General features: G+C 37.5%; 1 protein-coding gene and 1 pseudogene across 2 annotated transcripts; both read left to right on the forward strand.

Moving 5' to 3' along the window:
• The first annotated feature begins 12,196 nt into the window (after window positions 1–12,196).
• LOC150085302 (ATP-dependent DNA/RNA helicase DHX36-like) lies at window positions 12,197–471,150 on the forward strand. Of its 2 annotated transcripts, XM_090373980.1 has the most exons (25): window positions 12,197–12,475; window positions 19,730–19,776; window positions 33,887–34,020; window positions 49,620–49,961; window positions 64,732–64,806; window positions 71,295–71,390; window positions 88,618–88,697; window positions 117,925–117,999; window positions 131,719–131,885; window positions 171,471–171,552; window positions 195,669–195,785; window positions 213,001–213,103; window positions 235,157–235,244; window positions 290,006–290,126; window positions 303,855–303,998; window positions 328,347–328,464; window positions 346,099–346,197; window positions 356,930–357,103; window positions 366,141–366,227; window positions 386,314–386,391; window positions 411,390–411,489; window positions 439,722–439,821; window positions 456,868–456,982; window positions 468,350–468,502; window positions 470,848–471,150. In XM_090373980.1, exons 2-25 carry the CDS (start codon window positions 19,746–19,748, stop codon window positions 471,043–471,045), a joined length of 2,877 nt encoding a protein of 958 aa, XP_090230106.1. In that variant the 5' UTR covers window positions 12,197–12,475; window positions 19,730–19,745; the 3' UTR covers window positions 471,046–471,150. The 2 variants fall into 2 exon arrangements, 1 of the variants encoding a protein (XP_090230106.1); XR_016546967.1 differs by lacking the exons at window positions 439,722–439,821; window positions 470,848–471,150 and having other exon boundaries at window positions 468,350–468,473.
• LOC150085303 (uncharacterized) lies at window positions 154,397–168,537 on the forward strand (annotated as a pseudogene).
• Window positions 471,151–490,827: the final 19,677 nt, after the last annotated feature.

Here is a 490,827-nt window from a genome sequence, read left to right on the forward strand (position 1 = left end):
CCCGAAAAGTTTAAAAGTAAAATTTCTTTAAATTCTAAATTGGGGCCGGGGGTAAGGTCATATCACATTCAAAAACTGTTTGCTATTTTTATAAGTGCATTACATACAGTGTCCACGGTCACTGCGTGTTTTGGTGAAACAGTGATTTTCAAATAAATTTCTTTAGGGCAAGTATATTTATTCTCTGTTACATAAAACATAAGTATTTCTAATGTGTTAGAGATGTTATTATAATTTTTATTAATTTTTAATGTTTTCTTTTCAGACCATAATTCATGATGAAACATCCCGCATCAAAGGAATGAAGTTTTGTGAAATTAGGGAAAGATTTTCAAGGAGATTTCATAGTCCCGGTCCTACAGACAATGCGATTCGTGCACTGGTAAATAAGTTTAAAAGAACTAGGTTTGTGCGTGACGAGGAGAGACGCCCAAGGACAACACGTGAAACCATTGAACCAATTTGAGAGTGTTCGAAGAGGACCCAAAATTATCAGTTAGGGAGCGATCTCAAAAATTGAACATACCCAACGCAGCTGAGCGATTTGAAATTTGAAGGGATACCGATGGGGCACTAAAGCAATAATTAAATTCTTGCCCTTTATATGTAATAATTTTTTTTCTGTTTCAAACTTGGATTTTGTATAAAAAATAAACTTGTAACCATGCTATTAATTAAGTCGTTCGTCTCAAATTCACCGGATTTCACCAAAATTCGCAGTGACTTTTGGAACATCTTGTACCCAGATGTTCTTTTTATTGACGTTAACAATTTCAATTACGAAATAATTAATCTGGTCAATATACAGACAAAAGCATAAATATATTAAAAAAAAAAGTGTGCCTAAACAAGTCTGGTGAATAAATTTCTAGCAATTAAAATGTTTATACAGTAATTCATACTGCAGAGAAGACTGTAAAAATATAGTTTGAAGAGAGCAGTTTTGGTAGATTTTTTTTACTACTTTGTTTTATTTTATTTTTTTATGGAAATTTAGGTATAGTTCTGATATTAATTTTCATATTTCAAATATCTTTTGTCGTTCGCTATGTTCATCTCCTCGATATGGCTATCAATCAAGTCCGGCAAACGACCAACTGATGTTCTACCAGTTGGTCCGGACGTACTCTCAATTGACGTGCGACCAATGACATGACTGCTGTCTGATTAACCACGCCTATTAACAACGCCTATTTTACGGGATTTTCGACAACATTACTCAAAAAAAAAAAAAAAAATTGCTGTGAACAAATGAGCTGCAGGACATTGGGGTTTTGACAATTGTCAAAGTACATCATATTTTTCGAAATGAATATAAATTATTTATAGTGGAGAAAATCGTTTATAGCTATTATATTACAAGCTAGTAATAGCGTATGCTACTAGCTAGTAACAGTGTAATATAAGATCTGGATTTTAGTATGTTAAATTCCCAACAAAGGATAATATTAAAATAAATAAATAGAAATAAATAAACGTCACCATACGTGCTCTTTATGATGTGACATCGTTATAAATAAAGTATATATATAATTTTTTTTTAAAATAATTACAGTACTACCATTATTTAATTCAGAGGTTCGTAAACTTTCTCGGTTCACGGCACCCTTAGTGTCCCAGTAATTTTTTTTTTACGGCACCTCTTAGGCCAAAAGAAATCCTAACACAGTGGTTTTCGACCTTTTAATAATCCGATTCTCTGTGTATATATATAATATTAAAAAAATATGTTATATGATAGTTATTATGATAATATAATTATAACAGAATTACAATTCATGATACAAATTATATAATACAAAAGTAATTTTATTCTTTATGTAGAGGTACTATACTAAATAAACATCAATTATAGATCATCACAAAATTAAAAAGATACGGTGCAATGGATACCGTACACCTTTTTATAATGAAATAAATATATAAATTTCAAAAAAAAAAAAAAAAAAGTTTAAATAACTTAAACCCAAATTACATGGTACCCCTGGAATGTTGCTGCGGCGTCCTAGTATGCCGTGGTACCCTAGTTGAAACCCACTGATGTTAGTAGTAGCTGCACTGCAGTTGTAGGGTTTTTAAATAGCATCGGCGACTAAAGCCATATTACTCCGTGTATACTGTCTGTAAATTGTGTGTTCTGCGGTCGATTTTCTATTTGCTGGACGAAAAACCCAAGTTTCCGGGAGAAAAAGCCACGGTACCCTCGCCTGAGACCGATTAACTTAGCCACGATGTGAAAAAGGTTCATAAAAATTCCTCATGTCATCGACGAGACCCGATCTCATGTCTTTTCCACCCTGTATGGGGAGGATGGCGATTCTACTAACTGTGCTTGCTACCCACGAGGGCAACTCTACCATAAAACACGCGCAATTTAGAGACATAATAAATAAGTTTTCTGTTTATACTCCGGGACGGTCAGAGTTCACAAGATAGAATACAAGAAACAGCACCGTATTTAGCAGTCACGGGTTTGAACCCCGGTCACTCAAGGCACTTGTAATTATGCACCGGACAACTCGGCTACGGCGGTTTAATAAAATGTACGGCAATATGGTTTGAGTTGCTGATGCGCCTTCAAAAAGCCCTTCAATAACCAACCTTTCTATGGTATCCTTTAGAATGTCTTTAGAACGGCAAAAAATAGACAAATCATCTGCATAGAGGTAGGTTTCCACTGGGTTTGGAATTTTATTTTGAAACAACTTTATGTGATAGTCTTTGTTTGTCAAAGAGATCGCTGAGTATCAATTATTCTTTTTTGTATACCCATTCAAAAATTAACGGAAAATATAACAATTAACCGCGACGGAATTTAAAAGAAAAAAAAAAAAACATCTCGGATGATTTCACTAATTCTTCGGCATAGTGTAAATTGTGTTTGAGATTGAGGCGCCACCGGTGGTTTCCCACAACTGCAATACTTTTAAAAGTTTTAACGCAATTATTAAGCGTAATTACACAAATTGAGATGTTCATTGTCCGGGTGCGCAGATGTGAGAAATCACAGGTGGCGCCTGACCCTAACACTAACACTATGTCCGGGAGCAGTTTTTTTTTTTTTTTTTAATTTTTTCATTTATTTATTTTTTTTATTTATTTATTTTTATTTTTATTTATTTTTTTATTTTATTTTTTATATATTTTTATAGATATATTTTTTTATTTCTTTGTATTTTATTTATTTATTTATTTTTTTATTTATTAATTTTTTTATCATTATTATTATTTTTTTTTATTTTTTTTTATTTATTATTTTTTTTATTTATTTTATATTATTTATTAATTATTTATTTATTATTTTTTATTTATTTATTTTATATTATTTATTAATTATTTATTTATTATTATTATTTTTTTATTTATTTATTTTTTTTATTTATTTATTTTATTTTTATTTATTATTTTTTTTTTTCGGCCCTCCCTGGGAAGCTCAGGCTAACCCCAGGGTCGGCCAGCCAGAGTTCTCTTTCCACATACCTGGTCCGGCTCCCAGTGCCAGTGACGGTAACTAGCAGTCTGTGGTGTTCCACAGACCCTAGGCTAAGCGGCCAGATGAACAACATAACCCGCACTAAGCAAACATGAACACACACTAACATATGATATCTGGCCTTGACAGTACTGTACTGTCTTACTTCACAAGAGATTCAAACGCGGAGTTGTGCGAAAGCACCGGTGCCGCTTGTCAAAAAAAAAAAAAAAAAAAAAAAAAAACACTATGTCCGGGAGCAGTGGAGGCGGACTCCAGGGAGGTGTTGGCAAACCGGGCACTACAGCAGCTACAACAATGGTTAAGAATTTCACCAGAAAAAAACCTCATCAATCCTCCTTAGAGGAAAACTACAATTGCGGCGGCCCCGGCAAATAAAAATTGAAAAAGTCACCATAAAATTCGCGAGCGAGCTAAAGTACTTAGGCGTAATCCTGGTGCTGCTGGAAAGACAAATAATAATTTGTCTTTCCAGCAGCACCTGAAATACATCCGGAGAAAAATCAGGGGCTACTCTGGGATGGTAGCCAGGATCACAAAGAAAGACTGAGGTTTCAAAAGAGAACCCTGTCAATATACTACAAAACAACTTTCCTACCAGCAATCACCTATGCAGCAGCGGTGTGGTTTCCGAAAGCGGCACTGGTTGTGAACAGAAGAACACTTGAAACGATCCACAACGTGAGCTTGTAGCACAGTAAGCACCCCAACACTGCAGGTGCTTGCTGGAGTGCTCCCCATGGATCTGGAGGTTATCCAGGCAGGGTTTCTGTTCCTGCTGTCCAGGGGAGTGGCTGCCCCCCACCAGGGCTACACGACTGATCCAGCGAACAGCCTAAAGAATGAAAAAGTCAGGTTACAGACCTTTGGCAGAGAAGGTGGACTGAGACCACCAAGGGAGAATTTACAAAAAAATTCCTACCGGACATCCGCAAGATATATCCAAAACAACCGGTGTGGTACTTCCCAGGGGACCACATGACAACGCTGTTAACAAGACATGGCCCCTTCAATGAAAAGCTTTTCGGGTTGGGTCTTACCGACGATCCCAGCTGTACATGCGGGGAGAGCGAAAGCTAGAGCCACATAGCTTATGAATGTCCACAATATGAGGACCTCAGAGGGATTCTCATAATAAGAATCAGATACCTTCCAAAGGGATTGGAGTCCCACTTCCTGGACCCAGAGGAAGAATACAGGGGGCTCTCCCTCTTCGCGCAGGATTTATTCCCAAGGAGGAAAATGCTAATTGCAATCTACAGCAATCAACACAGAGACTGACAAGAAACGCTACCAGATGAAACAGAAAATCGAAATTCGCGGGACACCAGACTCGACCAAATGGAATGCTGACAACTGGAAGAGACATTAGGACGGGGATTACTCCATGAGTGACATTGAAAACAGAGAAGAGACAAAAAGCAGCATAACTGCCAACAGACTGATGGCGACCTGAAGAGGGCACTCTAGCCCCCTTCACCTTTTATTCCCACATCCTTGGGGAGGGGGGCGCGGACGACCTTTGTTCCCTCCCCTTCTCGCCACCCTGCATCTTCTACTCTGGTGGGGCAAGGGCAATTGGCAATAATAACAAAGAGTACACTCGTAGACAAAACCAGGTCGCCAGGATAATACACCAGAAGCTAGCAAGGAAATACCAATTGATCAAAGAAAGTGTACCATATTACAAGTACAAACATCAGGCAGTAGTAGAGACCCCATCTCACACGCTGTACTGGGACTGCACCTTAATAACGGATAAGATAATACTGCACAAGAGACTGGACATAAACCTTGTGGACAAGAAAAAAAAGGCTACCTATCTGATTGACATAGCGAACACTGGCAACCTCCAAAAAACCCATTAGGAAAAAATCAGGAAGTAGACGAACCTAAGACAGGAGATTATTATTATTAACCATATGGCACAAGGAAGCCTGAGGCTTATGCTGCACCAGTCAAAAAAAAAAAAAAAAAAAAAAAAATTTCTGAATTACTCCGAGAGAGAGAGAGAGAGAGAGAGAGAGAGAGAGAGAGAGAGAGAGAGAGAGAGAGAGAGAGAGAGAGAGAGAGAGAGAGAGAGAGAGAGAAGTAGAACGGAATCAACAAGAAAAAGAAGTATGATGAAATCCAGCTCAGGACCCTGGGTGTGCCAAGTCCATACTCACCAGATGTGAGCCCCTGGGTTGAGCAAAGAGATGTGGCATATGCAAGAAGTAACGATCATCCCGATCATCGTGTTAACCACCATACCGGTGGTTAACACGGTGGTTATCATCGTGTTGTCCACCACCGGTATGGTGCCAAAGAACTTACAAAACAGCCTAGCAGCAATAGGTCTCCCAACGAACACCTACAAGGAACTCCTGAAAATTGCAATCCTGGACACAAGTAGGACAGTCAGAGAGTTCCTTGACCAGCAGTAAAACCAGATATAACAACAATCACCCTGTGTACTTGGTAGCGATATCCGTCTCGAGGAGGATACCCCAATCAGGGAGAAATAATATAAGAGCAACAACAATAATAATAACTATTTAGTGACTGGCCCCATTTCTGGATTTCCTGTTAAATTGAGCCATCAGGAAAGATTTGAAACTGGTACTATCTGTACAGCGTACAGGATTCGGTCAATTTAAAATCTTGATAAGACAATATAGCACGTAGTTTAATTGATGTTATTCATATTTTGGATTCGTTATGAATCCAAATATTCGTATAGGGGCTCATGGCTGGTGAGTATGAACTTGGTACACCCAGGGACCTGAGCTGGAAATTATTATTCTTCTCTTTCTTGGTGATTCCCTTCTACATCTGACTGACTCTCTCTCTCTCTCTCTCGCTCTCTCTCTCTCTCTCTGTCTTTCTCTCTCTCTCAGGGTAACTCGGAAATTTTTTTTAGCTGGTGCCGCATAAGCCTCAGGCTTCCTTGCACTATATGGCTAGTGATAATAAATAATAACAATATTCGTTAATGTGTTTTGAAACACATTTACTTTAGGAACTTTTCATTTCCTTCTAATACGAAAGCATGGCAATAATTTTGAGCACGATACGTTCCTGACAGCACCATAGCTGTAGTCATTTCTGGAAAATACTGTATAAACAAAACTTGGAGGCAGAGACGTAACTAGTGCGGGAAAAGCTGGGAACTTTTTTCTGGCGAATAAAAATCAGGAGCGCAAAACTGCTGGATTGAAACATAAATAAAATAATAATATCATACTGTTTAAGGCTCAGACCTAAATGGATGTCACACAAACTGATGAGACTTGTGGCAGAAAAGAAAAATGCGTGGAATGCATATAAATTATCAGGTGATACAGAAGCCTATGGTACCTGTAACATAGTCTGAAATCAAGTCAAATAGACTTTGCTTAAATTAACAGTAGAAGGAACGGGTTGAATCATATCGGGCCACTTGATGTCAGTGGGTTAACTGTTGATGACCCAGATCAGGTTGCTGTAAAATTGCAGGGGGGGGTATTCAGGGGAAAATTATCAAATTATTATATTAGGGTTACCCGTATTTGACTACATGAAGCCGTATTTGTGTCGTTAAATTGCGTGTGTTCCTGGTCGATTTGCCTGTTTTGCTGGGCGAAAAAACCCCCAGTTTTTGTGGGTAACAACCTTGCTTTCTAACATCGTACCTAAACATCGTTGCTGACCAAATGCATCCGTTCATGTTGACAGTTTATCTTCAGTCAGATGGTTACTTCCAGCAGGATAATGCGCCATTGCACAAAGCCCGAATTACTATGGAATGGTTCCAGGAACATAACAATGACTTTTCTTTACTGTAGTGGCCCGCTCAGTCTTCGGATCTAAATCCTATTGAACATCTTTGCAGGCCTACACCGAGTGGAGTATTTGGGCCGGAACGACGTTTCGGTACTTTTTTTCTAAATGTCTTCTTCTTCTTCTTCTTCTTCTTCTTCTTTAATGCTGCCGAATGGCGTTTGCGACTTCGTTTTGATATTGTTCTCTGTCTAGCGCTGCGTGTAGAATTTGTGCTGTTGTCATGTGAAGCCAGGTGTTGATGTTATCTAGCCATGCCATTTTCGGTCTGCCTGGGCGTTTCTTGCCTTCGATCTTTCCCTCCAGGATGAGTGGTAGTAGGTGATATTTTTGTTGGTTCCTAGCGATGTGACCTAGGTATTTGCATTTCCTGCTGATGATGGTTTTGAGCAAGTCCCGTTCCGTGTGCATGTCCTGCAGGACCTGTGCGTTGGTCATCTTGGCTGTCCACGGAATTTTCAGCATTCTTCGGTAGAGCCACATTTCGAAGGCCTGGAGCTTTTTTGTAGTGGCTGATGTTAGAGTCCAGGTTTCTACACCGTAGAGCAGTATTGGCCAGATGTAGCATTTCAATGTGCGTAATTTGAGCATGATGTTCAAGCTTCTGTCGGTGAGGCGGGTTCTCCATTTGGTGAATGCCTGCCTGGCTTGTTCAATTCTGCTTTTGATTTCGGCCTCATGGTTCAGCTGGTCATCAATGAGTACTCCGAGATACTTGAAGCGGTGTATTTGCTCTAATTTTTCGTTGTTTAGTTTGATCGTGATTTTGCTTGCAGTCCTGGTGACCTTCATCACCTTTGTTTTCTTTTTGTTGATTCGTAGCCCCCATGCTTGGCTTTCTATGTCCACTTCGTTCAAGATGGTCTGTAAATCTTGTTCTGAATCCGCTATTAGTGCTGTGTCATCGGCATATCTTAAGTTATTGATGTAGTGTCCGTTAACTTTTATGCCGATGTTCTTGTCAGCCAGTGTTTGGTCGAAGATCATTTCCGAATAGACGTTAAAAAGAATGGGAGATAATGGACAGCCCTGCCGGACACCTTTTTTTTATTGGAATTGGGTCTGTCAGGTCATTGTCATAGCGAAGCCGGGCTGTTTGATTCCAGTAGAGAGTTGTAATAAAGTTGATATCATTGTTTTCAAGCCCAAGTTTTCTCAGTCGGTCAATTAGGCGGTTAGAAGTCCGTCGATTGCGTGCGAAATTTTTATAGGCATTTTTTTCACAACGTGGCTGAGTTAGTCGGTCGCAGCGAGGTAGGCATGGTTTTTCTTTCCGGAAACTCAGAATTTTCGTCTGGCAAACAAAATCGACCGCAGAACACACGCAGTTTACAGATAGCATATACGGAGCAATATGGCCTTTAGTTGTTAATGCTCCTAAAAAAACCCAAATATAACAACTACACATATTTTTTCTTACATGGTCTAATTATACCAACAGCTGGAAATGTTTCGCAATCAGTTTCTTCAGAACTTTTTTTTTAGCTTCATCTAACATACCATTAAAACTCTCTGCTGTCCTACGTTGTTTTAAATAATTATTAATTTGCTTTAATATTTCTATTATTGTGGCTCAGACTATATCAGATTTTACAATAATTTACTTAAAACATTAATTTTTGTTAAAATATAAAAAATCATTATGGAACATATAAATTGGTATGATTTTATTTTTAGTAATAAAGATTTAGCTAAATTTCTTCTATCACTATCTCTAGATGTATTCTTTAACTAGAATATATAATGATCATAGATAACATGGCTCACATCTGGTGAGTATGGGCTTGGCACACCTAGGGTCCTCAGCTGGATATCATCATTCTTCTCTTTCTTGGCGATTCCTCTCTCTCTCTCTCTCTCTTTCTGGGTAACTCAGGGAATTGTTTTTTGGCTGGTGCAGAATAAGCCTTGGGCTTCATTACACCGTATGGCTAATAATAATAATAAAAAAAAACATCCAAATTACATCTCAGTACTTTCAGAGCATCGATCCTACTTTCCCACCTCGTATCAGAGAGCAGTTTTACAGTCAATATTTGGCACTCTTTCTTTAAAATTTGCCAACGGTATGCTGATGCCGAAAAGAAAACATATATTTCTCGAACAATGCTGAAAAAGTCAGAAATTTCTAGACACTTTTGCGGCATCATTCAAGACCAAATTTAAGCTATGAGCAGCACAGGGTACGTAAAATGCTGTATATCATCAGTTCTAATATTTTCAGGAATTACAAAAAAAATTGTTAATCCTTCTCCTTCGTTGTATCCGAAATTGAACAAAACCCGAAAAATGTTCTCTAATTTCAAATTTATTTTGTATTGTTATTTCAATGTACAAATCGTACACCTATAGTTATTTGTTCTTCGCGACTTGAATCGGGAGCACAGTCTAATATAATTGCGTATTATTTGCTTGATTTATCTACAGTTGCATTCTTTATTTTTTCACCAGTTGCAGAAATAATTTCTTTTATTGTCTAAATAATGTTGCATATTCTGAAGCCATGATAACCTTGGCGCGTCCCTACCGAAATGTAACCACGGTATCGTCATTTTTGTTGTCGCAGATTAATACTAATCTGATCTGTGATCTCAAAATATTTCTTGGATAAATGCTAAGAGTACAAGGAGTTTGTTTATGCACAATATGAGAGATGCTTGATGGTGTGCGTGGTTTAATATAAAAATATTTCTTGGCTAAATGCTAAGAATATGAAGGATGAAACGGTGCCATCTAGGTGGTGGAATCCGCCGAGAATAAGTAGCATTAGTCTTCTCCACTGCTGAAGCGTTACTTATTCAAAGCAGTGCAATACCCGGTCACTCGTGGTGAAGTGGCCGGATATTGCACTGTTTTGAATAAGTAACGTTTAATATGAATTAAACGATGCATTCATACTACCTCGGTAGTAGAAATGATGTATGTGCAGTACCAATGCATAAATATAATCTTGATAATACCCTTCATAATCTGTGATCTGTTGTGAGAACAGATCACAGATTATCCCATTCAATCAATGGAATTATAGCTGCCCCCCCCCCCGTTTTAATTACCCTGCATTAAAATTGTATACGTAATGAAACCATGTGGTCCAATTGGTTTGTCTGAAACAGTTCTAAGAACTGTACTATTCACTGTAGAAAATATGACATGCAACAATTGCGAATGACTTATAAACTGCATAAGGTTCACTTTTAGTGAGGAAGTGAATATTATTCGTCCGCCAGACGTGGTTACCCAGTTTCTTGAAACCAGTGTTGCCAATTTAGCGGTTTTCCCGCCAGTTTTAGCGGAATTGCTTCAGGTGTGGCGGATTAAAATATGTAATAGCGGATAGCGATTTTTTTTAGCGGAATGAGTTTAAATGTAAAAATTTAAAATATGTTTAGCATTTTATATATTTTGGCAATGTAACATTTAAATTAAGAAATATTTTTTAACAATATAAATATTTCATAATTGAAATGTTTTATTGATATACATCGTAAACATAGTAGGATATCTTATTTAATAGTTTAGGGATATCTTATTTAATAGTTTTTTTTTTTATAAAGCGAAGAATCGGTTTTATATTATTCAGGGATCCCCTGAGGGGAACCACAACAATTTCAATACGTAGTTACACTCGCGGTCAAACGATATGACCGTTGGTTCATAGCTTTAAATTATTGAATCAAATCTAAAAATGTGGAAAAAATTCTAATGAATTAGCCCCACCTTTTTTGAAACCGCAAAGGAATGCCATTGGATTATTTTTCTTCGTCGTAATTGAATCATCTGGAGAAACAAAATTATAGCGATGAATAACCTCATCATGGGTATAATTAATGTCTCGGTAAAGATCTTTAGATCTTTATATGCAGGCTATCCATCACTGATGGTTCTTGTACCTGACAATATTCTCTTTCTTACAATTGATAATAGAGTTGTTTTATCTCTATTTTCTACGGGAACTAAAAAAAAAAACATCGTTTGGTAATTCTTTCGAATGCACCAAAAACCGATTGTGTTCCTATTAGTCGTCCTCTATTATTTTATTATTAGCTATACGGTGCAAGGAAGCTTGAGGCTTATGCTGCAGAAACAACAAAAAAAAAAAAAAAAAAAAACACTGTTTTCTGAAATCGCCCTAGTTAACTATCTTAATCAATTATTGATATCATGCAGATCTTTGCATTTTCAAATAACAGTGTTTTTTTTTTGTTGTTGTTTTTATTTATTTATTGATATTTAAATGAAGAGCAAATGCTATCTCGAGACAAATCTTAGGACCAGAAGTATAGAAATAATACATTTTGAGATAACGCTAATGTACTTCTTCTTCTTCTTCTTTAATGCTGCCGAATGGCGTTTGCGACTTCGTTTTGCTAATGTACTATCATCAAAAAATGATTTATGTCTAATGCTCTTTGTTTTACTGCAAGGTTTCTTACAACCCCATCTAAACATATCAGTTTTACATTTACTTTTTGTTAGCCGCATTTCAAGTTTGCAAACTTCACCAAAAGTTGTACTTTGCAAATGTGATTTTTCGCCAACCAAGAAATCAAGTGATTAATATTGCCACTGCATAAATACATCAATTCCGTTAAACGGTAGTTGTTATTTTTGACTTCTTCCTCAGAATAAACTGCATTTGATATGCAATTTGGAGGTTTTTGTCTGGACATAATGTTGGGTCTTAAATTTTTTTATGGTGCTCATTAATAGGATTTAACCCAAATGAAAATTTAAAAAGTTGGCGGGTTAAGTGTTAAAAATAGCGGATTTTGAGCATGCGGCTAGCGGGAAGTATTATTAAGAGTTGGCAACACTGAATTCGCGGCCGCTTGAGCTTCTGGAATATGCCAATTGATGGCAGCAGTATTCAGAATTAAATCATTTTCGTATTAGCTTATTTCTATGGAGGTAATTTTAGTTTATTTTAGGTACCATCGGGATTTATTATTTCTTGTATATTTATAAATTATATTAGTAGACTGAAATTTTTTAAAAATCGTGCAATTTCAGTAGCCGTCTCAGGTGCCTTCAGTTACTCAGTATTGGTAATTAGCTCTTCCACGAAGTTGACAGTTCATTTTCTTTACCGTGAGATCGTTAAAAGTGGACCTTAATTTCGGTGTCAGTTATTAATACATAAACAAACAAAGTGGCCTTTGGACGTTTACTCACTATATATAGGTAAAAATGTTATGACTTACAAAGTATTTTTATAATTCTAATAGTTTTAATCGATATTTAAAAACATGTATCATCTCGAATGTAAACATTCCAAACATTTAAAAGATTCGTTCAGTTGAGTTGGGGGAAGGAGCCCCCTTCTCTAAATCTCAGCCTTCTAAAGTAACTTAATAAATTCAAGGAAGAACTGGACAAACTTTTGGAGCGAATGGACGGGTGAAATGGGAATAATTTTTTATTTTATTTTTTGGCTGATGCTGCATCAGCTTTCTTTCTTGCATCATATGCCTCAGATGCTAAATACGTTAGCATCATTATACGAGAGTTTTGCGTCCGGCAGGATAGCAGATTAGTTCGCAACGTGGACAGTTTATCTGCTAGCTAACCATAAGTGGAATATTTCACAATGCTAGTTAAGGTATTCACGGAAATTTTTGCTCGTTAATGTTTTTAGAGTGACATATATGTTGTGATATATTTCAGTGCCGAATTTAGCAATATGCTGTACTGTATTTTCTTCGTAAATGCTCGAAATAATGGTAGCTGTCAGATAGGATTGTGAATAATAAAGTAGAATCTTAAAAAAAAAAAAAAAAAGACTACCCACATCATTTGTGCTTCTATAATAATTTGTCTAATCGTTAGTTAAATTTAATGAAACTATTCACTGCCACAACACCAGATGGAAGTATGTATTCCAATCACTCTACCAGAAAGCAAAATTTTAACTGAAAAAAAAAAAAAAAAAAAATATATATGTATTATTATTAACCATAAGGGACAAGGAAGCCTGAGGCTTTTACTGCGCCAGCCAAAAAAAAAAAAAAAAAAAAAATTCTTAATTACCCTGAGAGAGAGAGAGAGAACATGTTTGTTTGTTATTTGGTTTTTAGAAGCATTAGCAACTAAGGCCATATTGCTCCGGGATATGCGGTGGTCATTCCCTGACCTTTCCGTATTTGGTGGTGATGGGCTCAAACCCTGGTCTAATCAAGAAGCATGTGCTAGCACTGCTGCTCCTTCCCACCTGGCTACGGAGGCACCAGAGAGAGAACAAGAGAAGAAGAGTTCTGCAAATTGCAGCGGCTGGAGACTAGGCCCCTGCGAGGTGATCTGATTGAGGTGTATTAGGCCTTGATGGGTTGAGCATGCTGAATTCTGATGGGATTCTTCCACTTGTTCAGATTGTGAACCTAAGGGAGCATAAACCCTTCCCTATCTTCCCTATTGATGACTTTTGAGGTTATGATGAACATTGTGGCGAGATCCAATATTCCTTACATTTCGAGGGTACAGGTCTAAAACGGTGTTCGCAGGCCGACCACTAGTTAGTTCACCGGATTAAACCTATTGGTAACTCTCCAGGAGGCTTCTGGATCAGCTAGTGTATAATATTGCTACCTCTACTCTGCCAGATAGTGACTGGAGGGAGTTCGAGTAGTGTGTATGCAGGGAGCATTGTTGAGGCCACGTTATGTCAAGGATCTTGGTATATTTTTACCATGTGTATGCCACAATCAAAAATTTCATTACTTCATACAGCATATCCCCTCCCTCCCTACTTTTTCTTACTATTGAATACAACATGAATTGTCAAACCAATACAGTAAGCTTATCTGCGAAAAGATCTAAACTCCCAAACACATCCTAATTCATTTCACAAATGTACATGGTCTCAATTCTAATCTTAGCGATGTCCATTTTCACTTGCAGTCTGCCCAACCCCATATACTTTTTCTGACAGAATCTCGGTTATCGGTTGATTCAACTACTGCTCATCTCAGATGCAACTACTGCTCATCTCATCTCCGTTCTGATATTCCCTGTCAAAGACTTGGCAATTTGGAATCTCCTCTCTTTGATCTTCTCTGGCTTAAAATTTCTCTACCTCATTGTGTCAAATTCATCTGTTGTCTCTACCGTTCTCCCAACTCCACTAATCACTTGGAGCTCTTTGACTTCCTCTCTTTGCAACTTGACTTTCTCCAGTCTAACTTTCCTAACAGTGAGGTTATTTTCCTTGGTGATTTTAAAGTTCACAACTCCAGCTGACTTCCGTTTTCTAGTCACACCGACCCAGCTGGTCGAGATGCTGAGGCTTTTGTAATTACTAATGACCTTGCACAGATTGTTCATTTACCTACAGGAATACCAGACAATCCTAATCATACAGCCAGCACGCTTGATCTTTTTCTCACAAATAACCCTTCTAAGTATACGGTCGAAGTGAGAGTTCCTTTAGACACTTCAGATCACAAATTGTGTGATTGTCTCTTCTCCAATGGAGCCTTTATCTCATGGCTATTCCCAACCTCTTGTTGTTTGGCATTACAAGAATGCAAAATGGGATGACCTGCGAGATTTCTTTTCTTCTTTTCCTTGGGCAGATTACTGTTTCAAAACTTCTGATGTCAATGTTTCCTCAGATCGTGTCAGTGAAATTATTCTTGCAGGAATGGAATCCTTTTTTCCCACACTACTTTGAAATCTCGTCCTTTATCTAAACCTTGGTTTTCCAATAAAGGTGCTAAGGCTGTTCAAGAGAAGAATGTTGCATATCGTAATTGGCTTGTTTCTAATTCTTCAGTTTCATTTTCTGCCTACACCAAAGCTTGCAACAATTGTAAAGCAGTTATTAATCAGTCCAAACTAGAATTTGAACAGGCTAAGATTAGAAAACTTGCTTCTTGCCCTAATGGTAGCCGAGCATTCTGGTCTCTTGCCAAAGCTATTGGCCGCAACTTTTGCCCATCTCAGCTCCCACCTCTGTCCAGACCAGATGGTTCTGTTGTCACTTCAGCCAAGAATAAAGCTGACCTGCTAGCGTCCCATTTTTATTCCAACTCGTGTATTAATGATTTTGGTAAAACACCTCCCACCATTCCCAACACGCTCCATTCAATGCCTCCTGTGGCCTTCCATCAAAAGGATGTCAGAAGGATTTAGACGAAGCTTTGATGCTAAGAAAGCTTCAGGTCCCGATGGTATTTCTCCACTTGTTCTCAAAACCTGTGCTCCTGAACTTACTCCTATTCTTTGCTGCCTTTTTTCACTTTCTTATTCCAAAGGTGTTTTTCCTTCTGCTTGGAAATTTGCTCATATCCAGCCAGTTCCCAAAAAGGGTGACGAATCCCTCCCATCCAATTATCGTCCCATTGCAATTACTTCTATTCTTTCTAAAGTAATGGAGAAATCAATTAACCGCCAGCTCTTAAACTACCTAGAAACCTTCCGTCTGATCAACGTTCGCCAGTATGGATTCTGTCAGTGTTGATCTACTTGTGATATTCTGGCTTATGTTACCCATTTATGGACTAATTCAATGGAAAGGTTCGGTGAAATACAAGTAGTTGCTCTTGACATCTCATTTCTTTCGATCTTGTCTGGCATAAAGGTCTTCTAAACAAGGTTCCATCTTATGGTTTGCCAACTGTTTTTTGTAATTGGTTATCCAGTTTTCTCTCTGATTGCTCACTGAGGGTAATGGTAGATGGCTCTCTGTCTTCTAGCTTCTCCATTAATGGCGGTGTCCCCCAAGGTTCAGTTCTTTCCCCCACTCTTTTCCTCTGTATATTAATGACCTTCTTCCATTGACTGGAAATCCTATCCATAGTTTTGCCGATGATACCACATTGCATTCCACTTTCCATTTTAAGGAACCTTGCCCTGCTCAATCAGCTTCAACTTCTCGAATATCTGCTACCAATTCCTTAAATGCCGATCTCCAGGTAATTCTTCAGTGGGGCAAAGACAGCCTAGTTGATTTCAACCCTTCTAAAACTCAGTCTTGTCTTATATCTCGCAAAAAAGGATTCTTCTGCTCCTATGTTTATCTTTAGTGACACTCCGATTTCTAGGCAAAATGATATATCTCTTTTGGGGATTACCCTGACTTCTAATCTCTCTTGGCAGAAGCCCATTACAAATATTGCTTCCTCTGCATCTAAAAACTTGGTTTTCTCTTTCGCTGTCGGCGTTACTTTTCTTCCGAACAGCTGCTCACTCTGTATAAATCACAAATCTGCCCTGCCATGGAATATTTTTCCCACATTGGGTGGTGCCCCCAATCCTCTCTCAGGCTTCTTGATTCCATTCAGAAGAGGGCAGTTAGGTTAATTAATGATTCATCTCTAACAGAGTCTCTCCACTCGTTGTCTCATAGACATACTGTTTCTGCTGCACGCCTCTTCTACAGATACTTCCACGGGCACTGTTCTTCTGAAGTCCAAATATGCGCCGCTACCAGCCAACATCCATTTACTGTCCAATTTCAAACTCACAGAACCAACTTTTCATCTTCCTCATTTATTCATCTAACTGCCGTTTTCTGGAACAATCTGCATATGTATTTCCTGAAAATTACAGTCTACAGAAGTTCAAGCCCAATGTTAACAAATATCTTCTTTCGTCTCTCAACCTCCAACCAAGCACGGTTCTAAGTACTATAGGTTCTAATACCTCTCGTGCTTGGGGATTACATAGTAACAACCAACAGACTGGTTTAAGCTAAACTTTATTAAAATAAATAAATAAATATATATATAAATAATAAAACAGATATAAAATAAAAGTGTTAAAATACATAAAGGTGTTAAAAAATATAAAAAGCAATAAAATAGAAGCTTTTAGGGTGGGGTGTTCCTTCATTAGCTAGTCAGTGTACTGAGTGTATATATATATATATATATATATATATATATATATAGATATATACACACTGGGTAAAATAACAGATGACTGGGCATGATCATAAAATCACAACTCCTGTTAGTTTGATTAACAATCACAGCTCTTGTTAGTTTGACTTATGCCTAATGCTTAAATCAATAGGTACGCTATCCTGTTATTGTTAACAATTGCTGCAACTCTTTTCTACATCTATCCACAGTGTCAGCACTAGTTTCCAGACTAGTGCACTGCAGTATACAGTGGCTGACAACCTGTTCATACCTGTTACGAACAGTTGCATGCGATTGTATTGCAACTTTTGTTAGTGTAATATAACCAACATCTATTCTAGGATATAGCTGATTGACATTCCGAAGGTATTATTATTATTTTTTTTCCTAATTTCTCTGAATTTGATATATCATTACGTTTTTTATTTATGGTCTGGCCTTTTTTGAAATATTTCATATCCATGTAAATAATTTCACATTACTATATGACTGAATGCTGTTGCATCATCAATTATGTCAGTCCGAAATTTGATGCAGTCTGTTATCAGATGGCATTTATAACCACTGCTATTTTGTTCACATTTTAAGCTTTTGATTTTTTTTGCTCCCAAAATATGGTAAACCTCTTGGATTTTGAGCTGAATTCACATTTGAAGTCAAATATTGCCCAGCACCTATAGATTTAGAGAGGAATGCATAAGTATTACAATGAGCAGTCTAATTACAATAATTACAATAAGCAGTCTAAAAATATTACATGTATAAATTTTTTTCATTTGATTTTTCTTTTGTAATGGTCAGGCCACCATCTTGAGTACTTTCATACAGATCTGGATGCCTCATTTTAAGAAGGATGTAGACCTGTTGGAATGCATGCATTCAGAGGCAAAAGGATACTCTTATTAAGAAAGACTTGAATTTTGCAAACTGCAGTATCTGGAAACTAGGCACCACCAAGGAGACTTGATTGAAGTGTTTAAGACATTAAATTAATTAACTAAATGTTGATTACATCCTCATTTTTTCTTGGATAACAGATATAAGGGGACAGAAATTTAAATTGAAAAGTATGATTGCACTATAGATGTATGAAAATTTCTTTTCAGCCAGAGAGTAGTTAATTGTTGGAACAGCCTTCCATCTGGGTTGTGGAAGTCGAGTAGTTTGCTGAAGTAGAAGTAACTCCTCTCCTGAGCATTTGTAATTGAATATGACTGTAAGAAACTTGTGATTTGTTGAATCAGCTCATCTTGAGATCTCAATGAAACTGGCATTTAATTGATAATTATCACTTTTCATGGTAATCAAATTACTATGCCTTGCTCATTTGTATTCCTTAGAAGAATTTTTGTGCCATATAAAGCTTACTCTTATAGAAAATTACATTTAGTTTGTTTTGGTAATTTTAATTGAAAGGAATCTAAAAGTCGTTGCACAATTTATGCACAATATCCCTATGGCTATTATCAAAATTTGTTAAGCTACTATGCAGGAACTTGTGACCAGTGAACCCAGGGGATATCCTGCATATAGGCCTGTTATTTTTAATATATAAAAAAAATTTAAATCCCATGTGGATACAGATTTGCATTTTTTTTTAAATGCAAACAAATCTAAATCCTGCATACAGATTTTCTTCTCTCTCTCAACTCAGTTTTGGTGATAGTGACTTTTACTTTGATTGCTGTACCAAGTAATGTTTGCCAATTGAATTGTGTCAGGCAGCTTGAAATTAGGAAACATGTCACTTCAAAAAGTTATGTTAAACTTTCCTATGGTATGCGACTGATAATTGCCAATTCCTGTAATAACGTTAAAAGAAACGTGATTAAAATTCTTAATGTGGAAATGAACATAGAAATTAATGTAAATTATGCTTAACTAATTAGTTTAATGAAATTTAAAGATTACACAAATGAAATTCTTCAAATGAATGCCAAAAAAAGGCATTCTCTGAATGAAATTAATTCAAGCACACAACAATCAACATTTTGTTACCTCTTTGAGTTCTGGTTTCATCATATAACAATGATAGAGCGAGTAAAGATGTTGATGTTGTGTTCTAGAATAAAATAGTTTGAAGAAATTTGTATCGATGTATTCTTTAAATTTCATTGAACTAATTAGTTAAACATAATTTTACTTGAGTGTGCTTATTTGCATATTAAGTATTTTAATTTGCTCTCATATATTTCTCTCACACATCATATCAAACATGGGACTCTTAGGGACACTTTATTCTGATTTACTAGGGGTACGAACTGATGAAAAATCTCATCAGTTTGCATCTTAGTAAATTAAAAGGAGTGGTATGAAGGGATGAAAAATTCATCAGTTTTTACTCCTCCCTTCTGTTTTTTTTTGTTGTAGATTGCATTCTTTTCAGCATTCCACTTACGTTTCAGTCAATCTATAATTTATTTCATATCGTTTTTTTTTCATGAGAATTAAATAAACTTTTTTCCCATAATTTTTTTTATTTTTATTATACAGTAAAATTTATTATAACACTCATGTTTGAATAGTTTGCTGTATAATACATTTGCACAAACTAACTATAGTTTTTCTTGTTTAGGCATATATTTTCAAAAATGTCAAGAAGATATTTCTGTCAGGATAAAGGTAAATCTGTTTTTTAATAGAAAGATGATGTGAAGAATTATAGCTGGTGATTATAGCTTAGATTTATGTCACTGCCAGAGCCAGATTTAAACTTGTTGTGACCCTAAACTATAACATGTATGAAGCCCTTCACCGGTTCATTGTGACAATATTAAAAAAGAATTTAAGGTGGAACGAGGCCCCTAAGTTATAGCTTGTTTACCTTATGTGTAAATCTGGCCTTAGTCACTACATTGCCAGTTGTCAACATTCCACTTACGTTTCGACAGAAGACTATTTTTTAATAGTCTTCTTTCTTTTAATTTAATCTTTTACTACATGAAAATTTAAATAGTGGAATAAAGAGGTGAGTTGTTCTTAAAGATGTTTTTAAATTATTATTATAAATTGAATTTATGAAAATGATAGATTTTTTTTAAAATATAAAAGCACTTTACTTGAAGCAGCTCATCTCGAGATCTCACTGAAACTGCTGGCATTTAATTGACAATCATCACTGCTCATGGTAATCAAATTACTGTGCCTTGCTCATTTGTATTCCTTAGAAGAATTTCTGTGCCATATAAAGTTTACTCTTACAGCAGATTACATTTAGTTTGTTTTGGTAATTTTAATTGAAAGGAATCTAATAGTCATTGCACAGTTTATGCACAATATCCCTATGGCTATTATCAAAATTTGCTAAGCTACTATGCAGGAACTTGTGACCAGTGAACCCAGGGGATATCCTGCATATAGGCCTGTTATTTTTAATATAAAAAAAAAAATTTAATCCCATGTGGATACAGATTCACATTTTTTTTTTTAAATGTAAAGAAATCTAAATCTTGCACACAGATTTTCTGCTTTCTCTCCCTTAATTTGCTTAATCATTTCATAATTATTAGCTTTTTGTGTTAAGATGAAAATCCTGTCCCTGTTTTTTTTTTTTTTTGTTTAATGTGATTGAAGGCATCATGGGAAGTGAATAATTCTGAAAAAAAAGCATATTCCAGCAAACAGAAGTATTAGTAGTGGCAAATGATGCTAGGAGGGCAGGCTATACTGCATTAGAGGGAAAAAAAAAAAATAGCCACATGATTTGTCTATCCCGTCTAATAATTTATCTAATTCTTTGTTAAATTTATTCAAACTGGTCACCTCCACAATACCAAATGGAAGTTTGTTCCAAACATCAATCACTTTCTAGCTGAAAACAAATTTTTGCACATTTATCCTACCAGCCATCCTTTTACAAGGAGTTTCTGAAAAGTAAGGTAACACATTTTTTTTTCTCTCGATGATGTTTAATAATACAAAGTTGAAATGACACACCAAGAAATAAGTGAACATGCACTACTTCTCCACAAAGTCTCCAGTTTCATTGATGCACTTGTCCTAACGATGGATCAGTTTATCAATACCAGTACTGAAGAAGTCCGTGCCCACATGCAGTAACCAACATTGCACTGCCTGATGAACTTCCTCATCCGTGGTTGAAATGCTTTCCTGAAAGATGTTTTTTCGGAGGGCCGAACAAATGGAAGTCTGAAGGTGCTAAGTCTGGACTGTAGGGGATATGTGACAGAGTTTCCCAACGAATACGGTGCAACCACTCACGAGTGGTGTGGGCAGTGTGTGGAGTTGTGCAGTCGTGCAACAAAATCATGCTGTTTGTCAGTCGTCCTGCCCGCTTGCGTTGAATGTTGGCTTTCAGTTTTTCCAACGTAGCACAGTAAAGCTGTGCATTGATTGTGCCTTCCTTCAGCAAGAAATCCACCAACAGAATGCATTGACAATCCCAGAACGCTGTGGCCACGACTTTTTGGACACTGGGAATAGTCTTGAATTTTTTGCACACAGGAGATTGTGGATGTTTCCAGATCATGGAGTCTTGTTTGGTCTCCTGGGTAAAGTGATGAACTCACATTTTATCTGCAGTGACTATGCAAGCGAGAAAATCGTTTCCTTCATCGCTTTATCGCAACAGGTTCTCCAGACACACCCCCATGTGTTTTTCTTTGTCCTCCTCTGACACCCAGCGGCAGCACACCTTTCGAGAGCCAAGGACATTGTGAACAGTTGACTTACTCACATTCACTATTTGTGCAATTTCACGCAGTTTCACTCGCCTGTTTTCAAGAATGATGCCCTTAATGCGCCAAATGTTGTCTTCTGTCTTGCTCGATGAAGGCCTGCCTGCCCGATGTTGATCTTCAATGTTAACACGGCCCGCTTTAAATTCATTGCACCAAAAACACACCTTCTTTGTCACCACCTTTTCGCCATACACAGCAACCAGTTCATGGTGAATGTCACTTGGTGAAGACCCTTTTGCTTGCAAAAAAGTGAATAACTTCATGAACATCTGTTTTGAACCACGCTTGCACGGTAGCTGCCATTTTGCAACTGGAATCTGCTGTGAGGCAACAGTACCGCAACACTGCACTGGCAGTCTTTTTTAACGTTATTAATGGGTCTATCTGTCCACCACGTTTCATCTCATTCCCTTTCACCATTATTAAGAAAAAAAATGTGTTACCTTACTTTTCGGAAACCTCTCGTACAATTTAAATTTGTCTCTGTGTGTTGTCTAAGCAAGAGCCGGAATGCCATCTACATTTCACTTACTCAGTCTATTTACTTCCTTGTTCATTTTACAAATATACATAATCATACTTCCAGTCTCAGTGATGTTTATTTCCAATTAGAGTCTGCCAAACTCCACTTCTTTTTCTGACCAAATACCAATTATCAGTTGACTTGACCACTGCACATCTGTTTTTCTAATTATTTGCTGTATATTTCCTTTTACTTCAAAGATGCAGCTTGTGCATATGTCTGCTCTGATATGCTCTTGCAAACCCTTAGTCATAATTATGAGAGCTTCCTTGGACTCAGGAATGGAGGTGTGCAAATGTATGGAGGTGTGCAAATGTATCACCAATTCACAAAGAGAGTTCAAAAGGTGACACAAGTAACTACAGACCTGTTAGTTTAACTTGTGTTGTAGGAAAATAATGGAATCGCTGGTTAAAGAAGCATTGCAAGATCATCTAGACAAGGCTGAGTAACAGTTAAGAAACAGCATGGGTTTGTTAAAGAGAGGTCTTGTCTGACCAATTTGATTGGATACTGTGATTTGGTCACAAAAGAACTGAATGCCGAAAATAACTTTGATATCATATACTTGATGAGACCCGTCAGGGTCTCATTTATTCGAAATCTTCTCTTTTTAATCTTTTCTGATTTAAAATCTCTCTATCCCATTCTGTCAGATTCTTCTGTTACTTTTATCGATTTTCCAATTCTACTAATCATTTAGAATTCTTTGATTTCCTTCCTTAGAAACTCATATTTATTACCAAGGAAAGTTAACAGTAAGTTAACTTTCCTTGGCAATTTTTATGTTCACAATTCCAGCTGGCTTCAGTTTTATAGTTACATGGAGCTAGCTGGTCAAGTTGCTGAGGTTTTTGCAATTACTAATTCTCTTGCACATATTTTTTGTTTACCAATCAGAATACCAGAACAGTCTTTACCATACAGCCAATGCTTGATCTTTTTGTCACGAACAGCCCTTCAAAAGTAGACAGTTGAGGTGAGTGGTCCTCTAGGCCCCTCAGATCATAGCTTGTTGATGTTCTCTTCTTTTTCATGGCTATTATTAGCCTCATATTCTTTGACATTACAGGAATTGCAAAGTAGGATGGTCTGCAAGGTTTATGTTTTTCCTTCCTTGTTTGGATTACTGTTCTAAATCTTCTGATGTCAGTTTTAGCTTGGATCATGTCAGTGAAATTATTTGTGTAGGGATGAATTCCATTATTCCACTCTTTATCTTAAAACCTCGTTCTTTATCTAAACTTTGGTTTTCCAATAAATGTGCTGTTAAGATAAGTATGTTGCATATCACAATTGTCTAGCATTCAAATCTCTAGTTTCATATTCTATCTACACCACAGCTTGCAGCAATTACAAAGCAGTTATTAATCAGTCTAAATTAGTATTTTAACAGGCTAAGAGTGGAAAACTTGTTCCCTAACCAAATGTTACTTGAGCATTCTAGTTTCTTGCCAAAGCTATTGGCTGCAACTTTTGCCCATCTGTACTCCCACCTCTTTTAAAACCTAACAGTTCTATTGCCACCTCAGCTAAAGATAAAGCTGATCTGCTGCCATCTTACTTTTCTTTTATTAATGACTATTCCCTATCATTCCCAGTACACTATAGATGCTTGATGCCATCTGTGGCCTTCGGTCAAGAGGATGTCAGCAGAATTGTGAATGATCTTGATGCCAAGAAAGCTTCATGTCCTGATGGTATTTCTCCACTTGTTCTCAAAACCTGTGCTCATGAACTTACTCCTATTCTGTCACCTTTTTTTTTTTTTTAACTTTCTTATTCCAATGATGTTTTTCCTTCTGCTTGGAAATTTGCTCATATCCAGCCAGTTCCTAAAAAGGATGACAAATCCTTCCCACCCAGTTATTTCCCATTGCACTTCTACTCTTTCTAAAATAATGGAGAAATCCATTAACTGCCATTTCTTAAACTATCTAGAAACCTTCCATGTGATCATTGATTGCCAATATGGATTCTGTTATTGTTCATCAACTAGTGATATAGTGGTGGTTTATGTTACCCATCTATGGACAATTGAATGGAAAAGTTTAGTGAAACTCAAGCAGTTTCTTGGCATTTCAATAGGCTTTTGATTGTGTTTGGTATAAAGGTCTTCTAACTAAGCTTCCATCTTATGGATTGTTGACCGTTGTTTGTAATTGGTGTCTAGTTTTCTCTCTGACTTTTCACTCTTGATGGACAGTAAAAGGATGCTGACTGGTTGTGCCAACATGTGCTGCAACCCATCAGCATCCTTTTACTGTCCAACTTCAAATTGCAGAACCAACTTTTTTTTCTTTTTGGCACAACATGCTGGTAAACCATTCCTTGAATGTCAAAAATTGAGATGTCATAGCCTTTTCTGCAGAAGCCACAACTTTTGTTTTTTTGGTGTTGGCGATGACATTACTCTTTGTGTCAGAATGATGAAGCCATGTCTCATCTGTCATTATCAACTTGTGCAGAACCTCACCATCTTCAGTAACCATCCATTGCAGCTCCTGACAAACTTGCTTTTGCTCAGGTTTGAGTAGTCTTGGAACCCAGCATCCACGTGTCATATGCAAATGGTCATGGAGAACACCATGCGTGCTTTCTACTGATATTCTGAACATCTGTGCCAATTGCCTTAATGTTATAAGATGATCCAGCTCAGTACTGGTGAAGTTTTTATGGCTTCAGCTAACAGAGAAGTTTTCCTTAAATTTTTACCAATTTATTGACTAAATTGGCATATTAATTTATTTTCTAGAAGTAGCTTTATATTCCTAATTATGATACCTAGTTTGTTTTCAACTTAGAAAGAGATTTTGTGGGTTATTACTTAGTATCGGTAAAACTTGCACCGTTTGAAACTTGCTGCCATTGTGTAGTATCGATACGGAATAGCATTATGTATATCTCGAACTTGATAATGTAAGGCATAACATAAAACTAGATAGTGTAATACATTGCACTGTAGTAGGAATCTGTTAGCTTAGTACAGTATTGGCAATTAATCAATTACATTTATAAATCCTTTTAATTTTTATTGTTAATTAAATTGTATGTAAACAGAAATCATTCCCCAGACTAGAGCAGCAAAGCAACTTGCGAAAGTGCTGTGATTTGTAGCAGAACCAAAGGGGACAATTCTTCGATGCGTCACAGTCTAAAAAAATGTGCAAAATGCAACATATTTGTGGATCCCTCTCGAACAGGACATGATCTAGCCATGGAGGATGTCTTTGTTTCTGTGCTATGTGTAGAGAATGTGAAGAAATTAAGTGCCAACTCAACTTTCTGATGGGTGTCTATGAGAGCTTGAAGAGTTGGCAACCTTCAGGGCAGAATGCGCTGGTCTCACAGGAGTTAGTTATTGTGTTGGTGACCCAATTCTCAGGGAAACGGGAAATATATTATGCAAAAAAAGATAGGTGGAATAAGTTGAGTTGATGACGTTGTAGAGCAGATATCATCTTTTAATGGCACAAAAGGTGATATTGTTGTACATGTTGGCACCAATGACATTGAGTGTAGGAGATCTGCGGATTTACTAAGCAAATACACGTCAATGTTGAAAAAAAAAGTCGTGAGTTAGGGTTAAATTTGAAAGTGTCTGCAAGCCTGCCCAGACACGATAGGAGGAAGTATATGATGAGAGCTTTGTCAATCAATTCGGCCCTGGAGAGATTGCTCATGGTGTAGAATTTTTCTCAGTGTGGTCTTTGATTGTTAACAGGAGAGATTGCTTCTACAGGGATGGGATACACTTAAATAGAAAGGATGCAAGAATATTTGCTGATGCTATCGAGGCAGCGTTAGGTGGATCCAAAAATTGCTAGCTTGGGAGATTCAGACTAATAGATTAATAGCACACAGAGGTGGAAATGATTCTTGCACTGCTTCTATTGGAATGAACAGCAGCCTGGAAAGCTAGTTGCTGGGGATTTTAGGAACTGCTGGGAGTTATGAAACAAGTAAATACAAATGGCTGTGTTAGAGTAACCAAGAGTAAGAATGGGTGCATGTATACTTGCATGTACACCAATGCAAGGAGTATAGTAAATAAATTTGATGAATTTGAAGTGCTGGTCAAGACATCAAAAGCGGATATATTGTTGGGATATCAGAGACGTGCCACTCAGATATAAGGGATGCAGAATTGAAATTTGGGGAGTACACTGTGTAGACAGGATAGGAAGGATGGGTTATGCTGTTAGTTAAGAAACACATAAAATCTAAGGAAGTGCATCCAGTCGACATAGATGGACAGTGCAATGTTGAGTCAGTGTGGTGTGACATAAGTGCTGGGAAGGCAAAAATGAGGGTAGGAGTTTGTTATAGGCCTAATGACTCTGATGAGTACAATGAACAATTATACAGAGAAATAGTGGGCCAGTAAATCAGTGTGTCTTATAATGGGGGATTTTAACTTCCCAGATATAGTTGGTCACTTGTACTTGGATATAGTTGGTCACTTGGTCACAAGATATACTTGTTAGTTGGTCACTTGTACACTAGGAAGGCTTTTGTGGATTTATTGGATGATTGTTTTCTACAGCAGCATGTTAGAGAGGCAACAAAAGGGAGTAGTACTCTTGATCTGATTATCAGCAGTGATTATTCATGCATTAAGAATTTACAGACAAAGGAACCACTAGGTAGCAGTGATCACGGTGTACTGATGTGGGATTTACTTAAAGATGTTTTTTTTTTTTTTTTGTTGTTGGCGCATCGGCTTCTGTGGCCATAATGCATCTCTCAAGGTTTTTGGACTACTCTGATCCAATCCCGAGGCTGGATTCGAACCCGCGACCTTTGGGTTGCCAGGCAGGCACTTTACCCACCCGGCTAGCCCGATCGGCACTTACTTAAAGATGTAACTACCATCGGGGATAAAGGGAAGGGTTTTTGCTTTTGTAAAGGCGACTACAGTGGTCTCAGAGTTTTTTAGGTTCTATACAGTGGGACCAACTGATGATGTTACCAACGGCAAATTCTAAATGGGAAGCATTCAAGAAAGAAATCTTGGAAGCTACTAGGCTTTTTGTTCCAACTAAGAAATACTGCTCTAGGTTCAGGCCCAAATGGATGTCAGACGAACTAATGAGGCTCGTGGCAGAGAAGAAAAATGCATGGGATGCACATGAATTGTCAGGTGACACAGAAACCTATTGTAGATACAAGCTAATCTGTAATCAAGTCACAAAGGAGGTTAGGCAAGTGAAGACAGATTACGAGAAATCTTTGGCAAAGGATGCAAAGAAAAACAGCAAAGACTTCTTTATGTATATAAACTCTAAAAGGAAGGGGATGAATCAGATTGGTCCATTTGATATCAATGGTTTGACTGTAGATGATCATTCTCAGATAGCTGCCAAACTAAATGAGTATTTTGTATCTACATTCACACATGATGAGTTATTCAAGGAGGAGAGGGCCAGGCATTTTTTTTACTTGGACTCCGATTTATTTTGACTTAAATCTACTTGGCTTTTAGCCATTTGTATCTATTGATGTATCATTTTTAAGTTACATGTGTCCTATTATTTTTAAATTTTGGACTTGGCATATCATTGCATTAGTTGCCCTTGGCCCATAGAAACCAAAATCAAATCAAAATCAAAACTTAGTACTGTGCATGGGTTGAAGGTTGAGAAGATGAAATGATGGATTCAATTTATCTGATCTGCAGTTGTACCATGTGCCTGATATAAGGTTAAAAATGTTATAAGATTGTTCTTAATGATGCTGTTTATTTAATACATTCCATTCCGGTTATTTGGGACACATCGGGACTAGTGCATTTTGGCCCGATTAAGCGGCTGCCCCAATTATCCAAAGTTTCACATAAATAGTTAAAAATACAATGTATCCCCCCCACCTTTACAACTGGTTCACTGTACAATCAAATCACGTTACGACAGACTCAATATAGTAAAGTACCATTTACTATACGATGTGCAGTAAGTGCCGGTCATTGTGATCACCTTTGTGAATTGAATTTTAATTTTATTAAACAGCAATTCTAATTAGCAAAAATAGGAGGAATATTATCCACAGGCTATAAAAGCAAACATATATTAAGCACAAATTTACCCTTTATTACCTTACCAATTAAAAAAAATTAAATGATACATGAAAATCGGAAGAATATACATGATAATCGGAATAATTAATACGTACTGTAATATGTACATACGAACTAGTTGACATTTCTGTTCACTGACATTTGTGGGTGGGGGTTAAAATTTAAAACAGTAAAAAGATAAGCACTCAATAACAAAGAACACGGCACACACAAATTGCAAGTAACACGAACGGAGTAACGAGTTACAAAGCTTTAAAAATAGGAATGAAGAGATCTGAAAATTAATTTTTTTATATGATTGAAGATTTCATGGAAGTGTAAACACATTTCACCATAATAACCCACAGAATTCCAGCTGTCGATATTATCGCAAATTAAATAAGATCGAGTTTACTGTTCGTTTATGATAGATTGCACTAACAGAAAAGCCCAATAAACAGGTGACTGCTAATTGTTTTTATTGTTTTATGGTTGTGACCTCCAAAATTTCGACCGAACCACTTGGTACCGTCGGAGACAATCGTAGGGTAATCTCCAGTGCTGCGGTCTCCTGCCCCGATTAAACTTCATGCTGTCCCAATTAAGCGAAATAAACCCTGACTATTTTCTCGATTGGTTTCTGTTTTTTAAGATTTGCCTCAAATAAACGGCTGCCCTGATTAACCGGTGGCCCAAATAACCGGAATCCACTGTATTATGATAAAAGAATTTCTTGTGTAATGTTGATTGGAAATGCATCCACACCGACAAAGCAGTGACCATCTCTGTCTGTTTGATTATGCTGTCTGTAGCATTGGGATATCAGTGTTATATTTCTACTGGCTCCGTGATTCATTTAAGTGTCTTATTACTGTACAGGCATAAAAGAAATACAATAGATGTGGTTACTACTATGTTTAATGTAACAGCAGTAAATTATTTAATTTTTTAATGTGATTTTAATTACTTTAAGGCATTTGATAGTATATAACAGAACTATGACACTCAATATGTTCTACATCGATATCAATATTTGTAGAAAAATAACAGAAATTTACCTCAGTATGATACGTAGAACACTTTTGTATGATAAAAAAAATTAAAACGAATAAAATATTAATGCAAAATAATTACAGTAAAAATTCAATTTGAAAACAATTCAAAAATTAATTAAAAATTCTAAAAACAATTCAAAAATTAAATAAAATTAATTAAAAAAATTAATGTAAATTTTGAAAAACGTTCTGCAATGACTCCCAGCAGTCTCTGAAATGCCCTTCACCTTGTTTTGTAGGCTGCTGTGCATTCCAGTAGAAGTGGTGCAAGAATCACTTTCACCTCTGCCTGCAGCTGCTGTTAATCTATTAGTCCATGTATCGCCCCCCCTCAAGTTAGCAGTTTTCCAACCCACCTAACACTGCCTCAATAGCATAAGCAAATATTCTTGCATCTTTTCTATTTAGTGTATCCCATCCCTGTAGAAGCAGTCTCTCCTGTTAATAACCACAGACCAGGATGAGAAAAATTCTACTCCTGGAGCTCTGCACAATCTCTCCAGGGCTGAATTGATTGACAAGGTTCTCATCATATACTCCCTCCTATCTTGACTGGGCAGAATTGCAGACACTTTAAAATTCAGCCCTAACTGATGGCTTTTTTTCAACATTGACCTGTAACTGTTAAGTAATTCTGCCTGTGTCCTACTCTTAATATCGCTATTGCCAATGTGTACAACAATATCACCTTTTGTCCTTAAAAGATGACATCTGCTCTACATCATCATCAACCTCTGCCCCTGGCAGACATACCCTGGTCCTGTTCCACTTATCCTTTTTGCACAATATGTTCTCCATTTCCCTGACAATAGAGTCACTGACAACTACTAGTTCCTGTGGGACCAGCGCATTCTTCCTTGGAGGTTGCTGCTGTGTCGTGTGATGTTCAAGTGCAAGCTCTGGCATTGATATGGGCAGCTGAGAGCTTGATGGACCCCTCAGTTTAAATCCTTTGAGGGCATCCACCCTGTCCTTCAAGCTCTCATATAGGCTCATAACAACTCTGAGTTGGTACCCGATTTCCTCACACTCTTACATAGCACGTACACACACACACACACACACACACACACACACACACACACACACACACACACACACACACACACACACACACACACACACACACACACAAAGACATTCCCCTTGGCAATATCATGCACCGATCCTGATTGATCCACAAACATCAAACAAGCAATACATTTCAAAAGGCTGATTTAGAGGACAACCATTCCCCCCCTCAGTTTCCCCTGAGCCACAGCACTCCTATTATCTTGAGCCTTTTGCTTTGCTGCTCTGGTCTGAGTCATGATTTTGATTCAATTTCAAATAAAATTTCAATACAAAAATATAACCCTAAACTTATATCCTAATGCAGTTATAACACTATATATATATTTCAATATCGAGTATTATCTGCGAATTACGTTATGACTTTCGTATCTCCTATCACGTTATATGTATTAATTTATAATGTTACGCTTGTAAAATCTAAGTCGTTATATGTATTTATTTAAAAAAAGTACAATTTAATTGACTATGAAATTTAATAAGATTAATAAATTTTACTGATTAATTGTTAATACTATACTAAGCTAACAGATTTCTAATACAGTGCTGCATGTTTTTCTATCTAGTTTTACGCTATCTAGTTTGGGATGTACGTTGTGTCTTATAACAATGGTGGCAAGTTACGAATGGTAAATCTGTGGACACTAAGTATTAATTAACTTTCAAAATCGCTATCTAAATTCAAAATAAACCAAGGAGCTTGAAGCTATTTATAGAGAATAATTTAATTTAACAATTAAGTCAATAAAACAGCTAAATATAATTAAAAACTTAACATTTGCTGGAGCTGCAAAATCTTGTCCAACATGAGGATTGGATACCCTTACCGATACTAAGTAATAACCTAAGTGTCTCCGTAGCCAGGTGGAAAGGAGCAACAGTGCGTAGCACACGTTTCTTGATTAGACCGGGGTTCGAGCCCGTCACCACCAAATACGGAGGATGTGGAAAGGTCAACGAATGACCACCTCATATCCCGGAGCAATATGGCCTTAGTTGCTAATGCTCCTAAAAAAAAAAAAAAAAAAAAAAAACAAAAACAACAAATAATAACCTAAAAAATTTCTGTCTAAGTTCAAATTGCATATATTGTTATGTAAGGCTTGTGAGCATGGTAGTGCCTGTGAAGAAATACATTTATACAGAGAGAGAGAGAGAGAGGTATATGGTTAGAGAGTAGTAAATATTATACAGTTCAAATTAAAACTGAAAGACTGTTTAGAGAATGTAAAACTATTAAAATTTTATTGTGTGTTCTGTAAAGTTATAATCTTAGTTATTAAATAATAAAGAGATAACTATATTTACTTTTAACTTCTGTTAATCCCAGAAAAAGAAAAAATCTTTTAATTTAAGAAAAAATTCAAAATTGAATGTGCTTAAAATGTAATATACTGCATACAATAACTAACTTGTAATTATTATAATGATCAAATATTAAAACACAATTTTTATATTTTTTGAATAATTTGTTTCCCTGAACCATCTGAGATTTTATTTCATCAGTCATCCATGGCTTATCTTAGCCCAGACCTGAGTGAAGCATGAATCCAGGAGTGAAAGAGGTGTATAAGGTTTTGATTTCCTAATTTTTTTTGTTATAAGTGTTGGACAGGGTCTGAAATTGGCAGGCCAGATTGTGTGTACTTTGTTAATTATAATCCTTGGTTAGTTCAAATTTGTCCAAAAGTTTCCTCTTTATCAAAAGTTACTATAAGCTTGTCAAGCAGTTAGGTATCTTTATCCAAAACATTTTTTGTTTTATTTTCCATACAGAGAAGTGCTTTTAAAATTTACAGTTAATTATAACTGAAACCTGCATATTTAATATGCCCTTCAACACCATAGGAACACACACATACAGAACAAACATTGGCAGGATGATTAATGACAGGAATCAGGGCATATTATTGTGTGACAAGACTTAGAAAAATTAGACACATGGGCTGAGAAGTGGCAACCAAGGTTTAAAGTTGATAAATGTAAAGTACTATATATGGGTAGTGACAATTTCAGAATAATATACCTATACCATTTGGGTGGTACCATATTCAAGGTGGCGGAGAATGAAAAATACCTAGGGGATAATGTATAGTCCTACATAGAGTTCTCTGAGCAGCTCAGACAGGTTGCTAGGATAGCTTATGTGGTTTTGCAAGTAATATACAGCAATTCTGCCAGGGACAAGGAGATGATTATCCTATTGTATATGGTAGGTTGCATCATGAGTACAGCATACAGGTGTAAAACCCTCATTTTTAGGAAGCATGTGGAACTGTTGGAATGGATGCAGAGAAGAGCAACAAGATTAGTCAGGAACACAAAACAGGCTTATGATGAATGACGTTCTGAAAATTGTAGTGTTTGGAAACTAGGTATCTATTATAGAGGCCTCATTGAAGTGTTTAAGATTTGAAATTAATTGAGTAAAGTAGATACTGATGACATCCTTACGTGTGATCTTTTTTGGACAACACATAAGGGAACATAAATTTATATTGGTAAATGTTAGTTGCAGGACAGATTTGCTTCCAGCCAAAGAGTAATTGATTGTTGGAACAAACTTCCATGTGGTTTTGCAGAAGCAGGTAGTTTGAGTAAATATAATGAAAGATTAGATAAATTGTTAGTGGGGATGTAAAGAAGTTTTCCTTTTTTTTTTTTTTTTTTTTGGCTGTTGCTGTATAAGCTTGCTTTCTTGAGTCATTTGCCACTGTTAATACTACATTAGAAAAACAAAGCATGAGGTTTAATTTTTTTTTTTTTTTTTTTGTAATAACTGAATTTTTAGCATTTTTGTTTTGTCATTTATGAAATTTTCTAGGTATATAGCTCAATTTTTTTTGATTAGATGGTATCAAAATCTCATTTGTGAGATAATCTAGAGTTTATTAACTAGAATGACTCCACACAGGGTGTATCAAAAGTATAAACAAAAAGTTCTGTAAGTCATTTAAACATATATCAGATCCTGAACTGTTTCAGAGGTCGTGTGAATTTTAAAAAATATCTATGAAGTTTTGAATAAGATAAGAATAAAAAAATAAAGAGACACCTGCCTAGTAAAATGTTTATTCATACTAGGTACATGTTACTTATTATTTATTTTTATTAGTTTTATTATTTTTTACTATTAAAAATTCCATTGCCACTTTTAGGTGCTTAGCATAAAAGCGTAAAGCACCAGTTCTCTTCACCATATCTATCTGCCTGCCTGCCTATCCACATGTATTAACTTGATTCCCAATGGATAGATTTTCATAAAATTTTACATAGATAGGTCAAGCCATCCCAAAATTCAATAAAATATTTCTTTATAATTTTATAGGCTATCATCGACGAGAGGAACATTCAAGGATGAAGCCACGTCATCCTGCACATTTAAAAGGAAAAGAAATTGGACTGTTTTATGCACGCCTAAATAGGAAAAGAAATGCAAAAAGAGAGGAAGATGCTCCGAAAGTAAGATTGATTGCATTTCTAATCCATTATTCATGTTATTTACTAAATTATTAGTATTAGCAATGACCACATGGTACAAGGAAGCCCATGGCTTATGCTGCACCAGCCAAAAAAAAAAATATATAATAATAAAATAAAATAAATAATAATAATAATAAAATAACAAAAAATGATAAGAATAAAATAATAATAATAAGAAGAAAATTAAAAAAAAATATAATAATAATAAATAAGAGAAAAGGAAATGGACAACCTAAACATTTCCCTCCTCCCATAGGTAATTAACCAGCTGACCTTTGAAATTCCCCAAACTGTCAGCCTCTACCACCCATGTAAGTAACTTATTCAAGTAATTTATAACTCGCTGGTTAAAATATGAATGGGATTATGAGAAAGATTTATTTTATTGTCCAGACTGAACTGTATAAGTTCATTTTTGCTTTATACGAAAGCATCTGAGTTACTTTTGTTTTATGTGGAAATATGTGAATTCAGTTTTGGTTTATATGGAAGTGTAAATCAAAAATTCATTTTTGCTTTGCATTTTTTTATTTATTTTATTTTTTTGTTTTTAAAATTAAGTTATCTGTTTTGACTTAGAAGCTTTGTCTTCTCCAAGTAATTATTTTAAATATATCCAAATAATTATTATTTGTAATCTCCCACTGCATTAGCCCAAGCAAGAGTGTGGCCCTATCTTTTAACGCCTTGAAACCTGGTATTGTATTTTCCTCTTTGGCAATGTATGTTTGATCTGGAATTTTTTTACAATACAGAGCAGTCTCGTCAACGTTAAAAATATGCTGCATTGAATAGCCACCTTGTTCAATAATTTTTCCCAACACATCACAAAATTTTTCTGCAGCTGCAGAATCGGCACTGGCGGCTTCACTGCATACTTTAACATTCTGAAAACCAGCATGATGCTTGAACCTATTAAACCACCTGTTGCTTGCCATGAACTTGGGTTGGGGTTCGCCATACATACCCTTAATATCTTTTGATTGAATCTGATTTTCCATCCATATTATTAATAGCTTTTCCATCTTCGATATAGCACCTAAAGGCTGTTTTGTGATCACTGTTGATCTTAAATGTGTCGATCCTTTGACATGTTCTTTTATACACGCACTGTCCCTTAAAATAATATTAGTGTGCAGTAGATGACAATTCTGTGCAATAGATGACAAACTTTGTCCTGTTTCGTACTTTATCATTTTCATTTCTAAATCAATTTTGTATCGTTTCCTGGCACTACTACCACTACTACCACCACCACTTGCACTTTCCATGGTCGCTTTCCTTTCATCATTATAATACAGGTGACCTCCGCTTAACGCTGATAATTGGTTCCAGAAAAACAGAGTGCTAAGTGAATTTGCGCTAAGCAAGCGCCGCATTCCCATAAGGTAACATATGTATTTGTGAGTCGGTGCCATAGGATATTTCCTAATTAATAATAAATGGTAGTGAAAAGATGCACAAATGTCGGTCAAAATATTTAATATTCAAATATTTGTACATATAAAATATTCTGCATTACATACGTATTTAATTATGTGGTAACTACTTATGTATCAAAATTAAACTTGAAATTCCAATTAAAATCATGATTTTAATTGATTTAATTTAATTGATGAATTTAATCATGAAAAATGTGTCGATTTTGGGTTGTATTTTGGCCCTCTTTCTGGTAAACTAAAAGGGGTTTTAATTTAAAATCCACCGTAGCATTACCACCCAACAATAAAGTCAACCGATCCTTCGGCGCTTTGAAATCCAGCATGTTTTTTCTTTTTTCAAAACTTGTTTTAGGCATTCAAAATTCGTTTTCAAAAAAGTCCTGCTTCATCTATGTTAAAAACTTGTTGAGAAATGTAACACATAATACTTCTCAACAAGTGTTACATAGTTCCGAGATCAAAATTTTAAAAAATGATCAAGTATATTGCTTGTAATATTTGCGTTATATGCATTTATAACTCTTCCATAATTTTAAACAAGTTCATTTTTGAAAGTTCCGGCTCTTTGATCTGCACTTGTGGCTTCTCCCTGGATTTTAAATCTATTCAACCAGCCCTTCATCATCATCAGTCATTTTCAATCCACTGCAGGATGAAGGCCTCTCCAGCAACTTTCCAGTTCCTTCTGTTTTGAGCACTGGCCATCCATTTACTACTGACAAACTCATGAATTTCATCTATCCATCTCCGCCTTTGTCTTCCAGGTTTTCTTCTAACTCCTCTTGGATACCATTCTGTTATTTTCTTAGTCCATCTGTCATCATGTCTTCGAGCTATGTGTCCTGCCCAAGACAATTTTAGTTCTTTAGTTTTGATAAGAATGTCCTTTACTTGAGTTTGCGGCCTAATCCATGTGTTTCTCTTCTTATCTAACAGTCTGATTCCCAATATGATTCGTTCCATTCTTCGCTGTGTAGTTCTCAGCTTCTCCTCCATTCTTTTGGTGAGTGCCCAAGTTTCATTTCCATAAGTCATGGTGGGGAGTATACATTGTTTCATTATTTTACGTTTCAGACAAACTGGGATATTGCTCTTCAGTATGTGACTATATTTCCTGAATGTTATCCATCCAAAATTTATTCTTCTCTTGACTTCCAGCCATTTATCATTATTACAGCTAATAACGTGTCCCACATAAGTATATGACTCCACCTTTTCAATTACTGCTCCTTCAATCATTATTTCCCTTTCTGTGGCATACTTGTTCATCATTACTTTTGTTTTAGCCATATTCATCTTTAGTCCAAAATCCTTACTAACTGTGCATAACTGATTAAGATTTTCCTCTAATTCTTTGGGATCGTGGCTTACAACCACAATGTCATCTGCAAATCGTAAATGGTTTAGGTACTCTCCGTTCACATTGACTCCTTTCTGCGACCAGTCTAATCGTCTGAAAGCTTCCTCAAGGGCAGCAGTAAACAGCTTCGGAGATATTGTGTCTCCTTGTTGAACTCCTTTCTCAATTTTAAATTTCCTACTGTCTTTGTCTAGTCTAATAAAGGAGGTAGCACTCTCATATATTTTCTTCAAAATCATAATTCATGTATATGGGGTATCAATGCCTTGTCTTTCCAGTGCCCGAAACATTGCCTTATGCTGTATGGAGTCAAATGCCTTTTCATAATCCATAAATGCCAGGCATAATGGTGTTTTATATTCATTTGCTTTCTTCATTAGCTGTGATATTATGTGAAGGTGATCCATAGTTAAGAATCCTGTCCTAAACCCAGCTTGCTCTTTCGGTTGATTCTCATCAAGTATTCTTTCTAATCTGTTAGTAATGACCCTTGTGAACAACTTGTAGATGTGGGATAACAAGCTAATTGGTCTATAATTTCCAATTTCTAATTTATCTCCTTTCTTATGCAGCAAAACTATGATTGCATTATTCCACTGCTTAGGCGTCACACCTTTTCTAATGCACTTTGTGAAGAGCCTTGCCAGTTTTTGTGTTATGTCTCTTCCTCCCAATTTTAACAACTCTACAGTGACTTCATCTTCCCCCGGGACTTTCTGATTCTTCATTTTCTTCAATGCATGTTCTACCTCATCAGGAAGAATATCGGGTATGTCGTATGTGTTGCTACTTTGCGATTCATCTTCCCCACTGCTGGCATCATTCCCTTGCTCCTTGTATAATTCTCTGTTGTAGTCTTCTGCTATTTATAAGTACACCATCGCTATTCTTCAGTTTCAGTATCATTTGTCTTTCTGTATTACTGCTCATGGCTGCTGATTTAAATCCTTTGTTTTCCCTTAATGCTTGTTCTACTTTTCTTGTGTTAAATCTTCTTATGTCCTCTCCGAGTCTCTTTCTAATGGCTTTGCATAACTCAGTATACTCAATTTTTTCCCTGTCAGTGTTTTTCTTGCTTTTCATTTGTCGTCTTTGGTTCATCATGACAAGTGTTTCTTGACTACCCTTACTAGTTTTAAATGGTTCCACATTTAAAACGTTTCTTGACAAGTGTTTCTTGACTACCCTTACTAGTTTTAAATGGTTCCACATTTTTTTTTTTTTTTTTTCGTTTTTAGGTGAGCTTTCTTCAGATCATCATATAGGCTAATCTCTCTATTATTATTATTTTTGTATAATATTTAACTTAACTGAATTCTGCGTTGGATATTAACTTCAATAAAATTAGTTAAAATCTCTCCATTTCAATCCTAATAGCTGACCTAGACCTAGTTGCTTGCAGTGGAACAACTGTCTTTCCCGCTGCTAAAATTAATTCTTTATTTTTATAATTGTTCTTACACTTAAACCTGCCAGTCCTATGGCACACATTCACTTGTTGTTGTTGACCGGAATTGATTCGCTTCAAAACATCTAATTTAATTTTCAAATTCAGTCTTTTTCTTACATTTGTGGTCTTCGTACTGCATCCAGACATGCTGCTTTTTCATTCTTATCCACCATTATTAACTCTTCGAATATGTAACTGTGTTGGTTGCATTAATTATGATACAGTGTTCGAGTAAACTGTCTGTTATGCACTCCTTAGGCATCGCACCTTTTCTAATGCATTTTGTGAAGAGTCTTGCCCATTTTTGTGCCATGTCTCTTCCTCCCAATTTCACAAAATGCCAAATCTATAGTAACTTCATCTTCCCCCTGGGCTTTCTGATTCTTCATTTTCTTCAACGCATGTTCTACCTCATCAGGAAGATATTGGGTATGTTCTATGTGTTACTAGTTTGCGATCCATCTTCCCCACTGCTGGTATCATTCCCTCGCTCCTTGTATAATTCTCTATAGTAGTCTTCTGCTATTTGAATTATGCCTTCTCTGCTGTTTATAAGTATACCATCGCTATTCTTCAGTTTCAGTATCATTTGTCTTTCTGTATTACTGCTCATGGCTGCTGATTTAAATCCTTTGTTTTCCCTTAATGCTTGTTCTACTTTTCTTGTGTTAAATCTTCTTATGTCCTCTCCGAGTCTCTTTCTAATGGCTTTGCATAACTCAGTATACTCAATTTTCTCCTTGTCAGTGTTTATCTTGCTCTTAATTTGTCGTCTTTGGTTCATCATGACAAATGTTTCTTGACTAATTTTTTCTTCTTTGGATTTCTTTTTCCCTATAGGTTTCTTGGGCTTATCACTTTCAGAACGTTGTAATATTCCTCGTTGATATCTTGTTCCTGAGCCGTCTGCAGAAACTCAAATTTGTTCTTAAGTTCCAGCGCATACTGTTTTTTCTCCTCTTCTGTTATCTCAAAGACCTTTATTATTTACTCATGTCAGTTTTTTCCTTTCTTTTCTTACAACTATATCAAGTGTGCATCTTACCATTCTGTGATCACTTCCAACATTTACCTTGTTCAGGACGGTAACATCATTCACGATCAATCTTCTGTTAGTGAGGGTGAAGTCAATTTCATTAGTTATAAGTTAATCCATTTGGGCTCTTGCATGACCACTTTCTGTTCACCCTTTTCTTGAAAAAAAGTGTTCATTACTGACAATCCTCGAGATTCTGCAAATTCCACAAGTCTTTCACCTCTTTCATTTCTTTCACCACGAAAGAATTCCAAATTTTTCCTATAGTTCCCCTTTCTGCACTGTTTTGTCTCTTTCCAACCTTAGCATTGAAGTCCTCCATGATGATAGTGTAGTGGGTTTTCTGCTCTAGTAGACTCTCGATTTCAGTGTACATTTCTTCAACCTTTTCATCATCATGGCTCGATGTTGGTGCATAAATCATTATAACCTTTAGCTTGTACCTCTTAGAAATCCTGAGTAGCCTTGACACTCTTGGAGATGTACCTTTTGAAATCCAAAATGTTGTTTTTTATATCTTTATGTACCAGAAAGCCAACTCCACCTTCACTCCTTTCACTGTTTCCATTGGTGTACATCAGATTTCCAGTTGATAAACTTTGAAGTGATTCATTTCTTTTTCTTGTTTCAGCCAAACCGATGATATTCCAATTCACATTTTCTAATTACTTTTCCAGCTTTAATATCCTGTCTTCACCAATGAGCGATCTTACGTTGTAACAGGATAAGTTCAGTTTCCGTGCATGTCGTACCCAGAGATTCTTAGTACCCTCTGCTTCCACTCTGATCCTCTCGCTGCTGTAAGAGGGGGAGTGAAAGCCGCTGGGGACTGAGAGCCATTTGTTTCGTTGTGCTGGAAGGTTTGGTCTTTTCCTCTTCACGCTAACCAGGCATCTTGAAGAGAACCACTCTACACGTTCGTTGCTACCTAAGTGACATAACAGAGCTTACCATCGAGAAGGGTGTGCATTAGTGGATTTTTATTAGGCAGGCCAACCGGACTTCTCCTAAATAGGAGAAGTCCGGCCTTCCCCTTCTGAGATAGAAAGATATTGGATCCATCAGTGTTTTAGACTGAGTGTCTGATAACACACAAAAAGCCTGTTCCCCTCTAAACCCCCAAACAATGTGTTATTGGGTTTACATTATGATATTTTTGCAATATCTCCATTTATTCCTATGGGATGCAAAATACGCTTCCTGATTTTTTTAAGTTTGTACTGGCTGGCAAAAACTTACATAAAGTTGAATTTCCGTAAGTCGAGGAGTTCCTGTATACAAGTTCAAACATAAACGATCAAAGTGGATTCCCTACTCACCGTGGTTGATTTGTCAATTGTCAATGAAATTTTTTACTGTTCGACATAATGATTTTAGTAACCAAATTTTATCTCATTTCATCACTAATGTGGTTCAAGATGTTAATGCAAGTGTTAGTTGAATGAAGGATACAACACATGTCAATCCCATTTAATTCTTGTAGGTCAATCTCTGATTCAAAATTATGAAAAGACTGATTTTCTTTGGTCATCTTATATGCGGCGAGAAAAATTTTTGCTGTTGTTAATTTTTCATTCGATAAACTCTTTAGACACAGATTTTCAAGGGGCTCTTTCTCAGCTTCCGCAAGCAGTTTTATAGCAGCTTTATGTTCTGTTGTTTCCTTGTGATCGAAAATTTTGTTTCTTAAAGACAGTAGCTGTTGCTGTTTGCTTTCGCCAAAATAGGTAACTTCATTATTTGTCCATTCCTTAGAAATCTTCTAGCCCATCTTTTCCACTCCAAGAGTTCCAATTTGTTTACATAATGCACAGCCAAGTCTCTTATTTTGATAATTTAGCCCATTATACTTCACACATAAGTCATTTTTTTATCAACAGTCCAGCAACTTGGCCAGTCATTTATGTCAGTCATCCCTTGCTGTTGGACACGGCGGATACTGTCAGGAACAAAAGCAGTGTTTGACACAGTTTCTGTAGTTAAGTCTTCACTCACATTTTCACTTGTTTTTAATTTCTTAACCGTGGAAGGTGAGAAGAAACTATTAATTCTTTTCTGTACTTTACGGTTCAAGATTTTTTTTTTTTTTTTAATACTAATTCACTCACAATCTCATTACCACACGGGCAAATAAATAAAACTGTTGCATCTGAATTGAAAATGCACAAATACAAAGTTGTGTTGAACAGACTTTTATATTGTAACAAAAGTTGCAGAAAAATTAGTGGTGAACCAATACTGGAAATGGCATTTCCAAAGGGGGAGGAGTCAAGAAAAAGGTATATGAGTTTCTTGAAATGGGTGGTACTTCTTAGATGAACAGAACACCTGCAAAAGTGAGATAATCCCCAATAAAATCTACAGTCAGACCTCTGGATAACTAAGTTCCTTGCAAAAATTTGTTAAACAAAAATTTCATTATAAAGAAATTTGACCTTTTCCCCAAAGAAAAATAATTCAACATTCAGAAATACAGTAAAAGATGGTAAATTAAATTTTCTAGCATTTCAAAACAATTTATTATTACATTACACAACAACAAATTAAGATACGATTTTTTTTTTCATACGACATGATGCACACAATATTAGTACACTTAAGAATTATTTTGCAAAATATTTGGTTATCTTTTGTCGTACACTATATTTACTTAAAATAATTAAATGCACATGGCATAATACTTTAAGAGTTTAGTATCTATATAATATCAGTGTTTAGATACACCATAGACACTCTTAAAAAAACTACAAAGTAGTTGTACAACAACTACTTTATCCTCATTTTACATTTTACAACAACTACTTTATCCTCATTCAACAACTACTTCATTATCCTCATTTTACTTTTCCTGTCATTGATATTATCATTAGTTCTTTGAACTAGTTCTTAAATTTGAATTTTTTTTTTTTTTTTGAAACTGTCCAAAATGTGGGAGTCATTGAGGTACTGTGATCATGGAAATAGAGATATGGAAAATTTACAGAAAAAACACACTTTTGCAAAACAACAGTTGATTATTTGTAAAGAAAACCACTCTCTCCTAATTCCCGAAGAGGGCGCTTACAGTAGAAGGTTGACCAGAGCCCATTGTCTGCATCAGGAATACCCCTTGACCAGCACGAGTTCTTGGTATGTGGGACAGGTGGTTGGATAGGATTTTCAAGTATCACTAAGTGTAGAATGGTAATCCCTTTAGCTCTCTTAATTTGTGCAGCAGCACTAATTGCCTGAAGGCCTGAAGTGCGGACAGTGCATACCGAGTCTCTCCTAATCCGTTCTTTATATGAAAATTTTCTTCGCTCAACCGAAACTATTTTAAGTTCGTTAAACAGAGGTCCGACTGAGTAATTTAAAATTCCAAAAATGGTTATAAAGTTTTATATAGAAAATATCTTAACAATAGACAATGAAAATCCAAATTTAGTTAAATAACTTTAAGCGTATGTATTTGAATAATGGGTAAACATGTGAAAAAAAAATTTACTGAATATTTCAAATTTTGAAATGTACCGTGTGCAAATGTCACACATCACTGTTAATAAAGGTGCTGGTATGCCATACAGTTGCTTACCGTCCCAAAAAAAACACCGCTGTTACTCATAAGTAGTACTTTACATTTATCAATATTAAACTTCAGTTGCCACCTCTCAGTCCATCTTCTCAACTTTTCCAGATCCTGTTGCAATAGCATACTATTGTTACTGTCATTAACAACCCTGCCAACCTTCATATCATCTGCAAACTTAGACATTAACCCTGATATACCTTCTTAAATATTATTGATAAATACAGAAAGCAATTATGGGCCCAACACCGAACCCTGGGAGACTCCACTAATAACATTAGTCCACGAAGAGCAGTGTCCGTTGATTACCACTCTCTCTCTCTGTCTTCTCCCACTCAACCATCCTTTTATCCATTGTAGCAACTTGCCCTTAATGCCATACTGCTCCAACTTGTACAGCAGTCTTGGATTTGTACGAAAAGCTTTTCTAAAATCCAAGTATATGATATAAATATTATTTTTTTTGCATCCAGTTCCTTTGTGACCACATCACAGTATCCAGTCAGATTTGTTAGACAACACTTTCCCTTAACAAACCAATGCTGCGTCTGAACTATAACTGCAGTCTTCTGTAGATGATCCTGCATTGCTTCTTTAACCAGTGACTCCATTATTTTTTCTGGAATAAAAGTTAAACTAACAGGTCTTTAATACTCGTGTCACCCTTTGATTCCCCTTTGTGAATTGGGGACACGTTTGCAGATCTCCAGTCCATGGGGACCTCCTCTGAGTCCAAGGAAGCTTTCATAATTTTGGCTAAGGGTTCGCTTATTTCCTTTGCTGCTTCCTTTAATATAACTGGATAGATCCCATCCACCCCAGGTGGCTTTCTTGTATTCAATTTCAACAATTTCTCCTTCACTTTGCTCTCTCAGTTATTACAAAATCATTTAACTCCCTGCCAGAGTTTATTATTATTATTACTAGCCATATAGTGCAAGAAAGCCTAAGGCTTATGCTGCACAAGAAAAATTTCTGAGTTACCCTGAGAAAGAGAGAGAGTCAGAAGTAGAAGGGAATCACCAAGAAAGAGAAGAATGATGATATCCAGCTCAGGACCCTGGGGTGCCAAGCAAGGGCTTTTGGCTTCACTTTCCTACAGACGTTCCTCATGTGGGAATGTAGATGCAAAATACTCATTCAGTTTTTTAGCTACCTCAACAGCTTCATCAACAATTGAACCGTTGATGGCAAGTGGACCAATCTTATTCATCCCCTTCCTTTTAGAGTTTACATAAGTAAAGAAGTCCTTACTGCTTTTTCTTTCCATCCTTTGCCAAATATTTCTCGTAATCTGCCTTTGCTTGCCTAATGTCCTTTGTGATTCGATTACAGACTATCTTAGCATTAGCATTAGTAGAGGCATTTGATGCAAGAAAGCAAGCTTATGCAGCATCAGCCAAAAAAATAAAAAATAAAAAAAATAAATAAAAAATAACCACTTCCACTTCACCCCTCTGTTCTTTTGAAATACCTGTCCAGCTGAGCCTTAAACTTATTTAGGCTATCAACTTGCACGACAAGGGATGGAAGTCTGTTCCACCAACCAACCACCCGCTGGCTAAAGGCAGCGGGTGGTTGGTTGGTGGAACACCCGCTGGCTAAAGGCAAATTTCCTCACGTCTATCCTACATCTGTCTTTCCTCAATTTGAATTTATGCCCTCTCAGGTGATTATTCTGAGCAAGAGGAAGAATCCCATCAGCATTGAGCATGCTCAAACCATTCAAGGCTTTATACACCTCAGTCAGATCACCTCGCTGGTGCCTAGTCTCCAGACACTGTAATTTGCAAAACTTAAGCCTTTCTTTGTAAGAGCACCCCCTTGTTCCATTCACTAATCTTGTTGCCCTTCTCTGTACTCGTTCCAGCATCTCTACATCCTTCTTGAAATGAGGCCTCCAGACCTGTATACAGTACTCTAGGTATGGCCTAACCATTGCCTTATACAAGGGAATAATCACCTCCTTATCCCTGCTAGAAAAATTCCTATATATAATTGACAATACACCATGAGCTACTCTTGCAGCGCGTCTGCACTGCTCAGAGAACTTCACAACCACCTGCCTGCACAACCACCCCCAGGTCCCTTTCATTCTCTACCACTGTCAGTGTAGTACCACAGAGTTGATACATTGCTCTGGGGTTGCTGTTTCCCATATGTAGTACTTTACATTTGTCAATATTAAACTTCATTTGCCACCTCTCAGCCCATCTGTTCAACCTTTTCAGATCCTGTTGCAGTAGCATAGTGTCAGTAGTGTCCTTGACAACCCTGCCAACCTTCGTATCATCTGCAAACTTGGACATTAAGCTTGATATACCATCATCAATATCATTTATAAATACAGAAAACAATAATGGACCCAATACTGAACCCAGAGGGAGTCCACTAATAACATTAGTCCACAATGAGCAGTGTCCATTGATTACCACTCTCTGTCTTCTCCCCCTCAACCACCCCATTATCCATAGTAGCAATTTGCCTCCAGTGCCACACTGCTCCAATTTGTGCAGCAGTCTTCCATGTGCAACAGTATCAAAAGCCTTTCTAAGATCCAAGTATATAATATCAAAGTTATTCCCTACATCCAGTTCTTTTGTGACTGCATCATAGTGTCCAATAAAATTGGTCAGTCAAGGCTTCCCCTTAACAAAACCATGCTGTGTCCGAGCTATAACTCAAATCTTGTGTAGATGATCCTGCAGTGCTTCTTTAACCAGTGCCTCCATTAATTTTCCGGGAACAGAAGTTAAACTAACAGGTCTATAATTACTTGTGTCACCCTTTGATCCTCCTTTGTGAATTGGGGTCACATTTGCACATCTCCAGTCCATGGGTACTTCCCCTGAGTCCAAGGAAACTCTCATAATTATGGCTAAGGGTTTGCTTACTTCCTTTGCTGCCTCCTTTAATATAACTGGATAGATCCCATCCACCCCAGGTGCCTTTCTTGTGTTTATCTTCAACAATCTCTCCTCCACTTTACCCTCAGTTATTACAAGATTCTGTAGCTTACTGCCAGAGTTGAATACACCTCTGGCATTCCCCTCGCTGAATAACTCCTCATGTGTGAATGTCGATGCAAAATATTCATTTAGTTTGTTAGCTTCCTGAGCAGGATCATCAACAGTATATCTACCATAGGCATCTATATGTTCTGATATGCATCCCATGCATTTTTCTTCTCTGCTACGAGTCTCATTAGTTCATCTGACATCTATTTAGGCCTAATAAACCTTGAACAGTATTTCTTAGTTGGTATGAAAAGCCTAGTAGCTTCCAAGATTAATTACTTGAATGCTTCCCATTTAGAATTTGCTGTTGGTGACATCATCAGTTGATCCCACTGTGTAGAATTTAAAAAATCTCTGAGATCAATGTAGTCACCTTTACGAAAGCAAAAATCTTTCCCTTTGTCCCTGATGCTAGTTACATCTTTGAGTAAATTCCACATCAGTATATTGTGATCACTGCCACGTAGCGATTGTTTTACTGCAGGTTCTTAATGCATTCATCACTGCTGATAATCAGATCAAGAGTATTACTCCCTCTGGTTGCCTCTCGAACATGCTGCTGTACAAAATATCCAATAAATGCACAAAAGTCTTGCTATGTGTAATTGACCAACCAACAAGTTCCAGTCTATATCTGGGAAGTTAAACTTCCCATTATAAGGTAGTATGATTTACTGGCCCACTCTATTTCTTTGTACTGTTGTTTGTTGTGCTCATCAGAGTCATTAGACCTATAACACACTCCTACTTTCAACTTAGTTTTTGCAGTGCTTATGTCACTACAAACTGAATCAGCACTGCACTGTCCACCTATGTCAACTGGATGCACTTCCTTAGATTTTATCTGTTTCTAACTAACAGCATGGCCCCTCCTCCTAGTCTATCCTTTCTGTACATATTGTATTCCCCAAATTCCAATTCTGCATTCCTTATCTCTGTGTGACACCATGGCTCTGATATCCAAACGTCAGCCTTTGATGTCTTCAAAGACTATTTCATGTGATATTTAGATATTTGATGCCATGCTTGCTTTTTTTGGGCATTCTTAATATTTTTGCTATGGAGAAATAGCAGTCATCAATGCAGTTGTGTAGTTGTCAGTTAGCTCAATTTCTCGGGTTTGTGGTGTAGATAATACAGTACATGTGTGAAGCCTAAGTTTTGGGCTTCCTACACTTTGTGTTACTATCTATTACTCTTTGTAGCTTTTCATAGAAAATCTCCTCTTCAGTTTCTGCATCGTTTATTGGTGCATATACATTTGCAGTTGTCATGTTTCCGTATCTAGTTTTAAATCTGGCATAGATTTTTATTTCAGATACTGTATTCCGTTCTTCCATAGCATTTTATTTTATTAGTACATAGCATGAATAAGCACTTTAACCTGTATAGAGTGTAATCTGTGTAATTTCTTAAACGATTGAAAATTATTCTCAGACATTTCATAATACTCCTGTGAATTAAACGATGCCCTTATTATGCAATCAGTCTCATATACCAAGACTTGCTTTGTGAAGCTGATGGTGTAATAAGGGCTGGGATCTCTATGTGAAGCTGATAGTATAACAAGGACAGCATTTCAGACCTTCACTGAAGCAGTGATGTAGAAGGTACCAAGAAACATCTGAAAATAATCTGTAATCTTTAAAGAAAGTAAAGACAGCTTACACTCTTTGCAGGTTAGAGTTCTTATTTTTGTATCAATTTCCATTTCTTGACTTACTTGTGCACCATGTCTCTACATCAACGTCTGAAATCCTTACTATGTTCATTGCTTTCATATATGTTTCCAAAATAAAGTAATTTGCCATATATCAATCTGATTTTGTCATTTCCATTTCAATTGATTTCACTAATTCCCAGGACATGTATTTTATATTTTTTCTTATCTCTTGCAATAAGTGCTGCTTTACCCATCTCATATATAGTTTGAACATTCTAGCATCCTATTCTAGTCTTTGATTTTGGAGAGAAGATATTCCTTGTCTAGTTCATCCTCATCCCAGCTTTCCCTAAAGGGCTTTTGCAAAGATGAATCATATCTATGATATAAACCTGCAATTTTGGTTTCTCTAGCAGTAATGATTTTATCGTGATATGGTTGTTAACCACATACACAACCCTTCTCCTTTGGCATCCAGGCTCAGCACTGGCATGGGTGAATTTTAAGTCTCTTTTAGTTTACATAACCTGTTTTTTCTATAGTCCAACTGTTTAGACCTGGTGGACATAGTGTGTAATAAGGCAAAAGAAGACTATTTTCAGAGAAAGCAAAATTAAACATAATTCAAATCAGCATGTTATACAATATTAACATAAATCAACAAATGAAAGTACAAAAATTATTTATCTTAAAGTAATATTATTTAAAGCTTATTATCTATAATAACTAGAAGAGGCAGCCACTAGTATCTTTTTTCAAAGTAAACTTCAATTTTTTATTAACTATGCATTAAATAAACTCAGTTTAGAACAAATGATTGCTGAAGTAATAACTCAAAAGTTATCTTGAAAATTGTAACAGGTCTGTAATTACTTGTGTCACTCTTTGATCCCCCTTTGTGAATTGAAGATACATTTGCACATCTCTAGCCTGTGAGGAACACCCCCTGAGTCCAAAGTGTTCTCATAATTATGGCTAAGTTTGATTACTTTCTTTGCTGCCTCCTTTAATATAACTGGATAGATCCCCTCCACCCCAAGTGCCATTCTTATTTTTAATTTCAACAATTTCTCCTCCACTTTGCTCTCAGTTATTAGAAAATCATTAAGCACCCTGTTACAGTAGATAAACTTCTGGCATTCTCCTTCCTTAATAACTCCTCATGTGTGAATGTAGATGCAAAATACTCATTCATATTGTCAGCTATATGGGCAGGATCATCAGCACTCCAACCATCGATATCAAGTGGACCAATCTGATTCATCCCCCATCCTTCTAGAGTTTATATAACTAAAGAAGTTCTTGCTGTTTTTCTTAGCATCCTTTGCCAAAGATTTCTCATAATCTGCCTTCGCTTGCCCAACCTCCTTTGTGACTTGATTACAGACTAACTTATCTGCTGTAGACTTCTGTTTCACCTTATAATTTATATGCATTCCATGCATTTTTTTCCTCTGGCCTTTAAGTTACAGGTGATTACAATTAAAACTGTGTTGAAAGGTGGTGGTAACTGTTGAGATATTTAGAAGAGCACATATGGATAGCATGATTGTATGAACTCACGAGCCTTCTACACTATTAGAAGCAGGGTTCCTGAAGAATGTAAAAGCCAAAATTTTGGAGACTAAAAATTTTACATTTGTCAATGTTAAAACTTCAGTTGCCACCTCTCAGCCCATCTGCTCAACTTTTCTAGATCCTGTTGCAGCAGTATACTGTCATTAATGTCATTAACAATCCTGCCAACCTTTATTGGCAAGATTGTTAATGACAGTACGCTGTTATATTTAGTTATTTTTATTATAGTTATTTACTATTATAAAACTTTCCTAGAGAAGTTGGTACTTCTCTGAGAAAGTTTTATGGAGAAGTGGTTTCATAATTAGTAGATTGAGAGTACATTCTTCATACTTATCCTTACACTCATTTATTATTTTTATAATTAGAAAGCAAAGATAAAAGTACAGAAATATTTGTGTTTGATTTTAAAATTACTAAGTTAAATTTGTTTTAAGAATAATTTCCTTTTGATGTGTTTATTTTAGCTAGTTATGGATGATAATAAGGAGCAAGACATCTACAGGCTTCTTTGCAGAATAAGAAATGGTTCACTAGATTCTTTTGCAAATTCAAATAATTCAGAAATGAAATATGAACAACCAGCAATAGCCAGTACCAGTTTTTCAGAAGAATACCAGAATCATTTATATGAAAGTCTTCTGTTGGAGAATGGTTATGTAGGCTGTGATGCTGAAGAGCTTGATCTTAAGCAAGTACCTGAACTAGATGAGCAGCTACAAATGGAACAGAAAACAAAAATGAAGGATAAAAAATATAAAAAAATGCTTGAATTCAGAAAACAGTTACCTGTATTTGCTATGCAAAAGGTTAGTGATAATTTTGTAGAGCTAAATGTGGCTATTTATATAATGTAAACATTTTAGGTTTAATTACTGATTAACTTGAACAAAACTTTCTTACTTGGCTTTTATCTGTTTTATTCCCTCGGTGATTTTGTTATGTATATGCTCATAATATTTGGATAAATTAATGTCTCATGGTAATCTGTAACCATCCCTTTTTATTCTTTTGCTTCGTGTTTTTTTTTTTTTTTTTCTCTCTCCCATTTAAACTCTTAATCTCTCTGATCATCCATTTGGGCATCTTTCTTTTGTGAAACTTCTCCAGCTGGAACAATTGCATTTGTAGCCATCATCATAAATCCCGTGAATACTTCCCATGGTGAACTCTTATCCAATAGCGTATAGGTCTGTCTCCAGTTAATCTAGTCCAAGAAATACCTCAATCCACTGTAGTCCCTCTCTCTTGATATTGAAATCCTCTCCTTTTCTTTTGACCACAGAAATCTCTTTCAACGCTACCTATTTTATGATATTATGCTTACTACCTGCTATTGTTTCCTGTGCTGTTCAAATTTTGGAAGCAGTTTGGATCCTTGGCGAGAACCAAGTTGAGAATATTAGAGCCTCGTGTATTTTCTCTGACATGTTGAAATAAATAACAATCATATTTAACAGTCTGTTTCGCCATGGTGTGTTATTGCCCATGCAGCGTAGCACACGCTTCTTGATTAGACCGGAGTTCGAGCCCGTCACCACCAAATACGGAGGATGCGGAAAGGTCAGGGAATGACTACCGCATATCCCGGAGCAATATGGTCTTAGTTGCTAATGCTCCTAAAAACCAAATAACAACAATAACATTGCCCATGCATGATTTTCAGGTTGGAGTTGCTCATAATGAAGCAGTCACATTTGATTGGCCATTCAGGTTGTCTGTAGAGATTTTTGTCATACTTCTCAGAATTGCATTACCATTAGTAGAGGCATATGATGCAAGAAAGCAAACTTATGCAGTATCAGCCAAAAAAAAAAACGTTTGGTCTAATTCTCAGAATTACTGTTCTGAACACCCTATACTCACCATAATGAAATCCTTCATTCCATATCTCTGGATGGCACCACATATCTGTTAGCCCTATTAAATCAACTTTGGTTAACCTAATCAAAAGTTAAAATTCATTTAATTTATTTACAATACTCCTGGATATATACAAATGAAATTTTATATCTTTTGAATTTTTACAACCTTGATGTATCCATTATAATTGCCTAAGCATGTTTTCCCTGGTGTTATGTGAGTGCTGATAGTTTTTGCACTCTTTCAGTTTTATTTTTGTGTGTGTTTAAGGTACTTACGTGCCTGACATAGGGAGAGTGAAAATGTGATTTTGATTTGTGTCACTAACTTGTGTCATTCCCATCCTCCCTCCCCCAAATAAAAGTTTTCCTGAATCCATATGACATTCTTAATAACACTAACAAAAACCCTTGCACTTTTCATTTTAAATCAATTTAATCTCCACAAAACAAATTTCTTCTATTGACTAGGTGAGGCCATTTGAAAAATTTCCCCACCATAAGCTTTGCACAGGCCCTCAAATATAGAGTTAATCTACAGGATTTCATCATATATTCCCTCACATCATGTCTGGGCAGATTTGCAGAAACAAAAATATTTTGTCCGTTCTTTAAAAATTTTTCATCATGACTTTATATTTCTTGACAAAGTAATTTTATTACACTGTGTAGAAAGGGTAGATATTAGCATTTAGCATTAGCATTAGTAGAGGCATATGATGCAAGAAAGCAAGCTTATGCAGCATCAGCCAAAAAAAAAAAAAAAAAAAAACTTCCACTTCACCCCTCCGTTTAGACTATCAACTTCCACAACAAGGGATGGAAGTCTGTTCCACCAACCAAGTACCCGCTGGCTAAAGGCAAATTTCCACACATCTATCCTACATCTGTCTTTCCTCAATTTGAATTTATGTCCTCTCAGGTGATTATTCTGAGCAAGAGGAAGAATCTCATCGGCATTGAGCATGCTCAAACCATTCAAGGCTTTATACACCTCTATCAGATCACCTCGCTGGTGCCTAGTCTCCAGACACTGCAATTTGCAAAACTTAAGCCTTTTTTCGTAAGAGCACCCCTTTGTTCCATTCACTAATCTTGTTGCCCTTCTCCGTACTCGTTCCAGCAGCTCTACATCCTTCTTGAAATGAGACCTCCAGACCTGCATACAGTACTCAAGGTGTGGTCTGACCATTGCCTTATACATAATCACCTCCTTATCCCTGCTAGAAAAATTCCTGTATATCATTGACAAGACACCATGAGCTACTTTTGTAGCTCATCTGCACTGCTCAGAGAACTTCATATCTGCCTGCACAATTACTCCCAGGTCCTTTTCATTCTCTACCACTGTCAGTGTAGTACCACAGAGTTGATACGTTGCTCTGGGGTTGCTGTTTCCCATATGTAGTACTTAACATTTGTCAATGTTAAACTTCATTTGCAACCTCTCAGCCCATCTACTCAACCTTTCCAGATCCTGTTGCAGCAGCATAGCATCAGTAGTGTCCTTAACATGCCAACCTTTGTATCGTCGGCAAACTTGGACATTAAGCTTGATATACCATCATCAATATCATTTATAAATACAGAAAACAATAATGGACCCAACACTGAACCCTGAGGGACTCCACTAATAACATTAGTCCACGATGAGCAGTGCCCATTGATTACCACTCTCTGTCTTCTCCCCCTCAACCACCCCTTTATCCATAGCAGCAATTTGCCTCCAATGTCACACTGCTCCAATTTGTGCAGCAGTCTTCCATGTGTAACAGTATCAAAAGCCTTTCTAAAGTGATTACCACTCTCTGTCTTCTCCCCCTCAACCACCCCTTTATTCATAGCAACAATTTGCCTCCAATGCCACACTGCTCCAATTTGTGCAGCAGTCTTCCATGTGCAACAGTATCAAAAGCCTTTCTAAGATCCAAATATATAATATCAAAGTTATTCCATGCATCCAGTTATTTTGTGACTGCATCATAGTATCCAATCAAATTGGTCAGGCAAGACTTTCCCTTAACAAAACCATGCTGTGTCCGAGCTATAACTGAAGTCTTGTCTAAATGATCCTGCAGTGCTTCTTTAACCAGTGCCTCCATTAATTTTCCTGGAACAGAAGTTAAACTCACAGGTCTACAATTACTTGTGTCAGCCTTTGATCATCCTTTGTGAATTGGGGTCATATTTGCACATATCCAGTCTATGGGTACCTCCCCTTAGTCCAAGGAAGCTCTCATAATTATGGCTAAGGGTTTTCTTACTTCCTTTTGCTGCCTTCTTTAATATAACTGGATTGATCCCATCCACCCCAGGTGCCTTTCTTGTGTTTATCTTCAACAATTTCTCCTCCACTTTACTCTCAGTTATTACAAGATTCTCTAGCTTACTGCCAGAGTTGAATACACCTCTGGCATTCCCCTCGCTGAATACACCTCTGGCATTCCCCTCGCTGAATACACCTCTGGCATTCCCCCTCGCTGAATAACTCCTCATGTGTGAATGTCGATGCAAAATATTCATTTAGTTTGTTAACTACCTGAGCAGGATCATCAACAGTTGAACCATTGATATCAAGTGGACCAATCTGATTCATCCCCTTCCTTCTAGAGTTTACATAAGTAAAGAACTCTTTGCTGTTTTTCTTTGCATCCTTTGCCAAAGATTTCTCATAATCTGCCTTCACCTGCCTAACCTCCTTTGTAATTTGGTTACAGATCAACTTGTATCTATCATAGGCTTCTGTGTCATGTGTTAATTTATATGTATCCCATGCATTTTTCTTCTCTGCCATATGTCTCATTAGTTCATCTGACATCCATTTAGGCCTAAACTTTGAACTATATGACAGGGATCATGGACATTATGCTTATGGTTAAGAAGCATAGATTCTAAAACAGCAGAACCAGTTGACACACGCTGCCAGTGTAATAGTGAGTCATTATGGTGTGACATAAGCATTAGGAAAAAAAAATTGAGTAGTAATATAATGAACAGCTATAGAGACAAATCAAGTGGGTCAGCAAATCAGAATGTCTTATCATGAGGAAGATTTTAACTTTCAAGATATCGCTTGGAACTCGTGAATTGGTAGCTCATTTAGTAGCAGAATTTCTGGATTTCTAGATGACAACTTTCTATCCCAACCTATTAGAGAGGCAACAAGAAAAAGCATATCCTTGATCTGGTTAGCAGAGATTCATCATGTGAAATCTTCAAGTTAAGATATTGCTGAGTAGAGCAGTGATTGTAGTGTATTGGTATGACATTTATTGAAAGAGATGACTAATGTCAAGGGTAAATGGGAAAGAATTTTGTTTTTACAAAGGTAAGTGAATGGGTATCCTTTAAACTCTTTTCAGTTAGATGAAAAATACTACTGCCAAATGGAGTGTTTACGGAGGTTTGATAAACTAAGAAGTATTGCTCAAGGTTTAAACCAAAATGGATGTCAGTTGAACTGATGAATTTAGTAGCAGGATTCTTTTAAATTTTTTAAATACACGGGATTCTTTTAAATTTTTAGGGAGACATAGAATCTTACAGTAAGTAGGTTATGTTTGTTATTTTGGTTTTTAGGAGCATTAGCAACTAAGGCCATATTGCTCCGGGATATGCGGCGGTCATTCCCTGACCTTTCCGCATCCTCCGTATTTGGTGGTGACGGGCTTGAACCTGGGTCTAATCAAGAAGCGTGTGCTACGCACTGCTGCTCCTTCCCACCTGGCTACGGAGGCGCCTCTTACAGTAAGTAGGCTGTAATATACTGTAATCTAGTTATACAGGGGAGTTAGGCATGCTAATGCAGATTATGAGAAGTATTTGGCTAAGAACACAAGAGTAGCAGGAATTCATGGAAAAAAGAAAAGAAAAAATTGAAAGAGAAAAAAAAGTACTTTATATTAACACTAGAAGGAATGGGATGAATCACATTGGTCTACTGGATATGAGTGGCATAATTATTGATGATCCTTTATAGGTTGCTGATAAACCGAACACACATTTTGCAATACATTCACGTGTGAAGAAATGTTTAGAGATGGTGATAGCATGTTTGTTTAATACTGATTAGGTATTAAATGAATTATGATAATAGAAAGGAAACTTAATTTGAAAAGATATTATTGGAGATAGAAGTGAACCAGGCAGCTGAGAGTCTAAAACACGATGGAACTGATATTCAGGTGACATTCAAGTCAAGTAGATCCAATTTCGGTAAAGTCCGGATGGTCTGTGACAGCCAAATCCTCTGTTTGCACCTTCACGATGGTGGAACTGTTAGTAATCCTGGGTATAACCTCCATGCACAAGCACACTGGGTGACCACCCAGGTATGAACCAACGTTAAGCACAGGTCAAGGTGTGGTGCCCATGCCACATGGAAGAATGCTGCCCCTCTGTGTTACCAGAAAAGAATGTGGTTGCAATACTACTGGTTGATGACTCTCATCAACAGGTGCAATACCACCACTTTGCTTATTGGAGACTCGAACTCGTGGAACACACGTTTAGTCTCCAGAGCAAAATTGCAGTCTTTTGAGCTTATGATGGACATCATAGTGAGATCCACTCTTTCTTACATTTCAATACCACTGCGAACAGTAAAACGGTGTTCGCAGGCCGGCCACTAGTTAGTACACTGGACTGAACCTATTGGTAACTCTTTAGGAGGCTTCCAGATCAGCTAGTGTATAATCTTGCTACCTCTACTCAGCCAGATAGTGACTGGAGGGAGTCTGAGTAGTGTGTATGCAGGGGGACATTGTTGAGGCTACGTTATGTCAAGGATCTGGGTATATTCTTACCATGTGTATGCCATATCCAAAAATTTCATTGCTTCATACAGAATGTCCCCCCCCCACTTTTTCTTACTATTCGATACACCATGAATTGTTAAACTAATAGAGTAAGCTTATCTGTGAAAAGATCTAAACCTCCCAAACACTTCCTACTTTTTCACAGATATACGTGGTCTCAATTCTAATCTCAACGATGTCCATTTCCACTTGCAGTATACCACACGACATATACTTTTTCTGGCAGAATCTCAGTTATCAGTTGATTCAACTACTGCTTAACTCAGTTGCCTAAATTATTTGCTGTATGATTCCTTTCGCCTCAAAGGTGGTACTTGTGCATATGTCTGTTCCAATATTCCCTGTCAGAGACTTGGTAATTTGAATCTCCTCTTTTTGATCTTTTCTGGCTTAAAATCTCTCTACCTAATTGTGACAAATTCATCTTTTGTCTCTACCATTCTGCCAACTCCACTAATCACTTGGAGCTCTTTGACTTTTTCTCTTTTCAACTTGACTTTTTCTCTTTTCAACTTTCCTAGCAGTGAGGTAATTTTCCATGGTGATTTTAATGTTCACAACTCCAGCTGGCTTCCGTTTTCTAGTCACACCAACCCAGCTGGTCGAGATGCTGAGGCTTTTGCAATTTCTAATGACCTTGCACAGATTGTTCATTTACCTATAAGAATACCAGACAATCCCAACCATACAGCCATACAGCCTTGATCTTTTTCTCACAAACAACCCTTCTAAGTACACGGTCGAAGTGAGTGGTCCTTTAGATACCTCAGGTCACAACTTGGTGATTGTCTCTTTTCCAATGGAGCCTTTATCTCATGGCTATTTCCAACCTAGTGTTATTTGGCATTACAAGAATGCAAAATGGGATGACTTGTGAGATTTCTTCTTTTCCTTGGTCAGATTACTGTTTCAAAACTTCTGATGTCAACGTTTGCTCCTATCGTGTCAGCGAAACTATACTTGTAGGAATGGAATCCTTTATCTCACATTCCACTTTAAAATCTCATCCTTTATCTAAACCTTGGTTTTCCAATAAATGTGCAAAGGCTGTTCAAGAGAAGAATGTTGCATATCGTAATTGGCTTGTTTCTAATTCTTCAGTTTCATTTTCTGCCTACACAAAAGCTCGCAACAATTGTAAAGCAGTTATTAATCAGTCCAAACTAGAGTTTGAACAGGCTAAGAGTAGAAACTTGCTTCTTGCCCTAATGGTAGCAGAGCATTCTGGTCTCTTGCCAAAGCTATTGGCCGCAACTTTTGCCCATCTCTGCTCCCAACTCTATCCAAACCACATGGTTCTGTTTCACTTCAGCCAAGGATAAAGCTGACCTGCTAGCATCCCATTTTTCTTCAAACTCATGTATTAATGATCTTGGAAAAACACCTCCCACCATTCCCAATACGCTCCGTTCAATGCCTCCTGTGGTCTTCCGTCAAATGATGTCAGAAGGATTTTGACAAATCTTGATGCTAAGAAAGCTCCAGGTCCTGATGGTATTTCTCCACTTGTTCTGAAAACCTGTGCTCCTGAACTTACTCCTGTTCTTTGCCGCCTTTTTTCACTTTCTTATTCCAAAGATTTTTTTTCCTTCTGCTTGGAAATTTGCTCATATCCTATCTAGCCAGTTCCTAAAAAGGGTGACAAGTCCTTCCCATTCCAATTATCGTTCCATTTACTTTTTCTAAAGTAATGGAGAAATCAATTAACTGCCAACTATTAGACTACCTAGAAACCTTCTGTCTGATCCACGATCGCCAGTATGGATTCCGTCAGTGTTGATCCACTGGTGGTATTCTGGCTTATGTTACCCATTTATGGACTAATTCAATGGAAAGGTTCGGTGAAATACAAGTAGTTGCTCTTGACATCTCATTTCTTTCGATCTTGTCTGGCATAAAGGTCTTCTAAACAAGGTTCCATCTTATGGTTTGTGAACTGTTTTTTGTAATTGGTTATCCAGTTTTCTCTCTGATCGCTCACTGAGGGTGATGGTAGATGGCTCTCTGTCTTCTAACTTCTCCACTAATGCTGGTGTTCCCCCAAGGTTCAGTTCTTTCCCCCACTCTTTTCCTCTTGTATATTAAGGACCTTCTTCCATTGACTGGAAATCCTATCCATAGTTTTGCCGATGATAGCACATTGGCACCCCCGTAGCCATGTGGGCAGGAGCAGCAGTGCGTAGCACACGCTTCTTGATTAGACTGGGGTTCGAGCTCGTCACCACCAAATACGGAGGATGCGGAAAGGTCATCAGGAAAGGGAATGACTACCGCATATTCCCGGAGCAATATGGCCTTAGTTGCTAATGCTCCTAAAAACCAAATAACAATGATAGCACATTTTTTTGCACTTTCCTATTTTGAAAAACCTTGCCTGCTCAATCAGCTTCAACTTCTCGAATATCCGCTACCAATTCTTTAAATGCTGATCTCCAGGTGATTCTGCTGTGGGGCAAACAACAACTTAGTTGATTTCAATCCTTCTAAAACTCAGTCTTTTCTTATATACTTGTTAACAGGAGAGACTGCTTCTACAGGGATGGGATACACTTAAATAGAAAGGGTGCAAAAATATTTGCTGAAGCTATCGAGGCAGTGTTAGGTTGGTCGGAAAACTGCTAGCTTGGGGGGATACAAAGACTAATAGATTAACAGTAGCCACTGGCAGAGGTGAAAGTGATTCTTGCACTGCTTCTATTGGAATGAGCAGCAGACTTGAAAACAAGATGCAGGATAATTCAGAGACTGCTGGGAGTCATTGCGGTACAAGTAAACACATGGGTTGTGTTAGGGTAGCTAAGAATAGGAACAGGTGCATGCATACTTGCGGTACACCAATGCTAGGAGTTGGGTAAATAAATTTGATGAATTTGAGGTATTCCTCAAAACATCAAAGGTAGATATTGTTGGGATATCAGAGATATGGTGTCACACAGATACAATGAATGCAGAACTGGAATTTGGGGAGTACAATTTGTACAGAAAGGATATAAAGGGAGGAGGGGGTTATGCTATTAGTTAAGAAACACAAAAAATCCAATGAAGTGAGGCCAGTCGACATCTCTGGACAGTTCAGTGTCGAGTCAGTTTGATGTGACATAAGCATTGGGAGATCAAAATTGAGAGTAGGAGTGTGCTATAGGCCTAATGACTCCGATGAGTATAATAAGAAACTGTACAGGAAAATAGAGTGGGCCAGTAAATCAGAGTCTTGTAATGGGAGATTTTAATTTCCCAGATATTGAATGGAATTTGTGGGTTGGTCACTCACACACTAGCAAGGCTTTTGTGGATTTATTGGATGATTGTTTTCTACATCAGCATATTCAGGAGGCAACTAGAGGGAGTAATACTCTTGATCTGATTATCAGTAATGATTCTTCACGCTTTAAGAATCTGCAGATAAAGGAACCACTAGGTGGCAGTGATCACAGTGTGCTGAAGTGGGAGTTACTCAAAGAGGTAACTACCATCAGGAGTAAAGGGAAGGGTTATTGCTTTCGTAAAGGCGACTACGATGGTCGAGAGACTGTATTTAAATTCTATACAGAGGGACCAACTGATGATGTTACCAACAGCAAATTCAAAATGGGAAGCATTCATGGAACTTATCTTAGAAGCTACTAGGCTTTACATACCAACAAAGAAATATTGTTCAAGGTTTAGGCCTAAGTGGATGTCAGATGAACTAATGAGACATATGGCAGAGAAGAAAAATGCAAGGGATACATATAAATTAACATGTGACACAGAAGCCTATGATAGATATAAGCTGGTCTGTAACCAAGTTACAAAGGAGGTTAGGGAGGCAAAGGCAGATTATGAGAAATCTTTGGCAAAGGATCCAAAGAAAAACAGCAGAGTCCTTTACTTATGTAAACTCTAGAAGGAAGGAGATGAATCAGATTGGTCCACTTGATATCGATGGTTCAACTGTTGATGATCCTGCTCAGGTAGCTAACAAACTAAATGAATATTTTGCATCGACATTCACACATGAGGAGTTATTCAGCGAGGGGAACGCCAGAGGTATATCCAACTCTGGCAGTAAGCGAGATAATCTTGTAATAACTGAGAGTAAAGTGGAGGAGAAATTGTTGAAGATAAACAAAAGGAAGGCACCAGGGGTTGATGGGATCTATCCAGTTATGTTGAAGGAGGCAGCAAAGAAAGTAAGCAAACCCTTAGCCATAATTATGAGAGTTTCCTTGAACTCAGGGTAGGTACCCATAGACTGGAGATGTGCAAATGTGACCCCAATTCACAAAGGAGGATCAAAGGCTGACACAAGTAAATATAGACCTGTGAGTTTAACTTCTGTTCCACGAAAATTAATGGAGTCATTAGATAAAGATGCACTGCAGGATCTAGACAAGACTTCAGTTATAGCTCGGACACAGCATGGTTTTGTTAAGGGAAAGTCTTGCCTGACCAATTTGATTGGATACTATGATGCAGTCACAAAAGAACTGGATGCAAGGAATAACTTTGATATTATATATTTGAATCTTAGAAAGGTTTTTGATACTGTTGCACATGGAAGACTGCTGCACAAATTGGAGCAGTGTGGCATTGGAGGCAAATTGCTGCTATAGATAAAGGGATGGTTGAGGGGGAGAAGACAGAGAGTAGTAATCAATGCTCATTCTGGACTAATGTTATTAGTGGAGTCCTTCAGGGTTCGGTGTTGGAGCCATTATTGTTTTCTGTATTTATAAATAATATTGAAGATGGTATATCAAGCTTAATATCCAAGTTTGCAGACGATACAAAGGTTGGCAGGGTTGTTAAGGACACTACTGATACTATGCTGCTGCAACAAGATCTGGAAAGGTTGAGCAGATGGGTTGAGAGGTGGCAAATGAAGTTTAATATTGATAAACGTAAAGTACTACATATGGGAAACAGCAACCCCAGAGCAACGTATCAACTCTGTGGTACTACACTGACTGTGGTAGAGAATGAAAAGGACCTGGGGGTAATTGTGCAGGCAGATATGAAGTTCTCTGAGCAGTGCAGACGGGCTGCAAGAGTAGCTCATGGTGTCTTGTCAATGATATACAGGAATTTTTCTATCAGGGATAAGGAGGTGATTATGTATAAGGCAATGGTCAGACCACACCTTGAGTACTGTATACAGGTCTGGAGGCCTCATTTCAAGAAGGATGTAGAGCTGCTGGAACGAGTACAGAGAAGGGCAGTAAGATTAATGAATGGAACAAGGGGTTGCTCTTATGAAGAAAGGCTTAAGTTTTGCAAATTACAGTGTCTGGAGACTAGGCACCGGCGAGGTGATAAATCTGGAGACTAGGCACCGGCGAGGTGATAAAGTCTTGAATGGTTTGAGAATGCTCAATGCCGATGGGATTCTTCCTCTTGCTCAGAATAATCACCTGAAAGGGCATAAATTCAGATCGAAGAAAGACAGATCTAGGATAGATGTGTGGAAATTTGCCTTTAGCCAGCGGGTATTTGGTTGGTGGAACAGACTTCCATCCTTTGTGAAGTTGATAGCCTAAATAAATTTAAGGCTCAGCTGGACAGGTATTTCGAACGAACGGAGGGGTGAAATGGAAGTGGTTCCCTCCCCCATCTGATTCTGCATAAGCTTGCTTTCTTGCATCATATGCCTATGCTAATGCTAATCTCACAAAAAGGATTCTTCTGCTCCTATGCTTATCTTTGGTGACATTCCAATTTCTAGGCAAAATGATATATCTCTTTTGGCGATTACCCTGACTTCTAATCTCTCTTGGCACAAGCACATTACAAATATTGCTTCCTCTGCATCTAAAAAACTTGGTTTTCTCTTTCGCTCTCGGCGTTACTTTTCTTCCGAACAGCTGCTCACTCTGTATAAATCACAAATCCGCCCTACCATGGAATATTGTTCCCACATCTGGGTTGGTGTCCCTAAAACCTCTCTCAGGCTTCTAGATTCCATTCAGAAGAGGGCAGTTAGGTTAATTAATGACTCCTCTCTAACAGAGTCTCTCCACTCTCTGTTTCATAGAAGTACTGTTTCTGCTGCATGCCTTTTCTACAGATACTTCCGTGGGCAGTGTTCTTTTGAATTGGCTTCTATAATTTCCACTCTCTCTCTCTCTTTCAAAACAGTCCGAACACGTGCTGCCTCCAGCCAACATCCATTTACCGTCAAACTTCAAACTCACAGAACGAACTTTTCATCTTCCTCATTTATTCAAATGCCATTTTCTGGAACAACCTTCCTTCACATGTATTTCTTTACAATTACAAAGTCTACAGAAGTTCAAGTCTAATGTCAACAAATATCTTCTTTCATCTTCACAACCACAACTGAAGGAAGGTACTAAGTACTGTAGGTTCTTATACATCTCGTGTTTGGGGTTTTCATAAAAAATATATATATATATATATATATTCCCCCCCTCATCACTTAGCAGACTGTGAACCTTGGAATCACAGATGATCTGGTTTTAAAATGAATAATTAAAAGCCCTTTGTCTAACTAGCTTTTGTTAGCTGAAGTGAATGGGGCTGCCTTTTTTTATTGATCTGAGGGCTTTGAATTCATTGAGATTGTTTTCTGTACATCTGCATGAATTTGGTCTTCCTGATATGCTGTAAGATGTTGAAGGTAAGAGCTTCTTATTTGCAGTTAGGTGCCCAAGTTAGACAATGAATTGAATTTGTGTGTGAATGAGTTGAGTTTTTTATGTGTGAATTGTATCTCTTTTGTCAGCATGTACACCTTGACAATAAAGAGCTGCCTGCCACTTGGCAGTAAGTGGCAAGCAAGTACTTGGTTGTGGATCAGTTTCCTATAGCTCCCCTGGTTGGAGCAATTGGCGTAGCCGGGATATTTTTGTTAGGAGGTACATTCACAAAAAAAAGGCGCCAATTGCCTAATGCCAAAAAGTGCCACGATACCAGATTTCGGTGTCAGGGTGTTACAGTGTACCTGCTGACCCTACCCTGGTTACCTTGCTGGTTGGAGCCAATATTAGCTGATTAACTGACAAACTGCAGTTATCTTGGTGATGACTTGGAGAGAGTTTTGCATAATTTATCATTCATAATTATGCTAGTCTGAAAAAAAGAAAAGTTAGTCAGGCTTGTTCTTGAGTCTGTTATTATAGTTTATTTCAAGACTGTATATCTGTGTGGCAACTTGTTCAGGTTCTTTAAGGCTTTGAAAAGTTTGTACAGTGGCAAAACTAATATACCACTGGTCCATTCCTGCTGGAGAGTGGATGGATATTTGATTATGTACTGTGTAATTTGTTCGTTTCTAAAAATTCTTTAAAAAGTGCCTATTTGTAGGGTCAGTTGCAGATTTGCATTAACTTGACATGCATGATATGTTGAAAAATGTTCCTAAGAATAAAATTGCTTATGTACAAAAGTGTATATATTGTAACTGGAGGGAGCCTGTATACAGAAAATGTTTTGCATTTACAGGCAGTTCTCGCTTTATGAGTTCCCGGGTTTACGAATTTTTTTCCCTCAAGTATCAACAAAATCGAAAATATGAACATTAATTGCAAAAAATGAATGTTAAACATTCATAAATACTGCATTCCAAACCACATGGATAGCTATACAATACAGTGTACCCCGCTTTACGATATTAATCAGTTCCAGAGACATCATCGTATCATAATATCGTAATGTGAACCTAATAACACATTGTTTTTTGGTAATTCGTTTCAAGATCTTGGAAGTTGAAATTTTTGCTGATTAACTAAGCTATTTATCTCTCTAAAATGTCATTTTTAAGGTCACGAGCTTGACCTTAAGACCATATAAAAGGTCGTGAGTGTGGTTTGTAAATTGTATTAGTTACCAATTCAAATCATTAAAATGCACTACACTTTCATCGTTATAATATGTTCCGTTATAAGAATCAATTATGCCTCTGTGATATTTTTTAAATCACATTTCCGGAGGTAACAACCATAAAACAATAAAAACGTTTTTCACTTTCTGATTTATTGGGATTTTCTGTTACTGCAAGCAATTATAAATGGGTAGTAAACTCGATCTTCTTGCATTTGCGAAAATACCGATAGCTGGAATTGTGTGGGTTTTTACGTTATTATGGTGAAATGTGTGTTCCCTTTACTGAAATCTCCAATCGTATAAAAAACATTAATAAATTTTCAGGATCTTCTCTTCATTCCTTTTTTTTTAAAGCTTCGTAAACTTGTTATTCCACACAAATCTTGTTAGTTGCAATTTGTGTGTGTGTGCCATTAAAAAATGCTTATGAATACAATCGTGAAATTTATAATTAAAAGAGAAAATTATCTTGAAAACAAATGCCTCTTAAAACATTTCTGAAGACGACTCCACTCGTTGGCTCGCCACTCGCCAACGAGTGGCGAGCCAATAACGAGCGATTAGTGAGTGTGCATTTAGTCGATGATGAAGAATAAACATTCTTTAACATTCGTAAGTCATGAATGATTTCTCTATTGTTATAATTTGCTTGATTTTACAGGTTACGTTTTCGTTTCTTTTGATAAAACAATCATTGTTTAAACATAAACTAATTAGATAACTAATTTCATAGTTGAGAACGTAACCCCTATTTTTAACTTTATGTCTATGGGAAATAAATTCCTGCTTTAAGAGTTTTCGTTTTACGAGCACGTGCTAGGAACGAACTAACTCATAAAGTTGAGAACTACCTATATTCACAAGTGAATTTAAAGAAAGAATGGAAGAATGCAGAGGTGGAATTTTCTACTCTTTCTGTACTCACACATTTTAAAATTAATAGTGAATAGTTATATGGTGGTATTTATTTTGTATTTTTTTATTTTTAAATTAAATATTCGAGTGTATATCATTGTTTATATTATTTGGTTGCAACTTTTTTTTAATATCCAGTTTTATTCAATCTTTTTTAATAGCAAATACTCAGAGAGATAAGTGAAAGACAAGTGATGGTTATCTCTGGAGAGACAGGCTGTGGAAAAACAACTCAAGTGAGTAGTTCAGGATTTATTTTTCTTCTTCCCCCTCACAGAAGATAGAATTGTAACTCTCTCATTGCTCCCCATTGTATTATTTACCAAAAGGTTCTTGCTTTCAAAAGTGGAGACTAGGTGAAGTTATGAATGCTATGATTTGCCATTTGTGGGCTGAAGCACTGTTTGTTCAGATAAGATTGAACTGGCAGCGAAGCCAAATTCTACTGAGGTACCATGCTATTTGGATGTTTGTTAGTTAAATTGTGAACATTGTAATATACAGGTTTTTCCAGTTTCAGATTGAAATTATAATGTTTTTGGAGGAAACAGGAAATCTTTTGATTTATTAGAAGTGGCATGGATGGTTGATTTGGCGTTTCTAGTTGACAACTTGAACAAACTTCTTCACAGTTGCTATTGCTTTATGATGGACTTACATTCAACTATAAATGCTTTAGAAATAAAGCTCTTGTTGTTTTGAGAACAACAGTAGCTGAAGAAAATGTGACTTCATATACTTTTTGCATTTGAATACTTAGAGGTAAACTTCAGGCTTGAGAAATTTCATTGAATTAACCATGATTTTCATGCTGAATTCTGGAAATGATTTTGGGATTTTTAACAAATTTAATGAAAATTGGCTATTCAGCTCTTCATTCAGTGTAAGCAGAGCACTTCTAAAAATGCAAAAGAAAGGTCTTTAGCTGCAACATGATAATCAACTGAAGAATAAATTACTGACCTGCCTCTGCTTGTTCTCTTAAGTGAAGTTAAATTAAGAGTGAAGTTAACTAAGTAATAACTTAATTAACTAAGTGAAATTAAGTACCTGGATAAGAGCCATTTTTCACACCTTCTCCACACAGAGATGACTAGTAGTTTGTTTACATCAACATACATTTGTGAACAGGCCTTCTCTCTAATGAAACTGAACAAAGATTGGCTGAGCGGCACAGACTAATGCTCATCTGTGAGGAGATTTGCTAAGAGTGGCATCTTTGAGCCTGGAACCAGACATTCAAAGTGAATGTCTGGTTCCAATAAATCAAGCCTTTTGAGAAAGCTTTGATCTGTCCTAATCTGCCATTAGTAGAAATAGCCTGTATTAACATTTGAAAACCAAGAAACTTTTTTTCAGACCATAAATCACTTGGAACAGGAAATTGACTTTATCAGAGTAGTGGGGTATAGGAGACACTTCAAGAATTTCCTTATTTACTTGTGTTAAGTCCTGAAAAATATTGAAAGTCTGTCCTTAAGCAGCTAAAATGATTTTAGACCTGTAAGTACTGAATACAGTCTTGTGATTCATGATGAGTTGATACAGTCATGTGATTCCTGAATTGTGATTCATGAAACAGTCATGTGATTCCTGAATCTTTATCATAACATAAAATTTTAGGTTTCGAAAGCATATCCACTGTTTCCGAAGTGATTTTTTAGATAACTAAATTAATATTGAGCTTCTGTCATTATCTACTAGTTCTTAATGCTTATTTTCTCTTTGTATTATCCTAGTTATTAAAACTTTTTTATTTGAAATAATTTATTCTACTCTGAATTTAATTTTAAATTTGTTCAGTATTTAAAGTTTTGAATGTTGCTAATATTTATTGCCTTCCAGAACGAAAATGTTCTTAACTTCCTTTAAAAAAATTAATAAATATATACGTGCGTGTGCGCGTGTGTGTGTGTGTGTGTGTGTGTGTGTGTGTGTGTGTGTGTGTGTGTACTATATACAGTAGAACCTTGTTAATACAGTTCTTGTGTATACACAGCACATATTGATCACTTGCCAAAGGTTAGCCTTTTCTACCTAACATATTCTTTTATTACAGATTTGAGTTAATATATATTACAAAGTCTATTTTTGTTCTATGAGAAATAATGTTATTTTGTAAGGTTCTTGCAAAACTTGGTACAATCATAATTAATTAACAGTTAATTTATCTCCAAAAGAAAAAAAAAAAAATCATTTGCTGTTCAAAGAGTCTTGCAGTGGTGGAGAATTAATTCTCCACCATTGCAATTCATTACCATCCTATTATACTGCAGAGTGGTTGGCAGTAGAAAACTGAATCCACTTGTGATTTGAAAATTTTTCAAGCCAAGTTTTTTAAAGTAGTAACCAACTTGCGATTATGAGACCAATAGAAGTTTCTTGCTTTCAGTCAAACTTTTTCGGTTCTGTTTATTGAGAGTCGATAGAAGAGAATGGCTTTAGAAAAAAAGGAACATTTTGATGATTATAGATCACTATACAATGTTGAGACTCTAAAAATGAAGGTGTTCTTCAGCTTTAGTGTACTTCCATTGTTTCAAATGCAGATGCTTGATAACAGCACGAAGTTAAAATTTTTCCGTATTTTCACCAGATATAGTTTACAAAAATTCTTGCAAAAAAAAAAAAAAAAAAGTTTTCATTGTGCTTACACGTAATTTCAGGAGATTGTCCAAATAATACATTTAGTTTATTCTACAAACCATTTTGAACGACCATCATACTTTGGGATAGGTTCTTGAAAAATTATGATCATTCTTTATTGAACAGCTGTTATATACACCGAAAGGACAGAATTCATGGGATACCGGATTCCTGGCAATGCGATGCTGTCACCCTTCTCACTAGTGGACAAACCCATCGCTTGGCAGGTATATAGGTACACTGCATTCATGTAGATGGTAATTCGAGGTCAGTATGGATAAATGTTGCGAATTAATTGACTTTGAAAGAGGGATGATAGTGGGTTCCTGATGCATGGGTCACTATCGTGAAGGTAGTACAGAAATTGCATTATCCCTGTTTGACAGTACAGTCAGTCCTCATATAGCACGATAGTTGTGTTCCTAGAAACCCTCGTGCAATGCAAAATCGTGCAATATAAACAACAGGCCATATGGGAAAAATAGGGTTAGGTGCTGACTACCCAAGATTGAACACACATTTGTAACCAAAACATTACCAAACACAATAAATAATCATAATAAAATACGTATTTTATTACGATTATTTATTATTATACGTAATAAAATACGTAATACGTAAGCATTTTAATTACTTAAGTATTTTAAGTAATACGTAAGTATTTTATTACGACTATTACGTAATAAAATATTGCTAATGCTTTTGCTTCTATCGTAAGCAAACCTTTTTGTTTGATTTTCTATCCAAACAGATGACAGCCGTTCCATCTCTTCCAATTCTTTGACTTAATCTAATGGATTTTAATTACACTTTGAGTTGTTCCTGCTATGAAAGTTGTTTTTATTTTCTCTGCATTCTTTCTAATTCTCGGCGTTGCCTCATTTAGGTCTGTAGCACGTGCAATATCACATGGTCTTTCATTTCGCTCAAAGCATTTCACAATTTCATATTTTTTCTCTATCGACAGAGGGGGACTGGCCATAAGCCTTACATGGGAAACCCCGGTGGGCCGGAGGCCGGTGTGATTTTGGCCATAAACCATAGTATGAGGCCACTATAAATTTTCCCGGGTAAGAATTTTTGACCCAGTCTGCCTCTGTTTATCGATATTGCTTATGTTTTTCTCTGTGAATCTGCAGTGTCTTCACCAGGACGCTTCCTTTTCACACCATTTAAGTATTTTACTCATTTTTAGGGAATAAAGCACAATTACAGAACGAGGAGGCAAGCTTGATACACATAAACAAAGCTGCGCGCGCACGTGTAGCAACTGAATAAACAACACTGTAAAGGCAGAGATACACTATTAACACCTCACATTTTACTACAGCACATTTCTAGGGATTACTACCATAAAACTATAAAAACAATTTCCAGTTGCGTTTCTGCGAGTGAAATCTGTTATAAACTGGTAGTAAACTTGATCTAATTACATTTGCGATTATACCGATAGCTGGAATTGTGTTGGTTTTTACGTTATTATGGTGAAATGTGTTTCCCCTTCACTGATATAAAAAAACAAATACATTTTCAGAATCTTCTCTTCATTCCTATCGTGTTGCGTTCAGTTGGGGTGATTCCGCATTCGACTGCCATTTCTTGTAAACACAAAGGCGAATCGTGCATAAGCGAATTTGGTTCGTGTTAGATAAGATATCGTTCCCCTATTTATAAATCGTGTATGATCGAATTCGTGTAGTGTAAACACGTGTTATATGAGGACTGACTGTATCCAGAATGTATCGGGAATACGGCATTTCCAGAATAATATCTCATGACCATCAACGTCTATCTTGCATTGTTTCAGCCAACCAGACAGTGGCACAAATCACTGCCAACCTCAATGAGGGAGGTGCCAAAAACATTTCCACCAAGACCATCAGGCAATCATTAGCCGCGATAGGTTATGGGAGCTGCCGACCCACCAGAGTCCCATTGCTAACACCATGACACAGGACTTTATGCCTCAACTGGGCGAAAGAATATCAGCACTGGACCTTGGATGGTTGGAGACGGTTGGGGTTGGGGTGATTCCGCATTCGACTGTCATTTCTTGTAAACACAAAGGCAAATCGTGCATAAGCGAATTCGGTTTGTGTTATATAAGATATCGTTCCCCTATTTATAAATCTTGTATGATTGAATTCGTGTAGTGTAAACATGTGTTATACGAGGACTGACTGTATCAAGAATGTATCGGGAATACGGCATTTCCAGAATAACATCTCATGACCATCAACATCTATCTTGCATTGTTTCAGCGAACCAGACAGTGGCACAAATCACTGCCGACCTCAATGAGGGAGGCGCCAAAAACATTTCCACCAAGACCATCAGGCAATCATTAGCTGCGATAGGTTATGGGAGCTGCCGACCCACCAGAGTCCCATTGCTAACACCATGACACAGGACTTTACGCCTCAACTGGGCGAAAGAATATCAGCACTGGACCTTGGATGATTGGAGACGGGTCTCCTCGTCTGATGAGTCCAATTACCAGTTATTTTGAGTGGACAGGAGGTTGCATATCAGGCGGAAACCACACAAAGTTATGGACCCAACACGTCAACAAGGAACTGTTCGGGCAGGTGGATGGTCAGTAATGGTCTGGGGCATGTTCAACTGGCACACATTGGGACCTCTGGTACATCTCTGAATGGTTCAGGTTAAGGTGTAAGGTGTATTTAGTGTCAGACGGCACCAGGGGTTTCCCCCGTCTCCGTGTTGCTTTCATTGTGGGTGTACCAGTTCACTGGGAAATGCCAGAGATTTAAAAGTGTGTGGGCTTTGTATCTGTATGATGTCGTGTACCGTTGTTCATCTGGTCGTTTAGCCGCTGGACCCCTGCTGAGGCCCAACATTGCCCCACCATCGCCCCGTGGAGGCAGACCAGGAACCCAGTAGTTTTAGTTTCACTCTGGCAGGTCCTGCCACCTAATTTCCTGAGATTTCAGAGGCTAGGACCTAAAAAAAAAAAAAACACGTGCGCACTCTTTTATATGCACGTACAGACAGATACATATATCCATCATCGTCGGTTTGATGATCGTTAGGTGAGGGGGATAATGCTTGCATAATAAAGGCGGAAAGAATGGGCGAATGGGAATTTTGACATAATTAAGTTTTTGTGTGTGGGACATTCGCTAGCATAAAGATAGTGGGTGGGAGACTGAAGGCTGGGGGGATTAAGGCAGAAATATGGGGATGATAGAGTAGGCAACCCCAGAAGTCAGTGAGGCATGCCCATGCCTCACCAGGAGAAAGTAGGGGGTGCCGGGGGGGGACCGTCCCACCACCAGCGCAGGGGAGGGGGTGGAAAGGCACCAGGCAAGGGAGCCCGGTCAGGTTAACTGTGTCCATCCTTGCAGACTATCTGCATCCCTTCATGGTCATCGTGCACCCACAGGGCAATGGACTCTTACAGTAGGTCAATGCGCCTACCCACAGAGCTGTGGTGACTAAAACATGGTTCAAAGAGCATTCTGCAGATTTTACCAGCATGGAATGGCCTCCCTGTTCACCAGACATGAACCCTGTGGAGCATTTTTGGGATGCCGTGGTAAGGTCCGTTTGGGCTTTGGATCCTCCACCCAGGAATGCAATGGAATTATGGACATCCATGCAGCAAGCATGGATGGAAATACCCATGGAACGCTTTTGTGAATTAGTGGACTCAATTCCTTGCCATGTGACTTCACTTATCTGGGCAAAAGGTGAGCCTACTCGTTACTAGGTAGGTATCCCATGATTTCTGTTCACTCAGTGTAATCCAGAATGAGTAATAAATATTCTTTTTATACTCTGGGAAGACCACCTAATATCAGAGAAGTTAAAGATATAGAAGAGATACAAGGACATTTATGTTCTCCCCAGGACCTATCGAATGGACACACTGCCCGGTGAATTTAGCTGATTGCCCGGCTAAAATTTAAGCGAGTCTCGTGGTACCCTATGGTACTGCTCACTGATCTTGATCAATATTAATTCGAACATACTAGTTTAATGAATTTTATGTACTTGTGTTTTAAAATACATTTTTCTTCTCAGCACTATATATTTTTCCTTCCTTTGTTCATAGATACCTCAGTTTATCTTGGATGAGTATATTATATCTGGAAATGGCTCTCTTTGCCGAATAATCTGTACACAGCCAAGAAGAATTAGTGCAATTGCTGTGAGTATCCCCAAGTTATTTTTTGAAAATTGTCTTTTATTATACTAAAAGACAAGTTTTTTAACGTTATTATTATTATTTTTTTTGTTGTTATCATTGATTACTGGCCCCTCTTTACACAAAAGAAAAATTCTCCAAATGTATGATGAAGGCCAGAATTGAACTGGCAATTCAAATTCAAGTGCATATCTGTTTAGTAGGTTGTGGCACTGCTCTTGGTTTATTGCATTTGACTTACTACTGCAATTTTCAAAGTTAATTAAGGATGTTATACATTTTTTTTGTTTATTATTTGTAAAGAATTGCCAGTATTTTTAGTTAAGGATTTCATACTTTTATAGCAATGAAAATGTTGGCACCTGCTGATTTTAAAAAGTTAAATTTAAAGCAGATTTAACAAATTTAGCAAGTATTTATGAAATTATATAATAATAATAATAATAATATTATTATTATTATTGAGCATCCTCAAGAGAGAGAGCATCCACAGCAAACATGAGACAAAAATTCAGAGAATAGGAGAATACTTGGACACATTGAAGCAGAACCTCCTTGCACTCAGCAAGAGACTACGCCCATACAAAGAGAGCTCCCAGAGGAAAATAACAACCAAATCTTTGACGAGGATCAAAGAGGCTTCTGCAGGAATCTCGGAGATGATGGGAAAGAAGGGAACACACCACCCGAGAAGAAGGCGATTGAGGAGTTCTGGGGAAACATATGGAGCAGGGAAGTAAGACATAACAGCTGAGCCATCTGGATAGAACTAGAATGCAAGAAAACCAAGGACGTACAAGAAATGAGAGGGTGGGAGATTCAGGAAGAAGTAGTAAAATAGACGATCAAGAACTCTCACAACTGGCAAACTCCAGGAATAGATAACGTCCACAACTACTGGTACAAGAAGCTCACTTGCACACACAAGCACCTGGCAGAGCAGTTCACCCGAATGATATTTTTTATTTATTTACATAAATACAAAAATACATAACTCTCTATTTGCAATCATTTAAACCTGTGTAAGAAACTCCAGCAGAAAGTGGAGCTTCTCCTACAAAATTATAAAACAACAAAACTCAAGACTCAAGTAAAAGAAATGCATGTATGCAGACTCAGTGACATTTATTTATTCGTGTATGTATGTGGCCTGTTTGTAGCAGCTCCAGGACCTGGGTCCATCTCTGCAAATTGTCTATCTTAACTACAGAATCTGTGTAATCAGGGCTTGAAAGTGAGCAGCCAACACCTGAGCAACTGCTGCCTGATGCCCGTCCCAAGGCATGTGGAGCCGGACATAATCAATTATCTGTGCTTCGGTAGTGTGCTAAAATTCTGCATCCACCGGAGGTAGTGCAATACCAGTGGATGCCAGCAATCCTGTACTCAGGATAGTCCTGAGTACCAACAGGGGGGGGGAATAATAAATATATTAAAAATTAATAATAATAAAAATAAAATATATCAATTAATAATAATAAAAATAAAATATATCAATTAATAATAATAAATAAATATAAAAAAAAAAACAAAAAAACACCAGTGGTTGAAATCTCTGAACAACCTCAGAGATTAAAAGAATTCAAATCCAGGATGACTGGTAGGTGACACAGGAACAGCTCAGCAAGAATTTTTCTTGCTGAGCTGTTCCTGTTTTCTCTGCATTCTTCTTCTGAAGACGTCGTTGGTGAAGATTTGAAGGGCTTGAAAGTTAGTCTCATTTTTAATTAAGGCTTTAAGATTGACTTCTAAGATGTTCTGAACCTTATTTTTAAGTGTTGTCTGTTGTTCTTTGTAGTTGGGACACGACAATAGGATGTGGTTCCAGGATTCCTCTTCCCCACAGAGCAATGAGGATTTGTTGCCAGTCCGAATTGGAACAGTTTTGCTTTAAGAGCGCCATGTCCTGTTAGGATGTGGGATGTGCTCGTGGATGGGTAGAACCAATTACAATGTGGCTTATTCATGGCAAAGGTGACATCCGGGTTAAAAAGTCTGGTGACCGCTCCAGTGGGACTTTCATCCCATCTAACCTGCCAAAGGGAGAGGAGTTTATTCCATAGGTTTATTTTTTCCTGTTTGATATTTGTAGCAGGATTGCAGTCTATTCCAAGGTTGGTAGGCCTTTTTTTGTGTTTGTAAATGAAACCTCTGTAAGCTATATACAGGTCCAGGGGAAGGGCCCCAGATGGAACCTGCAGTACATTAGTCGATGTTGTTCTTGTTACTCGGTGTGTCGCAAGCAGCATAGTTCTTTTCTTGGAAAGGAGTTTGGCCCGGATTTTACTGTTAGTGACCCTATGGAACCAGACCCCAGCAGCATAGGAGGCAATTAGCAAGAACACAGCTTTATAGTAGAGAGAGAGAGATAGGGTTCTTTTGGTGAGTCCCCAGTTCGAACGGGAGATCCCGATGATGACTGCAGTGAAGGCTTTGGTTTTGTTTGCTAAACTGTTCATGTGTGGTTGGAAACTGAGCCTGTCATCCAATATTATGCCAAGGGGTTTAGTTTATGCAACATATGGAATTTGCTTCCCATGAATAAGCACTTTAGGGGGTCTGCTGTAATCCGACCTGTTTTTGAAGATCATTAGCTTTGTTTTTGTGTTAGATATTTTTAATTTATTTGTGAGGGTCCAGTTTACCAGGTCATCCAGGACAATCTTTGCACAGTCCTCAAGGGTTCTCCTGGATCTTCCTGCAATGCAAATAACCAAGTTGTCTGCATAGGTGAAATTGACGCAGTTGTCAAAGCTTCTGGTGAGCCACTGGTCAAGTATGGAGTTCCAAAGGAGTGATCCTAGCACTGACCCCTGTGGGCAACCTCTGTTTATAAATTTTGAATATGACAGGTGTTGGGCAGTGACCTGAATTGATCTGTTACTGAAGTAGGATTTTATGACTTTGTAAAGATATTGATTGCAGTTTGCCAGTCTAAGGGACCTGAGGGAATCTCCCACCAAAGGGTATCAAAGGCACCCTCAAAATCCATAAAGATGGCCATCTCATAGACTGCTGTGGAATGTGTACAGTGTTTTACACAAGGGCTGCTATGGCATCTTCCACGGGGGATCCTTTCTTGAAGCCATACTGCAAGTTGGATGAAAGGTTTTGTTAGTTTAGGATAGTTTGGATTCTGGGACCAATCATTCTTTCAAACAGCTTTCCCAGGTTGGCTGACAGAGAGATTGGGCAGTACGTATGCTCTTGGGTTGGTATTAGGTTTTCCTGGTTTTTGAATAATTTTAAGCAGCGCCTGCTTCCATAAATTGGGAAATATGCCTTCCAAGAGGCACTTGTAGAGATTTAACAAAATATTAGGGTAGGTAGAGCTCATGAAATCTGGCAATGACTGCATTTTCTACCAGATCAAGGCCTGGACACTTTTTGGGATTCAACTTGGCCACCGCAGCACCAAGTTCAACAGCAGTGAAAAGATCAATGTCCAGGGTACTTTCGTAAGTAGCATTGTCTGCTCGAATCTGAATTCGGTGCATATTGTCAAAATTGGTATCATCTTCGGGAAAGATGTGTTCAATGATTTTCTCAACTATTGAATTCCAGTCATATGTTTCACTGTTTTGATGTTGCACTGTGTTGTATATATTTGGGCAGATAATTTTGTTCCTACAGATCTTGTATATGAGTCCCCAGGAGTCAGTGTTCCCTGCTTGGGAAACCAATTGTCTCCAAGACCTTAATTTGTTCTCTGCGATGGCTTTATGGTAGATTTTTCGCTTCTCCTTGTACTCTTGCTTGAGAGCATTAATTTCAGGATCAGGCCAATGCCTGTGTCGTTGAAAGGCTCTCCATGCCACATGCATTTGTTTTCTGAGATTGGTAAGTTCCTGTGTCCACCAAGGAGTATGAGGAGTGTGCACTTTCTTTCACTTAGCAGCATATTCAGTGGCTGTGAAGAGGAATGACTCTACATAAAAAGCATATTCAGCTGCAGAGAGGTTAAGGTTTGAAGTTGTTGCTTTAAAGTCAAGGTTCAGAGATGCTCTAAATTTAGCCCAATTAATGTTTTGTATTGAGAATCTTCTAAGGTCCTCCACATTGTTGCTGTTATACTTTGGTGCTGCAGCTGTGATTGATAGTGAAGGAGATGGCATGGTGGTCACTGTTAGATATGTCTGTTAGAACGTCCCCCTCTGCAATGTGATTTGAAACTGGGAGCGAGCTTAAAGTGAGGTCCATGTTGGACTCCCCATGCATGTTGGAGAAAGTGTAGGGTTTACCACCTTCATTGTGTATTGTCCAGTTGTGAGCCAGAATGAAGTCCTCAAGGAGGGTGCCACGAGAATCAGTTTGGTTACTGTGCCAAAGATGGGATTTGGCATTAGAATCTGTTGTTAAGACAAGGTTGGCATGTTCCATTCCGCTGTGGAAGTCCTCAAATAGATTTAGGGCTTCTTGAATATCACCTGTTGGTTGGTATTAGAGGGAAACAAGGTAGAAGAATAGTTCTTGGGTAGCAACATGAATACAGGAGGAGTTCTGGGTACACAGGCTGGATATCAATGTGGTAACAATCTGATTGTTCAGGACGATAATAGCGGCCTTTGGATAAACTGCCATAGTGTAGAACATCCTGGATGCAATAGGATATCCCATGATTTTGAAAGAGTTTTCACCAGCTTCGGAGGTGCAATATGGCTCCTGCAGACAGATAATATCGTATTTACTCTCCGGGGCAGCAGCCCTGATCTCATCTGCCACCATTCTTGAACGATGTCCATTCACCTGAAAGATTTTGATTCTGGACCCTTGGTTATGGTTTCTCTGGTTTGTGCTGCAATTTGTTGTGTTATTCATGGAGGATTTTCATACTGGCTAATTCAACTGCATGGAGATACTTGGGGCATTTGGAGTCTCGGACAGAGTGGTTGTGATCCTTATTTCTGCGTTTGCAATTTACACATTTGGGGGAGTCTGCTTTGTTTGGACAGTCTGCAAAAATGTGCCGTCCTTCTGCACAATGTCTGCAAGACACAACCTTGTGTGTGCAGTATTGAAATGAGTGACTATAGGATAAGCACTTTAAGCATTTAGACACCACTGATAAGGCACCCAGAGACAATCCTGAAGTTTCTCACTCAAGGAATCACATATCTAAAGATGAAGATACAAGAAACCCGGTGAAATATAGGCCAATCACCTGTCCCCCAACAATGTACAAGATCCTGACCATAACCAGAAAGATATCAGACCACTTGGAGAGCCAGAACATAATGGCCGAACAGCAGAAAGGATGCAAGCGGCTGAGCAAAGGATGCAAGGAGCAATTAACTATGATGCCGCAGTTATGGAGCAAGCCTACAAGAAGTGGCGCAACATGTATACAGCCTACATCGATTACCGCAAGGTCTTCGACTCCGTGTTTCATAGCTGGCTAATAGAGGCACTGAACATCTACAAAGTCAATCCAGTAGTGACAAGCTTCCTAGGAGAAACGATGGCGAAATGGAGTACCACCATTAAGGTCGAAAACGTCACAACCAGGACAATCCCCATCAGGAGAGGAATCTTTCAGGGAGATGCCCTGAGCCCATTGTGGTTCTGTTTAGCACTTAACCCTCTATCTACTATGCTTAACAGTAGCAAGTACAGATATAACCTCAAAGAAGGAAGGAAAAATCTGTACACCCCCAGCCAAGCCACCTGATGTACATGAATGACGTCTAGCTCTACACGGGAACCAAGAAGCACCTTCAGCAATTACTCCAGATCACCAAAGAATTCAGCAATGATATTAGGATGGAATTTGGTCTAGACCAATGCAAGACCCACAGATTGCGTCAGGGAAAATTAGTCAACTGAAACTACCAGCTGCAGAGTGGTAAAGAGATTGAAGCCATGGCAGAGGGAGAGGCCTACAAATACTTGGCGATGATGCAGGCTCAGCAGTTACAGCACAAGGAAATTAAGGCCTGCTTCACTGAAAAATACCATCAGAGACTCAGAAGTCTGCTGAAAGCAAAGATGAATGGAGGGAATATAGTTAAAGCCATAAACACCTATGCAAACATACTCCTTCGGGGTCATAGTTGGACTAACACTAAGCTGTAGGATATCATAAGAAAGACAAGAACAATAATGACCAAGAGCAGCCAACACTACCCAAAGTCAGCCGTGGAGAGAATGACAATTGCTCAGACATAAGGAGGAAGGGGCTTGATAGACCTCAGCGAGAAATAGAAAACAGCAATTTCTAACCTGAAGGATTACTTCCAGAAACACAGCAACACTCTATCAGGCCATAAGGAAGATAGACAAGCGCTATACACCACTCAAGCTAAGCGAAGAGTCTGCTCCTATCCAGATGGCACAATTGAAGTTAGAAAGATGGGCAAATAAGACACTCCATGGCAGACACTATGACTTCCATCAAGATCACATAGATAAAATTGCTTCTAATGCGTGGCTCACGAGCGGGACACTCTTCCCTGAGACTGAAGGATTCATGCTTGCCATCCAAGACCAGGTAATCAACACCATGAACTATAGAAAATACATCACGAAGGAACCCGGAGTGTCCGATGCCACCTGGCCTCAGAAACGATCCACACATCACTGCAGGATGCAAGGTGATCACCCAGACTGAGTACAATCATAGACATGACCAGATAGCCAGGATAATACATCAGAAGCTAGCAAGGAAATACCAGTTGGTCAAAGAAACAGTACTACAAGTACCGTAGTATGATTTCTTGTAGTACGGTACTACAAGAAACCATACCGTACTACAAGTACGAACCCCAGGCAATACTAGAGACCCCAACCCACAAGCTGTACTGGGACCGCACCATAATAACGGATCCTGCAGAACAGACCGGACATAACCCTTGTGGACAAGAAGGAAAAGGCTACCTATCTGATTGACATAGTGGTACCCAACACTGGCAACCTGCAGAAAACCCATGGGGAAAAAAAAAAAAAAGGAAGTACGCGAAACTAAGACAGGAGATCAAAGAGATGTGGCACATTAGCATTAGGAGAGGCATACGATGCAAGAGGCATATGATGCAAGAAAGCAAGCTTCTGCAGTATCAGACAAAAAAAAAAAAAAAAAAACCTTCCATTTCATCCCTCCATCTGCAAACTTGAACATTAAACCTGATATACCTTCATCAATATCATTGATAAATATATAAAACAACACTGGGCCCAACACCGAACCCTGGGGAACTCCACTAATAACATTTGTCCATGAAGAGCAGCATCCATTGATTACCACTTTCTGTTGTCTCCCACTCAAACATCCCTTTATCCATTGTAGAAGCTTACCCTTGATGCCATACCTCTCCAATTTGTACAGCAGTCTTCCATGTGCAACAGTATCAAAAGCTTTACTGAAACCCAAGTATATGATATCAAAATTATTTTTGGCATTCAGTTACTTTGGGACCACATCATAGTAAGCAATCAAATTGGTCAGACAAGACCTCCCTTTTAAAAAAATCCATGCTGTGTCTTAACTATTACTGCAGTCTTGTCTAGATGATCCTGCAATGCTTCTTTAACCAGTGATTCCATTATTTTCCCCAGAACACAAGTTAAACTAACAGGTCTGTAGTTACTTGTGTCACCTTTTGAACCTCATTTGTGAATTGGTGATACCTTTGCACACCGCCAGTCCATGGGGACCTCCCCTGAGTCTAAGGAAGCTCTCATAATTATGGCTAAGGGTTTACTTACTTCCTTTGCTGCTTTCTTTAATATAACTGGATAGATCCCGTCAACCCCAAGTGCCTCCGTTTTGGTTAACTTCAACAATTTCTCCTCCCCTTTGTTCTCAGTTATTACAAAATCATTTAGCTCTCTGTTACAGTTTGATAAACTTCTGGCATTCCCCTCATTGACTAACTCCTCGTGTGTGAATGTTGATGCAGAATACTCATTCAGTTTGTCAGCTTCCTGAGCATGATCATCAATAGTCAACCCATCTATGTTAATTGGTCCAATCTGATTCATCCCTTTCCTTCTAGAGTTTACATAAGTAAAGAACTCCTTGCTGTTTTTCTTTGCATCCTTTGCCAAAGATTTCTCATAATCTGCCTTCGCCTGCCTAACCTCCTTTGTGACTTGATTACAGAATAGTTTATACCTGCCATAGGCTTCTGTATCGCCTGATACTTTATATGCATCCCATACATTCTTCTTCTCTGCCACTAACCTCATTAATTCATCTGACATCCATTTAGGCCTAAACCTTGAACAGTATTTCTTAGTTGGAATGAAAAGCCTAGTAGCCTCCAAAATTCAGTCCCCCCTGAAGGCTTCCCATTTAGAATTCACTGTTGGTAACATCATCAGTTGATCCCACTGTACAGAATTTAAAAACTGTCTGAGACCTCTGTAGTTTTACGAAAGCAAAAGCCCTTCCCTTTAGCCTTGATGGTAGTTACATCTGTAAATAATTCCCACATCAACACATTGTGATCCCTGTTGCCCGGTGGTTCCTTTATCTGCAGATTCTTAATGCATGAAGAATCACTACTGATAATTAGGTCACGAGTATTACTGTCTCTGGTTGCCTCTCGAACATTTTTCTGTAGAAAACAGTCATCCAATAAATCCACAAAAGTCTTGCTAGTGTGCGAGTGACCAACCCACAAGTTCCACTGAATATCCGGAAAGTTAAACTCCCATTATAAGACATTCTGATTTACTGGCCCACTCTATTTCACAATTGCTCATTATACTCATCAGATTCATTAAGCCTATAACACACACCTACTCTCATTTTTCCTTTCCCAGTGCTTATTTCACACCAAACAGACTCAACACTGCATTGTCCATCAATATCAATTGGATGCAGTTCCTTAGATTTTGTGTTTCTTAACTATCAGCATAACCCCTCCTCCCTTCCTATCCTGTCTATCCTTTCTATACACATTGTATTCCCCAAATTCCAACTGTGCACTGCCTATATCTGTGTGACACCACATCTCTGATATCCCAACAGTATCTGCCTTTGATGTCTTCACTAGCACTTCAAGCTCATCAAATTTATTAATTATACTCCTAGCATTGGTGTACATGCACCTGTTCCTGCTCCTAGCCACCCTGACACAGCCCATGTATTTACTTGTTCCACTATGACTCCCAGCAATCCTGGAAATCTCCATTACCTTACTATATGTAACAAGTATCGACCCTCCCGATCATCGTGTCTACCACAGGTATGGTGCCAAAGACAGCCTAGCAGCAATAGGTCATCCAGCGAAACAGTAACACCAGACATAACAACCACCCTGTGTACTTGGTAGCAATACCCATCATGAGATGGATCCTCCAATCAGGGAGAAATAATATAAGAGCAACAATAATAATAATAGTAAAGGGGTGCAGTTCTTTCTGTGGTCACGACACTGACCGGCAGTATCATGGACACGAGTTCGAATGCCAACGTGTTGGGGGAATAAAAGTTGCTTCATTTGACATACCTCCCCCAAGGTCTAAGTGATGGTTGAGACAGAGTGGTGGGACCATCTGGTGTCACTCAATGAATACTACCCACCACTGGATGCAAAAACCAAACAGGTCCATCTCTATAACTTGATGAAGGTGATCTGTACAAATATTGAACATACTGTATTGAGTGTGGTGCTGGATAAAGTTTTTTGTTTTAGGCTGTAGGAAGAAGTTTTGGTTTGAAAAGTTGAAGACAGCCTTCCGAGGAAGACAGTGGAGCATGTGGCACTGTCACCTGTATGGCTACCACAAGGGTAGGACAAGGCCATCCAACTCACAAACTGGAAGTGCTTTCTGCACAGGAAGAGAGAAACCACCCAGCATGAAGTGGAGCATTGAAATGAATACATTCATTTCGACGGTCCACTTCATGCATTGAAATGAATACATTCATTTTGAATACTTTGTACAGACATACTATAGAGTAACAAAGCCAGAGACCGACGTGAGAATGTACAGGACGTAACTTTGTACTAAGTGGTTAGTATTAATAAGGGCAAATGATGCAAGAAAGTAAGCTTATACAGCATCAGCCAAAAAAAAAATCTGTTTCACCTATCCATTCCTTCTAATAGCTTGTCTAGTTCTTCCTTGAATTTATTCAAATTATATACTTCTACAACAGATGGAAGCTGTTCCAGCAGTCACCCACCTGTCGGCTGAGGGCAAACTTCCAGACATATATTCTGCAACCATTCTTCCTCAATTTGAATTTATTCCTCCTCAATTCTATAGTCTGAGCAAAAGAAACAATTCCATCAGCAATGAGTTTGCTTAACCCATTCAAAATCTTAAACACCCCAGTCAGGTCACCTTGCAGGTTCCTAGTCACCAGATGCTGCAGTTTATTGAACTGAAGCCTTTCTTGATAAGAGAACCCTTTGTTCTCCTCACTCATCTCATTGTCTTTCTCTGACCCATTCCAGCAGCTCTACATCCTTCCTAAAATGAAGCCTCTAGATCTGTATGCAGTACTAAAGATGTGACCTGATCATTGCCTTATACACTGAGTGGGCAGAAATTATGGGATACATACCTAGTAACGGGTAGGTCCACCTTTTGCCCGGATGGCCAACCTTTTGCCTAGGACATTGAGAGGCGCCTCCGTAGCCAGGTGGGAAGGAGCAGCAGTGCGTAGCACACGCCTCTTGATTAGACTGGGGTTCGAGCCCGTCACCACCAAATACGGAGGATGCGGAAAGGTCAAGGAATGACCACCGCATATCCCGGAGCAATATGGCCTTAGTTGCTAATGCTCCTAAAAACCAAATAACAACAACAGGACATTGAGTCCTAGTGAACTCAATGTCTTAGGCATTGAGTCCACTAGTTCATGAAAGCTTTCTACAGGTATTTCCATCTATGCTTGCTGCACCACTGTCCATAATTCTGTCGCATTCCTGATTCGAATCCAAAGCTCAGACGGACCTTTCCATAGCATCCCAAAGATGCTCCACACAGTTCGTGTCCAGTGAACGGGGAGACCATTTCATGGTAAATTCTGCGGAATGCTCTTTAAACCATGTTCTAGTCACCACAGCTCTGTGGTGAGGCACATTGTCCTGCTGAAAGAGTTCATTGTCTTTTAAGTGCATGATGACCATGAAGGATGCAGATGGCCTGCAAGGATGGACATGTAACCTGGACCATTCAGAGATGCATCTAGATGTACCAGACCCCAGTGTGTGCCAGTTGAACACGTCCCAGACAATTACCGACAGTCCACCTGCCCGAACGGTTCCTTGTTGACATGCTGGATCCATAACTTTGTGCAGTTTCCTGATACACAATCTCCTGTCTGCTCGAAATAACTGGAAGCAGGACTCATCTCCAATCATCCAAGGTCCAGTGCCGATTTTCTTCTGCCCAGTTGATGCATAAAGTCCTGTGTCGTGTTGTTAGCAATGGGACTCTGGTTGATCGGCAGCTCCCATAACCCATTGCGGCTAATGATCGCCTGATGGTCTTGGTGGAGATATTTCTGTCACCTCCCTCGTTGAAATCGGCAGTGATTTGTGACACTGTCTCTCTCCGGTTGGTTGAAACAATGCGAGACAGACGTTGAAGGCCACGTTCATCCGCCAACTTTCACAGCCCACAACGGTGTCCACGATGAGATGTTATTCTGGAAATGGCATATTCCCGGTACACTCTTGATACTGTTGGACAGGGATAGTGCAATTTCTGTACCGCCTCTGCGATAGAGGGACCCATACTTCGGGCACCCACTGTCATCCTTCGTTCAAAGTCGGTTAACTCATGATATTTATCTATACTTACATGAAATTACCGTCTACATGAATGCAGTGATGCAGTGTACCTATATATCTGCCAAGCGGTGGGAAAAGGGTGATAGCATTGCATTGCCCAGGAAACAGGTATCCCATGATTTGTCCTTCAGTGTACAATGGGATAAACACCTCCTTCTTATCCCTGCTAGCAAAATAGCTGTATCGTTGACCAGATCCCATGGAGCTGTCCTGGCAGCCTGTCTGCACTGCTCAATTACCACAGGTGCTTTGCGTTTTTCGATACACTGGTCCCTGAATGTCGTCCTTGAGGCTGTCACAGACATTGTTTCAAGCTGGGCTTGCTATCTGTGAGTCTAAAATGCTGATGGAACTGATATTCAGGTGACACACAAGTCGAGTGGACCAAATTTCAGCAAATTTGGTTGGTCTCTGTCAGCCAGATCCTCTGCTTGCATCTTCTCGATGGTAGGACTTATTAACTCTGGGTATAACCTCCCTTGTGCAGATCCTGAAATACGGCAACTGTCATACTGGAGGTGACCACCGAGGTGTGAACCAGTGTAAGCAGGAGTCAAGGTGTGACACCCACACCACACGGAGGGATGCCACTCCCTCTGTGTTACCACAAAATACTAGGTGGTAAATGACTCTTATCAACTGGTGCAATACTACCACTTTGCTTATTGAAGTTTTCAAGTAATGGAACCCATTATTCAGGGAAAATCTCCAGCAACCCCACATCTCTTTTTATCATGCAGTATGATTGATGCTTTCTCAGTTTATGTTGGCTACCATGGTGTTTGCAAGCTCGCTGCTAGATAGTCCAGTGGACTTAACTTCTTGGTAACTCTCTAGGATGCTTCTGGATCAGCTAGTGTATAATCTCACTACCTCTACTCTGCCAGATAGTGACTGGAGAGAGTCCAAATAGTGCGTGTGTGTGTGGGGGGGGGCATTGTCAAGGTCATGTTATGTGAAGCAGTTGGGTATGTTCTTGCCATCTGTATGCCATACCCAAAAATTTCATTACTTCATACACAATGTCCTATCCAACTTTTCTTACTACTGAATACATCATGAATTGTCAAACTGATAGGACAACCGTATCTGTGAAAAGACCTAAACCTCCCAAACAATTTGTTGTTCATTTCACAAATATTTGTGGTGTGATTTCCAGTCTCAATATTGTCTGTTTCCACTTAGTCTGCCAATCTCCATGTACTTTTTCTGACAAATCTCAGTTATCGATTGATTCAACTGCTGCTCATCTCAGTTGTCTGAATTATTCACGCTATGATTTTTTTCGTTCAAAGGTGGTACTTTTGCACATGTCTGTTCTGATATTCCCTGTCAGTGACATAGTAATTTGCAATCTTCTCTTTTCGATCTTCTCTGGCTTAAACTCTCTCTGCCACATTTTATCAGATTCATCTGTTGCCTCTATTGTTCTTCCAACTACATTAATAACTTGGAACTCTTTGACTTCCTCTCTTTGGAACTTCACTTTCTCCAGTCCAATTTTCCTAATAGTGAGGTAATTTTTTTGGTGATTTTATTGTTTGCAACTCTGCTGGTTTCCATTTTATAGTCACATGATCAAGCTGGTTGATGCTGAGGCTTTTGCAATTACTAATGACCTTGCACAGATTGTTCATTTACCTACCAGAATACCTAGCATCATCGCTCTGTTATTTAACACCAGAATACCTAGCATCATCGCTCTGTTATTTAACACCAGACAATCCTAACCACACAACCAACACACCTGATCGTTTTTCACAAACAACCCTGCACATTATAGCCTAGGTTGCTGTTGCACTAGTAAATCCAAAATCAAATTAAATTCAAACAAACAACTCTTCTAAGTATACAGTCAAGGTTAGTCCTCTAGACACCTCAGATTGTACCTTGGTGATTGTATCTCCAATACAGCCTTTTTCTTGTGACAGTTCTCAACCTCTTGTTTGGCATTACAAGATTGCGAAATGGGATGAATGCAAGATTTATTTTCTTCTGTTTCTTGGTCGGATTACTGCTTAAAATCTGTTGATGTCAATGTTTTCTCAGATCACATCAGTGAAATTATTCTTATAGAGATGTAATCCTTTATTCCACACCCCACCTTAAAATCTCATCCAATATTTAAATCTTGGTTTTCCAATGAATGTGCTAATTCTGTTTAAGATAAGAATGTTGCATATTGCAATTGACTTGTATCCATATATCCAGGTTCATTTTCTGCCTAAAGCTTGTAACAATTGTATAGCAGTTATTAATCAGTCCAAACTAGCTTTTGAATAGTCTAAGCACAGAAAACTTGCTTCTTGTCCAAATGGTAGTCAAGCATTCTGGTCTCTTGCCAAAGCTTATTGCTCATAGCTTTTGCCCATCTTTTTTGCACCTCTGGCAAAACCACATGGCTCAAATGCCTCTTCATTCTAAGATAAAGCTGACTTGCTACCACCTTAGTTTTCTTCTAACTTGTGTGTTGATGATCTTGATAAACCATCTCCTACCATTCCCAGTACATTCTACTCAATGCCTTTTCTGGTCTTCCATCAAAAGGATATCAGAAGAATTTTGAACAAATTTGATGCTAAGAAAGCCACAGGTCCTGATGTTATTTCTCTACTTGTTCTCAAAACATGTGCTCCTAAACTTACTCCTGTTCTGTGTCACATTTTTTTGCTTTCTTATTTCAAAGGTGTTTTCTTTCTGCTTGGAAATTTGGTCATATCCAATCAGTTCCTATAAAGATTGACAAATCACTCCCATTCATTTATCATCCCATTGCAATTACTTCTACTGTTTCAAGTAATGGAGAAATCAATTAACTGCAAACTCTTAAACTATCTAGAAACCTTCCACCAGGCCAACAATCGGCAGTATGGATTTTGTCAGTGTTTATCCATTGGTGATATTCTGGCTTATGTTACTCATATGTAGACAAATTCAATTGAAATGTTTGAAACACAAGCAATTGCCCTTGACATTTCAAAGGCTTTTGATTGTGTTTTGTATAAAGGTCTTTTAAATAAGCTTCCATCTTATAGTTTTCCAGCTATTTTTTTAATTGAATATCCAGTTTTTTCTCTGACCTGACAGCTCACAGCTTGTGATGGTAGCTGGCTCTCTGTTTTATAACTTCTACACTAATCTGGTGGGAAAAAGAACTGAACCTTAGGGTTCAGTTCTTTTTTCCTCTTGTTTATTAATGACCTTTCCAGTTTCTTTCCTTTTCATTTATGATTTTACAGTTGAGAAAACTTGCCCTGCATAAACAGCTTCAAATTCTCGAATATCGACTGCCAATTCCTTACTGATCTCCAGTAATTCTCCAGTGTGGCAAAAATAACTTAGTTGATTTCAGTCCTCCTAAAACTTATTCCTGTCTTTTAAGTGACAGGACTAAGATATGTGAAAAGGTCACATATCTGTTGTTGTTGTTATTTGGTTTTTAGGAGCATTAGCAACTAAGGCCATATTACTCCGGGAATATGCAGTGGTCATTCCCTGACCTTTCCGCATCCTCCGTATTTGGTGGTGACGGGCTCGAACCCCGGTCTAATCAAGAAGCATGTGCTACGCACTGCTGCTCCTTCCCACCTGGCTACGGAGGTGCCGTCACATATCTCTATTAGGGATTACCTTGACTTCTCATCTCTCTTGGCATAAGCATATTACAAGTGTTGCTTCCTCTTCATCTAAAAAATTTAGTTTTCTCTTTTGATTTCAGTGTTATTTTTTTTTTTCAAACAGCTGTTCGCTCTGTGCAAATCACTTATCCCCCCACCACAGAACTGATATTCCCACACTGGGGTGGTGCTCCCAAAACCTCTTTAAAGCTTCTAGATTCCATTCAGAAGAGGGCAATTAGTTTAATAAATGATTAATCTCTAACAAAGTCTCACCACTCTCTGTCTCATATATGTTCTATTTCTACTACATGCCTTTTCTCTAGATACTTCCATGGGCACTGTTTTTGTTTGTGGGGGTGGATGAAAACCCCAGTATACAAAGAAAAGGTGAATACAAGAGACGAATTGCTCTCTTGCATTTTGGATACTGCTGCCCTCATAAAGGAATGCCAAGACAACCTCAGAACAACACGTCATATTTCCACAAGAGTTGCAAAGTGCATTGAGGTTGGCGGTGGGATTTTCGAATATTTATTATGAACTGTAAAAAATTTGTCAATTATTTGTGTTTTGTATTACTCAAAAAGTCAATAAATATAAACAAGTCATTTTTCTTTCTTTAATACCTCCCATAATGGCTTTGTGCACACCAGTTTCAAACAGCTGTATTTCCGTATCCATTGAGAATTGGACATACATTTATATGAACTTTTTTACTCAGAATAATTGATACTATAACCTTGCAAAATATTTACTATCCCTCCTGAATCATTATGTATACTATATGGTGTGGTTTTTTCGAAAACTTAATGGTATCACTTCAGCTTCAAGGGAAATTAATTACAGTGATAGACTGCAAACACGTATTAAAACCCTTTATCAAAAAACTGGAAATATTTGAAAACATTTAATGAGAAAACAATTTCATGGTATGGTTAGCTGAAATAAATGAATCTCTCACTGAGAATGATCTTAAGAATTGTTCAGATCATTTGTGTTCTTTAAAAGGTGAAATAAAAAATAGAGATTCAGATTTATTTATTTTTATTTTTTTGAAGTGAAGCCATGGATGTTATATCCAACTGGATGCGATGCCAGGTCTTGCTAGTGAAAAAATTCAAGAACAGCTCATTGAATTAAAATGTAATAAAGAATGTAAATATATAAATTCGAAAAAGGTGGAATGGCTGAGTTGTGTGGATCAAAAACAACTAAACTTCTTTATCCAACAATATGGTCTGAAATGGCCAAAGTACTTTGTTTTCCAATGTCTTATATGGTTGAAAGTGGTTTTAGTTCAGTAAATAAAATATTAACAAATGAAAGAAACAGAATTGATATATGTTCAAGTGGAGACATTAGAATTAAACTTACTAACATTATACCGAACATTGAACTTTTAGCTAAGAAGCATCAGGCTCAGGGATCCCATTGAATAAAAAGAGTAAGTATTAAGTATTTTCTTGTTTAACATTTCATGGGGGGTGATTAGGAAAACAAAATGTCTAAAAAATGCCCTTTAGTGGGCAATAATTAAAAAAAAGGTTGAGAATCACTTAAGTATATGATATCAGAATTATTTTTTGCATCTAGTTCCTTTGTCACTGCATCATAGTACCCAATCAGAGTGGTCAGACAAGATCTATCCTTAATAAACCTATGCTCCAACTGAGTTATAATTGCACTCCTGTCTAGATGGTCCTGGATTACATTTCTAGCTAGTGACTTCTTTATTTTCCCTGGAACAGAAGTTAAACTAACAGTCCATGAATGACATGAAATGCAATATATTCTCATGTTAATTATGTACTTTAGTTTGTGTCTTCTAGTAACTATATTGTACCATTGTATTCCAACTAGGTTGCTGAGCGGGTAGCACAAGAAAGATGCGAGAATTGTGGCAATGGCTCTAGTATTGGATATGAAATCAGGCTAGAAAGGTAATAATTATATTTATGAAACTGATTTTTGTCTTAATGTTAGGTGATTATATTATATTCATTTGTATTATGAAAATTACATCCATATTGTGCTGTTACCAATTGTATGTCATCTTATAATGTTGTAATTGTAATAGTAGTAGTAGTAGTGGCATGTGATGCAAGAAAGCAAGTATATGAGCTTAAGCAGCATCAGCCAAAAAAAAAAAAAAAAAAAATTCACACAACCATTCCCTCTAAATGTTTGTCCAGTTCCTCTTTAAATTTATTTAACCTATCAACTTCCACAATGACAGATGGAAGTTTGTTCAGCAATTAACCACCTGATGGCTAAAGACAAATTTCCGCACATCTATTCTACATCTGTCTTTCCTTAATTTGAATTTATGCCCCCTTAGGCTCGTAATCTGAACAAGTGGAAGAATCCCTTCAGAATTCAGCATGCTCAACCCATTCAAGGCCTTATACATCTCAATTAGATCACCGCTAGTCTCCAGCCATTGCAATTTGCAGAACTTAAGCCTCACTTGTTAAGCCGATTCCTTCATTCCCCTCACCAACCTTGTTGCTCATCTCTGTACATGTTCAAGCAAATCACATCCTTCCTAAAATGAGGCCTCTAGACCTGTACACAGTACTCAAGGCATGGCCTGACCATTGCCTTATCCTTTTCCCTGTTAGCAAAATTACTATATATCATTGACAAAACCTCATGACCTGCCCTGGCAGCCTGTCTGCATTGCTCAGAAAACTTCATAAGTAATAATTTGCATTGTTGCTTATTGTATTGCACACATGCTTTATAATAGAGTAATTTTCTTATTGTGGTTACTCCTTTGTCAGTACAGCCAGGCCTTACATAACGTGAGTTCGATTAACGCGTGTTTCAGTTACCGCTATTTGAAAAAAATTATAACACTTTTCACTTTACACAATGCAAATTTCCAGTTAGCACGATCTTTTTTTTTTATGCGATAGTTGAAAAAGATTTGAATCGCGCGTTAAGCTTGCCGCGTGTTGGATGGGCAATAAACAAATGTTTGCCTGCTGCCTGTCTCGGTGTGTTCCATCAACCATCGGAAGAAGACGTGGTACTTGTTTGTCTTCTGCTAATAAAGTCAATGCAGACTTGCATTTAAAAATTCAAATTTTTAAATGAGCCAGATGAAAATGTTACCGCGAAGGAGATAACGGTAAAAGAACTAGATGAAATCTTTCGTATCGCAGAGAACCTCAAAAATAAGGTTTGAGGTTCTCTGTGATATTTATTTCGCCAGGGCCCATAGAAGATTGTTGTCGGCTATCGGAAATTGATTGATGAAAAGAGAAAGCCAACCGTTCAAATATTTCTGCAACAGTCATTTCTTCATTGTGTATTTTATGTCCGAGGTTCCCAAACTTTCTCGGTTCACAGCACTCTTAGTGTCTCAGTAATTTTTTCACGGCGCACCTAGACCAAAAGAAATACCTAACAGTTCCGTTTTGTAGTTAGGTCCGAACAACTTAATAAGAAATGTTGAAACTGTGAACTACCTCAAGCTAGTAGTTTGTGCGGTGTCTGAGAGATGTCGAGTATCGCTGTGTTGTTTCCCTTGAAAATGTAGGCGCCTCCGTAGCCAGGTGGGCAGGAGCAGCAGTGCGTAGCACACGCTTCTTGATCAGACCGGGGTTCAAGCCCGTGACCACCAAATACGGAGGATGCGGGAAGGTCAGGGAATGACCACCGCATATCCCCGGAGCAATATGGCTTTAGTTGCTAATGCTCCTAAAAACCAAATAACAACAACTTGAAAATTTAAAATATTCTGCGGCGCTCAGTTTGGGAACCGCTGTTTTATGGAATAAACATTTAATTCCATAATTATTTTCATTATATTTTACATTGTATACAGTTAAAAAGTTATTTAAAAGGTATTTTTAAAATTCTTTATAGACATTCCAGAAGGTCAAGGACCAATTATAATTTTTCGTATTGATTATTATATTCAATTAACGCATTTCCGTTTTGCGTGATGCGCTCGCAAGACGAATTAATCGCGTTAATCGAGGCTAGTCTGTATTAGACATTAAGTACTTATAAAACTTGGGAGTGCATTTACTTGAACATTGAACATTGTTTTTTATTTCATTTGACTTTGTGCATAATTTTGATTCATGTTGAATTGGTGAGCTTGTGTGTTATATAATAAACAGCTTACTTCATGGTTTTGCTTTCATTTAATTAATTGAACTAATTCATTCATATATCACATTGTTTGCAGATTGCCTTTTTAACCCTTTGACTTTAGCCTGGCAACTGACAGATGGCACTTAATTTTGTGTTTTTAAATTTTTCTTTTAAATTTTTCTTTTGTGTTTTTAAATTTGGGAATCAAATCAAATCCTCTTACGTGTCTTTCCCCACTGGTATTCTTTAAATGATTATACAGTATTTGCTGTTTTCATTTTGATTTCCTATGAAAATAATAAATCCCACTGTCAAAGCATTGCTTATTCAAGATAGTTCAATATCAGGGCAACTTGTGAAGGCATTCTCAATATGAGATGTAACAGAAACAATGCCATTTCATCTACTTTGGTAATTTAGTGGGAACTAAAATGATGCTTGTTACTAATTTGTTTGATTAAGGAACTTTCTGTTGTCTGAGGCCTTCATTATATCAAAAATTTTTATATAATGAAAGTGACGTATTGCAATTGTTTCCATTGATATCTATAATTGGATAGCATCGACCATGTGAAGCATTTGCTGTTAAGTTCTGATGGTTGGATGATTCTGAACAGTTCTGAATTACTTAGTGGATTGTTGCTGTGTCTTATTGTAATCATGAGGTTGAAACTCCAAAGGAGCTCATCCTTCCAACTTGATAGCAAGTATTTTGTAATGAGATTAATGAACAGAATGTTAAACAATTAGAAATCCTCAGTTTACAAATGTATTCCATAGACAGAGTAAAATATTTATAAATTCAGAAATAGTACTTACAAATACATAGACAGAGTAAAATATTTATAAATTCAGAAATAGTACTTACAAATGATCTTTAACTTTTGTATGTGTAAATTTTTTGATTTTTATTTGTGTAGTTAATATTCATACCCTTAGGTCGTTTTCCCTTCTAAGAAGTTTTCCCTTGTAAGAAGTTCTAAACCTCCAATCCCTTGGAAAACTTCTTATCTGGGTTCTACTGTATTGTCTCTTCTGATCAAGAAGGCATCTGATCTAATGCAGTTTAAAATACATTAGAAGTGACACATGATGCAAGAAACCAAACTTATACAGCATCAGCCACAAAAAAAAAAAAAAAACCTTCCCATTTCACTTATCCATTTCCTCCAAAACCTTGTCCAGTTTTTTCTTGAATCTATTTAAGCTATCAACTTCTACAACAACAGATAAAAGTTTGTTCCAGCAATTACCCTTGGAAAACTTCTTACTTGGTTCTACTGTATTGTCTCTTCTGATCATCATCATTACTAACTTACACTACTTATACAATGCACTGCCTGAGCAACAGCTCATCCATGCTGAAATCTTTAATCTATAATTTCATCCTTAATTAATCCTTTGCTGTGCCCCCCCCCCCATTTTCTAATTTTATAATTCTTTCATAATTTTTTTTTCTTTTTTCCTTTGTTCTTTTTTTCTTTCCCCCTTTCCTTTCCCTTCTTTTTTCTTCTCCCCCCTCCCTTTTTCTCTCTCTCTTTCCCTCTCTTTTTTTTTTTTTTCCCTTACAAACTGAAAACTCACAAAACTTTAAAATTTTAACTCAACAGTTTAAATAATTCATCAGTGCAAAAATAACTGTGATATAAATAGCTCAAAATATAAATAAAATAACTCAAATATAAATAAATATAAAATAGCTAAAAAAAATGCTAAATAAAAATAGCATCAGTGAAAATTAAACTCTTAAAACTCTATTTACATATTTACCCTATATACAGTCCATTAATGTATTATTATTATTATTATTATTACTACTAGCCATATAGTGCAAGGAAGCCTGAGGCTTATGCTGCACCAGCTAAAAAAAAATTTCCGAGTTACCCTGAGAGAGACAGAGAGAGAGTGAGAGTGTCGGAAGTAGAAGGGAATCATCAAGAAAGAGAAGAATGATGATATCCAGCTCAGGACCCTGGGTGTGCGAAGCCCATACTCACCAAATGTGAGCTCCTGGGGTTGATTTTCTCAATTTATATTCCTTATTTCATTAATTCCCTTAGCATAATCCAAAAAAGCTTCATACCAAATCCTATTCTTAAATAAGTCACTGCAGGTGTATGAGTCAGAGCCTATCTTAGAGAAAAATATTTCTCTCTGTTCTGTGTACCTTGTACAAGTTTCCAACACATGATCCATGTCTTCAGTGTGTCCACATAGACACCTTGGATCATTTTCTATTCCCAGCTCCACCAACCTTTTCCTCATTCTATGCCCAGTTACTATCATTGTAGCCATCAGACCCAAGCCTGGCCATCTATCCATTTCTTTTACTACCTTCACTCCAGGCAGGAAGGCATATGGGACATGGCCCTTGTCAGAATGGTTCCACCTTTCTTGCCAAATACTATCTATTTCTTGTTGCAATTGTTTTCTCTCTCTCTCTCTCTCTCTCTCTCTCTCTCTCTCTCTCTCTCTCTCTCTCTCTCTTTCTTTCTTTCTTTAAATCCTGCTTTCCATATACCTTATTTTCCTCAATACAAGATTTAATCCCCAATATTTCTATCCTTTTTATTTTTCTTGATTGCATACTCCATTACTCGTTTAATCATAACCAAATCACTTGGTTCTTTTCCTGATACTACTTGTAATGCATCATTTGAAACCATTCTACACGACAGCGTCACAGCCAAAAGGGAAATTCTCTGAGCAGAAATTACTCCTTTTAACGTGACTATTAGTCACCCTGTGCCCCCATGCCCCACATACATAAGTCACAACGGGCACAAAGATACACTTATAGAGGAGATCTAGGGATTTCCCTTTCACCCCCCATTCTACTCTACTAATCTTCCTTATTTTAGAGTATGTAATCTGCACTTTTTCTTTCAACTTTTGCAAGTGAAGCAAAAAGGACATTTTCTCATCCACATGTACTCCACAAATGTTCCTAATATCTTCAAAGTGGATCTTCTTCTTTCACTCAACCTAACTCTGTGCAGCATCATTTTAGTCTTATCAGTAGTTATCTCCATCTTATGCATTATTACCCATCTTTCTAATTGTCCCACAGCTTTCTTCGACCTATTCTCTATTTCTCTTCTTGAATTACATCTCGCCATTATTAATAGGTCGTCTGCATAAGTCACCAGCTCACATCCGTCCCACTCCTGAGCCAGTAGCTCATTGATCACCACATTCCAGCTATACGGGCCAATAATTTACCGTTGCGGGACTCCTCCATCCACTTCTTGTGAGATTTTACCATATCTTGTAACTATTGTTACACTCCTCTGATTAAAATAAGAATTTAACACACCATAGTACTGCCCAGAAAATTTCATCTCTCTCAGCTAAAAAACTCTGCCACCACATTCTGTCAATGCCCCCTTAAAGTCAATAAATATACCAAGTATATACTTCTCTGGAATCTTCAGTAGATTTACCCCTTCTAAAGCCATACTGCCTAGCTACTCATTCCACTTTTTCCATAGTATTCCTCCAGTCAATTTATTAGCAATTTCTCCAATAACTTTGCCATTACTGGCCAATAAAGCCACTGGATGGTACGAGCCTGGGTCCATTACTACCTTATCTCAATTTTTCAACAGCATCTTTTTATGGGCCTCCTTCCATCTCTTTGGAAATGTCTTTTCCTTTAAACATTTATTAAATAATACCAGAAGTTCATTTCCCCATTTCTCTCCAAACTTCTTAATCACCTCAAGTAATAAACCATTTCCAGGAGCTTTCTTTAGTTTCACCTTCTCCAAAGCTTTTTGCAATTCTTCCTGCTTAAACTCTCTTTCCTCTTCCTGTTCTCCTTCATAACCAATATTCAGAATCCTAATTCTTCTTTGTTCCCTATTCTCAATACTTGGGCAATCCCTTGGAAACAACAAGGAGAGCAGACACCTCACAGATGATTACCAATCATTAGTATTCTGATCTCCTGCTTGCATAGTATGGAATACCTGTTCCACCTTCAGTTTTTCATTTTGTATGGCAACCCCAATACATCCTTGTTCATTTCCTCCTTAACATATCTCTTCCATGTTTCTCTTTTTTCATATTGTATTTTAACAGTATACTCCCTTCTATACTGCAAGTATTGTCTTTTCAAAGCCTCTTCCTCCTCTAATATTCCTCTGTCTCTTTTGATCAAGAAGGCATCTGATGCAATGCGGCTTCAGATGCATTAGCATTAGCATTAGAAGTGGCACATGATGCAAGAAACCAAGCTTATACAGCATCAGCCAAAAAAAAAAAAAAAAAAACTCTTCCCATTTCACTTATCCATTCCCTCCAAAACCTTTTCTAGTTCTTTCTTGAATCGATTTAATTATCAATTTCCACAACAACAACAACAAATGGAAGTTTGTTCCAGCAATTACCCACCCGCTGGCTAAAGGCAAATTTCTGCACATCTATTCTATGGTATTCTTCCACTTGCTCAGATTATGCATTTGAGGTGGCATAAATTCAGATCCTTATACCTGGTAGCAAAATTCCTGTATATCGTTGACAAGACCCCATAAGCTGCTCTGGCAGCCTGTCTGCACTGCTCTGAAAACCTCATATCTGACTGCACAACTACCCAGGTCTTTTTCATTCTCCACTACACTGACTGTAGTACCAAACAGTTGGTATGTTACTCTGGGGTTACTGTTACCCAGATGCAGTACTTTGCATTTGTCAATGTTAGACTTCAGTTGCCACCTCTCAACTCATCTCCCAACTTTTTTAGATCCTTTTGCAGTATCATACTGTCAACAACTCTATCAACCTGTGTATCGACTGTAAACTTGGACATTAATCCTGATATACCTTCATCAATATCAATGATAAATATAAAAAATTACAATGGGCCCGACCCTGAACCCTGGGAGATTCCGCTAATAACATTAGTCCACAAAGAGCAGTGTACATTGATTACCACTCTCTGTGTTCTCCAACTCAACCATCCCTTTTTCCAAAGCAGTAACTTGCCCTTAATGCCATGCTGCTCAAATTTGTACAGCAGTTTTCCCTCTGCAAAATCCAAGTATATGATATCAAAATTATTTTTTGCATCCAGTTCCTTTGTGACCACATTGTAGTATCCAGTCAAATTTGTCAGGCAAGACTTTCCCTTAACAAATGCATGCTGTGTCTGAATTATTACTACAGTCTTGTCTAGATGATCCTGCAATGCTTCTTTAACCAGTGACTGCATTATTTTCCCCGGAACAGAAGTTAAATTAACAGGTCTGTAGTTACTCGTGTCACTTTTTGATCCCCCCTTTGTGAATTGGGGATACATCTCCAGTCAATGGGTACATCTCCTGAGTCCAAGGATGCTCTCATAATTATGGCTATGGGTTCACTTACTTCCTTTGCCACCTTTAATATAACTGGGTAGATTCCATCCACTCCAAGTGCCTTTTCTCTGTTTAATTTCAACAATTTTTCCTCCATTTTGCTCTCAGTTATTACTAAATCATTTAGCTCCCTGTTAGAGTTTCATAAACTTCCCTCCACTTGACCACAGAAGATCATCAACAGTCGAACCATCGATATGAAGTGGACCAATCTGACTCATTCCCTTCCTTCTAGTGTTATGTAAGTATAGAAGTCTGATGTTTTTCTTCCCATCCTTTTCCAAAGATTTCTCATAATCTGCCCTTTGCTTATCAACTTGATTACAGACTAGTTTATATATCTACCATAGACTTCTGTGTCACCTGTTAATTTACATACTGCCTATGCATTTTTCTTTTCTTCCACCAGTCTCACTGGTTCAAGGATTTTCTTGAAAACAGACTGTTTTCAAGAAAACCCTTATAAACAGTCATTCAATAAATCTACAAATGTCTTGCTAGTGTGCGAGTGACCAGCTCACAATTCCCAGTCAATATCTGGGAGGTTAATATCCCTTATTATAAGACATTCTGACTAGAAGATGCCGACCGGGCTAGCCAGGTGGGTAAAGTGCCTACCTGGAAACCCAAAGATCGCGGGTTCGAATCCCACCTCGGCTTGGATCAGAGTAAAATGCAAAAACTTTGGGAGGTGCATTATGGCCACAGAAGCCAATGCGCGAACAACTAACAAAAGAAAAAAAAAAAAGATTAGAAGTCTAAATGCACAAGGCATAATTTCTTATGCATTTAGGTAATTAACTACAGTAAACCCCCGCTATTCGCGGTATCTGTATTCGCGGTTTCGCGTATTCGCGATCGCTGATTTAATATAAAATAAAACTTTAAAAAAATGTGAATTTTAAAGCGCCGTGAATAATTTCCGCCACATGGGTGTGGCTAAAATTATCTTTCCCGGTCAAAACAGCGTTCATTGGGTGGGGGAGAGGGGTGACAAAATCGTGAGTGTGGATGTTTCTCGCTAATCCTTGTTCAGTATGTGTTATGCGCTTGTCATGGAAGGTTTGGTCGTTTGATTTTAATTTATATGCTTATAAATTGAATAAATTTATATGCTTACAAAAATGATAAATCTACCGTTTTGCAGTGTAAAACAGACTTTTTCGAGTGTGTTAACGGAAGAAAGTGCCTTTATTGTGGACAAGTTCTTTTTTACCCGTACAAAAATATGCTACGAATAACAAGGGAAATGTGAAAATATCAGAGAAGGTGATGATTAGCGAATAAAATTGAGTTATTAGACAAAATTTCTAATGGTGAAAGTGTCTCTTCAGTGGCAAAACATTATAAAATCAATGAGTCAACGGTACGATCAATCAAAAAATCGGAAGAAAAAATCCGCCGTAGCGTCCGTGAAAACGCGCTAATTGCTTCAAAAATTTGCTCTGTAATTCGTGATGTTAAATTAGAAAAAATGGAAAAAGCTTTAAATCTGTGGATAGAAGACCGAACTCAAAATAAAATTCCGTTAAATTCACTCATCATTCGTGAAAAGGCAAAACTCCTTTATCAACACTAGCGAAACTGGTGATAGCACTGGCGGGATAAGTTTTTTTGCTAGCAAAGGCTCTGGTTTGAAATTTCTAATAAATATTACATTTAATATTAAATTGTTTCTTATTTTCATTTCGATGCCATATGCTTGCATTTCACTATGTACATATAATACATACATAGACAAAAATTTAGACTAGTTTTTCTTATATATTTCATACTTTGGAACGGAACCCCTTTATTACTATGGGAGCCATAACTCAGTATTCGCGTTTTCGGTATTCGCGACATTTCTCAGGAACGTAACCCCCGCGAATAGCGGGGGTTTACTGTATATAATATCGGTGTAGATGCACCATAGTTTACCCATAAATTTGAACTATCTGTGTAGTGGAAAGGCATCGTTTTAAATGCATCTCATATTGTGGTTGCTTTCGCAACAAGATAGCTGGTATTGCACTACTTTCAGTAAATAACACTTCTCTAGCAGAGAAGACTACTGTTATTTGTTTTCAGTCAATACCACCATGCAGACAATTGTTTTGAAGCTGGTTGACTTCATCATCGGTGGGTGGCCGATGCGAAGTTATTTCCACAATATGAGAAATGCCAAATGGTGAATAAATAATAATGTATTAGAAGACGAAATGCGCAAGGCATAATTTCTTATGGGTTTAGTTAAGTAATTAACTATATAATATCGATGTAGATACATCATAGTTTATTCATAAATTTGAACTACGTATGTAGTGTAAAGGCATAATTTTAATTGTATCTCATATTGTGGGTGCCTTCACAACGAGATAGCTAGTATTGCACTACTTCGAATAAATAATGCTTCTCTAGTAGAGAAGACTACTGTTATTTCTTCCACTAAAATAAAATTTGGTGGTATCCGCTGAAAATAAATAACAGTAGTCTTCTTTACTAGAGAAGCATTATTTATTCGAAGTAGTGCAATACCAGGCACCCACAATATGAGATACAATTAAAACGATGTCTTTACACTACATACGTAGTTCAAATTTATGGGTAAACTATGGTGTATCTACACCGATATTATATAGTTAAAGGCATTCTTATCTATTGGTCCACTCTTTCTCTGTACAGTTTGTTGTACTCATCAGAATCATTAGGGCCTATAACACACTCCTACTCTCATTTTTGTTTTCCCAGTGCTTATGTCACACCAAACTGACTCAACATTGCACTGTTTTAGATTTTTTGTGTTTCTTAACTAACAGCATAACCCCTCATCCCTTTCTATTCTGTCTGTCTGTCCTTTCAGTATACATTGTACTCCCCAAATTTAAATTCTGCCTTCCTTATTATATATGTGTGATACCACATCCCTGATATCCCAACAATATCTGCCTTTGATGTCTTGACCAGCAATTCAAATTAATTGTATTTATTTACTATACTCCTAGCATTGGTGTACATGTACCTGTTCTTACTTTTAGTAAATAAATACAATAAATCCAGGCTGCTGCTCATTCCAGTAGAAGCAGTGCAAGAATCACTTTTACCTCTGGTAACTTTCACTGCTTTCATCTTCTCATAATGAATAATGTCTCAGTGTATGATTATTGGATTTCAATTTTTATTAGACAGTTGAGATAACAGAAGAGGAGAAAAAGCAGTATGTACTAGAACTGAAGAACAAGTTTGAGCTTCTGCAGACTGCTCAGGACCACGATATCGACAAAGAATATTACAACTTTCTGAAAGTGATAAAGCCCAAGAAACCTATAGGGAAAAAGAAATCCAAAGAAGAAAAAATTAGTCAAGAAACACTTGTCATGATGAACTGAAGACAAATGAAGAGCAAGATAAACACTGACAAGGAGAAAATTGAGTATACTGAGTTATTAAAAGCCATTAGAAAGAGAATCAGAGAGGATATAAGAAGATTTAACACAAGAAAAGTAGAATAAGCATTAAGGGAAAACAAAGGACTTAAATCAGCAGCCATGAGCAGTAATACAGAAAGACGAATGATACTGAAACTGAAGAATAGTGATGGTGTACTTATAAATAGCAGAGAAGACATAATTCAAATAGCAGAGAAGACATAATTCAAATAGCAGAAGACTACTATAGAGAATTATACAAGGAAATGATGTCAGCAGTGGGAAGATGAATCACAAATTATTAACACATACAACGTATCCGATATCCTTTCTGATGTAGTAGTAGTAGTGGCATGGGATGCAAGAAAGCATGTGTATGAGCTTATGCAGCATCAGCCAAAAAAAAAAAAAAAAAAAAAAAATCACACCATTCCCTCCAAATGCCTGTCCAGTTCCTCCTTAAATTTATTCAACCTATCAACTTCCACAACGACAGATGGAAGCTTGTTCCAGGAATTAACCACCTGCTGGCTAAAGGCAAATTTCCGCACATCTATTCTACCTCTGTCTTTTCTTAATTTGAATTTATGCCCCCTTAGGTTTGTAATCTGAACAAGTGGAAGGATCCCATCAGAATTCAGCGTGCTCAACCCATTCAAGGCATTATATACCTCAACCAGATCACCGTGCAGGTGCCTAGTCTCCGGCCACTGCAATTTGCAGAACTTAAGCCTCTCTTGGTAAGAGGATCCCTTCATTCCCCTCACCAATCTTGTTGCCCTTCTCTGTACACGCTCAAGTAAATCTACATCCTTCCTAAAATGAGGCCTCCAGACCTGTACGCAGTACTCAAGGCATGGCCTGATCATTGCCTTATACAGAGGGATAATCACCTCCTTTTCCCTGCTAGCAAAATTCCTATATATCATTGACAAAACCCCATGACCTGCCCTGGCAGCCTGTCTGCATTGCTCAGAAAACTTCATATCTGACTGCACAATTACTCCCAGGTCTTTTTCATTTTCTACCACCTTAAGTGTAGTACCACACAGTTGAGTACGTTTCTTTGCATTTGTCAAGGTTAAACTTCAGTTGCCACTTCTTAGCCCATCTGCCCAAATTATCTAGATCCTGTTGCAGTAGCACACTGCCATTACTGTCATTAACAACCCTGCCAACCTTTGTATCATCTGCAAACTTCGACATTAAGCCTGATATACCTTCATCAATATCATTGATAAATATACAAAACAACAGTGGACCTAAGTAGAACATGCGTTGAAGAAAATGAAGAATCAGAAAGTCCCAGGGGAAGATGAAGTTACTGTAGAGTTGTTAAAATTGGGAGGAAGCGACATGACACAAAATGCATTAGAAAAGGTGTGATGCTTAATAATGCAATCATAGTTTTGCTGCATAAGAAATTGAATAAATCAAAAATTGGAAATTATAGACCAATCAGCTTGTTATCCCACATTTACAAGTTGTTCACAAGGGTCATTACTAACAGATTAGAAAGAATACTTGATGAGAATCAGCCGAAAGAGCAAGCTGGATTTAGGACAGGATTCTCAACTATGGATCACCTTCACGTAATATCACAGCTAATGAAGAAAGCAAATGAATATAAAACACTATTATGCCTGGCATTTGTGGATTATGAAAAGGCATTTGACTCCATACAGCATAAGGCAATGTTTCGGGCACTGGAAAGACAAGGCATAGATACCCCATATATTATGATTTTGAAGAAAATATATGAGAGTGCTACCTCCTTTATTAGACTAGACAAAGACAGTAGGAAATTTAAAATCGAGAAAGGAGTTCGACAAGGAGACACAATATCTCCGAAGCTGTTTACTGCTGCCCTTGAGGAAGCTTTCAGAAGATTAGACTGGTCGCAGAAAGGAGTCATTGTGAACAGAGAGTACCTAAACCATTTACGATTTGCAGATGACATTGTGGTCATAAGCCACGATCCCAAAGAATTAGAGGAAAATCTTAATCAGTTATGCACAGTTAGTAAGGATTTTGGACTAAAGATGAATATGGCTAAAACAAAAGTAATGATGAACAAGTATGCCACAGAAAGGGAAATAATGATTGAAGGAGCAGTAATTGAAAAGGTGGAGTCATATACTTATCTGGGACAAGTTATTAGCTGTAATAATGATAAATGGCTGGAAGTCAAGAGAAGAATAAATTTTGAATGGATAGCATTCAGGAAATATAGTCACATACTGAAGAGCAATATTCCAATTTGTCTGAAACATAAAATAATGAACCAATGTATACTCCCCACCATGACTTATGGAAATGAAACTTGGGCACTCACCAAAAGAATAGAAGAGAAGCTGAGAATGACACAGCGAAGAATGGAACAAATTATATTGGGAATCGGACTGTTAAATTAGAAGAGAAACACATGGATAAGCAGCAAACTCAAGTAAAGGACAGTCTTATCAAAACTAAAGAACTAAAATGGTCGTGGGCAGGACACATAGCTCGAAGACATGATGACAGATGAACTAAGAAAATAACAGAATGGTACCCAAGAGGAGCTAGAAGAAAACCTTGAAGACAACAGCGGAGATGGACAGATGAAATTCATGAGTTTGTTGGTAGTAAATGGGTGGCCATTGCACAAAACAGAAGGAACTGGAAAGTTGCTGGTGAGGCCTTCATCCTGCAATGGATTGAAAATGGCTGATAGCGATGATGATAGTGAGCAAGAATAAATGGACTTGAATAATCATTAAAGAAAAATGTACACTCCAACGCACAGCTTCAAAAAAGAAAAACAAGCCATCTGAAGGCCTTTATTTCAGCATTAAGTTTGGTGCTGAGTGATGAATTGTTCATCCAGCAGGCAGTAGCAACAAATAGCTATACTTATTTCAAAGTCTTCTTTTTTTTTCTTTTATGTGAAATTACTTCTGCTGTAAACTGAAGCAGAAAAGAAATTGAATAAAATGTATGTATCTTTATTCTGTTGCCTCTAGCTTCAATAGATAATGAAAATATTTTTCACTGAGCATGCAAAACTTTATATTTATTAGCTTTCAGGTATATCTTCCAGTAGCAATATTTTCAAAAAGAATGAATGACTGAATCGTTATTTCACGTTGAAAACAGCATTATCCCAAAATTAAAATCCTTAATAATTGGCATACGAAAAAAAATTTATCACTCAGATTAAATTTATCAAATTTCTCTTGTTGCTCAACCTTTAATTATATAAATCTGCCTTTAAGTGACTGTTTACTAGGAACTTAAAACGATGTAACATTAGCAGACACATCATGGACTTTTTCCATTCCTGTTATGCTTGGAATAAATGAATGAAATAATTCAGAACCATTAACATTTATGATGGCATCTTAATTTTTAACCTCTAATGAGCACGACTATGAAAACTCCATTTTTTATATTGAACACCTATTTTAAATTAATATTTTAAAATACTTCCCAACTCACTGCACACAATGCTTTTTCATAACATGTTTTAATGCCTGAATTTGGGTGTTATGTTCATTGTTGGTGAGCGAAATTTGAAAGAAACAAATATCAAAGAAACTGCACTTGCATTAATTGGTGCCTTACTGCAGATTTTCTATTTGCTTGCTTTAGATCAGAGGTAATAATAACATCTGCCTTTTGTTGGATCTACAGACTCTGCTAATTTTAAATTCTTGCTTTGGAGCACTATATTATATTCAGGAATTGGCTTCATGAAGCCTAACAAAAACTTTCCTTTTATTATTTTTATGGTGAAAATTCTTCTATGCCAAATGAATTAATGATCCAGATCGAAAGTTAAACCAATAATGAAGGAATACTAAATTCATATTGATGTCACTTTAATAGATACTTTTATTTTCAAATTAAAGTTGCTTTGGTGGATATTTACCTCCAGTGTGCCTGGTAAATGGGATGGATGGGAACTATCCAATTATATTAAGGGAGGCAGCAAAGGAACTAAGCAAACCCACATAATTGCCGGAGCTTGCACTTGACCATTAAGCAACACAGTAACCCAAGGCAGAATGTGCTGGTCCCACAAGAGCTAGTTGTCTGTGAATCTATTGTTAGGGAAATGGGAAATATATTGTGCAAAAAGGATAGATGGATTGAACCAGAGTAAGTCTCTCAGGGGCAAAAGATGATGATGTCCTTAAGGTACAACGGGTGATATTGTTGTACACTTTGACACTGTTGATATTAAGAGTTCTGATGACTTACTGAACAAGTACAGGTCAGTCAATGTTGAAAGAAAGTCGCGAGTTAGGGTTAAATACAAAAGTGCGTGCAATTCTGCTGAGATATCAGGAGGGAGTACATGATGAGAGTCTTGTCAATCAGTTCAGTCCTGGAGAGATTGTGCAAGGCAAATGGGGGAGAAATTTTCTTATATTTCTCGTATTTCTCTTCAGGTAATACTGCTTCTACAGGGATGAGAAACACTTGAACAGAAAGGGTGCAAGAATATTTGCTGATGCTGTTGAGACAGGTTGGAAAACTGCTAGCTTGGTGGGGGATACACAGACTAATAGATTAACATTGGCTGCAGGCAGAAACTAGAAAGCTTACATACTAGTAGCATCAATATCAAACTTCACAGAAAAACTGCTTGAGTTTTTTTTTCTTATTCTTATGAACATCAGATTTTTTTTTTTTCCCTCACCCAGTACTTTCACATACACTAGCCACTGAAACACTGATTTACATGCTTTCTTTTACTACCACCTTTCTTAGATACCTTTATGCATAAGGAAATATGTGACATTTTAACCACAGTACGGTACGGTACGGCACGGCATGGCCGACCGGGCTAGCCGAGTGGGTAAAGTACCTGCCCGGCAACCCAAAGGTCGCGGGTTCGATTCCCGCCTCGGGCTTGGATCAAAGTACTGCAAAAACCTTGGGAGGTGCAATATGGCCACAGAAGCCGATGCGCCAACAACTACCAAATCAAAAAAAAAAAAAAAAAAACAGTACAGTATAGTACAGTACTTCCGTGTGCCACACTTCTTGTGTGTGATCTTACCATCGATATCAATCGATTGGATTAAAATGTTAATGATTTCTCATTGATGCATGATTTGACATATACCGGATACTTTCTCACATTATAAATATTTTAAAGAAATTGTAACTTATGACTCAGATACAGTAGTTAAGTGCAGTAGCTCATGCATATCTAATTTTCTGATAAAGCAAAGAAGAGGTTAGTCTTCTTATTATATCTGGGTTACATTTGCTTTTTTGTAAAAATATTTTCGGTATTTACCATCAGGTAAATCTGAAAATTATTTCGGTAAATGCCATCAGGCTGAAGCAGTCACTTTTTATTACCTTGTCTTGTACAGACAAAAAGCCGGCACTGTCAGATTAAAAGTGTATGCTTTCCATTATTTCCAAAGTTCAGGTTTGCTGTATAAGCATCTCTGCGATATTCTTACCATACAGCAAAGAGGTTAAATCTTTTGTGAAATGAGGTGATCTGTTCTGTGGCAATACAGAAAACAGACTTGTCATATTGAATGTTTTGGTTGGGAGATTCTATTGCATAACCAAATCTTCTTCTTCATCTTTGCCTTCTTCCCACATTTATATGGGGTTGGCATTTCTGTCCTTAATTCTTTTCCTCCATTCCTCCCTATCCTGGGCTTCCTCTCTCTTTTAAATCTTCTGCCACCTTGTCCTTCCATCTCAGCTTAGGTCTCCCCCTCTTCCTCTTCCCTATCACCTCGAACTTTTCACACCTCTTCCCCCACATACTCCTCACTTCTTCGTTCCACATGTTCAAACCACCTCAACCTAGATTGCTGCATTTTTTTACTCAGAGGCCCCACCTTAATCGTACCTCGGATGTAGTCATTTCTTATCCTGTCCTTCTTCGTCACACCACACATCCATCTTAGCATTCTCATCTCTGCCACTTCCATCTTCTTCTTCTGGGCCCTTGTAATCGCCCATGTCTCAGCACCGTACATCAATGCGGGTCTAACCACAGTTTTATACACTCTTCCCTTCATTCTACAATTTACTTTCTTATCACATAGCACCCCACTCATCTTTCTCCAGTTCAACCATCCACATTGTGCTCTATGCTGTATTTCTGCATTCAGTCCTCCATCCCTCTCAACGTTCGATCCCAGATACTTAAATTTCGAAACTGATGGTAGCTTTTCCTCCTGCAGTTTTATAGAACTTTCACCTTCTCCATTCAGTACCATATATTCTGTCTTTGTTCTACTTATCCTCATGCCTCTCTCTTCCAACACTTTTCTCCATTCCTCCAATTTCTTCTCTACCTTTCCTTCGGATGGTTCACACAGTACGATATCATCTGCGAACAGCATATTCCATGGTGCTCTACTCTTCACTTCTCTCATCAACACATCCATTACCAGATCAAACAGATATGGGCTGAGAGCTGATCCCTGGTGCAGTCCAACTTCTACAGAGAACCCCCTCAGTCATACCTATACTACTCTTAACCTGAGTCATCGCTCCCTCATACTTTTCCTTCACAAGCCTTATGTACTTTTCTGATGCACCCTTCTTCCTCATGCATCTCCATACCTCTTGTCTGGGCATTCTATCATATGCTTTTTCCAGGTCTTTAAATGCCATGTGCAACTCTACTTGCATCTCCCTGTATCTTTCCATCACCTGCTTTAAAGCAAAGATCGCATCTGTTTTTCCTCTTCCCGGCATGAAACCAAACTGTTCCTCTCCTATTTCCATCTCCTGCCTTATCCTTCCTTCCACAATTCTTTCCCAGATCTTCATCGAATGAGACATTAACTTTATTCCCCTGTAGTTCCCACATTCCTGCATATCACCCTTTCCTTTATAGATTGGCACAAGTATACATTCCCTCCACTCATCAGGTATCCTCTCCTGCTGCCACAGTTTTTCCATAAAGTCCCATAGGATATCGATCCTTTCTTCACCCAGACTTCTCTATACCTCTACTGGTATCTGATCAACATCTACTGCTTTCCCCCCCCCCTCTTCATTTTTCTGAGTGGGCTTTCCACTTCTTTCCTGCTTATGTGTTCCTCTATGCTTTCATTCGTCTCTCCATCCTCACATAATGCTCTTGGGTTTTCCTCATTTAATAACTTCTTGAAATAGTCTTTCTACCTTTCCTTAACCTTCTCCTGGTCCTGTATAACCACTCCTCTTTTATCTGTTTTATTGATGAGAAGTCCTTTGATGCCTTGTCTCTCGCTTTGGCTATTCTCATCAATTGCCTATCTCCATCTTTCCTTTCCAGTTCCCCATAGGCCTCGTCCACTGCCTTCGCCTTTGCTATTGCCACAGCCCTTTTTTGCCTCCTTATTTGCTAATTTATATGCTTCTTTATCTTCCTGGCTACCTGTTAAATCCCATCTTTTCTTCATCTCCTTCTTTTGTTTTATTACCGATTGCACTGCCTCATTCCACCATCAAGCCTCCTTTCCCTCCGGCACCCCCTTTCCTGATGTTTTCTCCAACAACTCTTCTCCAACTTTCCTTATGATACAACTATTTAAATTCCACCACTCTTGCACACGTCTTCCGGTAACTTTATTCCTTTTAGCACCTTTTCCCTAAACTCCTTCCTCAAACCCTCCTCTTTTCAATCCCCACCATTTTATCTTTTTCTCCCTCTGTCTTGAATATTTCCTACTTTTGCCCGCTGCAACCTCCCAATCGATCACAAGCAATCTATGTTGTGCAGACACACTTTCTCCGTTTATCACTTAGCTGTTCCTCATTTCCTTTAGACACCTCATACGGCACATGGTATAGTCAATCTGGCTTGTCCTTTCCCTACTCTTGTATGTTATCAGCTGGCTTTCTTTCTTTTCGAAGTAGGCGTTAACTATCGCCAGGTCAAATGCCACTGCGTGTTCTACTCTCCTCTCCCCTTCTCTATTTCTTTTCCCAGTACTCCATCTTCCATACACTCTTCCTTCCTCTCTCTTGCTTCTTCCTAAATGTCCATTTAAATTGCCCCAACAATCAACTTCTCTTTGTCGGGTATTGCCATGACTACTTGATCCATTTACATCCAAAAACTGTCCTTTTCTTCTTCCCCCGCATCCTACTTGCGGGGCATACGCACATACTATTGTAGTCAAGTGTCCACCCACTTCCAGTTTGATGCTCATAATCCTATCGCTCCTGTTAACCTCACACCCTCCATCTTTTAACTCCTTATCAACTACAATACCTACTTCATTTCTTCCTCTCTCATCTGCTCCCCTAAAGAACAACTTGTACCCTTCACTGAGTTCTTTTGCTTTATTTCCCTTCCACCTTGTCTCTTGTAGGCATAGGATCTTCACTCTTCTTCTTTGCATCAAATCCACAATCTCTCTACTCTTTCCATTCACCGTCCCAATGTTAAATGTTCCTATTCTAACACTTTTCATCCACTTCTTCTTCTTCTCTAGCTGGACTAACTTCTTTAACCGAACCCATCCTTTGTTCGGTAGCCCTGACCCTTTTCTCACAGTTTCTGAACGACGTGACTGCGTGTCGCTTATGGAGTGCTCTAGCCATTCCACATCTATTTTCCATCATTCTATCATTTTCTTTTGTTTTGGCATAGTTTTTTATGGCCGGATGCCCTTCCTGATGCCAATCCTCACCATTATTTATCCGGGCTTGGGACTGGCACCTACTGAGGCTGGCTTGCCCCGCTCGGTGGCTGGCTTTGCATAACCAAATGAGAGTATCAAAAGCAGTAGGAGATGATATTAAACTGATGGAAATATGCTTGCAAAGGAAAAATTGCATATGACAAGATGCATATGTTGTCTAAAGGACTAATCATAAGTATGTAATATGTATTGTTTCACTTCGTTATGAGTTACTGAATGACTTGTATAATAGAAGTATAATTAAATCACTAAAAATAAAGGTATTGGTTAGTTTTTACAATAATTGTATATCAGTAATTAAATTATTGGTAATTTTTCAGAAACCTTGTGTGACGAAAACATTTGAGGTTGCATTACTATTAGTATTAACCCTATTAGCATTATCATTAGTAGAGGCATTTGATGCAAGAAAGCAAGCTTATATAGCATCAGCTGAAAAAAAAAAAAAAAACCCTACCATTTCACCTATCCATTCACTCCAAATGTTTGTCTAGTTCTGCCTTTAACTTATTTAAGTTGCTGATCTCCACTACAACAGATGAAAGGTTGTTCGAACTATCAACCACCTGCTGGCTAAAGGCAAATTTCCTTATACACCTCAATTAGATCACCTCGCAGGTGCCTAGTCTCCAGAAGCTGCAATTTGTAGAACTTAAGTCTTTCTTGGTAGCACCAACCCTTTTCCTCTCACAAGTCCCATTGTGCTTCTCTGTACTTGTTCCAGCAGTTCTACATCTTATCCCCTTATTCCTGCTAGCAAAATTCATGCATATATCATCGACAAGACACCGTGAGCTACTCTTGCAGCCTTTTTGCACTGCTCAGAAACCTTCATATCTGACTGCACAATTGCCCCCAGGTGCATTTCATTCTCCATTACTCTGAGTGTAATATCACCCATATCAACTGCTACCCATATGCAGTACTTTACATTTGTCAATGTTAAACTTCAATTGCCACCTCTCAGCCCCATCTGCTGAACTTTTCCAGATCCTCTTCCAGTAGCATACTATCATTACTGTCATTAACAACCCTGCCAACCTTCGTATCGTCTGCAAACTTAGACATTAACTCTGATATACCATCAATCAATATCATCTTTATCAATGATAAATACCAAAAACAACAATGGGCCCAACACCGAACCCTAGGCAACTCCACTAATAACATTAGTCCATGAAGAGCAGTGTCCATTGATGACCACTGTGTCTTATCCCACTCAACCATCCTATTATCCATTGTAGCAACTTGCTCTTAATGCCATACTGCTCCAATTTGTACAGTAGTCCTCTATGTGCCACAATATCAAAAGCTTTCCTTAAATCCAAGTACTGTAGAACCTGGATAAGAAATTCCCACATAAGAAGTTTTCCCCTGTACTAGGTTTGGTTTCTTAAGTCCCAATTTCAACTCGTGTTTTAGTGTATTATTTTCCCACATAAGAAGTTTTCCAGGTAAAATGTTTGTGAAAAAGAATACACAGTGTATCATTATAATGGCATTTTCCCACTTACTACGTTTTTTAAATACAGCAGGCCCCCGTTATAACGCGGTTCGCTTTACGCTGATTCGCTATAACGCTGTTCTTATATTATAACCCGTATCTGACTATAACGCTGTCACAGATCACTATAACGCTCTTTTACAGATTACATTTTTGACATATTTAACGAAATCGTTTCATTTGATGGAGTCGATAGCTTGAAAATGAATAGCAAAACAGCATTAAAACGTTTCCCACGCCGACTTGAGCAATTTTCCCACGCTCAGTGAAATTTTCTCTCACGCTAATTTAAGTACAGTCACTTGTTACGTAGTTCCCAGATCAACATTTTAAAAAATGATCAAATATATTGCTTGTAATATTTGCGTTATATGCATTTATCCGAAGTCTAGTTAGTCATCACTCAGTACATTATTAGACATCGTGCGTAACGGACAGTTTACTTGAACATTGTATCATAATTAATTCAACCAACGCAGTTATATTTTCGAAGAGCTAATAATGACCGACAGGAATGAAAATGCAACAACGTTTGGGCGCAGTACGAAGACTATAAATGTAAGAAAAAGACTGAATTTGAAAATTAAATTAGACATTTTGAAGCGAATCGATTCCGGTCAACGACAAGCGGATGTGTGCCATAATTTAGGACTCGCAAATTTAACTGTAAGAACAATTATGAAAAAATAAAGAATTAATTTTAGCAGCGGGAAAGATAGCTGTTCCACTGCAAGCAACTAGGACTAGACCGGCTATTAGGATTGAAATGGAAAGACTAATTTTTTTGAAGATAATATTCCAATGCAGAATTCAGTTAAGTTAAATATTAAAAAAAGAGAGAGAGAGAAAGAGAATAGCCAATACGATGATCTGAAGAAAACTCGCCTAAAAAAAAAAAAATGTGGAACCATTTAAAACTGATAGAATAGATTTAAAATCCCGGGAGAAGCCGCTAGTGCAGATTAAGGAGCCGAAACTTTCAAAAAAGAACTTGTTAAAATTATTGAAGAGGGGTATTATGTGTTATACTTCTCAACAAGTTTTTAACATAGATGAAGCAGGACTTTTGTGGAAACGAATGCCTAAAAGAAGTTTCATATTGAAAGAACAAAAAACATGCCAAGTTTCAAAGCGGCGAAGGATCGGTTGACTTTATTGTTGGGTGGTAACGCTGCGGGCCATTTAAAATTAATACCCCTTTTAGTTTATTTGGAAGAGGGCCAAAGTTCAACTCAAAATCCACACATTTTTCATGATTAAATTCATCCATTAAATTAAATAAATTAAATTCATTATTTTAATTGGAATTTTGTTTACTTTTGAGACGCAAGTAGTTACCACATAATTATACGTATGTAATGCAGAATATTTTATATGTGCAAATATTTGAATATTAAATATTTTGACCCACATTTGTGCATCTTTTCATTACCGTTTATTATTCATTAGGAAATATCCTATGGCACCGACCGCAGCTCACAAATACATATGTTACCTTATGGGAAAGCGGCGCTCGCTTAGCGCGGATTCACTTAGCGCTCTGTTTTTCTGGAACGAATGATCAGCGTTAAGCGGGGGTCACCTGTATAGAAATTATTTATTTTTAATATTAAACAATATAAACATTTGTAATCAAACAAGTTAGTGCCAAGCATAATTTTATTTCATAGTAAACCACTGAAGTAGGTGAAATGGAATCGTTTTTGATATACATGTATCTCATGTTGTGAATGCCTTCACAATGAGTTTCCCTGATATTGCACTCCAATAAGCAACACTTTGCCAAAGGAGAAGACTAATGTTGCTTATTCTCGGCAGATACTACCCAGAGGTGGTGGTATCTGCTGAGAATCCATTGGTGAAGTGTTGCCCATTCGAGAATCCATTGGTGAAACGTAGCTTATTTGAGAGGCGCCTCCGTAGCCAGGTGGGAAGGAGCAGCAGTGCATAGCACATGCTTCTTGATTAGACCGGGGTTCAAGCCCGTCACCACCAAATACAGAGGATGCGGAAAGGTTAGGGAATGACCACCACATATCCCGGAGCAATATGGCCTTAGTTGCTAATGCTCCTAAAAACCAAATAACAAACAAACAAACAAACAGCTTATTCGAGGTAGTTCATTATCAGGGTAATTCATTGTGAAGGCATTCACAATATGCGATATAACAGAAACAATGCTATTTCATCTACTGCGGTGGTTTACTTCTAACTAAAATGATGATACTAGGCACTAACTCGTTTGATTAGTGAATTTTGCGTAGTCTGAGCCTTTCAACGCTGAAACTTTTTTTCAGTATAAACATTTTGATATAATCGAAGTGAAATATTGCAATTGTTTTCATTGATATCCATAACAGAATAGTGTTGACCATGTTCAGTGTTAAGTTCTGATGGTTGTGAGCAGTTCTGAATTAACTTAATGGATTGTTACTCTGTCTTATTGTAATTGTGATCTTTTAAGGTATGTTGAAACTCCTAAGGAGCTCATTCTTCCATCTTGGTAATGAGTTTACCAAGAGCAGCAGGTTAAGCAATTAGAAATCCTCAGTTTAAAAATGTTTCCCATAGGCAGAGTAAAATATTATAAATTCTGAAATAGTACTTAAAAATTATCTTTAACTTATGTATGTGTATCTTTTCATTTTTATTTGTGTAGTTAAAATTTCATACCTTTAGGTCATTTTCCCTTCTAAGAAGTTTTCCTGCGTAAGAATTTCTAAACCTCCAGTTCCTTGGAAAACTTCTTATCATTGTTCTACTGTATATGATATCAAAATTATTCCTTACACCCAGTTCCTTTGTGACCACATCGTAGTGGCGCCTCTGTAGCCAGGTGGGCAGGAGCAGCAGTGCATAGCACACGATTCCTGATTAGACCAGGGTTCAAGCCCGTCACCACCAAATACGGAGGATGCGGAAAGGTCAGGGAATGACCACCACATATCCCGGAGCAATATGGCCTTAGTTGCCAATGCTCCTAAAAACCAAACAACAAACCATATCATAGTATCCAATCAAATTTGTCGGACAAGACTTCCCCTTAACAAACTCATGCTGTGTCTGAACTATAACTGCAGTCTTGTCTATATTATCCTGCATTGCTTCTTTAGCCAGTGACTCCATTATTTTCCCTGGAACAGAAGTTAGACTAACAGGTTCGGAATTACTCGTGTCACCCTTTGATCCCTCTTTGCGATTTGGGGACACATTTGCAAATTTCCAGTCCATTGGGTCCTCCCCTGAGTCCAAGGAAGCTTTCATAATTATGGCTAAGAGTTTGCTTACTTCCTTTGTAGCCTCCTGTAATATAACTGGATAGATCCCATCCACCCCAGGTGCCCTCCGTATGTTTAACTTCAATTTCTCCTTCACTTTGCTCTCAGTTATTAGAAAATCACTTAGCTCCTGTTTAACTTTGATAAAATCTTTTGGCTTTTCCTTCCTTGTATAACTCCTCATGTGTGAATGTAGATGCAAAATACTCATTTAGTTTATCAGCTACCTGAGCATGATCATCAATAGTCAAACCATCTATGTTAAGCAGACCAATCTGATTCATCCCTTTCCTTCTAGAGTTTACATCGGTAAAGAACTCTTTGCTGTTTTTCTTTGCATCCTTTGCCAAAGATTTCTTGTAATCTGCCTTTGCCTGCCTAACCTCTTTTGTGACTTGTAGACTAGCTTATATCTGCCATAGGCTTCTGTGTTGCCTGATAATTTATATGCATTTTTCTTCTGTGCCATGAGCCTCATTAATTTATCTGACATCCGTTTAGGCCAAAACCTTGAACAGTATTTCTTAGTTGGTATGAAAAGACTAGTACCCTCCAAGTCCCTGAAGGCTTCCCACTATAGAATTTAAAAACTCTCAGAGAGCACTGTAGTCACTTTAGTCAAATAATCCACCAATAAATCCACAAAATCTTGCTAGCGTGTGAGTGGCCAATCACAAGTTCCAGTCAATATCTGGAAAGTTAAAATCACCCATTGCAAGACATTCTGATTTACTGGCCCATTCTATTTCTTTGCACAACTGTTCATTGTGCTCATCAGCGTCATTAGGCCTATAACATATTCCTACTCTCATTTTCCCTTTCCCAGTGTTTATGTCACACCAAACGGACTCAACATTGCACTGTCCACCCATTTCAACTGGATGCACTTCCTTAGATTTTGTGTGTTTCTTAACTAACAGCATAACCCCTCCTTCCTTCCTACTCTGTCTGTCCTTTCTGTACACATTGTACTCCCCAAATTCCAATTCTGCACTTCTTATATCTGGTTGGCACCATGTCTCTGATATCCTGACAATATTTGCCTTTGATGTCCTGAGCAGCACTTGAAATTCATAAAATTGAATTACTATAATCCCAGCATTGGTGTACATGCAAGGATACATACACCTATTCCTACTCTTAGTTACCCTAACACAACCCATGTATTTTCTTGTTCCATAATGACTCCCAGCAGCCCTTAAAATCCCCAGTACCTTGCTTTCCAGGCTGCTGCTCATTTCAATAGAAGCAGTGCAAGAATCACTTTCACCTCTGCAGCTACTGTTAATCTATTAGTCTGTGAATCTCCCCAAGCTATCAGTTTTCCAACCCACCTAACACTGCCTCAATAGCATCAGCAAATATTCTTGCACCCATTCTTTTTAGGTGTATGCATCCCTGTAGAAGCAGTCCCTCCTGCTAACAAACTGAGAAAAATTATACCCCACGAGCATTGCACAGTCTCTCTGGGGCCGAATTGATTGACAAGGGTCTCATCGTATACTCCCTCTTATTGTGTCTTGGCAGAGTTGCAGACACTTTCAAATTTAATCATAGCTTATGACTTTTTTTCAACATTGACCTGTACTTGTTAAGTAAGTCTGCAGATCTCCTACTCTTAATGTCATTGGTGCCAACGTGTACAACAATATCACCCTTTGTGCCCTTAAAAGATATGTGCTCTACAATGTCATCAACCTTTGCCCCTAGCAGACATACCATGGTCCTATTCCACCTATCCTTTTTGCACAGTATATTTCCCATCTACCTGACAATAGATTTACCAATAATACCTAGCTCCTGTGGAACTAGCGCATTCTGCCTTGAAGGTTGCCGCTGTTTTGCCTGATGATCACGAGCAAGCTCTGGCATTAATGTGGTTAGCTGAGAACTTGATAGGTCCCCCAATTTAAGTCCTCTGAGTGCATCTACCCTGTCATTCAAGCTCATAAATCCCCATAATGCTGAGTTGGTGCCTAACTTCTTCATACTGCTTACATCGAGACATACAAAGACATCCCCCTTGGCAATATGTCCCGTCCCAGAAAGTCTGCAAATATTTCACAAGTTGCACATTTCTTTACGCCGTGATACATTGGAGAATTGTCCCATTCAGTTCTCCCCTGAGCCACAGCACTCCTGCTACTTTGTGCATGTTGCTTTGCTACTCTTGTATGGGGCATGATTTCCATTTAAATACATTTTAATTAATTAACAATGAAAATTAATAAGGTCAATAAATTTACTTTATTAATTTACTATACTTTATTGACTATACAATACTATACTAAGCTAATGCAGTATACGTATTCTGCTATATAGTTTTACGTTATACTTTAGCTATCAAATTCTAGAAATACAAAGGGTACTAGGAAAGTTTTGCAATATGACGCAACAATGAATCACAGGAAGCTGCTTGTTGCTGCATGTTGAGACATGTTCATACGTGCATAGTAGCCGCCGCGCCAAGTCGATGTGCTCAGTTATTCATTAGAAGTGAGAGTGTAAAGTGCTTGCAATGGCATCGTGGTCACGAAATGAGATAAGGACAGTTTTGCGGTATAATTTCATGCGTGGTTTAACCATAGACCAGTGCTTAGAAGAAATGACTCTTGCACTAGATGATGTTTGTCCACATCGTACAACGATATTCAGGTGGTATAGAGAATTCCAAAGGGGAAATTTCACTCTGGAGGATTCTGAGAGGCCAGGAAGGCCACGAACGTCAGTTACGGAGGAAAACGTTACTGCTGTGAGGAAAATGCTTGACGAAAACAGGCGAGTGACCTACCAACAGATAGAGGATACTTTGGGCCTAAATGCACCAGCAATTCGTTCGATTCTGCAAGATCATTTGCACGTGAAGAAACTTTGTTCTCTCTGGGTGCCGCATCAACTGACTGAAGAGCAGATGACACGACGTGTGACTTGGTGCCGGGAGATGTTAAAAAAGTTTGATAAGGGACAATCTCGGTATGTGAACAACATCGTGACAGGTGACGAGACTTGGCTGTACTATTACGATTTGCCGACCAAGGCTCAAAACAAAGTTTGGGTCTTTGATGATGACGACACACCCGTAATTGTCAGAAAATCCCGATCTGTAAAGAAGAAAATGATAGCTGTATTTTTCAAATCGAGTGGAATTGTGGAACGTGTTGTTTTGGACACGCAGAAGACAGTCACAGCTAAGTGGTATACTGAACAATGCCTGCCTAAAGTCATTGGATCTATGAAGAACCTGCAGCCAAAGTCAAGAATGGACACCTGGTACCTCCATCACGATAATGCTAGAGCTCACCGTGCCAAAGCCTGCACCGAATATTTGACCACGACAGGACTGAAACTTCTCGAGCACCCTCCCTACAGTCCAGACCTTGCTCCCTGCGACTTTGCACTGTTCCCGCATGTGAAAATGAAGCTAAAAGGGAGGCGGTTTTCCAGTGATGAGGACCTTCTACGGGCTTGGGACAACGAGTGTGCTTTACTCCCTAGTGAAACTTGGCAGAACTGGTTTAAAGATTGGTTTCGGAGGATGGAGAGGTGTATTGAATGTAGAGGAAATTACTTTGAAAAAATTAAATAAACAAAGCTGTATTGCAAAACTTTCCTAGTACCCTTTGTATGTTATCGAGATATGCTATGCTGTAATGATTACAATGCTAAATTAGTTATATTCTTAGCTAAATACAAAAGACATATATGCTCAAAAAAAGTGATTAAAACCTTCAAAATACTTATTTATTACAATTTAAACCTAAATATTCTTCTACTGGCTTACTGGTTATGCTACTATATTCCCTTCAGAAACACCGCTACGATAACGGTATGAGTAGCAAGTTATAACTTACAAAATCACTAGCTAAATTTAAAAAATAAGCTAACAAACACCACTAAGCTTATTTAATCTATTTGTAAAACACAAATTAATATGCTAACTAATCAAAAATACAATAAAATTTCAATGAAAACTTATTGGCTTGTAGCAGCTACAGAAGTCTGTCTTCACCAAGCGATACCTGGCAGCCAAGCCCAAATATGGTGCAAGGAAGGCCTTAGGCTTTTGATACACTGCCCAAAGAAAAATTTTTTTTTTTTTTTAATATTTAAAAATAATATTGGATAAATAATAAAATTAAATAAACACCTATTTGACTCCTTGCTCACATAAGTCTCTCCAGTCTTTCCATTTAAATACATTTTAATTAATTAACAATGAAAATTAATAAGGTCAATAAATTTACTTTATTAATTTACTATACTTTATATTGAGTGACTGATAACCTCAGTCACTCATGGAGGTGACTTATTCCAGTAATTAACAGTTTGCTGGCTAAATGAAAGGATTCCAGTCCAAACCTCTTGCCCCACAATGTAAATTTATGGGTCCTAGTTCTAGAATAATTTAAAGAGAAAATGGAGAACAATGAAAATTCCATTCTCATTCATATTACTTTCACTTCTCAAAGCCTTATGTACCTCAGTCAGGTCTTTTCCAAGATTTTAGTCTACGTTCGATGTTTTTCCTTATATGGACACAGTTTTGCTAATCTTGCTAGTGCAACTAGCAAGATTAGCAAAACTGTAAAAATTGCACTGCCTGTTTTTAGGACCCTTTCAAGAAACTTGATAGCTTTTTTTTTAGGTGCAGTCTTCATACTCTAACACAGTATTCTAAATGTGGTCTTACAATTATCTTATACAGTGTGATTATAACCTTGTGTCTGCAAGTAGATATACAATAGCTAATTGTTGGGGCATATGATATTTTAAAATTTTTGTCTTTCATAAAATTATTAAATTTGTATGTGTGAAATAAATTTGTTTCATAAATCAATTTAATATTTGTAGTAGGCTGCCAAGATCGCAAGGTTCAATATTATATTGTACAACAGGAATTATTCTTCAGTGGCTACAATCAGATCCGTAAGAAGATTTTATAATTTTAGTATTTGATTGGTTCAGTTGAGCTCCTTTATAATGAAGTGTTTACATTTTCATAAAAATTTTGTTACATAGAAATAATGCTTATAGAGAAACTTGAATTTTCTGAACATCATGGAACAAAAAGTACTGTGTTAAGGAAATCAGTGGTATGCATTCATTATGTTTTGTATATTTTTATTAAATCATATATATATCAGGACATGGATGTGTTTAAAAAATGTGTAATTTTAACTTAGTAATATTTAAAAAATGTATAATTTTAACTTAGTAATGTTTAAAAAATGTGTAATTTTTTGATGGGTAGCACAACAGAAAACTGTCCTATTTTTGGAAAATGCTTCACAATATTAAATGCCCAGTCTCATTTCAACACTAAAATTTTTGATAGCAGTCAAAATAATTTTCCACACTTAAGATTACAATTGAAACAATTCCATAAAGCCTTGTGTATGATATATACTTAGGCTGTTGAGAAAAATTAGCAAGAGTGATTTCCGAATTTCATACTGTGAACTGAATTCTATTGCCAGTGATAGCATGTTTGCTAGTATAGTTATCTGGTTAAGTTTTTTTTTTTTTTTTAAATGAAAACCTCAAACATGAGAGGTATTAGAACCTGTAGTACTTAGTACAGTGCTTGGGTTGGAGGTTAAGACGAAAGAAGATATTTGTTGACGTTAGATTTGAACTTCTGTAGACTGTAATTTTCAGGAAATGCATATGAAGGAAGGTTGTTCCAGAAAACGGCAGTTAAATGAATAAACAAGGAAGATGAAAAGTTGGTTCTGTGAGTTTGAAGTTGGACGGTAATTGGATGTTGGCTGGTTGCAGCACATGTTTGGGCTGTTTTGAAAGAGAGAGTGGGATTTATAGAAGCCAATTCAGAAGAACAGTGCCTATGGAAGTATCTGTAGGAAAGGCATGCAGCAGAAACAGTATGTCTATGAGACAGCAAGTGGAGAGACTCTGTTAGAGATGAGTCATTAATTAACCTAACTGCCCCTTTCTGAATGGAATCTAGAAGCCTGAGAGAGGATTTGGGGGCACTGCCCCAGATGTGGGAACAATATTCCATTGAAGGGCAGATTTACGATTTGTACAGAGTGAACAGCTGTTTAGAAGAAAAGTAACGCCGAGAGCGAAAGAGAAAACCAAGTTTTTTAGATGCAGAGGAAGCAATATTTGTAATGTGCTTGTGCCAAGAGAGATTAGAAGTCAGGGTAATCCCCAAAAGAGATATATCATCTTGCCTAGAAATCGGTGTGTCACCAAAGATAAGCATAGGAGCAGAATAATGCTTATTGCGAGATATAAGACAAGACTGAGTTTTAGAAGGATTGAAATCAACTAAGTTGTCTTTCCCCACTGGAGAATTACTTGGAGATCGGCATTCAAGGAATTGGTAGCTAATATTCAAGAAGTTAAAGCTGATTGAGCAGGGCAAGTTTTTTCAAAATGGAAAGTGGAATGCAATGTGCTATCATCAGCAAAACTATGGATAGGATTTCCAGTCAATGGAAGAAGGTCATTAATATACAAGAGGAAAAGAGTGGGGAAAAGAACTGAACCATGGGTGACACCAGCATTAGTGGAGAAGTTAGAAGACAGAGAGCCATCTAAAATCACCCTCAGTGAGTGATCAGAGAGAAAACTGGATAATGAATTACTAAAAACAGTTGGCAAACCATAAGATGAAAGCTTGTTTAGAAGACTTTTATGCCAAACATGATCAAAAGCCTTTGAGATGTCAAGAGCAACTACTTGTGTTTCACCAAACCTTTCCATTGAATTAGTCCATAAATGGGTAACATAAGCCAGAATATCACCAGTGGATCGACACTGATGGAATCCATACTGGCGATCGTTGATCAGTCGGAAGGTTTCTAGGTCGTATAAGAGTTGGCTCTTAATTGATTTCTCCATTACTTTAGAAAGAGTAGAAGTAATTGCAATGGGACGATAATTGGATGGGAGTGATTTGTCACCCTTTTTAGGAACTGGCTGGATATGAGCAAATTTCCAAGCAGAAGGAAAAACACCTTTGGAATAAGAAAGTGAAAAAAGGCGGCAGAGAATAGGAGTAAGTTCAGGAGCACAGGTTTTGAGAACAAGTGGAGAAATACCATCGGGACCTGGAGCTTTCTTAGCATCAAGATTCATCAAAATCCTTCTGATATCCTTTTGACGGAAGACGACAGGTGGCATTGAATGGAGCGTGTTGGAATGGTGGGAGGTGTTTTACCAAGATCATTAATACATGAGGTGGAAGAAAAATAGGATGCTAGCAGGTCAGCTTTATCCTCAGCTGATGTGACAACAGAACCATCTGGTTTGGACAGAGTTGGGAGCAGAGATGGGCAAAAGTTGTGGCCAATAGCTTTGGCAAGAGACCAGAATGCTCGCTTACCATCAGGGCAAGAAGCAAATTTTCTACTCTTAGCCTGTTCAAACTCAAGTTTGGACTGATTAATAACTGCTTTACAATTGTTGCGAGCTTTGGTGTAGGCAGAAAATGAAACTGAAGAATTAGAAAGAAGCCAATTACGATATGCAACATTCTTCTCTTGAACAGCCTTAGCACATTTATTGGAAAACCAAGGTTTAGATAAAGGACGAGATTTTAAAGTGGAGTGTGGAATAAAGGATTCCATTACTGCAAGAATAATTTCACTGACACGATCTGAGCAAACGCTGACATCAGAAGTTTTGAAACAGTAATCCGACCAAGGAAAAGAAAAGTTTGATATTACAAGAATGCAAAATGGGATGATTTGAAAGATTTCTTTTCTTCTTTTCCTTGGTTGGATTACTGTTTCAAATATTCTGATAGGAATATTTGCTCAGAGAAGAGTCAGTGGAATTATTCTTGTAGGGATGGAATTCTTTAAAATCTTTTCCTTTATCTAAACTTCGGTTTTCCAATAAATGTGGTAAGACTTCAAGATAAGAATGTTACATATCACAATTGGCTTGTATCCAAATTTCCAGGTTCAATTTTTGCCTACACCAAAGCTTGCAACAATTTAAAGCAGTTATTAATTAGTCCAAACTAGAATTTGATCTAGAGTACTGTATACAGGTCTGAAGGCCTCATTTTAGGAAGGATGTAGATCTGCTGGTTGAAATTGTTGAAGTTAACACCAGGGTCTGGAGACTAGGCACCTGTGGGGTGATCTATATGAGGTGGTTAAAAGGGTGCTCTTTTAACCACCTACTACCAAAATTTCAGCATAGCATTGAAAAAAACCCATGAGCTGTACTGGCAGCATATCTGCAATACTCAGAGAATTTCATATTTGACTTCACAATTATCCCCAGGTCTTTTTCATTTGCTACTACCCTGAGTGTAGTTCTACACAGTTGATTACTCTGAGATTACTGCTACCCATATGCAGTATCTTGCATTTGCTAGTGTTAAACTTCAACTGCCATTTCTCAGGCAATTGAAGCTTAATATTGAATGCCAGTCGACCTAATTTTTCTAAATCTTATTGCAGTAGCATACAGTCATTAACTACCCTGTCACCCTTTGTATTATCTGCAAACTTTGACATTAAGCCTGTTGTTTTCAATATTTATTCATGATACATCAGTATCATGAATAAATATTGAAAACAACAATGGACCCAGTACTGAACCCTGGGGTACTCCACTGATAACATTAGTCCATAAAGAGCAGTGCCCATTGATAACCAGTCTGTCTTCTTCCACTTAACCATCTCTTTATCCAAAGCAGTAACTTGCCCTTAATGCAACACTTCTCCAGTTTGTACAGCAGTCTTTTATGTGCAACTGTATCAGTCTTTTATGGCCACTGCATCATATAACCACACCAGATTGGTTAAACTGCCCCTTAACAAATCCATGCTGTCTGAATTATTACTGCAGTTTTCTCTAGATGATCCTGCAATGCTTCTTTAACCAGTGACTGCATTATTTCCCTCCAGAATAGAAGTTAAACTAACAGGTCTGTAAATATTCGTGTCACCCTTTGATTTACCCTTTGTGAATTGGGGATACATTTGCACATCTCCAGTCCGTGGGAACCTCCCCCGAGTCCAAGGATGCTCTCATAATTATGGCTAAGGGTTTGCTTAGTTGCTTTGCCGGCTCCTTTAATATAACTGGATAGATTCCATCCACCCCAGGTGCATTTCTTATGTTTAACTTCAACAATTTCTCCTCCACTTTGTTCTCTGTTATTACAAAATCATTTAGCTGCTTGTTAGAGTTTAGTAAACTTCTGTCCTTCCCTTTCTCACAGAATTCCTCATGTGTGAATGTAGATGCAAAATACTCATTCATTTTGTCAGCTATCTGAGCAGGATCATCAACAGTCGAACATCGATAACAAGTGGACCAATTTGATTTATCCCCTTCCTTCTAGAGTAAAGATATCTTCGTTGTTTTTTGCATCCGTTGCCAATGATTTCTCGTAATCAAAAATCACCAGCAAAGGGATTTTATTAGTATTAATCAGGCCAGATGATTAGAGGAGCAAACTTATTCCATAGTTGCAAAAAAAAGAGACCAAAAAGACCCATCACTAAAAAGCAACTTGATTTTACTGGTGTATCAGATTTTAGTATTGGCTTCCAGAAGAAAGTGCTGAAAGAATGTCACTTTCATTTGGGCAAATGAGATGAAGGAAACTGTCATACATTCGTTTCAACTTATAATTAAGTTGATAAAATGGAAAATCAAACACTTTATAACATTTTTGAGAAAAGCTCTCATAATTTTAAGAGCTCTGCTGTGTTTTTCTCCCCTTTCAATTTAATGAACTGAATAATTATCATTGAATGTTCACTCACTCACTCACTCTTGTATAATGAGTAATATGGAAAGAAAGTTAATAAATTGTAACAAACTGTAACTAATACTTATGGGCCAATGCATTTGCAACAGCAGTGATGCATTACGATCATAATGTATATAAAATATGTTGTATATAGCACTTAATATTGAAGACAGTACCAAGATAGATTTATAGAAAACACAAGGGATAAAGTAAGGTTAGTAGGAAAAAAAAAATTAATATATATATACAGGCATACCTCGAATAACGAATAGGATGCGTTACATGAAATTACTTCGTTAAGCGAAACTTCGTTTTCAGAGGTAAAAATACTATGGCCAGAATAGGGATACGTTCCTACGTAAAGAAAATGAAAAGCTCTTTTTCGAACAAAGAAAAGTTTTATTAAATAAACAGTCAACTTACATACAAAGTGAAATCACATTTTAAAATATGAGTCTAAAGTTGATTGTTTATGCTTTTTTTCTCTTTCATTTAACTGCCTATACAGAGTTATTGCATTTAACACTGATCGCTTAACAATAACACTTCTTCCTAAATCAGGATCATTTTCACTAAAAAAATTTAAAATGTTTTCAATGTCATTTAAGCACCTTTTTAAATCTTTGGTTGTTAACACTTTTTTGGCAGGAACTTCTTTAACTTTGTCTTCATTATCTTTGTCTTCGTTGCTAACAAGGTTTTCTAAATCTTCCACTGAAAAACCATCATCTTCTGCATTCAATAAATTTCTAACATCCTCTTCATCGACATTTTTGAAACCTATTGATTGAGCCATCTGGATAACTTCATTTCTAATTTCTTGGATATTATTTTCTTCTTCCAGTACAACTTCTGGCCATATTTTGCACCAAACTCCATTTAAGCATTTCTTAGTGACTTCTTTCCAAGAACTATCAATGTTTTCAATTGCATTTTTAATGGTGTAGTTTTTCCAAAAAGTTTTAACTGTCATTTCCTCTTTATCCTCTTGTTCAGTTATTAAATTGCTTAATGTTCGACGCAGATAATAAGCTTTAAATGATGCTGTTACTCCGTGAATCCAATGGTTGAATCAGGGAAGTTGTGTTTGCTGGAAGAAACACAACTTTGACAGGAATGCATGTGTCCAACGTGTTAAGATCAGTAGAATGTCCCGGAGCATTGTCTAACAACAAAAGAGCTTTTTCTTCAAAGTTGTTTTTTTGACAATACCGTTTTACTTCAGGACAAAAGTGGTTAACAAACCAATCAGTAAATAACTCCTTGGTAACCCAAGCTTTTCTATTTGCTTTCCATATTACAGGTAAATTCATTTTTATGTTACCTTTTAACGCCCTCGGATTTTCTGAATGGTAAACAAATAACAATTTTAATTTATAATCGCCAGAGGCATTTGATCCAAAGAGTAACGTTAAACGGTCTTTGGCTGCTTTGAACCCAGTAGCTGATTTTTCTTCAATAGAAATGAAGCTTTTTGTTGGTAGCCATTTCCAGAACAAACCACTTTCGTCAACATTGAACACCAAATTTGGTGCAAAATTTTCATGTTCAATTATTTCCTTTAGTTTTTCTGGAAACTTATTTGCAGCTTCAACACTTGCACTTGCAGCTTCTCCTGTTAATTTTACACTATGAATCCTGGCCCGTTTTTTAAATTTCTCGAACCAACCACGAGAAGCCCCAAAGGTTTCCGTAATTTCTTCAGTGTTTTTAGATTTCAGGTGATTAAACAAAAATAATGCTTTTTCTTGAATCACCATTTGACTTAAAGGCATATGACGTGACATATCATCTATCCACAAACTTAACATTTTCTCCATTTTTTTCTAAAATTGGATTCCTTAAGCGAGTTAATTTTGCCGCTGTAACATCTGTACAATTCTGAGCAGACTGTTTTATTTTTTCTGATTGACTTAGTATGGTTGTTAAAGTTGATTGTGCTAATCCTAAAGAATGTGCCACATCGGATTTTCTTTCGCCACTTTCAACACGTCGTACGATATTTAGTTTAGTTTCCAAAGAAATTGCTTTTCTTTTCTTTGATTCTGACATTTTAATTAACTAAAACAAAAATATTTCTATTAAAATTTACAAAATCTACGTTATGTAATGCTATCAAAGAACCTATTTCGATTATTGCAATGCACCACACTGAAACAACGTCAGTCATATAAAGGAAATGGAGGACAGTTAAAAATCACGATCTGGCATACCAAGAAAACTGACAGGTATGGATCATTGCAATGCACCACACTGAAACACACTCTATGAAGTGTAAACAACAACTAAATTAGGCGAATGAAGTGCAAAACTGTTATAACAGACACACCCGCAGCTTGGGAGTACGTAACGAGTCGCCGTCAGTCACCAATCGGATGATTGTCGGGCGTTGGCCTTAAATTGGAATATTTTTTTTATGTTAAATGGGGCTTGAAATTGCGGACTTCGTTATATCGAAGCTTCGTTATCAAAGGTAACGTTAACCGAGGTATGCCTGTATATATATGAATACAAAAAAAAAAGGGAAAGAAGAGAATATAAATTAAAATATATAGACAAAACTTATCGCTATTTACTCACAATCTAGATAACTTCATCTGGGGCCAACCACCCAGACTGAAAGCAAAAAATGACAAGGAGTTCTCTGTTTCTGTAATGATTAATATCTGCTAAGTTATATGAAATAATAATAGTAATAAATTTAGAGATTAAGTTATTTGAATCTAAACCAATAAAAGGTAGTTAAAAATTTAGAATCAAAAGAAAGATAATACAAAGTATTTATGCAAGCACATATTGAACATCGTTGACCTGACAGAGAACGTAATTTAATAATTAAAATAAGAATAAATGTAAAGCATAAGGCATATCTACCGTATTCAAGACACGATATAGTAACAACAATAGTCATCATGAAAGAAATGCAAATCCCTCTAGTGAGTTATTTGTTATTTGTTTTTTTTAGGAGCATTAGCAACTAAGGCCATACTACTCTGTGAATATGCGGTGGTCATTCCCTGACTTTTCCGCATCCTCCATATTTGGTGGTGACGGGCTCGAACCCCGATCTAATCAAGAAGCGTGTGGTACGCACTGCTGCTCCTTCCCACCTGGCTACGGAGGCGCCAACTCTAGTGAGTTAATATGCATGTGGTGACCCCTATGTGATGGACATGGTAAATAGCCAATTAGTTAAAATTTAGTTAATGCAAAAAGAAACGTGCAGATAATAAGATTAATAAAAACTAATAGAGTAGGAATAATAGTACCTCAACTTCGTGAGGGTGAAAATATAGTGGTAGAAATAAGTAGTAGTTTCTCCTGCATCCTCGGATTACCCCAATAATTTCGGAGAAATAAAAGCAAAGAGTGTAGGACAGCTTAAAGATGCTGCAAGATATAAGTTGTAGCTGGGGTAATCGCAAATCCATTCCTATAGTAGGACCCTGAGCTGAATTTGCATGTCACCTTAGCGTTAACTTAAGTATATCCAGTGTTATTATAAAATAAAATAACAAAATAAAATAAATGATACACTATAATTTTGTAGGCCAGTGGGTACAAGTTTTCTAAGCCATAAGTCACCAAGAAAGAAAAGCGTATCCTATGTACATAATATACATGGCTCTAAGTCCGTAAATTATGGTAATTATATTGGAGCAGTGGGTTCAGGAAATAATTTTTTGAAATTAATTATGTTTATCGCCTTCCTGAAGTGGTATTTTAGGTAAATGATAGGGAAATTATTATTTATCAACTTATTGTATAATGCTATTATGTTTGCTGCAAAGTTTGTATTTTTATTGCCAATAGAAGCAATCTTCAGGCATTCGGATAAAATGATATTTGCATGCACTGATTTCGATATATTAGATCTCCAGTTTGTTAGGCAGACTACATTGAAATTAAATGCTCTGTCGGGTCAATGATGTTCAATATGTGCTTGCATAAATACTTTGTATTATCTTTCTTTTGATTCTAAATTTTTAACTACCTTTTATTGATTCAGATTCAAATTACTTAATCTCTAAATTTATTACTATTATTATTTCATATCACTTAGTAGATATTGATCATTACAGAAACAGAGAACTGCTTGTCGTTTTTTGCCTTCAGTTTGGGTGGTTGGCCCCAGACGAAGTCACCTAGATTGTGAGTCAATAGCGATAGGTTTTGTGTATATATTTTAAATTATATTCTTTTTTTTTCTCCCTTTTTTTGTGTAAATATATATATTTATATATATATGTATATATATTTATATATATACAGGGTGTCTCAAAAATATTGGGGAGTTAGGTAACAAACGTTTAGGTAACATCTAAAGGAATGTGAATCGCATAGGAACCCATGACCGGAAACTTCACGGGAAAGTAGTAGCAGAGGCACAAGAAGCAGAAATGGCACAAGACAGTAATTAGTGGCAAACATTTATTTGACATAATATTAACAATGGAGTACGAGATGGATGCATTTCATGATGTTACAACAGATGCTCGAAGGTTCCACCATGAGACGCGATGCATGCATGACACTGACGCAGCATGGATTGGCAGACACGGTCGAACACACCTGGAGTTTCTTTGACAGTAGCAGTAACGCACAGATGAGTCTCGCCACGAGATCCATTCAGGCGATTCATCCACTTGATATCGATGGGTCAACTGTTGATGATCCTGCTCAGGTAGCTAACAAACTGAATGAATATTTTGCATCGACATTCACACATGAGGAGTTATTCAGCGAGGGGAATGCCAGAGGTGTATTCAACTCTGGCAGTAAGCTAGAGAATCTTGTAATAACTGAGAGCAAAGTGGAGGAGAAATTGTCGAAGGCAAATACAAGAAAGGCACCTGGGGTGGATGGGATCTATCCAGTTATATTAAAGGAGGCAGCAAAGGAAGTAAGCAAACCCTTAGCCATAATTATAAGTGCTTCCTTGGACACAGGGGAAGTACCCGTGGACTGGAGATGTGCAAATGTGACCACAATTCACAAAGGAGGATCAAAGGGCGACACATATAATTATAGACCTGTTAGTTTAACTTCTGTTCCTGGAAAATTAATGGAGGCACTGGTTAAAGAAGCACTGCAGGATCATCTAGACAAGACTTCAGTCATAGCTCAGACACAGCATGGTTTTGTTAAGGGGGAAGTCTTGCCTGACCAATTTGATTGGATACTATGATGCAGTCACAAAAGAACTGGATGCAGGGAATAACTTTGATATTATATACTTGGATCTTAGAAAGGCTTTCGATACTGTTGCACATGGAAGACTGCTGCACAAATTGGAGCAGTGTGGCATTGGAGGCAAATTGCTACTATGGATAAAGGGGTGGTTGAGGGGGAGAAGACAGAGAGTGGTAATCAATGGACACTGCTCATCGTGGACTAATGTTTTTAGTGGAGTCCCTCAGGGTTCAGTATTGGGTCCATTATTGTTTTCTGTATTTATAAATGATATTGATGATGGTATATCAAGCTTAATGTCCAAGTTTGCAGACGATACGAAGGTTGGCAGGGTTGTCAAGGACACTACAGACACTATGCCACTGCAACAGGATCTGGAAAGGTTGAGCAGATGGGCTTCGAGGTGGCAAATGAAGTTGAACATTGACAAATGTAAAGTACTACATATGGGAAACAGCAACCCCAGAGCAACGTATCAACTCTGTGGTACTACACTGACAGTGGTAGAGAATGAAAGGGACCTGGGGGTGGTTGTGCAGGCAGATATGAAGTTTTCTGAGCAGTGCAGACAGGCTGCAAGAGTAGCTCATGGTGTATTGTCGATGATATATAGGAATTTTTCTAGCAGGGATAAGGAGGTGATTATTCCCTTGTATAAGGCAATGGTCAGGCCACACCTAGAGTACTGTATACAGGTCTGGAGGCCTCATTTCAAGAAGGATGTAGAGCTGCTGGAACGAGTACAGAGAAGGGCAACAAGATTAGTGAATGGAACAAAGGGGTGCTCTTACGAAGAAAGGCTTAAGTTTTGCAAATTACAGTGTCTGGAGACTAGGCACCGGCGAGGTGATCTGATAGAGATGTATAAAGCCTTGAATGGTTTGAGCATGCTCAATGCTGATGGGATTCTTCCTCTTGCTCAGAATAATCACCTGAGAGGGCATAAATTCAAATTGAGAAAAGACAGATGTAGGATAGACGTGAGGAAATTTGCATTTAGCTAGCGGGTGGTTGGTTGGTGGAATAGACTTCCATCCCTTGTCGTGGAAGTTGATAGCCTAAATAAGTTTAAGGCTCAGCTGGACAGGTATTTCGAACGAACAGAGGGGTGAAGTGAAAGTGGTTATTTTTTATTTATTTATTTATTTTTTTGGCTGATGCTGCATAAGCTTGCTTTCTTGCATCAAATGCCTCTACTAATGCTAATGCGATAGATTTGAGGGCTCCCACAGAAAGAAATCAAGGCTCGATAAATCAGGTGAGTGTGGGGGCCAGGCAACAGGTCCACCACGGCCAATCCATCGACGCCCAAAACTCCTGTTCAAATGGTCAAAAACACACCTGCCATAATGGGCAGGCGCCCCGTCATGTTGAAACCAAATTTTGCGTCTCACATTTTCTGGAACATCGTCAAGTAACCCTGGTAGAACTTGTTCAAGAAAGATCCGATATTTAGCAGAGTTCATGCGGGATGGTATTTCTATTTTTATACCACTGCCTGTTACATAAATTTACATAAAATCACCTTTCTCAAAAACATTTTTCAAAACTATTCATTTTAACCCACATGCATTTACACTTTAATTTGACTTAATTTAATTTAATTGTTTTATTTTAACTTCGCACACTGCATTGGGCTATCTTACTCCTGTTTTTCGAGGTTTTATTTTTATTTCTCCCTCCCCCCTTTTTATATATATTTCAGTTATATTTAGTTATATTGTAATAGTTCCTCCATCAACATGGATTTGTATAGAATGTACATCATGTACCAAAAAGTGTTTTGGTACTTGATGAGGTGTAGTCCCCTGATGAAATACCTGATCCATTTACCAATTTTATCTAGTTTGCATCAAAAAAAAAATTTTTTTTTTTTTTTTTTTTTTTGCCCTCATTTTGATGCTCACTACATTTATTATTTTACATTTATTAATTTCTACTTCCCTTTCAGCTTTTGTACATATGATTTGTTACCTGGTACACACACTTATACTCGTTGCACTTACTTACCTAGGCCTTGTGTGTACTAGGGTGTGGCCGCATCAGCGCTAGTTAGTCTAGGCATAACTTATACTTTTTATTCTAAGTATAGTTAAGTCGTTTTCGACATTCTTCTTTTGGTTAACATGTTCATCTCGCCTATATAGCTCTATTTATCGTTAATGGTTTTTATAGGACAAAAGCTTCGTATACCCTCAGGGATGAAGAGAGATGGAGCTATTTACCCCTTCTCTACCCTTCCCCGCGGTTTGGGCTTTGCGTTGTGCTTATTTTTATCGGGTAATCATGCAACCGATTACTCGACACCGCGATTAACCTGTAATCATTCTTTAACATTTAGCTTTTGTGGTTACATGTGAGGTTTTGGCAGAGAACGAGAAACTCCTATAGTGCAAAATATAATAAAGTTTAATACAAGAGAAAGTAAATCTTACATAGTTATAAATTCAACAAATCATTATGATAATAATAGGATCATGGTCTTTGGGATTATCATTCTTAAATACAGCAGTTATTAGTTAGTTACAAGATTATAAGAGGCTAGAAAGAATCCATCTTTTCATCATCAACTTACCAGTCTAAGATACGGCTGGGCGGCGGCTCTTCCTTCCGTTCTCCGTGACTGGAACGTCTCTATTCTCTTCTATCCTCTGCAGTATCTTCTTTGCTCTCTCTTCTTCTCGTCACCTCCTCTTCTCTCGACCTCTCTCTCGACTTCTCGTTCTCGACTCGACTTCCCTCTCGACTCCCTCTGTTTTTCTCTGGGTCTCGAGGACCCGCTTTTATACCCCTAGTTCTCCCTTTTGTTTATACATTTTCCTTTCTCTTATTGGAGAACTCCCATGTTATAGGACACTTAATCAAAGGAGTCACCACCATCCTTGATTACGCCACGCTATGTCTCAAACATTCTGGCCACACGTGTAGACACTTCACCAGCTCCTTATTAGGAAAATGAAGAGTCTCTAGCTTACATATTCACTGAGTTTATGATGCTCGGAGGAATCTGCCATATCCGTTCACACGGGCGTGTCTGTATATCTTTCTCTCTGATTCCCCCCCCCCTTCTGTCGTCATTATTTGCATGTCAAGCTAAGCGCATCTTTCCTGTGTTTATGAAAATCTAACCCGTAGGTGGCTCCCGAGATAGCTGTCGCCGGCAAACAACTGCAGGCTTCTGTAGAGTTTCTTAGATAGGCTTTCTTTTTACATAGTTGCTGTGGCTAATTTTGCCATATTTTAAGTCGCCATTATAACAGGTTCCAATTTAAAGATTTAAGGACATCTAACTTGCTTTAACTCTCAGTTTTAATAACTCTAAAATTATTAATAAACGAAGTATTAATTAAGTAGGGGAATTATGAGAAATTAAAATTGATATACTTATTATAGATTAAAGGGAAAGGCGGAATTAGCACTGTAACAGATTAGACTGTTAATTCTACATAATTCTACATTTTTTTTTTTTTTTTAGGTTCTTAATATTTTTTTTTCTCTTTTTTCTTCTATTAGGCCTGGCACCTTAATAACTTCTCCATCTTTTAGTATTTTCAATTAATTATTTTTAATTCTTATCTTTATATTTTTGTATCCTGTTTTTGCTGCCTTTCACATTCAGGTACACTTACTGTTTTTCTTTTCTTTTTCTTACATTTTATACATTTGAATATATATATATATTCATTTTTTTTTTTTTTTGTTAGATATTTGTCGAGAACATCACATATTATTTTGGATGAAGTACATGAGCAAGATCTGCATACAGATTTTCTGATGATCATTTTGAAAGATTTACTAAAGCGAAGATCTAATCTGAAGCTTATACTGATGAGTGCTACTCTTAATGTTGAGCAGTTTGCTAATTATTTTGGTAAGAATTTTTAGCTTCTGGACCTTTATTTATTCTGTAATTTTTTTTCGAAAAATGAAAATTGGCAAAAAGTGGAACATAGCCTTTTTTCACTTGCAAATGCATATAAAAGCTTAATAACATGTTTACACTATCATATAACCCCCAGGGGCTGACACGTGGTGAGTATGGGCTTGGCACACCGAGGGTCCTGAGCTGGATATCATTATTCTTCTCTTTCTTGGTGTTTCCCTTCTACTTCTCTCTCAGCGTAACTCAGAAATTTTTTTGGCTGGTGCAGCATAAGCCTCAGGCTTCCTTGCACCATGTGGCTAATAATATGCTGTAAACAGACTGACCCACCAACAGTAAAATGGTGCCCTTCTCCAATTCAGCTGCTGAGCATATCATGCCAAAAAAGCAGAACAAGCACTGAACGTAATGAATATAATTGAAAACTGCCATATTAGCAGAACGCAGAGAAGGGCTCTACTGTACAAATAGCAGAAGTTTGTCTAGGGTATATGATTCCCCCTCTTTGCCTCTTGAATATGAATGAAAGTAAATAAATTATATATAGGATAGTCAATCACCACATTAGAAATGGTCATAAAAAGAAAAGTACACCACATAAAGAGAAACAATTTATTTTATCAAAAAGAATGCTCATCTTTTCGTATTCTGAAGGATGCTGAAATGCTATTTAGCATCACATCAACTGTAGTCCGGGGTTCGAGCCCGTCACCACCAAATACGGAGGATGCGGAAAGGTCAGGGAATGACCACCGCATATTCCCGGAGCAATATGGCCTTAGTTGCTAATGCTCCTAAAAACCAAATAAGAAAACAAACCAACTGTAGTCCAACAGAAGCCTTAACTTCTGTTGAACTTGGTCTTTTCCTCTCTCTCTCTCTCTCTCTCTCTCTAGCCATCTCCTTTAGCCCACAATACCATTAGCCTCTATCAAATCATCCAGCATTTCAGATTTTCATTTTCTCTCCATATTCTTGTCCATTACTTTCCCTTCAGTTGCATCTGTCAGCAAATTCTCTTCCCTTAGTATATGTTCAGTGCAGTTTTCTTTTTCCCTTTATAGTCTGTCTTCATCAAACTTCAATTTTCTCTTATCACCTTAAATACTTCCTAATTTCTAACCTTATCTGACCATTTCACCCTTTCAAGTTTCCTCCACAACCACATTTCACAAGCTTTAATTCTTCAGATATCCTCCTTTATTGCCTGTGTCTCAGCTCTACAAAGCATGACACTCCATACAAAACATTTAATTAACGTCTTCCTAATGCATTAAGGGCTTAAGCCTCAAGTTGTGAAAGTGATTAGACTGTGTATTTTAGTGCAATTGCATCATTTATACATAGCTAATAATAGATTAGCCAATTTGCAATAGCGGCATTGTTTAAGTTACATCTCATATTGTGAATACCTTCACGACGAGTTGCCATGAGTGCACGACAAGGTGCCGTCTGGGTGGTGGTGGTGGTATCCACTGAGAATAAGTAACAACAGTCTTCTCCTTCGGTGAAGCGTTAATTATTCGAAGTAGTGCAATGTTATGGCAACTCATCATGAAGTTATTCACAATATGAGATGTAACTTAAACGATGCCGCTATTGCAAATTTGCTAATCTATTATTAGCTGTGTATAAATGATGCAATTGCACTAAAATACACATAGTTTAACCTCTTCCTTAACTCAGTATCATGTTTTCCTTGTAAATATTTGCTTCCTCTTCTCAGATGCTATCTTACCCAGTGAAATGCCAGTTCAAATTTCTTGAGTACTTTTCCCATCACTTTTTTTGGCAGCCTACCAAGGCTGCCAAATATTTATCTAAGGCTGCTATCTATATTTAGTATTAGTATTGGCCATGTGGTGCAAGGAAGCCTAAGGCTTATGCTGCACCAGCCAGAGGCGCATTATGGCCTTTGCTGCCCTTGTGCTATAAAGCCTACAAACAACAACTACAACACCAGCCAAAAAAAAGTAAAATAATAAAATGAATAATTAATAAATAATAAAAGAAAAGGAATTCCCTCATTCATTTCCTCTATGCATTTTCCTCATTCCATAGATAACTATCCATCTGACCTTTGAATTTCCCCAAACTGTCAGCCTCAACCACCCGTGTAGGTAAATTATTCCAGTTATTTATAACTCTCTGGCTAAAATAGAACTCATGCAATCCAATCTAAACATCTTCCGCCATAATTGGAATTTATAACCCTTGGTTCTAGAATCATTTATATCCATGAAAATTTCATCCTCATTCATTTTACTTTTGCCTCTCAGAGCCTTAAACACCTTAATCAAGTCTCCTCTAAGGTGCCTAGTTTCCAAGCTGTGCAACCTACATATTTGAAGTATTTTCTCATATGGACGCCCTTTTGCCGATTTCACCAGGTGAGTTAGACATTTTCAAGAAGCTCAATGTCTTTCTTTTTGGTGTGGTCTCCACACTTCAACACAGTATTCCAACTGTGGTTTAACAATAGCCTTATATAATAGGATTATTGTGCCCTTATCTCTATTAGCAATTGTTCGATAAACCATCAATAGGACACCATGGGCCTTCCTTGCAACCTGTCTACAATACTCGGAGAACTTCTTGTCTGACTGTATCGTACACCGAAATCCCTTTCCTCCACTATTGGCTCTAGTTCAACTCCACCAAGTGTATAAGCTATTTTGAGGATGCTGTATAAGTTATATGCTGTATAGGTGTAAGACCTTGAATTTTAACATTAGCATTAGTAGAGGCATATGATGCAAGAAAGCAAGCTTATGAAGCATCAGCCAAAAAAAAAAACGCTCCCATTTCACTCCTCCTTTTGTTCCAAATACCTGTCCAGCTCAGCCTTAAATTTATTTAGGCTATCAACTTCCACAACAAAAGATGGAAGTCTGTTCCACCAATCAACTACCCGCTGGCTAAAGGCAGACTTCCACACATCTATCCTACAACTGTCTTTCCTCAATTTGAATTTATGCATTCTCAGGTAATTATTCTGAGCAAGAGGAAGAATCCCATCAGCATTGAGCATGCTCAGACCATTCAAGGCTTTATACACCACAATCAGATCACCTCACAGGTGCCTAGTCTCCAGACTGTAATCTGCAAAACTTAAGCCTTTCTTCGTAAGAGCAACCCTTCGTTCCATTCACTAATCTTGTTACCCTTCCTGTACTCATTCCAACAGCTCTACATCCTTCTTAAAATGAGGCCTCCAGACCTGTTTACAGTATTCAAGGTATGGCCCAACCATTGCCTTATACAAGGGGATAGTCACCTCCTCCCTGCTAGAAAAATTCCTGTACATCATTGACAAGACACCATGAACTACTCTTGCAGTCTGCACTGCTCAGAAAACTTCATATCTCCCTGCACAATTATCCCAAGGTCCTTTTCATTCTCTACCACTGTCAGTGTAGTACCACAGAGTTGATACGTTACTGTAGGGTTACTGCTTCCCTTATGTAGTACTTTACATTTGTCAATGTTAAACTTCATTTGCCACCTCTCAGCCCATCTGCTCAACTTTTCTAGATCCTGTTGCAGCAACATACTGTCATTAGTGTCCTAAAAAACCCTGCAAACCTTTGTACTGTCTGCAAACTTGGACATTAAGCCTGATATACCATCATCAGTATCATTTATAAACACAGAAAACAACAATGGACCCAACACTGAACTTTTAGGGACTCCACTAATAACATTAGTCCATGAAGAGCAGTGTCCGTTGATTACCACTCTCTGTTTTCTCCCACTCAACCATCCCTTTATTCATAGCAGCAATTTGCCTCCAGTGCCCCGCTGCTCCAATTTATGCAGCATTCTTCCATGTGCAACAGTATCAAAAGCCTTTCTAAGATCCAAATATATGATATCAAAGTTATTCACTGCATCCAGTTCCTTTGTGACGACATCATAGTATCCAATCAAATTGGTCAGACAGGGCTTCCTCTAAACAAAAACCATGCTGTGTCCAAGCTATAACTGAAGTCTTGTCTAGATGATCCTGCAGTGCTTCTTTAACCAGTGCTTCCATTAATTTCCCTGGAACAGAAGTTAAACTAACAGGCTTATAATTACTTGTGTTGCCCTTTGATCCTCCTTTGTGAATTAGGGTCACATTTGCACATCTCCAGTCCATGGGTACCTTCCCTGAGTCCAAGGAAGCTCTCATCATTATGGCTAGGGGTTTGCTTACTTCCTTTGCTGCCTCCTTTAATATAACTGGATAGATCCATCCACTGCACAATTTCTCCTCCACTTTGCTCTCAGTTATTACAAAATCATCTAGCTCATTTCCAGAGTTTAATTCACCTCTGGTATTCCCCCTCCTTGAATAACTCCTCATGTGTGAATGTAGATGCAAAATACTCATTTAGTTTGTTAGCCACCTGAGCAGGATCATCAACAGTTGAACCATCAGTATCCAGTGGACCAATCTGATTCATCCCTTTCCTTCTAGGATTTACATAGGTAAAGAACTCTTTGCTGTTTTTCTTTGCATCCTTTGCCAAAGATTTCTCATAATCTGCCTTTGCCTGCCTAATCTCCTTTGTGACTTGGTTACAGACTAGCTTATATCTATCATAGGCTTCCATGTCACCCATTAATTTATATGAATCCCATGCATTTTTCTTCTCTGCCACATGTCTCATTAGTTCATCTGACATCCATTTAGGCCTAAATCTTGAACAATATTTCTTAGTTGGTATGTAAAGCCCTAGTAGCTTCCAAGATTAATTCTTTGAATGTCTCCCATTTTGAATTTGCTGTTGGTAACATCATTAGTTGATCCCACCGTATAGAATTTAAATACTGTCTCAGACCACCGTAGTTGCCTTTACGAAAGCAGAAACCCTTCCCTTTATCCCTGATGGTAGTTACCTCTTTGAGTAAATCCCACTTCAGCACACTGTGATCACTGCCACCTAGTGATTCCTTTATCTTCTGATTCTTAATGCATGAAGAATCACTACTGATAATCAGATCAAGAGTATTACTCCCTCTAGTTGCTTCCCGAACATGCTGATGTAGAAAACAATCATCCGATAAATCCAGAAAAGCCTTGCTAGTGTGTGAGTGACCAACCCACAAATTCCAGTCAATATCCGGGAAATTAAAATCCCCCATTATGAGACTTTCTGATTTACTGGCCCACTCTATTTCCCTGTACAGTTTCTTATTATACTCATCAGAGTCATTAGGCCTATAGCACACTCCTACTCTCAGTGTTGATCTCCCAGTGTTTATGTCACACCAAATTGACTCGACACTGCACTGTCCAGCTATGTCGACTGGCTGCACTTCCTAGGATTTTGTGTTTCTTAATTAATAGCATAACCCACTCTTCCCTTCCTATGCTGTCTATTCTTCCTGTACACATTGTACTCCCCAAATTCGAGTTCTGCATTTCTTATATCTGTGTGACACCACATCTCTGATATCCCAATAATATCTGCCTTTGATGTTTTGACCAACACCTCAAATTCATCAAATTTATTTACCAAACTCCTAGCATTGGTGTAAATGCAAGTATACATGCACCTGTTCCTATTCTTAACTACCCTAACACAACCCATGTGTTTACTTGTACCACAATGACTCCCAGCAGTCTCTGAAATACCCTGCATCTTGTTTTTCACTCTGCTGCTCATTCCAATAGAAGCAGTGTAAGAATCATTTTCACCTCTGCCAGTGGCTACTGTTAATCTATTAGTCCTTGTATCCCCCAAGCTTACTGTTTTCCGACCCAACAGTGGCTCGGTGCAAGAATATTCAGCAAATATTCTTGCACCGAAATATTTTGTTGAAGTAAAGCATACCTTGCCACTTTTTCTAACTATCCCTGAAGTTTATCTAGGTCACTCTGAAGAAGCTCTGCATGGCGGTGATCATTAAGTACTCTACCAAACTTTACATCTGCAAATTTAGACATCATGCCTTCTATCCCTTCATTGATGACATTTAAGAAAATCAGAAACAACAGTGGTCCCAGTACTGATCCTTGGGAAACTACTGATAAACTACCTCCATTCCACTTCTTATATTAGCCTTATCTGAAGAATAACCATTTATCACAATCCTCTTCCTCCTGCCCCGAAGCCATCCTGCCATCCATTTAAGGATTTTCCTTGTGATTCCAGCATGTTCACTCTCCAGCTTATAAAGATTGCTCATGTGGGACTGAGTTAAATGCCCTGAAGCCATCCTGCCATCTATTTAAGGATTTTCCTTGTGATTCCAACCTGTTTCAGCTTATAAAGTAACTGCTTATGTGGGACTGAGTTAAATGCTTTGCTGAAATCTAAATAAACAATGTTGAAATTAATGCCTATATCCAGCTCATGAGGGACCTTGTCAAAATAGCTAACCAGATTTGTTAAACGTGATTTTTCCTTTACAAACCATGCTGTGTATCCTTCTGAATTCCATTTCTCTCTAAATGATCCTGAATTCCACCCTTGATCATTGTCTTCATGATCAAGGGTGGAATTCATGATTTTTCCTACTACTGAAATTAGACTGACTGGGTGGTAATTTCCCACTGTACACTCTTAGAACCACCTTTATGTATTGGTGTTACTTTGTCACGTTTTCAATCCACTGGAATCTCTCCTTGAATCCAGTGATGCCTTAATGGCCCAATACACTCACTTACTGCCTCCCTTAAAATTGTAGGGTATATGCCATCAACCCCAGGAGCCTTATTCGCCTGTAGGCTCAAAGTATTTTTACATTAAATAATCACGTGAAATTTCAGTATCATTAATTACATATTTTTCAACTTCACTCTCATAATTTCTCATTGACATAAAGAGTTTCTTTTGTATATATTGATGCAAAGTAATATAGATGAAAATATTACAAGTGAATAAATTAACTTGTAATATTTTCTTATCCATTTTAGTAGTTATTTCCTTTTGATCCCTTCCTACCTTAATGCATCGTAACTGTAGTCTTATGCAAAATTTATTCTTATCTCATATTCTTTAACGTTTGTTAATTGTGTTTAGTGTGTTTCTAACGAAAATCTGTAAATCCTCTTTTCTATCAGATATCGGTACCATATCATCTGCAAATTTTACTATCTGCAGCTTTACCTCCTATCTTTACACCCTCCTTCTTTCTCTGTCCCTTCCATTGCCATTACCTTTTTTGCTGTTACCTCTTCATATATATATTGAACCATGCTGGGAAGGGACAAAGCCCCAAATATACACTGAGTTGGCTTTGCATTAACAACACCTAGTACCTCATAGGGCCCAACTTTTGCCCATAATATAGCCCATACACGTCTTGGCATGGACTCCACAAGGTGTTTTAGGGCACCTTGTGATAGTGCCACCTATGCATTTCAAAATGTGTTCAGTAATGCCTGCACATTGTCAGGTGGGTGGTTGTAACATCAAATGCTACATGGTGGATGGTTGTAGCATCATGTTGCAATAAAAGATGGTATTAGGATATAATTTCTAGATAATTTTAATAGTACTAAATGCATAAATCATTGCATATCCCATCTTTTAAAGAAGCCACAGCATGATAATGTTTTATGGAAACACAAAGTATTTCAGTACCTTGTGCTTACAGTTTTTCTTCAATCACAGAGAAAAACTATATTAAACTTTTTTTTTTCTGCCAATGATACCCAAGTTGGATATCATCATTCTTCTCTTTCTTGGTGATTCCCTTCTACTTTTGTCTCTCTCTCTCTCTCTCTCTCTCTCTCTGTCTCTGTCTCTCTCTCTCTCTCTCTCTCTCTCTCTCTCTCTCTCTCTCTCTCTCTCTCTCTCTCTCTCTCTCTCTCTCTCTCTCTCTCTCTGGGAGGTAACTTGGGAGGTTTTTTTTGGCTGGTGCAGCATAAACCTCAGGCTTCCTTGCACCATGTAGCTAATAATAAATGTGGTTGAGTATTAGTGACCAAGTTTTAGTGCTGTGATCTGGAACTTGAGCATTTGACTCAACTCTTAGAAAGATTTATATTCTTGAATCAGATCATTTAATTCAACTTGGGTAATCAGATGAGGCTGATTAACTTGATACTTCCATTCGTCATCTTCACGGTGATGTCTTCATCTAATCCCACCTTGGGGGAGGCTTAGGAATTGACATGCAGTCAGAATGAGCTACTGATTGCATTGTGTAAGACAGATTGGAGTACCAAATCTTTTTCTTCTTTTTACTTTTAGATGGAATCTAACAGTCTTGGTTAAACAAAAGTAGCAGTACAGTAAACCCGCTATTCGCGGTCGCTGATTTAATATAAAATGAAACCTAAAAAAATGTGAATTTTAAAGCGCTGGGAACATTTTTCGTCATAAAAAAAACATGGGCGTGGCTAAAATTATCTTTCCCGGTAAAAACAGTGCTCAGTGGGTGGGGGAGAGGGGTGACAAAATCGCGAGCGTGGATGTTTCTCGCTAATCCTTGTTCAGTATGTGTTATGCGCTTGTCATGCAAGGTTTTGTTTGCTTTTAATTTATATGCTTATAAATTGAATAAATTTATCAATTTATAAATTGATATGCTTACAAAAGTGATAAATCTACTGTTTTATCACTTTTGTTTTCTCTCCTTTTGCAGTGTAAAACAGACTTTTTTTGAGTGTGTTAACGGAAGAAAGTGACTTTATTGTGGACAAGTTCTTTCTAACCCGTACAAAAATATGGCTTCGAATAACAAGGGAAATGTGAAAAGATCAAAGAAGGTGATGACATTAGCGAATAAAATTGAGTTATTAGACAAAATTTCTAATGGTGAAAGTGTCTCCTCAGTGGCAAAACATTATAAAATCAATGAGTCAATGGTACGATCAATCAAAAAATCGGAAGAAAAAATCCGCCGTAGTGTCTGTTAAAACGCACTAATTGCTTCAAAAATTTGCTCTGTAACTCATGATGTTAAATTAGAAAAAATGGAAAAAGCTTTAAATCTGTGGATAGAAGACCGGACTCAAAATAAAATTCCATTAAGTTCACTCATCATTCATGAAGAGGCAAAACTCCTTTATCAACACTTTAGCAAAACTGGTGATAGCAGTGGCGGGATACGTTTTTTAGCTATAGCAAAGGCGCTGGTTTGAAAGATTTGTTTGAAATTTCTAATAAATATTACATTTAATATTAAATTGTTTCTTATTTTCATTTCGATGCCATATGCTTGCATTTAACTTAGTACTGTCTATGTACATAGTCATATTATGAAGGTGCATATAATACATACATAGACAAAATTTTAGACTAGTTTTTCTTATATACAGTATTTCATACTTTGGAACGGAACTCCTTTATTACTATGGGAGCCATAACTCAGTATTCGCGGCATTTCTCAGGAACGTAACTCCCGCAAATAGCAGGGGTTTACTGTACTTCAAATGGATTTTTTATTCCCACCACACATTAGCAGCGCAATTGTCATATATTTAATTTTTCCATTCAATTGCCCTAAATATGTCTCTGCATAATGTGCACAACAAATATGTAGTCCCAAATTTGGTTTATTTTGATCTCATATTTTACAGCCAAAATACAAATTTTAAAAATTAGAAGAAATTCTTTTGTGTTGATTAAATACAGATGTACATATTTTTTGACATTTTCTGTTTGTTGGTACAAACATAACAGAACATATCAGATTTATGTTCATTAATACAAAAATGTCAGTGTAATGTGTAAAAGAATAACAAAAGATTCAATCAAAAAATCATTTCCAATCCCCTGCCAATTTATTACTTATTTCTAAAAAATCTTTCATTTTAACAAATATTATAATGAAAATATCAGTTTAGTACAATAAAAATGTATCCTGCTATGGGAAAATAAAATCATTATAACAAAATTTCTAAAAAGAAATAATTAACATGTTTGCTACCTTTATGCATATAAATGTGAAACTTTACTAGAAGTGATGTGTTATTAGCATTAGTAGAGGTATACAATGCAAGAAAGCAAGCTCATGCATCATCAGTCAAAAAACACCCCTTCCCATTTCACCCCTCCATTCATTCCAAATGCCTGTCCAGGTGAGCTTTAAATTTATTTAGGCTATCAACTTCCACAACAAGAGATGGAAGTTTGTTCCAGCAATCAACCACACGTTGGCTAAAGGCAAATTTCCACATATCTATCCTACAACTGTCTTTCCTCAATTTGAATTTATGCTCTCTCAGGTGATTATTCTGAGCAAGAGGAAGAATCCCATTAGCATTCAGATTGCTCAACCCATTCAAGGCCTTATACACCTCACTCAGATCACCTTGCATGTGTCTACTCTCCAGTTGCTGCATTTTGCAGAACTTAAGCGTTTCTTGGTAAGAGCACCCCTTTGTTCCCCTCACCAATCTTGTTGCCCTACTTTGTACTCGTTCTAGCAACTCTATGTCCTTCATAAAATGAGGCCTCCAGACCTGTAGACAGTACTCAAGAAAGTACACCTGACCATTGCCTTGTACAACGGGATAATCATCTCCTTATCCCGACTAGAAAAATACCTATATATCATTGACAAGACTCCATGATCTCCCTGGCAGCCCATCTGCACTGCTCAGCGAATGTCATATCTGACTGCATAATTACCCCAGGTCTTTTTTACTTTCCTCTTCCCTGAGTGTAGTACTCACAGTTGGTACATTTCTCTTGGGTTATTACTATCCATATGCAGTACTTTGCATTTGTGAATGGTAAACTTCAGTTGCCACTTCTCAGCCCATTTGCCCAACTTATCTAGATTCAGTTGGAGTAGCATACTGTCTTTGCTGTTGTTAATAACCCTGCCAACCTTTGTATGATCTGCAAACTTGGACATTAAGCCTGATATATTTTCATCAATATCATTGATGAATACAGGGGCTCACATCTGGTGAGTATGGGCTTGGCACACCGAGGGTCCTGAGCTGGATATCATAGGTGACACGAGTAATTACAGAGCTCTTAGTTTAACTTCTGTTCTGGGGAAAATTATGGAGTCACTGGTTCTAGAAGCACTGCAGAATCATCTAGACAAGACTGCAGTTATAGTTCAGACAGAGCATTAAGGGGAAGTCTTGTCTGACTAATTTGATTGGATACCATTATGTGGTCACAAAGGAACTTGATGCAAAAAATAATTTTGATATCATATACAGGCACTCCCCAACTTATGTAATACTCGAATTCCGAAAATTCAACTTCATGTAAGTTTTTGTTGGCCAGTGTAAACTTATTGTGGAAATGCATTTTGCATCCTAAAGAATAAATGGAAAAAACATCGCAATGTGAACCCAATAACACATTGTTTTTTTTTGGTAATTCGTTCCAAGATCTCAGAAGTTGAAATTTTAGCTATATATCTCTCTAAAAGGTCATTTTTATAATGGAGCACTACTCTTTCATTGTTATCATATGTTCCGTTATAAGAATCAGTTTTGAATGGCTTTGTTGATATTTTTCGAAAGAACATTTCTGGAGGTCATGAAAATAAAACAATATAACATTTTTCACTTTCCAGTTTATTGGGCTTTTTTTGTTATTGCATCCAATTCTAAACAGGTAGTAAACTCCATCTTATTGCATTTTCAAAAATCCTGATAACTGGAATTGTGTGGGTTTTTACGTGATTATAGTGAAATGTGTTTCCCCGTCACTTAAATCTTCAATCGTATAAGAAACAGAAAAAAATATTCAGAATCTTCTCTTCATTCCTGTTTACTTATTACAATGGTGAAGGGAAAGGGACCAACAGAAAGTGAAAGTACTGGCAATGCTAATAAATGAAACAAAATTTATTTAGAAATGAAGATGATTAATTAAGAAGCACGAAGCAGGACAAAGTTTGTCCTCTATTGAACAGAATTAGGTCTCGCTGCTTCAACAGTGAATACTATTTTAAGGGACAGTATATATACAGTAATACCCCGACTTACGCTACCCCGACTTACGCGAACTCGGAGTTAAGCGGTTCTTGATTTTTTCGTTTGGCAACGCTGCCGCCCACTATCTTCAAGGTCGTTTTTCATATGTTATCGATATACGGTGCGACGGCGGAGAATGAGAGCGAAAGATGAACAAAATTCAACTTTGCTGCTTTTATGTTTTTTATATCAGTGAAGGGGAAACACATTTCACCATAATAACGTAAAAACCAACACAATTCCAGCTATCGGTATAATCGCAAATGCAATTAGATCGAGTTTACTACCAGTTTATAACAGATTTCACTAGCAGAAACGCAACTGGATTTTTATTGTTTTATGGTAGTAACCCCTAGAAATGTGAGGTGTTAATAGCGTATCTCTGCCTTTATGGTGTTGTTTATTCAGTTGCTACATGCGGGCAGCTTTGTTTATGCGTATCAAGCGTGCCTCCTCGTTTTGTAATTGTGCTTTATTCCCTAAAAATGAGTAAAATACTTAATTAAAAGGTGTGAAAAGGAAGCGTCCTGGTGAAGACACTGCAGATTCAGAGAGAAAAAGAAAAGCAATTATCGATAAACAGAGGCGGACTGGGTCAAAAATTCTTACCCGGGAAAATTTATAGTGGCCTCTACTATGGTTTATGGCCAAAATCACACCAGCCTCCGGCCCACCGGGGTTTCCCCGGTAAGGCTAATGGCCAGTCCGCCTCTGTCGATAGAGAAAAAATATGAAATTGTGAAACGCTTTGAGCGAAATGAAAGACCATGTGATATTGCACGTGCTACAGGCCTAAATGAAGCAACGGCGAAAAGTACATGACAATTGCAAACTTGACAGGTTGAAAATTGAAAAGGGCTCAATTGTAAAGGGCTTAAAAATTTTAGAAAACATAGACTCCAACGAAGAACACGTTATAGCTACAAAGCAAGGAATAAAAAAATTATTAGCTTGCTACGAAGAAATTCTGCGTGAAAAAAAGAAGGCGCTGTGTCGTCAGACGAATTTGTTAGATTTTATGAAGCCATCGACATCGAAATAACTTTTTAACGTAAGTCATTTGTTTTTTTAATACATATTTTGTATTAATATGTATAAAGAACTACAATTTTATTAATATTTTTCTTCTAAACTAGTGTTTTTGTTAGTCCTTGGTCCCAATTAAGCAAAATTTATATGTATTTATATGCAAAGTTGTACCCCGACTTACGCGAATTCGACTTACGCGATTTTCGTCGGACCCACCTATCGCGTAACTTCGGGGTATTACTGTATAAAAGAACATGTTAAAGGATCAATCTATATCGAAGTTGGAAAAGCTATTAATCATATGGATGGAAAATCAGATTCAGAAGCGAGTGCCCCTGACCCCTGATTCCAATGGCCATTCAAGCCCTAGCAAGAAGTATTTATGAAAATATTAAGGATAAGCACGGCGAACTCCAAGACAAGTTCTTGGCAAGCAATGGGTGGTTTAATAGGTTCAACCCTTGCACTGATTTCCAAAATATTAAAGTATGCGGTGAAGTTACCAGTGCCGATTCTGCAGCTGTAGATTAATTTTGTGATGTGTTGGAAAAAACCCCTTCTAAATCTCCACACCTCTGCAGCGACGTACTTATCAGCTGGAGACTTTGATTCTGCCAACAATGTTCAAAAGGTAAAACTTGCTGACATTATTCCTGTCTCCTCCCTTTTTTTGTAATTGCACACTTTTGTAATTTTTCCTATGCATTAGATAAAAAACAAACAAACAAAAAAATAATTCTATTCACATGTTTGTCGAACATTTCTTTTTTGCTTCAATCAAATTCAGCAAGCATAGTTGCGAGTGCTGCATAAGCCTTTAGGGAAATTACGACTTACATAGAGTTCTGCTGAACGCAACCCTTACGTAAGTCGAGGAGTGGCTGTACTTGGATTTTAGGAAAGCTTTTGATACTGTTGTACTTGAGGACTGCTGTGCAATTTGGAGCAGAATAGCATTAAGGCCAAGTTGCTGTGATGGATATTGGGATGGTTGACTGAGAGTGGTAATCAATGGACACTGCTGTTCTCGGACTGATGTTATTAGTAGAGTACCCCAGTGTTCCATGTTGGGCTTGTTGTTTTTGGTATTTATCAGTGATATTGATGAAGTATATCAGGGTTAATGTCTAAGTTTTCAGACAATATGAAGGGTGGTAGGGTTGTTAGTGATAGTAATGATAGTACCTTACTGCAACAGGATCTGGAAAAGTTTTGCAGATGAGCTGAGAGGTGGAAACTGAAGTTTAACATTGACAAATGTAAAGTACTTGTCAAATGGGTAGCAGTAACCCCAGAGTAATGTATCAACTGGGTGGTACTACAGTCAGGGTGGTAGAGAATGAAAAGGACCTGGGGGTAATTGTGCAGTCAGATATGAAGTTTTCTGAGCAGTGCAAAAAGGCTGCAAGAGTAGCTCATGGGGTCTTGTCAGTGATAGACAGGAATTTTGCTAGCAGGGATGAAGCGATTATCCCGTTGTATAAGGCAATGGTCAGGCCGCATGTTGAATACTGAAGACTGGTGTGGAGGTCTCATTTCAGGAATGATGTAGTGCTGCTGGAAGGAGTACAGAGAAGGGCAATGAGATTGATGATGGGAAAAAAGGGTTGCTCTTACCAAGAAATGCATAAGTTCTGCAAATTGCAGCCTCTGGAAACTAGGCACCTGCAAGGAGATCTGATTGAGGTGTATAAGGCCTTGAATGCTTTGAGTAAGCTCAATGCTGATGGGATTCTTCCTCTTGCTGAGATTATGTACCTGAGGGAGCATAAATTCAAATTGAAGAAAGACAGTTGTATAATAGATGTATGGAAATTTGCCTTTAGCCAGTGGGCTGATTGCTGGAACAAACGTCATTGTGGAAGTTGATAGCTTAAATAAATTCAAGGAAGAACTGAACAAACGTTTGGAGTGAATGGATTTATAAAATGGGATTTTTTTTTTTTTTTTGTGGTTGATGCTCTATAAGCTTGCTTTCTTGCATCATATGCCTCTACTAATGATAAAGTATTCTGTGTTTTTACAAGTTTAAGTTATATGTATTATGTAATACCATTATGTTTGTAAGTTCAAAGTAATTATAATAGATAATAAATTTATCTAACTAATGCCAGCCCATGTGATTTGAATTTTAAAGATACCCATTTGCCACAGTTAAAACACCAGAATTCCACTACTGTGCACATGATACTATAATAGTGGTGGCAAAATTCAGATGTTGTTTCTTATTCAATTATGAGTAACAAACAAGTGAGTGACACTATGGAGAAGAATAGATAATCTGATACTATTAATATGGTCTGAGGAAAAACTCCCTAATGAATCATACAGCGAATAATTTGGGGAACTGAGATGAGCAGTAGTTGAATCAACCAATAACTGAGATTCTCTCAGAAAAGTACATGGGGATTGGCTGACAGCAAGTGGAAATGGACATTGTTGAGATTAGAATTGAGACCATGTATATTTGTGAAATGAACTAGGAAGTATTTGGGAGGTTTAGATCTTTTTTTTTTTGCAGATAAGTTTACTCTGTTAGTTTGACAATTCATGGTGTATTGAATAGTAAGAAAAAGTTGGTGGTGGGGGGGGAGATGTACTGTATGAAGCAATGAAAATTTTGGATATGGCATACACATGGTAAGAATATGCCCAGATCCTTGACATAATGTGGCCTCAACAATGTCCCCCCTCCCCGCAAACACACTATTCGGACTCCTTCCAGTCACTATCTGGCAGAGTAGAGGTAGCAAGGTTATACACTAGCTGATCCGGAAGCCTCCTAAAGAGTTACCAATAGGTTCAGTCCAGTGTACTAACTAGCGGCCGGCCTGCAAACACCGTTTTAGAACTGTACCTTCGAAATGTAAGAAAGATTAGATCTCGTCATGATGTCCATCGTAACCTCAAAAGTCATCAGTCATACTGCATGATGGAAGAGATGGGGAAGGGTTGACCGCAACTTTGCTCTGGAGACTAAACATGTGTTCCATGACTTCGAGCCTCCAATAAGCAAAGTGGTGGTATTGCACCAGTTGATGAGAGTCAGCTACCACCTAGTATTGCCTGGTAACACAGAGGGGTGGCATTTCTCCATGTGGTGAGAGGTCACATCTCGACCCCTGCTTATGTTGGTTCACACCTGGGTGGTCACCCACAGTGTGAATACTGAAGACTGGTGTGGAGGTCTCATTTCAGGAATGATGTAGTGCTGCTGGAAGGAGTACAGAGAAGGGCAATGAGATTGATGATGGGAAAAAAGGGTTGCTCTTACCAAGAAATGCATAAGTTCTGCAAATTGCAGCCTCTGGAAATTGCAGCATGGGGGTTATACCCAGGATTACTAACAGTCCCACCATCGTGAAGGTGCAAGCAGAGGATTTGGCTGTCACAGACTGTCCGAACTTTGCCGAAATTGGGTCCACTTGACTTGAGTGTCACCCGAATATCATTTACATCAGCGTTTTAGACTCCTAGGTAGCAAGTACAGCTTGTTTGGCATATCTGAGAAAATGTCTGTGATAACCTCAAGGACCAAAAATCACTCTTTGCAACTTGACTGGAGAAAGTCAAGTTGCAAAGAGAGCAAGTCAACGAACTCCAAGTGATTACTGGAGTTGGGAGAACGGTAGAGACAACAGATGCATTTGACACGAGGTAGTGAGATTTTAAGCCAGAGAAGATCGAAAATGTTACCCATCTATGGACAAATTTAGTAGTGGAGTTTGGTGAAACTCAAGCAGTTGCTCTTGATATTTCAATGGCTTTTGATTGTGTTTGACATAAAGGTCTAAATAACCATCTAACTTATGGATTGCCAACTGTTTTCTGTAATTGGTTGATTTCAATCCTTCTAAAACTCAGTCCTGTCGTATATCTTGCAAAAATGATTCTTCTGGTTCAGTTGTGTAGCTACCATGTAGGCAGGCAAGGCAATTGCCTCCGGGCCTGGGCTGTTTAGGTGTCTTTGACTAATTTTATTTAATTGTTTTCATATTAATTTGTGACCTCCTTAGTTATGTGTTTGTGTGTGGAAAAGAAATAGGAAAGGTATTTAACAGAAAATCAAGTAAATTCATCTACTGGAAGCCACACTGGAAATAGGAAAAACTGGTATAAAACTGATAACACTGCAATGCCCATTTGATCAAAAAAAAAAGTTTGCTTTATTGTAATTGTTTTTAGGAAACAATATCGGAACAGCAGTTTCCTTGGATGTATATTCGATCTTCTAACGAAATTTCAAGAAAATATTTAATATTTATAGCTGCGTTATAAACTTCGAAAACTGGTGTGCAAAAGAAGAAAAAAAATCATCCGCTATGAATACTGGATTGTTTCTTGAAATGCGTCTTCTTCACAATACTGCAAGATTTCTAACAATACAAAACTAACAGATTGCAACTAACGGCTGCTCAAAAAGTATTGTTAGAAGATATCTGCTTGTTACCCTTTGATGTCATCATTGCAAAGGTAGAAATTCAGTTTTAGTACAGAAGCTGAATAAATCCACGGTCATATGCTGTTCTGAGCTGTAATAAAAAGAAAAACTCCACTGAAAAATAATTTTCTTCCCATCACTTCTCTTGTTTTACTGTGGTTTTTGGCAGATTGTGTAATTTCACACAATCAATCCGTAACTGCTAAACACAGTGCAGTTTCATGTATTCTCTCACTATTTTGGGATCTCCTCTGACCGGGGTCGTCCTGGCGTATAAACAGAAAATTTGTTTGTCGAAATGCTGCCCACCGATGGCACCAGTTATCAACTCTTTTACTGTCCTTCTAATTTACATTGTGTTCAGATGATCCACTTTGCAAAAATTCGAGTGTTACATCAATTAGGAGCAAAAACCATTTCCCACAACATAACAAATTACTTTAGTACAATAAAGCAAGGAGAAAGTCTGTGACAACCTCAAGGACAATGATTTTACTGGAAGGAAGTATCCACAATAAAACATCTGTACAAGACGAAAACATGCAGCCACTCAAAAGAAAGTAACTGTAGTCATTTGCATTCAAATTCGCACCAGACCAGAATTGGACTTATTAGTACTTCCACATCCTAGGATGAACTGACTAATTAGAACTTCAGCATCTGTGATGAAACGTCCTGCACACCGACATTGTTGGCTACAGCAATTACGTAAAGCAACAAAGCAAAACATTGTAACAGAGCAATAATGTAAAATATTGTTAGAAAGTAAAAATGCTAAATATTGTTCCCTGAAACAATTATAGTAAAGCAAAGTGGATTTTTTTCTCAAATTTGCACCAGACCAAAATCAGCCATATTAGAACTTCAGCATCCTAGGATGAAGCTGACTTAGAACTATAATGCTAATTTTTTTTTATTATTTTAATTTTTGTGTTTTTGTATGGGCGGCTCCTAGAACAAAAGTTCATCTCTACTTCATTGCTCTGTTCAGTTTTTACAGAATCTGTCAAGGTAAGGCCAGTGTGTTTTGTGTAAAATGTAAAAAAAAAACAAAAAAAACATAGCACATAGGAATATCCCATGCTGGATGAAGACAGACGAAAGGGAAGGCAAGAGAGAGAGAAAAAAAAATTTCGTCCCACATGGGAGAAAGTGACAGGAAAGGAAAACTGTGTTTTTGAGCTTATGTGTATTCTGTAGTGTGATGTTGTGTTTTGGCCTTTTGGCTACCTGGAAGCAGTGATCAGTGCCCTCCTCCCTGGGGAACGAGTTTCCCCAGGGAGGAGGGCACTGATCACTGCTTTCCTCCCTGGGGAACAAGTTTCCCAGGGAGGAAAGAAAAACTTGTATAAGATGAAGAGAGGAAAGGAGAAAAGAGAAGGACTATTCTGGCCCAGAGAAGCCCCAATCCAGGATGGATTGCTAGAACAACAACACAAGCAAAAAAAAAAAAATAAATAAATAAAAAAAAAAATAAATAAAATAATAATAATAAATAAAATAGATGAAAAAATAAATAAAACATATAGGGTGAGAGAGGAGTTGGCCTGGTCTGGGGAGCCACAGCCTAATGCTAGGATGAAGCTGACTTATTAGAACTTTTAGCATCTGTTGTGAAACTGAATGCAATAAAGAAATAGACATTAGAACTTCCGCATCCATGATGAAAGTAACTTATTAGAACTTCAGCATCTCTTATGAAAGTTAGAGCTCTGGAGCTTTGACAACCTCCTGGCCGTCCCCCCACCGAAAGGGTATTTTTATTTCTCTCTCTCCCCCCCTAAGGTCGGACTAGAAAGGGCAAACTCCCTCCCCTAAGGAGTTTTTTTTCCCCAAGTGAATGAAAGGAACTGGAAATTTCAGGAAAATGAACCCTGTTTTCTTTCATTTGGCAAACAGCTACTCTGTCAGTGCAAGAGAAGTGAAATTACATTTGCAGCTCAGAATGAAATTCAGGCATCCAAACATATGACACTTTATGGTGAATTTTTCCAGCGTGTGTGTGTGATAATGAAAATTAAATTTTTCTCTTGAAATTTTTTGATTGTATCAAATGCATATCAAGGAAATATTGAAGTATTCATAACAATTCCAGTTTTCCAGTCTGTCACTACGAGTAACGGATTGTGAAAACAATCCGTTATTCGTAGCATATATATATTTTTTTCGTTTGCACACCAGGTGGGATGCATGCGAAGTTCCTTGGACATCAGTTTTCAAAGTTTATAATATAGCTATCAATAGAAATATTTTCTTGAAATTTCATAAGAAGATCAAATATACATCCATGAAACTGCTGTTCTGATTTAGCCCTCTAAAAACAATTACAATAAAGCGAACTTTTTTTTTATGAAATGCGCATTGTGGTGATCAGTTTTACGACAGTTTTTTTTTTTTCCTTCTTCCGTTTCCACTGTGGTTTCCAATAGATGAATATCCTTTATTTTTTGTTAGTAGATACAATACATACTGAAGAAAGGAAATGCGATATTTTTGTTTTTCAAAAACAATTCGTTGCAATTCTTTCATACAACAATTACAAAAAGCAGTAAAAGCAAAATGTTGTAACAGAGCAACAATGCAAAATATTGTTCGCAAATAATGATGCTCAACTTTCAGAAGAAAGTTTTCCAAGACAGTTGCTTACATTTTTATTTTCTCCTTGGATCACCTTGGTAATGCTAATGACGCAAGCTTGAGTGAATTAATAGTTTTTGCTGCAATTTAAAGGTAGGAAATCAAAGAATATACTTCTGTTTATGTATATTGAAAGTTTCAATTTTGTAAATTGAGTAGAAATTATAGAAATTATTAGTTTTTTTCAGGGGGGGGACAACTTTCAAGTTAGGGTTAAAAATTAGAGCTTAGGGGGCGGACGTAAACAGATACTCGTATTCAGGAAAGAAGACCAATATATCATAACCATAAATCGTTAGCCAGGTGGGCAGGAGCAGCAGTGCGTAGCACACGCTTCTGGATTAGACCGCGGTTCGAGCCCGTCACCACCAAATACGGAGGATGCGGAAAGGTCAGGGAATGACCACCATATATCCCGGAGCAATATGGCCTTAGTTGCTAATGCTCCTAAAAACCAAAAACAACAACAACCATAAATCGTGTGCAGTAAGCAAAGGACGTAAGTTGGATTGATCAGTGTCAACAATGTTAACATATAAATATAAACATTAGCACAGTCTGCATCTGTCTCTGTCTGCACCAATCACAAGCTGTCAAATTTGCACCCTATACCAAGCTACGCTGCACTTTAAACCAAATAGGCTTAAGTGACGCTATTGAATCTTATCTTATATGATTTCAATTATTATTATTCACCCTTTTGAAGCTGTTTTCAAAACACCTCACGCTTAACAGGGTACTTTATTATTATTTAAAGTTATTATTTTATACCCAGTTGCACCAATGAGACTTAATTTTAAGCTAGACTTAAACAAAAAACTGCACATCAAAATTTTGACTAAACACTAATAACTCATTTGCCGTTTCAATACAATATTGTCAATTTAAGGAGCACTTAAAATTTAAGTTACATTGGTGCCCGGCCATTTTAATCAATTTACACGTGAAGTTTCACTTACCTACTTAAAAAATCTAATGTTCATTTTTTCCCCTATAATTTAAATATTTAAAGACCACTTAGTCAGTGTAATTTGATACACTATTTCAATAATTATTAATATAATTATTGAAAAGTAATTATTTACCTTAGTTTCACTGTAACACTGTATGTGTTACAGTGAAAATAACAATAACAAAAATAACAATATCTATTTTATTCATTTGAATTTTTGGTAAGCCTTCCCCCGGGAGATATTGGGTGATCGTAAAAATTTTAGTTTTTTTTTTTTTTTTTTTTTTTAATGGGGAGGTTGTTAAATCATTTTTATTTATAGAATAAAAATTTAATTATTTTTTTATTAAATAATTAAATAATTAATTTATTTATTTATTGGGTGTTAAATAATTTTTTGTAGTGGTTTCGTTCGGTGGGGGGGGGGTTTACCGAATTTTAAATAAAGTGTTTTATTCTTAGCGTTAAAAATAAAATAATACGGCTGAAACTTTTATGGTAAAACATGCATACTTTTACAGTTATCGTTCTTTTTTTACTTTACTCCATAAATTGCAGATGTCTGGCCATGTATATAAATACCTTAGCGGTGCAGAAAAACAAAAAAAAGTAAGGGAAACCACCGAAAAATTAAACAAAATGCAGAAGATAGATAATTGTTTCCAATGACAACCGCAAGCCAATCCACGTAATGTATCAGCTGAATTGAGTGAAAATCACCCTGCTTCATTGGATCTGGTAAGAACAAATGATGATCAAGACCATCAAGTTATGGAAAATGAAGCAGTAAGTCCAGAAACAAACTCGTTTGTTTACGAAGGTTCAAGATTAGATCCCTCAGTTATTTCGCAACAGTATCCGACAGACTTCAAATTTTTCAGAAAATATTTCTGATGCAGACAAACGTATGCCAACCTAAAGGTCCCTTTCCGATTACTGTACAAAATAATAGGTCGAGGCCATTTTATTATAGTAAAACAACAAAAGCAGGTCTTAAAGTACAAGTTACATGGCTATGTTATTCTCAAAAATCAGATTTTGTGTATTGTGAACCATGTTGGTTATTTGTAGATCGCTCTAATGCAGATTTAAAAAAATCTTGGATAAACGGCATATCTGACTGGAAAAATTTATCTAATAAAATTAAAAGACACGAAGCTTCCCCTGTTCACATTTCTGCTTGTATAACATACGACCTTTGGTGCACAAATAAAACAATTGATGCTGATTTAGTAACCAAGAAAAAAATTTCTGGAGACAAGTTTTGAAACGCATTATTCACGTTACATTGGTATTAAGCAGTTGCAGCATGGCATTCAGAGGTCACCGAGAAAATCTGAATGATAAAAATATAAAAAGTGGAATTTTTTTGTCTATAATTGAGCTTCTATCAAACTATGATCCCATATTAAAGGAATTAATTTCAAAACGTAATTACCGGTCAACATATTTGAGTCCAACTATTCAAAATGAAATTTATTTGTCTTTTATCTGAGAAAGTCAAAAATGTTATTATTGATGAAATAAAGTCTGTGCTGTTTTTCTCTGTAATCATGGACACTACCCTGGATGTCACAAAAACTGATCAGATGAGTCAAATATTTCATTATGTTACTGTAAAAACAGAAAATGATATACCATCAGAAATCATTATAAATGAGCGATTTTTGGCATTTTATTGTATAAAAGATCAATCAGTTAGCAAAATTGAAAGTGACATTATTTACTGTATAGAATCCAAAGGGCTAGATTTACAGAACAATGAGTGAGGCATATAGCGGTGTGCAATCAAGAATATTACAAAAAGTTCCAAATGCCTACTATGTTCATTGCATGGCACATAACTTAAACTTAGTACTTAATGATGCTGTTAAAAAAAGTAGCTGAAGTGTCTTTATTTTATGACATAAATTGAAAATATTTACTCATTTTTTGCGGATAGTATTGTACAATGGGATCTATTGAAACAGAATGTAGATGCAAATTATAGTGCTATATCAGCAGTTACTCTAAACAAATTGTGTCCAACGCATTGGTCATTAAGATTTGATTGTTTACTAGCATTGCGCTATTGATTTACAGATGTCCTAAAAAGTTAGCAAAAATAATATTAGCGTCTTAAAAAAAAGACGAAATATGCCAGGCAATTGGCTTGCAAAAAAAATGGAAATGTTAGAATTTGTTTTCCTTTTGGTATTAAATTACAAAATATTGGAATCAATTAATTTAACTTCAAAGTTACTGCAACAAAAAAAATCTAGATCTCGGTGTCATTTAGAGACTTCTTTAATGATTCAGTGTGTTATTTAGAGACTTCTTTAAATTCTTTGGTTTTGCTAAGAGATAATTATGAAGAAAGTAAAAGGTTTGCGTTTTCTTTAGCAAGATCTTGGGGAATAAATTTAAATTTTAGTAACAAATACAATAGGAAAGTTAAAAAAATTTTTGAAGATTTAGCTCAAGATGTACGACTTCAAGTTTCTGACAGACGGTTTAAAGTTGATATATACTATGCAACAATAGACATTGTGATACATCAATTAAAGCCGACCGGGCTAGCCGAGTGGGTAAAGTACCTGCCCGGCAACCCAAAGGTCGCGGGTTCGATTCCCGCCTCGGGCTTGGATCAAAAGTACTGCAAAAACCTTGGGAGGTGCAATATGGCCACAGAAGCCGATGCGCCAACAACTACCAAATCAAAAAAAAAAAAAAAAAAAAACCATCAATTAAAATCTAGATTTCTTAATACAAAAAATGTTGTAGATAGTTTTAAAATTTTGCAACCAGAAACACTCATCTTTTAGCGACGAAGCTCTACAACAAGTGGCTGTAGAATTTAAAAACCAATACAATAAAGATATTTCTAATTACTTTCCACAGCAGCTATTAAATTTATGATCATCTTTAGGACAAGAAATTTCAAAAATTAATTCAATTCGGGACTTGTACAACCTTATTTTGATTAAAAACACGTCGTTATCTGCATTTGTTACAGACGTTATAATGGCATGTTTTATATTCTTGACCTTGCCGGTTACTGTGGCTGGTGCTGAAAGGAGTTCTTCAAAATTAAAACAAATTAAAACATATATAAGGAACACAATAGACCAAGATCGACTTAGCGATTTGTCTGTCTTAAGCATAGAAAACGGTGTAGCGAATTCTGTCGATTTCAATGAAATTATAGATATTTTTTTGACTAAAAAGGCTAGGAGACAAAATTTTCATTAAAGTTGAAAATATTTGTTATAAAACTTTTTTTGTGTATATAGACTAGATTTAACATATACAATTGGTTACTTATTACAATGATTTGTTTTAAAATTACTCCAAAACTATTATATGTCTGTATGTGTATTTTTTTCCTGCGGTGTTTATTTACGTTTCTGTATATTTTATTATGTATTTTTTGTCATTTATGTCTGCATGTAATACATGTTGTGTATATATTTATTATTGTTACTGAGGTTTTATGTTCATGCATATTTTAATTCAAATCTTAATATTTATAGATATTATTCATTTACTTAAGGCTTGAATTTTTGTTAATGTGAATAAAGATTGCTTTCTACCTAGTTAGCTTTATTTACTTCGTAGATATACAGTAAATTTTTTTCACCGATCATTTTGTATGTATTTCTGTTGATCTTAATCTGTAATTAAAGCTATTGGATTTTGTTTTACAATAATGAAAAATAGGGTTTGATATAAATTCAATATTTATTTTTTAATGCATCATTTATACAGTACCTTCAAAAATATATTCATTATATTTATTATAGTGTCTACAGAGGCAGAGGAGGAATTATGATGGTTTCAATTTTTTTTAATCTTCTCGTGTTTATATTTTTTACTCCTGTTTTTGCAATTTACATTAATTAAGTAGGGGCCCGAATGTATTCTTTGCCTCTGGGCCCGAAAAAGGGTAGCTACGCCACTGTTCTGGTTCTATGCTTATCTTTGGTGGTACTCAATTAGTGATTTCCCTGACTTCTAATCTCTCTTGGCATAAGCATATTACAAGTATTGCTTCCTCTGCATCTAAAAAGCTTGGTTTTCTTTTTTGCTCTCAGTGTTACTTTTCTTCCAAACAGCTGTTCACTCTGTACAAATCACTCTGCCCTACCAGTAAAATATTGTTTCTACACTGGGGTGTTGCCCCCAAAACCTCTCTTGGGCTTCTAGATTCCATTCAAAACAGGGCAATTAGGTTAATTAATTATTCATCTCTAGCAGTCTCTCCTCTCTCTTCATAGACATTCTGTTTCTGCTGCATACCTTTTCTATGGATAGTTTCATGAGCACTGTTCTTCTGAATTGGCTTTTATAATTCCCGCTCTCTCCTTCAAACGAGTCTGAACATGTACCACAATCAGTCAACATCCTTTTTCTGTCCAAATTCAAACTCGCAGAACCAATTTTTCTTTTTCCTTATTTATTCATTCAGCTTCCGTTTTCTGGGGCAACCTTCCTTTATATGTATTTCCTAAAATTTACAATATACAGAAATTCAAGTCTAATGTCAACAAGTATCTTCTTTTATCTTCCTAACCTTTAGCCCATGCATGGTACTAAGTACTGTAGGTTCTAATACTTCTCGTTTTTGGGGTTTTCATAAAATAAAAAAACTCTTTCGATGAGCCTCTTTGTCAACTGTAAGTTGACAAAGAAGCTCATCACCTAGCAAGCTACTTAGTGTGTATTCTATTTCATTCTCTACTGTCCATGATGTGTTTAGGACTAATGCCTCAGGCTGCGAGAAAGTCTAGACTATGTATAAGTTAAGTGCGAATGCAGCATTAATACACAGCCAATTCTAAATTAGCAAAATATTTGCAAAGGCAGCATCATTTAAGTTATATCTCATATTGTGAATACCTTCACAACGAGTTGCCATGATATTGCACTACTTTGAATAAGTAATGTTTCACCTAAAGGAGAAGAATAATTCTCAGTGTATACCACCATCCGGACGGTACTGTTTCAGGGCTATTTTGTATTTGTGTGGGATAATAACTCGACTATCCACTTGTCCCTATTAGACTTAGAAAACCAAAAAGGTAGAGGGAAAGTAATAGTAGGAGTGGAAGAGGAAAAGAAACGGTGTAGAAGAAGGAAAGGGACAGTAACTCCTTCAACTCACACCACTCAAAAACTCAAAACTCCTCGAATAGGCAACGCTTCCCCGTTGAAGAAAGCTATTGTTACCTATTCTTGGAAACTCCGGACATCATAAGGCTCCCCCTGGTGCTGTTTCAGGGCTATTTGGGCTTTCTTCTATGGGTGGGTAGGTACCCAAGTGATGCAATGATAGCAAAACAGTTATGAAGTATAACTCCACAATATGAGAGATGCCTGATGGTGTATGATGTATTAAGACTATGATGCGTTTAGGGCTAATGCCTCAGGCTGTGAGAAAGTCTAGACCAGGGGTGGGCACGCCTGAGATCAATGAGAGCCGCATTCTGGTTTTTCATATATTATAAAGAGCCACACCATAGTTACCTAGTTTTAAATACACAAATTCAAATTTAATTTAATTTAATTTATATGATTACATATTCTACACAAGTCTTAAGTGCTATGTAAAATATACATATATAAGAAAATATAAATAAGAGAAAGAAAATATAAAATAATTATTTCAAAATTTTAATAATAAAAATTAAATATAATAAAAATGCATTAATAAAAAGTATAAAGTTTAACGAAGACCTTTGCTCAAATCTTTGAAATTTGGCGTAAAATTCGTTAAAGCCATTCGCAGCAATTCAGTGAGATGATGATTGTTCAACTGTGAGCAATATTTCGACTTCACGAACTTCATTGTGGAGTACAAAGATTCACAGAAATATGTTGTACCAAAAATTGAAATTGGACGGTAAGCAGCTTTCTTTAAATGTAGATATTTTGATTTTGACATGAGTTTCCAAAATTCAGTTATAGAAGTAGATTTGTTCTGCATTTGCAATGCCTGATCCTCTTTCATCTCTTCTTCTTCTTTAATGCTGCCGAATGGCGTTTGCGACTTCGTTTTGATATTGTTCTCTGTCTAGCGCTGCGTGTAGAATTTGTGCTGTTGTCATGTGAAGCCAGGTGTTGATGTTATCTAGCCATGCCATTTTCGGTCTGCCTGGGCGTTTCTTGCCTTCGATCTTTCCCTCCAGGTTGAGTGGTAGTAGGTGATATTTTTGTTGGTTCCTAGCGATGTGACCTAGGTATTTGCATTTCCTGCTGATGATGGTTTTGAGCAGGTCCCGTTCCGTGTGCATGTCCTGCAGGACCTGTGCGTTGGTTATCTTGGCTGTCCATGGAATTTTCAGCATTCTTCGGTAGAGCCACATTTCGAAGGCCTGGAGCTTTTTTGTAGTGGCTGATGTTAGAGTCCAGGTTTCTACACCGTAGAGCAGTATTGGCCAGATGTAGCATTTCAATGTGCGTAATTTGAGCATGATGTTCAAGCTTCTGTCGGTGAGGAGGGTTCTCCATTTGGTGAATGCCTGCCTGGCTTGTTCAATTCTGCTTTTGATTTCGGCCTCATGGTTCAGCTGGTCATCAATGAGTACTCCGAGATACTTGAAGCGGTGTATTTGCTCTAATTTTTCGTTGTTTAGTTTGATTGTGATTTTGCTTGCAGTCCTGGTGACCTTCATCACCTTTGTTTTCTTTTTGTTGATTCGTAGCCCCCATGCTTGGCTTTCTATGTCCACTTCGTTCAAGATGGTCTGTAAATCTTGTTCTGAATCCGCTATTAGTGCTGTGTCATCGTCATATCTTAAGTTATTGATGTAATGTCCGTTAACTTTTATGCCGATGTTCTTGTCAGCCAGTGTTTGGTCGAAGATCATTTCCGAATAGATGTTAAAAAGAATGGGAGATAATGGACAGCCTTGCCGGACGCCTTTTTTTATTGGAATTGTGGTCTGTCAGATAGTTGTCATAACGAAGTCGGGCTGTTTGATTCCAGTAGAGAGTTGTAATAAAGTTGATATCATTGTTTTCAAGCCCAAGTTTTCTCAGTCGGTCAATTAGGCGGTCGGGGTCTACTGAATCGAAGGCTTTCTCGTAGTTAATAAAACATATATACACGTCTTTTTGATGTTCATAGCACCTTTGTAGCAATATTTGTAAACAGAAAATTGCTTCTCTGGTGCCTAGTCCCCTGCAGAATCCGAACTGTGTGTTTCCTAGTGCACTTTCGCACTTACATCTTATCCTTTGCTGAATCACCTTGAGGAAGACTTTTAGCACCTGGCTCATTAGACTGATCAGCCTGAAGTCTTCGCATTTCCGGCTGGTAGCCTTTTTTGGTAGGGCCACAAAGATGGATTGGAGTCATTCGGATGGAATGTCGTTGTTGTTGTAGATTTGATTGAACCATTTCGTTAGTTGTTGGATGTTGCTGTAGTCTAGTTGTTTCAGCAGTTCCACATGAATCTGATCAGGTCCACAGGCCTTGCCTGGCTTTGTTATTCGGATGGCATGTTCCACTTCAGATGTTAATATGTGGAGATTGTCTTCCTGTGTTTGTTGTTGCATTTCTGCCGGTTTTCTGTTGGTGCCGAACAGATTGTATATATAGCTCTTCCAGGTGTCGAGTTTGGCTTGTTTGCTTAGTATAGGTTGATTGTTGTCCGTATATAAACTTGGGATAGGAGCCGGTTTGTAGATGTTTCCAGCTTCTTTAAGCTTCTTGTGCAGGTTATAGTTGTCATTTTTCTTGATTAGGTCTTCGATTTCTGCACACTGATCTTCCATCCATTTTTCCTTTGCCTTCCGGATTTCCTGTTTGATCTTTTGTTGTATTTCTTTGTATTTTTCCCGGTTGTTGTTGCTTTTGAATATTCTCCGTTCATCCATTAGGTCTAGTATGTGCTGGGTCATCCACCGTTGTTTCTTTTTCGACGCCTGATGTCCTAGCAGGGTTTCTGCTGTTTCATTGATGCACTGTTTGAGTGAACGCCCGAATGCTTGCACGTCTGTTGTTACTGCTTCGATCGATCGGATTGTAGTGTTGAGATGAAGCTGTACTTGTCGTCTGTTGGCGGTGTTCTTCAGTTTCTCCAGGTCGATTCTTTTTGTTGTGCTTGTGCGTTTGACTGCTCGTAATTTGAGACGTAGTGTTGCTATTACTGGGTTATGGTCTGATGATATGTCAGCTCCGGGGTAAGTTTTTGCCTTGAGGACACTTGACTTATATCTGATGTTGATTAAGATGTAGTCAATTTGGTTCCTGACGATATTGTTGTCAGTCTTGTGGTGAGGTCCAGGTGTATAGTCGTCGAGGTGGTAGTTTGAACCAAGTGTTGGCAATGCTAAATTTTTCTTCTTGGCAGAACTGGACGAGTCTGTCGCCTCGTTCATTCCGTGTCCCCAAGCCATGTTCTCCGACTATGTTTTGTAGCTTTCCTTGACCGATTTTGGCATTAAAGTCACCGAGGATGACCGTCATGTCGTGCTTCTTCAGCGACTTTAAAGTGTTGCTTAGCTTGTCGTAGAACAATTCAATTTCTTGATCGTCTTTGTCCGCTGTTGGTGCGTAGACCTGGAGCACATTCAGGTTGATCTTGTTGCCTGCTAGCTGTAGTAGTGCGATTCGTTCCGATATTGGGGTGAAACTGGTGACTTTGTTGGCCAGTTGTTTGTGGACAACGAAAGCGACGCCGTACGTCTGCTTGGTGTTCTCTTCTCCTCCGGAACAGAAGACGTGGTGGTCGTTTGATATAAACTTCTTTGTTCCAGGCCATTTGATTTCACTTAGCCCAAGTATGTTGATGTTAATGCGTTCCATTTCTTGTAAAGCATTGGCTAGTTTTCCTGGTTGTAGTAGGCTTCTAACGTTCCATGTAGCTAGTTTCAGAAAATTCTTCGACGCAAGCTCGGAGATTCTTAGCACCCCTGACCCATTCAAGGGACGCTGAGACTCGGGGCCGTGGTTTATTTTGCTTGCTATCATTGAAGTTTTCAAGGGAAGGATAATCCAAGTAGTTTCCCGTTGCTTTCTTGGATCACAATTTAGTTGAAAAGGTCGTGTGTGGACCTTTTGAAACGGGTTTCGTCTGACGTCTCCACTGAAACCTTTCCGTCATGGAAGGCCCTTCTGGGAGCATATATCTTTCGGTGCTTTAGTAGTTTAACAAATTAAACTACTAAACCTGCCGCAGCCATATAAATGGAGTAGCTCTTATTCAGTGATGAAGCTGCCTCGTGATGTCATAATTTTACGCAATTTATGCCGAATTTCTAGTCACCACTGACCAAGCAGGTGGCACTGCTGTAGTTTTATCTCCTGGAAACATCCAAATGGCTGACTCGGTAAAATTACTGTGACCTTGAAAATACCAATAATGTATAACTCAGCAAAACGTGAGTATTTTTAAATACAATTTGGTATCCTGAAAACTTCTACATCAAAGCTATCATGTAGCACAACTATTCTACTAAGAATTCCCAGTGACTGATTATAGTTCCTTAAAAATTTAATGACCTTGAAATTTCCTATGTCCGAACATAACAATGATAACCATTTTAAAAAGTTCAGTCCGAAAAATAAAACCACGTTTAGGTCTCAAATCGTAACCTATCACTCACCCACACTTATTTTATCTAAAATATAACTTCTTTTTGAGCAACACTCCCGAAAACCTTCTTTATTTATTAATTTTTAAGAGCGCACTAATTTAGCTAGCATACAGCTGGTGCCACCAGCGCCACCAATTCCCCAGCTGCTTTTTCAACAAGTATTATTTCAGAAATTGGAAATCCATCTTCAATAATATCACAAATAAATGGGTTCACAAAATATGCAAATGTAGATTTCAAACTTTTCAAATCTTCAAACCTATGTTTGAAATCTGCTTGCAATTCTTCCAATTTTTCTTTGTATCCGTCTAACTTTTCTTCTTTAATATTAATTATATTTGCTTTTACTCGTGGAAAATTATTAAATATTTTGTTCTTAAGATCGTACACAAAAAACCGAAGTTTAGCTTAAAAACTAAATACAGTTTGTGACAGATCAATAATAATTTTTTCCTTTACTCGTAAAGCCAAATTAAGTGTTTGCAAATGTTCTCTAATGTCTGTAAGGAACATTAAGTCAGAAAGCCAAGTTTCATTTTCTAATTCTGGGTATTTTTTTCTTTTTTCTTTTGTAAATGTTATGATAGGATTTATGAGTTCCACAAAACGGCTCAAAACATTGTAAGTTGACAGCCATCTTACAACACACCATAGGGATAAATCACTGGGCAATTCATCTGTTTCGTCATTCACCCGCAACTCTTCTAAAAAGTTCTTAAATTGATGATGTGTTTTGGCATTTGTTCTAATTAAATTCACAATCTGCAAAACATCTTCCACACATTGTCATATTTAAAGTACTTCGCTATGAGATGCTCACGGTGAATTATGCAGTGAAGAGGTAAGAAACATGGAATTTTAGGATCGTTGTTTAAAAGACTAATGAGACCTTGGTTTTTCCTTATCATTGCAGGCGCTCCATCAGTCGCAACACTTACAAGTTTATCACGAGGCAATTCAAACCTGTTCATTACTTCAAGCGCGTTTCTAACATCGATACCGCAAGTTGTTTCGATAAGAGCTACTAGGTCTAACATTTCTTCCTTCATATTTACATCTACAGAAACATAGTGGACAAAAACGGCAAATTGTGGAACATCCTGAATGTCTGTATAGACTCGTTGAGAGCTAAACTAAATGCTATACAATTTTTTAAATCACACATCAAACTATTTTCAACATTTTTACTAATTGCACCAATACAATGCTCAGTTGTACGGTGTGACATAGGAACCTAGGAACCTGTGTGATCAATTTATGCAGTTTTGTGTTATCTGGATCCAAAACTTTAACCACTTCTTCCAAGTTTCTTTTAATAAATTCTCCTTCTCCATATGAACGTTTGGCACGAGCAATATTCCAAGCTATCAAAAAACTAGCTTTGTTTGCTCTGTCATCTTCACAACTAAAAGAAGACAAGAGTCCTTGTTGCTTATGAAGACCAGATTGCAAGGACTTAAGTTTCTCTGTTCGCAATTTTGAATTCAGTGGATATTGAGTTGAAAAGTGGCGATGACTTACTTCGTAATGTCAACGTAAATTGCTTACTTTGTAGTTTGCAATTGTAACTTTACAAATAAGACATGACTTTCCATTATTGTCAATAAAAGCAAAATTCTCTACCCATTCTTCTTGAAAGATTCTATTTTCTTGTTCGTGTTTTGATATTTTCTGAGGTCATGTTATCAAAAAATTTAAATAAATTTAATTCCAAAGTCTGAAATTGAAACTGTTATGGGAGGTTTGGTCGCATTTTCTACCCACTCCCGGTTTAGTGTTGCACAAGTCCGCTGATGGCGCCAGCAGTGTAAATGCACACAGATTTATTTATAATCAAAATAAAAATAGAAAAATATCTAGACATAAAAAAAAATAAAATAAACACAGCATAAAATCCATATAACAAAATATTAGTTACTTAGTTAATTTAACAACATTCAGTGAAAGAAGTTCTGAATTAATAAAAAAAAAATGGATTTAAATTTTCAATGCGAGCCGCACTTAACTCAACGAAGAGCCGCATGCGGCTCTGAGAGCCACATTTGCCCACCGTTGGTCTAGACTATGTATAAGTTAAGTGTGAATGCACCAATTCTAAATTTTGCTAATTTAGAATTGGCTGTGTATTAAGGCATCTCTCATATTGTGGAGTTATACTTCATAACTGTTTTTCCATCCTTACATCACTTGGGTGCCCACCCACCCACCGACCGAAGTAGGGCCAAATAGCCCTGAAACGGTGCAGTCTTGGTGGTTGTATTCACTGAGAATAAGTAACATTAGTCTTCTCCTTTCGGTGAAGCATTACTTATTCAAAGTAGTTCAATATCATGGCAACTCGTTGTGAAGGTATTCACAATATGAGATATAACTTAAAATGATGCCGCCTTTGCAAAAATTTTGCTAATTTAGACTTGGCTGTGTATTAAGGCATCTCTCATATTGTGGAGTTATACTTCATAACTGTTTTGCCATCATTGCATCACTTGAAACGGTGCAGTCTTGGTGGTTGTATTCACTGAGAATAAGTAACATTAGTCTTCTCCTTTGGTGAAGCATTACTTATTCGAAGTAGTGCAATATCATGGCAACTCGTTGTGAAGGTATTCGCAATATGAGATATAACTTAAAACGATGCCGCCTTTGCAAATATTTATTTTCTAATTTAGAATTGGCTGTGTATTAATGATGCATTCGCACTTAACTTATTAGCATTAGTAGAGGCATATGATGCAAGAAAGCAAGCTTATTCAGCATCACCCAAAAAAAAAAAAAAAAACACACCACTCCCATTTCACCCCTCCGTTTGTTCGAAATACCTGTCCAGTTGAGCCTTAAATTTGTTTAGGCTATCAACTTCAACAACAAGTGATGGAAGTCGGTTCCACCAACCAACCACCTGCTGGCCAAAGGCAAATTTCCGCACATCTATCCGACATCCGTCCTTCCTCAATTTGAATTTATGCCCTCTGAGGTGAATATTCTGAGCAAGATGAAGAATCCCATTGGCATTGAGCATGCTCAAACCATTCAAAGCCTTATACACCTCTATCAGATCACCTCGCCGGTGCCTAGTCTCCAGACTCTGTAATTTGCAAAACTTAAGCCTTTCTTCGTAAGAGCAACCCTTTGTTCCATTCACTAATCTTGTTGCCCTTCTCTGTACCCGTTCCAGCAGCTCTACATCCTTCTTGAAATGAGGCCTCCAGACCTGTATAGAGTACTCAAGATGTGGCCTAACCATTGCCTTATACAAGGGAATAATCACCTCCTTATCCCTGCTAGAAAAATTCCTGTATATCATTGACAAGACACCATGAGCTACTCTTGCAGCTCGTCTGCACTGCTCAGAGAACTTCATATCTGCCTGCACAATTACCCCCAGGTCCATTTCATTCTCCACCACTGTCAGTGTAGTACCGCAGAGTTGATACGTTGCTCTGGGGTTACTGTTTCCCATATGTAGTACTTTACATTTGTCAATGTTAAACTTCATTTGCCACCTCTCAGCCCATCTGTTCAACCTTTCCAGATCCTGTTGCAGCAGCATAGTGTCAGTAGTGTCCTTAACAACCCTGCCAACCTTTGTATCATCTGCAAACTTGGACATTAAACTTGATATCCCATCATCAATATCATTCATAAACACCGAAAACAACAACGGACCCAACACTGAACCCTGAGGAACTCCACTAATAACATTAGTCCACGTTGAGCAGTGTCCATTGATTACCACTCTCTGTCTTCTGCCACTCAACCATCCCCTTATCCATAGCAGCAATTTGCCTCCAATGCCACACTGCTCCAATTTGTGCAGCAGTCTTCCATGTGCAACAGTATCAAAAGCCTTTCTAAGATCCAAATATATAATATCAAAGTTATTCCCTGCATCCAGTTCTTTTGTGACTACATCATAGTATCCAATCAAATTGGTCAGGCAAGACCTGCCCTTAACAAAACGATGCTGCGTCTGAGCTATAACTGAATTCTTGTCTAGATGATCCTGCAGTGCTTCTTTAACCAGTGCCTCAATTAATTTACCTGGAACAGAAGTTAAACTAACAGGTCTATAATTACTTGTGTCAGCCTTTGATCCTCCTTTGTGAATTGGGGTTACATTTGCACATCTCCAGTCTATGGGTACCTCCCCTGAGTCCAAAGAAGCTCTCATAATTATGGCTAGGGATTTGCTTACTTCCTTTGCTGCCTCCTTTAATATAACTGGATAGATCCCATCCACCCCAGGTGCCTTTTTTATGTTTATCCTCAACAATCTCTCCTCCACTTTCCTCTCAGTTATTACAAAATCATAGTCTTATACATAGTCTCTACTGTCCATAAATGCATTTAAACAGTTCGAGATTTAATAATGCTCTGAACATACACTTCACCAAATGGCTTTTGACCACTGATTGTGCATTGATCATAATAATAAAGTTGTCCAAAATTATCTATGAAATTGAATGATACCAGAACTTAAAATTTGTTTGTAACAACTCTTTTATAGATGAAAGTTAAGTCTAACTGTAATTCTTACACAGATGGAAAAAATGCTAATGAATGCTTCTTGCAATCTTGCTAGATACTAGATGCTTTTAGATAAGCCGAGAGGGTAATTATTGATGTTCTTCGTATCTACAGATCAAATTCTGTCAAATTTCCAAGTCTGTTTGAGTATTTTTAGTGTGCTGAGAATTTTTGACAGTTTTCTTTTATCAATTGATTGCATACCAAGGACAAGGGCTTTGACTTTAAAATCCCCACAGTTATTAAAATAGTACTTTTTTGACCAGATAAATTATTAACTGTAAGAGTGTGATGATTTTGGTCAGTTTTTATCATTCTCTTCAAGTTAAAATACCATGCAAAATAAGAAGAATTATTGTTTAATGTTGTAAGTTTAATGTTTTTAAAAATCCATAATTATTACTGTCCATGTAGTGATAGCCTCCAACCCCAGGCATAAAAGTTAATGAATTGAATCCATATTTTTAAATAACTCTTCATATTAACCATCATTAAGTAGCTTGAGCTTTCCAAATCTGTCTTCAAAACCTATTGGATCACCATTATTTCATACGAGTACACCATCAAATAAGCAGTCAACTTCAATTCTGAGACCAGTGTATGTTCCAAGATCTGTTATACCACCCCCAGTGATAGAACGTGTAACAGATGTGCAAAAACAAGTGAATATAAAATCTACTGCCCTAAAATTTGGCTTCTTAGGTTTTGGGAATTATGGGACGAGGGATTGTTAAAAATCTCATTAATTCTGGTCATCATGTGACAGTATGGAATCGAACACCTTCAAAGTGTCAAGACTTTGTATCAGTGGGAGCAGTAAGAGGAAAATCTCCAGCTGATGTTGTAGCAGTTTCGGATATTACATTTTGTTGTGTTTCAGATCCATTTGCTGCTAAAGAGATGGTGTTTGGGTTATCTGGTGTGTTGCAGTCAATAGGTTCTAATAAAGGATATGTAGAAATGACGTCAATAGATCCAGAAACTTCACAAGACATAGCAGAGGTTATTATGTCTTGAGGTGGTCGTTTCTTAGAAGCTCCAGTTTGTGGATCCAAAAAAGCAGCAGAAGATGGCACTTTAATTATTCTAGCTGCAGGCGATAGATGACTCTTTAATGAATGTGGTCCATGTTTTCAGGCTATAGGAACACATGCTTTTTATCTGGGTGAAATAGGCAGTGGATGCAAAATGAATCTGGTTATCAACACGATCCTTGGCACTATGCTAGCTGGTCTAGCAGAAGCAATGGCTCTAGCAGATAGAACTGGCCTTTCTTTGAAAGATATGGTGGAGGTCCTAGAATTGGGTGCACTCAATTGTCCAGCTATTAGAGAAAAAGGAAGAGCAATAATTGAAGGCACATTCCCAACAAATATGCCTCTACAGCATATGCAGAAAGGCTTACATTTAGCACTTGGAATAGGTGACCAGTTGAATCAGCCTCTACCTCTTACTGCTGCTGCTAATGAGGTGTTTAAAAATGCCAAAAGACTAAGCTATGGTGAGCATGATGTTTCAGCAGTGTACCTTCGAGCAAGGTTTTAAGGTTTCACATTGCTTTTTGAAATTGGACATTGGAAATAAATTTGAGGATATATATAAATAAAAAAGCAATATCTGCTTCATCCTACAAATCACTCAATAACTGTTTACAAAACAGTGTAAAAAGTGTGCTAGCAAGGTAATCTAATAACTTTTACCTTATAACAAAAATGTGTCTAAGGGATGTGGTTTTTTTTTTATTTATATTTCTTTTCTGAATTGCCACAAATTCAACTACATTTTGATTATTTTCACATACCTTCAATAATATCATTTTGAACTTAGTGTACAGAATAACTAAAATATTTCATACCTATAATTTATTGGCTGTTTCCACATTATGTTGAAAAGTATAGAAAAAGTAAAGGTCACTTCAATTGCAGCATAGTGTTTAAATTTTACAAGGAATCATTTCATTAAGTTATGATGTACCAAAACTTAATCGCAGATAATGCATTTATATATATGACTGAATTAATCAATTCTTAGATTATTATAAAAATTCAGTAATTCACATTGGTATAAATGACTATAAACCAGACAAATTATGGGGGCTCCCACATCCCTTGATTAACATAGATATGACCACATTTGTTTACAATTCTGTGTGACCATGGTAAAGAAACGGAAGTAGTTTGGAAAGTAACTAAAACCCTTGATATTGAAATAGAGTAAGTACTACAAACTGCCTTAGAATAACATGGTGAAGAAGGACAGGTACGACTTTGTTACCCAAATTTGTAGTTTCATTATATGCAGTCTCCATTTAATAAGACAGCTAATTTTGACATACATTAAGTAAATGGTATTTGTGCAGCAGGAAACGTGAGAGAAAAACAAACAGCTGCTGGGGAAGCAGTGCATGAACTGTTTGACAACACAAGCTTCAAACACAAGCTTTCCAACAAATGTCAAAAGAAAAGTCACAGCCTGTGACTTTTCTTTTGACATTTTAAAAAATTTTGAAATTGGCAACAAGTATGCAATTAACAGAGCATATCACAAGGTCATTATAGGGGTAACCTAATTCAAAATCAGCAATTTGCAAATTGCTATTTAGATCTTTGTGTATATAAATGGTATTAATATGTCAGCTATATCATAGTTTGTAAAGGCAAAATTTTTGTGGAAATATTTCTTGTAGGTGAGAAAAGGATATGTTTTTCTGCTTGGAAAACTCCAACGTTTCACCCTCAGAAAAACACAGATTACTGTTATAATTCCAACAGTTAAATAACTATTCTGTGTTTGTTATTATTGCAAATAATAGACACATCACTCAAGATTGCATCATGGCCTAAGTTGCCTTTGTACTAATCTTAACAACTAAACACATAAGTACTATCTTATAGGATATTTTCATGTTTCACAACTTTAAATATGAATGGTTAAATTGATTTGTTGTAATTTTTTTTTTTTATAAATGAATAAGTCCATTCCATGTAAGAATTTTATTTCAATTTATTCAGCCCCTTTACTTTTTATACTGTACATGAATATTCTGAATTACCATTCACAACTTCCTTTATGTGATTAAATAAGCTAATATTAGTAGCCTTTATAGTGCTAATTAATGGATGTATATTCTATACTGCAGTAGCACAGCTTTTCGAATTGTGATTAAATAAAAGTGAAGGAATTGCTATTGGCATTGTTTAAGGGGTGTACTGAAGGTCAACACTAAGCCATTTATTGTTGCAGTAACATAGGCTCTCACTCATGAGGAAAAATGTTGACAGGTGTTTGATTTTAGAACACATGTAATGATCTATGTATTCTGGACTTTGATGTTTAAACCGAAAAAATAATTTTTAAATTTTGTAGTCATTGTTAGGTTGATTGATGAGATGAGGATGTTTTGGATACTTGGCTGAAATTCTGTCTGAATCTGTTGATGTTTCTGTGGACTCATTTACAAGAGTTGTCCTAATTTCAGTGAGAAAGTTATTATTATGAACTACTGTTATGCATTTAGTGTTTTTTTTTTTGTTCTTAGAAGAGAATCCAGAAATATATGTATCAAAATTAGAATTCTTTAGCATAGTCCTTTAGCTTCCAACAGTAGGGATTGCATGGTGCATTCAATTGTGTGTGTGTGTGTGTGAGAGCGAGAGTGCGCGCATAACTTTTTAAAAACAAATAATTCTTTTATAAAAAATATTTATTAAATGGTGGATTGTGCTCTTCTGAGTAAACTGAGAGCAATCTAAGAAGAGTAGTTTCTGTTTAGTGTGCTCAATAGTGACAAACTGAACAGAAATAAGTTAAAATAAAGTAAAAATAAGCTTAAAAATATAAGTATCCTTGCAAGTATGATTTCTGACTTACAAGGGCAATTGTCTCCCCCCCCCCCCCCCCAGATGAAAGTCACGAGTTACAGAATGCTATTTTTGTGTTTAAGCCACAATTGATGAAAAATTTCATCAATTGTGGTATTAATTTCGATAATTTTTCATCTTCAATCAAATAGGTGATAATTTTTCATTGAAGGAATAAAACCTTTTTTTGACCAATGTAAATTATTTACTGTAAGAGTGTGATAATTGTGGTCAGTTTTATCATTTTACTTAAAATGAAATTAATATGCAAAATGTGAAGAATTATTATTTACCCTTTAAAAAAATTCACAACCATTGCTGACCATTGGCAATGTTTTCTCCTTTCCCTCCAGGTATAAAACTTATAGAAATAAACAGAGGCTTTAGTTTAAGAGCAATATACCTGTTAGATGAAGAAATATTATTTTGTAGAAAGCAGTGGTGAGTATCCCTTAGTCTCTTGACTATGGAATCTCATAAAATCACAGTGCACTTTTTGCCAGAAAAAAGGCAACTTTTGCCTTTTTTCTGGCAAAAGAAAAACGTTGCTCACCACTGCAAATAATATTAGTGGTTATAATTGTTTTTAGCAGTAATAATATGTCATATACATTACACTTTTGTATTATATACTCCAAAACTTTGATTTGGTCTGTAGGAGCTGGTTCATGGTGTAATATACCTGGATTTACATATCCTGTTGAAGAATTTTACTTAGAAGATGTTCTGGAGATGACAGGGTGTGTATTATTATCTTGTATGGAATTGTTCACTTGTTATTAACGTGTGAAGTTGACTTAAAGACGTCATTGCAATAGATGAAGAATCTGTAAAACTGTCAGAGATACTCACATAGCAATAATTAAAATAGCTTTGGACTGTTTAGTAGTAAGAGGACAAAAACTTGATCAATCACCTGCTCATACATTGAATATATCTGAAAGCAAAATTCATATACAGAAAGTTGCAAAACTTATTACACAACTTTGGAAATTGAAGCAACTGAATTATAATGAGATGTCACATGCTGAATAAAACAAATATTTGTATGAATATTTTTATGATTTCAAGATAATAGCATATGGTTACTTTCCTTGGCAGTCTACTATACAGCTTGTAACTAGGGGAAAAAAAAGTGAATTGATAAACAAATAGTTTTGTCTTTTGTAGCAGAGCATATAATCTTTCATTATAAGTTTACCTGCATATTTCTCTAGGTTTTGAACCATCAGTAAATGAACTAAAGGTTATATATTATATGAAATTTGGTTTGTTGTGCTCTAAATTGCTCAGCTTTTAATCGTGACTATTAGTGTGCCTGAACCAACAAAAATTCCAGTTCTTATCTTTTCCTGACCTGCAACTGGATATCCAGTTAGCATTTATGACCTTTTATGACACTGAGTGGTGTCTACCAAGCTCGCTTTCTTATATTGTGTTACGTAACTTTTCTTGAAAACTGATAAGTTGCTTCATCACCAAAAGCATTTGTCTGCAAAGAATTTCATTCCCTGCTAAATGATTCAATATTAGAAATCAGAATTCAGTCCGGTTCCAGTTTCTGGACAGAATTCTGTTAGCAACATATCCAGCTTGTGACTTGCCTTGCTTTATTGATCTTGCTTCACCAAATCAATGTCTATATTCTTGGCAGTTTCATCATTAGTTGTTTTGTTAATCAATAAATTTTTATGGATGCAGATTGCCTTCCTGAACAATTTATGCTATGTCACTTGTAAATTGTTGTCCTTATTGGTTAGATCTGACACAACTATTCCAATCTTTCTTATTTATTTACATTTAGCCCTTATTGGTAGTTTTTTGCTGCATGTGGTATAAAACCGACATTAACTGTGGTAGGAGTACTAATTTGTAAACCCTTGGCACAAACAGCTTGTTTGTGCCAAGGTTTTAAAGTTGGTAAACATATCGAATATTTTAAAAATTCAAAACAGAATTTTGATCAACATAACACTCTTACTTCCTTATTAAGAAGAACACACACACAAACAAATCACAATGGAATGATTGCACCTTATTCATTCAAAATAAAGAGATTGAGAATTCAGTTTTATTAACTGCACATAAAAAACATAAACATGTTGATAATTCAGCATTATATTCTGCCATTAATACACTCCTACTTATGCCCCATTCTATTTTCTTTATTATATCAAGTTTAGTCTGCGCAGGTAGTACACTGGTATGGTCACCGTCCTCCCCACACTTGGGTGGAAAAGGCCCGGGTTCGAATTCCGTCAATGACTTGAGGAACTTTTATGGGCTATTTTCACTCCGCAGCTGAGTTAGTTGGTCAAGGTCCCCCCCCCCCAAGAAACGGGTCCAGGCAAATTGCCCAGAGAGCACACAAAATTTACAGACATGATACACAGTGGATATATGAATTATCTTTCTGAGTGACCCAAATGTAATAGTTTGGATTATATCAAGTTTGTCACTAAGCTTTAATGTTGTTATTCTTTTCTTCTCTGTATGAGGTTTATTAACTTTAGGAGCCATAGTGAGGGGTTTTTAATTTAAAATAAATTAAAAACAGCAATATAATTTTGATATTAGTACAGAATTCACTTTCAAAATGGCAAATGTAAACAAATACAGTAATCACGTGACTTGCTGTTATCTTTTTGTTTTTTTTTTTTTTCGGCACTGCAAGACATTTGCGCTGTATGTAAATATTTGATCTGAGTGTTCCATTAGATCGAATATTCCTTTATTTGGGGTGCTGTTATTTCTATAGTCTACTTGTATTACACAAGTTACCTTGAATGTGGCTGTTAATAAGTTGCCTGTGATAAAAACTTGAATTATAATGAATATTCAAGATTATACAGGGTGTCTCAAAAATATTGGTACAAACGATTAGGTGAGGTAGGTAACATCTAAAGGAATGTGAATCGCATAGGAACTCATAACCGGAAACGTCACAGTTAAGTAGTAGCAGAGGCACAAGAAGCAGAAATGACACAAGACAGTAATTAGTGGCAAACATTTATTTAACATAATATTAACAATGGAGTATGAGATGGATGCATTTCATGATGTTACAACAGATGCTCGAAAGTTCCACCATGAGACGTGATGCATGCGTGACACAGACGCAGCATAGATTGGCGGACACGGTCGAACACACTTGGAGTTTCTTTGACAGTAGCAGCAGCGCAGACGAGTCTCGCTATGAGATCCATTTGCGTCTCCACAGGCGATTCATACACGATAGATTTGAGGGCCCCCGCAGAAAGAAATCAAGGCTCGATAAATCAGGTGACCGTGGGGGCCAGGCAACGGGTCCACCACAGCCAATCTATCAACGCCCAAAAACGCCTGTTCAAATGGTCAAAAACACGCCTTCCATAATGGGCAGGTGCCTCGTCATGTTGAAACCAAACGTTGTGTCTCACATTTGCTGGAACATTGTCAAGTAACCCTGGTAGAACTTGTTCAAGAAAGATCCGATATTTAGCGTAGTTCGTGTGGGATGGTAACAGGTATGGTCGGTGACTAAGCAGTCACCAACCATACCTGCCCACACACTTATTGCGAAGCAGTGCTGTGCCGCATGGGGGCACACACTGTGTGGGTTGTCGTGAGCCCACACATGAGCATTGTGCTGATTGAATAAGTCTTCCCCGAGTGAAATAAGCCTCATCCGCGAACAAAACATAGGCTGGAAAATTCAAGTCTTGAACACTTTCTTGGAGAAACCACTGCGCAAAAGCCACACATGTAGGATGATTTTGGGGGAGCAGTAACTGAACCCTTTGGAGATAGATGAAAGGGGTGTAAGGAATCGTCATGCTAGACACGCTGTATACTGCAACGAGACACTCCTAAGGCAGAGGCAACGGTATGTGTGCTGGTAGTAGGATTATTCTGGAAGGCATTCAACACACTTTCTTCCATGGCGGGAGTTCGTGCCGAACGTGGTCTGCCCGCACTACTCCTGTTACCTCTAAATGGCCCATAATCACACAAATTTTGATGCACACGCGCAAACAAATGGTGATCCGGTACATGTCTGTCTGGGAAGTGTTCTCCATAAATTCGTTGAGCGGCTCGTCCATTGCCCTCTGCTAATCCATACACTAGGTGCATGTCTGCCAGCTCACAGTTCGTATATCGATGCATGCTCTTCGTGCAGCGACTACTGCTTGAATGAGTAAACCAGAAATTTTCCCTCTCGCGAACTGATGAACAGCTCCATCTACTGATTTACGGTGACGTTTCCGGTTATGGGTTCTTATGTGATTCACATTCCTTTAGATGCTACCTACCTCCCCTAAACATTTGTACCAATATTTTTGGGACACCCTGTATATATGAATTGTTCTATAGTTGGGGCCAAAACATTTGTACTTAGAGAGGAGGGTGATATTAGAAGAATTAAAACGTTTGAAATGTGGACAGATAAGGTTAGAAATGAGGAAATATTAAGAAAGTTTGAAGAAAATCAAAGTATGAAGATTAAGGTGAAGTATGATGGACAAGAGACAGAGAAATAATATAAATTGGAATACTGGATGATTTTATAAAAGCTGATGGCTATTGTGTGCTAGGAAGACTGCTAGAGATGGGGGGGGGGGAAATGGAGATGTGATTGAATTCTGGTTATCACAGAGCTATTATATGTTAGAAAAAAGTTCAAGAATAGGAAACTAGTTTCTTGTTTAAATAGCAGTAGAGAGCCTTTTTGTCTTTTGTAAAAGCTGGGGGCTGCAGTATCTGTTCTATCCTTCCATTTTATGTTTCACCTCTTAAATCTATAATCTATATTTCAGGGGTTTTCAATGGGGTAATATCATCTTCAAGGGGACAAAAATTGGTTTTTGGGAGAAAAAATCATGAGTATTACAATGGTTTGTGGCCCTCCAAAGTTTTATCCTACCCAGTGACATCTTATTCCTTAATATTTAATTTCTCTTATTTGATTTTTTCCCTCACAACTGATTTTTAACTTATAGGTATATTACATTAGGAGTGAGTGAAAAATTTTGATAAAAGGAAGGTAGTGGGCAAGATTTAATTTAACCACCTTTGATTTTTATAGGCATCAAATGCCTAAGCGCTTTCAGATGTTGTTGTTGTTGTTTTGGTGTTTATTGGTGCATTTACAATGGAGATCATAGTGCACCAGTTCATTTGTTATACAATGTTCTCTTTATATAAATCTTGTTCAAATGTAAAAGGTTAACTGTTTCTGTGGTATTATATTATTATTTACAGCAGATAGTATATGTTGATTGTTTGTATGAGTCTAAAAATATCTAACACATGTTCCTTGTCACCTAAAAGATCTTTAAGGGTGATGTTTTGGGCTTCCTTTATATAATGATGAAAAAATTCAGTGGCGATCATTTTCATATGTTGGGCATTCTATAAGTATATGTTTAACTGTTTGGATAATATTGCATACATGGCATCTGGGGGGTTCTTCTGCATGTAATAGATAACCATTTGTGAAATGCGTATGGCCTATCCACAATCTGGTCAGAACAACTTCTCTCCTTGATTTCCTTATGCTCGTTTTCCAGTGCTCAACTTTTGGTTTTATTTCATATAATTTATTCCATGTTTGTTTTTGCCAGAGTTCTTGCCATTGGGTTAGACAGCGATTTTTAATGATTGGCTTGTAGTCCTTATGTGGAACTGTGAAATATTGTTCTTGAAGGTTAGTCGTTGATTTTGAATTCTATCCACTTCATTTCCTTTTATCCCTTTGTGTCCTGGTATCCAGCAGAAAAGTATCTCTTGTTTTTTATTTGTGAAGCCTGTTAGTATCTGTTTAATTTACCAGAATACTGGATGGGTTATATTGCTTGTGTTTTGTATGGCTTGGATTACACTTAATGAATCAAAGTATATTACTGTTCTCAAGTGGTAAGTGGTTCTGAAATGCTCCAGGGCTATCTGAACTGCTACTAATTCTGTACTGCATTCTTTTGGGAGTTGGCGTGACAATGTAACATCTGGGAATACTGCTGATGCTCCTACATAGTTCTCTGATTTTGATCCGTCTGTATATATTGGTATATGATTGGGATATTGCATTCTATGTGCTGCATGCAGTTGTTGAAAGTTGCTGTCTGGTAAAGTATTTTTATTCCAGTTTTGTGTGAGGAGTTCATAAGCTGTGGTATGGTTTATCCATGGGGGATCTATATGTCCTTCTTGGTTTGCAACGTTATCTATTTTGAGATCATGTGTTATCAGTAGTTCCTGTAGTCTGATGCCTAGAGGCTGGTTTGCTCTTTTGCAGTTCCTATATATGTTTTCCCATTTTGGCGAGAATAAAGTTGTCCAAGTCGGATGTTCTCTTATGGGTCTTATCCTGTAAGCATACAGCAGTGACAGCTATTGTTTCCTCAGGAACAGTGGTGATTCATTAGCCTCTGTATAGAGACTGTATATAGGGGATGTGCGTAAAGCTCCTGTTGCTATTCGTATTGCACAATGGTGAATCAGATCTAGCCATTTGAGGGCGCTCTTTCTTGCTGATGCATAATGTCTGCGCAATCCTTGGTGTTTGTGCCTTTTCAACAGCTGCAATCTTGGCTGTGGAATTGTGGGCATGGTTTATTTATTTATTCTTTTGTTTCATTGGCCAATATACGAGGCATGGTTGGAATGATGAAATGTTTCAGTTTATTGTTTCTGCTTTCTAAGCTACAATTTATTATTGATTTATTGTTTCCTTGTGGAAGTTGTTTATTTTTGAGCCACAGTGCTTTTGTGAGTGATATGGGCTATGAGAGTTAAATAAAAATAGTTTATATTTTATTATTTAATTCTTTGTAGTTATTTAACCCATCATCATTCATGTCAGGTGCTGAAAAGAAAGTGTCGACAGTATCTGAATGAATATCTAGCTTATGGTTTTATTGAAAGCCCATTCCATTCAAGACAGCCCTTGTGTAATAGTTCTTTTTCAAATGAAGCTATGAAAACATCAAAACTTTTAGATCACTTAAAAAGGAAACACCCTGATAAAGTTGGTAAACATATCGAATATTTTAAAAATTCAAAACAGAATTTTGATCAACATAACACTGTTACTTCCTTATTAAGAAGAACACACACAAAGAAATCACGATGGAATGATTGCACCTTATAAAATTGCAGAAATCATTGCAAAAACTGGTAGTGCTCATACAGTTGCTGAGACTGTGATACAACCCACATTTGACACTGTAATTTCAACAGTGATGCATCAAATTCCTTCTAGTATTTTAAAAGCATTGCCATTGAGCAATGATTCAATTTGAAGATGAATCGATGAGATGTCAGTTAACATTGAAGAGCAGCTAATTGACAAACTAAAAACGAACGAGAAAATTTTCTATTCAGATTGAAGAATCCACAGTTACTGACATAAAGCCCTTCTAATGGCATACGTTTGTTATTTTTCTGATGATTGTAAATTGTGAGAAGAGATATTGTTTGTAAAATCTGTTGAAACTGACTGTACTGGAGCATCTAATTTTTTCTGCTGTAAAAACATGGTTTGAGGAAAAACAAGTACCACTGGAAATTTTACTGTTCCACTGATGGTGCTACATCCATGGTTGGAAGACATGAAGGTTTAATAGTCCACCTAAAGGAAGTATGTCCTGAAGTTGTTGCAGTACATTGCATTGTGCACAGAGTATAGTTATTAAAACCATCAATAAAATAAAGTCACATACCAAATATGATATCACCTTTTCAGAAAATTTTGTGTTGATGATGAAGAACAGTATGTGAAGCTTCTTTTACATACAGAAGTAAGATGGCTTTCTAAAGGAAACTGTGTAACGAGGTTTGTAAACCTTTCTGATAAGATAATTAGTTTTTAGAAAACAAATGAGACACAGATTTAGCAAAGGAGATCAGCAAACACAAAAACAACATATACTATATGACTTGGATTTTTCGAAAACTTGATGAAGTATCACTTCAACTTCAAAGGAAATTAATCACAGTGACTGCAAACACATATAAAAAGTCTTTGCCAAAAAACTGGAAATATTTAAAAGCAATTTAATGAGAAAAAGATTTCATGGTATAGTAATAGAGGTATGTGATGCATGAAAGAAAGCTTAGGAGCTTATGTAGCACCAGTCAAAAAAAAAAAAAAAAAATTCACACAACCATTCCCTCTAAAAGTTTTTCTAGTTCCTCTTTGAATCTATTTAAGCTATCAACTTCCACAATGACAGAAGGAAGTTTGTTCCAGCTATTAACCACCCGCTAGCTAAAGGCAAATTTCCGCACGTCTATTCTACAACTGTCTTTCTTCAATTTGAATTTATGCCCCCTAGATTAATAATCTGAGCAAGCAGAAGAATCCCATCAGAATTCAGCTTGCTCAACCCATTCAAGCCCTTATACACCTCAATCAGATCAGCTCGCAAGTACCTAGTCTTCAGCCGCTGCAATTTGTAGAACTTATGCAAGAGTTAGCTGAAATCAATGAATCATCTCAATGAGATGATCTTAAGAATTATTCAGATCATTTGTGTTCTTTAAAAGGTGAAATGAAAAATAGATTTTCAGATTTATTTTATTTTGAAGTGAAGCCGTGGATGTTAGATCTGATTGGATGCAATGCTGGGTCTGCTAGTGAAGAAATTGAAGAAGAACTCGTTGAATTAAAATATAACGAAGAATGCAAATATGAATTCGAAAAAGATGGAATGGCTGAGTTGTGAGGATCAAAAACAACTAAACCTTTTTATCCAACAATGTGGTCTGATGGCCAAAGTACTTCTTTGTTTTCCAACATCTTATATGGTTGAAAGTGGTTTTAGTTCAGTAAATAAAATATTAACAAAGGAAAGAAACAGAATTGGCATATGTTCAAGAGGAGACATTAGAATTAAACTTGCTAACATCATACCGAACATTGAACTTTTAGCTAAGAAGCATCAGGCTCAGAGATCCCATTGAATAAAAAGAGTAAGTATATAGTATTTTTTTGTTTAAAATTTAATGGGAGAGGGCGATTAGGAAAAAAATTGTCTAAAAAAGCCCTTTAGGGCTCGATAATTAAATAAAGATTGAGAAACATTGATCTGGATGATTCTGTTGAGTCATCATCTAAAGATAAATCTGACTTTTCATTCTCTTGTATTGATGATGCTGGTAAATCTCCTACCATAGTGAACTTATTCTATTCATTGTGTTCCTTGGTGTTCTAGAGAAAGAGATTTGAAGAGTCCCATAGGCTCTTGATGCCAAGGCATCCATATCTTGTAGAGCATCTCCACCTGTCCTTAAAACTTGTGCTCCAGGTTGACTCGTGTTTTATATTGCTTTGTTTTTTTTTGCTCTCTTATTCCACAAGCGTTTTTCCTATTGCATGGAAATGTGCTCATATTCAGCCAGTTACTGAAACAAGGAATTCTTCCCTTCCAATTATTTATCTATTGCACTTAATTCAGCTGTTACTACTATAATGGAGAAATCTAAACTGTCAGTGCTTACACAATCTTGAAACTATCCATCTGATTAATTTTCAGCATTGTGGAGTCTGTCAGTACTGATCAACTGGTGATATTTTGGCTTCTGTTACACCTCTCTAGGCAAATTAAGACCTGTTAGTTTAACTTCTGTTTCAGAGAAAATAATGGAGTCATTAGTTAAAGTAATAATGCAGGGTTCATCTAGACAAGACTGCAGTTATACTCAGACACAGCATGGGTTTATTGAGGGTAAATCGTCTAACCGATTTGATTGGATATTACGATGTGATCACAAAGGAACTGGCTGTAAAAAATAATTTTGATATCATATATTTTTATTTCAGAAAAGCTTTTGATACTATTGCACATAAAAGACTGCTGTACAAATTGGAGCAGTGTGACATTAAGGGCAAGTTGCTGCTATGGATAAAGGGATGGTTGTGTGGGGGAGAGGGTGCAGAGTGGTAATCAATGGACACCACTCTTTGTGGAGTCCCCCAGAGTTTGGTGTTGTGTCCATGTTGTTTTCTATATTTATCAATGATATTGATGAAAGCATATCAAGCTTAATATCCAAGTTTGCAGATGATACAAAGGTTGGCACGGTGGTTAATGCAACAGGATACTGCAACAGGATCTAGAAAAGTTAGGCAGAAGGGCTGAGAAATGGCAACTGAAGTTTAACATTGAAAAATGCAAAGTACTGCATATAGGTAGCGGTAACCCCAGAGTGACATATCAACTATATGGTAAACTCAGGGTAGTGGAAAATGAAAAAGACCTAGGGGTAATCAGGTATGAAGTTCTCTGAGCACTGCTCAGAGACATTCTGCCAGGACAGCTCATGAGGGTTTTGTCAATGACACAGTAATTTTTGCTAGCATGGATATGATGGTGATTATTTCATTGTATAAGGCAATGGTCCGGCCATATCTTGAGTATTGTATACAGGTGTGGAGGCCTCATTTTAGGAAGGATGTAAAGCTGCTGAAACGAGTAAAGAGAAGGGCAGTGGGATTTGTGAGGGGAGTAAAGGGGTGTTCTTACCAAGAAAGGCTTCAATTCTACAAATTGCACCATCTGGAGACTAGACACCTAATAATATGAATGAAATCTGTGTTTATAATATGTTCCAAATAGCCACGAAACTACACAAATCTAAAAACAAAAGAAAATATGCTAAATCAAAAACAGCCAAGAACAACAGAGAAAAGTTTGGGAACTTCCTAGATTTATTTGAAATGTGCAACATTGATCCTATAACATTAACCCCTTCCCAGAACATTTTTTTCCTGAAAATGTGCCATTGACGGATAAACTTTTTTTATTTCACAGATTAAAAGTATGCATCATGCGATTTGTAGATTAAAAGTATGCATCATGCGACTCATTGTAGTTTTTTGTGTTTTTTATAAATTTTTTAGTAGAAAATACATGTAAGTAATTAATCCATTTGAGCTATCCTGAGTGTATGCCAAAAAGTGTGCAAATTATACAGATTTTTTTAATAAAATAGCACTTGAGCTAAAAGAAAGGAACAGAAAAACACAAAAAAATGAAAACTGCTTTATTCCCTGAAAGACAAATTGAATTCCATGAGAAAAAAAAAAAAGAAAAAAAAGGCATTTTATGAAAAACAAACAGTAATTTTACTTGGTGTGGTAGGTCTTGAAGCAAGGAGTGATGCAAAGGCCAATTTCACATGTTTTACACATGTAGCATGTCTCCTTTCAAACTTTCTTGCCATCTCTGTTCCACTTTTCGGAGAATACCCGACAAATTCTTGTTGGAAACTTCTTCTCAGTTGGTGGAATATCAATGGGGTAATGGCCTTGTGAATAGCCAGCTGGATGGGATATTGAGGATGATCTTCCCTTTCTAACTGGTGGAATTTGTGGGTGATATTTCTTGATAATTTCATCAATCAGGTCCAATCTGAAATTTAAGGGCTTTTTGAAAGAGCTTTTTGTCCATCTGAAATTGTGGCTTTATACATTAGAAATGAATTCCACACAGCTAGGTCCATTTGGTGAAAGAAAACCTTCCTGTAGTATTTTTTAATCCATTTCCTGAGCAGGGGATAGTTTTCCAAATGCTGGTCAACTTTATCTACACCTCCCATGGAAAAGTTATAGTCACAAACTACTTTGGGTCTCCTCACTACTCCTGTTTGAGTTTATTTCTTCCTAAGAAGGATTATGGACCCTAGTTAACAACACTACATCTTTTTTATCTCTCCAAACTAAGGCCATGACTTTCCCTCTTTGAAAAGCAGTAACCTCTTGCCTTTTCAGCTTTTCCTTCAGCATTTTGGGCATTTCCTTTCTGTTTAGTCTCACTGTACCATAAACATCAGTTTTCTTTGTGATGAGAATATTAGGTAATTGGGGACTGGTATAATAATTGCCACCTGTGAGGCAATATCCATTTCCCAAAAGAGGCTTTATGTGAGTCAAAACCACTTGCGTAGACATTGGAAGACCAATAAAGTCTGGATCCATTTCTGTGCCTTTTCCTACACATATTATGAAAGTCCAAACATAGCCACTTTCGGATTCACACAGCATATAATACTTTATGCCAGACCTTGAGCGCTTCAGTGGCATGTACTGCACCCAACAGTCTTCCTTTGTACAGCATCAAGCTTTCATCTATTGTTATGTCTCTTTTAGGAATATAGAGACTTCTAAATTTATTTTCTAAGAAGCAATAGACATCATAAATCTTTTGGATTTGGGTGCATATTTGCATCATATGACTCATTATCTGAGAAATGAAGGTATTGTTTTATTTTTTTATAATGCCTATGAGCCATTGTAGTTCCAAACACTGGTGTCTCAAGTAATGGCTTTTTTGACCAGTGCATATATTCTTCAGGCTTTCTCACAATACCTTGCAGCATTTTCAGAGCAAAAAATACTCTCAATTCAGCATGCATCACTGGAGTCCAACTAGAATCATGGGTGCCACTTTGTTCTGCAAATTTATTAGTCTCAGAGCACACTAGATTGATTAGTTCTTCATCAAAAAACAAAGCAAAAAAAGGCTATGGGAGTCATTTCATCTGTATTGCTGCATTTCAACGCAAACCTGGCTGTGCAGCAAATGGAAATCTTGGAGGTAGCAGGGGGATCTTTAGTGCAGTCAATTTTGCACCACTCTCTAGCATCTAAAACACTGACATCATCTTCTTCATCTGAATCAAAACCTGAAACAGATTCATCAGAAGTTTCCAATTCACTATATGAATCATCACTAATCTCTTCTTCTTCTTCACTACTCATAATATAAATAAATTTAAAAAATCAAGTGGAATGCACAAGTAGTAACCTCCCACCACAAGCAATAATCGTGAACTAACTGCATTCTGACACACGGCTGCCGCAAGTGATAGGCGAGGTAAGTGTCACTTACGACGGTGGGCTGTTGAAGAGGGTGCCGAAATATTTTTCGATATTGTCTTCTGATTTATTAACACTTATCAGTATTTAGCATTTAGTTAATGCTTATCAGTATTCAGCATTTATTTTATTTTGCTTACTGGTGGCACATAGGAACGCCTGCTACTGTTCTGACATTGCTGTACAATATAAGTAAAATGAAAGCCAGTTGTCTGCCACCAGGTGTAATAAAATTTTGGGATTTATCTGGCTAATGCAAAATTAGCCAGATAAATGCCCAAGAAAATAGGTTTCAGTCTTAAATTTGGAGGTATTATTGTTTGCTTTTATCCCGAGATATTTCATGTAGTTCCAAATAACTTTTAAAACTAAAAACAAGATATCTTGGGATAATCCACAAAGGGGTTAAGCTCAATACATAATACACTTTTCAGTATTAAACTTAGTGTACTCAAAGCCCTAAGCAAGAAAGCTAATAATTATGACTGTCTAGTCACCTTATGCACATCTTACAATACATTAGTAAATTCAGAATCAGAATTTTACATACCAAAAGCAACCAGAAATAGGCTATCTGTTTCTAGCTGTTATCTTGCCTGTGTGCTGTCTGTTAAATTTAAAGTTTAGCATAGATTGCCTTAATGTTTAATTATTTGGACCTAGTTAAACAGGCAGATTAGAAACAGATGGCCTTGCTAATTATTGGTGGGATATATTGAATGGTGTTATTTTCAAAATGAATGGTGTCATATTCAAAAGTGCCATTCAATGTATCTGATTATCAATAATTAGCTGCATAATCATTATATTTTTATTTTATTGCTAATTATATGTTTATTTCTAGGGTATAGCAGTGTAAACTAACATGGGCCATCTTAGTCTTTATAGGTTCTTTTGGCCATATGGCCTGCTGAGTACTTTTATGCCAATGTTTTAATACACTTTGAATACCTCTATATAGTACCAATTAGATTACAGACTGTAATGTTCAGTCTACAATTGATGGCATTAATCTGATCTGACATACCCTTTACATCTATTCCAGTATTTCATAATAGATTAAATACATACATATATATATCTTGAAGAGAATAATAAGAAAGTGGAAGCAAGAAGGCAGAAAAATGGAAAAAAGACGACAGAAAAATGGGGAATGAGTTTAGTACAGTCACAGGCAGCTGAACCTATGCAGAGCATTGACAATAAAGTGAGGAAAATGAATTGAGGGAGATAGAAGGGGAAAAAAAAAAGAAAAAAAGATAAATAATTACAAAACTGATAAAATAATTACAAATTTGACAAAATAAGGATGTTGCCCTGCAACTTACAAAACTTAGTGTTTTCAAATCTCTTTACTTTTATTTGGATTGGACTAATAAGTCATGTTTTTAGAAATTTCTGTTGTCAATTCCAGTTTTTAATTTCTTGACTTCATACTGCCAACTATAAAGTTCACAAGCCATTTTCAAAAACCCTCCTTTTAATATTTGTGAAAATTTTAGATTTTGTTTGCAAATTTTAACAGAATTTTATTCTCAATTTTATTTATGTTTATGCTTTTTACCCTTTCACTTGTGGTTTACATCTGAAATGAACACACATATTGCTATTTTGCTTGCAGTCCTGGCCATTGACACATGATGCGAGGCCAGTTTTGTAAGTTTTGTGGCAGTCCTTATTTTGTCAATTTTGTGATTATTTATCTCTTATTTTACATTTATTTTTTGTTTGTTACCTTCAGTTACTCTGTATCTCTCATCTTTTTTCCTCACTTTAGATGTATGTATGTATGTATAAATGCTGACAGATTATACAACATCCAAAATAACTTAATCCTATGTATATATATCAATGACAAGCATTTTGACCATTCTGCCAAACATTGACACTTCTGTGAAATATGGCCAGGTCCATTAATCACATTAATAGATACTGTATTTTGTCATTTCTTATGCTATTGTGTAATAATTTATTTCTAATAATTCTAATAATTGTAATATTTCTAATAAGTGTAATATTCCTAATGAACAGGTTTAGTAATTACCTTTGTTATTTAAAAAATCCTTGTAAGTAGAGTATATATTAAAATATTATATTTTTATTACAAGAATGTATAAATGAATGTATTCTTTGTAAACAAGGAGGTCAGTCCAGGCAATTTATGCAATTTTCATTTGGCCCACAGTTGAACAAAAGTTATGATGTCTGTCATACAAAGTTACTCCACTTCCTATTATAGAGACATTCCATCTTCTACATTTTTTTTTCTGGATATTACTGTATTTTCTTCTGAATTAGCATCCATAATTCTACCTCTTCTTTCCAGACCAATCTTGAGCATGTTCATCAGCTAGCCTACAATCATTTACCCTTCAGTTTTAGATTTATCAAACTTTTTTTTTTTCTTTCTTTATTTATCTCTTCTGCTTACATTCTTTGGAGCAACCTTCCTTCTGTATTTCCTGGAAATTGCAGGCTTTTGAAACTGAAGTGCAGTGTTGACAAGTATTTTCAACCCTTAAATGGTGCTAGAGCACTGTAGGTTCCAGTGACTTTTTTTTTGTTTGGGGTTAACATTAAAAAATGAATAAATGCCATGTCAGAAAGGAGATACCATTTTAAAAAAAATGCTATACCAGTAGGAAGTAAACTAAGGAAGAGAAATTCTAACGCCTATATTTAATCAACTTAAAGTATAAATATAAGCACAACATAAACACAGAGTAAATGTGAAATTTTGAAAAACTACAAGAAGATATTTTGAGACTCATAATTTGAAGTTTTAGAGAATAGGTCGAATTATTTTTAGTGCTCATCATTAGTCTTCATGGTGCCTCCATAGCCAGGTGGGCAGGAGCAGCAGTGCGTAGCACACACACTTCTTGATTAGACTGTGGTTCATGTCCGTGACCATCAAATACAGAGGATGCGGAAAGGTCAGGGAATGACCACCGCATATTCCCGGAGCAATATGGCCTTAGTTGCTAATGCTCCTAAAAACAAAATGACAAACAAACAAACAAACATTAGTCTTCATATTGTTTAAGCCCTGCTCATTGTGGATGAGATTGAGAGGATTTGTTTTGGAGATAGTTATCAGGAAATAACTTTCCGTCATAAGCCTGTATAATTGCAATAAATATTGGTTTTTGATTGCTAGCAGCTCTTCCCATTGTTTTTACACTGTGAGATGCTAAAAATCATTCCTTGCTTGGTATTCCATTTTTTTTGCAGTTCATTTTGTTGGTATTCTGTGCTTTTCATATGAACCTGTGAAACTTTGAGTTTGAGCCTTTTTTTCTAATAGAATCGTTCTGGTTGTATTTGGCATTTCCAGTTCTTGAAGAAAGCTTGGCACATACTTGGACCATTGATAATGACTTATTAACCTGATTGACTAATTGCTCTCTTATCAATGGATGTGTTGTTATTCACTTTTCATTGAATATATTTAATGTATTTTGTAGAAGTGAATATTCAAAATCATATTCTCCTACATGTTCCTATATGTGCTTTTCCTTAAAGTTCAAGTATGGTTCAGTCTGAAATACAATAATTAAATGCAATAAAATAAATACAACAATAAAATGGTTAAAAAAAAAACTATAAAGTGCCACCAGAAGGAAAAATTGTGCTGTGCATTATGTAGAATTTAACAGCTATGTAATAGAAGAAGAACTCTTTATTGCATACAAAACGTACATTCTGTACACAATACCCTTCACGGCTACAAGCCAGGGGTTTACAGTAAAGGCTAATACAAGGTTACAAAGGCTAATACAATATTACAGTAAAGGCTAATACAATATTACAGTAAAGGCTAATACAATGTAATAAACAAGGATGAGATAGGAGAAAAAATATTATTACTAATTATACAAGTGTAGGAAAGCAAATGAAAAATTTACATATGAACATATATACACAACAGCATGTTATCATGTTAAATTATTCTCCAGGGAGCAGTCTTTTTACAGTGTTCGAGTCATCTAAGCAGGAGCAGAAAGTTGGAACAATGTAGTGAGGGATCCATGGGAGTGATGGACAGGTCCTTGGGAGCAGGTTCTAATGTCCTGTGACGTGGTTCTGAGAAGGAAGTGGATGGAGTAAGTTCTGCCTGTATTTTTTATCCAATGCGAACTTGTAGAGGTTGCCATCCAAGGAGTATACTTACTGCAGCATTTGCACGGGTAAGAACCGATCGGATAGCTTTAACCGGTTTGGGGTGGCCTGAAGGACTGGATTGGCCCAAAGGCTTGGGACTGGGATCCTCCAACCGCAGTTAGCCCAGAAGTCTGGGTCCGAAATAATGCCAACCATCATTTTTACAGAAAAGATGAGTCTTCTCTCATGGATAATGGCAGGAAGACGTCTGATGTTTAGAGATGCTGCCATCTGGATGGTCCTTCGTGCAGGGGGGAAGCCGGAATTTCCATATGGCCCACTTCAATAGTCAAAATTCGCCTACAAAAATCCGTCTTAGATGCGTTGCAGCAGTTGAGGTCCAGACTTCTGCTCCATAAAGAATAACCGGATAGACACATGTCTTAATATACTTGCACCCAACGGCCTGGTCATGGACATGCATAAGTTGTTGCTTAAGCATCCACTGGAGTTGACAGAATTTTTTTTGCAGGTGGTCTATGTGTGGTAGAAAGAAGCAGAGGCAGTGCCCGCATGCCTTCTTCCCTTCATGGAATCCAGCGGCAGTGCTCTTTGCACGTCGCCCCAGCCGTCGTTGCCACATTCTGGTTTATTCAGTTAGGGAATGACCGTTCTGCTTCCACAGGGCGGCCCACAGCAGCGTCACTGAAGCCAGCCGGCACGCTACGCGAACGTTGGACAGTTTCCAGAACGCAGTAGCATCAGCAGCTCCAAGCAACCACTACTCCCTTCAGATCATAAATAGTTTTCTTCAGATCATAAATGGTGCCTACGTCACAAACTACTCAATTTGATCTCCACTGATGGAGATCAAATTGAGTTTAACAGTAGTGCTAGAATTGTTGTAGAATCATGTTGTAAGTTGTTGTTTATGTTTCCTCAGAATGTTCTCAGTATGTCCCCTATGCTGCATTTTATATCTTCCAGTTTTTTTATGTTACCCCAGTTACACTTTGTTTTTCAGATAAACTTATGACTAAAAATTATATGTACAGGTAGTTCCTGACTTTGAGTTAATTTGTTCCTAGTGCGCCTCATAAAGCAAAAACTTGTAAAGTGGGAATTTATTTCCCATAGATGTAATGTTCAAAATAGGGGTTACGTTGTCAACAGTGAGATTTGACCTTTAATGTTAAATATATAACCATAGTTTATTCTTAAACAATGATTTATTTATCCAAAGAAATGAAACATAGCCTTTAAAATCAAGCAAATTATAATAATAAAGAAATTATTTATGTCATACAAATGTTAAAGAATGTTTATTCTTCATCATCATTGACTAAATGCACACTTGTTGGTGGTTTGTCACTCAATTGCTTCAACACTCATTGTTGGCTTTGTTGGAAGCACAAGGAGTTGTCTTCTTCTTCAGAAATGCTTCGAGTCGTTTGTTTCCAAGAAGTCTTTTTATATATATTTTTTTTTTATTATAAATTTCGTGTTAGCATGCATACACGTTTTTTAAATCTATAGCAACTTTTCTGGTGTGCTCGAAATTTGAATTGTGTGACTCGAAAATTTCTGTTGCTTTTTCTGTGTTGAAAAGCAACATTTGCCACATTTTGCAATTTCAAGGTGGTCTTCATTTGTGAGCTGTCCATTGTGTGCTTGAAATAGATCAGTGATGTCAGTTCAAACCTCAAGCTGCAAGTGGTTAGCAGTATTAATGACTGCTTCTGTTTCATTTTGTATGATCCTGCTGGTTCATGAAATCCTTCAGAATTATCAATAAACTGAAGACAGAGTTTATTCCAAACACCCTTCAAATTTATCCCACTTAATAAGGGGGATAAATTTGAAACAAGACAGCAAAAATGAAGAACAACACAACCACTCTTTGTAATGTCAGCATCCCTGTCCAGCTCAGCCTTAAATTTATTTAGGCTATTAGCTTCCACAACAAAAGATGGTTCGAGCCCGCAACCACCAAATACGGAGGATGCGGAAAGGTCAGGGAATGACCACCGCATATCCCCGTGGAGCAATGTGGCCTTAGTTGCTAATGCTCCTAAAGAAAAAAACAACAACAAAAGATGGAAGCCTGTTCCACCAATCAACTACCCACTGGCTAAAGGCAAATTTCTGCACATCTATTCTACAACTATCTTTCCTCAATTTGAAACTGTGCCCCCTTCCTCTTGCTCTTAGTCTGAGCAAGAGGAAGAATCCCATCAGCATTCAGCTTGCTCAACCCATTCAAGGCCTTATACACCTCAATCAGATCACCTCGCAGGTGCCTACTCTCCAGGCCCTGTAATTTGCAGAACTTAAGCCTTTCTTGATAACAGTACTCCTTTGTTCCCCTCACTAATCTTGTTTCCCTTCTTTGTATTTGTTCTAGCAACTCTACATCCTTCCTAAAATGAGGCCTCCAGACCTGTACACAGTACTCTAGGTGTGGCCTGACCATTGCCTTGTACAATGGGATAATCACCTCCCTGTCCCTACTAGCAAAATTTCTATATATCATTGACAAGACTCAATGACCTGCCCTGGCAGCCCATCTGCACTGCCCAGCGAACTTCATATTTGACTGCACAATTGCCCCCAGGTCTTTTTCACTTTCCACTACCCTTAGAGTAGTACCACAGAGTTGGTACGTTTATCTTCAGTTATCGCTACCCATATGCAGTACTTTGCATTTGTCAATGTTAAACTTCAGTTGCTACTTCTCAGCCCATTTTCCCAACTTACGTAGATCCAGTTGGAGTAGCATACTGTCTTTGCTGTCGTTAACAACCCTACCAACCTTTGTATCATCTGCAAATGTCGACATTAAACGATATACCTTCATCAATATCATTGATAAATATACAAAACAACAATGGGTCCAACACCAACTAGGGAGCTCCACTAATAACATTTGTCTACAAAGAGCAGTGTCCATTAATTGCCACCCTCTGTTGTCTCCCACTCAACCATCCCTTTATCCAGTGTAGCAACTTACCCTTAATGCCATACCTTTCCAATTTGTACAGCATTCCTCCATGTGCAACAGTATCAAAAGCTTTCCTGAAATCCAAGGATATGATATCAAAATTATTTTTGGCATTCAGTTCCTTTGTGACCACATCATAATATCCAATAAAATTGGTCAGACAAGACCTACGAATGTTTAACATTAATTTATTGCAGTTAATGTTCATATTTTCTCAGTTGCTACTTGAAAAAAAATAACTCGTGAAGCGGGAACTGCCTGTATACATATGGGAAATTATGTGGTCTTCAGGAAACATCAAATCAGACATCTCACTGTCCAAGCAATCTAATCCCACATTAAAAACACTGGCAACCTCTAACTTAAATCTGTGATAGTAGTAACCTCTAGCTTAAATCTGTGATCTCCTCTCCCAGTGTCATATTCCAAATCTATAGGTTGGGAATAATATGTGGGAGAGGGAATCGCAGTATTATGCATCAAGCATGATTCATATTATAATAGTATACAGGAAACCCTTGATTAGTGCGGTTAATGAATCATTGAAATATACCACACATATTAAACCGCACTAATCAAACTTAAGAAACAATGGGAATAATTATAATGAATCCTTGAAAATTATGAAATTGTAAAAACATATTTAAAGACAGTATTTAAATTCTATACAGTGGGACCAACTGATGATGTTACCAACAGCAAACTCAAAATGGGAAGCATTCAAGGAACTAATCTTGGGGGCTACCAGGCTTTACATACCAACTAAGAAATATTGTTCAAGGTTTAGGCCTAAATGGTTGTCAGATGAACTAATGAGACATGTGGCAGAGAAGAAAAATGTATGGGATACATACAAATTAATGGGTGACATGGAAGCCTATGATAGATATAAGTTGGTCTGTAACCAAGTCACAAAGGAGATTAGGCAGGCAAAGGCAGACTACGAAAAATCCTTGGCAAAGGATGCAAAGAAAAACAGAAAAGAGTTCTTTACATATTTAAACTCAAGAAGGAAAGGGATGAATCAGATTGGTCCACTGGATATTGATGGTTCAACAGTTGAGGATCCTGCTCAGGTGGCTAACAATCTAAACGAGTATTTTGCATCTACATTCACGCATGAGAGGTTATTCAGGAAGGAGAATGATGTAGGTAAAGTAAACATTGGCAGTGAGCTGGATGATTTTGTAATAACTGAGAGGAAAGTGGAGGAGAGATTGTTGAGGATAAACATAAAAAAGGCACCTGGGGTGGATGGGATCTATCCAGTTATATTAAAGGAGGCAGCAAAGGAAGTAAGCAAACCCCTAGCCATAATTATGAGAGCTTCTTTGGACTCGGGAGGTACCCATAGACTGGAGATGTGCAAATGTAACCCCAATTCACAAAGGAGGATCAAAGGCTGACACAAGTAATTATAGACCTGTTAGTTTAACTTCTGTTCCAGGTAAATTAATGGAGGCACTGGTTAAAGAAGCACTGCAGGATCATCTAGACAAGAATTCAGTTATAGCTCAGACGCAGCATGGTTTTGTTAAGGGCAGGTCTTGCCTGACCAATTTGATTGGATATTATGATGTCACAAAAGAACTGGATGCAGGGAATAACTTTGATATTATATATTTGGATCTTAGAAAGGCTTTTGATACCGTTGCACATGGAAGACTGCTGCACAAATTGGAGCAGTGTGGCATTGGATGCAAATTGCTGCTATGGATAAGGGGATGGTTGAGTGGCAGAAGACAGAGAGTGGTAATCAATGGACACTACTCAACGTGGACTAATGTTATTAGTGGAGTTTCTCAGGGTTCAGTGTTGGGTCCGTTGTTTTCGGTGTTTATGAATGAGATTGATGATGGGATATCAAGTTTAATGTCCAAGTTTGCAGATGATACAAAGGTTGGCAGGGTTGTTAAGGACACTACTGACGCTATGCTGCTGCAACAGGATCTGGAAAGGTTGAACAGATGGGTTGAGAGGTGGCAAATGAAGTTTAACATTGACAAATGTAAAGTACTACATATGGGAAACAGTAACCCCAGAGCAACGTATCAACTCTGCAGTATTACACTGACAGTGGTGGAGAATGAAAAGGACCTGGGGGTAATTGTGCAGGCAGATATGAAGTTCTCTGAGCAGTGCAGACGAGCTGCAAGAGTAGCTCATGGTGTCTTGTCAATGATATACAGGAATTTTTCTAGCAGGGATAAGGAGGTGATTATTCCCATGTATAAGGCAATGGTTAGGCCACATCTTGAGTACTGTATACAGGTCTGGAGGCCTCATTTCAAGAAGGATGTAGAGCTGCTGGAACGGGTACAGAGAAGGGCAACAAGATTAGTGAATGGAACAAAGGGTTGCTCTTACGAAGAAAGGCTTAAGTTTTGCAAATTACAGAGTCTGGAGACTAGGCACCGGCGAGGTGATCTGATAGAGGTGTATAAGGCTTTGAATGGTTTGAGCATGCTCAATGCCAATGGGATTCTTCATCTTGCTCAGAATAATCACCTCAGAGGGCATAAATTCAAATTGAGGAAGGACGGATGTCGGATAGATGTGCGGAAATTTGCCTTTGGCCAGCGGGTGGTTGGTTGGTGGAACCGACTTCCATCACTTGTTGTTGAAGTTGATAGCCTAAACAAATTTAAAGCTCAACTGGACAGGTATTTCGAACGAACGGAGGGATGAAATGGGAGTGGTGTGTGTGTGTTTTTTTTTTTTTTTTTTTTTTTTTTGGCTGATGCTGAATAAGCTTGCTTTCTTGCATCATATGCCTCTGCTAATGCTAATATATTTTCTTACTCAATACGTACCTATAATGCACTGCATAGTTCTTAAATTATTAAGGAATAAATTTAAAAAAAGATAGTATGATTTAAATTTTATTTTTTGCAAAAAAACTTATCTAACTTTAATTGAACAGTGGTAGCTTTCTTCCTTTCCTCCATGATTTTGCGATAACAATCAATTTGCTTATTTAACTCTCGACGAACATTCATGCTTCTCTCTGCATCTGGATCAATCTCTAGTATGAGTTCTTTTGCTTTTTAAAGTGTATTAAATAGTTCAAGTTTTTTGAATGAAATTTCTTTGGGAGCAAATTGCTTTTCTTCTGCTTCATTTTCGTCTTCTTCCTTGAATGCATGTTGATGCTCAATTTCAAGAAGATTGTCGTTACTTAAGTCTTTTGAATGTGATTCCAATAATTCTGTAATGTTTTCTGAATCTACTTCCTCAAAGCCGAGGTCTTTTCCAATTGTAGTAATTTCATCAATAACTTTGTTGACAGGATTAATGAAACCGCAAAAATCATTTGCGCATTCCGGCAAAAGATTCTGCCAGACTGCTCTCATGCAGCTGTTCGTCATTTCTTCCCACAATTTGTGTATGTTCTCAACTGCTTCTTTAATATCGTAATATTAAAGAAGTTTAATATTAATAATAAAAGAATATGAGTTACCAGAGCAAATTTCAATTTCAGAGTGGTATGGGGTGCTGCTGTCGAGCGTTTTGGAGTCGATTCCCATTCATTTAAGTTAGAAGACCCTGGTGAGTGCGTGTCATGTATTTGCCGCTTCAGGCGCCATTGTGAATTGCCAAGCACCGCATGAAAAAAACAGCGCACTAATCAAATTTGATAACGCATATATTAAGGGGATAGTATCAAAAAAATTTTGCTCACTAATTAAAACCGCATTGTTTAAAACTGCATTAATCAAGGGTTTCCTGTATATAGTTAAATCCCCTCAAAGTAAAAAAAAAGGTAAAGTGCAGCCATTATCAACCCACTGCAGGATGGAAGCCTCCTCAACAATTCATGCTGAGGGAAATGGACCATAATCTGCCACGCTGGTCCAGTGTAGGTTGGCAGATCGACCGTATTCAGAAGTCAGGGGCTTGAACCCCGGTCAACTCAAGGAGTGTGTGCTACTGCACTCCCGCTCCTGACCACTTGGCTACGGAGGCTGAGTGGTCAGGAGCGGAAGTAAGAGTTCTATAATGAACACAGCAGTGAAACCACACTACCTAGTAACATGAGAGGAATGCAGTAGAATTTCATTGTTGATATCTGGATGTGATGTTCTCCATAACTGAAAATTCAAGGCTTATTTGGAAGTGTGCTCTGTTAATTTCATAGAATATGTCAATGTTACCTATATTGTCTACCTCCATTCTAGTTAGAAAATGAAGAGCAAAATCCCAAACACATCCCAGAATTACTTGGAGTTAGGATTATTGTGTACCAGTCTAACACACTTTACAGGACCTTGTTGACCATGAAAGGTTCAGTTTTGTAGCAACCATTCTACCAACAGCAGACAAATGGCAGTGTGATAAACAACAACCCCAGAAACTAATTTCCTTCTTTGCCATAGCATGCAGAAAAACTACTCACATATTCAAATGTCTGTATCTTGTTGCATAACCAATTTTATTACAGAAGCCCATGCATATCAGTCTTTTCTTTCAGCAGAATTCAAGAGTAGCCAAGGAATTATTATTGTTTTGATAATAGGGCTTAACTAACAATGCACAGTCATACAATACAAATCATACTAATTTCCGTCTGCTTTGTTATCATTCATTCTTACTCTTTGAAGGACAAATCATCAGACGATAAGTTGCACATTTCATCTGTACAGCTCCATTTCCCCTGCTAATACTTTTATGGGATATATTTTTTTTTTCCTTCATGTAACTGCTTTCTCCTTAGTCCAGCTACTGCCCATTCTAAATTTTATCTTTGTGCAATAAGACATTTTCTCTTTGGTTTTCAAAGTGATGCAGCTTAATCATAACCATACTATATTATAACTTATATATGTTACAATTAATAGCAGAAATATTATTAAAATATATTCATCTTTCATATGATTATTTTATTGATACAGGTACTTTCCAGAATATCCAGCCAATTTTACCAAGAAGAAAAATAGTGCGCAGGTTGCTAAAATGCAAGAAGCACAACATGTGATGGAAGATTTTATTAGAACTTTGAATACAAAACTGTAAGAAAACAACAGTCAGTTTCAGAAAATTTAGCAAATTTATTATTGCGATCTTTATTATGAATTAGACAAAAAAAAAAAAAAAACTGAACTAGCAGTTAACTGAATGGAAAGGTACACAAAAAAGGCATCAATAGTTTGCTCTTAGTTTCATAAAAAAAAAAAAAAATTGTAAACTGAATCATTTTCCTGATAGTTTAGCATTCTTTTATGTTATAAAGCATGTTATTTATAAGGGGTACTTGAAAGCATACCATAGAAAATATGAAGCAGTATGGAAATGAATCAAATTTTGTTCAACATAGCCTTCTCTGAGCACAATATGTATGTTCTCTCTTTTCTAGATCCTTTATATAAAATCCAATGTTTTGACCATCTAACCATTTCTCACCCACACAAATAACATCATCATTTGACCATGATGTCATTCTTTTATGTTTTTTTTTTTTTTCAGTGCAAGAAGCAGATAGTAACCAAAATGGGCCATGTCTGGAGAACAGGATGGGGTGAACAATAATTTATAACATAAGTGATTGTCTCTTTGGTTACCCAAGCAATGTGACCAGAAGCCTTGGCATGCAGGAAGAGAATTCCTCTGGAGAAGTTGCCTTAATTTGCTTGCTTATGAAATTTCACTAGCAAGAAAATTAAGGCAATTCATTACAACATCATTAAAAACATAACAGTTTATTCTAAAAATTGGGTTATATGCATGTAAATGTTTTTAATTAAATATTACATTAAATTATACTTTATTTTCAAATGGTAAGCCAGAAACTTTTAAGATACCTTTGTAAAATGGCTAACGTTGCAATTGTTTTTTCAAGAGTACCATTTGTGCCTTTTCTGATGATAATTAGGCGTTAATAAAGATTTTAGCCCAGGTGTTTTATATCTGGTGCATCCAAAATGGGATACACTGGAATGTAAAGCACCCAGGCTCTGACATAGAAGGGAACCTCAAAACATTTAATAAATAACACTTGTGTTGCTGTCAGTCAGCAAGTATCTATAGCACTAGTGTGATTCTTTCTAGATTTATATGTGCATCTTTTTTTTTCTAATAAGGAACAAAGTATGCATTAAAAATGCTGAAATATGCTTTAAAAACTTTGTATATTTTTCAAAAGGAAATTAAATATATTTGATTTCTTTTTCTTCTCAAATCTTTGTCGAAATATATTGAATATATTTTTACAAAGATATGCAATGCAATGTAATGTTATGCAATGTAAACTCACATTTTCACTGCATAATACATAATTTTATTAAGTTGTCGGTGCCTTTTATCAGATAGAATTAGTTCGTAAGCAGAGAGAGAGAGAGAGAGAGAGAGAGAGAGAGAGAGAGAGAGAGAGAGAGAGAGAGAGAGAGATTGTATGTAGCATGATGTCAGTGATGGAGATATATGTGGAAGAATTACACTGGTACCTCTAGATATTTGCTTGATTGACACTGCTTTCTGAAAAACAGGATTGTTGGTAATGGCTTTCTCCAGTTTTTCTTTCAATTTAGTTCCACATTTGTTGAGCCTTTTAGAAAGCATCTCACTGTGCCAATAAAGAAACTCTTCTTGGCCCAGGTATATAATTGTTACATTAAATTATTTTCTATAAGTAGCTTAAAGACCTAGTCAAGCTCCTTGGTTTATTTTTAATTTAGATAGTGCGATTTTGAAAGTTAAGCAATACTTATTGTCCGTAGATTTACCGTTTGTAACTTGCTGCCATTGTTATATGATACAACATATATCCCGCACTAGATAGCGTAAGGTTTAACATAAAACTGGATGGCGAAACACTTAGCACTGTATTAGAAATCTGTTAGCTTAGTATAGTAATGTATTATCAATTAATCAGTAAAATTTATTAATCTTATTAAACTTCATTGTCAATTAAATTGTACTTTTTAACTAAATACATATAATGACTTAGATTTTACAAATGTAATTAAAACATATAACTTGATAGGAGATACGGAAGTCATGTAACGTAACTTGGAGATAATACTCGATACTGAAATATATATATACACACTGTTCTGCCACTTTATTAGGTATACCCCTGCCGTGCACACAAATGGTTTGTCCCACAACGTTGCAAGTCAATGGCCACAGTTGTGGATATAAATGCAGACTTCGAATGTGGCATGGTAGTAAGTGCAAGACATGCTGGACAAAGCATCTCTGAAACTGCAGTTCTCCTGAACTTTTCACGCACCACAGTTTCAAGGGTGTATCGAAAATGGCACAACGAACAGAAAACATCCTCTTAATGTGGCACTCCTGTGGAAGAAAATTGCTTGTTGATGAGAGAGGTCAGAGGAGGATGGCTAGAATTGTGTAAGCAAACAGATGAGCCACAATGTCGCATATCACTTCAGAATACAACCTTGGTGCGCAGAACAAAATATCGCAGTGGACCACTAGTCGCGGCGCCTCCGTAGCCAGGTGGGCAGGAGCGGCAGTGCGTAGCACACATTTCTTGATTAGACTGTGGTTTGAGCCCTTGATCACCAAACAAAGAGGATGCAGAAAGGTCAGGGAATGACCACCGCATATCCCCGGAGCAATATGATCTTAGTTGCTAATGCTCCTAAAAACCAAACAACAACAACAACAACCACTAGTCGCAGTTTGTTGCGAATGGGCTACAAGAGCCAACGGCCACATTGTGTACCTTTGTTGTCAATGAAGAACAAGAGAGCACACCTCCTGTGGGCACAGCAACACCAGCACTGGACTATCGAGGATTGGAAAACAGTTGCTTGGTCTGACGAGTTTAAGTTCCTGGTGAATCATGTTGATGGAAGGCACATAATTTGATGAAAACAACACGCATCCATGGACCCTTAATGTTTGACGACTATTGTGCAAGGTGATGGGGGCAGTGTTATGGTGTGGGGAATGTTTTCTTGGCACCCGTTGGGTCCATCGATACCCATAGATTCACGTCTGAGTGCCACATCGTACCTAAATATCGGTTAGCGCCTCCGTAGCCAGGTGGGAAGGAGCAGCAGTGAGTAGCACACACTTCTTGATTAGATCGGGGTTCGAGCCCATCACCACCAAATACGGCGGATGCGGAAAGGTCAGGGAATGACCACCGCATATCCCGGAGCAATATGGCCTTAGTTGCTAATGCTCCTAAAAACCAAACAACAACAAACCTAAATATCGTTGCTGACGAAGTGCATCCATTCATGTTGACAGTTTAACCTCAGTCAGATGGTTACTTCCAGCAGGATAATGCACTGGTGCACAAAGCCCGAATCACTATGGAATGGTTCCAGGAACACGACAATGACTTTTCTTTGCTGCAGTGGCCCGCTCAGTCCGTGGATCCCAATCCTATTGAACATCTTTCAGATATGCTGGAAATGGCTGTTCGCTGCAGGCCTACATCACCATCGAATCTCAAGGAACTGCGTGACACACTCATGTCTGCCTGGTACTCCATTCCTGGATAACGTTTTCAGCATCTCGTTCAATCCATGCTTAGACGAATTCAGGCTGTTTTGAAGGCTAAAGGAGGCTCAACACAGGTGGGTTGTACCTAATAAATTGGCAGCACAGTGTATATATATATATATATGTATATAGTGTTATAACTGCATTGGGATATAAGTTTAGGGTTATATTTTTGTATTGAAATTTAAATTTTATTTGAAATTGTTTTCTACAGCAGCATGTGTGGGAGGCAACTAGAGGGAGTAATACTCGTGATCTGATTATCAGTAGTGATTCTTCATGCATTACAAATCTGCAGATAAAGGAACACCTATGTGGCAATGATCACAGTGCTGAAGTGGGATTTACTCAAAGAGGTAACTACCATTAGGGGTAATGGGAAGGGTTTTTGCTTTCGTAAAGGTGACTGTGGTGGTCTAAGACAGTATTTAAATTCTGTAGGTTGGGACCAACTAATTATGTCGCCAACAGCAAATTCAAAATGGGAAGCATTCAAAGAATTAATCTTGGAAGTTACTAGGCTTTTCATACCAACTAAGAAATATTTTCAAGGTTTAGGTCTAAATGGATGTCAGATGAACTAATGAGACCTGTGGCAGAGAAGAAAAATGCATGGGATGCATATAAATTATCAGGAGATACAACTGCCTATGGTCAATATAAGGTAGTCTGCAATCAGTCACAAAGGAGATTAGACAGGCAAAGGCAGATAAGAAATCTTTTGGCAAAGAATGAAAAGAAAAACAGTAGGGACTTCTTTACTTATGTAAACTCTAGAAGGAAGGGGATGAATCAGATTGGTCCACTTGATATTGATAGTTCATCTATTGATGATCCTGCTCAGGTAGCTAACAAACTAAATGATTATTTTGAATCTACATTCACATATGAGGAGTTATTCAGGGAGGGGAATGCCAGAGGTAAATTAAACTCTGGCAGTGAGCTAGATGATTTTGTAATAACTGAGAGCAAAGTGGAGGAGAAATTGTGCAGTGGATGGATCTATCCAGTTATATTAAAGGAAGCAGCAAAGGAAGTAAGTAAACCCTTAGCCATAATTATGAGAGTTTCCTTGGACTCAGGGGAGGGTATAAATTCAAATTGAGGAAAGACAGTTGTAGGATAGATGTGCGGAAGTTTGCCTTTAGACAGTGGGTGGTTGATTGTTGGAACAAACTTCCATCTGTCGTTATAGAAGTTGATAGCTTAAATAGATTCAAGGCAGAACTAGACAAACATTTGAAGCAAAGTGGTTTGGTGAAATGAGATGGTTTTTTTTTTGGCTGATGCTACATAAGACTGCTTTCTTGCATCATGTGCCTTTACTAATGCTAATAATGCTAATGATTGATTTTGATGTTTACTAACTGAAAACACTCCAGCTCTCAGGCCTATAAGCCTGAGAGCTCTACTACTGAAAGAAAGCTCAACCATCTGTTACACTAATGATAGCCATTGACTGAAGTCTGTTGTATTGGGGAAATCACAGTGACCTTGAATGCTGAAGGACATTGTGCATGAATTCAATCATTTATTATAGTTCATCCACTGCATGGTTCGTGGGAGAATTCTTCTGACTGGTACCACTTTGATTGTGAGATTCCATATTATCATATTGAAGTCCTCAAGATTCCCCCTCCCCTCACCTCCAGGAACTGATGGCTCATTTGCAATGTTTATATAATTCTATATAAAAGCATCACTGGCATAACAGATTATTGCCACAAATTTAATGACTGATTCAGCTAATAGATCAAAGTACCTTGCTGGAATGCAGAAGATTGTATAAGAAGTTCACTGATGAAGTAATGGCCATTTTAGAGAATGGACAAAACAAAAGAAGAGAGTATTAAAGGGAAATGGAGTGTGCAGAACATCTTCAGTTACAATCTGAAGTCTGTAGTACTCAACTGGTGCATCTCTTGGTGGGGAAATGAGGATTTGTATCCTTGCAAATAGATGGAATAAAATCCTCTTATGTGACAGTGATATGGAATTTGACTTTGAGGATCAAAGTACAACACATTTAGTAAAATATTGAGTTAATCCACATGCCTCAGACTAAAACTGAGTTTTGTTAAGTTTTGTCTAACTATTTCTATCAAAGTAAGTAAATGGGTTTTCTGTGTGTGAAATTAGAATTGACTCTCTAGGTGTAGCTGTACTTAATGTCTGCCCAAACAGTAATTTTAAAATACAGTTGATTCCGGTTATTTGGGACACATCAGATCACGTTACAATGGACTTGCCATAGTAAAGTACCGTTCACTATACGATGTGTAGTAAGCACCAGTCATTGTGGTCATGTTTGTGAATTGAATTTTAATTTTATTAAACAGCAATTCTAATTAGCAAAAATAGGAGGAATATTATCCACAGGCTATAAAAGTAAAGATATATTAAGCACAAATTTATCCTTTATTACCTTACCAATTAAATAATTAAATGATATGTGAAAATTGGAAGAATACACTTGATAATTGGAATAATTAATACGTACTGTAATATGTACATACTAACTAGTTGACATTTCTGTTCACTGATATTTGTGGGTGGAGGTTAAAATTTAAAACAGTAACAAGGTAAGCAATCAATAACAAAGAACACAGTACACACAAATTGCAAGTAACACAATACGCGCAAGTGAGAACGGAGTAACAAGTTATGAAGCTTTAAAACTAGGAATGAAGAGAAGATTCTGAAAATTAATTTTTTTATATGATTGAAGATTTCATGGAAGTGTAAACACATTTCACCATAATAACCCACAGAATTCCAGCTGTCGGTATTATTGCAAATTCAGTAAGATCGAGTTTACTATCCATTTATGTTAGATTTCACTAACAGAAAAGCCCAATAAACAGGTGACTGCTAATTGTTTTTGTTGTTTTATGGTTGTGATGTCCAGAAATTTGACCAAACCACTTGGTTCGGTGGGAGACAATCATAGGGTAATCTACAGTGCTGCCCTGATTAAACAGCATGCTGTCCCAATTAAGCGAAGTAAACCCTGGCTATTTTCTTGATTGGGTTCTGTTTTTTAAGATTTGCCCCAAATAAACGGCTGTCCCGATTAACCGGTGGCCCAAATAACCGGAATCCACTCTATTTAAAATTATAAAACTATCAGAATATGCTCAATACAATGACATACTTTTAAAAAATATCCTAATCTACAGTTAATTATATAAAATTACACACAAATTAAAATTTACTAAGGAAAATCTCTCGTTTAAGTGCATATACAGTTAAAAACCAGTTTCCATTTCAGATCAATCTGTGCTAAAGAGCTTAATTAGCACATATTGAAAAGCTTAATTAAAACATACCTGCACCTTTCGAAAGCAAAGACAGTAATTAACTAGTTGTAGGACATCAGCCAATTTGATTTGACCATTCAGCAATATGTGTAAAAAATATATTCATGTATTTTTATCATATTTTGAAGAGTTTAATTAAAACATACTTGCATCCTTCAGTTGCCAAGACAATAATTAACGAAGTGTAAGATATTGAGAAATATGATTTTACAGCAATATATGTAAAAAACAAGCTAAAATAAGTGTCTCTGTTTATTGAGCAGCAAGAGATATCTAGAAAGGAGGTATTCATTGAAGAGGTCTCTGGAGTCAGGAACTGTATAATTCATCTGTAAAACATCTGTAATACTGAGATGTATGTGTTATATAAATTGTCGGATAACTTGTAACCATTATTGCTGATGAAGGTGGCCGCTGCTGCCGAAAGCTTCTGTGTTAATGGTTTTTAGTGATTTTTGGACCCAATTTTGCGACGTCTGGACAGTCGGTGATAGCCAAATCCTCTGCTTGCACATTCACGATGGTGGGACTGTTAGTAATACTGGGTATAACCTCCATGTGCAAGCACACTGTGGGTGACCACCCAGGTGTGAACCAACGTAAGCAGGGGTCGAGATGTGGCCTCTCACCACATGGAGAAATGCTGCCCCTCTGTGTTACCAGGCAATACTAGGTGGTAGATGATTCTCATCAATCTGTGCAATACCACCACTTTGCTTATTGGAGGCCTGAAGTCATGGAACACATGTTTAGTCTCCAGAGCAAAGTTGCGGTCAACCCTTCCCCATCTCTTCCATCATGCAGTATGACTGATGTCTTTTGAGGTTATGATGAACACCATGGCGGAATCCAAACTTCCTTACATTTCGAGGGTACAGCTCTAACGGTGTTCGCAGGACAGCCACTAAATAGTACACTGGACTGAACCTATTGTTAACTCTCTAGGTAGCTTTCGGATCAGCTAGTGTATAATCTTGCTACCTCCACTCTGTCAGATAATGACTGAAGGGAGTTGAAATAGTGTGTATGCGGAGAGCATTATCAAGGCCACGTTATTATTATTATTAGCCATATGATGCAAGGAAGCCTGAGGCTTGTGCTGCACCAGCCAAAAATATTTCCCGAGTTAATCTGAGAGAGAGAGAGAGAGAGAGAGAGAGAGAGAGAGGAAGGAAGGAACCACCAACAAAGAGAATGATGAGATATCCAGCTCAGGACCCTGAGTTTGCCAAACCCATACTCACCAGATGTGAGCCTGTGGGGTTATGTCAAGGATCAGGGTATATTCCTACCATGTGTACACCATATTCAAAAATTTCATTACGTCATACAGCAGGTTCCCCCTACTTTTTCTTACTATGGAATACACCATGAATTGTCAAATTAATAGAGCAAGCATATCTGCGAAAAGATCTAAACCTCCCAAACACTTCCTAGTTCATTTCCCAAATATATGTGGTCTTAGTTCTAATCTCAACAATGTCTATTTCCACTTACTGTCTGTCAAACCCCATGTACTTTTTCTGACAAAATCTCAGTTATCGGTTGATTCAACAACTGCTCATTTTATTTGCCAAATTATTCGCTGTATGATTCCTTTCATCTAAAAGGTGGTACTTGTGCATATGTCTGTTCCGATATTCCCTGTCAGACTTGGTAATTTGGAATCTCCTCTTTTTGATCTTCTCTGGCTTAAAATCTCTCTACCTCATTGTGTCAAATTCATCTGTTGTCTCTACCGTTCGGCGCCTCCATAGCCAGGTGGGCAGGAGAAGCGGTGTGTAGCACACACTTCTTGATTAGACCCGGGTTCGAGCCCGTCACCACCAAATACGGAGGATGCTGAAAGGTCAGGGAATGACCACCGCATATCCCGGAGCAATATGGCCTTAGTTGCTAATGCTCCTAAAAACCAAAATAACAAATAACAGCCCGTGATCACCAAATACGGAGGATGCGGAAAGGTCATGGAATGACCACCGCATATCCCCGGAGCAATATGGCCTTAGATGCTAATGCTCCTGAAAACCAAACAAACAAACAAACGTCTCTACTGTTCTCCCAACTCCACTAATCATTTGGAACTATTTGACTTCCTCTCTTTGCAATTTGACTTTCTCCAGTCCAAATTTCCTTACAGTTAAGTAATTTTCCTTGGTGATTTTAATGTTTATAACTCCAGCTGACTTCTCTTTTATATTCACACAGACCCAGCTGGTCGTGTTGCTGAGGCTTTTGCAATTACTAATGAGCTTGTACAGATTGTTCATTTACATACGAGAATAATGGACAATCTTAACCATACAGCCAACATGCTTGATCTTTTTCTCACAAACAATCCTTCTGAATACACGGTTGAAGTAAGTGGACCTTTAGGCATCTCAGATCACAACTTGGTGATTGTCTCTTCTCCAATGGAGCCTTTATCTCATGGCTATTCCCAGCCTCGTGTTGTTTGGCATTACAAGAATGAAAAATGGGATGACCTGTGAGATTTCTTTTCTTCTTTTCCTTGGTCGTATTACCGTTTCAAAACTTCTGATGTCAACATTTGCTCAGATCGTGTCAATGAAATTATTCTTGTAGGAATGAAATCCTTTATCCCACACTCCACTTTAAAATCTCATCCTTTATCTAAGCTCGGTTTTACAATAAATGTGCTAAGGCTGTTCAAGAGAAGAATGTTGCATATCGTAATTGGCTTGTTTCCAATTCTTCAGTGTCATTTTCTGCCTACACCAAAGCTCACAACAATTGTAAAGCAGTTATTAATCAGTCAAAACTAGATTTTGAACAGCTAAGAGTAGAAAACTTGCTTCTTTCCCTAAGATAGACAAGCATTCTGGTCTCTTGCCAAAGCTATTGGCCGCAACTTTTGCCCATCTCTGTCAAAACCAGATACAGTAAACCCCCGCTATTCACGGTTTCACGTATTTGCGATCGCTGATTTAATATAAAATGAAACCTAAAAAAATGTGAATTTTAAAGCGCCGTGATATTTTCCACCATAAAAAAAACATGGGCGTGGCTAAAATTATCTTTCCCGGTCAAAACAGCGTTCAGTGGGTGGCGGGGAGAGGGGTGACAAAATCGCGAGCGTGGATGTTTCTCGCTAATCCTTGTTCAGTATGTGTTATGCGCTTGTCACGGAAGGTTTGGTCGTTTGCTTTTAATTTATATGCTTATAAATTGAATAAATTTATCAATTTATAAATTGATATGCTTACAAAAGTGATAAATCTACTGTTTTGCAGTGTAAAACAGACTTTTTCGAGTGTGTTAACGGAAGAAAGTGACTTTATTGTGGACAAGTTCTTTTTTACCTGTACAAAAATATGGCTACGAATAACAAGAGAAATGTGAAAATATGAAAGAAGGTGATGACATTAGCAAATAAAATTGAGTTATTAGACAAAATTTCTAATGGTGAAAGTGTCTCTTCAGTGGCAAAACATTATAAAATCAATGAGTCAACGGTAAGATCAATCAAAAAATCCGAAATAAAAATCCGCCGTAGTGTCCGTGAAAACGGGCTAATTGCTTCAAAAATTTGCTCTGTAACTCGTGATGTTAAATTAGAAAAAAATGGAAAAAGCTTTAAATCTGTGGATAGAAGACCGAACTCAAAATAAAATTCCGTTTAAGTTCGCTCATCATTCGTGAAAAGGCAAAACTCCTTTATCAACACTTGAGCGAAACTGGTGATAGCACTGACGGGATAAGTTTTTTTGCTAGCAAAGGCGCTGGTTTGAAAGATTTGTTTGAAATTTCTAATAAATATTACATTTAATATTAAATTGTTTCTTATTTTCATTTCGATGCCATATGCTTACATTTCACTATGTACTGTCTATGTACAGTCATATTATGAAGTACATATAATACATACATAGACAAAATTTTAGACTAGTTTTTCTTATATATTTCATACTTTGGAACGGAACCCCTTTATTACTATGGAAGCAATAACTCAGTATTCGCGTTTTCGGTATTCGCAACATTTCTCAGGAACGTAACCCCCGCGAATAGCGGGGGTTACTGTAGTTCTGTTGTCACTTCAGCCAAGGATGAAGCTGACCTGCTAGCATTGCATTTTTCTTCCAACTCACATATTAATAATCTTGGTAAAACACCTCCCACCATTCCCAACAAACTCCATTCAATGCCTCCTGTGGTCTTCTGTCAAAAGGAAGAATTTTGATGAATCTTGATGCAAAGAAAGCTCCAGGACCTGATGGTATTTCTCCACTTGTTCTCAAAACCTGTGCTCCTGAACTTTTAGTCCTGTTCTTTGTCGCCTTTTTTCACTTTCTTATTCCAAAGTTGTTTTTCCTTCTCCTTGGAAATTTACTCATATCCAATTAGTTCCTAAAAAGGGTGACGAATCCCTCCCATCCAATTATTGTCCCATTGCAATTACTTCTACTCTTTCTAAAGTAATGGAGAAATCAATTAACCGCCAACTCTTAAAACTACCTAGAAACCTTCGGTCTGATCAATGATCGCCAGTATGGATTCCATCAGTGTCGATCCATTGGTGACATTCTGGCTTATGTTACTCATTTATGGATAAATTCAATGGAAAAGTTTGGTGAAACACATGCAGTTGCTCTTGACATCTCAAAGGCTTTCGATTGTGTTTGGCATAAAGGTCTTCTAAACAAGCTTCCAACGATCGTCAGTGTTGATCCACTGATGATATCTGGTTTATGTTACTCATTGCACAAATTTAATGGAAAAGTTCGTGAAACACAAGCAGTTGCTCTTGACATCTCAAAGGTCATGTCAAGTGACCTTTCGATCGTGTTTGGCCTAAAGGTCTTCTAAACAAGCTTCCATCTTCATCACCATCAGCCATTTTCAATCCACTGTAGGATTAAGGCCTCTCCAGCAACTTTCCAGTTCCTTCTGTTTTGTGCAATGGCCATCCATTTATTACCCACAGACTCAGGAATTTCATCTGTCCATCTCTGTCGTTGTCTTCAAGGTTTTCTTCTAGCTCCTCTTGGATACCATTCTGTTAGTCCATCTGTCATGATGTTTTAAAGCTTTGCTGACTAATCCATGTGTTTCTCTTCTTATCTAACAGTCTGATTCCCAGTATAATTCGTGCCAGTCTTCACTGTGTAGTTCTCAGCTTCTTTTTCATTCTTTTGGTGAGTGCCCAAGTTTCAATTCCATAAGTCAAGGTGGGGAGTATACATTGGTTCATTATTTTACGTTTCAGACAAATTGGAATATTGCTCCTCAGTATGTGACTATATTTCCTAAATGCTATCCATCCGAAATTTATCCTTCTCTTGACTTCTAGCCATTTATCATTATTACAGCTAATGACCTATCCCAGATAAGTATATGACTCCACCTTTTCAATTACTGCTCCTTCAATCATTATATCCCTTCCTATGGCATACTTATTTATCATTACTTTTGTTTTAGCCATATTCATGTTTAGTCCAAAATCCTTACTAACTCTGCATAAGGTTTTCCTCTAATTCTTTGGGATCGTGGCTTATGACCACAATGTCATATGCAAATCGTAAATGGTTTAGGCACTCTCCATTCACATTGACTCCTTTCTGTGACCAGTCTAATCTTCTGAAAGCTTCCTCAAGGGCAGCAGTAAACAGCTTCGGAGATATTGTCTCCTTGTCGAACTGCTTTCTCAATTTTAAATTTGCTACTGTGTTTGTCTAGTCTAATAAAGGAGATAGCATTCTCATATATTTTCTTCAAAATCATAATATATGCGGTATCTATGCCTTGTCTTTCCAGTGCCCAAAACATTGCCTTATGCTGTATGGAGTCAAATGCCTTTTCATAATCCACAAATGCCAGGCGTAATGGTGTTTTATATTCATTTGCTTTCTCCATTAGCTGTGATATTACGTGAAGGTGATCCGTAGTTGAGAATCCTGTCCTAAAGCCAGCTTGCTCTTTCGGTTGATTCTCATCAAGTATTCTTTCTAATCTGTTAGTAATGACCCTTGTGAACAACTTGTAGATGTCGGATAACAAGCTAATTGGTCTATAATTTCCAATTTCTGATTTATCTCCTTTCTTATGCAGCAAAACTATAATTGCATTATTCCACTACTTAAGCATCACACCTTTTCTAATGCATTTTGTGAAGAGTCTTTCCAGTTTTTGTGCCATGCCTCTTCCTCCCAATTTTAACAACTCTACAGTAACTTCATCTTCCCCTGGGGCTTTCTGATTCTTCATTTTCTTCAACGCATGTTCTACCTCATCAGGAAGAATTTCGGGTGTGTCGTATGTGTTACTAATTTGCGATCCATCTTCCCCACTGCTGGCATCATTCCCTTGCTCCATGTATAATTCTCTATAGTAGTCTTCTGCTATTTGAATTATGCCTTCTCTGCTATTTTTAAGTACATCATCGCTAGTCTTCAATTTCGGTATTGTTTGTCTTTCTATTACTGCTCATGGCTGCTGATTTAAGTCCTTTGTGCCGACCGGGCTAGCCGGGTGGATAAAGTGCCTGCCTGGCAACCCAAAGGTCGTGGGTTCGATTCTCGCCTCGTGTTGGATCAAAATACTACAAAAAACCTTGGGAGGTGCATTATGGCCACAGAAGCCTACGCGCCAACAACTACCAAAAAAAAAAAAAAAAAAAATAGTCCTTTGTTTTCCCTTAATGTTTGTTCTACTACTTTTCTTGTGTTAAATCTTGCTATGTCCTCTCTGATTCTCTTTCTAATGGCTTTGCATAACTCAGTATACTCAATTCTCTCCTTTTCAGTGTTTATCTTGCTCTTCATTTGTCATCTTCGGATCATCACGACAAGTGTTTCTTGACTAATTATTTTTTCTTTGGATTTATTTTTACCTATAGGTGTCTTGGGCTTTATCACTTTCAGAAAGTTGTAATATTCCTTGTTGATATCTTGGTCCTGAACCGTGTGCAGAAGCTCAAACTTGTTAAGTTCCAGTACATACTGCTTTTTCTCCTCTTCCGTCATCCCAAAACCTTCGTATTATTTACTCGTTTACTCGAGTCAGTGTTTTCCTTTCTTTTCTTACATCTATATCAAGTGTGCATCTTACCATTCTGTGATCACTTCCAACATTTACCTTGTTCAGGACGGTAATATCATTCACGATATGTCTTCTGTTAGTGAGGATGAAGCCAATTTCATTGGTTGTTAATCCATTCGGGCTCTTGCATGTCCACTTTCTGTTCACCCTTTACTTGAAAAAAGTGTTCGTTACTGACAATCATCGAGATTCTGCAAATTCCACAAGGCTTTTTCATTTCATTTCTCTTTCATTCATTCACACCTCTTTCATTTCTTTCACCAATTCCAAAATTTACTATAGTTCCCATTTCTGTGCTGTTTTGTCTCTTTCCAATTTTAGCATTGAATTCCCCCATAATGATAGTATCGTGGGTTTTCTGCTCATCTAGAAGACTCAATTTTGGTGTACATTTCTTCAACCTCTTCATCATCATGGCTCGATGTTGGTGCAAAATTCATTATAACCTTTAGCTTGTACCTCTTGGAAATCCTGAGTAGTAGTCTTGACACCCTTGGTGATGATCTTTTGAAATCCAAAATGTTGTTTTTTCTGTCTTTCTGGACCAGAAAGCCAGCTCCACCTTTGCTCCTTTCACTGTTTCCATTGGTGTACAGCAGATTTCCACTTGATAAACTTATAAGGAATTCATTTCTTTTTCTTGTTTCAGCCAATTCACATTTTCTAATTCCTTTTCCAGCTCTAATATCCTATCTTCACTGATGAGCAATCTTACATTGTAACAGGACAAGTTCAGTTTCCGTGCATGGTAGCCTGGTCGTACTCAGAGATTCTTAGTACATTCTGCTTCCACTCTGATCCTCTCGCTGCTGTAAGGCGCCTCCATAGCCAGGTGGGAAGGAGCAGCAGTGCGTAGCACACGCTTCTTGATTAGACTCGGGTTCGAGCCCATCACCACCAAATACGGAGGATGCGGAAAGGTCAGGGAATGACCACCGCATATTCCTGGAGCAATATGGCCTTAGTTGCTAATGCTCCTAAAAACCAAACAACAACAACAACAACAATCGCTGCTGTAAGAGGGAGGGTGAAAGTCGCTCGGGACTGAGGGCCATTTGTTTCATCATGCTGTCATGTGCTGGAGGGTTTAGTCTTTTCGTCTGCATGCTGACTAGGTGTCTTGAAGAGAACCACTCTACACATTCATTGCCGCCTAAGTGATGTAACAGGGCTTACCATCAAGGTGTGCATGAGTGGATTTTAGGGAAGCAGACCAACTGGACTTCTAAATCTTCTGAGATAGAAAGAAATTGGATCCATCAGTGTTTTAGACTGAGTGTCTGATAACACACAATGCCTGTTCCCATCAAAGCCCCTAGCTTCCATCTTATGGTTTGCCAACTGTTTTTTGTAATTGGTTATCCAGTTTTCTCTTTGATCGCTCACTGAGGGTGATGAGAGATGGCTCTCTGGCTTCTAATTTCTCCACTAATGCTGGTGTCCCCAAGGTTCAGTTTTTTTCTCCCACTCTTTTCGCCTTGTATATTAATGACCTTCTTCCATTGACTGGAAATCCTATCCATAGCTTTGCCGATGATAGCACATTGCATTCCGATTTCCATTTTGAGAAACCTTTCCATGCTCAATCAGCTTCAACTTCTCGAATATCCTCTACCAATTACTTAAATGCCAATCTCCAGATAATTTGCCAGTGGAGCAAAGACAACTTAGTTGATTTCAATCCTAAAACTCAATCTTGTATTATATCTTGCAAAAAAAGGATTCTTCTGCTCCTATGCTCATCTTTGGTGACAGTCCGATTTCTAGGCAAAATTATATATCTCTTTTGGGGATTACTCTGACTTCTAATTCTCTTGGCAGAAGCAAATTATAAATATTGTTTCCTCTGCATCTAAAACACTTGGTTTTCTCTTTCACTCTAGGTGTGACTTTTCTTCCAAACAGCTGTTCACTCTGTACAAATCGCAAATTCGCCCTACCATATGGAATATTGTTCCCACATCTGGGGCAGTGCCCCCAAAATCTCTCTCAGGCTTCTAGATTCCATTCAGAAGAGGGCAGTTAGGTTAATTAATGACTCATCTCTAACAGAGTCTCTTCACTCGCTGTCTCATAGACGTACTGTTTCTGCTGCATGTGTTTTCTACAGATACTTCCATGGGCACTGTTCTTCTGAATTGGCTTCTATTATTCTCGCTCTCTCTGTCAAAACAGTCCAAACCCGTGCCGCCACCAGCCAACATCCATTTACTGTCCAACTTTGAACTCACAGAACAAATTTTTCATCTTCCTCATTTATTCATTCAACTGTCATTTTTCTGGAACAACCTTCCTTCATACGTATTTCCTGAAAATTGCAGTCTGTAGAAGTTGAAGTCTTATGTCAACAAATATGTTCTTTCATCTTCTCAGCCTCCATTCCATGCACGGTACTAAGTTTTGTTTTGTTATTTGGTTTTTAGGAGCATTAGCAACTAAGGCCATATTGATTCTGCGATATGCAGTGGTCATTCCCTGACCATTCCCCATGTTCCGTATATGGTGGTCATGGGCTCGAATCCCAGTCTAATCAAGAAACGTGTGCTACGCACTGCTGCTCCTGCCCACCTGGCTACAGAAGCGCCATGGTACTAACTACTATAGGTTCTAATACCTCTCGTGTTTGGGGTTTTCAAAAAAAAAAAATATCCACTTCACACCGTTACCATATTGGGTGACTAATTCTAATACAGGATGTGTCTTGACTGTACATGCATATGCATTAACAGGCTGATTTTCATGCTGTGCAGATGGAAAAAGCAGAATAACTTTTAGGAGAAAACACTGCTTCCTCTGTCTTAGAACAGCTAACTTAGCCTCATGTGAAAAGACCTAAAGAATTTTTCCAGTTGCAGGCAGGAATCAAAACCAGACATCTCTAAATGAGTAGCACATGGTGACTATACTACCACAGAGGATGGTTTTTAGATATATTTTAATTTTATTTATTCTTTCATAGGTTTTCTCACATGTTTTTTAGTACCAGCTATAGAGGCCATTGAAATTAAATATTCTCTGTATTTATATACCTCTTCCATTATGTGCTACATTATTTACACTACTATGATTCCTTTTCAAGTCCTCTTTACCATTATTATTTATGCAAGCATTATTGGTAAAACAGTGGAAATTGTCTAAACACCTTATTATGAATGATGATGAGAACAGTAAAAGGGTGATAGAGATGCCCTAAAGAATTATATAGTTTTTAATTGCTTTTATATCTTATGAAGCAGATAAGTAGAATTTTAAAAGAACTAGTGTTTCTGTGAATTACTGCATCTTTTACAATGTATGTTATTGTAGGAATTTTAATTTGTTTTTGGAAAATAAAAATAGGATATTTACATATTTTTTGCTCTCTCAGATATTCCAGACGCACAATAGAAGCCCTTAGAAACTGGAATGAGGAAGCCATTGATTTTGGTCTCATTGTGATCTTACTGAAATATATTTCTCAGAAGGGAAAGGTAAGATTGAAAAAGTAATTTTTATTTTAAACATAGTAAAACACCTAGTAATTTTTACTAGGCATATCAAAATTGTAATGTTATTTTTATATGCATTTTTATCACTTTTCCTCTCAAAAAACCTTTTTTCTATATGACAGATTCTTTTTTTAGGGTGTTAAGGTTTTTCTTATTCTTTTGCATAGCTGCCAGCTCTCCAGGTTTATGATGGTTTATGTGTGTACTTGGTGACAAAGAGTTTTTCGGTCTTTTTTGTAAAAACTCAGTCTTTTTCTTTTCACAAAAAAATAATGATAAATCTATCATTGTGATATCAAAAAAATGCTATGTTAAAACTGAATTTTTGTTTTTCATTTTTGCGAATGTCTGCGTATTTTCATTAAAAATTTGCTGTCAGGTGAGCTGTGCTGGTCTGCATTGCAAAGCAGAAACACAATAGTAGCATTGTTCTCTGTATCTAAGTTAATTACCATCATTGTTCAATGATGCTAATTAACAATATCTTTTAATAAGATACCAAAGAAATATGTTAAATTTCAGATGTATATGTAAGATTTTCCTTGTATTGTGAAATCTGAAAAAGTTAACAATGTTGCCTTGTGTCATCTGTAGATGTGATATTTCAGTTTCAAGAAGTGGGAAGTGTGATGTAATCAGTCATTTGCAAATAAGCATGATGATAGTAAGCAGTATATATAAAAAAAAATGCAAAAATAATGTTGTATTTCATGGTGGCCATGACGATGTCATATATTCTAAATGTTTAATTGCTTTGTGGAATCTTCCTGTGAGTTACGTTGATCATACAAGCTGAGAAATATGTGGTAGATGACTCATCAACCGGTGCAATACCACCACTTTGTTTATTGGAGGCCTGAAGTGTTGGAACCCATGTTTAGTCTCTAGAGCTAAGTTCCGGTCAACTTCCCTATCTCTTCCATCATGCAGTATAACTGATGACTTTTGAGGTTATGATGAACATCGTGGCGAGATCCAATATTCCTTACATTTCGAGGGTACAGCTCTAAAACGGTGTTCGCAACCGGCCGCTAGTTAGTACACCAGACCGAACCTATTGGTAACTCTCTAGGAGGCTTCCAGATCAGCTAGTGTTTAATCTTGCTACCTCTACTCTCTACTCCCTCCAGTCACTCAGATAGTGACTGGAGGGAGTCCGAGTAGTGTGTATGCGGGGAGAATTGTCGAGGCTGCGTTATGTCAAGGATCTGGGTATATTCTTACCCTGTGTACACCACATCCAAAAATTTCATTACTTCATACAGCATGTCCCACCCACTTTTTCTTTATATTGAATACACCATGAATTGTCAAACTAAAAGAGCAAGCTTATCTGCGAAAATATCTAAACCTCCCAAGCACTTCCTAATTCATTTCACAAATATATGTGGCCTCAATTCTAATCTCAACGATGTACATTTCCACTTTCAGTCTGCCAAACCCCATGTACTTTTTCTGACAGAATCTCAGTTATCGGTTGATTCAACTAGTGCTCATCTCAGATGCCCAAATTATTCGCTGTATGATTCCTTTCGCCTCAAAGGTGGTACTTATGCATATGTCCGTTCTGATATTCCCTGTCAGAGACTTCGCAATTTGGAATCTACTCTCTTTGATCTTCTGTGGCTTAAAATCTCTCTACCTCATTGTGTAAAATTCATCTGTTGTCTCTACCGTTCTCCCAACTCCACTAATCATTTGGAGCTCTTTGACCTCCTCTCTTTGCAACTTGACTTTCTCCAGTCCAACTTTCCTAATAGTGAGGTAATTTTCCTTGGTGATTTTAATGTTCACAACCCCAGCTGACTTCCGTTTTCTCATCGCACCGACCCAGCTGGTCGAGATGCTGAGGCTTTTGCAATTGCTAATGATCTTGCACAGATTGTTCATTTACCTACAAGAATAACGGACAATCCTAATCATACAGCCAATACGCTTGATCTTTTACTCACAGACAACCCTTCTAAGTACACGGTCGAAGTGAGAGGTCCTTTAAGCACTTCAGATCACAACTTGGTGATTGTTTCTTCTCCAATGGAGCCTTTATCTCATGGCTATTTCCAGCCTCGTGTTGTTTGGCATTACAAGAATGCAAAATGGGATGACCTGGGAGATTTATTTTCTTCTTTTCCTTGGTCGGATTACTGTTTCAAAACTTCTGATGTCAACGTTTGCTCAGATCGTGTCAGTGAAATTATTCTTGCAGGAATGGAATCCTTTATTCCACGCTCCACTTTAAAATCTCGTCCTTTATCTAAACCTTGGTTTTCCAATAAATGTGCTAAGGCTGTTCAAGAGGAGAATGTTGCATATCATGATTGGCTTGTTTCTAATTCTTCAGTTTCATTTTCTGCCTACACCAAAGCTTGCAACAATTGTAAAGCAGTTATTAATCAGTCCAAACTAGAGTTTGAACAGGCTAAGAGTAGAAAACTTGCTTCTTGCCCTAATGGTAGCCGAGAATTCTGGTTCCTTGCCAAAGCAATTGGCTGCAACTTTTGCCCATCTCTGCTCCCACCTCTGTCCAAACCAGATGGTTCTGTTGTCACTTCAGCCAAGGATAAAGCTGACCTGCTAGCATCCCATTTTTCTTCCAACTCGTGTATTAATGATTTTGGTAAAATACCTTCCACCATTGCCAACATGCCCCATTCAATGCCTCCTGTGGTCTTCCATCAAAAGGATGTCAGAAGGATTTTGACAAATCTTGATGCTAAGGAAGCTCCAGGTCCCGATGTTATTTCTCCACTTGTTCTCAAAACCTGTGCTCCTGAACCTACTCCTATTCTTTGCCGCCTTTTTTTTCACTTTCTTATTCCAAAGGTGTTTTTCCTTCTGTTTGGAAATTTGCTCATATCCAGCCAGTTCCTAAAAAGGGTGACAAATCCCTCCCATCCAATTATCGTCCCATTGCAATTACTTCTACTCTTTCTAAAGTAATGGAGAAATCAATTAACTGCCAACTCTTAAACTTACCTAGAAACCTTCCATTCGATCAATGATCGCCAGTATGGATTCCGCCAGTGTCGATCCACTGGTGATGTTCTCGCTTATTTAACCATTTATGGACTAATTCAATGGAAAGGTTTGGTGAAACACAAGTAATTGCTCTTGACATCTCGAAGGCTTTCGATCGTGTTTGCATGAAGGTCTTCTAAACAAGCCTCCTTCTTATGGTTTGCCAACTGTTTTTTAGTAATTGGTTATCCAGTTTTCTCTCTGATCGCTCACTGAGGGTGATGGTAGATGGCTCTCTGTCTTCTAACTTCTCCACTAATGCTGGTGTCCCCCAATGTTCAGTTCTTTCCCCCCCTCTTTTCATCTTGTATATTAATGACCTTCTTCTATTGACTGGAAATCCTATCCCTAGTTTTGCCGATGATTGCACATTGTATTCTACTTTCCGTTTTGAGGAACCTTGCCCTGCTCAATCAGCTTCAACTTCTCGAAAATCTGCTGCCAATTCCTTAAATGCTGATCTTTAGGTAATTCTCCAGTGGGGCAAAGAGAACTTAGTTGATTTCAACCCTTCTAAAACTGAGTCTTGTCTTATATCTCGCAAAAAGGATTCTTCTGCTCCTATGCTTATCTTTAGTGACACTCCGATTTCTTGGCAAAATGATATATCTCTTTTGGGGATTACCCTGACTTCTAATCTCTCTTGGCACAAGCACATTAGAAATATTGCGTCCTCTGCATCTAAAAAGTTGGTTTTCTCTTTCGCTCTCGGCGTTACTTTTCTTCCAAACAGCTGCTCACTCTGTATAAATCGCAAATCCGCCCTGCCATGGAATATTGTTCCCACATCTGGGGTGGTGACCCCAAAACCTCTCTCAGGCTTCTTGATTCCATTCAGAAGAGGGCAGTTAGGTTAATTTATGATTCATGTCTAACAGAGTTTCTCCACTCGCTTTCTCATATACGTACTGTTTCTGCTGCATGCCTCTTCTACAGATACTTTTATGGGCACTGTTCTTCTGAATTGGCTTCTATAATTCCCACTCTCTCTCTCTTTCAAAACAGTCCGAACACGTGCCGCCACCAGCCAACATTCATTTACTGTCCAACTTCAAACTCACAGAACCAAGAAAAATCTTCCTCGTTTATTCAGTCAACTGCTGTTTTCTGGAACAACTTTCCTTTATATGTGTTTCCTAAAAATTACAGTCTACAGAAGTTCAAGTCCAATGTTAACAAATATCTTCTTTCGTCTTCTCAACCTCCAACCCAAGCACGGTACTAAGTACTATAGGTTCTAATACCTCTTGTGTTTGGGGTTTACATAAAAAAAAAAAAATATATATATATATATATGGTTTTCGAAGAATAGAAACAACAGGCATTGTTAGAGAATTTCCCCAGACAGGGAAAAAAGAGATAGCAATGGCTCTTAAAAATGAGCCATTTTTGATTGCTATAGATGGTGGTAATCAAAGTAATTCCAAGTTATATCTCATCTGTAATGACCTTATATAATAAAAGCAGAATTGTAAACTCAAAGACAGTCTGCTCTCAGTGCTAGCATCGGAAGGTAACCCTTCTGGTTACAACATTGGACATCAACTTCTGAATGACCTCAAAGCATGTGGTATTTCTTTAAAAAACTGTCTGGCACTTAGGGTTGATAATGTGCCTGTTATGATAGCCCTAAAAGCTGTAGTAGCAAGTATATTAAAAGAGGAGATTTGAGCACCTGGTGGTAATAGGTTGTCCTTGTCATCTTATTAATTTATGTACTAGAAAGTGAGTTGCATGCTTTCCTATGAAAATGGATAAATACTTGTTGCAAACTTGCTGCTCTTTAGAAAGAAGTGGTAAAAGGAAAGATATATTAGAAGAATTTCAATTGGTGTATGCCACTGAATTAAACAAAAATTTTGAAGCATGAGTGTGCAAGGTTGCAAAAGTAGATGATGTTGTAGGGTAGATATCATTTTTGTGCACTTTGGCACTAATGATATTAACAGTAGGAGATCTGAAGAGAAAAAATCTTGTTAAACAGGAGAGACCGTTTGTACAGGGGTTGGATACCCTTAAATAGAAGGGGGGTGCAAGAATATTTGCTGAGGCTATTGAGGCAGTGATAGGTGGGTTAAAAAACTGCTAGCTTGGGGGGGGATACATAGAATAATAGACTAATTGGGCTGCAGGCAGAGGTGAAGATGATTCTTGCACTGCTTCTATTGAAAAATGTCGCAGCCTAGACAGCAAGTTGTCAGAGATTTCAAGTCCTTCTGTGAGTTGTCATGGAACTAGTGAATACATGGGCTGTGTTAGGCTAACAAAGAGTAAGAACACATGCATGTATACTTGCATGTGCACTAATACTAGTAGCATTGTAAATAAATTTGATGAATGTGTAGTACTGATTAAGTTTGTCGAATGCAGACATTCTAGGAATAGCAGAGACAGTGTCACTCAGACAAAAGTTGTGCTGAATTTGAATATTGAGAGTATATTGAATATATACAGGGAGGACAGGGAGGGGTGGAGAGGTTATGCTCTTAGTTAAGAAGCATATTAAATCTAAGGCAGTGCATCCAGTCAACAATTGACCAGTTTAATGTTGAGTCAGTTTGGTGTGATATAAGCACTGGGAAAACAAAATTAAGATTAGGAATTTGTTTATGGGCTTAATGATTGTGATGAGTATACCAGACAGCTATACAAAGAAATTGAGTGGTCCGTTAAATCAGAATGTCTTATAATGGGGATTTTAATTTTCTAGATGTTGACTGGAATTTGTGGGTTGGTCACTCATGCATTATTAAGATTTTTTGTAGATTTCTTGGATGACTGTTTTCTACTTCAGCATATAAAAGCAGCAACAAGAGGAAACAATTCCTGTGACCTTGTTATGAGAAGTGGTCCTACATGCATTAAGAATCTGCAGATAAAAGACCCATTGGGTGGCAGCAATCACAGTGTACTAATGTGGAATTTAATTAAAGACATAACTACTCCCAAGGGTAAAGGGAAAGGCTTTTGTTTTCATAAGGGTCTCTACAGTAGTCTCAGACAGTTTTTAAATTCTATGCAGTGGAAACAACTGTTGATGTTACCAACAGCAAATTATAAATAGGTAGCATTAGCAAGTAATCATAAAAACTAGTAGGCTTTTCGTACCAACGAAGAAATACTGTTCAAGGTTTAGACCTAAATGGATGTCAGATGAATTATTGAGACAAGCAGCAGAGAAGAATAGTGCATGGAATGCATATAAATTATCAGATAATACAGAAACCTATGGTATATATAAATTAGGCTGTAATCAAGTCACAAAGGACATTAGCCAAGCTAAGGCAGATTATGAAGAGTTTCTGGCAAAGAATGCAGAGAAAAGTGGCAAAGACATCTATGTTATGTTAACAATAGAAAGAAGGAATTAAATCACATCAGACCACTCAATGGGTTAACTGTTGATGACTCTGCTCAGGGTGCTGACAAATTGAATAGGTATTTTGCATCTACACTCACATGATGAACTGTTTAGGGGAGGGGATTCCGGAAGTTTATCTAACTCTAACGGGGAGCTAAATGACTTTGTGATAATTGAAAGCAAAGCAGAGGATAAATCATTGAAGCGGAACATAAAAAAAGCACCCCGAGTGGGTGAAACCTATCCAATTATACTAAGGGAGTCAGCAGAGCAAACCCTTAGCCATAATTATGAGAGCATCCTTGGATTCAGCAGAGGTCCCTGTGGACTTGAGATGTGTGAATGTATCTCCAATTCATAAAAGTAAAAAAAAAAGGTGACATTAGTAATTATACACTTGTTAGTTTAACATCTGTTCCAGGGAAAATAATGGAATTACTGAATGAATGTATACTGCATTCACAGCATGGATTTTTTAAGGGATGGTCTTGTCTAACCAATTCGATAGGTTATTATGATACTGTGACCAAGTAACTGGATGCAGAAAATAATTTTGATATCATATACATGGATTTCAGGAAGGCTGTTGATATTGTTGCACATAAGACTGCTCAGTAAATTGGAACAATGGCATTAAGGGCAAGTTACTGCTATGGTTAAAGGGATGATTAAGTGGAAGAAGACAGACTGGTAATCAATGGACAAGACTCTTAGTGGAGTCCCTTAAGTTACGGTGTTATGCCTATTGTTGTTTTCCATATTTATTAATGATATCCATTAAGGTATATCAGGCTTAATGTTCAAGGGTTGGCAAGGTCTTAATGGCAGTAATGAAGGTATGTACTACTGCAACAAGATGTAAAAAAATTAGGTCAGTGGGCTGAGAAATGGCAGTTGAAATTTAACACTGACAAATGCAAGGTTCTTCATATGATTAGCATTAATCCCAGATTAACTTATCAACAGTGTGGTACTACATGCTCGGGGTAGTGGAAAATAAAAACAACCAGGGAGTAATTGTGCAGTCAGATATGAAGTTCTCTGAGCAGTGCAGACATTCTGCTAGGACAGTGCATGGGGTTTTGTCTGTGATATACAGAAACTTCGCTAACAGGGAATGAGGGGATTATCCTTTGTTCAAGGCCATGGTTGGGCCACATCTTATGTACTGTATACAGGTCTTGAGACCTCAATTTAAGAATGATATAGATCTGCTGGGATTGGCGAAGTGAGCAAAAGGGTGGTCTTACCTAGAAAGGCTTCAGTTCTGCAAATTGCAGGCACCTATGGGGAGATCTGATGGAGGTGTTTAAGGCTTGAAGTGATTGAGTAAGCTAAATGGTAGCATTATCATAGGCATATGAGGCAAGATAGCAAGCTTATAATACAGCATCAGCCAAAAAAAGGAAAAAAAACAAAAAAACCACCGCACTCCTCATTTCACCCATCCATTAACTCCCAAAGGTTGTCCAGTTCTTCCTTGAAGTTATTTAAGCTATCAACTTTGACAACAACAACAGACGATGTTTGTGCCAGAAATGAACCACTTGCCGGCTAAAGGCTAATTTCTGAACACCTATTCTGCAACTGTCTTTCCTCAATTTGAACTTCTGCCCCTCTTCCTGAGCAAGCGGAAGAATCCCATTAGCATTGAGCCTGCTGAAACTATTCAAGGCCTTATACACCCCAATCAAATCACCTCACAGGTACCTTCTATCCAGAAGCTGCAATTTGCAGAATTTAAGACTTTCTTGGCAAGAGCACCCCTTTTTTTCCCCTAACCAATCTCATTGCCCTTCTTTGTTCTCGTTCAAGCAACTCCAGATCCTTCCTAAAATGAGGCCTCCAGACCTGTAGGCCTCATTTTAGGAAGGATCTGGAGTTGCTAGAACGACCTGTAGCTCCAGACCTGTAGCTCAAATCCAAATATTTCCCGAAATACATCAAAATTAATTTTTGCATCCAGTTCCGGTGCCTCCGTAGCCAGGTGGGCAGGAGCAGCAGTGCATAGCACACGCTTCTTGATTAGACCGGGGTTCGAGCCCGTGACCACCAAATATGTAGGATGCGGAAAGATCAGGGAATGACCACCGCCATATCCCCGGAGCAGTATGGCCTTAGTTGCTGATGCTCCTAAAAACCAAATAACAAACAAACAAACAGCATTCAGTTCCTTTGTGACCACATCATTATATCCAATCATTTGGTCACACAGTACCTTAAAAAACCCATGCTGTGTCTGGATTATTACTGCTGACTTGTCTAGATGATCTTGCAATGCTTCTTTAACCAGTGCTTCTGTAACTGCATTCAATGCTTCTTTAACTCCATTATATTTTTCTGGAACAGAAGTTAAACTAACAAGTCTGTAATTACTCGTGTCACCCTTTGATCCCCCGTTGTGAATTGGGGATACGTTTGTTTGTTATTTGGTTTTTTAGGAGCATTAGCAACTAAGACCATATTGCTCCGAGGATATGTTGTGGTCATTCCTTGACCTTTCCGCATCCTCCGTATTTGGTGGGCATGAGCTCGAACCCCGGTCTAATCAAGAAGCGTGCGCTAAGCACTGCTGCTCCTGCCAACCTGGCTAGGGAGGCACCCAATTGGGGATACATTTGGCATTTCCAGTCCATGGGGACTTCCGCTGATTCAAAGATGCTTTCATAATTATGGCTAAGAGTTTGTTTACTTCCTTTGCCTCCTCCTTTAATATAACTGGATAGATCCCATCCACTCCAGGTGACTTTCTTATGTTTAACTTCAAAAATTTCTCTCCTCCACTTTTTACAAAAACATTTAGCTTCCTGTTAGAGTTTAATAAGCTTCTGTCCTCCAGTTCCTACACAATTCCTCATGTGAATTTAAATGCAAAATACTGATTGCTTGTCAGCTATCTGAGCAGGATCATGAACATTCGAGCCATCGATGTGAAGTGGACCAATCTTATTCATCCCCTTCCTTTTAGAGTTTACGTATGTAAAGAAGTCTTTGCTGATTTTGTTTTATCCTTTGCCAAAGATTTCTCATAATCTGCCTTAGCCTGCTTAATCTCCTTTGTGACTTGATTACAGACTAGTTTATATCTATCATAGGCTTCTATGTTGCCTGATGTATGCATCCCATGCAATTTTCTTTTCTGCCATGAGTCTCATTAGTTCATCTGACATCCATTTAGGAATACCTCTTGCTGAGACTACACACGAAGGGCATAAATTCAAGTTAAGGAAGGTTGCAGGATAGACGTGCAGAAGTTTGCCTCCAGCTAGTGGGTGATTAATTGTTGGAGCAGGTTTTCTTCTGTTGTTGTGGAAGTGGATGGTTGGAATGAATTCATAGAACTAGATAGATTCTTGGAGGATATAGATGGATGAAGTATGTGTGTTTTTTCCTGATGCTTTATAAGTTGGTTTTCTTGCATAATTTTCCACTACTACACTATTACTAATACTACACATTGACTGTCTTTGGTTAAATGCTTAACTAGACTCATAGAATGTGGCAATCTTTGACAAATCTGTTTAAAGAAAAGATTAGAAGTGGTGAGAAAAACAATATGAGCAATTTTCAGACTTACCCAATTGAAAAAGACAAAGTGGCATTGACTAATGTTCAAATACAGTTCATGTTCCAGAAGTTTTGAAAGAGGATAAATGGAGGACTCAGGATAAAAAAACTTCCAAAATGCACTTATAAATGTTGAGGTAGCACAAATTTTAACAGATGACAGTGCATCATTTTCAAATTTGAAATTTTTTGTATACAGGTTTCCAGTACTTCTTGGTGTGATTAAAGAAATAGATAAAGCAATAGACTTTTTGTAGCATAATTTCTGTCAGTGTCAGTACCTTCCAGATGATATTATGAAAGAAGAAAAAATTGATACTGACAGTTATTTGTGATTGGGGAACTGATAAGGGCAAAAGAAAGCTTGAAATATAACAGATATGTCCCAAGTCGTGCTTGGCATTTCACAATTTCTCCTAGTAATGCTGAGTGTGAGAAAATATGAAGCCGGATTAATAAAGGAAAACTAAGTTCATGTCTTCTGTTTCTTGTGATGAAGCTTTAGAAATGTTCCTGACAGCCTTGATTAGACAGCAGGGCCGTTGTATGAACCACACTTCCACTCAGCATTTTTGAAGAGGACAAAGTCTGAACAATACCTTCTTGAAGAACTCAAAATTAGTTGTTAGTTGATGTCTAGTAAAATATCCAAACAGAAATCCAGAGACAGAAAAATGTAAGCTAATGTTTAAAAGCATAATGTACTGGCAAACAATCCTCTGGCTGTATTTTCATTAAATGTGTATTTTGCCATTGAAATTTAAAGACCTTCACTAGTCTTTTTAAATTTTGAAGAAATTTCATAAGCTTAATAAGAAATTTCAGTGTGGACTTTAAAAACTCTTGCTTTTTCTGAAGAATTTCTTATTTTCCTTCTGTTTTTTTGGAAAAGTCTTTTTTTGACTCTTTTGGACAAGACACTTCCTATTTTTACCTCCTTACAGATGTCTGATCTCTAGCTTTTTGAAAGTCAGAAGTTGTCTGCTATGCACTTGTATTTAAGCACTTCAGATCTGCTGCCATTTAATATCACATATTTTATTGCCTTAAAGAAATTTTGCATTCCAAAAACAGGTAGTATTTAAAACAATATAAACATAATTATAATGTGTGTTATGAAAAAGAAAACATTTTTTCAAAACAAAACTTAAATAAACATCACAAATAAATTGTCATCCACATCTGTTATTTTGGGTACTGTGATAATACAAATCAATCATGGGCTAGCAGTCTTCTGTTTATTGTTCAGTGCTACCCTGTTTTCTACTATAATATTTGAATAGCTGTTTCTAATAATCTGTTTATTACTTATAGAGTCTAAAAATAATAAGTTTCCTAGAATGTTTTTCTTCAATGATTATAATCTTGCTGTTACACCATTAAAAAAACACCAAAAGACCAAACTGATTTATGAAATGTATGATTTTTTGATTCTGGTAATAAATAGATTCTAAACTTTACACAGGTGAATTGCTTTCATTTCAAGTATTTCTATACACAAGAGTACATGTTGAGTCTGTTTGGTGTGACATAAGCACTGAGAAAGGAAAAATGAGAGTAGGTGTGTGTTATAGGCCTAATAAATCTGATGATTATAATGAGCAATTGTGCAGAGAAATAGTGGGCCAGTAAATTAGTGTCTTATAATGGGGGATTTTAATTTCCTGGATATTGACAGGAATTTGTGGGTTGGTCACTCACACACTAGCAAGGCTTTTGTCGATTTATTGGTTGATTGTTTTCTACAGCAGCATGTTCGGAAGGCAACTCTAGAGGGAGTAATAATCTTGATCTGATTATCAGTAGTGATTCTTTATGTGTCAAGAATCTGCAGATAAAGGAACCACAAAGTGGCAGTGATCACAGTGTGCTGAAGTGGGATTTACTCAAAGAGGTAACTACCATCAAGGGTAAAAGGAAGGGTTTTTGCTTTTGTAAAGGTGACTATCATAGTCACCTTTACGAAATCGATGGTGGTCTGAGACAGTATTTAAATTCTATACGGTGGAACCAACTGATGATGTTATCAACAGCAAATTCAAAATGGGAAGTTTAAAGAATTAATCTTGAAAGCTACTAAGCTTTTCATACCAACAAAGAAATATTGTTCAAGATTTAGGCCTAAATGGATGTCACATGAACTAATTAGACGTGACAGAGAAGAAAAATGCATGGGATACATATAAATTAACATGTGACACAGAAGCTTATGATAGATATAAGCTGGTCTGTAACCAAGATACAAAGGAGGTTAGGTAGGCGAAAGCAGATTACGAGATATCTTTGGCAAAGGATGCAAAGAAAAAACAGCAAAGAGTTCTTTGCTTATGTAAACTCAAGAAGGAAGGGGATGAATCAGATTGGTCCACTTGATATCGATGGTTCAACTGTTGATGATCCTGCTCAGGTAGCTAACAAACTAAATGAATATTTTGCATTGACATTCACACATGAGGAGTTATTCAGGGAGGGGAATGCCAGAGGTGTATTCAACTCTGGCAGTAAGCTAGATAATCTTGTAATAATAACTGAGAGTAAAGTGGAGGAGAAATTGTTTAAGATAAACTCAATAAAGGCACCTGGGGTGGATGGAATCTATCTTATATTAAAGGAGGCAGCAAGGGAAGTAAGCAAACCCTTAGCCATAATTATGAGAGCTTCCCTGGACTCAGGGGAGGTACCCATGAACTGGAGATGTGCAAATGTGACCCCAATCCACAAAGGAGGATCAAAGGGAGACACAGGTAATTACAGACCTGTTTAACTTCTGTTCCGGGGAAATTAATGGAGGCACTGGTTAAAGAAGTATTGCAGAATCATCTAGACAAGACTTCAGTTATAGCTCAGACAGCATGGGTTTGTTAAGGGGAAGTCTTGTCTGATTAATTTGATTGGATACTATGATGTAGTCACAAAGGAACTGGATGCAAAGAATAACTTTGATATGATATATTTGGATCTTAGAAAAGCCTTTGATACTGTTGCACATGGAAGACTGCTGCACAAATTGGAGCAGTGTGGAATTGGAGGCAAATTGCTGCTATGGATAAAGGGATGGTTGAGTGGGAGAAGACAGAGAGTGGTAATCAATAGATACTGCTCTTCATGGACTAATGTTATTAGTGGAATTCAATGTTGGATCCATTGTTGAGGGTTCAGTGTTGGATCTGTTGTTGTTTTCTGTATTTATAAAAGATATTGATGATGGTATATCAGGCTGAATGTCCAAGTTTTCAGACGATATGAAGGTTGGCAGAGTTGTTAATGACACTAATGACAGTACACTGCTGCAACAGGATCTAGAAAATTTCAGCAGATGGGCTGAGAGGTGGCAAATGAAGTTTAACATTGACAAATGTAAAGTACTACATATGGGAAGCAGTAATCCCTGATTAACGTATCAACTCTGTGGTACCACTCTGACAGTGGTAGAGAATGAAAAGGACCTGGGGGTAATTGTGCAGGCATATATGAAGTTTTCTGACAGTGAAGATTGTCTGAAAGAGTAGGTTCACGGTGTCTTGTCAATGATATACAGGAATTTTTCTAGCAGGGATTTAGTATTAGCATTAGTAGAGGCATATGATGCAAGAAAGAAAGCTTATGCAGCATCAGCCAAAAAAAAACACACTTCCATTTCACCCCTGTGTTCGTTTGAAATACCTGTCCAGCAGAGCCTTAAATTTATTTAGGCTATCAACTTCCGCAACAAGGGATGGAAGATGTTCCATCAACCAACTACCCGCTGGCTAAAGGCAAATTTCTGCACATCTGTCTTTCCTCAATCTGAATTTATGCCCTCTCAGGTGATTATTCTGAGCAAGAGGAAGAATCCCATTGGCATTGAGCATGCTCAAACCATTCAAGGCTATATACACCTCTATCAGATCACCTCGCCAGTGCCTAGTCTCCAGACACTGTAATTTGCAAAACTTAAGCCTTTCTTTGTAAGAGCAACCATTTGTTCCATTCGCTAATGTTGTTGCCATTCTCTGTACTCGTTACAGCAGCTCTACATCCTTCTTGAAATGAGGCCTCCAGACCTGTACACAGTACTCAAGGTTTGGCTTGACCATTGCCTTATCATCATCATCATCAGCCATTTTCAATCCACTGCAGGATGAAGGCCTGTCCAGCAACTTTCCAGTTCCTTCTGTTTTGAGCACTGGCCATCCATTTACTACTCAAAAACTCATGAATTTCATCTATCCATCTCCGCCTTTGTCTTCCAGGTTTTCTTCTAACTCCTCTTGGATACCATTCTGTTATTTTCTTAGTCCATCTGTCATCATGTCTTCGAGCTATGTGTCCTGCCCAAGACCATTTTAGTTCTTTAGTTTTGATAAGAATGTCCTTTACTTGAGTTTGCTGCCTAATCCATGTGTTTCTCTTCTTATCTAACAGTCTGATTCCCAATATAATTCGTTCCATTCTTCGCTGTGTAGTTCTTAGCTTCTCTTCCATTCTTTTGGTGAGTGCCCAAGTTTCACATGGTGGGGAGTATACATTGATTCATTATTTTATGTTTCAGACAAACTGGGATATTGCTCTTCAGTATGTGACTATATTTCCTGAATGCTATCCATCCAAAATTTATTCTTCTCTTGACTTCCAGCCATTTATCATTATTACAGCTAATAACTTGTCCCAGATAAGTATATGACTCCACCTTTTCAATTACTGCTCCTTCAATCATTATTTCCCTTTCCGTGGCATACTTGTTCATCATTACTTTTGTTTTAGCCATATTCATCTTTAGTCCAAAATCCTTACTAACTGTGCATAACTGATTAAGATTTTCCTCTAATTCTTTGGGATCGTGGCTTATGACCACAATGTCATCTGCAAATCGTAAATCGTTTAGGTACTCTCCGTTCACATTGACTTCTTTCTGCGACCAGTCTAATCTTCTGAAAGCTTCCTCAAGGGCAGCAGTAAACAGCTTCGGAGATATTGTGTCTCCTTGTCGAACTCCTTTCTCGATTTTAAATTTGCTACTGTCTTTGTCTAGTCTAATAAAGTATGTAGCACTCTCATATATTTTCTTCAAAATCATAATATATGGAGTATCTATGTCTTGTCTTTCCAGTGCCCGAAACATTGCCTTATGCTGTATGGAGTCAAATGCCTTTTCATAATCCACAAATGCCAGGCATAATGGTGTTTTATATTCATTTGCTTTCTCCATTAGCTGTGATATTACGTGAAGGTGATCCATAGTTGAGAATCCTGTCCTAAAGTCAGCTTGCTCTTTCGGTTGATTCTCATCAAGTATTCTCTCTAATCTGTTAGTAATGACCCTTGTGAACAACTTGTAGATATGGGATAACAAGCTAATTGGTCTATAATTTTCAATTTCTGATTTATCTCCTTTCTTATGCAGCAAAACTATGATTGCATTATTCCACTGCTTAGGCATCACACCTTTTCTAATGCACTTTGTGAAGAGCCTTGCCAGTTTTTGTGTTATGTCTCTTCCTTCCAATTTTAACAACTCTACAGTAACTTCATCTTCCCCCGGGGCTTTCCGATTCTTCATTTTCTTCAATGCATGTTCTACCTCATCAGGAAGAATATCGGGTATGTCGTATGTGTTGCTACTTTGCAATCCATCTTCCCCACTGCTGGTATCATTCCCTCGCTCCTTGTATAATTCTCTATAGTAGCCTTCTGCTATTTGAATTATGCCTTCTCTGCTGTTTATAAGTATACCATCGCTATTCTTCAGTTTCAGTATCATTTGTCTTTCTGTATTACCGCTCATGGCTGCTGATTTAAATCCTTTGTTTTCCCTTAATGCTTGTTCTACTTTTCTTGTGTTAAATCTTCTTATGTCCTCTCTGAGTCTCTTTCTAATGGCTTTTCTAATTGCCTTATACAAGGGAATAATTACCTCCCTATCCCTGCTAGAAAAATTCCTGTATATCATTGACAAGACACCATGAGCTACTCTTGCAGCCCGTCCACACTGCTCAGAGAACTTCTTATCTGCCTGCACAATAACCCCCAGGTCCTTTTCATTTTCTACCACTGTCAGTGTAGTACCACAGAGTTGATACGTTGCTCTGGGGTTGCTGATTCCCATATGTCGTACTTTACATTTGTCAATATTAAACTTCATTTGCCACCTCTCAGCCCATATGCTCAACCTTTCCAGATCCTGTTGCAGCAGCATAGCATCAGTAGTGTCCTTAACAATCCTGCCAACTTTTGTTTTGTCTGTAAACTTGGACATTAAGCTTGATATACCATCATCAATATCATTTACAAATACAGAAAACAATAATGGACCCAACACTGAACCCTGAGGGAATCTACTAATAACATTAGTTCATGATGAGCAGTGTCCATTGATTACCACTCTCTCTCTTCTCCCACTCAACCATCCCTTTATCCATAGCAGCAATTTGCCTTCAATCCGACACTGTTCCAATTTGTGCAGCCATCTTCCATGTGCAACGGTATCAAAAGCCTTTCTAAGATCCAAATATATAATATCAAAGTTATTCCATGCATCCAGTTCTTTTGTGACTGCATCATAGTATCCAATCAAATTGGTCAGGGAAGACTTTCCCTTAACAAAACCATGCTGTGTCCGAGCTATAACTGAAGTCTTGTTTAGATGATCCTGCAGTGCTTCTTTAACTAGGGCCTCCATTAATTTTCCTGGAACAGAATTTAAACTCACAGGTCTATAATTACTTGTGTCAGCCTTTGATCCTCCTTTGTGAATTGGGGTCACATTTGCACATCTCAAGTCCATGGGTACCTCCCCTGAGTCCAAGGAAGCTGTTATACTTATGGCTAAGGGTTTGCTTACTTCCTTTGCTGCCTCCTTTAATATAACTCGACAGATCCCATCCACCCCAGGTGCCTTTCTTGTGTTTATCTTCAACAATTTATCCTCCACTTTACTCTCAGTTATTACAAGATTATCTAGCTTACTGCCAGAGTTGAATACACCTCTGGCAATCCCCTCGCTGAATAACTCCTCATGTGTGAATGTCGATGCAAAATATTCATTTAGTTTGTTAGCTACCTGAGCAGAATCATCAACAGATCATCAACCATCGATATCAAGTGAACCAATTTGATTCATACCTTTCCTTCTAGAGTTTACTTAAGAAAAGGACTCTTTGCTGTTTTTCTTTGGATCCTTTGCCTAAGATTTCTCATAATATGCCTTCGCCTGCCTAACCTCCTTTGTATCTTGGTTACAGACCAGCTTATATCTATCATAGGCTTCTGTGTCACATGTTAATTTATATGTATCCCATGCATTTTTCTTCTCTGCCATATGTCTCATTAGTTCATCTGACATCCATTTAGGCCTAAACATTGAACAATATTTCTTTGTTGGTATGTAAAGCCTAGTAGCTTCCAAGATAAGTTTTTTGAATGCTTCCCATTTTGAATTTGCTGTTGGTAACATCATCAGTTGGTCCCACTGTATAGAATTTAAATGCTGTCTCAGACTATCATAGTCGCCTTTATGAAAGCCCTTTACCCCTGATGGTAGTTACCTCTTTGAGTAAATCCCACTTCAGCACACTGTGATCACTGCCACCTAGTGGTTCCTTTATCTGCAGATTCTTAATGCATGAAGAATCACTACTGATAATCAGATCAAGAGTATTACTCCCTCTAGTTGCCTCCCGAACATGCTGATATAGAAAACAATCATCCAATAAATCCACAAAAGCCTTGCTAGTGTGTGAGTGACCAGCCCCAAATTCCAGTCAATATCTGGGAAATTAAAATCCCCCATTATAAGACTCTCTGATTTACTGGCCCACTCTATTTCCCTGTAGAGTTTCTTATTATACTCATCAGAGTCATTATACCTATAGCACACTGATACTCTCAATTTTGATCTCCCAATACTTATGTCACACCAAACTGACTTCACACTGCACTGTCCAGCTTTGTCGACTAGCTTCACTTCCTTGGATTTTATGTGTTTCTTAACTAATAGCATAACCCCTTCTCTCTTCCTATCTTGTCTATCCTAGTGTGTGTGTGTGACCAACCCACAAATTCCAATCAATATCTGTGAAATTAAAATCCCCCATTATAAAACTCTCTGATTTACTGGCCCACTATTTCCCTGTACAGGTTCTTATTATACTCATCAGAGTCATTAGGCCTATAGCACACTCCTACTCTCAATTTTGATCTCCCAATGCTTATGGCACACCAAACTGACTCGACACTGCACTGTCCAGTGATATCGACTGGCTTCACTTCCTTGGATTTTATGTGTTTCTTAACTAATAGCATAACCTCCTCCTCCCTTCCTATCCTATCTATCCTTTCTGTACACATTGTACTCCCCAAATTCCAGTTCTGCATTCCTTATATCTGTGTGACACCTCGTCTCTGTTATCCCAACAATATCTGCCTTTGATGTGTTGAGCAACACCTGAAATTCATCAAATTTATTTACCAAATTCCTAGCATTGGTATACATGCACCTGTTCCTATTCTTAGCTACCCTAACACAACCCATGTTTTTCCTTGTACCGCAATGACTCCCAGCAGTCTCCGAAATATCCTGCATTCTGTTTTCCAGGCTGCTGCTCATTCCAATAGAGGGTTACGGAGGTGATTATCCCCTTGTGTAAGGCAATGGTCAGGCCACACCCTGAGTACTGTATTGGTTTGGAGGCCTCATTTTAAGAAGGATGTAGAGCTGTTGAAACAAGTACAGAGAAGGGCAACAAGATTAGTGAATGGAACAAAGGGTTGCTCTTACGAAGAAAGGCTTAAGATTTGAAAATTATAGTGTCTGGACACTTGGCACCTGCGAGGTGATCTGATTGAGGTGTATAAAACTTTGAATTGTTTGAGCATGCTCCGTGCGGGTGGGATTCTTTCTCTTGCTCAAATTCAAATTGAATAAAGACGGTTGTAGGATATATGTGCGGAAGTTTGCCTTTAGCCAGCGGGTGGTTGCTTGGTGGAACAAATTTCCATCTGTAGTTGTAGAAGTTGATAGCTTAAATAGATTCAAGGCAGAACTTGACAAACATTTGGATCAAGTGGATGGGTGAAATAAGGGTTTTTTTTTTTTTTTTTTTTGGCTGATGCTGTGTAAGCTTGCTTTCTTGCATCATGTGCCTTTGCTAATGCTATATTTTCCATTAGATCTTGAGCCCTGGATATGTTAAATCCTCTTCACTCTAATTCTTGGTTGAAATCACATCTACTTTCCTCTCGGTCTGCTTATAGCCATATTATTATTTATTTTTGTTCTAAATATTTATCAGTAGCTAATCTTCCTTCCATTCCTTATAGCCATATAAGTAGTTAATCTCCTCTCTCCCTCCTTTTTTGCATGTCCTTGCCATCTTAATTAGCTTGGGCATGAAAGGATGAACTGATAATGATATTCAAATAAACTTACCTTTAATTGGATATTTGCTACTTCAAGATGTTTTCCTTATTTCCTCATTTGTAATACAGTCTTACAGTTTCCATCTGTTCCACTTGTTTTTCTTAAAACTCATTTGTGAAGATTCTAATTTTGATCAGTGTTTTATTTCTTATCCACCTTTTAGCTTCATGGGTTAAAGCAGACATAAAAACGGCATTATAAGTAGCTAATTTCGCCTTTTGCTAAATTCTCTTTTGCTCTGTATGAAATTGTATAACTGGTTTTCTACACTTCCTGCTTTACTTATTCTGTTGTTTACAGCCATGTTTCATGCCTCTGCAGCCAGGTGGGCAGGAGCAGCAGTGCGTAGCACACGCTTCTTGATTAGACTGGGGTTTGAGCCTGTGCCCACCAAATACGGAGGATTTGGAAAGGTCAGGGAATGACCACCGCATATCCCCGGAGCAATATGGTCTTAGTTGCTAATGCTCCTAAAAACCAAATAGCAAACAAACAAAACAACAGCCATGTTTAATCTTTTGTCTTCATTAAAGACTTGTTATCCTAGATACACAAATTCTCTGTATTCTCTGTATAAAGTTAAATTATTAACTTTTTTTTCGTTTTTTTTTTTTTTTTTTAGTGCAAACTAAATTTTTCTTATCTCTCCTACCTTTCATAACTTTTGTTTTTGCAGCAAATTTTAAGTCCAAATTGTCTACAGCCTGATAAATATTATAGGTTTAGATATTATTATTGACTCAACGTTTATCCAAAACTGTAGGCATATACAACAATATTATACCATATGCACAAAACTCAGAATTGGACAAGCATCTATCTTACACAGAGCGCTGCCACAAATTTCATATCAACCAAGATATTGAGATTTCTAATATCATATAAATCTATTTCTTATGCTAACGTCATACCTTTGCCATTTAAGTCTCTAATATTGATGATATCTATCTTCATCATTGTTCCAGTAGCATATTTAGTGTACATCCTGTTTTCTTGACAGGCACAGAAGGGACTCTGTTTCCCTGCTGACATTCCAGCCAGTATAGGTTTCTGTTACATTGTTCTATCATAGTGATAAGATTTTAAATTCTATAATTTATCCATTTTGATTGGCTTAGCTTCAGATCCTTGTTGGCTATCTACAGACCTAGCTTTGGAGGTGGGAGAAGCCTCCTCCTAGTTTGATAGCTTTTGACTCTTCAGTAATCCCTATAAAATATATAAGCATATAGGTACAAAAGTATCCATTCATTGGTATTCTTTATATGATATTGGCATCTCCTCCAAAACAAGCGCTCATCTCATGAGTAAAAGATTTGCTTATGTGAGCATGTATAGGAAGTACTGAAATTGTGTGGTGTAATACTGAATAAATGGGCAACCCTGTGCTTCAGTATTGCAACATTTTTCATACAATACTTTTTTGATTTTGGTTTGGTAGTTACCATAATTTACTTTAATAATAATATATATATAATTTTTTTTTTTTTTTTTTACTTTGTTTCTTACTTTTCTTTAAATGACTGTGCTGTAAGTGTTTTTAAATTGAGGTAGATATGTACTTGTGTCACTTGTATTATGAAAAAAAAGTTTGCTTGTCGACTAATATAAGTTCTTAAACACATCATAGGAACTGTAACTAAGAATTAAATCAATACATATATGTGGTTTAATAAAATTTTTTAATGTATCAATGTTTCAGTTATTATGCCAGAAATTCTCATCGTCAGAAATGACTCAGTGGAGTTGATTCTGTCTGATGTGAAATGTTTGGTAAGTGATGTTACCAGCCTTCAAGCAGTATGAACAAAATTGCAAATGGTTTGAAGATTGAGACAAATGTAGTAATTCTGCGATATTATGATGGATGGCCAGTAACCCATTTGTACTAAAAGTAATTTGTATTAAAAGAACTAAATCTAATTTTATGCAAATATAAAATTAGATTCATTTAATCAAATAACACTGAACTCCATGTTTAGAAAGCAACAGTTAGTTTCATTCTGTACCATTGAAAAATCCTACATCCAAAATAGTTTAATATGATTAATTACTACTTATTTAAGAGATTGTATTTCTGTTATCTTTGGGATTCTGTTATCAGATCAATTCAAAAAGGTTACAAAATCTTGTTCTACAGGATTTTAATGGGAGAATGCAGAATGTCACTATGTCATACATGTGAACATATGGTTTGCAGAACCTTCTTGGCCAACCAATTCTCTCATTGCGTGTGTGTGTGTGTGGGGGGATGAAATTGAATCAGCTATGCAACATGTGGATTCATCACTGGGTTGCAATTGCTGGATGCTCTGTAGGCAGCACAGTTAGTTCATTCAAGTTTGCATTGTGTGGAATTGTGATATCTACACCACAACATAACATTATTTATGTTCAAGGAGATAGGAACATATTTGTTATGATTACATTTCATTCGCAACTGAATGTATGGGTTTATTGTTATTTACCTATTAAATTTGATGCCCTGATTTGCAAAAAAACTCGGGTATTATATATGTTGTTTTTCAATTCTGTGAAGTAAAAATATTTGGATACTTTTTGGTGTGTGTGCATGCATATTTTCTGTGAAGTGTCAGCTGTGCAAAAAAACATTTTTTTTTTCATTAGTATGTTGTATTTTTATATACATAAAATCTATCTATATATATATATATTGGTGTGTATTATTTAGGATGGTGCAGTGTTGATATTCCTTCCTGGATGGGAACAGATTAGTAAACTTCACACGTTGCTTACTAATGATGTATTTTTCAATCCTTGTAAGTAATATTTTTTATTGTCTTAAGATATTATGTGTCTAAGAATAAACTTTTATTTATGGTCATAGAATAACTGATAACTTCAGTGAGAATTTTACTATACTTTACAGCATATTCATATTTGAAGAGCTTTGCTGCTCTTAGAATACGAATGCAGTAGGATGTTGAGCTGTTTGTTGGGGCTGTGCAGATAGTGGCAAGGTTAAGGATCTGTGACAAAAAAAAAAAAGGGATTAGATTTTCAGCTCACAGAATAGATTTATATAAATATACACTTATGTGCAAAAGTTAAAGAATCTAGATATTTTTCACTGTTTTTGAGTCAAAATATCTGTATAAAAATGGCAAAATGTATGCCCTATATAAATTTCACATGTTCTTTTCAGGAAAGGTACATTAGTTCACACAAAAGGCCTGCAATGTGCAAGTTTCACATCCTTGTAGAAATAGTCCATGAGATGTATGTGGCCCATTCACACTGTGTGGCCTGCAGCCTTGTAAGCAGCCCTATTTATTATATGAGCCTCCTACTTAGCTTAATGCTAACATGTCACAAAATATAGTTTCACATTGACTTTTGAAAACATCACTATCTGTTCTTAGTAATACAGGTGACTCCCCTCAGAGCACAAGGTTATGTTCTTACCAACGTCCGCACAGGGTACTACTGTTATGGAAAAATGGAGGTTAGTTTCTGAAACATTTTATGTAGGAAATTAAAACCATAATCTGTGTTACAAATGGTACAATTTATTTTTAAAAGAAATTAACAATTTCACTTTATAATTTAAAATGTATTCCAAATAAAAACATAATGTATATGGAAATAATATTTTTCTATGCTGGAATGGGGAAGTTTCAAAAAGGAATGGCAAGATCGACTTCCTCCATAATTTCTTATCTCTCGTTCCATTGATCCAACTAAGTGACAGTGAGTTCGTGCCACTAATGTAAATGTAAAGGGCCCCTATGTTAAAAGAAAACACAATGAAAGAAAACTAAACCCCAAAAAAATCAAAACTAAATTATGGAAACAACAGAAACTTAATTGGGTATATGCTTCCTTTATGGAATCAAAATGAATTCCTACCTAAATTTAAAATAAAACTGCATGCAGAAGAAAGTAAAAGAATGAAATAAAACTTTTAATTGACCATGACTTACCGACACTGTTTCTATTGGAATGAGCAGCAGCCAGGAAAGCGAGGTGCTGGGCATTTCAAGGGCTTCTGGGAGTCATCATGGAACAAGTAAATACATGAGTTCTGTTAGGGTAACTGAGTAAGAATAGGTGCTTGTATACTTGCATGTACACTGATGCCAGGAGTGTATAGTAAATAAATTTGATGAATTTTAGGTTGTAGTGAAGACATTGAAGGTAGATATTGTTGGGATATCATAGACGCAGTTTTCACACAGATATAAGGAATGCAGAATTGGAATTTGGGGAGTACAATGGGTACAGGAAGGATAGAAAGGATAGGAGGGGTCATGCTGTTAGTTAAGAAACACAAAATCTAAGAAAGTGTATCTAGTTGACATGGGTGGACAGTGCAGTGCTGAGTCAGTTTGGTGTGACATAAGCACTGGGAAAGCAAAGTTGAGAGTAGGAGTGTGTTATAGGCCTAATGACTCTGATTTTTTTTATGAGAACCCCAAACACGAAAGGTATCAAAACCTATAGTACTTAGTACCGTGCATGGGTTGAAGGAGAAGTATGGGGAGAGGGGAGGGGGATGCCGGAAACTTTGCTCTAGAGACTAAACATGGGTTTCACCACTTCAAGCCTCCAATAAGCAAAGTGGTGGTATTTCACTGGTTGATGAAAGTCATCTACCACCTGAGTACAATGAACAACCCTACAGAGAAATAGTGGGCCAGTAAATCAGATTGTCTTATAATGGGGGATTTTAACTTCCAGATATAGACTGGAACTTGTGGGTTGTTCACTCACACACTAGCAAGACTTGTGGATTTATTGGATGATTGTTTTCTATAGCAACACCTTCGAGAGGCACCCAACCAGAGGGAGTAATACTCTTGATCTGATTATCTGCAGTGATTATTCATGCATTAAGAATCTGCAGATAAAGGAACCACTAGGCAGCAGTGATCACACTGTACTGATGTGGGATTTACTCAGCGATGTAACTACCATCAGGGCCGTAGCCTAGTGGTCAGGCGCGCGCGGGTGCATAAGTACACGTGCCTTGAGTGACCGGGGTTCAAGCCCTGTGACAGCTGAATATGGTGCTGTTTCTTGTATTCTGTCTATCTTGTGAACTCCTCTGACCGTTTGGTCGTCCCGGAGTATATAAACAGAAAATTTATTTATTTAATGGGAAGGGTTTTTGATTTCATAAAGGTGACTTAGACAGTTTTTAAATTTGTCTCAGAAAGTTGTTTCAGACAGTTTTTAAATTCTATACAGTCTGATTAATTGATAATACTACCAACAGCACATTCTAAATGGGAAGCATTCAAGAAATTAATCATGGAAGTTACTAGGTTTTTATACCAACTAAGAAATACTGTTCAAGATTTAGGCCTAAATGGATGTCAGATGAACTAATGAGACTTGTGGCAGAGAAGAAAAATGCATGGGACACATAAATTATCAGGAGACACAGATACCTATCTAGATATAAGATAGTCTGTAATAAAGTGACAAAGGAGGTTAGGAAAGCAAAGGCAGATTACGAGAAATCTTTGCAAAGGATGCAAAGAAAAACAGTAAAGACTTCTTTACTTAAGTAAAATCTAGAAGGAAGGGGATGAATCAGATTGCTCCACTTGATATCACTGGCTCGATTGTTGATGATTCTGCTCAGGTAGCTGACAAACTGAATAAGTATTTTGCCTCTACATTCACACATGAGGAGTTATTCAGGGAGGGGAATGCCAGAGTTTTATCAAACTCTGGCAGGGAGCTAAATGATTTTGTAATAACTGAGCAAAGTGGAGGAGAAATTGTTGAAGTTAAACATAAGGAAGGCACCTGGTTTGGATGGGATATGTTCAGTTATATTAAAGGAAGTTAGGAAGCAAAGGAAGTAAGCAAACCCTTAGCCATAATTATGGGGGCATCCTTGGACTCAGGGCAGGTACCCATGGACTTAAGATTCCCAAATGTTTTCCCAATTCAGAAAGGGGGATAGAAAGGTGACACGAGTAACTACAGACCTGTTAGTTTAACTTCTGTTCCGGGGAAAATAATGGTCACTGGTTAAGCACTGCAGAATCATCTAGACTATATGGCAGTTATAGTCTAGACACAGCATGAGTTTATTAAGGGGAAGTCCTGACTGACCAGTTTGATTGGATACTACAATATGGTCACAAAGGAACTGGATGAAAAAAAATTATTTTGATATCATATACTTGGATTTTAGGAAAGCTTTTGATACTGTTGCATGTGGAAGACTACTGTACAAGTTGGAGCAGTATGGCATTAAGGGCAAGTTGCTGCAATGGATAAAAGGATGGTTGAGTGGGAGAAGACAGAACGTGGTAATCAATGAACATCGCTCTTCATGTACTAATGTTATTAGTGGAGTTTCCCAGGGATCTGTGTTGGGCCCATTGTTGTTTTCTGTATTTATCAATGATATTGATGAAGGTATATCAGGCTTAATGTCCAATTTTGCAGATGATACAAAGGTTAGTAGGGTTGTTAATGACAGTAAGGACAATATGCTACTGCAACAGAATCTAGAAAAGTTGAGCACCTGGGCTGAGAAGTGGCAACTGAAGTTTAACATTGAGAAACGCAATGTACTGTATATGGGTAGCAGTAACTCCAGAGTAACATACCAACTGTGCGGTACTACACTCAGGATAGTGGAGAAAATCAAAAAGACCTGGTGGTAATTGTGCAGTCAGATATGAAGTTTTTTGAGCAATACAGACAAGCTGCAAGAGTAGCTCACGTGTCTTGTCAATAATATCTAGGAATTTTGCTATCAGGGATAAGGAATTGATTATTCCACTGTATAGGGAAATTGTCAGGCCACATCTTGAGCACTGCATACTGGATTTCAGGGCTAAAAGGAGCAACCATGGATACTGACAATTACCCAGCTCTTGAGCCTAGATGCTCATCTCATGATTTGAATGGATCCAATCATGACGTATCACAATCAAAGAGACTACGTAAAAATGAGGATCAGGAGGAATTTCCAACATTCCTTATACTCCATTCTCTTTCAACCAAACCTACGGGTGCACTTTCACCATTTCTAATTCAGAAATGTTTAGAAAGTGTGACTGGTTCACTGAAAATGGTGAAAAGACTCCGATCTGGAGATCTGTTATTTGAAACAGCTAAGCACCAGCATTCTTAGACCCTATTGAAAATATCAACTTTTGACAGAATCCCTATATTGGTCATCCCTCATGCTACGTTAAATAGTTTGAAAGGAGTAATCTCAGAATGGGACCTAATGAATTCACCGAAAATGAGCTAGTTGAAGAACTAAAAGAACAAAAAGTCGTCCAGGCAAAATGAATAATGATTAAAAAAGATGCCGAACTTGTTCCCACTAGAAGCATTATTCTGACATTTGGCACACTAACCTTACCATCATGTGTCAAAGCTGGATACCTGAATTGCTGTGTGCAACCTTACATTCCCAGCCCAATCAGATGCTTCAAGTGCCAAAAATTTGGACACTCGCAAATGGTCTGTCGAAGAGACACTGTCTGCCTGAATTGTGGATCTAAAACCCACACACAAACAGATTGACTGCAGAAAAGCCACAATGCCCAAATTGTAAAGGTATCCAGCATATCCAAAAGTATTCGAACTCTGGAGAGTAGGAAAAAAGATTCAAAAATACAAAGTCGAACAAAAGGTTACTTACTAGGAAACAAGTTATGCTCACCATGCCAAAAGTTACTTATGCTGCGGCAACCCAGAATTATCAATCAATAAGAACACAAATGGCAATCACAGTGCCCTCATCCGTTTCGATAGCCAACTGGGCTCGATCAGTGTTATCGTCCCCACAGAAATTGCCTTACAGAACAACGCAGAGTAACTTGCGCTAGCAATACTCCTCTAACAGTCCCACCAACTGCTTCAGATACTCAGTGAGAAACTGTAAAACTAAAAGCATCAGCTTCAAACATTGAAGACAAACCATGCTCAGCAAATATGGATACCGATGCTGATGTCCCATAGGATGAGCCTATCTTAACTTTACATGCAGAAGATGACATGGACATTGGATGCCTTACCTTTTCAAAAAAAGGAAGGCTGAAACTAGATCGATTCAAACAGACCGGATACAAAATACAGACAGAATCATACACAACTGCTAAATCTAAATAATGCAAAACATTTTGCAATGGAACTGTAGAGGTCTACGAAGCAACATTTTTGATATTTATGACCTAATCAAACAGTACAGTCCAATAAGTTTCTGCCGCTCCTGACCACTCGGCTATGGATTACACCCCTGATGGGGCATTAATTCAGATTGAGGAAATACCGATGCTGATGTCCCACAGGATGAGCCTATCTTAAATTTACATGCAGAAGATGACACGGACATTGGATGCCTTACCTTTTCAAAAAAAAGGAAGGCTGAAACTAGATCGATTCAAACAGACCATACACAACTGCTAAATCTAAATAATTGAGGAAATACAATTGTAACCTCACATATAGCCAGCCACATAAAATGGAAATTTAACAAAGCAGATTGGAACAAGTTCACCGATGCAGCTTCCTTTGATGACCAAATCATTAAAAGCCAGCCTATAGATGATATTACTGACCACATTACTACACAGATAATAACAACTGCAACCTGTGGTATACCCAAAACCAGAATTGGTACTCATAGACATATCAATATCTGGTGGAATGATGCATGCTGTGATGCCAAAAAAGAACAGAATAAAGCTTGGAATCTGTTTTGTAAGTACCCAACAACTAACAACCTGATTAACTCTTCAAGAAACTTAAAAGCTAAGGCCCATTACCTACAAAAAAAAGGCAAAAAAAGACTCTTGGATCTGATTTGCTTCCACCATTACTAAAAATACAGACAGTAGAAAAATTTGGGACAAAATCAGAAAACTGAATGGTAAATCCCTCACTAAATCAACACCCATCATAAGTTGGAAAGGTAAAGACTTCTCGTCCCCAGTAGAAGTCGCAAATGCCCTGTCAGAATGCTTTTCTGAGACCTCTGCCACATCAGCATATGAGCCAGCCTTTAAACAAGTAAAAGCCAATGCAGAAAAATATAAGTTGAACTTCAGTACAAGAGCATCTCTTCCATATAATCAACCGTTTACTCTTTTCGAACTAGAGAGCTCCTTAAATAGATCAGCTAATAGTGCACCAAGGCCTGATGGGATAAACTATTTGATACTTAAACATCTAAATAAAAGAGCTCCGAATTCATTACTGATCTGTTTTAACCGGATATTCTCAGAAGGCTACTATCCTCTTTCTTGGCGCCACTCAATAGTCCTTGCCTTTCCTAAACCTGGAAAGGATCAGTCAGATCCACGAAACTATCGGCCAATATCCCTTAGCAGTTGCCTTAATAAGACATTAGAAAAAAATTATTCATGCTCGATTAGTATGGTACCTAGAATCTCATTCGATAATGAACAAGAACCAGTACAGCTTTAGGAAAAATCGGTCAACTCTAGACTCAATTCTATTTTATTTATTGAGATCTGCAGTTGATGCTCGATCAAGGCAGAATCCAACATACGGAATGCTTTGTTCTGTAAAGAACATCTTGTCATGGTCTGCCTGGATATCAAAAAGCCTTTGATATCACCTGGCACTACGGCATTCTTCAAAATCTGTATGCCACTGGACTTCGGGATCAGCTACCACTAATCATTCAGAGCTTTCTCCAAAATAGAACCTTTCAGGTGCATTACTGCAATTCACTATTCCGTACATTTGTTCAAGAAGAAGGGGTCCCACAAGGATCAGTTCTTAGTGCAATACTCTTTGCAGTTAGGCTAAACAATGCTACAGACAATATTCTGGCTAATGTCGACACCTATCTATATGCAGACGACCTTACAATATCCTGCCACTCACAAAATATGCCTCCATCGAGCATCAATTGCAGATCTCAATAAATAAAATAGAATCGTGGGCATCCCACAATGGCTATCGCCTCTCTGCAACAAGGACAACTGCTATTCACTTCTGGAAAAAATGTCAACTCCGTCCAGATCCTGAGCTAACGTTAGAAACTCAACCAATAACACTTAGCAAAAATATTCGGTTCTTGGGCCTAGTACTCAACACTAAACTTAACTTTCAGGCTCATATAATGCAAATGCGAGCTCAATGCATGAAAAAAAATGAATATGCTCAAAGTTATCTCTTCTATGGCCTGGGGAGCTGATCGCTTCACACTTTTACACCTGTATCAAACCTTGATAAGATCTTGTCTAGACTATGGAGCCCCATTTACGATTCTGCATGGAAGACAGCATTGGCTTGGCTCAATGTGATGCAGCATGGTACTCTCAGGATTGATTTTGGAGCCTTTAAGACATCCCCAGTGCAAAGTCTGTATTTAGATGCCAATGAACCTCCACTACATCTTAGGAGAAAAGTATTGCTTCTTAGCTATGCAGCCAAACCGTAGCATCCCTTATCACCCCCATCTGGACATATCTCTTTGAACCTCAATGGGCAAACTTCTATAAAAATAAACCCAATGAAAACAAACCTGCTGGCATCTGGTTACAGGAGCTAATGCAATGCTGGAACATCTATCTTGGAAATATATCTCATGCTGCAGATGCAGTACAAGCACCATGTGCAATATATATACCTCTGTGTGATAACTCCTATTGAATCAAAATCTTAGACAGTTATATGATGCCCATGCATTGGCCAATACTCACAGTCTTCATGTATTTAAAATAATTAAATGCACAAGGCATAATACATTAAGAGTTTAATATCTATATAATATCGGTGTGTAGATACACCATAGACAACTCTTAAAAAACTACCAAGTAGTTGTTGTGGGCATCATTTGCTCTTTCTCATATTGTGCTCTGCCTTCACAACGAGTTGCCATGATATTGCATTACCTCAAATAAGTAACGCTTCCCTAATAGAGAAGACTATTGTTACTTATTCTCAATGAGTACCACCACCCAGACATGTTTCAAGGCTATTGGCCTATCATCAGTGGGTGGGCAGGTACCCTAGTATTGCAGACATGATGACCCAGTTGTGAAGATAATCACACAATATGAGAGATGCCAAAAGGTGTATAAGACAATATTTAAAATAATTAAATGCACAAGGCATAATACATTAAGAGTTTAATATCTATATAATATCGGTGTGTAGATACACACCGATATTATATAGATATTAAACAACTCTTAAAAAGAGTTGTTTAATATCTATATAATATAGACAACTCTTAAAATCTATATATAACTCTTTAATATCTATATAGATATAGACAACTCTTAAAAAACAACTACTTTGTAGTTGTTTTATGCATTGTGCATTTAGTTATTTAAAATATTGTCATATACACCTTTTGGCATCTCTCATATTGTGTGATTATCTTCACAACTGGGTCATCATGTCTGCAATACCAGGGTACCTGCCTACCCACTGATGATAGGCCAATAGCCTTGAAACATGTCTGGGGAGCCTGATATTCATGGAGTTTCCGAGAATGGGTAACAACAGTCTTCTCTACTGGGGAAGCGTTACCTATTGGAGGAATTTGAGTTTTTGAGTGGTGTGAGATGAAGGGTTACTGTCCCTTTCATTCTTCGACATGTTTCTTTTCCTCTTCCACTAATACTATTACTTTCCCTCTACCTTTTTGCTTTTCTAAGTCTAAATAGGGACAAATGGTTTGAATTTTATAATTCATTTGTTTGATCTGGTCCAATGGGTTTTTTTTCACATTAAATTCACAATAGCCTTGAAACATGTCTGGGTGGTGGTACTCACCGAGAATAAGTAACAATAGTCTTCTCTATTAGTGAAGCATTACTTATTCGAGGTAGTGCATTATCATGGCAACTCGTCGTGAAGGCAGAGCACAATATGAGAAAGAGCAAATGATGCCCACAACTACTTTGCAGTTTTTTAAGAGTTGTCTATGGTGTATCTACACACCGATATTATATAGTCTTCATGTATATACAGACGGCTCATAAACTGACATATCCATAGGAGCTGCAGTGGTCCTTCCTACGAGTCTAGGAAAATTGATCGCCAGCAATTTACCGCCGTGTCAGTTTATCGCACAAACAATTTACTGCTGTGTCAGTTTATCGCATTTTACCATCTAGAAGCAATGAGATGTGTTTGGTCAAATCATAAAAAGTTATTTTTTATTTAAGTTTCTGCCTTAAGATTAGCATATTTTTTGGAATTCTATGAACTATGAGGGAATAGTACGGAAATAAAAAAAAATACATGTATGGAAATATGTAATTTAATAGGTAGATTATGTATTTTAATAGTTACATGTATCACAAAAATAGTAAAAAATCCATTATTTGAACAATATAACAATTGGTTAATTTTAAAATAAACTAATGATAATATTAGGTATGTCATAGTACACTGCAAAAATTCAAAATGAATGTTTATGCAATCTTCAGAATCAGTCTCACATTGGGATAATTAATTACTAAGAAACTGTAATATTTACAACACAGTACGTACATTATTAATAAGAAATATTATGCGCTGTACCTCTTAGATAATCAACAATATCACCCCGTATATTGTATGCACTAACAAGCCTTTTAATTCGTTCATCAGAATCGCGATACTTCTTTTTTTTGTTGCCCGGATCACTTCCACTTAAATATTGTTCAATGCGCATTTCGTTAATACTTTGTTCTTTTTTAATGCAATCGATAAATTTCCAAATGTTGGGATGACAAGCAGCAACTTGTTCCTCAAATCCTCTATGCCACCCTTCAACAGTATTATTCATTCTTGGTAATCCTTCAACAACAAGCTGGCGTATGTTTCACATTTCATGGGAATACTTTGGTGGTCGACGAAGATGTCGTCTGGTTGGGCATCCGATCCATGTATGCACAAAATAATCAACAACTTCTTGCGATTCTGGAGGAAAAACATTTTCACACGAATGTTTGAAAACGACCATCACAAGTAGAATGGGCACAAATGCAATTGCTGCCAAAATTCGCATATTTAAAGCAAAATTAGCATCAGTTTCATAACATTGTTTCAATCTATTATTCTGAATGGAACGAAAAATACATTGTGAAAAGTGGAAAAAACAACCCCGAAGCGTCAGGAAAAACTCTTCTGCAAGCATTCATCATCGCCGTCTCAAAATCTATAGTTATTGATTGCGGGGATATAGCCAGTTCCAATACTTTCAACTGCTGTAGTAGAGATACATATGTTTCCTCAGACTTGTTAGGCAATAATGCATAAACTAATGGAAGCAATATTTTGTTCTTGAATCCATGTATCGTATACAGCTGATAAAAAAGTAAGGGAACAGTTTTGAAAGTCCCATCGGCATAACAGTGTTCACTTCGCGCTAACAACTGCAAATTTCTTTTCGTACTGAAAATTAACATACGATTGTCCTTGGGTCCAGAATCAAATTGTAGAAACAATTCTCCATTGCATGATGTTTTATATTCTTCTGTAAAAACTATGTATGTCTCTGCGATGCGTTGGAAGAACTGGGCCATCAAAATTTTGATTTCTTATATTTCGGATCGTTCGTTTCATTGTATCTACACTTGGAAGCTTAGGGGCTGCTGCTTGGCTACAGATTCTCGAAACATTTGAAATAATACTATGAGGCGTATTATTTGTTGTTTCTACATAAGTTCGAATGGTATCAAGTTGTGCTGCCTCAACTCCTGCTGCGTCTTCACAATGATTGTGTTCCTTCCATGTTTTAACGATGGTGTTATCTACCGTAGTAACTCGAGCAGCACATTTGGTTTTTCGGTAATTTTGACACTTCCAATGAATTTTTGTTTCATTTTGCCTGTCTTTATAAAACAAATGTCCGCTAAAGCACAATTTCGGTTTTCCTTTTTCTGATTTCAAAAATTCCACACATGATGCATTCACAAACTCAAAAGGATGAAAAATAAACTCACAGTAAGAAAATGTTGCGATTGTAAGAGATTATAAATATATAAGTACCTCCCTAATTGGCATGCTCTACCCCCACTCCCCTAAAACATGCTACTTAAGTTAAAAATAAATTTATATAAATTATATGTATTGCCTGGCGATATTTGTAGGCTATAAATTGTTTATGCGATAAACTGACGCGGCGGTAAACTGCTAGCGATCGAAATGCGCATTGAACAATATTTAAGTGGAAGTGATCCGGGCAACAAAAAAAAGAAGTACCGTGATTGTGATGAATGAATTAAAAGGCTTGTTAGTGCATATGATGAACGGGGTGATATTGTTGATTATCTAAGAGGTACAGCGCATAATATTTCTTATTAATAATTTACATACTGTGTTGTAAATATTACAGTTTCTTAGCAATTAATTATCCCAACGTGACTGATTCTGAAGATTGCATAAACATTCATTTTGAATTTTTGCAGTGTACTATGACATACGTAATGTTATAATTAGTTTAGTTTAAAATTAACCAATTGTTATATTGTTCAAATAATGGATTTTTTACTATTTTTGTGATACATGTAACTATTAAATTACATATTTCCATACATGTGTTTTTTTTTTTATTTCCGTACTATTCCATAGTTCATAGAATTCCAAAAAATATGCTAATCTTAAGGCAGAAACTTAAATAAAAAATAACTTTTTATGATTTGACCAAACACATCTCATTGCTTTTAGATGGTAAAATGCGATAAACTGACACATCAGTAAATTATTTGTGCGATAAACTGACGTGGCGGTAAATTGCTGGCGGTAAATTTTCCGGACACCCCTTCCTACATCCACTGTCTCTGTCCAGTTACCAATTGAATGCAGTGTTTTACAGCTGAACCCTATGCAATAAAAATGGCTTTGAATCTCCTTAAATACCTATTAAATACCCAGGTAATAATATATACAGACTAAGTGCATTGAATGCCTTACAGAATAAACTACAATATTCCCATCCACTTCTCACACAAATCAGATCTCAGTTATGTAACCTCGACGAAAAGAAGCTGACTGTCAAATTCTGCTCGATACCCAGCCATGTTGGAATTCCAGGAAATGGGTGTGCAGACGAAGCAGCAAAGCACCCTGCTTGCTTTGATTCCATCCCGGTTCCTTACTCTGATTTAACTAATAATACAACGGATATGTGGTCTGAAATGTGGCTTAGAATCACTTAGAAATCATTTAGAATGAAATCAATAAATACTATAAATTCAATCGTGCTAAAGCAACTACATACTATGTAATAAGGAGGCACAACTGAGTCAGATACACTGTGCTACTGCAAACCTTGGGTACCTATGGTCCAAGCTTTGCAGCAGTGCACCACAGTCCATGTTGCATGAACTTCTACTGTAAGTGTGAATCTGTGCATGGTGAAGCTGCACTTGGGGGGGGGGGGGGTCACCTGTATTTGATTTTTCATTATTGCTTTCTTATGATGGTTTTTTTTTTTTTGTATTTTCCTTAGTATTTAACAGTATTTTTATAAACATATGATAAGAATGGCATTATTTTTATGTAATAATTGTTGGATTTTCATATTATAATTATTAAATTATAAATATAAATGCTGATAATAAAAATAAAATTCTGGTTTGAAAACCGCATAATTAGCGGTAAGAAACTGATTTGTGACCTGCTTTCCACGAGAACCCATATGAACCATCACTTTCAGCATTTTATCTATTTCATCATAAGAACTATCATCACAAGAAAGCAATATGAGCTCTCCACCATTGACAATCATCCAGATTGAGATGGTCAGTGATGGGGAGAGCATTGGAAGGATGGAGATGGGTCAGTCACATATGAGGTCACCAGGTTCTTCAGTGTTTTTGAAAGTATTATCCCAATGCTGTGGAAACAATTCCATCCCTTCACATTATGAAGCCTGTTAACCTCCCAGATATAACTTCGGCAGCACGAAGGCTGTAATAGGTGTGTATAAGTGAAGATAAGAGTTGTTATATCAGAGATGTTTTCCCTTCCCTTGTCAGCAATTTATTCATGGTATGAAATAATTGTGATTTTCATGAGTTGATTATTGTTTACATGCACATTCTTTTTTTTTGGGTGGATTTTTATGAGTTATTTATTTAGAGATATCTGCACAAGTTTAATGAAATCAGAAGAGGTATAGTATTAAGAAGCTACTAGGTTTTACTGCACTGTATGAAAAAAAAAGTGATACCCCCCCCACCCTCCCATTACCACTTGACAGCTCTTGCTCGCTCTTGCAGTAGGATCCTCATGACTGGTCAATTTCAATTTTCTCTTTCCAGTCCTACCTCCTTTCTAGCTTTTTTTTTTTTTTGCTTTTTATGCCCAGCATAGGAATTCTTCAAATCACTTTTATTTCTTAGCCCCAAAGATAAGTGAATTCATCACTTATCTTTGGGGCTGAATTCATTCTTTGGATAAACATTTGCAAAAATCTCTGCAATGACCTCATTCCCCCCCAAGGGTTTTTGATCCTGAAAGAGAAAAGTGAGAAACATTCATTAAACTTCTCTTCAAAAGGGCTTGAACCATATAACAAGCCCTTTACACAGGAAGAGTTAAATACAGCACTCTTTCTCACATGTGCAAGTGCTTTCGGGTCAGTTGACATCCATTACGAAATGATAAAACATATCTCACCACAGTCTAATGATCACCTTTTAATTTTATTTAACAGAATTTTTCTTAACAAACGATTTCCAGATTCCTGGCAAAAGGCCATTGCTTTTGCCTTCCAGGAAAGGATTCTGGAAATCGAAGTAACTATTGTCCTATCGTTCTGACAAGCTGTTTTTGCAAGATCCTGGAAAGAATGGTTAATGTCTGCCTTATATGGTATTTGGAAAAACATGATCTGCTTTCCAGGACACAGTGCAGCTTCTGAAGAGACAGATCCACTCTGGATCATTTAATCAGACTTCAAACATACATTCGTGAAATCCACATATTTGGTACAGTTTTCTTTGATATTGAAAAAGCGTACAACACAGCCGGCCAATTTGGAATATTACAAGACCTCTATAACTTTGGTCTAAGGGGTGTAATCTTCCTCTTTTTATTAAAAACTTTCTCTCAAATTGCCAATTCTAAGTCCATTTAGGATCCACACTCTTTTGCGTGTTTTGTCAGGAGGAGGAGGGAGTCTCACAAGGATCCGTTCTAAGTGTCACTCTTTTCGCAATCAAAATAAACTCTATTACAGAAAAACTTCTACCCAGTAAACAATCCCCTCTACTTTGACAATTTTACTATACAGGCGCTCCCCGGTTTACATAATACTCGACTTACAGAAATTTGACTTTATGTAAGTTTTTGCTGACCGGTGCAAACTTAAAAAAATTGTAGAAACGTATTTTGAATCCCTAGGAATAAATGGAGGTATCATGAAAATATCGTAATGTGAACTCAATAACACATTGTTTTTTTTTTTGGTAATTTGTTCCAAGACCTTGTAAGTTGAAATTTTTGCTGTTTATCTCTCTAAAAGGTCATTTTTATAATGGAAATTACACGAAACTTTTATCGTTATCATATGTTCCTTTATAAGAATCAATTCTGAAGGCCTTTGTGATAATTTTTGAAAACACATTTCTGGGGATCACTACCATAAAATAATAAAAATAATTTGCATTTTCCAGTTTATTAGGCTTTTCTGTTAGCGCAATCTATTATAAATGGTAATAAACTCAATCTTATTGCATTTGCAATAATACTGATAACTGGAATTCTGGGGGTTTTTACATCACAGTCACCGTCATCTGACATTGTTCTGCTATTCCATGGGTCTACGTATGAAGCCTCGCCACCATGCCCTGTCCATGTACTTCTCTCCGTCATTGATTTCACTCCAGTTTCCTCCTCTCTTAATGACATTGGCCTTTATCATTCTTGGTCTTTTGTTCCTTAATTGTAAATCAAACATTATTCTTGGAAAACTCCTCTCATTCATCCTCTTGACATGTCCAAACCATTTCAAACAGGACCTTTCAATCCCATTCTGGAGTTTTTCAACCTGAATTCTCTCCCTAATCACATCATTCCTGATTTTGCCGCATATTTCTGGCTGTGCTCCTCACAAATCTCATTTCTGCCCCCTAAATTCTGCTTTCATCCTTTTTCCTCATAGTCCAAGTTTCAGATGCATAAGTCAGAACTGGAACGTAATAGGCCTGATATATATAGCCTTCTTGCTTGTTTGTTTGTTTGTTTGTTTGTTATTTGGTTTTTAGGAGCATTAGCAACTAAGGCCATATTGCTCCGGGATATGCGGTGGCCATTCCCTGACCTTTCCGCATCCTCCGTATTTGGTGGTGACGGGCTCGAACTCCGGTCTAATCAAGAAGCGTGTGCTACGCACTGCTGCTCCTTCCCACCTGGCTACGGAGGCGCCTGGCCTTCTTGCACTTCAGTGGTATGTTCCAGATCACATCTCTTGTCTGGCTATAGAAATTCCCGCTCGCTTTTATCCTTCTACTTATTTTGGCGCCTCCGTAGCCAGGTGGGCAGGAGCAGCAGTGTGTTGCACACGCTTCTTGATTAGACCGGGGTTCGAGCCTGTGATCACCAAATATGGAGGATGCGGAAAAGTCAGGGAATGACCACCACATATCCCCGGAGCAATATGGCCTTGGTTGCTAATGCCCCTAAAAACCAAATAACAACAGCAATCTACTTATTTCTTCATCTATCGTTCTAGTCTTTGTAATGGTGCTTCCTAGATACTTGAAGTTGTTAACCATTTTTAGCTCTTTTCGTTCCATTGTAATGTATCCGTCAAGCTTGCCACTCCTCTTTAGAACCATTACTTCACTCTTCTCCCAATTGAAAATCAGTCCAAATTCATTGCCCTACTAGCCCATATATCAGCTTGCTGCTGCACTTGTTCTCTGCTCTCTCCCTATATGTAGAGGTCATTTGCAAAGAGCATGACTTTCATCTGGTCCTGTCCAAGTTGTTCCGCCACTCTACATTGCACATAATTCATGGCAGCTATGAATAGTTGTGACAGAATGCCTCGAACCTGATGTTATTTCTAAACTCTCTGTCAACCCCATCACTGTTCTTACTTTGTTCACTGTATTGGTGCACATATTCTCAATTCTCTTCACAAGATGTTCCTCTATCCCCAAGTTTTTCAAAACCTCCGACACTTTCTCTCTCTTTATGGCATTAAATGCTTTCTTTATATCCAAAAATGCCATCCATAATTCTTTATTGTGTTCATAACACTTTTCCATCAGTTGCCTGATGCAGAAAATTAGATCCACCATTGATCTGCCAGGCCTAAAGCCATACTGTTCCTCGGCCATCCTATTTTCAATCATTCCACTTATCTTCCGCTCTTCGGCTTACTCACATGTGATGTCAGTGTGATGCCTCTATAATTGGAACACTTTTTTCCTGTTCCCTTTCTTGAACAATGGGATGATCAAATCTCTTTCCAGTCCTTCGGCACCTGTCTCTAATCCCAGATCTTACGGCACAGTGTGTGTCCACACTATCCCTGCCTCGCCTCTGTGATTAATGAAACATCTGTGATTAATGTTTTAAAAGCATACCACAGTTCAAATGTGTTCATTCTCTGTGCGATATCTACCCAGTTAATAGAGGCCTTAAGTCATCGTAATTTCCTTTTCTGAAATTAAAACCCATTCCTTTTTCTTTTACTGTTGCTACCTTTCTCATCATCATCCACCGTACAACTCCATGATCACTTGCTGCTACTGGTTCCTCTACTGTCAGCCCTGTTATGTCATCTGATTCATGGGTGATGATGAAGTCTAGGATATTCTTTTCTCTAGCACTTTCCCTGACATGTTGATACTAATAACAGTCATCTAGTTGATTTAAAAATTTTGTTCCCCATGTCAAGTTTCCTTCCCATTTACTCCAATCAGTTAGAGGCAAATTGAAATCACCCATAATAAGACATTGATGCTTACTTGCCCATTCCATTTGCATGCAGAGGCTTTCGTCATAATCTTCACAATCACCTGGTCTGTAGATTACTCCTACTCGCATTATACCTTTGTTTCCAACTATCTCACACCATACAGATTCTATACTAGCATGTGAAACATCTGAATCCCGGAAAGAAGTCATCGCACTCAGACTGTTTCTGATAAGAAGCATTACCCCACCTCCCCTTCTATCTACCCTATCTTTCCTAAATACATTATACAAGCCGTACTGAAACTCATCATCCCCAATTTCCGTGTGGCACCATGTCTCCGCAAGCCCGATTATGTCCGCATTACTTGTTTTAACCAGCAGTTCGAATTTGCTCATTTTGTTGAAGACACTTCTAACATTACTATATAAACAATTAAGACTTACTGTTCTTGTATATTTAACAACCCGAACACAACCCTTGAAGTTTTTTAGGCTCTCTTCCCTGGCATTAGTTACCCGCTCACTTCAAACGTTTCTCCCCCCCCCCAGAACATCCAGATAATATATCCAGTTGGGGTAACCTCTTGAGGTATGTGCAAGAGTTACTTTGACCAATATTAACACGTGTCAGTATGACATCTCCCCTAACTACCAGTTTCCCTTAACCTTTAAGGTATCCTCAATAATAATGGCAAAAACTTTTGCACCACCTTTGTTTAAGTGTATCCCATCTCTACAAAACAAATTTCTTCTACCTACAAGTGTGGGCCATGCTGATAGACATTTCCCCCTTAAAGCCTTGCAGAGTCCTTCAAGTCTTGAGATAATCCACAAGGCTTTTAACATATAATCCCTCCTTTCGTGTCTGGGCAGAATTGCAGACACATAGACATTGTGGCCTAGCTTTTGGCATTTCCTCAGCATTGTCCTGTATTTTTCCAGATCGTCAGAATCGTCAGATCATGTGCTTTTAATATCATTAGTCCCCACATGAATAATAATATTCTCTTTACCCCCTTTAAAATCAGACAATCTGTTGGTGACATCATTAATAGTTGCTCCCAGCAGACATACCCTGGTTCTACTCCACCTATCCTTATTACAAAAAATATTCCCCGTTTCCCTGACAATGGCGTCTCCTAATAAAACAATGTCCTTTTTAACCAGAGTAGTTTGCATTTGACTTTTCTGTTTTAAGGCCCGAATCAGGTGTGCATCACTTGGTAGATTGCTGGAGTCTTGAGTCCCTGATGAGCTCCCAGATGCATTATTCTCGAGGGCAAGCACCGTTTTTTCAGGGACTCAAATTGTTCCATCAGTGCACCAAATTGTAATTTAAGATCGGTGCACTCCTTACATCGATCACAAAGAAAAGAATCCCCAGATGAGTTATGATTAGTCACCAGGTCGACCTTGGAAAACATTCCACAGGTTCCACAACGGATTAGCATTTAACATTAGTAGAGGCATATGATGCAAGAAAGCAAGCTTATGCAACATCAGCCAGAAAAAAAAAAAAAAAAAACTTCCACTTCACCCCTCTGTTTGTTCGAAATACCTGTGCAGCTGAGCCTTAAGTTTATTTAGGCTATCAACTTCCACAACAAGGGATAGAAGTCTGTTCCACCAACCTACTATCCGCTGGCTAAAGACAAATTTCCGGACATCTATTCTACATCTGTCTTTCCTCAATTTGAATTTATGCCCTCTCAGATGATTATTCTGAGCCAGAGGAAGAATGCCATCAGCATTGAGCATGCTCAAACCATTCAAGGCTTTATACACCTCTATCAGATCACCTCGCCAGTGCTTAGTCTCCAGACACTGTAATTTGCAAAAATTTAAGCCTTTCTTCGTAAGAACAACCCTTTGTTGCATTCACTAATCTTGTTGCCCTTCTCTGTTCTCGTTCCAGCAACTCTACATCCTTCTTGAAATGAGGCCTCTAGACCTGTACAGTCGGTCCTCGTATAACACGTGTTTACATTACACGAATTCGATCATACACGATTTATAAATAGGGGAACGTTATCTTATATAACACGAACCGAATTCGCTTATGCACGATTCGCCTTTGTGTTTACAAGAAATGGCAGTTGAACGCGGAATCACCCCAACAGAACGCAACACGATAGGAATGAAGAGAAGATTCTGAAAATGTATTTGTGTTTTATATCAATGAAGGGGAAACACATTTCACCATAATAACGTAAAAACCAGCACAATTCCAGCTATCGATATAATCGCAAATGCAATTAGATGGAGTTTACTACCAGTTTATAACAGATTCCACTAGCAGAAACGAAACTGGAAATTGTTTTTATTGTTTTATGGTAGTAACCCCCGGAAATGTGCTTGAGTAAAATGTGGGGTGTTAATAGTGTATCTCGGCCTTTACGGTGTTGTTTATTCAGTTGCTATACGCGTGCAGCTTTGTTTATGTGTATTAAGCGTGCCTCCTCGTTTTGTAATTGCGCTTTATTCCCTAAAAATTAGTAAAATACTTAAAAGGTGTGAAAAGGAAGCGTCCTAGTGAAGACACTGCAGATTCAGAGAGAGAAAAAAAAAAGCAGTATTGATAAACAGAGGCGGACTGGTTCAAAAATTCTTACCCGGGAAAATTTATAGTGGCCTCATACTACGGTTTATGGCCAAAATCACACCTGCCTCCGGCCCACCGGGATTTCCCGGGTAAGGCTTATGGCCAGTCCGCCTCTGTCGATAGACAAAAAATATGAAATTGTGAAACGCTTTGAGCGAAATGATATTGCATTTGATATTGCACGTGCTACAGACCTAAATGAGGCAACGCCGAGAATTACAAAGAATGCGGAGAAAATAATAACTTTCATAGCAGGACCAACTCAAAGTGTAATTAAAATCCATTAGATTAAGACACAAAGAATTGGAAGAGATGGAATGGCTGTCATTTGTTTGGATAGAAAATCAAACAAAAAACAAGTTTGCTTACGATAGAAGTAAAAGCATTAGCAATATTTTATTACGTAATAGTCGTAATAAAATACGTAAGCATTTTATTACGACTTACGTATTATAATTTATACTTAGGTATTATAAAATACGTAAGTATTTTATTACGACTATTTTATTTAATATAATAAATTTTTTACGAATAAAATACGTATTTTATTCGTAAAAAATACTTTTTTAGTATTAAAAAATACTAAAAATACTTTATTATAATATAATAAAAAATATTTATTTTTTATTATTTATTATATTATAATAAAAAATATTTATTTTTTATTATTTATTATATTATAATAAAAAATATGTTATATTTTTTATTACGTATTTTAATCGTTATAAAATACTTACGTATTTTATAACGATTAAAATTACCCGATTATTTATTGTGTTTGGTAATGTTTTGGTTCCAAATGTGTGTTCAATCTTGGGTGGTCAACACCTAACCCCACTTTTCCCATAGGGCTTGTTGTTTATATTGCACGATTTTGCATTGCACGAGGGTTTCTAGGAACACAACTATCGTGCTATACGAGGACAGACTGTATACAGTACTCAAGGTGTGCCCTGACTATGCACTGTGTGCATTGCCTTATACAAGGGAATAGTAACCTCCTTATCCCTGCTAAAAAAATTCCTGTATATCACTGATAAGACACCATAAGCTACTCTTGCAGCCCATCTGCACTGCTCAGAGAACTTCATATCTGCCTGCACAATTACCCCCAGGTCCTTTTCATTCTCTACCACTATCAGTGTAGTACCACAGAGTTGATACGTTGCTGTGGGGTTGCTGTTTCCCGTATGTAGTACTTTACATTTGTCAATGTTAAACTTCATTTGCCACCTCTCAGCCCATCTGCTCAACCTTTCCAGATCCTGTTGCAGCAGCATAGCGTCAGTAGTGTCCTTAACAACCCTGCCAACTTTTGTATCGTCTGCAAACTTGGACATTAAACTTGATATACCACCATCAATATTATTTATAAATACAGAAAACAATAATGGACCCAACACTGAACCCTGAGGGACTCCTCTAATAACATTAGTCCACGATGAGCAGTGTCCATTGATTACCACTCTCTGTCTTCTCCCCCTCAACCACCCCTTTATCCAGAGCAGCATTTTGCCTCCATTGCCACACTGCTCCAATTTGTGCAGCAGTCTTCCATGTGCAACAGTATCAAAAGCCTTTCTAAGATCCAAGTATATAATATCAGAGTTATTCCCTGCATCCAGTTCTTTTGTGACTGCATCATAGTTATCCAATCAAATTGGTTAGGCAAGACTTCCTCTTAACAAAACCATGCTGTGTCTGAGCTATAACTGAAGTCTTGTCTAGATGATCCTGCAGTGCTTCTTTAACCAGTGCCTCCATTAATTTTCCTGGAACAGAAGTTAACCTCACAGGTCTATAATTACTTGTGTCAGCCTTTGATCCTCCTTTGTGAATTGGGGTCACATTTGCACATCTCAAGTCTATGGGTTCCTCCTCTGAGTCCAAGGAAGCTCTCATAATTATGGCTAAGGGTTTGCTTACTTTCTTTGCTGCTTCCTTTACTATAACTGGATAGATCCCATCCACCCCAGGTGCCTTTCTTGTGTTTATCTTCAACAATTTTGCCTCCACTTTACTCTCAGTTATTACAAGATTCTCTAGCTTACTGCCAGAGTTGAATACACCTCTGGCATTCCCCCTGATGAATAACTCCTTGTGTGAATGTCGATGCAAAATATTCATACCTGAGCAGGATCATCAACAGATCATCAACCATTGATATTAAGTTGACCAATCTGATTCATCCCCTTCCTTCTAGAGTTTACATAAGAGAAGAACTCTTTACTGTTTTTCTTTGCATCCTTTGCCAAAGATTTCTCGTAATCAGCCTTAACTCCTTTGTAACTTGATTACTGATCAACTTTTATATGTATCAAAAGCTTCTGTGTCACGTGTTAATTTATATGTATCCCAAGCATTTTTCTTCTCTGTCATATGTCTCATTAGTTCATCAGACATCCATTTAGGCCTAAACTTGAACAATATTTCTTAATTGGTATGTAAAGCCTAGTAGCTTCCAAGATAAGTTCTTTGAATGCTTCCCATTTTGAATTTGCTGTTGGTAACATCATCAGTTGGTCCCACTGTATAGAATTTATATACTGTCTCACACCATCGTAGTTGCCTTTACGAAAGCAATAACCCTTCCCTTTACCCCTGATGGTAGTTACCTCTTTTTGAGTAAATCCCACTTCAGCACACTGTGATCACTGCCACTTAGTGGTTACTCTATCTGCAGATTCTTAATGCATGAAGAATCACTACTGATAATCAAATCAAGAGTATTACTCCCTCTAGTTGCCTCCCGAACATGCTGATGTAGAAAAAAATCATCCAATAAATCCACAAAAGCGTTGCTAGTGTGTGAGTGACCAACCCACAAATTCCAGTCAATATCTGGGAAATTAAAATCTTCCATTATAAGACTCTCTGATTTACTGGCCCACTCTATTTCCCTGTACAGTTTCTTATTATACTCAGGATTAAATCACGACTCGCCTGTAAATTGCCATCGGCTATTTCCGTGTGAGTCACGATACTCTGTGACGTGCCAAATATAAATTAGCCAAAAATCAATGAAAATTAACATTAAAAAAATTATATCTATAATATTATTACAATCAAACTGTTACAGGAAAACCTATAACAAAATAATCCAACATTATCTAAATAAATCAAATATTTAAAAGCACTAATGAACTGTAATCCAATCCACTTAACTGAGGAGCCCCGACGAAGCGTGTCCGCTCACCTCGAATGCCAACACTCCAAATTGAATTGGAACTCCAAATCTCACTCCAAAAAATCAACACTCCCTTATTGATAGGTGCAAGTTGAAAAATTTTAGTGTATCGAAGTTCGCATTTATAAGGTTTTGAATTGCAAAGGAAAATTCCATGAAGCTGCTGCAAGTGGGCAGAAAACACTGAAGAAATTGCAGCCTGCTCTTAGTCAAACGAGGGAAGTAGTAGAAAAAGTGCAGTCATTCATTGTTGGTGAAAATCCAAAAACCCAAAGAGCTATAGTGTCACGTGTGGAAACATCCCGGTCAACCGTTTGTCGCATAATCAATGAAAATTTGCAACTGGAGAAGAAGCACAAGGCCTCATACACCACCTAGGAGCAAGGCACATTACAGAGCGGCGGGTCAATGCTCGAAAACTGTACGGAAAATATCTGGCAGCTGAAAGGTGGAAATTCATAGCAACATTGGATAAAGCATGGTGTACCTTTCCTGTTGCAACACAATTCGAGCAATTTATTACTGTCCACAGGGTGACAAGGCCTTTCCAACACGGGTTGTGTAGAGTTGCTAAAAACGTGAAAGTCAACTCTGTGTATTACGAGACAAGTTCTACAACCATTGTTTGAACATGAAATACTCACATTGTACGGTTCTGCTGCTAAAAAGGTCTGAGTGCACCAGGATAAAGCGTCCAGCCACAGTCATGTTCCGGAGCCTCCGTAGCCAGGTGGGAAGGAGCAGCAGTGCGTAGCACACGTTTTTTGATTAGACCGGGGTTCGAGCCCGTCACCACCAAATACGGAGGTTGCGGAAAGGTCAGGAATGACCACCGCATATTCCTGGAGCAATATGGCCTTAGTTGCTAATGCTCCTAAAAAAACCAAATAACAAAATAAATATCGGTCACGTTCCACTTGTGCTTTTTTGCGGAAAATGGAAGCGGTGACAGGTATTCGTTTGATCCTGTTTGAAGATATACCTGTTAAATCACCTGATGCCACACACATGGATTTTTGTGAATTCGGACTTTTGAAAAGAACTCTCAGAAACCGCTGCCCTAGAACTGTTGAAAGTCTGCCAGCAGGAATGGGACAAGATTGATTTGGTAGTTTGCAGCGGGCTTTACTTCAATAGAACTTGCGATGCCGTGCGATAGTACTTGAGTAGGGAAAACAAATAGAACACAACCGGTGGTGGCAGCGGCACAGAATTTCGTAGTTTTAAAGGATGTCAAAATTGTAATCAAAAGGCTGAATTAACCCTCCTTATTTGCCTAGTTGTTAAAAAAAAAAAAAAAAAAAAAAAAAAAAGTTGCGTGTGTGACGAGCATGCCCGGTAGATGGTTTATGTGAAACATCCTTCGCGTTTCTTTTAGGTATCTTGATTTGTATATATCGATTATGAAATAAAGAGCTTTTTTATTGTAAATATTTTTCATATATTTTTTTCAATTCTGTGAAAAATATTTGAAAAATATTTTTCACAGATTTTCATAATTTCTGGAAGACAAGGTTTTTTTTTTTTTTTTTTTTATTATGTGAACCCCAAACACGAGAGGTATTAGAACTTATAGTACTTGATACCGTGCTTGGGTTGGAGGTTGAGAAGACGAAAGAAGATATTTGTTGACATTGGACTTGAACTTCTGTAGATTGTAATTTTCAGGAAATACGTATGAAGGAAGGTTGTTCCATTAAATGGCAGTTGAATGAATAAATGAGGAAGATGAAAAGTTGGTTCTCTGGGTTTGAAGTTGGACAGTAAATGGATGTTGGCTGGTGGCGGCACGTGTTCGGACTGTTTTGAAAGAGAGAGAGCGGGAATTATAGAAGCACAATTCAGAAGAACAGTGCCCATGGAAGTATCTGTAGAAGAGGCATGCAGCAGAAACAGTGCGTCTATGAGAAAGCAAGTGGACGGACTCTGTTAGAGATGAATCATTAATTAACCTAACTGCCTCTCTTCTGAATGGAATCAAGAAGCCTGAGAGAGGTCTTGGGGGCACCACCCCAGATGTGGGAACAATATTCCATGGCAGGGCGGATTTGCGATTTATACGAAGTGAGCAGCTGTTTGGAAGAAAAGTAACGCCGAGAGCGAAAGAGAAAACCACGTTTTTTAGATGCAGAGGAAGCAATATTTGTAATGTGCTTGTGCCAAGAGAGATTAGAAGTCAGGGTAATCCCCAAAAGAGATATATCATTTTGCCTAGAAATCGGAGTGTCACTAAAGATAAGCATAGGAGCAGAAGAATCCTTTTTTGCAAGATATAAGACAAGACTGAGTTTTAGAAGGGTTGAAATCACCTAAGTTGTCTTTGCCCCACTGGAGAATTACCTGAAAATAGGCATTTAAGGAATTGGCAGCAGATTTTCGAGAAGTTGAAGCTGATTGAGCAGGACAAGGTTTCTCAAAATGGAAAGTTGAATGCAATGTGCTATCATCGGCAAAACTATGGATAGGATTTCCAGTCAATGGAAGAAGGTCATTGATATACAAGAGGAAAAGAGTGGGGGAAAGAACTGAACCTTGGGGGACACCGGCATTAGTGGAGAAGTTAGAAGACAGAGAGCCATCTACCATCACCCTCAGTGAGCGATCAGAGAGAAAACTGGATAACCAATTACTAAAAAACAGTTGGCAAACCATAAGAAGGAAGCTTGTTTAGAAGACCTTTATGCAAACACGATCGAAAGCCTTCGAGATGTCAAGAGCAATTACTTGTGTTTCACCAAACCTTTCCATTGAATTAGTCCATAAATGGTTAAATAAGCGAGAACATCATCAGTGGATTGACACTGGTGGAATCCATACTGGTGATCGTTGATCAGACGGAAGGTTTCTAGGTAGTTTAAGAGTTGGCAGTTAATTGATTTCTCCATTACCTTAGAAAGAGTAGAAGTAATTGCAATGGGACGATAATTGGATGGGAGGGATTTGTCACCCTTTTTAGGAACTGGCTGAATATGAGAAAATTTCCAAGCAGAAGGAAAAACACCTTTGGAATAAATAAGAAAGTGAAAAAAGGAGGCAAAAAATAGGTGTAAGTTCAGGAGCACAGGTTTTGAGAACAAGTGGAGAAATACCATCAGGACCTGGAGCTTTCTTAGCATCAAGATTCATCAAAATCCTTCTGATATCCTTTTGACGGAAGACCACGGGAGGCATTGAATGGAGCATGTTGGAAATAGTGGGAGGTGTTTTACCAAGATCATTAATACATGAGCTGGAAGAAAAATGGGATGCTGGCAAGTCAGCTTTATCCTTGGCTGAAGTGACAACATAACCATCTGGTTTGGACAGAGGTGGGAGCAGAGATGGGCAACAGTTGCGGCCAATAGCTTTGGCAAGAGATCAGAATGCTCGGCTACCATTAGGGCAAGAAGCAAGTTTTCTACTCTTAGCCTGTTCAAACTCTAGTTTGGACTGATTAATAACTGCTTTGCAATTGTTGCGAGCTTTGGTGTAGGCAGAAAATGAAACTGAAGAATTAGAAACAAGCCAATTGCGATATGCAACATTCTTCTCTTGGTGGACAGCCTTAGCACATTTATTGGAAAACCAAGGTTTAGATAAAGGACGAGATTTTACAGTGGAATGTGGGATAAAGGATTCCATTCCTGCAAGAATAATTTCACTGACACGATCTGAGCAAACATTGACATCAGAAGTTTTGAAACAGTTATCCGACCAAGGAAAAGAAGAAAAGAAGTCTCGCAGGTCATCCCATTTTGCATTCTTGTAATGCCAAACAACACGAGGTTGGGAATAGCCATGAGATAAAGGTTCCATCGGAGAAGAGACAATCACCAAATTGTGATCTGAAGTGCCTAAAGGACCTCTCACTTCGACCGTGTACTTAGAAGGGTTGTTTGTGAGAAAAATATCAAGCGGGTTGGCTGTGTGATTCGGATTGTCCGGTATTCTTATAGATAATTGAACAATCTGTGCTAGGTCATTAGTAATTGCAAAAGCGTTTTCTAGTCACACCGACCTGCTGGGTCGGTGTGACTAGAAAACGGAAGCCAGCTGGAGTTGTGAACATTAAAATCACCAAGGAAAATTATCTCACTGTTAGGAAAGTTGGACTGGAGAAAGTGAAGTTGCAATGAGAGGAAGTCAAAGAGCTCCAAGTGATTAGTGGAGTTGGGAGGGCAGATGAATTTGACACAATGAGGTAGAGAGATTTTAAGCCAGAGAAGATCAAAGAGAGGAGATTCCAAATTGCCAAGTCTCTGACAGGGAATATCAGAACAGACATATGCACAAGTACCACCTTTGATGCGAATGGAATCATACAGCGAATAATTTGGGCATCTGAGATGAGCAGTAGTTGAATCAACTGATAACTGAGATTCTGTCAGTAAAAGTTCATGGGGTTTTACAGACTTCAAGTGGAAATGTACATCGTTGAGATTAGAATTGAGACCACGTATAGTTGTGAAATGAATTAGGAAGTGCTTGGGAGGTTTAGATCTTTTCGCAGATAAGCTTGCTCTATTAGTTTGACAATTCATGGTGTATTCAATAGTAAGAAAAAGTGGGTGGGACATGCTGTATGAAGTAATGAAATTTTTGGATATGGCGTACATGTGGTAAGAATATACCCAGATCCTTGACATAACGTGGCCTCGACAATGCTCCCCGCATACACACTACTCGGACTCCCTCCAGTCACTATCTGGCAGAGTAGAGGTAGCAAGATTATACACTAGCTGATCCTGAAGCCTCCTAGAGAGTTACCAATAGGTTCGGTCCGGTGTACTAACTAGCGGCCGGCCTGCGAACACCATTTTAGAGCTGTACCCTCGAAATGTAAGGAATATTGGATCTCGCCACGACATTCATCATAATCTCAAAAGTCATCAATCATACTGCATGATGGAAGAGATAGGGAAGGGTTGACCGGAACTTAGCTCTAGAGACTAAACATGGGTCCACCACTTCAAGCCTCCAATAAGCAAAATGGTGGTATTTCACCGGTTGATGAGAGTCATCTACCACCTAGTACTGCCTGGTAACATAGAGGGGCGGCGTTTCTCCATGTGGTGTGGGCGCCACACCTCGACCCCTGCTTACGTTGGTTCACACCTGGGTGGTCACCCACCATGTACTTCTGCATGGAGGTTATACCCAGGATTACTAACAGTCCCACCATTGTGGAGGTGCAAGCAGAGGATTTGGCTGTCACAGACCGTCCGGACTTCGCCGAAATTGGGTCCACTTGACTTGAGTGTCACCCGAATATCAGTTCCATCAGCGTTTTAGACTCCCAGATAGCACGTACAGCTTGTCTGAGAGAATGTCTGTGACAACCTTAAGGACCAAAGGTACAATGGATTTATGATAACTAAAGTAAGAGATGTAACTTGCAAGTGCAACGTATCTAAATATCTCTGTAAAACAGCACCCATCGATGTACCGATCTTGTAGTTGAAGCGACATATGCAGCTGTTAGAACCTAACAGAAGAATGTGACGGAAAAAGAAATTGATGACAAATATTTGTATTGTTGCAATCATGCTTACTGCAGTAGTAACTTCAGGAAGCGTGAATGTGACATCATACTATTAAAAAATTCTAAAAGGTTAGAACTCCAGACACTGTCATATCCAGTTATCATCATAAGGCGAGGTATGACGACCAGGTTTTTAAGTTTTTTTAATATATTTTTTTTTAGATAGACCTAGGAACGTTTTACACATTCACTTATATGCATGGTTAAGGAGGTAATAAGTCAATCTGCCCCCCCTCCCCACAAATCGACTTCTGACTGGAGATATCATACCTGTCACGAAAAATGTGTCATGCGCTCTAATCACACTACTAGTAGTGCGAGCATGGGAAGGCCTCTAGTAGAAGCCTTGGATGATGTCACTTCTGTCATTGATCAAATTTACTCGTTAGAAAATAGGAAAAACTGCGAGCCCATTGTTAAAATATTCACAGCTCACCACTGATCCTATTTCTCCTCCTTTCGAGTACTCAAACACCACCCACCACCACCATGCTTTTGAAACAAGGCAATGGAATGTGCCTGTGCTTTAAAAGACTGCCTACGACACATATTCACCCTCCTTTGAAGATGGTATTAACAAAATACCCCCATCAGGCTTCAGGACATCATCTCTCTTTATACTTATAATTACTTCCCATGCAAGAATTTAGGACAAATGCTTGCTTTTTCCTTTGTTCCCCTACTAGATATATGCTATTTTAATATCATTCAAATTACATCTCACCTGGATGCAGCCGTTCCTGAAGAAAACCCCAGGTAAGAAAATTCTTCTGCCTTAAAATATAATATTTCTAAAATTTAATATTCCAAAAATAGCCAATGCTATCCATTTTGGAAAAAATCTACAAAGTTTATTTTAAATCTGTAATGAGATCGACTACCAGAAAAAAATCACAAATTAGCATTTGTCCGACTTTAGACAACTACTCAAGTTGTCTGTTCAACTGTCTAATAAAGTTTCGAGACTTTAGGACCTCCATAATTTTTTTACACTATGTTGTGAAGATAATGGACAAATGGAAGCATTTAGCAAGGATGAAGAATATACTAAACCATGAAAGTCATGCTCATTTAATTTCTCAAGTGTAACTAAATGACCTGATTCGGGGATGAAGGAGGAAATTTACAAGCCGAAATCAAGCTTAAAATGTTTAAAGCTCATAAATTCATATTTTGTTGAATGATTTTTTAATAAACAATTAAAATAAATATTAATTTTCTTAAAAATTATATGTGATAGAGAAATTTTAAGGTTTTGTTCATGGTCTGTGCAACAAAATATATATTGATAACATATTTCAATTTGAAAAATTTTTTTTTTTTTTTTTTAAATATTGTTGGCTGGTATTTATTGGAAGGGATGGGCAGTAGTTGGCTAATGCTCTACAGCCGTGCTTCCTTTTATCATCTAACTATTACTGCTACTGAACATTAATTAAGGTAATACCTAAACTAGGTATTTCACAAAGAGGTTTACTTAGAAATACCTTAATTTTTTGTATAACATAGAAAAATTATAGTATCAGTATCAAAACAAATGCTGCTTTCTCCAGAACAAACCTTTGAAGGATAATGAAAAGTGTTCATTCTAAAATAATGTCCTTTATGTAGTTAATGTTAATAATCAATGAAGCACTTATTAAATTTCATTATAATTGAGCTCTTTACTATTTTGGATTTTCATGTGTCTGTATAAACATATAATAACATGAACAGATAAAAGTTAGTAAAAGTATACCATTGTATATAAATTGGTGTGTTTTGCAACAAATTATGCAACATTGTACTGCTTGCTTTCTTTTATGCAATTTGTGTACCAGGTTAGTAAAAGTAGTAGTCTGTTTTTATTTCTTTTGTACAGTTGCCCTTTGCATACCTTAGTAAGCTAAAAATACACAATCGACTGTTTGCCATTGTCATGTGTACACTTGTGTACACTTTTTTTCAGATTTACTTAGGTAACCATTTATTTTTCGTGATCATACCAGATTACCGGGTAACAGTTGATTATTTTGAGCTGTCCTGTTGTTTTTCACACAAAAGGTAAATAAAATTTTGTTTCTTTGCTTTGCTATTTTTTTTAATATTCAAGGAGGTGCAGCAGCCACCAAAAAACTGACCACAAATAGTACATTTAATTGTAAGAATATTGTTTTTAGACAAACACTATATAATTTTTCGACCATTAGTGTGCTGCCATTCTCACTATGAGGGAGAAGGAAAGACAATGCTCACCCTTAATTAGCTCTGTCGGAGAGGTGGATTGTAAACAGCAACAGATGCCAATTATTGCTTTATTTATAGGAGCTCTTTCTGTAGCCCTGGGCTATCCTTGGCCTTGTCCGGGAATTATCTTAAATAGTGGTGCTTCAAGAGCTATGTGCGATACTAAAAATGTAAAAAGGTGCTTTACCTGAAAGAGCGAAATAAAAACAGACATCACCATTGGAAAGAGCTCCCTTCTAGCAATCCAACCATATAAAATATTGTTGGGTTACTCATACTTAAACATAAAAACTGAGGGATGTAATATGAGCAAATTCTTGCACCACCATTGTATGTATACATATACTATATATATATATATATATATATATATATATATATAAATTAATGCAGGGGGATCTGATTATACTATGACTAATAATACACCAGACCTTGTTAATCACCGCGGTTCACATCTAGATACCACACTGGCCAACCACAAACTTCCGGTAGATAACTTTAATCTCTTAAAGTTCAATACTTGCAGGAACACTCGATGTCAAACTTGCCCTTTGATGAATAACAAACACGTCACTAACTGTGCTGAGGACCCTACCTTCTGCCATGCTAGAGACATAATCTACCTTATCACATGTAACACTTGCTTGGCTAAATACATAGGACAAACTGGGGGAGAATTACACATCAGGATTAATACGCACAGATCCCACATCAAAAATAATGTTAACCAAAAAGACACTGAAATACAACATTTCCAGCAGCATAACTTTAATGACATCACCATCACCATCTTAGATATAGAACATAAACATAGAACTAGGCTTGAACTAGAAAACTACAACATACTGAAATACAAAACCCTTTATCCTTATGGTTTAAATAGCCTATTTAATGGGCATTGCTACACCAATAAACCTACTGACAACTGTATCTACAACCTATTCCACATTGTCAAAAGACCCTCCTTTAAATATAAAAAAGCTACAGATAACAAATCCTCTTCTATTACCAAAATAACAGCGCACACTAACAATACCCTGGGCAGATTTGAAGATGTATTAAGCTCTTGGGATGTACCTATCATACCCGTCAAGCTTATACACGACACTACCTTTAGCCTGAAACTGAGTAAACTCAGAGCCTTAGCTAAAGCCAATGCTACCTATAACCACATCAACATACATTTGAACCACCTACTGAAAGATATCTTCAAATACAGACTCAGTAAGAACCACAAAGCCACCACTGAATATATTAACATTAAGTTTAGTCACATCTTGCTAGACCACATAAACCTTAACCATCTCATGAACATGTATAAACAAGATCTGCCAATCAAGAATTTGACCATAAATACTAGATTCAGTTATAACAAACCTATAGGTCTTATTGTATGTAATTATAAACAGGTAGTATGCAACTTAGACAAAAGTGATGCCGAGGCCGAATGTTTCTGCCATTTGCCACAATATCTTAAATATGTAGACAAAGATCACAAACACATTATTACTGGTGACCTTAACATCATTACTGATCCAGATTTACGTAACTTACTTTCATATGGTTTTAAATTTAGGCCCAACACCACAAGCATCACCAAAAAGATGTATAAACTTATATACCAGGACTTCTTGCACTTTTGTCTAAAGTTATCCTATAAATATAATATACCGCTAGAAGCTTTCCAAAAATGGATATCCCTCACTTATCAAGCGGTTCACAAACAGCTTGCATTCGTACACAGAAAATCACTGCCTGCCAAGACCTTCGATTTGGGAAAAGCTAAGCAACATCTAAAAAAGTTACAGGCTTTATTTATCATCACCACCATAGACAAAGCTGCTAACAATTACAGTTTTATATGCAAAAAATTCTATACTACCACAGTGCTAAACGAACTGAACCACAGTTCTACCTACATACTTGAGACCACAAATAATACCACCATCAGGAAAAAACTATTAGCTATGCATAAAAAATTAAAATTTAACAACCCAAACACTAATTTTCCATTTGTCTACTGTATACCAAAATTCCACAAAACACCTATCAGCTTCAGATTTATTACATCTTGTAGGAATAGTTATGCTAAAAAGCCACATAAAAAACTGGCCTATCTACTAAACATCATTTTCAACAGCATTGATAACACTAGAGCTATCCGCAATAACAACCCTATTCTGGATTTTCTAAAGCACAATAAACATACCACTGAACATATCAGCACCTATGACTTTAAAAATCTCTTTACCAGTATTCCGCACGATAGCCTAAAACAAGTACTCGACCACTATTACCAAGAACACAATAACCTGTTACCATGCAATCTTCCATATTGGAATGACCTGACAAATATATGCATATTCAAAAGCTACATCTACAATGGCACCAGTATATATAAACAAAAAACTGGGATCGCCATGGGTGCCTGCAGTTCTAGTCTGGTAGCAAATCTGTACCTACATCACTTTGAAGTTAATATCAACAAAGATATAACCTTTTACAGATATATCGACGATGTTATCGTCTTTAATCATCCTAATTTCCTCACTGATGCCGGCCATGTCTACCCATCTGATTTAGAAATAGTGGCCACCAACATAGATAGCACTAAAAAAGCCAATTACTTGGATATCAGCATACAATTGCACAATAATAATCAGTTAAATACCTCCGTATATGACAAACGAAATACGTTTGGCTTTAACACCATCAGCCTTACTAACTGGCACTCAAACATCTCCATAAGAATCCAAAAAAATTTAATATTATCCCAGAGTATTAGATTAGTTAAAATATGCAACAACGCAGACAACATAATTAGAGCTCTTACAGTCTTTAAGCATAAGTTATCTGAGAATGGATTCCCAATACGCTTCACAAATATAAACCTACATACGGCCATGCAAATAGCCTTAAAAAAATACCATAATAACATCGACCACCATCATATTATAACTGCTGTTTTGAGGAAGTAAATCTTCCACCACTGGATTATATTATCTTGACGGTTTTACAGAGCCTGTAAATATGTATATAACTAGGCACTGCCTTAGGAGCATATTTAATACAGCTTACACTCATTGAAAAAGTTGTACCTGTATTTGCTTCTAAGGCAGTAATCAATTCTTAACTTCTTTCTTGCCTTACTCTTCCTTCATTTTTCAGGAGAACCATCTACCACCTGCCTAGCTTACCGTTGGCTCGCAGGCCATCTTGGTTTAAGCTATAAATTATTTTCGCATCCAACTACTTGCCAGTAAGAGGGCGCTGGCATCATATACAATACCTATATATTTTAACACGCATGCCACAACGTGGTTTTTTTCCCGCGTCGTAGCTTTGTGGTAAGTCTGCTTTACTAGTTACACATTGCTGTAAGTAATCAGGAACTAGCCATTCTTTTCTTCATTCAATAATTTATATTATTATGTTATTTTATTTTATTTTATTTTATTTCATTTTATATTATTTTATGCTTTCCAAATTTTGGCTATACAACTCTACTGCAATACCAGGTTCTCTTACTACAAGAGACGGGAAGTTACGCTCCCGGTATTTTCCGAAGTAATTGCTTTACCACTCTTCCTTCACTTTAACTATACACTATCTTTTTCTACATTTCATACCTCAAGAACTATTAGAGCAATTCGAGGGGGATTGAGGTACTATCACCTTCCTATAACCTTGTTTCCGTTCTCCTTTCTTTAGCATAGCTGACTATCTTTTATCATCAAATAACAAGTTTATAAAGCATTATTGGTTCTCTACTATCACCATTATTTGGTTTTTACATTGTTTTCATGGTCTGGGCTATCGGTCGGGCTAAAGTCATCTAGCTTGTTAACCACCTTAAAACTGTTCCCCCCCCCACCTTATCTAAATATCTCATACTATAATCTAGTATATCTTAACGAATTATATATCCTTATGATACCTTATGATTCATTAGGTATAACAAGCAGAGGACAACAGAAACTGATAGCTCGCTAATTGTAGGTAAACACATTGCAAGGGTTAGCCCTCGATAAAGTCCTTTGTAATGTGTATCCACCAACTATACTGCAATTGGCTTGACATGGGAATTTAGTAATTATCCTTATTTATTTGTTTTATTTTGCCTATAACAATTATATGTTTCCCTACTAGGTTATACCTTGGACCAAAGTCAGCTAGGATTGACATCACATCCCTTAGTTACCACCTACTCGTTCATACTATGTTCATAGTTATTAAGACTGATGTAATGTTTTATCTAGACATTGATGGCATTAATCAGCTCTTCTCACCTTTATTAGGTCTTTGATTTAATTTTTGGTTTTTGCTATAGTTTTCACTGTTTGCATCACCTTCACAATTGAATATTTTACCTTTCAACTGTTAACCATTTGCCATATCTACTATATATATATATATATATTTTTTTTTTTTTTTATTATTATAGCCTTAGTAAAATAGGTATGTGCTATTTAATCGGATATTATGTTTATTACAAAATATATAATAAAAAAAAATATATATAATAGATGGCATTAATCCGATCTGGATTATATTATTTCATATAAAATATTTGTGAATTGCTCCTATTATTGATATATATATATATATATATAAATCACATATATATACTAAACATTTTACTATTGACATACGGCATTTAAAAAAGCGAGGAAAATCCGTATTATTGTTAAAGTAAGCATTATAAAATTTTGAACCAAATGTGGAAACCACTGGTCGAGAGAATCTGATGCAGTTTTGGCAGCTGGATCTGCCCATTCATTTCCAGCAATTCCAGCATGGCCAGAGATTCAACAAAAGAGAACTTGTTTGTTCTGATTTATCTTAGTCAGAGTATTCCAGATCTGTCTGAGTAATCTAGGGTTATCATTCTTCATATTATATAGCTTGCATGGTGCTTAATGGAGAACAGTGTTATTTATACAGATAATAGTGCTACTGTACATCTAACACTGTTCAGTGTGTTTTTTGATAATGTGAAATTTAAGGCTATGTGAATAGCACAGAGTTCTGTTGTATGGCTGCTACATTCAATAGGAAGTTTCTTGGATATGATAATGTTGGGAAATATTGCTATTGCCGCTGCACCAACATGATTGTCAGTTTTAGATTCATCTGTGTAAATTGGTGTGTATTGTGCATGCCGAGTTCTCAATGCGGCCTGAATTTGGACTAGGTTTTCTCCATGAAAGGCTGGACAAGGTATATGATACATCCAATGGTGGATTTTACCAGAGGCAGCAGTCTGTATCTTATCAAAGTCGTTGCCAGTCAGTGAGCAATGAATGAAGTTGCAGCCCTGTTAATGGATGTGTAGATGTTGTCAAGGTTTTCCTATTTGAGTGAGAAAAGTCCATTCCGAGTTGGGTTGTTTGGTTGCCCTTTGAGTTTTGTTGTGCAGTTTAACAAAAGCATTTGTCTACATACATGCAAGGAGATTTAATTTGCTTCGTCATATAAGCCCTGAACTGGTGATGAACAGTATGCCCCTAGTGCAAGACAAAGAGCACTGTAGTGTGTGGGATCAAGCCAATATAAAGTGCTTGGTCTAGAAGAGCTGTAAACTGCAGAGTCATGGTCTAGACATCATGACCATATTAACACATGGTACAAATGCAGTGGTGTGTAATGGCTGGCTCCCCATGTTGTGCCAAATAACATTCTTAAGTGTTTAGCTTCTTAAGACAAGTAATCTGGAGTGCTTTAATAAGTTCAAGGAAGATAAGTGTTTGGTCAAAAACCACACCAAGAAAGCAAATGCTAGGAACCACTGGTATGATTTGATTTTATAGTTGAGGTTCCAGGGCGGAATGTAGATTACACTTCCTAAAAAGTGTATCCCAACAGTCTTTTAGGGTGAGAGGCAAAACTATTGTTTTGGGACCATTTAACAACTTTTTGATGGCACTTTGCAAATGTCTTTTTACCATTCACATACTAAGGGAATAGAGCAGTGAGCATGCATGGTTCATCTTATGCATCCACCGTTCTGGTCCTCTGGGTAAATATCTACCCAGATCAAATTTCAATTCATAAATTCTATAATTTTTACTCTAATTACAGAGCTGAAACTCACTATAATTGGAGCCAGAACTGTTTTCTTGAATTTTCCCACTTCAGTTTTCAAAACCTATTGAATTTCACGCAAATTACAAAAATGTGACATCAAGTGTGCATGAAACCCACGTAATTTGCCTATGGCTTACGAAACACAACACATGATTCATTTGTTTGTTTTGGAGGGGGAGTTTCTGTTTACAGAGTGAAATTGTTTTCGTGGTGCGGAGCATGAGAAAAACGTTGGCTACGTCACACTGTCGCCCGTACAGCTACGTCGAAAAGGGAAGGGAAAGAAGGTAAATAAACAAAAGACACACTGCAAGCTACTGTTAGTTGACATAAAGAAGCAATAAAGCGAACAGTAGCAACAACTGTTTTTGAAAGGCGAACAGATCATATTTCCTTTCTTCACTGTGTATTGCTCCTACGAACAGAAAAGCAAGGAAATTCATCTGTTGGAAACGGGTAACATTCTTAGGTGTTTAGCTTCTTAAAACAAGTAATCTGGAGTGCTTTAATAAGTTCAAGGAAGATAAGTGTTTGGTCAAAAACCACACCAAGAAAGCAAATGCTAGGAACCACTGGGATGATTTGATTTTATAGCATTAGCATTAGTAGAGGCATATGATGCAAGAAAGCAAGCTTATTCAGCATCAGCCAAAAAAAAAAAAAAAAAAAAAACCACTCCCATTTCACCCCTCCGTTCGTTCGAAATACCTGTCCAGTTGAGCTTTAAATTTGTTTAGGCTATCAACTTCAACAACAAGTGATGGAAGTCGGTTCCACCAACCAACCACCCGCTGGCCAAAGGCAAATTTCCGCACATCTATCCGACATCCATCCTTCCTCAATTTGAATTTATGCACTCTGAGGTGATTATTCTGAGATGAAGAAACCCATTGGCATTGAGCATGCTCAAACCATTCAAAGCCTTATACACCTCTATCAGATCACCTCGCCGGTGCCTAGTCTCCAGACTCTGTAATTTGCAAAACTTAAGCCTTTCTTCGTAAGAGCAACCCTTTGTTCCATTCACTAATCTTGTTGCCCTTCTCTGTACCCGTTCCAGCAGCTCTACATCCTTCTTGAAATGAGGCCTCCAGACCTGTATACAGTACTCAAGATGTGGCCTAACCATTGCCTTATACAAGGGAATAATCACCTCCTTATCCCTGCTAGAAAAATTCCTGTATATCATTGACAAGACACCATGAGCTACTCTTGCAGCTCGTCTGCACTGCTCAGAGAACTTCATATCTGCCTGCACAATTACCCGGCGCCTCCATAGCCAGGTGGGAAGGAGCAGCAGTGCGTAGCACACGCTTCTTGATTAGACCGGGGTTCGAGCCCGTCACCACCAAATACGGAGGATGCGGAAAGGTCATTCAGGGAATGACCACCGCATATCCCGGAGCAATATGGCCTTAGTTGCTAATGCTCCTAAAAACCAAATAACAACAGCACAATTACCCCCAGGTCCTTTTCATTCTCCACCACTGTCAGTGTAGTACCGCAGAGTTGATACGTTGCTCTGGGGTTACTGTTTCCCATATGTAGTACTTTACATTTGTCAATGTTAAACTTCATTTGCCACCTCTCAGCCCATCTGTTCAACCTTTCCAGATCCTGTTGCAGCAGCATAGCGTCAGTAGTGTCCTTAACAACCCTGCCAACCTTTGTATCATCTGCAAACTTGGACATTAAACTTGATATCCCATCATCAATATCATTCATAAACACCGAAAACAACAACGGACCCAACACTGAACCCTGAGGAACTCCACTAATAACATTAGTCCACGTTGAGCAGTGTCCATTGATTACCACTCTCTGTCTTCTGCCACTCAACCATCCCCTTATCCATAGCAGCAATTTGCCTCCAATGCCACACTGTTCCAATTTGTGCAGGTCTTCCATGTGCAACAGTATCAAAAGCCTTTCTGAGATCCAAATATATAATATCAAAGTTATTCCCTGCATCCAGTTCTTTTGTGACTACATCATAGTATCCAATCAAATTGGTCAGGCAAGACCTGCCCTTAACAAAGCCGTGCTGCATCTGAGCTATAACTGAATTCTTGTCTAGATGATCCTGCAGTGCTTCTTTAACCAGTGCCTCCATTAATTTACCTGGAACAGAAGTTAAACTAACAGGTCTATAATTACTTGTGTCAGCCTTTGATCCTCCTTTGTGAATTGGGGTTACATTTGCACATCTCCAGTCTATGGGTACCTCCCCTGAGTCCAAAGAAGCTCTCATAATTATGGCTAGGGTTTGCTTACTTCCTTTGCTGCCACCTTTAATATAACTGGATAGATCCCATCCACCCCAGGTGCCTTTTTTATGTTTATCCTCAACAATCTCTCCTCCACTTTCCTCTCAGTTATTACAAAATCATCCTGCTCACTGCCAATGTTTACTTTACCTACATCATTCTCCTTCCTGAATAACTCCTCATGCGTGAATGTAGATGCAAAATACTCGTTTAGATTGTTAGCTACCTGAGCAGGATCCTCAACTGTTGAACCATCAATATCCAGTGGACCAGTCTGATTCATCCCTTTCCTTCTCGAGTTTAAATATGTAAAGAACTCTTTTCTGTTTTTCTTTGCATCCTTTGCCAAGGATTTTTCGTAGTCTGCCTTTGCCTGCCTAATCTCCTTTGTGACTTGGTTACAGACCACTTATATCTACCATAGGCTTCCATGTCACCCATTAATTTGTATGTATCCCATGCATTTTTCTTCTCTGCCACATGTCTCATTAGTTCATCTGATAACCATTTAGGCCTAAACCTTGAACAATATTTCTTTGTTGGTATGTAAAGCCTGGTAGCCTCCAAGATTAGTTACTTGAATGCTTCCCATTTTGAGTTTGCTGTTGGTAACATCATCAGTTGGTCCCACTGTATAGAATTTAAATACTGTCTCAGACCATCATAGTCGCCTTTACGAAAACAAAAACCCTTCCCTTTACCTCTGATGGTAGTTACCTCCTTGAGTAAATCCCACTTCAACACACTGTGATCACTGCCACCTAGTGGTTCATTTATCTGCAGATTCTTAATGCACGAAGAATCACTACTGATAATCAGATCAAGAGTATTGCTCCCTCTTGTTGCCTCACGAACATGCTGATGTAGAAAACAATGATCCAGTAAATTCACAAAAGCCTTGCTAGTGTGCGAGTGACCAACCCACAAATTCCAGTCAATATCTGGGAAATTAAAATCCCCCATTATAAGACTCTCTGATTTACTGGCCCACTCTATTTCCCTGTACAATATCTTATTATACTCATCAGAGTCATTAGGCCTATAGCACACTCCTACTCTCAATTTTGATTTCCCTATGCTGATGTCACACCAAACTGACTCGACACTGCCCTGTCCATTGATGTCGACTGGCTTCACTTCCTTGGACTTTATGTGTTTCTTAATTAATAGCATAACCCCTCCTCCCCTGTCTATCCTTTCTATACACATTGTATTCCCCAAATTCCAGTTCCGCATTACTTATATCTGTGTGACACCACGTCTCTGATATCCCAACAATATCTGCCTTTGATATTTTGAGCAATACCTCAAATTCATCAAATTTATTTACCAAACTCCTAGCATTGGTGTACACGCAGGTATACATGCACCTGTTTCTATTCTTAGCTACCCTAACACAACCCATGTGTTTACTTGTACCGCAATGACTCCCAGCAGTCTCTGAAATATCCTGCATCTTGTTTTTCAGGCTTCTGCTCATTTCAATAGAAGCAGTGCAAGAATCACTTCCACCTCTGCCAGTGGCTACTGTTAATCTATTAGTCCTTGTATCCCCCCCAACTAGCAGTTTTCTGACCCACCTAACACTGCCTCGACAGCATCAGCAAAAATTCTTGCACCCTTTCTATTTAAATGTATCCCATCCCTGTAGAAGCAATCTCTCCTGTTAACAGGTACAGTCCAGGCTGAAAAAAATTCTACCCCTTGAGCCTTGCACAATCCCTCCAGGGCCGAATTGATCGACAAGGCTCTCATCATATACTCCCTCCTATCGTGTCTGGGCAGAATTGCAGACACTTTCAAATTCAACCCTAATTCACGGCTTTTTTTCAACAGTGACCTGTACTTGCTAAGTAATTCCGCCGGTCTCCTACTCTTAATATCATTAGTGCCAACGTGTACAACTATATCACCTTTTGTGCCCTTAAAAGATGATATCCGCTCTACAACTTCATCAACCTTTGCCCCCTGGCAGACATACCCTGGTCCTATTCCACCTATCCTTTTTACAAAGCATGTTCCCCGTTTCCCTGACAATAGAGTCACCAACAACTACTAGTTCCTGTGGGACCAGCGCATTCTGCCTAGGGGGCTGCCTCTGTGTTGCCTGATGACCAAGTGCAAGCTGTGGCGTTGATGTGGGCAGCTGAGAGCTTGATGGGCCCCTCAATTTATTTCCTTCGAGGGCATCCACCCTGTCCTTCAAGCTCTCATAAAGGCCCATAACAACGCTGAGTTGTCGCCTGATTTCCTTGCACTCCTTACATCGTGCACACACAAAGACATCCCCCTTGGCAGTATCATGTCCCGTACCCGACTGCTCCGCAAACATCAAGCAAACAGTGCATTTTAAAAGGCTGTGATTCAGAGGGCAACTGCCCCCCTCAGTTCTCCCCTGAACCACAGCACTCCCATTAGCTTGAGCCTTTTGCTTTGCTGCTCTGGTCAGAGTCATGATTCCGATTTAATTCAATAAAATTTCAAAACAAAAATTAAATCCTTAAGTTATATCCCAAAACAGTTATATTTTTTTTTTTTTTTTGGTATCTAGTGTTTTCTACGAGTTGCCTTTATACAACTTCCGTATCACGTGTACCACTATAGTTATGTATTAATTATTTGTTACGATTAAGTCGTTATATATATATAGAGTTAAAAATACAATTTAATTGACAATAAGGTTTATCAAGATTAATAGATTTACTGATTAATTGACAATATTATATTATGCACTATACTACACTAAGCTTATGCTATCGTGTAAAAATGGCGGGAATTCACGAACGGTACTTCTACGGACTCGTAAGTATTGATTAGCTTCCAAATCTCGCTATCTCAATTTAGAATAAACTAAGGATCCTGACTAGGTCTATAATCTACTTATAGAAGATAATTTGATATAACAATTGGTTAATAAATCGACTAAATTTGGTTAAAAAAAAAAGACCTCTCGTTCAATTTGTTACACGTGGATTTGATACCTTACCGATACTAAGTAATACCTACAAAATCTCTGTCTAAGTTAAACTTTAAACTAAGTATCGGAACTAGGAATATAAAGCTACTCTAGAAAATAAGTTAATATGACAATTTAAACTAATAAATCAGAAAATAAATCAGGAAAAACTTCTCTGTTCGAAGAGCTTCAAGGAGCTACTTTAAGTTTATAGTTGAGGTTCCAGGTCTGAATGTAGATTACACTTCCTAAAAAGTGTATCCCAACAGTCTTTTAGTTTTCAGTGTGGCTACGTCACACTGTCGCCCGTACAGCTACGTCGAAAAGGGAAGGGAAGGAAGGTAAATAAACAAAAGACACACTGCAAGCTACTGTTAGTTGACATAAAGAAGCAATAAAGCGAACAGTAGCAACAACTGTTTTTGAAAGGCGAACAGATCGTATTTCCTTTCTTCACTGTGTATTGCTCCTACGAACAGAAAAGCAAGGAAATTCATCTGTTGAAACGGGAAAAACTGGTATAAAACTGATAACACTGCAATGCGCATTTGATAAAAAAAAAAGTTTGCTTTATTGTAATTGTTTTTAGTAAACAATATCGGAACAGCAGTTTCCTTGGTTTGATCTTCTAACCAAATTTCAAGAAAATATTTCTATTTATAGCTGCATTATAAACTTCTAAAACTGGTGTGCAAAAGAAGAAAAAAAAAATTATCCGCTATGAATAACTGGTTGTTTCTTGAAATGTGTATTCTTCACAAAACTGCAATATTTTCTAACAATACAAAGCTAACAGATTACGAATCAGGGGCTGCTCAAAAAGTATTGTTAGAAGATACAGTATTTGCTTGTTACACTTTGATGTCATCGCAAAGGGAGAAATTCAGTTTTAGTACAGAAGCCAAATAAATTCACTATCCACGGTCATAATGCTGTTCTGAGCTGCAATAAACAGATAAACCCCGCTGAAAAATAGATTTTCTCCCCATCACTTTCTCTTGTTTTTCTGTGGTTTTTGGCACATGAATCGGTGACTGCTAAATGTCATTTAGCAGTCTCTCTCCGTGTGGTCAGAGATCCCAAAATAGAGAGAGGGTCATCCCGGAATATAAATGGAATTTGTTTGTCGGAATTCTGCCCACCAATTATCAACTCTTTTAGTACCTTCTAATGTAGGTTGTGTTCAAATAATCCCCTTTGCCAAAATTCAAAATTGCTACGTCAATTACGAGCACAAACCGTTCCCCCAACATAACAAATTACTTTAGGTACAATAAAGCACTGATGATTTTACTGACTTGAAGGAAGTGTCCTCAATAAAACATCTGTAAAAGGGAGGTCACTCAAAGGAAGCCATTTGTATTCAAGGACAAGCTATACAGCGATTTTTGAAATGTATGGTGCAATTCACTCGCTAATATTTCCAGAAGGATTTTTGCAAAATATTGTTCCTGAAAACAATTACAAAAAAGCAAAGTGCTTTTTTTGTGAATGCACACCAGACAAAAATCGGACTAATCCGAACTTAGGCGTCCTACGATGAAGCTGACTTATTAGAACTTTAGCATCTGTTGTGAAACTGAATGCAATAAAGAAATAGATTTATTATAACTTCCATACCCACGATGAAACTGACTAATTAAAACTTCAGCATCTGAGATGAAAGTTACAGCTCTGGACCTTTGACAGTCTCCTGGCCTTCTCCCCACCAAAAAATTACTTTTACTCTCTTGTCTGACTGGAAAGAGTGAACTCCCTCCCATAAGGAGTTTTTTCCTCCAAGTGAATGAAGGGAACTGGAAATTTCAGGAAAATGAATCCTGTTTTCCTTCATTCGGTGAACAGTTACTCTGTCAGTGCAAGAGAAGTGAAATTACATTTGCAGCTTAGAATAGAATTCAAGCAAGCAAACATATGACACTTTATGCTGAATTTTTCTGGCGTGTGTGTGATAATGAAAAATTTTTGATGGTATCAAGGAAATATCGAAGTATTCGGTAACAATTACTTACAATCCGTTACAATACGAGTAACAGATTGTTCTCGCAATCCGTTACTCGTAGCCCATTCCCCCCATTTGCACACCAGGCGAGATGCATGTGAAGTTCCTTCGACATAAGTTTTCGAAGTTTATAACGCAGCTATGAATAGAAATATTTTCTTGAAATTTCATAAGAAGATCAAATATACATCCACGAAACTGCTGTTCCGATTTAGTCCTCTAAAAACAATTACAATAAAGCGAACTTTTTTTTTTTTTATGAAATGCACATTGTGGTGATCAGTTTTACAACTGTTTTCTTTTTTTCCCTTCTGTTTCCAGTATAGCTTCCAATAGATGAATTTCCTTGATTTTTTTGTTAGTAGATACAATACATACTGAAGAAAAGAAAGAAGATATTTTTGTTCTTCAAAACCAATTCATTGCAATTCTTTCATACAACAGTAATGAAAAGCAGTAAAGCAAACTGTTGTGAGAGAGCCATGCAAAATAGTGTTCGCAAGTAATGATGCTCAACTGTTTGTTTTCCACGAAAGTCATTTACATTTTTATTTTCTCCTTGGATCACCCTGGTAACACTAATGACGTAAGCTTGATCAGTCAGTTATCTCTCCGCTTGTGTTGATTCGTTTTAGCCAGAAGCGTCCAGCTGACGCGTGAATTTTTTAGGCAAATGCTATAATGTGTTTTATTTTCAAAGCTTGGATCTTGTTTTGCCGACGTCAAAATTTAATAAATTGAAATGGATCATGCATTTTTGCTGTTTTAGAGTGAATTAATAGTTTTTGCTGAGTGCTAAAGGTAGGACATCAAAGAATATACTTCTGTTTATGTATATTAAGAGTTTAAATTTTGTAAATTGAGTAGAAATTATAGAAATTATTAGTTTTTTTAAGGGAGGGCAACTTTCAAGTTAGATTTAAAAGAAGGGGACCGGAACGGTGTTAATGCATCTTATTGGTATAAATCGTTTCCTTTAATGTCAGATATAGCAAATTATGTCTCTCCATAATGTTAAAATATTTATATTAATATATTTTTATTAATGTCAATCATATATCATCAAAGCATCACAAGCTTGTTATTCACTGCTTTCATATTTAGGCCTATGTATTGATGGTTTGAGGTGTACAGAAACAAACAATAGTTCTGCTAATTACTTATTATTTATGCATTTATAGGTGTTGGTCTCAATTAAAGTGTTTATCAATGTGTAGGCAATTGGTTTTTTAATTTATTAAAATTTTTTAATTATTCCAGTTTTTGGCTTACTTAATGTCTTTGCATGTTTGCTTTTATGTATTTCAGCTATCATTTATTTCACTTCATTACTAGCTTGCAGTATTCTGAATATTATATTTAAGATCTAAAAGCCTTTTTCAACAATTGCACTGAAACACGCACGCATGCCGTCTTATTATGATTTTAATAGCAAATTTTTTAAATATTTAAAATGCTGTTTCATGGTAACTATATTTCCGAGCTGTTTATTCCTTGTTGCAAGTGATTGGCGAATTTAGTATTTTCCAGCTATTACATAATGTATTGCACAGTGACATTAGTCTCTGCTGCTTTGTGCCTACTATGTCTCCTTGTATTCCATATATTTCTCTACAGTTGTGTAACCTATTGAAATTTTAGTTTTTATGGATGCGCCAATACACATCTGAATGAAATTTTGATTTAAAATTTATCTTAATTTATGTTCATAAGTAGAAACCTTTAACTCATACTTGTGCCCAGTATCTTACCATAAAAATAAAATCATTTAGCTATACAAGCTCTTTCAGTAACTTTCCTTTTTCTCATATCATTTTCCAGTGTAATAATTCATTCTGCTTATCTTCTTTAGCTTACTAGTGTCAGTGCGAGACAGACATCTTCTCCTAGGGTAAAAAATATAGTGTGTCAATAATCCGAACTAATTGGGACCAGGGGTAGTTTGGACTTCCGATTTGTTTGGATTTTCAAATTTATCAAAAATACTGTTCTTTAGACTAAAAAAAAAGGTTCAGTAAGTTTAGAAATAAAAAAAGTTGTATTTACTTATTTTTATTCATAGGTAACAAAACAAATGGAACTTTCAGCCACAATAACATGTGTATAGGCCTTTAACGAAAATAATTACTTATTTTTTACTGCACCTTTTTTGAACTTCGTTTCTTTGCTCTTTCTCACTTTCACACTCTTTCTATCTCACTCTTTTCAGCAAGAGTAGTTGAATTGGATAGTATTCAGTGTGTTGATTGTTTGTTGATTCAGTATTCAATTCGTTTGTCAATTTTCATGTATCATTTAATTTTGTTAATTGGTAAGCTAATAAAAGTGTAAATTTGTTCTTCATTTTTATAACCTGTGGATAATATTCAGCTGATTTTCGCTTATTAGAATTGTCATTTAATAGAATCACAATTCAATTCGCAAATATGATCACAATAACCGGCGCTTACCGTAATTGTTTTGTGGCACCAGCATAAAAAAAAAATTTAATGTTGACTTATTCAGATTATTGAAATTTCAAATTATTGACATTCGGATTTTCGACGCTCTACTGTATATATATTTCCTATAAAAAAAATTCTAATCCTAGTGTACACTTTGGCATCTTTTAAAGGAACTAAAGGATGAATTAGTAGTGGACAAGACCATTTCATCCTTGTTCCTTCACTTGTGTAACCTATTGTGTATGTACATGTTTAGCTATGCTTCTTGCAGTGCAGTAGAACATTTGGCAGGGAATCTCAGTGCTTCCTATAGTGATTGAGTCTACTAGTGTGGTTGAAAACAAAACCAGGGATTTCTAATTTCTTGTAGCAGTCAAACGTTTTGCTGCCAGCAAGGCATAATTTTCCTTTTGATCTTTGCTAGAGAAGATTGGTGTGGTTGCAAAAAACACAAACACACACTGCTTATTTTATTTGAAAGTTATTGTTTTAAGAGAGTGATAGATGTGAGAAAACATGATTGTTTATCTGGTATGCTTTGGGATTTGAGGATTTCCGAATAATAGGTTTTTCTCTGCATTTGGAACTCCAGTCCTAAAATATACTGAAAACATGGTGTGTTATTAACTCCACTTTCATATGAAAAATGGAGAGTTGATGAACATCAATTGCATGGCATTTGCATGGCCTTAGAAAAAAAATCATCAGGACTACCTGGAGAAGCTGGGTAGATTGTAGAGACGTAGGCTTCAGAAGTTGAAAGTTGAGGTGATTTGATATAAATATATTTTGTAGTTATATGAAATTAGGAGGATTATATCTGAACCTTTCATACATTTTTGTGGCCAGCAGAATTTAAGCTGCCTGATTAACCAAAATATATTTGGTTAATTTCTCTTAGTGCTCACAACAAAACAAAATTTGCATTTTCAATGAGCAACCCTGGCATTGCACTGTAAGGATTAAAACCATTGTGTTAACTAGGCAAATTAAATCCTCCTGGACACAGAAACACATGAAATGACAAGATATCTCTCCTAATTCATTTTTATAAGGCTCAAAGCTCTAACGTTTTGTAACTGAAGCCCAGTGCTGTAGTCACAAAATTAGCAGAAGGTATACTCTATGGATGTTACGAAAAGCAGAGAGTATACTGTACATATCTGGCTTTTTAATTGAATTCACTTCAGTCGCATGGAAAAGAAAACCAGAAGGTATACATTATTCACCAAAAAAAATCTAGAGGGTATATGGTGTATACCCATGCATACACTCCACTGTAGCCTTGCTGAAGCCATTTTAGATATTTTCCTTTTTTGTATCAAAAGGTCTAGAATTTTATAGATATTTGATGCTTTGAAATGAAACTTTGCCGCATACAATTCTGCAGTGCTTATCAATCTATTAATAAAAAATTTTTCTTCAAGTACATTGGCACTCACATCATCGTGATCATTACTGTAATCTTCATTTTCTTTCATTACCACACTGCATATTTTGTTGTCTGTTAGTTGGGTGGGATGGAGGGAGAGGTAACTAGAGCATCATTTTCAATAGCAAAGAACTCTTCTGCCTCTTAGTCCAACAACTGGGATTCTCTTCATGACAGACCTTTAGCATGGTTTAACTCAGCAACAGTTTTCTTCTGCCGTACAAAAATTTTCTTCTACAACAAAACCGGATGAATTAGGTCTTTGATTGTCATCCTCATATAAAAATATAGTACATATATTTGCTGATTGCTACAAGTTAGGCCATCCATTAATTCAAGTGTCGTAATAATTTGTTCTAGCCCTTTGTAACTCAGCAAATGTCATCTTTGACATTAAAGTTACATTGAAATTCCTTTTTTCCTAAACCTTTTTTTTTGTTGTCATAATTTTTTCAAAATTTTATCCTTAAAATGTGACTAGAATGATGCAAGATTCCTGAATCAGGGACATACAATTAGGTAGAAAATACTTAACAAAAGTGAATATAATGAACATGGTTAATGTTCATTATATTCACGGAGAATCCTTGGTTGGTTAATCGAATATTCTATAGTATGTATAAGAGAGGAGGTTCAAATAAAATTTGTATTCACCCAGAAGAACTAGTGATAGAAGGTTTTTTTTTTTTTTTTTTTTATATGACAATCCTAAACACGAGAGGTATTAAAACCTATAGTACTTAGTACTGTGCTTGGGTTGGAAGTTGAGAAGATGAAAGAAGATATTTGTTGACATTAGACTTGAACTTCTGTAGACTGCAATTTTCAGGAAATATATGTGAAGGAAGGTTGTTCCAGAAAACGGCAGTTGAACGAATAAACAAGGAAATGAAACATTTACTGTCCAACTTCAAACTCACTTCTGTGAGTTTGAAGTTGGACAGTAAATGGATATTGGCTGGTGGCAGCATGTGTTTGGACTGTTTTAAAAGAGAGAAAACAGGAATTATAGAAGCCAATTCAGAAGAAAAGTGGCCATGGAAGTATCTGTAGAAAAGGCATGCAGCAAAGAGAGTATGTCTATGAGACAGAGAGAGTGGAGAGACTGTTAGAGATGAATCATTAATTAACCTAACTGCCCTCTTCTGAATGGAATCTAGAAGCCTGAGGGAGGTTTTCGGTGCACAGCCATAGATGTGGGAACAATATTCCATGGTAGGGCGGATTTGTGATTTGTACAGAGTGAGCAGCTCTTTGGAAGAAAAGTAACGCTGAGAGCGAAAGAGAAAACCAAGTTTTTTAGATGCAGAGGAAGCAATGTTTTTAATGTGCTTGTGTCAAGAGAGATTAGAAGTCAGGGTAATCCCCGAAAAAGATATATATCATTTTTCTTAGAAATCGGAGTGTCGCTAAAGATAAGCATAGGAGCAGAAGAATGATTTTTGCGAGATATAAGACAAGACTGAGTTTTAGAAGGATTGAAATCAGCTAAGGTGTCTTTGCGCTACTGAAGAATTACCTCGAGATCTGCATTTAAGGAATTGGTCGAAAAGTCGAAGCTGATTGGGCAAGGTTTTTCAAAATGGAAAGTGGAATGCAATGCGCTATCATCGGCAAAACTAATAATAGGATTTCACCCATTTCAAGTCACCCATTGACTTGAAATGTCACCCATATTTGTCACCCTAATGTTACCCATATTTGTCCGTATATGGGTAACATTAGCCAGGATATCACCGGTGGATCGACACTTTTGGAATCCATACTGGCGATCGTTGATCAGACAGAAGGTTTCTAGGTAGTTTAAGATTTGGCAGTTAATTGATTTCTCCATTACTTTAGAAAGAGTAGAAGTAATTGCAATCGGACGATAATTGGATGGGATGGACTTGTCGCCCTTTTTAGGAACTGGCTGATATGAGCAAATTTCCAAGCAGAAGGAAAAACACCTTTGGAATAAGAAAGTGAAAAAAGGCGGCAAAGAACAGGAGTAAGTTCAGGAGCACAGGTTTTGAGAACAAGTGGAGAAATACCATCAGGACCTGGATCTTTCTTAGCATCAAGATTTCTCAAAATCCTTTTGACGGAAGACCACGGGAGGCATTGAATGGAGCATGTTGGGAATGGTGGGAGGTGTTTTACCAAGATCATTAATACATGAGTTGGAATAAAAATGGGATGCTAGCAGGTCTGCTTTATCCTTGGCTGAAGTGACACAGAACCATCTGGTTTTGACAGAGGTGGGAGCAAAGGTGGGCAAAAGTTGCAGCCAATAGCTTTGGCAAGAGACCAGAATGCTCGGCTACCATTAGGGCAAGAAGCAAATTTTCTACTCTTAGCCTGTTCAAAATCTTGTTTGTACTGATTAATAACTGCTTTACAATTGTCGCAAACTTTGGTGTAGACAGAAAATGAAACTGAAGAATTGGAAACAAGCCAATTACAATATGCAACATTCTTCTCTTGAATAGCCTTAGTGCATTTATTGGAAAACCAAGGTTTAGATAAAGGATGAGATTTTAAAGTGGAGTATGGAATAAAGGATTCCATTCCTACAAGAATAATTTTACTGACACGATCTGAGCAAAAATTGACATCAGAAGTTTTGAAACAGTAATCCAACCAAGGAAAAGAAGAAAAGAAATCTCGCAGGTCATCCCATTTTGCATTCTTGTAATGCCAAACAATACGATGGCCCCATTGGAGCCATCGTATTGTTTGGAGTCTCCAATGGAGCCATGAGATAAAGGCTCCATTGGGGAAGAGACAATCACCAAGTTGTGATCTGAGGTATCTTAAGGACCACTCACTTCGACCATGTACTTAGAAGGGCTATTTGTGAGAAAAAGATCAAGCCTGTTGACTGTATGGTTGGGATTGTTCGGTATTCTTTTAGGTAAATGAACAATCTGTGCAAAGTCATTAGAAATTGCAAAAGCCTCAGCATCTCGACCAGCTGGGTCGTTTTTCTAGAAAACATAAGCCAGCTGGAGCTGTGAACATTAAAATTACCAAGGAAAATTACCTCACTGTTAAGAAAGTTGGACTGGAGAAAGTCAAGTTGAAAAGAGCTCCAAGTGATTAGTGGAGTTGGGAAAATGGTAGAGACAACAGATGAATTTGGCAGAATGAGGTAGAGAGATTTTAAACCAGAGAAGATCAAAAAAGAGGAGATTCCAAATTACCAAGTCTCTGACAGGGAATATCGGAACGGACATATGTACAAGTACCACCTTTGAGGAGAAAGAAATCATACTGTGAATAGTTTGGGTAACTGAGATGAGCAGATGGTAACTGAGTATCGAATCAACCGATAACTGAGATTCTGTCAGAAAAAGTACATGGGGTTGGGCAGACTGCAAGTGGAAATGGGCATCGTTGAGATTAAAATTGAGACCACATATATTTGTGAAATGAACTAGGAAGTGTTTGGGAGGTTTAGATCTTTTTGGATAAGTTTAATCTATTAGTTTGACAATTCATGGTGTATTCAATAGTAAGAAAATGGGAGGGGGGACATGCTGTATGAAGTAATGAAATTTTTGGATATGGCGTATACATGGTAAGAATATATCCAGATCCTTGACATAACGTGGCCTCGACGCCTGCCCCGCCTACACACTACTCGGACTTCCTCCAGTCACTATCTGGCAGAGTAGGGGTAGCAAGATTAAACACTAGCTGATCTGGAAGCCTCCTAAAGAGTTACCAATAGGTTTGGTCTGGTGTACTAACTAGTGGCCGGACTGCGAACACCGTTTTAGAGGTGATGTTCTTCCACATTGGTATGACAGCAACAACAGTGTAACCTGGGCGGTCTCCTCCATAAAGTAACGAATTCTTTTAGGATTGTTTCGGGTGTTTTCCCCTTTGCAAAAGGAAGAACCAAATCACTGAATTTATATTCCACTTTATTCATTGATCATTGGGGAAAAAAAAAAAAAGAATCAGATCAAAAACAAAATTCATGTGGGTTCCATAAAGATTTCAAGCTATCATGCAAAAAAATTTCATCTTTCTATCACTACCTCTGGGTGAATACAAATATTTTACCCCCCCCCTTGTATTTAACTGTACAATAAAGATTTAATAATAAAATTCATTGTCAGTCATTTATGCTAACCAGCATAGAAGGGATTGCTGATATTTGGTGTGTTCTGAATAGAGGGATATTGTGTAAAAAACAGTTATATGCTGTCATTATTATATTGCTGAACAGAAAAATAAATAAAATCATTCAGAGACATTCGTACCCAGCAGTGTTATTAGTTTCTGATGTGTGAAAATCAGATCACAAAATTGAAAATCAGCACTTTAAGAAAGAAATCAAAAAAAAATCATAAAATTGAAAATCAGCAAACTTAAGAAAGAAATCAAAAATTATCACTATTATGATTAATGTTATTGGACTAAGTATTGCACTGACCAGGAAAGAAAAAGTATATTCAGTGAGAAATATCCAAAACTGCTCACACTATAAATACATTAAGCGATGGTAATAGGGATCACGTTTGCAAATTGAATTTTGATTCTATTAAACTACAATTATAATAAGCGGAAATCTACGAATATTATCCACAGGCTATAAAAATAAAGATATAAAGCACGAATTTACATTTTATTACCAAAAGTATATTACCAGTTAAATGACATGAAAATCAGAACAATATAGGAGATCCACAGGTTAGCAAAATAAAAATAAATTTATATTTATGTGCACAGCTTTATATACATATCAATTAAACATAACACACTTTATATTATGATTATAATTTTAAATAGTCACTTATTTTAGATTGCTTTAAATTATCACTACAAAGTTTATTTATAGATTTTTCAATATTGTGTAACAGTCTATATTCACGATCACTTGCACTAGTTTCTTCGAACGCTCTCAGGATATGGCCTCATGAGTTTGTGATTTTGTAACTGGAATTCAATCAGGTTCATCTTCATTTTCCTCATCCTTGGCGAAATTATCAGTAACAGACTGGGCAATTTCTTCTGTTAACGCTGTAGTAACTACCCATTTATAACAGATTGTAAAAACAAGAACGGCCAACAAACCAAAAGCTGCAGTTTGTTTTTATTGTTTTATGGTAATGTGCTTTAGAAAAATATCACAGAGGCATTCAAAATTGATTCTTGTAACCAAAGATGTGATTCTAATAAAGAGTCAAAGTGTAATGCATTTTATTGATTTGAATCAGTTCTTTGAAATTTGGTTCCCTAAAGCTGTTGATTCTAATAATCAGTGATCACTATAAGCGGCACTTACTGTATTAAAAGATGGGCAAGACTTTACTCACATGCCAACATTCATGTTAACAGAATTTCACATCAGTTGCCAATTCTGTTAAAATGAGTTAACAGAGTAATACTTAGTCCCATAACATTAATCATAATAGTGATAGTTTTTGATTCTTAAGTTTGTAAGCTAAAGTACTGATTTTCAATTTTATGATCTGATTTTCACACATCAGAAAAACAAAATTTGTGTGGTTGCCATGGTTCACATCAGTTAAATACACACCATTCATTACCTTTGTTTTACTAACCAACACAGGAGAACTGCACTCCATAGTGTTATTTTTTTATTCCTTTTTTTTTTTATTTTATTTATTTATTTATTTTTTTTAGTTAAAGTATAGTTAAACAGACATGACATAATAAAATAAAGCCTATGGCCTAAATAAGCATGATTAATAAATTTTATATGTGTAAATTGTATGTTTTTAAAAATATATTTGTGAAAAATATGCTTGAGACTTTTTAATTTTACGTGATAAAATTCAGTTTTAAGTCTCATTATAATAATGGAATATTTTTATTTACATATTCATGCAAGTTTAGCTATGGTAAACTTTAGCAAACTAATTTCATTATGTACCATGACATAATGGAATTAGTTTATCAAAGTGAACAAAAGTTATTTATTCAGGAAATTATTATGTACAAGTTGACTATCTTTTAGCAGTGATCTTTCTGGGAATATACTACTAATCAGTAATTTGCTTCGAAGTGAGCATTATTTGAACATTTGAGGAGAGGGGTGAACTTTGTCAGCACATAATATGATGTTCTTTCTTGTCTGAAATTGTTCTTTGGGATTCATGTCAAGACTGTGCCAACTAGGCCATTTCTGTAATATTGTTCTCTTCAAACCAGGTGTCTCTAAGGTCAACTTTTTGTGGCCATTCGTTATCATTCTGCTATATGCCAGTCTCATTTCCATAGAACTGTCTATAGTGTGTACCAAATTGTCTACAGTATTAGTGTATAGTATGCTTGTGACAGTTCTAGGTATTAGCCAAATGGCCTTCCAAACCATGAGAGGCAATCCTACAGTATGACAAAATCTCCTTCTCTGAGCTTCATTGTCAACATAACCCATTAAATTCAGCCTAGTAAACTATTCTTCAAATTCACATTTGACCATATTACCTGAACATCATGCAAACAGATGATATATCAAATGATTCTCTAAATTATGGTAAATCTTGTAAATCTTACTGTGTCTTTTATGATTATTATAGCTTCTTACTGTGTCTTTTATGGGTTACTACTTACATATCCGGAACTATTTTGACACTTTGCCAGCTAGACCTGTTTCACTTCTGTCAGAAGGAGGAAAGTCCAAATTCTTTTTGAAAGTACACTGTACAGTAGCATTATATTAACATGTTCAGAATACCTGTGTTTGATGGAACAAAAATTTGTGAGAGAATTCAGCTTATTCAATGTGTACAAAAACTGAATTTGGGTTATAAATGTTATAAGACTTCAAATGCGAAATTTACCCCACCAAAAAAGTGCATTATTAGAGGTACACAGATTGATATAGTAAAGCAATGCTAATAGGTGCTTCCATGTTGTTGCGAGATGCACCTAAAAATAGTGTACCTCAATGAGTTTTCTTAATATTTATGCACACAATTGAAATATCTTTTGTCTTTTTTTTTTTAACAGCTAGATTTCTTTTTATTCCTCTTCATTCTTTAATGCCAACAATAAACCAGAAAGAAGTATTCAATCGTCCGCCATATGGAGTACGAAAAGTGGTTATTGCAACAAATATTGCAGAGACAAGGTAATGGTATATTCTGGGCAGTCGGCTATATGGGAGTGGCTAGCTTTTTTTAAATTGGTATAAGGTTACTTATACCAATTTAAAATTGATTACTATTCATGCTTTTTAATTATTTAATATTTTCTGGAGTATGTACATAAATATATTTTCCAAGTTGTTTCATATATGATTCAAATAATGCATCCATTAATGTATGAATCACTTTTAAACCTTCCAGTATGTGTTGTCATCTGTTATTTGTGTTTCCAACTGGTAGTAGACATGGTTTTAATAGATGGCAGCATGAAAATAGCTTTGAAAATCAAAGAAGCTGATCACATTTGTAGGCTATTGTTGTCGGATTTTGTGTTTAGAAAAGCCAAAATAATCTGGAATTCAGATCTAGAAATTGATGAAATTGAATTAAATAAATAGACATAGAGGATGTTATTGAATTAAAAAAATAATGAATTCTGTGTTTTGCTAATTTTTTCACAAATTTCTTAAAAATTTTCTGATTCGATTTTTAATAATAATTTCACTCATGTCAAGGCAGTCAGGTCAAAATAAGAAAACTAATATTCACTAGGGGGGGCTTTGCCCCCTGCTCGCTTTACTCATCAACCCCCACGCAAAGATTTGACTCAAAAGTGAGTCAAATCTTTTCTGCATAAAAGACACCTGTCGAAATCATACTGATCGATATCTAATCAGGAAATGGCCCATGCAATTATTTACCTGTACATTTGTAGTGACATAATTGCCCCACCCTCTTCTCCCATTGCCTCGAATAAATATCACTAGGAGGAAAACTTTTTAATGTATAGATAGATAAGTGTTATGTTTTCATTTTTACAATTTTTTCAAAATTCTATGAAAAAATTTGCTTTACAGAGCTAGCCACTGCAGAAACCTCACAACCACAAACCCAAAAAGGATTGGAAACCCTGAAATTAAGGATTTACCCTGAAATGGGATTGGAAACCCTGAAATAAAGGATTAACCTTAAAATGAAGAATATTGTGAAAGATGGTTATTTCTTATTGTGTTTTAGGCACATTAGTGATTGAAGAGGACTTCAGACATTCCTTCAGTCATAACCAGGAAATGAGCTGAGACCTGGTTTGGTACTTCTAACCTACCCAAACAGGCAGGGATTTTATTTTTGTTGTTTTTAATTTGTTTCTTCTTAATTTAGGACAGTCATGTGACTAGAAGAATTTACACCGCAAATTGCCAGACATGCATTTCATACTCACCAGATGTGAGCCCCATGCATGAGGTTGGTGAACGTTAAATGGAAGGAACACAAATGGGTTACTGGGCAGAATCAGATACTTGCTGTTGACAATATAGAGTGCATATGTGGGATGCATGCCAAGTGCCTTCATAACGTTTACCAACTCCATTAGTGACTTAGACCATATTGTGCTCTTGTATTATGTCTGTACAAGTGTATGTTCATGGGCTGATTTTTTATGTTGTGTGGGCTTAGAAACCCAAAATAACTCACTGGGGAAACCCTAACTCCCTCTGCCTGAGATTGGTAAATTTGATTGAAGAGGACTTCAGACATTCCTTCAGTCATAACCAGGAAATGAGCTGAGACCTGGTTTGGTACTTCTAACCTACCCGAACAGGCAGGGATTTTATTTTTGTTGTTTTTAATTTGTTTCTTCTTAATTTAGGACAGTCATGTGACTAGAAGAATTTACACTGCAGATTGCCAGACATGCATTTCATAATGTCATTTTATTTATTTCAGATATTAGATCTTGCAGTTAACACAGTGGTTACAATTAGTGTTCTTCCATACCATGTGGAAAAGGCTGAAGTTTGAGTCCCACTAAGACAGGAGAAATTTTTATGGGTTCTCACACTGATAGAAAGTTACAATCTAAGGCAATTGTCTCATGGTTCCAACCCCCCCCCCCCCCCCCAATACAGAGCCTAATTTTTCATCCAGCAAGGAAGAAACTGACCAAAACAATACATGCAACTAATGGATATATTGATATTTGATATATTGATACCTCCATGATTGATATGGTTATTTTGATCAATTGCTGAGTGACTGCACATGCTGTGCATATGATCACTTCCTTGACCAAAGGTTTGTGTGATAATAGTCACATCTATGGATTTTTCACAGAAATTATGTGAATTTTCATTAGGTCACAAGTTTCCAGTATGTTTTGATATACTGATTGTTGTGTGATTGTAGTTGCCCTATCATAAATACTGCATAACATACCAGCTATGCTTGTATACCAGTTATATTCATACATTCTTAAAAACAAGGTTTGTGGTCAAATTTTTCTTTATTCAGAGTCCGTGCTTTCAGTGGCTTAGGTACTTATAGACTCTCACCATGGAAGACTTTTGCACAAATTGGAGCAGTGTGGCATTGGAGGCAAATTGCTGCTATGGATAAAGGGGTGGTTTAGGGGGAGAAGACAGAGAGTGGTAATCAATGGACACTGCTCATCGTGGACTAATGTTATTAGTGGAGTCCCTCAGGGTTCAGTATTGGGTCCATTATTGTTTTCTGTATTTATAAATGATATTGATGATGGTATATCAAGCTTAAAGTCCAAGTTTGCAGACGATACAAAGGTTGGCAGGGTTGTCAAGGACACTACTTACACTACGCTACTGCAACAGGATCTGGAAAGGTTGAGCAGATGGGCTGAGAGGTGGCAAATGAAGTTTAACATTGACAAATGTAAAGTACTACATATGGGAAACAGCAACCCCAGCGCAACGTATCAACTCTGTGGTACTACACTGACAGTGCTAGAGAATGAAAGAGACCTGGGGGTGGTTGTGCAGGCAGATATGAAGTTTTCTGAGCAGTGCAGACGGGCTGCAAGAGTAGCTCATGGTGTCTTGTCGATGATATATAGGAATTTTTCTAGCAGGGATAAGGAGGTGATTATTCCCTTGTATAAGGCAATGGTCAGGGCAAACCTAGAGTACTGTATACCGGTCTGGAGGCCTCATTTCAAGAAGGATGTAGAGATGCTGGAACGAGTACAGAGAAGGGCAACAAGATTAGTGAATGGAACAAAGGGGTGCTCTTACGAAGAAAGGCTTAAGTTTTGCAAATTACAGTGTCTAGAGACTAGGCACCAGCGAGGTGATCTGATAGAGGTGTATAAAGCCTTGAATGGTTTGAGCATGCTCAATGCTGATGGGATTCTTCCTCTTGCTCAGAATAATCACCTGAGAGGGCATAAATTCAAATCGAGGAAAGACAGATGTAGGATAGACGTGAGGAAATTTGCCTTTAGCCAGCGGGTGGTTGGTTAGTGGAACAGACTTCCATCCCTTGTCGTGGAAGTTAATAGCCTAATTAAGTTTAAGGCTCAGCTGGACAGGTATTTCGAACGAACAGAGGGGTGAAGTGGAAGTGGTTATTTTTTATTTATTTATTTTTTTTTTTTTGGCTGATGCTGCATAAGCTTGCTTTCTTCCATAAAATGCCTCTACTAATGCTAATGCTAATCTCATAGCTGATGGTGAATTTGGGTATTTTATTGCATGCTTTGACTTTTGGAGGGAAAAAAATCCAGATATCTTTGTCAAATAGAAGTTACAGTCAAAAAATTTATATTTTTGTTCCTTTATACCATTGTGATGACAAATGGTATTAACAAATAAGAACATCTTACCCATTCTCTCCCAGACTTAGCTCTTGTATCATCTGCATCATCTGTGATGCAGATGATACAAGAGCAACTTCCCTGACTCCTACTTTGCCTTCTTAATCACTGGAATTGGAACCTGGATTGTTAATGCATTTACAAGATGTGTTGATGAAGTGTTCAGATGATAAAAAAATATATGTATTGCTTGTATATCACATAAATCAGCATAAAATTCAGTAACATGCAAGTCAGTAACATTCTAGTAACGTGCAAGGGAGCAAGCAGTGACTATCTGACATTCAGCATATTGTGGGAGAGCTTTCTATGCATTATAATATAATGCATAACATTTTGATATTCATCAAAAAGAACTATATTATGGTTCTTTTCATCAATTGTTCAATGTCTTGGCACATTACTGACCAGTTGCTGCACATATCGCCATTTCCTTAGCCAAGTGTTTGTGTGATATTAATCATATCTATGGCTTTTTCACAGAAATTATAATGTGAATTTTCATTAGTTAACAGTTTCCAGTGGTAAAGATGAAACTATTCCATGTATAAAACAATAGTTAGGAAACACCTAGAGTATTATACGGCGGTTTGGAAACCATAATTCAGGGATGATATGGACATGCTGGAAAGGATGTAGAGAAGAGTAACAAGATTACTGATAGGTGCAAACTCTGATTCTTCCTAATAAAGACTGCTCACAAGAATAACAATTTCTGTAATTTGCAATTTTTGAACAAATTATTTAAAAAGGGAGTAAATACAGGGTAGCCATAATTAAAGTATCCCTATTCACAGCTCTCTGTAGCTCTAGGTAATAAGTGGAATGCCACCAAAATTAGTGAGCTATTCAAGGCATGGGAGAAGGATCCCGTGAAAAAAAAATTAGTTCCAAAATCTGCCAATATACAAGAAGAAAGACATGACAAAGTACCAACAAATAAAACTGCTAGCTTGGGGGGAGACAAAGACCAATAGATTGACAGTAGCCACTGGCAGAGGTGAAAGAGATTCTTGCACTGCTTCTATTAGAATGAGCAGAAGCCTGAAAAACAAGATGCATGGTATTTCAGAGACTGCTGGGAGCCATTGCGGTACAAGTAAACACATGGGTTGTGTTAGGGTAGCTAAGAATAGAAACAGGTGCAGGTATACTTGCGTGTACACCAATGCTAGGAGTTTAGTAAATAAATTTGTTGAATTTGAGGTATTGCTCAAAACATCAAAGGCAGATATTGTTGGGATATCAGAGACGTGGTGTCACACAGATATAAGGGATGCAGAACTGCAATTTGGGGAGTACAACGTCTACAGAAAGGATAGACAGGATAGGAAGGGGGGAGGGGCTATGCTATTAGTTAAGAAACACATAAAAACCAAGGAAGTGAAGCCAGTCGACATCGCCGGACAGTGCAGTGTTGAGTCAGTTTGGTGTGACATAAGCATTGGGAGATCAAAATTGAGAGTAGGAGTGTGCTATAGGCCTAATGACTCTGATGAGTATAATAAGGAACTGTACAGGGAAATAGAGTGGGCCAGTAAATCAGAGAGTCTTATAATGGGAGATTTTAATTTCCCAGATATTGACTGGAATTTGGGGGCTGGTTATTCACACACTAGCAGGGCTTTTGTGGATTTATTGGATGATTGTTTTCTACATTAGCATGTTCGGGAGGCAACTAGAGGGAGTAATACTCTTGATTTGATTATCAGCAGTGATTCTTCATGCATTAAGAATCTGCAGATAAATGAACCACTAGGTGGCAGTGATCACAGTGTGCTGAAGTGGGATTTACTCAAAGAGGTTACTACCATTAGGGGTAAAGGGAAGGGTTATTGCTTCCGTAAAGGCGACTACGATGGACTGAGACAGTATTTAAATTCTATACAGTGGGACCAACTGATGATGTTACCAACAGCAAATTCAAAATGGGAAGCATTCAAAGAACTTATCTTGGAAGCTACTAGGCTTTACATACCAACTAAGAAATATTGTTCAAGGTTTAGGCCAAAATGGATGTCAGATGAACTAATGAGGCACATGGCAGAGAAGAAAAATGCATGGGATACTTACAAATTAACACATGACACAGAAGCCTATGATAGATACAAGTTGATATGCAACCAAGTTACAAAGGAGGTTAGGCAGGTGAAGGCAGATTACGAGAAATCCTTGGCAAGGGATGCAAAGAAAAACAGCAAAGAGTTCTTTACTTATGTAAACTCTAGAAGGAAGGGGATGAATCAGATTGGTCCACTTGATATTGATGGGTCAACTGTTGATGATCCTGCTCAGGTAGCTAACAAACTAAATGAATATTTTGCATCGACATTCACACATGAGGAGTTATTCAGCAAGGGGAATGCCAGAGGTGTATTCAAATCTAGCAGTAAGCTACAGAATCTTGAAATAACTGGGAGTAAAGTGGAGGAGAAACTGTTGAAGATAAACACAAGAAAGGCACCCGGGGTGGATGGGATCTATCCAGTTATATTAAAGGAGGCAGCAAAGGAAGTAAGCAAACCCTTAGCCATAATTATGAGAGCTTCCTTGGACTCAGGGGAGGTACCCACAGACTGGAAATGTGCAAATGTGACCCCAATTCACAAAGGAGGATCAAAGGCTGACAAGTAATTATAGACCTGTGAGCTTAACTTCTGTTCCAGGAAAATTAATGGAGGCACTGGTTAAAGAAGCACTGCAGGATCATTTAGACAAGACTTCAGTTATAGCTCAGACACAGCATGGTTTTGTTAAGGGGAAGTCTTGCCTGACCAACTTGATTGGATACTATGATGCAGTCACAAAAGAACTGGATGCAGGGAATAACTTTGATATTATATACTTGGATCTTAGAAAGGCTTTTGATACTGTTGCACATGGAAGACTGCTACACAAATTGGAGCAGTGTGACATTGGAGGCAAATTGCTGCTATGGATAAAGGGGTGGTTGAGGGGGAGAAGACAGAGAGTGGTAATCAATGGACACTGCTCATCGTGGACTAATGTTATTAGTGGAGTCCCTCAAGGCTCAGTGTTGGGTCTATTATTGTTTTCTGTATTTATAAATGATATTGATGATGGTATATCAAGCTTAATGTCCAAGTTTGCCGACGATACAAAGGTTGGCAGGGTTGTCAAGGACACTACTGACACTATGCTGCTGCAACAGGATCTGGAAAGGTTGAGCAGATGGGCTGAGAGGTGGCAAATGAAGTTTAACATTGACAAATGTAAAGTACTACACATGGGAAACAGCAACCCCAGAGCAACGTATCAACTCTGTGGTACTACACTGACAGTGGTAGAGAATGAAAGGGACTTGGGGGTGGTTGTGCAGGCAGATATGAAGTTCTCTGAGCAGTGCAGACGGGCTGCAAGAGTAGCTCATGGAGTATTGTCAATGATATACAGGAATTTTTCCAGCAGGGATAAGGAGGTGATTATTCCATTGTATAAGGCAATGGTCAGGCCGCACCTAGAGTACTGTATACAGGTCTGGAGGCCTCATTTCAAGAAGGATGTAGAGCTGCTGGAACGAGTACAGAGAAGGGCAACAAGATTAGTGAATGGAACAAAGGGGTGCTCTTACAAAGAAAGGCTTAAGTTTTGCAAATTACAGTGTCTGGAGACTAGGCACCAGCAAGGTGATCTGATAGAGTGTATAAAGCCTTGAATGGTTTAAGCATGCTCAATGCTGATGGGATTCTTCCTCTAGCTCAGAAAAATCACCTGAGAGGGCATAAATTCAAATTGAGGAAAGACAGATGTAGGTTAGACGTGCGGAAATTTGCCTTTAGCCAGTGGGTGGTTGGTTGGTGGAACAGATTTCCATCCCTTGTGGTGGAGGTTGATAGCCTAAATAAGTTTAAGGCTCAGCTGGACAGGTATTTTGAACGAACAGAGGGGTGAAGTGGAAGTGTGTTTTTTTTTTTTTTTTGGCTGATGCTGCAGAAGCTTGCTTTCTTGCATCAAATGCCTCTACTAATGCTAATAACTAAGACAAACCTTAATGAAATTATAAATTTTTATTTGTGCTCTTTGCAAAAAAACAGTAAGAAATTGAATTAAACTGCCAGAGGAAATGGTTTCACAGCTCCAAACTCACTCACAGTTTACTCCCGATGGTCAATGATGTTGCTGATGGTGGAATTGGTTTTCGATGTGATTCTGGACCAGAAATAGCATTCGATGCACAGTGTGCCAGACTGCAGAATGCAACATCGCTGGAGTAATGTTCCGCACATGCTGCGTTACTTTGGCCTTTAAGACACCCAAGTTAAGGACACTTCCTCGATAAACATTGGCTTTTAAGTGACCACACAGCCAAAAATCACACATAAGGCAGGGCTGGATTTTGGTGTTCATGGGCTCTAGGCACTTTTATTCCGAAATGTGCTTAAAACGGGGGGGAGATAAATGTTTCTTCTATTTTAACAATTTTGACTACGAATCACGTCAATTAACGTGACTCAAGTTTAAACTATTATAAATGATAATCCACCGCAATTGACGAAGTGACGGAATCACTTCAATTCTAATTTCGAGAACAGTTGCAAGATTGTGTATTGAATTGAAGCTCCTAGAGTCGATTGCACACATGTTTTCTCAACTTGTTTTTCGTTAGTCACAGTGAAAAGAGTGAACTGTTTTTTTTTTTTAATTTTACCCTTCCTTCTTAGACCCTAGGCATTGTGCCTAATGGGAAATCTGGCCCCGGTGTAAGGTCAGGCTAACGTGGTGGCCATGCAATGGGAAACAAATGTCTGACTTTTTTTCTGCAGTAAAGTGATGCCGGAGAAGCTGCTGTACTGGTCGTGCGATATGAGGAGGAGCCCCATCTTGCATAAAAATTGTCTCATCCAGGCATCCTCTTTGCTGCAGTTGAGGAATAATGAAACTGCTGTAACAGAACAGGTGGTTGCTTATGCTGGGTGCAATTCCTCGAAAAAAGTATGGCCCTAGGATGAAATTTGAAGTCACACCACATCAGATAGTGATTTTCGGTGAGGGCAATGGGATTTGTTGAATAGCGTGTGGTGCTTCTGAAGCCCATATTCGGCAGTTTCGAGCATTGACAGTCCCATTGAGATAAAAATGAGGCTCATCTCCCCAAAGAATGTTCCATGGCCAGGCATCGTCCACTTCCATTCTGGCCAAAAACTTTAGAGAAAATGCCATTCATTTTTCAAGGGCATCTCTTTGCAGCTGCTGCTGGCCACTGATCTTGTATGGATAATAGTGGATTAGTTTCCAAAGAATTTTCCACACAGTGGAATATGGGACATCCAATTGCCTCACTACTCCCCATGTGCTGCTACTAGTTCCAGCAGCTGTATCCATGGATTGATAGGCGTTCCAACTTTCTCTGCTACGTGAGGTCAAACAGGCTTCCTTCCTCTTCCAGGCTTAGCAACAAAGGACCCAGTTTCCTCAAATTTATTAATCATCCTTCTTGCTGCAGCTGATAAAGAACCTTGACGTAAGTTCTTACTGTGTCTAAATTTAAACAGAGCGCTTGCTGCATTGCATCCATTAACGTAGAAGAATTTTACAATTAAAGCGCAATCAGGCAGAGTGAGATGCATTGTTAACAGTAAATTTACAGAATACACTTGTGATGTTCACGTTGTGCCTTTATAGCTCTCTGCTGCTGGGAAAATTAAATGAACTCAGATTTATGCAAATTTTCTGCTTTCTTAGGTGTCTTATTTTTTAGTTTGGATTTAAAACTTTAGTGCAATTCAGTTTATTTCTGTTTTTTGCAAAGGCACAAATTAAAATTTGTAATTTCATTAAGGTTTGTCTTAGTTATTTATTTGTTGATACTTTGTTATGTCTATCCTCTTGTACAGGGCCATATTATCCCCTATCGGCAGATTTTGGAACAAATTTTTTTTTTTTTCAACTTCTCCCTATGCACTGTTAATGAAAGTAAAATGTTGCAAAGGAGCCAGGCATTTCATAAGCATTCTAATTTTACAAGAATAGGTAACAAGTTGTTCCAACAGTTACCAATCCTTTGGCTAAAAGAAATATTTTATATTCAAGGTACACGAGTTCTTTCTTATTTATTAATGTTTACATATTTGCTTTAGTTTGTGCAAGAGCCCTTTCAGAATCCTGAAATATCTGTCAGATCCTCTATGCAGATATCTGGATAACTTTGCATATCACAAAACAGAGTATCATTCTATTGGAATATTTCTTTGTGGCAGTAACTAATCTTGTTACTCTTTGTTGTACCTTTTCCAATAGATTCACATCCTTCCTAATAGAGTTTCCAAACCTGTATATACAATAATCAAGACAGTGTATCCTCTGAACGTTTAAAAAAAAACATGGGAATAAACTACTTCAGAGAAGTGAAAAACTCAAATTGGCTTGTCCGTAGGAGGGAGAAATACAAATATAGAGGGGTAATTATCTCTTTGTTCGTGTTGAGAGTTTCTGTCTATCTGAGAGAACCCCGTGTGCCCTCTGATTAGCTTACCTGTGGTGCTCAGAGAACTTCATATCAGACTGTACACATCTTTCACGATGTCTTTCTAAGAAGATTTTCTTGTAAAGATAAGTTGAAAATCTTCTTGGAACAATATGTGACTAAGATATGTGTGTGAAGATATGAAAAGAGTTTTCTTTGGCTGCTTTTGACACACACACATCTTAGCCACTTTTCTCTATACCACTTTTGCAACTTCCACCAAAAAAATGTCTTTTAGCCAAAGGATTGGTAAATGTTGGAACAACTTGTTACCTAATCTTGTAAAACTCATAAATCTAAAATCATGTTAACTTCAGGGATTAGCATTTCAAAAATATATTTCTATATTTAATAGTTATTAGCAGACCTGAGAGCTTTTCAGTTTTTATCCTTTTTAGCACTTTTATTTTTGGCATTAATTTGCTCAATACAACATGCTAGTCTCTTTCTGTTTCAAATACTCTGTATACACTTCTCTATTCAACTGGTTGCATAAGATCCCTTTTCTGTAATGATGTAGTCAGTTATACTTTTCTGTTATGATCTATATAAGTAAAACTTGTGTCTATTTTTGTGCTGAATACTGTTCTTATAATAGTGACTTCACGGCTTGCACAAAATTCTAGTAGCCTTTTACCATTATTGTTAGGTTACCTTTCTCTCCAAAGTTTCTTGAATTGTTTCTGTAAGTATAGTTGTTATTTTTTTACCTTTGTTTAAATCTTTATTACCACTACTTCTTTTTCATTAGTTTCTATTGCTCTTTCTAACTTAGTAAAGAACGTTGATATTTTTTCTTTTCTTGAACCTTCAGTTGGGCCATTTGCACAGACAAATTTCTTTGTTGAACTTTCTGTTTAAAATTTTGTGTACTGCTGAATAATGTTTCATGTCCAGTTTTCTTCCAAAGAGGTTTTAAAAGCTATTTCCATGCCTTCCATCTTTGCACTAATTTTACTTCCAAGATAAGTTATTTTATAATTATTGCCTGGCTGTAGATCCACTATTCATGATATCATATTGACCTTGTTATTCTACTAATACTGCTTCATTATCATTTAAGCCAGGGGTGAGCAACCTTCATAAATGGAAGGCCAAATAAAATGTCTGGGAGGTACACTTGAGCAAAATTTTTTTAGCTTTCCACAATTTTTAGAATTATTAGAATAATGTATAATGAAAAAATTGTTATAGTCAAAAACACTTATGTTATCTATTGTAATATTTATACATACATGTACATATAATTAATTTTATTAATAAGAAAAATGAAATACAAATTCAATATAAATTCAAAAATCAAATCCAGTAACAAACATTGCAATATTTTAGTTTTATAACATTTAACAAGAGATTTGATACTGTTTATTTTTTTCATTGAATTGATATCTGGATCAATATTTGTTGTAGCAATGTGCAGAGTATTTTCTAAATTTATGTCAGAAATTCCATTAATTCAAAAATATATGTAATAATAAATATTTTGAAAATGACTGCAGGCCAGATTGTGCACGTTTGTGGGCTTAAATCAAGGATGGGCCTCTGGTGGGAGGCCCATCCCTGATTTAAGCTTTTAACATGATAGTGGTACTTATTGTGATGATTGTTCTGCATCACAATAAGTGTTCACACAAACAGTAAAAATTAACATTTTCATTGCTTGTGTGGACACATCTTTGGAAAAAAAAAAATCTCAAAACCAACAACAAATTCCCATTATTTGTTGTTAAATTCTGTAACACTGGCAAAAATACACCACCAGGTGTATTTTTGCCAGTGTTACAGAATTTAGTCTGTGTCATCTTCTGAAGCCTTTCTAGTGTTGTTAAATTTTAGTAGAGAAGAGAAAGATGCACACACATAATGCAGTCAGAAATTCTATACATTATGCCTTTTTCATCCTTTTCTGTAATTATTGTAGTGTTAATAAATAATTGGTTGGATAAAGCAATGTGATCTGTTTTTACTTTTGTTAATTTACTGACTCCATAGATTGCATATCTTACTATTTTTGAATGGAGGGAGGGAGGGAGGGAGGGAGGGAGGGAGGGAGGGAGAGAGAGAGAGAGAGAGAGAGAGAGAGAGAGAGAGAGAGAGAGAGAGAGAGAGAGAGAGAGAGAGAGAGAGAGAGAGAGAGAGAGAGAGAGAGAGCGGGCGCGCGCGCGCGCGCGTGTGTGTTCATTATGTTTATTGCAAAATAAGCAAATATGCTTTGTACAGGATGTGTTCATTATGCTCATTGCAAAATAACCCCAGTGGCTCACATCTGGTGAGTATGGGCAGGGTCCTGAGCTGGGATATCATCATCATTCTTCTTTTTCTTGGATAATCAAGTAAAATAAAAAAATTATTTGAAAGCATCAGGCACAAAGGCTTTATTTCAAGAAAACAAAAATTCCATGAAGCAATTCCACTGGCAGAGTTTGCTGCTAGTGAAAATTGAATTGCCCTGAGGTTACACATTTTTATTTCTTTCCATACCCCTTAGCATCCGACAACATATTAGCAATAGTAGAGGCATATGATGCAATAAAGCAAGCTTATACAGCATAAATACCCCTTAGCATCCAACAACATATTAGCATTAGTAGAGGCATATGATGCAATAAAGCAAGCTTATACAGCATAAATACCCCTTAGCATCCGACAACATATTAGCATTAGTAGAGGCATATGATACAATAAAGCAAGCTTATACAGCATAAATACCCCTTAGCATCCGACAACATATTAGCATTAGTAGAGGCATATGATGCAATAAAGCAAGCTTATACAGCATAAATACCCCTTAGCATCCGACAACATTTTAGCATTAGCATTAGTAGAGGCATATAATGCAAGAAAGCAAGCTTATACAGCATAAGCAAAAAAAAAAAAAAAACCCCATCTGTTTGTTCCAAATGTTTGTTTGGTTCTGTCTTGAATTTATTGAACTATCAACTTCTACAATGACAGGTGGAAGTTTGTTCTGGCAGTCAACTACCCGCTAGCTAAAGGAATTTTTATTTGCTTGGGGGAAGAAATGTTATTTAATTTTCACTTGATAATTGATTTACACTTGAGGAAAATTTGAAAAGTGCTACAGTGACTTAGCAACAGGATGGTAGTTAATTTCAGTTTCAAAGTTGTGTTCAGAATTAATACATGAGCTATAGCTTAGTTTTGCAGCAGGGTTGATAGTTATTTTATTGAGGAGGCCAGATGTGACTGAAGTGACATGGGCTGTTGAGCCTAAAAACTATCATAAAAAATTTTTATAATCACCAGCTTCCTATCCAAATGGGAATTAACTTAGCAACTGACATGAGGCTGATTAATATCCAACAATAGCTGATTAAATTGGTTCGTGGGGGGCCTTACCTAGCTCATAAGCAGTAGTGCTGCAACCCTATGTGCTTTCTAGTATGCCAAGTAAAATTTTCTGCCCTAAATGTTGAATACTGGTAAACTTTAACCATTCAGAAAGCAATGTCAAAACCACTTGTGGTGATCCTATCATAGGCAAAATTTGTATCCCTCACTAATTGTAGGCTTTGTGACTGCATATTGTGTGTAGTGTATCTTGTAGAATCACTGATAAATGTATGATTTAATTTCTAGCATAACTATAGATGATATTGTATATGTAATTGATGCTGGAAAAATCAAGATGACATCTTTCGATGAAAACACAAATCTTTCAACTCTACAACCAGAGTGGGTTTCCTTGGCTAATGCTCAACAGCGTAGAGGAAGAGCTGGGAGGTAATATTTTTCTTTTTACTATCTTAAATTGTATATTATTTCATTGATTTTAATATAAATAAAAATAATTTTTTTTGCTTATACTACAGGACATTTCTATATAAAGTCAGATGAGTAGGATTTTTGTGAATTTTTTTTGTATGTTTGCATCATGTTGGATTTGAATGTATGCAATGGATTCTCTAACTCTGTACTTTCACAGGCCGCTTGGCTATGGTGATGCCTAATTCTATAGTTGTGTATTTTTGTTAGTATTTCAAAGTTGTGTATTTCATTTAAAATTTTAATTCTTTCTAAGATTTTCCCCTTATAATATCTAATTTTAAGAAAACAAAGAGTTCAATCTTGAACTACTAAAAAAAACTTCAAGAAAATTGGATTTTTTATTACTGGAATTGGTGAGGATGCATGTTGCAGTGGAATTCATCTGTAGCATCATTGTAAACTCTTCTATTAAGAGTTAAATCATATGTAAAATCAAATAAAATATAATATTATATGGTTTTACATTTTTTATATACCAAATACGGAGGATGCGGAAAGGTCGGGGAATGACCACCTCATATCCCCGGAGTAATATGGCCCTTTTAGCATTAGCATTAGCATTAGTAGAGGCATATCATGCAAGAAAGCAAGCTTATTCAGCATCAGCCAAAAAAAAAAAAAAAACAACCACCACTACTCCCATTTCACCCCTCCGTTCGTTCGAAATACCTGTCCAGCTGAGCCTTAAATTTGTTTAGGCTATCAACTTCAACAACAAGCGATGGGAGTCTATTCCACAAATCAACTGCCCGCTGGCTAAAGGCAAATTTCTGCACGTCTATCCGACATCCGTCCTTCCTCAATTTGAATTTATGCCCTCTCAGGTGATTATTCTGAGCAAGAGGAAGAATCCCATCGGCATTGAGCATGCTCAAGCCATTCAAAGCCTTATACACCTCTATCAGATCACCTCGCTGATGCCTAGTCTCCAGGCTCTGTAATTTGCAAAACTTAAGCCTTTCTTTGTAAGAGCAACCCTTTGTTCCATTCACTAATCTTGTTGCCCTTCTCTGTACTCGTTCCAGCAGCTCTACATCCTTCTTGAAATGAGGCCTCCAGACCTGTATACAGTACTCAAGGTGTGGCCTGACCAATGCCTTATACAAGGGAATAATCACATCCCTGTCCCTGCTAGAAAATTTCCTGTATATCATTGACAACACACCATGAGCTACTCTTGCAGCTCGTCTGCACTGCTCAGAGAACTTCATATCTGCCTGCACAATTACCCCCAGGTCCTTTTCATTCTCTACCACTGTCAGCGTAGTACCACAGAGTTGATACGTTGATCTGGGGTTACTGTTTCCCATATGTAGTACTTTACATTTGTCAATGTTAAACTTCATTTGCCACCTCTCAGCCCATCTGCTCAACCTTTCCAGATCCTGTTGCAGCAGCATAGTATCAGTAGTGTCCTTAACAACCCTGCCAACCTTGGTATCGTCTGCAAACTTGGACATTAAGCCTGATACACCATCATCAATATCATTTATAAATACAGAAAACAACAATGGACCCAACACTGAACCCTGAGGAACTCCACTAATAACATTAGTCCACGTTGAGCAGTGTCCATTGATTACCACTCTCTGTCTTCTGCCACTCAACCATCCTTTATCCATAGCAGCAATTTGCCTCCAATGCCACACTTCTCCAATTTGTGCAGCAGTCTTCCATGCGCAACAGTATCAAAAGCCTTTCTAAGATCCAAATATATAATATCAAAGTTATTCCCTGCATCCAGTTCTTTTGTGACTACATCATAGTATCCAATCAAATTGGTCAGACAAGACCTGCCCTTAACAAAACCATGCTGTGTCTGAGCCACAACTGAATTCTTGTCCAGATGATCCTGCAGTGCTTCTTTAACCAGTGCCTCCATTAATTTTCCTGGAACCGAAGTTAAACTAACAGGTCTATAATTACTTGTGTCAGCCTTTGATCCTCCTTTGTGAATTGGGGTTACATTTGCACATCCCCAGTCCATGGGTACCTCCCCTGAGTCCAAAGAAGCTCTCATAATTATGGCTAGGGGTTTGCTTACTTCCTTTGCTGCCTCCTTTAATATAACTGGATAGATCCCATCCACACCGGGTGCCTTTTTTATGTTTATCCTCAACAATTTCTCCTCCACTTTCCTCTCAGTTATTAGAAAATCATCTAGCTCACTGCCAATGTTTACTTCACCTACGACATTCCCCTTCCTGAATAACTCCTCATGTGTGAATGTAGATGCAAAATACTTTAGATTGTTAGCCACCTGAGCTGGATCCTCAACTGTTGAACCATCAACATCCAGTGGACCAATCTGATTCATCCCTTTCCTTCTTGAGTTTAAATAGGTAAAGAACTCTTTTCTGTTTTTCTTTGCATCCTTTGCCAAGGATTTCTCATAATCTGCCTTTGCCTGCCTAATCTCCTTTGTGACTTGGTTACAGACCAACTTATATCTATCATAGGCTTCCATGTCACCCATTAATTTGTATGTATCCCATGCATTTTTCTTCTCTGCCACATGTCTCATTAGTTCATCTGACAACCATTTAGGCCTGAACCTTGAACAATATTTCTTGGTTGGTATGTAAAGCCTGGTAGCTTCCAAGATTAGTTCCTTGAATGCTTCCCATTTTGAATTTGCTGTTGGTAACATCATCAGTTGGTCCCACTGTATAGAATTTAAATACTGTCTCAGACCATCATAGTCGCCTTTACGAAAGCAAAAACCCTTCCCTTTACCTCTGATGGTAGTTACCTCCTTGAGTAAATCCCACTTCAGCACACTGGTCACTGCCACCCAGTGGTTCCTTTATCTGCAGATTCCTAATGCATGAAGAATCACTACTGATAATCAGATCAAGAGTATTACTCCCTCTAGTTGCCTCCCGAACATGCTGGTGTAGAAAACAATCATCCAATAAATCCACAAAAGCCTTGCCAGTGTGTGTGACCAACCCACAAATTCCAGTCAATATCTGGGAAATTAAAATCCCCCATTATAAGACTCTCTGATTTACTGGCCCATTCTATTTCCCTGTACAGTATCTTATTATACTCATCAGAGTCATTAGGCCTATAGCACACTCCTACTCTCAATTTTGATTTACCTATGCTTATGTCACACCAAACTGACTTGACACCGCCCTGTCCATCAATGTCGACTGGCTTCACTTCCTTGGATTTTATGTGTTTTTTAACTAATAGCATAACCCCTCCTGTCCTGTCTATCCTTTCTATACACATTGTACTCCCCAAATTCCAGTTCTGCATTCCTTACATTCCTTATATCTGTGTGACACCACGTCTCTGATATCCCAACAATATCTGCCTTTGATGTTTTGAGCAATGCCTCAAATTCATCAAATTTATTTACTAAACTCCTAGCATTGGTGTACATGCAAGTATACATGCACCTGTTTCTATTCTTAGCTACCCTAACACAACCCATGTGTTTACTTGTACCGCAATGACTTCCAGCAGTCTCTGAAATATCCTGCATCTTGTTTTTCAGGCTTCTGCTCATTCCAATAGAAGCAGTGCAAGAATCTCTTTCACTTCTGCCAGTGGCTACTGTTAATCCATTAGTCTTTGTCTCCCCCCAAGCTAGCAGTTTTCTGACCCAAAGCCTTAGTTGCTAATGCTCCTAAAAACCAAAACAACAACAACAAACATTTTTTATATTTTATCCATGTGCCATGCCACATCACCCGGATTGTTCGAGACTGGTTCGCAGAACATGAGGAGGAAGACTTACAGGTATTGCCCTGGTCTCCAAATTCTGCAGACATCAATCCCATCGAGCATCTGTGGTTTGTGTTGGAACAGCAACTCCTATCTGCAGTGTCTCAACCACGGACCTTACCAAAGTTAAAAGGATTTGCTGATAGATCTGCTGAAAGGACCAGATACCACAAGACACATTTAGAAATCTTGTAGCATCCATGCCACGTCGTATATGAGTTGTTTTGGCTGCACGTGGAGGACCAACATCATATTAGATAGATAGCCATAATGTTTTTCTCATCACTGTGTATTATCCTTTTGTATACTAACTTTTGTACATTATATTATCCTATATGTTTTCTATAGATCTATCAAGGTATATAACTTAACATGATATCTTAACATGATTTTCTTACTATAATTTTCTCCATCATATTATAAAAATAATGTATATATATATATATATTGTCTATACTACAGTTTCAACATTCTTGTTCAGTAACCACTAGCTTTCCTATTATTTCTGTCATTTAAAGAAATGGGGACCTCCCCGGACTCTAGGGACGCGCTCATAATTATGGCTAAGGGTTGCTTACTTCCCTTGCTGCCTCCTTCATTATAACTGGATAGATTCCATCTGCCGCAGGTGCCTTTTTTATGTTTAACTTCAACAATTTCCCTTCTCAGTTATTACAAAATCACTTAACTTCCTGTTAGAGTTTGATAAACTTCTGGCATTGCCCTCCTTGAATAACTCCTCATGTGTGAATGTAGATGCAAAGTACTCATTCAGTTTATCAGTTACTTGAGCGAGATCATCAATAGGCAAACCATCTATGTTAAGGGGACAAATCTGATTCATTCCCTTCCTTCTAGAGTTTACATAAGTAAAGAACTCTTTGCTGTTTTTCTTTGCATCCTTTGCCAAAGATTTCTCGTAATCTGCCTTCGCCTGCCTAACCTCCTTTGTGACTTGATTACAGACTAGTTTATATTTGCCATAGGCTTCTGTTGTGCCTTATAATTTATATGCATCCAATGCATTTTTCTTCTCTGCCACGAGCCTCATCAATTCATCCGGCATCCATTTAGGCCTGAACCTTGAACAGTATTTCTTAGTTGTTACAAAAAGCCTAGTAGTCTCCAAGGTTAAGTCCCTGAAGGCTTCCCATTTAGAATTCTCCGTTGGTAACATTATCAGTTGATACCACTGTATAGAATTTAAAAACTGTCTGAGACCACTGTAGTCACCTTTACGAAAACAGAAGCCCTTCCCTTTACCCTTGATGCTAGTTACATCTTTAAGTAAATTCCACATCAGTACGCTGTGGTCGCTGTTACCTAGTGGTTCCTTTATCTGCAAATTCTTAATGCATGAAGAATTACTGCTGATAATCAGATGAAGGATATTACTCCCTCTAGTTCCCCCTCAAACATGTTACAAATGATACATTGCAGTAGGAAGAAGCCAGCAGGATGGAAGAAGTCATCAAATGTGGAGGTAGCAAGAGTCCTAAATATCCACCTAAATTTGGTGTAGTTCATGATTAATATTCTTCTTAAATTATTAGTTGTAAACTAGTCTAACCTATGTAGTTGTTCATGTAGTATAAACAGCACTTTTAAGAAGCTTGAAGGATTGCCAATTCAGTTGTTTTTGTGGGTATCAGGATTTTTTGTTTTTGTGGCTATCAGGATACAAATGCAAAGTACTGCATATGGGTAGCAGTAACCCCAGAGAAATGTACCAACTGTGAGGTAATACACTCAGAGTAGTGGAGAATGAAAAAAACCTGAGGGTAATTGTGCAGTTAGATATGAAGTTTTCTGAGTGTTGCAAACAGGCTGCCAGAGCAGGTCATGGGGTCTTGTCAGTGATATACAGTAATTTTGCTAGCAGGGATAAGGAGATGATTATCCTCTCGTATAAGGCAATATGGTCAGGCCACACCTTGAGTACTGCATACAGGTCTGGATATCTCTTTTTAGGAAGGAAGTAGAGTTGCTAGAACGAGTAGAAAGAAGGGGAACAAGACTGGTAAGGGGAACAAAGAGGTGCTCTTACGAAAAAAGGCTTGAGTTCTGCAAATTTCAGCATTGGAGACTAGACACCTGCGAGTTGATCTGATTGAAGTGTATTAGGCCTTAAATGATTTGAGCAGGCTCAGTGCTGATGGGATTCTTCCTCTTGCTCAGATTACAAACCTGATGGGACATAAACTCAAATTGAGGAAAGACAAGTGTGGAAATTTGCCTTTAAGCTAGTGGGTAGTTGATTGCTGGAACAAACTTCCATCTGTTGTTGTTGTGGAAGTTGACAGCTTAAATAAATTCAAGGAAGAAGTGGACAGAAGTTTGGAGCAAATGGATGAGTGAAATGGGAAGGGTTTTTTGGCTGATGTTGCATAAGCTTGCTTTCTTGCATCATATGCCTCTGCTAAATAAACCAAAACTACTCTGATTGTGAGATATTTTACTGTTATGAATTTTACTGATCAGAAGAAGAAGAAAAAATTGTAAGAAAATTTCATAAATGTTGTCAGTGCTACTGAGTTTTAAAATTGAAGCCCTTTTGACCCCATATATCTTGACAATGTAACTGCATCTGACACAAGTGCACATAGGTAAAAGTTTTGTTATGTTTATGATTTCATTTTCAGTAATACACATGACAGTTTCCCATATTCCTTTAAGGTAAGTAGAATGTTATTTCTCAGTCAATTTACTCGAACACAAAAGGTAAAAGAACATATATTATTTTAGAATACTGTGTTTGGCTTAAAGGCTGAGTAGGCAGAAAGTACTTGACATTAGACTTGAATTTCTGTAAACTGTAATTTTTGGGAAATATATGTGAAGGAAGATTGTTCCAGAAAACAGGAGGAGGAGGAGAAATAAATGAGGGAGGTGACCACTTAATTTTGATGATACTTCACAATAGCCGTGTCCATGGACCTATGAAGAACTCGAGCAGCAGAAACTGAACATCTGTATGATTTTGAGTTGTGACAGTTTGTAAGAGACAGATCATTGAGTAATCTGGCTGCCCTCTTTTGGATAATCTAGGAACTTCAGAGAAGTTTTAGGGGCACTATTCCTAACATGGGAACAGTATTCCATAGTAGGCCAGATTTCAGATTTGTACAGAATCATTATCTGTTTAGAATAAAAGCAATGCAGAGGAAGTGATATTTGTGATGTGTTTATGCCAAAAGAGATTAGAAGGGTAATCCCAATAATGAAATATGGCATTTAGAAGTCTGAACATTCTCAAAGACAAGAATGAGAGCAGCAAGCTCTATTTTTGCAGTAAATAACATGGGACTGACTTTTAGGTGGACTGAAACTAATCTAGTGCACTTTGTCCCATTGAAGAATTACCAAAACACCATATTTAAGAAATTGATGATGGATATTCAAGAAGTTAAATATGTTTGTGCAGGGTACTGTTTCTTAAACTGGAAGGTGAAAAGTGTGAATATTATTTCTGGTCAGCAGAAGAATGTCATTAATATATGAGGAAAAGAGTGGGAGAAGGAACTGAATCTTGAGGAACAGTGGTATTAGATGAGAAATTAAAAGATGGTGTCAGTTGCAATAACCTGCAGTTATCAGTCAGAGAGAGAAACCTGGCTGTCCAATTGCAAAAATGCCAATGGCAAAATACATGATGAGTTTAGGAGCTGTTTATGCCAAACATGCTCTAAAACCTTGGAAATATTAAGAGTAATTGCTTATATTGTACTGAATTATTTCATATAATTTGTTCAAAGATGAATAACACAAGCCATTATATTACCAGTGGAACAACAATTACAGAATCCATATTGGTGATCACTGATCAAATGAAAGGTCTCAAGGTAGGTTAATCATTGGCAGTTGATGGGTTTCTCCATTACTTAGTGAAGGCTAGAGGTATGTGCAGTGGGATGATAAATTGGAAGAGAGGGTTTTGTCACCCTTTTTTAAGGAACTTTCAGGATATAAACCCATGCAGAAAGAAAAACACCAGTGGAATAAGAAAGTATAAAAAGGTGACACAGAGGAGGAGTGAAGAGGACCACACGTTTTGAGAAAAAGTGGAGAACTGTCATTGTACATGGAGCTTTCTTGGCATGAAGATTATGCAAAATCCTTCTTAATGTCCTTGTGTTAGACATGGAAGGCATTGAGTATAGTTTGTTTGGTAGGGTAGGGGGTAATTTACCAAGGTCATAAATGTAAGAGTTAGCGGAAAAGTAGAATATTAATAAGTCAGCTTTACACAGCTGAGATGCAAGAAAACCATCAGGTTAAAACAGAGGTGGAAGAATTGATGGACAGAAGTTGCATTCAGTAGCTTTGGCTTGAAACGTAACTACCAGACTAGAAGGGTTGACTATCATTTGCACAAGAAGCAAGTTTCCTTCTCTTAGCCTGTTCAAAATCAAGTTTGGATTAATTAATAACTTTTTTTTTTACAACTGTTGCATGTTTTAGTGTAGGCAGAAAATAAAGCAGGAATTTGGTTACAAGCCAATTGTGATACGCAATATTCTTATATTTAAGTGTTATGCCTAGTACATTTATTGGTAAACCAAGTTAATATTAGTAACTTGGTTTACCCATAAATGGAAATTGGCAGATGATGCAAGAAAGCAAGCTTATAGAGCATCAGCCAAAAAAAAAAAAAAAAAAAAGAAACACTACCCACTTGACCTGTTGATCACTCCAAGAATTTGTCTAGTTTTTCCTTGAGTTTTTTCCACTATGCACTTCCATAACAACAGACAGTATTCCAACAATCAACTACCTGTTGGCTGAAGGCAAACTTCCACACATCTATCCAGCAACCATCCTTCCTCAATTTGAATTTATGCCCCCTTCATTCTTCCTCTCAGCAAGAGCAAGAGTGCCATTAACATTGAGCTTACCCAATCCATTCAAAGTTTTTAGATAAAGGATGAGATAGTGATATAGTAGTAATAATAGTATTTGCCACGTAGTAGTAGTAGTAGTAGCAGCAGTGGCATTTGATGCAAGAAAGCAAGTGTATGAGCTTATGCAGCATCAGCAAAAAAAAAAAAAAAAAATCACACCATTCCCTCCAAATGCCTGTCCAGTTCCTCCTTAAATTTATTCAACATATCAACTTCCACAACGACAGATGGAAGTTTGTTCCAGCAATTAACCACCCGCTGGCTAAAGGCAAATTTCCGCACATCTAATCTACATCTGTCTTTTCTTAATTTGAATTTATGCCCCCTTAGGTTCGTAATCTGAACAAGTGGAAGGATCCCATCAGAATTCAGCATGCTCAACCCATTCAAGGCCTTATATACCTCAATCAGATCACCGCGCAGGTGCCTAGTCTCCAGCCACTGCAATTTGCAGAATTTAAGCCTCTCTTGGTAAGAGGATCCCTTCATTCTCCTCACCAATCTTGTTGCCCTTCTCTGTACACTCTCAAGTAAATCTACATCCTTCCTAAAATGAGGCCTCCAGACCTGTACGCAGTACTCAAGGCGTGGCCTGACCATTGCCTTATACAGAGGGATAATCACCTCCTTTTCCCTGCTAGCAAAATTCCTATATATCATTGACAAAACCCCATGACCTGCCTTGGCAGCTTGTCTGCATTGCTCAGAAAACTTCATATCTGACTGCACAATTACTCCCAGGTCTTTTTCATTTTCTACCACCTTAAGTGTAGTACCACACAGTTGGTACGTTTCTCTGGGGTTACTTCTACCCATATGCAGTACTTTGCATTTGTCAAGGTTAAACTTCAGTTGCCACTTCTTAGCCCATCTGCCCAAATTATCTAGATCCTGTTGCAGTAGCACACTGCCATTACTGCCATTAACAACCCTGCCAACCTTTGTATCATCTGCAAACTTCGACATTAAGCCTGATATACCTTCATCAATATCATTGATAAATATACAAAACAACAGTGGACCTAACACCGAACCCTGTGGGACTCCACTAATAACATTAGTCAAAGAAGAGCAGCACCCATTGATTACCACCCTCTGTCTTCTCCCACTTAACCATTCTTTAATCCATTGTAGCAACTTACCCTTAATACCATTCTGCTCCAATTTGTACAATAGTCTTCCATGCGCAACAGTGTCAAAAGCTTTCCTGAAATCCAAATATATGATATCAAAATTATATTTTGCATCCAGTTCCTTTGTAACCACATCATAATATCCTATCAAATTTGTCAGGCAAGACCTGCCCTTAACAAAACCATGCTGCGTCTGAGCTATAACTGAATTCTTGTCTAGATGATCCTGCAGTGTTCCTTTAACTAGTGCCTCCATTAGTTTTCCTGGAACAGAAGTTAAACTAACTGGTCTGTAATTACTCGTGTCACCCTTCGATCTCCCCTTTGTGAATTGGGGATGCATTTGCACATCTCCAGTCCGTGGGAACCTCCCCTGAGTCCAAGGACACTCTCATAATTATGGCTAATGGTTTGCTTAGTTGCTTTGCCGCCTCCTTTAATATAACTGGATAGATCCCATCCACCCCAGGTGCAAGGAAGCCATGTGCTTTTGCTGCACTGCCAAAAAAAAAAAAAAACTCACCAACCCCAAGTAGATAAGAAAAATGCAAATTATATGCTTCCCCCCCCCTCACAGGTAACTATGCAGTTAACATTAGCATTAGTAGAGGCATTTGATGCAAGAAAGCAAGCTTATGCGGCATCAGCCAAAAAAAAAAAAAAAAAACCCACTTCCACTTCACCCCTCTGTTCGTTCAAAATACCTGTCCAGCTGAGCCTTAAACTTATTTAGGCTATCAACTTCCACCACAAGGGATGGAAGTCTGTTCCACCAACCAACCACCCGCTGGCTACAGGCAAATTTCCGCACGTCTATCCTACATCTGTCTTTCCTCAATTTGAATTTATGCCCTCTCAGGTGATTTTTCTGAGCTAGAGGAAGAATCCCATCAGCATTGAGCATGCTTAAACCATTCAAGGCTTTATACACCTCTATCAGATCACCTCGCTGGTGCCTAGTCTCCAGACACTGTAATTTGCAAAACTTAAGCCTTTCTTCGTAAGAGCACCCCTTTGTTCCATTCACTAATCTTGTTGCCCTTCTCTGTACTCGTTCCAACAGCTCTACATCCTTCTTGAAATGAGGCCTCCAGACCTGTATACAGTACTCTAGGTGTGGCCTGACCATCGCCTTATACAATGGAATAATCACCTCCTTATCCCTGCTGGAAAAATTCCTGTATATCATTGACAATACTCCATGGGCTACTCTTGCAGCCCGTCTGCACTGCTCAGAGAACTTCATATCTGCCTGCACAACCACCCCCAAGTCCCTTTCATTCTCTACCACTGTCAGTGTAGGACCACAGAGTTGATACGTTGCTCTGGGGTTGCTGTTTCCCATGTGTAGTACTTTACATTTGTCAATGTTAAACTTCATTTGCCACCTCTCAGCCCATCTGCTCAACCTTTCCAGATCCTGTTGCAGCAGCATAGTGTCAGTAGTGTCCTTGACAACCCTGCCAACCTTTGTATCGTCTGCAAACTTGGACATTAAGCCCGATATACCATCATCAATATCATTTATAAATACAGAAAACAATAATGGACCCAACACTGAGCCCTGAGGGACTCCACTAATAACATCAGTCCACGATGAGCAGTGTCCATTGATTACCGCTCTCTGTCTTCTCCCCCTCAACCACCCCTTTATCCATAGCAGCAATTTGCCTCCAATGTCACACTGCTTCAATTTGTGTAGCAGTCTTCCATGTGCAACAGTATCAAAAGCCTTTCTAAGATCCAAGTATATAATATCAAAGTTATTCCCTGCATCCAGTTCTTTTGTGACTGCATCATAGTATCCAATCAAGTTGGTCAGGCAAGACTTCCCCTTAACAAAACCATGCTGTGTCTGAGCTATAACTGAAGTCTTGTCTAAATGATCCTGCAGTGCTTCTTTAACCAGTGCCTCCATTAATTTTCCTGGAACAGAAGTTAAGCTCACAGGTCTATAATTACTTGTGTCAGCCTTTGATCCTCCTATGTGAATTGGGGTCACATTTGCACATTTCCAGTCTATGGGTACCTCCCCTGAGTCCAAGGAAGCTCTCATAATTATGGCTAAGGGTTTGCTTACTTCCTTTGCTGCCTCCTTTAATATAACTGGATAGATCCCATCCACCCCGGGTGCCTTTCTTGTGTTTATTTTCAACAGTTTCTCCTCCACTTTACTCCCAGTTATTTCAAGATTCTGTAGCTTACTGCTAGAGTTGAATACACCTCTGGCATTCCCCTTGCTGAATAACTCCTCATGTGTGAATGTCGATGCAAAATATTCATTTAGTTTGTTAGCTACCTGAGCAGGATCATCAACACTTGACCCATCAATATCAAGTGGACCAATCTGATTCATCCCCTTCCTTCTAGAGTTTACATAAGTAAAGAACTCTTTGCTGTTTTTCTTTGCATCCCTTGCCAAGGATTTCTCGTAATCTGCCTTCACCTGCCTAACCTCCTTTGTAACTTGGTTGCATATCAACTTGTATCTATCATAGGCTTCTGTGTCATGTGTTAATTTGTATGTATCCCATGCATTTTTCTTCTCTGCCATATGCCTCATTAGTTCGTCTGACATCCATTTTGGCCTAAACCTTGAACAATATTTCTTAGTTGGTATGTAAAGCCTAGTAGCTTCCAAGATAAGTTCTTTGAATGCTTCCCATTTTGAATTTGCTGTTGGTAACATCATCAGTTGGTCCCACTGTATAGAATTTAAATACTGTCTCAGTCCATCGTAGTCGCCTTTACGGAAGCAATAACCCTTCCCTTTACCCCTAATGGTAGTTACCTCTTTGAGTAAATCCCACTTCAGCACACTGTGATCACTGCCACCTAGTGGTTCATTTATCTGCAGATTCTTAATGCATGAAGAATCACTGCTGATAATCAAATCAAGAGTATTACTCCCTCTAGTTGCCTCCCGAACATGCTGATGTAGAAAACAATCATCCAATAAATCCACAAAAGCCCTGCTAGTGTGTGAGTAACCAGCCCCCAAATTCCAGTCAATATCTGGGAAATTAAAATCTCCCATTAGAAGACACTCTGATTTACTGGCCCACTCTATTTCCCTGTACAGTTCCTTATTATACTCATCAGAGTCATTAGGCCTATAGCACACTCCTACTCTCAATTTTGATCTCCCAATGTTTATGTCACACCAAACTGACTCCACACTGCACTGTCCAGCGATGTCGACTGGCTTCACTTCCTTGGTTTTTATGTGTTTCTTAACTAATAGCATAACCCCTCCACCCTTCCTATCCTGTCTATCCTTTCTGTAGACGTTGTACTCCCCAAATTGCAGTTCTGCATCCGTTATATCTGTGTGACACCACGTCTCTGATATCCCAACAATATCTGCCTTCGATGTTTTGAGCAATACCTCAAATTCATCAAATTTATTTACTATACTCCTAGCATTGGTGTACATGCAAGTATACCTGCACCTGTTTCTATTCTTAGCTACCCTAATACAATCCATGTGTTTACTTGTACCGCAATGGCTCCCAGCAGTCTCTGAAATACCATGCATCTTGTTTTTCAGGCTTCTGCTCATTCTAATAGAAGCAGTGCAAGAATCTCTTTCACCTCTGCCAGTGGCTACTGTCAATCTATTGGTCTTTGTCTCCCCCCCAAGCTAGCAGTTTTCCGACCCTCCTAACACTGCCTCGACAGCATCAGCAAAAATTCTTGCACCCTTTCTATTTAAATGTATCCCATCCCTGTAGAAGCAATCTCTCCTGTTAACAGGTACAGTCCAGGCTGAAAAAAATTCTACCCCTTGAGCCTTGCACAATCCCTCCAGGGCCGAATTGATCGACAAGGCTCTCATCATATACTCCCTCCTATCGTGTCTGGGCAGAATTGCAGACACTTTCAAATTCAACCCTAATTCACGGCTTTTTTTCAACAGTGACCTGTACTTGTTAAGTAATTCTGCCGGTCTCCTACTCTTAATATTATTAGTGCCAACGTGTACAACTATATCACCTTTTGTGCCCTTAAAAGATGATATTCGCTCTACAACGTCATCAACCTTAACCTTTGAATTTATTCAAACTGTCAGCCTCAACTACCTGTGAGGGCAACTTGTTCCAGCAAACAAAAGAAAACTTCCTACAATCTAATCTAAACCTCAACCCCTGTAATTTATGACCCTAGTTCTGGAATTCTTTATAACAGCGAGAATTCCACCTTCATTCATTTTACTAATCTCTCTCAGAGCCTTACAAACCTCAGTCAGGTCACCTCTGAGGTGCCTGGTTACCATTTCTGTAACCCACATAAGTGGAGTCTTTCCTCATATGGTCATCCTTCTGCTCACCATTTGACGAGTTGCATGTATTTGATATGAAGTTTCGAGCTCCTGCAGACAGATAAGGTTTTTTTGGAAATTTTTACCGTATTTTTGATTAATTAACATATTAAATTGTGTTTTTAGAAACATATTAAATAAACTTAGGAGTGTTCATTAGCTTATTTTTTAAATTTAGCCACTGATTTTTGTAAGTTACAACTCACTGCTCGTACCCCTATTGTATCAGTGCTTTTGTGCGAATATCATAGAACGTAACCAGTAGTGCAGAAGAATAGTAGGGTTTTAATTGTGATAAATAAGTAGTTTGAAGGTTTTAATCACTTGTTGGCATATATGTTTTATATTTAGCTAAGTATATAACTGATTTAATAATGTGATCGTTACGGTATAGTGTAGCACAATAGCATATATCGCGAACTTGATAGATTAAGCTTTAATATAAGAACTAGATAGTGTAATATGTACCACTGCATTAGCTTAGCGTCATACTGTCAATTTAATTTATAACCTTATTAATTTTAATTTTTAATCAATTAAATAGTATTTAAATGGAAATCATGCCCCAGACTAGAGCAGCTAAGCAAGAAGCAAAGTAGAAGTAGTGCTGTGGTTTGGGGAAGAACCAAAGGGGGGGGGGATGATTCTCCAACACATCATAGCCTAAAAAAATTTGCAGATTGTGAAATGTTTGCGGACCTTTCTGGAAGAGGACATTATCTAGCCAAGGAGATATTGTGTGTGCTTGGTGCAGAGAGTGTCAAGAAATTTGGTGCCAACTCAGCGTTCTGATGGGATCTGAAAGTTTGAAGAGTAGAGTAGATGCCCTTGAAGGAATTAAAATGGGGGAGCCATCAAGCTCTCAGCTGCGCAACTCAACTCCAGAACTCACTCTTGTGCATCAGGCAACACAGTGGCTATCTTCAGGCAGAATGTGCTGATCCCACAAGATCTAGGTATTGTCAGGGAGACGGGAAATATATTGTGCAAAAATGATAGATGGAATAGGACTGGGGTATATCTGCGGCAAAAGTTGATGACGTAGAGCAGATATCTTTTAAGGGCACAAAGGGTGATATTGTTGTACCCGTCGGCACCAATGACATTAAGAGTACAAAATCTGCAGACTTACTTAACAAGTACAGGTCAATGTTCAAAAAAAGTCACACGCTAGAGTTAAATTTGAAAGTGTCTGCAATTCTGCCGAGACACAATAGGAGGGAGTATATGATGAGAACCTTGTCAATCAATTTGGCCCTGGAGAGATTGTGCGAGGCTCATGGGGTAGAATTTTTCTCAGTATGGTCTGTGCTTGTTGTTAACAGGAGAGACTGTTTTTACAGGGATGGGATACACCTATATAGAAAGGGTGCAAGAATATTTGCTGATGCTGTTCGAGGCAGTCTTAGGTGGGTTGGAAAACTACTAGCTTCGGGGGGGGGGGGATTCACAGACTAATAGATTAACAGTATCTGCAGAGGTAAGTGATTTTTGCACTGCTTCTACCGGAATGAGCAACAGCCTGGAAAGCAAAGTGCTGGGGGATTTTCAGGACTGCTGGCAGTTATCATGGAACAAGTAAATACATGGGCTGTGTTAAGATAACTAAGTGTAAGAACAAGCACACGTATACTTGCATTTACTAAACTCCAATTCTAGGAGTTTAGTAAACAAATTCGATGAATTTGAGATGCTGGTCAAGGCATCAAATGCAGATATTGTTGGGATATCAGAGATGTGGTGTCACACAGATATAAGTAATGCAGAATTAGAATTTGAGGAGTACAATGTGTACAGACAGGACAGGAAGGGAGGAAGGATTATACTGTTAGTTAAGAGAAACAAAATCTAAGGAAGTGCATCCAGTTGACATGGGAGGACAGTGCAATGTTGAGTCAGTTTGGTGTGACATAAGCACTGAGAAAGCAAAATCAAGAGTAGGAGTGTGTGTCATAGGCCTAATGACTGATGAGTACAATGAACAACTGTACAGAGAAATAGATTGGGCAATGAATCAGATTGTCTTACAATGGGGGATTTTAACTTCCCAGACATTGACTGGAACTTGTGGATTGGTCACTCGCACATTAGCAAGGCATTTGTCGATTTTTTGGATGATTGTTTTCTACAGTAGCATGTTAGAAACAACTAGATTGAGTAATACTCTTGATATGATAATCATTAGTGATTCTTCTTGCATTAAGAATCTGCAGATAAAGGAACCACTAGTTGGCAGTGATCACAGTGTGTGACACAGAATTTACTCAAAGGTGTAATTTCTATCAGGGGCAAAGGGAATGGTTTTTGCTTTTGTAAAGGTGACTACAGTGGTCTCAGACAGTTTTTAAATTCTATGCAATGGGACCAACTGATGATGTTACCAACAGCAAATTCAAAATGGGAAGTAACTTTGGAAACTACTAGGTTTTTTGTCCCAACTGGGACAAAAAACCTAGTAGTTTCCAAAGATTAGTTTTTTAAGTTTTAGTTTTAGTAGTTTTTTGTCCCAGCCTGGATGGATGTCAGATGAACTAATGAAACTCATGGCAGATAGAGTTTCTTCTTTACTTATGTAAACTCTAGAAGGAAGGGGATGAATCAGATTGGTCCACTTGGTATTGATGGTTCAATTGTTGATGATCCTGCTGAGGTAGCTGATAAACTGAATGAGTATTTTTCATCTACATTCAAACTTGAGGAATTCTGTAGGGAAATGGAAACCAGAAGCTTATCAAACTCTAGCAGGGAGCTAAATGATTTATGTAATAACATAGAGCTAAGTGGAGGAGAAATTGCTGAAGTTGAATATAAGAAAATAATATTAGGGTGGATGGGATCTATCCAGTTATATTAAAGGAGGCAGCAAAGAAAGTAAGCAAACCTTTAGCCATTATTATGAAAGCTTCCTTGTACTCAGGGGAGGTTGCCATGGGCTGGAGATGTGCAAATGTGTCCCCAACTCACAAAGGAGGGATCAAAGGGTGACACGATTAATTACAGACCTGTTAGTTTACCTTCTCTTCTGGGGAAAATAATGGAGTCACTGGTTAAAGAAGCACTGCAGAATCATCTAAACAAGACTGCAGTTTATAGTTCAGACACAGCATGGGTTTGTTAAGGGACAGCCTTGTCTGATGAATTTGATTGGATACTATGTGGTCACAAAGGAACTGGATGCAAAAAATAATTTTGATGTATTTCCTAAAATCCAAGTATTTCAGGAAAGCTTTTGATACTCTTGCACATGGAAGACTAATGCGGTATAACATTAAGGGCGGTATAACATTAAGGGCAAGTTGCTGCTATGGATAAAGGGATGTTTCAGTGGTAGAAGACAGAGTGGACACTGGAATCAATGGACACTGCTTTTCATGGACTAATATTATTAGTGCAGTCCCTCGTGGTTCGGAATTGGGCACATTGTTGTTTTCTGTATTTATCAATGATATTGACGAAGGTTTATAAGGGTTAATATCCAAGTTTGCAGATGATATTGAGGTTGGCAAGGTTGTTAATGATAGTAATGACAGTACACTACTGTAACAGGATCTCGAAAAGTTGGGCAGATGGGCTGAGATATGGCATCTGAAGGTTAACATTGAGAAATGTAAAGTACTGCATATGGGTAGCAGTTGCCCCAGAGTAACAGTACCAGCTGTGTGGTACTGCACTCAGTCGTGGAGAATCAAAAGTCCCCTTGTATAAGGCAGTGGTCAGGCCACATCTTGAGTACTGCATACAAGTCTGGAGACCCCATTTTAGGAAGGATGTAGAATTCCTGTAATGAGTACAGAGAAGGGCAACGAGATTGGTGAATGGAACAAAGGGTTGCTGTTACCATGTAAGGCTAAAGTTTTGCAAATTGCAGTGTCTGTAGTCTATGCGCCTGCAAGGGGATCTGATTGATGTGTTATAAGGCCTTGAATGGTTTCAGCAATTTCAATGATTCTTCCACTTGTTGAGATTATGTACCTGGGGGGCACATAAATTCAAATTTGAGGAAAGGCAGTGGAAATTTGCCTTTAGCCAGCAGGTGGTTCATTGCAGGAACAAACTTCCATCTGTCTTAGTGGAGGTCACCAACTTGAATAAGTTCAAGGCAGAACTAGACAAGCGTTTGAATGTTTTGGAGTGAATGAATTTGGAGTAGAAGTTTCATATACGTTGCACATTGTTTTAATTTTTAGTTACCAGTGCATAATTTTTTTATCACACATAGATTACTGAATATATGAAGAGCTGCTGTCTCTATATGAGCCATTGTGCAGGATTATTTACATGTAAACCTTGGTGTTAATTAACTATGAATTACAAATTCTTTATTGTGTAATTTTCTTTGTCACTCTGTGTAGTACATATCACAGTGGCAGTTGCTGATTTCAACTCTTTGTGCAAAAAAAAAATATATATATACAGTATATATATATATATATATATATATATTGTTTAATTTTTTTTTTAAAATAAAACATTGCTTTCCCACAATATTTAAATTAAGTAGCGATTTACCTGTTCATTTAATATCGAGTTTATCATAATATGAAATCATTGAACAGGTTTTTTTTTTAGATTCGTTAAATAAACGCTAACAAAACCATGTGACACTAGAGACTGTTGGACTAGTCTTTTCTATCATCATTTGTCAATTGAGCCAGTAGAGAAGACTTCAAAATTTTACTATGCAATGTTTTGGAAGGCTTCTTTGCATGAATTATTAGCTATATTTAAATATTAAAACAATGTATTGCGTGGGTTATAGGCTGTATTTATAATATTAGAACCATTTCAGAGTGGGCATCACTTTTACTAATGGACTTAAGACTACATTGTTTAATATGTAATAATTTATAGCAGGGTGTCCAACCTTTTAGTTTCCCTGGGCCACATTGGAAGAAGACGAGTTGTTTTGGTCAACACATAAAATACACTAACACTACTGATATCTGATGAGCAAAAAAACGTAGAATATATAGTTAACATATTTAAGTAATTTAAACTTCATTAATTCATGAATTTTTTATTATAAAAGTAAAAGACAAGACAGCAACATGAAATTAGTGAGATATTCGACATTGTTTTTGAGACACTAATGCTTTGATATTTGGTTTGATGGAAGTAGTTGCAATTCTCAGTGAGTTCTCAAGGTGCTCATCAGATATTTTGGTTCTAGTTTTATTCTTCGTGTGCTTCATCCTTAAAATAGCTGCTCACAAATGTAGGTGCTTCCAAATAGCGATGACATGAATAAGGCATGATTGTGAAGCGAGGGATATTTTTCTCTGGGAAGATATATCTTATAGAAGTCCAGTAAAGAGACATGATCAAATTTTTCTTTAAGTTGAATGTCAGATTGTAGCTCTATGAATTCCATTTCAAAATTGGCAGGTAAAATGTTTATGTTGACTGAAAACGGAGTCGCAAATATACCAAAAATTGATGATTTTTCCAGAAATCTTGAAACAAATCTGTTCTCAAATTCCTGTATCAAATCGAAAAGCAAGGCTGCATATTTTTCATTGTTCACAGGACCGTGTTTAGCCAATGTGTTGAAATGCATAAAATTGTTTGCCTTAATTTTAGATTGCCATAGTTTCAGTTTCATTTCGAACGCTGTTATAGTTTGAAACATTTATATTGATCAGTTGGTTTTCTCTTTGAAGACACATGATTAACTAATTTAAATGAGCGGTCAAGTCCACTAAAAATGCCAAATCTGTGAGCCAGTTTTCATCATCAAGTTCTGGCACAAATTTTGTTTTTGATTCCATAAACGACTTGATTTCATTTTGCAAATCATAAAATCTTTTCAACATTTTACCTCAACTTAACCATTTTACTTCTGAAAAGTAAATGATGTCCCCATAGTCAGCATCCTTAAATTTAAGGAATTCCTGGAATTGGCGATGATTCAATCCCTTGGCCCTTATGAAATTTACATCCTTGATGACAATCTGCATGACGTTATCCATCTTTAAAGTGGCGCCTCCATAGCCAGGTTGGAAGGAGCAGCAGTGCGTAGCACACACTTCTTGATTAGACCGGCGTTCGAGCCCATCACCACCAAATACGGAGGATGCGGAAAGGTCAGGGAATTACCACCTCATATCCCTGAGCAATATGGCCTTAGTTGCTAATGCTCCTAAAAACCAAATAACAAACAAACAAACCAACCATCTTTAAAGTTTTTGTGCATAAATTTTCTTGCTGTACTATGCATTAGCATTAGTAGAGGCATATGATGCAAGAAAGAAAGCTTATGCAGCATCAGCCAAAAAAAGAAAAAGAAAAATTCCACTTCACCCCTCCGTTTGTTTGAAAAACCTGTCCAGCTGAGCCTTAAATTTATTTAGGCTATCAACTTTCACAACAAGGGTTGGAAGTCTGTTCCACCAACCAACTAACCGCTAACTAAAGGCAAATTTCTGCACATCTATCCTACATCTGTCTTTCCTCAATTTGAATTTATGCCCTCTCAGGTGATTATTCTGAGCAAGAGGAAGAATCCCATCAGCATTGAGCCTGCTCAAACCATTCAAGGCTTTATACACCTCTATCAGATCACCTCATCGGTGCCTAGTCTGCAGACACTGTAATTTGCAAAACTTAAGCCTTTCTTCGTAAGAGCAACCCTTTGTTCCATTCACTAATTTTGTTGCCCTTCTTTGTACTCGTTCCAGCAGCTCTACATCCTTCTTGAAATGAGGCCTCCAGACCTGAATACAGTACTCAAGGTGTGGCCTGACCATTGCCTTATACAAGGGAATAATCACCTCCTTATCCCTGCTATAAAAATTCCTGTATATCATTCATAAGACACCATGAGCTACTCTTGCAGCCCGTCTGCACTGCTCAGAGAACTTCATATCTGCCTGCACAATTACCCAGGTCCTTTTCATTCTCTACCACTGTCTGTGTAGTACCACATAGTTGATACGTTGCAGTTTCCCGTATGTAGTACTTTACATTTGTCAGTGTTAAACTTCATTTGCCATCTCTCGGCCCATCTGCTCAACCTTTCCAGATCTTGTTTCAGCAGCATAGCGTCAATAGTGTTCTTAACAATTATGCCAACCTTTGTATCGTCTGCAAACTTGGACATTAAGCTTGATATACCATCATCACTATTATTTATAAATACAGAAAACAATAATGGACCCAACACTGAACCCTGAGGGACTCCACTAATAACATTAGTCCACGATGAGCAGTGTCCGTTGATTACCACTCTGTCTTCTCCCCCTCAACCACTCCTTTATCCAGAGCAGCAATTTGCCTCCAATGCCACACTGCTCCAATTTGTGCAGCAGTCTTCCATGTGCAACAGTATCAAAAGCCTTTCTAAGATCCAAGTATATAATATCAAAGTTATTCCTTGCATCCAGCTCTTTTGTGACTGCATCATAGTATCCAATCATATTGGTCAGGCAAGTCTTCCCCTTAACAAAACAGTGCTGTGTCCGAGCTATAACTAAAGTCTTGTCTAGATGATCCTGCAGTGCTTCTTTAACCAGCGCCTCCATTAATTTTCCTGGAACAGAAGTTCAACTCGCAGGTCTATAATTACTTGTGTCAGCCTTTGCTCCTCCTTTGTGAATTGGGGTCACATTTGCACATCTCCAGTCTATGGGTACCTCCCCTGAGTCGAAGGAAGCTCTCATAATTATGGCTAAGGGTTTGCTTACTTCCTTTGCTGTCTCCTTTAATATAACTGGATAGATCCCATCCACCCCAGGTGCCTTTCTTGTGTTTATCTTCAACAATTTCTCCTCCACTTTACTCTCAGTTATTACAAGATTATTTAGCTTACTGCCAGAGTTGAATACACCTCTGGCATTCCCCTCGATGAATAACTCCTCATGTGTGAATGTTGATGCAAAATATTCATTTAGTTTGCTAGCTACCTGAGCAGGATCATCAACAGTTGAACCATCGATATCAAGTGACCCAATCTGATTCATCCCCTTCCTTCTAGAGTTTACATAAGTAAAGAACTCTGTGCTGTTTTTCTTTGCCTCCTTTGCCAAAGATTTCTCATAATCTGCCTTTGCCTGCCTAACCTCCTTTGTGACTTGGTTAGAGACCAGCTTATATCTATCATAGGCTTCTGTGTTATGTGTTAATTTATATGTATCCCATGCATTTTTCTTCTCCGCCATATGTCTCATTAGTTCATCTGACATCCATTTAGGCCTAAACCTTGAACAATATTTCTTAGTTTCTCAGTGATATTTCATCATACGTAAATTTTGGGTGGCAATTGCATCGTCTTCTATTCATTTTACAAGGCCATCTCTTTTACCTATCATTGCCTGGGCGCCATCAGTGGCTATACCAGATATGTTCACAGTGGACTAAGAAAATCGCTTTAACGTATTTTTCACTGCTTCGTATAAATCTCTTGATCTTTTAATGGCACTAAAAAAGCCATTTCTTCAGTGATATTATATTCGTCATCAATACCGCTAATAAAAATTGCCAATTGAGTTGTATTAGTAGCATCAATACTTTCATCTATTGCCAAAGCATAAAATTTAAAACTAGCAGCTCCACTCTCTAAACCTTTTTTGATAGATTTTCCTATTTCATCAATTCGCTTGGCTATAGTCTGGTGAGACAAACTGATTTTAGAAAAATAACCTTTTTTATCAGGGCAAATTATATCTGCCACGCTTTCCATACATTGCTTAATGAACTCACCATCGGCATACAGTTTTGATTTTTTTGCTATCAGGTTTGCAACTAGCTTTTACAATAGAATCCGTTTGAATTGTTATTTTTTTAAAAAAAACTTTGTTGAGATGATAGACTTTTTTTCAGTTCCGCTATTTTGTCTTTATGACACATTCCTTGATACACACTAAATTTCACAGCATGTTTTTGCATGTAATGCCTTTTCAAATTGTAGCCTTTGAAAACTGGCACAAATTCCCTACAAATTAAGCAGATTGCCCTAGTATTTGCTTCGACAAAAATGTAGTTATTTGTCTACTTTTCATTGAACAATATTCCTCCTTCTATAATTTTTCTTTTTTTTTTGGTTCAGTTTTCTTTTGAGACGCTGTGGAAGCCATGCTAGAATTGAAAAAAAAAAAAAAAAAAAAAAAATAGATTGAAAATTAGAAAGAAAGGTTTAATAATCAAATAAAAGTACTTGCTTGTCTTCTAAATAACCAAAAATGTCTGTCGCTTACAAAGGTAGGTAGAAAGAAATATTATCAATAATCACTGCGTTTTACTCACCAAATCGCCACAAACACACGTAACGTCTGCACCTTTCTTCAGTGTCAACTCGACTGTTTACAATTGCACATTGAAAGCTGTACCAGCTTACCCATGGCGCACATAGAGAGACATCTATTGTGTGGTAAAAATAGGAAGCAAGAGCACTAGTGCACCATTTATTATGTCGAGAAGTAACTACTTGCACGGGCGGCAATTTTGAATAAATACAATTATTTGAGAATGATTTTATGAATCTCTCATTGCTAAAGAACGTGTTAAATTCAAAAATTCATCGCTTATAAATTAATAGCATGTTAAAATTGTATTTTTAGTATTATTAATGGTATTTTTAGTCATAATCTCATAAAGTTTGTGAGTTTACAACTTTTTGTGGGCTGCATTCATAGCATCCTGGGCTGCGAGTTGGACAAGCCTGATTTATAGCATTTGTTGTTTTAAATACAAATAAAACAAATCAGTAATTAGTAATCAATACAAAAAGATATTTACTTTTATTTTTTATTTATTTATTTTTTTCTCATTGTTATTGTGGAAATCCCATGCTATAATGTGCTCAGTGGCAAATTATAGCCATCCACTACTGGTGTATATATACCAAATCAGAATAAATTTTAACCATTGATTATTCCTATATTTCCTGAAGCCTCAGATTGGAAAAGTATAAGTTACAGACTTATGTACTTATGTTATTGTATGTCTGTGTAGTGTAGTTTATTTTCTTAGCCCATATCTTTGCAATGTGTATAATAAATCACATATAATAATACTATGTAAGGTTTATGTTGCTAAACAAGTTTGTAATATTAAGACATTTTTTAACAAATATGTTCATATATTTCATATATCATATAAGCATGATGTACTTTGTTTGAATCACTAACGTAACCCAGAAACAAAAATGTTGGAGTAGCACAGTATTCTGAGTAATCATGTTAATTTAATAAGCCATAACTTACTTTTTCTGTAGAGTCCAGGAAGGAGTTTGCTGTCATTTATTTACCAGAGGAAGAAATATGACTCTGCAAACTTTTCACCTCCCAGAAATGCTTAGAACAAGATTGGAAAACCTGTGTCTTAAGATAAAAGTAAGATATTCAGTATATATGTATTATTTTTTTTATAAGTTTTATTACTTGAAAGTGCATTAAATTCTTAACACACATTATCTTTCCTTGTATTTATGAGACTTTGTCTTATTCCATCTTTGGTGTTATGTTATTTATTATTTTGGTTTTTAGGAGCATTAGCAACTAAGGCCATATTGCTCCAGGGATATGTGGTGGTCATTCCCTGACCTTTCCGCATCCTCCGTATTTGGTGGGCACGGGCTCGAACCACAGTGTAATCAAGAAGCGTGTGCTACGCACTGCTGCTCCTGTCCATCTTTGGTGAAAATAAAAATTACAAATACAAAAATGAGCAAAATGGAATATTTTCTTAATCTATACTATTGACAGTTTAGGAAAAAATACTCATCACATTAATCACAATATAATGTAAAACTAGCAGTCCTTTAGGGTAGGATAATGAATGGAATGAAGAACTTATTGGAGTACTTTTCAAGTGGAACTGAATTTACTACTGTCAAAAGATTTAGTTTTTCTCAGGATTATTTCAAAGTTTTTGAAAATGCATACAGATAAATTGTTCTCAGAATACACAGTTTACAGACAAGAATGTAACATTGTACACACAATCAAGTGGTGATTGAAAAGTTCAGGGACTGAACTAATATTTGTTATATAACAAAACTTTTTTGGGAGCCTCCCTAATTAGCTTCTTTTGGAATTGCTAATAGTTCCTGTACCATATTCTCAGTAATTTCCTCAGTTATTTCAAATCTGTGGCCTTTTAAGGTAGATTTAAACTTGGTAGGGAAAGTCATAAGACTTGAATGGAAAGAGCAGAGAGTTTAGTGGTATTGTCATTATGGAAGTGCCAATTCCCTAAAGCTTGGTTCCCCAGCCATTTTTCCATGAACATCATTGCGCAGTTGTCATACAACTGTTTTGTAGGTTTCCTGGTGCACTGAGACCATGCAGGACAAATTCATAATGAACCATACTTGATGAATCAGAAAATATAAGCATGATCTTCACATTTGATCAAGGTAGTCGTGCTTTTTTTTTGAGGTGGGGGGTTTGGTTAAATGGTGTTCCATTGAGAGGACCGGGCCTTTGTTTCCAAGTCATAGCCATGTACCCATGATTTGTCACTAGTAATCATGAAAGAAATAAAGTGTGGGGTTGCAATAGCAGGTTGAAGAAGATCCTGACATGCAAGAACTTATTGCTTTCTGCAATGATCAGTGAGGATGCGAAGCACAGACTTGCCTCAAATGCCCTGCATTCCTAAATTTTGAGTTAAAATTGACTGACATGTCGCATAAGAAATAAAATATTAGTTTCACTAGTGACTTTGCCAATAGTTAAACATTGATCAGTCCTAACCAGATGATGAACACAAGCAATTGAATCAATGATTTTTGAAGTTGATGTGTAGCCAGAGCAAGGATCATCTTTGGTGCACAAGCAGGCCTTCTTAAACTTTGTGAACTAATGAAGTGTCTTTGTACAATACATAGCATCTTCTCTGAAAGCTATTTTAATAATTTTTGGATTTTTGTTGCACTTTTCTCTCATTTGAAACAAGGTTTGATGCAAATTTACTGCTTAGTAAAATCAGTTGCCTTATAATAAAATGAAACACACAAACAGTTTCTATTGAATGCATGCTAATTTAGACTACAAATAAATGGGTTATTCTTGCTTTACTCTGTGCAACAAACTACTACAATTTCAAGACATGAATTCAGTCATTAAACATTTTGAATACACCCCGTGTGTGGGTGTGTAGAGTAAAATAAGTAGGAATAAATGTGTGTAGAATGAAATAAGTAGGAAGAAAAACCATGTTTATTATGTAGACAAAATTGTGGATGGGTATGAGTTTGAGATAGAAATGGGATATGGAATTTACACCTGCAAGTATAATGCAGGTTGAAAGGCCTGACGTAGCCCAGTGGTCAGGAGCGAGAGTGCATAGCACGTGTTCCTTGAGTGGACCGGGGTTCAAGCCCGTGACTACTAAATACGATAAATATTTGTATTGACGATTTATTGTAAACTCTACTGACTTGGTTGTCGTGCTGGAGTATAAACAGAAAATTTATTTATTTATTTATTTATTTAATGTAAAATAAGCTATATGGAAATTTAAGAATGTATTGGAAAAGGTATATTGTTTGTTACATATAATTCAACTGGCACAAGAATGAGTTCAAGTTCGCTGCCATACGTGTCTAAGAAGTGAAGGGATTAGTGAACTAGGGGAAAAAGTGAGTCAATACAGATATTATATTTATATGATATGTGTATTATATATTTTTTTCCAGTATGTAGAGAGCCAAAAGTGCTTGTAATGTATGTGACTGAGGAGTGAGAAGTTTGTATTATCATGAAGTTACTTCTGATCAGTTACTCCACTAACTTCTTTATCACAAGCATTTTTAATGTGCAGTATAATTAATAATAAATAAAAGTAAGGAATCGTAATTTTTGCATTAATAGAAATTAACGCCAATTATACTAAGTTGTTAAAAAGTAATTGTTTAATTTTTATTGATTATTTTGAAATAATTGCAAATTTACATCCTCAGAGTGACTGCAGGATTAGAACCTGCCTTTATATTGTTACCATAATAAGAATGACATCACAACACCTAAGAAATACATACAGAACACCAAGGATTTTCTATAAAAAGTATGTTTTTAGAGATACACAAAAATCAATATTTGCCCCCCTAAACTAAAATTAATTAAATATTGACACCTACAATAATCAATCTGGGAAATAATTAAGACTGTTTATAACCAAACCAAATTAAATTTTTGAGATATGGTCATGTGCAAGACATGATTGGCAAAATGAAGGTCCCAAATTGATTTAATCATACTAACCAAATTGCAAAGGCTGGGGAAGCTCACACTATTGCAGAATTGATTTTACCATGTGTAAATGAAGTTACTTCAGGGAGAATAGAATTGCATTCAAAATTGAATAGGTAACTTTTAAAATTATATTTAAGAATAATTTAGCACAAGAAATTATTTACCTACACTTAATAAGTAAAATAAAATAAACTTGCTTTTTTAACAATAGTGTAATTTGTGTTAATTACTTATAATGCTAAGTTAGTGCCTATTTAATTTCTTGGAATAATTATGTCATTATGCCATCTTCTCTCAGTCCCGTCCCAGTGCAATTTGGATTTGTTATTTTTTAAGCTTCTTGTGTTTTGTACAAAGAGTTGAAGAGAAAAACATTGAGTCACATATAGGTAAGTAAATTATCAGTATGAACATTTTTCCATTTGTTAGCAGTGCTTTTTGAGCTATGAATGTTTGCCTGGAATTTGATAGAATTGGTTGTGAAACAGGTCTGTGAAGGCTTGTGACATTGGCCGCAATATTGTATGCTTACTTAGCAGACATGTATGTAATTTGGAACTTTGCAAAGGTATTTAGGCAATTTGGTTTTGAAGTTAATTGTATTACACACTAAACTCAAAACATGCTCAACTAGTTAGTAGAGTATTTTTTTTTAATAACTGATGATATACATTATCAAGGCTTTCATGTATTCTTCTGTTTCTTACATTAATTTATGTAAAAAAGCAGAAATTCTCCTTTCTTTTTTACAATTCTAAGTGCAATAAAGATGAAAATTTTTGTTTCTTATACAGGCTTAGAATAGTACAGAGGAATGGAATAGTTCTTTTCCCATAAATTCATATATTCAATTTGCCTGCAATTCTTCATTTTTTTCATAAAGAATATATTGAGTAGTTGTTTTTTTTTTTTTTTCCGTCCCAGGTGTATCATATTTGCAGAATTTATCTTTTGCATGATATGATGTGCCTATGTGTTTCAGATCTGTGATACTATCTCGTTAACAAGGAAACATTCTTTAAACAGTTGATTTTTTCCCCTCACTGTTCATTAAACTGTTTTACAGACATTTTTGTAAGGAAAAAATTTTTAAACCTTTCTTATGCGAAATCTTTCTTTCTGACCTCACTGAGATTCTGCTTATCCACAGGATGTAGCTCTGTGTAAAGGATACATGTTATTTAGTAAAGCGTTTTACAGTATAAGCAATGTACAAATGAGTTGTATGAATATAAGTGGACAAAAATTCAGAATTTTTAGGCACCAGCAGAATATTTTTAAGACAGTAATGAGCAGTACAAACTAATGCTTCTACTGATAAAATTAATATATGCATGTGATGAAAAATCTTCCTTTCTCAATTTCCTATGTAGCTTATGTAGTAAATTTGCAGATTGGAAAGATAAAAATTTGTTATTTGTTGAAGCAAACCAGTTTTACCTTTTTAAAAATGCAACAAAGTTGCTTTTATTAAAATAAATAAAGTGCCCACTTAACATTTTATAATTTATGCACCTCGAATACCCTAGAGTAGTGGTTCACGACAGTGATCCATAGGTTGCACTAAAAATTCTATGATGTCATCTTCAGTTTTTATAAAACATATTTTATTCAAAAATTTAGTTGAAAATGTATACTCTTGTGAATCCAGATGACCAGATGACCAATTAATCATTGTTATTAAAGACAATAACGTAATGCATGTCGATGGGGAATTTTGAATTGGACATATTTCCAAATTTACGTAAATTTAGATATAGATGGCACTGTGTGCAGAAACTCTACTCTACTTACATAATCCTGCAAAATTTTATAATGCTTACCTTATTAATAATACAGGTTTCCCCTGTTTTTTTTTTTTTTTTTAAATGACGTATGTCAATAGTGAAATGTTTAGTAAGAAATCGGACATAAGTCAATGGGTTCAGTAACATATAAAAAAGATAAATATATAAACGTTTTATAGAAGAAAATTTTATATAATATAAATATTTTTAAATTATAACAGCTATAATGGATTGTTGGTTGAAGACTGGAAACATAAGGAAAGATGATGTTGAAAAACTTTAATTAATGATAAGCAACAAAATCTTCCAAATTCGACTCAAGGTGACCAAGAAATTGGTAAAATGCATTCAACTTATCAAAGTTCTCAAATAGTGCATAAAAATGTTCAAGATATCATTATAAAGATATGAACATTAAAAAGAGGAAATACACTGGTGTTCAAAGAAAGTGCATCACTCCTTAAAATTATAATTGTCATCTGGATAACTTAAGTATATGGCAATATTTCTTACAGATTCATTAGATAAGATTGACATGCATAGGTGATGACATAATATTGCATCAGCTGTTACTTTTAGCTATATAAGCACGCTCTGCAAGAGTTGCAGGTTGCAGTCATTCCTTGCTTGTGTCAGGATGGTTAGTTACATGCAGTTGACACCATGAAGAAAGAGTGCTATTGTTGCTTTACGTGAGGATATTCTTCCCGTTATATTTCTTATAGAGTGCCTTGTTGTCAGTCAGTAGTGAATAGATTTCTTTCCAAACTCAAGAATACTGATTCTACTGATAGGAAAAAAAGAACCGGATGCAAACGAGTCTCTGCGCCAAAACAGGACCATGTTTTGAAGCGCTTAAGCCTTAAAAACCATAAAGTTTCTTTCTGAGCTGAAAAGAGAATGGAAAGAATATACAGGAGTGGTAGCAAGTGCAGTAACAGTCAGAAGACACCTCTTCAAAAATGGACTTGTAGCCCGTCGTCTTAAGGAGAAGCCCCTCCTCACCCAAAAAATGAAAAAGGCCTTATTAATTTAGTGTTAGGAGCATGTCAAACGGACTCCTGAGCAGTGGAAGTCAGTTATTTTCTCGGATGAGAAGAAATTCAACCTGCGTATTCACCGTAGATGTGGTGAAGAATACCATCCAGACGGTATGGTGTCTACAGTGAAATTCCCCACCAGCCAAATGATATGGGGGTGCATTTCATGTCACACAGTAGGTCGCCTGCAGTTTATAAAAGATTCCATAAATGCCAGTGGACACCTGGCTATATTGGAAGGCAAATTGCTGCCACCCATTAGAGACCATTTCAACCTGCCAAGTAACTGACAAGGATGCTCTCATAATTATGGCTAAGGGTTTGCTTAGTTCCTTTGCCGCCTCCTTTAATATAACTGGATAGATCCCACCCACTCCAGGTGCCTTATGTTTAACTTCAACAATTTCTCCCCCACTTTGCTCTCAGTTATTACAAAGTCATTAAGCACCACGCTACAATTTGATAACCTTATGGCATTTTCAATCCTTAATAACTCCTCATGCGTGAATGTAGATGCAAAATACTCATTCAGTTTGTTTGCTATCTGAGCAGGATCATCAACAGTTGAACCATCAATATCAAGTGGACCAATCTGATTAATCCCGTCTTAGAATAGATGTGCGGAGATTTGCCTTTAGCCAGCGGGTGGTTAATTGCTGGAACAAACTTCCATCTGTCGTGGAAGTTAATAGGTTAAATAAATTTAAAGAGGAACTGGACAAATATTTAGAGGGAATGGTTGTGTGATTTTTTTTTTTTTTTTTTTTTGCCTGATGCTACATAAGCTTATACGCTTGCTTTCTTGCATCACATGCCATGATCACTGCTACTACTGCATCTTTCAGGACAAGTCTGCTCCTTGTCATCGGGCGAAAAGTGTAAGTAGGCACTTCTGTAGTTACTTTAGCTTCATTTCTACGTTAGGGGTTCAACAGTAATGTGTTTATATTTGTTACAGATGAAAAAATGGTTGGAAGAATGGTCCATTACAACTCTTAGCTGGCCAGGAAACAGCCCGGACCTAAATCCTATAGAGAACTGTTGGTATCGTGTGGAATCTGCAGTTGCCAGAAAGAAACCAAAGACCCTTCTTGAACTTCAGGAAGCCATAATTCGTGTCTGGAACCACGAACTATCAGTTGATTATCTTCGGAAAATTGATCTTGTCAGTGCCTCGACAGTGCTGCTATCATCACGGCCAGAGGCAGTTCAACTAAATATGAGTTTGCACCTTGTGAACTTTTCATTTTGTTTTCCATTTAAAGTGATAAACTGAAGCAGATTGAGGGCGTCTGATAACATTTCAGCCATAATTGTTGTGTTTACCAAAACTGTTGTATAAAGATTGCAAATGCTCATTTTGGAATATTTTGAGAGCACCTGTCAAATATTACTTAGCTTTGCCTTAACTATTAATAAATATCTTTTGTTTATACAGTAGACTCTCGATTTTCTGGGATAGATAGTAAAAGAAAATTCCCGGATAATTGATTTCCCAGTTAATCCAAAAATACAGTAAGTTCCTGACATACATAAGAGTTACATTCCCGGACTGCTTACGTAAGTCCAGTTTTACGTAACTCGGGAATGACTAAAAAAATATTGCTACTATATCCCTGATATGCCAAAATTTACAAAAACAACATAATATCTGGGTACAGCAGTGAAGTAGCTGGAGTGGCACATAAGAAAAGAAAACATAAAAGGAAGAAAAAATGCATGTTATTGTATTGTAAAAAGTGATTTGTATTTCATAACCTTGGTTATTATAGTTGACTTCATTGGTGCCGACCGCTTCTCATATTCTGTCTTTCTCCTTTATTGTGTTCACTGTTGTCACTAACAAATCTGAATTCCATGCAATACTTGTTAATGTTTGGCCATTTTCATATATCCTTATTATTTTAATTTTCTGATCCAACTCGATTGCTTTTCTTTTATTGATAGATTTACTAGTACTGCTGTCACTTATTCTCTTAGTCGGCACCATGATAACAGTCAAAATTAAATTTTCTGAAAAGAACTTCACAGAGCTAAGGTGAAAACTCACTATTATCACCCCACGTGAGCTCACATTTTATTAAAACATATCTGGAAGGCACTGCCATAAAACAATAAAAACAATTTGCACTTTCCAGATTATTGGGCTTTTCTGTTAGTGCATCTAATTATAAACGGGTAGTTAACTCGATCTTATTGCATTTGTGATAATACCGATAGCTGGAATTTTGTGGATTTTTAAGTTATTATAGTGAAATGTGTGTCCCCTTCACTGAAATCTTCAGTCATACAAAAAAAGATAAAAATGTTCAGCAAACTACGTAAAAAGTATGGCAGTAGATAAAAAAAATGTAAAAACTTACCATGTACTACTCGTGTGTCCAACACGATGCGTCCCTTTATTTTTTACGATGTTGATTTTAAATCTAATAGCTTCCCTTTATTTTTTTTAAAATGACGTGTATGGTTTAGTCACCAACATTATAATGGTTCTTTAGAGATTTAACGGATGCACCGTTTTCATAATATCAAGTTTTTGTTTAATTCTCTTGTGTTTGCCCATTTTCACGATTTCTAAACAAAAAAAAAATAATATGGTTACTATAAAAAAAAAATTCCAACATTCCTGACATAAATAACGAAACAAAATTTGTCCTTTTGCGATGCGACGGAACGCAATAATCGACACAATGCAACTAACACAAACTAAACATTTGGTCTCTCTCTGTTTTTTTTTTTTTTTTTTTGAGCGACGCATGTGAAGGCAGCGGGGGGTTGCAAGATAATAGGCACAATAATCTCCTAATGACAACTTATAATGCCACTTCTTGTTGCTTATTTACAACTTGCAAAACATACCTATTCTAGTTATTACTTGAATTTTATGATTTCTGGTTGATTTTTTTTTTTTATTTGGAGTCTTGAAATGTCATGTCCTGGTTAATCTGATCCTGGTAAATCGAGAGTCTGCTGTATTTCTATTTGTGATGCTAGTCATTAATGTAACATACTATCGTATGTTACATTAATGACCAGCATTGTATTACATATTGTATTTGTAACAAATTACAAATACAATATGTAATTTGTGAAGAGGTATTTGCAAATTGCAGCTTGAAATGTCTTTTTATCTCAACGTTTACGATCAAAACATGGAAACAATGTTGATAAGCCTATTCATTTTTTTAAAAATAAATTGCAAGAATTAAACACACATAATATTGATTCATATATTTCTCTCAATTATCAAGAAAGGAAAAAAGCAATTAGACCTTTATATTTAGTATGTTACCAAATTGGAAAGGCTGGGGAAGCTCACGCTATTGCAGAATTTATTTTACCATGTGTAAAAGCAATTTTCAAGTGTATATTTGGAGACAATTAATTTGAAGAGGTTGGAGATGATACTCTTTTCTAATAACACAAATGTTTCACCAAATACATGAAATTTATGGTGATGTTGAAAGAGTTCGGGAAAGTGCAATTTATGCTTTGCAGTTAGATAATACCATTGATGTTTCTAATCTAGCAATTTTAATTGTATTTATAAGATATCTGAATAATGGTAAAGTGTAGGAAAATATGCTATTTTGCTGCCCTTTAACAGAACATACAACTGCTGTAGATGTTTTTAATATAATTAATTTGCATTTTGAAGAAAAACAAATAAATTAGTCCTTTTTGTTGTGGGATTTGCATAGACCGAGCAAAAACAATGACAGGAAAATTTGTAGGCTTAGTTACTTGCATAAAAAATATTAATACAAATGTACTATGGACACATTGCAGCATATATAGGCAAACTTTGGTATCGCAATGAATGCCACAACTGCAAAGTGTGTTAGATGATGCTATCAAAACAGTTAATTTTATAAAATGAAGACCGACTAAACTCTCGACTATTTAATTCTTTATGTAAAGAATGGGCAGCAAGCATGTACAAAAAACACACACAGATGTTAGGTAGCTTTCCCATGGCAAAATAAAATGCAAATTATACTTGTTTATTCAATTTGAGACATGAGTTAGTAGTTTTTTTGCCAGTCATCCTTTTCACTTTAATATGTGTACAACAGATAACACATGTCTACAAAGATTAGCATATTTAGCAGATGTCTTTTCAAAAGTAAATGAACTTAATCGGTCATTACATGGTTCAAATGCAACCATTTCCATTGTTGAAGACAATGTTAAAAGTATGATGAAGAAATTAACATTTTGGAACAACACAGTTAGTATTAATATTAGTAATGGCCGCATGGTGCAAGAAAGCCTATGGCTTATGCTGCACCAGCCAAAGGAAAAAAAAACCCAGAATAAAACAATGATAAAAAAAAATAATAATAATTAATAAAAGAAAAGGAAATTAAACCTATCATCCTATGCGCCTTCCTGACCCGAAGGTACTATCCAGATGACCTTTGAATTTCCCCGAACTGTCAGCCTCTACCACCCATGTAGGCAACTTATTCCAGTAATTTATAACTCGCTGGCTAAAATAAAACTTAGTGCAGTCCAATCTAAACATTTCCCCCCCGTAACTTGAATTTATGTCTCCTAGTTCTAGCATTATTTATAATCTTGAAAATTTCATCCTCATTCATTTTACTGATGCCTCTCAGAGCCTTAAACACCTCAATCAAATCTCCTCTAAGGTGTCTAGTTTCCAAACTCTGCAACCCACATATTCAAAGTCTTTCTTCATATGGACGCCCTTTTGCTGATCTCATCAGGCGAGTTACCTGTCTTTGCACCCTTTCAAGAAGCTCAATATCTTTCTTTGATTGCGGTCTCCATACTTGAACACAGTATTCCAAGTGTGGTCTAACAAAAGCCTTATATAATGGGATTATCACATCCCTATCTCTACTTGCAAAGGCCCATGGTGTCCTATCGATAGATCATCGATAGGACACCATGGGTCTTCCTTGCAACCTGTTTACAATGCTCAGAGAATTTCATGTCTGACTGTATCGTAACACCCAAGTCCTTTTCTTCCAGTACTGGGTTTAGTTGAACTCCACCAAGTGAATAAGTTATTTTGGGATTACTGTTTCCCAGGTGTAATACCTTACACTTTGTTGGATTAAAGCATAGTTGCCATTTTTCTGACCATTCCTGAAGTCTATCTAGGTCTCTCTCTGAAGAAGCTCAGCTTGACAGTGATCATTAACTACTCTACCAATTTTAACATCATCTGCAAATTTAGACATCACACCCTCTTTCCCTTCATCGATGTTGTTTATGAAAATTAAAAACAGTTGTCCTAATACTGATCCTTTGGGAACCCCACTTCTTACATCAACCCAATCCAATCTGAGGAATAGCTATTTATCACAACCCTCTGCCTCCTGCCCCGAAGCCATCCTGCTATCCATCTAAGGATTTTACGTGATTCCAACCTGTTCCAGCTTATAAAGCAACTAACTGCTCATGTGGGACTGAGTCAAAAGCTTTGCTGAAATCTAAATAAACAATGTCGAAATTATTCCCTAAATCCAGCTCGTGAGTGACCCTTTCAAAATAGCGAACCAGATTTGTTAAAAATGATTTTCCCTTTACAAAACTATGCTGAGTATCCTTGAGAATTTCAATTCGATCCAAATGATCCTGAATTCCACCCTTGATCATTTCCTTCATGATTTTCCCTACCACTGAAGTCAGACTGACAGGTCGATAATTTCCCACTTCACTCTTAGAGTCACCCTTATGTATGGGAGATACATTGGCACTTTTCCAATCCAAGGGAATCTCCCCAGAGTCTAGTGATGCTTGCATAATTAGCCTCAATGGTTCAATGCACTCACTTGCTGCCTCCCTTAAGATTATAGGGTATATTCCATCAACTCCAGGAGCTTTACTGGCCTGTAGGCTTGAAAGTTTTTTCATTAAACAATCTTGCGAAATTTCAATATCATTAATTACATATTTTTCAACTTTGCTCCCACAATTTCCCACTGCCACAAAAGGTTTTTCCACAAATTCCTTCTACCTACAAGTGTGAGCCATGCTGATAGAAATTTCCCCCTTAAAGCCTTTCAGAGTCCTTCAAGTCTTGAGTTAATCCACAAGGCTTTTAACATATAATCCCTCCTATCGTGTCTGGGCAGATTTGCAGACATAGACATTGTGGCAGTTCCTCAGCATGGTCCTGTATTTTTCCAACAAATCGTCAGATCGTGTACGTTTAATGTTATTAGTCCCCACATGAATTATAATATTCTCTTTACCCTCCTTAAAATCTGACAATCTGTTGATGACATCATTAATAGTTGCTCCCAGCAGACATACCCTGGTTGTACTCCACCTATCCTTATTACAAAAAATATTCCCCGTTTCCCTGACAATGGAGTCTCCTAATAAAACAGTCCTTTTTAACCAGAGTAGTTTGCACTTGGTTTTTCTGTTTTGATGCCCGAATCAGGTGTGCATCACTTGGTAGATTGCTGGAGTCTTGAGTCCCTGACAAGCTCCCAGATGCATTATTCTTGAGGGCAAGCACCTGTTTTTTTCAGGGACTCAAATTGTTCCATCAGTGCACCAAATTGTAATTTAAGATCCGTGCACTCCTTACATCGATCACAAAGAAAAGAATCCCCAGGTGAGCTATGATTAGTCACCAGGTCGACCTTGGAAAACATTCCACAGGTTCTGCAACGGATTAAATCACGACTCGCCTGTAAATTGCCATCGGCTATTTCCGTGTGAGTCACGATACCCTGTGACGTGTTTAAGGCAGATCTCGTAACTACCATTATAAAATTAGCTAAATATCAATGAAAATTAACTTTAAAAAATTATATCTATAATATTATTAAAATCAAACTGTTACATTAAAACCTATAACAAAATAATCCAACAATATCGAAATAAATCAAATATTTAAAAGACTGATCAACATTAATTCAATCCACTTAACTGAAGAGCCCTGACGAAGCGCGTCCGCTCACCTCGAATGCCAACACTCAAATGTGAAGTTGAGAAGAGTCCCAAGTGCTTTAGCAGATTATATAATTTTTTGACAGAAAATTAACTAACTTTTTACCAAATTGTCAAGAAAGATATCAATAATCTTCTCAAATTTTTAGAAGTGACTTTTAGGGAATATTATTTCGAATAAATTAAATTGGATTTGTAATCCATTTGATGAGTACATGTCATTTTGGCTGATGACTTAACTATGGATGGAAAAGAAAATCTTATTGATATTTCAACCAATTTTGGACTATAAACATTATTCAAGAATAAAAATCTTATTAATTTTTGGCTTGGGTTAAAAAATTAATATTCATCACTTAGTGACAAAATTTAAGAAATCCTGTTTCTATTTTCTGCAATATGTATGTGTGCGAGAGAGAGTTTTCAACTTATATCTCCTTAAAATCGTGCCCCCAAATACGGAGGATGCGGAAAGGTCAGGGAATGACCACCCCATATCCCCGGAGCAATATGGCCTTAGTTGCTAATGCTCCTAAAAACCAAACAACAAACAAACTCACTCCTTAAAATCTCAATAGCAAAAAGTTGATCCAGAACCAGATTTAAGACTTTCTTTATCTTCTGTTGAACCAAATATTCCTACACTTTGTTCAATTAAACAAGCCCAGAAGTGTTATTAAGATTATTATTTACTTAGTTTTTAAATATTAAATTATGTTATGCATTCATCACAGTTATTCTAACTTATTTCATTATTTATAGATTACAGTTTATATGTAATATTATAAATTTGCAAAATAAATATTTTTTTCTGTAATATATTTATTTTTAATTCTTAAAAAAAGACCCTTTGTTAAATATCGGTAATTATTATTTTATTGTTAGATATTAATGTTCTAAATTTTAACAATGAAACAGAAGAGGTTGTCCTTGAGGTTGTCACAGACATTCTCTCAGATATGCCAGACAAGCTGTTCTTGCTACCTGGGAGTCTAAAACGCTGATGGAACTGATATTCGGGTGACACTCAAGTCAAAGTGGACCCAATTTCGGCAAAGTCCGGACGGTCTATGACAGCCAAATCCTCTGCTTGCACCTTCACGATGGTGGGACTGTTAGTAATCCTGGGTATAACCTTCATGCACAAGTACATGGTGGGTGACCACCCAGGTGTGAACCAACGTAAGCAGGGGTCGAGGTGTGGCGCCCACACCACATGGAGGAACGGCGCCCCTCTATGTTACTAGGCAATACTAGGTGGTAGATGACTCTCATCAACCGGTGAAATACCACCACTTTGCTTATTGGAGGCTTGAAGTGGTGGAACCCATGTTTAGTCTCTAGAGCTAAGTTCCGGCCAACCCTTCCCTATCTCTTCCATCATGCAGTATGATTGATGATTTTTGAGGTTATGATAAATGTCGTGGCGGGATCCAATATTCCTTACATTTCGAGGGTACAGCTCTAAAACGGTGTTTGCAGGCCGGCCGCTAGTTAGTACACCGGACTGAACCTATTGGTAACTCTCTAGGAAGCTTCCGGATCAGCTAGTGTATAATCTTGTTACCTCTACTCTGCCAGATAGTGACTGGAGGGAGTCCGAGTAGTGTGTATGCGGGGAGCATTGTCGAGGCCACGTTATGTCAAGGATCTGGGTATATTCTTACCACATGTACGCCAAATCCAAAAATTTCATTACTTCATACAGCATGTCCCACCCACTTTTTCTTACTATTGAATACACCATGAATTGTCAAAATAATAGAGCAAGCTTATCTGCGAAAAGATCTAAACCTCCCAAGGACTTCCTAATTCATTTCACAAATATACGTGGTCTCAATTCTAATCTCAACGATGTCCATTTCCACTTGCAGTCTTCCAAACCCCATGTACTTTTTCTGACTGCATCTCAGTTATCAGTTGATTCAACTACTGCTCATCTCAGATGTCCAAATTATTTGCTGTATGATTCCTTTCGCCTCAAAGGTGGTACTTGTGCATATGTCCGTTCTGATATTCCCTGTCAGAGACTTGGCAATTTGGAATCTCCTCTCTTTGATCTTCTCTGGCTTAAAATCTCTCTACCTCATTGTGTAAAATTCATCTGTTGTCTCTACTGTTCTCCCAACTCCACTAATCACTTGGAGCTCTTTGACTTCCTCTCTTTGCAACTTGACTTTCTCCAGTCCAACTTTCCTAACAATGAGGTAATTTTCCTTGGTGATTTTAACGTTCACAACTCCAGCTGGCTTCCGTTTTCTACTCACACCGACCCAGCAGGTCGAGATGCTGAGGCTTTTGCAATTACTAATGACCTAGCACAGATTGTTCATTTACCTACAAGAATACCGGACAATCCTAATCATACAGCCAATACGCTTGATCTTTTTCTCACAAACAACCCTTCTAAGTACAAGGTTGAAGTGAGAGGTCCTTTAGGTACTTCAGATCACAACTTGGTGATTGTCTCTTCTCCAATGGAACCTTTATCTCATGGCTATTCCCAACCTCGTGTTGTTTGGCATTACAAGAATGCAAAATGGGATGACCTGCGAGACTTCTTTTCTTCTTTTCCTTGGTCTGATTACTGTATCAAAACTTCTGATGTCAACGTTTGCTCAGATCGTGTCAGTGAAATTATTCTTGCAGGAATGGAATCCTTTATCCCACACTCCACTTTAAAATCTCGTCCTTTATCTAAACCTTGGTTTTCCAATAAATGTGCTAAGGCTGTCCAAGAGAAGAACGTTGCATATCGTAATTGGCTTGTTTCTAATTCTTCAGTTTCATTTTCTGCCTACACCAAAGCTCGCAACAATTGTAAAGCAGTTATTAATCAGTCCAAACTAGAGTTTGAACAGGCTAAGAGTAGAAAACTTGCTTCTTGCCCTAATGATAGCCGAGCATTCTGGTCTCTTGCCAAAGCTATTGGCCGCAACTTTTGCCCATCTCTGCTCCCACCTCTGTCCAAACCAGATGGTTCTGTTGTCACTTCAGCCAAGGATAAAGTTGACCTGCTAGCATCCCATTTTTCTTCGAGCTCATATATTAATGATCTTGGTAAAACACCTCCCACCATTCCTAACACACTCCATTCAATGCCTCCTGTGGTCTTCCGTCAAAAGGATATCAGAAGGATTTTGATGAATCTTGATGCTAAGAAAGCTCCAGGTCCTGATGGTATTTCTCCACTTGTTCTCAAAACCTGTGCTCCTGAACTTACTCCTATTCTTTGCCGCCTTTTTTCACTTTCTTATTCCAAAGGTGTTTTCCCTTCTGCTTGGAAATTTGCTCATATCCAGCCAGTTCCTAAAAAGGGTGACAAATCCCTCCCATCCAATTATCGTCCCATTGCAATTACTTCTACTCTTTCTAAAGTAATGGAGAAATCAATTAACCGCCAACTCTTAAACTACCTAGAAACCTTCCGTCTGATCAACGATCGCCAGTATGGATTCCGTCAGTGCCGATCCACTGGTGATATTCTGGCTTATGTTACCCATTTATGGACTAATTCAATGGAAAGGTTCGGCGAAACACAAGTAGTTGCTCTTGACATCTCAAAGGCTTTTGATCGTGTTTGGCATAAAGGTATTCTAAACAAGCTTCCATCTTATGGTTTGCCAACTGTTTTTAGTAATTGGTTATCCAGTTTTCTCTCTGATCGCTCACTGAGGGTGATGGTAGATGGCTCTCTGTCTTCTAACTTCTCCACTAATGCCGGTGTCCCCCAAGGTTCAGTTCTTTCCCCCACTCTTTTCCTCTTGTATATCAATGACCTTCTTCCATTGACTGGAAATGCTATCCATAGTTTTGCCGATGATAGCACATTGCATTCAACTTTCCATTTTGAGAAACCTTGTCCAGCTCAATCAGCTTCAAGTTCTCGAAAAGCTGCTGCCAATTCCTTAAATGCCAATCTTAAGTTAATTCTCCAGTGGGGCAAAGACAACTTAATTGATTTCAACCCTTCTAAAACTCAATCTTGTCTTATATCTCGCAAAAAGGATTCTTCTGCTCCTATGCTTATCTTTAGTGACACTCCGATTTCTAGGCAAAATGATATTTCTCTTTTGGGGATTACCCTGACTTCTAATCTCTCTTGGCACAAGCACATTTCAAATATTGCTTCCTCTGCCTCTAAAAAACTTGGTTTTCTCTTTCGCTCTCGGCGTTACTTTTCTCCCAAACAGCTGCTCACTCTGTATAAATTGCAAATCCGCCCTGCCATGGAATATTGTTCCCACATCTGGGGTGGTGCCCCCAAAACCTCTCTCAGGCTTCTTGATTCCATTCAGAAGAGGGCAGTTAGGTTAATTAATGATTCATCTCTAACAGAGTCTCTCCACTCGCTTTCTCATAGACGCACTGTTTCTGCTGCATGCCTCTTCTACAGATACTTCCATGGGCACTGTTCTTCTGAATTGACTTCTATAATTCCCGCTCTCTCTTTCAAAACAGTCTGAACACGTGCCGCCACCAGCCAACATCCATTTACTGTCCAACTTCAAACCCACAGAACCAACTTTTCATCTTCCTCATTTATTCATTCAATGCCGTTTTCTGGAACAACCCTCCTTCATACGTATTTCCTGAAAATTACAATCTACAGAAGTTCAAGTCCAATATCAACAAATATCTTCTTTCGTCTTCTCAACCTCCAACCCAAGCACGGTACTAAGTACTATAGGTTATAATACCTCTCGTGTTTGGGGTTCTCATAAAAAAAAAAAAAAAAAAAAAAGAAGAAATTTTTTGGAAAGAAATTGTAATTATTTTAAGCACTTAATAATATTAATCCTAAACTACTTTAGAAAATGTTAATTTGCCTAGGATGTTCACAATATGTATTGTGTTAAAAAGGGTTCGCAAAACAAAAAAGGTTGCGAACTGTTGTCCTAGAGTAATGCTGTGTTTGTCTTTAGTTTACTGTATCTTATACAGTGTTTCAAACTATAAAACTCTTTGTAATGTTTTTTTTTTTTAAATGTTGCCCTGTTCAGATCCTAAAGCTTGGCAAAATAGAATCATTTATTCAGAAAGCTATGCAGCCTCCTTCCCTCAAAACGCTCCAACTGTCAATTGATTTATTGCACACCCTGGTAAGTATTTTTATCAATTAAGTGTTTTTTTTTTTTGTTTTTTTTTTAAATACATATTGCCTTCTTCACCTTTATTGTCATTTTTAATTAGTGATAACTGGAAATAAAACTAAGAAATCAGCATGATTGGTTGATTTTTAGGAAGCAAAGTTTTCCACATGTCAAATGAAATAATTTAATTTATATTTTTTCATTTTAATTAGTTTGATTTTATCTGTTAAAAATTAAATGATTAAATAATTTATTATATGATCGGCTTAAGCACTGTTATAGGTTGTAGTTTTTAAAATTACTGTATTTGAACCTTTTCTGTTTAAAAAAGTTATTACATGTTCGCTTATATAACTATGTATTTGTAAAAGAATAAGAGAAGTTTACCTCAATATGATATGTAGAACACTTCCATACGATGCTCTCCTGAAATTAAAACGAAAACAATTTTAAAAAAAACAAAAATATTACAGTAAGAAATAATTAACAATAATTAAAAATCAATTAAATGTAAAAAAATTGCAAAACCATTTTTCTTCCTGAAGCTGACAATGCTTTTCAACTGTATGTCATGATCACAGGAATGAAAATTACTGAATAGGGGTGAGCATGGAACCTAAATAGGGATTATTTTTCCTTGCGCATTCGTGTAAAGGACCACGAGTCGGAGATTAGATATGGCCGGCGAACATTAACAGAATTCTCATGTAATTATTTTTTCCGACAGTTTCTCAAATTAATAGTCTTGTATAATTACGTTAGACACTAAGTATTTTGGCCTCGTTAAATAAAAAAGTATTTTTTTCATTAATGACATGAAAGGCTAATTCTGATACTGCTGAACGAGAAGCACGAACTGAGGCCATGTATTGATTAACGCGAAAATTCAGAGGAAATCATGTAGAACCCTGATAAGACGAGTCACAATCACCACAAGAAATGTTGTATACTAGGTCATTTGTTTGTGTTGCGAATGAGGAGAGGACTGTTCAGTATAGTGTGTAATTTCTGTATTGGCCTAGCTACAATTTTAAATTCGGTATCTTTAAAGAATCTGTTAAGTTGTTTGTGCCACTGTTCAACATATGGGACAGAAATAAAGTATTTTTTGATATTACTATTTTTGATTGGTGTATTTTTTTGTATCCTTAGGGTACAAGTTAATTCTGTCTGTTGTAGCAAGTAGTAAAGGCATCAAATGTACATGTTCAATTGTTGAGAGATAGATATCCAATATTAGGCCACTCAGGTTTAATCCCATGGGCAAACCAAAAATTTGTTTGTATACTTTGTCTCAAACGGTGATATAGTTGGCTTCAACTAAGGTTAATTAAGTGAAAAATTTCTTTAATAGGAAGCTTCGTATAATTATTTAACACATCCCAAAGAATATCTAATGTGTATTCAACGTTTACATTTGTATATAATGAAGTAACATCTAGTGAGAATAAATTATCATTACTGCCAAGTCTACAGTCCTTAAGGTTTTAAATAGTGTATCGTAGTTCTTAATCCCAAATTGTATCACCTGTCTAAATGGTTTTATAATGCTATATACATGTGTGGCCAAGGATGAAAATGCAGTGTTTCATTTTTTTTCATTAAGCCGAATAGGAAAGCCAGTCTTATGTAATATTACCTAACCAAAAAGTGCAGGAATATTGTATGTTCTGGCCTTCAATTCCTTTAACTGAGCCATAGTAATGTAGTCATTTTTTTGCTACATGGTTAACGTTTTATTGTATTGATTGACCAGATTGGTAAATAGTGCCGGGTCTACTTCAAGATAAGTGGAGGTATCTGATACAACTGACTAACTTATTAATATAATCAGGTTTAGTGAGTATTATTACCACTGTACATGTGTCAGCTCTTGGAATAATAATGTCTTTATTTTCCTGAAGTTCACGTAAAGCTGAACTGTCATGTGTATTCAATTTAGGAAGTCCCATTTCTTTTATTTTATTCACCACCTGGTTAACTTGTTGAATAAATAAATATTTTTGTGGAACATTATGAAGTCCAAATTCAATATCAGTTGCGCACTGTTTTTTAGGTAGTTTTCGAGGTGGTAAATTGTAATTTAATCTTTTAAATAAAAGTGAAATCTGGTCCTGCGATAGTGTATACGAGGAAAGATTTGTAACCTGTTGATATGTCTGTTTGTTGAATGTTCGGCGAAGGAGTGTTCACAAACTAGCTGAAGTATTCTGCAGTAGACCTTTGCACGTATGTGGTGGGGGGGGTCGTCACACAACTCATATGCATTTGGTTGCAAGCTTGCAACAGTGTATTAGAACTCCTATGAACGTCTCTTGACCCCCCCCCCTTTTTTCATTAAATTAATTTTTTACTTAATTTTTAATTGCGTTAAATGGATTTTTAATTGTGTTCATTTGATTTTTCATTGTGTTTGTTTGATTTTTAATTGTTAATTATTTCTTACTATAATGTAAGATTTTCATTTTTTTTAAAAATTGTTCATTTTAATTTCTGGAGAGTATCATACAGAAGTGTTCTATGTATCATATTGAGGTAAACTTCTCTTATTCTTTTACAAATATTGATATCAACATAGAATGTATTGAGCATTATAGCTCTTGTTCATACTATTAAATAACTATGTATCACGTTGCATAAAAGGCCTTCCTGTTATGGTGGTTCTTTGGTTCTGAAGTGGAATTTATTTAGTGAAGTTTTGTATTTGTTTCATGTTAGAAAAATAACTACACAAAAAAAAAATTACAAGTTGATTGCAGTAAAATGTGAAAATGACAATTTGCATTTTGGTTAGTAAAACATTTTGTCTTAATAAATTTTTCTTGGGAAAAATTGCACACCTATGACAGAAAATGCATCTAACTAAAATGGCATGCAATGAAAACATCCAATATGACAAAGGGATCAAAATGTACCCAAATTGTTTTAAATAAAAAGTAGCAAAGATTTAACTTATGATAAAGCATATATCACTGTTAGTTGCACATTAGAAACTATCCCTTTAGTGGAAAGTGGCGCCTCTGTAGCCAGGTGGGCAGGAGCAGCAGTGCGTAGCACACGCTTCTTGATTAGACTGGGGTTCGAGCCCGTGACCACCAAATACGGAGGATGCAGAAAGGTCAGGGAATGACTACCGCATATCCCCGGAGCAATATGGCCTTAGTTGCTAATGCTCCTAAAAACCAAATAATATCTATATCTATAATAGTGGAAAGTGTGCCTGTTAGTCTTGAACAGTATTGGGCAAGTTTAGCTGGTTAAAAAAAAAAAAAAAAAAAAAAACAATTTAATTGACTTCCTTTGTGCTAAAATAAAAGATCATAAGGAGCATTTTCCAATATGCTTCACTAGAACTCCATGTACTTTCTTTTTTATAGACTGAACAGTATTCAGATAGAACTTACTCATAGTTTCAGTACTTATCATACTTATACTTATCATACCCCCGCCCCCAACCAAAGTGCTATAACTTATCACTGCAAAGTTATTTCTTCCCACATTCATATTGGATTTTAGAAACCCACTCTCAAAATAAATTATATAATTGACTGTATCTTTAATCCAGGAGGATGCTGTTGTGTTTGCATAGTGAAAATTGTGTTAATCTTAGCTCATTTTCAAAATGGTAATTTTGTTAGGAAAGGGATTCCTCCTCTTGCTAATTATAATTGCCCTAGAGGGCATAAATTCAAATTGAGGAAAGACAGTTGTAGAATAGATGTGCAGAAGTTTGCCTTTAGCCAGGGTGTGGTTGATTGCTGGAACAAACTTCTATCTGTTGTTGTAGAAGTTGATAGCTTAATAGATTCAAGGCAGAACTAGACAAATATTTGGAGCTAGTGGATGGGTGAAATTAGAAGTTTTTTTTTTTTTTTTTTTTTGCTGATGCTATACAAGCTTGATTTCTTGCATCACATGCCTTTACTAACTAATGCTAATTCTAATGCTAAAGGGTAACACAAATAATTACAGAGCTGTTAGCTAAGTTCTGTTCCTGGGAAAATAATGGAGTCACTGATTAAAGAAGTGTTGCAGGATCATCTAGACAAGACTGCAGTAATAGTTCAGATGCAGCATGTGTTTGTTAAGGGGAAGTCTTATCTTGCCAATTTGATTGGATACTGTGATGTGGTCACAAAGGAACTGGATGCAAAAAATAATTTTGATATCATTTACAGTAGACTCATGATTTTCTGGGATAGATGGTAAAATAAAAATCCCGGATAATCAATTTCACGGGTACAAAAAATACAGTAAGTCCCCGACATACGTTACAGGACTTCTTAAGTAAGTCGAGTTTTACATAACTCAGGAAAAACTAATAAAATATTGCTTCTATATCCGTGATATACCAAAATTACAAAAACCACATAATATCCTCAGAAGAATGAAGAAAGTTATATATTTTTCAATTAGTTAGTTATATATATTTTTATATATTACTTATATATATAGAAAAATAGTCATATTTTTAATTAGTTCAATTAAAAACTTTATCTGGGGACAGCGGTGAAGTTCCTGGACTGGCACATAAGAAAAGAAAACATTAAAAGAAGAAATCGACAGTAAAAGCTGATATATACACTGGCATGTAAAACTTAAGGACCAACACTATTTAGAAGAAAAAGAACTCTTTATTGCATACAAAAGGCACATGCCATACACAATACCCTTCACGGCTACAAGCCAGGGGATATTTCTAAAGGTTACAACCACAAAATCAAACAAAACAGCCTGTGGTGATTTGCATAACTGTGGTCATTCAGTAGAAAGCTGGTGCACATGGAAAAATTTGAATTGTGATGAGAGGGCTCACATAAACAAATAAAAGCAGCAGTTTAGCAGTTATGTGCAAATTACCAAATGGTGAGCACGATTGTTATTGACGTTTGATTAGTTTCTACTGTGCTACAGACAACAAAATGGCCAGTAGACAACATCTGGATGACTTTACCTGGGGTTGAATAATTGGGAAGCTCGAGGAAGGTCGAAGTGCTAGGAGTGTGGCTGCAGAGTTTGGTAGCGCCCATAGCATCGTCTCACATGTGTGGTTGTCCATGAAAAATAATGCACAATGGTGACTGCTACATACTCCTACAGGCCAAGAGAGACCAATGCAGGATATTGCAGTTTATGCGACCAGGCATCTCCACAAAGGTGTCCCTTTAACACCTGCCCATCGGAGACACCGTTTACAATGGTGTATTGAACAAAAGGACTGGACAGCAGCGCAATGGGGTAAAGTGTGCTTTACTGATGAGAGTAGATTCAGTCTCAACAGCGATTCTGGATGTCAGCTAATCTGGTGAGAGATTGGCACACGGTATCATCCTTCAAACATCACTGAAAGGGATCGATATGGCGGTCGAGTTGTTCTCATCTGGGGAGGCGTTATCTTGGATGGATGTACACAACTCCAGATACTGGAAGGTGGTACTGTAACCAGTGCACGCTACTGTACTGAGCTAATCCTTCCCCATGTGCATCTGTTCCGAGGTTCCATTGGCCCAGAGTTCATGTTTATGGATGATAACGCCACACCCCATTTCACTGTAGCTGTTGATACGCTTGTGGAAAGTGAGGTAAGCACGATTGTTACTGACGTTTGATTAGTTTTGTACTGTGTTACAGACAACAAAATGGCCAGTAGGATTGACTGTATGGTTAATCCTACTGGCCATTTATTAACATAAGTTCGATGTTACATAAGTCAGGGACTTACTATGTCCAAAAATGTTCAGCAACCTACGTAAATAAAATGGCGATTGATAAAAAACTTACCACTCACTACTCGTGTGTCCAATACAATGCTTACCGGCACCTCCGTAGCTAGGTAAGCAGGAGCAGCAGTGCATAGCACATGCTTCTTGATTAGACCAGGGTTCGAGCCCATGACCACCAAATACGGAGGATGCAGAAAGGTCAGGGAATGACCACCGCATATCCCTGGAGCCAAATGGCCTTAGTTGCTAATGCTCCTAAAAAACCAAATAACAACACATTTTTCTTTGTTGATTTTAAATCTAATAGTTTCCCTTTATGTTTTTATGATTCGCATATGGTTTGGTCACCAATGTTATAATGGTTTATTAAAGATTTAACAGATACACTATTTTCAAACTTTTGAATAAATTCAAGTTTTTGTTTAATTGAAAGCACAATATTTTTTTTTTTTTTTTTTTTTCTCTTTCCGGTGCGATGGAACACAATCAAAGCAACACACTAAAACAAACTAAACATTTGTTGTTGGTTTTTTTTTTTTTTTTTTTAAGACAATGTTGGTGGCAAGATAATAATCTCCCAATGATGACTTTATAACGCCCTGCTTTTCACTTATTTATAACTTGCAAAATATCTGTTTATACCTATTCTAGTTATTGCTTGAGCTTTGATACTATTGCAGATGGAAGACTCCTCTGCAAATTGGAGTGGTATGACATTAAGGGCAAGTTGCTGCAGTGGATAAAGAGATGGTTTAGTGGGAGACAGCAGAGAGTGGTAATAAATGGACACTACTCTACATGCACTAATGTTATTAGTGTAGGCCCCCAGGGTTTGGTGCTGGGGCCCATTGTTGTTTTGTGTATTTATCAATGATATCGATGAAGGTATATCAGGCTTAATGTCCAAGTTTTCAGATGATACAAAGGTTGGCATGGCTGTTAATGACAGCAAAGACAGTATGCTACTGCAACAGGCTCTAGAAAAGTTAGGCAAATAGGCTGAGAAGTGGCAATTGAAGTTTAATATTGACAAATTGCAAAGTACTGCATATGGGTAGGTAACACCAAAGAAATGTACCATCTAGGTGGTGTTACACTCAGGGTAATGGAGAATGAAAGAGACCTGGGGGTAATTGTTCAGTCAGATATGAAGTTCTCTGAGCAGTGCAGACAGGCTGCCAGGGCAGGTCATATAGTTTTGTCAATGATGTATAGGAATTTTGCTAGCAGAGACTATCCCTTTGTATAAGGCAGTGGTCAGGCCACATCTTGAGTACTGCATACAGGTCTGGGGGGGGCCTAATTTTAGTAAGGATGTAAAGTTGCTAGAACAAGTACAGAGAAGGGCAACAATATTGGTGAGAGGAACAAAGGGGTGCTTTACCAAGAGAGGCTTAAGTCCGGCAAGTTGCAGTATCTGGAGACTAGGCACCTGTGAGGTGATCTGATTGAGCTGTATAAGGCCTTGAATGGTTTGAGCTAGCTCATTGGTGATGGGACATTTCCACTTGCTCAGATTAAGAACCTGAGGGGGCATAGATTTAAGTTGAGGAAAGACAGTTGTAGAATAGATGTGTGGAAATTTGCCTTTAGCCAGCTGGTAGTTGATTGCTGGTACAGACTTCCATCTGTTATTGTGGAAGTTGATAGCTTAAATAAATTTAAGGCTGAACTAAACAAACATTTGGAGTGACCGAATGGGTGAAATGGGAAGGATGGGTTTTTTTTTTTTTTTTTTGCTGATGGTATATAAGATTTCTTTCTTGCATCATATGCCTCAACTATTGCTAAAAATGCTAATTTAGATGAAAATGGAAAAGGAGCTATGTGATGTAAATGAATATGAGATAATTAACTCTTTGGGCGAGATCCGCTCGACTCTACAAGAGCCAGGGTGTAAAATAATATTGTATGATGTAGAAAAAATGATCAACAAGGAAGACCTGTTAGAAGACTTAAAAAAAAAAAAAATTTTTAGTAAGTATGAACATCTCCAGGGAGGAAATGGAGGAGGAGATATTTGTCCATTTTTGTAGTTTTAATAAAGCTAAAACAGGAAACAGTTGGGTCCCCCAAGTGTCAAGGCGTATTAGGAGTCATTTGTTATTGCAGGGTAGGATTTTCAATGGCTTCATGTCATATAAGTTCAGTGACTTTCATTTAGTTACATTATGCTATAATTGTAAGGAATTTGGTCATACAGCCAGAACATGTTATCGCAGAGACCCAATTTGTAGTGAACACTCCTGCACGTTCTGTATCCATCAACGAGAACAACCGATCTAATCAAATTGTAAGGCGAAAATTCAAACAGCAGATCATTCCTTAAGGTGTAATGAGTGTCCAGAATACTTGAATGTACTTACATTGTTGAAAGAAAGAGCATGGCAATTTGATAATGTTAATGGCAGATATCAATAATCACTTAATTCTTAATCAGTACAATGCACAATTGAATGGTAACCTACAAATACAAATTAATGATCAAAGATCAAGATCAGTAGTTGAAGTTAGACTTGTGCAACAGGGAGATTATTGATATAGCCTGCATACAGGAACCATATTCAGTGAATGGTCACCGTAGGATATCCACTTTCAGCATGCATATTTTCTGCAGATGAACCAGACTTACAAGCTAGGATTATAATGTTTCATGGCCTGAGTATGAATGGTTTATTTGAGGAGTCTGGTAAAATGTTAATTTTCAACATAGATCCCTTTGGAATCAGTGCACTTTTGCTGCTAATACTGCAAAGTGTTGATTCCAGCTGTCAAGAAATTTTTCATTTTTGACTTCTCTTTAGCCTCCTGGAATGCATCCACTGCTGCAATGATGTTACTGTCAGTTGGAAAATGGTAGTTTTTCATATTAGACAATAGCTGAAAGTCTGATGGTACAAGATTTGTGAATATAGGGAGGTGGTCCAAGATTTCAAAGCCAAACTCATGCAGAGGCATTGTCCTGGTGGAATCAGACTCCTTTGCTTAGTTTTTTCCTTGCTGTATACTTTTGATGTTTCATGCAAGCACCCTACAAGGTCTGCACGCTCCTGTGACTGTCTGGTCATTCTGAAGGTAATCCACTAACAACACTCAATCAGCAACCCAAAAATCTAATGCCATAACCTTGACAATAGAAGGAATTGACTTCAATTTCTTTTTTGAGGGGAGTAGACCTATGTTTGCTGTTGGAACATCATCAGTTGGTCCCACTGCATACAATTCAAAAATTGTGAGACATCTGTTGTCACCCTTACGATAGCAAAAGCCTTTCCCTTTACCCTTGATGGTAGTTATATCTTTAATTAAATTCCACATTAGTACACTCTGATCGCTGCCACCAAGTGGGCCTTTTACCTGCAGATTCTTAATGCATGAAGAATCATTGCTGATAACCAGATCAAGAGTATTGCTTCTTCTCTAACATGTTGCTGTAGAAACATTCATCTAAGAAATCCACAAAAGACTTATTAGTGTGTGAGTGACCAACCACAAATTCCAGTCAACGGAGGCGCCTCCGTAGCCAGGTGGGAAGGAGCAGCAGTGCGTAGCACACGCTTCTTGATTAGACCAGGGTTCGAGCCCATCACCACCAAATATGGAGGATGCGGAAAGGTCAGGGAATGACCACCACATATTTCCAGAGCAATATGGCCTTAGTTGCTAATGCTCCTAAAAAAACCAAATAACAGTAACAAACCAGTCAACGGCTGGAAAGTTAAAATCACCTGTTATGAGACATTCTGATTTGCTGACCAACTCTGTTTCCCTGTATAGCTGTTTAGTATATTCATCACAGTTACAATTTATGCAGGAAGAACTGACAGAACAGGAGAGGTGGAGGGGGTTATGCTCTTAGTTAACAAGAATATTAAATTTAAGGCAGTGTATCCAGTTGACGTAGGAGACGAGTGCAATGTTGAGTCAGTTTCATGTGATAGGTTCCCCATATAGCTGTTTGGGAAATGTGTTGGCAGACACCACAGCCAAATAAGCAGTGACCCTTTATAAATCTTGCCTCTTAGTCCATTATACAGACTATAGGCAAGTAATACGAACGTAACTGGTTTCCCGATGGCAACACTCATGATGAGGGCAGGCTGCAAACATGTTGGATGATATTAAGCCTCTAATCAAACATTGGTAGTCTAGTCTGTATGAATTAACTGTAAAGAGGAAGTTGTTCTAGGTCAGCTCTGCAATAAGACACAGTCATCTGACATGCTTTTCTTCTGAGGGCTGGTGACACTCCTTTATGTGACATTGTGACACCATTTTAACCATCACACATATTCTTATTGAATGTCCAAATTTTTTAAATGCGTGTCTTTTCTATTTAAGTGCTTTTAACCATCTGACCTTGTACGCTCAGTCAGATTTTACTTGACAAAGATGATATGTCAGAAATTTTTAAAAACTATAAATCTGTGTACCCACATATAAATGCCTTTTAATAGTCATTGTATATACTTCTCTTTCTTTACCTGTCTTTTACCTTGATTTTAATTCTTTGTACATTTTGACATAGTAACATTTTTAGGTCACTGTTGTTTTTAATACATTTAAGTACTGGACTTGGTGAATCATGGCCGAATTTGCTCATGTGCCATAAAAACTAAAATCACTCAATCACACACAATAAGATTCAAAATAATGAAATCTCTGAGAATTTGATTAATAAAAAATAGTTACTCTTTCTCCCCCCCCCCCAATAATAAAGGCATGCTACATCAAAGCAGCATGTAAGATTTCATTTGTAGAAAAAAAAATTTTAAAACAAATATTGGAAAATAAATGTACCGATAGTTTGAAATATACAGCTAGAAGCCTTTGAAATATAAATTGATTCAAAGCAGTATTAAAGTAGACAGTGAACATTAATTAATTGACATGTAAAAATGATATTTCATAAATATGAACAACTGAAATGGCTTGATGGAAAAGATCACTTTGTATATATTATATTGAGAATAAATCTTTATAAATAAACAATCATAAATATTCTGTTTATTTTCCAGAATGCCCTTGATGAGAATGAAGATCTGACTCCTTTGGGCTTTCACCTTGCTAAATTGCCTCTAGATCCTCAAACCGGCAAGATGATTTTATTAGGGGCTATATTTTCTTGTTTGGATCCTATTCTTACTGTAGCTGCTAGTCTGAGTTTTAGGGATGCATTCATTATTCCCTTGGTAAGTATCCAAATAGTTTCTTATAGAGGATTCCCTCCCTTCAGTTAAATGGTAGAAGAAATTATCCTCTGTCTGTAGATTTAGGTTTGCCCGGAACTTTTTCAAAATCTGGGCGGAAGTTTTGATTTGTTAAAATTGAACTAAATTTTAAGAACATTTAAACTAAATTTACATTTCTAGATTATATTAAAAGAGAGAGAGAGAGAGAGAGAAAGAAAGGAAGCACTTTTAAGCTATATAAGATCAAAATAACACTTTATTTCTGGTTGTACATAATGTACAGGTGGAAATTAGTTGTTAGCTGAGCTCTGTTGTGGAATAATTATACTGAAGGCTGTTACCATGATAACAAACTAGTATTTAGCATTAGTAAAGGAACATGATGCAAGAAAGCAAGCTTATATAGCATCAGCCAAAAAAAAAACCTTCTCATTTCACCCATCCTTTCGCTCCAAATGTTTTTCGCTCCAAATTCTGCCATGAATCTATATAAGCTATCAACTTCTACAACAAGAGATAGAAGTTTGTTCCAGCAATCAACCACACCCTGGCTAAAGGCAAACTTCTGCACATCTATTCTACAACTGTCTTTCCTCAATTCGAATTTATGCCCTCTCAGGCAATTATAATGAGCAAGAGGAAGAATCCCATCAGCATTGAGCATGCTCAAACCATTCAAGGCTTTATACACCTCAATCAGATCATCACGCAGGTGCCTATTCTCCTAGACACTGTAATTTGCAAAACTTAACTAAAGCCTTTCTTCATAAGAAAGGCTTAAGTTTTGCCTTTTCATTGATTAATCTTGTTGCCCTTTGTTCCATTCACTAATCTTGTTGCCCTTCTCTGTACTGTTCCAGCAGCTGTACATTCTTCTTAAAATGAGGCCTCCAGACCTGTATACAGTACTCAAGGTGTGGCCTGACCATGCCTTATACAAGGGGATAATCACCTCCTTATCCCTACTAGAAAAATTCCTATATCATTCACAAAACACCATGAGCTACTCTTACAGACCATCTGCACTGCTCAGAAAACTTCATATCTGCCTACACAATTACCCGCAGGTCCTTTTTATTCTCTACCACTGTCAGTGTAGTACCTCACAGTTGATACGTTACTCTGAGGTTACTGCTTCCCACATGCGGTACTTTACATTTGTCAGTGTTAAACTTCAGTTGCCACCTCTCAGCCCATCTGCTCAACTTTTCTAGATCCTGTTGCAGCAGCATACTGCCATTCGTGTCATTAACAACCCTGCCGACTTTCATATCGTCAGCAAACTTGGACATTAAGCCTGATATACCATCATCAATATCATTAATATATACAGAAATCAAAAATGGACCCAACACTGAACCCTGGGGGAATTCACTAATAACATTAGTCCCCGAAGAGCAATGTCCATTGATTACCACTATCTGTCTTTTCCCACTCAACCATCCCTTTATCCATACCAGCAATTTGCCTCCAATGCCACACTGCTCAAATTTGTGCAATAGTCTTCCATGTGTAACAGTATCAAAAGCCTTTCTAAGATCCAAATATATGTTATCAAAATTATTCTTTGCATCCAGTTCCTTTGTGACCACATCATAGTATCCAACTAAATTGGCCAGACAAGACTTCCCCTTAACAAAACCATGCTGTGTCCGAGCTATAACCAAAGTCTTGTCTAGCTGATCCTGCAGTGCTTCTTTAACCAGTGCCTCCATTAATTTCCCTGGAACAGAAGTTAAACTAACAGGTCTGTAATTACTTGTGTTGCCCTTTGGTCCTCCTTTGTGAATTGGGGTCACATTTGCACATCTCCAGTCCATGGGTACCTTCCCTAAGTCCAAGGAAGCTCTCATAATTATGACTAAGGGTTTGCTTAATTCCTTTGTTGCCTCCATTAATATAACTGGATAGATCCCATCCATCTCGGTTGCCTTTCTTATGTTTATCTTCAACAATTTCTCCTCCACTTTGCTCTCAATTATTTCAAAATCATGTAGCTCACTGCCTGAGTTTAATTCACCTCTGGCATTCCCCTCCCTGAATAACTCCTCACGTGTGAATGTAGATGCAAAATACTCATTTAGTTTGTTAGCTACCTGTGCAGGATCATCAACAGTTGAACCATCGATATCAAGTGGACCACTCTGATTCATCCCCTTCCTTCTAGAATTTACATAAGTAAAGAACTCTTTGCTGTTTTTCTTTACATCCTTTGCCAAATATTTCTCATAATCTGCCTTCTCCTGCCTTACATCCATTGTGACTTGATTACAGACTAGCTTATGTCTGCCCTAGGTTTCCGGGTCGCCTGTTAATTTATATGTATGCCATGCATTTTTCTTCTCTGCCATGTGTCTTATTAGGTCATCTGACATCCATTTTGGCCTAAACCTTGAACAATATTTCTTAGTTGGTATGAAAACCCTAGTTGCTTCCAAGATTATGATCTTCCAAGAGTCTTCCCTTTACCCCTGATGGTAGTTACCTCTTTGTGTAAATCCCACTTCAGCACACTGTGATCACTGCCACGTAGTGGTTCCTTTATCTACAGATTCTTAATGCATGAAGAATCACTACTAATAATCAGATCAAGAGTATTGTGCCCTTAAGTTGTCTCCCGAACATGCTGCTGTAGAAAACAATCATCCAATAAATCCACAAAAGCCTTGCTAGTGTGAGAGTTACCAACCCACAGATTCCAGTCAATATCTGGGAAATTTAAATCCCTCATTATAAGACACTCTTATTTACGGGCCCACTGTATTTCTCTGTATAGTTGTTTGTTCTATTCATGAGAGTCATTTGGCCTATAACACACTCCTAATCTGAATTTTTCTTTCCCCATGGTTATGTCGCTCCAAAACTGACTCGACACTGAACTGTTCAGCCATGTTGACTGGCTGTACTTCCTTGGATTTTATGTTTTTCTTAACTAATGGTATAACCCCCCCCCTCCTCCTTTCCTATCCTGTCTATCCTTCCTGTACACATTGTACTCCCCAAATTCCATTTCTGCATTCCTTATATCTGTGTGACACTAATTTTTCAGACATCAGAGACTTACATTTGTAAGTCTCTGATATCCCAACAATATGTGCCTGATGTTTTGACCAACACCTCAAATTCATCAAATTTATTTACCAAACTCCTAGCATTAGTGTACAGCAAGTATATATGCACCTGTTCCAATTCTTAGCTACCCTAACACAGCCCATGTATTTACTTGTTCCACAATGACTCCCAGCAGTCTCTGAAATCCCCTGTAACTTGTTTTGCAGGCTTCTGCTCATTCCAATAGAAGCAGTGCACGAATCACTTTCACCTCTGCCAGCGGTTACTGTTAATCTATTAGTCCGTATATCTCTCCCCAAGGTAGCAGTTTTCCAACCCACCTAACACTACCTCAATAGCATCAGCAAATATTCTTGCACCCTTTCTATTTAAGTGTATCAAATCTCCGTAAGAGCCATCTCTCCTGTTAACAAGCACAGACCAGGCTGAGAAAAATTCTATCACTCGAGCCTTGCACAGTCCCCCAGGGCCAAATTGATCGGCAAGGCTCTCATTATATACTCCCTCCCATCATGGCTGGCCAGAAGTGTGGACACTTTCAAATTCAACCCTAACTCACTTGGTTTTTTATTTTCTTTTTTTCAACATTGATCTGTACTTGTTAAGTAATTCCGCTGGTCTGCTACTCTTAATATCATTAGTGCCAACGTGTATAAAACAATATCACCTTTTGTGCCCTTAAAAGATGATATCTGCTTTACATCGTCATCAGCCTTTCCCCCTGGCACACACACACCCTGGTCCTGTTCCACCTATCCATTTTGGATAGTATGTTCCCCATTTCCCTGACAATAGAATCACTGACAACTACTAGTTCCTGTGGGACCAGCACATTCTGCATTGGGGATTGCCATGTGTTACGTGATGTTTAAGTGCAAGCTCTGAACTTCCAGTTTAAATCCTTCATGGGTATCCACCCTGTCCTTCAAGCTCTCATATAGGCCTGTAACAGCGCTGAGTTGGCACCTAATTTCCTCACACTTCTTACATCGTGCAAACACAAAGACTTTCCCCTTGGCAATATCATGTCCCATTCCTGATTGCCAAACAAACATAAAACAAGCAGTATATTTCAAAAGGCTGTGATTCAGTTCTCTCCTGAGCCACAGCACTCCCATTAGCTTGAGCCTTTTGCTTTGCTTTGCTGCTCTGGCGTGAGTCATGATTTCGATTCGATTTCAAATGAAATTTCAATTTCAATACAAAAATATAACCCTAAACTTATATCCCAATGCAGTTATAACACTATATATATTTCAGTATCGAGTATTATCTCTCGAGTTATGTTATCTGACTTTCTTATCTCCTGTCAAGTTGTATGTATTAATTTGTAATGTTACATTTGTAAGATCTAAGTCGTTATATGTATTTAATTAAAAAAGTACAATTTAACTGACAACAAAATTTAATAAGATTAATAAATTTTGCTGATTAATTGATAATACTGTACTAAGCTAACAGATTTCTAATACACTGCTACGTGTTTTTCTGTCTAGTTTTATGAGATATACATTTTATCATTTAACAATAGGCCTATAGCAGATATAAGCTAATCTGTAATAAAGTCACAAAGGAGGTTAGGCAGGCGAAGGCAGATTACGAGAAATCTTTGGAAAAGGATGCTAAGAAAAATAGCAAGGATTTCTATACTCATATAAACTCTAAAAGGAAGGGTTAAATCTGCTTGGTCCACTTCATATCGATGGTTCGACTGTTGATGATCCTGCTCATATAGCAAACAAACTGAATGAGTATTTTGCATCTACATTCACATATGAGGAATTATTAAGGTTTGAAAATTCCAGAAGGTTATCAAATTGTAGCTGGGCTTAATGATTTTGTAATAACTGAGAGCAAAGTGGAGGAGAAATTATTGAAGTTAAACATAAGAAAGGCACCTGGGGTGGATGGAATCTATCCAGTTATATCAAAGGAGTGGGCAGGAGCAGCAGTGCATAGCACACACTTCTTGATTAGACTGGGGTTCGAGCCAACGACCATCAAATACTGAGGATGCGGAAAGGTCAGGGAATGACCACCGCAAAACCCTGGAGCAATATGGCCTTAGTTGCTAAAGCTCCTAAAAACCAAATAACAACAACAACAGTGGCAAAGGAAGTAAGCAAACCCTTAGCCATAATTATGAGAGCATCCTTGGACTCAGGGGAGTCAGATATGAAGTTTGTGCAGTAAGATATGAAGTTTTCTGAGCAATGCAGAAAGGCTGCCAGGGCAGATCACGGGGTTTTGTTAATGATATACAGGAACTTTTCTAGCAGGGAAAAGGAGGTGATTGTCCCTCTGTATAAGGCAATGGTCATGCCATGAGTCATGCCTTGAGTACTGCGTACAGGTCTGGAAGCCTCATTTTAGGAAGGATTTAATTTAATTTCTGCAAATTACAGTGGCTGGAGACTAGGCACCTGCAAGGTGATCTGATTGAGGTGTATAAGGCCTTGAATGGGTTGAGCATGCTGAATTCTGAAGGGATTCTTCCACTCGTTGAGATTACGAACCTAAGGGAGCATAAATTCAAATTGAGGAAGGACAGATGTAGAATAGATGTGTGGAAATTTGCCTTTAGCCAGCTGGTGGTTAATTGCTGGAACAAACTTCCACAATCTTTCATTGTGGAAGTTGATAGGTTAAATAAAATTAAGGAGGAACTGGACAAACATTTAGAGGGAATTGTTTTGTAAATTTTTTTTTTTTTTTGGCTGATGCTGCATAAGCTTATACACTTGCTTTCTTGCATCACATGCCATTATTACTTATACAACGGCGGCAAGTTACGAATGTTAAATATATGGACACTAAGTATTAATTAATTTTAATTAACTAGACGCTACTTATAGAAAATAATTTAATATAACAATTAAGTCAATAAATGGCTAAGTATAATTAAAAACTTAGCATTCGCTGGAGCTGCAAAAACTTGTCCAACACTTGGATTTGTGGTGGTTCTGGTTGATCCGAGCTTAACAGTTGTACTATCGATGCAGCAGGCATTACAGTTGTGTTGGCATTTAATGTTATTTTACAAACAAAGAAACTATACGTTTCTTTGTTTGTTAAATAATGTCCCTAGTGTTTTCTTTTATATGAAGAAAAAAATCAGCATTATGTTAATGTGCCTGAAAATAATTTACAAAGTTGTCGTTGAGAAAATTGACTGTGATATTGAAGTATAACTTTGATGCATTGTTTGTTTGTTATTATTTAATTTGGTTTATTGTAATAGGTTTATATATTCTATTTTCTGCTTCTAATATAGTGTTTTGTATTAACTGCATTGGGTATTTTCTTTTTGTAAAGGCTTTAGTTAAATATTGTTTCTCTATTTCTACATCTTCATGTTCTTGACAATATTTTATGGCATTGTAAATTTGACTGTATAGTACTGATTCTTTTATGCTATAAGGATGATAAAAGTGAATAAAATTGTAAAAATTTCTGTGTGTGTGTGTGTGTGTTTTCTGTAAATGCTCGTAAAGTGGGAATTATTTCTCATAGACCTAATGTTAAAAATAGGAATTTTGAACAATGATTGATTTATCCAAAGAAATGAAAATGTAGCCTGTAAAATCAAGCAAATTATAATAATAAAGAAATTATTTATGACTTACAAATGTTAAAGAATGTTTATTCTTCATCATCATCGACTAAATGTTGATCACTCATTATTGGCTCAGCACTCATTGGTTTGTTGCACAAGGAGTAGTCTTCTTCAGAAATGTTTCAAAAGGTGTTTGTTTTCAAGATAATCTTCTCTTTTCTTTATAAATTTCAATAGCATGCATAAGCATATTTTAACGGAACACACAATTTGCAACTAACATGATTTTCGCGGAGTAACAAGTTTACGAAGCTTAAAATTCTGAAAATTTGTTTGTTTTTTATACGATTAAAGATTTCAGTAAAGGGGAAACACATTTCACCGTAAATAACGTAAAAAACCACATAATTCCATCTGTAGGTATTTTCGCAAATGCAATAACACGGAGTTTACTACCTGTTTATAATTTGCTTGCAGTAGCAGAAAAGTCCAATAAACCAGAAAGTGCAAATTGTTTTTATTGTTTTATGGTCGTGACCTCCAGAAATGAGCTTTAGAAAAATATCACAAAGCATTCAAAACTGGTTCTTATAACAGAACATGTGATAACGATGAAAGTGTAGTGCATTTTAATGATTGATTGATTTGGTTTTTAATTGTGCATTGGCAGCATTTTAATGATTTGAATTGCTAACTAATACAATTTACACTATAAAAACGACCTTTTAGAGAGTATAAAGCGAAAATTTAAACTTCAGAGGTCTTCCTGGCCTGAATCCACTGCTCCAGTTCATCCCAAAGATGCTCAGTCGGGTTAAAGTTGGGTCTGTGGGTAGGCCACTGAAGATTTTGTATGCCCATGTCTTCAAACCAAGTTGCTGTGAGCTGTGCAGGATAAAAGAGGAAAGGATCCTCTCCATATTGTTGCTGCAGTGTTGGAAGAGTAGAATTGTCCAGAATATCAGTGTATCAAATAGCATTCACTGTTCCAAGAATGATGAAAATTGTCTAAGCCCAAATCATAATTAATCAACCTCAGAGAGTGATAACATCTCTGCTGAACTTCACAGTTATAATGACATACTGGTAAATGCCATTATTTGGGCATCCAAACATGCCCATCAGACCAGAAAACCATCTACCTGATTTGCTTCCATAACAGTCTTTCCAGTGTTTCAGGGATCAGTTACAGTGTGTTATGCAGCAGGCATTTTGTGATGTTTGTGTGCTGCTGATTTTTCATGAAATCTGATGCTATCCTTATAATAATATCAATTTCTGTGACCTCCCTAAACATAACCAGCTCCCAGTCACATAAAATTCCAGCCTGCTTCTCTGAGTCATCACTTGATGTATTCCCATTCTCTTCTCCTCTCCTTGCTGACCTGGATACTTCCTTCTCATCCAAGTGGGATTTAAGCACAAACCTTGGCAAAATACAAACTCGAACCATTTCTCCCAAGTAGGCTCTGCTGACGATGAGCTCTCCATTAACCCCTTTTGGGGTTAGGATTGATACTTGCCATGTGGGCTTCATATGGCACTCCTGTGGGAGCATCTGTCTTCCATGACTTTCTCCCCCTGGGTCAGTCCCCTTCCCCACTCTTCCCTGTTTCAATCTCTAGCAGGACCCCTTCTGCATGGCCTGAGTATAATCAATGGGCAGCATGGCTCACCTCCCAGTGGTGGTGAGCCATGCTACCCATTGATTATGGCAATGTGAGGTTCCACTAGGAGCCCTGCAGCCAAGCCGCCAGAGACACAACAATAGAACATAACACCATTCTGACACAAACCAGACACTACTGTATGTTTCTGGCTTTTACAGAGGTTCTGTAAAATACCTTATGAAGAGGTTCTTCATAAAGTACCATGGCGAAGATGTGGGGAACTACTGGTGGCACCTTCCACAAAACACTATGCCACCTCCCTGAACTACAGTAATCACTGAGAACTGATGGGATATACATACCATTCTTTTGAGCACCCTCGAGTCTCTTGTCATCAATTTCTGTAGTTGACCTGAACATTTTCCAACTGCAGTAGCACCATGATGTTTCCATTTGGTGATTACGTCAGCCACCATTATTCTAGTGCAGTTTTGCTGCAATAGCACAAACATATAAATAGCTAATACATCATCCTATAATGATTTCTCATTGGAAGTTATCAAACTGAATACTGCTGTATCCCATTTACTGTGTTTTCTGGCATGAAGTCAGCTGCTTTTTTACATATCTCTGTTATGTGTGTACAGAGTATATGGATCATTATCCCAAACCTCAGGGGTGTCCAGATGTTTTTGGCAACATTGTGTGTGTCTGTGATCCAGTTTCACATTGTTAAAATTTTATGTATTATTTTATTTTAATTTGTATTATACCGAGCTTATTTGCAATATGTTTGCAGGGTAAAGAAGAACTTGTTGATAAGAAACGACGACAACTTTCTGGTGGTACTTTCAGTGATCACCTTTTGTTAGTTAATGCATTTCAGGTTAGAATATATATATATATATATATATATATATATATTTTTTTTTTTTTTTTTAAATTCTGTTGCATTTGAAATTTGAGTAGTTTTTAATTTTCCCTGTCATTTAATATACGGATGTTATCTCTATAGCCTTAACTGTTGTGCCTTTGTACCTTTAACTTGATCACAATGATATATGTGACACCATACACAAACAAAAAAAAATAAAAAAATTTTAATTAAATAAATAGTAAAGAAAAAGAAAGAATAATTAAAAGAAGTACAAAAGGATAGTAAGATGTATTGATTGCAGAAAAGCATTATCTACTGCACGTTAATGAATATGAATATGTGAGCAGAATGGTAAGCTAAGTAAGAAGCAAATACAAAGAAAAGCAGTAGCATACTTTAAGATTGGTTAATGACAGGAATCATTATTACTGCAGAAAAACCTAGAAAATGTAGGCAGATGGGCTGAGAAGTCTTGGGGTTTTAACATTGGTAAATACAACTTAATGCATATGGGCAGGCGCTTCCGTAGCCAGGTGGGAAGAGGCAGCAGTGCGTAGCACACGCTTCTTGATTAAAGCGGGGTTCGAGCCCGTCACCACCAAATACGGAGGATGCGGAAAGGTCAGGGAATGACCACCGCATAACCAGGAGCAATATGGCCTTAGTTGCTAATGCTCCTTAAAAAAAAAAAACCAAACAGCATATGGGCAGCAATAATATCAGAATAATATACTAACTGGGTGGTACCACTGTCAAGGTGGAGAGTAAAAGAGACCTAGACTTATTTTATAGTATGACATAAGATTCTCTCAGCAGTATAGACTGGCTGCTAGAACAGCTCATGGGATTCTTATTAATAATATACAGGAACTTTGCCAGCAGGGACAGTGAGGTGATTATCCCATTGTATAATGGGTAGACAGTGGTAGGCCACATGTTGCATACTGCATATAGCTCTGGAAGCCTCATGGTGCAGAGTAGAGCAGCCAGATTAATGAAGAACAAAGGGGTACCCAACAAAAGATTTCAGTTCTGCAAACTGCAGTTCTTGGAAAATAGACACTTGTGGGGAGACCTGATTGATGTATTTAAGGCTTCAAATGGATTGAGTAAACTTACTTATAATGGTATTCTAATTCTTTCAGTAGACACAAGTGGACATAAACTTAAATTGAAGAAGATGTTTGCAGGACAGATGTGTGAATAATTCCTCTCAGCAAGTGAGTAATTGATTGTTGGAATAAATTGCTCTTTGGTGTTGTGGTGGAACTGGGTGGCTTGAATAAATTTAAAGAAGAGTTAGACATATTATTAGAAAGGATAGACAGGATAAGGTGGGTAGTTTATTTTATTTTATTTTTTTGGCAGATGCTGTATAAGCTTGCTTCCTTGCATCATTTGCCACTAATAAATACTTCTACCACTGTAACTATATCAACAAAAGAAAGAGGAGACTAAATTGAAAATAAGAGTGTTGTAGGAAGAATTATATTATGAATTTAGTAGCATCTCCTCTTTGGTACTAAGCCAGATTCGTGTAAAATATCACTATAAATGGAAATGAAATATCAGCCAAACCAATGCGACTCACCCTGTCTCTCTGTTAGTGGTTTAGTATTGCATCGTAGTGGGGTCTGAGCTGCTGTGTTACAATTTCTCACTGCATAAAGGATAACATCCAACCAATGCATTTTTTAGCATTAGTAGAGGCATTTGATGCAAGAAAGCAAGCTTATGCAGCATCAGCCAAAAAAAAAAAAAAACCACTTCCACTTCACCCCTCTGTTCGTTCAAAATACCTGTCCGGCTGAGCCTTAAACTTATTTAGGCTATCAACTTCCACGACAAGGGATGGAAGTCTGTTCCACCAACCAACCACCCGCTGTCTAAAGGCAAATTTCCACACATCTATCCTACATCTGTCTTTCCTCAATTTGAATTTATGCCCTCTCAGGTGATTATTCTGAGCAAGAGGAAGAATCCCATCAGCATTGAGCATGCTCAAACCATTCAAAGCTTTATACACCTCTATCAGATCACCTCGCTGGTGCCTAGTCTCCAGACACTGCAATTTGCAAAACTTAAGCCTTTTTTCGTAAGAGCACCCCTTTGTTCCATTCACTAATCTTGTTGCCCTTCTCCGTACTCGTTCCAGCAGCTCTACATCCTTCTTGAAATGAGACCTCCAGACCTGTATACAGTACTCTAGGTGTGGCCTGACCATTGCCTTATACAAGGGAATAATCACCTCCTTATCCCTGCTAGAAAAATTCCTATATATCATTGACAATACACCATGAGCTACTCTTGCAGCCCATCTGCACTGCTCAGAGAACTTCATATCTGCCTGCACAACCACCCCCAGGTCCCTTTCATTCTCTACCACTGTCAGTGTAGTACCACAGAGTTGATACGTTGCTCTGGGGTTGCTGTTTCCCATATGTAGTACTTTACATTTGTCAATGTTAAACTTCATTTGCCACCTCTCAGCCCATCTGCTCAACCTTTCCAGATCCTGTTGCAGCAGCATAGTGTCAGTAGTGTCCTTGACAACCCTGCCTACCTTTGTATCGTCTGCAAACTTGGACATTAAGCTTGATATACCATCATCAATATCATTTATAAATACAGAAAACAATAATGGACCCAACACTGAGCCCTGAGGGATTCCACTAATAACATTAGTCCACGACGAGCAGTGTCCATTGATTACCACACTCTGTCTTCTCCCCCTCAGCCACCCCTTTATCCACAGCAGCAATTTGCCTCCAGTTCCACACTGTTCCAATTTGTGCAGCAGTCTTCCATGTGCAACAGTATCAAAAGCCTTTCTAAGATCCAAGTATATAATATCAAAGTTATTCCCTGCATCCAGTTCCTTTGTGACTGCATCATAGTATCCAATCAAATTGGTCAGGCAAGACTTCCCCTTAACAAAACCATGCTGTGTCCGAGCTATAACTGAAGTCTTGTCTAAATGATCCTGCTGTGCTTCTTTAACTAGTGCCTCCATTAATTTTCCTGGAACAGAAGTTAAACTCACAGGTCTCTAATTACTTGTGTCAGCCTTTGATCCTCCTTTGTGAATTGGGGTCACATTTGCACATCTCCATTCTGTGGGTACCTCCCCTGAGTCCAAGGAAGCTCTCATAATTATGGCTAAGGGTTTGCTTACTTCCTGTGCTGCTTCCTTTAATATAACTGGATAGATCCCGTCCACCCCGGGTGCCTTTCTTGTGTTTATCTTCAACAATTTCTCCTCCACTTTACTCTCAGTTATTACAAGATTCTCTAGTTTACTGCTAGAGTTGAATATACCTCTGGCTTTCCCCTTGCTAAATAACTCCTCATGTGTGAATGTCGATGCAAAATATTCATTTAGTTTGTTAGCTACCTGAGCAGGATCATCAACAGTTGACCCATCGATATCAAGTGGACCAATCTGATTCATCTCCTTCCTACTAGAGTTTACATAAGTAAAGAACTCTTTTCTGTTTTTCTTTGCTTCCCTTGCCAAAGATTTCTCGTAATCTGCCTTCGCCTGCCTAACCTCCTTGGTAACTTGGTTACAGATCAACTTGTATCTATCATAGGCTTCTGTGTCGTGTTAATTTGTATGTATCCCATGCATGTTTCTTCTCTGCCATATGCCTCATTAGTTCATCTTACATCCATTTAGGCCTAAACCTTGAACAATATTTCTCAGTTGGTATGTAAAGCCTAGTAGCTTCCAAGATAAGTTCTTGGAATGCTTCCCATTTTGCATTTGCTGTTGGTAACATCATCAGTTGGTCCCACTGTATAGAATTTAAATACTGTCTCAGTCCATCGTAGTCGCCTTTACGAAAGCAGTAACCCTTCCCTTTACCCCTAATGGTAGTTACCTCTTTGAGTAAATCCCACTTCAGCACACTGTGATCACTGCCACCTAGTGGTTCATTTATCTCCAGATTCTTAATGCATGAAGAATCACTGCTGATAATCAAATCAAGAGTATTACTCCCTCTAGTTGCCTCCCGAACATGCTGATGTAGAAAACAATCATCCAATAAATCCACAAAAGCCTTGCTAGTGTGTGAGTGACCAGCCCACAAATTCCAGTCAATATCTGGGAAATTAAAATCTCCCATTATAAGACTCTCTGATTTACTGGCCCACTCTATTTCCCTGTACAGTTTCTTATTATACTCATCAGAGTCATTAGGCCTATAGCACACTCCTACTCTCAATTTTGATCTCCCAATGCTTATGTCACACCAAACTGACTCGACACTGCACTGTCCAGCGATGTTCACTGGCTTCACTTCTTTGGATTTTATGTATTTCTTAACTAATAGCATAACCCCTCCTCCCTTCCTAACCAGTCTATCCTTTCTGTAGACGTTGTACTCCCCAAATTCCAGTTCTGCATTCCTTATATCTGTGTGACACCACGTCTCTGATATCCCAACAATATCTGCCTTTGATGTTTTGAGCAATACCTCAAATTCATCAAATTTATTTACTAAACTCCTAGTATTGGTGTACACGCAACTATACATGCACCTATTTCTATTCTTAGCTACCCTAACCCAACCCATGTGTTTACTTGTACCGCAATGACTCCCAGCAGTCTCTGAAATATCCTGCATCTTGTTTTTCAGGCTTCTGCTCATTCCAATAGAAGCAGTGCAAGAATCTCTTTCACCTCTGCCAGTGGCTGCTGTTAATCTATTGGTCTTTGTCTCCCCCCAAGCTAGCAGTTTTCCGACCCACCTAACACTGCCTCGACAGCATCAGCAAAAATTCTTGCACCCTTTCTATTTAAGTGTATCCCATCCCTGTAGAAGCAATCTCTCCTGTTAACAAGTACAGTTCAGGCTGAAAAAAATTCTACCCATTGAGCCTTGCACAATCTTTCCAGGGCCGAATTGATCGACAAGCCTCTCATCATATACTCCCTCCTATCGTGTCTGGGCAGAATTGCAGACACTTTCAAATTCAACCGTATTTCACGGCTTTTTTTCAACAGTGACCTGTACTTGTTAAGCAATTCTGCCGGTCTCCTACTCTTGATATCATTAGTACCAACGTGTACAACTATATCACCTTTTGTGCCCTTAAAAGATGATATCTGCTCTACAACTTCATCAACCTTTGCCCCTGGCAGACATACCCTGGTCCTGTTCCACCTATCCTTTTTACAATGCATGTTCCCCGTTTCCCTGACAATAGAGTCACCAACAACTACTAGTTCATTTGGGACCAGCGCATTCTGCCTTGGGGGTTGCCTCTGCGTTGCGCGATGACCAAGTGCAAGCTCTGGCGTTGATGTGGGCAGCTGAGAGCTTGATGGGCCCCTCAATTTAGTTCCTTCGAGGGCATCCACCCTGTCCTTCAAGCTCTCATATAGGCCCATAAGAACGCTGAGTTGTTGCCTGATTTCGATACACTCCTTGCATCGTGCACACACAAAGACATCCCCCATGTCAATATCATGTCCCGTACCTGAATGCTCCACAAACATCATGCAAGCTGTGCATTTTAGAAGGCTGTGATCCAGAAGGCAACTGCCCCCCTCAGTTCTCCTCTGAGCCACAACACACATTGGTAGCAGCAGCAGTAGTAGTAGTGGAAAATGATGCAAGAAAGCAAGCTTATAGCATCAACCAACAAAACAAAAAAAAAAAAAAAAGAATTCTACAAACTTCACCCATCCATATGATCCAAGAATTGTGTAGTTCTTTCTTGAATTTATTGAAGCCATCCACTTTCACAACAACAAGCTAGTGCTTATGTCACACCAAACTGAGTGTTTATATCACACTAGATGGAAGCATGTTCCAACAATCAACTACCTGCTGGCTGAAGGCAAACTTCCACACATCTATCCTGCAGCCATCCTTCCTCATCTTGAATTTATGCCCCCCCCCCCTCATGTGTAGTCTCAGCAAAGGGAAGAATGCCATGAACAGCTGTCCTGGTAGCTTACTCAATTCATTCAAGGCCTTAAACACCTCAATCAGATTACCCACAGGTGCCTAGCCTCCAGATGCTGCAATTTGCAGAACTGAAGCCTTTCTAGATAAGAGCACCCATTGTTCCCTTCACCAATCTGGTTGCCCTTCTCTGCACCCATTCCAGCAGATTTCCTCCCTTCCTAAAGTGAGGCTTCTAGACCTGTTACAGAACTCAAGATATAACCATGGCCTTGTACAAAGAGATAATCACCTACATATCTCTCATGGCAAAGTTTCTGTATATCATTGACAAATTTATCAAACTTCCATTAGAGTTTTATAAATTTCTGGCATCTCCTTTAAAGAATCCCTCAATGTGAATGTAGGTGCAAAATGCATATTCAGTTTGTCAGCAATATGTGCAGGGTCATCAACAGTTAACTGACATTATTGACATCAAGTGGCCCAATGTAATTCAATCCATTTATTCTACTGCTAGCTGTCCTGGCAGCATGTCTGCACTTCTCAGAGAATTTTGTATCTGACTAAAAATTACCCGTAGATCTTTTTCAATTTGCGCTACCCTGGGCATACCTTACAGTTGATAAGTTACTCTGGAATTACTGCTATCCATATGCAGTACCTTACATTTATCAATGTTAAACATCAACTGCCATTCTGTCTAATTTCCCTAGATCTTGTTGCAGTAGCTCTCACCCTGAGTACTATCATTAATCACCCTGCCAACCTTTGTATCATCTGCAAACTTAGACATTAAGCATGATACACCTTCATAAATATCATTAATAAATATTGAAAACAACAATGGGCCCAGCACCGAACTCTGGAGAACTCCAGTAATTACATTAGTCCATGAAGAGCACTACCCATCGATAACCACTCCTGTCTTCTTCCATTTAACCATCCCTTTATCCATAGCAGTAACTTGCCCTTAATGACACATTGTGCCAGTTTGTACAGCAGTTTTATATGCAACAGTATCAAAAGCCTTCCAGAAATCCAAATATATGATGTCAAAATTATTTTTTGTATCCAGTTCCTTCGTCACTGCATCATTGTAACCTATCAGATTGGTTAAATAAACTGCCCCTTGACAAATCCATGCTGTGATTGCAGTATCCTTGCTTGCCTGTTCAAATGGTCCTGCAATATATCTTTAACCAGTGATTCCATTATTTTCCCTGGAACTGACATTAAGCTAATGGGTCTGTAGTTACTCATGTCACCTTTTGACTCCCCTTTATGAACTGGGGATATATTCACACTTCTCCTGTCCATAGGGACCTCCCTTGAATCCAAGGATGCTCTCATAATTATGACTAAAAAAGGTTTGCTTACCTCCTTTGGTGCATGCATTAAAATAAATGGATAGATTTCATCTGTCCCCATGTGCCTTTTTTATGTCCATCCTCAACAATTTCTCTTCCACATCCTTTCAGTAGGCAAGACTGCCCCATAACAAATCCATGCTGTGACTGCAATATAATTGCATTCCTGTCCATATGGTCCTGCATTACTTCTTTAACCAGTGCCTCCATTATTTTCCCTGGAACAGACATTAAGCTAACACATCTGCAATTACTCATGCCACCTTTTGATCCCCTTTTATGAATTGTTGATACATTCGCACATCTCTAATTCAGTGGGACCTCCCCTGAATCTAAGCATGTTCTCATAATTATGGTCAAGGGTTTGCTTATCTCTTTTTGCTGCTTTCATTAATATAATTGGATAGATTTCATCCGCTCATTGGTCCTTGAGGTTGTCACAGACATTCTCTCAGATATGCTAGACAACCTGTACTTGCTACCTGGGAATCTAAAATGCTGATGGAACTGATATTCGGGGGACACTCAAGTCAAGTGGACCCAATTTCGGCAAAGTCCGGATGGTCTGTGACAGCCAAATCCTCTGCTTACACCTTCACGATGGTGGGACTGTTAGTAATCCTGGGTATAACTCCATGCACAAGTACATGGTGGGTGACCACCCAGGTGTGAACCAACGTAAGCAGGTGTGGCATCCACACCACAAGGAGGAATGTCGCCCCTCTATATTACCAGGCAGTACTAGGTGGTAGATGACTCTCATCAACTGGTGCAACAATACCACCAATTTGCTTATTTGAGGCTTGAAGTGGTGGAACCCATGTTTAGTCTCTAGAGCTAAGTTCCGGGAACCCTTCCCCATCTCTTCCATCATGCAGTATGATTGATGACTTTTGAGGTTATGAAGAACATCGTGGCGAGATCCAATCTTCCTTACATTTCGAGGGTACAGCTCTAAAACGATGTTCGCAGGCCGGCTGCTAGTTAGTAGTAGTGGCATGTGATGAAAGAAAGCAAGTGTATGAGCTTATGCAACATCAGCCAAAAAAAAAGAAAAAAATCACACAATTTCCTCCAAATGCCTGTCCAATTCCTCCTTAAATTTATTCAATCTATCTACTTCCACAACGGCAGATGGAAGTTTGTTCCAACAATTAACCACCCGCTGGATAAAGGCAAATTTCCACACATCTATTCTACATCTGTCTTTTCTTAATTTGAATTTATGCCCCCTTTAGGTTCGTAATCTGAACAAGTGGAAGGATCCCATCAGAATTCAGCGTGTTCAACCCATTCAAGGCCTTATACACCTCAATCAGATCACCACACAGGTGCCTAGTCTCCAGCCACTGCAATTTGCAGAACTTAAGCCTCTCTTGGTAAGAGAATCCCTTCATTCCCCTCACCACCAATCTTGTTGCCATTCTCTGTACACGCTCAAGTAAATCTACATCCTTCCTAAAATGAGGCCTCGAGACCTGTACGCAGTACTCAAGGCGTGGCCTGACCATTGCCTTATAAAGAGGGACAATCACCTCCTTTTCCCTGTACATTGGCCCAAACCTATTGGTAATTCTGTAGGAGGCTTCCGGATCAGCTAGTGTATAATCTTGCTACCTCTACTCTGCCAGATAGTGACTGGAGAGAGTCCGAGTGGTTGTGTATGCGGGGAGCATTGTCGAGGCCACATTATGTCAAGGATCTGGGTATATTCTTACCATGTGTATGCCATATCCAAAAATTTCATTACCTCATACAGCATGCCCCCCCCCACACTTTTTCTTACTATTGAATACACCATGAATTGTCAAATTAATAGAGCAAGCTTATCTGTGAAAAGATCTAAACCTCCCAAACACTTAATTCATTTCACAAATATACGTGGTCTCAGTTCTAATCTTAACGATGTCCATTTCCACTTGCCGCCAAACCCCATGTACTTTTTCTTACAGAATCTCAGTTATCGGTTGATTCAACTACTGCTCACCTCAGATGCCGAAATTATTTGCTGTATGATTCCTTTCGCCACAAAGGTGGAACTTGTGCATATGTCTGTTCTGATATTCCCTGTCAGAGACTTGGCAATTTGGAATCTCCTCTCGTTGGTCGTCTCTGGTTTAAAATCTCTCTACCTCATTCTGTCAAATTCATCTGTTGTCTCTACCGCTCTCCCAACTCCACTAATCACTTGGAGCTCTTTGACTTCCTCTCTTTGCAACATGACTTTCTCAAGTCAAACTTTCCTAACAGTGAGGTAATTTTTCTTGGTGATTTTAATTTTCACAACTTCACGTTTTCTAGCCACACCGACCCAGCTGGTCGAGATTCTGAGGCTTTTGCAATTACTATTGACCTTGCACAGATTGTTCATTTACCTACAAGAATACCGGACAATCCTAATCATACAGCCAACACGCTTGATCTTTTTCTCACAAACAACCCCTTCTAAGTACACTGTTGAAGTGAGTGGTCCTTTAGGCACTTCAGATCACAACTTGGTGATTGTCTCTTCTCCAGTGGAGCCTTTATCTCGTGGCTATTCCCAACCTCGTGTTCTTTGGCATTACAAGAATGCAAAATGGGATCACCTGCGAGCTTTCTTTTCTTCTTTTCCTTGGTCAGATTACTGTATCAAAACTTCTGATGTCAACGTTTGCTCAGATTGTGTCAGTGAAATGATTCTTGCAGGAATGGAATCCTTTATTCCACGCTCCACTTTAAAATCTTGTCCTTTTTCTAAACCTTGGTTTTCCAATAAATGTGCTATGGCTGTTCAAGAGAAGAATGTTGCATATCATGATTGGCTTGTTTCTTATTCTTCAGTTTCATTTTCTGCCAACACCAAAGCTTGCAACAATTGTAATGCAGTTATTAATCAGTCCAAACTAGAGTTTGTACAGGCTAAGAGTAGAAAACTTGCTTCTTGCCCTAATGGTAACCGAGCATTCTGGTCTTTGCCAAAGCTATTGGCCGCAACTTTTTTCCATCTCTGCTCCCACCTCTGTCCAAACGAGATGGTTCTGTTGTCTCTTCAGCCAAGGATAAAGCTGACCTGCTAGCATCCCATTTTTCTTCCAACTCATGTATTAATGATCTTGGTAAAACACCTCCCTCCATTCCCAACACTCTCCATTCAATGCCTCCTGTGGTCTTCCATCAAAAGGATTTCAGAAGGATTTTGATGAATCTTGATCCATTCCCAAAATGGGTTGGTTCTATGAGTTCGAAGTTGGACAGTTCGAACTGTCCAACTTCGAACTCATAGAACCAACTTTTCATCTTCCTCGTTTATTCATTCAACTGCCGTTTTCTGGAACAACCTTCCTTCATACGTATTTCCTGAAAATTACAGTCTACAGAAGTCCAATGTCAACACATATCTTCTTTCGTCTTCTCAACCTTCAACCCAAGCACGGTTACTTAGTACCGTGCTTGGTTTTAGGTTGAGAAGACGTGTTTGGGGCTTACATAAAAAAAAAAACTCCAGGATGCATTTTTTTATGTTCAGGTTTAACAGTTTCACTTCCACTTTCCTTTCAGTTATCACAGTCTTTTTTTTTTATATGAAAACCCCAAACGCAAGAGGTATTAGAACCTATAGTACTTAGTACCATGAGAGAGGCTTTGGGGGTACCACCATAGAGGTGGGAACAATATTCCATAGTAGGACTGATTTGCGATTTGTACAGAGTGAACTGTTTGGAAGAAAACTAATGCCGAGAGTGAGAGAGAAAACCAAGTTTTTTAGATGCAGAGGAAGCAATATTTGTAATGTGCTTGTGCCAAGAGAGATTAGAAGTCAGGGTAATCCCCAAAAGAGATATATCAACCTGCCTAGAAATCGGAGTGTCACAAAAGATAAGCATAGGAGCAGAAGAATCCTTTTTTTTTTTGAGAGATATAAGATAAGACTGAGTTTTAGAAAGATTGAAATCAACTAAGTTGTCTTTGCTCCACTGGAGAATTACCTGGAGATCGGCATTTAAGGAATTGATTGCGGATATTCGAGAAGTGGAATGCAATGTGTTATCGTCGGCAAAACTATGGATAGGATTTTCATTCGATGGAAGAAGGTCATTATTATACAAGAGGAAATGAGTGGGGGAAAGAACTGAACCCTGGGGACACTAGCATTAGTGGAGAATTTAGAAGACAGAGTGCCATCTACCATCACTCACAGTGAGCAATCAGAGAGAAAACTAGATAACCAATTACAAAAAACAGTTGGCAAACCATAAGATGGAAGCTTGTTTAGAAGACCTTTATGCCAAACACGATCGTACCATAAATGGGTAACATAAGCCAGAATATCGCCAGTGGATCAGCAATAGCAGAATCCATACTGGCGATCGTTGATCAGACAGAAGGATATTCGAAGAAGTGGAATGCAATGTGTTATCGTCGGCAAAACTATGGATAGGATTTTCATTCGATGGAAGAAGGTCATTATTATACAAGAGGAAATGAGTGGGGGAAAGAACTGAACCCTGGGGACACTAGCATTAGTGGAGAAGACAGAGTGCCATCTACCATCACTCACAGTGAGCAATCAGAGAGAAAACTAGATAACCAATTACAAAAAACAGTTGGCAAACCATAAGATGGAAGCTTGTTTAGAAGACCTTTATGCCAAACACGATCGTACCATAAATGGGTAACATAAGCCAGAATATCGCCAGTGGATCGGCAATAGCAGAATCCATACTGGCGATCGTTGATCAGACAGAAGGTTTCTAGGTAGTTTAAGAGTTGGCGGTTAATTGATTTCTCCATTACTTTAGAAAGAATAGAAGTAATTGCATTGGGATGATAATTGGATGGGAAGGACTTGTCACCGTTTTTAGGAACTGGCTGGATATTTCCAAGCAGAAGGAAAAACACCTTTGGAATAAGAAAGGGAAACATGGTGGCAAAGAATAGGAGTAAATTGAGGAGCACAGGCTTTGAGAACAAGTGGAGAAATACCATCAGGACCTGGAGCTTTCTTAACATCAAGATTTGTCAAATTCCTTCTGACATCCTTTTGACGGAAGACCACAGGAGGCATCGAAAGGAGCGTGTTGGGAATGGTGGGAGGTGTTTTTCCAAGATCATTAATACAGGAGTTGGAAGAATAATGGGATACTAGCAGGTCAGCTTTATCTTTGGCTGAAGTGACAACAGAACTAACTGGTTTTGATAGAGGTGGGAGCAGAGATGGGCAAAGGTTGCAGCCAATAGCTTTGGCAAGAGACCAGAATGCTCGGCTACCATTAGGACAGCAAGTTTTCTACTCTTAGCCTGTTCAAACTCTAGTTTGAACTGGTTTGGACATTTAGCTCACTGTTAGTTTGATAAATTTTTGGCCCACCCTCCCCTATAGAATTCATCACGTGTGAATGTAGATGGAAATTTGTCAGCAACGTGAGCAGGGTCATCAACAGTTAACTGACATCATTGTCATCAAGTGAACTAATGTAATTCGACCCCTTTATTCTACTGTTAATGGAGGCACTGAAATCTTGCTTTTTTTTCTTTTCTTTTCTTTTTCTTTTTTTTTTTGTATTCTTTGCCATAGATTTCTCATCTGGCTTAGCTTGCCCAAACTCCTTTATGATTCGATTATAGATTTATTTATATCTGCCATAGGCTTCTGTATCACCTGATAATTTATACACATCCCATGCATTTTTCTTCTCTGCCATGTGTCTCATTAGTTAATATGCCATCCATTTAGGTCTAAGCCTTGAACAGTATTTCTTTGTTGGTATGAAAAGCCTAGTAGCTTCTTTGGTTACTCCCCTAAATGCTACCCATTTAGAATTTGCTGTTGGTAACATCATCAGTTGGTCCTACTGCATAGAATTTGAAACTGTCCTCCGAGGCCACTATAGTCACCCTTAAGAACGTCAAAGATTTCCCTTTACCCTTGACAGTATTTTTGTCTTTAATTAAATTCAACATTAGTACTCTGTGAGCACTACCAATTAGTGTATTTTTACTTGCAGATCCTTAATGCAGGAAGAATTGCTGCTTTTAGCCAGATCAAGAGAGTATTGGCTCTCTAATATGCTGCTGCAGAAAACAGTTATGGATGCCATATCCAAGAAATCTACAAACATCTTGCTAGTGTATGAGTGACCAACCCACAAATTCTAGTCAACATCTGGAAAGCTAAAATTCCCCATTATAAGACATTCGGATTTACTGGCCCACTTTATTTCTCTGTATAGCTGTTTGATGTACTCGTTTCAATCATTAGGCCCATAACACTTGCCTACTCTCAATTTTGTTCTCCCAGTGTTTATATCACACCAGACTGAACCAACATTACACTGGTCACCCATGTTGACTGGATGCACTGTCTTAGATTTAATATGCTTCTTAACTAAGAGTATAACCCGTCCTGTCCTGTCTGTCCTTCCTGTATACACTGTACTCCCCATATTCAAATTCAGCTTCATTTATATCTGAATGACATGCCTCTTCTATCCCTGCAATGTCTGCATTTGATGATTTAATCAATACTTCATATTCATCAATTTATTTACGATACTTCTAGTATTAGTGTACATGCAAATATATATATATATATACACATGTTCTTATTCTTAGTTACCGTAACACAGCCTACGTATTCACTTGTTCCATGATGACCCACACCAGAGCCTGAAATCCCGGATTGCTGTATGTGCTAGTATAAGCAAAAATCACTTTCACCTCTGCCTGTAATGCTAGTTAATATGTTAGTCTGCATTTCTTCCCTCCCAAGCTAGCAGTTTACCAAACCACCTATCACTACCTCCATAAAATCAGCAAATATTCTTGCACCCCATCTATTTAAGTGTATCCCATATGTGTAAAAACAGTATCTCCTCTTAATGAGCACAGACCACACTAAGAAAAATTCTGATGCACATTCTCTTCAGGGCTGAATTGGTTGAAAAGGCTCTCAACGTGTACTACCTACTATCATGTCTGGGCAGAATTGCAGCCACTCTCAAATTCTGTTGTAAATTGTGACTTTTTCTCACAAGTTCGAGATATACATTATGCTATATTGTAGTTGTTAAGTAAGTCCTCAGATCTACTCTTAATATCATTAGGCTAACGTGTACAACATTATCACCTTTTGTCCCCTTAAAAGATGATATAAGCTCTATGATGTCATCTACTTTTTCCCCAGCAGACATACCATGATCCAATTCCATCTATTCTTTTTGCATTACATATTTCTCGGTTCTGACATTAGAGTTATCGACAGGAACTACTTCCTGTTTGACCAACCCATTCCACATTGGAGATCTTTGTTGTGTTACCTGATGCACAAGTGTGAGCTTTGGCATTGAGTTGGGCAGCTGAGAGCTTGACTAGCCCCCCCCCCCTAATTCTTTTGACAGCATCTACCCTATTCTTCAAGCTCTCATAAAAGCCCATCAAAATGCTGAGTTGGATCCTAATTTCTTCACAGTCTCTGCACCGAACATATACAAAGACACATGATATCATACAGCTCTTGGCTGTATCATATCCTGTTCCATGAAAGGTCCACAAACATTGCATAAGGTGCACATAGGTCATGATGCGTAGTAGAATCGGCCCCTTTGGTTCTCCACAGAGCCACAGCACTCCCACTACTTTGTGCCCATTGCTTTGCTGCTCTAGTCTGGGGCATGATTTTCCTGTAAATACAATTTAATTGATTAACAATGAAAATTAATCAATTTCATTGATTAATTGACAGTACTACACTAAGTTAGATTCCTAAATGCAGTGATACGTATTACACAAGGGGTTCAAAAGGGTTCCCAAACTTTTTGGTCAGAGACACCCCCCCCCCCCCAAGTAAAAATTCAGTAATAACAAAGACCCCCAAGAGCAATAAGCTTCAAGTTAATATATTCTGTAAACAATTTTTTTAGTAAATATATCCAATTATGATTTGCAATGCATATTAAAAAATTTAATGAACATTTACCACATGTGTAATGTGAAGGATGTGGTTGATGTGCTTTTAGAAGAGAAGAAATATTATGTTCATGATTTATTATTTTAATCTTAGATCTCCATTATTTTTGAAATCTAGTCGATTTCTCTGCTTAGTTAAAATACTGTTAGCATGGCTAAATCTGGGTTCTACCATGTATGAATTTGGAAAGGTCAATAATAAAGGCTCGACAGTTTTATACAGTTTGGGGTAGTTTTCAATAATATTTTTACTTGTCCAAGGTTCCCTGAAACTTTCTTTTGAGTGCACTGAATTAGCTTCTAGGTCCATCTTCATTTGAATAATTTCCTCTTGCAAATCCAGATCCAAATCATCCCTATCACCCTCTGCATGAAATGGAGACATAATCCATTCTGGAACTTTCATATCTTCGAGACCTTTGAATCTGTTTTTAAAATTCTCTTTTAAGCATTCCAGATGAGCTACATAAATATGTCGGCATCAGAAAAATTTCCTTTGGCTTCTTGTTTTAAAGATGACATATTTAGAAAGAAGTGAAAATTTCTATGACCAAGTGAAGTTTTGAAGAGCATTAACTTTTCTTGAAATCCCAAAATAATTGTTTGACTCTATATAATTGTAATGTAGTAGTAGTAGTAGTGGCATGTGATGCAAGAAAGCAAGTGTATGAGCTTATGCAGCATCAGCCAAAAAAAAAAAAAAAAAAAAATAGACCATTCCCTCCAAATGCCTGTCCAGTTCCTCCTTAAATTTATTCAACCTATCAACTTCCACGACAGATGGAAGTTTGTTCCAGCAATTAACCACCCGCTGGCTAAAGGCAAATTTCCACACATCTATTCTACATCTGTCTTTTCTTAATTTGAATTTATGCCCCCTTAGGTTCGTAATCTGAACAAGTGGAAGGATCCCATCAGAATTCAGCGTTCTCAACCCATTTAAGGCCTTATACACCTCAATCAGATCACCACGCAGGTGCCTAGTCTCCAGCCACTGCAATTTGCAGAACTTAAGCCTCTCTTGGTAAGAGGATCCCTTCATTCCCCTCACCAATCTTGTTGCCATTCTCTGTACATGCTCAAGTAAATCTACATCCTAAAATGAGGCTTCCAGACCTGTACGCAGTACTCAAGGCGTGGCCTGACCATTGCCTTATACCGAGGGACAATCACCTCCTTCTCCCTGCTAGCAAAATTCCTATATATCATTGACAAAACCCCATGACCTGCCCTGGCAGCCTGTCTGCATTGCTCAGAAAACTTCATATCTGACTGCACAATTACTCCCAGGTTTTTTTCATTTTCTACCACCTTAAGTGTAGTACCACACAGTTGGTACGTTTCTCTGGGGTTACTTCTACCCATATGCAGTACTTTGCATTTGTCAAGGTTAAACTTCAGTTGCCACTTCTTAGCCCATCTGCCCAAATTATCTAGATCCTGTTGCAGTAGCACACTGCCATTACTGTTATTAAAAACACTGCCAACCTTTGTATCATCTGCAAACTTTGCAGATGTCTTTGCCTTGAGGTTTTTTTTGTGCTTCACTGAATTTTGAAAATATATCAGCTAATATCAGCGTATACTAATTCTAGATTTCTAGAATTATCTTTGTGAGGAAATAGTTTCTTTAAAGACCCTTAAAATAATCTTACTGATCCCAGTGGCTTTATTAGAAACTAAAGACCCCTCAAACTTCCCCAAAGCCCCCCGGGGGTTGCTACCGACCACTTTGGGAATCTATGTATTGCACTATCAAGTTTTACATTATACCTTATGCTGTCAAGTTCAAGGTATACATTATGCTATAGTGTTACAATTGCAGTTTTAAATTAGTTATATCCTTAGTAAAAGTAAAATTTCTTAGCTTAAAAAAAAAAAAAAAAAAAAAAATGCCTAACTAGCTAATGAAGCTTCAAGGGGTGTTTAGTTCCTATTTATCACAATTGAAACCTTACTATTGCACTGGTTACATGTTACGTTATTTGTTCCAAAACACCGATACAATAGTAATACAAATAACACGTTGTAACTTACAAAATCACTAGCTAAATTTAAAAATAACCAGACGAATGTGACTAAGACTATTAAACTATTTGTTAAACACAATTTAATATGTTAATTGATCAGAAAGATGGTAAAAATTTCCAAAAACTTGTTCCCAGGAAGTCAAAAATTCTTTGTCTGTACCCTTGTAATCTGGTGGTAGGATGATTATTTTATATGTCAGGTTGGTAATGGTTTGATTCCACTGCCATCATTAGCTTTTTGATGAGATGAAACTCAGTGGTCTGTTTTAATTTATATTTGTTTCACTGTTATGGTTACCATGGTATCGTCCGTATGCTGTTTCCATTTAGAGTTTTAGATATTTCACACAGTTCAGCTTTGGTGTTATCAAGGAGGTGCTCCTAAATTTGGGTTAATTGGCATTTATTCTAAATTATTAAGAATGTATTCTTTCTACAACACTTTTATTCTCATTTTATTTACCTCCAACTTCTCTTTTTTTCTGCAGTTATGTTACTGGCTTTCTTTCTATTTGCTTCTTCTTACCTTTGACATTTTATAACATATTCTTAATTTACATCTTCAATTTGCATTTTTTATATGTATTGACATATAGAATTAAATTATATATGTAATTATATAATTATATGTATTATAAAATATAAATAAGTATAAATATTATATATAATAATGTAAATATACACTCAGTGATCACTGAATTATGACCACCCACTTAATAACATGTTGGGTCACCATTGTGCAGATAACAGCTGTTAATCATCTATGCATTGACATCCACTAGATGTCAGATTTCTGTAGGGATCTGCAGCCATGCTGCCTGCAAAGCTTTCCATAGCATTGGAATAGATTACTGATGTGTGTCCACATGCCTCACTTCCCATTACAAAACATCCTACAAGTGTTCAGTTGGATTGAAGTCAGGCAAATTTGGAGGCCAATCAAGATGGGCCTCCAAATTCATTGTGTTCCTCAAGCCACTCATGCACAGCGCGGGCCTGATGACATAGTGCATTATCATCTTTGAAATTCTGTTTTTGTCTGGGAACAAATGTAACATGACGGTGCTCATGGTCTCCTAAAAGCTGCCGGTAGATTTCACAAGTGACACGTTGGTCCATACACACCAGGGGTCCTATTTCTTGCCAGAAAAACATGCCCCATATTAAGCAACCATTGCCAACTGCTTGGATAGGGCACCATGCATGATAGGTCCATGCCCTTGTTGCTTGTGCCACAAATGAAGGCATCTGTTGGTGTGTTGTACCAGGTATTTGGACTCATCTGACCAGCACACTCGTTTCCAGTCCTGCAGTGTCCAACCAACATGTTGTTGACATCATAACATTCACCGTTGACAATGATGAGTGAAGAGGAGAGGGTGTCTCTTGGGTTGTCTGCTGTGGAATCCCATGTCTTAGTGTGCAGCACATCATTATTTGGGATATTGTTCTTGCATTCCTCATATTGTACTGCAATGTCAACTGTTGCACAGTGATCTGCCATTGAGCCTGTAAAATTCACTGTGCCCTTTGCTCACTATGAACATCCACTTTGCATAATCCTTTACAGTTTTTTCAGCAGGAAGTTGTTTGACATTTCAACACCATTCTTTGTACACCTTAATCACAGTGGATCGTGAGCAACTGACACAACACATTGTTTCCGATATGGAAGCATCCCCCTAATGCATGTGCTCCAGCAGTCATGCCCTTTTGAAACTTCATGATATCTTTACTAGTAACTTTGTCACTTTGACTTGCACAACCAGATGCAAATTACTACTGCTCTGGCATACAAAGCTGTTTGGCTTTTTATACTGTGAGCTATGCAGCATAGTCCATTATGGATGGGGTGATCACTTATCAGTGATCACTGAACATGTATTCGTAGACTGACATTACCCCCCCCCCCTCCAGTTGATGTGTTCAAGTAGCCTGTTATATTCATAGTAAATTTGATTTTAATCAGACTCTTTGTTATTAACCAGACTTTTTAAACAGAAATGTTATTAAGGTAGGAGGGGATGCAGACACAGATTTTGGAAAATAAACTAAAAAACTTGACAGTTTTTGGATCTAAATGGCTAAATTGGCTGTGATCTTTCTGCAGATTTAAATTTTTTTGAATCTTATCAGGATTGTTTGTTTGTTTGTTATTTGGTTTTTAGGAGCATTAGCAACTAAGGCCATATTGCTCCAGGGATATGTGGTCGTCATTCCCTGACCTTTCCACATCCTCCATATTTGGTGGTCACGGGCTCGAACCCTGGTCTAATCAAGAAGCCTGTGCTACGCACTGCTGCTCCTACCCACCTGGCTACGGAGGCACCCGAATCTTATCAGGAAAATTTGAAGAGTTAGCATAATTCCTTATCAAGGGATGAATCATTCATAATGCTTATTTAACAAAAGTTGCTTGCTTTTCTTTTCACTTTTGATTTCTGATGTATCATCTGTAATTTTGCTTTTTCTAAAATATGTAACTTTAAAAATAACATTGTATTTGTATCTAATTAGAATTTTTTCTGTTTTCTTCTTTCATGATTTTTTCCAATCATTTCTGTTTAAGATTACAGACATCTTTTAGACATTTGTAATCTCAAAGTATGAACCTCAGCTGTAATGTATCATTAATCTAGAATAAAAATTATACCTCTTTAGTACATTGCTAATTATATACTGTAGTATATTAGGTTAATAGTTCATACTAGAAATTCAGCTTTTATTTTATTACAGATATATGCATCAGTGTGTATGTAGCACAAAAACATGAATATACATGCTTTTGTATCATGGGTTGATTTTTTTAATAATGTCTCTTATTCCATAGGGTTGGGAAGAAGCTGAATGCAGAGGATATGGACGGCAGTATTGCTGGCAAAATTTTCTTTCATACAGTACTCTGAAAGTAAGAAATATTTACTACAGTTTACATAAAGTATAGCTATGATTTTTTGACCAAGAATAATTGAATGTGTTGTATTTTTGTTTGTAGATGGAATGCATCACTTCAAGCATTATTGCAGCAATAGTGCACCAGAACAAACACAAAAATGTGAATACATTTTTAAATACAGTCAGTCCTTGTATAACACAATAGTTGTGTTCCTAGAAACCCTCGTGCAATGCAAAATTGTGCAATATAAACAACAGGCCCTATGGGAAAAATAGGGTTAGGTACCAACCACCCAAGAATGAACACACATTTGTAACCAAAACATTACCAAACACAATAAATAATCATAAGAAAATACTTATGTATTTTATTACATAATAAAATATTGCTAGTGCTTTTGCTTCTATCATAAGCAAATTTGTTCTTTGTTTGATTTTCTATCCAAACAGATGACAGCCATTCCATCTCTTCCAATTCTTTGTGTATTGATCCAATAGATTTTAATTACACTTTGAGTTGTTCCTGCTATGAAAGTTGTTTTTATTTTCTTTGCATTCTTTCTAATTCTCGGCGTTGCCTCATTTAAGCCTGTAGCACGTGCAATATCACATGGTCTTTCACAATTTCATATTTTTTCTCTATCGACAGAAGCGGACTGGCCATAAACTTTATTGGGGAAACCCCAGTGTGCCGGAGGCCAGTGTGATTTTGGCCATAAACGCTAGTATGAGGCCGCTACAAATTTTCCCAGGTAAGAATTTTTGACCCAGTCCGCCTCTGAGTATTGATATTGCTTTTCTTTTTCTCTCAGAATCTGTAGTGTCTTCACCAGGACGCTTCCTGTTCACACCTTTTAAGAATTTCTCATTTTTAGGGAATAAAGCACAATTACAAAATGAGGAGGCACGCTTGATACACATAAACAAAGCTGCGCGCATGTGGCAACTGAATAAACAACACTGTAAAGGCAGAGACACTATTAACACCTCACTAGCTCACATTTCTGGAGGTTACTACCATAAAACAATAAAAACAATTTCCAGTTGTGTTTCTGCTAGTGGAATCTGTTATAAATGGGTAGTAAACTCGATCTAATTGCATTTGCGATAATAACAATAGCTGGAATTGTGTGGGTTTTTACGTTATTATGGTGAAATGTGTTTCCCGTTCACTGATACTGTATAAAATCAAATACTCTACATTTTCAGAATCTTCTCTTCATTCCTATGTTGTGTTCAGTTGGGGTGATTCCGCGTTCAACTGCCATTTCGTGTAAACACAAAGGCGAATCATGCATAAGCGAATTCGGTTCGTGTTATATACAATATCATTCCCCTATTTATAAATCATGTATGATTGAATTCGTGTAGTATAAACACTTATTATACGAGGACTGACTGTACAAATAAAAGTGGAACCAAATGTTCATTATTTATAAAAAAAAAAAAATCCAACAATGATGATTGATATCATAAAAAGTTATGCAACCTGTTGCAACTTGCGAATCAGGTATTTAAATTGTAATAATCTATTTTACAGACATTCTATATTTTACATTTATTGCTTCCACTATAAATTTCAACATAGTCATTATTATGGAAATGTCAAAAAAATGCTGTTTAGATGATCCTCTTAGGCAGAAATTAAAAGAGAAAAATGGAGACAAAACATAGTTAAGCCAAAATTTGCCAGTTGCTAAATGTGACCAATAGCATTATAAAAGCATTATGGAACTGGTTTCAATATACACTGACGATTGTTTAAAATCTGTCTGAGGACATCCTTATGTTATATCCTCACAAGATGAGCACTACTGTCCCTAACTGCTCCACAGTGCAACTTTTTTCAGAGATTGCTGGACCTTCAGGAAGGCTTGTATTACTGTTGTGGTTACAAGTGGGCCCTATGACCATCTAATGAAAGGGTTATTTCACAGGAAGGTTGGGGATTCATACACAAAACATAACTGTATTTCTATTTCTCTTGACTCTCCACATTGCAGATGACATGTCAGTTGGTGGTGACCTAAGACCATTGATACTGAGTAGAACGTGCCATTTGATTCTGCTGCTGTCATCATATCCTGGTTCTACATCAGAATGGAGCAAATAGAACCAGAATTTATTGGACCAGGCAACCTTTTAGCATTAGCATTAGTAGAGGCATTTGATGCAAGAAAGCAAGCTTATGCAGCATCAGCCAAAAAAAAAAAAAAAAAACCGCTTCCACTTCACCCCTCTTCGTTCAAAATACCTGTCCAGCTGAGCCTTAAACTTATTTAGGCTATCAACCTCCACCACAAGGGATGGAAGTCTGTTCCACCAACCAACCACCCGCTGGCTAAAGGCAAATTTCCGCACGTCTATCCTACATCTGTCTTTCCTCAATTTGAATTTATGCCCTCTCAGGTGATTTTTCTGAGCTAGAGGAAGAATCCCATCAGCATTGAGCATGCTTAAACCATTCAAGGCTTTGTACACCTCTATCAGATCACCTCGCTAGTGCCTAGTCTCCAGACACTGTAATTTGCAAAACTTAAGCCTTTCTTCGTAAGAGCACCCCTTTGTTCCATTCACTAATCTTGTAGCCCTTCTCTGTACTCGTTCCAGCAGCTCTACATCCTTCTTGAAATGAGGCCTCCAGACCTGGTACTCTAGGTGTGGCCTGACCATTGCCTTATACAATGGAATAATCACCTCCTTATCCCTGCTGGAAAAATTCCTATATATCATTGACAATACTCCATGAGCTACTCTTGCAGCCTGTCTGCACTGCTCAGAGAACTTCATATCTGCCTGCACAACCACCCCCAAGTCCCTTTCATTCTCTACCACTGTCAGTGTAGTACCACAGAGTTGATACGTTGCTCTGGGGTTGCTGTTTCCCATGTGTAGTACTTTACATTTGTCAATGTTAAACTTCATTTGCCACCTCTCAGCCCATCTGCTCAACCTTTCCAGATCCTGTTGTAGCAGCATAGTATCAGTAATGTCCTTGACAACCCTGCCAACCTTTGTATCATCTGCAAACTTGGACATTAAGCTTGATATACCATCATCAATATCATTTATAAATACAGAAAACAATAATGGACCCAACACTGAGCCCTGAGGGACTCTACTAATAACATTAGTCCACGATGAGCAGTGTCCATTGATTACCACTCTCTGTCTTCTCCCCCTCAACCACCCCTTTATCCATAGCAGCAATTTGCCTCCAGTGTCACACTGCTCCAATTTGTGTAGCAGTCTTCCATGTGCAACAGTATCAAAAGCCTTTCTAAGATCCAAGTATATAATATCAAAGTTATTCCCTGCATCCAGTTCTTTTGTGACTGCATCATAGTATCCAATCAAGTTGGTCAGGCAAGACTTCCCCTTAACAAAACCATGCTGTGTCTGAGCTATAACTGAAGTCTTGACTAAATGATCCTGCAGTGCTTCTTTAACCAGTGCCTCCATTAATTTTCCTGGAACAGAAGTTAAGCTCACAGGTCTATAATTACTTGTGTCAGCCTTTGATCCTCCTTTGTGAATTGGGGTCACAGCTGCACATTTCCAGTCTGTGGGTACCTCCCCTGAGTCCAAGGAAGCTCTCATAATTATGGCTAAGGGTTTGCTTACTTCCTTTGCTGCCTCCTTTAATATAACTGGATAGATCCCATCCATCCCGGGTGCCTTTCTTGTGTTTATCTTCAACAGTTTCTCCTCCACTTTACTCCCAGTTATTTCAAGATTCTGTAGCTTACTGCTAGAGTTGAATACACCTCTGGCATTCCCCTTGCTGAATAACTCCTCATGTGTGAATGTCGATGCAAAATATTCATTTAGTTTGTTAGCTACCTGAGCAGAATCATCAACAGTTGACCCATCAATATCAAGTGGACCAATCTGATTCATCCCCTTCGTTCTAGAGTTTACATAAGTAAAGAACTCTTTGCTGTTTTTCTTTGCATCCCTTGCCAAGGATTTCTCGTAATCTGCCTTCACCTGCCTAACCTCCTTTGTAACTTAGTTGCATATCAACTTGTATCTATCATAGGCTTCTGTGTCGTGTTAATTTGTAAGTATCCCATGCATTTTTCTTCTCTGCTATATGCCTCATTAGTTCATCTGACATCCATTTTGGCCTAAACCTTGAACAATATTTCTTAGTTGGTATGTAAAGCCTAGTAGCTTCCAAGATAAGTTCTTTGAATGCTTCCCATTTTGAATTTGCTGTTGGTAACATCATCAGTTGGTCCCACTGTATAGAATTTAAATACTGTCTCAGTCCATCGTAGTCGCCTTTACGGAAGCAATAACCCTTCCCTTTACCCCTAATGGTAGTTACCTCTTTGAGTAAATCCCACTTCAGCACACTGTGATCACTGCCACCTAGTGGTTCATTTATCTGCAGATTCTTAATGCATGAAGAATCACTGCTGATAATCAAATTAAGAGTATTACTCCCTCTAGTTGCCTCCCGAACATGCTGATGTAGAAAACAATCATCCAATAAATCCACAAAAGCCTTGCTAGTGTGTGAGTAACCAGCCCCCAAATTCCAGTCAATATCTGGGAAATTAAAATCTCCCATTATAAGACTCTCTGATTTACTGGCCCACTCTATTTCCCTGTACAGTTCCTTATTATACTCATCAGAGTCATTAGGCCTATAGCACACTCCTACTCTCAATTTTGATCTCCCAATGCTTATGTCACACCAAACTGACTCAACACTGCACTGTCTGGCGATGTCGACTGGCTTCACTTCCTTGGTTTTTATGTGTTTCTTAACTTTTTTTTTTTTTTTTTTTTTTTGATTTGGTAGTTGTTGGCGCATCGGCTTCTGTGGCCATATTGCACCTCCCAAGGTTTTTGCAGTACTTTGATCCAAGCCCGAGGCGGGAATCGAACCCGCGACCTTTGGGTTGCCGGGTAGGTACTTTACCCACTCGGCTAGCCCGGTCGGCGTTTCTTAACTAATAGCATAACCCCTCCCCCCTTCCTATCCTGTCTATCCTTTCTGTAGACGTTGTACTCCCCAAATTGCAGTTCTGCATCCCTTATATCTATGTGACACCACGTCTCTGATATCCCAACAATATCTGCCTTTGATGTTTTGAGAAATACCTCAAATTCATCAAATTTATTTACTAAACTCCTAGCATTGGTGTACATGCAAGTATACCTGCACCTGTTTCTATTCTTACCTACCCTAACACAACCCATGTGTTTACTTGTACCGCAATGGCTCCCAGCAGTCTCTGAAATAACATGCATCTTGTTTTTCAGGCTTCTGCTCATTCTAATAGAAGCAGTGCAAGAATCTCTTTCACCTCTGCCAGTGGCTACTGTCAATCTATTGATCTTTGTCTCCCCCCAAGCTAGCAGTTTTCCGACCCACCTAACACTGCCTCGATAGCATCAGCAAATATTCTTGCACCCTTTCTATTTAAGTGTATCCCATCCCTGTAGAAGCAATCTCTCCTGTTAACAAGTACAGTCCAGGCTGAAAAAAATTCTACCCCTTGAGTCTTGCACAATCTTTCCTTTTTCCTCTACTCTATTGTAGCTGCTTGTTTTCAGCTTACAAAAGCAGAACCTTAGTAGGTCCTCTGCTGCTATACTGCATCCATGACAGCATTGTGTTGTGCATTTTTATATATCTCTCTACACACCACTGCTCTGTCATTTAATTAATTGTCCTGTCTGTTAGACAACACATTTCTTTTTGTCCTCTGTACAACACAGTAGTCCTGTGTCCTCCAGCCACAGGACTACTTTGCTGGCTAGTCATATTCTGGTCATTTTATTATTCTCAGTACACTTGAGACATTGTGCACGAAAATCCTTGCAGGATTGCAGTATCTGTGAATTTTGCACCTGCATATCTAGTTTTTATACTATCATATTTCACAAAACCACTTAGTCTGTGCTTTTGGTACATTCTCTCTTTGAATTGTGCAAACCCACACATACGAGGTGCGGGCCACGAGTTTCCAGACTAGAGCAATAAAATTAATTTAGGTTTATGTTAGTTAGGTGCTGGCATTGTCCTCTTCAGAGTATATATATTGATTCCAGCACTTCTCCCACTGTTTGAAGCATCTGTGAAACTCCTGTTTTGTGCTATTGTCATCTTGGATCTCTGGGTTGTCTGAATCTTTGTCCTTTTAATTGGGTTTTCATTTTGGGAAAGAGGAAGAAGTCACAAGAGGCCAGGTCAGAAGAATAGAGGGTGTGTGAGACTATCACCAGTTTGTTATTGGCTGAAAACTGCTGAACTGACAAAACCATGTGGACTGATGCATTGTTATGATGCAGAAGCCAATCCTGAGTGCTTCATTTGTGTGGGTGTTTTTATCTGACATCCTCCCTCAAAGGCCTTAGGACATCAATGTAGAACTGGTGATTTACAGTTTGACCCATCAGAAGGAACTCTGATGAACAATTCCCTCATTGTTGAGAAAAACAACCTACATGCTCTTGACATTTGATATCTGACCTACCTTGCCTTTTTTTGGATGTAGGGATGATGGACTTTTTTACTGGGAGGTCTGCACCTTTGTTTCTGGGTCCTAAAATATTGATATTAATAACCACCTGTTAATACTAATAACAGGTTATTAGTATTAACAGTGGCAAATGATACAAGAAAGCAAACTTATACAGCATTAGCCAAAAAAAAAAAAAAGCAGCACCTCCCAACCAACCAGTCTGATTGCTGATGTTTTGTTCCCCATCCTTTTCTTTTTGTTCATGATCTGCATTAGTTTGTTGTAGCACATGTGTATATGTTGCACCTCTGCAGTATATAATGGTAGATTAGTATTAGCATTAGTAAAGGCATATGATGCAAGAAAGCAAGCTTATGCAGCATCAGCTGGGAAAAACCTTCCCATTTCACCCATCCATTCACTTTAAAAGTTTTTCCAGTTCTTCCTTGAATTTATTTAAGCTATCAACTTCCACAATAACAAATGGAAGTTTGTTTCAGCAATCAGCCACCAGCTGGCAAAAGGCAAATTTCAATTCTGTATCTATTCTGCAACTGGCTTTTCTCAGTTTGAATTTATGCACCCTCATGTGCATAATCTGAGCAACAGGAAGAATCCCATCAGCATTGAGCTTACTCAAACCATTCAAGGTTTTATAAACCTCAATCAGATCACCTCATAGGTAATTAGTCTCCAGATGCTGCAGTTTACAGAACTGAAGCCTTTCCTGCTAAGACACCCCTATTGCTCTCCCCACTAATCTCATTGCTCTTTTCTGCACCCTTTTCAACAGACTCATATCCTTCCTAAAATGAGACTTACAGACTTGTATTCTGTATTGAAGATGTGGCCTAACCATTGGTTTATTCAGTGGGATAATCACATTCTTATCCATTAGCAAAGTTTTTCCTTGAATTTATTCCTGTATATCATTCACCAAACCCTGCATTGCTCACAGCACTTCACATCTGACTGCACAATTATCCCCAGGTCCAGGTCTTTTTTGCTTTGTACTACCCTGAGTGTAGTACCAGAGTATTCAAAGATTGACATGCCAGTTAGTACATTAATTTTGCATTACTGCTCCCCATATGCAGTACCTTGCATTTGTAAATGCAAGGTACTGCATATGTTGAAGTTGCATTTGTAACTTCAACTACCATTTCTCAGCTCATATAATACCTAGTTTTTTTTAAATCTTGTTTCAGTAGCTTACCCTGATTATTGTCATTAACCACCCTGCCAACCTTGTAACCTCTGCAAACTTAGACACTACTTGTTAATGTTGGATGAATAAAGAGCTGGATAGCTTAATTGAGCAGAAAAAGATAGTATGAGAGGACTGCAGAGTGACAAAATGTACTTAGGTCTATAAGAGAAATAAGTTCATCTGTAATGCTAGCAGAGAAGGGATAAGGATGTTGTTATTATTTATATAGTGTATTATCACTAAGTCCGGTAGTATGGTGTATTATTATTTTTGTATAGGTATGTGTGTTTATAGATTGATTTGCATGCTCACAGGAATGAAACCTTATCCTTTCAAAATGACTACAACCCCAATTGAGGAAGTCCCTAATGAGATTCAAACTGAGAACCTCCCCAAATAAATTAGAAGTTTCAAAAGCCTTATATTTTCATGGAGGACACAAAGCATCAGGATTTTTTCACAAAGATTTGTTGTGAGAAATCACAGCTGAGAGAGAGAGAGAGAGAGAGAGAGAGAGAGAGAGAGAGAGAGAGAGAGAGAGAGAGAGAGAGCAAGCAAAGAATAGGTTACAGAAAAGTCTTAGATAATCCACCTGATGTTGCCTGGAATGTGTAGTTTAAATTGATCTTTATTGAGAACCTGCACGATGAGGAGAAACTGTGCTAATGAAATTAGCAGTATTAGTATGTGCCATGTGGAGCAAGGAAACTCCTAAAAAATAAAAAGGGTGAATTGAAATTAAAAAAATAATAATAGATAAAGAAACCACCTATTTAACATCTTCCTAACATATGTGTCTATCCAGCTGACCTTTGAATTTTCCCATCCTTTCAACTGCATGGAGGTAACTTATTGCAGTAATTAATAACTCATTGACTAAAAGGAAACTCTCTGCAGTCCAATATAAACTTCTTCCCCTGTGATTTTAGATTGTTGGACCTAGGTCTGGAATCATTTATAACAGTGAAAATTCTATCCTCATTCATTTTACTTGCACCTTTCAGAGCGTTATACACCTCGGGTCAAATTTCCTCTTAGTTTCCAAGCTCCATAGTCCACATAACTGTCTTTCCTTGTACAAATGCCTTTTGCTGATCTCACTAGGTGCATCGCCTGTCTCTGGACTTTAATGAAGCATGTCTTTATTTAGGTTCAGTCTCTACACTTAATTCCAGACGTTTGTTTGTTGTTTGTTTATTTGGTTTTTAGGAGCATTAGCAACTAAGGCCATATTGCTCCGAGGATATGCGGTGGTCATTCCCTGACTTTTCCGCATCCTCCGTATTTGGTAGTCACGGGCTCGAATCCCGGTCTAATCAAGAAGCGAGTGCTACGCACTGCTGCTCCTGCCCACCTGGCTGCTGAGGTGGCCTTATTTCAGATGCAGTCTTACAGTTGCCTTATGTAGTGAGATTATGATGTTTCTATTCCTACAAGCAAATGTATGATACGGCATCGATAGGACACCATGGACCTGTATCGCAGCCTGTCTACAATACTTGGAGAACTTCATGTCTGACTGTATCATAACTCCCAAACCCCTTTATTTCTATAAGTTATTTTGGGTTTGCTATTCCACACCTGCTATTAAAACATAGCTGTCACTTTCTGACCATCCCTGAGAACTGAGTCATTCTAAAACTCTGTTTCGCAGTGATCAATTACTCTCCTGATCTTCACATCTTCTGCAAATTTTGACATCATGCCCTTGTATCTCTTTGTCGATGTTATTTAGGAAAACCAAAAACGGCAGTAGTACAGTACTGATTCTTGGAAAACTTCAATTTCTATGCTAGCCCAATCTAAAGAGCAACCATCCTGTATTCTCTTTAAGGATTTTCATTCTTATCCCATCCTTATCCCTATTCCGAATATTTTCCAGCTTGTACCCTAACCTCTTATGCAGTAATGAGTCAACTGCTTTGTTGAAATTCAAATAAACAATGTATAAATCTTTTACTACATCCAGCTCATGAATGACTCTGGCAAAATAGCTCCAAATTTGGTAAATATGATTTCATCTTTGCAGTATCATGCTGTTTCATGCAAAATTTAATTTCTGTCTAAATGTCCCTTTATTACACTATCGATTGCGTTCCATGATTTTATACAGTGAGATCAATTGATGCTGTTTAAAACATCGAATTCTAAATGGGAAGCCTTCAAGGAATTAATCTTGGAAGCTACTAGGCTTTTCATACCAACTAAGAAATGCTGTTCAAGATATACACCTAAATGGATGTCAGATGAACTAACGAGGCTTGTGGCAGAGAAGAAAAATGTGTGGGATGCATTATAAATTATCAGGTGACACAGAAGCCAATGGCAGATATAAGCTAGTCTGTAATCAAGTCACAAGGGAGGTTAGGCAAGTGAAGGCTGATTACGAGAGATCCTTCCCATAGGGTGCAAAGAAAAACAACAAAGACTTCTTTACTTATGTAAACTCTAGAAGGAGGGGAATGAATCAGATTGGTCCACTTGATGTTGGTGGTTCGACTGTTGATGATCCTGCTCAGATAGCTGATAAACTGAATAAGTATTTTCCATCTTCATTCACACATGAGGAATTCTGTAAGGAAGGAGAGGACAGAAGTTAACTAAACTCAACAGAGAGCTAAATGATGTAATAATGGCGAGCAAAGTTGAGGAGAAATTGTTGAAGTTAAACATAAAAAAGGTACCTGGGGTGGATGGTATCTACCCAGTTATATCAAAGGAGACAGAAAAGGAAGTGAGCAAACCCTTAGCCATAATTATGAAAGCTTCCTTGGACTCAGGGGAAGTCCCCATGGACTGGAGATGTGCAGATGTATCCCCAATTCACAATGGGGGTTCAAAGGTTGACACAAATAATTATAGACCTGTTAGTTTAACTTCTGTTCCAGGGAAAATAATTTAGTCACTGGTTAAAGAAGTGATGCAGGATCACCTAGACAAGACTGCAGTAATAGTTCAGACACAGCATGAGTTTGTTAAGGGGAAGTCTTGTATGACCAATTTGATTGGATACTACGATGTGGTCACAAAGGAACTGGATGCAAAAATAATTTTGATATATATTTGGATTTCAGGAAAGCTTTTGATACTGTTGCACATGGAAGACTGCTTTACAAATTGGAGCACTGTGGCATTAAGGGCAAGTTGCTGCAATGGATAAAGGGATGGTTGAGTGGGAAACGGCAGAGAGTGGTGATAAATGGACACTGCTCTACATGGACTGATGTTATTAGTGGAGTTCTCCTGGGTTCGGTGCTGGGACATTGTTCTTTTTATCAATGATATCAATGAAGGTATAACAGGCTTAATATCCAATTTGCAGATGATACAATGGTTGGTAGGGTTGTTAATGACAGTAAAGACAGTATGTTACTGCTACAATATCTAGAAACTTTAGGCAGATGGGCTGCGAAGTGGCAACTCAAGTTTAACATTGACAAATGCAAAGTACTGTATATGGGTAGCAGTAAACCAAGAGAAATGCACCAACTGTGTGGTACTATACTCGAGGAAGTGGAGAATGAAAAATACCTGGGGGTAATTGTGCAGTCAGATATCAAGTTCTCTGATCAGTACAGACGGTCTGTCAGAGCAGGTCATGGAGTTTTGTCAATGATATATAGGAATTTTGCTAGCAGAGATAAGGAGGTGATTATTCCCTTGTATAATGCAATGGTCAGGCCACACCTTGAGTACTGCATATAGGTCTGGAGGCCTCATTTTAGGAGGGATGTAGATTTGCTTGAGTGTGTACAGAGAAGGGCAACAAGATTGGTGAGGGGAATGAAGGGATCCTCTTACCAAGAGAGAGACTTAAGTTCTGCAAGTTTCAGTAACAGGAGACTAGGCACCTGCGAGGTGATCTGATTGAGCAGGCTCAGTGCTCATTTGATACTTCCACTTGCTCAGTCTAAGAACCTGAGGGGGGCATAGATTTAAATTTAGGAAAGACAGTTGTAGAATAGATGTGTGGAAGTTTGCCTATAGCCAGCGAGTAGTTGATTGCTGGAACAGACTTCCATCCTTAAATAAATTTAAGGCTGAACTAGAGAAACATTTGGAGTGACCGGATGAGTGAAATGGGAAGGGCTAATTTTTTTTTTTTTTTTTTTTTTGGCTCATGCTATATAAGGTTGATTTCTTGCATCATATGCTTTAACTAATGCTATGATTTTCCTTACCACTTAAGTCAGACCGACTAGTTGGTATTTACACACTTCACTCTTAGACTCCACCATTATTGGCTATACATTGGCATTTCTCCAATGCAAGGGTATCTCTCCAGATTCCTCTGATTTCCTCATAATTAACCTTAATGGTTCATGCACTCTTTTTCTACGTCCTTCAGAATTGCCAGTAAGATAATCATATGAAATTTCAGTATCTCAAATTTCATTCTTTCCAGTTGCTTTTTTGACCATGAAGGATCTTTCTTCTGTAAATATCACTGCAAAGTATCTATTCAGTTCATCTGCAATGTCAGCTGGGTTATCTAAGACTTTTTCAACCCATGGGTCTGATCTGATTTGCAGTTCTCTTTTTTGTATTCATATATGTGAAGAAATCCTTGCCCCCATGCTGGTGAAGAAAGCAAAGAGTGGTCTTTGCTCTCCAGCTATTTATCTACCTTTGCCAGCTATTTTCTCCAGCTATTTATCTACCTTTGCCAGCATAACCTTTCCTGTTGTACTATTATAGATCAGTTTGTAACTGTTAAAAACTCTGTACTTTTAATTGTTCTGTAACTTTTCCATGCCATCTTTTTTCTGCACTATTAAACTGACTAGTTCACTATTCATCCATCATGTAATTCTCCTCATGCTATGCTTTCTTAACAATATATATAATTCAAGACTTCTGTTACTACAGTTTGAAAGGTATAATAATTTGAATGTATTTGTGCTCTGTGGGCTATCTCCCCAATTGAAAGAGACCATGTAGCACCTTAAGCTGTCCCCTTGACATGGGCACCTGTACATGGTAAGGGGACTTCCTAGTAATGTTGCAGAGCTTCCAGATTAACATCACTGTGATCCAACGTCCACAGCCTAGGTTACAGGCTAACATCATAGGAATCCGGCTTTTGCTGTGTGCTGTGACCCATGGAAATTCAGAAAGAGGGATCCTGGTGGTTGAGGGGGCCCAGCTTCAACACACCACTTTGGCTCCTGCTTCAAGAAGGTAGATAGTCCCGGATGGCTTGGCCAAGATCAATTGGCTTGTGGGTTCACCTGTAAAGGTCAACTGTATGAATGCCATGCCCCTACCCTCATGGTCCGACGGACAGGATTCAGACTAGCGGCAGTGTGGGTATAGCATCTGGTAGCCCGTCCCATTTCCAAACACATTTATTGCTTGACAGGTGGTGGGTGTCCCTTTGGGCTCTGTGGTGGGTTATATCAGGTCCAACACCATGTTACTTGATAATTCACTCCACTAGTGAGAAGCCCTTAGGAAAAATAACATCGTCCTTCTTTATCCAGAAGGGTTTGCAAGGGTTGGCTGGCTCTCCTAAATCTGTCAAACAGTGTCATTCAGGTGAAATACTTGTACAGACCAGAAGTGACAAACATTCAGAACAGCTCCTCTGACATCTATTGGGGGAATGCCTATTACAGTTATGCACCACATTAAGCCTTGCATATGCTTGATGTGATACAAAAGACCATGAAACAACATCATGTTCAGCTGCAAAAGCCATCTGCATTTACTGCCAAGGAGAATACCCAGCTTACTCACGAGCATGCTAGAGGTGAAAAGAAGAAAAAGAAATTCAACGACTTAAGGCAGAACTGAAAATATCTTATCAGGAGGCAAGAAAAGTGGTCAACTTATTAATATAAACAAACCCACTTATGCCCAGAAGGTAAAAAGGAGGTGTTCCATTGGAACCAACAAAAATGACTATATCACCAAAAGAGTCATTCACTTCCATTGCACATTACCTCTTAAGCAAGGCACAATATGGCCCTTCCGCCAGAAATAACAATATCAATACCTCTTAAGCTCAAAAAAGCCTGCACAGAAAGCTCAATCAGCTGCCACTCCCATATCGGTACCTCCTAATGCTCCAGTAAAAAAAGTAGAGAATAAGAAGCCTGAAGTAGAAAAGAATAAGAAGCCTGAGGTATCCCCTAGTGTCCAAGAAAATATGGAAGTTTAGGAGAAGGAGGTACCAGATGATTCAGTCCTGGAACTCTGTGCATAGGAGGAAATAGGACACAGGACAATATCCATACTTCTGCAAGAGAGATAAATCCAAGACCGATAAAAGTAAGCCCTCAGAAATTCAGAAGCCGCCTGATGGACCACCAAGCCAAAATAATGGCTAAAATCTTGCAATGAAACTGTCATGGATTCAGGCAAAACAATGATGACATCAAGGCCCTCCTGCAAAAGCATGAGCCAATTTACTTTTACTTACAGGAGACATATTTGAAGGCAAATGAAAACCCTTTCTTTTACAATACCACTATTGTTCGTAAGAACAGAACTGGGGATGGATCTGCTCATGAGTTGTTGCCATCTTTGTAGGCAACCATACCCCATTTCAACCTATTCCGCTCTCCGCCAACATAGAAGCAGTAGCAGTTTGCCTTATGGTAGAGTTTTTATTAACAGTTACTAACGGTCTTCTCAGTTTATTTGCCACCTTGGGCTGACATCTCCCAGAAAGACCTTGATGATATTATTGGGCAGCTGCCTACTCCCGTCTTACTCGTGGATGACTTTAATGGGCAATAACACCTTGTGGGATAGTGCTGACATTAATGGAAGGAGACATGTCACAGAGCACATGCTCACTGACAATGACCTTTCCCTTCTAAATGTGAGAACTAACACCTTTTTTGACATGCCTACCCTTACGTTCTCCGCTATTGATCTCTCTATATGCTTCCCTTCTCTTTTCTTCTCTCACTTGGGAGAACCTCTGCAGAAGTGATCACTTCTCTGTGATAACCAGCCTACTTAGCAGGAGGCCGTGCCTACCTTTTAGGTTACTGCACTGGAAGATTGATCAGGCTGATTGGAATGCCTTTCAACATCTGGCAGACTTTAACATCAGTACAGTCAGTCAGGAGCTATCAATGATGCAGTGGCATACATCATAGAAAATATTTCCAATGCAGCTGCAATTACAATTCTGAAAACATCTACCCAATTTCCGCCATTTCCAATGCCTTGGTGGAATGTTGAATGCACAGCAACAAAAAAAGGCATGAAACAATGCTTGGGGGGGGGGGGTCATTCCAACAATATCCTACCACAGCTAACTTGGCCTGCAAATGTGCACACACAAAAGCATGTGCACTTTTGAAAATATATTCACTATCAGAGCCAAAAGGAATCATGGATCCACTTTACATCCACTATTACCAGTTCGACCAGCACTAAAGTTTGTTGGGACAAAATCCAGAAAATTTAGGATAAATATACATCGTACCCTTCTTCAGGACTGAAGAAGGGTACGATTTCAGACCATTTAATTAGGCTTGAAACATCCATTCAAGATGCTTGTTTGAAACGAGAACACCTGGTGATATGGAAAAAGTGTATGACACAATTTGGAGATTTGGAATTTTAAAAGACCTTTATAGCATCAGCTGGAGAGGTCATCTCCTGGTTTTATCCCATCATTCCTTCCAAGTTCTTGTAGGACCTACCCTCTCTCAGCCTTTTAGCCAAGAGGAGGGAGTAACCCAAGGTTTTAAGTGTTACTTTTTTTGCAATCAAAATGGATCCCATCATGGAACAACTTCCTCCAGCTGTAAACTGTGCCCTCTACGTTGAAGATTTTAGTTGTGATGTTGATGTATGTAGATCATTTTAGTTGTGATGTTGTGTATGTTGATTATTTAGATGATTTCTCAATCTTGCAACGTAAGGGTAATGGAGAGACAATTGCAACATGCCATTGACTGCCTTTGCTCATGGGCAGTGAATAATGGCTTCAGGTTCTTCCTGCAAACGACTGTTTGCATACAGTTTTGCTGCAAATGTAGTCTTCACCCTGAACTGAGACTACGGCAAAATGCTATTCCAGTAGTACCTGAGATTAGATTTTTGGGGCTCGCATTTGATAGAAAGTTAATTCTACAGCACATCTGTAAACTACATGCAAAGTGCATGAGAGGCTTGAATATCCTACATGCAATCTTATATAACTCTTGACCAATACACTTTACTGTGCTTCTATAATACAATCTTAGACTATGGGTATACGCATCTGCTAGACTCAGTATAATCCAATGGTTAGACCCCATCCACCATCAAGCGATTTCGAAATGCATCAAGCGGAGCATTTCGAACATTTCCAGTCCAAAGTTTATGTGTGAGCATATGAGCCATCATTATCGCTTTGTAGGAAACAGTTGTCTCTACATTATGCTTTCAAACTAAAATCCCTGCCAAATCATCCTACATGGACATGTGTTTTTAAGCTACGATGGGAAAATCTTTATAACACCCGTCAGACTGCCAACTGTCCCTTTGGTATTCGTGTCCAAGAGCTTCTCAGAGAGCTTAACATAACCATAGACAATGTTGCACTATCAACAAGGCAACCAATTCCACCCTGGCATATTCGAACACCACTGTGCAACTTCTCTATTAATAAGTGGGGAAAGACCACCACTCTGAACCCTGTATACCAACTCTTTGCTGCCCACCAGTGGCGGATTACCCATTAAGGCAATGAGGCACATGCCTAGGGCCCCAGGCTTTTGGGGGCCCCCCCCAAGCCAAGACATTTTCCTATAGTGTTCTAAAATAGATTAATGTTTTCAGTATACATCATAAAAATCTTGATTCATTTAAGCGAAAATTTAAGCAAAAAATTCAAAAGTACAAAATTTCATTTATTTGCCACCTAACTTTTATTTTTTATTATTATTTTTTTTTTATTATTATTATTTTTTGGGGAGGCCCCCAAATATAATTTGCCTAGGGGCCCCAACTATCCTTAATCCGCCACTGCTGCCCACTGAGCTGAATACTTTGACTTCTTGCCTGTCTTCACTGATGGTTTGAGGTCGGAGTTATCTGTTGGGTCTGCCGCCATCTTCCCAAATAACACTATATTTGAGAAGATACCTGACGAATGCAGCATACACTCAGCAGAGTTGTCGGCGCCTCCGTAGCCAGGTGGGAAGGAGCAGCTAGTGCGTAGCACACGGGCCCCGGGTGCCAAGCGAATTCGAGGTCAAGCTATTTTTCTGCGAAAACAGAGTGCTCATCAAAAGCGATTAAAGTTTTTTCTAATTTCCTACGTTTCTATTAGCAGCTTTATTTCTATATCGTTCTACACTTAAAAGCCACAAGTTAGAACAGAGAAAGGAAACTCACCTTTCTTTATTTATCCATATATTTCTATTTTCGCTAACTAACTAACACTTTAACCGCTTGGCCTCCTAGCGGCACTGCTCCTGCCTCCCCGTGGCGGGGCCGGAAATCTTGGCAAGTAAGACCACTTGCCAAGGGCTAAAAGGAGCAAACATGGCAAACACAGACCATCAGGATATTGAGAACGAAAATCCAAAGAGACAAAAGACTGATCGGATGGAGCAACCTTGCCCATCGTTCTTAATTATCCACTCTCTTACTAGTCAGCCCATTAATAAATTTTCTCCGTTTGTCATACAAAAACATCTGGAGGGTATTGCAGGATCTCCCAAGACGGTGAAGAGACTGCAATCAGGAGACATACTAGTAGAAACCACCAACCACAGACATTCTGAGAAGCTGTTACAGCTTACAAGTTTTGCTGGCATTCCAGTCAAAATATCACCGCACACAACCCTAAATTCATCTAAGGGTGTGATATCCAGTTGGGACTTATTAAACGTTACCGAGGAAGAAATAACCCAAGAGCTGCAGGGACAACACGTAATTGAAGCAAGACGAATAATGATTAAAAAAGATAATGAACTTACACCTACAAGAAATATTATTCTCACCTTCAATACACCCAACTTACCCTCCTCTGTAAAAGCAGGTTATTTACTTTGCCGAATCCGCCCGTACATTCCCAATCCTTTAAGATGTTTTAAATGTCAAAAGTATGGTCACTCACAAACTGTATGCAGAGGAGTTCCTGTCTGTCCCAACTGTGGTTCCTCGGATCACATACAAAGTGACTGTACGACCACTAAAATGACATGTCCAAATTGCAAAGGTGATCATCCTGCCTATTCTAGAACTTGTGAAAAATGGAAAACGGAGAAACAAATTGTAAAATACAAGGTCGAGAACAAAGTGAGTTACCCAGAAGCGAGAAGACTAGTGGCACCTACTATGAATAAAAATATTTCCTATGCTAATGCAGTTAAAAAATACCAAACAGTCTCTACTCAAACTAATGTTACAGTTCCTACTAATATTTCAATTTCAGATTGGGCTAGAACTGTCCTCTCTGTGGAAAAACCAAATGTACCTAAACAACAACCCAAACTCTCAGACCAAGCAAATAATACTCCTCTTACAATACCAGCGGAATCTCCTCCTCCAATGAGTGCTACCACACCATGTATCACAAATTCAAATAGAATCAAAAATAATCGAGACACAACCATGGACACAGATGGAACATCTATAGAGGAAGATCCACTTTTAGAAATCCATGCCGAAGAGGAAGAAATGGACACTGGTCGGCCAGTCTTCCAAAAAAAAGACAAACACAAATTGGAACGCCATAAACCAGTCACTTTCAAAAAGCAGTCAGAATCCGCTCCATCAACTAAACACAAATAATGCCTTGTATTTTACAATGGAACTGCAGAGGCTTTCGTTGCAATACAGTCGATATCCAAGATCTAATAAATCGATTTTCTCCAGTTGCCCTTTGTCTTCAGGAAACTTACTTAACTTTGCAAATTTCTCCTTCGATAAAGAACTATTGCCTTTATCGAAGGGATCGTAATACAGCAAATGCTGCCCATGGTGGTGTAGCGATACTGATTAATTCAATGATCCCAACTAAACATATTCCACTTCACACTGAAATAGAAGCTGTTGCTGTGCGTATAACGCTCCATATTGAAATAACTTTAGTATCAATCTACTTACAGCCAAACCGTACCTACTGTTTAAAAGATCTTGAAGATCTCCTTATACAGATACCTCCACCTCTCTGTATGTTAGGGGACTTCAACGGGCACCACCCCTTATGGGGCGATCCTAAATTAGATAGACGAGGTCGACTCATTGAGAGCCTAATAGAGGCAGTAAACCTCACTATACTCAATACTGGCACACACACTCACGTTCAGCTCCTAAATGGACATACCTCAGCCATAGATCTCTCCATTTGTTCTCCATTACTGGTCCCGACCATAGAGTGGTATGTTTTAAATGATATAATGGGTAGTGATCACTTCCCAATCGTATGCAACCTATTAATAGCACAGACTCCTCCAGCTCAACCCTGCAGAAAATGGAAATTTGCCCGAGCAAACTGGGCAAAATTCCGGTCATCAATATCTCTTGATGAGCAAAAAATCCGTCTCCAGCCTATCAATGATGTGACAGAATACATCACGTCACATCTCCTAAATGTAGCTAAAGAAACAATACCACTGTCAAATCCCTCGGTTCGTAAGCATTATAATTATTGGTGGAATGAGCAATGCACAAAAGCCAAAAAAGCAAAAAATAAAGCCTGGAATTTGTTTCGGAAATATCCAACAACACCCAATCTAATTAATTATAAGAAGTCAAAGGCAAAAGCACGCTTCATACAAAGGCAAGCCAAGAAAGAATCCTGGATCCGTTTTGCATCAAGCATTAACAAAAACACTAACACAAAAATAATATGGAAAAAAATTCGACAACTTTCTGGTAAGTTTCCTACTGTACCTTCACCAATTCTGTCCTATAATGGGCAAGATCTATCTAGTCCTTTAGATATCGCAAATGCTTTGGGCAACACATTTGCTGAAATCTCAGCGTCAGCAGCTTACACTCCACTTTTCCAGAGAATTAAAAACACTGCAGAACAGCACTCTATTAACTTCCAAACTGCTCATCTTCTGCCGTATAATAAACCTCTACAATATTCCGAACTCTTGCATGCGATCGGAACAGCCCACAATGGTGCTGCCGGACCAGATGGAATCTATTATGTCATGCTACAACATCTTGATGACAAAGCCTTGCATCTCCTTCTGCTCTTTTACAATCGTATTTTTCTAGAAAACGTCTATCCAACCTCTTGGCATCATTCTACTGTTTTGGCATTCCTAAAACCTGGAAAAGATCCAACCAATCCCCATAGCTATAGACCAATATCCCTCTCAAGCTGCCTCAGCAAAATTCTAGAAAAAATTGTCCACTGTCGACTCGTCTGGATCATTGAGTCAGAACAGTTAATGAGCAATAGTCAGTATGGCTTTCGTCAAAACAGGTCATGCTTGGACCTTATGGTGAAGGCTGAATTTGCCATTCGTAATGCCTTTATTAAGCATGAACATCTAGTAATGGTTTCCATAGATATAGAGAAGGCTTTTGATACCACCTGGCGGCATGGCATACTAAGAGATCTTTACTCTCTTGGTCTGCGGGGCAACCTTCCTATATTTATAAAGCATTTTCTACACACTAGATCGTTTCAAGTACGATACCAATATGCCCTCTCTGCAACTTTCATTCAGGAAGAAGGTGTTCCACAGGGATCAGTACTGAGTGCCACTCTTTTTGCTCTAAGAATAGATTCTATCACTAAACAACTTCCAAATACTGTAGAAACTTACCTTTATGCAGATGACCTTTCCATCTCCTGTCATTCCCAAAATATGAGATCTATTGAACGACAGCTTCAGATATCATTAAATAAAATACAGCAATGGGCCAGTCTTAACGGCTACAGGCTTTCGCAGCAGAAAACAGTTGCTATCCATTTTTGTAGACAACGCAAACTTCATCTGGATCCTGAACTTTACATCTCTAATATCTCCATCCCAGTCACTAGTAATATTAGATTTCTAGGTTTAATCATGGACAACAAGCTAAATTTCTTAGAGCACATTAAAAAAGTACGTACTGCCTGCTTAAAAAAGATAAACATACTCAGAGCTTTATCTGCACAAACGTGGGGTGCAGATCGTACCTCCCTTCTTCGATTATACAGGGCATTAATCAGATCTCGTCTTGATTATGGAGCTCCCATTTATGACTCTGCCAGAAAGAGCGCATTACGCTGGCTTGATCCAGTACAACACAGTGCACTGAGGATTGCACTTGGCGCATTCAGAACATCGCCAGCACATAGCCTTTACATTGATGCTCACGAGCCGCCACTATCTTTACGTAGGAAATTGCTTTTGCTAAAGTATTCTGTCAAGATACAAAGTTGTGCCTCACATCCCATTCAGCCATATCTTTTCAATCCGCCATTTGAAAATCTGTACAGAAATAAACCTAGCATAATAAAACCAGCTGGTCATCGCCTCCTTGAACTACTGCAGGTTTGGAATGTATCCATCCATTCCGTACAACAAGTCGCCACTTGTACTCAACCACCATGGGTTCCACCTCCTATACCGACCTGTGACACTTACCTCTGTCAGTGGGGAAAGAATATCTTGCAATCATCAAATATCAGACAAGTTCATGCTCTTCACACTCAAAAATATATTGATTTTTTTACCAATATACACAGATGGCTCTAAATCAAATTCAAAAGTTGGAGCAGCTGCAGTGTTTCCGAATACAATTGTATCAGCAGCCCTTCCTCCTGAATTCAGTATCTTCTCAGCTGAGTTATTCGCAATTAAACTAGCTTTAAAAAATCTCCCTCCTGACTGCTCATTAAAATCAGTAGTTTACACTGATTCCCTCAGCTCAATCAACGCTTTGTGTAGTTCCTCAGATAAATTTCACCCTGTTATAATTGAAATTAGAAATTTATTACTAAAGATTAAAGAACGTCACCAACTGGTCTCCTTCTGCTGGATACCAGCACATTCTGGTATTTTAGGCAACGAACAGGCTGATAAAGCTGCAAAAAACCCAACCAGCTTAGATTTCACCAATATCCCTGTCCCAGCCTCAGACTATGCGCTAATGATTCATGCTGCATGCCTAACAGAATGGACAGCACTATGGCATTCCCAAACGAATAATAAACTCTTTCAGATTAAACAGGTTCCGAAAATCTGGCCCTCCAGTGTCCGGACATCAAGACGAGAAGAAGTAATTCTTTCAAGAGTAAGAATAGGCCATACTTACCTGACCCATTTTCATTTACTCACAGGAGATGATCCACCACAATGTCCACATTGCTATATAAATATGACTGTTAAACACATTCTCATTGACTGCCCCTATTATAAACAAGACAGATTTTCAACCCTGCAATCACTGGTTATCCTTCAACAACCAATAACCCTAGAGAATTTGATAGGTGACAAGGCAAATATATCTGAATTCTTCTGTTTTCTGAAGCAAATTAGAATTTTTAATCTTTTCTGATTAAGGACATTTCAGGCAGTACGATTCTTTCCCTTTTCCTTTAATAGAAATGAATAGGCGCATTATAGCCAAAGTTGCTTATGCGCCATGAAACCCCCACAACAACAACAACAACAGCGTAGCACACGCTTCTTGATTAGACCGGGGTTCGAGCCCGTCACCACCAAATACGGAAGATGCGGAAAGGTCAGGGAATGACCACCGCATATCCCGGAGCAATATGGCCTTAGTTGCTAATGCTCCTAAAAACCAAATAACAAACAAACAAACAAGCAGAGTTGTATGCAATTGAATTAGCCTTGGGCTACACTAAAACCTACAATTACCAAAGGTGTATGGTGTATACAGACTCTTTAAGTATATTACAGCCTTTATCAGGGATGAGATAAAGCTTCATCCATTCCTGACTCTAGATCCAGCAGATGCTACATTCTCTTTTTGAGTGTTCCTTTGACATCCATTTCTGCTGCATCCCAAGCCACATGGGGATCCAGGGTAATGAACTGGCTGACGCTGCAACCAGGTCGTCACAATCCCAGAACAACTGTAGCTTGTTAGTCCCCTATACAGACTACAGGCAATTAATATGCAAAAGATTACTCTCTCAGTGTCAACAATCTTGGCATGGGCAGGCCACAAACAAACTCTATCAGATAAAGCTTGTAATTAAACCGTGGCAGTCTAGTCTGCACAGGAACTGCAGAGAGGAAGTTGTTATTGCTCACCTCTACATATAGGACACAGCATCTTACTCATTCATTCCTGCTGAGGACGGATGACACTCCTGTGTGTGAGCAATGTGACACCTTTTTAATCATAAGACATATTTTATCTGAGTGTCCACTTTATAGGCACGAATGTAGTTTATATTTTATTGCTTTTAGCTGTGACTGAGCCTTATACATTCACTCAGATTTTATCCAACAATGTCAATTATTGGATGGGTCTGTTTTTAGTTATTTAAAATGTTTACATATTTTTACACCTATGCAAAAGTTACTGTTTTATAAATTTTTACATATTTTTATTATTATTCATCTTAATGTAGTGACCTAATGTCTAAGGTCACTGAAATATTAATCTGTTCCTTTATATGACTTGGTTTTGGTGCTGATGTACCAATAAAATCCAAAACAATAACAACCTTAAGCTGTTAGACTCTCCTTTCCTGAAATTAAAACCCACTCCTTTGCTTCTAACAACTGCTACCTCTCTCTCCTGATCATCCAACTTAGAACTCCCTTGTTCGTGTACTGTCAGCCCTGTAATATCAACCTGTTCATGAGCAATAATCAGGTCTGAAAAATTCATGCCACTCTTTTTCTGACATCATGATATACAAATAACAACATGATATAAAAGTAAGTCATTTGGTTAATTTAAAAATTTTGTTCCCTGTGCTGACATCCCCCCCCCCACCAGCTCCAATCAGTTAGGGACAAATTGAAATCACCTATAATAAGACACTCATATTTGCTATCCCATTCTAGTTGCATGTAGAGGCTCTTGTCATAATTTTTGCAATCGTCTTGTATGTTACTCCCAATTTCATTATACTTTTGCTTCCAACTCCCTCACACCACAGAATCCATACCATCTAGCATACATAACTTCTGAATCTGGAAAAGCTTTTGTTATGTTTACTTTTGGTAAGAAGCATGACTCCACCACCTGTCTTCCCTGTTTTCATTAATTATGTCAGTGTTAGTTGTCCTAACCGGGAGTTCAAATTCACTCTTTATTGATGACATTCCTGACATTACAAACTACACCTGACATTACTATAAGCTATACGAGAACTGTTAAGACTAATGGTTCTCATATATTTTACTACTCTGACACATCCCTTGAAGTTTTTTAAGCTTGTTTCCCTAGCATTAATTACCCACTCATTCAAAATGTCACCACACTCAAAACATCTTGCCACTATCAACCAGTGATGAAAAATGCTATACAGGGACATAGAGATAGAAATGGTATTCTGAAGGAAACAATACCATTTTATAAAGAAAAATCTTGTTTAACTAAAGTTCTATTTACATCATGAGTTAAACCAATTTTGATATTGATCCTTAGATGAATTGCAGAATGGCTTCAGGACAGGAGGCAAAGTGTGATTAATGGTTAATTTTCAAATTGGGCTAGAGTTAGATGTGGGATCCCTCAGGAACTAGTGCTGGGACCACTGTTGTTTCTGATTTTAAGTTACAATGATGAAATGATAAAGAGTGATGTCAAATTTGTAGATGATGATATCAAATTCTTTGATTTTGATATCAGCATATAATTTTTTTTTTTTTTTTTAATTTAAGTAAATGACCAGTAAATAAGCTTCAGCAGGACTCCTTCAGAGCATCTAGGATAGGACTCAAGGCTTCCATTTGGGGCAGGGGAGGAGAAGAAATTTAGAGTGATTTGTAGGAAATTTCTTTTAGCCAGAAAGTTAAATTGCAAGAATGAGTTGCTCCATGGGTAGTTGAGGCTGAAATTTTAGGAAATTAAAAGGACAGTTGCATCAGTATCTCCTTGAGGAGAGAAACAGAGTTTTGTTGTTGTCTAGTGCATCAAAAGCCCAAGGTTCCCTTGCACATTACAACCAGCACTAATAGTAATACTAATTTCATGTCCACTTATATCAGTAACCCCGAGCGTTCCATTGATTTTTCAGGCTCTTCAAATGTCATGCCAGTGGTAGCTTTTAACATCCCATCTTCTTTAATTTTTGGATCTTAGATTTTTAACCATACATATGGTAACATTAAAGCATAATTTCATTACATGTAAATTATGGTCTAGATTTTCTGTGAATGAATTATAATATTGAATGTATGATTTCTTTTTTTCCCCTCTCAGATGTTACAAAGTCTGAAGAAGCAGTTTGCGGAGTATCTCGAGAAGCTGCATTTTCTTCGTGGATCAGATCTAAAACAGAAGAATTTAAATCTTCATTCAGGTAACTGTTTCATTTTACTGTGCAATGTAATATTTTAGTTTTAGTATTGACAATAGTGAAATTATAGTAACCTTATAATACTGTGATAAATCTGACTAAAAAATGAATAGCAAATGCTTAGAAAACGGTACTCCCCTTGTATAAATCTGCAATAATTTTTTTTTTTTTTTTTTTTTTTTTTTTTGGTAGATGGTGGTTAAATTTAGGTTGGAAGAAGCAGAACTAAGGCGGGGAATGGGGTGAAAATATTTTAAACAGATTTTAAAATGAGCGCAAGGAAGTAGAAATGCAGATCTCCAATCCTTGGTTGTCATAAAGAGGTTAAAAGACGTGAAAGAATTTTTCTAGCAGAGATAAGGAGGTGATTATTCCCTTGTATAAGGCAATGGTCAGGCCACCTTGAGTACTGTATACAGGTCTGGAGGCCTCATTTCAAGAAGGATGTAGAGCTGCTGGAGCGAGTACAGAGAAGGGCAACAAGGTTAGTGAATGGAACGAAGGGTTGCTCTTACGAAGAAAGGCTTAAGTTTTGCAAATTACAGTGTCTGGAGACTAGGCACCGGTGAGGTGATCTGATAGAGGTGTACAAAGCCTTGAATGGTTTGAGCATGCTCAATGCAGATGGGATACTGCCTCTTGCTCAGAATAATCACCTGAGAGGGCATAAATTCAAATTGGGGAAAGGAAATTTGCCTTTAGCCAGCGGGTAGTTGGTTGGTGGAACAGACTTCCAGCCCTTGTTGTGGAAGTTGATAGCCTAAATAAATTTAAGGCTCAGCTGGACAGGTATTTCGAACGAACGGAGGGGTGAAGTGGAAGGGTTTTTTTTTTTTTGGCTGATGCTGCATAAGCTTGCTTTCTTGCATCATATGCCTCTACTAATGCTAAAGCAAGCTTATGCAGCATGAACAAAAAAAAAATTATTTCACCTTTCCATTTCCTCCAATAGTTTGCCTAGTTCTTCCATGAATTTATTCAAACTATCCACTTCCATAACAATGTATGAAAGCTTGTTCCAGCAATCAACCACCCATTGGCTGAAGGCAAACTTCTGCACATCTGTTCTGCAACCATCCTTCCTCAGTTTGAATTTATGCCTCTCATGTGCATAGTCTGAGGAAGAAGAAGAAGAAGAATCCAATCAGCATTGAGTTTTCTCTATCCATTTAAAGCCTTAAACATCTCAATCAGATCATGTAGCCTTTCTTTGTAAGAGCACCCCTTTGTTCCCCTCACAAATCTCATTGCTCTTCTCTGTACTAATTCCAGCAGCAATACGTACTTCCTAAAATGAGGCCTCCAGATCTATATGCTGTACTCAAGATGTGGTCTGACATTGCCTTATACAGTGAGATAATTACCTCCTTATCTCTGCTAGACAAATTGTATATCATTGAAAACACCCATGAGCCGTCCTGGAAGCCTGCTTGCACTGCTCACACAACTTTATACGTCAGACTGCACAGTTATCCCTAGGACATTTTCATTTTCCACCAACCTGAGTATAGTACCACACAGTTGGTATCTTAATCTGGGATTACTATTACCTGTATGCAATACCTTACATTTGTTACACAGCTCAGAGAATTTCACGTCTGACTGCACTGAGGTCTTTTTCATTCTCCCCTACCCTGAGTGTATTACCATGCAGTTGATAAGTTACTCTGAAGTTACTGCTACCCACATGCAATATCTTGCATTTGTCAATGTTAAACTTCAACTGGCATCTCTCAGCACATCGACCCAATTTTCCCAGATCTTGTTGCAGTAGCTCACCCTGATGACTGTAATTAACCACCCTGCCAACCTTTGTAACATCTGCAAACATTAAGCCTTGTATACCTTCATCAATATCATTACTAAATACAGAAAACGACAATGGGCCCAGCACCGAACCCTGTGAAACTCCACTAATAATGTTACTTCATGAAGAGCAGTGGCCATTGATTACCACTGTCTGTCTTCTCCCACTCAATCATCTCTTTATCCATAGCAGCAGCTTGCCCTTAATGCATGCTGCTGCAATTTGTACAGCAGCCTTCCATGTGCAAAAGTATCAAAAGCTTTCCTGAAATCTAAGTATACGATAACAAAATTATATTTTGCATCCAGTTCCTTTGGTACTGCATCATAGTATTCAATGAAATTGGTCAGACAAGATCTGCCCTTAACAAACCCGTGGTGTGACTGAAGTATAACTGCACTCCTGTGTAGCTGGACCTGCATTGCTTTAATCAGTGACTTAATTATTTTCCTTGAAGAGAAGTTAAGCTAACAGGTCTGTAATTACTCGTGTAACCAATTGATTCCCATTTGTGAATTCTGGATACATTTGCACATCTCCAGTCCACAGGGACCTCCCCTGAATTCAGAGATACACTCATAATTAAGGCTAAGGGTTTTCTTACCTCCTTTGCTGCCTTACTTAATATACAATAAGCACCAGTTATAGTGATCACTGGTTATTAGAATCAGCCGCTCAATAGAATCAAATTTCAAAGAACCGATCCAGATCAGTAAAATGCACTATACTTTCATCGTTTACTAAAATCACATTTTCAGTTATAAGATGGTTTGGTTTTTTTTTTTTTAGGAGCATTAGCAACTAAGGCCATATTGCTCCGTGATATGTGGTGGTCATTCCCTGACCTTTCTGCATCCTCCATATTTGGTGGTGACGGGCTCGAACCCCGGTCTAATCAAGAAGTGTGTGTGCTACGGACTGCTGCTCCTTCCCACCTGGTTATGGAGGCGCCTCGGTTATAAGAACCAATTTTGAAGATTTGTGTGACACTACAACTCAGCGCAGACTAATTATCACAGGAACAGTGTAGTAAGAGCATTAGTGGATAGGGCAAAATCCCATTGTAGTACCTCAGAGGATAGAAACTTGGAGTATGAACGTGTTACGGCGGATCTTTTGAAGTGTGGCTACCCCCGGAGGATCATAGAGAAATATATTAGTGGAGGGCAGAGTAGAAGTGAGTCCTTCACGCCAATAGCCACCGCATACATTCCCTACTATCCGGGTTTATCCTAGCGTTTAGCTCGCGTATTAAGGAATTACCAGACACGTTGTGTGCAGCTCCCAGGCAGGAAGCTGCACACAATCGTGTCACAGGTGAAGGACCCTGTCTTAAATGAAAATATAAGTGGGGTCGTATACAGTATTAAATGCCCGGAATGTGGGGAGTGTTATGTGGGAGAAACAAAACGGCGTCTCAAAGATCGTCTGGGGGAGCACACAAATGCGATAAGAAATGCAGACTATGGAAAATCCGCCGTAGCTGAACATTTCTGGGAGAAGCAACATCAAATCTCCCCAGATGAAGCGGTCATCACTGATCGGGCGCATAGATTTTGGGACCGCATGTGGCTTGAGAGCTTGCGAATTAGTTTTACTGAGAAAAATATAAATAGAGATAGGGGCACACGTATTCATCCCCTCTTTGAGGTGGTAATCCTTGGAGGGGATGAACGTTTTTGCCTGAAACGCTCCCGAGCCACTTCCGGTTCTGACGGGAACAGTACGCGTTCACGTGAGATGCACCGTGAACCTGCTGGTATTTAATGATGCACCGCAAAAACAGAAATTACACTGTTGAGAAAGAAGGCAGAAGCCTTTGAAAGCTTCAGTTAGTATTTTAGCGCTTTTAACCTGTATATTTTATTGCATTTTAAATTCGGTATTTTATTATTATCCTGTATATCACAGTTGTTTTATTTTAAAATTACTATCAGTAATATTTTGTTTGTTAATAATTTATTGTAAATATTAAATATTTTAAAAAAAAAATTTGGGTTTTTTTTCGTCTTTCGTTTTATTCCATGGTTGGTGGAAAACACTAAAAATCATAGTATGATCACTATAACCAGCGCTTACTGTAATTAGATAGATTCCATCCACTTCAGGTGCCTTTTTTATGTTTAGCTTTAACAGTTTCTCTTCCACTTTCCTCTCAGTTATCACAAAATCATTCAGCTCTCTTTTAGAGTTTGATAAACTTCTGGCATCCTCTTCCCTAAAAAACTTCTCATGTGTGAATGTATATGCAAAATACTTATTCAGCCTGTCAGCAACCTGAGCAGGATTATCACTGGTTAAACCATCAACATCAGTCTACCAATGTGATTCATCATCTTTGCTGCTTTTTTGGCATACTTTATCAAGGACTTCTTGCAATTTGCCTTTGCTTGCATAACCTCCTTTGTGACTTGATTACAGACTAGTTTATATCTACCATAGGCTTCTGTGTTGCCTGATAATTTATATATGCATCCCATGCACTGTTATTCTCTGCCACGAGTTTCATCAGTTCATCTGACATCTGTTTAGGCCTATACCTTTAAGATTATTTTTAAGTTTGTATGAAAAGCCTAGTAGCTTCTATGATTATTTTTCTGAATGCTTCTCATTTAGAATTTGTTATTGGTAACAACATTAATTAGTCCTACTGCATAGAATTAAAAACTGAGACCACTGTATTCTGCTTTTACAAAAGCATAAACCCTTCCCCTTACCCTTGATGGTAATCACATCTCTAAGTAAATTCCACATCAATACACTGTGATCACTGCCACCTAGTGTTTCTTTTATCTGCAGAATCTTCATGCATAAAGAAACTGCTGATAATCAGATCAAGAGTATTGCTCTTTCTAGTTGCATCTGTAACATGCAGCTGTAGAACACCAATAAATCCAATCATCCAATAAATCCACAAAAGCGTTACTGGTGTGAGTGACAAACTCAAGTTCCATTCAATATCTGGAAAGTTAAAATCCCTCATTATAAGACATTTTTATTACGGGCCCACTCGATTTCTCTGCATAGTTGTTTGGTATACTCATCACATTCATCAGGCCTATAGCACACTTCTATTCTCATTTTTGTTTTCTCAGTGCTTATGTCAAACCAGACTGACTGAACATTGCACTAGCCACCCATGTTAACTGGATACACTGCATTAGATTTTATGTGATTCTTAACTAAGAGCATAACTCCTCCTCCTCCTGTGCTTTCTGTATACATTGTACTCCCCATATTCAAATCCTACCTCCCTTATATCTGAGTGATACCACATCTCTGATATCTGCAGTCTGCATTTGATGATTTGACCAGCACTTCAAATTCATCAAATTTATTTGCTGTGCTTCTATCATTGGTGTACATGCAACTGTTCTTGCTCTTAGTTGCCCTACCACAACGCATGTATTTCCTTGTTTCACGATGATCCACAGCAGGCCTTGAAATCCCTGTTGGCACTTTAATTTCCAGGCTGTTGCATGTTCCAGTAGAAGCAGTGCATGAATCACTGTAACTTCTGCTTGCAGCTATTGTTAATCTATTAGTCTGTGTCCTCGCCCCCCCCGGCCCAAGCTAACCCTGACCCATCTAATGCTGCCTCAATATTCTGGGTGCAAATATTCTTGCATACTTTCTATTTAAGTATCTCCCATCCCTGTAGAAGCAGTCTCTCCTGCTTCTACAGACCTTGCTGAGAAAAATTCTACCTCATGTCCTTGCACAATCTCTCCAGGGCCAAACTCCCTCCTATTGTGGCTAGGCTGAACTGCAGACGCTTTCAAATTTAACCCTAACCTGCGATTTTTTCTCGGCATTGCTCTGTACTTGTTAAGTAAGTTCTCAGATTCTACTCTTAATGTCGTTAGTGCTAACATGTATAACAATATCATCTTTTGGGCCCTTAAAAGATATCTGCTCTACAAATCATCAACCTTTGACCCTGGAAGACACTCCCCTGTTCCTATTTCACCTATTCTTTTTGCACAACATATTTTCTCTTTCCATGATAATAAAGTCACTGACAGTAGCTATATACTGGGGAACCAGTGCATTCTGTCTTGGGGTTGCCACTGTGTTGCCTTATTCATAAGTGCCAGCTCTGGTTTTAAGATGGGTAGCTGACAGCTTGATGGCTCACCAACTTAATTCCTTCACAGGCATACACCCTGTTCTTCAAGCTTTCATAAATGCCTATCAGAATATTGGGTTGATACCTAATTCCTCACACTCTTTACATCGAACTCACACAGAGACATCCTCCTTGGCTGTATCATGTCCCATTCCAGATACATCCACAACATCACACAAGTAGTATATTTCATGAAGCCATAATTTGGAAGTAACTGCTCCCCCACTCCAGTTCTCCACCGAGCCACAGCATTTGTTGTTTGTGCATGTCAGTAAGGTGCTGTTTATAGAAGAGCCTGATCATAGATTTAATTTAGCATATATTTTTTCCAGCTGTATCCGCTCTGGCATTTTCTGTCTTTCTTTTCTAAAATAATATTAAACTGTTCACTGGCTCATGACACTGTATGACCAGTAATTTGCAAGTAATTAAGCTCTTGTAATTTGCAAGAGCTTAATTTGCAGATTATGCTAAATTATGACTTTTACTGAATATGAATAAGAATAGCATCAAAAAGAGAGAAATTCAATTAGATGTGAGGATCAATGGCCTTAGAAAAATTATGATGCTTGTACCACTGTCTTGTGCTTTTATCTCTTTTTTTTTTTTTTGGCAAGAAGGATTAAAACTGCATTGATAATACAATGTTCCTAATTCTCATAGTAGAACAAATTGCTCTACTTTCAGACAGATGGCCTGATCAAAAGATTAATTGATCCATATTTTCTTAAAAGGTGAGATACTGCAATGATAACCTGTTTCAGGAATACCTCATTCCTCATCAGATAGCAGGTGATAATACCCAAACAAATTAAGTGTATTACAATTTTGAAAATGCTGATTTTTTATACTGTATGGCAGCTCACCTTGAACAACTTCTTTATTATAACTGTTTTGCCTGTGTTTTCCACTAGTGATCATTTTCTACCTGATGAGGAACCAGTTAATCTTGAAATGCGCTATCACAGCAGTTACATCTTTTAAACAAATTGCCAATTAGCCTTTTAGTGACACTATTTGTTTGAAAGCAGTGCAGTACTCGGGTAACTAGTTGTAAAGGTAAGGTTATCTTTGTGAGAATTAAGACCGTTGCATTATTTAAGTAGCTTTAAAGCCTACTGACCACAAAAACAATTAAAGGACAAGATAGTCCTGCAAGTATCTTATAATAATGAGAGGAATGTTGCACTTTTTTTTTGCATGGATTTTTAAAGACAGATGCAATCATTGAGACAAGTACTGGATTGCTTTCTTAATACTTTCATACTGTAAAATGTTGATGTTTTGGTAAAATGTATTTTTAAGAATTCCAGATGTAAAGTAATTTTACAGAGTTCACTGTAATGGTAAGTATTATAAAACCAGGAAAGTGAAAAAGATGCCATTACCATATGTTCTTGCAAACCTAGGGGTTCACAACCACCAGATGAGAAATGCTGTTATAATAGATTATTGTTTTTACATTTCATTGTGATTGAACCTCTCAAATCTGGCAAACTCACAGCCTGACCATTGCATAAGTGGAATCAAGTTGTCCTTATACATCCAGCTGGTACACGATTTTGATGAAGAGTGTACAAAATATGTTTTTAATTTTTAATTACCAGTGTTTTAAATAAACAATTAAATAAACCCCTTCTCCCATTCTCAGATCATAACACACAAGAAACAGTTGTAATATATGGTCCTTTCCTAGCTATTTTTTCAGTTGTGTTTAATTATTAATTTGCTTTCTAATAAATAACATTTCTTATCTGTCTTATATAATATAATAATGTACTGTACTTTATTTGTTTTTACTGTAATATATGTATACACAATTGTATTGTATATGCTAAATGACTTAATATTTCCCATGGAAAAAGTATTGTGGCATCACATAGGAAAAAATGCAGAGCATGATCAGCAAACCTTTCCTATATTTATTTGCTTATTTATTTTTTTTCCCTCAAGTATTTGCTCAAACCTTTAAATTTAGATAATTGGCAGATTATCAAAATAGTGTTCGTCACAACACCATTAAACTTGAAAGGAGACAAAGGAGGACAACAAACCTGTTTATGGATGCAAAGAGATAATCAATCGAGAAATATCCTTGTTGTGTTAAGCTGCAACTTTTGGAAACTAGGTGTAAGCATAGGGATCTAACTGTGGTGTATAAGATAATAAAAGGGACAAATGGCATGTTTTCTCTGTCTGGGATGATGAAAATAAGGGTATTAAAAAATACACCTTAAATACACCTTAAAAAAAGTAACATTTGTAATGAAACATATAAGATATTGTTTGATTACAGTCATTTTGTTTGTTGCAAAACAAAGGTATTGCATCAGATAATGCTTCTGTTGCATCAGACAGTAATTGCAAGGTATTGCCATCAGCCATTTCTATAAATACGGCATTCGAAGGGTGTACACTCTCATTGGTATCCTGTTTTGTGGAGGCTCAACATATGGCTCCACATGTTCAGTTGACACCAAGAAAAAAAAGTATAGCCGTTGCTCTGTTCCAGGAAGGGCTTTTTATGCGTGCTATCACTGATAAAATAGGCTGCCACCAGTCAACAGTACCCCTTGTGCTAAAATTAAAGCATGAAACCAGTGATGTGAAGAGAAGACCTGAATAATCAGACTGTAAGAGAGTGACTACACCTTTCCAAGATTGATATTTGAAAGAGCTATGCCTTCGTAATCTCCATGCTAGTGCTCCTGATCTAAAACTGGACTCCGAGATGGCCTCTTATGTTGAAACAAGTGCACGAACTTTCCAAAGACTGCTTTCGGAATGTGGTCTGCATGCCTATCAGCCCAAGAAGAAGCCTTTGTTGATCCAACAAATGAGGAAGAATTGACTTGCTTGGGCTAAAATGCATGTTTCATGGACAAAAGAGCAATGGGACACCGTCATCTTTTCTGACAAATCGAAATTCAACCTGCATGGCTTGTATGGGAAGCGATATGTCAGAAGACGAAAATCAGAGGCATACCATCCTGACTGCATAACACTGACTTGAAGAAGTGTGTGTAAAGTTCCCCGCCAGTCAGATTGTCTGGGGATGCATAACAAGCAAAGGGGTGGGGTGAATTAAGTTTATTAAGGGAATGGTGACTGCAGAAACCTATGCTGCTATCTTGAAGGAGTGCCTGAAACCAAAACTGCATTTTTCAACAGGACTCAGCACCTTGCTACACAGAAAAATTGGTAAGTTTTATGCTATCTAGATTTAATGATGAGTTTGTCTTCTTGTCTCACAAGGCTTGAAACATACTTACAACAATGTTTTCCCTCGTTTTTATCCCTTAATGTGGAGTCATACCTCAGAAATACTGGCATTACAGTGGCACACCATCCTGACTGCATAACACTGGCCCAGCAGCAGTTCAGATTTGAACCGTATTGGTACATAATGTTGTCTCAAATTGCTCAGAAGAAGCCAACAAGTAAGATTCAGCTGCAGGAGAGCATTGTAGGGGTGGAAATTGGGCAACCATATATCCAGAAGTTGATTAACTGTATGCCAGATCATTGCAAGGCTGTAATTGCAGCTTGAGGAGGAACAACAAAATATTGAGGACTTGCTTTGCTGATTTAGAGTACATAATACTATTATGTTGACTTGTTATTTCAGTTTGTACATGTAAATGCAATAAAATGTATGTTTGGTTGTCATGATTGCCATTTGCATGATTTCTCATATTTCCATTAATTATTCATTTTACCCTTTAGGAAGATATTTATGGCAATTAGGTATATTAGGTGGAGTCTTTTTATTGGATTTCATCACAGAGATATACAGTAAACCCCCGCTATTCGTGGGGGTTACGTTCCTGAGAAATGCCGCGAATACTGAGTTATGGCTCCCATAGTAATAAAGGGGTTCCGTTCCAAAGTATGAAATATATAAGAAAAACTAGTCTAAAATTTTGTCTATGTATGTATTATATGTACCTTCATAATATGACTATGTACATAGACAGCACATAGTGAAATGCAAGCATATGGCATCAAAATAAAAATAAGAAACAATTTAATATTAAATGTAATATTTATTAGAAATTTCAAACAAATCTTTCAAACCAGCACCTTTGCTAGCTAAAAAACTTATCCCGCCAGTGCTATCACCAGTTTCGCTAAAGTGTTGATAAAGGAGTTTTGCCTTTTCATGAATGATGAGTGAACTTAACGGAATTTTATTTTGAGTTCAGTCTTCTATCCACAGATTTAAAGCTTTTTCCAATTTAACATCACGAGTTACAGAGCAAATTTTTGAAGTAATTAGCGCGTTTTCACGGACACTACGGCCAATTTTTTTTCTTCCGATTTCTAGATTGATCGTACCGTTGACTCATTGATTTTATAATGTTTTTCCACTGAGGAGACACTTTCACCATTAGAAATTTTGTCTAATAACTCAATTTTATTCGCTAATGTCATCACCTTTGATCTTTTCACATTTCCCTTGTTATTCGTAGCCATATTTTTGTCCACAGTAAAGGCAACTTTATTGTGAACAAAAATATGGCTTTATTGTGAACTTGTCCACAATAAAGGCACTTCCTTCCGTTAACACACTTGAAAAAGTCTGTTTTACACTGCAAAACGGTAGATTTATCACTTTTGTAAGCATATCAATTTATAAGCATATAAATTAAAAGCAAACGATGAACCCTTCCATGACAAGCGCATAACACATACTGAACAAGGATTAGCAAGAAACATCCACGCTCGCGATTTTGTCACCCCTCTCCCCCCACCCGCCGAGCGCTGTTTTTACCGGGAAAGATAATTTTAGCCACACCCATGTTTTTTTATGGCGGAAAATGTTCACAGCTTTAAAATTCACATTTTTTCAGGTTTCATTTTATGTTAAATCAGCGACCGCGAATATGCGAAACCGCGAATACAGATACCGCGAATAGCGGGGGTTTACTGTATGTACACTGGACTCCCGCTAGTCCGAACTAATTGGGACCGAGCCCTGTTCGGATTAGCAGAATTTCGGATTAGCCGAATAACGTATCCCAGATTTTAAAATGAATAAGGAGTGAGTGACGTTGATAGCTTGAAGTAATGCTTCAGGAAATCACAAGCTACCTTTGATGATCATTAAATCAGCGAAGCCGAGAGCGCTTTTAAAAATATGAACATTAACAATCTTCCAGTTCATTACAAAAGTCAAAAAAAAAGCTTGGATGAACAGACAGCTTTTCATTGAGTGGTTTCATAATCAATTTGTCTCAGCAGTGAAACGTTTCAGCAATGAAAATGATTTGCCACCTCGCGCCATTCTCCTCATAGACAATGCGCCATCCCACCCAGACGTTTCCGAGTTTACATCAGGGGATATAAAGGCAGCTTTCTTACCGCCTAATGTAACACCGTTATTACAGCCCATGGACCAGGGGGTGTTACAGTCTATCAAGCTTGCATACAGAAAGAAATATCTTAGGTCCTTGATAGAAGATAACACCAATTCACTTTCTTTACATGAGAAAATGAAACAAGTGAACTTAAAAGATGTTGTATATTGGGTTGCTGAGCTGTGGGAGAGTGTAACCGGTGGCAAAACATAGCATCTTCTAATCGATTTTCATCGTTACGTCAAAAGAAATTAACAGAGTTTGTTACTTCTGAAAAATGGCTTTTGTTCCTGTTTTGGTGTATAAGTATTGATCTGTAGTTTTAATAGGCCATGTCAATCACTGATTTATTAATTTTGTATTAGTACAGTACTACAATAAAATACAATTTTTTTGTGGAATTCTAAATGTCTTTGTGCCATTAATATCATTTAAATTTAACGTATTTAACATATATTTTGCGAACTAAAAAATTTCCTCTCCGCTGACCGAAACGTGTTCGGATTAGGCGGCCGTTCGGATTAGCGGGAGTGCACTGTATATATATCCCATCTAACAAATGCATTTCGAACATTTCTGCAACCCACAATGCAGAACAAAATACATTTGCAAAATTCACAAGTGATGCAGTTTTTTTGTCCACCACTGTGTGTATATGATTAGTGTGTGTGTGTGTGTATATATATATATATATATATATATATACACACACAGTAAAATCTCGTTAATGCATACTCGGTTTATACAAAGTACTCATTTAAATGAAGCACATATTACCCTGCGAAAGAATAGGCTTTTCTATGTAAATATCTTCTATTACAAAATTCGTTTAATATGTATTACAAAGTTCTTTTTCACCCTATGAGAAATAAATATTTTTATTTTGTATGTTTAATACAAATCATGGCAGAGTGATCCGATTATTGCTCCCAGCCACCTGGCTCCCTACTTCCCAAAGGATGGTACTGACTTGTTAGTTTTGTGTAAACAAAAACAGTTTATGGTAGCTGCAACATCAAGTGCACTCTGAAAAACATCTCTCTGAAGGATGAGTTGTTAAATTAACAAAAGAATAAAAAGTTTTTCTAATATGTTTACCTACACCCCCTCGCTCTCCACGAGAATAAGGTCAGTTGCAATTGTTACCCCAGTTCAAAGAGTCTTTTGCTATCGTATACGGCATTCTATTTTTTGGGCCATTTTATCTGAGCTGACGTCTTTTTTGGAACTTGTGTCTTTAAATTAATTTAAAATTTGTTTATATTAAATCTTATCTAGCAGTGTTATGCTGACAAAACATAGATAGACAGAATTAAGCCTGGAAATTAAACTAAAACTTATACAAGAGGCCGATAGGATGGAAAGAAGCAAAACGGACATTGCAAAGGAATACGACATCCCTTTACCTACTTTATCTACAATACTGAAAAACCGAAAAAGACTTGAAGAAGTGTGTGACACTGGGGCAGCAACGAAATTTGTGGTGCAAAACACGAGGAGCTTGAAACAAAACGTTTCGAGTGGTACCAACAAATGTGTGCATCTAATTTTTGCCAATATCAGGTCCGATTTTGCAAGAAAAGGCAAATTATCTAGCTCAGCACATGGGATTAGTGACTTCAAATGCAGAAGTGGCTGGCTCCAAAGATTTAAAAACAGGAATAACTTGGTTTCGCAAAATGTTTGCAGTGAGTCTGGATTGGTCGACAAAGAAAAGGCTACAGACTGGTTGTGTTCTGTATGGTCCATACTTGGAAAATATGAGGCAAAGGATATTTTTAATCTCGACGAGACAGGTTTATTTTATAATTTTCTGCCAAACAAAACATTTGCTGTTCTCGGAGTCTTGTCATGGTGGAAAATTAAGTAAACAAAGACTCGCTGTTCTGTTATGCTGCAATTCAGATGGCAGTACAGAACTATGCCCACTTGTGATTGGTAAGTTTTCCAAGCCAAGATCTTTTAAAGCAGTTAACCAACTTCCCTGTAATTATGAGGCCAATAGAAGTACTTGGCTTACGGTCAAAATATTTCAGCCTTGGTTATCAAAATTGGACAGAAAAATGACTTCAGAAAAAAGGAACATTTTGATGATTCTAACTGTTGAACAGCACATTCTGCCAAGACATTTAAGTTGACAAATATACGGCTGTTGTTTTAACCCCCCCTCCCCCAATACCACCAGTTTAATGCAACCACTGGATCAAGGCATTATTTATAACCTCAAGAGAGCATATAGAGCCCGCCTGATAAGGTATTTGATCCGCAACATAGGAGGGAACAATTTGCAGCCAAATTGGAATGTCTTGGATGCTATCCATTATCTTGTTGTTGCTTGGGAAAGTATTACATCAAGTGTTATAATCAACTGCTTCAGAAAGAGAGTGGCTTTGGAGAGAACATCGAAAAACATGGTTCAGCAGACAAATGTGATAGCAACAGTGAGGAATGGAGGAATTTGGAGCATATGAATTTTGTTGGCAATTTTGAAGAGTTTGTGAAGGTGGATGATGAAGTTGCTACCACTGCAACGCCAACACCAGAAGAGCTGCTGGGTACCAAACAAAACGATGCGTTTTTGTTACCAGCGAAAGTGAAGACTTTCGCTTTTGTAGATGGCACACTGCCATCTACAAAAGATGCCCAAAATGCATTGAACATAATAGAGAATGTCTTGGCCTGCAGTAACATTGATAAAGAAACAACTATTGCATTTGATAATGTCTGTGCTGTAGTTAAAAATGCATATAGCACAAAAACTGTGCAAACAACATTGGATTCTTTCTTTAAATTAGATTAATTTATTAAAAAGTTAATCGTTTGTATGTCTCCTTTTATAGTTGTTGTTGTTATTTGGTTTTTAGGAGCATTAGCAACTAAGGCCATATTGCTCCGGGGATAAGCGGTGGTCATTCCCTGACCTTTCTGCATCCTCTGTATTTGGTGGTCACGGGCACGAACCCCGATCTAATCAAGAAGCATGTGCTACGCACTGCTGCTCCTGCCCACCCGGCTACGGAGGCGCCATAATTATTGTAATTAGTTTTACTGTGATACTAAAATATTGTATATATCAAAATATATACTGTACAATATTTTCATTTCCGTTAATATTGCTTTTCTCTTAGTTTATCATACAAATAAAATAAAATCTTTGAAAAATATGTTATTCCTATTACTGTATTATTAGACAAGGCTTTTGTTTTTATTTTATTTTATTTGAAGTATGTATTTGAATGTATGTATCGAAAAAATAATAATAATAAATAACAGTAAAATTTTGATACTTTTGGGGGACCTCATTACTACAAACCTCGTTATTACAAAACGTGAAAATTTAGGTCCCTTGAACTTGGTGTTAACGAGATTCCACTGTATATATATATATAAGTTTGTATTAATAATTACATTGTATTTTAAATAATTACATTTTACACACACACACACACACACACACACACACACACACACACACACACACACACACAAGACTCTCTATTTATCAGAGTTGGATTAACCAGTGCACTTCGACTCCAAAGTAAAAAATATATATATCCACCGGAAATCATAAAATACAAGCAATAAACAGAATAAGTATAAATAAATGTTTTGCAAATCATAAATAAGTGACAAATAGTGGCGTTATAAGTCAGATTGGGAAATGAAGATATCTATTATTATGTGAAGACAGCAACCCCTGCTGTCTTCACATCTGCTGCTCAAAAATAAAAACAATAGAAAGAGAACAAATGTTTAGTTTTTTGCATGCATTGTTGTGTTCCATTGCACCCCAAAAAGACAAATTTTGTTTTGATATTTATGTCAGGAGCGTCAATTTTTTTTTATAGTAAATATTTTTTTGTTTAGAAATCGCTAAAATGATGGGTAAATGCAAAAGAGTTGTGCTTTAAATTGAACAAAAACTTGAAATTATTCAAAAGTTTGAAAACTGCATCCGTTAGATATTTAATGAACCATTATAATATTGGTGACCAAACCATATGCGACATCGTAAAAAATAAAGGGAAGCTATTAGATTTTGTGGGCACATCTGATGGCATTAAAGGCATGAATATCAGAAAAATGATGAAACGCTCTTCATACGAGGACCTCAACAAGGCAATAGTGTTGTGGTTTAGCCAACAAAGAGCAGAAGCCATTCCATTTTCTGGGGCAGTTTGCACAGCCAAGACAAAATATTTTTTTCAACGAATTAAATTTGCATGGTGATTTTAATGCATTTCCTAGGTGGTTGATGCTGTTTACTTGAATTGATTGTTTAAACTGAATTGATTGTTTAAACTGAATTGATTTTCGCTTATATCTTTATTTTTCATAAAATTAAAATATAAAATATTATGTTAAAAACAAAACATGTTTTAAAGATATTGATAGACTTTTTAAGTTTAAACAAAGTGTAAAAAAAATATTATGAAAATTATTGTGCACCCCCTGTCGGCATCCTTTGGCAGCCAACACAAGCATACATCATTACCTATAGGTATGTTTTTATACCTATGCAAGCATTGTATTGGACATGTGAGTAGTGTGTGGTAAGTTTTTTTTGTTTTTTATCTATTGCCATAATTTTTATTTTTTGAACATTTTCTGAACATATTTACTGTTCATTCATTTTGAACATTACATTGCTGAACATTTTTCAATATTTTTGTCTTATCTGGGATTTTATTTTTACCATCTATCCCAGAAAATCGAGAGTGTGCATCCCTTTGGGAAGATATTAGGAAGATATATAGCAGGCCGCCGTAGCCTAGTGGTCAGGCGTGCGGGTGCATAAGTACACGTGCCTTGAGTGACCGGGGTTCAAGCCCGTGACTACTGAATACGGTGCTGTTTCTTGTATTCTATCTATCTTGCGAACTCCTCTTACCGTTTGGTCGTCCCGGAGTATAAACAGAAAATTTATTTATTTATTTATTTATATGAGGTAAAAGTAATAAATCTATTGAAAAGTGAGGCATAAATTATACAGAATGCCAAAACTAACAGAAGGATGGCAGAAATTGAAGATATTGAAGGTGTGAGAAAGAGAGATAATATGAATATCCTATATGATATAATGAATTAAATAAAATTATAGACTGAATTGGATAGCCAATTAGAGAGAAGGGAACTGTAAAGCAAAAATTATTAGATTAATATATGGAATAATAGCAAGCATCAGATAAGGGTGGGATACTTTGGTTATAAGTCCAGGAAGGGGTGGGGGAAAGAAAAATTATAAAATTAAAATCTGATGTTAGCTGAAAATAAATATTAGCATTAGCATTAGTAGAGGCATATGATGCAAGAAAGCAAGCTTATTCAGCATCAGCCAAAAAAAAAAAAAAAAAAAAAAAAAAACACAACCACTACTCCCATTTCACTGCTCCGTTCGTTCGAAATACCTGTCCAGATGAGCCTTAAATTTGTTTAGACTATCAACTTCAACAACAAGTGATGGAAGTCTATTCCACAAACCAACTGCCCGCTGGCTAAAGGCAAATTTCCGCACATCTATCCGACATCCGTCCTTCCTCAATTTGAATTTATGCCCTCTCAGGTGATTATTCTGAGCAAGAGGAAGAATCTCATCAGCATTGAGCATGCTCAAGCCATTCAAAGCCTTATACACCTCTATCAGATCACCTCGCCGATGCCTAGTCTCCAGACTCTGTAATTTGCAAAACTTAAGCCTTTCTTCGTAAGAGCAACCCTTTGTTCCATTCACTAATCTTGTTGCCCTTCTCTGTACTCGTTCCAGCAGCTCTCCATCCTTCTTGAAATGAGGCCTCCAGACCTGTATACAGTACTCAAGGTGTGGCCTGACCAATGCCTTATATGAGGGAATAATCACATCCCTATCCCTGCTAGAAAAATTCCTGTATATCATTGACAAGACACCATGAGCTACTCTTGCAGCTCGTCTGCACTGCCCAGAGAACTTCATATCTGCCTGCACAATTACCCCCAGGTCCTTTTCATTCTCTACCACTGTCGGCGTAGTACAGAGTTGATACGACGTTGATCTGGGGTTACTGTTTCCCATATGTAGTACTTTACATTTGTCAATGTTAAACTTCATTTGCCACCTCTCAGCCCATCTGCTCAACCTTTCCAGATCCTGTTGCAGCAGCATAGCATCGGTAGTGTCCTTAACAACCCTGCCAACCTTTGTATCGTCTGCAAACTTGGACATTAAACTTGATATACCATCATCAGTATCATTTATAAATACAGAAAACAACAATGGACCCAACACTGAACCCTGAGGAACTCCACTAATAACATTAGTCCACGTTGAGCAGTGTCCATTGATTACCACTCTGTCTTCTGCCACTCAACCATCCCTTTATCCATAGCAGCAATTTGCCTCCAATGCCACACTGCTCCAATTTGTGCAGCAGTCTTCCATGCGCAACAGTATCAAAAGCCTTTCTAAGATCCAAATATATAATATCAAAGTTATTCCCTGCCTCCAGTTCTTTTGTGACTACATCATAGTATCCAATCAAATTGGTCAGACAAGACCTGCCCTTAACAAAACTTATATTGATACGTAATCAGGTATTTCTTCAGGGGACTACACCTGATCAAGTATCAAAAACTGCGTTTCTATACTTGTCGCTACTTGTGAAATAAAAGGAATTTTAAAAATAAAAATAAATAAGAGCAAATATGTAGTAGTAGTACAAAGCAGTAGCACTTCCAAAAAAAATATGGACAGGGTAATCGCAATGCAGTGTATATTGTAGAACATAAGAAATTAAATTAAGAAGTAAAAAAAAGTAATAAAATTAAAATTAGTGCTTACAGCGTAACTTAGATGCAATAAAAGGTGGTTATAAGTGAAAATTATTAAATGATGTGATTTAGCAAAAATGTTTTGGGAGAATTTGTATAAGAATGTAAAATTAGAAGATAATGCAAGCAAATGGTATTAGGCAAGAAAGTGAATCAAGGAAAGGGAACGGAAGAAAGTGTAGATAAAAAAAAAAGGTGAAGATAGTGAGAGGTTAAGGACAATAGGAACATTCGTATCACCCTCGAATTGCTCTAATAGTTTTACGAATGAGAAAAAAAAAAGAAGTAGAAAGATAAGCTAAAAAAAGGTATTAAAGGCTGCTTGGGTGAGCTGGTATTGTAAAGTCCCATCCTTTTAGAAAGGGCCCTGACTAAGAGGGAGTTAGTAGAAAGAGAAACTAATGCCAGATGCTTGCGATGTAAGAATTTCTACTTTTCCTCCCCCCCCCATTCATAACGTTATCAGTGCAATATGAGGATGATACAAATGTTCCTACTGTTCTTAACCTCTTGCTATCTTTGCCCTTTTTATCTACACTTTCTTCTCTTCCCTTTCCTTGATTCACTCCCTTGCCTTAAACCATTTGCTTGCATTATCTTCTAATTTTACATTCTTATACAAATTCTCTCAAAAAATTTTTGCTAAATAGTGTCATTTAATAATTGTCACTTGTAAGGACTTATTTTAATTTTATTACTTTTTTACTTCTTAATTTACTTTAATTTCTTATGTTCTACAATGGACACTGTGTTGGGACTACCTTGTCCATATTTTTGGGTAAGTGCTACTGCTTCGCCCTCCTATTTGCTCTCACTTATTTTTATTTTTAAAATTCCTTTTCTTCCAGAAGTAGGGACAAGTATAGATATGCAGTTTTTGATACTTGATCAAGTATAGTCCCCCGAAGAAATACCTGATTATGTATCAATATTTATTTTTAGCTAACATAAAATTTTAATTTTATAATTTTTCTCCCCCCTTTCCTGGACTTATAACCAAAATATCCCACCCTTATCTGATGCTCGCTATTACTCCATATATTAATCTAATCATTTTTGCTTTCCAGTTTCCTTCTCTCTAAATTGGCTATCCAGTTCACCCTATAACTTTATTTAATTCATTATATCATGTAGGATATTCACATTCCATCTTTCTTTCTCGCCTTCACTGTCTTTAATTTCTGCTATCCTTCTCCTGTTAGTTTTTGTGTAATTTACGCCTCCATCTTTGCACTTTTCAATAGATTTATTATTTTTACCTCATATATATAAACTTTTGTATGTTTTGCTGCTACTTTGCACACTTTGGTGCAACTGACATTTTATTTTTATTTCTCTATTATCACTTTTCACCCCACTTTTATCCTTATTATATATATATATATATATTCATTCAAATTAAATTATTGACCATCAGTTTTGAAACACCCTGCATTTTATCCACCTCTTCCAAATATTTGTCTAATCCCTCTTTATATAAATTTTCCACTTTCTACAGGATAAGATGAACTCATCCTGTAGATAACCATACTGAATCAGTCTGGTGAAGATGAAGTTAGGTGTTAATTTTTTCTAAAAGTTGATAACTCTTTGAGTGAGGACAATTATCTTATATCTAATCTAAAATCATCTTTTCTTAAAGGTGAAAAGTACAAACTAAAATAAGCAAAAAATTCCCAGTGAAAATTGGGCCGCAAATGAACCGTTTTCGAGATAATGCACATTTTCTGTTAAGATCTGCCACTGACTATGGGAGCACTAGTTTAGCGAAAAGCTGTGAATCCTTTGCTAAGGGCAGTTTTATTAAACATAAGATAATACATTTTTAATTTTTGGTTTCAACACCACAGGATTTTACAGATGTTACAGGATGTTACAAAAGGTGTTCAAAATGCTGTCCTTGCATCCGTACATCTTCTCTGCATTGAGTTGCGAATCCTCTCAAGCATTCCTGGGTCATTTCTGATTTGCTGAAAGGCTCCTTCAGCCCGACGCTGCAATTCCTCAACTATGTCAAAAGTGTACACCAAGCTTTTTACATGACCCCAGATACAAAAATCCATAAGTGATCTGGGAGGCCACATTACCTATCCATCATTGACCATACCTTCTAGGTAGATACCAAGTCACAACTCGAGCAAAATGTGCCAGTGTACCATCATGCATAAACTACATGTTCTGGTGTTGCTGAAGTGATACATTATCATCATCAAGGAGGTCTGGAAGAACATTCTGCAGGAACTAAAGGTACAGCTCTCCTGTTAGCCTGTTTGGTAGAAAGTGTGGTCCAATTAGACGGTCTCCTAGTAGTCCTGCCCAGACATTCAACGAGAAACTTTACCGATGTCATGACTTGTGCATTGCATTAGGATTTTTGTCTGACCAAACGTGACAGTTATGAAAATTAAAAATACCATCACGAGTAAACCCAGCTTCATCAATGAACAAAATGTTTAAAAATTGGGGGTTCAGAACACTATTGTTGCATCCACTGGCAGAAGCTCACTCTAGGAGGGTAGTCTGTATTGCTGAGACCTTGTGCACACTGGATATGGTAGGGGTACAATAATTGGTAATGTAAAATTTGCCACACACTGCTATGACTCAGTACACTCTCTTGCAGAGCAACCCTCCTTGTTGAAATTCCTGGATTTTGTTCTATTCTTTCTAATGTCCTTTACTCAATATCAGGTGGTATGCGTCTGGGCCTACCTGCTCGTACTCCATGTGCAAAGCACCCATGTTCTCTAAGGCGTTGATGTACCCTGATGAATGTGCACCTGTTGGGCTGCTTTCAGCAGGAAAATACTTCTTGGTACAAACGTGCAGCCTCGTGCACTGCCATTGGCTTTACCATACATGAAGTGCATACTCATGCATACTCTTCATTGCTGTAACCTCTTTCCATGTTGACTATCCTTTGACAAGTACTAGTATGCCTGCTACGTCTCAGAGCATTGAGAGAGGGGAAAGGGAGAGAATGAGCATAACCTAACCTAAACAAACAAGTCAGTGGTGGATCCAACTCTGTACAGTTCACTGTGTCAGTGGTGGATCCCAACTAGAAATGTGCAGTATCTCAAAAACGATTCACTTAAGGGCCCATGTTTATTATGCTTTTTTTCCATATTTTAGTCTGTACAGTTCACCTTTAAATTATTGACCATCACTTTTGAAACACTCTGTTATGAGATATTTCATCTTATTTTTATTTTATTTTATTATTATTATTATTTCTTTTATGACAGATGATAATAAGATTTGCTTCTTTACATCATTCTGCCACTATAATATTATACTAGCACCAACTTGAGGTGAAAGTACGACATTAAATTGTATTATGCAATAAAGAAAAAAAGTGCTGTTTTTGACTGTTACTTTTATTTAGGTGAGTTTCTAAAAACAACATAATTACATTGTTTTCTTCAATATCTGTTTGACCATAAAAATATTTTTTATGATAAATATCTATTTGTGAACAACTTATTAGCTTCTAGGTGGAAATCATTCCAAGATTACTACTTACACTAAGAGTTTTTTCCCCTTTAATAACAACATTGCCATTATGAATTTTAGTTATGCAGTGCCTATATTATAATTGACTAGCGTTAATCAGTTAGCGATATTAATGTTCTGATTGTATTGTGTTACAGCTTACTGCAGTTACACAATTTAAAAACATATGAGACTCTGCATACATTAGCATTAGCAGAGATTATATGATGCAAGAAAACAAGCTTATATGGCATCAGCCAAAAAAAAAAAAAAAAAAACTTCCCATTTCACCCGCCCATTTGCTCCAAAAGTTTGCCTACTTCTTCCTTGAATTGATTTATGCTATGATGGAAGTTTGTTCCAGTAATCAACTACCTGCTGGCTAAAGGCAAATTTCCGCACATCTATTCAACAACTGTCTTTCATCAGTTTAAATCTATGCCTTCTCAAGTTTGTAATCTGAGCAAGAGGAAGAATCCCATCAACATTGAGCCCGCTCAATCCATTCAAGGCTTTATACACCTCAATTAGATCACCTCACAGGTGCCTAGTCTCCAGATGCTGAAATTTGCAGAACTTCAAGGGGTGTTCTTTCTTCATAAGAACACCCCTTGTTCCCCTCACCAGTCTTGTGCCCTTTCCTGTACTCATTCTAGCAGTTCTACTTCCTTCCTAAAATGAGACATCCAGACCTGTATGCAATACTCAAGGTCTGGCCTGACCATTGCCGTATACAAGGGGATAATCACCTCCTTATCACTGCTAGAAAAATTCCTCTATATCATTGACAAGACCCCATGACCTGCTCTGGCAGCCTGTCTGCACTGCTCAGGAAACTTCATATCCGATTGCATAATTACCCCAGGTCTATTTCATTCTCTACAACCCTGAGTGTAACATCACACAGTTGGTACATTTCTTTGGGGTTATTGATACGGATTTGCAGTATTTTGCATTTGTCAATCTTAAACTTCAGTTGCCACTTCTCAGCTCATCTGCCCAACTTTTCTAGATCCTGTTGCAGTAGCATACTGTTAATACTGTCATCAACAACCCTGTAATTCTTTGTATCATCGCAAACTTCAACATTAAGCTTGATATACCTTCATCAATATCTTTGATAAATATACAAAACAACAATGGGCCCAACACCGGACCCTGTGGGACCCCCACTAATAACATTATTCCACAAAGAGCAGTGTCCATTGATTACCACTCTCTGTCTTCTCCCACTCGACCATCCTTTTATCCATTGTAGCAACTTGTCCTTAATGTCATACTGCTCTAATTTGTATATTAGTCTTCCATGTGCAACAGTATTAAAAGTTTTCCCGAAATCCAAGTATATGATATCAAAGTTATTTTTTGCAACCAGTTCCTCTGTGACCATGTCATAGTCCAATCAGATTGGTCAGACAAGACTTCCCCTTAACAAACCTATGCTCTCTGAATTATTAGTGCAGTCTTGTCTAGATCATCTTGCAATGCTTCTTTAACCAGTAACTCCATTATTTTCCCCGCAACAGAAGTTAAACTAACAGGTCTGTAATTACTCATATCACCCTTTGCCCCCATTTTGTGAATTGGAGATATGTTTGCACATCTCCAGTCCGTGGGGACCTCTCCTGAGTCTAATGATGCTCTCATAATTATGGCTAAGGGTTTGCTTAATGCCTTTGCCATCTCCTTTAACATAAATGAATAGATCGACACCAGGTGCCTTTCTTATGTTTAACTTCAATAATTTCTCCTCCACTCTGCCTCAGATATACATGTACTTGGGGTATCAGAAAGTTCGTACCCTGATGACCTGGATAAAACATCAATAGGAAGATGCAGTTTTTAATATAAGTTGTCTACATATTCAATAACTAACTAGAAATTTCATTCTCGTACCAGAGCTGGAGCCCAGAGTCTGAGGAAGGACGCTATGGTTGACAAAGTGGATTATTGAGCAGTGATCAAGTTCTTGCATTTGCAGGGCAAGAAAGCTCAGGAAATCAACGAAGTAATGAAAGCTGTGTATGGGCAGAATTGTCCATCCTATGACACTAAAAAAGTGGAAACAGGAGTTCCAGTGTGGTCATACAAGTGTCTTTGACAATCCAAGAGAAAGAATGCCATCAACATCCACAGACAGTGAGATGGTTGCAAAGGTTGATCAGCTGGTGTTGAGTGACAGATGTGTGACAATTCATTTTATTGCAAATGCAGTGGGAATTAGTTATATGGGTCTTTCCACAACATTTTACATGACCATCTGCACATGTCTAAGGTCTCTGCACAGTGGGTTCCAAGATTGCTGATGCCTTTGCAGAAGCAATGTCAAATGCAATGTTCTTGCCAACTGTGTTGGATTTGTGTAATGCGGATGTCGAGAACTTTATTTTTTCAGTTGGTGGCAAATGATGAATGCTGGGTGTACCAATATGATCCAAAGACTAAAGACATGTCAAAGCACATCTCAAGAAGTCATCAATGAAGTGGAATTGTGGTTTTAGGCAAAAAGTGTGGACTTCTGTGATCAAGGCATTAAACAACTGATCCATAGATGGGAGAAATGTGTACTGTACATGGAGAGTACATAGAAAAGGATTAAAGTTCCTGTGAAGTTTCACCTTTCTAGGACTATTATTTTTAGCTAAGGGTACGAACTTTTTGATACTCTCTTGTACATATGTATGTATATGTAAAGTATTGCAACCCACTTCTGTTTTGGTGGGGTCATTTAGACTCCCCACCTCCGTGAATTTCAGAAATTTTGTGCTCTTCATTCATTCCATACTTCTATTACCTTTCAAAATTAAACAAGAAAGATGCAGTATCAAGTACAACATGCCACTAAGCCTTTTTAGTTTTATTTACTAGAGTATTATTTTGCTTTGCACTTTGAATAAAAATTCAAATTTGGATTCTTTGGATTCTGGGTTCAAAATAGAAAAGGGTTCAAAACTGGGTTCAAAATAGAAAAGATCTGGATATAAAAAAATTTTAAAAAGCAGTATTATAATTGTTTTGGAAGTGATACTGCTTCAGTAACTTTCCTGGATGTGTATTTGATCTTGTAACAAAAATTCAAGGAAATACAGTTCGTTCTGGTTATTTGGGCCAGCCGCCCAATTAAGCGGCTGGCCCAATTATCTGAAGTTTCATGTAAATAATTAAAAATACAATGTATCCCCCCCCTTTTTTTACAATTGGTTCACTGTACAATCAAATCACGTTATGACGAACTCAACATAGTAAAGTGCCATTCACTATACGATGTGCAGTAATCGCCGGTCATTGTGATCACGTTTGTGAATTGAATTTTAATTCTATTAAACAGCAATTCTAATTAGCGAAAATAGGAGGAATATTATCCACAAGCTATAAAAGCAAAGATATATTAAGCACAAATTTACCCTTTATTACCTTACCAATTAAAAAATTAAATGATAACGTGAAAATCGGAAGAATATACATGATAATCGGAATAATTAATATGTACTGTAATATGTACATACGAACTAGTTGACATTTCTGTTCACTGACATTTGTGGGCGGGGGTTAAAATTTAAAAATAGTAAAAAGATAAGCAATCAATAACAAAGAAAACGGCACACACAAATTGCAAGTAACACAATATGCGCAAGTGAGAATGGAGTAACGAGTTACAAAGCTTTAAAAATAGGAATGAAGAGAAGATCTGAAAATTAATTTTTTTATGATTGAAGATTTCATGGAAGTGTAAACACATTTCACCATAATAACCCACAGAATTCCAGCTGTCGGTATTATCGCAAATTCAGTAAGATCGAGTTTACTGTCTATTTATGATAGATTTTGCTAACAGAAAAGCCCAATAAGCAGGTGACTGCTAATTGTTTTATGGTTGTGACCTCCAGAATTCGACCAAACCATGTGGTACTGTCGGAGACAATCGTAGGGTAATCTCCAGTGCTGCGGTCTCCTGCCCCAATTAAGCGAAGTAAACCCTGACTATTTTCTCGATTGGTTTCTGTTTTTTAAGATTTGCCCCAAATAAATGGCTGCCCCGATTAACCGGTGGCCCAAATAATCAGAATCCACTGTATTTCTAAACCTTTGTTTCTGAGAACCTTGCCCAAAAAAAAAAAAAAAAAAAGCAGGTACTACTCACTATGGTTTTTGGAAATTTATACTGTTATAAAATCTTTTTTTGATATGTATTTGACTAATCATGACATTTCAAGGACAAATTCATGCAAATGGGAAAAATGCAGGTTCAAGTATCAATTGCTGCTACTAAGTTAGAAAGTTTGCATTTTCTATTCTGAGATGCAGAAAAGTGTAGGAAAGGTAAAGTTTGTTGTTGCCCATGCCACTAGTTGCCAAGCAGTTGCCATTTATAAAAGTGGTAAAAATAATAGAAGTAGTAAAAATTTCTGCTCCCATGACCACCCATAGCAACAAAATCCTTCTATACAAGAAAATTTTTGCTACTACAAATGATTTTCTTTTCACATGTTAATTCATTTTTGAGTAGAAAACAAAACATTGAAAAGAAAGTTAATGCCTGGTAAAAGTTTCATTTTGCCTACTCAGTGATACATACAATTTGGAAATTCAAATTATTTACATATGTGATGGATTTTTATCTGAAATATACTTGTGCTCGGGTTATAAACAAAAGATCTTCACTTTATTCTTTTAAATAATCAGTGTGTTGCAGAAATTTTCTTTCATGATTTTCTTTTTATTAAAGAAAATTACTATAACACACTGATTGTTCAAAATAGGTACAGTAACTGTATTCAGAAAGAGAGGATCTTTATAGCAATAAGGAATGCTCTGTCCTGCTTGTGCACAAAGAAAACAAAAATACATGCTCCTTACAAAGAATTGTTTTTTTGAAAAAAAAAATTATTGTGCTTTATTACTTCTACTAGCAAAATTTTAAGGAAATTTTGTTAATAGAACTTATTGAAATCACATTATAAAAACAGAAAACACCACTTAACACACTGATTTAAAAAAAAAATCATATTATTATAATTGTTTTTGGCAAATGATATTGTTGCAGCACCTTTTCCTGGATGTTTATTTGATCTCGTAACAAAATTAAAATATTATATAGCTTTCTGCAATGTATATTACATCTATTAAGAAAATTTCAAGGAAATTTATCTATTGAAGAATTATTATAAAAACATTTCTTGGAATCTGTGTTATAAACTTCTAAACAATTAGTGTCAAATGGAAAAAAGAAAAGAACTCAATTAAATGTGATTTAAAAAAAAAAAAAAAAAACCTATTGCAATTATTAAAAAGAAACTTTAGTTTTGCAAACCTAGATAGCATTACTACGTAGGAGGAAAAAAACCATTAAAACATTTTCATAAATGCCAGTTTCTTTTCAGGCCTCTATTTTGAGCTTTTCTGAATCCTGCCTTAAGGTCTGGGGCTGAATCCATGCCACACATATCAAAGCACATATAATCATGATGCGACACACCATGGCAGCTGACCTACATGACTGCTTCCTTCTACAAGGTCATTTGCCGACCGGGCTAGCCGAGTGGGTAAAGTACCTGCCCGGCAACCCAAAGGTTGCGGGTTCGATTCCCGCCTCGGGCTTGGATCAATGTACTGCAAAAACCTTGGGAGGTGCAATATGGCCACAGAAGCCGATGCGCCAACAACTACCAAATCAAAAAAAAAAAAAAAAAACAAGGTCATTTGTATATTGTAAGTGGGTTGCATGTAGTTACATTAGAGATGTTGTATTAAGCAGTAGAACAAAGAGCAAACATTGTATTTTGTTTCAAGTTGGGAAAGTATGACTGAAAACTATGAATTGGCAAAAGAAGTGTACGGTAATGATGCTCTATCTTTCTTGTATGTTTTTCATAGGTTTGCAGGATTTTGGGTTGGCCTTACTTGATCTGGAAGATGAGGCACTGGATAATATTTGACCTACACGAGTGCTTCCCTTTACAATGTCATTTGCATATTGTAAGTAAGTGGTTTGCACGTAGTTGCATTAGAACTGTTTTGTTGTTCAGGGTGTTTTCATTGTATTAAGTGGTGGAACAAAGAGCAATTTTGTTTACAAGTTGGGAAAGTATGACTGAAACCTACAAATTGGTAAAAATAAGTATAGTGATTATCTTGGCTTTATCTTACCTGTGTATTTTTCATTTTGGGATGGCTTTGAGGATATGGAAGATGAGGCACTGTGGTTGTCCACATTCCTTGTCTGATCGTCAGACGACTCTTTGACCATTGAAAGAATAACTTCACATTAACAGAGAAATAGTTTGTGCAACTGTGTTAGAAGATCCTGGAGTGGAAAATCTGCACTAGGTTCATTTCTTGCTGTTTGAGTGATGAACAAAAGCTGCTCAGACTCAGTGTGTGAAGAGTTCATTCAATTATCAGTGATGATCTACCTGTGCTGAATATGCTCATAACAGGTAACCAGTTGTGGTATTACCAATACAGTCCATGAATGAAGGTGAAACAGGAATGGCAATCAGTCCTCAAACTTGACTGTCACACCTTGTATAAAGCCAGCATTGTGTTCTTAGATTACTTTTTTATTATTAAATTTTTTATATAGTTATCATTATGTTTCTAATTTTTTAATATTAATGATTTTAATTTTTGTTAATTTTAGAAAATAAAGTATTACTGAAAGCTATTATATGTGCTGGTCTGTATCCTAATGTTGCCAAATTAAAGTTGCCTCGTTTGAAAAAGAAAAGAAGACCCCCAAAGTAATATTTTATTTTGCTTTATATATATATATATATCAGGGGTGGCCAATGAGTCGATCATGACAAATTTTAAATATACAATCATCCCTCAATTTGCACGACAGGTATACTACCAAAATTTTATATTGCACAGAGGGTTTCTGCTACCTGCGCGTTATTTTATTATTATTATTATTTTTTTTTTTTACAAAGCTTCAAAAATAGAAATGAAGAGCAGATTTTGAAATTTTATTTATTTTATTTTTTTTTTTTTGCATGATTGACGAATGATATGGAAGGAGAAACACATTTCACCATAATAACATAAAATACCACAGAATTCTAGCTGTTGGTATTTTTGAAAATGCAATAAAATTGAGTTTACTACCCGTTTATAATTAGATTGCGCTAACAGAAAAGTGCAAATTGTTTTTATTGTTTTATGGTCGTGACCTCCAGAAATAGCTTTAGAGAAATATCACAAAGGCATTCAGAACTGATTCTTATAAGGATATAACCAAACAGAGCAATAAACAGTGGTGTTTGTCTGGTTATTTTGGAAACAACTTCCTCATTCAGAAATCTTCTTCATCAATTATCCTACATTAGCTGTTCAGACAGAATATTTTTCTGGTTTGTGCAACTTAAAGTGTTTTAATCGGTAAGCATTGCTTTTGCTGATTTAATAACTGGACAGTACTTATGTTATTTTAATACCTTTTGATTTAAAATGAATACTATGAAAAAGAGTAAAACGTATCATTTTCATTAAGAGTAGGAACTAGAATACTTTTTTGTAATGGTGAAAGAAAAATATTGCTGCTTGATTTGCTATGCTTCCATGGAATGCTATACCCAAAAAAGGAAATTTAGAAAGACACTTCAGTGCACTCCATAGTAAATACTAATCGGATTTTCTGCCAATAGTGACCTTAGAAAAAATAAATTAGAACTTAAATCTAGATTATTCGTGCAACAAAATTTCTTCATGACACCTAATTTACAATCTAAAGCAGTAACTGTAGCATCATTTAAAGTGAGTCATCTTGCAAAAAAATGCAAATAATTTTCTGATAGTCAATTCATCAAAGAATTTTTAGAAATAACGGATTCCCTTTTTTGAAAATTTTAAGAACAAAAATGAAATTAAAAATGCCCTTCAAGATTTGCAATTATCTCAAAATACTGTGATGCGACATATCGAAAAAATGAGTAAAAATGTGAGCGAACAATTGCGGGCTCATATTGCCAATTGTGTGTCCTTTTCTTTACAACTGGATGAATCTACAGACGTCAGTGATACAGCTCAATTGCTCGTTTTTGTTGGTATGATTTTCAATGATTCTGCCACTAGAGAAGAACTGCTGTGTATGGTTTCGTTAAAAGAAAGAACTAGAGGTTTTGATTTCTTTAACTCATTCAAACATTTTATTGAAAAAATTAAATTACCACTATTTAAGCTCATATCAGTAACAACAGATGGAGCTAAAGTAATGATGGGGCATCTTAACAGATTCATTGTATTGTGCCAAAAGGATGACGAATTCTCAGATTTTTTGAGTTACCACTATATCATCCACCAACAAGTGTTAGCCAGAAAAAGATTAAATACTAAAAGTGTTATGGACATGCTTTCGAAATTGTGAATCAGAGGACAATCTCTTCAAAGGAGACTTTTCAAAATGCAACTCGATACAAAAGAACCAGATCTGATATTACACACAGATGTGAGGTGACTGAGTCGGAGTAAGTTAATACAGAGATTTCAAAATTTGCTGAATGAAATTAAAGAAATTGTTGATCAACGGGGAGATAATTATCAGCAGCTACAAGATACGGAGTGGTTGTGTGATCTGGCTTTTTTGGCAGATTTTACCAGTAAATTAAGTGATCTGAATTTGGAATTACAAGGGAAAATAAAAATGTGGGTGACATGATTAGTAGTATTTCTGCATATAAATATCAATTTTTGGCAATGGCTAAGGATTTCAAAGAAAAAAAATTCGACCATTTTGCAAATATGCAAGATCATTTGCAAAAATATTGTATTTTTGAATTTAATAGCAAGAATGTTGTGGACGATTTTGAAACCAGATTCAGTGATTTTAAAACAATTGAAGACATTGTTCAATATATTTCTTATCCATTTAATGTCCACTTAGATACGAAACAAATTGCAGAAAAAATCGCTGCGATTTTTCACATGGAAAAATATTGCTTGAAAATTAAATTATTACATTGCGAAACGGTATCTTACTAAAAGCCAGATCATCAGAAGAAGACTTTTGGAAATATGTTTGCCGAGAAAAGTACCCAAATGTAAAAAAATGCAGTGAACTTTTAAATTCCTGTTTTGGTTCCACATATCTGTGTGAATCGGCCTTTTTGTATTTGAAACAAACAAATACAAAGAATTGCTGTGCTGCTCTTAAGGACTTGCATACAGAAGATTCCTTACGGTTGGACTTATCACAGTATATCCCCGATTTTGAAAGCTTGGCAGATGACATGAAGACACAAACTTCACATAAATGAAAATTTTAAATACGTATGAATTTAAAATAAGAATTCTGAATTGTATTGAATTTTAAAATTTATAAACAACATTTTTCAATATGTGTTGGTTAACTTTTTTTAGCCTTGTGTAATGAAATTTTTGAGATGGTAGATCGTGGCACATTTTGAAGGAAAAAAGTAGATCGCATCACAAATTAAGTTGGCCACCCCTGATATATATCATACAGTTAAAATATTAACTGTATGATATATATTATTATCTTGATTATGATATATATTATTATTATTATATAGAGAGATAATAGGTTATTATCTCTCTATACATTAAAAAAGTTTTCCTCCTAGTGATATTTATTTGAGCCAATGGGAAAAAGAGGGCAGAGCAATTACGTCACTACAAATGCACAGGTAAATAATTACATTGTTGTCTTCTATTGAAAGACTCCTCCATAACATTCACCAACCACGTGCATATGCTCCACTGTCTAATACATGACCACGCCCGACATCATTTGATGTTCCATTGTAATGTAAACTGATGAAGGGATCCAATATATTTTAGTCCTGCTCTTTCGGATGCAACAATATTCCTCATGCATTATGGAATCCGAAGTAAAATGCCTTTTCCTAAGTGACCTATGTAAATGCAGGTAAATAACTGCATAGTGATTTTTATTCCACCTCAAGAATGCTGCGTGGTGGAGTAGTCAATGGGAGAAGAGGGATGCAGTTCACGTGGTACAAGTGGGCAGGGCAATTTGGTCACTACAAATGTACAGGTAAATAGTTATGTAGTTCATTTCCTGATTAGATATCGATCAGTGCGTTTCAACAGTGTTTCTTTTACGTAGAAAAGATTTGACTTGCTCCATCATGCCCTCCGTCATATTACATACAAAAGCATGCACAAGGTTGGCGAGCAGGGGGAAAAGCCTCCTAGTTATTATTATCTATCTATACATTAAAAAAGTTTTCCTCCTAATGATATTTATTTGACCCAATGGGTGAAGAGGGCGAGGCAATTACATCTCTACAAATGCAATTAATTATTGATAACTGCCTCTATAACGTTCACCAACATTGTGCACGTGATCCATTGACTAAAATTTGATGTTCCAATGTAACTTTTTTGTATATTAATGAATATTGTATTTTTGTAAATACAGTATTTTAAATATTTGTATAGTTTGTAAATATTTCAGTTAAATATTTTAGTCCTGCTCTTTCAGATGCAACAATATTCCTTATGTATTATGGAACCCGAAGCAAAGGGCCTATTCCTAAGTGACCTATGTAAATGCAGGTAAATAATTCAGGCAATATTACATAGTGATATTGGCTGAAGTCCAGTATAGTATACACTGGCAAGTACTTCGAGAAAAGTGAGGAAGACTAGGGTGTTTATCCCTCCATCCCACTGTTTTAAAATGGGAAAACGAGTTCCTGATTTAAAAACAGCAATAAATATGGGGGAAAACACCATATCAACTTAGGAGGGCAGGGAAAGTGGCATCTGCCAATCACTGCTTTGTTCTTGTCCTTTTGCCGAAATATGGGAGTCACAACTTGTCAATCACTGTTTTCCCACTGATTTTCTTGCCGCCGTGTTGCAGGGTGTACACAGTTCTGGAGTTTTCGTGATATTTATTCGACCTTGAGAATGCCGCACACTACAAATGCACAGATAAATAATTACATGGGTCATTTCCTGATTAGATAACGACCAGTGCTTTTGACAGGTGTGTCTTTTACGTATAAAAGATTTGATTTATTCCGTATACCTCTACATTTTATATAGAAAAGCATGCACAGTGGTAGGCGAGCAAACTGAGCAGGGGGGCAAAGCCCCTTAGTTATTATTATTAGCCATATGGTGCAACGAAGCTTGAGGCTTATGCTACACTGGCCAAAAAAAAAAATTTCCAAGAGAGAGAGAGAGAGACAGACAGACAGAAGTAGAAAGGAATCACCAAGAAAGAGAAGAATGATGATATCCAACTCAGGACCCTGGGTGTGCCAGGCCCATACTTACCAGATGTGAGCCCCTGGGGCAATTAATTAGAGTGAATTTTAATAGAATAATCTTTGAGATATTTAAGAAGTTTATATATTATTATTATTTTTTTTTTCCTCTTTTTATCAGGCTTGCAGCAGATTGTATCCATTCAATTTTCCATCCTGATTAGATCCTTCCATCCTAATTTGGATCTTTGTAATCTCCTCTTGCCTTTTGGTGTTCTAGTGCCCGTTTGGTGTTCTTTGTTTTTTACTAATCTTGGTTTTGTATTTTATTCTTCAGTTTTTAAGTCCAATATGTTTATAGGTTAAATTTGCTTTCATCTCTTATCGTAGAACTGATTTAGTTTCTTAATGATTTCTGTGTAGTACCTTCATCTAAGTGGTTTGATTTATTTGCTTAGCTCATTTTATTTGGCTGCTTTCACATTCATATGTTTAAAAAGGCCCTGCAATTGCTTTATATATTCTTGTTTTTGTGTCTTTTCCTTTCTTAGCTTCTCATTGTTCCAAATTGTACTATTTAAGTGTCTCACTCTTTTGTCTCCTGTTTTATGACTGACCACTGCTCTATTGCTATTGTTAATTTCTGTATTCAGGTATTTAAATTTCATTACCTCTTCTATTATTTTTCTTTCTAATTCCAGTTTGACTCTTACAGAGTCTTTAGAGACTGTTAACAATTTCAGTTTTATTTACTGAAATTTTCATATTATATTTTCAATTTCAGTTTTATTTACTGAAATTTTCATATTATATTTTCAATTTCAGTTTTATTTACTGAAATTTTCATATTATATTTTCAATTTCAGTTTTATTTACTGAAATTTTCATATTATATTTTCAATTTCAGTTTTATTTACTGAAATTTTCATATTATATTTTCAGAAATATTTATAAATCATCTTCTGTTTTGTATGAAAAGTACAATATCATCTGAGTAACTTATCATTTTTAATTCTTTATTTTCTGTTTCAATGCCTTTCTTAATTTTTAAATTTCTTTCTTTAAATTTCATCCATAAAAAGAGTAAAGACAGATTGGTTCAGTGAATCATCTTGTACCTTTTATAAATAGCAGTTATTTAGATGTGTTTTAGTATTAGTAGTGAAAAATGATGCAAGAAAGCAAGCTTATACAGCACCAGAGAAAAAAAAAAAAAAAAAAAAAAAAAAACATTTCACCTATCCAGCCACCTCCAAATGTTTATCTAAATACTTCCTTGAATTTATTCAAACTGTCTACTTCCACAACAATGGATGGAAGCTTGGTCCAGCAATCAACCATCCATTGGCTGAAGGCAAACTTCTGCACATCTATTCTGTGACTATCCTTCCTCATTTTGAATTTAATGTTCCCTCATGAGCATAGCTTGAGCAAGAGAAAGAATCACATCATCACCACTCAGTTTTCTCAAACCATTCAAAGCTTTAAACATCTCAGTCAGATCACTTTGCAGGTGCCAAATCTCCAGACACTGAAATTTGAAAAAAATGAAATATATCTTGGTAAGAGCACCCCTTTCTTCCCCTCACCAATCTTGCTGGCCTTCTCTGTATCCTTCCTAAAATGAGGTCTTCTGACAGTATGCAGTACTCAAGATGTGGCCTGACAATTGCTTTGCCTTATACAATGGGATAGTCTTCTCTTTATCCTTGCTAGCAAAATTCCTGTATATCACTGAAAAAAACCCCACTAACTATCCTGGCAGCCAGGCTGCATTTCTGATTGAAAATACACCCAGGTCTTTTCATTTTCCACTATCATGAGTGTAACACCATGGTAGTGGAAAATAGAATTATGCAGTATCTTGCATTTGTCATGTCAGTGTTAGACTTCAACTGCCATTTTTCAGCCTATATGCCTAATTTTTCTAGATCTTGTTGCAGCATACCTTCATTACTGCCATTAACAACTCAGCCAATCTTTGTATCATCTGCAAACTTAGACATTAAGCTTAATTTACCTTCATAAATATCATTAATAAATGTACAAAACAACAATGGGCCCAGCACTGAACCTTGTGGGACTCCACTAATAACATTAGTCCATGAAGAGCGGTGTCCATTAATCAGTAATTTTCCCTGAATGCTACAATGCTTCACTTTGTACACCAGCCTTTTATGTGATCAGTGTCAAAAAATTTCCTGAAATCCAATTTCCTTTATTACTGAGTCATACTTCATTCCCTTTGCCCAGCACAGAAATTAAGCTAACACATCTGTAATTTACTCGTGTCACATTTTGATCCCCCCCTTTGTGAATTGGGGATACATTCACACATATTCAGTCCATAGGGATCTCCACTGAATCCAAAGATGCTTTCATAATTATGGCTAAGGGTTTGCTTACCTCCTTTGCTTTTAACCTTAATATAATTGGATAGATCCCACACAACCCATGTACCTTTCCAATGTTTAACTTCAACAATTTCTCATCCACTTTCCTCTCCCCTGTTACAAAATCATTTAGCTCCCTGTTAGCGGGGTTTGAGCCCATGACCACCAAATATGGAGGATGCGGAAAGATCAGGGAATGACCACCGCATATCCCCGGAGCAATATGGCCTTAGTTGATAATGCTCCTAAAAACCAAACAAACAAGCTCCTTATAGTTCAATATACTTCTAGCATCCACTTTCCCAAAGAATTCCTCATGTGTGAATGTAGATGAAAAGTACTTATTCAGTTTGTCAGAAATGTGAGCAGGATAATTAAAAGTTAAACTATCAATATCAAGTGCACCGATATGATTCAGCCTCTTTCTTCTACAGTTAACATAAGTAAAGTATTTGCTGCTTTTCTTGGCTTTCTTTTCTGGAGACTACTTGTAATACTCCTTGACTTGCCCAACCTCTTTTGTGACTTGATTGCAGACTAGTTTGTATCTACTATAGGCTTCTGTATCACCTGATAATTTATATGCATCCCATGTATTTTTCTTCTCTGCCTCATGTCTCAATAGTTATCTTCTGTCCATTTGGTTCTAAGCCTTGAATTCTATTTCTTAGTTGATATGAAAAGCCTAGTAGCTTCTATGATTACTTCCCTGAATGTTTTCCATTTAGAATTTGTTGTTGGTAATGTCATTAGTTGGTCCCACTGTATAGAATTTAAAAAATGTCTGACACCACCATAGTCACCTTTCTGAAAGCAAGAACCCTTCCCTTTACCCAAGACAGCAGTTACATCTTTAAGTAAATCCTACATCAATACACTGATCGCTGCCACCTAGTGGTTCCTTTATCTGCAGATTTTTAATTAATTGAGAACCATTACTGATAATCAGATGAAGAGTGTTGCTCTCTCTGTTTTTTTTGCCTCTCTAACATGGTGTTGAAAACAGTCATCCAATAAATCTACAAAAGTCTTGCTAGTGACTGACTGACCCACTAGTTTTAGTCAATATCTGGAAAGTTAAAATTCCCCATTATAAAACTTTCTGATTTAGTGTACTCCTCAGAGGTATTAGGCCTATAATACACTCTTACTCTCATTTTTAGTTTTAGTTAATGTTTTATTTTCTGTCCTTTTTTGATTATTCATATAAGGTGTTTAGATATTTTTTCTTTCTGATATGTTTAATGCCTTTTCCAATCCTAAAGTTTATATCATAATAAAAAATAAATCAACTTGGAAATCTCCCATTTTAGTGATGCTTCAGTAGAATACCTCAATACAAGTACACTCACAATAAATACTTAATTCATGACTTTAAACAAGTTTGTTGATAGCAGTGCATCTCTAGATATTGAACTGTGAATATTTACATTTAAATTGGTTGTTAACATCTATTAATGTTGTGATAATGTCAGTAATATTTTTCAGGCCAGTTGTACAATCCTTTTAGCTGTGGTGTTATTATTAATAATAGTCATGGAGCTTGGGCTCAGCAGGTGAAAGGCGCCTCCGTAGCCAGGTGGGCAGGAGCAGCAGTGCGTAGCACACGCTTCTTGATTAGACCGGGGTTCGAACCCGTGACCACCAAATACAGAGGATGCGGAAAGGTCAGGGAATGACCACCGCATATCCCTATAGCAATATGGCCTTAGTTGCTAATGCTCCTAAAAAACCAAATAACAACAACAACAGCAGCAGGTGAAGTAGGCAGGATTATCAGCAACAGTATATGACCATCTCTGTAATAATCTTTTAAATATTACCACAGGACTTGTGATATATCAGTGAAACATGACCGGCAGTTTGAAATTACTATCAGTGATCTGTATTGTCATAAAATACAGATCACTGATAGTGATTTCATCACAGAAACTCGGCGCTTCTTAAAGTATCCTCCACATCCTGGTTCTTCATCTCTTGGAAACAACGTGAAGCAAAACTTATTCAGGTTACATTAGCATTAGTTGAGGAATATGATGCAAGAAAGCAAGCTTTACAGCATCAGCCAAAAAAAAAAAAAAAAAAAAAAAACCCATTTCCATTTCACCCATCCAGTCACTCCAAATGTTTGTCTAGTTCAGCCTTAAATTTATTTAAGCTATCAACTTCCATAACACCAGATGGAAGTCTGTTCCAACAGTCAACTACTCGCTAGCTAAAGGCAAACTTCTTCACATGCATTCTACAATGTCTTTCCTCAATTTGAATCTATGCCCCCTAAGGTTCTTAATCTGAGCAAGCGGAAGTATCCCATCAGCAATGAGCCTGCTCAAACCATTCAAGTTCCTATACACTTTTGACGCACTATAGCCTTAGATGTTGATGCCATAAAAATCCTAATAACCAACCAACCAACTTATACACTTAAAGCAGATCACCTCACAGGTGCCTAGTCTCCAGATGCTGCAACTTGCAGAACTTAAGCCTCTCTCACCAATCTTGTTGCCCTTCTCTGTACTCGTTCTAGCAACTCTACATCCTTTCTAAAATGAGGCCCTCTGCTAGCAAAATCCCTATATATCATTATATATTTCTCTTATTGTATTGTCCAATTCTGTTGTTATTAATGTTATTTAATAGTCACAGACTTTGTCCCAGTAGTCAGCTGCCAAGAAACTCTCATTACAGCAAATAGTTTAAGCTTAAAGTCTGAAATTTGATTCATGCATCAAATTTGTTTAATTAAAGAATGCACAAGGCTTCTTTAAAAAAAAAAAATTAATTTCTCTTTAGCATTTACACATGTATCTTATTATTTCAGTGATCTTTACAGTTCTTCAAAAAATTCTTTAAACTCTTGATGGAATCATTCTTTGAGAGCTATTTTCAGCAGACAAAACATGCAAAAGTCACATGGGTGATGAACCTGAACTTGTATGTAGGGTGTTTGAATACCTTCCAGTTTATTTTTTGAAGTGATTTACAGTTTTACCATACTATTGATATTTCATTGGCATGAGATTCTTTAGTCAAACAGCTAAGGACCATGGCGGTTAAAGAAAACGGTTACCACTACTTTTCTTGCAGAAACCTTGGTTTGACATTTTTTCACTCTAAAGACTGTGCATGCTTCCATTGTATATGGAAAAAGCTTACTCCAATCAACATGATGGCATCGACTCATCTCCTGCCATAATATTATTCAAAAATTCATCACCTCTCTTGGTAGCATAACAAGTGCTGAAGTGATAATCTTATCGTCTTTCAGTAACCTTGGAATCCAATGAACTGTGATGTTATAAATAAGTTTGTGAATAATGGAGTGGAGACATTCAGTGATGATGTTAAGTTGTGAAAGTTCTCTAACTGTTAAGTATTTTCATTGGTGCATAGCAAAATTTCCAAACTTATCATTTCATTTTGCACAATGGGGTTGGTTCTGAATGTGAAAAACTGCACCCTTTCTCTTCTCAAAACGCTTAAAAAAGAATAAAAAATAATGTGTGAAAAAATGCTTGTTCTTACTCTTCTCAAAAATAGCAATTTTGAGTGGCCATTGTTCACTGTAGACATTTTATTACGAAATTCTTGTTATTCTTGCTCTTCAAGAGTTAAATTTGAATCACTGCACACTGATCCATTCTGTCCACATCAAATAAATGATGTGGACAGAATCACACATATCAAACATTTAAACAAAATGAGCAAACAAAACAAAGCAGACCTTACATTAAATACTGTAATGAAACAGCCTTATACCACACAAGTAATTCTAAATTAGTTTATCAAATGCTTAATCTAATTACCCTAAATGTGATACAAAGGTGAAGTTTCAGGACCCTTCCAGATCCTGTCATCAGACCAATACATGAGCTGATGATAACTCCTCACTTATTTGCTCTCAAACTAAGACTGCTGCATTTGAGTCTAATGTTGGTAATTAAGTCCAACACTTAACAAAGTAACTTTAAATTATTTATGTGGTATTAGTGTGTTTTGTGAGCCTCCGCTTACTGATATTATTATTATTTTAAGGTAGCTTTAATAAATCTATTGTTCAAATTCCAAATTTAAAAATATTCAAATGATTTTGGAAAATATTATTATTATTAGCCATATGGTGCAAGGAAGCCTGAGGCTTATGCTGCACAGCCAAAAAAAAAAAAAAGAAAAAAAAAAAGCGAGTTCCCTGAGAGAGAGAGAGAGAGAGAGAGAGAGAGAGAGAGAAGTAGGTGGGAATCACCAAAAAAGAGAAGAATGATGATATCCAGCTCAGGGTCCTGGGTGTGCCATGTCCATACTCACCATATGTGAGACCCTGGAGAGGAAATTTAGGAAAGCACTCCAGAAAAGGTGATAGAGGAAGAAATAAGAAAATCAGCTGAGTAGCAAGAAGCCAGTAAAATTCCAAGAATTGGTGAAAATTCCAATTTGATTATGGAGGCCCAAACCAGAAAGGAATGTCCAGAGGAGAAGGAAGGAATGCGGAAAAGAAATGTAAGTAGAATATTGCTTTATAATATTGCAATATCTCCACCAATACCTGACAGACAGTAATGAATATTCAAATAGAAAGACTTTCCCAATGCCATTCGGTCTTTCTGGAGAATTAATAAGTTATGCATATGGCAATTTTAGAAGGCAGTACTGTCCAAAAATAGACACAGTAGACTTTTAGAATAATGGCACCTTTGAGGATTCAAGGTGCCATTATTTCAATTTTTCCATTATCTAGAAAGTTTTGTTTTTAATATATTTAATGCAGAAATAATGAGGCTAAATAAGAAATAGAGAGATTAAGAATACAATTTTATTAACCGCACATAAAAAACATAAACATGATACTTCCATGGTCTCTGTTTTTCTGAATTGGTGCCTATAATTCCTTCTCTCTTTTGCAAACCATTCTGAACAGATACTGCAACCATTCAGCATCCTATCCTTTTACTGTCCAACTTCAAATTCATGGACCAACTTTTCTTCTTCCTTATTTATTCCTTCAACTTCCATATTCTGGAACAACCTTCCCTCACACGTATGTCCTGAAAATTAGAATATGTAAAAATTCAAGTCTAATGTCAACAAGTATCTTCTTTAATCCTCTCAACTTTCAACTCGTGCACTGTGCTAAGTACTGTAGGTTCTAATACCGTTCATGTTTCATTTTTTTTTATTAAAAGTGGGGGGGGGAACTCCCCGAGTTTTGTGCTAACGTCCTTGTTCCAGATTTTCATTAATAATATTGATGATGCCATTACATATTTCCTGTCAAAATTTTCTGATGATATTAAGATTATCAACAACAAAATCCAGGGTGTTTCTACAGCACATACAATACTTTATTATACTTACTATACAATACTTTATAATATTTGTATGTGTTTATACAATCACATACAAATATTATAATGTATGTGTTTATACAAATTATGTGATTAGTCTAAAAATAAGTTAACTTTACTATAATAACTGAAGAGGTCTGCATCTGTCCCACGGTAATTCCAAGTGAAATTACCAATTTAGAGAGGAGTAACATACCCAAAAAAGAGGGTATGTTACCCTCTTTTTCCTCCTCTTTGGCTGAGGAGGAAAAAGGAATCAAGGGTAGTAATGCAGTCTGACATGAAGTTATTTCAGCAATATAATAAGAGTATGGTGCCACATAGGATTATATCAATTATATAGGTATTTTGCCAGCAGAGATAAAGAGGTATTTATCCCAATGGTCAAACCATATTTTTTAATGTTATAAAAAAAATCTTGAAACCTCATTTTAGGAAAGCTGAAAGGTTCAGAGGAAGGTAGTATAGTGGTTTTTGCCAACTGTCTTGTTTGGAGAGGTCGAATTCAAACCCCCCACAAGAAACTGTAATTCTTAAAGGCCTTGAGTTGCAGTTAGCTGATTTTGGGTTGAAGGACTAAGGTTCCTCCCTATTCGCTTCTTCCACATTTTTTAGCCACGTGATGTATGTCAACCTGTGATTATGCTTTTTAGTACAGACAATAATATTGCAAACTACATCAACTTAATACTGTAAAAACTGGCACACTGTAGACTGAGTAATATTTGAAAAGTAAACAACAGACTTCGGTTTTGCAAGCTATAAAATTTTTAAACTAGGAAGAAGCATTTGGATCTGATTGAGGTGTTTAAAGCCTGAAAAAGGTTTGTTTTAACTAAATATCGTGATATAATATTTATGGCATATTTTTATTTTTCTGGAGAAAATACCTCACCACACACAGATTTTAGATTTTTTGTATTCCTTCTGTTGGCTTACTTGATATCCATAATCTTGATTTTCCCCCCCTTCTGTGTCATGTTAGAAATTGAGAATAAAGCCATCTGTAATCTTAAGCACTCATTGATTTGATTTTTTTATTTATTTTTTATAATTGTTATCTTGAAACCATTGTTTTAAAGTTATTGTGAAGCTGAACATTCTGTAATCTGTGTATTTAACTATTAAAATTTTGACTGTCTGTTCTACTGCTGTAAATTTTTACTTTTTACTATTATTTAGTTTTTTGGGGGTTTTTTTTCTCTTTATATGTTTAGTTATCAGTTTATAGCAGTATTTGATGTACCTTCTCTGTGTTTATTGTAATTTTTAAAATAAGCTTGTCTGTGTATTAAAAATTTTTGATAATTCATGTACTCCTTTCTGGCCTTGGCTGAACAACATAGATTCAAGTTGGAGAACATGTTTTTTTTTTTTTTTTTAATCATGAGAATCATTAATTGCATATTTATTTATTTATTTGTAAATGAAGTAATGCACTTATTAACTGTACATACACTCCTGCCTAAAAGTTTGGAATCACGTTTCACTTTTCTCAATTTTCAAAGTTTTTATTAAAATAGGATCAACTGGTTTACCAATTTTTATTGAAAAATTTTCGATTATGTATAAAAATCAAAAAACTTAATATTTCATAAATTTCTAGAATATTTGAGAATATTCCAGAAAGGTGTAGAAGATTCTTGAATGTGGTAGAACATTGTAGAGGATTCCTGAAGGATGTTCTTATTCCATAAGAAGTATTGGCAAAAAACTAGGTGTTTCATTTAAAGGAGTACAAACTACCATTCAACAGTTCAAGGAGACGGGCAGTGTAAAGAACAAATCATGATCAGATGACCATGTGTAACAATGGAAGCAAGATAAGACCATAACACTTTCTAAATGCAGTCAGCAACTCACTGCACCTGAAATCCAGGCTGTTTTCAAGAGGAACAAAAAAACTCATGTCTACATACAATGTAAAACACAGTCTTAAACCAGCAGTAGACTTCATGGTTCCTATTGGGAACAATGCCAATCTGGATGAGCTTTTCGCTTATCTCAAACAAATTAGACTATGAATATATCTAATATCAAATAAGGCAAACTCCGGTACTATTACAAATATTTGAAAAGGCACATTTTGGCCTCAGTTGCCCTTGTGCCGAAAAACCTCTACACCAACAACAACAACTTCGTGGTTGTCTAACAGTTTGAAAACCCTTATCAAAACCAGAAAATCAAAGGAAATAGTTGGCTTGGGCTAAGAGCCATCAACATTGGATATTTGAAGAGTGGAAAAGTGTACTGTGGATGGATGAATCCAAATTTTAAAATTTTTGGATCCAGATGTAGACTTTGTGAGACGATCAACTGAAGAAAAAATGGCCTACATTGTTTAGTACCTAGTCATGCATGGTGGTTCCACCATGCATGACTACGCACTAAACAATTCCATGATGATTTGGAGTTGCTTCTGTTTTTCTGGAGTGGATGTTATTATCTGAATTGAAGGAATTTTAAATAAAGAAGGCTATAAAAACATTCTTGAATATAATGCAATATTTTATGGAACTTTGTGGAAGAAATTTTATATTACTGCAAGCCAATGACCCAAAGCACAGCTCTGAGCTGTGTGTAGAGACTTAACTAAACAACAGGTGGGGGTATTGCAAATTATGGTGTGGCCACCACAGCTGCCCAGTAGAGATTTTATGGAATAGATCATCAAGTCCGTGAAGTCTGTCCATCTTCACAAAATTTATGGGAATCCTTGCAGATTGCTTGGAATAATGTTAGTTAATATGCTATTATAAAATTAATCGCCAGAATGCTATAACTGTGTTAAGCAGTGATAAAATTTCGCAGAGGATATTTAAAAATGAAAAAATCAATGTAGTTGTTAATATTAATCATTTCAATATTTTTTGCTGTAAATTTTTTGGTGCTTAATAAAAAATCTTAAGATACTTTTTAGTGTGTTGTTATTCTCATAGCTAATTTCAAAAAAATTAACAAAAACTGTTACCATCAGCTGTGATTTCAACCTTTTAGGCAGGAGTGTGTGTGTGTGTGTGTGTGTGTGTGTGTGTGTGTGTGTGTGTGTGTGTGTGTGTGTGTGTGTGTGTGTGTGTGTGTTTCACCCAATAACGTGTTGATATTGATCAATAATTACCAGATGATGCATAGAAGGATATATCAATTAAAATTAACCAAAGATAATTATAGACTGGATTTAGTATTAGTACAAATGATGCAATAAAGCAAGCTTATACCACATACAGAAAAAAAAAAAAAAAAATCTCCTCATATCACCTAATTCTAATTCTTCCTTGAATTTATTCAAACTGCTTACTCTACATCATCAGAATATCCTTCACAAAATTTTATTATTGCCTTACACAGGCATGACATTCTGGCAATTAATTTTATAATAGTGACTTGACTAATATTATTTCAAGTGATCTGCAAGGTTTCCTATAAATTTTGTGAAGTTAGGCAAACTTCATGGACTTGACAGTCTATCCCATAAAAGTTCTTTAGTTTAATTGAGGCAATTCGGGTAGTCACACCATAATTTGCATTACCCCTTCATGTAGTTTAGTTGCTAGAAAGCCCTTGCAAGAATGTTTTTATAGCCGCCTTTTCTTAAAATTCCTTTAATTCTGACAATGTCACTCACCCCAGCAGATCTACAGATCATGATGGAACTATCATGCTTCACTGTAGACACTAAAAGCAGTGTGGCAGCATTTTTTTTCAGTGATCATCTCACATAAACTCTGCGCTTGGATCCAAAAATTTGAAATTTCGATTCCTCTGTCCACAGTACATTTTTCCACTCTCTTTGATTGTCTATTGTTGATGGTTCTTTCTTTTTTCTTTAGATTTTTTGGTTCTAATAAGGGTTTTCAGACTGCTATATGACCATGAAGTCCTGCTTGTTTAAGATGAGGTTTTACATTGGATGTAGACACAGGAGTTTCTCTGTTCCCATTGAACCCAGCTTGGATTTCAGGTGTAGTAAGTCATCGATTGTGTTTAGAAATCAGTGTTAGGTTCTTTTCTGGTTCCCCCTTTAAACTGCCATTCTCCTTGAATTGTTGAATGATACTTTGTGCTCCTTTAAATGAAACACCTAGTGTTTTGCCAATACTTCTTATGGAATAACTTTTTTTATATGCAGAGCACTTCTTTTTTCATATTCTAGAAATTGGGGGTAATATTGAAATAATACCCCCAATTTCTAGAATATTCCAGAATAATCTATGACATTTTACCACAGGAATCTTCTACACCTTTCTGGGATATTCTAGAAATTTCTTAAGTGATGTAAAATGAATTAATTTCTGCACCATCTTCCCTTATTTTTAAGCAGAATTTTGATTCCAAAAAGTATTCAAGTGCCTATAGAGCTATTCACAGGGGCAGCTAACCTTTCCGCCGACCTGGCTAGCCGGGTGGGTAAAGTGCCTGCCTGGCAACCCACAGGTCACGGGTTCGAATCCCGCCTCGGGCTTGGATCAAAGTACTGCAAAAACCTTGGGAGGTGCATTATGGCCACAGAAGCCGATGCGCCAACAACTACCAAAAAAAAAAAAAAAACTAACCTTTCCAACTTTTTCATCACTACAGTTTTGCAGTTTGGAGACAAAAGTAAGTTTGATTTACCTTGACGTATTTGCAAAGGAAGGCCTTGAGATTTCCAGCAAACTTGCTACATACATCTTAATAAAATTATTATTCACTAGAAGGTGCATTATTTTACAGATACTCTAAGGTGCAAATTTTTTAATTTAACATTTACCCTGATATGATATTTTGCTGTGATATCTTTAATGTTATGATAATTTTTATCAGTCCAATTATTTTTTTAATTATTTTGCTGAATCAGATATCTTTATTAATAGGGTTTTCACACAATCAGATGGGCAAGTTTGGCTTCATCCCAAATCAGTAAATTGTCAGGAGACTGAATTAAGAACTGAGTGGCTTGTATATTACCAAAAAATGAAAACAACAAAGGTATTTTTTTTTTTTTTTTTTAATGGAACAAACAATATAGGAATGCCATTGCAGCAGTAGTACTAATTAAAATTTGTGATGTGTTTATTGCAAATACAATGAAAATTAATTATCATTTTTTATGAATAGATTAAGTGAAATTTAATGTGATCAAGAAACAGGAAAATATTTCAATGAAATAGATAACAAAATGAACGAATTTATGAAATATATTTGAAAGAAAAACATCAAGTAACAATTGCATCAAAGATTTATAGATTTTAATTTGTGAGGCACAAGAAAAAAAAAAACCTCTTGTTTTATACCTGGCATAACTATAGGTCCTGACAGGGTATGTTACTTCTACTTAACTGATAATTATTATTGAATGCTAGCATTCTTTAAAGAATAAGCAGACACAATTATGTATGTTGAGTAGAGCTTTGTCTCAGAAGAAAGTATCTAATAAAGTGCATTACATTAGTATTAATAGTGGCAAATTGTGCAGGAAAGCAAGCTTATAGAGCACCAGCACAAAAAAAAAAAAAAAAAAACCCTTCGACATCATCTCTCCATCCCCTCCAATAGGTTCTCTAGTTTGCCCTTGAATTTATCCAAACTATCCACTTCCAACACCTGATGCAAGTTTGTTCCAGCAATCTACTACACACTGGCTGAAGGTGAATTTCCACACATCAGTCCTGCAACCATCCTTCCCCAGTTGAATTTTACGCACATGTACGCACCAGTGCAAGCACTGGTGCGTACATGGCTGCATGATTGAACATTTATATACTAGATTGGCATTCGTTGTTGGTACACGGATATGTGTTGGTTTGCTGCCAGCATTTGTCGAGCTTCAGGACAGTTGATTCCGAGATAGGGTGTAGTCTCGTGCCTTTGCAGCAATTCAAGGTTCTTGAATTGCATGATATGTTTAGCGATTCTAGCCAAGGGCAGTGGCAGAAGTGCCGGGATTGGTCAATCACCGAAGTTTCTAGGTGTGGGCTCACTCGCTTTACTAGAAGATCTAAAAACGGAAGAGACCTGTTCCCTTCTACTTCTAAAGTGAACTGGATGAATAGCAATAGAGAATTGAGTTACTCTCACAGCGATGTCTCTGAACCACGTAGAATGATGGTGAAGATGTCATTGACGTATCTGCACCACATTGTAATAGGTACAGGCGGGCTGAGGAATATCTGTTCTTCTAATTCTTCCATAGCGATGTTAGCAACAATGGAGCTGACAAGGGCACCCGTAGCTGTACCTTGTACCTGCTTGTACAGGGAATCGCTGAAGGTAGTGATGCTGCCTGAAAAGCATAGGTTGAGGGCAGTACAGATGTCCTCTGTGGATAGTGATGTTCTGCTTGGTAGGTTTGAAATGAATGGGTCTTTTTCCATTTTTAGATGTTCTAGTAAAGCAAGTAGTAGTAGTAGTGGCATGTGATGCAAGAAAGCAAGTGTATGAGCTTATGCAGCATCAGCCAAAAAAAAAAAAAAAAATCACACCATTCCCTCCAAATGCCTGTCCAGTTCCTCCTTAAATTTATTTAACCTATCAACTTCCACAACGTCAGATGGAAGTTTGTTCCAGCAATTAACCACCCGCTGGCTAAAGGCAAATTTCCGCACATCTATTCTACATCTATCTTTTCTTAATTTGAATTTATGCTCCCTTAGGTTTGTAATCTGAACAAGTGGAAGGATCCCATCAGAATTCAGCTTACTCAATCCATTCAAGGCCTTATACAGCTCAATCGGATCAAAACGCAGGTGCCTAGTCTCTAGCCACTGCAATTTGCAGAACTTAAGCCTCTCTTGGTAAGAGGATTTCTTTATTCCCCTCACCAATCTTGTTGCCCTTCTCTATACACATTCAAGCAAATCTACATCCTTCCTAAAATGAAACCTTCAGACCTGTATGCAGTACTCAAGGCGTGCCTGACCATTGCCTTATACAAAGGGACAATCACCTCCTTTTCCCTGCTAGCAAAATTCCTATATATCATTGACAAAACCCCATGACCTGCCCTGGCAGCCTGTCTGCATTGCTCAGAAAACTTCATATCTGACTGCTCAATTACTCCCAGGTCTTTTTCATTTTCTACCACCTTAAGTGTAATACCACACAGTTGGTACGTTTCTCTGGGGTTACTTCTACCCATATGCAGTACTTTGCATTTGTCAAGGTTAAACTTCAGTTGCCACTTAGCCCATCTGCCGAAATTATCTAGATCCTGTTGCAGTAGCACACTGCCATTACTGTCATTAACAATCCTGCCAACCTTTGTATCATCTGCAAACTTCGACACTAAGCCTGATATACCTTCATCAATATCATTGATAAATATACAAAACAACATTGCATCTACATTCACACATGAGGAGTTATTAAAGTTTGAAAATGACAGAAGGTTATCAAATTGTAGCAGGGCACTTAATGATTTTGTAATAACTGAGAACAAAGTGGAGGAGAAATTGTTGAAGTTAAACATAAGAAAGGCACCTGGGGTGGATGGGATCTATCCAGTTATATTAAAGGAGGCGGCAAAGCAAACCCTTAGCCATAATTATGAGAGCCCCAGTGGGCCCACACCTGGAAACCTCGGTATACTGTAAACCAATATGGTACGGGCAGTTTACTAATTATAGATCGGGCCACACCCCTTGTCATCTAAACAGCGCTGCCCGCGCTCTATTCTCCCAAGCTTGGAGCCATTCCAGCTCAGAGGAAGCTAGGCACACCAAGATTTCCAGAGTAAAAACTGACCTGGTTAATTGTGGTTACCGAACCCATATATTAGACAAGTGCTTGCTACAAGCGCAAGAGCTTACGACCCGCTCGAGGCCATCGTCCCCCACACGACAATATGCCCTATATTCCCTACTGTCTAGGCAGATTTTGAAAATCCTCTGGGAATACCGCATAAAATGTGTACTTTGTTAAATTGCAAAGATTTTTGCAGTTACTATATGGGGGAAAGCTCGAAATGCCTTCAAGACCACCTTGCAGAGCAACTGAAGGCGTCTCAAGGTCAGTGTCACCAAGGCGAATCGATCTGTCATGCTCTGCATGACAGATCGATTCGTGTTGGTGACACTGACCACTTCACAATCGTGGAACATTTATTGTCGACCCACCATGACCTTAACCCTAAACACAATCACGAAGTGATCGACCAATCCCAGCACTTCCGCTACTGCCTTTGGCTAGAATTGTTAAACATATCATGCAATTCAAGAAGAACATTGAATCGCTGCAAGGGCACGAGGCTACACCCTATCTTGGAATCAACTGTCTTGAAGCTCGACAAACACTGGCAACAAAGCCGCACACATCCGTGTACCAACAATGAATGCCAATCTAGTATATAAATGTTCAACAACGTGGCCATGTACACACCAGTGCACGCATAACTCTTGTATCTGTTAAATATTTATCTCTAGCGTCCATATTCTGTTAGAATCTGTATATGTTATAATGCTGAAGAAAGGGTCCATTTACTCTGAAAGCTCCATTTTTAGTCATTAAAATTTGTCACTGGATGTATACTGTATTGTTATCTTTTTGTCATGGAATCCAGTTTTGTTTGTTTGTTATTTGGTTTTTAGGAGCAGTAGCAACTAAGGCCATATTGCTCCGGGAATATGTAGTGGTCATTCCCTGACCTTTCCGCATCCTCTGTATTTGGTGGTGACGGGCTTGAACCCCGGTCTAATCAAGAAGTGTGTGCTATGCATTGCTGCTCCTTCCCACCTGGCTATGGAGGCGCCCATGGAATCCAGTACCACAGACCCTTTTTCTATTTCCTTCCTTGTTATTAGTATTAATGTTAATGGTGGCAAATGTTGCAAGAAACCAAATAAAATAAAAAGGAATTTCCTATCTATTCATCCCTTCCAGTAGTTTTTGTAGTTCTTCCTTAAATTTATTCAAACTATCCACTTCCACCTGATGACAAACCTCCATGCATCTATTCTGCAAACATCCTTCATAGTTTGAATTTATGCCCTTCATGTGCATAGTCTGAGCAAGAGGAAGAATCCCATCAGCATTGAGTTTGCTCAAGCCATTCAGTCTTAAACACCTCAATCACATCACCTCACAGGTGCCTAGTCTCCAGATGCTGCAATTTTCAGAACTGAATCCTTTCTTTGTAAGAGCACCTCTTTGTTCTGCTCATGAACCTCATTGCCCTTTTCTGTACCCATTCCAGCATCTCTACATCCTTCCTAAAATGAGGAAGGATATAGAGATGCTGGAATGTACCCACTACAATGGGTACAATTTTCCCTTACCCAACATCTTGAGTACTGCATACAGGTCTGTATGCAGTACTCAAGATGTGGTTCACCCATTGCCTTATACAATGGGATAATCACCACCTTAACCCTACTAGGCCCGTGCCCACCAAATACGGAGGATGCAGAAAGGTAAGGGAATGACCACCGCATATCCCCAGAGCAATATGGCCTTAGTTGCTAATGCCCCTAAAAACCAAATAACAAACAATAACCCTACTAGTAATGTTTTTGTATATCACTGACAAAACCACATGAGCTGTCCTAGCACCTGTGTGCACTTCTCAGAGAACTTAATATCAGACTGCACAATTATCTCCAGGTCCTTTTCATTTTCTACCAATCTGAGTGTAGTACCATACAATTTATACTTTACTTTGGGATTACTGTTGACCACATGCAACTCCTTGTATTTAGTTTTAGTAGAAAGCAGGCTTTTAAAGTGTTAGCTGAAAAAAAAAAAAAACTACACACACATTCACCTATCCAAACCCTCCAAGAATTTGTCTAGTTCTTAACCACCCACTTCCACAACAGATGTTTGTTTCAACAATCAACCGAATTTATGGCCCCTCAGTTGTATAGCAAGAGGAAGAATGCCATCAACATTTAGTGTACTCAGTCTGTTCAAAGCCTTAAACATCTCAATCAGGTCTCCTACAAGTGCCTAGTCTACAGATGCTGCAATTTTCAGAATTGAAGCCTTTCTTGGTAAGAGCACCCTTTTGTTCCTTCACCATTCCAGCAGATCTACATCTTTCCTAAAGTGAGGCCTCCAGACCTGCATACAGCACTTGAGATGCAGTCTAGCCATGGCCTTGTACTTGGTCATTGTTAAACTTCAATTGCCATTTCTCAGATGACCATCTGCTTAATTTTTCTGGATCTTGTTGCAGCAGCATACCTTCATTACTTGCTGATGTTTACTGATGCTATCGAGGCAGTGTTAGGTGGGTCGGCAAACTGCTAGATTGGGGGGATACAGGGACTAATAGATTAACAGTAGCCACTGGCAGAGGAGAAAGTGATTCTTGAACTGCTTCTATTGGAATGAGCAGCAGACTGGAAAACAAGATGCAGGATAATTCAGAGACTGCTGGGAATCATGGGGGTACAAGTAAACACATGGGTTGTGTTAGGGTGGCTAAGAGGAAGAGCAGGTGCATGTATACTTGCGTGTACACCAATGCTAGGAGTTTAGTAAATAAATTTGATGAATTTGAGGTATTGCTCAAAACATCAAAGGCAGATATTGTTGGAATTTCAGAGACGTGGTGTCACACAGATATAAGGAATGCAGAACTGTAATTTGGGGAGTACAATGTCTACAGAAAGGATAGACAGGATAGGAAGGGAGGAGGGGTTATGCTATTAGTTAAGAAACACATAAAATCCAAGGAAGTGAAGCCAGTCGACATCGCTGGACAGTGCAGTGTCGAGTCAGTTTGGTGTGACATAAGCATTGGGAGATCAAAATTGAGAGTAGGAGTGTGCTATAGGCCTAATGACTCTGATGAGTATAATAAGAAACTGTACAGAGAAATAGAGTGGGCCAGTAAATCAGAGAGTCTTATAATGGGGGATTTTAATTTCCCAGATATTGACTGGAATTTGGGGGCTGGTCACTCACACACTAGCAAGGCTTTTGTGGATTTATTGGATGATTGTTTTCTACATGAGCATGTTCGGGAGGCAACTAGAGGGAGTAATACTCTTGATTTGATTAAGAATCTGCAGATAAATGAACCACTAGGTGGCAGTTCTGAAGTGGGATTTACTCAAAGAGGTAACTACCATTAAGGGTAAAGGGAAGGGGTATTGCTTTCGTAAAGGCGACTACGATGGACTGAGACAGTATTTAAATTCTATACAGTGGGATCAACTGATGATGTTACCAACAGCAAATTCAAAATGGGAAGCATTCAAAGAACTTATCTTGGAAGCTACTAGGCTTTACATACCAACTAAGAAATATTGTTCAAGGTTTAGTAGGCCTAAATGGATGTCAGATGAACTAATGAGGCATATGGCAGAGAAGAAAAATGCATGGGATACATACAAATTACACATGAAACAGAAGCCTATGATAGATACAAGTTGATCTGTAACCAAGTTACAAAGGAGGTTAGGCAGGCAAAGGCAGATTACGAGAAATCCTTGGCAAGGGATGCGAAGAAAAACAGCAAAGAGTTCTTTATTTATGTAAACTCTAGAAGGAAGGGGATGAATCAGATTGGTCCACTTGATATTGATGGGTCAACTGTTGATGATCCTGCTCAGGTAGCTAACAAACTAAATGAATATTTTGCATCGACATTCACACACGAGGAGTTATTCAGCGAGGGGAATGCCAGAGGTGTATTTAACTCTGGCAGTAAGCTAGAGAATCTTGTAATAACTGAGAGTAAAGTGGAGGAGAAATTGTTGAAGATAAACACAAGAAAGGCACCTGGGGTGGATGGGATCTATCCAGTTATATTAAAGGAGGCAGCAAAGGAAGTAAGCAAACCCTTAGCCATAATTATGAGAGCTTCCTTGGACTCAGGGGAGATACCCATGGGCTAGAGATGTGCAAATGTGACCCCAATTCACAAAGGAGGATCAAAGACTGACACAAGTAATTATAGACCTGTGAGTTTAACTTCTGTTCCCAGAAAATTAATGGAGGCACTGGTTAAAGAAGCACTGTAGGATCATCTAGACAAGACTTCAGTTATAGCTTGGACACAGCATGGTTTTGTTAAGGGGAAGTCTTGCCTGACCAATTTGATTGAATACTATGATGCAGTCACAAAAGAACTGGATGCAGGGAATAACTTTGATATTATATACTTGGATCTTAGAAAGGCTTTTGATACTGTTGCACATGGAAGATTGCTGCACAAATTCTAGCAGTGTGGCATTGGAGGCAAATTGCTGCTATGGATAAAGGGATGGTTGAGGGGGAGAAGACAGAGAGTGGTAATCAATGGACACTGCTCATCGTGGACTAATGTTATTAGTGGAGTCCCTCAGGGTTCAGTGTTGGGTCCTTTATTGTTTTCTGTATTTATAAATGATATTGATGATGGTATATCAAGCTTAATGTCCAAGTTTGCAGACAATACGAAGGTTGGCAGGGTTGTCAAGGACACTACTGACACTATGCTGCTGCAACAGGATCTGGAAAGGTTGAGCAGATGGGCTGAGAGGTGGCGACTGAAGTTTAACATTGACAAATGTAAAGTACTACATATGGGAAACAGCAACCCCAGAGCAATGTATCAACTCTGTGGTACTACACTGACAGTGGTAGAGAATGAAAGGGACCTGGGGGTGGTTGTGTAGGCAGATATGAAGTTCTCTGAGTAGTGCAGACAGGCTGCAAGAGTAGCTCATGGTGTATTGTCAATGATATATAGGAATTTTTCTAGCAGGGATAAGGAGGTGATTATTCCCTTGTATAAGGCAATGGTCAGGCCACACCTAGAGTACTGTATACAGGCCTGGAAGCCTCATTTCAAGAAGGATGTAGAGCTACTGGAACGAGTACAGAGAAGGGCAACAAGATTAGTGAATGGAACAAAGGGGTGCTCTTATGAAGAAAGGCTTAAGTTTTGCAAATTACAGTGTCTGGAGACTAGGCACCAGCGAGGTGATCTGATAGAGGTGTACAAAGCCTTGAATGGTTTGAGCATGCTCAATGCTGATGGGATTCTTCCTCTTGCTCAGAATAATCATCTGAGAGGGCATAAATTCAAATTGAGGAAAGACAGATGTAGGATAGATGTGCGGAAATTTGCCTTTAGCCAGCGGGTGGTTGGTAGGTGGAACAGACTTCCATCCCTTGTCGTGGAAGTTGATAGCCTAAATAAGTTTAAGGCTCAGCTGGACAGGTATTTCGAACGAACAGAGGGGTGAAGTGGAAGTGGTTATTTTGTATTTATTTATTTTACTTTATTTTTTTTTGGCTGATGCTGCATAAGCTTGCTTTCTTGCATCAAATGCCTCTACTAATGCTACTGTTGTTAACCACCCTGCAAACATAGATATTAAGCCTGATATATCGTCATCACTATCATTAATAAATTCCGAAAACAACAGTGGACCCAGCACTGAACGCCGTGGGTCTCCACTAATAACATTAGTCTATGAAGAGTAGTGTCAGTTGATAACCACTCTGTCTTCTCCCACTCAACTATCCCTTTAGCCATAGCAGTAGCTTTCCATCAATGCCAAACTGCTCCAATTTGTACTGCAGCCTTTAATTGCAATGATATAAGTTTTCCTGAAATCCAAGTTATGATATCTTTTTTTTTTTCTTTGCATCCACTACATCATAGTATGTAGCCAAATTGGTCAAACAAGATCTCTCCTTAAATCTATGCTGTGACTGAAGTATAACTGCATTGCTGTCTAGATGGTCCTGCATTATTTCTTTAACCAGTGACATTGTTATTTTCACTTGAGCAGAAGTTAAGCTCACAGGTCTGTAATTATCCATGTCATCCTTTGATTTCCCATTTATGAATTGGGGATACATTCACAGAACTCCAGTCGACTGGAACCTCCCCCGAATCCAGAGATGCTCTCACAATTATACCTAAGGGCTTGCTAACCACCTTTGCTGCCTCTCTTAATATAATTATATATGTCTCATCCATCCCAGGCAGCTTTTTATGTTTAACTTCAACAGTTTATCTTCCCGAAGCTCAGTTATCAGAAAATTGTTTATCTCCATGTTGGAGTTTGACAAAATTCCTCATGTGTGAATGTAAATGCTCTAGCTGACCTTTGAATTTCCTCAAACTGTCAGTTTCAGCCACCCATGGAGATAACTTATTCCAGTTATTTCCATGGATGGCTGAAACAACTTACTGAGATAAGAAAACTTTCTACCATCCAGACTAAAGGTACCTGTTTACCGAGCTCTCTAGTCCACATATTTGAAGTGTCTTTCCTTATGTGAGTGTCCTTTTTCAGATTTCACCAAGTGAATTGCCTGTCTTTGAATCCTTTGAAGAACTTTTTTTTTTTTTAGATGTGATCTTCACACATATTCCAAGTGTGGTATTACAATTGCCTTATGCATTGGGATTAATTATTTCCTCATCTCTACAGGCAATTGTTCAACAAATCATCAATGGGACCATGCACTCTTCTCGCCACCTGTTGTAACCCCCAAATTTCTTTCTTCCACTGTTGTTTGTAATTCAACCCCACAAAGTATATAAATTATCTTGGGTTGTTATTCCCTATGTGTAAGACTGAATTTTGCTGCATTAAAACCGAGCTGACTTTTCTGGCCACCCCTATCCAGGTCATCCTGAAGGAGTACTTCTTGGTGCCACTCATTAACCACTCTCCCAATCTTTACATAATTTGCAAAGTTTGACCTCATACCTTCTATTGCTTTGTCAATGTTATTTAAGAAAATCAGAAATAACAGCAGTTCCAGAGCTGATGCTTTGGGGGGGAACCCCACTTGCAGAGTTAGCCCATTCTGAAGAGTAACCGTTAATCACCCTTCTGCCTCCTTACCTGCAGCCACCCTGTAATCCATCTTAGAAACATATCTGAGATCCCGGCATATTCAAGCTTATACAGTATCATCTGTTGATACTGAATGTGAAATGGTTTGTTAAAATCTAAGAAAATGTCAAAACTATTTCCTCTATCCAGTTCATTTGTGTTTGTGTCAAAATCGGTAACCAGGTTAGTTAAACACAATTTTCTCTTAAAAAATGTATTAAGGGAAAATTTCACTCTGGATCATTATCTCCATTATTTCTATAGTACCAAAGTCAGACTGACTCTGTAGTTACCATTCAAAGAAGTGTCTTAAATTACCTTTATGTATTGATGATACAGTGACACTTCTCCAATTTAGAGGAATCTCTCCCTCCTGAATCAAATGATGCCCTCATAACCGTAATGGTTCAATGCAATATCTGGCTACCTCCTTCAGAATTACTGGGTGTGTATATATATTATATATATATATATATAATATTGATAAAAATAATAGGATTTGATCACATTACTGAACGACTAAGCAAGCAAAAAAAAGTATTAAATTGAGTTATGGATCCTTGTCACTACTAGTAGAATTACCCGGCAATTATAATGAAATATAGACAAGTGTTTATTTTTGGTGTATTGGGTAGGGGTGCTGACCTGTCAATTATAATTACCATGGAAAAAATTATACTTATATATTTATTTTTATTTATGTTTGAATTTTATTCATTCATTTTGCTCTCTGTCAGGTCGGCTATGATGTATACGTTTTGCACTTATACATCATAACAGAAGCAGAAACCCTGCTTATTGCAGTGGCTCCTATGGTTTTGGCTGCTGACCCTCTGAAGAAGTAGTTAAAGCCCTAGGACCCACTATTTTGGGTACCATCATTATTATCATTATTAATCATTGAAGGATAATTGAAGGTTTTTATCCTAAAACCATAATGTTTTGACTTTACCACTGAGAACTAATGACAGTGAGCATAGCCAACAATAGCTAAAACTTACATAATAGGAAACCAATAATGAAATAGCCAAAATCAGTTTTAACTGTGCTGTATGCTGAGTAACATAATAGCACACATACATGTAAAGGCATTACTATTATGTTACTGTTACCACAATTATTTGATATTACCCCAGGGGCTCACATCTGGTGAGTATGGGCTTGGCACACCCAGGGTCCTGATATCATTATTCTTCTCTTTCTTGGTGACTCTCTCTCTCTCTGGGTAACTCAGAAATTTTTTTTTTTTTTTTTTGGCTGTTGCAACAAAAACCTCAGGCTTCCTTATATCATATGGCTAATGATAATAATAGTAATATACTTTTAATATTTTGCTTTAATAATTTTGTTATTGGTTTCCTGTTATGAAAACTAGTTTTTGTTGGCTGTGCTCAGGATCAAGAATCCTCAAGATGGGGTCAAAGTGTGGTTTTAGAATAAAACCCATCTTTTATATTTGTAACTTGCATAACTGTGCCATTTAACCAGCATATTCATGGTTAGTTTTCCATTATCACATACTTAATATGAATTATTGCTTTCTAAGCCTTAAAATTGTTTTTCTTGTTAGATCTTTCTTCATGATACCACAGCTGTAAGTCCTTATCCCTTGCTTTTCTTTGGAGGTAAACTTGATATCAAAAGGGATCACTCATCAGAAACTGTTACCTTAGATGATTGGATTGTTTTTCGGTGCCCAGAGAGAAGAGCATATCTTGTAAAGGTGTGTATTCATTTACTAATTTCTAACGTTAAATTCCATATATTACCTTAAACTCTTAGCATTTTTTGGACAACTGAATCTTTCTGTGGAGACAACTGAATCTTTAGTAGAGAAATAATCATCATATGGAAAAACTTTTGTAAATAAAACTTTTGAATTGTGACAAACTTGGAAAGGTTTTGCAACAGTAAAACCATTTATTTTTTATTAAAAAATGCACATATTATTAATAACACTATTTCTCAATATAGCCAGGAAACCAGTTACATACTGTATAAGCAAATTTGTTTTCATGTTAGGCTGGATTTTTCTAGTGTATTTTTAAAAAGTCCACTAATTTGTAGCTATTCTGCTATCTGCATTACATCTTTGTTTGTCCAAAGCTAATGATAATGAAAATGTTACCAAAAATGTAACACAACACAAATATTTAGCTTGAAGAGCATTCAACTATTGCTTACTATATAATATGAACTCTGTAAACTAGTTACTGGTATTCTAAAGTATCAATTTATCAAATTGACATAACTTTGTGAAAAAATCTTTATTTAACAGTATAAATAATGCAATTTTATTAAGAATTTTACCCCATTTTATTCTAACTTAAGAGGGTGAATTGCATTATTCCTTATTATGTGGAGTTGGGGAGGGAATGAAGGAAAGTTGCAACTTGCATTAATGATTCACTTCTGTTTTAAGATTAAGGGCTCAAATTCAAGATCAAGGGATGGATGATGTATTAAAAAACATAAGGCAGAAAACAATAAAACTGTGAGACACTGTGTAGTAAATGTACCAATTACTATATAGTAAAAACTGCAAAACTGCAAGTGTGTCATAATCTGAAAACATTGACATTTATACAGTGTTATTCAAAATGAATTCCGGGGTTTCAAACAATTCCTGAACACACATGAGCAGACATAGGAAGAAAAAAATATTTCCAGAATGCAAGTATAGTAATGAAGTTTTTTTTACATACCTCATAAATGTTCAATATGAGAGCCTTTGATGATCCGATCTTTCAGGTCTGGTATAGTCGCAGGTAAGGGAGGCACAAAAACGTTATCCTTTACGAAACCCCACAGGAAGAAATCGTATGGCGTTAGGTCGGGAGACCAAGGTGGCCAGGATTCGATCTGCTGATCTGCAGCACTCCCACGTCCGATCCATCACTGCGGTAAATGGCGGTTTAAAAAATTCCAGACTATGTGATGGAAGTGAAATAAATGGGGCACCGTCTTGCTGTAGGATAAAGTTTGCACTATCGTCCTGTAGTTGGGGTAGATACCATAAGCGTAATCTCCCCAGTTACAATCTTTTCACAAAAGAAAAATGGACCGTAAACTTTCCTTTGAGATATAGTGCAAAAGACATTTACTTTTGGAGAGTCCTGCTCGTGTTCCACATGTGTATGCGGATTTGATGTCCCCCAAAATCGTACATTCTGCTTATTCACTTTCCCCAACAAATGTAAGGGTCGATTCATCAGAAAAAATCACTCTGTCAGCAAACGTGTCGTCTTGTTCCATGCGGCTCTGCAGTGCAGTGCAGAAGTTACTCCTCGCACACAGGTCATCTGGTTTCAAAGACTGCAACAGGGTTAGACGATATGGTTTCATTAGTAATCGCTTCTGCAAAATACGCCGAACTGTAGTTTGTGGGATGTGAAGTTCTTTGCTTGCCCTCGTAGTGGATTTCCTTGGGCTCTTTAGAAACGTCCCTAATGCATTCCACATTAGCATCTGATACGGGTGAGCAACCGGGACTTTTTTCCTTGCACAGACATCCTGTCTCCTTAAACTGCATATACCATCGTTTAATTGTCTTGTCTGTCGGTGGATCTTTCTTAAATTTTGTCCGAAAGTGGCATTGCACGAAGGTAACAGATTTACTTACATGAAACTCCAACACAGTAAAAGCTTTCTCATTACATTCCAAAGCCATGTCGCAACAGAGCAGAACTGGCGTCACAGGCAAACGAACGACTGCACGGCGGTATGCATCCAACGCCATCTGGTGGTTAGCCGTGCAGCATACCGAACATCGCGAGCGTGGGAACGAAACTTGAGATATGCCTTCTTTCGAGATGCCTACAAATGATTATGACACATGCGCTTTCCCAAAAAAAAAATTCTGAAACCCCGGACTTCATTTTGAATAACCCTGTATAGGTGTAAGTCATAATGTGAAAATATTGACGCCTATATAAATTCCATTATAAACAACATATTTGGAAAATAACTGGTCTTAAAAGGGTAGCATTTTACTTTTCATTTTACTATAATTTTTCCATTATAATTAAGTTAACAGTAATTACTATTAATTAAATTGATTTTCTTTAGGAATTAAGAGAAGAGTTAGACAATTTGCTTAAATATAAGATCAGTAATCCTGGAATTACCACCTGGGATACTTCAACTAGAGAGGGAGCAATATTACATGCTATTGTGGACATTATTACTTCTGAAGACTCCTTCATTAGCATAGATGCTGAACAATTACAAGTAGAGAGAGAGAGTATGGATGAAGATGATGAGTAAAAAAGTTATATAAAACACTAAAATTTAAAGAAATTACCATTGTATATATGCATATAACTTGTCTGTTATCTTTGAAAAATTTCAAGACAACCAAATTTGTTTAATCTAAAGAGGATGTATTTATTTTATACTATGTAATTTAGCAATAAATTATTCTTTGTGATAGGATGGTTACTTGTTAATTTTAGTGCAATCTTACTTCATGACTCCTTTTAAGTAACCCAACACAATAAAAAAAATAAATCTTTCCATTAACAGATTAAACTGAAGAAAAAAGGACATTATTAAAAATATTAACATTATATGAAGATATTAACTGCAGATTTACTCAACAAGTACAGATCAATGTTGAAAAAAAAAAAAAAAAGTCATGCAAGTTAGGGTTGAATGTGAAAGTGTCTGCAATTCTGCCCAGACACAATAGGAGGGAGTATATGATGAGAGCTTTATCGATCAATTCAGCCCTGGAAAGAGGGAATAACAAAGGGTAGAATTTTTTTCAGCCTGTCTGTGCTTGTTGACAGGAGAGACTGTTTCTACAGGGTGGGATACACTTAAATAGAAAGGGTGCAAGAATATTTTCTGATGCTATCGAGGCAGTGTTAAGTGGGTCGGAAGACTGGTAGCTTGGGGAGATACACAGACTGAAAAGTTAACAGTGGCCACTGGCAGAGGCAAAAGTCATTCTTGCACTGCTCCTATTAAAATAAGCAGAAGCCTAGAAAGCAGGGCAATGGAGATTTCCAGGACTGCTGGGAGTCATAGTAGAACAAGTAAATACATGGGCTGTGTTAGAGTAACAAAGAGTAGAAACAGGTGCATGTATACATGCATGTACACCAATGCTGTGAGTATAGTTAATAAATTTTATGAGCTTGAAGTTCTAGTCAAGACATCAAAGGCAGATATTGTCAGGATATCAGAGATGTGGTGTCACACACACGTAAGCAGTGCAGAATTGGAACTTCAGGAGTACAATGTGTACAGAAAGGATAGACAGGACGAGAAGAGGGTTTATGCCTTCCGTTAATTACAAAACACATAAAATCTAAGGAAATTCACCAACATCCAATTGATGTTGGTAAACAATGCAATGTTGAGTCTGTTTGGTGTGACATAAGCACTGGGAAAAGAAAAATGAGAGTAGGTGTGTGTGTTATAGGCCTAATGAATCTGATGAGTATAATGAGCAATTGTGCAGAGAAATAGAGTGGCCCAGTAAATCAGAATGTCTTATTAATGGTGGATTTTAACATTCCATATATTGACTGGAACTTGTGGGTTGGTCACTCGCACACCAACAAGACTTTTTGTGGATTTCTTGGATGACTGTTTTCCACAGCAACGTGTTTGAGAGGCAACCAGAGGGAGTAATACTCTTCAACTAATTATCAGCAGTAGTTATTCATGCATTAAGAATTTGCAGTTAAAGGAACCACTGGGTGACAGTGATCACAACGTACTAATCCGGGAATTACTTAAAGATGTAACTACCATCAAGGCTAAAGGGAAGGGCTTTTGCTTTTGTAAAGGTGACTACAGAAGTCTCAGACAGTTCCTAAATTGTACAGCACAATTGATGATGTTAATCAACTGATGATGTTAACAACATCGAATTCTAAATGCGAAGCCTTCAGTGATTTAATTTTGGAGGCTACTAGGCTTTTCATTTCAACTAAGAAATATTGTTCAATGTTTAGGCTTAAATAGATGTCAGATGAAATTAATGAGGCTCGTGGCAGAGAAGAAAAATGTATGGGATGCATATAAAGTATCAGGTGAAACAGAAGCCGATGACAGTTATAAGCTAGTCTGTAATCAAGTTACAAAGGAGGTTAGGCAGGCGAAGGCAGATTATGAGAAATTTTTGGCAAAGGATGCAAAGAATTCTTTACTTATGTAAACTCTAGAAGGAAAGGGATGAATCAGATTGGACCAATTAACATAGATGGGTTGACTATTGATGATCATGCCCAGGTAGCTGACAAACTGAATGAGTATTCTGCATCAACATTCACACACGAGGAGTTAGTCAATGAGGGGAATGCCAGAAGTTTATCAAACTGTAACAGAGAGCTAAATGATTTTGTAATAACTGAGAACAAAGTGGAGGAGAAATAGTTGAAGTTAAAACATAAGTAAGGCACCTGGGGTGGACAGTATCTATCCAGTTATATTAAAGGAGGCAGCAATGGAAGTAAGTAAACCCTTACCATAATTATGAAAGCTTCCTTGGACTCCAGGGGAGGTCCCCATGCACTGGAGATGTGCAAATGTATAACCATTTCACAAAGGGAGCTCAAAAGGTGACACAAGTAACTATAGACCTGTTAGTTTAACTTGTCTTCCAGGGAAAATAATAGAGTCACTGGTTAAAGAAGCATTGCAGGATCATCTAGACAAGACTACAGCATGGGTTTGTTAAAGGAAGGTCTTGTCTGACCAATTTGATTGGATACTATGATGTGGTCACAAAGTAACTGAATACCAGAAATAATTTTGATATCATATACTTGGATTTCAGAAAAGCGTTTGATACTGTTGCACACGGAAGAATGCTGTACAAATTGGAAAGGTATGGCATTAAGGTTAAGTTGCTACAATGGATAAAGGGATGATTGAGTGGGAGATGACACAGAGTGGTAATCAATGGACACTGCTCTTCATGTACAAATGTTATTAGCAGAGTTCCCCAGAGTTTGGTGTTGGACCCATTTTTGTTTTGTATATTATTTATCAATGATACTGATGAAGGTATATCAGGTTTAATGTCGCAGTTTGCAGATAATACAAAGGTTGTCAGTGTTGTTAATGACAGTGTACTGCTCCAAAAGGATCTACAAAATTTGCGCAGATGGGCTGAGAAGTGGCAACTGAAGTTTAACATTGACAAATGCAAACTACTGCATATGGGCAGAAGTAACCACACAGAAACATACGAACACAGGGTAGTAGGAAATGAAAAAGATCTGGGAGTAGTTGTGCAGTCAGGCCATGCCTTGAGTACTGCATACAATTTTGGAGGCCTCATTTTAGGAAGGATATAGAGTTGCTTGCACGTGTACAGATAAATGCAACAAGATTGGTGAGGGGAATGAATGGGTCCTCTTACCAAGAAAGGCTTAAGTTCTGCAAATTGTAGAGGCTGAAGACTAGGAACCTGTGAAGTGATCTGAGTGGGGTGTATAAGGCCTTGAATGAGTTGAGCACGATGAATTCTGATGGTATTCTTCCGTTGATGAGATTACAAACCTCAGGGAGCTTTTTTTTTTTTTTTTTTTTTATGAAAATCCCAAACATGAGCGGTATTAGAACCTATAGTACTTAGTACCGTGCTTGGGTTGGAGGTTGAGAAGATGAAAGAAGATATTTGTTGACATTATACTTGAACTTCTGTAGACTGTAATTTTTTCAAGAAATACATATGAAGGAATGTTGTTCCAGAAAATGGCAGTTGAATGAATAAACGAGGAAGATGAAAAGTTGGTTCTGCGCGTTTGAAGTTGGACAGTAAATGGATGTTGGCTGGTGGTGGCATGTGTTCGGACTGTTTTGAAAGAGAGAGAGCAGCAATTATAGAAGCCAATTCAGAAGAAAAGTGCCCATGGAAGTATCTGTACAAAAGGCATGTCGCAGAAACAGTACGTCTATGAGACAGCGAGTGGAGAGACTCTGTTAGAGAGGAGTCATTAATTAACCTAACTGCCCTCTTCTGAATGGAATCTAGAAGCTTAAAAGAGGACACCGCCCCAGGTGTGGGAACAATATTCCATGGTAGGGCAGATTTGCTATTTGTACATAGTGAACAGCTGTTTGGATGAAAAGTAACGCTGACAGCGAGAGCAAAAACCAGGTTTTTTAGATGCAAAGGAAGCAGTATTTGTAATGTGATTGTGCCAAGAGAGATTAGAAGTCAGAGTGATCCCCAAAAGAGATATATTATTTTGCCTAGAAATCGGAGTGTCAATGATAAGCATAGGATCAGAACAAGTCTTATTTCGAGATATAAGACAAGACTGATTTTGAAGGATTGAAATCAACTAAGTTGCCTTTACCCCCTGGAGAATTACCTGGAGATCAGCATTTAAGTAATTGGTAGCAGATATTCGAGAAGTTCAAGCTTATTGAGCATGGTAAGATTTCTCAAAATGAAAAGTTGAATGCAATGTGCTATCATCGGCAAAACTATGGGTAGGATTTACAGTCAATGGAAGATGGTCATTAATATACAAGAGGAAAGTAATGGGGAAAGGACTGAACCTTGTGGACACCAGCATTAGTGGAGAAGTTAGAAGACAGAGAGCCATCTACCATCACCCTCATTGAGCAATCAGAGAGAAAAATGAATAACCAATTTAAAAAAACCAGTTGGCAAACCATAAGGTGGAAGCTTGTTTAGAAGACCTTTAAGCTAAACATGATCGAAAGCCTTTGAGATGTCAAGAGAAACTGCTTGTGTTTCACTGAACTTTTCCATTCAATTTGTCCATAAATGGGTAATATAAGCCAGAATATCAAGTGGATCGACACTGACGGAATCCATACTGGCAATCGTTGATCAGATGGAAGGTTTCGAGGTAGTTTAAGAGTTGGCGGTTAATTGATTTCTCCATTACTTTAGAAAGAGTAGAAATAATTTCGATGGGAAGGATTTGTCACCCTTTTTAGGAACTGGCTTGATATGAGCAAATTTCCAAGCAGAACAAAAAACACCTTTGGAATAAGAAAGTGAAAAAAAAGCGACAAACAACAGGAGTAAGTTCCGGAGCACAGGTTTTGAGAACAAGTGGAGAAATACCATCAGGACCTGGAGCTGTATTAGCATGGTTTGTCAAAATCCTTTCGACTTCCTTTTGATGGAAGACCACAGGAGGCATTGAATGGAGTGTGTTGTGAATGGTTGGAAGTGTTTTTCCAAGATCATTAATATATGAGTTGGAAGAAAAATGGGATGATAGCAGTTCAACTTTATCCTTGGCTGAAGTGACAACAGAACTAACTGGTTTTGATAGAGGTGGGAGCAGAGATGGGCAAAAGTTGCGGCCAATAGCTTTGGCAAGGGACCAGAATGCTCTGCTACCATTAGGGCAAGAAGCAAGTTTTCTACTCTTAGCCAGTTCAAAATCTAGTTTGGACCAATTAATAACTGCTTTACAATTGTTGTGAGCTTTGCTGTAAGCAGAAAATGAAACCGAAGAATTGGAAACAAGCCAATTACGATATGCAACATTCTTCTCTTGAACAGCCTTAGCACATTTATTGGAAAACCAAGGTTTAGATAAAGGACGAGATTTTAGAGTGGAGTGTGGGATAAAGAATAATTTCACTGACACGATCTGAGCAAATGTTGACATCAGAAGTTTTGAAACAGTAATCTGACCAAGGAAAAGAAGTAAAGAAATCTTGCAAGTCATCCCACTTTGCATTCTTGTAATGCCAAACAATGCGAGTTTGGGAAAATAGCCATGAGATAAAGGCTCCATTGGAGAAGAGACAATTACCAAGTTGTCTGAGGTGCCTAAAGGACCAGTCACTTCACCCGTTTACTTAGAAAAGTTGTTTGTGAGAAAAAGATTAACCTTGTTGGCTTGTTAGGATTGTCCAGTATTCTTGTAGGTAAATGAACAATCTGTGCAAGGTCATCAGTAATTGCAAAAGCCTCAGCATCTCGACCAGCTGGGTCGGTGTGACTAGAAAACAGAAGCCAGCTGGAGTTGTGAACATTAAAATCACCAAGGAAAATTACCTCACTTTTAGGAAAGTTGGACTAGAGAAAATCAAGTTGCAAAGAGATTAACCAAAGAGAGTTGCAAAATCAAGTTGCAAAGAGAGTGTCAAAAAGCTCCAAGTGATTAGTAATGTTGGGAGAACAGTAGAAACAACAAATGAATTTGACAGAATGTAGAGAAATTTTAAGCCAAAGGAGATTCCAAGTTACCAAGTCTCTCACAGGGAATGTCGGAACGGACATATGCACAAGTAACACTTTTGAGGCGAAAGGAATCATACAGCGAATAATTTGGGCAACTGAGATGAGTAGTAGTTGAATCGACAGATAACTGAGATTCTGTCAGAAAAAGTACATGGGGTTTGGCAGACTGCAAGTGGAAATGGACATCATTGAGATTAGAATTGAGACCACGTATATTTGTGAAATGAACTAAGAAGTGTTAGATTTTTTCGCAGATAAGCTTACTCTATTAGTTTGACAATTCATGGTGTATTCAATAGCAAGAAAAAGTGGCGGGGATGGACATGCTGTAATGAAATTTTTGAAAAATTTCATGAAGGAATGAAATTTTTGGTTTTGGCATCCAACATGGGAAGAATATCCAGATCCTTGACATAATGTGTCCTCGACAATGTCCCCAGCATACATACTACTCGCACTCCCTCCACTCAGTATGTATCAGAGTAGATGTAGCAAGATTATACCCTAGCTGATCTGGAAGCCTCCTAAAAAGTTACCAATAGGTTCGGTCTGGTGTACTAACTAGCAGACGGCCTGCAAAATCTATTTTAAAGCTGTACCCTCAATACGTAATGAAGATTGGATCTTGCCATGATGATCATCATAACCTCCAAAGTCATCAGTCTTACTGCATGATGGAAAAGATGGGGAAGGATTGATCGGAACTTAGCTCTGGAGATTATTATTATTATTATTATTAGCCATATGGTGCAAGGAAGCCTGAGGCTTATGCTGCACCAGCCAAAAAAAAAAAAAATTTTTGAGTTACCCTGAGAGAGAGAGAGAGAAATAGAAGGAAATCACCAAGAAAGAGAAGAATGATGATATCCAGCTCAGGACCCTGGGTGTGTCAAGCCCATACTCACCAGAGATTAAACGAAGGCCACCGTAGCCTAGTGGTCAGGTGCGCGGGTGCATCAGTACACATGCCTTAAGCGACCGGGGTTCAAGCCCGTGGCTGCTGAATACGGTGCTGTTTCTTGTATTCTGTGTATCTTGTAAACTCCTCTGACCGTTTGATCATCCCGGAGTATAAACAGAAAATTTATTTATTTATTTAAACATGGGTTCCACTACTTCAGGCCTCCAATAAGCAAAGTGGTTGTATTGCACCTGTTGATGAGAGTCATCTACCACCTAGTATTTGCCTGGTAACACAGAGGGGCGGCATTCCTTCATGTAGTGTGGATGCCACACCTCGATTCCTGCTTACATTGGTTCACACCTTGGTGGTCACTCACAGTGTGCTCGTGCATGGTTATACCCAGGATTACTAACAGTCCCACCATCGTGAAGGTGCAAGCAGAGTATTTGGCTGTCACAGACCTTTCGGACTTTGCCGAAATTGGGTCCACTTGACTTGAATGTCACCCAAATTGATATTCGGGTGACATTCAAATGGCATAAATTCAAATTGAGGAAAGACAGTTATAGAATTGATGTGTGGAAATTTGCCTTTAGCCAGCAGGAGGTTAATTGCCAGAACAAACTTCCATCTGTCGTGGAAGTTGATAGCTGAGATAAATTCAAGGAAGAACTGGACAAACTTTTAGAGGGAATGGATGTGTGAAATTGTTTTTTTGGCTGATGCTACATAAGCTCATATGCTAGTTTTCTATAGGTGACTTTATGAAAGCAAAGTCCCTTCCTTTTACCTTTGATGGTAGTTTCATCTTTTAGTGAAACCCACATCAATATGCTGTGATTACTGCCACTTATTTGTTCTTTTATCTGCAAATTCTTAATGCATTAATAATCACTGCTGATAATCAGATCACGAGTATTGGTAACAAGAGGATGTAACCCTTTTGTTGCCTCTCTAACATGATACAGTCAGTTCTGCTATACCGCAGTACGTGTTCCTAAAAATCTCCACATTATGGTATTTCGCACAATAAAAACAACAGGGCTTACGGGAAAAATTGGGATAGGGGCAGAGCACCCCAAAAAAAAAGTTCATACTGTAAAGTAAAACACCTAAAAAAAAGTTAAAACCAATTAAAATTGCTAACACAGGTTTAAACCTCTTAAATTTCTGATAAATAAACAAACAAATATTATAGTAAATATATTACTGTAATATACACCGATGAGCCAAAACATTGACCATCTACCTAATATGATTGGTCCTCCATGTGCGGCCAAAACAACTCATACCCAGCAATGCATGGATGCTACAAGATTTTTAAATATGTCTTGTGTTATCTGGTACTAACACTTAACCAGCAGATCCCTTAACTCCTGTAAAGTCCGTGGTTGAGACGTCGCAGATCGGAGTTGCTGTTCGAACACAAACCACAGATGCTCAATGGGATTGATGTCTGGGGAATTTGAAGGCCAGGGCAATACCTGGAAGTCTTCCTCATGTTCCACAAACCAGTCTCGAACAATCCTGCTGCAAGACGGCACCGCCCATCGCCATGAAAGGGTGTATACCTGGTCAGCAATGATGTTTAGGTAGATGGTAGAGCAGAGTGCCCGGTACATGGATAACTGGACCCAAGGTAACCCAATAGAACATCGCCCAAAGCATGACACCACCACCGGCTTGTTTTTGTCCAACGGTGCATCCAGGTGCCACACTTCCCCAGGTAAACAACACACACACATACCCGACAGTCCACATGGTGCAACAGAAAACGTGATTCATCAGACCAGACTACCTTCCAGTCACTCAAGGTCCAGTTTCAATGCTCCCCTAGCCCATTGTAGGCACTGATCCCAGTGAACCATGGTTAGCATGGGCACCCAGAGTGGCCTGCAGCTATGCAGCCCCATTTTCAGCAGGGTTTGATGTTCTGTGTATTGTGACACATTACTGCCAACCCCAGTATTCCGATTAATGGCGATTTGTGCGACAGTTGCCCTTATGTTGCCATGTACCATCCCGAAGAACCTTCACTCCCCTCTGAGCATCGATGAGCCATGGTCGTCCACCACTTCGCCGGCAGTTCGTGGGTTTTCCTTTCTCGGAAAGGAAAATGACTGGGTCAGATATGCTCTGACCCAGTCGTCTGGCCATTACAATTTGGCCTTTGTCAAGCTCACTTAAGTCCGCTGCTTTTCCCATATGAAGAACAAGGGTAATGCTGATTAACAGAGCTCAATATCAGGTGTTTTTTATGCCGTGTCCCGAGCCGTGCACATGCTGTAGTTCACCTGCAGTTGCTTCGATTTGTTAGCATTAGCATAGGCATAGGATGCAAGAAAGCAAGCTTATGCAGCATCAGCCAAAAAAAAAAAAAAAAAAAAAAACCACTCCCATTTCACCCCTCCGTTCGTTCCAAGTACCTATCCAGCTCAGCCTTAAATTTATTTAGGCTATCAACTTCCACAACAAAGGATGGAAGCCTGTTCCACCAACCAACCAACCAGCCGCTGGCTAAAGGTGAACTTCTGCACGTCTATCCTACATCTGTCTTTCCTCAATTTGAATTTATGCCCTCTCAGGTGATTATTCTGAGCGAGAGGAAGAATCCCATCAGCATTGAGCATGCTCAAACCATTCAAGACTTTATACCTCTATCAGATCACCTCGCTGGTGCCTGGTCTCCAGAGACTAATTTGCAAAACTTAAGCCTTTCTTCTTAAGAGCACCCCTTTGTTCCATTCACTAATCTTGTTGCCCTTCTCTAGGTGTGGCCTGACCATTGCCTTATACAAGGGAATAATCACCTCCTTATCCCTGCTAGAAAAATTCCTATATATCATTGACAATACACCATGAGCTACTCTTGCAGCCCGTCTGCACTGCTCAGAGAACTTCATATCTGCCTGCACAACCACCCCCAGGTCCCTTTCATTCTCTACCACTGTCAGTGTAGTACCACAGAGTTGATACATTGCTCTGGGGTTGCTGTTTCCCATGTGTAATACTTTACATTTGTCAATGTTAAACTTCATTTGCCACCTCTCAGCCCATCTGTTCAACCTTTCCAGATCCTGTTGCAGCAGCATAGTGTCAATAGTGTCCTTAACAACCCTGCCAACCTTTGTATCATCTGCAAACTTCGACATTAAGCTTGATTTACCATCATCAATATCATTTATAAATAGAGAAAACAACAATGGACCTAATACTGAACCCTGAGGGACTCCACTAATAACATTAGTCCACGATGAGCAATGTACATTGATTACCACTCTCTGTCTTCTCCCACTCAACCATCCCTTTATCCATAGCAGCAGTTTGCCTCCAATGCCACACTGCTCCAATTTGTGCAGCAGTCTTCCACGTGCAACAGTATCAAAAGCCTTTCTAAGATCCAAATATATGATATCAAAGTTATTCCCTGCATCCAGTTCCTTTGTGACCACATCATAGTATCCAATCAAATTGGTCAGGCAAGAATTTCCCTTAACAAAATCATGTTGTGTCTGAGCTATAACTGAAGTCTTGTCTAGATGATCCCGCAGTGCTTCTTGAACCAGTGCCTCCATTAAGGCGCCTCCATAGCCAGGTGGGCAGGATCAGCAGTGCATAGCACAAGCTTCTTGATTAGATTGGGGTTCGAGCCCGTGAACCACCAAATATGGAGGATGTGGAAAAGTCAGGGAATGACCACTGCATATCCCCGGAGCAATAATCCCTTAGTTGCTAATGCTCCTAAAAACCAAACAACAACCGCCTCCATTAATTTTCCTGGAACAGAAGTTAAACTTACAGGTCTCTAATTACTTGTGTTGCCATTTGATCCTCCTTTGTGAATTGGGGTCACATTTGCACATCTCCAGTCCATGAGTACCTCCCCTGAGTCCAAAGAAGCTCTCATTATTATGGCGAAGGCTTTGCTTACTTCCTTTGCTGCCTTCTTTAATATAAGTTTTGTAAACCCCTGGCACCACCATGCCGTGACGGGACTAATTGTATGTCTATCATTGCTGCAATTAAAGATTCTATTCTATTCTATAACTGGATAGATCCCGTCCACCAAGGGTGCCTTTTTTATGTTTATCTTCAACAATTTCTCCTCCACTTTCCTCTCAGTTATTACAAAATCATCCAGCTCACTGCCAGAGTTTAACTCACCTCTGGCATTCCCCTTTCAGAATAACTCCTCATGGTGAATGTAGATGCAAAATACTCATTTAGTTTGTTAGCCACCTGAGCAGAATCATCAACAGTTGAACCATTAGTATCCAGTGGACCAATCTGATTCATCCATTTCCTTGTAGAGTTTCCATAGGTAAAGAACTCTTTGTTGTTTTTCTTTGCATCCTTTGCCAAGGATTTCTCATAATATGCCTTTTCCTGCCTAATCTCCTTTTTGACTTGGTTACAGACCAACTTTTTATCTATCATAGGCTTCCATGTCACCCATTAATTTATATGTATCCCATGCATTTTTCTTATCTGCCACATGTCTCATTAGTTCGTCTGACATCCATTTAGGCCTAAACCTTGAACAATATTTCTTAGTTGGCATGTAAAGCCTTGTAGCTTCCAAGATAAATTCTTTGAATGTTTCCTATTTTGAATTTGCTGTTGGTAACATCATCAGTTGGTCCCACCATATAGAATTTAAATACTGTCTCAGACCACAGTAGTCATCAGCTGCGCCACTACGTCCCAGTAAATTCAGCCATGACTGCACCATAAATGAATCGTAGAATTTAAACTTCATCATCCCCCTTGTGAAACTAAAAATCAAGGAAGGTTGTATCTGTGCTATTTCTACTTAAAAAATGGATATATGATGTAAATGTTTAAAAAATTTATTCACCTTTACGAAAGCAAAACCCTTCACTTTACTCCTGATGGTAGTTACTTCTTTGAGTAAATCCCACTTCAGCACGCTGTGATCAATGTCACCTAGTGGTTCCTTTAACTGCAGATTCTTAATGCACAAAGAAACACTAGTGATAATCAGATCAAGAGTATTACTCCCTCTGGTTGCTTCCCGAACATGCTGATGTAGAAAACAATCATCCAATAAATCCACAAAAGCCTTGCTAGTGTGTGAGTGACCAATCCACAAATTCCAGTCAATATCTGCGAAATTAAAATCCCCCATTATAAGCCTCTCTGATTTACTGGCCCATTCTATTTCCCTGTACAGTTCCTTATTATACTCATCAGAGTCATTAGGCCTAGAACACACTCCTACTCTCAATTTTGATCTCCCAATGCTTATGTCACACCAAACTGACTCGTCACTGCACTGCCCAGCAATGTCGACTGGCTTCACTTCCTTGGATTTTATGTGTTTCTTAACTAATAGTATAACCCCTCCTCCCTTCCTATCTTGTCTATCCTTCCTGTACACGTTGTACTCCCCCAAATTCCAGTTCTGCATTTCTTATATCTGTGTGACGCCACGTCTCTGAAATCCCAACAATATCTGCCTTTGATGTTCTGAGCCATACCTCAAATTCATCAAATTTATTTACCAAACTCCTAGCATTGGTGTACATGCAAGTATACATGCAGCTGTTCCTATTCTTTGCTACTTCAAGTAAACACAACCCATGTGTTTACTTGTACCAGAATGACTCCCAGTAGTCTCTGAAATACCGTGCATCTTGTTTTCCAGGCTGCTGCTCATTCTAATAGAAGCAGTGCAACAATCACTTTCACCTCTGCCAGTGGCTACTTTAATCTATTAGTCCTTGTATCCCCCCAAGCTAGCAGTTTTCCGACCCACATAACACTGTCTCGATAGCATCAGCAAATATTCTTGCACCCTTTCTATTTAAGTGTATCCCTGTTAACATTATTTGCATAACGACTCACTGCTCATAACGTTTTTGCTCATCGGTGTATACATACTACTTGATATTTCTGTTCACTGACTTTTTTTTTTTTTTTGGATCCTAAAGTTTAAAACAGTAAAAAAGATAAATCAATAATGAAGAACACGGCATGCACAAATTGCACAAGTTAGATATGGAGTAGCAACAAGTTTACGAAGCTTAAAAAAAATAGGAATGAAGAGAAGATTCTAAAAACGTATGTTTTTGTATGATTTAAAGATTCCATGGAAGGGGAAACATGTTTCACCATAAAAAACCACAGAATTACAGCTATTGGTATTGTTGTAAATGCAATAAGATCGAGTTTACTACCCATTTATAATTGGATTGCACTAACAGAAAAGCCCAATAAACTGGGAACTGCAAATGGCAGTGACCTCCAGAAATGTGCCCCTCCTGTCACGTATCCCCCATCACAAAATTTCTGTTCGAACAGAAAATCTTGTGATAAATAAATATAAAGTATAATTTAAAATTTAATATAAAATACATTTAAATTTTAGTATAAATATTTAATATAAATATTTTATATTAAAATAAATTTTAATACAAAATACATTAAGTTTTAGTATAAATATGTTATATTAAAATAAATTTTAATATAAAATCAGCAAATGACAACAGTGTGTCCGACCCATTCAACTACAGTAAATGGAAAATATAGCTTTTGCACATTTGACGTTTGACATTTTTTAAGCCTTGTAAGCTTGTATGTATTGCTGCTCAGGTCACTACATTCACCTTAGTGCTGGGTTTTACATTCACCTGGTGTTACTCGCAAACGAATCCACGCATGAGCCAATGTGAAAATCGCATTATAGTTCCGTAATATATCAGTAACGTGGGAGCAAATTTGCATTGTGGAAATGTGCATTATAGCAGAACTGACTGTACTGTACCATCCAATAAAACCACAAAAGTCTTGGTAGAGTGTGAGAGACAAACCAAAAAGTTCAAGTCAATATTGGGAATGTTAAATATCCCATAATAAGACATTCTGCTATACTGCCCCACTCAGCTTCTCTGTACAGTTCATCAGAGTCATGAGGTCTATAACACACTCCTACTTTCATTTTTGCTTTCCCAGTGCTTATGTCACACTAAACTGGCTGAACACTGCACTGCCAAACCATGTGAATCGGATGCACTGTCTTAGATTTTATGTGCATCTTAACTAAGAGCGTAACCCCCATTACCTCTTATCCCGTCTCTCCTTTCTGTACACATTGTACTCCCTATATTCAAATTCTTCATCCCTTATATCTGATCGACACGATGTCTTTGATATCCCAACAATATCTGCCTTTGATGCCTTGACCAGCACTTCAAATTCATCAAATTTATTTACTCTACTCCTAGCATTGGTATGCATGTGCCTGCTCTTACTCTTAGTTGCCCTAACACAGCCTATGTATTTACTTTTTCCATGTTGACTCCAGCTGTCCTTGAAATCCCCAAAACTTTGCATTCCAGACAGCTGCTTGTTCCAGTAGAATTTGTGCAAGAATCACTTTTGCCTCTAATAGATTAAAAATATCACCCTAATAGATTAACAGTAGTCTCTGCCTGTGAATATTGTTAATCTATTAGATTGTGTATGCCCCCAACCTAGCAATTTTCCAACCCATCCAACACCAGAATGTGCAAATTGTTGTTCTAGCCCATGGTCCTACCACATAGCCCATTCATTATACAATTGGCAATGGGGTGGGAAGTCTCAATTTCGTGGATTCCAGAGAAGGTAACTACAGAGATACAATTTAGAGTGACTATTATATAGACTATTATACAATTTATATTATATGACTATTATACAATTTAGAGTGACTATTATATAGGATGTCCAACCAGTTGTCCCTAACTTGGATCAGATTCATCAAGAAGCTCTTAATTCTTTACATAACGACCACAACATTGTTGCCTTATTAGAGGACAAAGATAGATAACTGTAGTGTCTAACAGTTCTGATTATTATGTTAAAGGTTTTATAGGAATAGATTACTCTATTAAAATTTTGAAGAAATTGGAATCTGTGGTTTTTGAATAAGAAAATTAATAAATGAGTATGCTGGAAACTTCATGTGGGGCATCATTTTCCCTACCTTTTATGGTTTTTGTTGAAGATAAATAAAGCATATGTTTCTCCACACCTTGTTGTGGCTTGATGTGACTCTCATGTTGGTGCTTTCCAAGCGTATGAAACCTTAAATAGAAAGGGTGCAAGAATATTTTGCTGATGCTATCGAGGCAGTGTTAGGTGGGTCGGAAAACTGATAGCTTGGGGGGATACAAGGACTAATAGTTTAACAGTAGCCGTAGGCAGAGGTGAAGGTGATTCTTGCACAACTTCTATTAGAATAAGTAGCGACCTGGAGCGTTGTGGTGTTGGAGGTTTCAGGGATGGATGGCAGTCATCCTGAAATAGGTGGGTATATGGGGGATGTGTTAGAGTAACTAGGAATAGGAGTAGGAGCATGTATGCTTGCATGTATACCAATGCTAGAAGTATAGTAAATAAATTTGATGAATTTGAAGTGTTGGTCAAGACATCAAAGGCGGATATTGTTGGGATAGCAGAGACGTGGTGTCACACAGATAAGGAATGCTGAACTGGAATTTGGGGAGTACAATGTGTACAGAAAGGACAGACAGGATAGAAAGGGAGGAGGTGTTATGCTGTTAATTAAGAAAAACATAAAATCAAAAGGCTCGAATGAGTACAATGAACAATTGTACAGAGTAATAGAGTGGGCTAGTAAATCGGAATGTCTTATAATGGGGTATTTTAACTTCCCAGATATTGACTGGAACTTGTGGGTTGGTCACTCACACACTAGTCAGACTTTTGTGGATTTATTGGATGATTGTTTTCTGCAGCAGCATGTTCGAGAGGCAACCAGAGAGGGTAATACTCTTGATCTGGTTATCAGCAGTGATCATTCGTGTATTAAGAATTTGCAGATAAAGGAACCACTAGGTGGCAGTGATCACAGTGTACTGATGTGGGATTTACTTAAAAATTTAATTACCATCAGGGGTAAAGGAAAGGGTTTTTGCTTCCGTAAAGGTGCGTAGAGTGGTCTCCGACAGTTTTTAAATTCTGTACAGTGTTATCAACTGACGATGTTACCAACAGTAAATTCAAAGTGGGAAGCATTCAAGGAATTAATCGTGGATGCTACTAAAAGTTTCATACCTATTAAGAACTACTTTTCAAGGTTTACACCTAAATGGTTATCTAATGAACTAATGAGACTCGTAATAGAGAAGAAAAATGCATGGGATGCATATAAATTATCAAGCGACTCAGAAGCCTATGGCAGATATAAGCTAGTCTGTAATCAGGTGACAAAGGAGGTTAGGGAGGCGAAGGCAGATTACGAGAAATCCTTGGCAAAAGATGCTAAGAAAAACAGCAAGGCTTTCTTTACTTATACAGGGTGTTTCAGTTAAACGTTTCAGAACTTCTAAGAGGGGTAGGGTACATCCTGACAACTCGAAATCATATAGCAATGTGGGGTCGGAAATGCTTTCCTGAAGCGGTGTTGTACACAGAAGCACCATAAAGAAAAGAGACCGTAAGTGAGAAATCGTTTTAATAATACATGAAAAGAAGCAAAAGGTACATGGATTAAAGTAAGTGTTCGAAGTTTCTTCCACGGGCTACAATGCACGCCTCACATCTCCGACGCATGGACATCCGAACATTCTGGAATACTCCAGGCGAATTTCGAATTTCTTCGGCAGCTACTGCGATTCTTGCAACCAGCTCCTCAGCATTGTCAACAGGGGTGTCATAAACTAGTGATTTCATATGACCCCAGAAATAAAAATCAAGACATGATAGGTCGGGTGACCGAGCAGGCCAACGCACGGGACCACCACGTCCGATCCACTGTTGACCAAATGTGACATCCAGGTAGTTACGAACATCTCCGCTATAATGGGCAGGGTTTCCATCGTGTTGGAACCACATTGTCTGTTGCGTCGATGCAGAAATCTGTTCATCTCTCAAAAGTTGCGGCAATACTTGCTGCAGAAAGATCAAGTAGATAGGTCCAGTTAGACGACACGGTAACAGGTAAGGTCCGATGAGGTGATCTCCCATAATACCGGCCCATACATTGACCGAAAATCGAATCTGTGCTGCACGACGTCGTATTGCATGCGGGTTCTCGACCGCCCAGATATGGTCGTTATGCGTGTTGAAAATTCCTTCCCTTGTGAAGGATGCCTCATCGGAAAACAGCACTTCAGCAGGAAAAAGGGGATTTGTAGCACATTTTCGAAGGTACCACTGTGCGAAAGCAATACGAGGTGCATAATCCTCCGGTTGCTGTGTCTGGACACGCTGCGCGTGAAACGGATGCATGTCTTGTTCTCGGAGAATCCTCCAGACGCTGCAATGGGAAACCCCGACTGCATTTGCTAGACTTCGTGTACTCGTTCTTGGATTCCCCTGTACATGCTGCAGCACATTCTGTTCGACGGCTGGAGTCCGTGCTGTTCTTACCCTGTCCCTGTCAGCTCTTTCAAATGAACCTCTCTCAGCTAACCTCTGGTGCAGTCTTGCAAAGAAATTATGACTGGGAATACGCCTCGCGGCTGGCCCACTACAATTTGCAGCCCCGTACGCCAAATGCATATCGGCTAACTCTGCGTTCGTGTAATCATCCATCCTACTAACTTGGCGTTCTTGTTCAAGAAATCCAAAATCGCCTGGAGTATTCCAGAATGTTCGGATGTCCATGCGTCGGAGATGTGAGGCATGCATTGTAGCCCGTGGAAGAAACTTTGAACACTTACTTTAATCCATGTACCTTTTGCTTCTTTTCATGTATAATTAAAACGATTTCTCACTTACGGTCTCTTTTCTTTATGGTGCTTCTGTGTACAACACCGCTTCAGGAAAGCATTTCCGACCCCACATTGCTATATGATTTCGAGTTGTCAGGATGTACCCTACCCCTCTTAGAAGTTCTGAAACGTTTAACTGAAACACCCTGTATAAACTCTAAAAGAAAGGGGATGAATCTGATTGGTCCACTTGACATCGATGGTGCGAGTGTTGATGATCCTGCTCAGATAGCAAACAAACTGAATGAGTATTTTGCATCTACATTCACACATGGGGAATTATTAAGGTTTGAAAAAATCAGAAGGTTATAAAATTGTATCAGGATACTTAATGATTTTGTAATAACTGAGAGCAAAGTGGAGGAGAAATTGTTGAAGTTAAACATAAGAAAAGCACCTGGGGTGGATGGGATCTATCCAGTTATATTAAAGGAGGCGGCAAAGCAACTAAGCAAACAATTAGCCATAATTATGAGAGCATCCTTGGACTCAGGGGAGGTTCCCACGGACTGGAGATGTGCAAATGTATCCCCAATTCACAAAGGGGGATCGAAGGGGGAAACGAGTAATTACGGAACAGTTAGTTTAACTTCTGTTCCGGGTAAAATAATGGAGTCACTGGTTAAAGATGCATTGCAGGATCATCTAGACAAGACTGCAGCAATAATTCAGACACAGCATGGGTTTGTTAAGGGAAAGTCTTGTCTGGCAAATTTGATAGGATATTATGATGTGGTTACAAAGGAACTGGATGCAAAAAATAATTTTGATATCATATATTTGGATTTCAGGAAAGCTTTTCACACTGTTGCGCATGGAAGACTATTGTGGGTGGTAAAGAGAGTGGCAATCAATGGGTGCTGCTCTTCGTGGACTAACATTATTAGTGGAGTCCCACAGGGTTCGGTGTTAGGTCCACTGTTGTTTTGTATATTTATCAATGATATTGATGAAGATATATCAGGCTTAATGTCGAAGTTTGCAGATGATACAAAGGTTGGCAGGGTTGTTAATGACAGTAATGGCAGTGTGCTACTGCAACAGGATCTAGACAATTTGGGCAGATGGGCTAAGAAGTGGCAACTGAAGTTTAACCTTGACAAATGCAAAGTACTGCATATGGGTAGAAGTAACCCCAGAGAAACATACCAACTGTGTGGTACTATGCCTAAGGTGGTAGAAAATGAAAAAGACCTGGGAGTAATTGTGCAGTCAGATGTGAAGTTTTCTGAGCAATGCAGACAGGCTGCCAGGGCAGGTCATGGGGTATTGTCAATGATATATAGGAATTTTGCTAGCAGGGAGGAGGTGATGATTGTCCCTCTGTATAAGGCAATGGTCAGGCCACGCCTTGAGTACTGCATACAGGTCTGGAGGCCTCATTTTAGGAAGGATGTAGATTTACTTGAGTGTATACAGAGAAGGGCAACAAGATTGGTGAGGGGAATGAAGGGATCCTCTTACCAAGAGAGGCTTAAGTTCTGCAAATTGCAGTGGCTGGAGACTAGGCACCTGCGTGGTGATCTGATTGAGGTGTATAAAGCCTTGAATGGGTTGAGCACGCTGAATTCTGATGGGATCCTTCCACTTGTTCAGATTACGAACCTAAGGGGGCATAAATTCAAATTAAGAAAAGACAGATGTAGAATAGATGTGCGGAAATTTGCCTTTAGCCAGCGGGTGGTTAATTGCTGGAACAAACTTCCATCTGTCGTGGAAGTTGATAGGTTGAATAAATTTAAGGGGGAACTGGACAGGCATTTGGAGGGAATGGTCTTAATTTTTTTTTTTTTTTTTTTTGGCTGATGCTGCATAAGTTCATACACTTGCTTTCTTGCATCAGATACTACTACTACTGTACTGGAAACCATTTCTATGAAGTAAACAAGCTACATATTTGGAAATTTATCCTTAAATACAACACCAAATTGCTACATGCTACCAAGATAATTCAGAAGTGTGCCTTCTCCTGGATTTAGTTAGTGTGGGACCCCTAGTACACATAGGATCCTTAAAAGTGAGGTCACAGGATGCCCTGGACTTCCAGCAATTGGGTTAGTCTGAATCCTCCTCTGACTTGGGAGCTTTGGAGCAGCTGCACCACTACTTTCCAGTAAATTCAGCCATGACTGCACCATAAATGAATCCTAGAATTTAAACTCCATCATCCCTCTCGTGAAACTAAAAATCAAGGAGGGTTG

This window comes from Mastigoproctus giganteus, chromosome 5 (assembly GCF_048544385.1).
Source record: "Mastigoproctus giganteus isolate SK-2022 chromosome 5, ASM4854438v1, whole genome shotgun sequence".
NCBI classification, from domain to species: domain Eukaryota; kingdom Metazoa; phylum Arthropoda; class Arachnida; order Uropygi; family Thelyphonidae; genus Mastigoproctus; species Mastigoproctus giganteus.

Excerpts from the sequence above, each read along its gene's own strand:
- LOC150085302 (XM_090373980.1), top strand. The coding sequence starts at position 19,746 with ATGTCAAGAAGATATTTCTGTCAGGATAAAG. Across the intron at positions 34,021-49,619 it reads GAGAGGAAGATGCTCCGAAA|CTAGTTATGGATGATAATAA; the intron begins GTAAGATTGATT and ends TGTTTATTTTAG. Across the intron at positions 411,490-439,721 it reads GAATTTAAATCTTCATTCAG|AAAATAAAGTATTACTGAAA; the intron begins GTAACTGTTTCA and ends TGTTAATTTTAG.